The following is a 576,716-nucleotide window of genomic DNA, read 5'->3' on the forward strand; positions in this document are numbered from 1 at the left end:
TATTAAGGCTTCAGGTAATGTAGTATGCAGATGTGGATTTTGCAAATGCATAATTTAAAAAAATTCTGATCAGAAAAAATCACGGAAATTTTCATATATGTGGAATGGACAGCAATATTGACTTACAGTTTTACCCTAGGACTATATTAACTCTTTCAACCCTTTGTCATAATATATTTAAAATTGATCTCAACCATCTGGACACTTCATAGGCTATTACATTGATTTGTTGATTTATTATGATTTATTTATTTATTTTATTGATGACACTATGCTGATTTTGACAGTTCAAGAAACAGTGGCTAGTATTTTGGAAGCCTTGCAAAGACACATTTCTGAAAACTGCAATTTCAGTCAGGTTTTTTAGGGGTCCAGTGATCAGGGGCATTTGAGGTATCCCCTGCAAAGTAAAGGTCAAATTTATGTATCTTCTTGCCCTTATCACAGAAAAGGAAGCACCACACCTGAAAGACCTTTTTGGATCGTGGCTGGAACACATTTTGAACATAACAATATTGTCTAGCCCTTAAGTCCAGTGATATGAAAGGATGATAGCTTTAAATGAGTTCTAGAATAGAAAAGGGCTCTGCAGCTGGTTGAGGATGTGGGTCAAGCAGCCCTACCACTTGGATCATGTAATCTGTCCGGCTCTAAATTGTTGTAAACATCAGTAGTGGGAGAGGATGGAATGTAAGTTTATGGTAAACCCCAGTGGGAGAATCTTAGTGTATCCTACTGGGATTCTGAAGCAAGGCCATAACATCTGCAGTGGGGAATTATACTACATTTTAGAATGACCTTTTGGCATGACAGTTGGCCCTAGTACAGATGAAACACTTGACCATGGGGCACCAAGTAAGCATGTTCCTGGAACTGCCCATAATGAGCTGGCTCTCTTAGATCTACGGTGTCATAAAGTCAGCAGGCTCAGCAGCAGTCCATCACAAGTTAAAAGCACTACATTGGAGATCAAGTTTAAGCAACAACAAGGGCACAGGCAGGCTGCATGAGCAGGTGGCCTAGACCCACATGTCACTCAGGATGGTTGTACCAGTGCTCTTTACTTGGTGCATTTTCTAAGACCAGCTGAAGAAAAAGAAAAATACCCATGCTTGATTTATAGACAGGCAGTCTCAGTATTTGAGCTCAAACTGAAAATGGATGACAGAAGACTGTAGCATTACTTGATAATCAGTAGAGAGAAAACATCTTCCCAACACGTGGAGGTGAAAATGAAGAACCTGGTCATCCAGTCTGAGGAAGGAGAAATGGCCTGAGGGGACAATATATACAGATTTCTGGACATTTACTAATGGCCTTGATGGCTGGTGAGGGGCCTGGGGGGAAAAGACTGGAGGATCAGAGACAAGAAGGTCTAAGATAGAGTATGGGTGGACACATGGGAATGGGTACAGAGTGTGAAGGTTTTTGCATCTTAAGTTAATACCTAAGAAAGCATATATGAAAGAAGATATAGTGAACAATGAAGTAGTCAAAATGATTTGGTTAGATGAAGTTAGCCACCTTTGTCAATGACCTCTCCAGAAGTAGGATAATGGGCACATACATGAAATGGCCCAGTCATAATACTGGTATTTCTTGATCATGATCAAAGATTAGATTATGCTTGTGCTTATTGGTTTGCCTCGTAATTGTCCTCCATACCTTTCTATTGTGCTTAAAAATCTAAAAACTAAGAACTATGACAATTATATGAACAAATTATGAGGTTCAGAAAAAAATTGGAAATACCAGAAATTATAGAACTGGACAGGGTTCTAGCAGAAGCACAATACATTGCCCAGAAAGTGAGCTTATTTTATTGGTTACGTGTATTTAGAGTGAGATATTGACTCAGATTGAGTATTAAAATTTAGTTTTAAATATTGGCTAATTATAGTGATTTTTTGAGAAATTATGTATAAATGGGCAGCAAGCTAGAAAACAGAAAGATTTTATTTAAAGAATGCAATAGTGTTGTCAGTTTTGTTAGATCTGTGGAGAACACTGTGGATGATGTAGTCCAGCTCTTTAACTTGAGAAATCTGAGGCCTTAAGGATACCCGCCCAGTGTTGTAGCACTAATTAGTGTCAAAATTATGGTTTAGAGCCCAATTCTCCTGACTAAATATTCTGTATTTTTAAAAACTAAGTCATATAGTCTCTTGTACATAGAATAACCTTACTTGAAAATACTGTGGCTACCCACATAAATCCCTATACCTTGAAATAACTGATCTATTCATTTAAGTTATCTTAATGAGGTGGCCTTGAATAAATCTTGTGTTTTGTTCTTTCAAAACAAAGGTGAAAATGGAATTGAGATAGTAGTTGTAATTTTAAAAAGTGTGAAAAGTGATAGCAGGTTAAAAATTCCCAAATTAATCCATGAAACAAAACTGCATTTGGACCCTCTAAATCTATGAAAATAAAAAAAATTACAAAATTCTCAAATTAGTAAATTGTCTCAGCTATTTGTTCACAGATTTGAGAGTGAACATCTTTTGGTAGGTGTTAATTAACCTATTCCACCACTGGCCAATCTTTTTGATTGTTTACCTTCTGGAGAAGAGGTTACAGATTTTACCGACCTTATTTTCATCTTGTATTTCAATTCATTGTAAATTTACAATTGATTTCAATTCATTGTAAATTTACAATTTCAATATGCTTTTGGTCAGGTTAGTGACAACTCACTTTCAAGGTTATTTCCACTTCAGGGGTGTGTGTGTGTGTGTGTGTGTGTGTTGGAGGTGGCAAGTGGTTGGGAAGTTAAGAATGTGACCAACTTGGTCTTAACATTTCCCTCAGCTTGACCACACTCATGACAGTGACAGCCTTCTTCTTCTTCTTTCTTCTTTCCTCCTTCTCCTTCTTCTTCCTCCTCCTCCTCCTCCTCTTCCTTCTCTCTCCTCCTCCACCTTTCCTCCTCCTCCTCCTTTTTAAAATCAGGAATACTTTTGCAGAAAGTATAGACAGGCTTCTAGACTCAAAGCCTGCCTTAAGTCAGTTTTATAGACCAGGATGGTCTTTCTCAAGGATGATGCAGCCGTCCCTTTAAAATGCAGTCATCAAGGAAGATAGTGTCCCTATCTCCTAGTCTCTTGCTGGAGAGAGAGAACTTCAATGGGTTCCTTGCTCCCAGTTGTAAATTCCTGTCATGTCATGAAGATAATGACAAATGTATTTGGAGTGGGAGAGGAGAAGGAAGAGGATTTACTTAGGCATTGAATTTAAGTATTTAAGTCTTCATTCTTTCCTCCTTCTCTTCCCTTAGCCAATTACGTCTACTTATTCCCCTGTGAGGTAACCTATCCTTTCTTTTGTGATAATCATGCCCTGAATTTTCATAGTTATTAGAATCACACTATATTTTTTGTCCACATATATATAAAACTCATTCATATTGACATGTATAGCTCTTGTTTGTTCATTTTTGTTGTTTCATGTTATTCTGTTGCATTAATATACTGTAAAATATTTACCTATTTTATTATTGATGTTTGGGTTGTTTTGAGTTTGTGGCTATAAAGAATGACACCAATATAAATATGATTGCAAGGATGATATCAAAAATATTTAATGATGGGTAAGGCAAGGTCACATACCAATCGTAAGATGCCAAACCCATCTGTGTGGAAGCTTGGAAGTGTCTCCTGCTGCACATTTTCAAAAATTTTTATGATATCTGTATCTAGGAATGAAATTATTCAATTATAAGGCACTTACTTTGTAAAGGCATTTAACTGTACAAGGTAATTTCAAGCTATTTAAAAAAATGGTTGTACCAATTTATGCTTATATCATTTTATGCTTACATGAGAATTGTTAATACATTGCCAACGTCTGAGTTCCCTAGAATATATTTTTACCAATGTAATGTGCATATGATGTCTCATTGTAGTTTAAACTGGAATTAACCAGAAACTAATGAGGCTGGGCATCCATGCACGCTTATTAATCATTTGAATTTCTTTGTCCTCTGATTTATTTATGTATTCTTGACAGTAGTCCTTTTAAAATTGCTTTAGATAACAAATATCTTTCTGAATTTTGTGGCATTTCTTATCAATATTTTTATAATTTATGAGAAACAGAAGTCTTTATTTTTATGTAGTTGCATTTATCAGGTTTGCCTTTTGATTAGTATTTTTCTGTCTTAAGAATTTTTTATAACTCGAGTTTATAAAATTTTTTCTATATTATCCTCTAAATGTTTTATAAATTTGACTTTCACATTGAAGTTTTAAAATTAAATGCAATTTATTTTCGCTAATTGTGTGAAATAAGATCCAGTTTTATCTTTTCAAGCAGTTAATTGACCCACACTATTCATTAAAATTTCATGATTTTATTGCAGATCTATTTTGCCTCCTGTGTTATATATATTTGTGTGTTAGTCTGCTGGTCTCACTATTTTGTTCTGTTGTTCAATTTATCTATCCTGTGTCAGTACTATACTCTTTTAACTTTGGTCCTTTTTTTTTTATTCCTTAGGATTGTCTAGAGTGTAACTTGTGTACTTTTATGAGTCTTGATAACTATTAGAAAATAGTTTTCAATCTTGTTCTTCCTCTTCAAATATGCTTTGACTTTCTTGGCATTTTGTGCATCAACATAAATTTGTAATCTTCTTGTGAAATTTCACATATATTTAAAAATGTGGTTGCATTGGGCTGGGCGCAGTGGCTCACGCCTGTAATCCCAGCAATTTGGGAGGCTGAGGCAGGCGGATCACGAGGTCAAGAGTTCGAAACCAGCCTGACCAACATAGTGAAATCCCAACTCTACTAAAATACAAAAATTAGCCGGGCGTAGTGGTGTGCACCTGTAATCCCAGCTCCTTGGGAGGCTGGCGCGGGAGAATCGCTTGAACCCGGGAGGCGGAGGTTGCAGTGAGCCGAGATCGCACCACTACATTCCAGCTTGGCCGACAGTGCGAGACTCCGTCTCAAAAAAAAAAAAAAAAAAAAAAGAAAAGAAACAAAAAATGTGGTTGCATTTGTGATTTGGGAAGAGTTGAGTACCACTACAATATTCAACTTTTTCAATCAATGAACATGGTGTTCAGGTCTTGTTTAATGTATTATCTTAACAACATTCTTTGTAGAGGTCTTGAACCTCTTTGTTAATTTATTCCTAAGCATTTGATACCTTTGATGATAATAAAAATTATGTTTTAACAATTTCATTTGCATCTAGTAGAATTGACAAATTCACTTGTATATTCTAAAGAAAATTGTTGAGTGTTTGGATTTTCTAGGCATAAAGACATATAATCTACAAATAATTATAATTTTCTTTTCCTTTCTACTTCTTGTTCAATTATTTGTATTTTTTTCCTTGCCTTGATACATGACTGGGATCTTTGATACAATATTAAATAGAAATGATAAAATAGGCATACTTGTTTTGTTTCTGGTCTCAAAAGAAAAGCCATTCACCAAGTTTTATACATAGATACAATTCATTAGATTTAAAGAGTACCATTCCATTCCAAGTGTGTTATAATGTTTTTATTATGAATGAATTTTTAATTTCTTCAAATATATCACAGTACCTTATCATTCTTTTACTTTAGCATATTAATGTGGTAGATTTCATTAATTCATTTCCCAATATTAAAATACTCTTATGTAAATAGTATAATTTAACTTGATCATGATTCTTATCATTTTTATACATTGCTGGATTGGTTTTTTTCATTATCAGGTAGATATCTTGACATCCATGAAAATTTCTCATATCTGATTATGGTAACTTGGTTTTCTCTTTTGATTGGCATGGATTTTTTCATATTATTAATCTTTTCAAATAATCAAATTTTGGAAGATTGTTTTCTTATAAATAATCCATGAAACTCTTCCTTCATTTCATAAATAATAAAATAAAAAATATGATAATACAAAAAAGTAAAAACATCAAAATGAAAAAAACAATTTTTTTGGAATTGTTATACAGGAAGGAAAGATTTCAAAATTTTTGCAATTATACTTTCATCATTATCTTTTAATAGATAACTATTTTGTCTCAATCTTCAAGATCTTTAGACTGTAGTTTGAGGCATTTTCAGCTTTTAATACCTAGAAAATAAATAGTCAAAAAGCCAAACTTTTAAACCATTCATCTATTTATAACTCTTTAGATCTGGCATTATCTTAAAAAAAACTCCAATATATACTTCACCTAAGAATGCCCTTAAAAGTTTACCAGAAGTATAATACATAAAATTTGATCAATCAGTGTGATACATTCCTAAATTTAATTATTGCAGAGAGATGAATAGATAAAAAATAAAAATTTAAACCAACTAGTTTTTTACACTGTTTTAAGGTTAAAAAATTATAGGTAACTTACTGGCTGTAGCAAGAGAGTATCAAAGAATATAGTAAACATGTAAGCCCCCTCGGACATGCCCTAACTGGCCAAAAAGGGTAAATCCAAGCATTAATATGAATAATAGCTTCAAAGAATTAAAACATATCAAATATGTTTCAATCTTTGGTTTTATAATGACACTAAAAATAAAAAGAAAAAGGAATTGGTTATTTTTGGGGGGTGGTAGGGAACTATCTGTTATTTTGAAATACAGTAAACAGATAAAGGGAAATTGTCCAGCTTTCTCTGCCTTTATCCGAGATTTCTTGTACAGACTGTAACACGGGGTAACCAAATATTGACTCAAAAGAAGTTTATATTTTTCTAAATATTTCAAGAAGAAATAATGATTGATATATAATATTATCATTTTGCAACATTTAATTAATTAATAAATCTATTCTAGGGATTGAGCATCAGTGGCCACGAGCAGGACAAAGTAAGAGACCACCAGACATATGTGCCTCCCAGTCCAAGAATACAAGACTGACTTGTGACAAAGAAATTGGACATGATTTGGACCAAGCATATTGAAAAAAATACCAATGTACAAGTAACACAGAGGCAGAGAAACTTGTTAACTACCCTGTAGTATGCAATGAGCAAAACCCAGTTTGCGAGGAATCCTACAGGTGCAAAGACCAAGTTTTTTTCTTTTCTTTTTTTTTTTTTTAAAGGCGATTCACTGAAAAAGAAGGGAGGGGGAGGAGAATACGTAAATTAAAAGAAGCTTAGAAAAATATTAAAAATAGAACAGGACAACTACACTAGTGTTTTGTGGGCTCTGTGAGTGATAAATCAAGAAATTATTATCATTAAATCAGGATAGTGTTACATTTAGAAGGGTGGGAACGAGTTGTGATAGGGATGAGTTGAATGCAAGACTTATGAGATGGCTGGCAAAGTTCAATTTTTTGGCCTGGATGGTGGTTATAAGAATGTCTGACATACAATCATTTATGAAGCTATGCATTTGTTTAATTCTGTTTTCTGTAACTCTGCTATATTTGAAATACAAATTTAAAACTGGGCGAGTGAATATATTTAAGACACAATTTTCAGAGACGTCCTGAAAAGTTTTATCTTTATATTAAGGATGAATTTATCAAGTTGATAAACACAAGAAGTCAAAGGTGATATTTTCAATATTTATTAGTAAGGCTGAGGCAACAGCCTTTATACGGCACAGTTTACATAAGTTATCAAGATACATCTTGTATACAATCACAAAACCAAGACATATTTTTACATAGAGTAAAACTCAAGACGGATTTACAAGCATTTTTTTTTTAAATGCAACTCTCATGTATTTTCAGGTCAATTTATACAGTCCTTAGTCCAAGAATTTGCGTTTGTCCATTAGATTTTCCAAAGGGATTTGGGTAAAACAAACAAACAAAAAAACACATTAGCAAATCACCAACATGGCATGCAACATATAGTTAGAAACAAGACATATCTTCAAGTACTTTAGTTTTTATTTCAAAATCAGTTTTATTAAGATGTTTATGTTTTCAGACAAGAAAATTTTTTCTTAAACCTCATATGTGTTTTTAGGATATTAGCACACACATTAATCAGTAGTGGGAGCACCTGAGCACGTCACCAAACAAATATACAGACACAATCAAACAATAATCATATTCACATGCTGAATGCCAAATGAAATTAATATTTCAACTTCGTCTACTTTACCAAGTGTATACTTATGTACAAGGTAATGCATTAAGAAAATGCTCTCAATCTACCTATCAGATAAAGAATTTGATTAAATAATTTTGGCCTAACGGATACCTTTAATAATAGAACATGAAACATACAGAAAACAGCATTGTATCATATTCAATGAGAATATTTGTTTCACTCATTCATTACTGTATTACACCCAAGGCAAGTAATTATTAAATAAATAGCTCAGAATTATTCATTGAGTCTTCTTTCACTTTCATTTCAAGCTCAAAAAGAGGGAAGGAAGATCACTTCTGTCACACATAACACATATATAGCTGTAGTTGGCTGATTTTGGAATATTTGACATTGTAGCAATGAAAATAAGTTTTAAAAAATATTGTTAGTTATGATTTAAATAATAAAGTAAAAAAATACTATAAACATCTTTATGATATTTTAATGAAATGAAGCATTGATCAAATAATTTCTAATAAATTGGGCACAATATAATATATACTTTTATTTTACTTCACATCACCACCACCGCTAATATCACTACTGCTACCACCACTATCATTACAGTCATTCCTATAATAAGAATCAATATCAGCTGGTTACCAGCTATAATATTCCCACAATATGACTATTTAAATGTGTGTGATCCACAAAATTAATTCCACTGGTATGCTGAAAATATGTGTTTAATTAGTGTAATTTATTAAAATATGGGCAATATTAAAGAGTAAAGATAACTGATGCCCCTTAGTCTTGATATTTTAAACTGAAATATAAATAAAGAGTTCAGAGTCACCAAAAATCTTCTTAATCTTAAGTAAAAACAGGGAAAACACCAACTTCTTGCTACTAGGGTTATTTGTGTCTGTAATGACTATTCTATATTCCCTGTCTTTTGTAAAAAATTCACTCTGTGCTTTTGTTTCTACAGCCGAAAGTTTCTTTAGGACCAAATTTGAAACCAAGAAGCAACATCAGTCTCTGATGACTCAATGAAATTGTGGGAAAAATTGAGATGCTCTTCAAGGTAAAAGTGCTGTAATTGGAGTAATTACGTATTATATAGAGATTACAAACTCTGTCAGTATTAGAATAAAAAAAAGTTAATTCCAATAAAATGAAATAAACTAAAGAGTGAAAAACCATGTACTGTGATATGTACAAAAAAGTAAAAAACACCAAGAGCCCTATTTGCAATAAAAAAGAAACAGTTTTGTTGTAAGAAGTGTAGTCAACATCATTCAGAAGAAACGCATTCATATAAGGATCAGTGTTGCATAGAATAATTCCAGTACAACCTAGAAGTTTGGTCAGCTGCAAACTTGGCACACTGGCAGGATCTTATGCTCTCTGAAGGGGAATGCTGGTGCACAAAAAGAAGCCCTGTTGTCAACTCTGCTGATTGACCTAGCCCCATCGCTAGTTCCTTGGAACAGAGGGGCTTCTATAATGGAAAGACTCCTACGCTTTCAGGTTAAATAGCTACCAAAGAGATAATCTTTGTTTTGGTGATCCCTCCATTTATATTATTCTAAAAGAAATTGCAACTGGAATGAAGAAAGCTAACTGGTCATACAAACTCTCATGCATACCTATGGATATGAGTGGCTGCAAAAGAGGATCAGAGATGAGTCAGGGTTTTCTTTTAAGGGCAAATACCAGAGCCTTTTTATGTCAGACGGAGATCTCCTTGGACCTTTTCTTCCCCAATTATGAGTGATGATTATAGGCTTCTTCAAGTGCTAGCTTCTGCTGGAACTATCCATGGCAACCATCAGCAGATCTAATAGTTTCTAAAAATAAAATACTAGCAATATAATGTCTTTGATGATTCCACTCTCCCATGCTCATTTTAGAGCAATGTCAATGGTAAATGACATTGTATTGTCAGTGGAGGGGGATTAAAAAATGGAAGAAAAGTTATGGTTATCTTTCTCAGTTTGGGGAAGATCGAATTTGTATTCTGAAGTCATATATATATATCTCCTGGGATATATTAGAAATTCTCTTATTTTTAGTGCTTTACAGTCCTCTCAAATTTAGAGCATTTTTTCTTTAAAAATAAGAAAATTCAATATCCAACCAATATCTAGAGTTGGTTTTCTCTAATTCCACTAACACTTCACCCTTAAATAAAGCAGCAGGTTTTAAGCTCAGAATGCTCTGAGAAGCAATTTGATTTATTTCTTTTGGGTAGAATATAGGAATAGGGTAAGACCAGCATTATTCATTTAATTTAGGATAACAAAATTTGCATTTTCATGTAATTCTTCACCTTTAGTCAGGTTAAAGTTTATATTTTAAATAAAAAATAAGTTTTGTGGCTTACTGCTTTTATCCATGTCAATCCTTGCCATTGGTTTAGATGATGTTTTTCACATATAAAATTTGAGAATTAGAAAGATATGTAATAATTATTCCTCACTTCTGTGTATAAAACTATATTTGGAAATGTGCTTTCATCTTTCATGGATCATTGATTTACCATCACAACATCTCATTAGGAAGATTAAGAATATATAATTATTTTTATCCTATAGATAAGAAAACTGGGGTAAAGTGAGTGTAAGTGACATGTGCCAGGTGACACAGTCAGTGATAGAACTAAGACCAGAAGACAGGCTTTTATTCCCTGCTGAGTGTGTTTTCCACAACTTCACGTTACTTCCTTAATTAATAATGCTGATAGAGAAGAGGGTGCTTCATTTTAAGACTTGGACATTAGTTGTTTTATTCATTATTATTAAAATAGCTCAAAGTATATTTTAATCTCAGGTAAATGTTAACTTTTCACATATTTTCCCAACATTGATGAACTTGATCACTGTGATACTGTCACTAAAGTAAGAAAATAGAGCACTAGAGAGAACTCGAGTTTAGTGTCATGTTTTCATGATACAATCAGTAAATGAATTAAGTCATTAAGGAAAAAAGCATAAAATATTATGAAATGAGGATCCACTTAATTAATCAATGTCACAAGATTAATATGGTTTGTTTGCCAGAGAAAGAATTTTCTTTCTCTGTCAATGCATCGCTCAAGAGAAAGGCAATGTGCAGGATAATACATTTATTTGCAGTTTCACAAAGAGTAAGTTATCATGCTTCCTAGAACATATCAGTTTACTCTAGGTCCTTTGGTACATAGACTGAAGATGTCTTGGCTTAATGGTAAATTATGAAGATTTTGATGGTTTCAACCAAAATTCCAATATTTTATGGGGCAACATTCTTCTTTGTTAGCCAGTCATAGTTTTATTTCTAGATAAATTCAATTTTATTTCTACCTAGTATTATCTTCACTCTACATTGTTTCAAATGATACAGAAACAAATGTGCTTTTACCACATGGATTCCAAAGTCAGTGTTGTATATGCTTGTAACATTTAGACACAGAGAAAACTGGTAAAATATGGCCTGAAGGCCACAATTTCTACATCTCCTCTTCCATTTTCCCTAAGAACACAGCCACCTCACTTCCAGCCCTGGACACATACTGTAGGTAAATCTTATGTCAGAATCTGAAAGCAGCAAGTTGTCTGAATAGAAGACGATGAAGGAAGATTTTTGAAGTTTTGAAAACTGAGATTTGTTACATCAGTTCTTTCCTTTCAACCAAGGCTTCTTTGCATAAAGAATTACCTTTGTGCTGCATGAAAACCACATTAATCTTTGAGCCTCTGTCTTAAGCTATAGCTCAACTCTACTCAAAGATTATTGTCTTAAGTAATCGAAATTTGTTTCACAGTTTCTCTTCACAGCCATGGGAAATTCAAGGTCTCAGAACTCCATTCTTCTTGTTTTCAGTATGTGAACTTTTTCAGTTGAATATCTTTGTGTGATCCACAACAATAAATGTACAAGGTCTTAAGTATGTTTTTGCCTGTTGTTCCCACTCTTATGTTTGCCTCTCAAAACTTAGCTTTGTACAATAGTATTCAACTATAGTCTTGATGTGAGGCTATTTAGAGCAGTTTCTATACCCTGAGAAGACATGTTTCTTCAATGCGTTTGAGTAGGACTGACCAAAAGTTTGTGCCAGTTGACTATTCTTTTTCTGAGATCCACTTTGTCAAGCCAGATACAGGCTTCACCAATCAAGGTCTTTTTCATAAACTTCCCTCCATTGGAGAAAAGTAAAATCTAGAAAAAATAGCCAAAAATAAACATATTTAATTTATACACATATACATGTGTATAGTTTTCAACCTCTTTTAAGGACATTTAATCATCAAAGAAATAGCACAAAAGAGGGTGACGCTGAGTAGAAGTAGCAGACATACTTGCAGGAGAACTGATAACCAAGGTGTTCTCAAAAGATTTGCATGTAATATAAATTAATTCACATCAACATTTGTATTATTCTGCAAAGGAAAAGACACATTCTGAAGAATGTGAGAATACTAGGTAAGAAATGTGTAACTAGCTAATTCTAAGTTTATGCTTAAACTGATGGAAAGTTTCACAAAATAACTTTGCCAAATAATTTTTTACTAGTTTACACAAATCCAAATCAAATAAAAGATTATCTGTATTCTGAATAAATAAATATAACTTCACAGAGCATTGTTTTTATTTAGTATTAAATTTTATGGTGATTTTACTATAGTATGTACGTCCAAGCTGTTTTCTGAAGTCATATGAGACAAGGGTCTCAAACTAGAGAATTTTTTTTTTTCATTTTGAAGATGAGTTGAAGGAAAGGTAGAGAGCATTCAGTGGAGCTAAGCAGTAATCCTTATAATTTTATTCTCTTTTTCGCTTCAGAATCTCCTTTGGTTATATAATTTACCCTTATTCCTGGCAAAAACTTTTATGCTTCTGACTTCAAAATTTGTACTTCCAGATATGACTATCTCTTCTGGTTTCTGGTTCAGGGATTTCAAGTGACATTGTATATTTTCACTCAAATCTCTGCCTTCTTATCAAATTCATTTCAGACAAACTTTTGGTCTTTCTCTATTCCAAATTCCCTGACTACGTAATCTCTGTGAAATAATACATTTGTTGACACAGACTTCAGAGTGTCATTTCACATTTTTATTCCCTTCCAGTCTAATATCAGTTAATCTTCTCAATACATTTTTGCTTTGTAATATCTTTTATCTTTGTGTCTAATTCAAACTTTTAATTTCCTGTACCATGGTCTCTTCCTATATTTTTTTCTCTTTTCTCATTCCCCCATTTCTACTTTTATTCCTTGTCTCTATATCTACTAAAGACGTACTATGTGCAAAGCATTGTGCAGGCTGTAGGCAATGAAAATTAGGCCTTGCCCTAGAGAAACTGATAGCATAGAAGCAGTGACAGGTAAGTACAGATATTGTTGTTACAAGACAGACTGGGATTGATAGCCTAATAATAGAAGCAAAATGCTTGGTGAATAAGGTAAGATGAATTATACCCAGGGTCATCAGTAAGGAGATGAAAGATGTGGAGTATTGTGATAGATGGCGAGAGTTGGAAAAGGGAACTTTGAAGGGGAGAAAAAATATGAGGAAAGGATTGGAGGCTTAACATGACTTGAAAACAGTCTATTGTGACTTGGAGTATTAAGTGAGTGGAAAAGTATCCAAGGAGCTGAGACTAAGTCAATACAATTAAAACTCACTTTGGAGGACTCTGAATGATTCAAGATAATGGTGAGTAATTGAAGAGCTTTAATGTAAACTAGGGTTTTAAAATGTAACTCTGGCAGTGCTGTGATGAAATGAACTAAAGGGATTAGACATAAATGACAATAGGCCAGGTAAACAGATGAAATGATTTGAATAACAAAAATGGGGGCCCAAAAAGGTTTAGTGGCAGTAAGCATGGAAATAAGAATAATCTATGTAAAATAAACTCTGCAGACAGGGTAGAGAAGGCTTGGCAGCTGATTGGATGGGGTGAGTGGGCTGTGGAATTCTACAAGATTCCTGGGGAGATACTGCTGAAAATTAGTTAACTTCTCAAATGTCATATAGTGTATGATCAGTATATAAATATTGAATAATGGAATAAAAATAAATACAATATGAATGAGAAGTTTTAAATATCAACTACATAATACAGAGCTACCTGAAGAGAATGTCCTGCAGGACTTAGACTGAATCGAAAAGTTTCATTGAATGAAGGCTCTCGATCATGTCTGCATACTCTTGTTTTTTTCTTGATCACCTTTTTTTGGGTAGAAATATTCATCACATATATTTTCACATATAAATCTGAAAATAAGAATTCAGCCCATTAAATTCCATCAATCATATAAATTTCTATTGAAAGAATTATAACTGTATACTGAGAGTTCTTGTTACATTTTGCACAAAGCCAGCAGATTGTAAACAATTTGTTTCAGATAATATAAAATGATTAAAAGATACGTCTTTTTTTTTTTTTTTTTTTTTTTTTTTTGAGACAGGGTCTTACTCTGTCACCAGTCTGGGATGCAGTGGCCAGATAACTCACTTAACTTCAAACTCCTGGGCTCAAGTGATCTTTCTGCTTCAGTCTTCTACATAGAGGGACTACAGGCAGGAGCGACTACACCTAACTGACATATCTATTTTTCTTAACAATTTAAAATTGTCCTTCTGTTGTCTAATGAATATAACACTATAATGTATATGTTAATATATCTAGCTAAAAACTGAAAGAAAACAACTTGTTACATATGTTAATCAGTTATTTTTCTGACATATTTGGTGTACAGTTCAAATTTTAGTTAACATTTTCCAGAATATGTAAGACACATCCCTAAAAAATTCTAGATATATTGATGATTATAATAGAATTAGATACCTGGTAGATGATCAGGAGACTTAAATTTGTATGTAATATTTCTGCATTGGAGAATTTCAACTATTAGTTGTTCACCATCTGTCTTCATTTCCTTCTTCAGTGCAATCTTGATTTCTCCCATTACCTGAGTTTTAGCTGGGAGAATTTAATAAAAATGTAAAGAAGTATGTAATGCCATATATGAAATGTTTAGTTCAATAATTCATTCATACATTCATTTACTCTTTATCAAGTGCTAAGTATCTTATGACATCCTAAGTGCTAAATATCTTATGACTGTATTTTATTCATCTGTATATTTATTCACAGGTGAATAAATTAATTCACAGATGAATAAAATACACAAAATTTATCACAGATTCATTTATTCAGATATGAATAAAATACAGTCCATGCCCTTAAAGCCTGTAAAGAGTGAACAATCTTATGGGTAGACTGATAAATACACAGATGCTTACACCAAAGTATGTTAGATATAATGATAGCTTAGCAACAAGGGAGGTATGAAGAAATGCATGTAGATAAATTTTACTCAACTGTAGACTTTAAGGCAAAAGAAGTAATAGATATGACTGTATCAATTCATATAGATATGACTCTATCAAGAGATATGACTCTATATCAATTCATGCATTAATTCACTTATTCAATCTCCAACAAATATTTTATTTCCAACCCTACTCTGTGCTAAGCACTCCATTAGGAAGAGTGAATATAATGATAAGCCAAAACGTGCGTGCTTATTGGTTTCATGCTTTTTCTACCTATTGGGAAGAAAACCATTCATCAAATATTTTCATCAATAAATATATAATTATAAAAAGAGGAAAGGTTCTGAAGTATAGAAGTATGGTTTCAATGGAGGCTAAAACAAAGGAGCAGATGCTTAGGGAGGTGCTGCTTAAGCTGAAACCAGAAGGATGAGAGTTAATTAGGTGAGATGGATTAGGAAGGACATTCCAGAGAGAAGGAACAGTGTGTTCTCAAAAGGAAATATAACATGAGAAATAAATGCCTATGTGATAGTAACATATTGTAAATTGAAGCCATGTTAAGAATTTGGTTTTTCTGTTTAGATCTCTAGGAATCCATTAAAGGTCTTTAAACATGGCTGTAGATAATTTATTCTCAAACATTTTGATCTCAGGAATTCTTTACACTCAAAAAAAATTGACAGTCTTCAAAGAACCTTTGTTTATGTGGATAACTACCAATATTAGAAATATAAAATTTCTAATTTTTAATTAAAATTGAAAAGTAGATATTTAAAAATATTTATTAATCAAATCAAATGACAATAACTGCTTTAATGAAAATGTTTTAAAGAACATAATCATATTTTCCAAACCAAAAAAAATAGAGGTACTGTTTTATATTTTTTCAAATTTCATTAGTGCATGGCTTAATAGAGGACAACTGCATTCTCTTTCTTTCGCTCTCTTTCATTTCTTTCTTTCGCTCTCTTTCATTTCTTTCTTTCTTCTTCCTTCTGTAGAGATGGAGTCTTGCTATGTTGCCTAGGCTGGTCTCAAACTCATGGCCTTAAGCAATCCTCCTGCCTTGGCCTTACAAAGTGCTGGGATTACAGACATGAGCCATACTGTACCTCACCTCTTTTTTCGTTTTAGAGATAGGGTCTCACTCTGTCGCTCAGGCTGAAGTGTAGTGGCCCGATCATGGCTCACTGGAGCCTCAGACTTCTTAAGTCAACCATTGTATTTTGGTATGTGGCATAAGCACTTTAAGAATTTTTCCTATTTAGTCATATGAATATTAGAAAGAAATGCATTGAAGGATTTAGATTTTTAAACAGTTGAACTGATTCATCGAGGATACCCTTAAGTGAAACTGGCATTTTTTTCCCTGTAAGAGCATGTTGGTAAATAAATAAAGTGTCTACTAGCATAGTTTCTTGCCACTGCCTTAATAGGAAATAAGTCCCTAGCACTTTCATGCACTATTACTTTGCACTACCAATATAAATATCAACCAAGTGAAAAAGGTAAGTAATTTCAGCATATTTTGAAAATAATTTTGACTTTATGAACTTAAAAATCTCGCGGAACCATGGAGGTCTGTGAACCACATTTCGAGAACCAGTGTTATAGAGTATAGTTGAGTAATTTTTGAAAGAAAATGAAATAACAAAACACTGTGAGTAAAGTTGTAAAAATATTAGGCTGTAGTTATTTGAACATTTTGATTTAATTTTGTCACATTTTGGGGATATAATTGATAGATGTATTCTTTTCTGGATTAAGCAACTGTTTGATGAAATTAACTTAAAATTTGTAAGTCCAGATATACCCTTACATGTGGAAAAATACCTATAACATATCTCTCCTCGCTCTCTTCCTCTGTCAAAAAACTAATACTGTAGTCCAAAAATTGACAAAATTATCTTCTATAAGTTTTATAAACTAAAATACAAATCTTCCAGAGTTAAATAATAATTCATGAGCCAATGATTAGAGATAGTTCATAGTAGAGAGATGTTTACTTTCAAGAAACTCTAAGCATAAATAAAAGATTTTATATCCAGCTAACCTGTCTTTCAACTATCAAGCCTACAATTTTAAGCATGAAAGAACTCAGGGAATGCTTCACAAAGTTTGACTCTCTGAGAAATACATAAGATAAATTTCATCAAATGAAAGAGACAACTAGAGAAACTTCAGCAAAGGGACTGATGGTAATTATTCAATATAATTAATTGTAGAACTAAGATTGAGCAGTACATAGGTTGGTGGAAGAATAGTATGGAAATGTCATATTTATGACAAAGTATAAAGTATGAAACTAAAAATTAATGAATAAAGAAGGGAGAGAGAAAGAGGAAAGCAGAATGGGATTACTGATTTTTGTATAGGTAATAGGTAACAAAGGATGCCATTTAAAACTAACAAACCAGGCAGTCAATGGTCATGTAAGAGGAACAGGAGTTAGACATTATAAAAACTATAAATAAAAGGAAAACCTTTAGAACAAAGATACAAAGCTTTCTTAATTCCAAAAGAAAATTTAAAAACCCAGAGGCCAAGTGGAGAAATATCATCAATATGACATAATATACACAATGATTATAAAATAAAATGCAGAGTTGAGATTAAGCACATCTATTATATCACTAAACATGAATAAGTTTTAGCTAGTCTATTTTAAAAATTGTTTCAGATTGGCTCACAAAGCAAAGCCTAGTTCTATACTATGTACAAGAAATACAACTAAAATCTGGTTTTATTCCAAACAGTAAAAAATACAGATATTGGCAAGTATGTCAGGCATATGGAATCAATAAGAGTGCAGAGGTTGACATCTTATTATCAGATAAAACAGAATTCAGGCCAAAATGCAGCAAACAAGACAAAGAAAGACACTGTATGAAACTAGAAATCCATAAATCATGATGAAGACACAACAGTTATCAATATCCGTGTACCACTTATGTAAAGTTGAAACTACAAAGTAAGATGCAAGAATATAGAGGATTTGAGGAGGAGTAAAGATGATAATAATGCAATATTAACAGTGTAAGACAAGGCAAGTGAACTAAAAAACTAGATAAAATATTGAGACACTATAATCAATAAAGTAGATCTCACGGATATGTATCAAACACTATACCCTGATCATAATGAATATACTTTTTCTTAATCATCTATGGAACATATTCAAAAACTGATCATATATTGAGTTACAAAGAAGACATTAGTGGGTTCTATAAAATGAAGCTATTATCAAATTATGTGATAATACACTCAATGGCTTTCAACTAACCAACTTTTGGGTGAATGGAAAAATATATGAAAAAATACAGAAGTTCTGAAAAATAATGGTAATAAAACACTATATATCAGAATCTGTAAGAGTTAAAGAAATGATCACATGAAAATAAATAGCTTTAAACTCCTGTATCATTTCAAGTAATGATTAGAAAATACACATATTCTTCTATCTGCTATCAATAAAAAAATAAAAAATACAATTGGTTTAAATTCCAACTCAAAATCTAGAAAGGAACAACAAAATAAAATAAAAGTAAGTACAAGGAAGGAAATAATAAAGATGTCCACTAAAATTAATAAAGTAGGGAACAGAACAAAAGTAGATAAAATTAATAAATCAAAATTCTGGTACTTTGAAAAACCCACCAACAAAATAGAAAAATTAATAGTGAATTTAGTTAATGTCATGTGGCTTCTTAACATTACTATTTAGAAATGACATGCGTTCTCTTAACTGTAACACTACTCTCCTCTCAAAGATTTGGTATAAAATGTCTGGTGTCATGAATATACCCTAATACTAATTGGCTCACATTTTGTTTATACATTCTTGACAGATGGGAAACTACAAATCTCACCTTATATGTTTCTTTGAATTTGTGAGGGCAAATTCAGTTCTGGTCACTTAACCATTTTAAATAATCATAAACAAGTCCATTAAAAATCTATCTTTTTTTAAAAGGAGCTTCACAGGAAAATAAAGGATCTCTAAAATAAAAATGAGAAAATGAATCAGATCTTAAGATCTCCCTTTTTCAATATCTAGAGAAGTTAGGGGGGGAGAAAAAAAAGTAAAATGTAGGAAAGTGTTAACCAGTACCAACGAAGCAAGGAATAGGTTATAGTCTCCGGACAGAAAACCCAAAGAAGTGATGTCTAGGAATGAAAAGGCAGTTTCTGGTAAGGTACAAGTCAGCAGCATTCTTGAGTACAACAGATATCACAAAATCTTGTCAGGAAAAGAGAAATGAATTGACAAAACCCTGAGAATTATTACTAAATCCCCCATCTTAGGGAAGTAGATGAACAATGAGAGTAGCTAGCCCTAGGAAAAAATCAAAATAAACCTTTGAGTGTGGCAGCCTTGGCTTATCACTATGAAGATTCAAGAGTCTCAGTAGAATCAGGAAAAACAGACATGCCTCCCCATTACTGGAGCTCCAAGGTAAAGTAGGAGAAATATGTAAAGCTTAGTATATCTTTTCATAGGAATAACATGCACCTCTGCTTGGTTGAGTGAACACTGACAGAAAACATTTAATCAAATGGTAAAAGAGGTAGCAAAAAACCTAGTTAAATAAGGTGGCAAATCTATCTATCAGGCACCTCTCACTCTTTCCTTTAAAGCCATAGAAAAGTAGATAGCTACTCCTCAATCTCTCAAACCATACCTGGGAGGGAAGGAAAAAGAGGTTTCTAACATGGAAGGGAGGGAGTCAAGGAAAATTCTCTCTTGCTATTTGGAGTCAATAGCAGTTGTGAATAGAATTGATCACACTAATGATCATGATGAAATAGAACAGCAAGACAAATTTTATCTGGGAGAAATTCACTTTTATAGGTCATAGTCTTCCATTATAGGCCTAAAAGCTCAACACACTGCATATGTGAAATTTGTTGTTTTTCACCTTCTCACTTGGGGAGAAAAGTGGAATTAAAAACTTGCTAATTGAAGTTCTCAAGTCATCACATTGCTTGTTTCTTTCTTGGAATACTTAACTTCACAGGCTTCACAGTGTGATACTTGTGAAATTTTTTTTATAAGTTTCTCTCTGTTCAAAGATTGAACGAGCTTGTTCTTTGCTACTAAAGGAAGAAAGGACGTGCTTGCTGAGGTTGTCTCAAAGCAGGTGGTTGCGTTAATTGTGGGTCCATTGCTACCTCTTATATCTGACCTTTTATAGGTTTGTAATGCTTTTGTCTTTTGAAGCAAATACGTGGATGGAGGCAAAATCCTCCGTGTTTGCAGGTTGGGCAGCAGCTCCAGATCTGCTTGAGCCTTTGAACAAAACAAACAAACAAACAAATAAACAAAAAACAAACAAACAACAAAAAACCATCACACACACAGAGGACATGTGATGATGTTTTATAATTTGGTTTGGATAAAGAGTGAAATGGCATTAGAAAATGCTTTGACCAGACTTCAGGTCTCCTGGTGTCCTGAAACTTATGCTTCTTTGGTTGTATTAAAAGAATAAAAATTAATCCTACTCTAGAGAAGATATTTATCCTATAATGTGGCACAAATCTACAACTTAAGAACAGGGAGGAGAAGAGGAAGGGATGGAGGATGTAGAAGTCGTGGTTAAAAATGAGATGACAAAATAATATATGAGGTGAAAATGGAGATGCCAGATCTAAGAACACTAATAATCACATTTTAAAACTATTAGTGAAGTAGAAACATCATGGAACAAAATGAGATAAGATAGAAATTAAGATTATTGACATGGAGGAAAGAAAGAATTAAGATAATATAGAGAACATAGAGAATAAAGGTAGAGAACAAGGATTGAGGTATAGAGAAGAAAACTATGATACATACAATCGTTTCTCAGAAAAAGTAAATTCAACATAATAGAAAATAATATCTATTTAAAAATATCAAATTATTTCTCCAAAATAACAGAAGAATAAATCTGTGGACCAAAAGAGCACCCTATATGCCTGGAAATATTGATGAGTTGATACACTGATATATCCCATTTAATATTATACTTCAAGAATATAGGAATCATTCTTAAAAGGATTCAGGAGAAAAAGAAATACGTTCTCTGAAAGATATATCGATGTATAAAAGAAAGTCATTCTGAAATATATAAGACTATGGCAGAGGATACAGCAATGATTGAGTGAAAGAAAGAAGGAAAGAAAGGCAAAAAGGAGGGAGGGAGGGAAGGGAGAAAGAGACAGGGAGGGAGGAAGGACTTGAAGATGAAATCCAGACAATTAATAAAATAAGAAAGTGGAAGAGAACTAATTTACTTACAATTTAAAACAGAGAATCAACTGATAACATTTAAAATTAAAATATAGTATTAGGCTGGGGACGGTGGCTCACACCTGTAATCCCAGCAGTTTGGGAGGCACAACTGGATGGATCATTTGAGGGCAGGAGTTCGAGACCAGCCTGGCCAACATGGCAAAAACCCGTCTTTACTAAAAATACAAAAATTAGCCGGGCATGGTTGCGCGAGCCTGTAATCCCAGCTCCTCGGGAGACTGAGGCACGAGAATTGCCTGAACCTGGGAGGCAGAGGTTGTAGTGAGCCAGGATCATGCCACTGCATACCAGCTTGGGTGACAGAGTGAGACTCTGTCTCAAAAAAAAAAAAAAGTATTAAAATGTATAATTATTCAACCTCAATATTTTAAATTTTGTCTCTTAAACTTCGTGAAAATTTTTAATAAAGTAATATGGCTAAAATATTTATTGAAATTAACTCATTCATTTTTTCCTTAAAATACAATTAAATTTAAAATATAATCATTTTTTGATGAACATGAATATTTTAATTCTACTTTAACAAAATTGATTCTTGCTTTCTCTTTAGCTAAAGTGTTTCTACTAATGTAACTGTCAAATTGGCTTATTTTTATCTTCCACAGTAGTTCTTAAATCACTTTCTGGTGCTTTATTCTCAATTAATAAATACAATGGCCTTCTCACTTTTGAATTTTCTCAGATAAAAATTATATATATATTTTATCTTTGAAAAATATATATATGTGATATCTATATGCATACATTTTTATACATACCTCTATCTCTAGCTATCTGATTTGCATTTGTAGAAAACATTACGATTAACAGAATACAATCATCATTTCACCAAAAGAAATAGATTGGTATAATTTCTATTTTACACATGAGAAAAAAGTGGTTTGGGTATTTCAAGTAACTTGCCAAGTCATTAAATGGCCCTGGCTGAACTTTAATCTAGATCTTCTAATTTTAAGTCTAAGGCTCCATTCTCTCATGGCTACTTTAGATTTTCTGTGAATAAGATTGCGAAAACACTGACTTCATGGGAATATTCGCTTTAAAACATTTTTGTAACACAGTATCAGAATAAAAGAGTTTACAGAGGCTATTTTGCTTTTTTCTTTTAGTCACATACTGGACTTTAGAAAGAGGAGATGGCATAGTAAGCAACTCTTTAAATTGTTTAAACAACGGAAGATGCCTTCCAGAAGTTATTGTCTACATAGGCACATAGGTCAATTATGAAAATTGTTTAGATTAAACAATAAACACAGCAATGCTTTTTTTTGAAATATTCATCATTATGTGAAATTGCTAAAACATGAAAAGTGACTATTAATTGAGAAGATATTTCTTTTTTATTACATTATTGGTGTCTGTACCACTTAACTGGACATAGTATAAAGTGAGTTCACTGTCTCTCAGAATTCTAACAATTCTATTGCAACCTCAGCAGTTGTTGCCAGTGCAAGACCATTTTAGGCAAAAGTCTCTTTAGAGGCAAGTTTTAAGTAACTGGAAATGAATACAATGTGGAAGAGAAAAGAAGGAAAGAATGATACCTTGTAAAAGAAAAGTCTGCGTAAGAAAAAAAGCAGAGTGAACAAAATTCTCATCCCATTACACTGTATTTGCAAATTTTCACTAATAAATACCACATAGCAATGATGTAGGTCACTGGTGCTAGCTAATGAAGTCTGAATTGGTGTCTGATAAGATGCATATTTAGCCGTGAGAGTCTATCACCTCATAATTTGTTACCTAGGTCCCATCACTTATTCCAAATCTATAAAAACTCTAAGACAGATTTTAAAAACCAGGAATTCTGGCTTCTAGCCCCGTGAGATGGCAGGCAAGTCATTAAATCTTCTGCTGTAAATAATTGTGTTGGTTTACTTAGTTTTCAAACCCAGTCATTATGGAAAGTCTTATTAATGCCCTACTAGCTGTTAATAGCCAAAGTAGTGATGTATATTCCCACAAGTGTAATTTGATTTTCCTTCCTTTTATTGTTTCTATTCTACCAGTTTCAAGCCTAGGTGATGAAAGTGATGATCTTTTTCAAATGCCAAAATTACAAAGGTAAATTGTTAGTACAATCCCTGAAGTGATAATTACTCAATAAGCATTAATTCTTTTTATTTCTCCATATTCCCTTATTCTTTTTTAAAAATTAGATTTTCAATTGACAAATAATAATTCTAGATATTCATGGAGTACAATGTGATGTTTGATATGTGTTTATAATATGGAATGTTTAAATCATGCTAAGAAATAAACCCATCATCTCACTCAATTATCTGTTTTCTTCCAAAATTTTTGATGCAGTGGAAGACCATTAGAAGCACTTGACAATTTATGCCTAGAAAACATAAGGTTAATTGCTCAGTTCATTCAGAGTAAACAAAAAACCAATAAGATCTTGTATTCAAATATTCAGTAGATTTTAATAGAAATTTCTAAAAAAAAAAAGGACATTTTTCACTTTGCTGAATCTATTAGAGAAAGTCAGCTCTCTATAATTTGTCCTGTTCACTAATCTTTTTCTATAATTTCCAATGAGGTGTATTAACATTACCCTGGAGTCTTTAATAATTTTACCTAACATGCTGAAATTGTATCTCTCCTCTAAAAGATCAAAGGCCTTCTGACTCTGGTACTCAAGAATTACCTATAATTAGTGCTTTTCTTTTCTGCATACTATATCCTTGAGTAGCAAAGCAAGCCACTCGATTTTTTAAAAAAACAATTCTGATAATCTTATTTGCATTGAATTTTATCTTCTGGTATATCATTGTTTTACAAAGGCTATATTAAAGCCGCTGATATGTTTTAAATTTAATTCCCAGAAATATGTTTTCTGAACAAAGTTACTTACTTCTACAGAACATTTTACGTGTAGGACAACATAGAAGGAATGAAGAACTGTATTTTTTTAAAGGTTTATCCTAGTTACCGTGTGTTTGAAAGAGGGAAGGAGAATGTAACTATTTTATTCTACAGTAGGTTAGATTTTATTATAAAATAAAAATACCATGATTGTAAGATCTCCTAAGTTCAGCTTGGATAAATTAGCCTGCTTATACAATGAAAATTGTATGAAAATGGAGCCACTAGCTAGCTCCCTTATTCAGATCCCTTTTTTTCCTATGTATCTAACAAATGACTATAAATGTTTGAGTCCAGTATTCACTAACACGTACTATGATTAAAGAGTTATAAAGAGAATTCCTAAGATAGAATTTGTTAAGTTCTTTAGGTTCAAATATAAATTATTTATTTAGAATGCAACTCACTGGATTTGGTTTTCAAGTAAAAAAAATCTTCACCCTTCAAATTTTTCAAGAAATATAATTTTCCACTCTCTCATAGTATAAACTCATCTGCGATCAAGTGGATAGTATTATACTATTGTCAATGACAAATACCAATTGAATCACTTGAAAAATAACATGTAAACTTCTGTCATTATATCTTGTTTTTTATCAACCATTTTAAATACAGTATATATTACTACCCTCACTTTAAAAAAAGGAGACTGACTAATTGACAAAGGTCACACAACTGGATTAAATGTTTCCATCAAGATAGCCCAGGATTATTGGCAAAATTGTGGTAATCTATTATGTGATAATAATTTGGGGCCAAATTCATGTGTGTACTCCTAGGCGTGTATATGTTGTGGAGACAGGAGTGGTTATTTATGGGGAGATTAGCATTAGTGTGTGTATAAAGTGGGGAATTGGGGACCCAGGATTTGTGAGGAGTATATTCTGGAAAGATGAGTTACAATCAAGACAGGGAATAAATGCTTACCCATTTCCTTTCCAAAACATTAGCTTATGAAAGCATACTTTTTTTTTGTTTGTTTTATGTAGGGAGTTACAACGGACTCAAATGGTAATAACAATGTATTTCATTCATTGAACAACGCTTGCTCTTCAGACGTTTTATATATTCCATCTACAGCCTTAAAGAACTGTCCCTTATTTATCTTTGTCTTTGTAGCCCATAGAAAAGTCAGCTAGTCTATATTAGATGTTTAATAAACAAATTTGTATTATTTCTCTAATCTTTCCAGCAATTCTACAAGGTAGATATCATTTCCACCTCTTTTGGAAGAAAATAATTTATCAGCTGTAACTCAAAAACCCATGCTTGTTCCATGCTACTAAGCTGAGGCCATTGATGAGAGATATTTCGGATATTTTTTTTTCAAATCTGTGGTTTCACCCAAAATAAATGATTGTCAATCTATTAATTTCATTTTTATTTATATCAGAGCCTCTATTATTGAAAGCTATGGGGTGGCCTCCTAGCACATTCTCATGTTTTAGGGCTAAGTGGGGGCTGAGGGAAGAGGCATTTTTAAGTGTTTTCATTAATTTTTTTTCCCCAAGGAAGAATAATTCTGTAAGCTTTCATTAATACCTTTATTTGAAATAACCCGGATTCAAAGAGATATTTTATACAATAAGGCAGGCATTCTGGCCCAATAAGATTTAAAAGTTCTGTGAAAGTAGGACAAGCCTGCACATTCTCTCTGTATTCTGTTATATAAAGAAATCCTTTCTTTCTGAGATAAAGCCAGAAAGAACATAATTTTAAGCAGAAGAAAAGTTTTTTCTGATTGATCTCCTTCAGTGTTTTTTTGGCATTTTTGTCCTTTTGGTATGTGCTTCTTAGCATTTATTTTACTGTGTCTGAAAATAACCAGATTTCTTTAAATTTTTTTGTAAGGGAAAGCCTCTTACTATTTTATAGGAGACAACAACAACAAAAATGTTTCACTATTACAGAGGAAAAACTGAAATTGTAAATGGACATTACATTTAAAACATCTAGAGTTTTGAAATAATTTCTAAAAGCCTCAAGACCACAAAGCCCAGGAATGAGGTAGGAGAGCTGGTATGATAGACCAACATGCTAGCAAAGTTTCCTTCCAGAAAGCAGTCAAGCTTAACGAAACAAGGTAGTTTCCTGAGTTCCGAAGGCCTTGGCTACAACTCCCAAGCATTTATATTGACTTTTGATCTAAAAGCAGAGCACCCACCCAGGAGAAGTAGTGGGTCTGTATATCTTCTTTAAACTCGGAATAACATTAGCATCGTCATATAACCCATTTAGCAAATAAAACCAGAGAAAAGTATAATGTAAGAAAAACTAGGAGCTCCTGTGAGGAAAAATAATCTGTGTCTGTAAGTGAGAAGCTACCAATAGCTGTAGAACAACCTCCAGCTTCTCCCAGGAGTGGATGGTGGTGACCCTGCAGTCAGATAACCTCTGAGTGAACCTGTGAAGACCTCCTGAATGAACGTAAATAGCGGTGGCAGTCAAATGTTCCATTGGTCCATTAGGTTACTTGCATCATTTCTCCCTCTTTGTCCTTAAATTAATTTTATCACTCTTAAAATGCAATAAATGTGATCCTCCTTGCAGTTTTAACTGACTGTCTGGTTTTATGCTTTCTTCACATGCAACATACAGGAATATTTTACTGTTCCATTCTATAAAACCCTTTCTCAACCCTATTTTTCCAGCTAACACTTTACCTCCCTTCCTTAACTGACATGCTAGATAAAAGAGCAAACTCTAATTCCACCCCAATTATTTGTTCTTAATCCACTTGTGCTATTCTTTTTTTTTTTTTTTTTTATCTCTTCAGTTCCCCTCTTCATTAGTCTCTTGCCTTCTTTTGCCCCAAGAGGAAGAACGCTATGAACTTCATCACCTGGGTTTCCTTAGCTTCTGACTTTCAGGGTTTCAGTAATAATTACCAGCAAGAAATCTGAAGGTAAGAGGAGAGAGCCCAGGGTACCTATATCCTTCCGTCATCCAATCCCGTCTGTTGTGGCATTGTTTTGCAGAGGTTATGACTTCCTACAAGGCTGTAGCTCTTATCCAGGATCCCCTCCAACATGGCGATAGCTCTTGCTGGATTCCGGCAGCAGCCTCCCTCCTCATGATTCTTTAGACCAAAAGGTAGTAATGGCTTTTTGTTGCGGTTAGTTCCTGTGTGCTTGCTTCATCTTCCCTAGTTAGTTCCTTTCACCTTCTTCCCTTTGTAAGAGCTCATTTCATTAAATTCTTTTTAACTACCCTCTTGAACATGTCAGCTGATTCTTGCTAGGACCTTATGTAAGAGCCACTATTGCATATGAAGTTAGATAAGAATCCAGAATTTTTTTCTCTTTATAGGGAGGTATTCTCCCAATTGCATCTATTAGACAGTCCCATTTGACTTGTGATGCCACTTTTGGTTCTCACGTATTCCTGGATCTATCTCTGTGCTTTGTACACTGTGCCATTATTCCTTTCATTTTGCACAAGTACCAGACCATTTTTATCATTATATCTTGATACCTTGCAGGGTAACTTTATCCTTGTATAAGTCAGGATAGACTAGATTCTGCTGCAGCAAAAAAAGTTGCTTTTGTTTTCCTATAGGTATCTTGGTTATTTTATATGTTAATTCCAAAATACTTTAATAATTTTTTTAAAGATTGGTTTTAGAGCAGTTTTATGTTCACAGCAAAATTGAGAGGAAGGTACAGAGATCTCCTGTATACACCCTGTCCCCAGACATACTTAGCCTCTCCCATTATAAACACTTTCCACCAGGGTAGTTCATTTGTTACAATTGATACACCTACAATGACACATCATGATACATCAGTATCGCCCAAAGTCCAACATATAAATTAAGGTTCATTCTTGTTGTACATTCCAGGGGTTTGGAAAAATACATGACATATATCCACCATTATAGTATCATAAAGTATTTTACTGCCCCCCAAGTCTTCTGTGTTCTGCCTATTCATTCCTCCTCCCCGCTAAACCCCTGGCAGCCACTGATCTTTTTGCTGTTTCCATAGTTCTGCTTTTTCCTAATGTCGTATAGTTGAAACGAAGTAGATATAGACTTTTTAGATTTTTTTCATTTAGTATGCATTTAAGTTCCTTCCATGTCTTTCATAGCTTTATAGCCCATTCTTTTCAGTATTGAACAATATTCCATTGTCTGAACAATAAACCACAGTTTATTTATCCATTCATCTACAGAAGGACTTGTTTGCTTCCAAGATTTGGCAATTATGACTTAAGCTGCTATAAACATCCATGGGCAGGTTTTTTTGTGGTCATGAGTTTTTAATTCCTTTGGGTAAATATTAAATAGCATGATTGTGGAATCATATAGTAAGAGCATATTTAATGTTGTATAAAATCGCCAAACTGTTTTCCAAAGTGGCTGTACCATTTTGCATTCCCACTGGCAACGAATGAGCATTCCTGTTGCTCCACATCTTCTCCAGCATTTGGTGATGCCAGTGTTCTGGATTTTGGTCATCTAATGGGTGTGTAGGGGTATATCACTGTTGTTTAATTTGCATTTCCTTGATGGCATATGATATAGAACATCTTTTCATATGCTTATTTGCCATCTATACATTTTTGGTAAGGTGTCTGTTAAGGTCTTTGGCTCATTTTTTAAATTTGTTTTTGCACTCCTTAAAGTTCTTTTTATAGTTTGGATAACAGACCTTTATAAGTCTTTTGTAAATATTTTTCCCAGATTGTGGGGCTTATAGTTTTATTCTTTTGACAGTGTCTTTCTCAGATCAGAAATGTTGTAATTTTAATGAAGTCCGATTATTGAATTTTTCTTTCATAGACTGTGCCTTTGGTATTATCCCCCCAAATTGTCTAGATTTTCTCCTATGTTATTTTCTATGAGTTTTATAGATTTGCATTTTGCATTAAAGTCTATAATTCATTTTATGTTAATTTTTATAAAGCATGAGTTCTGTGTCTAGGTTAACTTTTTTGCATGTGGAGGTCCAATTGTTCCAGCACCATTTGTGAATAGATAAAATACTTTTTAGTTTTGATATTATGAATAATATCATTATTGTTGTTACTGTCATTATGTATTTATGGTTACTTACTGGTGATATGAATAAATTCTTATTAGTTTTAACACTGACTTCTTGATTTAGTCAGTTTTTCTATATAGGTGTTCACATTGTTAACAAATAATTGGTTTTATTTTTTCCCTTGCAATTTTTATGTACCTTTGCATCTAATTTCATTTTCTTTTCACATATATTAACCAAAACCAATACTACGTTAAATATTAGTAGAGGTAGTGGGCATCCTTGTTGAGCTAAGGGCATGAGCCAAAATCTATCCAATACGTAAAATAATGTTTTAATAAAATGTAAAAACTGGGCCGGGCGTGGTGGCTCATGCTTGTAATCCCAGCACTTTGGGAGGCCAACGCCGGCAGATCACTTGATGTCAGGAGTTCCAGATCATCCTGGCCAACACGATGAAACCCTGCCTCTACTAAAAATACAAAAATTGAGCCAAGGGCATGAGCAAAAATCTATCCAATATGTAAAATAATGTTTTAATAAAATGCAAAATCTGGGCTGGGGATGGTGACTCATGCCTGTAATCCCAGCACTTTGGGAGGCCAAGGCTGGCAGATCACTTGAAATCAGAAGTTCCAGATCATCTTGCCCAACATGGTGAAACCGTGTTTCTACTAAAAATACAAAAATTAGCTGGGTGTGGTGGTGTGTGCCTGTAATCCCAGCTACTCAGGAGGCTGAAGTGGGAGAATCACTTGAACCCAGGAGGTGGAGGTTGCAGTGAGCCAAGATCGTGCCACTGTACTCTAGCCTGGAAGACAGAGCGAGACTCCATCTCTCTCTTTCTCTCTCTCTCTCTCTATATATATACACACACATATACACATATATGTATATGTATAGATATACATATGTGTGTGTATATATAGATACACACACACACACATACATACACACATACATATATATAAAACCTTGCTTCTCGAGTTCTTTTAGTTGTGATGTTAGGTTGTTAATCTGAGATATTCCCAACTTTTTAATGTTGATGTTTAGTGCTATAAATTTCCCCTTAACACTGCCTTAACACTGTCCCAGAGATTCTGGTATGTTGTAACTTTGTTCTCAATAGTTTCAAAGAACTTCTTGATTTCTGCCTTAATCCCAATCACAACTGCCACAAGAAGAATAAAATACCTAGGAATACAGCTAACCAGGCAGGTGAAAGCTATCTACAATGAGAATTACAAAATACTGCTCAAAGAAATCAGAGATGACACAAACATATGGGAAAACATCCCATGCTCATGGATCGGGAGAATCAATATCATGAAAATGACCATATTGCCCAAAGTAATTTACAGATTCAATGCCATTCCTGTCAAAACACCAATGATATTCTTCAGAGAACTAGAAAAAAATATTTTAAAATTCATATGAAACCAAAAAAGAGCATCAATACCCAAGACAATCCTAAGCAAAAAGAACAAAGTAGGAGGCATTATGCTCCCCTACTTCAACCTATACTACGGGGCTATAGTAAACAAAACAGCATGGCACTGGTACAAACACATGGACCAATGGAACCCAATAGAGAGCCCAGAAATAAGGCTGTACACCTACAACTATCTGATCTTTGGCAATGCTGACAAAAATGAGCAATGGGGAAAGGGGTCTGTCTTTAATAGACCTTGCTGAGGTCAGCTAAGCCAGTTGACTAGCTATATACAGAAGATTGAAACTGGACCCCTTCCTTACACCATATGCAGAAATCAACTCAAGATGGATTAAAGACTTAAATGTAAAACCAAAAAGTATAAAAACCCTGGAAGATTTATCTAGGTAAGTAATATCTAGTTCCCTCTGGACGTAGGAATGGACAAAGATTTTATAATGAAGACGCCAAAAGCAATTGCAATAAAAGCAAAAATTGACAAATGGGATCTAAGAAAACTAAAGAGTTTCTAAAGAAACTATCAAGAGAGGAAACAGACAAACTACAGAATGGGAGAAAATTTTTGCAAACTATGCATCTGACAAATATCTAAATCTAATATCCAGCATCTCTAAGGAACTTAAACAAATTTACAAGCAAAGGCAAACAACCCCATTAAAAAGTGAGAAAAGGACATGAACAGACACATTTCAAAAAAAGACATTCATGCAGCCAACAAGCATATGAAAAAAAGCTCAATATCACTGATCATAGAGGAATGCAAATCAAAACCACAATGAGATACCATATCATACCAGTCATAATGGCTCTTATTAAAAAGTCAAAAAAATAACAGATGCTGGCAAGGTTGTGGAGAAAAGAGAACACTTGTACGCTGTTAGTGGGAGTGTAAATTAGTTCAACCACTGTGGAAAGCAGTTGAGTGATTTCTCAAAGACCTTAAAACAGAACTATCATTTGACCCAGCAATCCTATTACTGGTATATACTTAAAGGAATATAAATCATTCTATTATAAAGACACGTGTATGCATACGTTCATTGAATATTGTTTTACTTTGTGGCATCATTTGCTGAACAAAAGTTTTAATTGTTAGTCTTCTATGTTATGGTTTTGAGTTTAAAATTTCTTTATTATTTGGCCATCAGATAGATATTTATTTTCTTCTGAAAGTTTTAGAGTGTTACTTTTTATTTTGAATACTTAAACCATTCACAGTTATTTTTTGTTGCTTTTTACAATGTGAAGCACTAGTAATTTTTTTCCATGTAGGCAACCGATTTTCTCTGAGTCTTATTTATTTATCTGCCATGCCTTTCAATTTTTTTTTTATAAATAAAGTTTCCTGACCCTTGAGGATTTTTTCCTGGCCATCTGTTCAGTTTCTTTGGTCTGCTAGATTATACCTGTGCTGTACTAAAATATTTTATGTAATATTATACTTGATAACTAGAAACAGCTCTATTTTATCATTTTTCTTCAAAATTTTTTTAGTCCTTTGGTCTTTTATGTAAATTTTAGGGTCAACTCTCAAAATTCAACAGCAAACTTTATTTTTGTTATTTAATTGAACTTTCATGACATTTATATATTAACTTCTTGTTAATATATCAATCTTCATGATATTCATCTTTATGACATACTGTATTCGCGTCTTCTTTTGTGAACATCAACAACAATAGTTTTTTTACTTTCTCATACAGATATTATGAGTATTTTGTTAGATATATTTCCTGGAGTCTTAGACTTTGTGCTGCTATTGTTAAAAAGTTCTTTTTAAAACCGTGTTTTGAAGTGGTCATTGCAGGTGACATAGGAAAGATATCGCTTTTTGCCTTGATTTTTTCTCTTTGTCTGGTTTTCACATAATTTTTTACCAGCTTTATTTTGAATAATAACTGAATAATATGTATCTTTTCATCCTCCCTTTTCAACCTTTCTGTGAGATCCAACTTTAGATGCATTTTCTGTAAACAACATGTAGTTAGATATATTTAATTACTTTGATTAACTTTGTCTTTTATTTGATGATTTAAGTGAATCAACATGAGTTTGTGGTGATTTGGAATTAATCATGTGTTTTTCAAATTCCTTTTTCATTGTACTTTTTCTACTCTTTTCCTTCTACATCCTTAACGAAAGCTTTTAGCTATCGGTAACAGAAAATCTTACTTAGAATGAAGAAACAAACAAGAAATTTTTTTTCTGATGTAACAAGAAATCTAGAGGTAGACATAGGTTTACCACCTCAATATTGGTTTAGGAACTGGGTTTGTTCTTTATTTTTGCTCTCTGTTTTTTTTTCTTTCTTTTTTTTAGACAGAGTCTTGCTCTGTTGCCCAGGCTGGAGTGCAATGGCTGTAATTTTTATTATTCGTTTTCATCATTTTTGTCTCATCGTTGCAAGATGCCTGCTACATACCCAGGGATCACTTTTGCCTTCTGGACAATAGTATTGGTAAGGGATATAAGGGTTTTACATCAAGGGTTCTTGCAAAGATGAAATGAACTAATAGAGTGCTCAGCATATTTTAAGCTCTCAATAGGTGTTAGTTATCAACAGTTGTTCTACAATAGAAATTACTCCTTACCATCCAGTTATTGTAAACCTCTTTCCGACTAAAAGTTCAGCTAATATGCTGTACTACATTTGGTTGGCAGGAACACCACATTTATAACTCCAGAGGGTACCATTCACAAATTGGTTTATGTGAATAGTGCCTCTTGAAATTGGCTGTTTACATCTTACTTGTCCATATATGGGCAGTACTGGTCTCAGGCCTCTTATTACATGAGACATTCAAGATTATTACTGTTTTTGATAAATACAAAATACAATTGCCATTAAAGTTGAAATTATTAAGTAGAGAATTTAGTAATCTATCTTAAACGAACCAATAGAACGTTTGTTCTGTGGACTAATTGCTATGGTTCCCCACTTCTTTTGAAAACCTGCTATCAATTTTCAGTCTTCCGGATTGATTGAAGATTGAAGTTAACCACCACTCTCTCCCAAGATGCCTTCTTAATGGAAAATACCTATCATCTCCCCAAATGCTTGAACAGCAAAATAAGCCTCTTGTATGTTTTTTTTTTTTGTTTTTTGTTTGTTTGTTTGTTTGTTTTGTTTTGAACGGAGTCTCGCTCTGTCGCCCAGGCTGGAGTGCCGTGGCGCGATCTCCGCTCAATGCAAGCTCCGCCTGCCGGGTTCACGCCATTCTCCTGCCTCACCCTCGCGAGTGGCTTCTTTGTTCTTATTCTCAGTTTACATAGTGATACTACAAATAAGTGGTTACTAACAACATTAGAATTCTTCTAAGCCCACATATGTCTGACATTTTCCTCAAATGGTAAAGACAGTATCTGTAACAAAAATTTATTTTTTTGAGACAGTCTCAAATAAATAAAAGAAGCTTGAAATTGTAAAAATTGGGTGAATCATAATATTCAGATTGGTTGTTGTATGTTGAGAGTACACCATTTGATGCTGCAGGGATTGGGCTATAACTTTAGCTCACATAATTTAATTCTTGGGAACAGACTCAAAAGCAGTTCCTCATAGTGGATTTGTATGAGTTTTCTGAGAAAGAAGAAGAGTAAACTATTTTTAAATAATCAAAACACTAATAAATATTCAACAAATAAGAGAAATAAATAAGCAGTAATTTTGAAAAGAAATAAATTAATAAAAAATCAATAGATTTAAAAAATTTTTCATTTACCCAAATTAATTTATAAAAATTCTTCATTTCAGGTAAGGTGAAGATCATGCTCCTGACAATGTTTAATATAACTTTAATTAAATATCTTTATTATATTATGACTTACAACATAAAGAAACTGCCATTTCTTGTTTATTTCTTCTAAAAATAACCAACAACCCCCTCCAGCCCCCCAAAAAAACCCAAAACAGAGTACATGTGCAGAACGTGTAGGTTTGTTCCATAGGTATACGTGTGCCATGGTGGTTTGCTGCAACTATTTACCCGTCCTTTAAGTTGCCTCCCTTTGCCCCCACACCCCCCAACAGGCCCTGATGTGTGTTGTTCCCCTCTCTGTGTCCATGTGTTCTCAATGAGTAACTGCCATTTCTGCTAATGCATGTAATTACATTTGTGTTGTTATGATATATATTGGTTTTCATCCAGGGTTCCTGGTTTATAACTCCCACAGCCCTTATTACAGTCTTTTGTTACAATGTTGGGTGTGTGAGGCCTCAGGGGCAGGCCTCAGGAAACAGAATCTCTCTCCTGCCCTCCTTTCAGCTGCCCCAAGGCAGAACTCTAATCTTCTCCCACCTTTCTGATGTGAGTCTTAAGACCCTCCCCAGGGAAGGTCCCACCCTGTACTCTGTGGGAAGAAATGTTGACATCATGAAGCTTCCATAAAAACCCAAGAGGATTGGGTTTGAGGAGCTTCTGGAGAGCTGAACACATGGAGGTTCCTGGAGGGTGGCATGCCCAGGGTGGGCATGGAAGCTTCTCGCCCCTTCCCCCATACCTGGCCCTGCACATCTCTTCATCTGTGTCCTTGATAGTAAACCTGTAAACATAAGGTTTCCCTGAGTTCTGTGAATTGTTTCAGCAAATTAATCATACCCACAGAGGAGATCACAGGAACCCCAACTTGAAGCCAGTCGGTCAGAACTTTCTAAGGCCCAGACTTGTGACAATACTTGTGTGTATTGGGAGGCAGTCTTGAGGACCGAGCCCTCGACCTGTGGGTTCTGACACTAGCTCCAAGTAGATAGTGTTGGAATTAAATTGGAGGACACCCAGCTGGTATCTGTAATTTGGTGTGTGGGGAAAACAGCCCCCTAACCTCTGACGTTTGGTCACAGAAATCTCTGTTGCTTGTTGTGGTGTGAGAATTGTGGAAAAACATGATTTGAGGAGAGTTTTCTTGAAATAACATTCCCTTCCTTTTCCAGAAAAAAATCTTCTATACATAAATGCTCAGTTACAGCATGCAAACTACTAATAATTTATTTCATTATTTTCATTTATTTTGCTTAAATCACAGGGACTGGCTATGTCTGTTTTAGAGGACTGATTTTACAGTGCATCCAATATTGTGAATCTACTGTGGCAATATATGCTTAGCCAGAAGAAGTCGAAAGAGAAGAGAGTAGAATGTTCTATTCTGGAAATAGTTTTCATGTCACATATAAAAATGATATACTAAATGAATTATGTATAAATTCTAAATGAGCTTTGAAACTTTTTTACATTAATATAAAATCGTATAGAATATCAAAATCCATTTCAGAAATTTACTACGGTTCACTGTTATGTTTTTCATTTCAAGCAAAACTCTTCTAAAGTTTCCATAATATAAATATATTTGAAAGTGTCTTATATGTTAGTATATACAGAGATGCCTTAACACAATCTCTTATTTTATCTGTCTAGTATCTTTTCTCCTCTTTCACCACTATCTCAAGAACATCTACTCCCAAATGCATATGGTTCTCTTACGCTGGAAACCACCATACTCAATTTTCTTTGTCACGATGTTTGTTCCAGGTAAGTGCATCTGACCCACATAGGAAAAACCAGAGTGCTTCACTGAGGATGTTAGACATATTTTCTCCTTTGGGTCAAGAGTGTAAAACTAGGCCTCAAAGGAGCCAGCAACTTCATCCCTTGCCTTATAGAACAACCTGAGAAAAGGCCAACTTTCAGAGAAAAGCTGAGAAAAGATGTGAGAACTAAACAGGCTTGAGGCTGGTCTTTCCTGAGACTATAATATCTACATGTGAATTTCTTAGTATGGCCACCAGTAAACATTCTTTGGTTTTGAGTTTGTTTGTGTAGTTTTCCATCTCTTACCAGTGAAAATACTGCCTTATCTTAGAGTTAAAGAAATATCACATTTAAAAATTGCACCCTAGAGGGCCGGGTGCGGTAGCTTACGCCTGTAATCCCAGCACTTTGGGAGGCCGAGGCGGGCGGATCACGAGGTCAGGAGATTGAGACCATCCCGGCTAACATGGTGAAGCCCCGTCTCTACTAAAAATACATTAAAAAAAAAATTAGCCGGGCGTGGTGGCGGGCTCCTGTAGTGCCAGCTACTCAGGAGGCTGAGGCAGGAGAATGGCGTGATCCTGGGAGGCGGAGCTTGCAGTGAGCTGAGATCGCACCACTGAACTCCAGCCTGGGCAATAGAGCGAGACTCCGTCTCAAAACCAACCAAACAAACAAAAATTGCACCCTAGATGTAATGAAAAATTTAATGAATGTTAAAATTATTCAATATTGTTTTTAAATTAATTAAAAATAATTTAGGCATAAGAAAACATAAAGAATATATCATAAGAACTCATGCAATGGCTGGTCAGCTTAAGAAATCGAACAAATTCAGATGAAGCCAATAGGGTAATCCTTTCCCAATTGCTTCTCTCTCTCTTACCCTTGAAGTAATCATTATTAACTTGATTATTATAATTACCTTGTTATTTTAATTATATATAATTATGTATGTATAGTTATATGTATTACATGTATGTATATATAGACACATACATACATGAATCCGGAAGCAATAGGCAAATTCTTAGCCCTTCTCAATATATTAAATGATAAACCTGATACAGACATCATCATTTCTTTCCTGAATAATTGCAACAAATATTTGGAGGTCTTTCTTCTTTGACCCTTTTTCCCTTCAGAATATTCTCAGAAGAGTAATTAGGATCATCCTTTTAAAACTTGAACCAGACTGTTTCATTCCTCACCTCAAAACCCTCCAATACTGTCCCACACCATGTTGTAGGTGAGAGTTCTTGCAGTGTTCAACAAGGCTTCTATTCTCTCTCTGACCTCATCACCTACCATTCTCTCCACTGCTCACTTCACCTGGGTCATACTCTTCCTGAAGGTGCTGGGCACACTTCTGCTGGTCAGCCGGGAACGTTATTTGTAGGATTCACACAGCTCTCTCCCTCATTTTCTTCAGTGATTACCCAAATGTCATTTTCTTGTGAGGCCTTTCCGGATAATATTATTTCCAAGATGGTTTTTTTTTTTAATTGCAGATGCCCAGAATTGAATTGCCCGTATTCATCAATTCACAGCACACAACCACACAATTAACATCTGTCTCTGCCAGAACCTGTATTTGTTTGGTACTTTGTTTGGTTTATATTTTTCCCTTTTATCTTCCTAACTTTATCATCCTCATTACCCTCCCAACCAAAGGCAACCAGTCTTGAGTATTTAGTGTATTTCTTTTCAATTCAACTTCTATGTATTTGTTTACATGAATGTTTACAAAAAGGTATATCTGTGAGAATGTCTAGTTTGGCTTTCTATCTATTTATTCTGAACTAAAATAATATCATGCTGTGAATCTCATTATTTGTACTAATTTATTTCTCAAATCTATATTTTTGAAATCTATTGATTTTATTATATGTAGATCTAGATAAGTTTTTTCTGACGGTTGCATGGTATTCCATTACCTGCCTATAATATATTTTATGTATCTGTTCCTCTAGTTATGGAGAAATAAATATATTGCCTCCAGCTTTTTACAACCACAAAAAACTGGAAAACATTTCTTTACTAATGCCTTTGTAAATGTTTACTTACCAAATAATTTAAGTTTATTCGGTATTATTTTATATTTCATTTTTTCCTTTAGCATCACAAAACAATTATTCTTTATTATTCTAGGACAGTGGTCCTCAACCTTTTTGGCAGTAGAGACTGGTTTTGTGGAAGACAATTATTCCATGGATTGGGGGCTGTGGGGGATGGTTTCAGGATGAAACTGTTTCATCTCAGATCATCAGGCATTAGATTCTTATAAGGAGCACACAACCTAGATCCATCACATGCGCAGTTCACAATAGGATTCGCATTCCTAAGAGAATCTAATGCCACTGCTGATCTGACAGGACGCAGAACTCAGGAGGTGATGCTCGCTTGGCTGCCACTCACCTCCTACTGTGTGGCCTGGTTTCTAACAGGCCACAGACCAACACAGGTCTGTGGTCCTAGGGTTGGGGACCCCTGTACTAGAAGAAATAAAGCTTTCAAAGTTATAAGCTAAGAAATTATTCTATATATTTCTATAGCCCACTATCTTCCCATCTCTCAATCATTTCAGCTCATAGTTTTGCAAAAGAGATAGAACTTAAAAAGATCATTATAATTACAGGGTGATTGGCGCAATGATGGAGGCACTGACAGGAGCAAGAGAAAACTTCCTTAACAGAGCCAGCTGGAGAGCGCCCACAGATAGGTTCTTGAAAAAGTAAGCTGAGGGGTGGGTCTCAAAGGATGAAAAGGTGTTTTCCAGGATCAAGCATTTTGGGAATGGGTGATCATATTAAGCAAAGAGAACAGCAGGAGCAAACTTAACAAGAGAAACTGCAGAGCCTGTGTGGAAGACTCAACACAATTTTGATATAACCAGATGTAAGGTGGGAGAAAGGACATGTCAGGAGATAAACTGGAGAAGTAGAAAGAGGGGCTGGTTGTGGTAAAAACCTAGCTAGAGTTATATGGTTCATGAGGTCCACAGAAATATTTTATGCTAGAGAGTGACAAAGTCAGATTAGATAGCGGCTATAAAAGAGATGTGAAGATGATGATAATTCATCTTCAAAAACTTCTAAGGTAGATTAGGAGATCAGTGTGGACACTAGGCATTTCTTTTGGTGAAATGTGATGGAAACCTAAAGTTAGGCAGTAGTTAGAATGAAAAAAAGGAAAGAGATTTAAGAAATCCTGAAGAGGTAAAATCTAGAAGGATTTGGCAATTGCCTAACCGTGGAAATGAGACAGTGATTAGAAGAATAATGTAACTAAAACCAAACCTGAGATATAAAATACAGGAGGAGAAGAAATTTACAGGTTAAGAGCCATAGTATTTTCTTCTATCCTCTAGCAAAACAAACAAACAAAACTAAAATCTGATATATTTTTCTATATCAATAAATTTGCATATTTAGAGTTTTAAATCTTAAAAGTTTGTTTAAATCATTAGCAAATTATTCTTAATTAAACAATTATGTTTAAGGAACATAAAATTGTATATTTCCATAACATATCTCCATATTATCATGTTTGCCATTACAACAATTCAACCTAGATTGATTCTAGATCGTATTTTGTAAAATGAATAATTAGTGACTCATTAACTAATAAAGACACAACTTTTTGTTTTGACACTTTAAGTTCTGAGGTACATGTGCAGAGCGTGCAGGTTTGTTATAGGTATACACGTGCCATGGTGGTTTGCTGCACTCATCAACCTGTCATCTACGTTAGGTATTTCTCCTAATGCTATCCCTCCCCTAGCTCCCCACCCCCCAACAGGCCCTGGTGTGTGATGTTCTCCACCCTGTGTACATGTGTTCTCATTGTTCATCTCCCACTTATGAGTGAGAACATACGGTGTTTGGTTTTCTGTCCTTGTGTTAGTTTGCTGAGAATCATGGTTTCCAGCTTCATCCATGTCCCTGCAAAGGACATGAACTCATCCTTTTTTATGGCTGTATAGTATTCCATGGTGTATATGTGCCACGTTTTCTTTATCCAGTCTATCACTGATAGGCGTTTGGGTTGGTTCCAAGTCTTTTCTATTGTGAACACACAATAAACATACGTGTGCATGTGTCTTTATAGGAGAATGATTTATAATTCTTTGGGTATATACCCAGTAATGGGATTGCTGGGTCAAATGGTATTTCTAGTTCTAGATCCTTGAGGAATAACCACACTGTCTTCCACAATGGTTGAACTAATTTACACTCCCACCAAGACTGTAAAAGCATTCCTACTTCTCCACATCCTCTCCAGCATCTGTTGTTTCCTGACTTTTTAATGATAGCCATTCTAACTGGCATGAGATGGTATCTCATTGTGGTTTTGATTTACATTTCTCTAAAGACCAGTGATGATGAGTTTTTCTTCATGTGTTTATTGGCTGCATAAATATCTTCTTTTGAGAAGAAGACACAACTTTTAAAAGCAGGTTTTTAAATAACTCAATAATTTCATCTCATTCTATTGTTTTAACCCATGCCACAATTATTTATTTCCAGGAGCATTTTAGTAGAATATTTTATTTAAAATATATTTAAATACTTTATTAAGAAAACTATGAACAAGAAAATGATTAACTTTAGTTCTACAAAAGTTTAAAATATCACATGACATGCTAGACAAATCTCAATCTGAGACTGCTAATCCATGTTCCTAAAGTCATTGGAAAATGACATTCTGGAAATAGATCATATTCAGAGCTCTAAAACACCCATAAACCAATGAGCAATAGCTCATATTAATTTTACTCAGATAAACTCATGGCTGACTATTAAAAAAAACCCTGTAAATTGGCTGAGGAATAACACAGCAGTCTCAACATCAAACTAAATTGCAAAATTTGACCTAAATTTTGACCCAGCCAAGTCATCATTAATTAAAAGGAAATGAACTCAAACTATCAGACTATCAAAAGTAATAAACACTTGAAGAAAAAGCTGTCTTGAAAATAAATTGTTGAGAAATAGTTCCTGTTCATTTGGCCTCTTGCAGTAACTGAAGTCATTATAAACTACCTTTTCCACCAATTAAAATACAAGTCAAATAGAGCATGCCTCTGGTTAGCTAAACACAGAACCATGCAATGTGAAATGGACTCAGGCACTTCAGTACTAAAAGATGGCTTCAACCAATAAGTGTATTTATCTGATTTAATTTAATCAATCTGATTTAAATGTATAATTTATATATTTATGATTTAAATTTAATATATATTTAATATATATAATTTCTAATTATATATAATATATAATTTCTAATTATATATAATATATAATTTCTAATTATATATAATATATAATTTCTAATTATATATAATATATAATTTCTAATTATATATTATATATAATTATATGTTATATATAATTTATAATTACTTAAAGAATTGATTCAATTCGACTCTTCCATATTCTGATTAGTATGTGAGTGTGTGTGCAGAGCACTCTCAGTAAAGGCAGAAAATCTCTGGCAGACAAGTCTAGAAGAAGGAGTTGACGTTTTTAATTAAAACATTTTGGGCATATCCTGAAAATAGTAGGAGAATTAGTTTAATACTTTTTATTTTATGCATCTATGGTATTATACAAAGAGATCAGAAATTCAGAATGCTACCATAAGGTATGAAAAGCAGGCTTAATCAAAAGAAATTACAATTCTATTTTGGGAAGACTTAAATGTTGCTATATGCATTTCACAAAGTTTGCTGAGAACATTAAGGAATTTCTTGAACCAGAAGAAATGTAATTTATCAAAATACTACATCTTCTAGAGTAAGGCAGTTAACTGAGTTATTATTTTGGTTTTTAAAAAATATTTATTTCATTCATTAATGCTTTTTAATCAGATTATTAAGTTTAAATCATAAATATATCAATTATATATATTAAATTTATATACTAATATAAATTATTAATTATATATAATTTATAATTATATATAAGATATAATTTCTAATTATATATTACATAAAATTTCTAATTATATATAATATATAATTTCTAATTATATATTACATATAATTTATAATTATATATTATATATAATTTATAATCATATATTACATATAATTTATATATAATATATATAATTTATAATTATATGTAATATATAATTTATATATAATTAATAATTTATATTAGTATATAAATTTAATATATATAATTGATATATTTATGATTTAAACTTAATAATCTGATTAAAAAGCATTAATGAATGAAATAAATATTTTTTAAAAACCAAAATAATAACTCAGTTAACTGCCTTACTCTAGAAGATGTAGTATTTTGATAAATTACATTTCTTCTGGTTCAAGAAATTCCTTAATGTTCTCAGCAAACTTTGTGAAATGCATATAGCAACATTTAAGTCTTCCCAAAATAGAATTGTAATTTCTTTTGATTAAGCCTGCTTTTCATACCTTATGGTAGCATTCTGAATTTCTGATCTCTTTGTATAATACCATAGATGCATAAAATAAAAAGTATTAAACTAATTCTCCTACTATTTTCAGGATATGCCCAAAATGTTTTAATTAAAAACGTCAACTCCTTCTTCTAGACTTGTCTGCCAGAGATTTTCTGCCTTTACTGAGAGTGCTCTGCACACACACTCACATACTAATCAGAATATGGAAGAGTCGAATTGAATCAATTCTTTAAGTAACATAAAATTGTGTATTTCCATAACACGTCTCCATGTTATCATGCTTGCCATTGTAACAATTCAACCTAGACTGATACTAGATAATATTTCTGCAAAATAAATAGTGACTCATTAATTAATAAAGACAACTTTTAAAAGCAGGTTTTAAAATAACTCAATCATTCTATCTCATTCTGTTCTTTTAATCTGTATCACAATTATTTTCAGGAGGATTTTAGTGGAATATTTTATTTAAAATATATTTAAATACTTTATTAAGAAAACTATGAAAAAAATGATTAGTTATATAAAAGTTTAAAATATATCATGAAATGCTAGACAAATCTCAATCTGAGACTGTTAATCCATGTTCCTAAAGTCACAATCCTAAAGTCACAAGAAAACCACATTCTGAAAATACATAATATTCAGAGCTCTAAAACACCCATAAATCAATGAGCAACAGCTCATATTAATTTTACTCAGATTAGCTTCCTTGTAACTGTATAAAATAGTTGAATCAATTAGATTGATTCAATTAGATTCTTAAATCGAAGAAGGATCAATTAGAATAACCTAATTGAATTAGAGTCTTCCATATTTGAAACAACAGGTCAATGTCATTATCTATATAAAGCTAAGAAAGCAAAATGTGGCCGGGCACAGTGGCTCATGCCTCTAATCCCAGCATTTTGGGAGACTGAGGTGGGTGGATCACCTGAGGTCAGGAGTTTGAGACCAGCCTGGCCAACATGGTGAAACCCTGTCTCTACTAAAAATACAAAAGTTAACTGGGCGTGGTGGCAGGCACCTGTAATTCCAGCTACTCGGGAGGCTGAGGCAGGAGAATCACTTGAAGCTGGAAGGTGGAGGTTGCAGTGAGTCGAGATCGCACCACTGCGCTCCAGCCTGAGCAATAAAGTGAGATTCTGTCTCAAAAAAAGAGAGCAAAATGCAAACATTCTACCTAATTCAAACTCCAAATTACTCTTTTAACTCATCTTTAAAGTACTATATTGTCTTATAAAGCATAGTCAATTTATTTCTTCAAAATCCTGTGAAGGTTTGCTTTTCATCATGTTCGAACAGTTTCCCTGACTTTTAAAATCAGTTTTTACATTGCCCTCTGCTGTTAACATTTCTTTTCTGTTTAATCTTTCTAAATCATACTTGTGTTTAGTGATCATTTTACATGATGACCATTATCACATCATTTCATCTTTATGATGCTGGTGCCCGAAGCTGTTTTATTTGCATTTTGATTCTGAATCATTTTTAGAACAAAGAACCTCATTTGTCTTCCTAGATCACTCTCAGAGCTGTCTGTCCTGCATTTCGCACCTCTGCCCCTGCTTGCATTCCAGTCCTTATCTATTGAATTGCCTCCAAACGAGTCCCCCAACTTCAGATAAGATCCTCTCTAACCCATCCTTCAGAGCCCCAAATCTGTGTAATTTTCCTTCTTAAAATCAATCTATATCTTCCAATTGCCTATTTACAGTGTGGAGTCTAAGTTCCTCCTGACAGCTTCAGATATTTCATAATTTATCTGAACTGTGACCGCTCTCAAATCCTATCTTGCACTACTCCCTCCAGCGCAGAACTATGCTACAGTCAGGCAACTTGTCCACAAGTTCACCAATATCACGTATTTTCTCATGTTGCAAAGGCTTTGACAATGATGTTTCCCCATATTGGAATCCTTGCCAGCATTCCTTCTACTATGAATACATATTACTTTTATTTCAAGAACTATTTAAAAAAATATTCCTGCCAGGAAGGCTTCCCTTATCCTTCCTACAGCAGAGTACCTTAATATTCAATATACATTCACATCTGTCAGAACTCTATGCCAATTGTTCATGAACATGTTTGTCTGTCTTACTACACTGGTTCTTTTTGGCAGAGACACTGCATTAATAATCTTCGGTAGATCCAGCTGCGCTTGTGAAAAGAGAAGCACAGTCAATATAAATTCAGTTACTATACTTTTAAGTAAATTACGTAGTTTTTAATTGAAGTAATAATCTCTCTGAGTTCAGTTTTAGGGTGGTAAACTCCTTAAAACCTGTATAACAACATACAGGATTAACAAGACTTTTCAAGGTGTCTTAGGTATGGCAGGCATATGCAAAAATCTAATGTTTTAAGACACTCTCTCAATGTTTTTGTGTAAACATTTATTTCAGTTTCGCAACTATGTTATTAAGGTTGGTTTAGCCTTTGGTTTCTCTGAGTTTTTATTACTTGATTCAAACATATTTATCAAGTGGGCATTTTGTGCAAGTCCCTGTGCCAGACACTGGGAATAGCATAAATACGGTAATACCTTATTATAAAGGATTCCTATGAGAATTGGGTTCACCAGATTTTTTAAAGGACCTAGCCAAATGCTTGGCAAATAAATGAAAGTTGTGTTGTTGTTGTTATTGTTATTAAGGGGTATGTGTAGATTTTTTTTAAAAAGATGAATCATCAATTAGAATGAATATAAATAATCATTCAATATGACAATATCATAATAATATGTGTAAGATAAAGCCCTGCTACTGCTACTTAGCATTCCATAACACCAACAATAGTTGTCTGGGCTCCAGAGTGCAATGTAAATTAGAGAAATCACAATGGTGTGCTATTTCTTGGATAAGTGAGCATCCACTTTGGATGATAACAGCCTAAAATTGCATCTGCTTAGTGCAGGACAAAACATGACTTGAGTAGATAGCAAGTCCTTTTTCAAAGTAAAAGATTTAAACAGAATAATCCACCTCCACAGTTTTTAGTGGTACAAAGCAAATAATAGAATATATTGATGATTTTAGAGACTAGCAGTCAACATTTAATAAACAAGCTGTGTTGTGCTTTCCTCAGAGTCTATTATCTCATGTCCATAGTACTTTCTTATCTGTGAAACTGGTTCCTTAAGGGAAAGTAATACTTGGTTGACCAAGGGCTTCTTTTCTGAAATGTGCTGGTCTTTTCTTTTTCCAGTTTTACTTTTTTACTTACCTATAAAATATTTTCTTATACAGAAAATTATGTAAACTTCCAGGATTTTCTAGATATAATAAATTTTAAAAATTTTTCATTAAAGTAATAAACTAAAAGGTGGGAAAGTGAATTATCTTCAATAAATTTTGTCATTTTTAAAAATTCTGAATTTTTTCTTCCTGAATATTTATAAATTTATTTTTAAACTTTCAGTGAACTGGAAAAAGAAGTTAAAAGTTAAAAACTTTGAATTTCATAGACTTTTTTTCCCCCAGAGATTTTGTATTTTACATCATCAAAGTCAGGTTTTTTAAAAGTGAAAAAAACTTTCTCTATTCAACAATGAAGCTATTAGGAGGTCTTTAATGAGTGTGTCAGATAAAAAGAGTACTTAATTGTAATACCTACTACTGAAGAGTTTTAAGAGAATGGATATTCATAATAATTTAGGGGAATGGTAGAAAATTATTTACTTCAAATAATACCATTTTCTTCTTCTTATTATTATGCAGTTTGATTCCTATTGCTTGTTTTTCATTTCTTCATATAACAAAAGGTTGAATAATTTTATGGCTCTTTTTTTTTTTTTTTTTTGACAAGGTCTCACTCTGTCATCCAGGCTGGGGTGCAGTGGCATGATCTCGGCTCACTGTAACCTCTGCCTCCTGAGCCCAAGCGATACTCCCTCCTCAGCATCCCAAGTAGCTGGGACCACAGGCATGCGCCACCACACCCAGCTAATTTTTGTATTTTTTTTTTAGAGATGGGGTTTTGCCTTGTTGCCTAGGCTTGTCTTGAACTCTTGGACTCAAGCAATCTGCCCACTCCAGCCTCCCAAAGTGCTGGGATTACAGGGTGAGCCACCTCACCCCACCACCATTTTATATTTTTGACTTCTTTTTTAAAAAAATAACATCTCACATCTCACATATCTCAACCCGTTATTTTACCGAACTCATAGTCAAATTGCTAAGAGAAACCCACTGCCAATTATTTTTTTAAAATCTGTTTCTTGGGTTCTTTACATTCATATTTCTTAAAATAATTTTGTATTGCCTTTATAATATATGGGCTTTTTAAATTTTGGTATATGAAGATTTAGCTTTTCTCATCCTTGTCATATATTACGATCTTGGTTAAACTAACATTTGGAATTTATATTAACTTGCCTCTTTAATATTCATTTTTGAGAAAATTTGGTTCTTATATGGCAAGCTTTACTTAATTTTCTTTTTTCCCTTAAGTTATTAATTGCTTTTTTTTTACAATTCGCTCAGCTTTCTGCGTACCTATAACTGTTCTCAACACTTCCAAGAGCACCTCTTTCAATACTATTTTTCACTTGGCCAGACACACCATGAATTTTGTCAATGCTCTTCTCTCCTGCATGAGCACCCCATTCACTGCCCACGTGCAGCCTAGAACTCTCCATATATTTTTGTTTTTGAAATTCGTGTTATGGTGGAGATGTCAAAGACAAGGAAGAGTCACATTCTATGCCAGTGCTATCCCTGGCTTTGACCTTCCCACCTGGGGTTTTAAAGGGTAGTACCTATGTGTGTGGCCGATGCTCAGGTGAAGATGCAAAGCAGTATCAACTCTGGTTTTGAGTCCCAGCCAAGTTGATGGACACTCTGCCGCAGTTGCACCCATATGTTGAGAAAACAAAACTACAGGCTGGCTCTTCTGCTAGTGCTTGGTCACAGTGTATACCAGTTCACCTCCCTGGAGACAAACGCCATTCGAAATTGGATTTTCAGGGCCCTGGAAGTATTGAATGAATCTCTAAACTTCTCTAGTTTCTGTGGAGGGCCAATTTTTTTTATTGGGCTACTAGAAATGTCTGTACCCCAAAATACATGGGAATCAAATTCAGATTTTTAATAACTGCTAATGAACTCTTCATATTTGATATTTGATCTCCACATTTGATATTTGATTTCCATATCTCTATATTTGATCAGATTTTCTCAGGTGTTCTTTATGCCTGCTGCATGGCTATTGTCTTTAGATTCTCCTTATCTCATCATGGAAGTCCTCTATTCTTTGTGTCTCTGGATTCACAAAGTATTGTGTGTGGGGTCAGGGTATGCTTCTATGTGGTTAATTTGCTATTTTGGTGGAGCATATCTTCAAGGAGCTTCCTGAGATAGGTAGCATGGAAAGTAAAATGTTTGTACTTAGCCTTCTCAAAAATCATTTCCTTTTACCCTTACACTTGATGGATAGTTTGTGTTAGATTTTTAGTTCACAATCCCTTCCATTTAAAATTTCAAAGGCATTAATTATTATCCTTTTCTTTTTAAGCCTCTATTATTGCTGTTGAGATATCGTTTGAATTCTTATCTTTTCTTCTTTGTAGTTAACGTACATTAATTAATTATCTGGAGAAACCTTTAGCATCTTCTCTACGTTTTCTGTTTTCTGAATTATTATGACGTCTCATGCTGCAAGTTTCTTTATTTCTTGTCTTTCTAATGTGGAGATTTGTTTTCTTCAGTTTAAAGAAATGTGTTGTATTTTGAATAACGTTTCTTTTCATCTCTCCCTTTTCTGTGGAATTACTGCTAGTTAGAATTTGAGCCTGATAGGTTAATCACTTAATTGTTTTTTAATAATTATAAGTTTTTTTGTTGTTATTGCTAATTTCTCTTCAGTGAAAAGCCATTGTTACTGACATGCTAGTTCATAAATTTTTTTTCTGTTTTTTTTTTTTTTTTTTTGAGGCACAGTCTTGCTTTGTCATCCAGGCTAGAGTGCAGTGGCACGACCTCGGCTCACTGCACCCTCTGCCTCCTGGGCTCAAGCGATGCCCCCTATCTTAGCCTCCCTAGCAGCTGGAACCACAGGCATGCGCTACCACGCCCAGCTAATTTTTGTATTTTTTGTAGAGACGGGGTTTATGCCATGTTGCCCAGGTTGGCCTTGAACTCCTGAGCTGAAGCAATCTGTTCTCCTCGGTCTCCCAAAGTGCTAGGACTAGAGACATGAGCCACTGCACCTGGCTCTCCAGTTTATAATTTTTGACCTTGTTTGTTCTTGTTTGTCCTTTTTTGAGCAAAACATGGGAGATCCTTATTTAGTATAGTGATCATTTAGTGATCATACAAGTTACAATATTTTAATCTTATTTATCATTTGCTCATTGCTTTTATTTTTGGTTTATTTTACTATATGTGTTATTATTATTTATAGACAAAAATGTTTATTATTTCTTTGAAGCTTCTTATCTTGCTTAGGAAATTGCCCCTCATATTCCACTAAGCCTGTACAAATCTTACTTGGATTTCCTTCAAACATTTTTATTATTCCATTTTTAAATTTAATCTCCTTAATTAACCTGAAAATTATTTGGTATATGGTAATGACTAGAAGTCTAATTTTCTTTTCTTACTGAAGAAAATTATGGCAGAACTATTTGATAAACCAACTTTTTCTATGGAATGAAATATCTGTTCCATTGGAATTTATAATAATCATTTACTTTAAAACCATATATGGACTGATTAAGTTATCCATTTGCCCATTTATCTATTTGTCTATTTTGTGTAATTTAATGTTGTTTTGAATACAGAAATTTTTAATATCTGATAAAACAAGATTTTTAATTTTGGCAAGCTACATAGCACCTGTAATGTAAATGGTATAATTAGTTGATTGCCTATCATCATTAAGTATTGGATGTTTTCCTGCCCAAACCATTTAAGATAGTCTTATGAATTTAAAATGTTTTTTCATGAAATAGCTCTGTAACCTTCAATATCAAAATAAAAATGTTGGTAAGTACAATGGTAAGAGTCAGGTGATGTTAGATTAGCTATCTGTAGATTCTAACTCTTTTTAATAAGTTGACTATAAAACTCTACTTTGAATGGTTTTACTGCTCTAGTTCTCTGTTTTCTTGACTATATAAGGTGGAAATTATTATTTCAATTATTCCATATCTATATCTCCTACTGTCTTGTGACAAATGAACCAGACAATGTGAAGGCATTTAGAACAAAATAAACATTATATATTTGTGATATTTACACATCTTTTGTTAATTTTCTACATCTATACTAAGAAAATATTCTTGGCTTATATTTGTTGTGTTATTTGCTAAGTTTTAGTATTCTTATCTTGATTCAAAAGCCTCTCTCTCATAAGTAAATCAGAGCAACAACTCCCAGTGCAACATTTCAGAGACTTCTAGGTAAATAAGACATTTCAAAAAATATTGAAAACTACTATTTCAGATATTAATCTCTGAAAGTCTAAAATATTCTGGGCTTTCATCAAGCAATTGACAATTCTTTGATGTGTGCTAAGACGAAGAAATACCCAAGATCACTTCCAGAAATTTAATTCATTTAACTTTTTAGTGGTCAATCGATACCCTCCAGAGATGAATCTGGCTTAGATTTAAGACACAGATTTTTAAAAAATATTTCAATAATAGGGTATTTTGCAGTAAATGCCATTAATTTTAAATTCCCAATGAATAATCCAGGACTAGAAATAAGTGACACTGGATTTTAGATTCACGTAATTTAGGAAAATGTGATAAGGTGATAAGGTCCAGGGAAATCACACCCCAAATAGGAGGAGGCTTTCCCCTTGCACTCTTTGCTCTAGCTTCACTGAATAACTTCTCTTCTATATACCCCCAATCTTTTCTTCCATCTGTGATGCTCCTCATGGTGTTCTTCAGTCTGAACTTGGCCTCATTCATTGCCACATGTCTAGACCTTGTTCAACTTTCAAAGCAGTCACTACTTGTAACCTCTTTCACAAAACCATGCTCCCCACCATCACTTCTACAGATGCTGCCATGCTTTTCAATGCTGAAATTCCAAAGCATACAATTTTCCCTCTGGCTTATATATTTTTATTGTAATTATTCATTGCATCATGGTTATTAAAGCCCCTTCTCAGGATGATTGTTAAAATATACAATAGGTGTGGTACAGTCACCAACCAATCTGAATGGATCCTGGCTGTACACACCTGGTTCAGCAAGCATGCTTACTGGCTGCTGATGAAATAGAACCAGCCATACTAGATGGACAGTATGCTCCCTCAGGTCAGTATATGTACTGAATTGATCTCTGTAGGATCCAAAGTTTTAATATAGTGTTTTGCATATAATAGATACACTCATATATAGCACTAATCAACTTTGGAAATATAAGAAAGGTAGCCTAAGTATTGGGAAAAATAAGACAGCAAGGTCACATATTTGTGGAGTGAATTATTGGATGCTATAATAATAGCTGTTATTATACTCTAATGGAGGATCTTCCATAATGGTTTCATATTTTCTCTTTGAGAGTAGAGCCTAGCAAATTTCTAGAATGTTTGAGATTTATTTGTTCTGGAAACTGAATTTCCATTCTTACTGAAACTAAATTGGATTTTATAAAGATACTTAAGAAAATAAATGATTTATTAGGGGTATTTGTTCTTCAAAGGTATACAGCCAAGAAAATTAAACTTCATGGAAAGTTGTGATTGTAATACTTTTTAAAGATGATGAACACCTGGTTTAGGAGACTTAATGGATCAAGGCAGCTACTACATGGATGCTCACTGGCAAAAAATAACTATTAAATACATCCATCTTAACTAATGGAAGGGTCAGCTAGCTTAAAGGATGTAATTAGATGTTTTTAGTGTAAATTGGGAAAACACTCATCTGTACAATTTGAAAGTCTAATTGGTTTGATTTAAATCTTAAAGAAAAGTGGTCTTGTATAGTTCTCATTGTCAACAAGTGCACAATATTTTATCAATCCTGAATAATAATCATTTCTTTGGATGGGATCAAAATGACTTTCACATATACTTCTAATTTAATAACAGCTACAACTTAGAGGATGTTAACTGTATGCCAAATACAACACTTATTTTTGCTTTACATATGCACTTAATTAAATTGTGGAAATTCAATGATTGATTAGTGGAGATAGTCTGAAAAAGTATTACTGTTTTATACTACAACTTAGGTTGAATCCCAGAACCCTTCATAGAGCTCACATTCTGACCCATTGAACTAATCTCATGCTGGGATTAAAATTCATAAACAACTTCTGTGAATAAGGTAAAACATTATTAGAGAAAATGACTAAGTGGAAAATTATTGTTTTTAAATTAGAAGCAGAATAAATGGACTTGCTTAATAAGAATAACAAGAACATGGCTATTTAACATTAAAAATACTCAATGACATTCTCAACAGAAATTGCAACTCCATAAAACATTACTTTTTACATTCTGAACCCTATAAAGCAAAAACAAGAATAAAAATTGTATGTGAACAAACTGTCTAAAAGTGATTACTTAAAATCTATGATATACTCTGGATTAAAGTATGCTGTCCTAAAGCAAATCTTTGTAGATGAGTATTTCTTAGAGTGGACTAAGGTATTCATAAAACAAAGTGCTTAAATGAATAATATAAGTAATCGAGATGAAGTGGAACATTTCAAGGATCTATAATTTCAAGAAAACTGTGCTTATCTACAGAGTCAGTTTTTCTGATGTCCTGGTGAAGGATCGAATGGAGGAAAAATACAATAAAAGAACTATATATTTTGTCTAAAAAAAATTGAATTGACTCTTGTTTGTTTTTGTTCCCCCGCTAAATTGGCTGTTTATGTTCACTGACAACAAAGGCAAATAAAGATAATTATTTGGATCACTCAAAACAAACAAAACACTGATTAAACATATATCTCAAGTACAACACAAAGTTGATTCCATATTTCTACGTGGACAAAACAAAATCTTGCACTTTGCATTGATGTGTCCTCCTATCTGCATAGAGCAAATACATTCTTAATCATTTTCTCCTCACTCTGTTTATATATTCTTTCTAATTTAAAATTGCCTCTGAAAGTCTAATATTATTGCAGTTTTCTTCCCCATATTATTAACTTTTTAAAATATTTTGCTTATAGTGATTCATGCCCAATTCATATAGATATGTAGATTATAAATTTGATTATTGTCAAATGTTAATAGCAACTCAGTGAAAAACAACTTGTCCAAAATGTTGCTACCAAAAGGGCACTTGACTATAGATAACTCACATTATATTACATATTCTGTCTTGTTCCCATCCTCAACCCCCGCCCCTCTGCTCAATAACTAATCTAAGATCAACTGTTGATCAGGGTCAGTTCGCTAAAGGGGAAACATATTGACTAATAAGTTTAAATAAAAATAAAGTCGCCTCTGATTGGCTCCTTCTTGGAAAGCAAGCATGTTTTGTGTGGGACTGATATGAAAGAAGAAAGCAGTATTAGGATGAATAATTTCTGTTCATTGACAGCTGTTAACATTTATACTAAAACAATTTTATTTATAAACTTTAGGATTAAAGAAAGGTAAAATTAAGTAGCTAAAACTATGCATGAATTGCTTCACTATATATCTAAATTCTAGACTAATATGAAAACCAATAGCTGCTAATTGTATAGATGATCATATTTGTTATTCATTTGCTCAACAAACATTCTCTAAGCAACTCTGTGGGCAAGGCTGTCTGCTAAGTGCTGGGATACCAAGAGGAATAAGCGCTATCTCTGGTTTGAGAGTTGTTCAGCCTTATGGAGGAGACAAAAATAGAAATAGGTAATTTAAATCAAAGAACAATGATAAAATATGCAAATTCTGTCAGCTGTGTTTTAAGAGCATAGTAGGAAAAGGAGGCAAAATTGGGGAGAGGGTGAATTAAGTTCAGGGCATACATAGCTTGATGCATCCATGTAAAATATTGTGCTGGCCCTATACTTATGTGCTCTCAGATGCGTTCTTCGGTCTTTTCCTTGCTTTCTTCTCAGAGTAGCTGCCCTGTACAGTTTTCCAGACCTCTCCGTCAACTGGCTTCCAGTTGGTTTTGATCAGGCACTGGCAGAGATTGGAGAATGGGAGGAAGAGAGAACCAGGATATTTCTCCCCATCCTTGTCTGTCTCAGGATATATTTCTGGCATTGGCTGAATTTCTTTCATGTTTCTTGCTCCCAGAAAGCAGGCTTGTCCTGGTTTCGGTTCTCGCTGTCCTCTAGCTTATGGGGACAATAGCTATTTTTCTGCTGCTTCACTATCCCCCACTTAGTTTCTCAGCTTCTTTCACGAGTATATCATCAATTGCTAGTCATTTGTTTCCTCTATTTCAAATATTCAGAGCCATTCTAGTTTCCTGGTTGGACACAAATGCCTGACATACTGAGTCTAAATTCCAGGAGTTTGGGCAGCAGGTTTGGGACTAATCAACATATAAGAGAGAGTTCATGAGTGTACACAGAGATACGGTAGGTAAAAAGATTGGTAGATTGAGAGTGGAACCCTGAAGTATATAGCAAGAGATAAAGGAAACATAGCTTTTGAAGGCGTCCAAAGATTAATTTACAATTTCGAATAGAACAAGAAAAATGTGGCATTCACTTAAGCCCCTGAGAAAACCTAGGTATCACTTAGACCCAGCATTTGTCAGATGAGGTTTCTGAAGATAGAGAAATGAGGTCACATATCTAATAAAGACCAGAATTGAAACCTAAACCTGTTTCCCTATGTAGTGCTCTTGTGATAACACACCCATTATCATGGTAATAGTGTGACATTTGGTGTCATTTTCACTTGTTCTGTCCTTGTTCCATGTATGCACTTCAGTTTCCTTTTATATAAAGCCAATATATGTTATTAGTTACCTCATAGGTAATTGTAAGAATTAAATGAGACAGTGCATGAAAAGTACTTAGAATAAACTACTTAGAATAGTTAAATGTATAGAGAGAGGTTGGAATGACACATGAAGGACTATAGGGCTACTAGATTTTATTTATTTTATTTTTTGAGATGGAGTCTCCCTCTGTCGCCCAGGCTGGAGTGCAGTGGCGAGATCTGGGCTTACTGCAAACTCTGCCTCCTGGATTCAAGCAATTCTCCTGCCTCAGCCTCCTGAGTAGCTGGGATTACAGGTGCGTGCCACCATGACTGTCTAATTTTTGTATTTTTAGTAGAGATGGGGTTTCGCCATGTTGGTCTTGAACTCCTGACCTCGTGATCTGCCTGCCTCGGCCTCCCAAAGTGCTGGGATTTCAGGCGTGAGCCACCGTGCCCAGCCAGGGATACTAGATTTTATCACAGTATTATGAAAGGTAAGCTAGTCATCGTAAAGCTTATAGATACTCCTTTTATATGTTTGCTGATGTCAAGGATTTTTCACATTTGGTAATAATTTATTATTTGTTTAATAAAACGAAATTTGAACTTAAATTTGGTTTGTCTTTAGAAGTTAGTTTAGCAATTAATTTTTCTGTAAAATGATTTTTACACCATTAATTTCTTCTCAGCTTCGTATATTTAAGAATTTCCATGGACTTAAATGAGGTTCCATGATTGATTTTCTATTTGCATGATATTTTAAACAAAATATACGTTATATTTTTAAGTTCAAGATTTCCCTCCCACCCTGGGAAAGTCTTCTGAGTCTTTTTCATGTCATCCTTCTCATTCTTCTTTCTCTTTTAATTTTTCAGTACCCCAAGTTACTTTAATGTTAAACACAAATGAGAAAATTGGGGAATTGTAAAATGAATACAGTCATTCTCATTTAATAGATAATGATATCTTACTACCTATTGCTTTTGCCATTAGTTTGTAACATTTAAATTCATGTTAAAAGAAAAACAACTGAAACACTTATACTGTAGAATGCAGATTCAGCCAAAATCCAATATTGTAAATTTTTACTTACCTTCAGTGTCTCCTAGTCCTACTCCTACCCCTGGCTGTTTTACAGGCTCTTGTCCATTCTGTCCCATCTTCCCTCTGTTTAGAAATAAAATAAAATGATATATTCAGTTATGATCTCATGAATGCAAAAGAGGCTAAATTTGCATAAATAAAATGACATTGATAGTAATGGCAAAACCTGCAATTACTTTTGCACAACCGAATATTTTTGGACTTGCAATAATTATTTGAATGGCATATACATACACAGTTAATTGCTCTATATCATAATTTTAAAATGTGAACTCGTTTATTATTCCCATTCAGGCCAAACAATATACCTCAACATTCAGTAGTTTTTATTTGTAGACTATTTATCAAAAAAATAAGACCATCATGCCATTTAGAAATTTTGTTTTAGAATTTTTTATTTATTTCTAACTCAACAATGAGAAGGGGCTTTATATTTTTATATGTTGTACTGATGAGTTATTCCAGTTTTTTTTTGTAAAAAGAGCAATATTGAATTAAATAATATATAAAAATTATATTTTAATAAAATATTTCTTATTTCATGTATTTTTTTTCAACTCCTTTCTGTGTTTTCCACTGTGTTGAGCAAACTGGCTTTTGTAGTCAGGCTGCTTGGTCTGTGCTTCTGGCTTTGCTATTTCTTGCTATGGGTAATGTAAGGCAAAGTACCTGGTCAAGACTGTTTCTCCTTTTGTGATATAAAGATAATAATATTAGCTACATTTTGATTATGAAAAAAAAAATCACATGAAAAATGCATGAAAAGGTTTAACAGAGTGCCTGAGAAATAATAAGCATTCAATAAACATGGCATAATAACAGGTAGGCATGCTCATAGTAGCCTTAGAATTCAACCAAAATCTGCTAATCACTTTTAGTTTTCAGGCTTCAATTTTTTTGGAAAGTCAACTAGATGAAGAATTCAGGATACTTTGAGGACTGTAAGCTTAGAATGTTAATAATTTAACAGCTAAAGGACAGTAGACCACTTCTTATTTCTTCGGCTAGAGAAAAAGCTACACGGCACATGAAGAAGTTTGGAATTTGCCTTTATATATGCTTAGATAAGGTGTTCTAAAAAGATGGAATAAAAACTTAAGTGTTACAGAAAGATGCTTGAACAAAAGAGCATCTTGATACTGCACTTTGTAGACAACACTTCTAGCATAGTGGGATTTACTAACAATTAATTATAACTTTCATAGGAAGTATTTGGTTTGCTAGACCTGCTGAAAATGTAACCATATTTATTTCTTAATAATCCAATTATATCTTACTTGAAAACTGCTCTAAAGATCCTCTTATTCTACTTCAGAGAAGGTGCTGAAATGTTTCCGCACATAATAAAAGAACACATGTAAATTCAGAAATTATTTTATCTCAAAAGCCATTACATTGTTCCATTATAATAATTCTAGGTTAAAGGTTTAAGTACAAATTTTTATTAAGTGTGTATGTGAGGGACCAAGTTCATGCAAATTAAGCAATTTCCAACATTTCCATTTTACCATATATATGTTAAACCATGGTCTGCATGGTCAACATCTGCATATATATTTAAGCAACACACAAAATTTTAGCTTATGTAATTGCTTCATCAAGATTCAAGACAAGTAGTTAAGAAAAAAAAAAAGAACTCTGCTCTATCTGTTAGCATTAGAGGGGAAAAAAAGCTTAATAGCAGTAATCTTACTTTTATCAGTACGCTACGCTGGAAGAGTGAGCGAAAACATACCTTGTTACTGAGCCAAACTCTATTGAAAGTGCAGGTCTTTTTAGTATTGGTAATCTAGTAGATCAGAATACTAAAAAATAAATATTCTTATACTATCCCAGACTTTTAAAAAGTAGTTACTGTAAGTCTTAGTAATTGTAGTACAAGTACATTTTGATAATTTTTGGGGTTTGTCTTGAGTCTTAGACTTTATATGTTAATGGTGATACCCAGCCAGTCTTTGCTTTCAATTAAAACTGATTTTAACATAGGTACTTAGCCAATATGTGTAGTAAGTACATTTTGAAGATTATACAAAAAACTTTCATAGGATTGTGAAGCTAAATTAAGTGCAAAGGAAATGTAACTGTGAGTCGTGTGAAGGATGTGGTTTCTCTGAATTCCCAATGACTACACTTTAGCTCAGAACATTCTGGCTATACATTTTATAATTTATATTTTTAAATAATCGCTAGATATTTATTAAACACTTTTACTAGCCCAAGCTATAATTTTATTAGATACAATGGGGGATATAAAAGAACTGCCAAATACTACTTCTTACACATATCCTATAATGGTTTTCAAAAGTAAATATTCGTTGTGCTCATATGGCAAAGCAAGAGTCTCCTAGACAGTTGTGAGAAGCTTTGATTTACAAGAGAAACAGGAAAATGGGAAAAATCAAAATTAGAATGTGGTATATATATATAAAATACATAATCTACTTATACTGCAGACATTCAAATATTGACAAAATGACATATTTACTTTTTGGAATTATAACTTTATCATCAGTGTTAAATTATATATTTTGAAAGGTGCAGAAAAATTGGAAGGATAACAAATTATGTGTGGTTTAAAACCTTTCTAAATTCACATGACATTTACAGCTTAGAAAGAAATTTAAAGAATTTGTAGAAATTCTTTTCTGTCAAATTGGATCATCAGAAGTCAAAGACCAATGTGATTAGATTTCTTTTAGGAAGAATTTCCAATAAAATAGAACTGATTAAGTACAAATAACTCTATTGAATCCATAGACTAAATCTCATAAAAGAAAAGAAAGCTAAGATGGACAGGTGATACAATAAGAATTTGCTTAATTTAAATTGAAAAAAATGTAGTTCAAAACAACAAAATGAACTCGTTTTTCACTGTAAAAATCCATTTTCTCTAATGCTTTGCTTTTATAAACTGAACCATTATCAAAATATTATAATTGTTGTGGACATCAGAAGGAAAGATTTATAAGAACCTTTATTTTAAAACAAAGAGAAATAGAAAATCCACTCCCTGAAAAGTCTTCACTTAGCATTGGAGAAAATGAAAAAGACCCTTTCACAACCCAGCTCAGGGTTGGCAAGCTCTGCAAAGTGCCAGTTAGTAAATATTTTAGATGGGCTGTATTCTAACGACTTAATTCTGCCCTGCAGCACAAAAGCAGCATCAGGCAACACAGAGCTAATAGGCACTGTTGTGTTCCAATACAACTTAGTTTATATTCACTGAAATTTCAATTTCCTATAATTTTCAAGTGTCACAAAATATCACACTTCTTTTGTTTTTTCCTACACTTTCGAAAATGGAAATGCCATTTTTAGCTCACAGGTCTTAGAAAACCAGGTGGTAGACTGCTTTTGCCCTGGCGTAAACCCTGGGACCTGGGTGGCCCAGTGGTATTTTCAAAATCCAGAAGACTAGTAAATGGGCAGGAGAAGGAAAAGTCAGGAAGTTTGGATTTTGTTATTGGAACAGACATAATCTACATATTTATCTTAAATGCCACCAATATGACCAAGGCGATTCTAACACATTAAGTATGCTAAAGTTTTGCGTTTGATTTGCAAAATGACTTTTTTTTTTGGAGGCTTAACATTATGAGTGATTCTTATTCCAAGAGTACCTACTCAGGGACCTATGCACTACTCGGTATTTGTTCTAGAAAGTATGGAAACACTTCGAAACCTTCAATGTTAATTGTAGAAGGATTTATAGTTGAAAAGTCTGTATGATTATTCACTATGTCCTCTATTTCAAATATGATATATGGATTCTTTGAATATGTTTAAATATCTCCTGATTCAAGGTAAATTAATATATGTTTGTCTCAAATACCAGTAATGTTTGTATTTGGTCATTATGTGATTAAAACATTACTGTATTCCTGCTGAACTTTATTCTGGCATGGCTAAGTGATTAGCAGTTTTAACATCAAATACAGATTGTATTGATTAAGTAGTTCTGGTAGTGACTAACATTTATCCTTAGAATTAACTGAATTATCCAATCTTTCTTGAACTATCTATTTTTACATAGGCATTAACAGTTCAAGTGTCTCAGGGACAATGACTCAGAATTGGGTAATTATCTAGTTATTTCCTGTTAACTGTTGAGAATGCCTTACTCATGATGCTGAGTAAGCTTTGTAGTAACAAAAAGAGACCCACTTACATCCTCGGAATAGGAAATAGATTAGTCTCCCCTGCAGTGCTGCTGCTTCCTTCACTGTCCACGCTATACCCACTGCCAAAGCTGCTGCCCGAGGAGCCGGTGGACACAGAGCTTTCTGCAGGCCGGTGATTGGGAGGCTTTGCTGCATGGTGTGGGAAGATTCAACACCACAGTCAATAAATGAAGCTGACATTGATCTACAAATGCATCATTATACATCTTCTTAATTTACATGTGACAAGAAACAGCTACTGAAGAACTCTACATTTTTCAACCTGCCTTTTCGTTTCCTTTACTGATAATGAACGGTGGCAACAATAAATTATTTTACTGTTTTTATTGGACATCAAGGAAAAACAATCACCTTTAGGGAAAAAAAAATTTAATTTTTAGACCAAGTTAAATAGTATGTAACTATGCTACTATTATTATTTTTCTGGTTTCTTTGTACAGTATTGCAAAAATGATATGGTAAATAAAAAGAATTTTGGCTATTTCATGGAGAAAAGAATTTAGAAAGACTTGGGTAGATAGAAATGGCAAGATAAAGAAAATTGCTTAATTTTTTCCTATTACTAGACTGTAATCTGTTTTTCTCCTTAGAAACAAAAATGCAAAATAGAATTTTAAGAAGTGATTGAAAATTCTGTTTGTTTGTATGTACCTCTGCCTACTATCTCCAGCAAGTTTTTAAAATTTAAAGATATTTGTTTCTCTTCAGGCATTTCCTAGTTTATCATTGAGACTTGTCTCAAGAATTTCCTAAGTTTGATATTTGAATATAAGAATCCATATTCCCATACAGACATTACAAATTTGTGCAATAAATTATGCAGTAGGGGTATAGTACTAATATTGTTGTCAGATTTGAGAAGAAATTTTGATGCAAAAAGAAGGAAGATAAGGCAAGTGTTTCCCTTATTTTGCTGGGGAGAAGTTTCTCTAGTAAGTTTTTGAAATTGTTGATATTTGTCTTCTGCCAGAGAGAGTGAACTTTTCGGTCACACCGATCTGGTTTTGACTCCCAACCCACTCTTTAGCAACTGTACACTGCTTTTCTCATTTGAAAACAATGGAGTCGGTAATGCCTACCTCATGAAATTGTGATTATGAGGAGTGAGATATGTAGGAGCCCAGTAACTTACTCTTCTTCCTCTTGTGATATTATTTGCCACATCCCCACTCTTCTCAAGGGCTTTACTGTCAACAGCTGTTTCTTACTGTCTTTGAGCTTAAATAGTCTTTGACAATGAATTTAACTCTATTCTCTTCTCAAGGTATCCCCACTCTTCTCAAGGGCTTTACTGTCAACAGCTGTTTCTTACTGTCTTTGAGCTTAAATAGTCTTTGACAATGAATTTAACTCTATTCTCTTCTCAAGGTATCCCCACTCTTCTCAAGGGCTTTACTGTCAACAGCTGTTTCTTACTGTCTTTGAGCTTAAATAGTCTTTGACAATGAATTTAACTCTATTCTCTTCTAAATCTAGATGTGTTCAAACCTACAGTTCTACTTAGAGTCTTTTTTCTTCATAAATGCATCCCTATCCCATTAGGAGTTTATTAGCCAGTTGGATAGAGTTATACTAATGGGTGAACAGTTGATAATCATTTCATGATCCTAAGATATCTACATATTTCTTAAGGATATGTATAAAACACAATTATTCTTAATCTGGTGGGATTTTAACCAATATAATAACCACATGAAGTGAAACACATAAACATTGTGTGGGAAACCATTTGAGGACAGGAAATCCACCCTCAGGGTAGCTAGGATCAAGTCTTGCAAAGGATTTAGCTTTTCCCCCATTTCTTCACTTTTTCAATTTTGGCAGTAGCAGGTTCTCTAAAGCCACAAGGAATTTTTATATATATTCCAGTGGTAGTAGGATCCCTTCCCGAGAATAGGGAACAAGAAAGAAATTGTTAATAGTTAGTCAATTGTATATCAGATGTGTATAAGTTAGAAACGGCTATTTAGAAAAAGGTATTCCTAACTTATAGACATCTGATATACAATTGACTAATTGAACTGAATGCTGTTAAACAACCAGTCATCAAGGAATTGCTAGTAACCCACAGGACTGGATTTGTGGAAACAGAATAGTTATGTTTCTGAATATTTTCTTTATTTTATGTAGAAGAAACCCAGATGGTGTAGTTAGTGTTGAAAAAGACTTCTTAAAAGAATAATTTTAAAAATGTAAAGGTAATGTAAGATGTAAAATGATGGACATGTATAAAGTAGATTAAAATGCATAACCTACATAATGAGTCAGATTAGTCAATTGATTATAAACAAAAGAAAGCTGTCATACTTTTTGATGGGATTCTATAATCCAATTCATAATTTTTAGTATGACATTGAATGGAAGACATTAATTTCATCAATTGGAAAATCACAATTTACTATTTTCAAAGATAAACCTTAATTATTAGACACTAATATTCAATCAATTTATATTTATTAAATTAAAATAATTTTAATTCAAGAGCAAACTCACAATGAACAAAAATAGCTACATTATAAAAATGATTTATTATCTATGTTTCAAAATCATCCTTTGTTTTGTCAACTTTGGTTTTACCTGATGCAATTTTTAGTTCTATTCCTCTTCTGGAAAAGTTGAGAAATGTGTACAGAATATAAAATAGCATAATAAGAAGAAAGAAACAAAGCTAGAAATAAATTTAAGAAAAGACAGTTTTTTTTCCATCTTGCCAATCTCTTTGAATAGAATTCTCATTTTGAAAGCCTGTGCAAGTGTTGTCAATATTTTAAATGCAAACAAATAACATTTTATAAGAAATATTAAAAAAGAAAACCAAATCCAGGGGACATTTACCTATGATGGAATCAGTCTAACATCTCTGCAAAACATGATTACATCTAAGGTTCTGTCTATGGAAATTTTAGGCAGTTAGAAATTAGGTAAATAATTCAAATGAATCTAGATATTTGGAGTTATCACAACAAAACATCTGGTGCTGGATTAAATTCTGTATTCTTAACTTGGTATCTAAGTGTAGTGCAGAGATACATAGCCTTACATTTGGTTAGTTTGTGAAAAATGAATTAAAACACACAACAGATCTTTTCTTCTTGCTGGGCTGTATCTGCATATCACAAAATGTGATAAAACAAAAAATGGAGAGGTTTTGATAAGCTGGTTCTAAGAATCCGTATTTTAATATATCTTTTCCAGATACTTGAAACATGTATTTACTCATTTCTTTCTCTTGAAACAGACTTCAAGAAATAAAACATCAATTCTATTAAATTGAGCTAAATCTGCATAAAGGCAAACTTTTTTTAACAAATAAAGTGTATTTAGGACTTTATTATCTGAGGCTGGATCTTTGGTAATTTCAAGACATCTAATAATTTCCACCACATTCTTTATTTTGCCTCTTAAAAGAGTTTTTTATTGGTCTGGCCTTTCCAAATATATCTCTCATAATTCTCCTTCAAACACTTTACATGGAAGCCCTCTCAGTCCATTCACTCTGGCTCCCTTTGGTTTGGCTTTTTTCTTTCCAACTTTACTAAGCTCTCTTTTATCCCATCACTTTCTTGTATCTAAATTAAAGTTATCTGTAAAGGCCTAGCACAGAAATCACCTGCTTCATGCATTTTTCCTCATTCTCCCATTCAGAAGTGACCTCTCCTATGTCTGGACTCTTGTAGCACATACTCTGTCGTTATTGGAAGCAAAGCCTATGTTTTCTCCTTGGTAACTTCCTTAAAAGCTTGTCCCGGAACCATATTTGAACAATATTTAATGAATAAATAATAATAATAATAATAATATATTAATACTTCTTTCCTTTAACCAAACAATCAAAACATCTGAATGATTTAGTAGATAATTTCACTTTTTAAATCAAGCTTTGTGTTTTATACAAATCATAAATTTCTCAACAAGAAGTCCACTTGATGTGGAAGCTTTTTTTCCATGTTCTTTGTCAAAGAAACTTTAGGGAGTCATTTTTTTTAGCTTTTAAAATCAGAGATAACTTCACTCTGTCATACTGTATAGAAAAAGGTGATCATTCAACTATATTTTTTAACCCCAATCTCCCAAAACACTGGTTTGATTGAAGGAAATATTTAATGAGAATACACTAAACATCAGAGATTATAAGCTTATGAATTTCAAAAAGTTCATAATAGATCACAAATATTACATATATATTTAAAATGAAAGTGACAAAAGAAAATAATATGTAGAGTAACATTCTGTGGGAGCCAGCACTATTACAGACTCTAGAACTTGTCCTGATCCCATGTTTGTATGTAGGTAGTTGGAGAGCTCTGGGTTATATTTAAGTGTAATATATCTCTATTTTTTTATGTTATTGAAGGAAATAATATTTTAAACACAATAAGTATATTCTTCCATAATTTTATAATTTCAAAATCAAAAATTTAGAAATATTCAACTTCTGCTTTATTCTTCCAACTCTTTTAATTAGAGTTTCAGAAACCAAGGACCTACTATGTGTGAATGTATTACGCACCTGTGTATTACATATGAAAAAAGTTTATATAAATATTGAGAGGCTTTTCTTAGTAATAAGATACATCTTTGGGGCCATTTTTTATGAATTACATTTTTGTGTCTACTTTCTTTTTGAAATCCTAAGTGTATTACTAAGTACCAAGTAAAGGAAAGAGTGGATGCTATAAATATATTATAGAATCAGCTCACTCATAGAAAGGGTCCTGTGCCCTAAAAGAATAAATCTTAGAACGTTGAATCATTTTTGTAACTCAATTAATTGAGGGGGCATTTCAGGTAAACAAATGTTACCTTCTGTGATGCAATTCAATCTGTTTTAAATTATTCTTTGACCATTTCACTTTCTTTGGCTGTTAGATGGTTCAACATCATTGTGTTTTATTACTCCATTGTGGCTAACCTTAATTAAATCGGTAGTGTCTCTTTGACTGCACATCTGTCTTCAATTAGTTTACTCTGTTGGCTTTTCTTCCCTCTACCACACAGTACTTAAATATATAAAGCTATCACTGTACTTACCACATGATGGCAGCACTTTGCTCTGAGAGCACGGATCAAATTGTAGACTTCACTTTTACTATTTTTATATCACATCCAGTTATCTGAAATTTAAAAGGCAAGGTCTCTGCCTATCCTACTAAATTCCAAAAAATTAGTGTTTGGAATGTAAATAGGTTGCTGTCTATGATGTTCCATTATTGGTTTTATATCTTTGGTCCAGCACAGAGCTATTTCCAAATATTCTGAGGAGTAATTTATTATGTAGGTAGCTTGTACTTTCCCAAATTACTTGGTTAATACAGTAGTAAATATCTTCCTAGATACAGTCTCTAAAATTTTAAGATTAACTGAAATAAAAAGCAATCAATAATTTTGTTTATTCCAATACTTAATGATGGAACGGAAATAACTACCTAGCAGTTTTAGAAATCAAGTATTTGGGAATTTTTACCCCCTGTAGCTAGCTTTAATTTAGCTAGTATTTACTTCAGGTACCTTTCTCCTCTCTTTCTTTGTTTCTTTCTCTGTCCATCCCTCTTTCCTTTCCTTCTTCCCTCCTCCTGTCTCTGTCATCTACCTGTTGTTATTGCTGTTACTGTTTTTGTTTTTTGATATTTTTACTAAAGGGATTTTGCAGTTTTATCTCATGTTTTAATTTTCTTTTGAATGCGGAGCTGAAAATTTCACGTTTTAAGCGTCATTGTGCCAGCATTATTTGGAATGTTTTCCCTTGAATTATGTACAATCACACTTCATGTATGTTTTCTATTACAGTTCAGGGGTTCTAATTTAAGAAGAGGTATTGCATCTTAAAAGTAATTTAGAAGTTTAATTTTTTTCCAAATCTACTTCAGTATAATTATTATCTATTTGGGAAAATCTAAAGCAAACTGGACACTAGAAAAATGGGCTAGCTTCAATAGAGCTATTTGTAGTTTTCACACACCACCAAATTACAAGTTTTCACAAATACAGGTGTTGAAACTCTGATATCTCTATCAGTCATTTGTAAGTCGTTAGGCATGGAAGTTGAAGGAAGGATGTCATTGACAATTTCTTTTTTAAATGACAAATTATTAGATGACTATTAGTCATTACAGATATATTTTATATATATATGTAAACAATATATCTATTATAAAGGTATGACAAGTCATGAGAAATGGAATGTTGCAGGCTTTTTTCTTATAAAAATAAAAATATTTCCCTTAAGATATTTCATATTCACATAGTAGCTCCTTTTAGAGAAGAAGATGAAGACGAGTTGCCTCCATTTGCTGTGTTCCAGAAAGATGGTAAATCTCGTATGTTCACAGTTTTCTCTCTCCATGCACATTGGCCTTATGACTGAATTCTTAATGACATCTCAATGAACAATTTAGTTTGTTTATAATGATTCATTATCTGGCTTTATAGATAATAAGATCAATGATCACTTCAGGAAACAGAAGTAATCGTATAAAACAATGTAACAAATGAAAGTGAAGTTAGCTTAACTAATAACACGGTATAGAGGAATTTTTTCTTACATGAAAAAATACATGTTGGCTCCGTATACTCTAATCCTTGCTTTTAAAAGGAAATCATAATGTTGCCTTTTAAGTAGGTCTTCCTTTTTTTGAGGTGTTTTTAGTTCAGAAGTGATTTTGGAAGAAACCACTTAAAATATAGTTTAAGTGAGAATTAAAATTGTATAGTAAATAATGAAAGAAAGTTTGACTAAGACATTATCATATATGAAAATTAAGAAAGTAAATTCATTTTGTCTTTAATAAATTCAGGCCGTAATTCCAGCTATGTTCGAATAAATAGAATGAAAAAAGAATGTATCCAGTGCTGAGTTCCGGTTTGGTGCTAAAAAATGCAAATACAATAATGATCTTTATCTTTAAAAGATTAATAGCATGGGGGATCATATGTGAAAGAAAAAACATTCAATTTTGAGCTACATCAAATTTTCATGGGCAATTTTTAATTTTTCAATCTTCCTTTTATTCTCTTTTGAAGCAGAAGCATTTTCTTTCTTGCTGTTTGCTTGCACTACACTTGCATTAGGCTGTCAGACAGGTATTTCCAACTGACAATTGGAGAAAAAAAAACTCAAGCAGGAATAAAGACTACTGTAAAACAGGCAGGTTTGTTTGAGTAAAAAGTCATTCTAAAAATAGTCATTTTGAAAAAAGTTCTTACATAATCCTGAAACTGTGAGAACTTACATCACGACTGCTTAGATAACAAGAATGCTGTCCTTAAATGGAATCCGAACATTTTGAAAATTCATTAAATTTTGCCCAAATGAAAAAGGTTGAGCACATTTCCAGTTTGTTTTCATATTATTCCAATTTGGTCAATGGCCACGAAGTAAAGAGGAAGTTTGGACAGTTATTTGATAAATGCATGTCTGGTCTCATGAGACCTAACCTCTCTAGCTAATGTCATTAATCTTTCTCCAAACAGATTATATTAATGATCTATTAATCTATAACAATCATTTCATCAATCTTTCTCCAAATAGATCCTTAAAAAATACTTTCTGTCTACATATAGATGGTTATATTGCAGTGGATTGTACAGGTTATGATAGAACCAGAGGCAGAACAAATAAATTATAATTAATTATATTTTCCAGATATTTTTAAACATGATGATGTTTGGTTGCACATAAATGTAAATCAGTGACCAATTGCATTTTTCTTTTTCCTCTCAGTTGAAGATAGACAAAACTCACTTTTCTGACTCTTCATAATTTTTTCCAGATACGTTTAAATTGATTATTCAATAAATATTACTAGCATGAGAGATTCATGAAGACAGTAATATTTGTCTATTTTGTTTGCTGTAGTATCACCAACACCTTGAAGAGGTTCTGTAATATTATTTGCACTAAAAATAATATCAGCAAATGTATGTAAAAATGATGACCTAAAAAAAGTAATTCAGATCATATTTTTCATAAATGATAAACACGTTTGCAAATATTCTTTTGGCATTAAATATTTTGAAACTCATCAAATTATATACTTGAAATTGAGGATCAAGTATTTCGTAAGAAGCTTTCCATTTTTCCTCAAATTTGAATGAAAGTGATAATCTTCAGTTTTCCTATTGTTATGCCAATACAATTAATTTCCACTATATGGGATCAGTAATGTAGATAATGGAAGATGAAATTAATTGATAATTTATAAACAACTGTTTTTCTATAAATGTTACTTTCAAGATAAGAACAAAAAATTTTATTCTACCTTTATAACACTTCTGTCACTCTACTTCAGCTTGGAAGCAGCTTGATTAAAGCTGATAGGCAACTTATGAAATTTCAAAAGGAAAAAGTAATAATTACGGATGTGTAAATATAATTTAATCTATATCATTCCCAATAAAATAAAAAATTGCTATATAAATTGAAAAAATGTCATTTGTCAATCTTAATAATTATAAATTAACATCAAATGAGAAAGGAAAGAAGGGGTTCTGAAATGCAATAGAAGAGATATATAAGATATAGAAAATTTGGAGACAAACATGATAAACATGTTTTGGAAGAAGTCCTTGGTTATTCAGTCTTTGACTATTGTAAAAATTATGATTGTGCATAAGTCTAAGTTGGTGACTTTTATATATTTTTAAGCTTAAATATATTTAAACACTTTAATATAATTTAATTTATAATAATTTATAAATTATAATTTAATATACTTAAATGTTTAAGCTGGACAACAAGCTTAAATATTTTAGCCTTATCTTAGAACTTATTTAATAATCCAAAGAACTTTATGTTATGTAGGTTATATCTACTGATATTTATCATATTCAAAATAAATAAAACATTAAAACAAAAAATCAACAAGCACATATTCCATTAGTCATCAAAGCAATGATAACATGACACCTTATGTAGCTGCTGGAAAACTCCACTGTACACTCGAGAAAAAAATGAGAGCAAAAAAGCAAATAACATGTTAATCTTCTTAAGAATATTTTGACCTTGCAGATCCCTGAAAGGGTTTCTGGGACATCCCCCGCCCCCACCAAGAATCAGTGAGAATTACTGGTCAAGACCCACAGTCATGGAAATGAAGTACTGTGAAAAATAAGAAGAAACTGATTAGCATCAGTTTCTTTGACAGTCACCTTAACAATTACATATGTCAAGATCATTTTATCATGCTATTTATTTTTAATTTTGTTTTGTACTAAAAAAATATCGTTTTCATCTTTCTTGAAAAGATTCATTATTGATATTAGCATTCATTTTAATGGTCTCTAAGCTTCTTAAGAACTTGTTTCACTCAGAACTTCACAACTCTAGAAATATATGGCATGAATTAAAAATATATTTTATCATAAAATCTTGTCTGTTCTATTTTTGGTTAAAAACGAACAAAACAAGAAAATAACTATGTTATTGTGCACAGAAACCCGGAGTAAATAATGATAATTGGCAGGCATAAAATAATGCAGATTCTTCCATAAAGAGGTTTTGTGTTCATAAAGTATCTTTTGTACATTAATAGTAGTTGGATGGAAGCAAAATGGTGATTCAATAGTTATTGACTTTATTAAATGTCATTGGCAATGAGGATGCTTTAAAACAAAAACTACATAATAGACCTATATAGAAAGACATTTGAATTAGGTAGTTGTAAAAATATGTTTTCTATATTTCTCTATATTCCAAGTTCTTTTTATAAAAAGAATCAGATAAAAATACAGTGTGATCTATAGAACTTGAAATACATGGTTTTCAATTTGAAATGTTTTAATGAGGAAAAGTGAATTTTGCTATGTTCTTTTTAAGAACAATATGGTAGAAATTATATTTCACTATCTTTCTTATACATTTGGAAATAGAAACCTGTGATCCTGACTTTTACCAAACATTTCTTCTGAAAAATTTTTCTGCCTTGTTTGAGTTGTGGTATTAGGTTGGTGCAAAAGTGATTGCGGGTTTTGCCATTACTTTCAGTGGTAAAAACCACAACTACTTTTTGCACCAACCTAATATTATTTTGATTAATCTGTTCAAATTATAATTAAATTAACAAATTATACTTTTCAGTATCTAAAACACATTAAAATATAAAATGATGGTTAGATCTACGTCATTCCTATTCACACATCTACCAAACTCAACACCCCGATCAAAATTTTATATTTCGGATATAATTTGGTTTCATTTGAAAATTCATGTGTTTTTGGCTTTTTAGTGATTCATTATATATTTACATGTACAGCACAGTAATAAAAATGAAAAAGAATATTTTCATGGTCTTGTTCAGTATACATGAAAATTCCCTTCATCTTACCCCATACCCACGTTTCTTCCCCCAGATCATGTTGCACAATGGAGAATGGGTGAAATATTATGGTTTACATGATGTATGTAATACATGTGGATGAAAAGTGGAAAAATAACCAAGCATTTCATGGACAGTTAGATATCTGGATTTGGGGACTATTATTAAATCAACAATTAGTGTCTTTGGCATTCCTCTACCACTCCTTGGGCAGCATATCCCTGGTTCCATGATCCTCCTATCCAAGTGAGAAAGTTGCCTGCCCCATGCTCTTATTGTACCCTGACTGCCCCCCACTGTGTCTCCATTGGCATTCTCATTGCCCTCCCCCATCAGCATTTACTTGCCTGTCTTACTTCCACAGGTCCTGCTCCCTGGTGGTAATTTGATGAACTAACTTTTTGAAAATAATTGCATTACAAAAACTAGGCTTTATGGGTATTATTTTTAAAGACATGTCATAAATAATATATAAGAAACCTTGGTATGTTAAAATTTAGGCCTTTCTCTTCTTCTTAGATCATATATTAATAGTCTCATCCTCATTATTTAGGCCCATAGCTAGACCATATGACTAAGGCATAACAATTTTGAAGCCAAGTTTGGTGTTTAGATGGGCCAGTTGGTCTTACTTTTCACGTCAGATGAAATGAACATATAAATCCCCACTGTGGACCAGACCAAAGTATGCAGATGGCTCGGTGCAGATCCATGGCTACTACTGGAAAAGAACAGAAGTACCCATTGATGGTAGGTCAGTGAATTCATCTTCAGGAATGAAGATCCATAAACAAGAGATAGTGTGATATGGTCAGAGTTCTACATTTACTGTCTGATTCTGTATGTATAGCAGAGGTATTTCCAGCAATAAATTTAAATGACTATAGAAATATTTGAAAATGCATAGTCAATCATTCCAAGAAAATGTAGAATCTCTCAAAACCAAAACGTTAGAAAAGCATTTTGATTTTCACAGACAACAAAATAAATCCTTATCACCAGAGAAATAGGTATAGAACTCTGAAAGCTGAAATTGTCCAAATTGATTCTCTTAGATTTTGTTGGATGTTTGCTATGCGCATGTCATTACAGTTTGAATTTTCTTTTTATTTTAAACTGCTCAAGGTTTAAAAAATTTTTTTGCACAAACACATGGAAATGAGAAATGTAAAATTTGTTTTTATTAATCTTGTACATACAATGTTAAAGAAGACTTCACCTCCAAATGAAATTGATTTCTCTTATGCTTTTTCCTTTATTTTTCTTATGGGCCTGTCCTTTACAGAAACAGGGAAGGCTAAATTCCTTCTGACCAGAAGTGATCATCTGCTTCTGGTCAAAAGAAAATGGGATGCTGATTAGCTACTATCATTTGTACCCAGCAATTCCCTCCACTCCCAGTCCCACCCACTCCCAAACCCATCCACCCACTACCACTTGCCCAAGGCAGCAGCTCCCACAGAGTGATGGCTTAGTAAGAGTTCACCAAGGCAACACATGGATATGAAACTCTTCTTAGACAGGTGCCGCAAATGAGCTTTATTGAAAGCGGAGTTTCCAGTAGTGGTCTGTGGAAGTAGCATCAGGCTTTTCTCCTACAATTCAGCCACATCAGGGAACTCGAAATCATATTTCCTTGCATGACCTATCTAATAATTTATTGTCTCACCTAATCTCTCCAACCTGTCCCAATGGCTCTTGTTTTATTGACCAGGGTAGAGGGATATTTCTCCTCATCCTGTATTGCCTATTTCTAAATTTAAAACTCATACCTAAAATCTTAGTATCAAACAAAAATAGCTCAGGTTTTTCAAACTGTACTTAAATTTAGTATATTGGATTTCAACTAAATAAATCTTCAAGGTTTTAGGAATGCTTCAACTTGTTTTGGTCTTGATATAGTTTTCAAACAAACCAACAAATAAAAAATCTTTTGAAATGGCAAGGTTTGTGTTCAACCAAACCAACTAGCATGGGGAAAACAACAACAACAACTGAAAACATTTCCAGAGGTTTTTAACTACGGAGAGTTGTTTAGGCCTCAGGATGTTTTTGCACAATCTGTCTAATCTTTCCCGTCAGGTGTTTTAGCATACAACTAAACCCCAGAGGGAAAGAAAAAATTCCTTTTGACTCACTCCATAATTCTTGTTTCACCCATATTTTATGCTAGTTCAAGCAGAAATCTGCTGAGAAGCTTACAAAAAATCTTTGAAAAGCTCTTTAGGGACAATTTTGTCACTCTTGATAGAAATGCCTACAGATGGACCCGCAGCCTTTTCTAATGGAGCTACAAACATTTCCTAATGCCTCACTGGGCTTGCACAGTGGGAAGGCTTCCTTTTGTTGGGTTAAATCAACAACCTTTAGAAAGGAGGACCATGTAGGCAGAGAGTATAAATGGAATTCCGCCATCATTTCCAGCTACCTCTAATCGTTTGTAAGAACTTAAGAGATAAGTCATAAATAAGTAAATGACTGTTCTTATTAAAATTAGGAGAGTTTGATTTTAAAGGAGACAATGTATTCAAAAATTATAACTCAAAAAGTCACAAGACAATGTTATATTTGTCGGTTCTGAAAATTTCTAGCTGTGTGTTCTTATATCAGCCAGCCTACCCCTCTGACTCTGATTGCTCACCCATAAAACAGGGATAAGAATATTGAAATAACTACCTCATCCACTTAATGTGATAAAATGAGAAATGGATGACAAAACACTCTGTACAACATGAAGAACTATTCAAATGCAGAGTATTATTTTCAGAATGCGGATGGGATTATACGAACTCCATTGTGAGGTTTGAAATGGGACACTTTTATCTCAACACTTATGATTATTACTAATACTTCTGCAGTTAGTGAACAGGAACTTGCAGGTTCTTTTTATATGTTTGTATCTCTGCCTAGTTTTTCTCTCTGCACTTTAAACAAATTATATTGCATTTTATATAAATTTAACACTATAGTATGTTTGCTTGAAGTGCCTGGAAATATACATGGATCGATTATATTGTTACACTTATAATAGCAGAAAAATTATACTTTAGAAAACAAGGCTTTTTAATTTATCATCTATTAGAACAAAATTAAACATGAAAGCATGCTGTGTTATCTAGTTTTCCTTTCAATTATGATTTTAATGAAGAGTGACTTCTAAGTCAATCACAAGACTAAATGTTTGAGAATATCTATTAGAACACTATTCAAAAAAAGGGATTAAAAACACTTTAATATAAATTTTAAGGACTATGTCTAGGAAGAAAATCATATAAAATGTCATATAGAAACACTTAAGTCACAATAATTAAAAATAAGGTGTGAAATAAGGGAAGTGTTTGATTACTGTGAAATTTATAATTAAAATATATTTAAAGTAAGAACGTGAATAACATGAAGAAATCAACTGAATTTATTTGATGGAAGAAAAGGTGAGAGGTGGAATTTAAAAAATGAAAGTTTTAGTAAGGCTAACAAGAAAAAAGAAATTATGCTTTGATGATAATCTATAAACTGGGCTGAGTAACACATATTCAGAATTATCCTAATGTTTAAGCTGATTGTTTCCTTAATTACCTAATTTAGGAAACACCTCAGTGGTTTACCTCTGTAATGCGACATGTATCTTACATTGCCACCACATACATAATTAATAGGGAGAAGGACATATGAAATGTTTTTAATTTTATGAGAATAAAAAGAACGCAATAAGAAAGTATAAGGCCTGATTTTAATTTTGTGCCAAATACAGACTCATAAAATCAAATATTTTAGGGCTGAGAGGTACTTAAGGGGGCAAATACTACTATCCTATTTAAAAAAAAACATTATTTTAATATGTGCTTTTGAATTAAATTTGAAGATAATTGTATAATCACCCTAGCTTCATTCCTTGTCACTGGCAGTGGCACTCTTTCTTGGGGGAAAATTCTAGCAATGTTGGGGTCAGGTTACAGATGGATATAAATTTGCTTTCCTTTCTGAACAGAGCTATGAGTTCAAGGTTAGCCACTTCTCCAAAGCAAGAGCTCATGGAATTTACCTTCCTCTATCCAGGAACCTGAGAAGATTGCAAAGTAGATCAGACGTGGCAGAGAGAAATAGCAGAAGTGTTGCCTAGGGCAGCCCAATCCCATTATTTATTTACATTTTAATGCAATCTCTGATGCTTTCATTTGGTGACAATTTTCCATCAATCTTATAGTGTTTCCAAGATGGAACTTTGTCCTGCTCTCAAATGTCCAATCATTACAGCTGTCAGTAGCAATGAGGCAGTAATTAAAATCTATTGCAACGAAATCAATTGAGAAAACAAAACTGACACATTCATTTTAAGCTGCATCATATAACAATGGCTCAGAACCCAGTAGTTTATGAATGAAATAAAGATACTTTATTTATTACACAGGCACTTGGAGATTCACATGCCCAACACATCTGATACACTTAACAACTATGGAAACACGAGTGGAAAATGTCTGTTTGTAGGATCAAGAGAGAACTTTCACCATGTAAAGGTAAATGAGTGCATTAACAATTTTTCCTTTACTTTCCTCTAAGAATTTTCAAAATCCACTAAATTTTTAAAAGTTACACTTGAAATAATAGGCAACAAACACTGATCCACATTCCAACTGGTAGGCTAACTTGAACTGTGAGCAATTTAAACTTTTATCACAATGAAACATATTTATAGTCATGCTTGAACAGATTAGGTTAGTAGCATGCATTCCATTCTGCAATATGAATATTGTTAATCTATTTCCCAACAAAAGTCAAAAGATGCCCAGTGCATAGAAAAATACAAATCACTGTAGTCAATATATTACGGGACTGATCTTGGGACTTACATGGTGATGATGAAGTCCTGAAATGCCATGCCCACAAAAGCACATTAAAAAGTGGATAAACATATTTTATCAGACAATCTCTAAAAATTAAAGATGAGAGCTTTAAATTTGGGGATGTTCTTGCTGTGTGCTTTGAACAGGACCTTTCTGCTCACCTCCTTCTGGCTTGACTGGTCCATCAGACATCACCTTCCTGAGGGCTAGCTGGCTTTGGTCTTGGTTGCCATTGGCTGGTGGAGGCAGATTATCAGACTGAGTTCTTTGAATGGGGAGGACTCCTGCTATGCTGTGTCTGTGCTGCTTCCTGGCATGATCAGACTGACCGCTTTTATGTGCTGCTGTGGCAGTGTGGGTGAAATGGAAACCCAGAGTATGTATCCTCAGATGGAACCAGCTTAAATGTTATTCATGCAAACAGAAGTGCTCTTTTGCTCTATTTAAATAGGTTGTGTTTTCAAATGCCAAAATGACACCACATGCACAGCACTAAAGGGGTTTAAAACTGGCTGTTTCTTTGAAAATGATGACTAGGGAGATGGAGAGAATAATGATCTATCTCCATTGCCTGGTTAATGCCTTTTAGAAGTAACAGGGTACCTACATTTGTGAAATATTTGCACGTATTAAGTTTTTATATAATTATATCAATTGACTAAATTTTCACAAATGAAATGAAAATACAGCAGTTAAGATAGGTCAATTGTTATACTTTGATTGACTTATAGCTACCAGACATAGCATATCTTGATTTCCAGTGGTTAGAAAAAATATTTGTAAAATCTGTCATCACATACAAAGTGTGATCCAACAGAATGGACCCAATTGTGCTCCTCAGTGAGGTTGCATTGCCTCATCACATATGCTTATACATATATTAATTTAATGTAGTTTTTTGAGAATGTAAGAAATAAGATTTTCTTCACAGATTTTTCAGAAGACTACAATTGTTTGCACATGGAAAGCTACCATATTTCAGAAGCAAAATTTGTTAGTGTTTTAAAGCACTGTCTTGAAATGGCTTTTCCTCCAAGGTTCTAGAAGTTGACTGTTGGTTGCATTATCTTCTGCCTAGACTTTTTGAGTGTTTTCAGACACAAGAATCTAATTGCAAATCTGCTCTAAATACTTATATGTGTGCACTTTTTTTTTTTTTGGTATAAGTCCTGGAAAACTGGCAGCCACTTGTGCTTATAATTTCTGTATTCTAAAAGATATTTAAGCGCAAACAAAAAGGACACACAACATTGCTTTGCTTCCAAACATCACAGACACTGTATCAAATGCTATGAGCCAGGTTGGATGGATGGTGGAAACAAAGGAGAAACAGCCAGTTTTATTTCAGTCTATGTAAATTAAAAAAATCTAAATAAGAAAGAGCATATTAATGTATTTATATCGTTCTTACACAGACAAAGGGACAGAGAACAGGGTGAGCAGAGGATGTTGAAAACTGAAAGCAAACAGGAAAGGACAGCAGGAAAGAAAGGCAACAGATGAACATTAAGCTGCCATGCTGAGGAATTTATTTGCGTCTTTTACTTGGTTGAATGCGGAGTTGTTGCACGGCAGCTTCGGCAGCAGCTATGGCAGCCCCTGCATCTTCCAGGTGGGTCTGAGTGACGCTGGTTTTGCTTTGACTGCGAGATGGTCCATGAGAACGGAGATGGCCTTCTGATGATGATTTTGAGCTACCAGGACTACTATGGGATTTCTCAATGGTGGGAACCTGCATGTCTGGTCACAAAAGGGTAAAACATGAGTTAAAGTTGTTCCAGCATTCCTCCTATCAAGCTTGGTCTACACATAATTTGAAACTGCCTAAAATTTGTTAATTCTGAGTCTTATATGATTCATTTATGCAACTGGTCATCATATAGAATGATGATTAAACATCTGGGAAACAATTTGGGGGAGGAAAGGCAAAAGGATGATAGCAATGAGAAGAGAGAACTTTGAAAAAATAAATACATTCTGACTAGCTTCTAGTAATAAATATGTTAACTTTTAGTTTCACCAAGCACCTCTGCTAATTCCAGTAGAGGTCAGGTAGGAGACAGTACACAGGAGGAGTTTTAAGCAAAAACAGGATGAAGGATGTGAGTCACTAGGACATATTAAGTGTGGAGATTGTAGAATCATGCCTCAAACCATTGTAGAGAATGTATGGATCACATATTTCCTAAGGCAGTCATAGAAAGAGATCTTTATACTAATGATCTTGCAGAATGTTAAGCAAGATAAGAGTTGAGATGGCTAAGTGGAACCCATAAATGATCTATAAAACTCATTCATAAGTAATCTACAGCACTCGTAGTCAGCAGTTTATGATATCAACTCAGTGGCCTACTGGACATGGACTCACTTTCTCATCTCCTAGAACACTTGCATTTATGATTCAGAGAATCTCATGTACAAAGAACCACTTTACAATTTGCTGGACTTTCCTAGAAAAGGTGACAAGGAAGTAATACTCAAGTCCAATATAAAAATTATATTTAATACTTACAAATAGTTCAGTATATCTAGATAAGGTACCACATGTTTTATCCCACAGAGGCAGTAACTCAGTTTATGATAAGGATTAATGTTGTGTTGTAGGACAGTTGGTTTTGAACCTCTCAAAGGAAAAGCTCATTTGAATGAGAGTGCTATACATATTTGCATATTGCCAAACCCAATGTATGGCACTGTTATTTAAAAAATAATAATAGTTATTAAAAAATTAGCTTGAGTCCAACATTTAGGAAAGACAAGTAAATTTCAGCATACCAATTGTTTTGATGACAGGGGAGAATATTCTTTGTATGATAAATAAAAAGTAGCATGCAAAATTATATTTATTGGGTAAGACAATATTTATGGACAACCAGAGATTCAAACAATTAGAAGGATTATAACTTAATGATAATGATGATTATGTCTAGTCAATGAACTGGTAGGGATTTTTATATTATCTTTATGAAATACCCAAATGCATTTTCTGAAATCATGTTATCATGGATTTTGAGGTGGAATAGACCAAATAGCTCATATAGTCACACCTTCTCCATTTTACATGTTGAAAAATGGACAGTTAGAGAAGTGAAGATTACAAAGTACTACACCTAAGTATGGGTGATGACCTGAGAATAAAGCCCATTTCTCCTGATTCCATATCCATCACTCTTTGCATGACATTATATTAAGTATTTTCCAGTCGTGTCTAATCTATTAATATAGGTTAAATGTACAAACATTCACACTAAGAAGATACAGACTGAACAAATAGACACAAAACTTTTTCTACTTAAAAAAAATATTTCCTACCCTTTGATGGGTCAGGGAAGATACCATGGCTTCTGCTTTTGATAACAGATGGCTTTGGGGACTGCTGGCTGCTCTGACTGGAATGAGACTTGCCATGATCAATGCTTTCAGTCTGTTCTTTGAGAGGATACCACCTTGGAGTGTTATCGAGGTGAGATGTGCTAGATAAATCAATCAATACCTGAAAAAAGTGTAACAAATAAATGAAATTTAGGGACTAAAGTATAATTGATTCATTACTTTTTCTATGTTCTAAAATTTATTCAAGGATATAAACCAAGGAATACAGTATAACTTTTGAGGATGATGATTCTTTCTTCCTCAGTTTTCTTCACCAATGATACTGGAAACAATGTCTTTTACATACTAGATGCTTAATAAATGTTTGCTTGAACTGAACTGTATAAAATTTTTGACTATTAACTAAATTATTTGGATATGATGTTAAAAGATAGGGTCACAAGTCAATCTGTTCATAAAACAAAACTTCTTTTTGTTGTAAGAACTTATTTTAATCTTACACGGTGAAACCCCGTCTCTGCTAAAAATACAAAAAAAAAAAAATTAGCTGGGCGTGGTGGCGGGCACATGTAGTCCCAGCTGTGTGGGAGGCTGAGGCAGGAGAATGGCATGAACCCAGGAGGCAGAGCTGGCAGTGAGCTGAGATCACACCACTGCACTCCAGCCTGGGCGACAGAGCAAGATTCCGTCTCAAAAAACAAACAAATAAAAAAACAAACAAAAACTCATAACTTATTTTAATCTTAAACTGGACTAGCAACCTTGAAAAATGTTTGATTTTAGTCACAAAAGGGACAAAATGGAAAAGAATGAGTAAGTTGCAATTACAAACTTATTTATTCTATTTTAAAACATACTTTAGTTCACATTCGAAATAGGGATATGACTACCACATTTTGTCATGGTTTAATTGGCAACTTTTTTTTTCTTAGTACATTGGTGCATTTTACAGTTGCTGACATCTTAGATATGATGAGCTAAAAAGAAGTGAAAACCAGACCAATGGATATATGCTTTAGGCTCATGTAAACATAAGACCATAAATTAGAAGGACTTCAGTAAGTCACTTTTTTGAAATGAAACATAAAGTCAGGCATAATACTAATCTAGAGTACTCCTGCCTAGGATCAAGATTAGTCCAAGTGGCTAGAGCTGGATGGAGCTGGAAGGTAAGGGTCAAATGCTCCAGTTTTGGTGAAAACAGATGTGCAAAGTCTTAAGAACCAAACAAGTCCTCATTATCACCTTGATTACACAAAAGGATGTCGTATTTTGTAGGTTTTGGATTTTTTGGAGATTATTTTTAACATTAATTCATAACTTCTGCCCTAAGCAGAACACTAAACAATGTGTATGTGTGCATATATATTATATATACTATACATAATATGTATAGTATATATACATTGTATATATAACGTGTATATATACATTGTATATATAACGTGTATATATACATTGTATATATAACGTGTATATATACATTGTATATATAACGTGTATATATACATTGTATATATAACGTGTATATATACATTGTATATATAACGTGTATATATACATTGTATATATAACGTGTATATATACATTGTATATATAACGTGTATATATACATTGTATATATAACGTGTATATATACATTGTATATATAACGTGTATATATACATTGTATATATAACGTGTATATATACATTGTATATATAACGTGTATATATACATTATATATATAACGTGTATATATACATTGTATATATAACGTGTATATATACATTGTATATATAACGTGTATATATACATTGTATATATAATGTGTATATATACATTGTATATATAACGTGTATATATACATTGTATATATAACGTGTATATATACAATGTATATATACTGTAGACATAAAATTGTATACACTGTATAGTATATATTATACATTGTGTATAGACATATATACATTGTATGTATATACACATTATATATACAATATATAAAATATATGTATATACAATGTATAATATACGTATATATAACATATAATGTATAATGTGTATATATATACACAATGTGTACATATCTACATTATACATATAATATTCCTATATATAAACAATATGTGTATATATTATGTTCATATATATAAACAATGTATATATATAATAGATTAAAAATCACAAGATCTGTTCACGCTACCAATTTCATGATTAGGTTATTTGTTTATTTTTAAATTTTTACAAGTACATAGTAAGTGTATATATTTATGGGGTATATGAGATATTCTGATACAGGCATACAATTAGGTTATTTTGATTCCTTGATGTTAATGTAAAAATTGTTTTTATTGTTTTCTCCTACTTGTAGTTTTGCTTCTTAAAATGTTTTCAGTGATTTTTCTCAGAATACTTAATTATAAATAACAATGCAATCAATATGTCACATCAAATCAATTAAAGAACCTGTAAATGCATTTTTAAAAGTCCAGGCCATTTTATAATATAATAAATTTGTTACTTCAAATCTCATTTGGACTCACAGTATGATTACATATCTTCCTATTGAAAGAAAATTTCATCTTAGAAATTAATTATAAAGTACATCAAGTGATAGAGTGAAAACCATTTCTTGAATTGGTATTAATCTACTCAAATAGTAAATCAGGAAATAAATTCTATCTGCCAGAAGATTTTTTTCAGAAACGGCTATCTTATAAACTTCAGAAACATGCTTTGCATCGTGCTTTAATTGGTGGTTTACCATAGCAGCAAATAAGGGAAAGGAAGTCAGAGGCTTACCTCCCCAAGGAAGTCGTTGGATGAAAATCTATCATAATCCCAAACTGTCACCTCCAGTGTTTTCTTCTTGAGCTATATAGTTCAAATAGAAATCTAATTAAACCTATCTTTCCATCATACATTTTCATTACACACATACAGTAGACATATTTATTTTTTTCCTTAAACTCCTTCCATTTATGTGAAAATACTTAAAATTTTACCGAAAACTATGTAGTTTAAATATTAAATATTATGTAAAATTTGAATGATTTTGCACTCTAAACTAGTGTTTGATCATGTGGAACATTATTATTTTGTGAATAAAATGATAATTCTTACTTATTTATTGTATCCCCACCTCATTTTCAAAAATAAAAATCAGAATTTATAAATACTCTAAATATAAGAAATTCATAGATTGCAAAAACGTCTAGTATTATCTAGATGAAGTATTGGATTAAATGTTTCAGCAATTTCCAAAAAACTTAGTAGCACTGCCTTATTTCTGTAGGTGAGTTTATTTTAAATTCACAAACCCAGATTATAATTTATATCCAGCTTCATCTTTGTAATGAAATTAATCTACTAGAAGACAAATTAAGAATCTCATTTTGAAAGACAGTTCACTTGTAAATTGGTTTATATGGGAACTGTCTTTATAGTTTTCTCTCTGAATTCAACCTTATACATTTCAGTTATTGTCTGTTACTCAAGCAAAGATATAAAAATGCAGATTTTCAGAAATATAATAATGTAATTTTGCCTACAGTTACTTATCTGTAGTGATAATCCTTTACACTAGTCATCATTTTGCCTTCTTCTGTAGAGTTTAACACCACAATGCCAGATTCTTAGGAGGCCTCAATTTAGCAAAGAGATGAGATCCTAAAATATTGTCTAGTGGAGTAATACAGTTCTATGCACTGAATCTTATTTTTTTTGTGTATTGTGTATGAAAGTCAAAATATAGCCAGTTTGAAAATGTGTTTCTCTCTCAAATATGATAAATGTGGCTTAGTCTATTAAAAATTTTAAATTCTGAAATAACAAATGGAAAATATTTCACTAGTTTTCTTATTTTATTTGTTTATGTTTTGGCTGCTTTGTCAAAATGTGCACATTTACTTTCACCCTGTGCTTAAATGTCACTCATTTTTTTCCATTGGCTACATTTCTTACATGTATTTTACTCAACTTTTTTTGTTTGAATAGCAAAATGTATACAGATCCCAATTTTTGAATAATTGTGTTATCACTGTACTTATATTAGCCTAATTCTGTCACCTAGAAATAATCTTGACATACCTGTTCCATGGAAATACTTTTATAAATTACTGTTTGATTCCACTCAGGATTAAGACTTTTCTGGACATGTTTAGTCCTTCTCTTGTACTCAGCACTGAATTGGGAGAAAAGAAAGAGTTATCTTGATTATTCACCTTAGTTTATGACTTCACAGTTAAACTAAAGGACATGCAGACTATTCAAGATATTTTATTTCAAATCACTATATAATTATCTCATCATCCTCATGTCTTAAACCTTAGTTTAAGTTGAATGCACAGTGACAATTTAAAAATATGTTGGATGCTTGTAGTTTTCTTTGCCCTAATGATTTTTTTTTTTAAAGAAATGCTTGTAGGTGTTCTAAATATACTATAATTTCAGAAATCTTGCTCATTCCTGAATGTAGGAGATAATTATATGAACTAAATAGTAACATCAATGTTACTGCCCCATAAACAATAATTTGGTGTTTAACCTTACTATAGTTTTGTACATACAGAAAAGCAAAACTAAAACATTGTAATGAGTGTACTGAGAAAAAGACGAAGAATGGCTGTTGCTGTGGCTCACATTCCATAAACACTTGTTACTGATATCTAAAGTATATTCCAACACTCTTGGTAAAGTATATTTAATGCAGTTATAAAGCAATTTTAATTAAATATAAATTTTTGGTTTATGTCAATATGTTATTTTACAATTGATGAACCAAATAAAAATCTTTCCTCAATTATCAGAACTTGGGACATCTGCATTAATCCTTGACTTTCCATTTCCTCTGAGCACCAATTAGAAGCTTATATGCTACACATTTAAAAACAATTTATTTTCAAAGCCTATCCTAATTAAGTCTGGCAGAACATCTATAGCTGGCACCAACCTGCTTATGGGGTTGAAATTAGATTACTGTTACTTGCTATTACCAAATGGTGCCCACACAGACAAGGCCTTTCTCTAACTCTCACTGCTTTTTTCTGAATTTTCTGCCTAAGCTTAGGTCTCATGTTCTAAATAATACTTCATCTGTGGTGGGCACTAGAGTCCTGTAAACCAACCTCTCTGTCTGGGGGTCTTGACATGTGTCTGGACTTCACAAGTTGCCTTTCCCTAAAAGGGGGCTGGACCCTGACTCTTGTAATCTGTAGTTCTATTCCAAACTATAGCCAGACTAACTCTTGCTACATTCCTGGTCTCAAGTATTGCCATATCCTGGATGCCTAGAAAATTTCCCCAGCCACTAATTTACCTATACATTGTAGAGAAAGCTATTGAGGATCAAACTCCAGCTCACCACTCACTTTTAAAGATGGGCCTGCAGGCAAGTACTTTCCCTGTATCTCTGATTTTATTTTCTTACCAGTCAGATACAAGGGAAATAACCCTCAACATTGACTGCATAATGGGATCACCTGAGTTCTGGTGGTGGTAGGTGGGTCAGTCAACCCTCCACCCACTTCCCTCTTGCCCCTGCTTACTCCCCGAAGGAAAGTCTGACTTAATTAGTCTGGGATGAGGCTTGAGTATTAGGATTTTTGAAGGCTCGCAGGTGAATCTAATATGTAGCGAAGATTAAGAAGCACCGAGTTGGTGTTTCATAACACTTCACAAGTCAGCCATTGTGAGCTGAATCCAACTGAAGAAATAAAGCAGCATTCCTCACACTTCAACCTATTTGAATGTACACAATTAAGGGCAGAATTTGACAGCTGTCACTCAAGATAAATTACAAAGAATTTTAGGGAAATATACAGACAATGATTTAAAGAAAGAGGAGCTCTCATAGACTGTGGATAGGAAGTTTCTATATATACTTTTTAGATAAATTTGTCAATATCTAGTGAAGTTTAAGTTTATATACCCAAACATCCAAATATTCAATTTCTACTAATTCCATTTCTGCCATAGAGAAATTCTCCTACCCGTGAACAAGAAATTTGTTCAAGAACATTAATTGCAACATTATTTCAATAGTAAGCCAATAGAAGAACGAATAAATACATTGTGATATATTCATTTCAATGAAATAGTAAGTGGCACTGAAAATCAATTAAATAAATTTTAAAAGCCTCCATATGTCAAGATAGATACATCTTGAAAAAAGTTTTGATCAAAAACTTAATATGGTATGGTATAATGGTATAAACATAAAATCATGCGAAATAAGGTTACACATTATATATACATGTATATATGACATACATATATATTAATATCATAAGAAAACTTGTAAATTATGAATATTAAATTCAATTTAGTGAGTTTTTTAATGGATAGGGAAGTGATTTCAGAGGGCTTCAGGGTATTATCTTTTAAAACATCTAACACAAATATAGCAAAATCTTCAAATTTGACAAAATTGGATAGCAAGCACACAGGTATTTGTTAGGGTATTTTCTATAATTTTTAGTAAACTTGAAATATTTTATAATGAAAAATTCAAAAATTTTTAGTAAGATATGTTGCTTTAAATTTAGTTTTGGATTCTTTTTTTGATGGTGACTTAGAACTAATGACTTAATTTGATGGTGATAGAATTAGTGTCTACAAAAAAGTGTCTACATAGAAATAATACATATAAATTAATACATAGAAAGAGTTAATAACTTCAATTTGATAGTGACATAGAAAGAATTAGTGATGACTTTTAAGTTAATAGTAAACTTGGATTGCTACTTTAGAATCATGGCTATTCTCATAGGTGAATATACATAGGAAACAAACACATGGTAGTATGAGTTTTAAAGCCTCTGTTTTGGACTTACTTATCAAGGTGGTGAGGTTATGGAAACCATATTAAGATTTATAATACACTGAACAGTAATAAAATTATGTTTTTTAAGTTCTAAAAAATATACAATTTGTTTAACAAGATGGGAATTAATATCAAATGCAAACCCATGTACTATCACTAAAATGCTGGGTCTGCCAATACATATTAAAATAGTCTGAAGTAGTATTAAAATACCTTTGAAGGGATTTATCAGTCACTATCTTTTCTTAATCCATACATGTGAATAATTGTTATTCAAATTTTTCAAATCCACATTTAGTCTTTTTTTTCACTTATACACCTAGCAAAAATTAGTGAATGCCAACTCTGTATCAGGAATTGTAGATCTCTATCAACTAAAAAACCCTTAATTGTATTGACATATGAGTATATATTTAATTCATGCATGAAAAGCATTTTTAAAAGTAAGCATATTAAAATCATAACTAACATTTATTAAATGCCTCCTTTTTCCTCTGGTAAAGTTCTAAGTGCTTTTCATGTGTTAACTCATGTAATACTCATATTAACCCCATTATACAGGTATTACTTCTTACTCCATTTTATAGGTGAGAAAACTTGAAGCTCAGAAAAATTAAGGCGTATTGTCAAAGTTGCATAGTTATTAACTGGACCAGGATCCAAACATAGGTAATTTGATTTCTTGCTTTTAAATAAATGTTATATGAACTCAATTGATTAGGCCCATCATAAAATGTGACATCCATCTATTTTCTTAATTGCAGGCTTCACTACCTGAAGTATCTAGTTTGTCTTCTTTATAATCTAAAATTCTCCATCTCAATTTAAATACATAATTTTTATACATATAATATAAATTATGTATAATGTGTGTAGAGACGCATTATAAACATCGTGAACAAGTTAGGCCTTCTTTAGAGTTGCCTAGGGAAATTCTGAATAGTACATCCTAAGTGAGTGTTGTGGAACAATTACGCCTACTTATTATAAATACTGATGTTTGGCCAGATACATTTAGAAATAACCTAAACTGATTGGACCAAAGTTAAAATGTTCATTTTAATAGAGTATCTTAATCATAGTAATGAGTTTGATTCTCCAATTCTCTCCAGACCTAAAACATCCATTGCCTTTAGAATTAATGAAAGTAAAAACAGCTTGCTCCTAAACACCAATGAAAGCCTTTGCAGTATTTTTTGCCCTTGCATTTCCTGACATGCAGAGCTGGTCACACAAAGCCATTCTTCAATAACAGTTGTTTTATAACTACCATGCTCTGATCATATCATACACAATTTCAATGAACTGTGTTGCCACCTAACACAATTTAAAACTCTACACAAAATAGTCATATCAAAATCTGCGGAGTTGAAGGTAGGCAGGTAAACAGGGGGATTCTTAAATGTGAGCATAAAGTCAGGCTGAGAAATAAGTGGAGTTCATCCTCCCTTTCCTTTCTTGTCTAGTAAACACACTATATTCTCTTGTGGGAAGATTACATTAATGATTTAACATTAGGACAATTAGGACAATTATATCTAATAATTAAAGAAGTTTATTAATAAGGGAAAATAAAAAGGTCAGTACATAAAGATGGGACATGGTGCTTATCAAAAAATATCTAAAACTTCACCCCCTTGAAGTTTTGCCTTGTTTGTTGGTTTGATTATTTATTTTTTGAGATGGAGTCTTGCTCTGTTGCTCAGGCTGGAGTGCAGTGCAATCTTGACTCACTGCAAGCTCTGCCTCCCGGGTTCACGCCATTCTCCTGCCTCAGCCTCCTGAGTAGCTGGGACTACAGACACCCACCACCATGCCCGGCTAATTTTTTTTGTATTTTTAGTAGAGACGGGGTTTCACCATGTTAGCCCGGATGGTCTTGATCTCCTGACCCCATGAACTGCCCTCCTTGGGCTCCCAAAGTGCTGGTGGTTTATTTTTTTTGTTTGTTTTTATTGGTCATTTTGTCATGCATAGGTATATATACTTTTAAGGCTGTCTGAAAAAATTTTTGAAATTCAATTATTCTACTCAAGACCAGCAGGAAAACAGTTTCCATGTACATATTTTTTAATTTCAAAAGAAAAACTGAGAAAAGATAATGAAATTTGAAGGCTTCTTTGGTGTATCTACTTACATAAAATTATCTAAAACATTGAAAGTATTCATTTTTAATGTTTTATCTGGTTTCCTTTACTAAACTTACACACACACACACACACACACACACATACACACACGTTTTTCAAAATTACTCCTCTGAGGTTCTCTTAATTTAGAAAAAGTACAACCTGCATCCCATTTTGTAAGCTCTGTTTAACAGTGCGATGGTGTGCTTATTGTCTATCATTTTATTTTCCTCTTTGCTCTCTGATGGCAGAGACTATGGCTACATTGTCAATTGTAACCCCTGCACCTGGCACAGTGTCTGACACACAGTCTGTGCTAAGTAAATATTCAGTGATCCTTAGAACATGCTTGTATTTTGTTTTCCTTTAAAATCTACTGAAGTAAAATAAATTTTGGACACCATATTGTAAATACACGCACCACCTGTACCTGCTTTCCACAGGTCCCAGAGGAAATAGTTTGATAGGCTACCAATGCTGTTTAGAGAAAGGTCCAGCCAGGAATTGGGCTTCCAGGTATAAAGATAGCTAAAAATAATTATATTCATAACAAAATCTCAGTAATGAGAAAATATTTTCACTTTGCTCAACAGTGTGATGAGAGAAAACCAGAGCGAGGCCCTTCATATATGCTCATTTCCATTTCTTAATTATCCAACAGGAAGTATTGAGTTCACGCACGACCCAGACCTTTTCCTAGTCATTCTCTCACCTTATCTTGCCTGACATTTTGCCCCTCAAAGTTTGAGTATATTGATCAGAGGGTGGGAAGAAAAAAGTAAAGGAGACAAGGAAACCAAATCAGTGTACTTTTTAACTAGCTAACAGGACTCTTATTTTAAATTTAAGAATGAAAGATGTATTACATTTTATTATTAAAGAAAAGTTGTTTAATTTTCTATATAGTATTTTAAAATAATTTAGTATAATTCAGAAGCTCAAGCATTCTGTACCTTTCTGTTGCAGAGATAACCAACCACTGGTTACAAAAAATGTATGATACACATTGCTAGCAATAATAATAACAACTACTATTGATTGAAAGCTTATTATGTTCCAGACATTATGCTTATCACTTTTGATGTATTTATTTCATGTATTTCACAGAAGGCCTGGGAAGGGAGCTGTTATTATTCCTATTTTGCAGAAGATAAAATAGTTTTAGAGAAATCTTAGAGCTTCTAAGTGACAGGGCTAAAATTCAAACGCAAGTTCTTAAGGACCTCACTTATTGGCTTCCATAGTCTAACTTACAATGTCAGTACCTTGTCAATATAATTCCCTCTTACATTGACAATTCTCAAAGACATGGTGAAAGTGATTTCTAGATGAAAGATATAAGAAAGTAGCTTCTAGATCTTTTAAATAGTTATCTAAGACATGGTATTATTTATAATTTATAAAATATTCTCTCTTTTATAAGTTAAATACAATCTCTATCATTCTGATAATTTTCCCCAAGTTTCTATATATAAAAGATAGGGAGATTCTGAATAATGTGATTAATAATATCTGTTCTAAAAATAACACTATTTCTTTGAAACAAAACTAATTTTGCATATCAGCCTGAGATACCTGGATTGTGTTCTGTGATGAGAGAACCAGCCATAACAAGGAATCTATCACAGCGTCAGTTACATTGTTTGCCATAATTATGTGGCTGTAAGGAAACAAAAAGTTTCTGGGCAATAGCAAGGCTGTGGTAACAAATCCTATTGTTTGAAATATTTACGTATTTATGCTTTTAAAAATCAGAAACAGCCTCATTTGGGAAACAGTTCATTAGTAGTAAATATGTGAAATTTTAATGTCATAGACAAAAACAAATGCTGTACCATTAATAATCTGGGTGGGATTAAAATTCTCATCACCCTATTGCTACAGATCATACATGATTTGCCTTCCCAACTAAATGACACATTTAATTTATAATGCAATGAGAGATGTGCAAAATAATGCTTTTGGCTATGTACTAAGAAATTGCCTTAGTTGACAGTGTAATGATGCAACTTGTTATGAGCTGTATTAGAAAACGCTCCTACTATTGGGAACAAAGGAAGATTATCTTATTGCTAATATACTACAGCAAGCCAATTATGGCATCCTACATTGCATAGCAGAAATTTTGTGGGGCAGAAGTTACAAAGGCATGAAAATGTTTCAACATTAGGTTCAAGTGAGGGACCAAGTTCAAACACCTATTATCGTTTTTTGTTTGTTTGTTTGTTTGTTTTTTTGAGGCTGGAGTGCAGTGGTGCGATCTTGGCTCACTGCAAGCTCCACCTCCTAGGTTCACGCTATTTTCCTGCCTCAGCCTCCCAAGTAGCTGGGACTATAGGTGTCCGCCACCATGCCTAGCTAAGTTTTTGTGTTTTTAGTAGAGATGGGGTTTCACTGTGTTAGCCAGGATGGTCTCGATCTCCTGACCTTGTGATCTGCCCACCTCGGCCTCCCAAAGTCCTGGGATTACAGGCGTAAGCCACCGTGCCCGATGGGATATACACCTCCACTGGACATCCAGAAGACCCATTAATTACTTTTGAAAAATGGCTATAGATATTTTTAATAGAAGACTCGAGAACTTAAATCATGATTATTATGTGAGAAGCTAAATGAGTTTTAGTGAATAGATTATGAGACTTTAGTTATGTCTAATTTCATGGTAATAATATTTTTTTCATTGTTTCTATGCTTTTAATATTTTCTACTTTTCTGTATTCTATTGCACACATCTGCTAAAACTATTTAGAAATATGCTCAGAACAATTTGTTGCAGTGCTGATTCAATAGATACAAACATGTAGAAAAATATAAGTTACAGCCCATGTTGAAGTGCCAGTGAATGTACATAAAAATGCCAAAAGTATAATTCAAGACATAACAGCAGAGCTTGACACTGAAAGAGAAACAACTCTACCTTGCATTCTGGACAACCATGACTTGACTGCATTGATTCCAAGAGCGAGAGTGAAGGGGTAAAACAGGAAAGTAGAAAAGACAGGAAGAAAATAGTTAGGAACAGAAATAAGAAAGAAAACATGAAAATAATAACTAGAGGAGCTATCCCATAAATGACATGAGGCAGAAAATGCTAGAACTACAGTGAAAATAATACCTTGCAAGTGTAATACATTCCAAGGCCTTTGCTTGTCTAATAATTAGGAGTGTGATTGAAAGAAAGACCCAGGAATTGAATAGGGGTAGCTTATTAGCTGCCTTTGAGCCAAACCTCACCAAGTAGGGACGTTTTATTTGACAAATTGCATGAGGATAGCTTTAGGTGGGGCATTTGTTCTCCATTTCACCATGGTTCCCACCATTCCTTGTTGCTTACCCCAGAATGGACTGACAGATTCATGTTACCTGCCTGTCCTTCCTGGTTCTTTAAGTTTGTAACATTCTAATTGACACATATCCTGTAATAAATAAAAGATAGATACTCCCATATTGTGTAAAAGATGATATTCCAGGATATCATTAGAGAATATAGAATATAAACAACAATGCTTTATTTTCATTCTTTCATTTGCAAATGCTAATTACAGACAAATCCTTGGCAGTGATTTCCCCTTGTATCATAATATTGCCATAAATAACATTGAAGGTCTAATAAATCAAAGGCAGAATGAAGTTATCAGTTTGTTGTTGTTGTTAGACTCTAAAAGATATTGCCAAATTATAGTTACAACTACTATATATAGATATAAATGAATTAACATAAAACAAAAACTACCTTTTCCTATACTATGTGACTATTGGTAATCTCTACATAAAATTATTGGTTTTTCAAAATGTTCAATAAAGTAAAACTAGAGCAACCATACCAACAATTCCAAGTTTTTAAAATAAAATTATTGAGAAGGATGAAATTAAAAGCTGTGAACTAACTTTGATATAGCACCTGGCAATTTAAAAATTATTTTCTGAGTATTATCTAATTTGGTTCTCCTGACAAGCTAAAAATGATGATTCTGCCTACCTCGGCTCTCAGGGTTGACAAGAATACTGAATTTCAAAGAAACTGGTGATCTGCCTGTGGTGATATAAATACTAAGCAGCAGATTCAAGGGCAGTGTATAGCTCTAATTTGGATCCTGTTTAAACAAACCAACTACAGTAAAAGAATACACTTCATATAATTAAAATGCTTTTAAATTTGCCACAGATTATTTTATGTCCTAGAAAACAGTCTATTTTGGTGAATGCTCCATGTGTACTTCAAGGGAATATGTAATTTGCTATTGATGGGTAGTATATTCTGTAAATACCAATTAGATCATCAAACCAGCTAGGAAAATATTATGAGGCAACCAAACAATTATTTGAAAAATTTACAATTGTGCTTATATGAAGTATTAAGGCTATTTTTAAATGAGTTTTATTTTTCAGAAATATATACTAAAATATTTGCAGAAATAATTATAATAGCTGGGATTTACTTCCAAGTAATCTGGATTAAGGGAGTGTATGAGGAAAAGAAACATGATTGGTCACTAAGTGATAACTGTTGAGGCTGAGTGATGGGTACATGGTGTGTCAAATTATTCCTTCTACTTGTGTACCACAATGGAAAATTTCCAAGTTAAAAGGAAACTTCAAATGTCACTCCACAAATTAAAACGAAAATGAATAAAAAATAAAACCAGTTTCTCTAAATTACCAACTCAAAGTTCTTTTTATTTTACCTCCATTTGTTGATCTTATGTTTCCATCTTGCTAATTTGGCTGATATGAATTGTTCAAGAGAAGGATAATAATTTGTAGGGTTCAAATCAGTGCTTTGAAACTATCCTTGAGTACTGACTTATATACCAGAACACAGCAATTTGCATTATGTGAAAGTTAAATATCTCCAAAGAACACTTGCTTATATCAACAATTTATACATCACACAAGAGATTCAAAGAGATATTTTTTATTTATTTACCAAAGTCAATACTTCAAATATCACTTTGTGCTATTTTATAATTTTTAAATCAGTGATTTGGAAATATGCGTATAAATAAGGATACATCAAGAAGCCACTTAATCAACACTAACATAATGGAAAATACACATGTCCTATAAAAATAAACAGTAACTTGTAAGTCCTTGAATATTGATTTCTCAGATAAATTTGGGAAGGTAAGCCAATTCTTTAACTTTGATACAAATAATTCCTTAAATGATTTCATAGTGAATCTGATAGTTATCACAGGAGTGGTTTCCAGAATTGAAAGGCTGATTTGCTCTCTTGGAGGCTGGTTTCATTATGATCACTGTTCTTCTACAACCCTGTAAGGCTTAATTACAAGTTTTTAATTCCACCTTATCTACTAATTGGAAATAAATAAATATGACATGTGGAGGAAAGTAAGGAAAAGATAATAAAGTCAATTAAAATGAGGTGTGGAAATTAAAGAGTAGAAAATACTATACTATTGTTTTAAAACATGAGATGAAGTACTTCTTAATTTTACTTACCCTCTCCCTGGAAGAAGGTACACTTTCACAAAAGGGTCAGAATAACCATTGTTGTCTCGAGGAACAAGATTTCTTGCTTGGAGAATATGTATTATGAGATTTCCAAGATCATAGTTAATTTGAAGCTTTAGGAGAGAGAAAAATATTCCATACGTTTTTAAAAGCATGTTATACATTATCATTCAATATTTACTAGTTTTTTTTAAAGAAAATTCTTATAAGAAGCATCAACTTTCATTTTCATTTTATTTGAAATCAAACAGACCAGTTAATGTCTAATTTAATTGAGAGCTCCCAGGCATATTTTAATTCCTAGCAAACATGCTGTTCATTCTTTCCACAGTGAAAAGGCCTGGCCTGTTTAAAGTTTATTTAGAAGGAAAATCATAAGGTAGAATGCTGGTTATGTTTTTTAATTAAATTGCTACTCTTAGGAAAATAGTAAATGTTGTTAATGTTTATTAACAACAATTCCTAGAATTTTGAAAAGAAATTAACTAATTGGTAAATTATTATAAAGTATTATTCGCATTTTGCCAAATAATTAGCAGTGGGGTGGAACTGTTATTTAAAGATAAAGCTGTCAGCACTGAAATGTAAGAATATTTAAGAATACACAGATTATTACTTTTTTATGTTACATTATCTGATATTAAACCTATAGATACCTTTCGGTACCAGCTTACCTAATAGAGTGAGATACTACAATAATCTTTTTTTCTTTTAATTTTAGAAGCTGAAAAAAGAAGAAGCATTGCTTTATAGATGCTTATTGGCTGCTGCACAATTGTGGCTGAATACTAAAAGACATAATTCAAATAAATATTTGAGAAAACTGCATAATTCAAAATAATTGAGTTAAGCATTTTTTTCTTCTACAATTGAAAGACTCTTTTGGCATCATTTAGAATAAAGCTTAATTCTGTTTGATGTTACTTTTGTTTATTAAATAATAGAGTGGAAGGGATCCATATTTCAAAGGGCAAATCCATAAAGAAAGATACTAACTTTTAAAATAATCCATATAAAACAGACATGCTGCATTTATATTTAAAATAGGATAACTCAGATGAGTCATACTTTCCTGTAAAACTTCATAATGAAAATAAATCCTCATTTTAGTATAATTTTGATCTTATTATGTTTCCTGTCAGAAAATACATATTCAATTGCTTATCTCCATCCAGAAAAGACTAGAGTCCCTGACCATAATAAAAGCACAGTGAAAAAGAAAGCAAAGTACCATTAAAGAAGAGGAGAAAGGGGAAGTTTAGAACTCTATGCCATCATGCAGCAACTGTATGCTATAATCTGGTACTGAGATACAGAATATAAAATAACCTGTAATTAATACCACTGAAATTTCAAACAGCTTCCTGATCTTTATTTAAGGAGAAACGCTTCCCCATTCTCTCCTTTCTCTGCCAGCCTTAGAATCCACTTTTAAGTGATGAAGCACCCAAACCGTTTCTTATTGAAATGAAAACTTGCAGGCCACCCGAAGAGAGTGCTTTTCAAAATTTGCTCTGTATGGCCTTAGGGAACATCCAGAGTTACTCAGGGTCAGCTTTGAGAGAGAATGGGATGCCCCAGCAATCTTCAATCACAGCGACTCCAGTGCTGATAGATTCATGGTTTGGTTGTCTACATAAGATTTCATTTGAAATGAGCCTTTGCTAAAATAAAATAATAATAATAATAATTGAAATCACTGCCTTAAGAAAATATCCCCCAAATTAAGAAGGAATAATAGTAGGGTAAATTTCAACTACAGAATTACATCTTACTCCTTAAGGGAAAGCAAAATAAAACTAGAAAAAACAACAACAATAAAAACAAAAAACACAGTCCAAAAGAAATACTAGTCCAAGGACAGAAGTTTAAAAATAGTAGGAAAGAGAAAGAAGGCTATTAAGAATCAGAAATTCTAGCATTTTCTTTGCTGTTTGTGAAATGAAGAAAGATCAAGTCAGTGAAAAACAGGCTTTCTGGAAGTTGGAAATAGCAGAGAAACAGCCGGATCTGGAGTACAGAGGTCATCAGGGTAGTACTGTTAGTTTGTTCTTAGTAACGTGTCAACCTTCTGCACATTTCCACGCTCACACTCCACTTCTGCTTTGTAGTAGGTTCCTGGATAATCACTTAATTGATTTCTTTGCCTCAATGTCCTCCCTTTATAATATTTCTTGTAGGTCACTGCCATATGAATTTTTATTACACATTCTTTTCAAATAGTCTCTCTCTTACTCCAAAATAGAGATCATGATATATTATGTAGTGGCTAACATTCCTAGGATTGTGTTCAAGGTTTTTTTTTTAATTTAGTCTTAACCTACTTCTCGAAGCTGATTCTTCAACCATTACTCTCGGACAACAATACCTTTAATTGTACTCTTTCTTCTCCAGGAACATAATCTCCCTTTCTTTATGCCTATCTTCAAATTAATTCGAGTTTCTGTTATCCTTTGTGAAGTCTTTTGTGAAAATTTCCTCTAGAATGTATTAGAGATGCAGCTAAGACTCTCTTTCATCTGAAACATACTGTTTTCAATTAGTTACTATTTTATAGTGTTAATTCTTTCTATATGCTATTTCTTATTTAGTCTAAATTACTTCCTGGTATCACCTAAGGTGCAGGTTTTAAAGTTTTATTTTTACTATGACCCACAATCAGAAATATATAAATATCAAAACACAGAGAGAATTTAAAAAGATGATTATCTTTTTATTTTTATATATTTTTCTTTATCTATTTTTATTTTATTTTCCTGATGAAAATTAATTTTATAAGTTACAAAGCAGTTATGACTTATGCTATGAAAAATACTTCTCTACAAAAACTATTCAGCAATTTTTAAGGCAATTTTTGATTAAAAGAAGAAAAAATCCCAGTAGACTCATGAAACTCTTAAAGAGGAAACTTCAAATTTCCAGGAGAATCTGTCATGTTTAAAATACATTGGACAAATATAAAGTAACTGAGGCACAAAACATGTTGACACTGCTAAGATATCAGGCAGATTTCAAAGTATAGAAAAACATAGCTATGATTGGACTTCATAAAACATATATTTGTATTAATATACTATTCTATAAAATTGCATTTTTCCTTTACAGTTCTGTATATATTACAGAATAAGAAAAATCCTAACAGTGTGTTTACAATTTCAACAAACCAGTGGCAAAACAACCAAAAAAGGTTATATAATGGTGACTTTTTAAAAAACTTCATACCTGAATTTCTCCCGTAATTGGATGAGAGACAACCTTTGTTCCATCGGTAGGCTGTAATATTAAAGAACATATATTACATTAATAGATACATTTTTCACATAATTTATCATTTCGGCTCCCTTCTGAAATTAGTTTCTATTTGGTCAGAGCAACTGCTTGGAAAATATATTTTATCCATTTGGCTGCTTCAGAATAATGGTGTCTACTTATGGTTCTCAATACACATTTAATTTTACAGATGCATAAATCTATTTTTCATTTTGGTAAGCCGGCTTTGAAGCTGTAATTTTATACCAGCAGTATTTTCAATTACTTAAGAAAATGAACACTTTAGGTTTAAAGCACTTAATTAAAGTATCTACAGGTTTTAAAGATCTATACAGTAATGTTTAAAATACATTCAACAAATAAAAGATTGGTTTAATACAAGAACTGCCGAGGAGCACTGAAGGTAGAAAAGTCCTTCTTTCACTTCTTTGCTGAATGCTCAGCACCTCCCTGCTCCCTTCCAGAGTGAATCACCCACTCAATCACTTTCCCTATAAAAATTCCAAAGAAATTTTTATAGAACTAGTAAAACATTCCTAAAATTCATTTACAGCCACAAAAGACCCTAATAGCCAAAGCAATTTTGAGCTAAAAGAACAAAGCCAGAGGAATTATGCTACTTGATTTCAAAATCTACTACAAAGCTATAGTAATCAAAGCAGGATGGTATGGCATAAAAGCAGACAGACATAAGGAATGGAACACAATAGACAACCCCCAAATAAATACATTCATTTACAGTCAATTGACTTTCAGCAAAGATGTTAAGAACACATAATGGGCAAAGGATAGTCTCTCTAATAAATGGTACCAGGAAAACTGGACATCCACATGCAGAGGAATAAAATTAGATCCTTATCTCACACCATATACAAAAATCATCTCAAAATAGATTAAAGATTTAAATATAAGACCTGAAAATTTAAAATTATTAGAGAGAAACATAAGGGAAAAGCTCTATGACATTGGTCTGAGCAAAGATTTTTTTGGAGATGACTCCGAAAGCACAGGCAACAAAAGCAAAAATAAAAAATAGAAGTACAACAAACTAAAAGGCTTTTGCATAGCCAATCAGCTTCTGCTGATTGTTTCAATCAACAGAGTGAAGAGACAACCTATAGAATGTGAGAAAATATTTGCAAACCATACATCTGACAGGGTGTTAATATCCAAAATATACAAGAAAGTCAAACAACTCAACAGCAGGAAAACAAACAACCTGAATTAAAAATGGGCAGAGATTTGGAATAGACATTTCTCAGAAGAAGACATACAAAGGACTAAGAGGTATATAAAAAATCAACATCATTAATCATCAGAGAAATACAAATTAAAACCACAATGAGATATCAACTCACCCCAGTCAAAATGGCTGTTATCCAAAAGAAAAAAGATAGTGAGTGATGGTGAGAATGTGGAGAAAGGGAACCCTTGTACACTGTTGGTGGGAATGTAAATTGATATATCCATAATGGAAAACAGTATGGAGGTTCCTCAAAAAAATTAAAAATAGAGCTACCATATGATCCAGCAATCTCACTGCTGAGCATATATCCAAAGGAAACGAGATCAGTATGTCAGAGATACCAACACTCTCAGGTTCATTGCAGCATTATTCACAATAGCCCAGATATAGTACCAACCTAAGTGTCTATCAATTGATGATTAGGTAACGAAAATGTGTTACATATACACAACAGAATATTATTTAGCCTTAAAAAACAAGGAAGTCCTGTCATTTGTAACAAGATGGATAAACCTGAAGGACATTATGTTAAGTGGAATAATTCATGCACAGAAAGATAAATGCCACATTATCTCACTCATATGTGGAATCTAACAAAGTTGAACTTATAGAAGCATAGAGAAGAATGGTAGTTACCAGGGGCTAAGAGAAAAGGAAGGATTGGAATGATGGTCAAAGGGTACAAACTTCTCTTAGAAGGAAGTCAAAAGCTCTGTTATACAACATGGTGACTACAGTTAATAGTAAATGTATATATTCTTCAAAATTGTGAAGAGAGTAGATTTAAAAAATTTTTTTTAAGCCAAATATTTCAGAGGAATGAAGAGTAGATTTCAAGTGTTCGGACCACAAAAAAATAAGTGAGGTAATCCATGTTAATTAGCTCAATGTAGCCATTCCACAATGTATTCATTTTTTTTTTTTTTTTTTTTTGGAGACAGAGTCTCACTCTGTCCCCTCCGGCTAGAGTGCAGTGGTGTGATCTCTGCTCACTGCAACTCCGCCTCCCATATTCAAGTGATTCTCCCACCTCAGCCTCCTGAGTAGCTGGGACTACAGGCATGTGCCACCACACTTGGCTAATTTTTGTATTTTTTGGTAGAGATGGGGTTTCACTGTGTTGGTTAGGGTGGTCTCGAACTCCTGGTCTCAAGTTCTGCCTCTCCTGGCCTCCCAAAATGCTGGGATTACAGGCATGAGCCACCATGCCAGGCCACAATGTATACATATTTTAAAACATCATGCTGTACAGTATAAACATATACAAGTTTTGTTAATTAAAAATAATTTAAAATTTAAAAATCTAAGCAATATTGCATGAGATGGTTAATTGCTTAATTTAAAAAGAAGTTGTCTTCAAATATGTTCAAATTGTATTTTTATAACATAGAAACATCTACAAAACAGAATTTAGTATTAATTATGTTGGTATTTTAGTTGGCTAGTTTATGAATTATTTTTAAATGATTATCAAAATAGAGCCTCTATGAAGTAATTATTCAAAATTAGCACATAATTGCTTGTGGTAAAATGTAGTTGTGTTAAAATTTATTTTAAAATTTAGCCTAACTGCCCTTGAAATTACTTTGTTTATGAAGCTTTTCTATATTTAGTTTCAAACAAATCATTTTACGATGCAATGATTAAGGTCAACCTACTTTTGTTGTTTGCTTCTGAATAAAAGGATTCTTTTTTTGGTGATATCTGCTGTATTTTTATAGTTAAAAAACAAACTTTATTTTTTATGTCTGGTCACTTGACCTAAGCATATACAGCCTGTCCTTCCCATATATCTCACCACATAAAGACAAACCTTTATTCATTTTTAAACAAAAGGACACTTTTTTCGCATGTATTTATCAACTACAGGGATAGTTTTTCTTAAGAATCAAATCTATGAGGGAAATCATAAATTTTGTATATTTCCTCTGCTTTTTATAAGGTTAAAAAATAATTTTATGCTTTTTTAAATTCCCCGGCACTTTGAAACAATAGCATTGGAAGCATTTGTTTCGAATGAAGATTTGCATCAATAAAAAAATGCTTAATATGGAATTGAGGATAAAGTTCAAAGTAGTGATAACATGTTACTGGTTTTCCTTGTTTGTTATTGTCTTAAATTTTCTTTATCACTGTGTCCTTTTTACTTAATTATAAAATCTAATGTAATATGTACCTTTTGTTCCAAAAAGATGCAAAGCTAATATTCTATATACGTATCTCAGATTCATGCAACAACAAAGAGAACCAGAAAATATAAAGTATCAGAGACATTTTTCAAGTTCCTCATAATAACTACTAAAATATTTAAAAGATGTAGAAATACATCATCTTGATACATCTTGATCAGTTTTGTACTCAGAAGAGAAAAAATGTTTCTTGTTTTGATAGATCATCTGGAAATGAGAAATCATAAGAAAAATACTTTAGAAAATGATATTTTATTTTCTGTCTCTATGCTGAATAAAGAGCTAGAAAACAAGTGGGTCAGAGGTCACATCAACAATCCTCACCTTGCTGCTGCCGTGCTTCTTTTTGCTCACTGAGGGGGACCCTGGTTGCCCAGGGCTGGGAACGGAACTGGATCCTGCTGATGTAGGACCTGAATGAACATGAGATCCTTTTTCAACAACTGATGACAGAACCAGCGGTGACTGCTGTAGTGAAACCTTCTGGAGTTCTGCTGCCAACTGCTTAGGATCAACCCCTGGGGATTTCGCCTTATCCACTACAACAAAATGAAATAGATTTACATACTTCTCCATTTCATAGGTACTTTATACCATGGAACTATGTGAGTTCTAGGTGACAAAGGTAAAACATTACCTATAAAATAAGCTAAACTTTAAAAATGAAATTAACTCTATTGCACTTTTATGTATCAATTTCTAAGGAAGTCTACAAGGCTCTGAGAAGAGTGACATAATGCTGAATTACAGAGGAATAGTGAAGTTCCTGTTGCATCTTCAGAAAAATGTTTTTAATATTTTACATGAAGAATTATTTGAATGATGCAATATCCTATTTTATCCATTGGAACTTAATTTGTATGATTAGCTGTTTTTCCTTCCTTAAATTTTACATAGTTCTTTTTCTAAGGGGAAAATTTTCTAAGGGGAAATTTTTAATGGGTTTATTTATATTTACAAATGTATTAAAATTCATATAGCACTTGGTCTATTCTGCTTAGTACAATAACCCAGACTACTAGAATTGTGGCTGTCAGAGTAGGAAGTGCTCAACAAAAATTTATTAAACATAGGAAAAAGTGATGTTTTTAATCTTACAATGGATTTAACAAATTTGTAGATTATATTTGTTATTCAAGAAAGAGTTAAATCTATCTCATCATGTACTTATGAAATTACATATTGATTTTTGTTTACCATAAAAAGGCAATGAAAGGGTTCAGGAATAATTTTTTCAAAAACCCAGTTATTCTAAAAAGAATCAAGTACGCTCTAAAAATTATGTAAAACCAAAAAGAAATGGCTCCAAGCATTACTTTCACAGGATGAATTCATATTTAAAGAATTAAAACTGTGAACTCATGCAGCAAGGATTTTACGTGAACTTGTTTAAGGGGACTAACATGCAAATATGTATTTCCCCAGAATGCTAACACTGTAGCTACAATGCCCTAGATTTTATTTATAATTATATAAATACATAAAAAACTCTATCCATAACTTTATATTTGTCTATATCTGTGTTTATGTCTACATCTTCATCTACAATTACATCTGCCTCTGCAATTACTTCTATTTCTATCTCTTTATTTACAGTTGAAACTAGATTTCTTTTACCTACCAGCTTTTGGTGGCTCATGAAGTTCCAGATGCTGGGAATTTTCAGAATCTGATAGCATATTGAGGTCCCTAAAAATTAAAACAAAACATTAAGAAAGATATTGAGGAAATCTGAGACAAAGAGCACTTTTTTCCAACTACCCTTAATTTTTTTCATAGGTAAATGAGAAGTGGTTAATGATATAAAGCAACTCCAAAGCATGACTACCATCCTAACCCAATATATATTTGCAATGCATTTAAAAGTCAGAGCTGATAAAAATGATTATTTAAGGTGAAATCTTTATGAATTAAATGTAAGTTCATTTTTAAATACATATCCATGAAATCTAAATGGGTTCAGGCTTTCATTTAAATGAAGCATGTTTCCATAAAAGCATGAAAGGGAAGAGGCTGTTGACACAATCAGAAACTAAGTTAGCTGAATTCTTTCTATGCTTTAGGTTTTGATTCACTTTATTTTATAATTCCAGAAAATCTTGCTAACTGGCAAAGGTTCCACCTTAACAATTTTAAATTAAAAGAGTCATGGATAGCCAAAAAATGGAAACAGAAAGATGGGGAAAAACTCACAGTCTTACACATATTTCTGCTTCCCCACTTTGCTGACTAATGATACTCTGAACTTCTTCATATGTTTTAGAAGTCAAGGGAATTCCATTCCATTCCAATACTTGCATCCCTAGAAAGACAAATTTGAATATAAAATCAAACGTGTGCTATCTCTAGTCTGGGTACATATGGCACTGAAGACATTTATTTGCATTTAGAAGTCAACTCAGCACACCATTTTAGAGAACATCAGTTCCAAGTTCTCTGCAACATTAATACCAAAACCATTATGTAGTTTGATCTCATTAACTTACCTGAACACATAAAATATATTTAATACAACATGCAAAATTTTGCTTTTGAAAATCTGTGTAATATTATCAAACGCATGCATTCTGTTCACACTGCCATAAAAAACAATATTGAATGTATATTGCTCAGACCAATTTTGTATAGGAAACAAACAAACAAACAATTAGAAACCCCAATATAATTTTCCTGCGGGGAACAAGCTACTAGAAGAATGTATTTGGTACTTTATCATGAAATGGGAGCAGTAGAAAAAAGTCATTTGGATTTCTCCATTTCAGAAACTGTTGTAGCTTCTATTTTGTCCAGATGAAACAGAATGCCACTTCATGTCTTTTTCTTCACGGTATGCCAGACATGCCTGAATTGAAGAATAGCAGGAATGTTATAGGAAGGGCAGCTGCAGGGGTCTGTGACCTGTGCACTAGTACAAGGCCCTGTGCTCAGAAAGGCCTATGCTTGGTTTAATGCTCTGCTGTTGTCATCTTGACATTCTTAGTAACATTTGAACAAGGAACCCACATTTTAATTTTGCATTGGGTTTTGTAAATTATGTAGCTGGCCTGGCCTGACCTGGTCAGGGCATTTCATTTTTCCTCTCTATCTAGAAAGATAATTTCATAGAAAAAAGAAAAGTGTAACATAATTAATATTTCAATATTTTACATCTAGTTCCTTTGTTCCATTTTATATGACCTGTCAAAATCATTGAGGGGTCCACGTGTGGCATGATTCACATTGTCCTGACATGCAGCTATGTGAACTGGGTACAGTAGATGAACCCATCCAAGATAGTGCTCAAATATTTGTGAACTCCACCAGCTTTATTTGAGAAAAATGTCTATATACCACAATTATGTTGTTGAACCATTAGTTAGTTTTTTTTTTTTTTTTTAGACAGGTCCCACTCTGTCGCCCAGACTGGAGTGCAGTGGTGTAATCTCTGCTCACTGCAAGCTCCGCCTTCCAGGCTCAAGCAATTCTCCTGCCTCAGCCTCCCAAGTAGCTGGGATTACAGGTGTGTGCCACCACGCCTGGCTAATTTTTTTATTTTTAGTAGAGACAGAGTTTCACCATGTTGGCCAGGCTGGTCTCAAACTCCTAACCTCAAATGATCCACCTGCCTCAGCCTCCCAAAGTGCTGGGATTATAGGCATAAGCCACTGTGCCTGGCCTGAATCATTAGGTTTTTAATGAGCTTCACAGATGCCTATGTGAAATTACCTATTGATCATCATTGGCTCCAATGGGAAATTCTAAACATGGCATGATTGTATATTTAAAAGTTTTGATGATTATGATATATATTAGAAAGCATATTACCAGTTGCAAGTAAGTAAAGGAAAAACTTTTACACTATAGTCAAATAGTAAAAGAATTCCATAAAAAGGCTCACAATAACACAAACAAGAATGACTTTTCTATAACTTACTCCAAGGAAACTTTATCTTCAGATGGGCCTTAGGTTTATTTCAACAATCCCAAGCTGTTGTACATATAAAATGAGAAAATTATGTAAAAGACAGTGACAACAACACTAAATAAAAATATAGCACGCTGAAAGAGGAAAATAAAGCACTTTTTTAAATAAGGAGGAAGGGTACATTAATAAACAGATGATTTTGAATTCAATCAAATTAAAGTTATTATATTTCAGAAATTGCATTGTCACATTTCTGCAGGAGCACATACTATGAAAAGGAATAGTCACATATTTTCATGCTTTTTCTGTTGACTTTACCTGTTCATTCTTCACATCCCAAAATAAAAGGGCAAATTTACAAAACAATTATCCTGTAAAATTAAAAAAATGCTTCTAAAGAACTAGTATGGTTAATAAAATTTCTTAAAAAATTATACAGATAACTAGGGTCTCGCCTGGATATACACCTGACACCATAAACTACATGATCTGCTCCATACCACAATGCGCCAACGGAAATTCTTTTTGCGCCACCTCAGTTTCCCACCCTAGTTGTTTCAGTGCTGTAGTTCAAAAGAATGGGACAATTCTTTTATCATTGCTTGTTGCCTACAGTGAGACACCATAGGGAAGATGACCACTGAACACAGTCATTTAATAATATTTTCCTTTTCTATTGTCTATCTTCCTACAAATTCTATGAGCCATATTAAAATAATGAATGATATACAGGTATAACAAATCGCTCCTTATTTATCTCAAAAGAGGTTCTAGTAGTTGTGAAAATTAAATATGGCATTTTGAATATATATGAAAAATATTTGTTAATTGTAACATTATATAAACTAAAATGCATGCAAAATTTGTTGAAAATTATTATGCTCTGTGGATGTTCAATAATGTATCTTGTCATTTAATAGGTTTGAATATAAGCATTTTTAGTCTCAAAACAGCTTTTCACACTGCATTTTAGAAAGATTTTCTGGAAAATATTACCCATGTGAATTATGATATTTATTATTTCGTATTATAAGTAAACATTTATATTTTCTTTACATTTAAATTACTACAAATTTCAGGTATGAAAGTACACAGATGAGACTTAAATTCCTTGAAAGTACCTATTTAAATAGCTTATTATTATTTATTTATTTATTTATTTATTTTTTGAGACAGGGTCTTGCACTATCACCCAGGCTAGAGTGCAGTGGCACAATCTTGGCTCACTGCAACCTCTGCCAACCGGGTTCAAGTGATTCTCCTGCCTTAGGCTCCTGAGTAGCTGGGATTACAGGCACCCACCACCACACCCAGCTAGTTTTTGCATTTTTAGTAGAGACAGGGTTTCACCATGTCGGCCAGCCTGGTCTTGAACTCCTGACCTCAAGTGATCCACTGACCTCAGCCTCCCAAAGTGCTGGGATTACAGGCGTGAGCCACCATGCCTGGCCTTTAATAGCTTTTAATAGGAAATTAAGACAGTCTGGATTTTTGCTGAATATGTAGCATCGATGATAGGATTTGTTGCAAAGTCTCTTGCTTAATAGGCTACTAAACACTGAAAAAGACAATAATTAGGTAATTCAAGAACTTAGTATTAACATAAAACATTATCAAATATATGTTTTCATAACCTCTAGGATTACTTAATATTGTATGCTCCTTAAATGGGCAAAAGCTATTCCTCTCTTTATAATACAAAATTTCATATTATGTTATTTCTTGATCTATATTTAATATTTACCATCACATTAAAAACATCTTACTGACTAAAATTATTCAGTTAGTTAAAAATCTTACAGGTTACTCTACATCCAAACATATGCCACACAAAAGCTCCTGACGTCTGTTCATTTTATTCATTCCACATGTATTTTTCTAACACTTCATATGTGGTAGGCACTACACAATTCATCACCTTTGTTTATGTCTAACATTTTATGGTGTTATAAAAATTAATAAAAATGATAGTCTACTAGAAAACAACTGGAAATATCTAAGCAATTAGTAAAATAAAGATCATTCACACAGGAGGAAGTTCCAAAACTTTTGCAAGTATATGAAGAAAACCCCAGATTCATTAGTCATTAGAAAGTGCAAATTGAAGCCATAATATATTACCTAACTGTCATCATATTGGGACATATTTGAAAACCATAAAATGCTATGTGTTGATTGGAATGTGGGATTGGTGACCTTGACTTCATCAAGGAGATATTCTTGGTAGATGGTTGTTCTGGTTTATTCTCTCTCTAAAATGTGAGAATACTATGACTATAAATAGATAAAATAAAACAACCTCTTATTTACAATTTATTAACATGTAATTATTTTAATGAGAATGCACATGAGTGCAACTGTTCTGGAAGGCAATCTGGCAGAATGTAGTTAAATTAAGCATATGCATACTCTATCACCTAAAAATTCTTTGTGGGTATGTATTTGTGAGGAGGTGGAGGTATCAAGAGAAATAGGCATTGAGAGCATTGAGAGTGCTGTGAACGCTCACGATGAAAATACTTGGCAGAGGCTGGAAGAAACAGACCATACCAGGTGTTAACACCAGAAGGTGGATCCATCCTGAAGTCTTTGCCAAGTTAAAAACAAGTGAGAAACAGGATTTGACCTATAGGGCAATGTTATTTATGTTGATTTAAATAACACGTGCACAAAATAAATCATTACATATTTTATGAATAAATACCAAGCATCTCATAAATTATGATAGTTGTTCACAGAAGGGAGAGCAGAATGGGAAAATAAGATAAAGGAAAATGAATGTGTTAATAAATGAATAAAGAAATGAAAAAAATGCAGGAGCAGACCTTGAAAAAAATAAAGGCCCAAACCTAATTTAAAAATGTGTAGTATAAATTATTTGTAATTTGTTTGCTATCTTTTCCATACTAAGATTATTAATCATGACTATAGGTTAATTTTCCAAATTTGAACAATCACTCTCAGGAGTCTTCTATAAAGCGCTAGCAGCAGCAGCAAAAGATCAGCTGAACATGGCCATCTCCCCTGGCGGACTCAACAGCAAACACATCTTGCAAGTGGGCTTCAATACAATTGTCCAAATCAATTATACTAATTGCTCGTTCATTTTAATGTTAGGCAGTGTTAATGTATGAGAAAGACATAGATAGAGAAGTGGATTTTATTTTTTAAATTTATATATTTTTCATATTTTACAATTTTGATCTATTTATATATTAACATAAAAGGGGGAAAGGTAAGAAGGATGGAAGAAAGGAAAGAAGAAGGATCAAAGAAAGGAAGGAGTAAAAAGAAAGGAAGGGGGGAATCTTTGGTAAAGGAAAAAATTAGTATTTGAATAGTGTCCTGCTTATTTACAGAACAAGGAGATACACTCAGTCATAATAAGAGATTTAAACTAGGGTATATTTTCCTGAGTATATTTATTTTGAAATATACAATAAACTATTTGTGATGGTTAATATTGAGTGTCAACTTGATTGGATTGAAGGATGCAGTATTGTTCCTGGGTGTGTCTGTGAGGGTGTTGCCAAATCAGATTAACATTTTAGTCAATGAGCTGGGAGAGGCTGACCCACCCTCAGTCTGGGTGGGCACCAGCTAATCAGCTGCCAGTGTGGCTAGAATAAAGCAGACAGAAGAAGCTGGAAAGAGCCGACTTGCTGAGTCTTCCGGCCTTCATCTTTCTCTAGTGATGGATGCTTCCTGCCCTAGAACATCAGACTCCAAGTTCTTTAGCTTTTGGACTCTTGGATGTACACCAGTGGTTTGCCAGGGACTCTTGGGCCTTTGGGCACTGCTGGCTTCCTACTTTTGAGGTTTTGGGATTCGGGCTGATCCACTACTGGTTTCCTTGCTCCTCAACTTGCAGATGGCCTATCATGCGACTTTATATTGTGATCGTGAGTCAATTCTCCTTAATAAACTCCCTTTCATATATACATATATCCTATTAGTGCTATCTCTCTAGAGAACCCTGACTAATCCACTGTTGTTAAGTATATTCACTCTACTGTGCTATTGAACACTGGATCTTATTTATTCTCTCCAACTGTATTTTGGTACCCATTAACCAACCTCTTTTCATGCCTCACTTCAAATCCTTCCCAGCCTTTGGCAACCATCATTTTATTCTCCATCTGTATGAGATCAACATTTTTAGCTCCTACATATGGAGTGAGAACATGCAATATTTTATTTTCTATGACTGGCTTATTTCATCTAACATAATGACCTCCAATTCCAGCCATGTTGCTGCAAATGATGAGATCTCATTCCTTTTTATGGCTGAATAGAATTCCATGGTGTATACATGTACAATCTCTTTACCCATTTATAAAATTTTGAAGTTGAAAAGTGTTGTGTTGAAGAGCTAATCTCATAATAATATTGATATTTTAAAATTATTATTGCTATTATTTTTATTTTTTGTACTCATGGTTCAAACAAAACTTAAAATAGAGCTTCAATATACAAAATATATAAAAATGGGCCTACTTTCATCAAAGCAGGCTCAATCTTCCTTCTAGCCTCCTCATCATTCTCCAGATCCTATTCTATAGGTACCCTTAGACACACCCTGTTTCCCTGATGTACATGAGTTGTGAGTTTAAAATAACATCACAACCTGAATAAGGGCATAAGAACAATTGCTATTAACTAGGACACTGTTTCTTGAGATGTACTGGAAGGAAGGTACTCTGAATTTCCGTTTATTGAAAATGAAATCTTAATTGGTTTAAAAACTATAATTTTTTTAACCCAATAACTATAGGAATAAGGCTTTCAAATAGAGCTCTGTGTAATATTTACCATTAAAAATTAAAATTTGCCTATCTCTTAATAAACAGAATACACACTATTTTTATATAGATAAATATTTTCTTTATCAGAAATATGGTTTATGAGCCACCTTGCTGTTGGTAGCTGACTGTTGACATGTTCTTTTCACCCTAATTGAATTGTGTTCACATGTAGTTTGGTTATTTACTAGTTGTTGTGCCCTTGAGCAAGTTGGTTAATCCTCCTCCATCCTTGACTCCCTCAAGGGGATTGTACTTGCTAGATGACTGCTCTAGTTTTATTTCCATCCTATGATAGAGAATACAATATGACAGAATGGGAAACACAAAACAGCTGCTTGTTTACAACTTGTAAATATGCATTTTTTGAGCTGAAGGTTTATATAAGAAATTTAAAAAATACTTTAGGATCCTAAAACTTCCATTTTGTTCTTAATTATTTTCCTTATCTATAGCTGTTCTTGACATATACAGTAAAACTTCCCCAAGCATAGAAATCATGTCATCTAATTTTTCTTTTTTGCACTTCCCACATCTCCTCTCATGGCCCTCTCAGTGGCAGTTGTCCAGGTTCTTTGGCTTTGTCTTGGCTCCCCTGGGTGCCAATGGTGTCCCCCTTACTGAGTTTCTTTTCTCTCGGCATTGTTACATTGTTATATTTGTAACATTTGGATTGGTTAACTCTGCATGGGACATCCAATCTGCAGTCTGAATCTAAATTTGGTTTAAATCTACATGCCAAGCAGACAAATATTTATCATTAATGCCACTAACCCAAAGTTGATTTAAATGCAAAATACCAAAATTTTACTCCATCATACACTTAAAAAACATGTGATACGTCATAATCTTATCTCTTCATAATATAAAGATAATATAATTTTAAACTCATTAAAAATTTTAATGCAAATTTTATAAATGAATATTCTTTCAAATTTTAGTAGTATTAAATATACATATATAGGAGATTTGCAGTATCATCCTACTCTTTTGCTTTAAGTCACTGTATTTTTATATTGAATATAAAATGAATGAAACAGATTGTTATGCAAACTTATATGCTATGATAATATACTCTGTTTCCATTTTTGGGCAGGACTGTTGACAAGAATTCTTTAGATAAATGTTATACAGCATGGATATCTTTTTAAATCGCTCAGAGTTAGAGAAGGTAAATTCTGTATTTGAAACTCTCATTGATTTGGGATGTGATCTTGGACAATTTACTTTCCATGTACTTTCTTTCACTCTCAAATTTTGTGAAGAACAAGCAATTAAAATTAGCAAAGTGTGACTTGCATATATAAACTCCAAAATGAAATAAATTTACATATTTTTAAAACTTTTCATCACATTTTGAATAAAAGAAATTTAAGAAATACCAAAGACTACAGTTGAATGGTCTGAGCTGACTGGTATTTCTTTTCTAGGTCTGAGTACACTGAAAGTATTTAGAGTCAATGACTTCTTTACTCACATATCTAAAATAGATTTAGCTCCAATCACAAAAAAGTATAATTGTAAAATAAACAGATTCTTACTTATATCACAGTATTAATGGTTAACAATAAAAATATTGTTCAAAAGGATTTCATCGTCAAATGTGTTGTAAAAGCTCAAGTCACAACCATTTTGTAGGCTAATGTTATATAGTAAGCAAGATCCTTATAAGCACTGTAGTTTTAATCTGTTATACTATATATTTAAAAAGTGACACCTAAGAGGTGATATAACTTGTCTAATATCCCACAGAATGGTAGTACAGAAATATGAACCCCAACCATCTCCTAGGCCAATGCATGTATCAGTAAATAAAAAAACTCATTCAACTTATGCCAACTAAACCTACATGCTAGCCTACCTGAAGGCAAACTATGTTCAAATATGTGAAACTTAGCAAAAATAACATATATTATTTGTAATGCCATTTAAATTGCAACATAATATGATAATTTGGAAATTTTATTAATTGCCTACATGCTGATATTATTTGGAGGCTTGGACATGCAAAAACTGAAGACATTATTGAATGAAGAGAAAGTTGCTGTGGGATATATCACTTATGGTGAGTAAACAGTGACGGAAATGAATAAAATTTGATTGGGTCTCTTATCCCTTTTCCCCATCTCACTCCCAGAAGAGAAGACAATATCATATTTCTCCAGGGAGATTGAGGCAAAATTATGCTGAATCTTACTGGGAAGAAAAATAATGTAAGAAGGATGAAAGAATAGGAGGTGCAGAGTCAGTGCTAGGGAGGAAATGGTGGTTGGAGGTTCCAAAGGAAGTAGGGACCAGCATCCTGCTTGTTTATATTGCCTATGGAAGATGTCTGGCATATTTTTTCAATAAAAATTGCCAAGAGGTGCCTTTAGAAAGTTGAACACTAGATTCTGTGACTCTCAATGTAGGCAAAACTACTCTTGTGAAAACTTGGGCACAGTTAAGGGAGCTACTCATTATCAGGGAAGTGTGCTAGCTTTGACATTGCACTCTTAGTGGTGTGGACTGATGTACAGAGGCCCAAACTCCAGTGTTCTAGAATGTGTAATACCCTCACTGGGAAGTTCCTCAAGGCATGTGGTGCAGGAAACACCAAATGATGAATGCAATTCAATTTCCTACCAACAGATGAAAGAAAGATTGGACTTGATTACATTTGATTTACAGAAAAAGTATTATTTATTATACTCAAATGACTGTTGCAAAGATATGCTTTTTAAATATACTTAGTGTGAATAAGGGAATATAATTAGCCATGATTTGTGGACCAACGTGTTAGAAGATTATCATGATAGGATTCGATTTCTAATCACCATGACCACTAAAACAATCCAGTCCAGTATTTCCTTGAAGGATTGGTATAGATGCCAAAAGCCATTTTATGGCTACAGTTCATTGTATTTCTCATTCTATGTGTTATTTGGAACAGACTGAATCAGAAAGTGGCTGAATGAGGCAGAATAAGGGATATGAGTATATTAGTATAATTTGATTGGCCCCTAGAAAATAATGTTACATGGGAAGTTATCCAATAATAGATATGTAATGTCATCATCTCACTTGAAGTAGATTGCAGTTTATAAGTTTATAACTTCTTCCTAGTTTAATATCACAATTTATTTGTTAGAATGCTCAGAATGGATGTTTTTTACTAACGTTCTAATAAAATGATATTAACAGATTAATACTGGTCTGCTGTGGTTTGAACGCCTCCTCAAAAACTCATGTTGCAATTTAATTGCCAATGTTATGGTATTGGGGGGTGGGTAGGGCCTTTAAGAGATGATGAGGCCAAGCCCTAATGGATGGATTAATGCCATTATTTCAGGAGTGGGTTAGTTATCCCAAAAGTGAGTTCCAGATACAAAGGATGAGTTCAACCTGATTTCCTTACTCTCTCTGTGTTGTATGCTTACTTGAAAGAGCATGCCTCTTCACTATTTTATGACACAGCAAGAAGGTCCTCTCAAGATGCCACACTGTGATCTTAGACTTATCAGCCTGAAGAACTTTAAGAAATGAATTTCTTTTCTTTATAAATTACTCAGTCTCTGCTATTCTGTCATAGTAGCAGAAAACAGACTAAAATGCTATCAAATCTTATGAATACCATAATCATTTAACAATAACAAACTAAACCAATACTATATGGATTGTGTAGAAATCCACAATCAATTGAATGGACTTAGGAAGCTAGGGTAGTTGACGCACTTAGGAATGAGAAATGCTTGCCTTAACTGTTGCCTCCTCTGCTTTAAGTATTCTTACTGAATTATTAATAATTTAACTTCAGTTATGTTGATAACCTTTATGATATTCATATATTCTATACTGTTCTTTTTTAACTGTTACTTAAGTGTATCTTACTACTCAGATGATAGATTTTAACATAAAATATCACTTTATACTAGGAAAGTGTCTCCTAACAAATATAAATGCTATCTGAACTAGTGGCAAAATCATCATTACTGCCACCACCATCTCCACTGTACATAGATATAAGGACAATATAAATTTCATTTTATAACATAATTTGACAAATAAAATACCCAGAAGTTTGCATAGATTACTGAGGTATAACTTTAAAGCATGTGTAAAATGAGATAAAATGGAAATCATGTTTCTGAAAAAGAAAGTTAGAAGAAAGAAATCTCTCAATCAAAATTTAAGAGTAAAAGGAAAATTCAAATATATTCATCCTATAGTATAAGAAAATAAAATGTTTCTTTTGACAAAGGAGGAGAGAGGTTTTGTCACAACCCAAATATTAAAAGTATGCTTCACAAGAAATAATACAACATGGTCAATTGCTATGTATAAAAATGTTAATTAAAGATTAATATTTTAATTGAAGAGGAAGAAATACTTCCAAACTCATTGTATAAGGCCAGTATTACCCTGATACCAAGTCCAGACAAGGATGCTACAAAGGAAAATTACAGACCATTATCCCTGATGAACATAGATGCAAAACTTCTCAATAAAATACTAACATACTGAATTCAACAGCACATTAAAATGATCATCCACCATGATCAAGTGGGATTTATCATTGGGATGCAGCAACAAGGTTTCAACATATGTAAGTCAATACACGTGCTACACATTAAAAAAATGAAGAACAAAAAGCATATGATCATCTCAATAAATGTAGAAAAAGCATTTGACAAAATTCAACATCCTCTCATGACAAAAAACTCTCAACAAATTGTGTATACAAGGAATATACCTCAAAATGTTAAAGTCCATGTATGACAAATCTGCAACTAATATCATACTCAATGAAGAAAAGTTGAAAGTTTTTCTCTAAGACGTTGGTATCCATTCTCACTAACTCCATCAACATGTGCTGGAAGTCTTACCCAGAGCATTGGGAAAGAAAAAGAAAGAAAATACATCTATACTGGAGAAGAAAAGGTTAAAATTGTCTATTTGCAGATGACATGATGTTATATATGGAAAACAGTCAAGACTCCACCAAAATACAGTTATAATTAATAAACAAATTCAGTAAAGTTACAGGATATAAAATCAACAACAAAAATCAGCCTATACTATACTCATCTTATACTATGCACCTCTAAACACTGACAAACTATCTTAAAAAAGAAATTTTGAAATATCATATATGATAGCTACAAAAAGAAACTATTTGGGAATAAATTTAACCAAGAAGGTGAAAAATCTATGCACTGTAAATGATAATACTGATGAAAGAAACTAAAAAAGACACAAATAATAGAAAAAATACTATGTGCCTATGGATCAGAAGACTCAATATTGTTAAAATGTCCATACTAACCAAAGTGATCTGCAGATTAAATGCAATCCCTACCAAAATTTCAATGTAATTTTTCATAGAAATAGAAAAAAATCTTGAAATTCATGTGGAACCACAAGAGATATGGTGTCTATGGGGTGAGGCTTGGCTCCTCTGAAAAGGCAGGGAAGAGTGGGAAGGATTGCGTTTGGTTGTTTGAGGGCCAGCTCAGCTGCAATACAATAGAACACCAGGTAGATTTCTAAGATTTTTGACTCTGGTTCCTGACTCCCGGATGGCACTTTTGGACCCACCTGGTGCCTGGTGGACCTCACCACCCTGAAGGGAAAGACACAGGCCTGGCTGGCTTTGCCACCTGCTAATTGTAGAGTTCCAGGGCTGTGAGTGAACATAGGCAATAGACAGGAAGTGGTTATAGCAGGCCTTGGGCAAGATCCAGTGCTGTGCTGGCTTTAGGTCTTACCCAGTGTAGTCACAGTGATGTTGCCCACAGGGGTTCTTGTGTCACTCAACCCCCAGCTTTAGGTGGCTCTGAACAGAGAGAGAGAGACTTTATGTTTGGGAGAAAGTAAGAGAAGAGAACAAGAGTCTCTGGTAATCCAGAGAATTCTCCCAGATCTTGTGCTACACCACCAAGGTTGTACCTTTACAAGTCTGCCAGAACCACAGCATTACTGGGCTTGGGGTGCCCCCTAAAGCAGACATAGCTTAGACCATAACACCAAGTCATTTAAAATATCTAGAAAGCCTTCCCAAAAGGACAGTTACAAATAAGCCCAGACAGTAAAGACTATAGTAAATACCTAAGGGTCTTCAATGCCCAGACAGGAAAACATGACCTCACCTAATGAACTAAATAAGGCACCAAGAAACAATCCTGGAGAAACAAAGATATGTGACCTTTTAGACAAAGAATTCAAAATATTTGTGTTGAGGAAATGCTAAGAAACTCAAGAACACAGAGAAGGAATTCAGAATTCTATCAGATAAATTTAATAGAGTATGAAATAACTAAAAGGAATCAAGCAGAAATTCTGGAGGTGAAAAATGCAATAGATGCAACTGAATAATGCATCAGAGGTCTTTAATAGAAGAATTGATCAAGCAAAAGAAAGGATCAGTGAGCTTGAATACAGGCTATTTTAACGTACACCAAGAAGACAAAAAAAGAGAGAATTTTAAAAATAAAGCACACCTACAGGATCTAGGAAATGCCTCAAAAGGGCAAGTCTAATAGTTATTGGCCTTAAAGAGGAAGTAGAGGAAGAGATTGAGGTAGAAAGTTTATTCAAAGGGATAATGACAGAGAATGTCCGAAACCTAGAGAAATATATCAGTATCCAAGAACAAGAAGGTTATAGAGGGCCAAGCAGATTTAACCCAAAGACAACTACCTAAAGGCATTTAATAATCAAACTCCCAAAGGTCAAGGATAAAGCAGCAAGAGAAAAAAAAATAACATACAATACAGCTCCAATACATCTGGTAGCAGACTTTTCAGTGGAAACGTTACGGGCCAGGGGAGAGTGATATGACTTATTTAAAGTGCTGAAGAAAAAAATCGTTTACATTAGAATAGTATGTCTGGTAAAAATACCCTTCAAATATGAAGGAGAAATAAATACTTAACCCAGACAAAAAAAAGCTGAGGGATTTCAATACCAGAGCTGTCCTACAAGAGATGCTAAAGGGGGTACACTTCAATCACAAAGAAAAGGACAGTAATGAGCAATAAATAATCACCTGATGGTCCAAAATTCATTGGTAATAGTATGTACACAGAGAAACACATATTATTATAACGCTGTAACTGTAGTTTGTAAACTACTCTTATCCTAGGTAGAAGATTAAATGATGAACCAATCAAAAATAATAACTACAACAACTTTTCAAGACATAGCATAATAAGATATAAATAGAAACAACAAAAAGTTAAAAAGTGGGGGGATGAAATTAAGGCATAGAGTTTTTATTAGCTTTCTTTTTGCTTGTTTGTTTATGCAAATAGTGTTAAGTTATTATCAGGTTAAAATAATGGGTTATGAGATAGTATTTGCAAGCCTCAAGGTAACCTCAAACCAAAAAGCATATGACATATATGCAAAAAATAAAAAGCAAAAACTAAATTATATCACTGGAGAAAATCATCTTCACTAGAGGAAAACAGGAAGGAAAGAAAGGAGGAAGAGAAGACCAGAAAATAAACAACAAAATGGCAGGAGTAGGCTCTAACTTATCAGTAATAACATTGAATGTAAATGGACTAAACACTTTGATCAAAAGATATAGAGTGGCTGAATGGGTGAATAAACAAGACCCATTGTTCTGTTGCCTACAAGAAATACACTTAACCTGTAAAGACACACATAGACTAAAAATAAAGGGAGGGATAAAGATATTTCATGCCAATGTAAACCAAAAATGGGAACCTAGAAATTAATAACAGGAGGAATTTTGGAAACTATTCAAGTACATGGAGTTATTACACTTAGAAAAAGTAGATTTCAAGACAAAAGCTATAAGAAGAGACAAAGAAGTTCACTATATAATGATAAAGAGGTCAATTCAGCAAGAGAATATAACAATTGTAAATATATATGCACCCAACACTGGATCACCCAGATATGTAAAGGAAATATTGTTAGAGCTAAAGAGAGAGGTAGGCTCCATTACAATAATAGCTGGAGACTTCAAAACCCCATTTTCAGCAGAAAATCAGACAAAGAAACATGAGACTTAATCTACACTATAGACCAAATGGATCCAATAGATATTTATAGAACATTTCAGCCAAGAGCTGCGGAATACACATTCTTTTCCTCAGCACATGGATCATTCTCAAGGATAGACCACATGTTAGGTCACAAAACAAGTTTTAAAACATTCAAATAATGGAAATCACCAAGTATTTTCTCTTACTACAATGGAATAAATCTAGAAATAACCAGAGGAATTTTGGAAAGTATTCAAATATATAGAAATTAAACAATATGCTCCTGAATGACCAGTGGATCAATAAAGAAATTTAGAAATTGTAAAATTTCTTGAAACAAACGATAATGGAAACACATACTAAAACCCATGCAAAAGCAGTACTGAGAGGGAAGTTTATAGCTATAAGTGTCTATATCAAAAAGAGAAAAAAGTTGAAATGAAAAATCTAATGACGCATCTTAAAGAACTAGAAAAGCAAGAGCAAACCAAACCCCAAATTAGTAGAAGAAAACAAATAACAAAGAACAGAGTGGAAATAAATGAAATCAAAATGATAAAAATACAAAAGCTCAACAAAACCAAAAATTGGTTTTTTGAAACAGATATATGAAAAGGTGCTTAACATCATTGATCATCAGAGAAATGAAAATCAAAACTACAACAAAATATAATTTCACCCCAGTTAAAATGGCTTATGTCCAAAAGACAGGCAATAACAAATGCTGATGAGGATGTGGAGAAAAGAGAACCCTTGTTCACTGTTGGTGGGAATGTAAATTGCTACAGTCAATATGCAGAAGAGTTTGGAGGTTCCTCACAAAACTAAACATTGATTTATCATATGAACCCACAATCCTACTGCTGGGTATATATCCAAAAGAAAGGAAATCAGTTTATTGAGGAGATATCTGCACTCCTATATTTATTGCTACACTGTTTACAACAGCTAAGAATTGGAAGCAACCAGAGCAAGACTCTGTCTAAAAAAAAAAAAAAAAAAAAAAAAAAAGAATTAGAAGCAACCTAACTGTCCATCGACAGATGAATGAATAAAGAAAAGGTGACATATACACAATGGGGTACTACTATTCAGCCATAAAAAAGAACAAGATCCAGTCATTTGTAACAACATGGATGGAACTGGAGATCATCATGTTATGTGAAATAAGCCAGGCACAGAAGACAAACATCGCATGTTCTCGCTTATTTGTGGGATCTAAAAATCAAAACTATTGAACTCATGGATATAGAGAGTAGAAGGATGGTTACTAGAGGTTGAAAATGGTAGTAGGGAGTTGGAGGGAAGGTGGGGATAGTTAAAGGGTACAAAAAATAGAATAAATAAGACCTGCTATTCGATGGCACAATAGTGTGACTATAGTCAATAATAACTTAATTGTACATTTCAAAATAACCTAATGAGTATAAATGTATTGTTTGTAACTCAAAGGATAAATGCTTGAGGGCATGGATACCCTATTCTCCATGATGTGTTTGTTTATCTTTGCATGCCTGTATGAAAACATCTCATGTACCTCATAAATATATATACCTACTATTTATCCAAAAAATTAAAAATTAAAAAGTTATACTTTGCTTACTTTGCTTATATTGGAGTCAATTATACTACATGATTATTAAGAATGATATAATCAAAATTAAAAGGGTAAAGTTGATGTGTAATTTCTTTCATAATTAGAAATGTCAAAAGATGTAAATAACATAGAGAAGTCAGTTCAAACAACAAAAATATCAGTAACAATTTTATCATCCTGAGAGAATCTTCAAAGAAATAAAATTATGTGTCAAGTTATTTCATAAAAAGTGCAAATATTCTGTTCTTTATATCACAATGAAGAATTAGCAAATAATTCACTTTGACTTGGTAGATGTTTAATAAATAACATAAAAAATCAAATGTCATTTGATCCCTGAATTCCATTTGAAAAGTTATCAATTTCTTTAATAAATAGAATTCAATTTCAAACGTTATCAATCAATGTTAGAGTGTATACAATATCCTGCAATAATTGATTTTCCATTGAAAAATAAGAATTGACTAAGAAGAAAACAGTTTAACAGCAATTTCTGCCAACTGAATAGAATAAAACTTAACTATGTTCCCTCCAGCTTTCTAATATTCATGTAGAGAAATTCTTTCTCTAATTGTAAATAGGATTACAACTGTAAAAGTAATGGCAATATAGTTCTATATGAATTATAGAGGGTTTTCATATGTATACCATCTCATTGGTGGTTATTTCAGTTAAAAGGAGTAAAATTTAACCCATTTCACTTGTGGTAATACCTTTGGTATTAATAAGGAACACCAATACAGGACTCACACAGAAAAAGTTATTTTGCCCATTTTTTTTTCTCATTTTATCTTCACAGCAATCCAGTAAAATAGATAGGGTAAGCAAACCCCCGTTTTCACAATAAAACCCCCATAGTTTTAGAAACCACATTTGGTGGCAGTTTGAAAAGCCAGGTCTCCTCATTCCTCATCTAAGTTAAGTAATTTTGGTATTATAAAGGTTTTTTTAATTTTTAAGTTATACAGAATATCTAATTATAAACTTCTGGCTATGTTTTTTTTTTTTTTTGAGACGGAGTCTCGCTCTGTCGCCCAGGCTGGAGTGCAGTGGCGCCATCTCGGCTCACTGCAAGCTCCGCCTCCCGGGTTCACGCCATTCTCCTGCCTCAGCCTCCCGAGTAGCTGGGACTACAGGCGCCCGCTACCACGCCCGGCTAATTTTTTGTATTTTTAGTAGAGACGGGGTTTCACCGTGTTAGCCAGGATGGTCTCGATCTCCTGACCTTGTGATCCGCCCGCCTCGGCCTCCCAAAGTGCTGGGATTACAGGCGTGAGCCACCGCGCCCGGCCAACTTCTGGCTATTTTATAGCTAATATCTTAGATGTAAAGTGCATAATCAGTATAAATAAATATATTGAATTATAATAAAACATCACATCAAGTCCACAAATATTTAGTCAGTAAGTGCCAAAGAGGATACTAAATTCTGGGCCACTTATATCAATTAGTTATAATTTCTGACATGATTACTCCTACTATGGAGTAGGAACATCATGAACAAATGCTCACAGAAGGCAAATAACATCATGGATCTGGGATCAGAGTGGGGCTGGTGGGTGTATATATGGGAGGTGAGAATGGATAAAGATGAGTTTGTATAGCTGGAATGTGTTGTGGAAGGCTTACAGCTAAAATTTTATTTGGACTTAATTAATTTGCTAATATTAAGACATAAAAGGAAAGGTTTATAATAATTAGATCATTATTTTAAAAACATCTTGCCATTTGGAGAGGATGTATGCATTTCTCCTCCAACTTCAGCAGGTTAGTGTCAGTTTCTTTTGTGTTTTCTCTGTTTCTTGTACACACTTCTATTGTTATCCTCAAAACGTTATACTTTAATTTATTCACTTATGTAATTGCCTCTATTTTGACAATGGAGACACTAGTGAATGACAATTTGCCGAATGAATGAATGGATAAAATCAGAGACAGACTGGAAGCCCGGAGAATGGTTAAGATTTAACAAAAATAAGACAGGAATTCAAAATTGCAGTTGATTATTAATTCTTACATGAAATAAAATTTTCAGAAAATATTGTCATGATGAAAAAATAGGACTGCTGAGAATCAGTTCTTGGAATCAATATAGTACTTAAATTCATTTTTTCCACAGTTTATTAATGCAAACTGTCTAAGCGCTCTAAAATATTGAGAGATTTTATTCACCTTTGTTCTCATAAATAAAGTGATATTGATACAGACATAATTTTCTTAAATAAAGAAGTATTACAGAATGATTTTCCTTCATAAACATTAAAACTGTGGCTCTTGGCTGCCTTTGTCCTACTGAGATGCAAATTACAAATGATAGAAATAAAAAAAAAATTGAACTGCCACCTGTAGAACCACACAAATGCCGGGCATGGTGGCTTACACCTGGAATCCCAGCATTTTGGGAGGCCAAGGTGGGCAGATCAACTGAGATCAGGAGTTCGAGACCAGCCTGACCAACATGGTGAAACCCCGCATCTACTAAAAATACAAAAATTAGCCAGGCATGGTGGCTGGCAACTGTAATCCCAGCTACTCAGGAGGCTGAGGCAGGAGAATCACTTGAACCAGGGAGGCAGAGGGTGCAGTGAGCTGAGATCGCGCCATTGCACTCCAGCCTGGGCGACAGAGCAAGATGCCGTCTCAGAAAAAACAAACAAACAAAAAAACAAAACAAAAAACCCACAAATATACATTTATATGGTATATTTCCTACTAAAATATATGGATTTATTGTGTTAATTTAAAATAAGATGTAAGACTTAGATGCAAAATACTCTTGTTGGCTTGCTGTATTATGCAGGGATTTAAGTTTTTAAAAAATGGTGGCCGGGTGCGGTGGCTCACGCCTGTAATCCCAGCACTTTGGGAGGCCGAGGCGGGCGGATCACGAGGTCAGGAGATCGAGACCATCCTGGCTAACACGGTGAAACCCCGTCTCTACTAAAAATACAAAAAATTAGCCGGGCGTGGTGGCAGGCGCCTGTAGTCCCAGCTACTCGGGAGGCTGAGGCAGGAGAATGGCGTGAACCCGGGAGGCGGAGCTTGCAGTGAGCCGAGATCGCGCCACTGCACTCCAGCCTGGGCGACAGAGCGAGACTCCGTCTCAAAAAAAAAAAAAAAAAAATGGTGAAGGGATTTTGGCTTATAAATGTGAATACCTAATAAATGAATGAACATATTGAGATCATTTTCATTAACTAAATACACATATTGTGTTGATACATATGTATAGCTATTATACATATATATAACTATTTCTTAACACCTCCCTGTTCCCACCTTGGTCTTAACTTATATAGGTTCTTAGCAACTCTCCTCGCTTCTACTCTTTACCTCTTTAAAACTATTCTTAATACAGCAGTAAGAGTGATCCTATTTAAACGTCATTCAGCTTATGTCAGGTCAATTGCGTCTCATCTCACATAAGTACACATTAAAGTCCTTACAATGGCCTGCAAGATTAGAACCCTGCTACTTTTGGTATCCGCTCTTTCACGTGTTCACTCAGTTTCAGCCACGTTGGCTTCCTTTCTGTCTTGCTGTTCTTGGCACACACCAAGCATGCTCTTGCTCAGGATATTTGTGTCCTTGTCACTTCTCTGCCTATAATGCAAGACAACTCCCAGATCATTCTTTCCCCTCCTTGGTGGCTTTACTGAATTTTTGCCTACTTGCCAAAGCTTTCTCTTACCACCTCACCTCAAATTGCAACCACATCCTCCTACATGCCATACCCACCCTCCTTGCTATATTTTTCTCCTTAGCATTTATTACTGTCTAATATGTGATACTTAATATATTATATGGAATATATTTAACATTTATATATGATATTAATATTTGTTATAATCTGTCTTAGCTATTAGAATGTAAGACCCATGCTTTCTTCACTGAAGCCCTCACATGTCCAAGAAGAGAAATTACTTTATACAGTATGTACTAAAAAAAAACTTTGAAAAAATGAATGAATAAATAATGGCATTCAGCAAACTCAAGTGCTGTGGCTGACAGTGACTACGATTTGGGGAATGAGTAGAGTGTAAAAGGAAACAAAAGTAGCTTAAGAGAAAAATAAAGGAATCTTATTTTCCTTCACTACTCTCAATGAAATTTTATACACACACACACACACACACACACACACACACACACACACCCCTTTAATATGAATTTCTTGAGTACTGAAGTAAAAACCTGTATTCTTGTAGGCTATTGTTTCCACTTCGGCACTTATCATTGTATCTGGAATAGTACTCCATAACTATGCTGAACTATTAAAAATTAATTAAAATAAATGAGAACCTTAAAAGATCTGTATAGTTCCTGGACAGTGTCTTGCCCTCAGGAGCTTATAGTCTGCTCTTAGAAACTACCTGAAGGTTACTTGGAATTCTTTCGAGTGGGGGAAAAATCTGTAAGCTCCATTTAGTCATGGTGTTGGTTCTAATGCAAGCAGAGTCAACCAATGTATTCTGCATTTCTTTATTTCTGTATTTTCTTTCAATGAAACTAAAAGAATACATATATCAAAATTAAAAGGAAGACAAACATCATTAATTTTAAAAAAAGAGTTTTGGTCCAGGTGCAGTGGCTCAGGCCTGTAATCCCAGAACTTTGGGAGGCTGACGCAGGAGGATCGTTTGAGCACAGAAGGTCAAAGCTAGCCTGGGCAACATGGCAACACTCCTGTCTCTACAAAAAATTTAAAAGAATTAGCATATGTGGTAGTGCATGCCTTTTTACTACTTACAATATTCTAAGCATGACATTATGTTTCCTATATCTTATTCCTAAATTTGATAACAATTTTGCCAACTATTATCCCAGTTATCCAGCTAAGAACACCTGGGTACTAAAAGTTTTAAAAAATCCAGGCAATAAGTACCAGATCTGAATTTAAATTCTGATCTAACTCTAAAAGCATGGCTGTCTAATAACCACTGGAGATACTAAAGCATTGGCTGATGGAAGATCTGGTATGGATATTAAAAAGAGAGGTTAGCATCCTTGCTTCCAAAGTAACCACTCCAAGCTTACGAAAAAGTGCAGTCTATTCCATGAAATATTGGTTAGACAAATCTGGAAATCTAACTGTAGGAACAATTGTTCCTTATGAAGCAATATCACTGAACACAGAAATACCTCAAAGTATGTCAACCTTGATGAAGGCAATCAAATTAGGATTTGGGGCACTGTACCACATAAAACAGGACATTATTAGTTTCCTTCATGTCCCTATCACAAAGATTATAATGTAAGCATAATTCTCCTCTGATAAATTTCAAAATAAATGGATAAAGAAGAGAAATATGTTTCTTTGTACTGGCAATGTATCTAATCACTAGTATCCTGATGTGGTGTGATATCACTACATCTTGAAAATAATATATTAGAACCTATCAGCCCAGGGACCAATAATTTGCATTTTTCTTCACAGAAGAGAGTTTCCTAAATATATATTAGAAAATCTTCATATCAACATGAAATGTGGTCTGTGTCATGTGTACCTAATGCACCAGCTTTAAGGAATTTTGAGAAATCTCATGCTAATGACCAATCCGTACCTGGTAATCCCCCTGGAACAAGAACAAGGAAGCTCACTCATCTGTGTGCTGTGTTTCTTGATCTCCAACCTTGATCACTGCCATGCCATCTGTAACATATGCCAAAAAAGCATAAGCAGAAATAGAGACTTTCTTGCCTAGGAGCATTCTTCCTTATGTTATGCTGGAGTGCGTCCTCTGTCCTCTAATAATGCTACTGGAATTAGCTCTTCTACCAAAGACTTTTTCATGACAAGGAATTCCAGAGGCCAACTTCTAAAATCAAAACCACCACTCCAAAAACAGCTAATTTCATCCTTACTTCAATCCCTGATTCTCAACAATATATCCAACAGCATTTTCTTGCCAGAAACCCTGTCAGTTCATCTTTAAGAAGAAGAGCAAGCTAGCTGGACCAATTTCACTCACCTACTCTGAAACAACTAAAAACTAAGAATATAAAAGTATGCACGAACTATAATTCATGTCACAGAGGCATTTCCTCACAGAATACCTATGGACAAACAATGAAGTTTCTCTCATTTCATTACAAGTCTTATGGCCTTGGACATGCTTACTTGCCATGTAGCTCTGGCTAAATCTATAAGCAAACATTGGATATCATTGGTTTTAGCTTTGTGCTCTTCCATGCTGTGTTACCACTGATTCATTAAGAATGTTCTTGAAGACACATTCAGATTTTAATGTTATATTTCTATCTTAGCTCCAAAGAGTTTTACAAAAATTTTCTAAATTTATCAATTATAATAATATAGATACAAGTTATCTTCAAAAGATTTTATTAAATTAACAAAGTTGAACAACTTATCAATATAAACAATTGTTTTAGGTTCATTGGATATACGATATTTAGTCCTTGTGGATTCATTGTTCTCTTACAAAAATTGCTGAAGTTTTAACAGTATCACGATGGTAATGTATTTCACAATTATGTTATAACACAGACAACTAGGATGAAAATTAATTTGGAGAACTAGTTCAAAAAATCCAGTGATTAAATAAAGCTTAGAACCAATGATATGTATATAAAAGTTTAGATTTAGTCCATGATATTAACCAAGTAAAATTGATTTTATCTATATTTTCTACTCTACCTTTTCTGGAGATATAATATTGGCATAAATTGATAAAACCATATAATATTGTTAATAAGTTTAACAATTGCTATGGATAATTGTTTTAATGTCCTAACTCTTGTTATTGTATTAATTCAGAATACAATGACTAAGTCTCTAAGTAGAGCAAAAACCTGCGTTGTGAACTTATTGAAGACTCAACTGGACATGACTATATGTCTAATTTTTTTCCAAATTAATCAGTCTCTTCAGTGAAATTACTATGAAATCTCAACAGAGATTGTCATGAAAATTGAAAAACAGATTCCAGAATTTATATGCAAAACCAAAGGGTCAAGAATTGTTCCGAGAGCATTCTGACAAACGGCTCTAGGATGGATCCACCTACGAAATGCCAGGATTTAATTAAATCAATTAATTAATTGATTTAATTAATTTAATTACAATTAAAACAGTGTGATATTGGTGTTGGGATAGACAAATAGGCCAGTAGGATAGAAAAATAGACCAGAACAGAGAACCTGGAAAAGATCTGTGCATGCATTTTAAAACTTAATATATGACAGATGGGACTAGTAGATCAGTGTGAGTAATAATACACTATTCAAAAAATGGTGCACAGTAGTAGTAAAGAAAAATAAGAAAGCAATTCTATTTAAAACAGCTACAGTATAATGAAATACCTAAGAATAAATTTAACTAAATAAATGAAAGATCTTTACAATGGAAACTATAAAATATGAAATATCTTTTCATTCTTATGTGTCCTCTTCAATTTTTTCAATGGATAAAAAATGGAAAGGACACATAAAAAATGGAAAGATATTTCATGTTCATGGATTGAAAAAGTTAATATTGTTAAATGTCCACACTATGCAAAATGATCTGCAGATTCAATGCAATCTCTATCAAAATATCAATCAATGTCATTCTTCACAGAAATAAAAAAAAATTTCTAATAGTTGAGTGGAACCACAAAAGGCCCTGAATAGACAAAGCAATCTTAAGTGAAAAGAACAAAGCTGGAGGCATCACACTGCCTGGCTTCAAAATATACTACAATGGTATACTAACCAAAAGAGCATGGCATGGCATAAAAATAGACACATAGACTAATGGAACAGAATACAGAACCCAGAAATAAGTACATGCATTTACAGCCAACACAGTTTCAACAAAGGCACAAAGAATATACGCTGGCAAAAGGATAGTCTTTTTAAGAAATGGTGCTGACAAAACTGGATATTCATATGCAGAAGATTAAAATTAGAGCATTATCTCTTACATATCAAAATAAACTCTAAATGAACTAAAGACTTAAATTTAAGACCTGAGCTTATGAAACTACTAGAAGAAAAACATTAAAAGAATACTCCAGGACATTGGTATGGGCAAAAATGTTTTGAGTAAGACCTCAAAAGCACAAGCAACAAAAGCAAAATTTGACAAATGGGATTACGTCAACCTAAAAAGCTTCTGCATGGCAAAGGAAACAATCAACAAAGTGAAGAGACAACCTACAGAATGGGAGAAAATATTTGCAAACTATCCATCTGACAAGGGATGAATAGGTAGAATGTATAAGGAACTCAAACAACTTAATAGCAAAAAAAACCCCAAATAATTTGATTTAAAAAATGAGCAAAAGATCTGAATATACATTTCTCAAAAGAAGACATACAAATGGCCAACAGATACATTAAAATGCTCAATATCACTAGTCATCAGGGAAATCCAAATTAAAACCACAATGAGATTTCACCTCACCCCATTAAAAATGGCTCTTTTCAAAATAGAGATGCTGGCAAGGAGATGAGAATAGCAGATGCTGGCAAAGACTTGAAGAAAGAGAAATGCTCATACACTGTTTGTGGCAATGTAAATTAGTCCAACCACTATAAAAAACAGTATGGAGATTCCTCAAAAAACCAAAAATAGAACTACCATACAATACACTGATCCCACTGCTAAGTATATATCAAAAGAAAGGAAATAAGTATATAGAAGAGATACCTGCACTCCCATGTCTATTACAGCACTATTCAAAATAGCCAAGAGATGGAATCAAACTGTGTTCATTAAGAGATGAATGAGTAAAAACTGTGGTATCAATACATAATAGAATATTATTCATTCATTGAAAGAATGAAATCATATTATTTGCAGCAACATAAGTGGAACTGGAGGACATTACGTTAAGTGAAATAAGCCAGACACAGAAAGACAAATATTACATGTTCTCACTCATATGTGGGAGCTAAATAAATTGATCTCATTAATATAGTAAATAAAATAGCCGTTACCTCATGTTGGAATGGGTGGTGTGGAGGGGGGAATGATGAGGGATTGTTTAATGAGACAAACGTACAGTTAGATAGGAATAACTTCTAGAGTTTGATAGCACAAAGGGTGACTATAGTTAGCAATAATTTATTGTATATTTCAAAGTAGCAAGAAGGAAAGATTTTAAGTGTTCCCAACACAAAGAAATAATAAACATTTGAGGTGATGGATATCCCAATTATCCAGATTTCATCATTACACATTATATGCATGCATGAAAATATCACATATACTCTATAAATACGTACAACTATTATGTGCCAATAAAAAAAATGACCCAGAAGCATACAGCCCCTCAGGAGCTGAGCCACTCTAGAGATGGCTCAGGGATGCTTGTTGAAAAAACAAGACAAAAGTCCTGTTAAAGTTTCTGAAATATAAAGCTTTAAAAAATGGTGCATAGGAAACTGATTATACATATTCAGAAGGAAAAAAAAACTAAAATATGAACTTTCTACTTTGGACCACAGATACATTAAAAACAACTTAATTCTGTGAGCTTAAGAACATTTCTGAAATGTAACATTTTACAGTTTTTAGAAGAAAAAAAGAATAATATATTTAAGACTTCAGGGCATGGAGAATTTCCTAAACAGTACAACACATTTACAAAACTTAATTAAAACAAAATGACAAGTTTAATTAAAACTTCAAATTTTACAAAAAATAAAGAGACAGAAAATAAAAATATAAGCCATACACTGGGAAAAGGTATTTATATCCTCCATATTTGACAAAGGATTATATCCAGAATATATAAAGATGCCCTAAAATGGTTAAAAATACACAAACAATCCAATCAAAGAACAGGCAAAAAGATGAGTCAAATCTCAGATGAGAAAAATCCACAAGCTCACAAGATTAATAAAATATGATCATACTCAGGACTACTGAAGGAAAAGTAAATGAAAGCAACAATGGGAAACCATTGCACAACAGAGTTGATAAAAGGAAATGTAAAGAAAGAGGAACAAGTATGTATAGAGATGAGAACACTAATTTGACCCTGACAAATGTAAAAACAGTATGAAACACTTGGGAGAGAAATTTGGAAAAAAAACAAACTAGTTGAAGAAGCCACAGAACATTCTTCCACATTATTTGACAAGATTGATAGTCATTATAACACAGAAATTTAAGTTGTATTGTAGAATAAACTCCTACACATGGTCACAAGGAGACTACATGAAAAACTAATTATAGCATTGTTTAAAGCAGTAAAAATAAAGCAAACCAAAACTATAATGTCCTAAATAACCAGGGAATGCTTAAATTAAACTGCAGTGGAGACATATAGTAACAGAATTCTACCCAGTAGTGAAAATAAATGAACTAGAGTTACATGTACGTTTTGATTAATCTCCAAAACTTCAGGTGACTTAAAAGTGGCACAAAGACATGTGTGGCAAGATATTCTTTAAATAAAATTTTTCAAATAAGCAAAACGAATCTTATATAGTTGTGGATACATACATAACACTGTAAAGAAATGGAAGCAAAAGTATAACCCGAATTAAGTCTGATATTTTATCCCGGGATAGTAACAGAGGTTTGTGAGTTGAGGGGTGACTACAGGAAGCTTTTACTAATTTATAGGGGCCTATTTCTTTTTAAAATATGGAAGAAACATGGTAAAATTGTAAGACAATGAAACAGTATGATAGGTACATGGCTGTTTGCTATATTATTCTGTAAGTTTTTTTTTTTTTTTGCACATTCGAACCTTTTTAATGAAAATTACAGGTCATCGCCTGATTAAGTGTTAAATAGCATGCATCAGACCATGAGAAAGCTGAGACACTCCATCCCCCATCCACACTCCCGTCATCCTCTTCCACTCTCATTAGAATCAAAGAAGGAATCACAGATGTAAGGTGATGCACTGGGCATCTTAATAAGTGAAATAAGAAAAAAGTAGGAATAAGCTATGTGAGTCTTATACGGCAATTTTGCTGACTGGGGAAGAGGCTCAGTTTAAGGAAGGAACATCATGTCCAGTTTTAGGTATTTTAAACATCAAACCTTGTGCCTACTGTGTAATGCAGAAATTCGACTACTGAGTTGTTTCAATGAAAATTTACAAGACTGAGAGCAAAACACATTCACTATTAAGTGCAAATGAATCACAAACAGGCAGAAAACACTTCCACATAGTACTTGCTATTTTGAGTTGAGATTTTAACTTCTAATCCAAAACTCCTCTGTTTTGTGTCCTCACCCTTGCTCAACCACAGAATAAAGACAATATTTTGTATCTTCTGGACTAAAGAACTGGCAGAGAAAAATCTCCTTCTCATACTCAGTCACTGCACAGGAAGATGGTCCTGTAGTTCTAGATTGGGGGGGGTTTTCTGTCAGTAACAACCCTGTCCTCTCATCCCAGAGATCTGAATTTAAATTTAAAGCAAAGTAACACTGAGGGAAAAAATAAACCTAAAGTAAATGTATGTAAATATATGAGCAGTTAAGTTCAAGGTTGTGAGAACATGTGCCCAGAGGTAACTTTGCATTTTGTATACTATTTTAAAAAGATAATCGAAAGGTTTAGAAATATTGATGCTGTCTTAAATGCTTAAATTTACATGATTAATTACAAATAGTAGTGTATAAACCGCACATATCGTTTTATTTGCTTCACACAATCCTGCGAGGAGTGACATCTTAATAAGTATCCTACTTTTGAAAACAAAGGTTTTTTTTTTTTAAAATCACTTATTTCTTTATATATTGCTTGGATCTTTGCTACTGGCATTGTGCTGGACACAGTATAAAGGAAAAAAAACTGACAAGGTCAAGGTACACAATAGATGTGTGCACAAAGTGGTAAGGAACACACTGCAGGGGCACAACCTCGGTTCACTGCAACCTCTGCCTCCTGGGCTCAAGTGATCACCTTGACTCCCAACGCAACGAGATTACAGGAGTGAGCCACTGTGACGGGCCTGAATCTGGTCTGTATCAGAGTCAAAAAGAAGTTTCCATTTGTCATGAGATCTTGACAATTGTATTATGAATTTCCCAAATTTGGAGAGGGTTGAAACATTGATCTTAGGTGAACATATGCAGATAGTTATTTTTAAAGAATAAGCATGTAGTAAATTCAAAACTTCCTAAAATTGTAATCAGTAGGTTTTACCTAGTAAAACAGTCAAGAGAAAATACAGTTATTTATAGAGGAAGCATTTATTGTTTTAAGTCTATTAGGTAAGATGCTGGTTATATTGAACTTAAATATAAAAAGGTATATAATAATTAATCTAGGGTAAAGATTTAAAATGAAAGTTGTTAATATATATTCAAAGTCCATATATTCTAGTACACTTTTAGATGCTCAAACTAGTTCAACAAGAAATACCAATGACAAAGACCAAAATGAGAGACAACATTGTATACCATTGAATACTCCAACATTGCTGAACATCTCACAGCCCCAACACTGTTGGTCAAAAAATTGTTACAATTGTAATCCTAAATCAAATAGCAAGAAATAGCACTTCAGAAACTTAGATTTGTAAATTCCCCAGATCTTTTGTCTTCATCTTTTTTACAGAACAAAGACTAATTTATGCAACTAAAATAAAGTATAATAGGTGGCAAAAGATTATTCTCTGTCCAGTATTTGTGGTAGGAATGTTTACTAAATGTTACTGGAAAATAAATGTTAAGATTTTGGGATATTATAATCCTTCAAGTACTTGATTCTCTGAGTTCTTTCAGGAAATCATTGTAGATTGATTGACAACTAAAAAATTGGTTCAGGAAATTTTTAATAGTAAAGTTCTTGAACTGCATTTTTTTATTTTAGGAGATGGCACACATACCATTAGGAGTGTTTTAAAACCATTTTCTTGAGTATAATCTAATGATTTTGCAATAGTAATTATTGCTAATTCTCTAAAACGTAACATTCTCCTACATTATGTAACAAGGTAGACTAACTTGTTTAGAAACTAGATTTTTCAAAAAAAGATTGAATAAAAATCTTTTTTTCAATCAAATAACCAGAGCAGTCACTCAGCACCTTCAGAATAGTACTTGGCTTATGAACATCAGAAAACCTATATGATTGCTCCATATATTTTAAATAAATGCATCGAGACAACAAAAGCTAGAAGGAATTTGAAAATACTCTTGCTTTCCCAAAGCCAACATAGTCAGAGTCTATGCCACTGAGTGCTGCAAAAGTGTTAAAATGTTAGACTCTGATGTCTTAAAATCCTGTTATATGCTAGGTAGCCTGATTTGATCATTCCATAATGTACATATGCATTGAAACATCACATTGTAACTCATAAATCTATACAGGTATTATTGTCAATTAAAAATCAAAATAAAACTATAAAAATAAAAGCTATACCAAAATATTCTTAAAAGTCTGTGATAAGAGAAATGAACAAACTCAGGAAAAGCAGGAGACCTAGCTTTTCCGAACAACAGCTTTGTAGATTAGGGTAGAAAAGAGTACACTCTAAGAATTCTATTGCCAACCAAGTTGTCATTCATGTTTAAATAAACTGTAAGATGATATTGAATCTGTAAGGGCACAGTCTATATAATTCTGTATTCAGAAATACAGAAAACAAAGATATATATCAAAGAGATGATCAATTTCCAAGTCTGCCTGGAAGTTCATTAAACAGGTGGAAAAATCCAATTACATAAACACATCATCTATTTATTTACATATGTATAATTTTTCCTTAGGAAAGAATTAACTTTAAACTATGAAATGTTCAACACCCTTATTGCCTTCAACAAATACATTTAAAAAAATCAATAATCATGAATTTTTTTTAATTGGAAAAAAAACCTCCAGTGATATATAATTGGCATCATGATAATGCCTCACATCAGGCATAAAAATCAAGGTGGTATCTCAATCAATCTACTGCTTTGGAATTTTGGGATAATCCATAAGGGGTTCAGGATGAAGGATATAGTGTATAAATTAAACACAGAACTATAGACAAAAACAAGTATACACACACACACACACACACACACACACACATACACCACACACACGTACCAGTAAATGTACTGGTCTAAACCAGGTGAATACTTGTGAATACCTATTTGGACTTGTAAACTTCTAGCTAGTTAATCTTTGGATATTAAAGGAATAAACCTTTATCATTGTCACCTGGTAGTGTAGAATACAGGTATAAACTTTTTGAGGGTGAGAAAAGATATGATGTACCATATGTTAACATTATTCCCCAAAATATTTAATGTTCAGAACCAGGATTTAAATATTGACAGTCAAGACAGTATCGTGAATCTATCCTGAATAGAAATATTAACAGGTAGTTTATTAAAGAGCTATGTTGTAAGAGTAAATACAGCTGGAAATCATAAATAACAAATTATGGATTTGGACTATACAAGAACTGGACTTCAATCAGAGGATTTATACTCATAGAAAGGCCTCACTTAACACCTTGGCAAAATTTTGAGAGAATGAATAAATAACATAATTAATCAAAATAAAATCTTAAATCATATGCATACAGTTTTTAATGATTTCTCACTTAAACCAATTAAATTGAAAAAATATTAGTTCCGAAATAAAATAAGAAGGATTTAGTAGCAGTCTTAGAGCTTGTAAAATCACAAATACAATTTTAGATTTACTTTTGTTTTCTCTCTTGAGATGGTATCATATCTATTTTTAAAATTAAACTTATGAACTTAATAAAGGCCACCTAGACTACAAAGTGCAGAGAGCATCACTTCCTCATAGAATATACTGCGTTGATATTGTCTTTAGAATCATGCTGATTTGTAGTATTTGTTGATTTTCATGGTGTTAATCCAAAAAAGTATATGGTATTTTATTTATAAATTATTCAAGTATTTTTGCCAAATGATACTAGACACAGTTGTTATTGCAAATGTTATTTTAAAATAAAAATGGCATGTTCATTTTTCTTCTAGGGTATACTGTGTGAAAGTGATCCTATCACTCTCATCCTTAAAAATGGGTCTTAATTTATATATCCTTATTAGACTGTAACACCAAAAATTATCATTGGGCGTGAAAGGGTTATAGTCATAGAAAACGCATATGCGCCAAGTACTTTGCTTATAACTGTTATTTCTTTATTCATACAGTCTTTCCTTTCATTGAGCTATCTGGCAAGCTCTCCTAACTTCTCCTCTTTTATGAATGCCATTAGAATATTTTTAATAATGTGCATTTATTTATTTATGAGACAGTCTCACTCTGTTGTCCAGGCTGGAGTACAGTGGCATGATCTTGGCTTACTGCAACCTCTGCCTCCCACGTTCAAGCCATTCTCGTGCCTCAGCCTCCCGAATAGCTGGGATTACAGGCTCCCGCCACCACATCCAGGTAATTTTTGTATTTTATTTTTTAGTAGAGACAGGGTTTCTCCATGTTGGCCAGGCTAGTCTTGAGCTGCTGGCCTCAAGAGATCCGCCCACCTTGGCCTTCCAAAGTGCCTCCCAAAGTGGGATTACAGGTGTGAGCCACCAAGCCCAGCCAACAATATGCTTTTAGTTATTTATTTGGTGATGTGCTGGTAAGCTGGCATTCTGAAAGCAAATAATTAAGCAAGCAAGCAAATAAAAAGGTTTGAGTTATAGCATTTGCCGATTTCCACATTGTAAATGCTGCCACTATAGCCAATTCAAGCTATCATCATGATGTTACTGAATTTGAAGTTGGGAAGAGATTTGTACAGAATATCTTATTGATGTGGAGCAACCTGGCTCCAGCATAACATTGTGATGAATAAATACTGCTTCTAATTTGTGTTTATTCTAATAGTCTATCAAAATGTCCAGGGACATTTTCTGGTAGGTTCCAATATATTTAATTTGAGAAAATCACAGTGAGTCATTTTTAGCATGATTAAAGTTTTTAAGCAACAGCAGACAAAATTGTATTAAACTATGAAATGACAGAAAAACATTTTTTCAAATAATATTATATTTAGAGTAAAAATAAAAAGGTTGTATTTACTTTGTGACAATGTTCATTATAAAAATATCACCAAAACCTTGCAAATTATATTTATGTTAGAGAATCTGGAGAATGGAAATGACCATACTATGTGATTGACAATTGAAAATTTTCATTATGTATTTTGAGAATCTAGGTCTAATATTTTACTGAATGAAAATGATTAAGTACATATTTTATGGCCCATTATCTCCTACTCTAATGATCATTACTTTAAAACACTTTTGATGTAATGAGGCGATTAGTATCTAAAAATAGACCACACCTAGTACAGGGGTTACCAAATGTTTTCTGTAAAGGGCCAGGAGTAAATATTTTAGATGCTGCAGACCACACATTCTCTGTCATGAATGCAGTTCTGCTATTGTTTTGGTAAAGCACCCAGGCTTGATATGTAAATTAATGATCATGACTGTGTTCCAATAAAACAGTGTTTACAGAAGCAGGCAGCAGATGGATAAAGCCTGTGGGCCATCCATAGTTTGCTTACCCAACCTTAGTGTGTACTGGATCATTTGATTTTTTTTGTAGCTCTAATTTCAATATAACTTTTCTTGGTGTTTGTGAAACATTATCACAGATAACTAAAGTTTTTTTTTAATAAAATTGCCCCAGTCAGTAAAAAAGTTTTGACTAGTGTTTCTTAAACAAGATACTTCTGTAGCTAACTGCCAAAAGGACAATGCAATTGAAAATAAAATGAATATATTTGTGGACATATTTTCTTTCACATTACTATACCAAATTTTCACAACTAACCATAAGGAGAGAGGTTTACCTACACAGAGAAGGATGAGAACATTTGCATATTAAATTAAAATGTATTTAATATGAGTGCATTCATTTTATTTTACTGTAAAATTCCTTATTCTTACCTTCCATAAGCTTCCCCGTCTGTTCCGCACTTCCCCCAGGAAGAATCTTGGCAATATAGGCTCCAATTTCTCCACTATGTCCTGGGATTTCTTTACCACCCACAATTCTAATTCCTAATCCATTACCTGTATTAAACAATTAGCAAATTATTAGTACTAATTTAAGAAGGGACAATAGTTATCACAAGTTACAGAGAGCACAAAAAGTAGGTCTGGTACCCAGAAGCTAAATATAACATGAATATTGGAAATGAACACCAAAACCAAAGTATGTTATTCTGATTTCAATAATATAAAATAGGATTTTCTGAGATCTTGGTAGACTCTCCAATGATTGACCTGATATTAACAAGTAATTTTCCTAATTCAGCCATATTCAGTAATATACCCAGGACTTGCCAATTTTTGACTAGGTATTTTGTAAAAATTTTATGAGAGGATGTTCCCAGAGCATACAATTCACTTATGAGACTAAGGAACATTTTACTTATAGAAGAGCAGTAATGACTATTCAAAATTGAGAAGACACAATCCAATCATACATACAATTGTAATTTTTAAAGTGAAAACATGATCATAATTTATAAATTATTTATTTTTCAGCCTTAATTAACCAACTAATATTGCTTGGGTATTAACCTGACACTTTCTACAAGACACGATAAAATTATTCTTGACTGATGAACATCTTAGTAAACTGTTTCTTACTTTGCAGTACAGGTTCTTCTGGAATTAACCACATGAAAAGACCAGGGTGAATAATTATTATGAGAAACCTAATTGAGATAAATATAAGTGTTGATATTTTTAGTTTCTGTGTTTTTTAAAAAATAGCTAAAAATTAGCAAGTATATAGAGCATGAAACACACCTAAACATGGAAAAACTACAGTGAATGTACTGTACTGTAATCTTATGGGACATTGTTGCATATATGGTTCATCATTGACCAAAACATTATGTGGCACATGAGTACACTTTAATGCATAGTGGTTTTAAGACCATTATTTTGAAAGGCAAGAAGCAAACACATATTAATCATGACAAATAATGAAATATTTGAATAGCTCTATTCTTTTTATTTTTATTAGAGACAAGGTCTCACTATGTTGTCCAAGCTGGTCTCAAACTCCTAAGCTGAAGCAATCCTCCTGCCTCGGCCTCTCACAGTGCTGGAATTACAGGCTTGAACTCTTTTCTTTTAAAGCAGTGGCTCTCAAATGGGGGTGACTTTTCCTCCCAGGGTATATTGGTCCATGTCTAGAAACATTTTTGGTTGTCACCGTGGAACGATTCTACTGGCATTTAGTGGATAGAGGCCAGGGATGCTGCTAAGCATCCTACAATGCACAGGGTATCTTCCTAGGATTTTCTAGGCCAAAATGTCAACAGAGCCAAGGTTGAAAACCCGTGTTTTAATGAAAGCAATGCATGTTAATTATTTTAAACCTAATGTGACTATTGGGCAATCTTGAATTTTTAAGCTATAAAAATTAGAAAGATTGACATTGTTGTAAAACTAAAACAAGAAAATCCTTTTGCAGAATTCCTTCTATAGTAACAAATGGGTTACAAATATGGGAACAGATCCTAAATAACACTAATACTTTAGACACATATTTTGGGGTTTTCCTTCTATTTGAATATCTTTAAAAATAGTTTTTCTTTTCCCAGCAAGTCCATATCAGAACTTAGAATCCACAAATAGACTTAAGATTGCTATAACTTATAAAGGTATGGCTAAAAGTGTAGTTGCAGGCTGAGTGTGGTGGCTCATGCCTGTAATCCCAGCACTTTGGGAGGCCAAGGTGGGAGGATTGCTTGAGGCCAGGAGTTCAAGACCAGCCTTGCCAACATAGGAGACAGAAACAGAAAACAAACAAAAAAGTGTAGTTGTGGAAATTCAAAATCTATTCATTGGCATGAAGGACTTACAAAAATTGGTTATAGTTTCATTCTGTGAATGACAGTGTCTTAAAGGTGAAGTAGTTGGGTCCTTAGAGTCATTTGATTTCTAGTAGCTGAGCACCTTCTAAAACCCTCTGGTAAAGGATCAGTGATGAGAAACTGTAATTATAACCATCTCAATAAAGTAGCACAGGCACAATAATTATTTAATTTTGTAATGTATAATCTCACAACAGTGACTTCAAAATGCTTTTGAAATATACTTCATAAGCCTCATGTCTTTGGTAAATAGAATAATACAGTCATGACAATCCTGTGAGAAATGAGACCATATACATAGAAACAATTTCAGTCATATAGTTAATTTTCAACAATTACTGTTCCTTTTGTTGACATTGCTGCTATTGTTTTTGTTTTGAGACAAAATTTCACTCTGTTGCCCTTGCTGGAGTGCAATGGTGTGATCATAGCTCACTGCAGCCTCAAACTCATGGGCTCAGGGATCCTCCCACCTTAGCCTCCTGAGTAGCTGGGACTACTACATGCCACTATGCCCACCTAATTTTTTTTATTTTTAGTAGACACCCAGTCTGGCTATGTTGCCCAGGCTGGTTTCAACCTCCTAGGCTCAAGTGACCCTTTTGCCTCAGCCTTCCAAAAGTTCTGGGATTACAGGTATGAGCCACTGTGCCCAGCTGCTATTGTTTCTCATGTAGACAATTAAGTTGCATAAGAAGATCAAGAAATTTTTGAAGAATAGAACATTAGAAAATAAATAGACCCAGGAAAAATAACATTTGTTTGTTTATTTTATAGTAGCTGCTTCTACCCTAATTTGAATGTCATGAAAAGAAATTGAATTTATATAATTTTAAAGAATTGAATCTGGATATTTTGATTTCACATTTCTACAGTTGTACTGTAATGTTTTATATTTCAAATATAGATAAAATGAATAAAAATATTTCTATAAAAATCTAACACCACTCCTCAAATCTAGAAAGCAGAATACCAATAGAATTTTTTGTAAACTCAAGAAGCAACATTAATTTTGAACTGAAATTCTTAGAAGTAAATGACCCTTGACAAGTGATGTGTATAGTATCATTGTTTTTCAACTTTTGACAAATTTTTATCAACATAAGGTCATCTCTCTGCTTTTGTTTCATCTCAAAACATTGATGAAATACTTCTTCAGATGCCATGAAAATGGTCTTGTTCTTGTTCTTGTGTTCACAGTATGACAGCACACAGAGACATGTAAACCAATAGTTACTCCAGATAACATAAGTGCTTTACTAAAAAAAGAAAGTCATAAGTTATGGTAATTTCACAATACATAAGCATATCTGTGGTTAAGAAAGTCTCATAGAGAAGTTTAAAATTTAGAAAACCTTCAAAGGTTGGGATATTTATAGAAAAGAGAAATTCAATGATAAAAGTGGCAAAACCATTAAGAAAATGCATTACCTCTACTAACCTTAGAATTACAATTTAAGTCTCTATGTACATTATAAGTATTTGATAAATATGCTACTTTGGAGTCACTTTAAAAATAAGCTATGCACAAAACAAACATGAGCACACTAAGGAAAAATCTTTACATTTGCATTTAAATTTACAGATTACATCTAATTTTATGTGTTTATTAATCTGCTACAATGAAAGCTCTGGTATTTTAAAGTATCACAAAGAATGTTTTATTTTCAACATTAAAATATATACTAAAATATTATGAGGTTATAATTAGAACATTACATTTGGATAAAATTAAAATACTTGTTTAATTTCAATACCCTCATATCCTGTATCTAAGCATCAAGGGAAAGCAAAATTGATATTAATGAACATACTGTATCTTATGAATAGTTTAAATCAACTGTGTTGATTTTTTATAATAAAGTTATCCTAGAATAAAAATATATTGCGTAGTTCAGTCATGTCATTGGTTGGGCTAAAGAAGAAGACAGATTATGCAAATAATAATGCCTATAAAATACCAAGAATAATAGAAAAGTCCCCAAAGGATAGTTCATTAAATTTATTTTTATGTAGTTTACACATTACTTACACTCTTGAGTAAGGCTGTGAGAATTTAATTTTATATTATTTCACTGACTTATCTCTGTGTTACAAATTATACATAAAAGTGTTTAAGAAAGTAAACCAAATTATATTAAAAATTCATAGTTATTTCCCTTTTTGTCCTATCAAATGAAACAGTTTGTTCATTAATTCTCAAACATGAAGACCTAAAGAATTTTCACTATTTATCCAATTATTGGTCAGTATTTTAAAAAAAACTCCTATAAACACAATGTACATCAATCACCTTAATAACAATCCATACTTTACAGTTTTCAGCAACATCAAAACAGAAACAGCACACTCATGCCAAGTTTAATCCAACTCTAATCCTGAGTATTCCAATAATAAATTCACTTATTCCTATTAGCTTTTTCTTATCCAGCCAATTGCTCCAGGCATGAAAATTGCTGTTCAGCATCCTTTTGTTTCTAGTTTTATTTTTTATTTTTTATTTTATTTTGAGATGGACTCTCGCTCTGTTCCCCAAGCTGGAGTGCAGTGGTGCGATCTTGGCCCACTGCAACCTCCGCCTCCAGGCTCAAGCTATTCTCCTGCCTCAGCCTCCCTAGTAGCTGGGATTACAGGCTCCTGCCACCACGCCCAGCTAATTTTGTGTATTTTTGGTAGACAGGGGTTTTTGCCATGTTGGCCAGGCTGGTCTCAAATTCCTGACCTCAGGTGATGCCTGCCTTGGCCTCCCAAAGTTCTGGAATTACAGGCGTGAGCCACCGCGCCTGGGCTTTTTCTAGTTTTAAATATACATCCTTTATGTACGTGAAAAATTTGAAGAGAACAATTCATCTCACATTTCCATGAACTTGCATTCACACCTCTTTTCTAATGTAATCTAAATAATATTAATATTAAAATGTTATGTACAGTTCAAAGAATGTACAAAAGCCTGTCCATATTCACAGTATATTGCATGAGATGAGTCCAAGATGGCCTGCCATATGACTGAAATGACCATTGGCATGGGAAATAAGGAAGACAAGTAAAAAAATACACAAAAATGACACTGGTATTCTGGCTTTGTGGAACACACATTTCAAATGACAGATGATGCATGCTGTTAAAGTAATTTTACTCAAAGCACATAGGATTTTCTCCTCTTTATAGACTTGGAATAATTCCTACCAAGAAAATTTGTCAGGACTGCCACATTCACAAATGCATTCTTCATTCATGTAATGACATAAAGATTTTCTTTTTTCTTCATTTTAGCTTATATAAGACAATTGCAAAATTAGAAGCATAAAGACTAAATCTGAAGGGTTTGCCGGATACTTCTATAAAAGGCAATGAAAAGGAAATTTATTTCATTTAGCAGTACTTAGGGTCCAAAACAAAATGATTATTTGATATGAAACTGGATGTCACAAAATTGGAAAATAGGGTCACTTTATAGGTTTGGCCTTGATACTAAATTGATGGCAGGCCAGGACGTGGGGTGAGGTCATTCACTATGGTGTTAAAGAAAATTCTTTTTTTTTTGAGAAACACTTATGAAACTCTACGATGATGGAAATAAAATGGTGTAAACTTACATTAGTGTAAAGCTATGATGTGCTTGATAAAATAAATGTCAGTTTTCCTTATATAAAATGTAAGTAGGAAGAAAAATACTATTCTAATTCAAAATTAAATATAGTGTCTTTTGTTGGATTTCTTGACTTAATATGGGATTGTGGCAGAAATACTCTATCATGATTTCCAATGAGCCACTTCCTGGTATATTCCCTTCCATTTAAGTGAAGGCAGAACTTGTGACTTGCTTCTTATCAATAAGATCTGGCAAAGGTGATGGATAGCCACTACCATAATTATTTTATATTGGATTCCATCTTAAGAGGTTAGAGTGAGAGATTTACTCCTGGCCTTCAAGAAGTAAGCTGTCACATGTTAGTGGACCTCACAGAAATAAACTGAGAGAGACCTCTTGGGGTTCAGTTGTCCCTGGCTGATAGCATGAGTATGGGGAATTCAGTTCCACACCTACAAGAAACTGAATCCTACCAACAACCACATGAGTTTGGAAGAGGTCTCCCAAGCTCCAGAAAGGGATACAGCACAACTAACATAGATTATAGTTTGTAAGTTCATGATCAGGGAACCCAGTTAAGCCATGCCTGGATTATTGACCCATGAAAATGACAAGATAGTGAATATGTGTTGTTTTAACTCATTAAATTTGTTATGCAGTGATAGAAAACTAATACAAGGATGAAAATCATACTCAGAAATTTGTTGTGCACACAACATATGTAGACATTATTTTGGTAGCAAAATGTGCAAGACATTTGTGTTATAGTAGAAACAGCAATGATTGAGCAGTGATAGAGGGTAGGGATGAAGGGAAATGGGCTGGGTAAAATAATATATGCATACTGTATTCTATTCTTAGAAAATGCCTTTAAAATTACATTATCTCATTGGATTTTAAAATAAAAGAGCAAATGGGAAAAAAAAAAGCGCTGTATTTTGCATGTGAGGAAAATGAGGCTTTGAGAGGTTAAACACTCCAGGCAATGCAGCTAATATAAGGGAAAGCTAGAGTGAAGCCCATATTCTTTCTCCAAAGAAGTGACTTGGCAGTGAGTCTCCTGTCTGGTTTATGCCAGTTCACTGGGTTTAGAATCAGAAGGTATGGGTTTGAGGGTAGCACACTCCAGTCCCTCCTTTCCCCATTCAGTTTTAGAGAAGAGTGATGGGAGAAGTTGCAACCAAATAATAAAAGAGAAACTACCAAGATATGAAAAAAGGTGTTGGAAGCCAGCATTTCTCAGTCAAGACCAAGGAGAGAAAATGCTTTTGGCTTAGGCAGCCCACAAGTTATAATGCATGGTTCAATCTGTAGCCACAACTAATTAGTTAGGAAACATTATATTTGTTTTGTCAGTATAATCTCCATTTCTCTATTACTGCATACAGTTTTATGTATGTTTATATCTATCTTTTTCAAACATTATAAAGATAAGATTATTGCATCTTTTAATATTATAGCTTTTACCATTATAATCCAAATATGAATTGCATATATATCTGTTAAATGAATAAGCAATTGGCTTAATATTTCTATATCTTGGTATGCATATCTATATAGAACAAAGTGCCTTATATGCCTGATTATGTAATAATTATTATACTAACCACTATTTTGGAGGGAGTTGAAAACGGATTTAGAGAGAAAAGTTCTATATTTGCTGAGTCATTTTAGGTATATAAATGAAATCCAGATGCTAGATTATTTTTACACTACAGGCTGAACCTGTTCTCATCAAAATCAATTTGCCTTTGGTGAAGGAGGTATTCAATATAATTCAACAGCTTCTACTTTCCTATATATATCACGGCCTATTTTTTCATTGAAGAGTTATTTAGTGCAGTTATTTTTGGTTATTTTCATTACTCTATTAAAAATAATTACTACTATCTGGAAGGGACAAAAATGTATTTCATGGTGTTAATAACTGGGCTAAGAAGATTCAAACATCCCATTGAAATTATGCTTTAAGCAAAAAGTGAGCTGCTTTTATTTATTTTCATCTAATTTTCTATTATATAGGATGTATTGATCTTTTGTCAAAACATCTCAAAACACATGACTTTGAACAGATGGATTTTATTTGATTTTTGTTTTTGTGCCAATATTATTTTATGTTTAGTGTATTTGATTTTTCTCAATCTCTTCAGTACTGTCTTCAGGGATGGAAGAAAAGAGAAAGTAACACTTGCAAAGTTTCTCCTATGTGTCTGACACTATCCCGTAGCTTTTTTTGCGTTGCCTTTCTTTAACCACCTCCACAACATTTTGAGTTACGTACTATTCATACCATTTTTACGACAAAGCAGCTGAGACTGCTAAGGAGGGTTAGAAACTTGCCGTAGGATGTCCAGCATACAAAAAAGCTGAGAACTCAGCATTTTTCTCTTGACTTTCACATCCTTGTTCTTCCTACCTTTGATCATCACTCTAATTGTCAAGAAAATATTCTAGAAAATCAATATAAATCCTTACTCCTTTATTGAATCCCATTTCCCCTTGCTTATTTTTCTACTGCCAGTTCACATACATTTTACATTTGTATGCTTATGTTTCACATTAATATTACCATCTATCCTCCTATCCTTGAATATTGTGAATGTCTTCACTCTCATGGAATCAATTATTCATTCCTTTAAATTTGTTTTATTAAGAGTGGATAAGAAAATGTGCTAAGCTACCTCCAGCTGGAAGCAAAGCCTATAATGTCACTTCCTTAGCAGGAACACAATATCCAAGCAATCTGTCAGGAGAAATGATAATGTTTCTGTGGAACTCACCCTGAGAATAAAAACTTCCTTTGTTACTGAGTAAATAAATCCACATTTTCACCAGAATTTACCAGGAAGAAATTGTGACTTCAGAAGACATTCAATCTGAGCTTTACTGTATTTCCATAGCTTTATGCTCAATATATTCCTAAGCAAGGCTTAGAATGAAAAAGCGAACACTTTGGGAGGCCAAGGCGGGCTAATCACGAGGTCAAGAGTTCAAGACCAGCCTGGCCAAGATGGTGAAACCCTGTCTCTACTAAAAAACTACAAAAATTAGCCAGTCGTGGTGGCAGGCACCTGTAATCCCACCTATTCAGGAGGCTGAGGCAGGAGAATCACTTGAACCTGGGTGGCAGAGGTTGCAGTCAGCTGAGATTGCGCCACTGCACTCCAGCCTGGGTGACAGAGTAAGGCTCCGCCTCAAAACAAAACAAAAAAAAAAAAAGAAAAAAAGAAAGAAAGAAAATGAATACTATGTAATTGCACTGTCAAAATAATAAAATAGAAAAAGCCATCTTATATGAGAAAGGAGAAATTCAGTGTTAAGACCCACTTTGTAGGATCTGTTTTGTTCCATGGATATTCCAGCAGTTAGGATGGAACACACTTGTACTGAGGGTGACAGTTTTACTTTCTTTTGGTCTTCCACGAGAAGCAGAAGAGATGGCATAATCATTTTAACTCTATTTTAAGAGTTGGCTGACCTGAAAAAAATTAGTTTTCTAATAAAATGTTCATATAATTGATATTGGAGAAATGTTAAGTGACTCTTAGCCATAACTTACCCAAATCACATGGAGTAGCTCACCATGTTTTGCCTCAGTACCTCTTTATTTAATATATCACATTTGAGAACAGCAGTATACTCTCAAGGAAAGGTGATCCAACCTATTTATTCAAACTTCTGTGTATCTTATTCATTCATTATGATTAAGCTTCCTTCAGAATTCAACTTTGAAGCAAACAAAACAAATCTTTTTTAAGATTTAATAAACGAAGCTATATTTTCAATGATTTCAAGATGCCAATCTTCCCTATCAAATTAAACTTAGACTATTCATTTGTCTACTGGGCCCAACATATTCTGGCCCTAGCTTTGTATATACTCTGGTCCCTTTTATATACTCTGTGTTGCAGCAAAACAAAACAAACAAAATAAAAATAATCTATTATCCTGCATATTAAGTAGATAAGTCAATGAAAGGAAAGAAACAGAGCTAATTGTGGTCTAAAGGCTATAGTTAAGACTCCATATTAGATGCTGCGTAATTTTCTGGTAAAATCAGGAGGGTCGAATCACAAGTTCCCCCCGCCCCCTGCCCCACCCCCGCCAACTCTGCTCTGATGTATCAGGTCCCCGTGCCAAACAATCCTCTTTATCAAGGGGGTCAGGGGTTTCTGTTACCTGCCAGTCTGAGGAACTATTCAGCGGAGCCAATCAAGTCTTCCTGTAGGACCTAGGGGCGCTCCAACCTTTTGATACTAAAAACCCAGCCTTGCACAGCCTTTGGTTGTTCAGTGTTCCCCAGCACAACCCCCGTGTGGCTCTGTGTCATGTGTGGTGTCCTGTTCCCCCAAACTTTGAGCATATGTGACTAATAAGCTGCTGTTGATGTCATCTGTCCAGTGTCAGGTGCAATATGCTCAGCCCTCGCCATAACGCCAGGACAGGCAGGAATCTCTCCCTCACCACCAGGATGCTTAGAAGACAATTAAATTATAAAATATCAGACAAAATATCAACCTGATAATTAATCAAAGAAATAATACTTAGAGCAACATGATATAAAATTTGGCTTTTGAACTAAGTTACAATATCTTTTCCTGAAAATTATATGATTTAAAATTTCCATAGTGAAAAATGAATGAAAAACAATTTCTTAGTTTGGGAGTGCAAAGTAGCAGAACTTTTCTGATAAGCAATTTGAGAAGATGTTTAAGAAATGTCCAAAATATCCTTTTCCTTTTACTCACTAATTTTACTTCTGTAAATATATTGTAAGGGAATAATAAACATTAAGGCAGCATTTTTTTCATTGCAGCATTGTTTATAATAATGGAAAGGGGAAGACGACATAAATGCCAATCAATTAGAAAGTGGTTGAAGTAAATAATTAAACGTCTGTACAATGTAATAAGAACCAGTCATTATATTTATATTTTTGAAGAGCTTTTGATGTAAAAGGAAAATGTATTTATTGGGCAATTTATACCATATTAAAGATATGTATCTGAACTATATTACAATGTACTTTCAACTTTTAGTGTGTGTGCACGTGTGTAAAAACGGCAAGAAGTAAAGGAAAAAACAGAGATTGTAAAATTATGGCTTCTATTTTTAGCTTTATAATTGTTACCACTACCATATTTTACAGGAAATATTTTACATATTACAATATATTATATTATTATATATACATACATGCAAATATATACATTTGTAAGTATACATACAAGAAAAAGGTTGAGAATGATACATGCATTTATCCATTTAGCTACTATAAGCTGAGAGCGAGGTGGGCATTTGCCTTTGAGATCTCTAGCTATAAAGGAAAGCAAAGTAACAAAAATATTCATGAGAAAATGGGGAAATACGTGTTCTCTATATTCCATTGGTAAAATTATTTGAACAAAGAGAAGCATTGCAAAAATTTGTACACGTAAATATATGTACACATAGTTTGTGAAACATTTTAATTTTCAGTATATAGTTTCATGTGTTCATTGTTTCATGTACATTAGTTCCACTTCAAGTATTTTGTAAGTTCTTTAAGCAAGGACTGTACCACAGACTTTTCCCATACCTATCTCATATCTAGTATAAGGCTGATTCCATATTCAGTATTACATATCTACTTTTTTATAGTAGGAGATAGCCCTTATTTGTTGTGACTCTTCTTTCTGTTAGTCCACATTATTTAAAATAGATTTAACAGTTATAGAAGGTGGACAAATTGTGTTTATAGTATTTGTAATTATTAAGGTAGAACATGAGAATTTTGTTGTAGTTGCTTTTTTAAAACTAATCTGCTAATCACAATATTATATCTTTGAGAACTATCAATAGGATATATAGAACTATTCTTACCATGCTTCATCTAGAGTCTGAATATAAATCTCTGAATAACTTCTATTTTAGGCTTGTAGATTTTCATTATAAACACTTATAATCAAGGAAAAAAGAGGAGAATGTTTGTATTTGGAAGAAACAGTTATACTTTCAACTTATTTCAGAAGAAAATAGAAAACCTGTAAGTACAAAGAAAATAATATGTTTATTTTTATATTTTATTTCCCCTAAATATTTATGATTATCACTATTTTCTTTGGATTTTTGCATATATGATTTATTTGGTTGCCTAGTGGGACTAATAAATGTATGCAAATAAGACCATTATTACAAATGTAATACATTTAATTCAAAAAATCTTCTCCTATATTTGACAGAGGGTTTATTGCTGTGTTTATTTGTATATATGCATATATGTATCTTCCCTGCAAAATGAATACATAATCAACTCTATGTTTTCACATATTGCCAGTGTTGGAAATTCCATTGATAAATACAAGAAAATGGAAAGTCTGATTAGCTATTTTTGTCTTTTTTAAAAGCTGTTCTTAATCACTTCTGCTCAGATTTTTAAAATTTTAGGTAGAAAAACTTTACCACTGAGTAGCAATGAAGGCAAGGAGAGGTAAGAATTCTGTTGGTGTATAAGAATGCTTGTGATTTTTGCACATTGATTTTGTATCCTGAGACTTTGCTGAAGTTGCTTATCAGCTTAAGGAGATTTTGGGCTGAGATGATGGGGTTTTCTAGATATACAACCATGTCATCTGCAAACAGGGACAATTTGACTTCCTCTTTTCCTAATTGAATACCCTTTATTTCCTTCTCCTGCCTGATTGTCCTAGCCAGAAGTTCCAACACTATGTTGAATAGGAGTGGTGACAGAGGGCATCCCTGTCTTCTGCCAGTTTTCAAAGGGAATGCTTCCAGTTTTTGCCCATTCAGTATGATATTGGCTGTGGGTTTGTCATAGACAGCTCTTATTATTTTGAGATACGTCCCATCAATACCTAATTTATTGAGAGTTTTTATCATGAAGCGTTGTTGAATTTTGTCAAAGGCCTTTTGTGCATCTATTGAGATAATCATGTGGTTTTTGTCATTGGTTCTGTTTATATGCTGGATTACATTTACCTAGGAATCCAACTCACAAGGGATGTGAAGGACCTCTTCAAGAAGAACTACAAACCACTGCTCAATGAAATAAAAGAGGATACAAACAAATGGAAGAACATTCCGTGATTCCATGCTCATGGGTAGGAAGAATCAATATTGTGAAAATGGCCACACTGCCCAAGGTAATTTATAGATTCAGTGCCATCCCCATTAAGCTTCCAATGACTTTCTTCACATAATCGGAAAAAACTACTTTAAAGTTCACATGGAACCAAAAAAGAGCCCGCATAGCCAAGTCAATCCTAAGCCAAAAGAACAAAGCTGGAGGCATCACACCTCCTGACTTCAAACTATACTACAAGGCTACAGTAACCAAAACAACATGGTACTGGTACCAAAACAACATGGTACTGGTACCAAAACAGAGATATAGATCAATGGAACAGAACAGAGCCCTCAGATATAATGCCACATATCTACAACTATCTGATCTTTGACAAACCTGACAAAAACAAGAAATGGGGAAAGGATTCCCTATTTAATAAATAGCGCTGGGGAAACTGGCTAGCCATATGTAGAAAGCTGAAACTGGATCCCTTCCTTACACCTTATACAAAAATTAATTCAAGATGGATTAAAGACTTAAATGTTAGACCTAAAACCATAAAAACCCTAGAAGAAAACCTAGGCATTACCATTCAGGACATAGGCATGGGCAAGGACTTCATGTCTAAAACACCAAAAGCAATGGCAACAAAAGACAAAATTGACAAATGGGATCTAATTAAACTAAAGAGCTTCTGTAGGCAACCTACAGAATGAGAGAAAATGTTTGCAATCTATTCATCTGACAAAGGGCTAATATCCAGAATCTACAATGAACTCAAACAAATTTACAAGAAAAAAACAAACCCATCAACAAGTGGGGGAAGGATATGAACAGACACTTATCAAAAGAAGACATTTATGCAGACAAAAGACACATGAAAAATGCTCATCATCACTGGCCATCAGAGAAATGCAAATCAAAACCACAATGAGATACCATCTCACACCAGTTAGAATGGCGATCATTAAAAAGTCAGGAAACAAGGCTGGAGAGGATGTGGAGACATAGCAACACTTTTACACTGTTGGTGGGACTGTAAACTGTTCAACCATTGTGGAAGACAGTGTGGTGATTCCTCAGGGATCTAGAACTGGAAATACCATTTGACCCAGCCATCCCATTACTGGGTATATACCCAAAGGACTAGAAATCATGCTGCTATAAAGACACATGCACACGTATGTTTATTGCGGGACTATTCACAATAGCAAAGACTTGGAACCCAGCCAAATGTCCAACAATGATAGACTGAATTAAGAAAATGTGGCACATATACACCATGGAATACTATGCAGCCATCAAAAATGATGAGTTCATGTCCTTTGTAGGGACATGGATGAAGCTGGAAACCATCATTCTCAGCAAACTATCGCAAGGACAAAAAACCAAACACTGCATGTTCTCATTCACAGGTGGGAACTGAACAATGAGAACACATGGACACAGGGCAGGGAACATCACACACCGGGCCCTGCTGTGGGGTGGGGGAAGTGGGGAGGGATAGCATTAGGAGATATACCTAATGTTAATGACGAGTTAATGGGTGCAGCACACCAACATGGCACATGTATACATATGTAACAAACCTTCACGTTGTGCACATGTACCCTAAAACTTAAAGTATAATAAATAAAAATAATAAATAAAAAAAGAAAAAAAATAATTCTATAACAGGATTAGGACACAGTCCGTGAGTTTATTCATGACTAATTGTCAATTTTCTTTAGGATTCTAAGAATGTCACAATCTTCCTCAGAAACTTAATGGACTCATTTATGAAATATTGATAAAATATCTGAACTATTTTCTTCAGATTTCTGAGATCTCTCAGAATATTGTTGTTTCTTTCAGTCTGATTCAATTATTTAGAATTGTTATTATGTTGTCAGATGAGTAATTCTGGCTGATATATTAGAAAGAGGTACATTAGGCCTGCAGCTTTCTTTTTTATGCACATGAAATCAATACTGTAATGGAAGATTTAGAAACCATCATTTATAAGAATCTTATGCCAAAATAAATTTCATTCATTATCTGTGTTTTATATGTAATACTTTAAATATTTAAGTATAAAAATCTTATACAATCAAAACAATTTTGAGAATGAGTAAAAAAATTCAGAGAAATACGGTATTTTTATTACTATCTCAGGAAATACATTATAAAAAGTTGCCAAAATCATAATTAAATAGATTACAAAATAAAATAAATAAAATTTTCTCCCAAATAATGAATTATATAGCTGGATAAAATTTTAAAAAATAACCAACCATTTCAGCATTCTGGAAATTAAACAAAAGTTTACAACAAACTAAGCAGCATTTGTTCATGAGAAGCGCTGATCTTCAGGAACACTAGTGTATTAGTCTGTTTTCACGCTGCTGATAAAGACATACCCAAGACTGGGCAATTTACAAAAGAAAGAGGTTTATAATGGACTTACAGTTCCATGTGGCTGGGAAAGCCTCACAATCATGGCAGAAGGCAAAGTCACATCTCAGTGGATGGCAGAAGGCAAAGAGAGAGCTTATGCAGGGAAACTCCTCCTTATAAAACCATCAGATCTTTATTCACTATCATGAGAACAGGACGAGAAAAACTCGCCCCCATGACTCATATCCCTCCCACCAGGTACCTCCTACAACACACGGGAATTCAAGATGACATTTGGGTGGGGACACAGCCAAACCATATCAAGTGAGAATCTTGGTCGTACTTGGCTTGGGCTGCTTCCATCCCCAGCTAAGTTGTCATGATAATTCTATCAGATAGGGCAGGGTATGAAAACCAGAAGCTTTACTGCTGGAGGGGATGAAACAAGTGGCAGACTTGCAAATTATTTGGGGATTAAACTGGGAGACTGGGAATTGGGACATCCATAAATAGATTTAATAAGTTCTCAATATATCCCTGGGTAAATGAAGGCTGAGTGCATGTTTGGCAGAAACCAGAGAGAGCCCAAACTGTTCACACAAATCTAACCAAAAGAAGGTTACACAGATGTGCAGCACAGAGAGAAGTTTCAGTGGAAAGTAAAATCATAGTCATACTTGGAAACTGTCAGACTCCCAAATTGCTTGTGCTTTTAATGTCTCTCCATTTTATATACAAATTTATCAACAAAGCTTTGCAAATCTGAATGAAGTCAAAATAATTGAATCATACCAAATAGGTTTTCCAACTACAATGAAACTAAACTAAAGATCAAGAGCAGAAAGAGACTGGAAAATCCCCAAACATTAGGGAATGTAAAAACATGTTTCTAAATAAACAATAGGTAAGAGAAAAAATTACAAGGGAATTAAGAAATCTTTTGAAGTGAATAAAAATGAAAAAAAAATGCATGGGATGCAGTAAAGTAGTCCTTAAAGGAAAATATAGTTTTAAATGTCTATGTCAGAAAACAAGAAAGCTCTCCAACTAATAAACTAACTTTTCACCCTAAGAATCTAGGAGAAAAAAGCTAACTAACTACAAAATAAATGAAAGAAAAGATATAGATGATATTTAGACTAGAAATCAATAAAATAGAAAACAAAAAATAATGGAGAAAAATCAATAAAAGCAAAAGTTGGGTCTTTGAAAAGATTGGCAAAATTGACAAATCTTCAACTAGCTTTACTAAGAAAAAATTGAAGACACTATAATAAAAATTAGGAATAATAAAGGGCTTCACTGTGTGACCTAAGAGAAATGAAAAGGATAAAGTATGATGAATACATTTGTGACAATAGTTATAAAACATAGGTGAAATGAATACATTTTTAGAAAGACTCAAATTACCAAAACTGATTTAAGAAGAAAGAGAATATTTAAATAGTCTTATAACAAATAAAGGCATTGAATTAGTAACTGGATGTCTTACTGAAAAAGAAAGCTTAGGCCAGGTGATTTCATTGGTGGATTCTACCAAATATTCAAAAAATGAATAATACGAATTCTTCACAAACTCTATAGAAAAATAGAGCCAGGAACACTTCCCAACACATTCTACATGGTCAGTATTATGAGATTACTCACAGATATCACAATAAAACAAATCTACAGAATAATATCCCTCATGAATATCCACAAACAATTACTTAACAAAGCAAACTAAATCATGAAAAATTGCTGGCAAGAATGCAAAATGACACACTCACCTTGACTATGTGGCAGTTTCTTAAATAGTTAGATGGAAACTTACCATACAACCAGAAATTTTATGTCTAGTAAACTAACCAATAAAAATTACATATTATACATGTATACTAAAACGTGTATGCAAATATTATTTAAAATATGGGGAAAAATCTCACAGAAAAACAAAATGTTGACTTTTTAAACAATGGAACATATTTAGCAGTAAAAAGGAGCAAACCACTGGCACATGCTACAACTAACCTAAAAACTAGTAACCTAAAAAACTAGTAAATGAGAGAAACCAGACACCAAAACTGTATATTGAATGATCCAATTTATATGAAATGCTTGGAAAAGGCAAACTTACAGAGACAAGAAGTATATCAGTAGTTAGTTTTTGGATGAGGGATGTTGGAAGCAGAGATTGCTAGCAGCCTCAAAGGAGTCTTTTTGCAAAGATGGAAATCTCTAAAACAAGATTGTGGTGATGATTGCACAAGTCCATAAATGTATTAAAGTCATTTATTTGTACACTAACAATAGATATTTATGATATGTAAGTTATATCCAAGAAAACTGTTAAAATAATAATAATAATAATAATAATAATATAAAGAGCTATCCACATGTGGTACTACTGCCAACTAGGATCCAATGAGATCTGTTCTAATTTGTCTCTGTTTCTAAAAACTCATAAAGATGGTGACTAATGCAGAACAGAAAATGAGCCACTATTTCCTAAGAAGACAATGCTATCTTTTCAAACTTAACAACATTTTTAGTGTTCTTCACTATTATAATTGCTAAGTCTTTCTAGCCTTGCAGATGTAGCCAGTCCATTATGGAACTGTACATAGCAAATGCCTTTTTCAAAAATCAGAATTTCTTTGGCTTGTTTCAAACAGCTGTGTTTCTGAGGCCATAAGATGGAGTTTTAAATAAGAAAAAAAAGGAGACTCATTTTTTGAGCATCACATTTTGTTCTTTTTTTTCTGTTCATTTCTCTTTAAGAGAAGAGGAAATAACATTTGTTGAGCATACAGTAAGTACAAGATTTTGTGTTAGGTTCACTTACAATTATGAGATACATGGAGTTCATTTTATTTACAGATGAACAAACTTATTCTCAAAATTTACATGTGTTAGAGCTGAATTTCAACACAGAGATTTATAATTCCAAAACTTATTACCTATTCTTTCCACTCTGTTGCCTTGTGTTTTGCTGAGTACCTTCAAAACCATTGTACAGTTGTTGATAAACACATCTTTAAAGTTAACAGGTTAAAAGTTAAAGGATATATTTTTAAAAAATTATAAGCCATTTAATAGAAGATTACATGCCTGTGTTTCTCTTTGCATACATTACAAAATTATAAATCATGATGCACCTGTATAGCTGTGTGTGTATACACACACATACGTAGGTATAGGTATGAACAACAAATTTATAAATTCCTTGACTGTTGCCTCAGTTGTTCCTAAAATTTTATAGTAATAATTACTTACATTTCAGGTCCTCCTACTAAATTGTTAGAACATTAAGAATCTGGGTCTTTGTTGTGTTCACTCTATTAATCTAGCACCCAACAAAATTTAAGTCATACCATGGATGATAAATGAATGATCATCAATGAGTAAACATTTAAAAATGCATCCACTGTGAGTTACAGAAACAGTTTATTTTATGCTGTACACATTTTTTTTAATAAGGAGAAAAAAGTATATTTCCTTTTCGAAAAAAACATTTCACTGCAGATATCGTTACAGCAGTGGCTTTCAAACTTTTGGTTTGGGGAAACATATTCACTTTTATATTACTGATTATCTCAAGGAGTTTTTCTTTATATATGTTACAACTATGTATATTTTCCATGTTATAAGTTAAAATTGGGAATTAAAAATATTTATTAATGCATTTAAAATAATCTCATTCCATGTTAAAATAAATAATACTTTATTGAAAATAACTATTTGATAAGCAAAATTCATGAGAAGGGGAATGCTGTTTTAAATTTTTGTAAATCGGCTTAATTTGGACTTAATAGAAGGCAGCTGAATTTTCACAGCTACTTCGGTGTCAAATCTCTTGTGAAGTCACACATTAAATAACGTCTGAAAAACTCTATTGTATATTCATAAAAGGATCAGCATGAAAAAGGCAAATTCTGCCCTTGCATTACTATTAAAATAGTCTTGACTTTGTGGACTCCCCTGAAGAATCTTTGAGATCATGAGGGTCCCATTGACATTACTTTGAGAACCACATAGGAGAATGGTAAAAAACAAACCAAACAAAACATTACTTCGGTCTTCTATTTTGAAATTATTTTTGTTTTCCTAAATAAATTTTTTTCTTTTATTTGCCAGGTATGCTTGTTTTATATAACTTTTATAAACTATTTATAAAGTTAGAACTGTCTATTAAAATATTATAAAAGATTCATAGTAGTTTTACTATCAATAGGTTTATGTAACCAAAATTAAAATTCACTAATGGCCATTTTCCACCATAAAAGAACAGGTATACTACATTTTATTTTTCACTACTTCCTTGCTTAAATCTTTGTCTTGTCTCACAAAGGCAGCTAAATTATTAGTTTTGATAGCTTTTTCCCTATTGATGAAGCTTTTGGATACTGCTGTTTTACTGTGAACATGAAAAAGAAACAGCAATTGTACAATTTTATTATGGAAAATTTATATGTATGGAAATGTAATATAAGACTACAATAAAATCCAACATGGTTAATCTCCAAGCTCCAACAATCAACAAATTATGTTCAATTTTATTTTATCTACATCTCCAACATTCTCTATACTTAGCTAATTTTGAAGCAAATTTCAGATATAATATCATTTGATCTGTAAATATTTTAGTGTGCATTTCCAAAAGATACACTCAGTGGTAATTATAGTTAATAACAATATATTGTATTATAGAACAATGCTAAGACAGTTGTTATAATAACTCTAGCTAATTAACATAAGCACTATCTCATGTAGTTATCACTTTGTTTCATGAAACATATATACTTGTATATATACTTCAAAACATCATAATGTATATGATAAACACATACCATTTTATCAATTTAAAAAGTACATAAACTCAATTAAAACATTAACATATAAATGAAAGTATAGCTAACAATAAATCCTTAATATTACCAAATATTTAGTCAATCAAAGTAGGATTTTTATTGAGCAGAAAATGACACAGAGACTAGCCAGGAGTGTAAATATTCTTTGCCATCGTTCCTCTGGCACTGGTTTAAAACTTCCAGACACTGTCAAAGACTGTAACTTCTGGTTCTAGCCTCATATGTAGATGTATTTACAACAATTAAAAGTAGAAGTAGAATATAAAATGCAGATTGTTTTAAAAGACTTAATTTAGTATAGGATTATTTTTCCTAAGACATATGGAAAATATATTCAGCAGTAATCAATACAGGGTAACTATAACAAGGAAACCATTTTTAGTATTATTTTAGGTAGATACCACAAGAAAAAGGGTCATTCAGAGAAAAGATATAGTACTAGCAAATTTATTGTCCAAAAAAATAACATTTTCTCTTTTTGTGAAATCTATATACAGAAGAAATTAAATTTACTTTTGAAACTAGAATATTTACTGAAGAGCTGGCATTTATTTTTGTAATTCTTATGTTTTAAAACTTGTTTCTAGTTAAAGTAAAATAATAACTAAAGAGTAGGAAAGATAAATAATAAGGTTGAAGGAATAATTCTTAATATAGCGTAAAATAATACAGCTAGAAAACAGGCACATTGGCATAGATTCTGATGATTTAGGAAAAAAATGATTTGAAGATTTCCATTGTACATCATGAAAAAATAATTTTGGCATTGTTAGAAAATATTATGTGGTTTTGCTTTATGAGCTGGAGGAAACTGAAATTCTTTTTTAGCAAGTAATTACTTCCACAAGAAGAGCCCTTGGATTTTAAGATTCACCCTGGAATTTTCATCAGTACTTAAAATACAGTTTGAACAGCAATAAAACTATGAAAGTTTGAATTATCAGTTTCTGACAGAAGAAAAGTTACCTACTCTTAAAAGGAAAACAACATTAGACTCCTAATCAATTCATTCTCTATGAAAATAAAGAAGAAATTTGCTCAAAGCAAAACCTGTTCCACGTCCACATGTTCCATTGTCTAAGATCTGCAAGGACAATTAGCAATTACACTAAAGAAATACCCTGTTTGTTGTATCAGTGCTTAAAAAAGAAAACACAGTATATATACCATGTTAGATGTATTGCCTATACATATATAACACATAAATTATATATATATTTGAATATTTTCTATTGATGCACTTTGTCCATGATATTCAAAGAACATACTTGACCAAAAATATAGGTAATTTTCATTTTTTGAAATTTCATTAACTTGGAAAAATTTATATTTTATCTCATTGATTTAAATATGGACTATTTGATTGTAATATAAAAATTTCATACATCTTTCAAAAAGCTTCCAGGTCATGAAAGGCAAGGGATGATTGAGGACCTATCAGATTGGAGGAGATATAGGAGTCAAACAATTAAATGCAATGTGGGATCCTAAATTGGATCCTGGACCAGAAAAAAAATAAATGGGTTTGTGGAGAAGCTCAACATTTGTATAAGGCTTATAGATATTTTAATATTATCATATATATGTTAATTTCCAGGGTTTGATCATTTTATTGGGATTAGAAGTTAACATTAGTAACGTTGGGCAAAGAGTGGACAAAAGGAATGTCTGTATTATTTTTGGAAATCCAAAATTATTTCCAAATAAAAAGTCCACCATTAGCTTTGGCTTATAAAAGAACACAAACAAACAAAACTCCAGCATAAGTTGACAGAGTTCAAATTGAGTAGAAATAGGGGAATTTGTTCCTTAGAAGAATTCAAGACAGATTTTTAATTTCCTGTATAAGAATGTCTTATATTCCTACAACCAGTGACCGTATTTCTTAATACAGCAATAACTGCGGAGCATTGTAATACCATGTGCATTAAAACATATGATTAATGAAAAGAATGATGCAAGTATGTACCATTTAGTACCTCCTCATATTAATGATCATGTCATCAATGTCTTTTATGTTCAAATGTATATCCTACTTATTTTTTTACATTTCTCAAAACACGATTTTTGATATAAAAAGTGATGTTTTCCAAAATGTCATGAGTCATCTAAAATGAAATCCAAATGTCAGTACATATGTCAATCTGACATTAGAATAAAAACTGGCTAGCCATATGTAGAAAGCTGAAACTGGATCCCTTCCTTACACCTTATACAAAAATTAATTCAAGATGGATTAAAGATGTACATGTTAGACCTAAAACCATAATAATCCCAGCAGAAAACCTAGGCATTACCATTCAGGACATAGGCATGGGCAAGGACTTCATGTCTAAAACACCAAAAGCAATGGCAACAAAGCCAAAATTGACAAATGGGATCTAATTAAACTAAAGAGCCTCTGCACAGCAAAAGAAACTACCATCAGAGTGAACAGGCAACCTACGAAATGGGAGAAAATTTTTGCAACCTACTCATCTGACAAAGGGCTAATATCCAGAATCTACAACGAACTCAAACAAATTTACAAGCAAAAAACAAACAACCCCATCAAAAAGTGGGCAAAGGATATGAACAGACACTTCTCAAAAGAAGACATTTATGCAGCCAAAAGACAGATTAAAAAATGCTCACCATCACTGGCCATCAGAGAAATGTAAATCAAAACCACAATGAGATACCATCTCACACCAGTTAGAATGGCAATCATTAAAAAGTCAGGAAACAACAGGTGCTGGAGAGGATGTGGAGAAATAGGAACACTTTTACACTGTTGGTGGGACTGTAAACTAGTTCAACCATTGTGGAAGTCAGTGTGGCGATTCCTCAGGGATCTAGAACTAGAAATACCATTTGACCCAGCCATCCCATTACTGGGTATATACCCAAAGGACTATAAATCATGCTGCTATAAAGACACATGCACACGTATGTTTATTGCGGGACTATTCACAATAGCAAAGACTTGGAACCAACCCAAATGTCCAACAATGATAGACTGGATTAAGAAAATGTGGCACATATACACCATGGAATACTATGCAGCCATCAAAAATGATGAGTTCATGTCCTTTGTAGGGACATGGATGAAATTGGAAATCATCATTCCCAGTAAACTATCGCAAGGACAAAAAACCAAACACCGCATGTTTTCATTCATAGATGGGAATTGAACAGTGAGAACACACGGACACAGGGTGGGGAACATCACACATTGGGGCCTGTTGTGTGGTGGGGGAAGGGGGGAGGGATAGCATTAGGAGATATACCTAATGCTACATGACGAGTTAATGGGTGCAGCACACCAGCATGGCACATGTATACATATGTAACTAACCTGCACATTGTGCACATGTACCCTAAAACTTAAAGTATAATAATAAAAAAATGCAAAACAAAACAAAACAAAAAAAACAAAAAAAACATTAGATTATATGATTTGCTTTACCTGAAACTGTGTGATCCTTTGAGTCTCTTGTTATTTTTATCCTTGCGTGAGGAAAGATGTAGTGCATAGTTTTCCCGTTCATCTGTATAATCTAAGACATACATGTAGTAAGGTAAAAAACCAACATTAAAGACACTTAAAGTGTAATATACATAATTAGAATGGTTCATTTCAAAGCACATTGATTAAATCAATGGAACGTAGTAGGAGATTCTCACATCATGGCAATTTAAACATCTTACACTAACACTATATAATGATATTACTGGTTCTGAGTTCTTATGGTGTTTGCATTTATAACCAATTGCTCTTGCAAAATGATTTGTTGTATTTGAAAAATTAATAAGTGCATGCAATAGGTTCTGAAGAATGTTTGTTACTACAGTAGTACGCAGTCAATATTGATGACCTCGGATATAGAATGTATTTGGAAAATTGCCAGCTGTTGATTTTGCTCTGGACAGTCTAGGAAAAGCATTTTTAATTTTCAGCAATTAAGTTGTGCTGAGGGAGAAAAAATAGAGAAGATCCCCCTACTTTGACATCTCTGTCATCATAATTAGGATTACTTTATGTTTGTGTTTATTGATTTATTGTGGCATTGTACTTCTGCTGAGCAGATGTACTAGAAGTTTCATTGTAAACTAGATGCAGAGACTAATTCTATATAAATAAATAAAGACTTTGTTCACTTTAATACTTTTTAAAATTCAAAGCTTGCATTATTGATAGTGTTATGTCTCCTAGACATTCCTTAGGGTAGAAGAAGTAACACTTAAAGCTACTGTTGCAAATCTGTGATTTCAATTCTCATTATTGAGACTTGAATATGAGAATATTATAGACAGCATTATCTGTGTTTCCACCTGGTGAAACATCGTTTCTGAAACAAAAGTAAATTAGCGAATGCAAACTTGTGCTTTATATTTCATGGAACTTTGCTTTCAAAAGAGATTTGTGAAATAAAGAAAGACAGAAATAGTAAAATATTTACTCTTATCTATGTTAACAGGATTTTATTTGTATGGAATTTTGTATGTATTGTCATAGGAAAATTTTTGACTTAAATTACAACCAAAATAAAGTTTAATATAGGTAAAACTTTCATATTACCTATTTTAGAATATGTTTAAGAAGTGTGTTCCCAAAAGATAAAACAGAATTTAGAACTAAAGAGGTATACATTTTGTGAAGAAAGATTCCTTAGAAAACTTTTGTGAACTTAATGTGTCCTAGTATTTCCAGCTGTAAAATTGTTAGAATTCTGGATATTAAAAATAAAACAGGTATTTAAAAAACTGAAGCTAAAATTACAGCCTTTAGCTTTTATCCTCTTTAGGAAAGAATAAGCTTAAGCAGACCTTAGATTAACATAAAATACTCCCTAAACAACAGCAGAATCCTGTTAAGTCCAGGAATATTATGTGAATTCTGCAGAGTAAAACAAAAATACTGTTTACTAAATTATAAAAATATTAGGGTAAGTATAATAAGTCAATTCAGATAATTCACACTAATGCTAACTTTGTAAACCATTGAAAACCTTATTCATATTTGTAACAAGTGCTTACATTTTTCTTCTTTTTCCCTCTCTTCCCTGCTGTTCACTCTTCTCTCTCCTGTCTCTATCTCTTTTGTCTGTCTCTCAGTCAGCCTCTCACTCTTTCCTTTCTGTTACTTTTTGCCCTCCCCGTATCTTCTTCTCCCACTTTTTTTCCTTCTTCTTCCTCTCTTTTCTTTTCCTAATACGCTTAAAAATCTTTATTTTTTACTAAAAATAAAATCATATGCATTGAAAATTTTGTAACTGTTAGGTGTAACTGAACTTTGCTTTGGTACTGCAGGTAATTCAGTAAAATTGGTGGATGTTACTTTGTTTTATTTCAATCTCTTCTAATCTCAGGTATTAGTTAATAATAATTCCAAAAAGTTATTCTTTCCATTTGGTCAAAAATAAACTAAGAAAACACAATTTTGCCTTTTAGTATTCTTTCCAATTTTCAGGCTGGGGAGACGTTGATGTAATCTCACAGTGCATCTATCACACAGTTTAGAAGAGTCATCATCAGGCTTCCTAATTTTTTCACCAGTTTTATCAAATAGCCACTATTACCTTTTATTTTATCATAGAAGGAATGTTGAACATATTAATTTTCTTGAATATTGCTTTAGGACATCTCATACAATCTCCTATAGTTTCAGAGACTGTCTACCCTGTCTGCAAGCAGCTTCATAAATCCACTTAATAAATCAGAAACACAAAGCTGCTATAATTATGATCAATATGACCAAAAGTCTATCTGTCTTCCATGTATGAATTAGATGTACGAGCTAGATGAATCTCAGCTTTTTAGTAACCACAGAGGGTGAATGTTGAGAGAGTCCTGTAGCAGATGGGGTTACGGGTAGGTGTTGCTAACGCCAAATAAGAGTAGGCACAAAGCCAAGGGGCAGAACTGATGTCAAGTGGTGCTACATTCCTCTCCCCAAGGGGATGGTCTCTGTTACCATTGTCTTTTGGTGATTCCTCATTGATAGAATTATTGCCTATAGGCCTCCCAGAAAGAGGGCTGTTCTTTCCTACCTACAAATATTTCAAAGAGTTATTTTCATGAATCAAGCCTGTATATATAAACAGTTTGTTAACAAAAAGGGAATGAATTGAGCCCTTTACTTCACACACGGAAGACAGGTAGCCTTCATGTCCTTTTTGTTAACATACTGTGTATTCATACAGACATCCATTCCCTCACTTAAATACTACACATTCTAGATGCAGGAGACAGAGTGCCTTGCTGAGTTCCTAGCACCGTATGCATATACAACATGGTAGTTGGAATAGAGAGCTGCTGCTCTCAAGAAGCTCACAGCCCAAGACATAATACATGGGGCACCACTGGAGCACAAAGGAAAAACACTTACCCCAGATTTCTGGGGAAGTGGGGGTGGTAGTGTCAGGGGAGCCTTCTTGCATCATGGGGCAGTTACATGGACACCTGGGTGATGATTAGGGTTTGCCAAGGGATGAGTGGAGGAAAAGTGTCCAAGGAGCGAAAACAGAACATTCAAATTCCTAGAATCAAGAGAAAGAGTGGCTCTTTCATGGGAGCTTAATGTACCTCAATGCAGCAGTTGCGTAGGAATTGCAGATGATGTGAGCATTAAGTGCAGAAAGTGAAGGGATTTTATAATAGTCAAGAAGTGCTGACCTTTACAACCACCCTGTGAAAGGTATTAGCATTATTTATAGAGTAAGTGACTAAAGCAAAATTAAAAAATAAGAGATTAGGTTATCTGTGCAATTCACAAAGCAGTGCTGAATTTCTACTGAAGATGGCAGAGGTTAAGCATATAGATAGATCAATAGATAGATAGATAGATAGACAGATAGATAGACAGATAGATACACACACACATACACACATATAAGTATACACATATATTTGAAATGAAACAAATATGGACTTTAAGATTCGGTTTATTTTTATAATTAATATGATTGTGTGTCTAATAAAAAATTTTCAGAAATATTTTTCTATCCCTCTAATGTTTGTCTTATGTAAACTAGTTTTAAAAGCAGATAAATTAGTGTTTGCATTAGTATTATTGGTTTTATTACTTTTGCCTCCAAAGCATTTTATGAATATGATTTCTTGTTATGCATATGTTTTCAAATAAAAGCATCTGAGTTTATTAGTACCAAGAGCTCAATATTAGCTTTTTATGATTAGAGATGCAAAGAAGTTAATAACATGAGAATGCCATTTTGTAATTCTCCAAGCCAAAATATAGTTATGATGAGTTAAAGAGGGAGACAGTATTTGAAGATAAATATTAATGCAAAAAGCATGAATTTTGAATTTTATATAATTCAACTTTTGAACTTCATTATTCATGTAAATAAATGTATGTTATAGTAGAATCGATTTAGAAAAAATGATAAAGAAAAACAAATTATTGTCACAAAAGTCAGCACATTTGTTACTTATTTGGGCAAGGGAGTGGTTATGATCTGGAAGGGACATACAGGGGTTTCAGGGACAGGCAATGTTCCTTTTTTTGGCCTGTGTGGCGGTTTCATGGCTGTTCACTTTTAATCAGCTTATAACTTTGCATAGTTGCAGTTTCAATATTACATATATAGTTTTTTGTTTGTATGTTAGATGTGAAAATGTAAAATATTATACAAATGTAAAAAATTACTTTTAGCAAGAATATACACATTATTATATTCACCTAACAAGTATGTCTACTTGAGCAGACATAGCAAGAAATTTATTAAATGATTCTCAAAAATACCTTCTCTGCTTAATTTTGACATTATATTGGTCTATAATTATATATTATTTAAACCATTATTACTATGTACCCAGTAGACCAAAACCATAAATCTGTATATGTTAGTAACATTAAATTAGAAACAAGAATGTCCTTAAAGGTATGAATATTTCATTTACATATTTTTGGGCTGTACGCATTACTTTAAATATATCCTCAAAGAATATTAGTTTGATAAATTAGGTGGAAAAGACTATTCTCAGTGCCCGTGGAAATAGTAGTGCTGCTTGTTAATTACAAGCTGCCCTGTTTATTATATAGTTTATCTTACTATGATTTTGTTAAAGTATCTGTGTTTTCTTTGACTGGATCTAGGTTTGTGGGAAACACTAAACTTCAGAGAAACAAATGAGATGGGGAAGATATAACAAGTATTCCATTTTAGAGAGATTCATATAATAAACACATTTAAAGAAGTTATTTTTAACTGACAAATTTATTATCTTAGTAATTATAGATAAAAGGAGCTAAATTTAAGATTTTAAATGTGCAGAATAATTTTATTAATTTTCTTACTTTCTAGCCATATCTATTTGATGAGAGTTGAAACACAACCACAAATACAATTTCAATAGCAAGACAAGCTAATGAAAGCATAATTCAATACAGGCTGATATGTTTACATGAAGTAGAATAATGGAATTATATTGACATTTTAATGGAGGTAAATACACGCCTAAACAAAATATGTATTGAAGATATGAAAAACTAAAGATAGAAATTTATAGTAGAGAGGAATTCAAAAGATTCTAGAAAATATGATAGCATATAGAAAAACAGAACAAAATTCTAAGAAAAAATTCTGTTTAATAGGTAGAAATTTGTCTATGAAAACTTAAATTGCTTAGAAATAAATCAAAGAGTATAGACAATGTATTTTAGACAGTACTTATAAATGTCAAAGCCTTGTTTTCTTTTATACCTCAATATGACCAACACTGAATTATAGTAAGTCTATATGGATCTTCTCAGTTGTTTAAAATATGGTTGTTTTCTATTTCAATTAATCACTAAACAGGATGATTAGGAGTTAATGTAAATAAAATAAGTCAACTATTTTGGATATTTCAATAATCATAATGAGTACACAACCTGCAAATATCTGATCTGCTAAGGCAATTGATTAAAGGCCACTTGGCTTACCTGAAGACTCTCCTTCAATTCACTCAACTCTTAGTCTCGTAGTTGTATTTCAAAATTCAATTCAAACATCACCTCATTTCTCAAAAGTGAGTGAGATCATGAATTTTGGTATCATATTTAATTCTGAAATGTACCTCTAAGTTTCAATTTCTTCCTCTATAAGAATACACTGATTAGTAATATCTACTTTATGTGAGTTGTTCCATATATAAAATTCAAAAATACGTAACAAAACAACCAACATTTCCATATAATAGATCCACTAAAATATCAGCTTCCTTTCTCCTCCAGGTTAAGCGTTCTTTCTATCCCAGCTCACTCGGTTTGGCCATGCTCTCACTTGCTCTTAGCATCTGAACATGTTGTTATTGGAAAGCACTGAAAATTACCCAAATCTATTTCACCCAATTGCTTGTAAGCTCTCAGAGCTCCATGTATTCTTCTTGTATAGCTGTCCTGGATATGTTATACAAACTTAATAATGATCTGTTGGAGGAATGAATCACTTAAATTGGTAGAAGTATCACAGCTATGCTCCATTTTCAGTCAGTCATAGCTGATGAAGTGAGCTGTGTTACTCCTTTATGTTATTGGAAAAAATCATTTGTGAAATTAATAAACAAACATCTCATTCCTTTTAGGACAATTAAGACCATTCTAGGGTAGAATTGAGTCTTTTTTGATAAATCTAAAAGAAATTGCTAAATATAGCACTTACTTGCTCTTGATGTTGACTGAGTGGTCTAGAGTGGACCAATCTTTCCGGCAGTTTTCGGTCCAGACCATGTCCATTTTCCAAACGAGACTCCCTGGGTTTATCAAACCAATCTGTTTCCTCACGACGCAGATGATAGGCTTTGGACACCAAGGAAACATCATACATTGCAACGGCAAGTAATATAGATGATTGAGGGCAGCAGATGTTCTGTAGTACTAGCATGCACTAGGCTTGTTAACCATACATGCATTTCAAACACATCTCCCCTTGGGACTAGAAAAATTATTTTTGTTATTATGCCAAAAATCAAATTATGTCAAAAAATTTAAACCATAGAATAGCCTAGAAAAAATGATGCACACAGATGTTCACAATCTCAGAGCAAAACAAAATCAAATTTTAAATCAGGAGAAAAAAGAAATTTAGATAGTGATAAAATAAATAAATGAACAAGTGGTCATTCTTCAAAAGGATCATTCTATTTAACCTCAGCCCATCAGTTCCCACATCCACACATTCTCTCCCACACTCTCCCCACAACCCACTACAAATTTTTTTTAAGGTAGGCCGATGGGTGCAGCAAACCACCATGGCACATGTATACCTATGCAACAAACCTGCACATTCTGCACATGTATCCCAGAACTTAAAGTATAATACAAAAATTAAAACAAAAAGTATTCCTTGTGTATGGAAGTTTCTGTCACTTTCCCACCATTACATCAACCCAGTGCCAATAAGTTGTTGCTGGCTTTAACATTATTTTTTGAAAATATGACATTTCTATGACATTCACAATGAACAAAAACATTTGTTTCTAAGAGAATTCTTGTGTTATTGTTAGGAACATGTGTGCCATGATTACTTAGTAGCCTAATATTAAAAATAACTCTATTATAATTGTTAAATAAAAATAAAATGATTTTTTTTAAGAGAAGCACTGATTTAGAAAATAGATTGAAGACTTGGTTGCCTGCTTTTTATACTCACACTGTGACAAAATTTCACAGCATACTTTTTTGAAAATGCAACTATATTTAAGGTACACAATTATTATTTTAAATTAAATTTCATTCATTAGTATCTCATAGGTCTTTTCAAGATATTCTATAATGACTGAACATCTTATTTTCCCTAATATATAGAATTTTCCTTTTAATAAATTGTTTTAGTCTTTGTAAAAGAATCTCTAATTAACAGTCTCTGGAAATACTTTGTTGCTTCCTGCTTCCTAAACAGTAGAAGGAACAAGGCTCCTCAAGTGCTTATCCTTTAAAGATTTGTTGATGATGTTGTCAACCTCCACTTTCTTGAAACTCCAGCTTCTAGAATGCCATACAATAGCTTTATTTTTCTATCTACATTCCTGACCATCATCTCTTCCAAAACCTCCTCCCAACCTTTTCCCCTAGGCCATTTCCATCATTTCATTGCTGCCGGGGATGGCAAACCCACAGCATATGTACCACTACTCACCTCTATACCTCCTGTGGTCAACACTGCTACTTAACCATGGCATTTTCCTCTCAGAATACAAAATGAGCAACGATGTGTCATGGGTTAATCAGTCTTAGATTTGAGAAAATACATTAACACATATCTGTTTTGTGATTGCATATGTACTTGACTGATCTCACCTATTCTAAGCTGCTTAAAGGCAAAGCTCATATTGTCTTTTTTCTCCCCTTCCCTCAATACTAAAATCAATGCCCTGCACAAGGCATAGCATCCAATAAATATTGGCATGAATGAAGCATAGAATAATTAGTCATCAACTAGAAAAAGTAAACATCCTAATTATGATAAACACATTTAAAATATTAATTTGTCCTTTGAACCTCACTGATGCAGATATTTTTCACAATCTGCTCAATAATTATGGTTTTCCAGTCTTAATTTGAAACCAAGTGACTGAACTTACCAAGAAATTTAGTGTAATAGACATTTGACAAGGAAATACAAAACAAATTCATTATTTAATCATTAGTCTCTTAAAATCTATTAGATTATTCCCAGTGACACTGACACTACTTTTGTCTTACTTCTTACAGGATTTTATTATAGATTTCTCATGAAAATAGAACAATCATTTATACTGATTTTAATACATTAATATCCTTTATGATGTAGTACAAGATTTCATTTGAATATATAACTTTCTTAATTGCATTTTAAATATAATTCTTTGAAATGTGTGTTTTGTTTGGCTGTCCCTATAGAAATAAAGTAGAAGTTCAACCTGACCCAAATTCTGTCAATTTATTACCAATAATTCTGATTATGTACTTTGATTTTGTTATTTTTTATAATAACCCTATGTGTAACTGAATAAAGATGACTATCATCCTTTGCACAGGAATTTACAATCATCCAAGAGCAAGCAGATTAAATGAATCTGCTTTTGTATTGAATTTTGTTTTCATTATTTAGAACTAGTTGTACATAAATGCTAATTGTTTATAACTGTCTCATCTTTCATGGTAAAATCTCAGTGAAAAAGTAAATTTTATAGCAAAAAAAATTCTGAATTAGTTCAAATCGTTTGAAGGAGACTAACAGTATTTTTTTTTTAAACTTGACAATATTTTCTTGAATTCCTAAAAGTAAAATACAAATAAGTTATTTCTGGATCTAGTACTGTCCGCAGGCTACAGTTACATAAACAGTTTAATTCTTCTCAGTATCAAATATCGGTGAAATATATATACTTTTAAAAAGACTGTATATATTGGAGGACATGAGATGAAGCACATTTTTTTTTTTTGAGACGAAGTCTCACTCTGTCGCCAGGCGGGAGTGCAGTGGCGCGATCTCAACTCACTGCAACCTCCACCTTCCAGGTTCAAACAATTCTCCTGCCTCAGGCTCCCAAGTAGCTGGGACTACAGACGTGTGCCACGACGCCCAGCTAATTTTTGTATTTTTAGTAGAGATGGGGTTTCACCATGTTGGCTAGGATGGTCTCGATCTCTTGACATCGTGATCCACCTGCCTCAGCCTCCCAAAGTGCTGGAATTACAGGCGTGAGCCACCACGTCCGGCCTGTTTCTAGCGTGCTTCAAGCTAAAAATATTAATAAATATTAAGCAACATAAACTATATCTATATAGACTTTTCCTCAAGAAAGATATTTCAACATCAACAAATCTTTTAGAATATATCTAATGACTGTCTTATATCCTATAACTTATACAGTTTAATTGAATTTGGAAAAGCACACAACAAATAATTTGAAAGCAATTAAATTTGTTTTGTTCACAGGATACTAAATAACCTGTAGAATGTTATACTATTCAAAATTATCTTAGTACATTCAAATATAGATATAGCATATATTTGCTAAAAATCTGTTAAAAATTTCTAATACTTCATGAGTTAATAAATGTCAGGAATTATTGATTGGAAAAAAGTAGTTTCTTCTATTTTTTTAAATACTGAAGGAATTCAAGATTTCAAACGAAAAGTACACCATTACTCATTAGAAGAAAAATAGTATGCTTATGTGATACATAAACAAAGAAAATATATAACATTTTACTACATACATCATTTAGAAGTAATCACTACAATTCACACACATACCATTACATATGTAATTCATATATAATTGCTATAGTTTTTCTGCCCCAATTTATATCAACATAATCTTTATGAATAATTTCCTTATCTGCTTAATTTTAAAATATATTTTAGTTTAATTTCATTTAAATTTTAATTGCTTTACTTCTTTGGTATCATCTTTACACACTTCATAATTTTATATGCTGCATGGTATCTCATCCTCTATTTTATCAAAACAATGTTTTTCACACAGTCTTTGATGATTATGACCTATACATCATTCAAACATATAAAAGGGAAATAGAATATTCTGTTATTTTTATATGGCTCTACATATATGTAAGTGCCATGTATTGGGATATATAGAAACATCTAAATATCTGGCAGCATGTTGACAAAATATCTATGATGATAAATCAAACTCTCTTTAGATATATGCTCATCATGTACACACAATCTTAAGGCATTTCGTTATGCCATTGACCCTCTAGGGTTTTTGTTTTATTTTGTTATTTTATAGACATGACTATTGGATAAACTCTTTACGCTTCTGCAATTGCCATTTTCTACCTATAAAATGTTTATAAAATGTGGATTGTAAAAAGTAAGGAAATACTAAAGACTGTTCCCACATGATATCATAATTCTTGCAATGTACATTTATCCAAATAATCATCTAAATAAAAAACCCACAAATTGAGTATTTTATTCAATTAACTAATTGTCAATAAAAATGGTCAATCCAATAGCCTGTAGAGACGAAAACAAATCAGAAAATGACTAATCTATTGGAATTTCACAAACAAAAGCAGTTTGTCCTCCTTCAGATACAGTGATTATTTTAGTTCAATAAAAAAATCTATTAAAATCCAGATTTGAATTCCTAAAATCTTATTCATCTAGACAAAGATGTAGGAAAAAAATCCTTTTCACAAAAATGTGTATTTTCCTGTGAGTCCTCAAGAAAGATGTTATGTTTGAAAAGGGAGATGTTCATGTTAGCTTAGTTCTTTGGAGTCTCTAAAGGAAGGAAATAATAATGCTTTTATTTGATCAAAAATATTTTATTTCCAGAACTCCATCTACATCTACATTCAAATGTAAACCAAAGGAGGTGAAAAAAAAAAGGACCAAGAGTCAAGAGTCATGAATCCTCTTGGTATGGGCTAGGCTCTTCACACCTTTGTATCATTCCTCCCTCATCTTCAATATTAGACTTGGACTAGATAATTTTCAAAAATGTTTATGGTTGTATATCTTTAAACACAAAGCTACTTTAAATCAGTTTTTAGTTAAGTATTTACTTGCTCAACATGGAAAACTAGCAAGTCAATTTAGGGCAAATACATGGGATGATACGAAAAACAAAATCAAGAAACCAAAGGAAAAGGCTAAATGGGCAAATCAGGAAGGTTTGGACTCTAAATAACTAAAATCAGAAAAGAAGTTCACAAGGTTTCAATTTTAAAGAATACTTCATACATACTAATACAATTCTTTATTTTCATGTCTTATTTAGTACTAAACTTTCTAGCATATAATGCAAAATTACAAATTTGTAAATAATAGTATTCATCATGAGAGAGAAAGATAAAACAGAAATCTTTTATTTAAGGAAAATAACAAAATTCTACATTATACTAACATCAAGAACTTATCCAAAAGTTCTCAAAAATAGAAAATCTTCTGAACTAATGAACACTGATCTCATAAAGATGCCATAAATGATTTTCTATTACAAAGTCTATCAGAATAGTATTTCATGGCTCTAAACTTTAATAATTTCAGAAACTGAAACTGACCAATAACTTTTAAAATGTATTTTTAAAAATGAAAGAAACTTACAATGAAAAACTTTTCAACTATGGATTTATAGGATGACCATATTTTATTGACAGAATTATTTGATAATGGTTTTAGAAAAGCAGACACCAAAGAAATCAAGCAAACAATCAAGAAACAGAACAATAAAGGAATAAAGTAAAACTAAATAAAGAAAAGCATGCTACAGAATCTATACACATGATAAAATTTCCATTTACAAGAAATAAAATTGAAGTAAACATGCAAAAGACACACCAAGAAAAGTAGGATACATCTCTGGAGAAGGGAAATTAAACATGCAGAAAAATAAGAGTTTGAGTTTTGAGAGTAACAGGGTAGTTTGAGGCCCAATTTACCTTCACTGTCTGACATGGCATGTTGGAAGTCATCCATGATGAATGCTATGTCACGGTCATAGCCTCGAGTCCGTGATTCTTCCCTCATGTGTTGCTGAACTTCAGGCAATGAGTGGCTTGATCCAAACTGATCCCTGGTGTCTGCAGATATTGGTGGCAGGGGTCCAGCTGCAGCCCTGGCCATTCCCATTGGCTGGCCAACAGGACTGAGTGGGCTTTCTTCTTCAGAATTCTGGGCCACAATTGGTATTCTTCCTCTACTTTGACTAATTGGCAAACTGGTCGGCTTAGTTCTGGCAGAGGATGATGCATGACTAAAGGAAACATCTAGAGCTTCAGCCTCTTGAGCTTTCAGTCTTAGGGAAGAGCTAGAAGAATCCCTTTTAATTGATAAATCAAGCCCATAGACAGAGGAAGGTCTGGAGGAAGGTCTGGACCTGCTGCCACTACTGTATGGCTTATCTGCTTCATCCTGCAGAGCTGAGCGTATGGTATTTCCTAATGTGCCCAGTCCTGTGCCAAGAGAAGATCCCATAAATTTTTGTTGGTCTGTAATATTTTTTCTGAGGCCAAAAGTGATGTCATCTTGAAGGAGCCTTGCCCTGGAGGAAATGCCACCAATAGATGAAGTGCTAGAAGTCATATAGCTTGAATAATCAGGTTCAAGGTCTCTACTTTCTTGAATAGGTGAAAATTTTGACATTTTAGGGTCAATTAGTGATTTCTTATGCTTTGACTGCTTTTGATAAAGTATGGCTGCTGGCAGTTGTTTTGCTGCTTGTTTTTCAAGTGTGAGTCTACTGATGCTATACTTCTCAGATTTTGGAAAATGTCTATAGCTAGTATCAGCATGGTAATAATGAGAAAGACCAGCAAGGTGATCTAAGCTCTCTGTCCCTCTACGAAATTCCTGTTTAATCTGATGTTTCAGAAGCTTTAACTCATAAGGATCCTCCATTGGGTCTTCCTCTGCCTTCACATAACTATGCAATCTAGAGGAAGACTGTAAAGGTGCTAGGAAATCTGTCACTTCTTGAGACCGGCGTGTCTCAGTGGTTCGAAGGAGACGGTCTGTTTTTGACAGATCCTTTTCATGAAGGCTAAATGCGGTGCTTAATGCCGCTGTTCCTTTGGTGATCTCTCCAATGTCGTCGATTAGGACATAATTTCGTGGAGTATGGTGATCAATATCTGCATAGAAAGAATCTGCAGATATGCTTGATATTGGACTGCTTGCCATGCTACTTCTTTCCTCCAAACCTATTCTCAAGTCTAAACTATTGTACTTACTACCAAGATGGGAAACAGCATATGTGTTATCAGTAGAAACAGGTGCTATCATAAGGGGTTGGTTGCGAATCACTTCATAGTTTGAGGTTATCTTGGGCTCCAAATATAATGTAGTTTGCCGTGGCTTCTGTTGTATCACCATCATCTGTGAAGGTAACTGATAAGAAGGCTGTGGGGTTGGTGTAGGTTGAACTTGAGGTGTGAAGGACATTGTTGCCACAGCTTGGAATGTTGGCTGAGTCTGATAAGGTGAAACTTGCTGATGGTACAAAGTTTGTTGCTCAAAATGAGACTGTTGAGTGTATGAGGTGGGTGCTTGGGTAGGAAGAGCAGGGGAAGAGTACTGGTATTGTGTGTAAGGACTTGTCGGAGGAACTAGTTGAGATTCTGTTTGGGTTTGTGGTGGTATAAACTGGCTGAATTCAGTTTGGGGAGCAGTTCTTGGTCGCTCAATGCCATGCTGACTTTCTATTCGGGTTGGTCTTGTGCTACTCACTTCACTGTCAGACATGTAATCACGATCCTCAGCTACTCCCTGGAGGTAGGCTCGTTCTCTCTTTTCTCTCTCCTTTAATAGGGCCTCTTTCCTCCTGTTAATTCCCATTTCCAGGTATCGTAGCTTAGCATCAATCTCCTTTTCTTCTTCATCAAGCTCTGCTTGTTTCTTTCGAAGTTTTGCAGACTCCCTTTCCACAAGATCAAGCTCTCTGTCTATGTCCTGGAGAATCTTGGCTCGTGCCATTGTGTTGGTTCTGCAGATCCTTCTCCTGGAAACTGTGCCCATTGTGCTGAATGTGGATTGAGTTCCTGTGGAAATCTCCTCAGGAGGTGGATTTGGCAGAGTTCTTTTAACTTTTTTCTGGGCTCCAGAGGATGTCATGGTTTGAGAACCTTTAGTCTACAATCAAGTAAACAAAATATAGTACTTTAGTATAAAGAAAAATAAAAACCAAATCTACTTCCATGAATTATATTTAATAAAAATGATTTCATGTATGATTTTGCTATCGCAGCATGATAAAATAAAATATATGCATATAATTTCAAGTATTGATCACAAATACAATTAACTGAAAAATAATTTTTTAAATAAATTGGCTAATTATAACTCCTACATTAGCAGTTATAAAAACTTATTTTCAATCTAAATTAATATACATAAGATTATTTACTGAATCTATTTCCAGAGTGTTTTATTAACCATCTAAAATTTAAATTATATTTGTTGGAGATGTTCATTCACCAAGTTAATGCGCCTATCTTCTCATTCCTACTTTTGCCCCCTGGAGTGGCTGTCATTCCCATTTTTTAAATTACATCTTCAAATTATCTAATGTCTTTTTTTTTTTCTAAAAAAGGGATAATCTGGACTAATTTTCTATTTAATATTTCAAGATTTTCATGACTATTTGGTTTTCTTTGACTTTATTATCCTGCAGTATAGTTTCTTTTTAATGCTCTAGTAACTTCCATATGAAGCAAAAAGAACTGACCAATAAAAATCCATTGGAACCTTTTAAAAAATCAGATAAAAGTATAAAGTTGGTGAGTTTTCAGATATTTTTCATTTCATTTGGTTAATTTGTCATAAACTTGCTTTCTAAGAATTGAAGGTCTTGAGAATCATACAATTTTAGAATATCAAAAGACATGAGAGATTACTTTGAGCACTTACAGTTAAAATAAAGTGATGTACTTCAATTTACCTAAGTATTCAGTGGCACATTTACAACTAGATCTCAGGTCTTCTGCTTTCCAGTTGCATAATCTTTACAAGATGCTTCCTTTTCTTTTCTTTCTATTATAATCCAAATACATTAATTCTCCAATTTTCCCCAGTCACCAAATATTGAGAGTAGAAAATAGAAAAAATAAGTCTATAAATATTGTACCTGAAAATTGTGCCTTATTAATTAGATCACATTTTTCCAAGACTCTGTACTTTCATTGCCTTTTTATTATTTCCAAATTAATTTCCTTAATAATTTTTATTTGTTTTCTGTTATCATATTTCTGCTCCCTTCATGTAACCCTACTAGTTGTTCCCTTAATAGACATCATAATATGAAACAAAATCCTAAAGGTTTATTGAAGTTTATATGTTTCTAAGACTTAAAATATTTGGATGGAAATGAATAAATGTTATGAATCTTTGAAATAAGGTAAAGTGACTTTGGAGCAGTAGTTTGTTTTTCCTCATAGAGCAATCCCAATGTATATGGGGTATTGAAGTCCCCAAGGCAGCTGTTTGACATGTCATTTATTTCTTCCTACTCATTCTCAATTCTTTTCATTTTATAAAATACTCACAATTAATCACAGAATTGTTATAAAAATCAAGTGAGACAAATATGTAAAATACTTACTACACATTACAGGCACCCATTAAATATCAATTCCTTTAAAAATCTCTATATTTCTATAGAAAACTATGGTTTCTTGATTAACCCACATTCTAGATCTTTACATATTCTTTCACTTGTAAAAAAGTACACATGTAACATGTTGAATATCAATAGGCCATAATTAAATGGTAGTAAAATAAAAATTAAGATCCTACAATAATTTTCTTGATACTAAAAATATTAACATAGATATGTCATGTTTTTAAAAAAGTTGTTCCACAAAAACATCTTCAGTCCTCTGATTATAACGTTGTTCAACAGGAGGCTGAAAACTACATACTATTTGTTTTTTCTTAATATGTATGTGGTAGATCTGGCATATGCATAAGCATTTGAAAATTTAAAATGTTTACCTATTCTACATGATTATGATTATGAAATGGTTTGACAAAAGGGTGTTTAATTGTGTTACTCAAGACCGTGATGCCTAACAAAGATGTAATAAAAAGAGGAGAATATGAAATGAAAAATATGACCAATATTTTATTCTAATGTTTGGTCACTACCGGAAATTTTAAATATAACCACTGATAACATTTTCATAGTCCAAAGAACTTAATAATGGTTGAAAATTCAAGTCTCTAAGAAGCCCAGCTTAGAAGCTATATTTGAACTTGGAAGTCACTTCTTTTCAAAATGCACATTACAAATAGTTATATATTGTACATATGTGTAAGGTAGGCTTGCACTTCTTGTGTTTACGTGAGAAAAAAGAGAGCAAATACTGACCAATCACTATACTTGTCATATGCTCTTATGTATTGATGGGTGCCGCAAACCACCATGGCACGTGTATACCTAAGTAATAAACCTGCACATTCTGCACATGTATCCCAGAACTTAAAGTATAATTTTTAAAAAAGATAAAAAAATATAGATCATGTCAGGAAAGTTCTAGTGGGAATGAAAATGGAGGAGTACTTGACTATTGAAGAGGCTATAAGCCAAAAGCCTACAGGATCCAGAAGGTAATGGAGTGAATGAGTTGACCTGAGAATTTAAGTTCCATCTGTCAAGGCTGGCTCCAGAATATTGCTGCCATGAAGAAATAGAGACCCAGTGTGGTGAGATCTGTTTCATTCAAGAAAATCCATATTTTAAAATTTTGGTCTCTATTTTAAATGGTTTTAAAACATAGTTCAGCTCAAAGAAACCAAGCCTTTAACTGCATTGACAGATTGAAATAAATCTCTGTTCCAAACCTAAAGAAGATTGGATGCCCATTGAGAAACCATTAGAGGGTCAAACAGCATTAATGGCTAGTTGAGAGAAAGCAACAGATTTTAAACAATGAAGGAGGATGTGGGAAGAACACAAGAGCCCTAAAGAAAAACTTCAGTCCTTTATTAGCATTTTCTGCCATCTTTTGGTTAAATTGTAAATATGATCATCCATGAATTTTCCTCCACAGCATAAATTTTCTTTTAGATTTTCCCTAAAATACATAACTATTCAATTCACTTAGACAGATATTTATTAAATGTCTCCTCTCTTCAAAGCACTTTGCTAGGCACACTTATACAAAGAGGATCTGAACTATAGAACCATTAGAACCCCACAGATTTAAATTTCAGCATGTGTGTGAGGGGTGTGTACTATGTTTTAGGACTGGTTAGTATCACTTAAGAGGACAGACAGAAATACAATAAAGAATTTGAAGTAATGTCTTACCAACTTATAATTCAAAAAGAACTGACTCTGACAAAGACAATAAAAACTTCTCAACTAAGTATTTAATTCTAATTTTAAAAACCTCTCAACTAGGTATTTAATTCTAATTAAATCAATATAACATAAAATAAGAGTTCAGAACTCCAAATACAGAGATAAAAGCAATACAATATAATTTATTTTAAAAAGATCAAAATTGCATAAAGAAAGTTTATTATGATTAAAGATGATGTAGCTGGAAGCCATGACTAAAGATGGCAAGACAGTCTAGAAAAAAACTTGTTGTTTACTACGGGTTTCTGTGTTGACCAGCTCTTAAAAGTTGTTTTCAGATAGACCTGGTGCCTTTAATGTAGAAAAAAAAAATTGTACTAAATATACTGGATATATAAATTTAAAATATTTTAAAATACCTGTGAAAATAGACAAAGAGAAGGGAATAAAAAGCCCTAATAATAGAATAAAGGTGTAAGAAAGACTGGAAAAAAATCACTAACTGCAAATTGCAACATCAATGAGGTAATCAAGCTAACAAACAAATAACCTTCAGGATAAGGTTTGCTGTCCAAAGTAATTTTAAAGAACATTTTCCTTAGGAAAGTTAATTTATATAATGCAATTTATACCATTTCTATATGGCAAAGGAAATTTTGCTTGTTTTGGAGTGTCAGGAATATTAATGAAAATAATAAGTAAAGTACATAGCCACACTATCCTAAGTGAATTAAATATATGTATGTGCATTAATTCATTGTCAGAATTCTCTGAGCTCAACATGAGGATGAGAAAAGAAAGATCTGTAGTTTCTTCAAATATTGAAAAACTAAAAATACACAGGGGCTATTGTTTAAAGTCCTAGATGTTAGACCAAAATTATTCATCCAGTATTATACATAATAAATATGAAAACATTCAATTTATTGATGTATTCAAAGAGTTGTTAAGTATAATTCTAAAATGCATTGCTCTAGATGCTAAAGACATAGATACAAGAGACACTAGATGGAAGAAATCTACACTTTGCCCACAAATAACTAATAAATTATGAATATTTTTGGGAAATTGTTGTTTGAAGAAACTACCTCACCATACTGCCCAAAGCAATGTATAGATTCAGTGGTATTTCTATCAAACTACCAACAACATTTTTCACAGAATTATAAAAAGACTATTCTAAAATTCATATGGAACCAAAAAATAGCTCAAACAGCTAAAGCAATCCTAAGCAAAAACAAACAAACAAACAAACAAAAACAAAGCTAGAGGCATTATACTATCCAACTTTATACTACAAGGTTATAGTAAACAAAACAGCATGAAATGGGTACAAAAACAGACACATACAACAATGGAACAGAATATAGAACCCAGAAATAAAGTTGCACACCTACAGCCATCTGATCTTCAACAAAGTTGACAATAACTGGCAAAGGAGAAGTGACTCCTTATTCAACAAATGGTGCTAGGAAAACTGGTTAGCCACATGCCAAAGATTGAAACTGGACCCTTTCCTTATACCATATACAGAAATCAATTCAAGATGGAGTGAAAACTTAAATATAAAACCTAAAACTATAAAAACCCTAGAAGAAAACGTAGGAAATGCAATTCTGAACATAAGACTTGGCAAAGATTTCATGATGAAGACTCTGAAAGCAATTGCAGTTAAGAACAAAAGTGGACAAGTGGGACCTAACTAAAGAGCTTCTGCACAGCAAAAAAACTATCAACAGAGTGACAGAAAATCTATAAAACTGGAGAAAATATCTGCACATTATACATCTGACAAAGGTCTATTATCCAGAACCTATAAGGCACTTAACAAAAAAAAAACCCACAAACAATCTTACTAAAAAATGGTCAAAGGGCATAAGTAGACATTTCTCAAAAGACATACACATAGCTAACAAGCATATGAAAAAATGCTCAACATCAGTAATCATTAGGGGAATGCAAATCAAAACCACAATGAGATACCATCCTACACCAGTCAGAATGGCTATTATTAAAAAGTAAACAAAACAAAACAAAACAGATGTTGACTAGGTTGTGGAGAAAAAGGAACGCTTAAACACTCCTGGTGGAAGTGTAAATTAGTTCAGCCACTGTGGAAAGCAGTTTGGAGATTTCTCAAAGAACTTAAAAAAAACCCTACCATTTGACCCAGCAAAGGAATTGCTGGGTATATACTCAAAGGAATATATATCGATCTATCATAAAGACTCATGCATGTGTATATTCATCACAGCACTATTCACGACAGCAAAGACATAGAACCAAGCCAGATGTCCATCAATGGTAGACTAGATAAAGAAAATGTGGTACATATATACCATGAAATACTATGCAGCCATAAAAATGAATGAAATCATGTCCTTTGTGACAACATGAATGGAGCTGAAGGCCATTATCCTAGGTGAATTAATACAGGAACAGAAAACCAAATACCACATGTTGTCACCTATAAGTGGGATCTAAACATTGAGTACACATGGATACAAAGAAGGGAACAATAGACACTGGGGTCTGAGGGTGGAGAGTGGGAGAAGAGTGGTGATTGAAAAACTAGCTATCAGGTACTATGCTCGTTACCTGGGTGAAGAAATAATCTGTAGTCCAAACCCTGTGACATGCAATTTACCTATGTAACAAACCTGCACATGTACCCTCTGAACCTAAAATAGAAGTTGGAAAGAAAAAAAAGAACTACCTCATATTTTGCTAAATAGTTCTCAGTGTCAATATCAAAGATATACTTCTAAACCATTCTAAAACCATTGTACTGCTAGAGAGACATAGCAACATATATTTCATTTTATAAGTATAGAAAGCCATACCTACTGTCAGAAATAAATGTTCATCATAATAAAATCTTGGATTTTTAGGTTTGTTCTCTCAACTAAGCAGGAAATATCTGTATGCAGGCCGTTTATTTAGATGGTGGAGATGTGGATTCTTTTTCAAACAGCATAATTTCACAAAAAATTATCAGTAAACAAGATATTTTGATACATACTCCTTAAGAGGTTTTCCATTTAACATGACATAAGGTGAGTTAAACGAGTATATAATTATGTATATGTATTGGGAACTGGATAAGAGAGAATGATGGATTAAGATATAACAGGAAGGCTGGTTCTTAAAGAATGGATGGTATTTAAACAGGAGAATGCATTCTAAGTGCAGGGAAAATAAGAAACTTAATTTTTTGAAAAATATGAAGGATAATCTGGTTTCATTTTGGGCTAGTGATGCCGTAATTCCTGTGAGACGGAAACACATCCAGAGAATGCTCTATGCCAACAGAGAGGGGAAAAATGCAAGAGCAAATACAGAAAAAAAAAGTTCAAAAGCAAACTATATATTAAAACCTTTATTCATTTTCTTCTTTAACTGATGGAACAAGCAGCACTGGTTATTTCATACCAGTCAAATTAACTCCAATACCATGTGAAATCCCAGGGCAAACCTTCAAACTGTAAATGTGCAATCACTGACAATGATTTCTAATGCAGTATGTTAGGTAGCAATCAGTGTGGCTCTGTCAAAGAGAAAATTGTGACAGCTCAATTTAATTTTCTTTAATTACAATGTTGCACTCCATGTAGATAACATAGAAGAAATAGATATATTCTAGCAGTGCTTGAGCAGAACATTTAATGTTTTCCTATGACAGCCAGCAACATAGTTTTGGCCATAAGGATGGAAAGTAGTAATAAAATTTGTCAGGGATTCATGTACCAACCATGGCTATTTATGGTCCAGCATCAATATAGGTAATTAATAAATCTTTCTCATCCTTGACAGTAATGGCATTTTGGACCAGATGATTCTATATTGTTAGATGTTTAGTTGCATCTCTGGCTTGTACCCACTAGATACCATCAGTATACCATGTCAATCAAAAACGTCACCAATGCATTGGCAAATGTCTCCTGGAAGGAAAAACAGACCTTGCTGAAAGACACTCATGCACGTGATATACTAAATAATGTCCTCAGGCAGAAAATCCTGATCGATTGTTAATTAATATATTTATTGGTGATGAGAATCCTACTATTTGTTTATCATAGTGCCTTACTCTGAATGCGAAAAGGCTGACTTCCTAGAGTAACTAGAAATTAAATAGTGCCTTGAAAAGAGAACCGGATGGAATAAAGGGTAAACAAAAAGATACATTCTAGGTTATGGTAATGACAGGAGAAAATTAATAAGGATAGAAATGTACCTGATTATCTTGCCTTGTTATAAATTCTTAGGACCCTAAAATTAATCCCCATACCTGATTATCTTGCCTTGTTATAAATTCTTAGGACCCTAAAATTAATCCCCTTTATTGTATAGAAAAATTCTTAACTATTAAATTATCACAAACTAATATTCAAAAGGTATTCAACTAGCTATTTTAATAATACAGTTTTATTAGAACACAGGAAGAAAAAGACAAGGTGCCTACAATTACAACAATGAGCACACTCAGTGAAGAAGATTAATCCTTCTAGCTTAACCCTATAAAAATCTTGAAAAATTGTCCACAACTGCAATAATTATGGAAAAGTTTGAGTGTAAGGAACTGCCAGTCTGACTGAAAAATTATGTAAGCCTAGTATGTTGTTAAAATTGTCTGTTATTCTAAGTTTATAAGAAGGATCAATGATGTAATTAAAAAGAGATTAAAACCTTAAAAAAGAAAGTAATTATTTAGTTTGAGAAATTAAATACCAGAATCACTAAAGGAGATCAGGTGCATAGCTAAGCTTAATTTTAAAATTCAAGAAACTCCTACTATCTTAAAAATAACTTAAGAAAAAAAGGAATTAGAACAAAAAAATTTGATAGCTTAAAAAAAGTTAAAAAATAGATGGAAACATTTTTAATGAGCAACAGACATTTACATACTGTTCACTGTACTAAATACTGAGATTAAAATGATGAATAAGACATGGTCTCCTCCCTCTAACTGTACAATAAATTAAAGAGAACTTGAGAATGGAAATTGCTCTTAGGGTCATTTGTCCCATTTTATTTCAACTCTCTTCATCCAGGAACTGCACTGACTTTGAATACAAGAATAAGCCTTTTCTTTGCCTTGGTAAGAAGAGTAATACTTATACATACTATACTCCTCTCTGACTTTATTTTCTTCTGCTCTGCTCCTGGCCATTCATTCTTTTCAGGGTGTAAAAATCATCTAAAAAGAGCTACTTATGCCTCTTAAGCATTGGGAAGGGAAGTGAAATATGCAGGGTATTTTTTTTTTCTCTCCAAACAAGAGGTCTTTAAAATATATAAATATAGTGCAGTAAAGGAATTAACATATTCCTTTGATTTTAGGAATTTAGGTTGGGAGAGGATGATGAAGCTGTAAGGCAGGCATAAGGCTACAAATTAGGAAACATCCCTTTACACAGCCTTCCCTTTAAATAGACTGGAAGCAGAGTTTCACTCTATGAAATGTCAAAGAAAACAGCAATACACCTTCTGGGGTCCCTACCTGCACTCCAACACCAGTAGCTTCCTGTTTTTAGATAAAATCACAGTTAAATATAGAAATATTCAGCAGTCTATCTTACGCACAATACCATTAGTAATGTGTTACCAAAATAGACCCATTATTAAGCACCATCCCTCTATCCTCTGCTTCTACCCTCTTTGGCTCTTTGGAGATAAAACATACATGTTTAGTGCAAAAGCTCAAGAATTTTTGTTGCTTTTTTTTTTTTTTTTTTGAGACAAGCTCTTGCTCTGTTGTCCAGGCTGAAGTGCAGTGGTGCGATCATGGCTCATCACGCCTTGACCTGGACTCAAGTGATCCTCCCACCTCAGCCTCTGAGGTAGCTGGGACTCCAGGTGTGCACCACCACGCCTACCTAATTTTTATTTTTATTTTTGTAGAGACGGGGTCCCACTATGTTGCCCTGGCTGGTCTCAAACTCCTGGGCTCAAGAGATCCTCCCACCTTGGCTGCCCCAATTGTTGGGATTACAGGTGTGAGCCACCACCATACTATTGCTTCAAGGCATACAAAAATAAGAAAGATAACAGAGGAGTGACCTGTGAATAACAAAATTCTAAATGATACCATTCGTGAAAAAATACTTTCAACATGAATGTTTAAAATCCATTAGCACTGCAATAGGGCACAGTGTCTTGCATGTAGAAAACAAGACCATCAAATTCTTCAATTAGAGTATTGTGAAATAGTTTAATAATTGTTTCTATGAATTGAGGCAATATATAAGTAGCAGTATCATCACTATGGGTCTACGTTTGAGGTATTAAAAATTATAGACATCTTTATTCATAAACAGTCTTGAATCTCTACTGCCATGAAACAATTTACCATTTGTGAAAATAATTGAAAAATTTTTTAAAGGTAGTTTTTCTCTAATTTTAAGATTCCAGTGGCAAAAAATGTGAGAAACTAAATTACCGGACCCTATTAATAATAGAATAAAAACAAAATAGAACATATTTAAAAGTTGTACATGTATAAGTTATTTATCAAAGTCTAGTAATACATAAAAAAATTCTCTAATTGATACTGTGAAAACGGCACTCAGTGTTTTATCAGACATCTCTAAGCTTTTCCTTAATGCACCTCTTGTCCCAGTTTGTTTTGTTTTCTTGCTTAAAGTCATTGCTCTTGGGCTGAGCAGTCAAGCAGAAAACTAGTTTCTACCTCACTGGACAGAAGCATTAGAGATGCCAGTCTGTGTGACATTTATTGCATTATATTTTCTGGAAAGTCCCAAAGAGATTAATTTCTTTTCTTTCCTAAAATCTGTATAAAATATTTTGGAAGGCCCTTTCAAAAGTTTTTTTAAGGTGAGCATTTTTTGATATGTGAATGTGTGTACATTTTTCTCCCTCCCTCTTTCCATCCTTCCCTCCCTTCCTTTTGCTTCCTTCCTTTGTATGAAATCAGACGGCTATACTACAACAAAGGGAACAAAATATATCCTGTTCATATGGTTCCTGAATATAGTTCTGTTTAACAGACAAAATATTTAGGTTTCTTTTTTCCTGTCTGTTAACTACTTTATTCAACTATCACACATATAAAGAGTTCAAGAGGAGCATTCACACTCTAACAAGAGACTGCTTTAGAAAAAGATGAATTCTTTCGGATACTCATTTTTGTCAAATGGCAGATCCAGCACCATAAGAAAATTAGGACCAATTGTACACTGCCTTTGGGGTTTTCATCTATAACTTTTAATATTTATATAACTAGCGTAGGTTTAAAGTACTTTTCACACATACGATCCTTGGCTATTTCGCTTTCATGAGATAACCACTATTTTTTTAAATCAATTTGTTAATTATCATTCTATGTGTAAATCAGAGGTTCTTACTCTTTCCTAGAACAATCCATGTATGCATTCGTGTTTTTGAATTTTCAGTCCGGAGCCTTGTCATTTCAAAACTGGAAAATGACAATAGCTTTCTAGAGAGTGCCCTTACACTTGGCTATCTCTATGAGACCACAATCAGCATATCGATCCTTTTTCTTTTTCTCCAGGTTTCTTTACTGATGATTATACGGCATCCAAATGGTTTTGCCAGGATTTCAAGGATCCGGTGAAAGCTCACCAAAACCCATCTTGTTTATTCTTTCTTCTCATCATGGTCTTTTAAATCTCACTTTAGTAAAATTCCTCATAATCTCACTGCTTATTCATTCTTGCACTGTATCTTTATACACATCAATTAATATTTCTTTACTAGGCACTTATATTGCATTCCCTACATAAATATACATTTTCAACATATTCAGTTGTAAGCATTTTATACCTGCTTTCAAGTGCATACTATAATTTTAGCTAGGATATATAGACCAAGGTTCAAAGCAATGCCATAGTTCATTTGCTGTTAGCTTCAAAAAATGGGAGGGGTGATCTGAATTTACTGTTCAACTGTAAAAATCATTAATTAAATTTGAGTCTAATTTAACTAAAATTTATTTATTCATTTATCTATGTGTGTAAAAGCAGTCCTCATATGCATGGGCTAATTATTTCAGTTAGCATAATACTATTTCTTTGTGGGTGAGTAGAGAAAAGCCATGCTAACCAATTTAAAAACATATACAATTTATAATTTAGAATCGCATTATTGAATAATATAGACAGGTTTCTAATTGTTCTTTTAACTGATGTCCCATAATATTGTGATTAGCATAGACTAGGCATTCAAGTGTTTGCTACATGTACTTGAAGCAAATGTTTAAACAAAAGAATAATGTCCTTGCAACTAAAGCCACTACTACATTACTAAAAGGGTTAATGTAATAAATGATATGAATTATATTTTTGTCAGTGATTTAGGTCAATTTGTAGATAATCTTTATTTATATAACAGTGTCCATTCACTTCAAGTTTATAAAGTACTAGCAAAACTACACAGGTCTGTTAAGAAACTGCTTAGAGAAAGAAAAAAGTAATAAAAATAAATGAAAATATTTAAAATGATGCAATGAAAATAACTGGCACACAAAAGATATTTTTGTTTTTGTTTTTCTTGAGTCAGAGTCTTGCCCTGTTTGCCCAGGCTGGAGTGCAGTGGCATGACCTCCACCTCACAGGTTCAAGTGATTCTCCTGCGTTAGCCTCCCGAGTAGCTGGGATTACAGGCACCTGCTACCACGCTCGGCAAATTTTTTTTGTATTTTTAGTAGAGACAGGGTTTCACCATGTTGGTCTCGAACTCCTGACCTCAGGTAATCCACCCGCCTCGGCCTCCCAAAATGCTGGGATTGCAGGCATGAGCCACCGCGCCTGGCCTGAAAGAGAAATATTTTAAACATGGGTATAGAAACAAAAGCAAGATAATTCTGAACTGGAGCTATCGAGAAGCTATGGGAAGCACAGGTGGTGGAAACAAGATGTAATTGCTCATCCATACCACATACTATACAGTGGTATGGATACACATACTGTACAGTGGTATACAGAAAAGGCAGAGTTAGACACAGCTTTTGGCTTATCATTTAGAAAGGCATTGGTAATCCTGAGAACAGTGGTTTCTGCAGAACAAATATACTAGGTTGAAAAATAAATAAGAGAGAAAGTAAAACCAGAGAGGATGAACTCTTTACGGCTTGCTAACTGAGATACAAGGTAGTTGTCTGAAGGTGAGACTTCTGAGAAAGAGTAGTTTTTAGGGAAAAGAGGCATAGTAAGAAACAGTCTAAGGGTCAAGAGCAAGAAAGGGAAGTAATTGAGGACATATAAGAGAGAAGGAAAAGCTGATAAGGCCTTTATATAATGATATTATTTAATGGGGGATAATAAATTATTTCAACAGTAATAACTAAAAGATTAAGATTTAAAATACATCAAAGCTTACCATGTAGTAAGCATTATTAACAGTTGCATATAAAATATCTTATCAATCTCTAATACAACCTTATTAGAGAGGAACTATTAATTCCAGGTTTCAGATACTGAAATATAGAGGCAGTATATAACTTAGCCAAACTTGCGTCACTCCTCAGTGGCAGTGCTGGGACTTAATCTATGTTTGCCTAATGTTATTGCTCAAGTTTAAGTACAATGTGATTTATTTAAAGCTCAAATAAAAAAATCAAAATAATCTACAATGCAAATTTCTACATTAGCATATATGATTAAAAATAAACATGTGTTAAGAAAATGTGTTCTTATCTGATACATAAAATCAATGCTACATTTAAAGATTTGGGGGAAGTAAGCCATAACTATGAGAAAAAATTAAATAAACATAAATATAAAACTTATTTTTAACTTCCTTGATACACTCATATATTTCTCAAGCCATCAATCCTTGTTTTCTAAATATGTATTTCCTAAATTTCTAGGAAATATGTTCAAAAACTACTAGTATTTTATAAAATGAGCTGGAATTATTGTGTAGTCTAATATTAAACTATTTAGGATTAGCAAATTCTAATTCACTACTTCAGCTATTTAGGATTAGTGAATTCTAATTGTTTGTCCTTCTGTCCATCCATCTAATAAATATTTACTAATTCTCTATTTGGTACCATGTTCTAAGCTAGGCCATTATGACACAAAGATGAATGACTCTGGTATTGCTTCTACCTTCATGCAGCTTTCAGAGCTTAGAAAAAGTAATAGAGATGTTTTGCTAGGAACTTTAACATGATAAACTTTATAATAAAAGCTTCTATCTGGATCTTAGAGAATGCAGAGGAAGGAGTGTGAATCTCAGATTGAGCTGAAGCATATAAGGCATCTAGGAGACAACTTGTATGTAGTTCTAAGTACTAAGAAGGAAACCACAAGGGCTACAGGGGAGGGATTTCCTGGTGGCAGGACACATGGACAAATAAATGAAAACACAAGTACACGTATGTCCCAGGACCTACAATGTCTACTGCACAGTGTAGAAGCCTGTGCGGAGGGAGGGAGAAACAGCATTAGGAGGGGAAACTACAGAGTGATATAACAGACCATCTAGGGCCTTGAATGTCATGCAAATTTTAGACTTTATCAAATAAGCAAGAGGTCACTGAAGATTTGAAGTTCAGAAATGACAACATAATATGTATTTATTAGAAGACGTAGTTGGCAGAATTTTACTATTATTAATGATACAAAACTTACTAAAAATTCTGAATAATACCAAATTATCCAAGAGGTAAATGTTAGCATAACACAAAAATACTCAATTCATTTCTACAAAAGTAGAAACTAATGTTCAAAGAGGTCATAATAGAATGCATGAACTCCGATTTCTTTGGTAGATAATTTCTTACCTAAAAAATTAGAACCCTGGTCTCTGACTCCTTATGTAATTTGTTTTTCAAACACACCCAGATACCTTTTTCAAACTACAGTTACTAGGTTATGTGCTCTTTATCTCATGATACTTAAAGTCAAAAAATGTTTCATTAATCTTTTGGCTCCTTTGGGATTCCACTAATGATATGTGATGGGTCTAGAAAGGTAGGAAGGTTCCTGCAAGCCATATTGATAACTTGTAGATTCAACATAATTTCTATGGAACACCATTGAACAGGAATGAATGGGCCAATAAATTTATATATGAAAAGTTATATCTGGCTGAACTACAGAATGCATAGGATGGGAACAGAGATAAAAGAAAACAAATTAAGAGCCTTTTAGTGGTCCGGGAGAAAAAGACGGATGCACTTTTGAAAACAGAGTGGTATCAAGGAATTACAGCTAAGACATATAAAAGACTAAGGATTTCAGGATTTGTTCTCATTATTTTACTTATATTAACTTATTTTAAAATACAGTAACCATATAAGGCCCAGTACTATTATTACCTTCAATTTATAAATGAGTAAATTTAGGCAGAGCAAAATTAAGTAACTTCAAGTTTGCACTGCATGGCATGTAAGATTTGAATTGGGGAAATGAAGAGATTTGAGGAGAAGCATTTCGGTAATCATGCTATTCAGTAGAGCATTTTAGGTGATAGATTGTGTTAATTATCAAACACAGGCTAAGGTATAACAAATCACCTCAAAATTTAGTGGCTTAAAACAACAATATTTACATTTTCTGTGGGTCAGCAATCCGGGCATGGTTTAGTTGTGTCCTCTTGCTCATGGTTTCTCACAAGCCTGCAAACAAGCTGCCATTGAAGTTATCATCTGAGGTCTTGACTAAGGAAGACTACTTCTAAGCTCACTCATGTGGTTGTTGGCAGGATTTGGACACGGGAGGCCTGTTGGACTGGAGGCTTCAGTTCCTTATTAGCTTCCCTTGTTACTTTCTATGTGGACCTTTGTAGAGCAATTCAGAATATGGGGGCTTGTTTATCAAAGCATGCAAGCAAGATGGCAAGAAAAACAGTGCAAGCAAGATGGGAGCAATAGTCTTTTGTAACTTAATTTTGGAATTGACAGCCCATCATTTATTTCATATTCTACTCATTAGAACCAAGTTATTAAGTCCAGCCCTCACTTAAAGAGAGGGGACTCCACGAGGGCATAAATACAAGGATATAAGGTCGATTAGGAACCATATAGAAGCTGTCTACAATGTAACATGAATTGATTTTATGATTGATTACATGTGAAGTATGTCGCAGAGGGCAGAATCAAAGAGTACTCTTTAAAATGATATACAATGATGGCATATTCAGTGGCTAAAATTTGAGAAAGCTTATGTCTTCACTGTGATGTAGGAAGTATATTTATTCACTGTGATCAAGGCAGCAATTATCAGGGATTTGAGCAGAGTAGACAATGAGAAAGGAAACTGAGTAATTAAACCTTGTAGGAGGAGGGTTTAGCAGGTGGATGGTCTGATTGAGTACATGGCTCTTTGAACTTTTAGTTAATATTTCCACTTGTGGGTCTTCTAATTTACATCCTGGCAAGATGCAGATAAGAAAGTGGCTGCTATTTGGATTCATTCAGGGTAAATTTGTTGCCAGGGCTGTGGGATAAATTACAGTAATAGCAAAAGGTTTGTTGTGGTAAATCTGAACCTTGGATCATAAAAGCGGTGGATATAGGAAGGCTGATAAACACAGGCAAAGTAGAACTTTCAATGGAATCGAATTAGGATGGACTTGAAGGACAAATATGTGGGAGGTACATTAGTGAGCAAGTTCTGAGATAGAATGTTTACATGTTATTGCCATGTATGATTTATGAGTTAAATAATTTTCAGGTAATTTCAGAGGGCATTTGTGGGAATGGATGAACAACATGAAGGAGAAGTAATAATTATGGTAGATGAACTTTAAGAAAGTGAAGAAACAGAAAAACTGGGTGTGGGATCATCATCCTCACAGACGTTGAAGTCATTCAGGATCTGGCAGGACTTCTGATGACTTTTACTACATAAAGGTGGTGTCAAATGACAAGTATGCCTGTAGATGAAACATGCTAGATTGCACTGTTAATGCAAATATATTCTTGGAGAGAAAAAACAAACATCCTTAGGTTCTTTATGATTTCTTTTATATTTCATTTTTTAAAACAAGTTTCGGGGTAATTTGTTACACTGTAATAGAAAACTAATATGCTCATTGGCCTTTCCCATCTTATTGAACTTCTACATATATGTCTGTCTTGAATATGATTTGGTTTTGTATGTTTTTGACAGTCCCTTTATTCTGACAAGTTCTCCCTGAAGAGACAGTTAATTGGTACATTCTCCATTATTTTCCTTCACCTTACCTTTCTAGGTTATTTTCTGTTGCAAAGCCCTGATTCAAGATCCAGAAATGACTCACTTTAGAGCCAGCAGGACCCTCTCTGAATTACTGCCTCAGTTTTCTTTCCTGGCTGACAGTTCCTATCAGGTTAGATTGGACTAGTCTTTGAGTTGTTTCCAAGAAATGAGAATAATTTATTAGGATGTTAATTAAACAGCAAAGGAACACCTCCTTGTTGTAATAGTGCTTCAAGATTTTAGTTGAAAACTTAGCACTTCTGTCTTTTGAAGTATAACCTGAGGTTTTCCATTTTCTGGAAGGTCAGGTTTTTTTTTCAGTGAAAATTATTTTAAGTGTTCCTTATACTGGGTACTTTCAGAAAAAATAGGAATTTGAGAAAACAGTTTGCTGTGGGAAAAATGTCTTTTTAGGTCTTCCTATTTCCTGAACAGTCTTCAGCCTTCACAGCATCACCCTTACATGTATGGCTAAAGCAACAAATGCAGGGCTCACTGGCATTGAGTGGTCCAGTCCATTTTTAAAAAATATTCCTGATATATAAGAAATGAAGAAATGCTCCAGATAACGTTACAAAACTGTGATATATTTTCAATGCTGACATTGAACATTTATGCTTTTAAACACACACAAATAAAAACATGTAATGACTTATACTTGGAGATAACATAAGCACAGATTTTGAGGCCCTTTGTCAAAATAAGGCCAAGGCCAAAAGCTCTCCTTTGATCTTTCTGTGATTCTTCTGTCTTTACAAGTGAATTTTCCCTCATAAAGGCTGAAAATCAGATCCCTCTCAAGAATATGTAAACTTTAATGTGGTGCCTTAAGATTACTCAGAGAAATGAATCTCTAATGATAGAATGTCATACGATGAGATCAATATTTGTTGGGTTTGGTCTAGTGCCTCTCTGAAATCATTACATATGTTTACCTCACTTGCCAATTAAGGCAAGTGAGATTTTATTTTATAGAAGGTAGCTATTTCATTGAGTTGTCTTTGCATATGATGTAATATTAAAATATAACTTTTACAAACTACCATTATTAATGATTTTTATGGGCAAAATTATTTAGAATGTTCTTATGCAGAGATGACCAGTTTATGATAGACATTCAAAGCCATCGAGATGTTCTCTGTGACTCTCATAGGTCGCTAATGATTATCATTTCTTTAGTTGGGGCTGTGTTTCTTGAAATCCTGGAAAAAGGATCAAGGCAAATGATCACATTCAGCAAGGTAAGTATTCTAAATAAAACTAATTCTAGTATATTAATTAAACTGTGTATGGATCCACTCACCTAGGCTTCATTTTATACCTCAAATAATCTAAATATTTATTTGTGTAGTTTAGTAATCAAACTGCCATGATGACAACTGTAACATAAATTTGATTAAGTGGTAATATATATCTTTAGTCTAACGATGTTTATTTTAACTTATCTTAAGATGAAAACATATGATAATTGCTTTCTTAAATTTATGACTGCTTGACAAGTATGTGTTCTAATATGAAACTGCAGTGTTGAGATTTCATCTAGCTTTCCAATTCTACAGTATGGTGGCTTCAAAGCTTCAGAAAATTTCAGAGCATGTCTAGGAAAAAAATTATATGGAATGTTACCTACAAAGTCAAGATCTCTAGATTTGTATTTATCTATGTCCACCTGTCTTTGCTCTAAGAGAAATAGAAAATAGATATAGATATATTTCTAACCATAAACAACAATTATTTCAAATGATAAATTTTTATATAATAGCACTTACATAAAAGTACTACTAGTAAGCATTCATAAATGGTAGATATTATGATAAATGGCTAATTGTTATTATAGTATACATTTCTTAATAACAAAAGCCATAATTCTTTAATAGTATCACTCAAAGTTCCTTTTGATTAGAAAGTCTGTAATATTTTAACATGCATATTATATTACCAAATATGCTTATGAGAAGTCAATGAAAATTACGATTTTTTCATATAAGGGTTCAAAAATTCATAAGCTAAATGCCTTTCCTAAAATAAGGACAATCCTTGGACTTCACCATCTAATCTAATAATGACTCATTAGAAAAAATGTAGGTAAGACCACACATAGAATGACCAGGAAGCAAGCAGCCTGGTATACTAAAAAAAAAAAAAAAAAAAATTAGGATTTGCACTCAGACATACAAATTTAATCATGTCTTTGCAACTTACTTGTTCAGGATAGCCTTCAACAACTCAATGTTCTTTATTCTCAGTTTTTGACTTTGTAAATTAAAGATCAAATACCTATACTTCATTGGTTTGCTGCAAAGATAAAATGAGCTAAGTTCTTTCAAGTATCTAGTAGTTTGCTTGGATATAGGAAACATCCATAAAATACCTGTTATTATAATTACTATTATATTAAGAATCAAATGCAATTATGTATGTTGCTTTTCACTCGGCAAAAAAGCAACAAAAAACCTCTACAAAATACAGTTCACACTTTTGTTTAATATTAAAAAAAATCTATGTCTACACAAAGATAAGTTTAATAAACTTAACTACATTTTCACATGAAGCTAAAAGTGAAATGGGTAAGCTATCAATTATTACATTTATGCCAAAAGTGAAACTTCATTTCACAACGCAGAGTACTAAACACTATACGATCACAGCGTGAAACTTCATTTCAATGAAGACAGAGCAAATTATAAATTAAGATTCTATGCCACGACTGGAGTAAGATCATAGAAATGGCAGAGTTCAGAACTTCAAGAATTGATCCCTCTATTAAAGCAAAAATTAAGCTGGCAAAAACTGACAGAATCAACCTTTCTGGAACTCTGGAATCCAATCAAAAATAGAAAACAGAAGAGTGCTTAATGAAGAAAGAAGGTTCTAATGTATAGTAAGAAAGCATTGTGATGTTCTGGTTCATTCTCCTATAATCTCCTATTCTCTAGCTTGGATACAACATCTAAATGAAGATCCACTAGGAAATATAGAACTTGAACAACACTGTAAACAGTAGACCTCGTAGATACATATAGAACACTTCACCAAACAGCAGAGTGCACATTCCTCTCAGGTGCACTTGGAAGAGTCTCTAGATAGACCATATGTTAGGCCAGAAAACAAGTCTCGATAAATTTTAAAAGGTTGAAATCATACAAAGTGCTTTCTTTGACCACAATAGAATGAAGGTAGAAATCAATAAATTAAGGAATGAAGCTAGAAATCAATTAAGAAAAACTAGAAAATTCTCAAATATGCAAAAATTAACCAACAAAAAGAAAAACAATCCAATTAAAAAGTGGTCAAAAGACTTAGTCACTTCACGTAAGAAACATGAATGGCTGAGAAGCACCTAAAAAGATGTTCAACATCATCAGTCACTAGAAGAATGAAAATCACAATTACAATGAGATACCAATTCACATTCACTAGGATAGTTATAATAATATTTATTTTAAAAAGGAAAATAAGTATTGGAAAGGATGTAGGGAAATTGCAACCCTTATACATTGCTGGTGGGAATGTAAAATGGTTCAACTGCTATGGCAGAGGTTGACAGTTCTTCAAAAAGTTAAATATGGAATTACTATAACATCCAGCAGTTAGCTATTCCTAGGCATATACCCTTAAAATTGTAAACAGATACACAAATACTTGTGTATTAACATTTATAGAACCATTATTCCCAATAGCCATATATTCATTAGTAGATGAATGAATAAACAAACTGTGGCATATAGAATAAAATGGAATTCAACTATTTAAAGAAATAAAGTACTGATACTTGCTACAAAGTAGATGAACATAGAAAATGTTATTTGAAGTGAGAGAAGCCCATGACAAAAGGCCGAATACTGTATGAATCCATTTGTATTTATCTAGAATAGGTAAATCCATACAGACAAAAACACATTGGTAGTTGTCAGAGGCTAAGCGGGGAAGGGAATGGAAAGTAATGGCTGAATGGGTATAGGATTTTATTTTGGCATGATTAAAATGTTTTAGAACTAGATAGAGGTAGTGGTGATTGTACAACATTAAAATGTACTGAATTTGTCACTGAATTGTTCATTTTTAAATGATTAATTTTATGTTGTGTGAATTTCGCCTCAATTAAAATAGCAGTCCTTTAAAAGGTATCATTACTGTCCAAATTTTGAGACATAAACAAAACCTATTCACATTTTAAAATGCTTTTACTTTTGAAACCTACATGTTTTTGTGAAAATTGTGTTTTAATGTCACATTTCATGGTAATGCCTGTTAACATCCACACTACAGTTTTTTTTTTTTTTTGCATTTGGCAAACAATGTTGTGCCTCACTTTGTATAAAATAATAAACTCTACTGTAGTATTTTAAAATGTTTAATTATTTCAGTGGTAGAAAATAAAAATCCTCAAATTTCTAAACTGTATTATTTCCCTGAACTATTCAAAATCTTCAGTATAGTGTTAACTAGAATATTATAAACTGTACTTCTCATCTGAGTAATTATGATCTGATGTGCTTTTGGAAACTTTATCTAATTTTGGCAATAGTATCCCATTGCATATTTTAAATGCTCAATGCTAGGTAAATATGAAAAAGAAATCAATAGTTTTTTTCCGTTTTTATAATATTTACAATGTTATCCACCAGCAGGTTCTATTTCAGTCTCTCTGTTATTAAAGGAGAGAATAGACTCAATTGCAAGCAATTAACCAATATCACCCAAACTTTACTTTCATGTTTCATTAACAGAATTAAATATGTTGAAGGTGTGATTAAATAATGTACCAAAAAATTTCAGTTGTGTTTTGTCCTTCTTGCTATGAGACTAAAATAACAATAGGTATTCTCCCTTTTTAAACCCATGAAGGTATCTCCACATTAGATTCCAAATCTGAGAACTTTCCTAATGGGTATTTTGAGTTACAGAGCCCAACCAACAAACTTATCTTCTACTACTTGTAGATACATATCTAAGGTCTATTTGGATGACAAAGTCAATAACAGGACATTTAAGAGTCACAGCTTTGAAAACAACATAAAGCATCATGTGCCGTGCTAGACATTTAAATGCAAGAGCCATTCTCTTCAAAGGACTATGAAGACTTGGAACAAAACATCAGTAAGAAATACAGAAATGTTTAATTTGCTTTAAAGAATATATTACATTTTGACATTTCATTGTTGTAAAGTGAAATATTTATTAACTACAAGGGTATAATATTTAAAGCACATGTCTTAGAAGCAAGACACTGTATTTCTAAGTTTTTCCATGTTTGTTAGAAAGGCACATTGCTATACATGTATTTTTTAACTGGTTTGTTGCTTCATTCAACATTATATTTTCTTGGTTATTTTTCTAGTAGAAAAGAAAATGCTTAAAGGTACAGATGGCCTCCTTTTTCTCTTCCTTTTAGTCTCTCAATGTCAAGTTATCACTAAAATTTAAAACCACCCTTTTTGTAGTCCCTATTTCAAAAACTTATTGGGGCAGCTTTTGCCTATATGCTCTTAGCTAGGTTGAAAAAAGGCCTGATGACCAGTGAGCATAAGGGGAAACAATGAAGAAATTTAAAAACATTTACTTAAAGACTATTACTAAAACATGATAACTTAAGGATGAAAATAACAGGTCAGATCACTGGAAAATGAATATCAATAGCTCTTATTTTCTCATTTTATACCAATTAACTTTTATATGGTGCTGTTGGACTCAGATACTAAACGTTATGTATGGCTACCTAATGTTGTTTCCTTTTTCAAAGGGCAAAATCATTTACAGTTCTAATATGCTACAATGAGATAGCGATATATTCCTTTATCAGAAAATGTGTTAAATAGCTGAAGTGGGCAGTCTGAAGTAGAATAACAGGTTAACAATAATTTCCAAGAATTAACATGAAAACTTGTCTTAAAACGTAAATGTAAATTAAAAATAGTAAAATGTATATTCCCCTTTTTCTTTTCAGCAGTCATTCCTTTGTACTCTGGATGCCGAATGTTGCAATACTGTCTGCCCGCAATCCTTTCCATTCTTACAGCAAATCACTCGTCCATAAAGACAGACTGTAGTGATTCTAATGCTTCTGTAAAATATTTACTTATTGGCACTGTCATCAGAATAAATTTAACTTTATTTTAAATGCTGCAAAATGTAAATCTCTAATTATTTTACATTTCTGGACATGGGGTATTAGAATTATGATTGCTATATAATGTATTTTCTAAAGCATCAGATCATTAGCAATTTGAAGAATGATTAAATAATTACCTATCAAAAGCCATGGTAAATGACAATTTTAATAGTGACACAAAGCCTTCACTAAATTATGTTGAGGTAAATATATTTTATGTTTACAGTCTTGAAATCCCTAAGCTCAAAATTACAGTAATCTCTATTGTGTTTTGTTTCTTGTTCATTGATTATCCCTTAGCCTAGAACACAACCTTGGAATATGACATTAAAATAGTTCAGGGATATGTGTGTGTGGAAATATATGTATTTTTTTCCCACTGGAAATATACATATATATTTTTTCCGCTGAAAAAAATATATATATTTCTTTTTCCTACTGGAAATATAAATATAGATTTTCCACTGGAAATATATATATATAGAGAGAGAGAGAGATAGATAGATATAGATATATTTTCCACTGGAAATATATATTATATATAAAATATATATTTTTATTATATATAAATATGTAAATATAAATATATTTTTATGAAGAATATTTGTTCTCATAAACCTAAACCATGTGAAATAGCTCCCTTAAAATTGAATAACAAAGTTTTTTTGAAAATGCCTGAACATGGCCTTTATTTCATACAAACTGCAGAAATATTTAGTTCTTTAGAAGACAATACTATTCACTTTTGGTTAAAAGATGGTAAGTTAAATTAAATCAAGGACAAGAAATATTTTATTCAGTCCTCTAGAAGTTAAAGCCTATGGACTTATATTAAAATGAAAACGTTTTTACTAAATGTCATTTTAAGAGGTTAACTTTTCCTTTCAATTCTCAGTTCTACACATCCAATGTCATGAGAATGGATGTATAAATGAATGGCCGATTAGATAATTTTCCAAATGGATAATCAATGAAATCTGACCTTGTTGGTTGGTGTGCAGTTGAGTGAGCATTTATAGGCTCGACTCCTGCCACAAGTGACCTATTGAAATGACCAGTAGAGGTTTTTCTAAATACAATACCATTGTTGTTTTTATTAGAATGATTTCTATCATTTTAATACGTGTCACACTGAATAAATTTATGCACATTTATTCATGTCAAAAGGAAAAATTAATGTTGTGATGTTGACTCCTTGATAAAGTTTTTGAAACTCTTTACAATGAACATTAATTAGTACTTTCTAATGGATCAGAAATTTAGATTTGATCCAAACTACTAATTTATTCATGTAGTTAAAATGATATATTAGAGAGCTAAAACAATATTTGTATTTTTCACACATTTATATTTAATCATTTGATTGGAAAGAAAGGAAGAGGGAATGGCGAGGATAATCATCTTTAGCTTCAAATCTATTTTTAATGAACTTTTACTCCCTCAAGAGAGTTATTTATCATTCTTCACAGGCTAAGCTTTTATTTGCCATTTTATAAAATTAGAAGTACTCCTTTTTTTTTTTAGCCAAAAATATACTGAGACATTAGTTCTATAATCTGCATTAATTATTTTTTTCTTTCTTTTTTTTTTTTTTCTGAGACGGAGTCTCTCTCTGTTGCCCAGGCTGGAGTGCAGTGGTGAGATCTCGGCTCACTGCAAGCTCTGCCTCCCGGGTTCATGCCATTCTCCTGTCTCAGCCTCCCGAGTAGCTGGGACTACAGGTGCTTGCCACCACGCCCGGCTAATTTTTTGTATTTTTAGTAGAGACGGGGTTTCACCATGTTAGCCAGGATGATCTTGATCTCCTGACCTTGTGATCCGCCTGCCTCGGCCTCCCAAAGTGCTGGGATTACAGGTTTGAGCCACCGTGCCCGAATGATTTCTTATATTGCTTTCAATCATTAAGGTTTTTTTTTTTAATGCTTTAATTTGGATTCTTTGCAACTTGTTCTTTAGGTGAAATTAAAATAGAAGAAAATCCCTTTGCTGTTTAAAGCTTCAGGCTAAAGAACCTCAGCTTATTTAGCCAGTTCATCTAAGACTCACCTTACCTTCTTTATGTAATTTTAAAACATACAATTATGTTGTTACTGTCTATAGTCACCTACTATGTACCCACATTTTAAAAAAATAACTTAAAACATTTAGTAAAAGACTCACCTTACCACACCACACTTGTTCAAGTTCTCTCTTAATTAAAGCTCTACACATAATTCACAATACATAATAGTACCAGCAGAAAAAAAGCTGTTAATACTGGGGTCTTATTTAGTGCAAATAAAATTGATGTTGGGTAGGTACAGGTGTGCAAAGGACACTGATGTGGGCTTCACATGCCTCATCTTTAAAATATGAAATAAAAGAAACATAATGCTTACAGAAAACAAGTGGTTTGGATCCCAACCAAGCAACTGCATGTGAAAATATTTTATTAGTTATATGAGACTATAAAAGTATCGTTTTAATGTATATATGTATATGCATATATGCCTATCAATAAGGTATAATATTAAATATGTTAAGAAAGTGTCAAACAAGTATTAGAATTGTGATGTTACATATCTTATATCTCCAAATATACCCCAAACTTTTCCAAATTTTTATATTATAATCCTTTTAGTTGTTTATTCATTTTTTCCAGTAAGAATTAATTTAGCATAATATAGAATCCTAAATAATTAGTAATGTTTAGCAATTTAAACAGATATACAAAAGTGTGGCCGGGCACAGTGGCTCATGCCTGTAATCCCAACACTTTGGGAGGCCAAGACTGAAGGATCACTTGAGGTCAGGAGTTCAAGACTAGCCTGGCCAACATGGTGAAACCCTATCTCTACTAAAAATACAAAAATTAGCTGGGCATCACAGCGGGTGCCTGTATTCCCAGCTATTCAGAAGGCTGAGGCAAGAGAATCACTTGAACCTGGGAGGCAGAGGTTGCAATCAGCTGAGATCACATCATTGCTCGAGTCAATCATAAAGTACACAACTGTTCAAAATAGAAAGAGTAGTGAACTGTTAAGAAACTAATATGCTGAAATACATAGGAATCTAATTACTGTTAAATAGTGCTGTGGTTTTAAACTGCTTCAGTAATACTCAATGCTCTATTAAGTCAGACGTCTCCCATGTTAAACTGGCATATCATAATATTTAGTTTTACGCTTTTGGCAGAAGTCTTTCAACGAACAATAAGAATACAATTTTTTTCTTAGAATCATGTTAATTTGCATATTTTGAAATTTGGATTCTGGAAAGGGTAACACAAATGATTTGATTTTTTCTGAAAATCTTTTCCTTCTTTATAAAAAGTTTTCTTTTCAAATTAATCCTTAGATATTTATTATAGTGAATAGGAATGTTAACTACAGAATACTAAATTACTGAGATCAACTTAAAAACTTTCTGGTTTTGACTCATTGACGTTTGTATATCTGTGTACATTTGTTTTAATTGATTTTTAAAATAATATCTTTCCAATTACTAATGACCATAAATTATTTTACTGCCATTTATTTTGAAAAATACTTCAAAATACTTTGTATTTTAATTTTAAAACAGTTGGATGTTAAAATGCAATATTTTAATCAAGAAGAAATATCATGAGAAAACATTTGTAATGAAGAAGGTAAGAGCTATAGAAAGATGAGGCTTCTATTATTTACAAAGCTAATCTTTAATATATGATTATTTTTTTCTGACATACATAAATACCACCATTATAAAACAGTTTTAAAGTTAGTTTTAATAGACTGCTTTCTTATATTGCTTTTCAAAGAGAATAATGAAAAATAACCCCTAATAAATATTATTATTATTCAAATCACATTTGGCCACCAGAGCCATTATTTCTTAAATCATTATACTCTGGAAGAATTGACAGAAATACAATTTCTCAATTTAGGTTATGGAAATTACTTTCAGAAATAGACATTAAAGGATTCCAAAAATTTTAAAAATAGCTATCAAAACAGCAATCAGTGGAGCAAAGCATATTCTTGTAAAAATCAGCTCATGAATGCCATCTGCTTTGCAATAGGATCCTGGCTTAAACACTAGAACAAAAAGATTTTAATAAGAAGTTTGCCTATTACTAAAAACTTTCTAAAATTGTTGAACAAGTCTAAGGGGATGAAATAGCTTCAACAATTAATAGCCTATGTACTTTTAAGGCCACAGAGAGGTGATAACATTTTAATTGTAGCTAATTTTTTTTTTAGCACAAAAAGTAGTGTGTACTATCATTGCCAAAATGTGATATTTCTTAAATATACAAACTAATTTTTTTGATAGAAAAATCACTAAGAAAACTGTTATACTTTAAGATACATAAATCTTGAAATAAATTAGGTACCTACTAGCTCTAAACAAATTCTTGGAATTTACATTGCTATGCAATAGATAATGTCACTTTTCTCCCGGACTCTGTAGAGAGCATGCTACACTAACCTTCCTGATTGAAGTTATTGATCATCTGGGGTAGGATGTAAATCAGTCTCATTGTGCAGAAGAAAGAGAAAGGGTGTAAGGAAGGCATTTTGGAGCTCTGGTTTATGGAATTGTCATAAACACGGTACTAGAGATAATCCATAGATACACAAAAATACTAGATGGAAATAAATGGAGAAAGTGTAGTGTGGTCCATGTACGAAATGGAAGAAAAGCACAGAGGAAACAGAAGTAAAAATTGTAACACTGGGCTGGGTGCGGTGGCTCACGTCTGTAATGCCAGCACTCTGGGAGGCCGAGGCGGGTGGATCACCTGAGGTCAGGAGTCCGTGACCAGCCTGGCCAACATCTCTACTAAAAAGCACAAAAAATTAGCTGGGCGGGGTGGCAAGGACCTGTAATCCCAGCTACTCGGGAGGCTGAGGCAGGAGAATCACTTGAACCCAGGAGTTGCAGGTGAAGTGAGATCGTGTCATTACACTCCAGCCTGGGCAACGGAACAAGAATCCATAAAAAAAAAAAAAAAAAAAAGTAACATTGAATTACACAAAATGAATAGTGGGAGGATGAATATGGTTTTGTTAGCTTTTGCTTTGTTTTTATTTTTTGTTTCATGTGGGAGTGAGGGATTTATGAATCCTGCAAAATTGAAAATTATGTGATGGATAAAGAGGTCCTTTGGCTCATTAATTAATCAAGTTAAATTATTATTATAGAGCACCTATTATGAGTCAGGTATCTTTCTGGACACTGGGTATACAGCAGTAAAGATATTAAACAAAAACCCATAAATTTTGGTGAGGGAGGAAAGACAATAAATAAAATAACAACAACAAAAACAGATACAGTATCTTAGATGATGATAGGCAAAATGGAGAAAAATAAAGAAGGCCATAGAGATAGAGTACTAATTTAAGACAGGTCAGTCAAGAAGACCTCATGACTCAAAAAAATAAATTCAAAAATGGCTACCAGGTATAGGAATCGGCAATTTCCAGAGAAGCAACATTACATACTCCAAAGAATATGAAAGATACAGTTACCGGAACTTTTGAGAATTATTTCTACCAACCCATAAAGTAAAGCTCTTTAATGATAGTTGGTGACTTTTTACTGAAGAAACACAGATATTTGCCAAATGTCCATCTGAGAAAAGGAGAATCCACATTACTGGATATCTACAATTGTCAGACTTGGTGATGGGAAGGTAATAAACCTTATTCACTTAATCTTTACAAATAAACCTTTGATCATTCTGATTCTACCCATTTTTAACTCTCTCTTACATAAAATATTCCAAATGAAGAAGAGTTCTACTGATAAATTAATAAAAATCACTGTCCACATGCCACCTTTCATTAAAATGTACACTTCTTCCTGTGCTTTTGCTAAATCATGATGAAAATACAGTATTACTAAGTCATACCTAGGGAGCAAGCTTAAACCCAGAAGAAATAAATTCTGACTGTGTTTGTGTCTCTTGGGATTTTTTTTTTTTTCTGTGGAGTGAAGTGAAAGATTTAAGGAAACAGGCGGTAATGTTTTTCCATTTTTACTCAGAGCTAAACAATTAAATTTGTAAGAGTAAGTAGGCTGCAAGATAAAACTGTCTGGTTACGTAAATGTCAACAAATAAAATTTGATATCAGACTGACAGGGTCTTGAAAAATACCCAAAACAAATAAAATATCATTCCATATTTGGCTGTGAGCAAACAAAAAGTACAATATAGTGCTTGGATATATTTTATGGGTCGAATTTTGTCTCCTCCAAAAAATGATATATTGGAGTCTTAACCCTTGATATCTCAAAATGTGAACCTATTTGAACATAGGGTCTTTACAGAGGTAATCAAGTTAAAATGAGGTCATTAGAGTAGGCCTAAATCAATATGGTAGTATCCTTATAAAAGGGAAATTTGGGAACACAGGTAGACACATACAGAAGGAATACATTTCTGTTGTTGAAGCCACCCAGTTTGTGGTACTGTGTTATGAGAGCGCTAGCAAACTGATACAATGCATGGGCAATAAGAACAAAATGATCCTAGTGGTAGGAAGTCAAGCATGAAACCTGCCTCTCTGATTCATCCTGTATCTTTACAGTTTATCACCACGTCTGGAAAAGAGTAATGAATAAGGTAATGACTGAAAACAAGCAAGAATTGAATTTTAAAAATGTATAAACCTAATTGATGGAGATTTAAACTGGAATTTTAAGGACAGAAGAGGAAATGCCAAGATTTAAAAAAATCAAGCATGATACTGAATTAAGAATAAATAATTAGGAAATGTTTAATATGTCTCAGAAGAAACTAATAAAAGGATAAGAACTATGAAATATAGAGTCAGGGCACGGGTTTAGTAAAGAGCCATCATAAAATCACTAGACTACTCTGGGACTTGTCTTATCCGTAAGGGCTTGCTAATAGCTAAACACCATTCAACCTGTATTCAGTGTTTCAGATGCCTATATAAAAATAAACAAAGTGAAAGTGATACTTTAAATAAGGGACATATTAACTTAGATTATCAACAAGACTTGCTAAGATTTCATTGTCCAAGTACGGCAATGAAAAGATAAGCAGCCAGAGTCTTTTCAATATAAATCTTATCCCATTCCTTCTATGATTATAATCTTCCCTTTAATAAATTTATTCAATAAATGTTGAGCACCTACTTCATGCCAGGCACTAGTCAGGCATTTAGGACTATAGTGGCAAGAGAAGCAAAATTCCTGCTCTTGTAGAGCTTATATTCTACTGGAGAAGAAAGATAATATTCAATTAAATACACAATATAATGTATTTAATAAGTAATATATACAAATTTAGAGGCAGAAATAGAGATTTATAGTAATAAGCAGACTTCTTTAGAGAACAAATTAAGAAAAGTCTCTCTGTGGAGGTAAAATTTGAGCAGAAATCTGTATGTAGGAGTCAGCATATGTATATCTGGGGAGACAGAGGCACAGACTCGTGCCCTGGTTGGGGGCAAGATTGGCACATCCAAAGAACAGCACGGCCTGTGGTCGGAGCAGAGTGAGGAGGGGAAAAAGTTTGGAGAGTGACCAATGAGGTCATGAAACAAGCAGAGATCACATCACATATAGCCTTGTTAAGAAATTTCTAATATATTTTGAATTTGATGAGATCTTAATAGAGTTTAAACTGTGCTGCAAGTAACATAATCTGATGTACATTTTAGAAAATCACTCTAGGTGCTGTTTAGAGAACTGATGGCAGTAAAGGCAAGTGTAGAAGAAGCCTAAGGGCTGTGCACATTGTAAATAAAAGATGATGGTGGCTCTGGTCTATGATCCTCATAGCCATAGGAAGTAAATCCAAACTTTGTAAGGCAGCAGATTAGATCTCCAGTGATCTGGCCCTCACTTGCCTTTCTGATTGTATTTACAGTAAACCCTTTTCTCCCCCTCTTTGCTTTATGTCTGTTCATCAATCTGAAACTTTGTCCATTTATTCCCTCTAGTTACAATGACCTCCATTTTTCTCTCCATGGTCCAGCAGAGGTCTCAATCTTCATGACTCAGACCTCTTCTTTGCAACCTCTCCTGACACTTTCAGGAGGAGAACAGATTGATTCAGAATCTGACAGAGTATAAAACTTATCTTTTACAGTGTATTATGTGTGTCACTGTGTTGTTTCAGTGCCTACTGAGTGGTGTAAGTTTTTTAAATCTTACTGGTCTGTGAAAATTAACAACCTGTAAACTACTGAGCTAGCCTTCTTAAATTCACATCACTATGAATATCCCTAAGAAAATTATTTTTTTAGTATAGTTAATACTTAGTAATTCACACTCATAATTAAGAAATTAATTTATTTACTTTAAAATAGACTCAAAGTATGTCTAGACATTTGCCTAGAAATTATAAAATTCACATCTTAGACTCATAGTCTCTAGAGTGTTAACAACACTGCCTGTGTATAAAATGATCTACCTGTGCATGTAATAAGACAATACCTTTGAATCTGTATACAACTATTCCATATTAAAGAATGCATTTAACTTGACCAACTGGAAAAAAGAACCAATGAATTGTGCTTTGAGGCTCAAAACGCCTAGGGTTTTTCAGATTCTGGGTATTATTTGGTAATTCTATTCAACTTCCTTTATGATTAGCTTATCAATATTTCTGACACAATCAGTAATACAACCTTTACAACCCATTGTATCAATTTCCAAGTGGATACATTTCCAAATCCAAAGTGAACACTTTGTGAGGAAAAAAATATTGATAACTTGAGACTCTTTTTTAGCTGAGCTCATTTGAATTAAGGGTACAGGGATACATATTATGTAAATAGTCAATATTCCACCTGGAAAGCCTGTTCTTTCTAATGACAGAAGTCTTCACTATTACTTTGAAAATACTGCCAAAAATCATATTTCAAAGTTGTTCACATAACTCTTTAAGTGAATTTCTAGGCCAAACCTATAAAAATATATACCTACACATTATATAACTAACTTAAAAATCACTTTTCAACTATATTAATAGATTAAATTCCAGAAACAACACTATGCATAAAATAATTCTCTGTATACTGGATGAAATCTCAATACAACAGAGGTTTCCTGATTCTACAGCTATTACCTCTCTCCTTGACATGAAGACAGTTTTAGTTTTAGCTTATACTACTTTGAGAAAAAAAAAACCGTAATAACGCAATTCTACTAGAAAACTAGAAAACATAAATAAATTTATAATTTACTATTATGACCATTGATGTCTATATACCTACAAGTAGACTTACAGTCATGTATCGTGACATATTTTTCAGCCCACAGCCAGTGTTTAACACATATGGGTCAATGGAAATGTAACACCATCTCAGAAAAACCTACTTAGAAACTTCAGGGTTCAAAACCTAGAGCTCAGTAATCATGCATTAGGGGAACTTCTAATTTGAACAGAAGTCTTGTTCTAAATTGAGCTATTATATCTATCAATCACTTTCTGAATAGTTATGTATATTAGATTTTCTTAAGTAGGAAATATCTGCTTTATAGCTGATTATGCACATTTCTTATTCTCTGTTATAGAGATCTTCACAGATACATCTGTATATGTTCTTCTCCCCTTGAAGCATACCTATATATTTGAAAATAATTAATTTATATTATTCAAAGAAACATGAAAAATTATTTTTGCTTCTGTGAGCACTAGGACTAAGGTTTACCTGAGTTTAGATTAATAAAGTTGCCAGAAATAAAATAAGCATGGATGGACTATGATGATTATATTACACTTTTATCTGCCTGCCTCAGAAATGTTCTCTTTTGACCAGTAAGTGTTCCAAGCCTTTTAATGAAAACATTCTGGCTGGAGGAAGAGGATACTGACCAGATAATTTCTAAGGGCTTTCCCACTAAATATCCATGGTCTAAATTCATAGTCACCTTTTGCATTATCTGTTTAATGTTTCCTATCATGCCTGAAAATGAATATTAATTATGTTTACTGAAATCACAGCTACAGTTGATATTTGGGAGATTTCGATATAAGAATAAGACTTTCAATTTCATTGTCTTAAAATAATAAACTCATTTTGCTTCACATAATGTGTTTTCTTTCTTTGGTATTTTTAAGTGAATGTATGGTTTTCTACACACACGCACACACACACATGCAAGCGCCCACACGCACACACACACGTGTGCGCACACACACGCACACACACATATACACATATATAGTGTAAATTTCTAAGGCAATAATCTTCACCCTAATCTAGTATTAGGTTTCTAAGGTACCAGGAGCCTGATTGCCTCCTAAAAGTCTGGAAACACATGATTAATAACTCATCCATTGCCTTCCAACTGAAAAGAATCACTCTTACCGTATAGCCCTCGGTATACTGAAAAGGAGCCCTGGAACTTTCGTCTGCTGTTGGACTCAGAGGCTTGGGGTCAGACATAGAACGCTGCATCATCTTGGCTGTCTTAGGACTTGCTGGGGGAACTTTAGCCATATCTGGATGCAGTACTTTCTGTGGACTTATATCATCAGGGAGGGGTTTTTCATAAGGTACAAAGGCTGATTCTAAGGCTTTGCCTGGTGAAAGTGGTGAGATGGGTGAGTAAAGGACTTTGGGGGATTTGGGTGGGGAAGGAGCCAGCTGTACTGTGGAATCTGCCCGGAGGTGAGATGAATAACCAATCTCTAAAGGTGTTGGGCGTTTCTTGTCTTTGGGTGGAGATGTGGCACTCAGATATTGAGGACTTTGTGTGTCTGAATCTGCTTCTGTTTGACATCCTAAACTGCCCCCTTTGTAAGTCTTTTCAGGTGCTGAAATGTGTTTAATTATTTCTACCTTGGCATCCACTCGTGCCCGTATGGAGGGTGTTCTTATGGTTCCAACTGGTTCAGTTTGCACAGATATCTCTGCTACCGTTTGAACTGCTATGCTGGAGACTTTGGAAAGGGGTTTGGTCTTGTCAGCCTCTGTCATGCTGTCACCATATTTCCCTACACGAGCTTTCCTCCTTGATCTAGTAGGCATATCCCACTCATCCTGATCTTCATCATCAGTTTGGACGCTTGTATCCACACTCTTTTTAGTTCTCCTTCTCCTACTCACATAGCTCCGATCTGTGGCATCTTCGTCATCCGTTTGTACACCACTGTCCACTATCTTTTTAAAACTTCGGGGATCATCTGTCATATTTTCTCCCATGTCATCATACTGTCCTCGGACTTTAGCTCCAGAACTTCTCTTTTTGGGTTGTTTTTCCTCTTTCACAACAACATCTGTTAGAGGTATTTCTGAAACAGTGCTCAGGATACCAGGTGGGGCAATGTACTGAGTAACACCATCAGACTGAACGGTGTACCATCCTTGGCTTTGTGGTATTTCAATTGCCACAACAGCTGAAGCTGTGGTGGTTGCATCTTCAGTTGCCCAAAATTGACTGCCTTCCGGAGCAGCATACTGACCTTCCAAAATTGCCTGCTCTGTAGTGGTTTGTGGAGAAGCAGTTCCAGAAGGGTCATAGTTATACTGGTAGATCTGCCGAATCTTTTGCTCCTCCAGCTGCTGGTGAAGCTGTTGTTGCAGCTGTTGGATCTGCTCAAGCTGTAACTGTTGCTGAGCTAACGTCTCCTGCCTCATCATGAACTGGGCTTGCCGCTCTTCTTCTTGCTGATAGAGAAGGTGTTGCTTCATAGACTGCAGCTCCTCCAACTTTTTCTGAACCATGATCTTTTCTTGTTCTCGGAACCTTTGAATTTCCTGACGTTCCCACTCCAATTCCTCAGCAAAGCGCTGTTGCTTAATTTTCTCCAGTTCCAGGAGCTCACGCTCCAAGTCTAGCTGCTGCTGTTGTTTATCTTCTTCAGGGACAATTAAAAGAGCACTTTCATCTCCCACCACTTCAGGAAACACTTCGGATGCTGTGGTTAAAGTGGGAACAGAGTCTATCGTCTCAGCAGTAAGAGACTCCATAGTAATAGTTTGCAAACTGGCACTGATATCAATACCAGTTACTGCAATGTCCGTTTCAGATGCACCTGTTGTTATAAAATATGATCTAGGCATTGGCTGGCTATGGTGCATGGCAGGTAATGAAGTCACTGCATCAGCCGTATGAATACCAGACAAATCCCTCACTGTGGTGCTGAAAATGGAGCCAGGTTGTGTGGTGATAGCAAATGTAGAGGGTGTTGGAGTTGCTACTGAAGAATAGACAACACCATTAGATGACCTCAAAACACTCCCCACACAATACTGGGGTCCTGGTGGTGGTGTCATTCTTGCTGTGGAATACTGTGGGGTACTAATCCCAGCTCCTGAAATGACTTGTCGTGTTTCTGGATATGGACCTGTAGTCTTGCTTGAATAATCCATTACCTCACCTGAAATACAGGGCAGAGTTATAGTCCAGTTCCCAGAATGAATGATGCTTTTTGAGTTTGAAAACCCTCTCATCTTGATGAACATAATGAATGAGACTGCATGCAAATCCACAGGGTAACCTAATTAGATGCGGAATGAAAGCAATGTTGAACATGCAGGCGCATGCAGGTGATTTTGAGCAGAACAAATTTTTTTTAAAATGAAGGAACAAAAGCGCACATGTACTCCAAAATATGCTGCTATAACATCCAAAGAAAGAGAAAAAGTAACAAAACTGGAAAAGAAGCCACATTTTCATCCTGAAATGAGATGAGGAACACCATAATGATATTTCAAGGAAAGGTCTGCTGCCACATCGTACTGACCTGTAGTAACTCTCCCTGAAGTCAGATCTACTGCTGTGTCAGTTCCTTCAGAATAATCAAAAGCATTCTTACTTTTATAGAAAAAATGTCCAGCTTCTGCTAAATTTGTGTCAGACATGGAAGGCTTCATTCCCCCAATCCCTCTATAACCATATGGCCCTGATCGATCATACTGATAGTGGTCATCCCTATAACCAAAACGATCCTCAGGAAGAGTAGTTGCAGGCTGCTGTGCTGTGCAGCTCCTTCCAAATGGTAATTTATAAACCACATCACAGCACACAGCTCTTCTCCCTGCGGTTAAATCAACTGGTTTTTCATCATCTTCTATTATTTTGGTCATCACACTTGAAGTAGACTCATCCATTGTTACGACTGTTCTGTGAGACTTGGTTGTACTGAGATCCACTACTTCCCCATCAGTGATCCCCTGGGATACGGTGCTATCAGTCCATCCATTTGTGACACCAACAGGAGGCACAGTGACAGGTTTTGTAATAGCCAATGTCACTGCATGTGCTGGAGTACCTAGAGATAAGTTTATTGGTGCTTCTTCCCTAGCTATAGGAAAGACCTGGTCACTTGGTATCCTGTATGGGGGCTCAGCATGCTTTGATGTTGTAAGCTGGAGTGGTGTTGTCATTGCATGTTCTGCACCCACTAGGCTTTCTGTGCCTGTAGTGTAACTTGCACTAGCTGTGCATGTGACAAAGGTCACTGTCTCAGTGGCCAGAGATACAGGAGTCACTATTGATGATGTCACACTAAGATTTATAATAGAGGGTTGGACAGCACTAATTTGTTTCCCATAAACTTCATTTGCTGTGATCTGCCTTTTCACATCCATTGTAGAAGCAGAAAGATCAATACATTTATCAGTTGTTTTAACTTCTACCTTTGGTACTGTACGCAAATCAATTGCATCACCAACAAATTGCAATTTTCCATCTTCTTTATACTGAGGCTTCTCTAAATGTATGTTATCTAGAGCAAGAGGCTCTGGAGGAATTGTTATGGAAATGCTGCTGAGACCAACACTAGGAGCTGCACTTCTGGTTGCTGAAACCTCAGTCTTGGAAACTTCAGTAGTGAGAAACTGTGTAACTGATGTGGGAGCTGCTTGAAATGAAGAGGGTGCTATGACAGGGGTAGCAGAAAATGTCTGTAAAGCTCCAGAGATGTAGAAGGTCTGTTCTGAAGAAACTGGAATTTCTACAGCTGTCACAGGAGGAACTACAGAAAACACAGGTTCAACAGAAACCAGATCTTTGGAGGGTGATCCCAAGGGCCAACTGGTAATTGCTTGACTAGCAGAAGAATCTGTTGGAGTCCCTGGTTCAGATGGCAATGTAATAACTACATAAGTTTCTGTGAGGGATTTGGAAAATCTTGGTGAAGACTTGTTGGAGTGTGGGGAAAGTGGGGAGGTAGGGGAAGGCAATTTATAATCTGCTGAAGTCACTAAATTTAAGGTCATACTTGAAGTTAAAGATAGGCCTGTTGGTTTGGGGTGTATATCTGTTGGTTTTTGTGTAGTTGTTGGAAGCTGAGGAATCACTGGTTTGGGGGCGATTGGAGGTTTGCTTGGCTCAGGCCTGTGGGTAAATACAAGTCCAGATGGAATTGAAGATGGCTTAGGAGGAACAGGAGGAGGTGCAGTGGTACATATTCTTGTAACAGGTAATCCATTACTTCTCAGAACAGCTGTGGTCTCTAGAGTAGTAACAGCATCAAACAGAGGTGTAGCTGTAGTCACTGGAGCTGCAACTGTTAACTTTTTTTTAGGAAGAATAGTTGGCTTAGGTGAAGTTGGTGGAGGAAGTGGTGGGGGAGGAGGGGGTGGTGGTGGAGGAGGAGGAGGAGGGGGAGGGGGAGGAGGGGGAGGAGGTTGAGCTGATATATCCAAAGAAGAACTTCTAAAGAATGGGCGAGGTTTAGCTGGAAGAGAGGAAACAGAAGGACTGCCAGATGGTAACTGAGATGCAGGTTTTTCCTGACCAAAGGTCTCTCCAGATGTAAAGTATGTAGTTGAAAGCTGCTCTTTCATTGGAAGGGCTATTACAGAAGAAGGTGGGTGATCAAACACGGTTTCGGATAAGCTACTTTTTGTTAGTTCGGCCTCCAACTCCTTTTTATCTCTGTAAGCTTCCAAAACTTCCAGAATGATTCCATTCCCAGTTTCCTTCTTGGCTTTCTTCACTGGGTCCTTTTCAGATATAGGTAAGTCAGTAGAAATAGTGTCAGCAACTGGCCCTTCAGGTTTAGGTACTACAGATTCTATGATAGAAGATGCCATATCAGATAAGGAAATAACAATATGATCAGCACTAGCTCTACCATCTGGTGTGGCAGTCCGATCTAAAGATACACTTATTTCTTCTGGATAGTCTATAATGCTGCCTGGAAAGTAAGTTGATGAAGAAATTTCCTCAGAATCTTCAAGTTTAGTTATCATGTCCACTGGCTCTGTATAAACTGTGGTTATGCTATCCAGGGTAGTAATGGGTGAAGAGCTATCTGTGGTACAGACCGAAGAAACAGATGATGTGAGAGAAGGTGTGTCAGAGGGTGGGACAGATGTAGCACTTTCTGAAGGCTCCGAGTAGGTCAAAATCAGCGATTCATGGGCAATTATCTCTTGAATTTCTCTTGTATAATCGGTTACATATTCATCCTCAATTTCTTCTGTTGAAAAATGTTGGGTTATTTTAACATCTGGGATAGAGAGTGTTGCACTGCTGGTCGAATCTGTAAGAGACGCTCCTGAGATAACACTTGATGTCAAAGAGGCATCTGGCATTCTGTCAAAGTCCATGGTGGACTCTGTCATATCCTCACCAATGGGGGCCTGGGTTGGGCTAGATCCAGGTGTTAATTGCATCTGTTGCCTCTTCATAAGTTCTTCATAGGCAGCATCAGCATCTAGTAGTTTCCTTTCTTCTTCTGTAGAAGTTACCATAGTACCCAGGTCCACTATCTCATGGCTTTCTGGGATGATAAAAGAGCTTGAAACAATATCTTCCTGAGGCACAACAGAATGTAAGCTTTCTAACTCATAAAACTCTTTCTGGAGGTCTGTAATTTTCTGCATAGGATCTTCATAAATCTGTTCTGAAAGTCTTATCTTTTGCTCTCTTCCTTTCTGCTGCATAAATCCATTTTCTTCTTCTTGCCTTGTTAGCAGACTGCCATCTACCGATCCATTGTACGTATCTTCTACTAAAGATTCATAAATATAATCCTCTATTAGCATCCCACCATACAAAGGCTCTTTTTCAAACACTTCATCTCGTTCATTTGCAGCTGGAAAAGCTTTGTATTTGTGTGTTTTATGCATCATTTCTTCATACATCTCCTCAGCACTTTTTAACGCCTTTTGGCTACCTTCTTTCTGCATAATAGATTGCTCATCTGTTGGTGAGTATAATGAAACAGCTGTGGGCAATTTATAAACTTTTTGTACTTCTATTATTTTTTCCGGGCTTATTTCAAAACCTTCTGGGTCTGACTCTATGCTAGGTGAATATTCAGAACAAGAAGATCTATGGAGCTCCTCCATTTCTGCAGCCTGACGTAACTCTTCTGTCGGAGATGCATCTTCAATGGGAGAGAGATTACTAGGTGGTGTCTTTGGCCTTTCCCTTCTTCTCTGAGCTCGAAGTTCATCTTTGTCTTTCTTTGATTTTTTACTAGAACTCTTTCTTTGTTGCTGTTCTATTTCCCTCTGCTTTTCTTGCTCCTTTAATAATTCTTCTTCCTCTCTCAATTCTTCTTCCTCTGAAGAATCTTCAATAGTAGGCAAAAGAGGGCCATGTGGTCTGTGCCGAGCTTTGCGTTGCTGTTTGCTCTCGCCTTTTTTGTGACTCGGGCTACTGTCACTGTCCTCATCAAGTGATGATACTGATGTAGGGGATGTACCAGGAGTGAAGCTGGAAGCATGCAGACTCGAAGATCCCTCTCCCCTTGACCTATCTTCAGGTGAGTCTGTCAGGCTTTCCATTTCCAATTCTGGCTCTTCATCAAAATACAAACTTGTTTTTTTCTGTGATGACTCTGCAGAATATTTATCTGCTATTGTACTGTTGAGCTCAATTGTTTTAAATCGGCGTAGCCCTCCTCCTCCAGCAACTACAAGTTCTTCACTTTCCTGACTTTTAGTTTCTCTGTATTTAAGTTCAGGACTTTCATCAAATGCTTCATCGTCTTCATCATGCCATGAGTGACGTCTTCCTGCATCTTCATCAATGCTTGTGCTACTTTTTCGAGTCAGTCGTCTGTGTTTCCCTGCTGTTATTTTGCCTTTTCCCTTTGTTTCTTCCTTCTTCTGGCTCTCAGTACTGCTACTAATCTCTTTGAGCTGGTTTCTGATGAACTCATCATCTTCAGAACCTGAAGCATCTTCATCAGCACTCATTTCTATGATTTGTTTTCGAATGAAGTCCTCCTCTTCCCCTGATCCTTGGCTGTCTTCCTGTTTATACTCATCACTGCTTGATGAGCCAACACTAGTTCTTCGTTTTCTTTGTGGAACAGGTGAGTTTTCACTTTCACTACTCTCTTCAACTGAATCATAAGGCTCTCTTCTAGTAGTTATGTCATCAACAAACTCAGACTTCTCTTTATGGTCCTTGCTGGAAGGAATATCTTGTTGGCTATCTTTTTTAAAAGTGTCTTTCCTTTCTTCTTGACTCTCTTTGATCTCCTCTTCTGAAATAGTAATTTCCAAGGTTTCAGATAAACTCTGAGTTTTCTCTTGGTCTTTAGGCTGTTCAGGAGAAACTTCATGGGGTTGTGTTTTCTTTTCTGACTTTTCATCAGCAAGTGTACTTGCTTGAGCTTCCAAAATAGATAGGACTGTACTTTCTAACTTAGCCAAATCTGAGGGGCTGGAAGGGCTGCTTTCTTGTGAAAAAGAGTCCTTTTTGAGTCCCTTGAGAATATCCTTTTCATCAGTTGGAATAAGACTTGGAATTTCACCAAGTGAGCTTGATATTCCATCGGAAGAATATCCCGTGTCGCTCAGACCTTGGGGGCTTTTAGGCTGCTGAGAACTTGAGGTGTCTGATTTCTCATCTTCCTTTTCCTAAGCAAGGAGATAAAGATACAGGAAAACTTAACATGGTTAAACAAAAAACATGGCCTCTCCATTACTACCAAATAACTATTAGGAACTGAAAAATAATTTTGGAAAATTTTTTCAACCATATCTCAGTATTTTTTAAAAGTTTGATAAAAATATTGTTGATATGCGTTGATAAGGTTAGTTTCCATTTAAACTAAATTTCATTAAATGTCAATTCTCAATGATATTTGATCTTCTTTCATAAATACTCTACCTTTTCACATTTCAATGTCATTTTCCCTCAAAAATATGATTACTTTTCTCAATAAATTTGCTTTAGGATAAAGTTTATAAATTGTGATGAATATATTTAAAGATAAATTTTCTATTAACATAATTTATACTTTTGGATTATGAGGTCAGGTAAAGTTCAAGAAAGCATCAGACAACGGGCTTTGTGCCTGGCTGCAAGTTGTAAGGGATGTTGGAGAATTTATTAAACAAAAAAAAGCAAGTAACATGTCATAATAACATATATGCCATGTACCACAAATAATTTTTTTATCATTCTTGTCAAATGATTCAAACAAGGCACTGCTTTTAAGAGACATTTTGAAAGTTATGAAACACTATATATACTTGGTATTATTGTTATTATCATTACTCTACATCACTTGGAATGAATGTTTAGAAATTATGTACTTTGAAAAAGTTATACAATAATTGGTCTGACTCATCGGTTCAGTTAAAGAGAAATATCCAGCTGTTATTTCTATAGAGTTGTTAATCACATTTATCTTCAGCATCTCATCTCAAAGGTGTTTCACTAATGTCACTTACAAATACCTTCTGATTTTGAAATCTTGTTTTACCTTGAAAAGCAGCTTCCTTAAACAATAAATAGCTTTTGTGAGCGGGAGCATGGGCTTTCCAGAGATCTGGGACCCTTAGCAACACACCACAACCTTGAACTTGTTGCCTTTCTTGGGCTATGATGATGCCATGACAACAATTTCGACTCAAGAATCAGAGAGGCCTTAAATAAACATTAAATATAGAGACTTGTTGCATAAAGACTTTTTTGCTAATTAAAAATATATATGAGCAAAATAAAACTGATTCAGTTAGTTGTCCTGTTTAAAGGAGAGTGTCACAATAGTCTCACAGCCTACAGAAAGGAGGGGTTAGGGGAACAGCTGCCTAAGAGCATGCTATAGCTCATTCTAGCCTGTGAGGCCACCTTAATTCCACTAAGTCTGTATCTTGTACTGTCTCAATATTTTCAGTGTGTGTTGATGAGCTCTTCTGATCTAACTATGGCCCAAGTAAACAGATGTAAGGTTGCACAACAAACATACTCCTTCCTTCACCCTTCCTTCCTTCATCCTTCCTTCCTTCTTCCTTCCTTCCTCCCTTCTTCCTTCCTTCCTCCTTCCTTCCTTCCTTTCCTCCCTCCCTCTCCCCATCCTTCCCTCCCTCCTTCTTTTCTTCTCCTTTTTCTAGTTAGAGTTATCAAATATAAATAGTGTTGGCTTGATGCTCATTTTACATTCATTTTCATCTAAATATATACCTTTATTATGCATGGTCAATGATCTATCCTGAGCATATTACAGGGTAAAATGATTTTGCTGAATTTACAATGTTACTCAATTAAAAAAGACAGTGTGATATATTCTTAACAACTTTAGTGCAAAAACTAATGCCTACTCTTCAGTGTGCACCTAGAATTAACTATACTGTACCAATTTGAATGTCTTTCCAGTAAAGAATTTCTTATCTGCAGTTGTGAGACTATAGCAGGACGGTTGATGAGCACTTAACTCATTTCAGCTCCTTTCTCATATTGAAGTGGCAAGCAATGGTGAAGCTGCCTTCTAATAAATGTTTTCTGGATGGTTACAGTGGAGAGACATTTCCATTTCATTACATCCCAGAAAATTCCAGAGCATATTTTTTGGAATTCAGTATAATTTCTATGTCCTTCCTTGTTTATCTTTTTTTAACCCTAGCCCCATCCTCCCTTTACTGAGTTACAGTAAACACCATCATGATGGGGGTGGGGTACTTAAGCTCCTTGTGAATAAAAGGTCAAGAAAATGATCTTTCACAATCAAACTTTGATAATGTCATGTGTATTCTTATTTTTCTTCTTACTATTTTTTTTTAGATGGAGTCACGCTCTGTCACCCAGGCTGAAGTGCAGTGGCTCGATCTTGGCTCACTGCCACCTCCGCCTCCTGGGTTCAAGCCATTCTCCTGCCTCAGCCTCCTGAGTAGCTGGGATTACAGGCATGTGCCACCACGCCTGGCTAATTTTTGTATTTTTAGTAGAGACGGGTTTCACCATGTTGGTTAGGCTGATCTCGAACTCCTGACCTCGTGATCCGCCCACCTCGGCCTCCCAAAATCCTGGGATTACAGGCGTGAGCCACCGTGCCTGGCCATGTGTATTCTTTATTTTGTGTCTACATATATTAAAATATGTAACAATGTCATAAAACATGCATATATGAAAGAAATGTGACCATGGTTATATGTAACAATTCAGAGGACCATTTAAAAAGTTACGGTTTTATATAATGGATTCTGAAGGTTCTACTGATATTATACAAAACAGATTAGGACCAGACTTATATAATGTAACAAGGGAAATTAAGTGACATTAGACAGAAGATTAATACACATAAATATCAAAATACCAGCCCTGCAATCTCCCTTATGTGCCTTTTCCTTGTGTTCATGCTTTTCTTCTTCACTCAGCACCACGTCTTACCCACTTATTCCTCCTCTCACTCACTGCCTGGTCTCCTCCCTCCACACTCCTCACAGGATTTCATCATTGTTTACCTACGGTGGTGATGCTGCAATGATTTTTTTCCCCTAAATAACTTTTGCATATTATAAGGTGGCAAGTTGGCAAAGTGTTTACTCTCCAGGCTTTTTTTCCTTTCCCTTCCAATAACCCCCTGCCATTTATTGAGCTGCAGACTGGTCACTGAGAGGCAGTGACGATCGGAGCCCCATTTGGATCTCTTCCCATGGTGGTGTATCTTGAGGCCTTCACTAGTAGTGGAGAATGTGCCAAGACATATCTGCACTGCCAAATTTGGTTTTGCTCTTTTCACAAAAGCCTTCCATATTGAAGGCAAACAGAATATTTTTTGAATATTGTTAAAGAACTGAATTCTAGATGACATATAAAACTGTGCAAAGAAAGGATGCAGTGTTAAGTTTTTGTTTAATTTTCCATTTATTTTGACGGGCTAAAATTAAACAATGAATGCAAATCTTCAATAATTTACATAAAGTTTACATTAATGCAGATTACTGATTTGAGTGTTTGAAACACTCCAAACAAAATTAAGCCAATAAAATTCACTGGACCTGGAGTGAAAGATCAGATGCTCTCATCTAAGCACTATAATATGGGAGTCCTCCTCACTACAGAAAACATTATTATTTTTCATCATTTCTGATTAGGCAGCCACTTATTGGCTATATGTAACTTGAATACTAACCCTCATATCATTTTAACCAGAAATAAAAGTACCTGCTGAAGAATGTTCCAAGTTTGGTTTCTATGAGGAGAGTATTTTAGTGTACTATATCAAATAAAGATTTAAACAGTATTATGTTTGTGTATATAAGTAAAAAGATAAAATTCTATAGCAATATGACTTTTAAAATATTAAACTAAAAATTTAAAAATGTGTATGTAATTTTCAAATTGTTATACTTCAGGATTAATTTTAATGCTATTCAACAAACATTTTGAAAGATAGGAATGAATGAAGTGATAAAATGATGTGGCAACAAAGAAATGTAAACAATGTACTATAATAATATGAATGACACAAATGACAGCTAGATGAATGATTAAATAATACACATATATAAATAGAGTAAAATATTATACCAAGTGTTTGGTATAGCAGTGAGGGTTGCTAAGAGAGATGGATAATTATAATAATGAAAAGGCAGTATTCTAAAAGTGTCATAGGAAAAAACATCTTGTGCAGTGGGTGAGGGCACAGTCTTTGTAATCAGAGCTGGACTATAATTCTAGTACTTCTGCCTTCCAGCTATGTGATCTTGGGCACAGAAATTCAGTTTCCCCATCTTTACTAAAGCTATCATAATATTAACCTTATCAATAATTGTATAAGGAAGTACTTAACATAGCAGCCAGAATAGTAAGAGGTAAATTAAGAGTATTGTTTTGACTGTAAATAAAAACTAATTAATAAATTAATCATTGCAGAAAATTCTGCATCAGGAAAACTGACTACCACTAGGGAATAGAAGGGCAGACTCATGGAAGTCATGCTAGCAAAGTGGTCTGGAGGTTCAGGTGGGATTTTTTCTGACACAGTTGATGTGAAGGTGCAGCATCAGTGCACGTAGAAAAACTGAGAACAGGTTCAGAAAGGAGAAAGCACAAGCTTTGTTCAGGAATCACACAAAGGCATATTTGGCTGTTTTTCTTTAATTTTTCCCCATGGGGAATGTTAGCGGTTGCTTGAAAGTTGTGCTGGAGCCAGATTCCAGAAGGCTGAGAAAGCCAACTAAGCCATTTAGACAGGAGTCTCCACTGTGGCGTGCACATACCCTGGAAGCTATCTATGCAAAGTGCTTTAGTGGAATACAATGAGAAGACACTAGGATTTTAGTTGTATTTTTAAATCCAAAATACAGGATAAATTAAACTGCACTAATATTTAATCAATAGATGGACAATACTATTATCTTACTTGTCATGTCAGTTGGTCACATGGTCTGTGAGGAATCCTGGGAGAAGGCTGGAAGTTATAATGAGGCAACCAACTATAAAGAGAAGTTACAGTGAGGCAACCACTTCACTTGCTCACCTTTATGTTGAAGTTTATTGTTCAGTTATGCAGATTTATGGTTTGTAGTTACAATAGATCACCTAGTTTTAACTAAACCAGCTTTCCTATAATAGCTAAGTAGTAGAAAAAAATTCTGCAAAAAAAATCATTTGTTAAAGATCAAACTAGTAATGTAAGAAATACACACATGCACTCACAAGAAAGTTGACACTTTTCATATTGTTACAAGCTTTTCATCAGTTTTCATAACAAGGTGAGAACAGTGATCATCAAATTAAATCAGATCTGACTTGAAGTTAGTAAAAAATGCTTGACATTATCAGGAAAGCTATTTGAAATCTGTTTCTGCATCTATTATTGCTAATAACAAACCTTACCCTAAATACAGAACGTGCTTTGAATCAAAGCCAGTGGTATTATGACACTATCACAAACCTCTGTAATTTTCAGCAAATAAGTTTTCTAGTACTTTATAAGTTTTCACTAATTTCAATAATAACCATCTGGAATCTTCTTTTGAATTTTCTTTCTCAATAAGAAAAATCACATGACAGATGGGGAAATGTTTTTTATTTTTGGCCATGAAAAAATTACTAAAGTAATATGTGGAATCAATATAGTGACAAATCAAACTACATTCCTTTGTCAGCAAATGTTGTTGGAAGAAACAAAGAAATAATTGTGGAAGGTTTGGGAAAAAATTATTAGAACAAATTAAGTAGCAAAAGATCTAATAATAATATAACCCAACTATGGAGATTTCTTTACATACTCAGTTCATAATATTCCCTGTTTCTCTTAAATTAATAATAAAATAGTTTAAGAATTACTATTGTGAACCCTCAAGGAAAAATGTACCAATGAAGCCTCAATGTAGAGTGATTTGTTTAATTCAAAAAATGTGTATTTTTAAAATAAAAAATATTAAAAATTGAGAAGTAATTTCTCTGATTGGAATTATAATTTTAAAGAATAAGGTTAGGGAGATGGCAGTACATGTGAAAAACATTTATTCATTACAAGTAAGCCAGAATTAGACAGACTGCCTCAAGATATTACTGATATAGTACACTGTATACTAATAAGACCTTTATATTTTGAAGAATATTTATTTTGTACTGAGACAGAGAATATGACATTATTTTTGACCATGACACAGATATTTACTGTTTACCTCATGGAAAATTAGTTAAAAAGCTGCAGAATGTGAAGATTTGATCCTTTCTTAAAAATAGAGGATTGCAAGTGTTTTTCAGTAATACAATACTTATTAGATAGCAAGAAAATAAACACTAGTTGTCAGCAATATGCTGGGTATTATATATTTAAAGCAAAATAAACAATACCTGTTTCTTTGAGAAAATTATAATGTGGAAACAGCTCTTTGAAGATAAATATTTGGAAATTATCATATGATTATGCTATACAAAATAATGTCACTTTGAAAAGTTATCGTGTCTGCTTATTTAACAAACTTTAAAACAGAATATTTTAATCTGTTTAAAAACCTTCTAGACAAAGAAATGCAATGGGTTTTAAAATCATTTGTTGAAAAAGTATTTTAAAATCCCCACATTTTCTGATAGTTAACAAACACAAATGATTGGTATTAAGGAAGGTTAACACTTATTTGTGCAATTGCCAATTCTTTTTTTCATAATTGGTTTCCAATCCACACTTAAAAAAAAAGGTAGCAATACATAGTGAGAACAAACTGTGAGCTACTTCTTTCATTTCTAGCATATACTTTTTAATTATCTTTTTTTTCTGCTCTGAATAGCCATTAAAACTGAACATCCAAGCATCAAAATAAGCTTAACTTTGAAGCTGGATTTCAAATAACTGTATCATAAAATTGTACACCAAGATCTTAAAAAATATTAAAACATAATCGGTGCTCTCTCTAAAATATCATTATTAAACACCTTTTAAGGTGATCAAATGTACCTGTATTTACTATCTGCATTTAAATAAATATAATAACAATGGTAATTTTAGTTTATTTCACTGAGTTATTCTCTATTCTTTGTGAATGTTTTATAAGGTAAATATTAGTAAAATAGTGCATACATAAAATTTATAAATACATATACACATATTGAGGTTGTATAACGAAAGAAAAAGTATAATAAAAAGAAAGTGAAAAAGTTATAAAATAAAAGAAAAAAGTACTGCATTCAGGAAAATATTTGAAAACTTCTTGTTTGGAATATATTTAAAACACAATAGGGAATCGTTAGGAACATCTGAGTGATGGAGTTCAATTATCTGAACCCTAGAAAACATTGACCTGACAGCTATAGACTGGAGAAGGGAGAAAAGGAAGGCATTCTAACCAGTAATTAGATTGCTCAAATAATTGGCAAAAGGTCATGAAAGCAGTAAGTAAGGTAGTGCCCTGAGGAACAGGAGTTAATAGACAGAAGTGTGATACCTTCATTGTGGAGAACAAAGGACAGGTAAGAAGAGACCTGAGATCACTCAGAAGATGAGTAACTGGGAGACAGGAGACAGGTGCTTGATGGTGAAACAGAAAGTTACAAGCAGAAACTGTTTCTACAGAGAAGTGGAAAAGAGTCAGACATATTGAGTTTGCATTTACAGAGAGGCTTTGAAGTAGAACTACTGACTAGGTACTTGAAAATGGAGGTCTGACACTCAAAAGAGGGACAAGAGGTACATAAGTGGATTCAAAAATTGTTCATGTAGCTCCCATAGGAGGAACAAAGACAGAACTCAAAACAAAACAAGGAAAATCATCTGGACTTTGCAAAGATAAATCAAAGAGTTAGTCAAAGTAGATTTCATAAAGTATGATCAGAAAGACAAAAAGAGAAGGAAAGTAGAGGGCCATGAAAGCCACAGAAAGTTTCACAAAGGGACAAACAGTACCAAGCATCAAGCTCTGCAAAGGTTAGCTGGAAGAAGCAATTGGTGGTGGTGGCGGTGGCTAGATTCAATCATTAGAATGGAGACTATATATAGGCATCTTTTTGACTCTGATCAAACTCATTTAATGAAAGGAGACCAGGATTTACTTAGACAATGTGTGATGCATCAGATAGCAGAGATGGGTTGGTAAGCATGTGTTAAAACTGTAAAGAAAACACAATTGAATCACAGTGAAACAAACTATAGTTTCTAGTTGGAATTTTAACACTATTAAATTATTTAATTTCCTGGTAAGTCATTGCTGTCCTCTGTGAATTAAACATATTCAATTAAGTATAATGTAAGATCTCTTACAGCTCCAAAAAATATCAGAGTTCCACTGAAAAGGATGTAACTGCTTGTGAAAATACTGGTTAAAATGGGTTATATGAAAATTTTCCATTAAAGAAAAAGAAAAGAATATTTTTCCAAATTATGCTGATTATAAATAACCTTTCAATATTAAACACATTGAATAAAACTGCTAACAGATACATTATATTAAAAATCATGCTAAATATTAAACTGCTTTGTGAAATTTTAGAATGACTTTTGCTTTGGATTTTAGTTACGTCATTTTTTTTTCCTTTTTTCTTTTTTCTTTCTTTCTTTTTTTTTTTTTTTGCAATCACTTTATGGCTGACCACACATTAAATAAAACCTTGTTGACTCTTACGTAAACAAATGGTTAAGTAAACAGAAACTTACATAAAGACACATTACTTTATGTTAAAGGGGGATATTGATTTTTATATCCATAGTAGAGAAAATAAATAAAACTAGATAACTTCTTTATCACTCCATAGGATTTTGATAGATTATTTGATAGGCATAAGAAACAGGGAAATAAATGTGGTATTTATGCTTTATGTAAACTTCATAAAGCTGTGAAAAGACCAAAGTTCTTCATTATAGTCAAACAAGTGTTATACTTCTTTAAGAATGTCATTCATTGTTTGAGGAACTTCACTTATATAATTACCATTGAGCAACTTGTATACTTAGGTTAAAAATTAGTAATTTCACACATGAGAGTGTGAGAAGTTAGTAAAATTTAACTTACTGTTTTTTCTTTCCCAGGTTCCACCTGATCAGGTTTTGCTGTACACGGTGGCTGTGGCTGTTCTTTTATTGTTTTGGTTGTCTTATCATCTTCTTTAGGTAAACTCTGAGGTGTGCCAGATGGTAAACCTTCCATCTTGGTCTGTGGTTGTTTCCCTTCTTGCACTGTCTTTGGAGCCACTCTGCCTTCAAGCTTTTCTTCAGCAATTTGTACTTGAGATTTAAGTAAGTCATGTTTTTGTTCTTCTGGGGCTGATGTTTTTGCCTCTGGGAGTAGCTTTTTGTCTTCAGGGGTTGGCTTTTTTTCTTCTAGGAGTGGCTTTTTTTCTTCAGAACGTATCTTTTCTTCTTCAGAGATTAGTTTTTTTTCTTCAGGGAGTGGCTTTTTTTCTTGAAGAGCTGAAGCTTTGTCTTTCTCTAGTTTACTCTCTTCTTGTTTTTGATCTGTGGTTACCATAGGAGGAATTTTTTCCATTGATAGTGTTTCCTTTACTTTTTCCAGAATGACTTTTTCAGCTTCCGTTTTTACTTCTTGTTCTTGCTTTTTCACTAATTTTACTTGGGGAGGCACTGCTGTTTTCTGAGATGATGATTCTGTAGGAACAGGCATAGGAGATGCTTTGGGTCCTGATGGTGCAGGTGGCATTTTGTGTATGTCTCCAAGCTGTCCTGATATTGCTCTCTGGGTTTGGCAATTTAAACAAAGCCATTCTTGAATCTGTGGGAAAAAAATTACAATGAACAGATTAAATGTATTATAATGTATCTGTTTCTGTGATTTTACCAAAGTGAAAATTTGGCAATTCCTATCTGCTGTTTTTGTACATGGAGAAGGTGGGTCACTGTTTTCCAAATCCAATGACGCAGTAATTTTTTAAAACATTACAAAAAGGCTATTTGAACTGTAAAAATGTATAGAATTTCTAGAGACTAGCAATTCACTATCTTCATTAAATGAGAAAAAGAAAGAGAAATAATTACATTAAACGTGGACCCAGAGAAATATTCATTTTCAGGAAGAAAAAAAATCTGCATTTGTTCCAAATAAAATTATTTTAAGGCCTGGCTTCTTCAAAATTAGTATTTTCATCCAAAATTTATTCAAAGACTATTACATTTCATAATAATTATCTTTATAATAACCAATTAATCAAAAGTTCTTTTAGGATTTAGCCTATTATCTCCTATCTCTTGACTTGGGCCAAATATAGTTCTACCTTTCAGAGTAGAGCTTTATAGGTATAGACAGTTTTCAAGAATCACTTGTGCATAATCCTCTGCTTCCAGATTATGAACATAATCTCATTCTTAATACTAATCACATTACCTCATGCAGTTGAATAAGAAGCACTCCAAGTCTCAATTATTTGGTATCTTTTTCCCTGAGTGTCCTGATTTGCTGACTAAAACATTTTCTTTCTTCTTTTCTTTTTCTTTTTTTTTTTTTTTTGCCCAGGCTGGGGTGCAATGGTGCGATCTCGGCTCACTGCAACCTCCACCTCCTGGGTTCAAGCGATTCTCCTGCCTCAGCCTCCTGAGTACCTGGGATTCAGGCACGTGCCACCCATGCCCGGCTAATTTTTTATTTTTAGTAGAGATGGGGTTTCTCCATGTTGGTCAGGCTGGTCTTGAACTCCCGACCTCAGGTGATCCGCCCCCCTTGGCCTCCCAAAATGCTGGGATTAGAGACATGAGCTACTGTGCTTGGCCAAACATTTTCTTATATTGCTGCTCTTCAGTGTCTAAGCCATGGTCACCCGCACTAAATCAACTAATAGGGTCTTTAGACATACAAATTCCTAGGAACTACACCAAAAACCATTTTAGCAGAATCCTGGGAGAGGAAACAGGAGGACCTGCCTTTTTGATAAACTGGTTGAGAATTTTTGCAAAGTAAATACTAAAAACTACTCTCTGATAAGAATATAGAACAAATGATCACCTAGGAGACAAATTATGTTAGAATAATACTATTAAAGAATTCCTCCCTGATTGATGTGTGTTGCATTTTTTCTTACATTATATCTATTCTAATGTTAAAAAGTAAAGGCTGTGTATGTAGTTCTAATTGTTACCACTGAATGTGTACCCATTCTGTAAGGCACAGGGTTAGAGTGTCATACAAATAATATTGCTTTCATGCATTACATTGTGCTCTGAGAAGTTCAGTTTCAAATTGCTTTTCATGCTGGCTCACTCTTTCTAGTTGCTTATCTTAAAGTATTTAGATAAAAAAATCACTTATTGCTCTAGAATACTAAAAGATATCTAAGTTTCATTTCTTACTTCAGGTTCCAATTACTTTAGAAACTAACAATGTTGCTTAATAACTATGATTATTTTGCAATCTGTAAGCCATTATAATTCTTATTTGCTGATCTAAAAGAGTAAAGACAAAAGTCAATTCTGTAAATGTGGTAAAATGCTGCCAATAAAATATTAGGATATATATGGATTCATTTGCTTTTTGTGTATATAATCACTCAATATCAATTCTCTTGTTAATTTCATGTCTAAGGAGCTCTGAAGTGAATTGTGTGCCTTCTTTAATTAATGTTTTTATATAAAAGTCATTGGAAAGAAGATTTGATTCATTATGTCAAATGCTAAAAGTTCTAGCTCTTGTGTTGAACAGTCCCTGAAGGAAGAACTTCCATAATACCTACAGAAAATCAATCTTAATCTATAACATGGTTTTAAAAACAATTACTTGGTTGAACCACATCTTAAGAGATTTTCATTCAGAGTCTGACTTTTCTTTTCTTTTTTTTTTTTTTTGAGATGGAGTCTCACTTTGTCACCAGGCTGGAGTGCAGTGGCTTGATCTTGGTTCACTGCAATCTCTGCCGCCCGGGTTCAAGAGATTCTCCTGCCTCAGTCTCCTGAGTAGCTGGGATTACAGGTACACGCCACCACACCCAGCTATTTTTCGTATTTTCAGTAGAGACAGGGTTTCACCATGTTACCCAGGATTGGTCTAGATCTCCTGACCTTGTGATCCGCCTGTCTTGGCCTCCCAAAGTGCTGGGATTACAGGCATGAGCCACTGCGCCCAGCCCCAGAGCCTGACTTTTTAAAACACAAAAACAGATACGAATGGCTGCATTACCGTGCTGATTTGCCACATGGATTCTAAAAATGAAATACAGGTGGGTATTAAGCATCTCCATAGGCTATGTTCTAATATAAATAAGTTAGAAAATTTTAATATACCAGAAATATAGGTTTCATGCCATTGGAAATTTTTGTCATTTAAAGAAGTGAGACTATTCTATCTGAGATGTTGGGACAGGGACAAATTATTCTTTAAAAATTGCCATCTCTTGCTACTTTACAGCATATGAGGCCACAATGGTACATGGCTCTTGGCACAAGAAAAATGTGTTGAGAAAATAAAACACAGCAATAATTTCAAGGTAGTATACTCATTATTTTCCTATAATTTGAAATTTAGGTATGAGGATAAAAGGTATCATCTATGTAATCTATTTTGTCACATAAAATATTTCATTGTCCCAATTTAAAGTAATGCTTGGTAAACCTATAAAGTGGTGATAACCATTAAACTACTAAGGTTTGTAATGCAAACAGAAGGCAATAGTGTAAATCTGAGCAATAAAAGATCTTATCCTGAGAGCCTCATTGGCTATTTCAAATTAATGTTTTGCTTAAATTGCCATCCATGTTCAGTTAAACCTAGCATTTTAAATAATTGCTATTTTGCAATTATTTTTAACATAATGTTGCTATACCCAGTCTCTTGGGTGCATGACTAATTTTCATTGTGAATGAAAGAAGGCAGCCAGCCTAATTCTTTTGAACTTACATTCTGACTAATTGTCACCAAAATTAATTTGGAGCTGATATTTCTATTACGTCAAATAATGACAAAATAATTCATTCATATATCTATTCTGTATGTATCTATTTGGTTTATATCTATTGGTTGGAAAGTGCATATGCAAAGGTTATTTCATCAAGGAACAAACATTCAAGTAGAAGAAATAAAGCATGGGTGAAAATAAGTTAAATATGCAGTAAAAACAAAGAGACGGAGATATTGTGTTGCAATGCAGAAGAGAGAGATACCACTTCTAGTTAGATATCTTCCAAGAAGGTTTGGCCTTAAAATAGATATGTTAATAAATTGTGAATGTGAAATAAATCTATTTTCCCAAAAATATGTCTTGTCACTATTTGACATAATAGAAATATGAAATGAAAATATCTATTCAGATTCGATAGCAATCAGTCAAAATGTAAATACAACATCAGGCTAAGGCCTTATTTCATTCACAATGAAATTCAATGATTAAGTTAAGAGATGAGGCACAGCAAAAATCATATAACATATGCCTGCAAAAAGGCAATGATTAAAAACACTAGATTTGACCAAATCTAGGTAAAAATTTAACAATAAACATGTTGCTTAGCTGTAAGGTAATGGAAGATAAAGTTGAAGAGGCAAGTTGAGATTCTCTCTTAGGTGGCAATTATTCCCAAATAAATGACACTTATTGCCATAACTAGACATTTTGTAGAAGAAACTGTAATCCAGTGAAGGTTTCTGTAAAGGAGTAAAATCTGCTTCTTTAAGATTAGGCCGGGAGAATGTGGTTACCTACCTATGTTGGTAAAAATTAAATCTAGAGGCAGAAAGAAACTATTAGAGGAAATGGAAAGGATGGAATGAATACAACAAGATTATCTGAGGAATTTAGTTTGAAACATAAGGAATTTGATAAATTATAAGCCACAAAAGAGTATGTTTTTCAACAATCAGAAATGCTAAACTGGTGGTCTCATATGTGTCTCTTCTCTTTTCTGCAGCCCTAGAACCAAAAATAAAATGTCAACAAATTCAGCAAGCAGAGGAAGTTATAATGTCAATAAAGAGTTGAAAGAGAACAAAGCCCTACAGTAACACCAAAAATTTTACATTTCTTTAGATATATAAATTCAAATTTTGTTTATTAAGGGGGAGCATAGGAGTATCATTGGAGGAAAATACAGAATCTAGGTAAAATACAAAGAGGAAATGAGAAAAGAAAAATTGATCAGGTTTTTCACAGTGAGTAAAAAGAAGTAACAGTAAATTTCCAAGAAAGTTTATTTTGGACAATATGGGTCATCATCATTATCATATCATCATCAATTATAAACAAACTGACCAGAAAAATTTGCTTCTCCCAAAATTATGGAAATACTCTATAACCTAAACGTCTGTAGGTCACAATTTTTTTTCATTCTTTAACAAAAATAATCCAAAGATTTTTGTATCAGTGTATTCAGGAATTTAATTAAGAAATATTGTATTTATAGTTCCAAAAGATGTTATCTATACTCTTAGTTCCTAAATAGCCACACCATGACATTTTCATATTGTTTCTGGTCCAGTAGCAACCTGGAAATCAATTAAACAAAATTATTTCACTTACGTAACAACTCAATGTATCAACGCCATGTATGACTTTTACTAGCTGAAAAGATTTAGCCAGATATAGCATTAACTCTTCCTGGAACAGTTAGAATTGTGATACGCATGATTATTCATATTTTGCCTTAAGGTTAAGTATCAAATGAGTTATAGTTTTATCTTTGAAATATCTTCTTATAAATATAGTAAGACAACCAGCAGTTTTATGTGTGTGTGTGTGTGTATATATATGTGTGTGTGTGTATACATCTGTACATACACACATAAAACTGCTGGTGGTCTATTATATCAAATTTTATATATATAATAAAATTTCATTCTATATGTGTATAGATATAGATCTATCTATATGATCATATAATATATATCATGTTATATATGATATAATATATAATATATGATATGATATATGATATCGTATAGATATATATGATAAAATTTCATTTTAAGGTGCTGTTTGCAACATTTCTCCAACTCAAATTTGTTTATTACTTTTAATGGAAAAAGTAATGGAAAAAGCCACAATTACTTTTGCACCAACCATATATATATATATATATATATATATATATATATATATGTACTGAGAACATCTCTATTGTATTACTGAGTTTACTACATAAAAAATTACAAAATATAGATGCTTAAGGAGGCTTTTAAAAAAACATGCTAATCATCCTTGTGGATGCTTTAAGACTGCTTCCATTTTTTTTCCGGTGATTTTAAAATATATTTTGAGTATGCTATTATAAGTATCATCTAATGGTATAAAACAATAAAAGTTTATGTTTCATCTATGTTATCATTAAATATAAACAAACTCAGAGGCCTCCAAATTATGAGGCCAATCACCGTTTATTCAGTGCTATAACATTAATAATCAGGGTATCAAAATTCATCTCTAAGTAGGAAACATTCTGACAAGTAGAATATGTAAAATAACACCATACTGATCAGAAAATACTCAAATTTATTCAATTGTCAGCTAGTACATGTTAATAAAACACATTTATTTTAACATCAATTCACGAGAGCTTGTTCAAAACAAAACAGTGTTCAAAAAATCCATTCATCTTAAGAAGGAAAGTAGAAAATGAAGGCAATAAAAACCCAGAGAAGGGATACTACTGTGCCACTCAGCATTTTTCCATCAATAAGCAATTTGCTTTATATAACATTTCAGCTGTAACTATAGCAACAATCCCATTAAGGAGAATCTCAGAACTTCAGGGCTGCCTATTTATTTTTCTAAGGATCTTTTCCAAAGCATAATAGTAAGACTTGCAGCAGGTTGAACAGGTTGAAAGTTTGCTTTTAGACTTAAAATGGTAAGGAAATGGTGGTCACAAAACCTACGTGAACATTCATATTTGTGTTGGAGAAATCTTCCAAACACTACCTTAAAATTAAATTTCATTAAAGATCAAGTGAAGTGATTAGGAAGCTTATATCATTTCCACCCATAGAAGTATGTAGTCAAAGACTGGGTAGGTCATGCCTCAAAATTCTGTAAAGAAATCCAAGCAATCAAGGAGATTGGTACTATTACATCGAGTTCCCTGCCCACTATGAAGCTTTTGACTCAACACAAATTTTACACTGGTTTTCGTTTATCTATTTATTTGCTTATCATTTGGGGTATAATTTAAAAAGAGAAATAATTACAGTAATAAACTGCTTAGAATTCTCCTTTTTACTTATTGACAAATACACCAATTGGGGAGCAATGTTACCCGTAACTTGTCATTTTTATCAATGTTATTTACAATCTCGGCAATACGGTGTTCTATTCAACTCAGATCCACGCATTTTTACAATTCAATGTGACATTCTGATAATTTTTTTTTAGTTATAAATTCATTCCCTTTATGACATCTACAAAAGGGAGAAGGATTGAATTCACAGTTGACACATTCTTTTTCCAGACTACACAATCGATTGTTCAGACTACAAGATCAGGACATTAGAAATCTATAATCAGTCCTGAGACTGCAGTTTATAAGTATGCATAATGATGAATTTGTGATACTTCTATGCTTACTCCGTCCCTTCAAAAAATAAATGAAATGTGTGTCAGGTCCTTTTATCATTATATTCTTTTACTGAGGCTGTGCAGCTTCATTCATATTTTGTTTCTTTTAAAACCACTGACACCAGAATAATTCATGTTCAAAATACATAATTGAATGATTGAGGTTCTTCCTCATATATAGACATAAGATTATATCAAATTATATTAGAACATAAATATGTATATGAATACAGTGTTGAGAAATAAAAATAGTCAACATAAAATACTAATTTCCAGTTGAATTGCTGAATTGAAGAATATAAATACAACCTAATACAATACAGGTACTGTTAGAAACTTGTACTAGAGTTATCATTCCTAGGTAAAAGTTGATTAGTGGTCATGTCCCTACCCATCTCTTACCTGCATGCTTATTTCTGCAAGACCTCACACTTCTGTATAACAAATGAAGTCTCTTTGTTTCCCTCATTAGAAACTTGCATTCAGCAGAAGGCAGATTAAAAAAAAAAACTTGCAATGTAGGTTTCTGTATAATGTAAAATACATTAACAGATATTTCCATAAATAGCAACATGCCAACTAAAATTATGTATATTACAACCAGATATTAAAACTGTGTGTAGAATATGATTTCATACTCTCGATTGATACTCTTTTTGTGTTTTTACTAAACCAGAACCATGATTCTGGTTGCTTTCTTATCATAATTCATATACTTTTTTCTGAAACTAATGATCTCTGAATTTTCGATGTTTTCAATACTATTACATAAATAACACATAAATGAAAACTTGCTCTAATTTAAATATCTGTGAATTATTACATTAACACAATTTTAACAGATCTGAAGAAAATCATACGCTTAGTTTTCTTTTACAAGATACATATGGCTGGGTGCAGTGGCTCACATCTGTAATCCTAGCACTTTGGGAGACCGAGGTGGGTAGATCTCTTGAGGTCAGGAGTTTGAGACCAGCCTGGCCAAAATGGTGAAACCCCATTTCTACTGAAAGTACAAAATTAGCCAGGTGTGGTGATGGGCACCTGTAATCTCAGCTACTTAGGAGGTTGAGGCAGGAGAATCATTTGAACCCAAGAGCTGGAGGTGGCAGTGAGTTGAGATCACGCCACTGTGTGATTCTCAACTGAGTAGTCTACCTGATCTGAGTTTAATCAGAGTTATTAGATTAACTGATCATCTACCAGTGTGTGTATAAAGGACAACTCCAAAGGCACAGCTGATTTCTCACTGGTAACCAATGATGCGCTAAACTTATGGGTAATCATACAACTTAATGCATTGATTTTAGCTAACTTTAGCGGAAATATGACTTAGAAGAAAGGCTTATCTATGGGTTCATAGCATTTTTTGTGATTAATTTTTCTAGTGTACTAGGTTTTAGGCCGATAGCTATTTATGTATTATAAGTGTGGTATAAAAATAATCAATAGTTTTAAAAATATATCATTTATGTTGTATGTGTGTCAAGTTAATTTTAAAAATGTAATCAGTTCTCATCCCTCTGCTCTTATAGAGGTGTATTTTGGTATATCTTTTTATTTTATTTTATTTTTTTAGAGACAGAGTCTTGCTCTGTTGCCCAGGCTGGAGTGCAGTGGTGCAATCTGGGCTCATTGCAAGCTCCATCTCACGGGTTCATGCCATTCTCCTGCCTCAGCCTCCGGAGTAGCTGGGACTACAGGTGCCCGCCACCACGCCCTGCTAATTTTTACATTTTTAGTAGAGGCGGGGTTTCACCGTATTAGCCAGGATTGTCTCGATCTCCTGACCTGGTGATCCACCCACCTCAGCCTCCCAAAGTGCTGGGATTACAGGCGTGAGCCACCGTGCCCAGCAGGTATATCTTTATTATAAAATCTGTATATTGATTTTGCATGTGTGAATAATTACATCAAAGCAAAAAAACTTAGACTTAAGCCTAAGTTAGTCACTAGTCAGCACTACAAGCAATGAAAAATTGAATTTTAAAACAAAATTTATTTAAAAGATCTAAAGCACTTCATTATAGGGAAATTTTATGTTTGTTAAGATTACAAAGAAATATGCATTTGGAAGACAGATCATTTAAAACACACTGCAGCCAAATGAAATTTGTAGAACATGTTACAAGATAAAAATCAATCCCCTCACTTATAAATTTAAGTCTCATTCTGGATATAATATTTAAAGACAGAATAATTTCACAGACTAGGGAGTCTGAAATGCATAGAAGGTGGGTCACACTAGACTGTCTAGATAATGCAGAATGGATACTGGTGGTGGGAGAGATTGGTTAGGTGTTAAGCCCTCCTGTGATGTGGTAGAACACAGTGCAGTACTGTAAGCTCTTCTTGCAGGGAAGAATCAGTATATCGATTCTGCAGGGTGTAAACTTGTCTAGGTTGAACTATGTTTCCCAGAATCATTTGCCCTAAATGTTTCCCATTACAGTGTACAGTATTGTTTGGCTCTGTGTCCCCACCAAATCTCATTGTAAAATGTAATCCCCACGTGTGGAGGGAGGGACTTGGTGGGAAGTGATTGGATTATGGGGGCAGTTTCCCCTATGCTGTTCTAGTGATAGTGAGGAAGTTCTCATGAGACCTGATGGTTTAAAAGTGGCAGTTTCCCCTGCACTTTCTCTCTCCTACCACCTTGTGAAGAAGGTACTAAATTCTCCTTTGCCTTCTGCCATGACTGTAAGTTTCCTGAGGCATTCCCAGGCATGCGGAACTGTGAGTCAATTAAACTTCTTTGTTTTATAAATTACACAGCCTCAGGCAGTTCTTCATAGCAGTGTGAAACTGTCTAATACAGTTTATCACAGGAAATATTTTGTATGGGATTTGGCAGGTAGTAGAAGCAAAGCAGTAGCCATACTGGGTTTTGTATACCCAGAGAATCTGAGCAGGGTCACTGGGTGCTGTTAAAGGTTACCCATGTTGTCAATTATTGTTTGGCTTGGGATAGGAAGCAGGAATGCAGCTAATCTATTTTCCTCTAGATTCTCCTTCAGCTTGCCCATAGGCATTTAGCTTGGAGTTCAGTGAGAAGGGACAGGCATTCTGACCTGTCCTCATGGGTTCCAGCTTGTCCATCCTCTCCCCTACTTTAAATTCTTTCCTTCCTCTGCCTGCCCTTCAGACTTAAGCTCCAGCAATCTTCAGCAATCACTTAACCAGCTTTCACAACTGTGTATGAACAAATCTCTATACCAAATCTCTTATTATATATATTTTAAACTTCCTAATCATTCTGCTTTTCTGATTAAAATCTAAGTGATACAGTCAGGCTGAGTCAACTTGTTATTCAAGGGATGATAATTTTTTACACTTTTATCCATGATTGTTGGTGTGTATGCAAAGTAATTCTAACAAACTATTTTGGATATTAACTTGCATGACCAAGAAAGTGCATTTTACTGGAATTCAAGAGAAATAAGAACTGTTTCAGTCAGTGTAACATGCATAAATAGTCACTTCAAAGGTTTAGTTTTAAAAAAAAAAAATATGGTGAGCTATTTCAGTCATCAACATAATTTGTGACATGTCAGATGACTGGTATGTTAATTAGCCTGATTTGATCATTCCACAATGTTCACATCTATTGAAACATCATATTGTACCACATAAACATATACAATTATAATTGTTTATTTTTTCTTTTTGAAACATTTTTATCATTTTTGTAGAGATAGGATCTCGCTACGTTGCCTGGTCTCAAACTCCTGGGCCCAAGCCATCTTCCAGCATTTGCCTCCCAAAGTTCTGGGATTACAGGTATGAGCCACCACACTTGGACTAAAATTATTATTTGTAAATTAGATATAAAATAAAAATTTAAAAAAATTTTTAAAGGAGTGTATATTTACACTCACCCACTATCCACTGAAGAAACAGAACAGTGCCAATATTATCTAATATATTGGTTTGATACACCCAGGTTCTGTTTTCAATAACATCCTATTATATATCCTCCAAGAATAACCACTATTTTAATTTTTGTTTTGTTGGATCTTTGTTCCTTGATATGGTTTTAATACTACACACTTTTTTATATTATTTACTTTTGTATATTTTTGAACAATATATGAATAGTTCTGTGCTTTTTTTTTCCTTTTTCTATTTTTTCAGTAAACTGCCTGAGTGCAAAATTCATCTTATTTATTTATTTATTTATTTATTTTTGGAGATGGAGTTTTGCTCTTATTGCCCAGGCTGGGGTGCAATGGTGTGACCTCGGCTCACACAACCTCTGCCTCCCAGGTTCAAGCGATTCTCCTGCCTCAGCCTCCCGAGTAGTTGGGATTACAGGTGCCCACCACCACACCCAGCTAATTTTTTGTATTTTCAGTAGAGTCGGGGTTTCACTATGTTGGCCAGGCTGGTCTCAAGTTCCTGACCTCAGGTGATCTGCCTGCCTTGGCCTCCCAAAGTGTTGGGATTACAGGCGTGAGCCACTGCACCTGGCCCAAAATTCATCTATTAAACAAGTGTGGGGCACAAAGAATAACTTTAAAATGAACACCCATGAGCCATTGATCCAATTAAAGAAATGAAATATGATCATTACTTTTGAAGCTTCTTTCAAACTCATTTCTTTATATCCTCCTTTGAGTTAACGACTGTCCTAAGTATTATGTTTATCATTATGACACTAAGGGGCTTATTTTTGGCCTGTGTGTTTGGATACCTTAGTCTTTTGTTTCCCTGTGATTTTGGAGTCAGAGTTGCAGAGTATCATTTTTCATATATATCTTTTAAAATCAAAGTATTTCCTAAAATTAAAGTTTTAGTACCATTTGCAAGGTATTGCTAATAATAGATAAACATAAATATATAAGACCATAGCTAGAAATAGGTATTATGAGAAATGAGAGTTCATGACTCACCTGTCATTTTTTTTTAATATTAGAGAGACCCCCCCCCCCTCAAAAACTCTGTATGAAACTCAGGTTATGAGCCACCAATGTATACTCTCTTCACCAGGAAAGTTTTAAATTTAAAAAAAATGTTGTAAAGATCCTACAATCTGGGCAATTACAGATTGCTCAATTAATATGGAGCTAATTGTTAAAAAAAATATATGATTATTAAATATTCAAACAGGAAGATACAAATTTGTAAAAATTTGGAGAGTCCATTTTTAAAAATTCTCCTGTTCTGTTTGACATCCAATGGCTAATCAGTATTAAGAAATCTTTGTGAGACTTTGAAGTTGTTTAAATCCATTCATAAGATAATTATTACACAATTTCTATGATATTCCTATTGTTCTAAGTGTTATATATAATTTTTGCTCTTAGAAGAATCAAAGTAATTATATAGGAACTAGCAAAAATACGATGAATATATATTCATATGTATTATATGCATGAATATACAACATATACATACATATTCATGTCTACATCCTCATTTAGTCAAATAATGCAATTAAGGTAAGAATGATCAAATCAGAATCAGGAATAGAGCAACTAATTGGCTGAAGTCACCAGGGAAAACCTTAATAAAGTGAAATTTATTATGAGCTGTGGCAGACCAATTGGATTTGGAAAACAAAGAAAAATGAACCAAAGCTCCAGGAACAAGAAACACACACACACACACACAAACACACACACACACACACACACACACACACCCCACAAAATGAGTATCTTTCTTGGTCTAGGATAATAGAAACAAGTAAAAAGCTAGGTGGAGAATGAAAACAAGGTATAATTCATATGCAAAAGATAAATATCAGTTATAGAATTTAGGCTGAAGTTGGCAGGGATAGAAAAAAGTCCAATTTTAAGTCAATATTTAAGAAGGACTTAGCTCTTCAGTTAAGGCATGATTGTTGGCATCTGTTTTAAAGTTACTCATTTATAGAAGTTATTCCTTTTCCTGTAACTGTTTATAGACTTCAGAATCCTAAGTCTCATATATTGAGGTTGAACTTGGTTTGTGTTTCTTCAAAAACATATAAATAAATAAATAATCTAGAAGTACTGCCTGTCCATGGTAAAAATTTGAAAAGTTTGAAACTATGATGGAAAATTATATTGAATATTCTGATGTCGTTAAATTTGAAAACATGATTTTTATTGATGACATAATAACCAACCATATGGATGCATTTTATTTAATGATTCTTCAGTTAGAAGAATATTGTAAATACAGCTATACAAACATACATCAAAATGTAAATTCAGAGAAGCAGTAAGAGGTTTAAAGTAGTTTTTTGATGCATAAATAAAATATTTATTATTTGCTTTGCTACCTGGTTCCTAACAGTATGCCAAAAATGTGTATTATACATTCTAAACATTCAGAATCCAATCTTTCACTCAGCATATTTGCTGGCATTTTGTTTCTATCAGCAAACAGGTAGATACAGCCATATAAGGCTGAAGACTTATTGGCCATTGAAGCAATCTGAGAAAGTATAGATATTTTAAATAGATTTAACTTTCACATGTGTTGTTTGTCTCCAGTCTTAGCCAGTAAGGATGGGAAGTAGTGATTTGGAACTGAGAAAGGGAAACTGAATAATATGGAAAGTCACACTGGCAAAAATACTGTGTGTTAGGCAGCAAATACATTACCATTAGTAATTCTAAAACTACAGTATAGTTTAATGGACACATAACAACCAAAAGCGAATACTAGTTCACATAAACCCAACTTTGAATAAAGGGCCTAAGTTCAATTAATTTCTTTAAATGCTAAAGAACAAGAGATATTTACTGATGGATCCTAACAACCAGGTCCCAAGCCTCACATCCTTACAACTGTCATTCTCTAGAAAGACCGCTGAGACTAACCCTAGAACATAGTCCATTCTGTTTGCCTCAGTCACCTGAAGATACTGGAGACATCCCAATCAACCCTCATTACCTAGACTCTCCCTCTCCCCACATCTTCACACCTGCTCAGTGTTTCCTGAAAAGTGAGGATGTGGGGCCTGGAATGAGTCAGGGGAGAAGAGAAGGAGCCGAGAGAGAGAAGGAGGAAAGTCTTGACAGAAACATGTGGAATGCTTTATTTTCACACCTGTCCATATTGCTGTCAGCACCATTGCAGGAGTGGTGTCACCAGGAATACATGGTGCTCTGAAGCTCCCGGAACATATGAGATAAAATTGCTCCATGGGGGAAGTCAGCTGGAGTCTCGCTGCCTGAAACGTTCAGCTGAGTCAAATAAAGATTTTTGAGTTAGAAAGTGGCATGATTGAGCCTGTCATCTTGGAAAGAATATGATAAAGAAATGTACCCTAAAGAAAATTGACAGTGCTTTCCAAGCCTTTGATTGTGCTCAGTGGGCTTGGCTGAAAAATAGAATTTAAAATAGAATTCCCATTTTTAACACATAGCTGGTTTCCATTTAGCATGGAACTTCCTCCCTAGGCTACTTGCATTTGAAGAGGATAAGTTTACCCTGAAGGAATGACAGATGCACTGTGGAGGTTACAAGCTTGTATAGATGACTATGGCAGCAGCAGAAGAACTGAATGAGGGAACTGACATTGCCAAGAAAAAAATGTCCTGATTTATAGAGAACATGATGATTTACAAATAGAGGAGGAACAAGTTCTGGGGGGAAGGCTAGAATATGTTGAGCATCAGGACCCTGTAGATATGCTTATCTTATTGAATCCTCACAACAATCCCAGGAGTTTCTATAATTATGTTCAATACACAGATGAAGAAATTCAAACATAGAAATTAAATAGTAATATTCTGCTCAATAGCCAAAGCTAGTAAGCAGATCTCAGAGATGAGTCTATAGTTAAAGACCTATGTAATAAAACTGCATGTTCTGCACATGTACCCAAGAACTTAAAGTATAATAAAAAATAATATTTCTCCACTGAATCGTAATAAATAATTGTGTTAAAAAAGAGTATATGCAACAGATTAACTTCATTATGAACATACTTCATAACTATAGGGTACTATTCTGGGGCTGGGAGGGACATATAATGATAAATTCACCTGACTATAAAAAAAAAAAAAGATTCAGATCTTAAAGAATACAGAGGGTACTTAGGCCAGAGTTAGAGGTAGAATTACCCAGAGATTATATGCAAAAGAAGAGAACAGCAGGCAGATCTTGAAGAATAGATTCATTCAATAAGAAACCAGCAAAGCATATTAAACAGGATCATTCAAAAAGTGTAAGGAAAACCAGTAGTTTTTAGTAAATTTGAGTGAAGAAAGATCAGAATTTCAAGAAAGTGACAGGCGATATCACCAAATATAGTAATGAGACTAAATGACATATGTCAAAAAGGTTGGCAGATGTCTCTTTCTATAATGGAACTGAGTACTCTAAAAATTAATATTTCTTTCTTAATCCTTCATTTTGTTTCTGTCACCTTTGCAACAATTGTTTCGATTTTTCTCAGGTAGTCTGCATAATTGGCTATAAGAATTGTTTTACTTGTAATTTAGGTATGTGCCTAAACTTAAAAAAAGGAGTTATGATAGATATTACATTGCTTCATCTTTACGTAATAAGAATAAGCATCTAAGCACGTAAATGAAAAGAAGTCCTAGAATTAAACTCAAGCTTCATGTTACAATATTGCCTTGAACAGCATTGGATTCTGAAGTAGAAGTTTATTTGTAGGTGCCATTTTTTTTCCTAATAGAATATTAAATAATCAGACCATACAGACTAGTTATTGTAGAATGTGGCTTAATACTTATACCTACCTTTCTTCTTCTCCGGTTTTTAAAATGGAAACATTGGTTAAAAGTAAGCAAGCCATGAGAATGTCCTGTGTGCTCTGTATGTTAATGCATATGTAGAAACGACTGCAGGAATCTTTATTCCTGAAGAAGCTACTGAAATATCACACTGTATAATTCATTCAATTAATTCATTATTCCACATATTTTCACCAGACATTGCGTTATGTTAATAGAGATTAGAAGCATGGTTGCTTATCACAGCAACCCCAAGGCCTAGCAGAGAAAAAGAAAATATGAATTGTCTCACTATATTTATAATAAAAGTTAGCAGAAAATGCTCTGCAAACTCAATGAAGATCCAACTCATATAGAGTGGGGGATGAGACTCAGGGAAGGCTTTTCAGAAGCAAGTGACAACTGAGTTGATCCACGAAGAATTAGTGTTAACCAGTCAAAGCAGAGCATGCTAAACTGAAGGCAAGTTTGACGGGGTATTTACTATAACCACAGGAAAATGTGCACAGAAGCGGGGTCATGAATGAAACATCAGAGAAGGCTCAATAAGCAAGCCTTTGCTCTCCCTCATCTCCTAGAATAGTCTCTTTATTTTGTGATTCAAGATAAAAAACAGACCTTTAGATATTAAAACTTAATACTGATTTTTTAAAAAGCAAACACAAATTTTACATTTAGATTTAAATGTCAAATATAAATGTATATTGAATAATTATTAAGGTAGACTGGCTATTTAGCATTAAGACATGCATTACTTTTATGGTAAAATTAATACTGTCTAATATATGAGTAACATTTTGGTCATATTTTAATATAATTTGATATTACTGATATTCTGGTACAATCTATGAAATTCAGAATATTTACTGTCTGCATTGTCCCAGGGTTAGGATTTACAATTAACCTTTATGCTCCCATAGTGAGATGCTCGGATATAAAATGTTAATGAAATAATAGAATTTTAAATGTAATTTTATTTTATATAAAGTTTTTATCTATATTTTAATTTTCTCACCTGTGATTGGGAAAATTAAATTAACACCTACTCTAATAACACTGATGTATTATGAAAAATAATGAGGTAAAAGTTACCTAGTAAACTGTAAAGCAGTCTATAAATTTAAGATATTTTAAAATTGCTTTTATTTATATTTTTAAAACATGATCTTAAATGGGCTCATAATTACTCTTTATTCACATTGAGTACAAAAAATTGCCTTTTATAAATATATAATTTATTAATTAAAATATCATTTTATATTCACTCTATATTGTTAAGTTTTAAGGCAATCAATCCTAAAACTATTTTTTAATTTTTTTGGTTTAACCTATACTTATAATTAGCACTCTATCCAGTTTTGAAAAACTATCTTTCTACGACAATTAACCAATGTGTAGGTTTTAAAAAATATATATGTTTCCTCTGGCTTTATTTAATAAAATATACTTCATAATAAACAATATTATAGCTAATGTTTAATTTATTAATATACTTATTGCACATTCTATTTAATTTGTTAAGAATTAGAAATTTGGGAAAAGGAATGTTATAAATGTTAACATTGTATTGAATAATATACAAATGGCCTTAGCAAAAATATTACAGATCTAGCTAAAATTATATTTTATAATTAGCCAAAATGGTAAGTTTTTATATTTATTTATATTTATATATGTATATATTATATAGTTATTTAAAACATGAGTTTATAAAATGTATCATCATGTTAGCAGGTGGGAATGAAGTCTTGGACAAGGCACAAAAATGAAAGAAGAAAACGGTATTTCTAAGGACATAATCAATGCTTAATTCAAAAGAATCATTTTTTCCAAATGTATTTGAGTTATACGTTCTTTTACATTCTGTGTGAAAGTCAGGATAATCTCACTGCAGCAATTCTAAGAACAAGTGAAGATGTTATCATCCTAGACTGAATAGGGCTAACCTCAAAACACGAATATATTCTGGCAGTTAGTAGGAAAATAAATTAGAAAAACTGACACCTTGAGAAAGAGCTGAATTCAGCTTCATTTGACACTCTGTTGGGACTTAACTATATTAAAAAAATGTTGTTAGATTCAAATCCTAGCTAGGAGAAAAAAATGTTGCCTTTTAGAATAATTTTTCATCTATAATCATAATATCTAACTATGGTTATAACAAATACAGACAATTTAGTTATGTGAAGAAATTAATTTCAATACTTACACTAATCAAGTCATTTCAAAGGTGGACTCTTAATGTGAAAAATTTTCTTTCACTTTCCAAGAGTTACTTACTTTCATGGTACCCTTCTCAAATATTAAGATTCCAAGGAACATATTTGTTTTAATTATTCAATCATTACCTCTCATTAACAATTATTATCTTGAATTATTACAAAACAGATTTTAATTCTCTTATGGTATTGTCAAAACTGTCTATTCACCTTAGTTTATTTCAAATGTGGTGTGTGTGTGTGTGTGTGTGTGTGTGTGTGTGTGTGTGTTATGGAAGGCAGAAGATTCATTTTAAAAGGGGGAAAAATAAGCATTGCGGTCAAGGGCCTAAGAATAGACATCTTGAGCATAACTCCAGAGACACTGTCATTATTGTAATAAACTTGAGGAACAAAAGTGCATCATTCACCACGTGACAAGGTCCAGTACTATGAGCTTTAACTTGCCTGTTTCGTTATTTTGTTTATTTGTTTTTCACAGCTTTCTGCTAAATCCTTTGCTCACTTAGCTAACATTTAGGCCTATTTTTCTCTTAATTTGGGTGTAATATAACACAGTCATGTCTCTATCCCTGGGAAAACTTGTCTTTTATTAAGGCCTATGCCTGCTTCTTGCTACTTCTGAAGTTGAGCTAGGAACCTAGTTATTTGAATGAATATTATTTTGAATGATAACACTGATTATATTTTGATTTGAAAACTATCCTTGAGTAGGCAATGTATGTCAAATTAGAAATATTCTTAGAGTACTGCATAAAATCAAGAATGAAACTTAAAATAGTTTCTACTGATAAAATTGAAAGAATATTACAATTACCATTTCCATTTTATTTCCCAATCATTCCTAAACTGGAATGTTTTCTTATAATAACTGACTGAAACTAGTTAGCGAAACTAATGTTGGTATGAAACTAGAAATAGATCCTCAGAGAGAGCACCTAATGACCTGATACATGGCCATGTTTCTGAAAATGTCCTCAATAAAGGCTGATGGTATAGTGCCAAAGCTCAATCCATGAAAAGCAATTATAATGGCACAGAGGTAGGGCAGACAAGGTAATAGTATATAGGCTCTCTGATGTTCTGTTTTAGTCACAGAGTACATTTAAGAGGATCAAAAGAATGAATGGACTGAACATCCTTCAAGCAAACTGCCATGGTATTTATTTTGGCCAAGCTTTAGAAAAATTTGACCTGAGGCTGATTCAGGAATATTCTGTGACAGGCACCTGGAGTGCAGTTATTCCATGCAGCCAATTAATTGGAGAGCCATATGTTTTAATATTTAGCCAAAGTGGGGTTAGCACTGATATTTTTTATATTATCTTGTGGATGCTGATTAGCTCAACAAGAGTATATGCTGAATAGACAAGGCTGTGTCGTTTTCTGCTTGCTTTCTGTGATGTCTACCACAGATTCATAAAGCATTTTAAGTAAATAATGAGTCAAAATTGGCAATGCATGTGGCATTAAATTGGCATGAATCCAAAGCTGCACATATTCCTAAGGAGTAAAAATATTATAGATCAAATAGGAAAAATAAAATACAAATGTCTTTTGTTTTAAGAATGTGTAAGGGTAGAAAGTCGAGACTTTTTTATTTATTAAAAATATCTCACAGTATGTCCACAACATGTAATTAGAAATCACTCTGCATTTCAACCAGGTAATTAAAATTAGAGATAATACTGTTGTCTAGTCTCACGCATACTTTTTCGATTTTTGTAAATCTGAATAAATCTATTATTTTTAGAAACAAATATTCATTTTAGTGTTAACCTTAAAAGAGAAAATATATCCAATAAATGTTGAATCAAATTTTTTCTTATTTCTCACAGAGCTTTTTATATCATGATTACTAATACCTTATAATTTAGGGTAAATCATTTGATGAGATTAAATTTTTCTTATAGTTACTTAGAAAAGTCATGAATGAGGTTATGACTACATTCAAGAAGGATGAATGAGAAAAAACATAAGAATTCTCTAATCATTACAAAAGGATCATTGGAAACATAAAACAGATTATAGGTTGCTTTTGTTTTTAAACCTGTTTTAGTAAGTTATGATCATTATATGCATATTTTTGTAGATGGCCTCATTCATACATGATTTTTAACAGCTTTCTTCCCAAACAGATTTTTTAAATATGCACCAAAACAAATTAGAAATATGCTCTCTTTTAATGAACAAAATAGGATTTTTTTGTAAGTCCAAATACGCTTGCTCTAAAATAGAAAACCAATTTGTATTCCTTAGAGACTGAACTATATTTGAGAATTAAGGGGGTTCACTGACACACAGAAGAGGGATTCTCTTAACTCTTTTATATTTAAATTATTCATTTAAAATAACTTCATTTTGATATTTACCTGTTTTTCACTTTGTATTATTAGTATTAAGAGCAGATCTAATTCTGGCATTATACAGATGCACAAGATGCTGAATAAATCCATTCAAATGAGTTAAATATAAACATTTTACAAATAAAATTTAAGGCACATTTAATTAAAAGTTGAGTTGATGTCTAAAATGGGGATAGATTGATGAAGGAAATTCATAATTTTCAAATTCAAAATGAATAATTCTTTACAAACACAGAATTTAGGGAATGATATGGGATATTATATCAAATTATTGCAATATAATTATTGATGACCCAGGAATTTTATTACATCTAGAAATGAGTCTCATTCCATTAAATGAGCCTGTGACATTTCATAGAGGCAAATGAAAACTTGCAAGGACAGAGCAAGACTTTAATAGTAAAATAATTATTCTTACAATCTCTATTAAACATCTATTTTTCAAACCAAAACAGGTGAACTATTATAAAGGGAAGCATATGCCATTTCGTCAGATTAACCATATTTTACACCTAAATGAATCATGGTAGATGGTAGAAACATATAATGCATGTAATTTGTGTACCTGTTCAAACTATCAATTTCCACAGATGGAAATCTGAGGATACCAACATTTTGGCTGGATTTTACAAATAACATTATGACAAAGTAGTTAATACTGTGGCATAGATAAGACATAAAATAAAATCTTCATATTTATTGATTGTAGTTACTTGATTTTTAGAACAAAATCCTCTCAGTTTCTAAAATGGAGACAACAGACTTATCACACGAGTTCTGGGGGACTTAAGTAAAGTAATGCATACATAATGTTTACCAAAACAATTGTCAGTAGTATGTCAGATATAAATGGGGTAATACTGTGTGCATGCAGAAAAAAATAAACAAATAATTTAGGGTTGATCTATTTGCTTTATATTATAAAGTCTATTGTATGCCAAGAATAAGTATGTGAAGATATAATTGCACTTACTGAACAGAACTCTGGTTAATCTGGTAATACTTTGGCATCAGGCAGTAGACTCCTAACGTGCAATTTTAAATAGTACTAAGTTGTGTAGCCAAACATACAGATAAAACTTGATCTAAAAAAAAGCTTCATAATATACTAGAATTTCACAGAAAAAAATCCTAATTCAAAGAACTTTGCATAAATATGTTTTGCATTAAGTAAATTTATCAGTTTCAACCAACAATCAGTATAGGTTAATGCTTAAATATGAAATTAAAAGTAGAAAATATTAAGTATCTTATTTTCCCCATGTTCTTAGTTCTTCCCCATTCACAAATAGAATTGTTCTTAGTTAACACAGAACAAGAGTTAAAGGGGGAAAAATAAGTAAAATGAAGGTAAAATCAGTCATATCTTACATGCTAATGGTAGCTAACACTGTGAACAGTGTTTAAAAACATGGAGACAGCATATTATCAAACACCTAAGTTAAACTGATTAGATTATTATAACTAAACAAAATGAATGAGTATGGATATACTATTTATATACTTTTTTTTCTATACTATTAAATAGTTTATATAAAATTTAGGTTATTTTGGTCTCTTAATCTAGTGATCCTCCCACCTCAGCTTCTGAAGTAGATGGGACTACAGGCATGTACCATCACGACCAGCTAATTTTTCTTTCTTTTTTTAAAAAAATTTTAGTAGAGATGAGGGCTCACTGTACTGTCCAGACTGTTCTTAAACTCCTGACTCAAGCCATCCTTTCACCTCGGCCTCCCAAGGTGCTTACAGGCATGAGACCCCATGGCTGGACCCAGCTGTTATTTTAAAGATAGAAAATAATAATTGAAAACTTAGTGGAAGAAAGAAGAAAAAATAATCAGATATAAACTTATAATTTATTACATGTTATTCCAATCTATTGTTCTATAAATATTTTAATAGAGTTGAGACCATATAATACTCATTCACTCTATCAATCATCTATGCCAGGGGAATTATATGTTCATTTAGTACCTAAATAATTGTTTTTGCTGCTTCCATTTAACCTTATAACATGAGTACACTCAGTATTATTTTTAAAAATATCTTGAGCTATCATTGAATATAGTAATATTATATTAAAACATGAAAATATTTAACCATTCTTCAATTATGATACATGTAAGGTATTTCCTGTTTTCACTATCACAACTCTTAAATTATGTTTCTAGGGCCATCACAAATCTATTTGTAACACTTATTTGATTGAGTTAGGGTTTTCTTTTCAGAACATTTACTTCTCAAGGAGCAGAATTTCTTTTTTTTTATTATTTATTTATTTATTTTTATTTTTTTCTTTGAGACGGAGTTTCGCTCTTGTTGCCCAGGCTGGAGTGCAGTGGCGCGATCTCGGCTCACCGCAACCTCTGCCTCCCGGGTTCAAGCGATTCTCCTACCTCAGCCTCCTGAGTAGCTGGAATTACAGACATGCATCACCATGCCTGGCTATTTTTTTTTTGTATTTTTAGTAGATATGGGGTCAGGCTGGGTCTCGAACTCCTGATCTCAGGTGATTCGCCCTCCTCGGCCTCCCAAAGTGGTGGGATTACAGGCATGAGCCACTGCGCTTGGCCAAGGAGCAGAATTTCTAAACCACATGTAGATCTTTCTAGAGGAAAAAAATGTAAAACTTGAGATTATTGTTAACTGCTATCTGGTGAAAGGCAATAGTTGTTTTTTCTGCTTTACAGAAAAGACAAAATCATTTAGGGCAAAAGCAATCCAATGAAGTACTAAAACTAGAAAAGAAAACACTTGAATTTCTTGAGAAATTACTTCTAGTTAAGAAAGGTTCTACCATTTTAATAACTCTTTGGAGGCAGAAAAGAAAATGTTATAATCAAAATCTATTTTAAAATAGAGAACTTGAAAATTATAATAATCATATGAATTGCTTCTAATTCCTTAAAAGTATATAATTGATTCAAATTAATATATTTGAATATGTTCATTTGAATATAATTTACTCAAATAAAATATGGCATTCTCAATAAAAGAAAAAATAATTTTTAATTGAGATATTTATTTTTCACATGTAATTTTAAATAAATAAAAATTAACTGTATTTATTCTCATAATATGATCTTACATCTACTAATACCAGAAGTTATTTTAGGTAAAACATTTATAAAGTTACCAGATATATAATCTCTGTAGACAGTGAGATGCTATTTTTGAAATATCAACTGATACATTTCTCTTGTGAAATTTCCCTTCTCCTTTCCCTTTATTTCTATCAGACAGTTTATTCCGTGTTGAGTGTCATGAGGAAGAGTTATGCTATGGTCCAAAGATTTGAATCCGGTAGTCTCTCAAATTCTTCTTTCCCCAAACCTCAAACCATTAAGGAGATTATGTTTTGATTGCCTGCAGCATCACACAGGGAGTACTTCAGACTGGAAAATATTAAAACTTAAGAGTAAAGAATTTCCTCTTTAGTAGAAAAAGATTTCCTAGGATCAAGTAATGAGAGAGACTGAAGGAAGTTTGTGGGAAAATAGTGAAATTAAGGGGGAAGGGGACTTTAAGTTAGACTTCCTAGGAAAATGCCTCAATAGGTAGCCATGAAGATACCCTCCCCAGAGAGGTTGTAGGAGTTGAGGGCAAGACCCAGAGAGTCACTGAATTCACTGTGTAGGTATACAAGACCATTGAGGATCTAGCAGAGTTTTACATATCCAAGAATGACATCAAAGCAACAGAAACATTTCTGTGCCCCCTTTATGGCCTCCTAAACTAACTAAACCATAGAAACAGGAAAACGGATGGCTTACTAAAATGTGTGGACTAAGATCAAGGACAAGATGGATTTTTCAATATTTATCTTATAGACACAATTTAATTACCAGACAGGTAATTAATTACTACCCTGTACTCTCACCTTTTATATACCCACTGGATCTTGTACATAGTGGGACCTATCTTAGGAGGATTCTAAATTGGTTCAGATTAAGTTTTTACTGAGATAATGAATGGGACCCAAAATAGAACTTGAGTTTGGTTACAGACAAATAATTAAGTAGAACTTGTCATTTGCACATCCAAGACTGTTAACAGAAATCCGTAACTACTACAAATAGAAAAACTTTTGTCCTCTACCACGTCTTTAACAAAAACTTTATTTTGTATAATAATGTATGAGCTGTTTGCATAGTTGGTGTTATGATTGATTATATATGCTATCTCCCCAGAGATACTTAATGTGACTATGCTCTCTGAGAAACATCATGAAGCACTGATATAATTAATATAGCATATAAACTGGGAAAACATTATTAGAAAAACATCATGATAAAATAGGCAAATAAGATCACCCCCAATGTCATACATATCCATAACAATAAAGCAAATTATCAAACAAAGCATGAGTTCTTTTTCAAAATTGATATTCATTTATTTCTTACTTACTAATTTTAGAATGAGCTAATAGACCAGAAGTAATATTTACTCAAGTTCAGTAAAAAGTAGTCATTTGTTATTCTATTTAATTATTCAATAAACATTGATGAACAAGAATGTTATTCATAAAAATAACTATAAACAATAATGTTCTAAGAATTCTTTCTATCCAATGGGGATAAAATGTCAATTAGCTGTGGCCTTTTTGCGCAGCTAACTGTGTATCTCTGCATCTTTATGTGTCTATTTATAGTATCTATCTGTCTGTCTATCTATCTATCTGTGTTGTTACCACATCACTGAAATGATATGACTTTTATGTAGATTTTATATAGGTTTATCATACAACATTAATATCTTGTTGCGCCACTGCACTCCAGCCTAGGTGACAGAGGGAGACTCCGTCTCTAAATAAATAAATAAATAAATAAAGTCATGAAACATTGATGTTATAAGTGGTCATTTAAAATTTAATACCATGAATACTTACTGACTGGCAATTTATTCACATCTGGGGGCCACTATTCCTTTTTACTATCATGAACCCTATAAATGAAAGTCTTTGCTCATAACTACCTTAATGCTGAGATAACAATATATTTAAATAAACTTTGTATTGCAACTTTTTAAAGAGTTTTCAAAGATATTCACTAGAATGGGAAGTATATGTAAATTCTAAACACTGTGGGATCATAAAGTGATTTTAATTAAACTTTTGTAGTATATTTTGGCCATATTCGAAGGAGATACTGCTCATTTTGAAAACAGATTATCAATAAACTGTGTGGCACCATAATCATGTTGCTATGGAACAACTAGCCTCCCTTCCCAGGGGCAATACTTCATAATGCAAATATAAAATATTCTCAGTACCAACACCTGCTTAAATTAGTTTCATAGGGCAATTATGTCAGGCTTCTTATATATTCCTATAGGTACTTTAAACTATTTTATGGCATTATCCTGTAAACTTTTGAAAACTGCATATTACATGACAATCTATTAGTGGCTCAAGAGACATACCACTGTAAGTTTCAGGGACTCAGACATCTTCTTTTGCCTAAGTCAAAAAAACATATTTTAAGAAAGATTTTGCATCTTCATCTCAATACAATCATTGCAATGAACACCTTTTCAAAAACAGAATGATAATTATTACTAAAAAGAAATTTCTTGTTGTTTCCATTTGCCTGAGTGACTAACAATGGTAAACTGATTGATTACCTTGGTCCCACACCATTGGAACTATGTGTCCTAGTATCTCCGGCCTTTGTTCCACAGACTACTATAAAGAAAGATGTAGGTTCATCCTCCTTGTCTACCTCAAAGATCATAAAGACTCATCTCTGGAGGGGAAAGAAGACAAATGAGTACCCTCTCTGTGCCTGCTGCTCTCCACAGTTAATATCAAAGAAAACAGTCATTATTTAAGATGAAATGATGACCAAAAGTTGTTCAAATGGTTTATTATAGTGTGTTGTAATAATGGAACATCCTATCTATCCTGGATTTTAAAGTTGTCATACTAGACAGACAAGCCTGGGTACCTTATAAGACTTCAATAAAAATTGATGCCTCATAGTTCAACTCCTACTTATGAGTGAGAACATGCAGAGAACATCACACACCAGGGCCTGTCGGGGGGTGTGGGATAAAGGGAAGGAGAGCATTAGGACAAATATCTAATGCATGCGGGGCTTAAAACCTAGATGACGGGTTCATAGGTGCAGCAAACCACCATGGCACACATATACCTATGTAACAAACCTGCACATCCTGTACATGTATCCCAGAAGTTAAAGTAAAAGAAAAAAAAATGATGCCTTACTTTTTGTGAATTCCCACAGATTACTGACATTCATATTACTGCTACTCTTTTAAAGTACATTCACCAAGGAATTGTTTTAAAGTAATTTCAGATGTTTTCTGAAATAGCACAAGAATCATCTGGTAATCAATGCATCCATATTAAATGTGTTTGAGGGCCACTTAAATGATTAAATATATCTAAAGTTAACACATTTGGTAATCAATATGTGCTCAGTATTGTCTCTATACATACATGGCACAGTCAGAGCCACATGTTTAGAGTCACTAAACATTGTATTTGATCTTCCCTCCCAAGCTGAAACTCTAACCACATATTATTGAAAATATGTAGTTTTTCCCCCTTCCTCTAGATTGTACCTTTATAATTCTACATATTCAATGCAACTTAATATCTCACTATAAAATTTCTTATATTGGCTAAATTTTTTCATATGTCTTACTCAAAAACAAAATTTATATAGAGATATAATAAATGCAATATATTTCTATAGAATATAAAAAAGTGAAAGATCTGGCCTTGTCTACAAAGATATTTTTAATTACAGGATCTTCATTGCTATGAATCTGCAACACAAGGAACTAAGCTGACATGTTTTGTTTCATAATCGGGAGCAGATATGGAATACAGTAAGGCTTTGGCATTTTTTTTTAAAAAGCCCTGAATTTGAATTCTGGTTCTGCCACTTATTAGTAGTTTAATCTGTATATATTATTTAATCATTCTAACTTTCTCTTTCACGGTAGGAAAAATAGTGGAAATAATTAACAAGCAGCAAATGAGACTTTTTTTAGCAATAAAGTCTTTTTAAATTAAGGCATGTATTTTTTTTTTAGTCACGTAATGTGATTGCACACCTAATAGACTACAGTATAGTGTAAACATAACTTTTATATGCATTAGGAAAACAAAAAAATTCATGGACTCACTGTTTTGCAATATTTGTTTTATTGTGGTGGTGAGGAACTAAACCAGCAAAGCTGTAAGATATTCCTGTATTCAAAAGTATTTTTGAATAAATGAATGATATGTATTCATGTATCCATTCATTCACTCATCTTTTCACTCATTCAAGGACAAGGATAAAGCTGGAAGCCATCATTCTCAGCAAACTAAAATGAGACTTCTAACACTATTTAAGAATGACAATAAACTAGGCCTTGTCATAATAAGAGAAAACTATCAGGAAGAAATAAAGGAGATAAATAATTGGGAAAGGTAGTTGATGTAATATTGGGAGACAAAGGTTGAAATTAGGGCATTTAAAATATTGAAATAAATGTTGACATTTTTGAATGAAAGGAAGTTTTGTCTTACTACATGAAGCCATAATTTTAGACTTAATATAAGATATAACACAAATATAAAAAGTCTCAAAATACAGCAAACATATTTGAAAATATTAATCATTCAATAACTATATTGATTAATGTGCTAGGCAATACAACAGTGAACAAACAGATACAATTTAAGTGAGATAATGGTAAACAGATAATGACAACATCAGTAATTAATTAAAATTATGGATAATATTAGGAAAAATAAGTCCTCTGTGTTATGGAAAGGGAGGTGCAACTTAGATACTCAGGAAAGGAAAGTCTTCCAAAGGAAGTGACGTAAGAGCTAAGAACTAAGTAATGAAAAGGGTAAGGTGGCTAAACTGTGAGGCTGAGGCTCTTGGGCAAAGGGCCTTGTAAGCTACGTGAAGAATTTTAAACATACTACTAAAGCAGTTAAGAGACCATCAAACAGTTTTTGACGAATAAATGACTTGATCAGATAATTATTTTATTTTTTATATATATTTTTATTTTGGGGGTTCATAGTAGGTATATATATATATATATATATATATATTTATGGGGTATATGAGATGTGTTGATACAGGCATGCAATGCATAATAATCACATCATGGGAAATGGGATTATCCAACCCCTCACAGATAACCATTTTCAAAATATCACTTGAGGTGAAAAATGGATTGGAGTGAGAAACCAAAGTGCTATAGATCAGGTGAGAAACTGAAGGTAGTGGGGAAAAAACGATGAGAATAAGAAAGTAATTTGAGAAAGAAAGTACAAAACCGATAGAATTTAACGTTGGACTGAATGTGGATAGTGAGAAAAAAGGAAATGTAAAGATTATTCTGTAATTACTGGCTTGGATTTCTGGGTGGATTACTGTGTTATTTACTAAGATAGCAAGAATATGGAGGACAAAATATTTTGACCTCCAATATTGTAAAGGCAATGTTTAGGCTATGAAGTGATGATGCTGAGGTAATTGAATATATGGGTCTGAAGCTCAGAAAAGAGATATGATACAGAGATGCATATTTGGGAGTTACAGTGAATACATGATGTGTTAAGCCATGGAAATGGATGAACTCTTTGGGAAAAGATGTACAGTGAGGAGACATGAAGGTCTATGACTGAAGCTATATAGCCTTCAGAATCTAGGTTGAAGATAATGGTCCAGTACTGGATGCTGAGGGGTAGGCAAAGCCAGAGGTGGAACACAGGAAAGAGAGCTGCACCATAGAAACCAAGAGAAGAGAGTAAAAGAGGAATAGGCTTTTGCCAGGGTTGGTTAACAGCGCAAATAAATCGGAAACCAGGGTGTCCGCTGGATTGAAATTCATTACACTTTAGCAAGAACCAATGGTTTTGATAAATTGGTGTAAGAAAGTGCTGGATTGTGGTTTGTCATGAAGTGGCTGGAATATGAGAAAATGCAATCATAAAACACAAGTAGCTCTTCTGAGAAATCTAGCGTGAAGGGGTGGGTGGAAATATTGCAACTACTTGATGTGGACATGATATCAAAGGAAAAGCAATATATTTGTGACACTTTTCAAGGTCACAAAATCTGAAAGCAGATGGTCTTTGATTGGACCCAAGGCTGCTACTTCCTAATTGTGTGGTCTTCACTAAGTTACCCATTTTTTTCTGTGTCTCACTTTCTTCATATTAAAACTGGTAATGATAATAGTACTTATCTCATTCAGTTTTGTGAAAAAATTGTGTTGACAAATATAAAGTACTTAGATCCATGCACGGTATATAGTAAACATTACATGAGGGTTTCTTAATGTTTTGTTCGACATATAAGTATGTTTAGTATGTACAAATGTCTATTGGAAGAATCCAATAAAGGAGAATGAAAATAAAATATATGTTTATCATTATATTTAAGGGGAGAGGTACTGGATAATTCTCATCCTTTTTGCTTTAGAATAGGTTCTATTTTTTATAAGTTACATGTTATAGCTTTTATAATAAAAATACTATATATTGTTTTAGAAAATATGCATGTCATTAAAATTGTGTAAAATATGTTGAGAAATGAATGTCAAAGATAAAACAGGAATATAAATATGATCTGATTTTGCTAAAAATTATGCAAAATACTAAAATAAGATTTACCAAAATATTAATAGTAGCTAATTATAAATGGTAAGGTTATTTTTTCAATCTTATTTTCAGTACTCTTGGGTATTTTCTAAATTTTCTATAATTGGCATTAATGGTTTTTTTTATAAGAGGAAAACATTTATTTTAAAAATTAAAGATATTTTATTGGGAGCTTGAAAGTCCAAATATTAGGACTTAATTAAAGTCTAAAGGTACTTAATGAATATAGAAGTACTGAACCCATAAGTGTTAGGTTACCGTGTCAGCACTAGGCTTTCTATCCAAATCCTTGATGCTTGGCAATAATCTTGTTAGCTCTACACTGCCATCCAAACAATCTTGATAAAATGTAAATCTGTGTATGGCAAACTCCTATATTGCTCCTCCTTCCTTATGAATAAAATAGCCCATTTGTAAGCCCTGCCATACACATTCAATACACAATCTCTTTTGTGGCTTGATTTTCACATGGTTTCTTTGCCCAGAAGTCCTTCCTTTCCTTTCGTACATAGCCAAATTCAACCCATCCTTCAAACAACAGGTTTTTTAATACTTCCAAAAGATACTATAGTGACTTTCTCTTTGTGTAAGTCTCCCTTGGACTCTTAACCACTTTCAAAGAAGGACACATGTGTGGCCATGTACACACAATTTCTATATCTAAGCATCTAGCTGAAAACATTTTAATAAATAAGTTGTGTTTTATCTGGTGTTTAGTGGACCTAAAAATTCTAAAGCCTCTGTGAAAAATTTATAAGCAAGTTTTAAACATTCAACGGTACTGTTTAAAAAGAACAGTCCTCCACTTTTGCCATTTATGTCCAAGGTAGAACCTAGAATTAATTTTAAATCAAAGGATTTAAGCAGGAAATACTAGACTTGAGAATAAAAGTTGGAGTCGTAGATCAAATACGTTTGGGTCATCACTACACTTCAATGGATAATAACACCTAGGACTTCAATGAACAGACTCTTATCCCTGAAGACTAGATCAGGGAATAAGAGTACACCAGCTGATCCCTGCCATGGTACCATTAAATAGGATATCAACAGTCTCTTAAAGAGGAAAAGTGATTATAGGCTATCTCAGAAAAGCACACGATCAAATAATGTTGGAGCCATTCCAGACTAAACCTAAAGCTATTAGCTGGTAGTTCACCTGCTTATATTATTTTACTGCTAGTACAGATATAGCTGTTACCATTATAATCTTTCTGCTATGTTTACAGAAAAAAATGAAAAAAAATTACTTTTGTCTTTCTTGTTATGTTTGCCATCCGTCAAATCTTAAATAAGTTTTTCAACAAGCTATAGTAACTGATTAGTAACAACTACAAATCTGAAAAGAGATCTCCCTATAATTTTTCATGGTATAAACACATGTCCCAAAGACAAGTTTATAAAGATCACTTATAGGTCAGCCAGATGCCTCACCCTCGTATCAGTCACATACGTGAGATTTCTCCTCAGTTCTGGAAGAATGAGTTAAGAACCTGGCAGGGTACTGTCATTAGTAAAAGAAGAATCAATTTAAATTTATTCTATTCTGCTATTTAAATGCCAAATACACACAGAGTGTTGGATTCATGTATATTTTTCTATTTCTGTTACATCCAAAAGAAATTTATACTGAAAAGTTAAAGCACAATGTCATGTAAAGATACTGGCTTCTGGTTTTTCGTTCATCTCCATGTAAGGAGCGTGGAAGTCACTACTTCATTCTAACAATAACCAAAAAGCTGAACAAACTGAAAAACCAACAACTCTTCTTAGATCTATAAGAGAAGTGAAGTCACAGGTCACACAAATACTCTCAAAATTGGAGAGACAGGTAGATACAGAGAAGCACAACTTACCAGGGCAGAAACTCAGAAGCAAAACCTTCTACGGAAACCAGTACTGGGGCTGGAAAACCTGAACTTTAATTGACAAATTGCTGGAGTCTTGGTGTGGACAAGCCTGAGAGTTTAAATCCAGGAAGAACAAGTCACTAATGGGAGTTATGCTTTTATTTGTTTTATCAGCAAGAAACCTACTAGGTTTTCACAGTAAATATTTGGGGAAAAACCCTCTCATGCTTCAGGCAGGGGGAAAGGAAAAGGTGCCAGGCTGAAATATGCCAGTGTACTCTGTTTCTCTCAACAAGGTCTGTCCTGTAAAAACAACAACAACAACAACAACAACAACAACAACAACAACTATTAATCCAGTGCTTGAACTGCTGGGGTTTCACTACAGTCTAACTGACTAGGGGGAAAGGAAATAGCCAACTCCAGCCAGCTCTAGACTTCCACATGGGAAAAGAAAATACCTAACTCCAGGCCTCTCTAGATATCCTGTCCCATATAAAGGAGAGAATGTGGACTGAGAAACATGAAATTTACAGTCCAGAAGCACATGTTCACTAAAGACTTTGACCTAATCAGAGGATTAGAGAATGCTTTCTCTGCCCCACACCTTACCACCACATTACTAAAGGCCTATTTACAGCACTTTCTTTTACCCAATACATCATATCCAGCTATCAAGTAAAAATTACAAGGAATACTCAAAGACAAAACAAAAACAAAAACAACAGTTTGAAAAGACAGAGCAAGCACAAGAACCAGGCATGGCAGCATGTTGCAATGATCAGACTGGAGATTTAAAACAAGTATAATTAATATGATAATTGTTCTAATAGATGAAGTATATAACATGTAAGAACAGATGGACGGTATGAGCAGATAAATGAAAATATTAAGAAAGAATAAAAAATTAATGTTAGGGATAAAAAACACTGTAACAGAAATGAAAGATGCCTTTGATAGGCTTATTAGTATATGGGATAGTGGGCAAATTAAAGAATCTCTGAGATTAAATATCAAGAATATATCAATAGAAACTCCAAAACCAAAAAGCAGAGAATGAAGACTGAAAAAGAAAAACAACAGAATAGAATATTCCAGAATTGTGGGATACCTATTAAAGATATATGGATATATATATTATATAAAATATATATGGATATATAATAAATATTACATATTAAATATATATGGATATGTAATAAATATATCCATATATATTTAATATATATACTTTTTCCATTATATAATATATTACATATTATTCCATTATATAATATATACTATTCCATTATATAATATATATTTTATTATATATTATTCCATTATATAAAATATATAATATATATCCATTATATATTATATATTATATATAAAATATATATTATATATAATTATATATAAACTATATACTATATAATATATATTATATATAAAATATAACATATAACATATAATATTATATATAACATATAACATATAATATTATATATAAAATATAATATATATTATATCTAAAACATATTATATATATAATATATATTATATATGAAATATAATATATAATATATAAAATATAATATATATTATATATAAAATATAATATATATTATATATAAAATATAATATATATTATATATAAAATATAATATATATTATATATAAAATATAATATTATATATAAAATATAATATATAATATATATAAATATAATATATAATATTATATAGAAAATATAATATGTTGTATATAAAATATAACATATTATATTATATATAATATATATAATGGAAATACAAGAAAAAGAAGAGAGAAAGAAACAGAAGAAATGTTTAAAACAATAATGGCTGAGAATTCCTCCAAATTAATGTCAGACACCGAACCACAGATCCAGGAAACTCTGAGAACACCAAGCAGAATAAATGCCAAAAAACCAAAAAGAAACAAAAAAAAACCACACCAACAAAATCATTAACTAGGTATATCATATTCAAACCACAGAGGATCAAAGATACAGAAAAATATCCTGAAAAAAGCCAGTGTGGTGTGTCAGGGAAACACCTTACTTACAGAGGAGTGAAGATAATAATTACATCTCACATTTCCTCAGAAACCATGGAAGCAGGAAAAGAGTAGAGTAAAATATTGAAAGTGTTGAGAGAGAGAGAGAGAGAGAGAGAAAATAAACCAGAGTATAGAATTCTATACTCTGAAACTATCTCTACAAAGTAAAGGAGAAATAAATAACTTATCAAGTAAAAATTGAGGAAATTTGTTGCCAGTAGACCTGCCTTGTAAGAAATGTTAAAAGAAGTCCTTTAGACCAGATGTCCCCAAACTTTTTGGCACCAGGGACCAGTTTCATGCAAGACAATTTTTTCCACGGATGTGCGGGATGTGGGGGATGGTTTCAGGATGAAACTGTTCCACCTTAGATCATCAGGCATTAGATTTTCATAAGCAGTGTGCAACCTGGATCCCTGGCATGCACAGTTCACAGTAGTGTTCACACTCCTTTGAGAGTCTAATGCCACTTGCTCACTGGTCTGCTGCTCATGTCCTGCTGTGTGGCCAAGTTCCTAACAGGCCAGTCTGTTCCCCAGGGGTTGACGACCCCAGCTTTAGACAAAAGGAAACTAGTAAGGTATTAACTTGGATCTACATAAAGTAAGTAAGAGTATCAAAAAGGAATAAGTGAAGTAAAATAAAAAGTGTTTTTGTTCTTAATTAATTTAACTGATAAATTTGTTCAAAACAATAATAGTAATAATGTATTCAATATATAGGTTACTGTCAATTCATTTTTTTTTACCAGTCTCTAGCATAATGAGAAAGAAATTAGTGAGTTTTTCATGAAGCCAAACATTTTTAAATTAAAGTGTACTACTTTCTTTTGAGATTTTGTTCTTCCAACATTTTTGCTGCTAAAAATATCTGTATCTTTTCAAAATAATAATGTATTTAGTAGGGTTTTGATACTTGTTTGTTCTATAACATCAAATAAAATAAAAATTTGACAAACTTACTGCAGACACATTATTTCCTCTCAATTTTAATGTTTTGTGAATTTTAAAAGTCTGGAAACCACAGTCCTATGGTATGTCAGTGGAATGGCAGGTAAAAAGATTCAAGATGTATGGGTACAGAAAGAGAAACAGCCAAAACCCTACATATTCCTGCGATGGATAAGAAGTAATGCCAATTATCTGAAGGATACTGAATGTATGTTAGAGTGAAAAAATAATTTATTGCATAAACAGAAAAATCTTCATGACTAATTCACATTCCATGTTACATAACTGAATACATTAGCAGGTATGTCTAATGAAAAAAAAATCAAGGCTGTGCTGAAGAGCTTTGTTCACTCTAACACACATACAAACACACACACACACACACACACACAAAGGAAGTAAGAAAGAAAACCTTGGTGACTTAATCAGATACTTATTCCTGACTTTCAAACTTAGCGGCTGAGAACAAAACCATTTGTATTTCCCATGACCCTGTAGGTTAGCTGGGGTTTCTCATGAAGCTATACTCAGCTGGTGAGTGGACTGGGCTGGGCAGAACAAAATGGCCTCATGTGCATGTCTGCCTCATGGTGCTGATTTATAGCTGGATCCATCTTTTTACTGCACTTTCATTCTGGCATCTCATGGCAGTTTCAGGGAATCATTCCAAAGGGACAGGCTCCGATGCACACACTTACTCAGCCTCTGCTTGCGCTGTTTGTTGATGTTCAATTCACAAAAGTATGTCACAGGACTAAGTGACTACATAAAGGTTTGGGATTCTGAGAGGTGTGACTCATGGGAGCATGTTACTATAATATTCTACCACAGGGACTCTATGCCCAGGTCCTATCAGGCTTCTTTGGTATCACTATGATGAGTCTAGCTATAGATTTCTTTTTAATTCTCTTTCTTGGAATACTTAGTTCCTCCAGGTTCTGTGACTCCACTTCTCCTCCTAGTTTTCAGCTATTTTATCTTCAAATGCTGCCTTTCTCCTTTCTTTCTAGTACTCCTTTCTGGATCTCTAATTGGACATATACTAGATCTTTTTCTCATTCTATTATCTATATTCCTAACTTCTCATTTATATTTTCCATCCTTCTCTCTCTGTTAAATACTGTTTATCATACGGCTTCCTATTCATTAATTATCTCTTAGGCTATAACTATTTATGTCTTTAACCCATTAATGTTTTCAATGTAATAATTTTATCTTCCATTTCTTGAAGTTTCTTTTGCATCTAAATTTTACTGATCATTCCTTATAGTGTGTTATTGTTTGTCTTTCACATTTATTCTTTTATTCCCCACACAATGTCTATTCTGTAGTTGACAATGCAATTTTTACATACTCTAAAATCATACTTCAATTTATTTTAATTTGGCTTTAATACAAATAATTTCAATTTTTAAATGAGAATCCTAAAGAATTTACAAAATTCTTTATTATTAACCACTCCAACATCTTTTAAAATACGAAGAATTGTTAAAGCATTAAAATGCAACAATAGAAAATAGATTAAACAAATTATAGTTTGACAAGATAATGATATACTGTAGTGTCATTTAAATGGTGATACAAATTTGCCTTTATTGATATGGAAAGACTCCACAAAAAGCGAAAATAACTGATTAAGAAGCACCCATTCATTCATTCATTTACTTGTAAATATTTACTATGCAAATAATATGTATGTGCCAGGTACTGTTCAGTGTTCTGAGGTCTAATGGTAAGCAAGAGATTAAAAATAACAATATTAACATAATATATTTTCCCTATTTATATTATAAAAATATTTTGTCTTATGTACTGCAAATGTTTTTTCATTTGATATTTTAAATTTGTCATTTTAGATTTATTTTTCCTTGCCATATACCTTAATGGAAATATATCTGAAAGATCATATCTTCATATTTTAAGTGTTAAACTACAATTGGATTTCTACAGATGGTTTTCAATTTTTTTCTTACCTATATTTTATATTTTATCTCCCATTAACATATACATAGATTACCCATCACAAAATACAAATAATTTCATTATAAAATTTTAAAATATACGATAAGAAATCTCAAATATATATTATTTTATGCATATGTTTATATGTAATATTATATACTAATATTTTAACAAATAAAGTTTTTACAAAATAAACTAGAATTTTGAGAAAAGACTAAGAATAAAATATTCCCTGTGTTTATAGTCAAGATTTCTTATAAATGCATACTCAACAAATATTTAATGTTAGCTTTGATCATTTTTATGTTGGGGGTAGGTGTGCTTCTGTGTGTATTTGTGTGTGTTTATAGTAGAATCATTGCTAAATGGCTTAGATGGGATGGAAACACATAAAAATATGGAAATATGGATGACTATGTCAATGGTTAAAAGCAGAGTTTAAGAGGTTTTACCATGAAAGAATGTTGAATTTTATTAAATGCTTTTTCTACATCCGTTGAGATGATAGGATTTTATCCTTCCTCTATTAATGTGGTGTTTCACACTTATTGATTTGCATATGTTGCACCACCTTTGCATCCTAAGGATAAATCCCCTTGATTATGCTGCTTGATCCTTTTAATATGCTGTTGAATTTGGGATGCTAACATTTTGTTGAGGATTTTTGCATCTATGTTCACCAGGAATACTGGCCTGAGTTTTCTTTTCTTGTAACATCCTTGTCTGGCTTTCCTATCGGGGTAATTCTTGCCTTACAAAATGAGTTTGGAAGTGTTCCCTCCTTTTTAACTTTTTTGGAAGAGTTTGAGAAGGATTTGTATTAACTAAAAAAAAAAAGTTTGGTAGACTTCACCCATGAAGTTATCTGGTATTGGGCTTTTCTTTGTTGGGAAATTGTTTATTGCTGATTCAATCTTCTTTCCTCTTATTTGTATGCTCATAATTTCTACGAAGTCATACATGAGAAGCTCGCACCTAACCACATTCTCAATGATGAAAAGCAAAATGAAACCCCTATCAAAATTCCAGTGACATTTTCCACAGAAATAGAACAAAAATCCTAACATTTGTACGGAACCACAAAAGATCCCAAACAGCCAAGGCAATCTTGAGAATCAACAAAGGTATAGGTATCATACTTCTTGATTTCAAATTATATTGCAAAGCTGTGATAGTCAAAACAGTCTGGTACTGGCACAGAAACAGACACATAGAACAATGAAATAGAACAGAGCAGAAAAATAAGCCCAAGCATTTACAGTCAACTAATCTTCAACAAAGACTCCAAGAATATACAACAGAAAAGAATAATCTCTTCAACAGGTGGTGTTGGGGAAACTGGATATCCACATGAAAAATAATGAAATTGGATGCTTACACATGTGTCTTACACCATATACAAAAAAGCAACTCAAGATGGATTAAAGACTTAAACATAAAGTGTGAAACCATAAAAACCATAAAAATCCTGCAAGAAAACAGATAAAAGTTCCTTGACATTGGTTTTGGCAATGATTTTTTAGATATAACACTAAAAAACCTAACACTAAAAAACAAAAGCAAAGTAAACAAGTTGACTACATCAAACTAAGATGTATTTTCCATAGCAAAGGAAACAATAAAATAAAAAGAAAACCTACAGAATGAGAGAAAATATTTGAAAAACATATATCTGATAAAGTGCTAATATCCAAAAAAAATAAGGAACTCTAATACAACTCAATAGCACAAAACACATAACCTAATTTTAAAATGGGCAAAGGACATGGATAGTTTTTTTTATTATAAGTCATACAAGTAAATATTAGGTATATGGAAAGGTGCTCAACATCACTAATCATCAGGAAAACGCAAATCAAAAACACAATGATATATCACCTTACACCTGTTAAGAGTGATTATTATCAAAAAGTCATATAATAAGTGTTGGAAAGGGTAGGAAGATACATTGTAGGAGGGAATGTAAATTAGTACAGACATTAGAGAAAACACTATAAATGTTTCTCAAAAAATTTAGAAAAGAACTATCATATGATCCAGCAACGTAGCTTTTGGGTATATATTAAAAAGAAATACAGATTCAATGCCATCCCCATCAAGCTACCAATGACTTTCTTCACAGAATTGGAAAAAACTACTTCAAAGTTCATATGGAACCAAAAGAGAGCCCGCATCGCCAAGTCAATCCTAAGCCAAAAGAACAAAGCTGGAGGCATCACACTACCTGACTTCAAACTATACTACAAGGCTACAGTAACCAAAACAGCATGGTACTGGTACCAAAACAGAAATATAGATCAATGGAACAGAACAGAGCCCTCAGAAATAACGCCGCTTACCTACAACTATCTGATCTTTGACAAACCTGAGAAAAACAAGCAATGGGGAAAGGATTCCCTATTTAATAAATGGTGCTGGGAAAACTGGCTAGCCATATGTAGAAAGCTGAAACTGGATCCCTTCCTTACACCTTATACAAAAATCAATTCAAGATGGATTAAAGATTTAAACGTTAGACCTAAAACCATAAAAACCCTAGAAGAAAACCTAGGCATTACCATTCAGGACATAGGCGTGGGCAAGGACTTCATGTCCAAAACACCAAAAGCAATGGCAACAAAAGCCAAAATTGACAAATGGGATCTAATTAAACTAAAGAGCTTCTGCACAGCAAAAGAAACTACCATCAGAGTGAATAGGCAACCTACAACATGGGAGAAAATTTTCGCAACCTACTCATCTGACAAAGGGCTAATATCCAGAATCTACAGTGAACTCAAACAAATTTACAAGAAAAAAACAAACAACCCCATCAAAAAGTGGGCGAAGGACATGAACAGGCACTTCTCAAAAGAAGACATTTATGCAGCCAAAAAACACATGAAAAAATGCTCATCATCACTGGCCATCAGAGAAATGCAAATCAAAACCACTATGAGATATCATCTCACCCCAGTTAGAATGGCAATCATTAAAAAGTCAGGAAACAACAGGTGCTGGAGAGGATGTGGAGAAATAGGAACACTTTTACACTGTTGGTGGGACTGTAAACTAGTTCAACCATTGTGGAAGTCAGTGTGGCGATTCCTCAGGGATCTAGAACTAGAAATACCATTTGACCCAGCCATCCCATTACTGGGTATATACCCAAATGACTATAAATCATGCTGCTATAAAGACACATGCACACGTATGTTTATTGCGGCATTATTCACAATAGCAAAGACTTGGAACCAACCCAAATGTCCAACAATGATAGACTGGATTAAGAAAATGTGGCACATATACACCATGGAATACTATGCAGCCATAAAAAATGATGAGTTCATATCCTTTGTAGGGACATGGATGAAATTGGAAACCATCATTCTCAGTAAACTATCGCAAGAACAAAAAACCAAACACCGCATATTCTCACTCATAGGTGGGAATTGAACAATGAGATCACATGGACACAGGAAGGGGAATATCATACTCTGGGGACTGTGGTGGGGAGGGGGGAGGGGGGAGGGATAGCATTGGGAGATATACCTAATGCTAGATGACGAGTTAGTGGGTGCAGTGCACCAGCATGGCACATGTATACATATGTAACTAACCTGCACAATGTGCACATGTACCCTAAAACTTAAAGTATAAAAAAAAAAAAAAAAAGCACAAACAAGCAAGCAAGCAAGAAAAGTAACTATATGAAGTGATGAATATGTTTATCTGCTTGGCTGCAGCAGTCATTTCACAGTGTACAGGTAGGTATATGAAAACATCAGGTTGTACACCTTAAATATACACACATACGTTTTATTTGTTAATTATGCCTTAAAAAGCTGGGTTAGGGGAAGCTGAGTTAAATATTTTGCATGTTTTAGTAAAGGAATACAACTTTCAAATTACCTAGCCAAATTATCTATTTAAATAAAATAATATGGAATCAACTTTGAAATTAAGGAAAAAATATACATCAAATACCTTCATTTGTAATTTGGAGCAATGTTCTAATTACAGCTATTACAGTAAAATATAGGAGCAAAGTCAAAAGTATGAATTTTTGTTTGTTTCCTTATGAATAGGTACACTTTTAAAGCTCTATTTGCCTTGGCAAACATGACACTTGATTTTAACTGTACACAATGCATTTTATGGCTTTCAGTTAATACAATTAAGAAGGTCCCCCCTTCCAAAGGGTTTAAGACAATAACAGCACCAGCAACTTTTGATAGAAAAGAGCCACAGCTTTAAAAATAATTTACTCTATAACATTTTAAATGAGATCAACTTTAGATTGGACTTCTAAGTTTAAATGATATTCGTGAGTTAATAACATAATAGAAATGTAAAACTTTAATCCACAGAATGTGGCATTTAGAATTACATGTTTAAAAACTATAAACAAACTAAAAATAACAGAAAAAAATACTCGAATATGTTTCACAGCACATGGTAAAGTTAATAGATAGTTTTATGGTTTATTTACAAATATTTTGAACAATAATTTATTTTTATGGATTTGAGAATTACAGACATGGTAGATGGCAAAGTAGTATAGGAACAACAATTTAAAACATTTACAGTTCCTTTCTCATACTGCTGTTTCATAAGAGATGCTGCACAGCAAAACAATAATTATTCCTTCATTGAACCTTGGAAATACAGTAAAAAAAAATTAAACAAAGACAGTATTATTTTTATTCAACATGCTGAGTATACTCCTTCTTTTCATTTCAATTAAGTGCCCCTAAGAATAGTGTTGTATACTTGAATTTCATAATGGGGAAATTGCATGGATCATACTTTATAGATGGAAATTTCTACAAGTTACAAAAAAGTCTCTATAATATTTATTAAACCCATTACTTGTTACCTACCCCCTCCTTGTTTTTATTACACAAAATCATTTTAAGTCTTTGCTCAAATATTTACTCTTCAGTGATGACCACATATTTAAAATTGAAATTCTCCCTGGTTCCTTAGCCTACACAGTCTCCCTTATACTGGTATGCTTTTTACCTTTTCCTTACCATTTGCCACATTATGGCATGCTATATTTTATGTATTTATTATGTTAATTTACTTATTGTCTACCTACTACCACTAGAATATAAACGTCACAAGGACAGAGAATTTTTGTTTGCTTTGTTTATAGATGTATCCCAAGGTCCTTGACCATTGCCTGTAAATTAGTAGGGCCTCAATAAAAAAGTTATTGGAATAGTGATATGGACTTAAATTAGTAATTTGTCTTCTCCTTAGAAACTTAAAAATTCTCCAACAGAAAAACAGTCAAGGCATATGAGCAAACAATTCCCAAGGGAAAAAAGTATAGAAACACAACTTCACAGGTAATCAAAGAAATGCAAAATGATGTCTTGAGAGAACACTTGAAAAATTATAAAATAAGGTAAAGCACTGTTGGCAATGAGTTAGGGAAACAGGTGAATACATTGTTGTGTAAAGTGGTAAAATATTTATCAGCTGTTTTGTTAATATAAAGGGCATATTAAAATCATAACTAGACAAATAATGGAAAAATGGAAAGTACTATTTTATAGCTATGGAAAAATGGTAACAACTTTAATTTCCAATAATAGGGAATCACTTTGGCAACTTATTTCTATATAGAGAAATATTATGTAGCAATTTTTAAAAATTACGATGATAAGATATCCATTTCTTATTAACTAGTGGAAAAAATAGGTAAGAAAATATATGTATCATAAAATATTTATTGGGGGAGGACATTTAGGGTAGAATGTAAGAGTGTGGGTTTGTAGAGTCAGACTGCCTGGGTTTGGTTATTTTCCATCACTTATGGTTATGAAATAATGGCAAGTTAGTTCACTGAGTAGAACCTCTCTAAACCTTAGTCTAGACATCTACAGAATGAGGGCACGTTGTCTACTTCAGAGAGCTGTTATTAGGATTATGTGATAAAATCTATGTAATGTACTTAACAGTGTCTGAGACATGGACATGCTCAGTAAATGTTAGCTGCTGCTATTGTTACCTGCTTTATTTGGACATCTACATGTGTGAGGAAAAATACAGAATGATATATAATAAAAACTGTAATTATTACTTAAAGATTGGTTAGTATGTCATTTTATACTTTTATTTCTTTGCAAAGCCTACCCTATATTCCAAGTAATACCTGTTATTTGTGTAATAAATACACACACATACATACAAAAGGCATAAGAAATATGTAAAACACACGACCAAACTATGTTTATTGTAGGATTCCACTCTTCCCTGCTGTGAAAAATAAAGATTATATATTAGCAATTTGTCCTCAAAGGAATTAACTATTTTTAATGTTTTACATTTAAGAGCCTAAATATCTTCTTTTAAGGTCAAAATAGTCATTAAAATATAGAATTACCCCGTTTGTTAAAAACCGGTTAATATAAAACCAACAAGAAAGTCTGAAAGTTTTAATAAGCTATAACTTGTGGGAGTAGGAATCTAATCTTTTTTAATGCTTCCTGTACATGACACATTTATGTATTTTGTAATTTAATATAAACCTAATCCTATAAGGTGGGCATTATCCCTATTTTACAAGTAAGTTCATCAAGTTTCAAGATTACTGTTAGTAAAATGAGAAACTGAGGCCAATTCAGGTTGATTGGACTGCAAAGTTCACGGTCTTTCCACCATTCAATACCAACATCTAATGTTTCCTATCGTGGATTCCTGAAAAGGCTAAGAATACGTAGCCAAGAGAAGGAGAAGGAATGCTTTGCAGGGTTAGGTAGGAAAGACTAAAAATGTATAATAGGTTGACTCAGATAGTACAGCTAGTATTAACAAGGTCAGGAATATTTCAACAAATATACCTAAACATATCAATTATCATATTGCTATACATAGACAAAAATGACTAGTTAAAATGAATATATGATATATATCATTATGTATGTATAATGTATACATTATAAATATATATGTTTAGATAAGAAACACACTCAAAATGCCATAGAAATCTAAAGCTAAAGCGATGGAAAAAAGATATATTAAGCAAATATAAAAAAAATCAGTTTCCTGAGACATTTATATAAAGGCCAAAAAAAAGTTAATCTCTCCAGCAATTCTATACCCATAAATATCCCATACAGAAAAATTACCTATACCTTAGTTCATTTTAACTTATTTTAAGATAGCCTTTTTAGTGGGTACTAGAAAATATATTTTTAAATGTCTAAATATAGTATGTCTACTGGTTCTTTCTTGTCTCCATGCTTAGCTCCCTGACTAGCAAGCAATGGATTAACCACAGACTCAGAATATTATGTAATATCTGAACATTTTTAGAGATAAATAATTTCACTAGTACCAAATGAACTCATTGGCATAATGTTTAACATAAAGATAGAAAATAATTATTTGGACAAATCATTTTGATACTGTGAAATTAACACTAGAGAAGGATGACAGCCTGAAGTCAGTGTATTTTCTTTGTGATTTGTGAGCAAGTTATTTAGCCCATCTGTGCCAAAGATTTCCAATTTCTATTTAATTATGAATTCCACCAACTTTAAATAAATGGTTGAAGTATAATGAGAAAGAGATAATAGCTTGCTTTTCAAAGAGAAATTTTTATTCTGTGGCCTGAAAGTACATAATGAAATCCTTTTATAATTTCTGTACTAAGAGATTAGTTAAAATACATTTGATAATATACAGAGAATACAAAGCTCATATCAAATTGAATGACTTCTTGATATAAGCTATTGCCTGGAATGGAAATAATATAAATTTAAAATAAATACTTATTTCTTAGGTAAAGATTTAAATTAGATTAGAAAAATTTACATAAGAGTTTCTTTATTCTAGAAAAAGACAAATGTTATTGGGTTCCATACCCATTATCTACAGGTTGCCTATGCATGATGTTTAAAAGCATTCTCTAAATACTAGAATCACAAAGTCTTAAGGTTAGAATATAATAACTATTTACTAAAGATTCTCTAAATAGTCAATTAAGACATTATTTTTGAGAATACATTAATTTGTAACATGACAAGTGGTGAGCACCACTCTCTATTTTTCTTTGACATTTCTGGATACCACTTCTCACTACTGAGCAAGTTACCTGGCCTCTTGGTGCCTCAACAAACTCCACATTACATTGTGGATGATATCTGTACCTATAACATAGAATTGTCATGAGGATTAAAGGGGTAACTGTCACACAATGTCTGTTTCTTATAAGCATTATTTTCTTCATGACCTTAAATATCAGTGTTTCCTAGCACTCCATTCTGGAACTACTTCAAGCAGCACATCCTTCTCAATGTCAACAAATAGCTTTGGCTCGAAATTCACATTTACAACTTCTTATGATGTCCCCAGTTGAATATTTTTCAGGTATCTCAACTCATCGTACCCCAAGCTAAATTCACTCTTAATCTACTCCTCATTCTCAACAAAACCCTTCCAATCTATTCCTGTGTATCTCCAAAATCAAATGTATTGAATAGCACCGATATCCAATCCATCTAGTTGACATCCAATTCAGGAAAAACTGAAATTATCCTTCACTTAAGATCAATATTATTCTGGCCACCAAACATGATAATCCAGCCTCCTAAATATTGATTTATATTTTATTTTATATCATATACAAATAATTGTATATATGTAAGTAATTATAAAATAATTATATTTTAATATAATATATATTTCATATTCCTATTACCATCTTGCCTTGCCTCTCAAACTACTGAAATTATCTCCTAACTTTTCTCCCTCCCTCCAGTTTATCCCTATCTGAAGCATAAATCATCCACACTTCACATATCACCTTAGTGATATTTCCAAAGCACTAATATAATCATGTCACTCTCCACCTATAATACATAAATGTCCCTCCTCCATGTAAAGAATAAATCTCTAAATCTTTTTTCCAATAAATCCTTCAATAATTTACTTGCTTGACATCTGGTCTAGTCTCATCTATCACCATACTCTTGCTTTAGACCCATATGAATACTTGTCATACCCAAACATAAATTCTTTCTTTCCAACTTTAATCCTATATGCTCTTACCTCTGGCATAATTTCCACTGCCGAACTATCTGAGAATCTCAGCACACACATGATCTTGTATGAAACTATCCCTTTACAAAGTCAACTTTTGGCCTTTAATCTTTGTTAATATCTTAGTGGTACTTCTAATGCTGCTCTTATTAAACTGTACTGTGATGGTCTACTTTTCTTGCTTTTTCAGGAGATAATGAAAAACTTTTATTTACCTTGTCTTCTCAAAACTACCATGTGAAATTTATCCAATCTAAAAAGAAATATCTTTAACTTATAAAAATTAACAAAATATATATTTTAGACCCAGTGTGAACTAGCTAAATTTTATATTTTTTTCAAAAAAACTATAATTATTGTATACTTGTTTTAAACATTTTATGTGATTACTTTTTAAGTTTTTTGTCATTGTTTGATTAATCTGATACTTGTTGCATATTTGTTGAACACTGTTAGATAAATGCTATAGTGAGGACCATGCACATTCTGCTAAGACAAAAACAACAGAATTGGAGATATTTTTATTCTCTACAAATCTCATTATGTGATTTTATTCTGAGGAACTTACAAATAAATAGGATCAAGACAAATACATCACAATGAAATGTAAATGTCTAATACTATAATCTTAAAGCTGAAAAAAAAAAACAAATCCAAAGAGAATTTTAAAAATATCATCCAAATTTGGCTTCAAACCACTGACTCACTTCTCTTAAACTTGACTTCCAAAGACACAATTGTGACTAAATTTCATCTTGCTTTACATCTGGTACACACACACAAACACAGACACATACACACACACAGCCCAAAAAGCAACACTGGTTGATATGCACTTTAAAGATCACCAAATTAGCTTCTAACAGATGTAATATTGAAATCTACCTTAGGAATTCATTCAGTTATTCATTCAACAGACATTCAGCATCTTCTGAATGACAGACTCTGCTAGGCACTGAGAATCAGAGATGAGTATATAATATCTTTTTTTTTGAAATGCTAAAATGTTTTTATTTTTATTACTTTTTACAAATTTATTTATTTATTTAAATTGACAGATGAAATTATATGTATTTATTGTATCATATACACTATTTTTAAAAACTCACACTTAACAAACCACTGTTCACAAACTCAAAGAACTGACAAATGAGTAAAGCAAATCAGATACAGGAAAAACCACTACATCAGCATAATAATAAATTTTATGAGTATTTTCAGAGATATAATAGGAAGTGGTGTGAACTATTGTAAACTGCAGAATACGCATCTTTCATCTGGGGGAAGTTACTACTGAGTTCCTATCAATTGTTACTTGGAGGAAATAGGAGCCTAGAGTTGACTGATAATTGTTTTTAAAGAAAAGCCGGCCAGGTGCAGTGACTCATGCCTATAATCCCAGCACTTTGGGAGGCCGAGGTGGGCGGATCACCTGAGGTCAGGAGTTTGAGACCAGCCTGACCAACATGGAAAAACCCCATCTGTACTAAAAATACAAAATTAGCCAGGAGTGGTGGCAGGCACCTGTAATCCCAGCTACTCAGGAGGCTGAGGCAGGAGAATCACTTGAACCCAGGAGGCAGAGGTTGCAGTGAGCCGAGATCGCACAATTGCACTCCAGCCTGGGCAACAAAAGTGAAACTCTGTCTCAAGAAAAAAAAAAAAAAAAAAAAAAAAAAAAAGCCAGAAGCCCAGATTTTTATATGAAACCCCTTGGGGTTCAAATATTCATAATCAATTAACCTCTTTATAAACAAAACAGAACACCTTGGTGACTAGTACAGCACAGCTCAAGAAAACATCCCTGTTTACTGATTCTGGCCTGTAGGCTACCAGATCAAAACCTCTAGATTAAACTCTAATCTGAGATAATAAAACAGACCAGGTGTTTTAGTTTTAGATTAGTTTTGAAAGCACAACCAAAATGAGTTATATAACTTATGAGATACTGATGGAGTTCAACCAATGCAGAGAAGGAAAGTCACAACTTCCCTATGCTGCCACACTGGAAAGAAGGTGATGAGTTTCAAATTTGCTATATGAGTTCAATACTCATCCCACACTGCACGCCTCCTTGCTCTCAATATATACCTTGCTGCTCAGCTTTCTAATTCCTAAGATCATATACATATATACATATATTTTCCAGCTAGGTATATAAATAAAAGTGAATATGGCACTTATAATAAAAATAAAAATTAATCACATGTGAGATATTCTGTAATGATAAAAAAAAGTACATTTCTGAAGGGGTCTGATATAAACTGATAACAATACACCATTAATAATATAAGTTTTACATTTCAGTTTGGCAAAATATATGTAAAGTATTTCAGAATTTAACAGGAAATTCTCCTTGGTACACTGCACTGCATTATTACATGATACCTTATGAATTATATATGCCTTCTCGTATATTCAGTCTTTTAACCTCTATATATCTGAGTTTCTTCATTCAAAGTAGTGATAATGCCGTTTTCTTCAGGGTTGTTGTCAAGATAAAATTAAAAGTCTGTATAGAAATGCCTTGCATAGTGTCTACAACAAGGTGCACCTATTTACTTTTGGGTAAATAAACACTGGATGCTTCCCAGAGCTGGAGCTGAACGCTTGATGACAGAGATGCCAATCTAAATAAGGCACATCCCTGACCAGGAAGATTTCACAGTAGGGTAGCCCTGAAACTTCAGTTGGGTTCTAATCAATCCAGAGAAAAAGAGTTTCAAACTTTCTTCTGAAAGAGACAATATATGGAAATGTAACTTCTGAGATTGCTTTCTTAGAGTCTTCTAACGGATTTAAAATGGAACGTTTGTGTGAATAAACAAAATTGCAAGTCACTTAGTGTTTTTGGAAATAGCACAATAATCATTAGAGAAAAATTATAAAAACTATATCAGATATTCATATTATGTGAAGTATTCTTTGTTATTAAACAAAACTTAGCTTTTGGATTTTGTTGTTATTATTGTTCCTGTTTCCATTGTAGAATAGCAATTCTTTAAAAAATCTTGGTGTACCATTTTATACCACTAGCACCTGCAAAACAAGAGAAAACAAGCAACTGATGGTTTCATAAGGAGAGCAACCAGTATTTATTGAACATCCATTCTGGCTAGCTTTACACTTGTCACTGTGAGGAAAGACATTCATATTAAAAGATACTGTATGTATCTTCCCTTAAGATATGTACAGTCTTCATAGAAAGGCAAGAGACACACTTGAGATAGTTAACAAAACAAGTCAGTAAATGAACAAATGCCAGAATTAGTGATATAAACAACAGGTAAAGCCATGCCACAAAATGTCTTCAATTAAATATCTATCCTGTTCTACTGTCAAAATAAGCAGAAGTATTTTTCAGTTGCCAGGAATTTACAAGAATTATTAATTATGCATGTATATATGTAATGAATAAAGCACATGAGAGGATAAAAATAAACTCCCCTCACGAATGCTGAGATAAGTAAGTCTGCCTGCAGAGGTTTAACTATAAAATCAATGCATAATGGATCAAAGAATATATTTCTGTGAAACTTCCAGTCCATAGCAAAATTTCCTGAAAGTAATACACCTAAAAAAAAGAATGTGCAAGTCACAAGGGAGTAGAAAGGGATGGCTGTTCAACATTGCAAGATAGAATGAAAAAAAAAATCACAAAGTCACAAAATTAGCACTGCTCATCTAAGCACCAAGCAGGGGAGAGTCTTGGTTCCCAGACATTGACTATTCAGTTCCCTGAGGCAAGGCTGCACAATTTGAGGAGAATGTATCCGGCTACCTCTCCCTAAAGGCAGCAGACAGTCAAATTATGTAACTAACACCTTTGTCCTAATTTCCTGCTCAAAAGAGAAAATTTTGGATTGCCACAGAGCTTCCCAAGAACAAGGAAAATACTAGAAAAGGGATGGGAATATGTACTCCCTTTTTTTAGTCACATTTCTCACAATAAAAGTAATTATAGTAGGGAACACTTTTTGAGCAATTACTATGCGCCAGGTGCTAAGTGCTTTACCTGAAATAACCCTTTAAACTAACACAATAATCCTATCAGCTATGCGCAGCTACTGTCCCCATTTTTCAAATGAGGAAACTGAGGCACAGGGAGGTAACATTATTATTCAAGATGACACAGTCAGTAGACACTGAGATAAGATTCGGACCTAGGTAGCCTCACTCCAAAGTCCTTGATCATTTAAAAATATGACACTATACTGCTTTGCACAATAACGTATTACTTGATATTTATAATTTATACAAAATAATTCCGTGAGCCTGGTGGACATAAATCAGTATCTTTAAATGTCCCAACAGTTCTGGACCCTGTGAAAATCAAATTTCTGGGCTTTTAATGCTAGGTCTAGGTTTTTTTTTTTCTTTTAGTCACATTTTGTAGTGACCAGTCAGCCTCCTAGAGTGGGAGGGAATCTGACCACTACATGAGATTTCTTTTCTTTACTGTACACATATGCTCTCCCAAGTTCCATATATTTTCTTCTATTTCTATGTGATGTAGATAAAACATAATATTTTGTATCTCTGAAACAAGATAGCATTTGTTTCAAATTAACACACATTTTGATAATAAAAAATTATCAATGAGTTGTGTAAAAAAGATACTGTGTCCTGATATAAACAGATGGCATATAATCTATAACAAATTACCATTACAACTTTTTATTGTGAAAACAAGGCCAAATAAATGTAACATGAATTACCCTTAAATAAACCATTTTGAAGTAGCTAAATGATATATAGCCATTATTTTTCAGTTTCTTTAGCTGTATAATAGACTAGCATTTTACTACATTACAAATTTATTTCTTTTTTAAAGTTTGTTTTCTTCCCACAACATTACACGTTCTTAGAAAAGGTCCTAGAATGTTATCTTTTAATTCTATCCCAAAGAACATATGTTTTTTGCATAGTCAAAAGCCAAGAATAAAAATCTTGTCCTTAACACAACAGTTCTTCAAAGAATCTTTTTAGTTTTGAAATATCACAGATTCTTGTGTCTATTTCCTTAAAAAAAAATGCAAAAATTGGCAGCACTCAAGCACCAGCTCCTGAATTGTTTTCATGAACGTGCACAGCCTGGGTAGAAAATCAAACATCAGAAAGCAAGTGACATTCTTCCCACTAGCTCACTGAGTTCCTCATGTAAGAAAGGACATGGCACAGGGTTGGACACCCACTATCAGAGGCCCAACAACAGATGGACTGACTAAGAATTAGCAGTGATGCCAAAATCAGGAAATGTCAAAATAAAATTGAATAATGCACACAGGTTGAGTAAAATGGGGGAAAAAAAACAACGTGTGCAAATAGTAACCTGAAATCAGAATCAATGTTGAAGGAAGCAAGATATAAAATGTGTTTTCAATTACTGTAAGAAGAACTCAGTTCACATGTTAGGGTTATAACAAAGAATAAAGAGGGTCGCTTATATTTTGAGAGTGCTAAATGACTGTCATAGTTTTCCTCATGTTGATTTAGGAATCAACGCTAAGAAACAAATATAGAAGTTTCAGCCATTAAAGAATGTGTCTTTTGACTTTGGCTTCAAAGGAAGGTTATTGTTTAGACAATTTGTGGGGTTAGGAGAGAGATCTACTCTAGAGACTAGAGATGACGTTTCAGAAATAGGTCTACTATAGAGAGCCCTGTATGCTAGGCTCACGAATATAGAAGTCAACCTTAAGGAAGAGAGACATCACTGGAGTATTCTGAATATAAAAGTACTATGTGTAACATGGGAAAAGTAAATATTATGAAAATTATTCTGAGTTATATGGTATAGATTGAAATAGGAAGAATGGACGCTGCGTACTGGGTTTAGCTGAAAAGTATGCTAGATATTGGGAGGTTGACAAAAACTTTACATATCAACTGTCCCTTTAGGCTGTGCAAAAAACTAGCACCCCCTAGGACAGACAGCAGAGCCAATGGCAATTCAAATGCCTTACGGAGTGCCTTAAACCATGTCAAGAATGATTAGCCTTCACTTAAGAATGGCTTAAAGTGGGGAAATGGGCTCTTTTTTCTTTGTGAATAAATTATGGCTCTATTCAGACTGAAAGAGAACAAGAAAGGGGAAAATCTTTCCAAAGACTTGGAAGAAAAATAGACCTCAAAAAATGATTTACTAAAGAATCAGAAGAAATAATTTGAAGATGATTTGGCAGTTTTAATATAATGTTGAAAAAATGCTTTAGATGAATTAGCAGTAGGAAGATCTGGAAATGAAAATATATCTTCTGTGAGGTAATGGAGATGGGTAAGAAATGAATAAAACAGAAGATAAATTCATAATGCAGTCATAGAATTAAACTTTGATATTAGAAAAGAACAGCATAAACATTAAAGAATTTTTTTTTGAAAACTTTACCAGGGTGTAATTGAATAGGACAAAGAAAGAAAAATGGAAATGGACAACTAAAGCACATATGATAAAAGAACTGTAATTCATTCTTGAGAACAAAACCAGAATAACTAGAACAGGAGTAATACTCAGGACACATTTGTCAATATCTTTCCTGAATGGAAAAAGAAACAGATCAAGCAGATCACATAGGTTCACTGAACTCCAAAGAAATCAATGCAAAGAGATAAACCTAGATTTATTATTTTAAATTTATTATTTTAGCATCCTTTTCCTAATGATATATTGAAATGTATATTACATATACAGCTACAAAATCATATTACTCTTTTGCATCCTGAATAATAAAAAACTTGTTTACCCATTTTCAGAGAAAAGAGACATTTAAAAAAACTATAAACCACCCATTTGAAGTTCCTGTGTAATGACAGTGAAACACATTATACAACATATAAAGACTTCTGATATAATATTAACTACACAATTTTGATGGGAAAAATTATTTAACACATTTTAAATGGCTAAGAAAGAAGTTAAAACAAAAAACTCTGTGATTATTTATAGCCGTACCATCTTGAATTCACCTGATCTGATCTTGGCACCTAAGCAGGTTTGGGCCTGGTTAGTACTAGGATGAGAAATTACCTAGGACTGCTGGGTGCTGTAGGCTTGAAACAAACAAACAAAAAAGAATGGGAAGTTGTACTAATAAATGAATTAAATTTATTATCCATTTGAAAGAATGTTTTCCCAAAATACAAATAATTCCTTATAGAAGTATTATTTATAAAAACCTAAATTGGAACCAAATAAAGTGTTCCTCAATAAATGGTCACACATTGACATAAAATTTAGGTATCAAAATGTTTACAAAGTTATTTTAATGCCACAAAAAGCATTTAACACACAATCCTGTTAAGTGAAAAAGAGAAAATATAAACATATATAAAGAATGTTAGATACATACAGAATGTCAGAATAAATATGAGGCATAAAATAAATATGTTGTATTAAGAGTACTTTTATCTTCAGGGAATCAGTTGTGATACATTTCCTGCTTTTGTTTTGTTAAATAACTTTCTACACTTTCTAAATTTTCTACAATGAGCACTATTATAACCAAAAATATAGAGAGCTAAAATAATATCGAATTTTGATATTCTGTTGAAATAACTGTGTATTTTTATATTTAGGCTAGAATACATCTGACAAAATTATATAGTTTTATAATGCTCATAATGGTTATATTAAAATCATTATAAACTCCATTTCAATTAGAGACATACAAATCCCTTAAATATGTACATGTTAAATATTCTTAATATTTCAGGTATAATACCAACTTCCCTTTAATGTCCAGGAGGATTTTTACTGTATTCTGAGTTGGTGGTTGATTGCTTGCTTTGATTTTACACAAACACTTTTGAAACTCAATTTGGAAGCTTATAAACAAGGAGATAATGGGCATGCACTTAGTAAAGGATTCCACAGCATCAAAGAATTGAAAGCAAGTTTAAAGTATTCTGTGTTTTACACATTACCTTCTTTTGGATTTTGTTAGACTACATATTAGAGGAAACCTGCTTTTTTAAAACATTGAGTTATGAAGAAAATACCTTTTTGGAAGATAAAATAAAAGAAGTGATAATGAAAGATGCATACTGGCATACAGAAAGGTATATGAGAACTTCCTGTTTGCTCACATCCTACAAAGAAAGTATAATTTATTATATTTTCCATAATATTCCTGAAATCAAGACATTTATACATGAGTGAATGAATGAGTGAATGAATAAGTGAATGAAAATGTCAATGTAAATTTTGTGAATTGCTAAAAATGTTAAAGAATTTTTAGTTCCCTCAATATGTGTGTCTTGCTTTGCTTGTAAATAGTGTAGCTATTTTAGCTTAAGTGGACCAAATGTATTTTAAATCTTTTGCGGGGTAGAGTAAGGCAGGAAGAAGAACAGAAATAAGAACTTCTTTTGTTTTAATTTTAAACCTATCTAGGCAAAAACTATGTAAAGCTTATATTTTATAATCTAATATATTGCATTTATTTTATTGTAACCTGTGGTCTCCCAATCATAAGTTTTTTTTAACAAAATGTATTTTAAGGAAATAATATAATTAATATAAATTTATACAAAGAGTATCCTGGTGGGTATATTTTCAAAAGTCAGATTTATTACCCTAGAAATGTTCATATGATGGGCAAGAGTTCCAGGTAAGACTTGGAGGTCAACAGAGGCACTCTCAGCTAAATCAGCCATATAAAATCTTGATAAATTATATGAAGATACAAAGCTACTATTTAGGAGAACCAATGTCTCATTTTTATTATGTAAACATCATTTCTATGCATGAAGCACAAGTGGCCTTTATTACTCTTTATCTCTATGAAGCACTGTGTTGTTTTCCTATATCCCAAATCACTATTTCTACAGAATAAATTATGACTAGAGAATCCATCAGACTCTGGGGCAAAGACTGAAGCAGCGGCAAAGGAAATTTAAATACCAGAAAGATTCAATGTCTTATTTCAAAAGAGGCAGAGGAAGGAAGCACCTGAGTACGACTCTTCAAGCATTTCAAAGTCACTCTCTTAGTTAAATATGCTTAGGAGATATGTAGCTCTCAGAAGTAAGAGTCTAAATGATGAAGAAGAATATAATAGTCTTGATTTCAAGTCTTCTTTGTAGTTAGCTGAATTCAAACTTTTTATTAGACCACTGACTTAACTTAGATGGAAAGCATTATCATGGCCCTTTACACAAAAATTATTAAATAAATGGCACACATCTAAAGTAGACCTTTTATTACTTGGATCTAGTTTGACCCCTAAGTGTTTATATTATTAATTGTTCTGAGAGAAGTGTAGGAAACAAAAACTAGTTTTGTGTTGTTGATGCATGCTGTTACATTCCACCTTTCATGAGGGTGCAGAATTTGCTGACACTTGATGAAGCTTAACTAATGTATGGTGACTGCTATGGTTTGAATGTGACCTCTCCCAATTTAAGTGTGGAAACTTAATCCCTATTGTGGTAGTAGTAAGAGGGGGGGGCCTTTGAGGGAGTTATTAAATCATGCAGGATCCATCCTTATGAATGGATTAGTGCCTTAGAAAAGAGCTGGAAGGAACTAGCTTACATCACTTTTACTCTCCCACTTTCTGCCATGTGAGGGCATAGCGTTTTGTCTCTTTTGGCCTCCTGCTCTGCCACGTAAGAACATAGCAAGAAGGTCTTACCAGACAAATAATGCTTGTGCCTTGATCTTGGACTTTCAATACTCCTGACCTATAAGAATAAATTTCTGTTGTTTATAAATTACCCAGTCTGTAGTAAAGTATTTTGTTATAGCAGCATTAATAAACTGAGAAGATAACCATAATATTGAGAAGAGCTATTAGTGAAGTGGTCCCTATAAATTTCGTAAAATTAATCAGGGAAGAAGGGAAGGGTAGAAATGAGAATAAACCAAGCTTGTGGTATATTTGGCATTAATCATTAGGTCAGCTTGCTCTCTGATCTGCTTTCTCATAGTTGTTTGTCACCTATTGTCTCAGAATCATGCAGATCCTACATGATAGTTTCCTTTAACTGCTCTATAGATAACAACTTGAGCATTGTGAAATGTTAAATTTTCCTTTTGAAATATTCTTTCAGGGCCTGCACACCAATGAAACTACTGATATCAGCTGTTCTGAAGAACCCCAGAAGAGACTGAATCACCAAAGAATGCAGTTTCCACATCCTGATGATTTTATCATCCTTACTCTGACCAAACAGTGACCTCAATTTTACAGCCCCTCACACTCTATAATCATCCTAAAAACTTCAGCCCAGAACTCCTCAGGAGGATAATTTGAGGGTTTCTCCCATTTCCTTATTTGGCTGCCCTGTAATCATTAAACACTTTCTCTGCTGCAAACCCTGTTGTCTTGGTGTATTGGTCTGTTACTGTGCAGCAGGCATTATGAACCTAGCGGTCCTACAATATCAGAGTGTGAAACCACTGGCCAGAGAGTTCTGGATCTAAATTCTGATTTTCCCATTTATTGGCACTGTGATTTTGGACACATTATGTAAAGTTTATGGTCCTCAGTTTCTTATTTAGATAACAGAGATAAAAGGTTTTTTTAAATCTGTTTAGAATGAAATGAGCAAACATAATGGAAGAACCAAGTACACTGTTGTAACACAATGTAAATCAATAGACATTGTCTCTCTCCTTCCCTCTTCCTTTCTTCCTTTCTCCCATGTGCATTTCCTGATATAATTACCAGCATATAGAAATAAAAACATATTTTAGTAAATTTGGAGCAAGGCCAACATCTATTAAAACAAGGTAAAACAATATTGTGATTAAGAGTAAAGCGTCTAATTCTGGGGAAGGTTCCTTCTAAGTGTTTTGACATATTTTATTTAATCTTCCCTGAGTTCAATATGGAAGCTAAATTACAAACTTTACCACAAGATAAGAAAGAGGCAAGAAAATAAAATATTTAAAAGCATTTCTTAAAGACTGCTAAGGAATTGTAGTGTGTGTGGTATGAAGTTGTTCATATTGGCCTGCAAGCAAGCATTCTGGCAAGATAAAATTATATAAACAAATTTAAAAATATTCTTTTTGGATATGTTATGGTCTGAATGGTCTGAATGTATGTGTTACTCCAAAAATTGTATGCCAAAATCTAACCCACAAAATGTGTTGGGGTTAAGAGGTAAGGCCTTTTGTGTAGTACTGAAGTGATGAGGGAGGAGCCCTCATGAATGGGATTAGTGCCCATATGAAAGAGGCCTGAAGGAGCTTGTTGGTCTCCTCCCCCATGAAAGGACACATAGAAGGTGCTGTCTATGAGGAACGGATGCACACCTGACACCAAGTCTGCTGGTGTCTTGATCTTAGACTTCCCAGCCTTCAAACTGAAAGCAATACATTTTTGTTGTTTATAAATTACCCAGTCTAAGGTATTTTATTAGAGCAGCCTGAATGAACTAAAACAGTATATAAAATAATTATTTGTAAATTGTATTTGCAAAATTTAGTTCAAAAGTAAAGTGACTTAAGCAAAGGTAGCTGGAAAATGATGGCAATATTTTAAAGGATCAAAAAATACCAGGACCCGGTTCTTCAGGACAAGCTAGGAGTCTTCCCTTGAAGACCATAGGATTGTTTTTCGAATCACCACCTAATATTGTTGGCAAATCCTAGCCGAGATAAATATGAAAACAATATACACTAGCTAAACACTAAATGTGGGTTGAATGAATGAAACAAATAATTTACAATATTCCATATTTTCTTTCAAAATAGACATGCTCATCTTTTAGATTTATACAGTAGAAACTATTTTAGCTGCAGGTCTTTTTTTAAGCCTGCAATGAATGAGTTCTTTAAATTAGAAAAGGTTATAGCACATTTCTTTGCCTTGTGTAACAAACATACAATAGCTCCTAAGTGCCTCTGGCGTAAAAAAAACTATCTGAAAGCCTGAATATATAGGATAAAGTTTTAACTTCTTCCCTCAGAACTTTATGGACAAAAGTTGAAACATAATAAGCTAATTCTAGATCTTGCAAATTATCCTGTTTTTGTTTGATGTGAGATAAATATCATCTATAAATGCATATATCAAATCTGTACATGTATAGTCAAATCTAAGATAAATATCATCTGTAAATGCATATATCAAATCTGTACATGTATAATCAAATCTAAGAACAGTTTTTCTTCAAAAACTGTTACCACTAGCTATTTTGACCTGCAAAATTTGTCGAAAAAAGTCAATTTTAAAACATAAAGTATTAATGGCATTTAAAAAGCTAAGAGTATATGGCAAAATGATTTTATGACTTCCAAATCTACTAATTGACTGGTTTTGCAGATCATAATGTAAAAATTGTAGCTGTATATAAACAATACAAAAAGTGACTATTCTTAAAAGTCAAACATTACAGAACTACTTATAATATTATGACTTTGATAATATGACAACCCAGAAACAATTCGAAATGAACACTCAATAGAGGTGGTTAAGACATGTTTAGAATTCAATAATGTATTCTAACAGCTTGCCCAGTTTATCCACATACTCTCCCATCTGAAATCTGATGTACATTGCCAAGTATATGACGTTTTGATTGGGAATTAGAGAACCATCAAATAGGACATAACTGAATTTGAACATTGATAGTTATATAAAAAATTCAAAATAGTTGTAAGTACATGTCCCTAAATGCTTTAGCACAAAAGACTGTGCCACTCAGTATCAAGGCAAAGGATTACCTTTTCAGCAACAGTATTTTTGCTTGCCCCCCAAAAACTGAACATGTCTTGTGTGGGTGCCATGAGTATGGAAAGCTTATGATTGTTTCAGACAAAATTTAATAGTTTCACTTTAAAAATTAAGTAAACATGTCTTATGCCCACCACAGTGCAGAAGAGGAGCTAAACTAATAACTCTCTAAATTATTAATGTCATTGATAGCAGAGAAGTGATGTATGGCAAATCTTATGGTTTCTCAATAAGTCTTGAAATTCCAATAGCCATTCCTAGAAACTTTATTTTTCTGGAATGCATACCAAACAAAATTGATAGAAATGCTGCCTGTTGAGTAATTCCCAAGAGCTGACTCATCTTAACCATTCTTTCACTCAGTGATCATTTATTGCTTACTGGCTTTGGGCCAGTCACCATGCTACGTGCCAATGATACATACTCAGATAAGAAAAGGCTCAGCTCGCTCAAGGAGCCAAGATGGCCGAATAGGAACAGCTCCGTCTACAGCTCCCAGCATGAGCGACGCAGAAGACGGGTGATTTCTGCATTTCCATCTGAGGTACTGGGTTCATCTCACTAGGGAGTGCCAGACAGTGGGCTCAAGTCAGAGGGTGCGCACACCATGCGCGAGCCAAAGCAGGGTGAGGCATTGCCTCACTCAGGAAGCGCAAGGGGTCAGCGAGTTCCCTTTCCTAGTCAAAGAAAGGGGTGACGGACGGCACCTGGAAAATCGGGTCACTCCCACCCGAATACTGCGCTTTTCCGATGAGCTTAAAAAACGGTGCAGCACGAGATTATATCCCGCACCTGGCTCGGAGGGTCCTACGCCCACGGAGTCTTGCTGATTGCTAGCACGGCAGTCTGAGATCAGACTACAAGGCAGCAGCCAGGCTGGGGGAGGGGCGCCCGCCATTGCTCAGGCTTGATTAGGTAAACAAAGCAGCCGGGAAGCTCGAACTGGGTGGAGCCCACCACAGCTCAAGGAGGCCTGCCTGCCTCTGTAGGCTCCACCTCTGGGGGCAGGACACAGACAAACAAAAAGACAGCAGTAACCTCTGCAGACTTAAATGTCCCTGTCAGACAGCTTTGAAGAGAGCAGTGGTTCTCCCAGTACGCAGCTGGAGATATGAGAACGGGCAGACTGCCTCCTCAAGTGGGTCCCTGACTCCTGACCCCCGAGCAGCCTAACTGGGAGGCACCCCCAAGCAGGGGCACACTGACACCTCACACGGCAGGGTACTCCAACAGACCTGCAGCTGAGGGTCCTGTCTGTTAGAAGGAAAACTAACAAACAGAAAGGACATCTACACCAAAAACCCATCTGTACATCACCATCATCAAAGACCAAAAGTAGATAAAACCACAAAGATGGGGAAAAAACAGAACAGAAAAACTGGAAACTCTAAAAAGTAGAGCACCTCTCCTCCTCCAAAGGAACGCAGTTCCTCACCAGCAACGGAACAAAGCTGGACAGAGAACGACTTTGACGAGCTGAGAGAAGAAGGCTTCAGACAATCAAATTACTCTGAGCTACGGGAGGATACTCAAACCAAAGGCAAAGAAGTTGAAAACTTTGAAAAAAATTTAGAAGAATGTATAACTAGAATAACCAATACAGAGAAGTGCTTAAAGGAGCTGATGGAGCTGAAAACCAAGGCTCAAGAACTACGTGAAGAATGCAGAAGCCTCAGGAGCCGATGCGATCAACTGGAAGAAAGGGTATCAGCAATGGAAGATGAAATGAATGAAATGAAGCGAGAAGGGAAGTTTAGAGAAAAAAGAATAAAAAGAAATGAGCAAAGCCTCCAAGAAATATGGGACTATGTGAAAAGACCAAATCTACGTCTGATTGGCGTACCTGAAAGTGATGGGGAGAATGGAACCAAGTTGGAAAACACTCTGCAGGATATTATCCAGGAGAACTTCCCCAATGTAACAAGGCAGGCCACCGTTCAGATTCAGGAAATACAGAGAATGCCACAAAGATACTCCTCGAGAAGAGCAACTCCAAGACACATAATTGTCAGATTCACCAAAGTTGAAATGAAGGAAAATATGTTAAGGGCAGCCAGAGAGAAAGGTCGGGTTACCCTCAAAGGGAAGCCCATCAGACTAACAGCGGATCTCTCGGCAGAAACCCTACAAGCCAGAAGAGAGTGGGGGCCAATATTCAACATTCTCAAAGAAAAGAATTTTCAACCCAGAATTTCATATCCAGCCAAACTAAGCTTCATAAGTGAAGGAGAAATAAAATACTTTACAGACAAGCAAATGCTGAGAGATTTTGTCACCACCAGGCCTGCACTAAAAGAGCTCCTGAAGGAAGCACTAAACATGGAAAGGAACAACCGGTACCAGCCACTGCAAAATCATGCCAAAATGTAAAGACCATCGAGACTAGGAAGAAACTGCATCAACTAACGAGCAAAATCACCAGCTAACATCATAATGACAGGATCAAATTCACACATAACAATATTAACTTTAAATGTAAATGGACTAAATGCTCCAATTCAAAGACACAGACTGGCAAATTGGATAAAGAGTCAAGACCCATCAGTGTGCTGTATTCAGGAAACCCATCTCATGTGCAGAGACACGCATAGGCTCAAAATAAAAGGATGGAGGAAGATCTACCAAGCAAATGGAAAACAAAAAAAGGCAGAGGTTGCAATCCTAGTCTCTGATAAAACAGACTTTAAACCAACAAAGATCAAAAGAGACAAAGAAGGCCATTACATAATGGTAAAGGGATCAATTCAACAAGAAGAGCTAACTATCCTAAATATATATGCACCCAATACAGGAGGACCCATATTCATAAAGCAAGTCCTGAGTGATCTACGAAGAGACTTAGACTCCCACACATTAATAATGGGAGACTTTAACACCCCACTGTCAACATTAGACAGATCAATGAGACAGAAAGTTAACAAGGATAACCCAGGAATTGAACTCAGCTCTGCACCAAGCGGACCTAATAGACATCTACAGAACTCTCCACCCCAAATCAACAGAATATACACTTTTTTCAGCACCACACCACACCTATTCCAAAATTGACCACATACTTGGAAGTAAAGCTCTCCTCTGCAAATGTAAAAGAACACAAATTATAACAAACTGTCTCTCAGACCACAGTGCAATCAAACTAGAAGTCAGGATTAAGAATCTCACTCAAAACCGCTCAACTACATGGAAACTGAACAACCTGCTCCTGAATGACTACTGGGTACATAACGAAATGAAGGCAGAAATAAAGATGTTCTTTGAAACCAACGAGAACAAAGACACAACATACCAGAATCTCTGGGACGCATTCAAAGCAGTGTGTAGAGGGAAATTTATAGCACTAAATGCCCACAAGAGAAAGCAGGAAAGATCCAAAATTGACACCCTAACATCACAATTAAAAGAACTAGAAAAGCAAGAGCAAACACATTCAAAAGCTAGCAGAAGGCAAGAAATAACTAAAATCAGAGCAGAACTGAAGGAAATAGAGACACAAAAAACCCTTCAAAAAATTAATGAATCCAGGAGCTGGTTTTTTGAAAGGATCAACAAAATTGATAGACCGCTAGCAAGACTAATAAAGAAAAAAAGAGAGAAGAATCAAATAGACACAATAAAAAATGAAAAAGGGGATATCACCACTGATCCCACAGAAATACAAACTACCATCAGAGAATACTATAAACACCTCTACGCAAATAATCTAGAAAATCTAGAAGAAATGGATAAATTCCTCGACACATACACTCTCCCAAGACTAAACCAGGAAGAAGCTGAATCTCTGAATAGACCAATAACAGGATCTGAAATTGTGGCAATAATCAATAGCTTACCAACCAAAAAGAGTCCAGGACCAGATAGATTCACAGCCAAATTCTACCAGAGGTACAAGGAGGAACTGGTAGCATTCCTTCTGAAACTATTCCAATCAACAGAAAAAGAGGGAATCCTCCCTAACTCATTTTATGAGGCCAGCATCATTCTGATACCAAAGCCAGGCAGAGACACAACCAAAAAAGAGAATTTTAGACCAATATCCTTGATGAACATTGATGCAAAAATCCTCAATAAAATACTGGCAAACCGAATCCAGCAGCACATCAAAAAGCTTATCCACCATGATCAAGTGGGCTTCATCCCTGGGATGCAAGGCTGGTTCAATATATGCAAATCAATAAATGTAATCCAGCATATAAACAGAGCCAAAGACAAAAACCACATGATTATCTTAATAGATGCAGAAAAGGCCTTTGACAAAATTCAACAACCCTTCATGCTAAAAACTCTCAATAAATTAGGTATTGATGGGACATATTTCAAAATAATAAGAGCTATCTATGACAAACCCACAGCCAATATCATACTAAATGGGCAAAAACTGGAAGCATTCCCTTTGAAAACTGGCACAAGACAGGGATGCCCTCTCTCACCACTCCTATTCAACATAGTTTTGGAAGTTCTGGCCAGGGCAATTAGGCAGGAGAAGGAAATAAAGGGTATTCAATTAGGAAAAGAGGAAGTCAAATTGTCCCTCTTTGCAGACGACATGATTGTATATCTAGAAAACCCCATTGTCTCAGCCCAAAATCTCCTTAAGCTGATAAGCAACTTCAACAAAGTCTCAGGATACAAAATCAATGTACAAAAATCACAAGCATTCTTATACACCAACAACAGACAAACAGAGAGCCAAATCATGAGTGAACTCCCATTCACAATTGCTTCAAAGAGAATAAAATACCTAGGAATCCAACTTACAAGGGATGTGAAGGACCTCTTCAAGGAGAACTACAAACCACTGCTCAGGGAAATAAAAGAGGATACAAACAAATGGAAGAACATTCCATGCTCATGGGTAGGAAGAATCAATATCGTGAAAATGGCCATACTGCCCAAGGTAATTTACAGATTCAATGCCATCCCCATCAAGCTACCAATGACTTTCTTCACAGAATTGGAAAAAACTACTTTAAAGTTCATATGGAACCAAAAAAGAGCCCGCATCGCCAAGTCAATCCTAAGCCAAAAGAACAAAGCTGGAGGCATCACGCTACCTGACTTCAAACTATACTACAAGGCTACAGTAACCAAAACAGCATGGTACTGGTACCAAAACAGAGACATAGATCAATGGAACAGAACAGAGCCCTCAGAAATAATGCCGCATATCTACAACTATCTGATCTTTGACAAACCTGAGAAAAACAAGCAATGGGGAAAGGATTCCCTATTTAATAAATGGTGCTGGGAAAACTGGCTAGCCATATGTAGAAAGCTGAAACTGGATCCCTTCCTTACACCTCATACAAAAATCAATTCAAGATGGATTAAAGACTTAAACGTCAGACCTAAAACCATAAAAACCCTAGAAGAAAACCTAGGCAATACCATTCAGGACATAGGCATGGGCAAGGACTTCATGTCTAAAACACCAAAAGCAATGGCAACAGAAGACAAAATTGACAAATGGGATCTAATTAAACTAAAGAGCTTCTGCACAGCAAAAGAAACTACCATCAGAGTGAACAGGCAACCTACAAAATGGGAGAAAATTTTTGCAACTTACTCATCTGACAAAGGGCTAATATCCAGAATCTACAATGAACTCAAACAAATTTACAAGAAAAAAAAACCAACCCCATCAAAAAGTGGGCAAAGGACATGAACAGACACTTCTCAAAAGAAGACATTTATGCAGCCAAAAAACACATGAAAAAATGCTTATCATCACTGGCCATCAGAGAAATGCAAATCAAAACCACAATGAGATACCATCTCACACCAGTTAGAATGGCAATCATTAAAAAGTCAGGAAACAACAGGTGCTGGAGAGGATGTGGAGAAACAGGAACACTTTTACACTGTTGGTGGGACTGTAAACTAGTTCAACCATTGTGGAAGTCAGTGTGGCGATTCCTCAGGGATCTAGAACTAGAAATACCATTTGACCCAGCCATCCCATTACTGGGTATATACCCAAGTGACTATAAATCATGCTGCTATAAAGACACATGCACACGTATGTTTATTGCGGCATTATTCACAATAGCAAAGACTTGGAACCAACCCAAATGTCCAACAATGATAGACTGGATTAAGAAAATGTGGCACATATACACCATGGAATACTATGCAGCCATAAAAAATGATGAGTTCACGTCCTTTGTAGGGACATGGATGAAATTGGAAATCATCATTCTCAGTAAACTATTGCAAGAACAAAAAACCAAACACCGCATATTCTCACTCATAGGTGGGAATTGAACAATGAGATCACATGGACACAGGAAGGGGAACATCACACTCTGGGGACTGTTGTGGGGTGGGGGGAGGGGGGAGGGATAGCATTGGGAGATATACCTAAAGCTAGATGACGAGTTAGTGGGTGCAGCGCACCAGCATGGCACATGTATACATATGTAACTAATCTGCACAATGTGCACAGGTACCCTAAAACTTAAAGTATAATAATAAAAGAAAAAAAAAAGAAAAGGCTCAGCTCAGCTTTAAGAGCCTCACAATTGAAGGAGGGAGAGAGACACTTAAAACTCTAATAAAATTTGATAAGTCCAACAATTGGGATCTACACATCACACTGTGTATAGAGCAGAGAGCTACAAATAATTAATCTTGTCTCAATATTTAAAAAAAAAACTCTACAGGGGATATCCCTTCGATCTGGAACTGAAATAAATGCTAGGATTTCATCAAAATTAGAGGAAAGTAGATATATTAGACATATATAACAGCATGAGCAAAGGCATGGTCAAGTTAGAACATCTTGAATGGTCTATGAAGTGTCTTCTAAAGACAATAGTAAATGACTCTACCCTTAATCTTTTCAACTCCTATCTCTGTAGCCCTTTTGTGTCTGTTCAATTTATACTGCAGTATATCCTAAGAGAAAGGACCATGCAGCAGGGCTGGAATTACAGTGATGAAAATGAGGAACACACCCCAGAAGCAAATTTTAAGGTTGCAAGGAAAAGATGAGAAGCCATATAATATTGTTTTAAATCAAAATTAGTGCAAAAATCTATGATGAATAAAATATAAAAATACTAAATAAAGACATGCTGCAATAACCTGGCAGTGTTGCAAAATGGGAGGAGGCCTTTCAATCAGCCCAAAGGTTTCTAGCCTGCACAGCCTCTTCAAGTACCCTTCAGTCCTTACAATGGCTGGGTTTATAGAGACTGAGAATTGGGAGTAAAGACCTTTATGCAAACAATCACTTTTTTATTGTAAAACTTTTATAAATTTTTTTACTTGGTTCAAAAAATAGGATATTTTGATAAATATCAATAGTGGATGAATTATTTCTTTTTCCTCAGGCTCTGATATGGTGTCACAAGGCAGGCACTGCACTGCAAGATTCCTTGGCCACCTCTGTTTTTAACTTACTCTAGGATCTGGGAGGAGTCACTTAGCTCCCCTGAGCTGCACTGTTCATACTCATTAGTAAATTAGGGATAACAGCAACTACTCTAACAGCAGATCTATTGTGAGCAAAGTAATTTGAAAGAGTTTATAAATTTAACCTACAGCTCAAACTATATCAATTTAACAATTTCCGATCAGTTCAAACTCAGAGACATCATATGCATGTTCCAAACATCCTCTTCCAAATACCACACTATTAGAAATAGGCAACGGTACTTTTCCTGCAGTAGCTTGGTGTTCTGAGCATGGAAATGTATGTTTTACTACAAGACTGAAACGATCTGGAGTCCATAAAAAATTATATCAAATATCTTGGAATTTTTTATATTCAGAGCAAAAGCTATCATTTACAATTTTACTCCAGGTATGCCCCCTTGTTAGGTTCTATATCCTGGATGTAATATGGGTACCATTTCATCTCCTCATTGATAAAATACCATGTTACACACAAAAAAGGGAAATGGTAAAATTAAGATTCAGTGTCTGAACAAATGGAAAGACATTCAGAACAGTCTTCAGAATCAGATTCTAAGTGCACCTGTAATGATTGACTTTCTTCTCTAAGAATCACCAAGTAACTAAATAAGGAATGAAAAGCTACGTTAAGAAATGAGTCTTAATCTCTCTCTCTGTCTCTCTCTCCCTCCCCCACCCCCCCCCCCACACACAAAAACACATAATCACTGACCTTTATTTCAGACCCACTAGAAAGAATAAGTCCCTCAAAGATAATCACTAACCTTAGGTAGGCTTAATAACACAATTTAGCCTTTTTAATAATTCCCCTTACTTTACTTAAACCCTTTTCAGGACTACCCTCGATATGTCTGCATTTGCTAAACTCCTAGGCATTTTAGGATTGCATTTGATTAGCTACTTTCTTCAATTTAGATGTAGGACTGGTTTTGTAGTTGTCTCAATAGTATGAGGTTTTCACTTCAATTTTTCTTGCTATACTAAAATTGTGACTGTCATCTTAAGGCATGCAGTAGGACTAAGTTGTAACTTCTCAGCCCATGTCCCTGGTATCCGTTTGCCTATCAAACACTCAGTCCTATTCATCTTTCCATCTGGCTTCTCTTTTCACTCTACAAGTCTTATTAGCCTTTTGAGTCACCCTGAGTATCTCAACTGACAAATTCATTGTCCTTTAAGTATTGCACACTTCACTAGCACTCCTTCTTAAAACTCTATCCTGCTTCACCTTCTAACGCAACAGCACAAGGCTCCCTCTTCATCATGGATACATTTTCATTCTCCATTCCCTCACTCCCCTCACTCCCTCCCTCCCTCCCTCCTTCCCTTCCTTCCCTTCCTTCCCTTGCTTCACTTCCTTCCTTACCTTTCTATTTTAACATTGGTGTCTCTGATTGTATTCTCTTGCTATCTTTTTCTTCTCTGCCCTGAGCTCAGATATCTTCTGAATGCCAGATAGAATGTTTTTATTTGATACAATTTCCTGAAGGGCTACTAGAAATTTTTGATTACCATGCCCACAATGAAACTCTTTTCATTTATGGTGTCACCATTTTCAAAATCACCCAGTCATAAAACACTGGCATTATTTTTGACTACTCTCTTCTTTTCTTTATACCCCACATCCAAAAATCTAGAGTTGAATCATGAAGTTTTAATACCTGTAATACTCCAAATGTCTGAGATGCAGGTGGGTGACAATGAAGTACAAGGTTGATATGGTTTGGCTGTGTGTTCCCACCCAAATCGCATCTCATCTCGAATTGTAATCCCCACATGTGGAGGGAAGGGACCTGGTGAGAAGTGATTGGATCATGGAGGTGATTTCCTCCGTGCTGTTCTTGTGATAGTGAGGGAGTTCTGATGAGATCTGGTTGTTTGATAAGTGTTTGGCATTTTCGCCTACTCACCCTCTCTCTCTCCTACCACCATGTAAGAAGGTTCCTGCTTCCCCTTCACCCTTCTGTCAGATTATAAGTTTCCTGAGATCTCCCCAGCCATGAGGAACTGTGAGTCAATTAAACCTCTTTTGTTTAAAAATTACCCAATCTCAGGTTGTATCTTTATAGCAGTGTAGAAATGGACTAATAGAAGGGTTAAAGGCAATCAGACTGCTTTGATTAGGAATACCCATCTAACTTCTCACTACTTGACATTAGCAGTTTACTTTCTTATCTAAAAATGATAGTTATATTACCTAGTAGATTACTGTAAATATTAAACACAATAAGATAATATTTGGGAAGCTGAACACCTGGTATCTGTTATTTGTATGGCATGTCTCTACATGTAACCTATTCCTCAAGTAGGACTACCTAAATGGTCCTGTCTATTTACATATATACCTGCCTTTTCTTTAGCCTAGAATATCCTTCCATCCCACACCATCTAGATCCTACCTATCATTCAATATCCATCTTAGATATTCCCTCCTCCATGAAGCCTTTGCTGATAAACTAACCTTTCTATATTAGTGCAATCTTTCTTCCTTTCAGCACATATATTACTTTGTATTCTCTTTCTTCCTTTCATCACATATATTGCAATCTTTCTTCCTTTCCTCACACTATTACTTTCTTAGACATATATTAGTTTGTACTACTTGTACCACTTTGTACTACTCTTTATCTCCTGTATTTTTCAATATTTTTAAATTTGGTAGACATGTTTCTCACCACCATATTTCCCAAGACTTGACTGCTACAATGCTATTGCTCACCCAGGCTATTGTTAATTTTACCATATTCCTTCTCCCTTTATTTGAAGTCATTTAATTCATTCCAAGATAAAATGGTAACTTCCTTGGAAAACAGTATCATATTTATCTTTTTCTTGTCTTCAGTGCGTAATACTTAGCCTTATTCAAGTAATGCTCAATATATTTTTGTTAAATAACTTTAAATTGGAGAATTATAAATTGAGAATGAGTCCAATACAGTTAAGAAAAAAATGAAAAACATCTCTAACTATAATCTCTTGTTCCATTCCATGACAGAAAATCAGAAAACACATAGAAAAATAATAACTCAATTTAACTTAGACTCATGCTGTTTCTTTTATTCCTTTTGTTTTGTTTTGTGACAGGTTGGATTGCAGTAGCATGATCTCAGATCACTGCAACCTCTGCCTCCCAGGTTCAAGAAATACTCGTGCCTCAACCTCCTGAGTAGCTGGGAATACAGGCATGCACAACCACACCGAGCTACTTTTTATATTTTTAGAAAAGATGGGGTTTTGCCATGTTGGCCAAGCTGGTCTTGAACTCCTGGCCTCAAGCGATCTGCTTGCCTCGGCCCCCACAGTGCTGGGATTATAGGCAAAAGCCATCACGCCTGGTCCCATGCTGTTTTCTATAAAATACTTTTGAGGAAAAAAAGAGTCAAATGTAACTTTCCAATAATGATGCAGAATGTTTTAGAAAAGCAAATTACTACTCATCTCCTTAATCAAGGACTGCTTCTTCTAGCCAAGTCTCTCACATATTGGATGTATCAATCTAATCTTGTGCACATGCTGTATTGAAATCATTGTTCAACATTGACCATATTTGTGATTTAACTATATAAATTTTCTATTGTGCTTAATCTGGCAGTATCTACACTTTATTTTCTAGTTATTATGTGACAAGAACTTAAAGCTGAGGCAATCATACCAAACTTGTTCATTGATTCTATTTGCAATAGGGAAAAATGCACTGAATGTTCTGTCATGAGTGACTCCTAAGTAAGACCTTGACTACCTTGTACGCTTGGTGATAGTTTTACCTCAAATAAGTAAATGTTTCTTACTGCTGAGGATAACGCTCCAACTGGTCTCTGTCAGTCAATTATAATACAAAATATTTTTCAAATTTATGTGTGTATTTCTGTTTCTTCAAAATGTATAACTCTTTAGGTGATATAATATCCATTTGAGTGCTCTGGCAGCAAGTCTTTAATTCTTAAAGTCCCATTATTGTCTCCTGCAAGTCTCTAATCATCCAGCATTCACAAGCACTAGCCATGTCACATTTGCTTCTGTTCCTGCTTCATTCCTATAAATTGGTTCCAATAACCTGGCTTTTGCACTATTGTTTATGAAACACCCATCAAGAAATAATATACCAAAATTGGAGACAGGCAAAATCAATTACTGCATGTTCTTTCAGAGTAGTTCAAGGTTGTATCTTTTATTAACTTTCTATTGACTAGGCTATTTTACAACTTTGTAGGGCTAGAGGTTATCTTGCAGAAAACTGTTATAAATTCAGATTTCATATCTGATGGTTATGAAAATAATCCTTATCTCTACTAATGTAAATAAATGTCCACAAGAAATGCAATTGGTTTTAACCTAATAAAAAAAAAGATAATTCCTAACATTACAGTGTATTGCTCTGTAGTATATTAACTGGTTTTATGTCCATTAGAAACTCATTTCAGCATTCTTGACAGATTATATTAATCTCTGTACTCTAAGACCTTTTTTAAAATCCAGTCTTGATCTTACTAGTTACTTTATTAATCAATGAATTAAAAACATCTTTGACACGTTTATTTTATATTGTATGAGTCATTTTTTAACCTTTTGAAAATTATAATTCAGAAATACCAATTCTTATGCTAAAATTTTTATAATATAAAAAGTATAATGTGAATTAACATCTATTCTGTCCTTACTTTGTGACAGTCTTATTCTGAGTATTCTCTCTGATTCATTTACTTTTCACAGTAACTCTACAAGGTTAGCCCCGTTTTTATTACACTACTTTAGAGAGTGAAAAATTGAGGCACAAGCAGTCTAGCTTGCTGAAGGCTACAAGGCTCTATCTGAAGCCAAAATATTTTTATTTGAGTCTATACATTACCTTCTTAAATACTGCATATCTTTATGTTTCCAAGCCCATGCCTTCCTATAAAATATGTTAGTTTATTTGGGACTCAGGTTCTGTCCTGATCCCTTTCCTTCTAAGATTCGTTAACTGTTAAATCTTACTGCTTCCTAAGCAATGCCTAATGTCCAATCTGTGAGGTGACCCTCAAATCTTACAAAACACCTTCTTAGCACAGTGGTTCTCAAACTTGGCTGTGCATCAGAATCACCTAGAAGGCTTGATAAAATAGATTGTTGAGCTCCATTCCCCAGAGTTTCTGATTCGGTTAGTAGGTCTGGGTGGGGAAAGAGAATTTGGAATTCTAAGAATTTCCCATGTGATGCTGATGCCTCTCCTCTGGAGATCACACTTTGAAAACCACTGTCTTAGTAAATATTGCTAAAGCTCTTGCAGATTGATTGCTAGTTAATCTAGATTAGGCTATCATCTATTTCTTGATCACAATACTTATATTGCTCACCTGATTTCTCTGGATGAGTCTAACCTTTCTTTTGCCTGCTTTTCTTATCATAGAAGCAGTTGTCCTCATATATGTTATTATTAATATAACTATAGATGCAAATATCCTGAAATGTGTTGGGGGGTGGCCTCAGTATAGCAACTGATTCTCCCAAAGGCTCCAGTACATAGCCCTATTTGTCACACCTGCTATAGTCTGAATATAGGACAGTAAACATTTTGGGGGATGGGGTGAGAAGTTATTTGGAATATCAACTTTTTATTGTTATAATGTCTGCAAATTATTACCCTTGATGACCCTACTAATTACATTGCTCCTACCGCCACTACTATTGTAATTGCTTCCATCTGACCCCTACTGATTCCTAGCTCCAAGGCTGCTTCTTCATGACCAAATAGCTTCATGGACATTGTGTCCTTTTTTCAAAGTTACTTCCTGGTCTAGCATTAATGATTTATGGGATCAATGTAATAATGGTTAAACAGTGATAAGAAATGAAGAAGTTAACAGATTTGACATTCAACTTTCTGATGCTATTCCACCAGTGTTGAACAAAGGTACAAGAAAAATAACTATTCATTTTGGGAAAAACAGGAGTAGAAACACAAAAGATGAAGAAATACTGCTTATTATTTCTTGACAAAACAAACCTGCTTTAGCAGTTAAGCAAACCAGTTTGTGATCATACTATAGCAGGTTGCTAGGCTACTTTATGTCTAATGCACCAATACTGACAGAGGTCTGGCTTGCAAAAATGCTTTTAAACAGTTTTCTATAGGAGAATCAGCAGAGACTAAAGAAAAATACGATAAATAATAATAAAACAGCGTTCTGCCATATCATTTTCTTATTAGATTTTCCAATAGCCACCCAGCCTATCACCATATCATAAAACCAAAGTATAAGATGCTCTATAAGTGTTAATATATTTAGAATAATAGTTGGTTTTAAAGGCTTGTTAGATTTTTACTGGAGCTTGCAAGTTAGAGAATCTATTTGAAGAACATCAGAAAGTGTACTCTACTTTTTTCAGATGGCTAGCTAGAAGGAATTAACACTGAGCTTTGGTCAGGAATAGACTAAAAGAAAGGAAGGAGTTATTTTTCAGATAATAACCTTACTCATACCTTTCATCAACAGAATGCCAATTCTGACTTTTTTTTATAGTAAATAAAGAAGAAAAGGCATATCCTGGGGCTCTAGCTTCCTCTGGCTTCTCTCATATTACCCTAAAATATCTTCCAGAAAAACTCAAAATTGAGTGGCAATTGTGAAAATGATGTCACACTATTTAATTCCATTTTAAAATTCTCCAACTTATAATTCACAAGTTATAAATCTTTTAAAATCTACATATAATGACTGTTTTCACTGGGACCATTGAAGGATAAAGTGGATATTAACTGCTGCCATATAATGTTGGTTCTCTTTACAATTGGTTAACTTGTGAATTAAATTTTGAGTAAGTTTCCTGTGTTAGTTGTGTGTAGGTGTAAGGAGGAGCTTATATATATATATATATATATATACACACACATATATATACATATATATGCACACACACACATATACACACACTCATATATATACACACACATGTATATACACACATACATATAACACATATCCATACACACACATATGTGTTTAATATACACACATACCATAAATTCACACATTTAAAATGTACAATTTAATGGTTTTTAGTATATTCACAGACATGTGCAACCATCACCACTGTCAACTTTAGAATTATTTTTATAACTTCAAAATAAGCTCCATACGTTTAGTTATCACCCTCAGCCATTTCACATATTCCCCATCCTCCTTCATCCCTAAGCAACCACTAATCTGCTTTCTATCTCTATAAATTTGATAATGCTGGACATTTTATATGAATTGAATTATATAATATGCAGTCTTTTTTTTGTTGGTAGCTTCATTTGTGTGGCATAATGTTTTAAAGATTCACCTATGCTTTTGCTTGTGTAAGTACTTTATTCATATTTAGGGCTAACATTTCATTGTATGAACAGATCACATTTTGTTCATCCATTCATCCATTGATGAGTACTTGGGTTGTTTCCACCTTTTAGCTATCATGAATAGTGCTACTAAAAACATTCATTTGCAAGATTTGTGTGAACATGTTACTTTATGTCTCTTGGGTATCTATGTAGGAGTAAAATTGCTGGGTCATATGGTAACTCTATGTTTAGTCATTTGAAGAACTGCCAGATGGTTTTTCGAAGTGGCTGCACCAATTTATATTCACACCAGCTGTATATTAGGGATGGGTTTGATTTCTCTAGATCCTCACCAATATTTGTTCTTTTCTGAGTTTTTTATTCTAGCCATTCTAGTGAGTATGAAGTAGTATCTCACTGTGGTTTTGATTTGTATTTCCCTGATGACTAAAGATGTCAAGCATGCATTTATTGGCCATTTGTTTATTTTCTCTGGAGAAATGTCTATTTAGATCCTTTGTTCATTTTTGAGTGGGTTGTCTTATTATCTACTCTAAAGAGCATTCTAATAGTTAATATACAAATCCCTTATCAGGTCTATGATTTGTAAACATTTTTTCCCATTTTGTGGGTTGTCTGTTTTACTTTCTTGATAGTGTGATGTGAATCATTTAAGTTTTTAATTTTGATAAAGTCAAATTCATTTTTTTCTTTTGTTGCTCATACTTTTGGGGCCAGATCTATGAATCCATTGCTAAATCCTGCTTTATGCAGACTTTCCCCTATGTTTCCTTATAAAATTTTTCAAGTTTTAGCTCTTATATTTAAGTTTTAGACCCATTTTGAGTTAATTTCTGTATATAGTGTGAAGTTCCAATTTCATTATTTTGCGTATGAATATCAAACTGTCCCAGTGCAATCTGTTGAAAAGACTATTGTGTCCCTACTGAATATCCTTGGCACTCCTGTCAAATATCAGTTGACCATAGGTACATGGGTTTATATCTAGGCTTTAAAATTAAGATCTATGTCTATCCTATGTAGTACCACATTAACTTCTTTACTGCTTCTTTGTAGTAAGTTTTGAAATTAGGAAATGTGAGTCTTCCAATTTTGTTCTTTGTCAAGCTCATTTTGGATAATCTGGGCCCCTTGTAATTCCATATAAATTTTAAGATTGCCTTGTGCATTTCTACAAAATAACCAGCTTAAATTTTGATAGAGATTACACTACATCTGTGGATGAAGTTGGAGAGCACTGTCATCTTAAAATTAGAAGTCTTCCAATCTATTAACACGGGATGTTGTCTTTCAGTAATGTTTTGTAGTTTTCAGAGTATAAGTTTGTAATTACTTCTGTTAAATTTATTTTTAAGTATTTTGTGCTTTGTGATGCTATTATAAGTAGAATTGTTTTAATTTCCTTTTTGCATTGTTCATTGCAAATATAGAGAAATTAAATAGATTTCAAAAATATTGTTATTCTGCAACATTGCTGAACTTGCTTATTAATTCTAATCATTTTTATGGGATTTTTAAGGATTTTTCTATATATAAGATCATATTTTCTGAGAATATAGGTCATGTTTTCTTTTTTTTGCATAATTTTTTGTTAGAATTTGTACATTTTGGGTAACAGATTATAGTAAACCTGAGTAATGATCATTCTTCAGACACTTAGTATTTATTTGGCTACTTGTTCAGTGGCTGGTTATGTTATTTTAGTGAAATCTATTCTCCCACTCTGTCCACAACGTGAAACCTCAGATGTTGCCCATCATAGGGCACAGACTTTGTAGGCTGATAGTCACCTTGGGATAACAGGGGTTTGGGCAGGCTCTCTTTGACTTTCTCTTTCAACAGATTACACTAGCTGTTAAACTCCACTACTTGCAGCGGATTTTTCTATTGTTTTCAACAACGTCCTGGGGCATAAATTGTTTCGCAGGCTAATCTATTCGAATTTGAGCTTCTTGGCAGGGATGGTTCCCAAGGTCAATGTTTAAATTTTGTTCTGCCCTCATAAGGGGTCCTTCCAGCTGTCTCTTCTCCAGTTAATTTTTTTCCGGCAGACTAGCTGACCTGCATACAGTTCAGCCTACATCTCTAATAAATCTATCAAGCATCTCCCCATTGTCTTTCACTACAACTTCCTCTTTTTTGAGAGTGTCTTTAGGCTGAACTTCTCCATACTCTATTACAAATGATGTCAGTTTCTTTGGAGAGGAATTTAGAGCTCTCCTTTCTAAGATCTGTTTCTCCCCCGCAGGCAAAATCTCTGAGTGATGGACAAGTTCTGGGCCCAAGAACAATGGCTACCTGATTTAATGATTCCACGACATAAACATATATCAAAACATCACATTGCACTCCATAAATGTATGTAATTATTTTTTGTCAATTAAAAATAAAAAATTTTAAAAGGATAATTGTGAATAGTTTTTAGACTGAGAATACTACTTAATCAGGAAATTTAACTTCTATGAAATGTCACAGCTTTTATGACAAAACATAATTATTTTGTCTTTTAAGAATTATAATTGTGGAATTTATCATTGTTTCTTTTAGAACTACATTGAAACCACAAACATAATGCTGATGATATTCAATATACATTAAACATAAAAGTAAAAAATAAAGTGTATCCTTTAAAAACATGAAATGACTTAGGTGGTTATGAGGCAATATGAATTATATATAAAAAGAAATAAAGATTCAGTCAGACATACGAAACAATAAGTATATATTGTACAGAAAATGAGCCTGCAGTTTATGGCTTCAAACAGTTAAAGACCTGCTGTTTCACCTCCTGTCAATATTCCAGAGGCTGTTAAAGTCTATATTTTAAAATAGACTTATATTTTCATAACAGTATAGACTATTTCTTAGTTCTGTCTAAACTGTCCCATGTTAATGCATCAGCTTAACTTTCAATTATTTACTCTAACAGGGAGAAAAAGCTTGGTTAATAAAATCCAAAATTCATAACCAAATTATATATCATAGCCATTAGTGACCAACTTTTACATTTCAAACATTTAAAGAAATCTAGCAATAGCATCATTTTCATTTTTAATATCTTTTCAAGCAATTCTTAACCTATAGTGTACAGTCAGTCTAGAAGCACAGAGCATAAAAGTGGGGCAGCCAAGAACATGACATTCCAATATAGCATTTAATCAAGTGTCCATTCTAATATTCAAGAATGTTATGACAATATCAAAATCTTCATTTGGATAACAGTTTAATTCACACAATTACATTTCCTAAAGAAATGAAAATATTATAGGACTTGGTCTACATTTTCTCATTACATACAACTAAATTTAATCAGAAAGTATTTTTGAATAATATTAATATACGAGCATCCCCTAGGGCTTTCAAAGATATACGTTTGTTTAACAAGGACAGAAAAGACTAAAGGAGGCAATAAAAATTTCTGGTGGAACTCAGACTTTTAATGATTAAAGCCAAATTCATTTTGAAGCATGAACATTGTTATACTCTGTGGTGCTATAGCTGAACTTGAATTGCTATGGGAGTTGATTTAAAACATTTGTTTTGAAAATGCATCACTTTCCTCTGATTGAGGAGTATTAGACAAGGTTAATAATATTATTTTTAAAATTAATATATCATACTACTCTAGTTATTTTACATATAAAGAAGGAATACTAAGTCCTATATTTTCAAGCATCTTACAATTCTTGCACACTAATGAAAAACAAAACATGAATCGCATTTGTATCTCTGCATTGAAAAACAAAACATGAATTGCATTTGTATCTCTGCATTGATAAATATATATTGCATGTTTCTTGAAAGCTATAACCTAAAAATGACAATAAAATGAATAGCTTAATTAAATAATCTCTTGAAATAATTCTGCATGTCTTTACCCCTCAAAAAATGAAAAAGTATAAATAAATTTGGCAAGATTTATAGACTTTGGGCTCTTGACAGATGACCTAGTCAAATTCTTAATTCATCAACGAGGAAATTAGATGAGGGTAGGGAAGTCACTTGTTTAAGATAATGATAAGGGGACTGGGCACAGTGGCTCAAGCCTGTAATCCCAGCACTTTGGGAGGCAGAGGTGGGTGGATGATCTGAGGTCAGGAGTTCGACACCAGCCTGGCCAACAGGGTGACACTTCATCTCTACTAAAAATACAAAAAATTAGTTGGTTGTGGTGGTGGGTGCCTGTGATCCCAACTACTCGGGAGGCTGAGGCAGGAGAATTGCTTGAACCCGGGAGGCGGAGGTTGCAGTCAGCCGAGATGGCACCACTGCCCTCTAGGCTGGGCAAGAGTGAGACTCTGTCTCAAAACAAACAAACAAACAACAACAACAGCAAAGATGATGACAACAGGGCAGTCAAAGCAGAATAGATGACACAACCAGAAACAACTGCCTCTCAATGTTGTATTCTGCCCACTGAAGTTATTTCTTTGGGTTTCTCAAACTCAGCACTACTGAGATTTGGGGTTGAAAGATTTGTTGCAGACGGACTGTGCTGTGCATTGTCAGATGTTTAGGAGTGTCCCTGGCTTCTGTTCAATAGATCCTAGTAGCATCCCTTCCCTTTCCCCATTGTGACAATCAAAAATGCCTCCAGACATTCCCAAATATCCTCTAGGGGGTAAAATCTCCCCCAGTTGATAACCACTGCTTTAATATTAGTGAAGCTGAAATTCTGGAGAAAGCCTTAAGATAGCAATAGAGGTCGAGAAAAAACAAAAGAAAAAAAAAGTGAATTTGATTGTCTGGCCTCTATTTCCTTTGACCTTTCAGTACATATAAATTCCTTGAATACAGAGAAGGATATGACTAGTTGATTTTTGTTTCTTCATAGCCCTAACATATCGAAGAAATACACGCAATGCATAAGCTCATTTGAAATGACATTATTTCAAAATAACTTCATTTTCAGAGAGGAAAATGTATTGGATATTTGATTATGTACATCCTCTTAAATTCCAACAAGGCATAAAAATTGCCAAAAGATTACATTTGAAACTCATATGGCAACTTCTTACATAAGTGTGGAAGTGGCAAATTAACAGAGAACTCAAGTGGCGTTAGTTTTCTCTTTCATGCACCATTTGAATTGCCCTCAATTTTCATTTGCATCCCACACACCAGACTTCCTGCATTTACACAGCTCTCAAAGCTTCTGACAGCAACTTAAAGATTCAGGCTGTGGTTGGGGTGGACAGAAGTCTACCATAAGCAAAAATGGCTAGGGATGCTCACTGTATACAAAGCCATTTTTAATTAATGGTTTACTTTCCAATTATAGAAGAGAAATCATAACCTTGCTTTCTTCATAAGAAGCAAAAAAGAGAGCCTTAACTCAATCTTATTACTATTATTTTCTTTTTTTTTTTTTTGCATTCTATCTTTGAATCCTGAATCTCCATTGTATTAGTTCATTCTCAAACTGCTATAAAATACTACCTGAGACTGGGTAATTTATTTAAAAAAGAAGTTTAATTGACTCACAGTTCCGCATGGGCTAGAAAAGCCTCAGGAAACTTACAACCACGGCGGAAAGTGAAGGAGAAGCAGGGCACACCTTATGTGGTGGCAGGAGAGAGACAGCAAGGGAAACTGCCACTTTTAAAACCATTATATCTTGTGAGAATTCCCTCACTATCACAAGAACAACATGCAGGAACTGCCCCCATGATCCAATCACCTCCGTCCAGGTCCTTCCCTCCACACATGGCGATTACAATTGGAGATAAGATTTGGGTGGAGACACAGAGCCAAACCATATCATCCATAAAGTGTGCAAGTATAATAATTTGTGAGAAAAATAACACAATTATTTCAATTTGGTAACTAATAAACAAATCTGAGCAGTTAAGTAGCTAGCAGTTTCCACATAGCAGATAATCTCATAAAATATTAACTGGTTGTTTGAGTGGTTAAAATTTAACAAGAATTATTAAGTAAAATTAAATTATAAATGTGTCTTTTACCATCCAAATTTTAACAGTTCCTAAGTCAGTTTTTTTGTTTGTTTGTTTTTTGTACAAAGTACTATATGAACCTGCTATACCTAATAAAATTTGTTGAGGGTTACATAATGAAGCAAACAAAAATCATTCTCTACAATAGAGAAGAAAGGAAATATTATACTGATTGGTAATTTGGAACACTAAATTGCATACTTTGGAACACTAAATCACACACGTAACATATGTACAAAAATAAGAAGTGGTCAAATGTATATTGATTTGATATCTAAAATAATAATCTTCCCAATATTATGTGAACTATAAAATGGGGGTGTCGTGGGTTGGGAGAATGTTATTTGGCTTATTGGAAGTCAAAGTTTTAGAGGAAATATTTCTTTCATCATTTGACATGGCTGTATATGAAAGCAATAATGATAGAATAAAGTCAATCTTCCTAACCACAGGGTATAGCAAAAATATTTGTAAAACCACCATATGCTTCAATTATTCAGTATTTCTTATAAACTATGATAGTTGTAAAATCTGACTGAAAAGCAGACATTTCAACTGATTAGGCCCTGATTTTTCTCAAGCAAGGTATATCTGATGTAATTCAATTTTAATGACATCATTTAGCCACTGCTAATATGACAATCTAATAAGTCTTGGGTGGTAAATTGTTACAGTGTCTGCTTTCTTTTTAAGTCCAACCCATGTCCTTTTGTAGAGAAAAGAGCAGCACTCCAGAAAAGGAAAAGAGAAAAGGGGTTATGTAATTGTATTGGGGGTGGAGAGAAAAGAGAGATTCGTTTTTCCACGAATGCACTTTCCTTATGCAATGCTATTGCCTGAAATGTCCTTTACTCTTAAAAATCCTCCATCATAAGTTCTACTCATTCTTTATGACCCAGCTAAAATGCCTTCTGCTCCAAGACTTCCTTAATCTGCCTTCTGGAACAGATATTACTTTTTATTTTCTCCTCAGATATTTGCATATATGCATGGATCTTTCTTATGGTGATGGGCATATTCTGACTCATGATAGCTATTTGTATTTAGAACTTATCTTCCCTATTAGTAAGTTCTTTAGTTGTATCGATGACCCTATCTTTCAATCTTCAGACTGTCTAATATAGAAATATTCAATTATTGTTTAATAATTTTTCCTCTTCCGTAGCACATAGGCAAATGAATTTCCTAGAAATATAGAAAAATGAGGATGATCTAGAAGATATATTCGTTGGCTCATTCACCAAAATGATGGTTGTATAATACTGCAAAAGAGGCAGACCTCTCTCAGGAGGAATATCACCAATGGGGATTCTAAGGGCCAAGATATTAATGTTATAACACTTAGATTCTTGCCTGTATGAGTTTTCTAGGGGTGCTATAACAAAATGCCACAGACTGGGTGGCTTTAACAACTGAAATTTATTTTCTCATAGTTATGGATGTTGGAAGTCCGAGACCAATATATTGGCAGGTTTGGTTTTATCTGAGGCCTCTCTTCTTGGCTTGTAGATAGTCTACCTTCTTACAGTGTCTTCACATAGTTACTTCTCAGTCTGTGATGTTTGTACCCTAATCTCCTCTTGTTGTAAGAACACTAGTCATATTGGATTAGGGCCCATCCTAATGATTCCATTTTAACTTAATTACCTCTTTGAAGACCCTAGCTCCAGATACAGTCACATTCTGAGGCACTGAGGGTCAGAGATAACACATATAAATTTTGGGAAACACAATTCAGCCTATCACACTACCTATTTGAATTAATAAATGTCTAATTATACCATTTTCCTTAATATTTCACCATGGCAAGTCCTAAAATGAATACAGGTACACAACTTGTATTTGTTCTCTGTTGTATATATTTACCATGTTGTTTCAGATGGTATACCTATGTTAAAGAAATGCTAATTTTTAAATAAGAAATAGTATCTCTCAGGGAATGGTAAGAATTCTAGTTCCCCAGAACTTTTTCAAAAAGAATCTGAAAGTATTTCATAAACACTGTTTATCTAAGTGACTCTCTCTAAAATACCAGAATTAGGTCTTCCTGTGCTTTTGGATCTTAATACTATTTTGTTTTTCAAATTTGTATTATAAATCACAGAATATGAATACATACATATCTTGTGAATTCTTATTTTATTCCTGTTTGTTCTGACCCCAAAACATTCCTTTTCTGAAGGAATAAGACTTTGCATATATCCAAGGCCCCAAACATAAATGGTTGCATACAATTTAAGGATTTGATTCCATGTCTGAAAAATCAATTTTTTTAAAAAAGAGCTGTGGGTACTTTTGGCATTTCTCACACTCTGCCTTAATTTGTTCATAAATATGGAACATTAAAAGCAAAGCTGGGTTTTGCCCAGAAGCAAGAATTTTAAAAGTAAGAAGAAAAATCAATATGAGACAACAAACTTATTGAAGTAGCACTAAAGGATAAAAATAGCTAATTATTTTTAAATGCACCAGCTAGGTATAGTATCTTAAACTGTTCTTTCTTATCTTGAGAGCTACTAACACTCTACTATGAATATAAAGCAAAAGCCAAAAAAGGAAACAGGTCAAACTCCTAAGTACTAAATGTAGATAAGCAAGGCAAAGAATGTTTCTTATTACATAAATCAAATTTGTTTACACTTTTTGACAGATAACACCACCACTCCTTTGGAAAGAGTGACACTGGGTAATTTGCCTTTATTTGATCATATTTTTAACATCAAAGTACTTATGAGAGAATTGCTTATCATCTACCTACAAATGAATATATCTTTATATGTACAGGCATGACATTTGTTAACATCAAAAAAGATGTATGATTAATTTTTAGGGAGTATCACACATAGTTTATACCTTAAGCCAAATACAATACATTTTTATAAAATAAGATATTAAAAATGAGCTCCTTCATCTCTTACATTGTCCTGTAAATATTCATTGAAGATACTGGAGATATTTTACATTATCATAGTCAATGTGATTTGCATATTGAGTTGAAAATCCACTTCTTTTGGTTTCCACATTATTAATAATGGAAAGAAGACTGCTATAAAGAACCCACAATATGTACATATGTATCTTTACAATCTTGACATTTTTAGCACAAGCAGTAACAACTCTCACTTATTAAGGGTTTACAATTTTCCAGGTACTTTATTAAATTCATAAACATGATCACATCAATCCGCAAAAATCCTTTGAAGAAATATTTCACTCCTTATAGATATGAAAATAATGGAAATTAAAGAATTTAAATATTCTCAAAGTCACATATGAATAACTGGGAGATCCATGATATGAACCCAGGTTTGTTTGACTTCAAAGTCTATGGTTTTAACCAATAATTTATCCATCTACCTCTCACACACAACACACACACCCCCACACCCACCTCAAGGATACACCACAGAATTGTCTTAACGAAACTCAGAAATGCAAGCAACAGGTATTTTGTGTGAGGACCAGATAGAAGGTCCAAATTTTGTTTCAGAATGGAGTTTCAATGAACTTTTTTTCCACAACTCCAGCATACACTCATCTTCCTTCACTGAACTTTGCTGGGATTTATAATCTAAACAACATGTTTTAGTGCTGGGTTGCATATTGTCTTATTAAATGTTTGCTGCTTTATATTCATCTGTCTTGTTTTCCCACATTTATTTAGAATTTAAATTTCAGATTGTTATAGGATTATGGCATTGCTATATCTAGTATTTTTATAACATGTAATTATGTTATGTGTCCAGAGCTCTTAAACAAGAATACTATACCTGTTCTTTAATAAACATGTTGCTAACTTGCATGAGTCATTAATCCATAGTAAAGACAGTACTTTGAAGGCCAGATCAGTTCAGGTGCCCTAGACTAAATTATCTTGCCACGTAGAAGATGAAACCACCATGAATTAGATCATATTTCAGGATCTTCTTCAGTGACATAAAGCCAACTGAGCTGTTGGTTAATTGCGGTTTCATCCACACCCCAGGTCACCCAGAAATCAAAACATCCTTGGAGAGATCAGGCAATTACAATATTTTACTCTTTCCCCCCAACTCCACACTAATACTGCAGGTAACTGCAAATTTACTTGACATTCTTTAAAAAGAAAGCAGTATTCCCTGAAGAAGACGGCTGAGTAGCTGACTGGCAGAATGTATGTAAAGGTATGATTACAAGCTTGTGAAACATGTGAGGCTCATCCTTTCCTTTATTTATGGCAGCTTTATCATGCTCCAGACTCTATTCTCACCTACTGATGGTTTAAAGAGCACCATATTACAAAGCCCACATATTGCTTTATGTTTTTTCAAATTTCAGCTTAAAAAACTATTCTGAGCCCACTATAATACACTTACTTGACTATTTAACATGCACTTTACCTATATTTGTATGATCATGTATTTCTTATCTTATACTTTCACACAATTGGGAAAGTTAAGTAACCTACACATAGAAGTTATTAGAACAGATTGCTTAGTCATGGTTGAATGTGATCCCAAACAACAATAATGTCCTCTTTTGTATTTTGATCAAGCTGACTTAGCCACCTGCTGCTGTTTTTTCACTAAACTAATTGCTCCTACAGTCACCAAGTTCACCTCTTAGGGAACAGAAAGAAAAATAAGACACTTTCAGCCTGCTCTGTCAGTCTCTAATGTATAATACTTTGATGAAATAGGGCAGTGACTACCTGAAAGATAAGAGCGGCAATATATGAAAAATAAATCCACTGACCAGCAAGGCATGATACAAAAGCACTTTGTGGTCTGATAACATGATGCAACATGTGTTGTACCCTATTAACACTGCAGTCAAGTCCGAGTTCCTACAGTTCAGTGCACAATGGCCAATATGTTGAGAAACAAGATGTTGGGGCAAGGAAGGTGGCATTATTTCCAAAAGCCAGCAAACCAAGAGGATGGCAGACTAATATCCTAAAGAACCATCTTAAGTTAACATGAATTTCAGGCTCCTTCTATTTTAGGGGAAGATGGAAGAGTGAAGGAGCTGAGGTCAAGAGGTTACCGATGATCACAGACATCTGTGTGACAGCAAGGGTCTAGGGTCTGGGGGCTTTGTGAAGCTTCTTTTTCTTGGTCAGGTCACAATGCTCCTACAAATCTTTAACACAACATTAGCACTTCTATGTATACCCTCCTTATCTCCTTAGGGGTTAGTTTTGGGAAGGGACTATTATCTCCTTGCTTTAAACTATAAACTAAATTCCTTCCATGGTTAGCTGGGCCTACTGCAGAGATAAGCAAAAGCGGTTAAGCTAAAAGATATCACCTTGGTGGGGAGTGAGTGGTTGGAAGCAAAATGGAGTTAGTCATGCTAGGCCTCCTTTTCACTGCTACGATTTAACAAAATAAGATAAATTGAGGTTTCATCAGCTTATTATGAATAAATGGTACAAAAATTCTAGTCCCCATTCTCTCCTATCTTTCCTCAAATTTGTTATTTCTTCATATGATCTTCCGCTTCCTGACCCATATACAGTCTTCTTTCCCTAAGTACTAGCTCCAGTCCTCTGTTCTCGGTGTACCAAAGGGGATTCCAATCATTAATATTGTGTGATGGTTGAGGGCTTGAGTCTTTAGGTGAGGCAATCTGGGTCAGAAAGCCAGTTCTAGGGTACATTCTTTGACTGACTTATACTTGAACTTTTTCTCATCTGTAAAACTGAAAAAAAAAAAAAAAAAAAAACACAAGCAAACAAAAAAAAAACTAGAAGTGCTTTTTTTAAAAAAAAAAACCAAAACCAAAAAAGCAAATACTTTCTAAACCAATTAGAATATTATCTGGCATAAAACACTCAGCAATGTAAGTTATTAGTGGTGGGAGTAATACTATTAATCTATATACTATTATTTCTTGGCTTCAAACACCACACTCTACTTTTATTCCTTGACATTAACTATCATTTATACACTGTTGACTTCTAAACTGAAATTTCTTTCCTAGACATCTATAAGAAAATGATTAAAAAATACAGGCTCTCAACAAAATGTTAGCAAATCAAATCTAACAAAGTATAAAAAGAAAATTATATACAACAACCAATTGTTGGATTTATCCTAGGTATGCAAAGCTGGGTTAACATTTAAAAATTAATGTAATTCCACCTTGGGAGGCTGAGGTGGGTGGATCACCTGAGGTCAGTTTGAGACCAGCCTGGCCAACAGGGTAAAAAACCCTATCTCTACTAAAAATTAAAAAAAAAAAAAATTATCCGGGCATGGTGGTACATGTCTGCAATCCCAGCTACTCAGGAGGCTAAAACAGGAGAATCACTTGAACCTGGGAGGTGGAGGCTGCAGTGAGCTGAGATTGCACCACTGCACTCCAGCCTGGGCGACAAGAGTGAAACTCTCTCTCTCTCCAAAAAAAAAATCAATGTAATTCTTCACGTCAACAGGATAAATTAGAAAAATAATATGATTATATGAATAGATGCAGGAAAATCATTTGACAACACCAATCCATGATACAAAACTCTCAGCAAATTAGGAATAGAGGGGAACTTTCTCAACTTGATAAAGAACTTCTACAAAACATCAACAGCTAACACCATAATTGATGGTGAGAAACTAAGACACTATTCCCATAGGATTGGGAATAAGGCAACAATGTCACCTCTCATCACACCTATTCAACAGTGTACTAAAATTCTTAGCTAATGCAATAAAAAAAGAGAAAAAGATATATAGGTTGGGAAGAAAGAGACAAAACTGATTGTTCACAGATGACATGATGTTCTATACACAAAATCCCAAAGAGTCAACGAAAAATAACTCCTGGAAATAATAAGTGATTATAACAAGGTTGCAGAATACAAGGCTAACATATCAAAGTCAATGTCTCTCTATATACCAGCATGAACATTTAGAATCTGAAATAAAGAACTTAATACCATTTATATTAGTACCAGAAAAAGTAAAATACTTAGGTATAAATCTAACAATTATGTAAACAATCTATTAGAGGAAAACTATACAGCTCTAATTAAGAAATTCTTTAAAAGATCTGAATAAATATAGAGATATTTCAAATTCATGGATAGAAAGACATTATTGTTAAGTTGTCAACCTTTCTAATTTGATTTATAGATTCAATGCAATCCCAATCAAAATCCCAGAAAGTTATTTTGTGGATATCACCAAACTAATTCTAAAGTTTGTATGGAAAAGCAAATGACCCAGAATAGCCATCAGAATACTGAAGAAGAAGAAGAAGAAAGTTGAAGGGCTGTCACGACACAGCTTCAATACTTACTATAAAGCTACAGGAAAAAAGACAGTGTGGTTTTGGCAAGAAAGACGACTCATAGATCAATAGAACAAAATAGACAGCCCAGAAATAGACTCACACATAGTCAAAGGAGCAACGGCAATTCAATGGAGAAAGGATGTTTTTTTTAACAAATGGTGCTAGAACAGAGATACATCCACATGCAAAAAAATGAATCTAGACTTAGATCTTACATCTTTTAGAAAAAATAACTCAAAAACAGATCAAAGACCTAAAAGTAAAATGTAAAATGGTAAAACTCCTAGGAGATAATGTAGGAGAAAATCTAGATATTTGGTTTGGAGATGATATTTTAAATATAACACCCAAAGTAAGATTCATGAAAGAAAAAAATTCATCAATATTAGCCCATCAATTGTAACAAATGTACCACACTAATGCATTAATAGAGGAAATATGGCCAGGGAGAGAGTGAGATAGGAGATAAGTACAAAGTACTCTTTGTCCTTTCTGAACAATATTTCTGTAAATATAAAACTGCTTTAAAATAAAATCTATTAAATAAAAAACAAAACAAAACAAAAACCACAGGCTCTAGAGCTAGAATTATTTGGAACCCAATACTATTTCTACTTCCAAGCTGTTTGAGCTCAGGTGTTACTTAACTTCCATAAGACTACAGTTACACTGGTAAAAAGGAAACACGGATAGTCCTATTAATTGGATATTATTGATATTTAAAAGAGATAATGCTTATCATGTGTTGAGCATAGTGTCTCAAATTATTTTATTCCAAACTCATATTTGTAAACAACTTACTGGATGTTCTACAGGAATCAAAAATCAACAAGCCCCCAAAGTAAATTATCTTTACTCCTCTGCTTTCACACTTGGTATCTCCTGTGCCTCTACCTCGTTGGTTGTTCTATAGCTGTTAGCACATTTGTACTAACTAGAAACAAAGATAATCTTGACGACTTTCCCTCTACTTTACTTCACATATATAATTGGTCACAAAATCATTTTAATCCTATCATGTAATTAGTTTTATAATCCAACCTCTTCTCCCTTCATATTTCTGTGTTAATCATCTTAATCTAATCTACTATATAATCCTCCAAATTGAAGTCTCAGACTTCAGTGTAACCTTTGTACTTCTTATTCATCCTCTACACTGCTGTCTGAATAATTTTTTAAAAGCCAAATAATATCCTACTTATAATTCTTAAAACGGGTTTATATTTCCCTCTTGGGAAAGTTCTTCTTTCCCAGTAGGATGCATAATCTGTCTTTCTTACCTCTTTGGCATTACAGATTTACGTACAGTATTCAGTCATGTTAGCCCACTTGAAATTTACTATACATTCTCTATGCACTCATGTCATTCCTTTTTCCTGAGACACATCCCATCTCCTTTTTTCATCTAGACAATTCTTACTTATATTTGATACCCAGATTAGGCTTCACTAAATCACTTCCCTTTCCACGCTGCTCTTATAAATAATATGTCTTCGCTTCTGTACCACTCCAGCTAACCACTATACACTGAAAAAGTTTGTTTTCCTATCCTTGCAAACTAAATGTAAGCAACCTGGCATCAACAATTACACGGAATTCAAACCTATATCCCAATAACTAGCTAAGTCATTAGGACATAAAATGTGCCCATCAAATATCTGTGAATGTTGGAAGAAAAGAATGGAGGAAGGAAAGATGGAGGGAAGTATGGAGGAAAAAATGGTAGTAAGGTGTGATGGAAGAGGGAAAGAATGGAAGAAAAATTAATGCAGAGACTACTTTGGTAAGCTCACTTAAACAAAGAGAAAGTAAAACATTTAGTTAGATCGACATCGACCAGGGAATTGAGCCATGTTTTAGAGCTATCTAAGTACACATACTGGTCTGGAAATCAATTCTAAATCCATCTAGTTATTTTGAGTTTTCAATAACTCTCTTCTTTTCAATCTAGATAATTACTTCCTAGGCTGCAATAATATTGAAATATTTTATGTAACTGAAAATAGAGTCCATTTTAAGATGATAATATTTATATACCCCAGAGGAAAAAAATGTCAAACTTTTTTTTTTTAATTTTTTTTAAATTATACTTTAAGTTTTAGGTTACATGTGCACATTGTGCAGGTTAGTTACATATGTATACATGTGCCATGCTGGTGCGCTGCACCCACTAACTCGTCATCTAGCATTAGGTATATCTCCCGATGCTATCCCTCCCCCCTCCTCCCACCCCACAACAGTCCCCAGAGTGTGATGTTCCCCTTCCTGTGTCCATGTGATCTCATTGTTCAATTCCCACCTATGAGTGAGAATATGCGGTGTTTGGTTTTTTGTTCTTGCAATAGTTTACTGAGCATGATGATTTCCAATTTCATCCATGTCCCTACAAAGGACATGAACTCATCATTTTTTATGGCTGCATAGTATTCCATGGTGTATATGTGCCACATTTTCTTAATCCAATCTATCATTGTTGGACATTTGGGTTGGTTCCAAGTCTTTGCTATTGTGAATAATGCCACAATAAACATACGTGTGCATGTGTCTTTATAGCAGCATGATTTATGTCAAACTTTAACGAAACTACCAGACACATCTTCACTTCAGAGATGTTGAAATGTGGAAAAAACACATTGTAGAATCTATGAAATATAGGTATATACAAAATGAAACAAATTCTTGTAGACCATTAATCATGTACCACAAAAGAACAGAGACACTTGTAGCCATTGCTTGTACTCATAAAAAGCACCAAATAGCCAGAATAACCACCATGATCTGAACTTTGGTTCAAAAATTTTCAATAGCCACTGCCAAGAAAGCAACATGATAGTTTACATGATTCAGAAAGTATATAAAATGTTCACAAGTTCAGGTAAAACCAGTTATTCTGGAAACAAAAGACAAAAGAAAAAAATTCTAACTTTTCTATCAATTCTTAGGAGCTCTCTTATGCAAAAAGAAATGTTGCAAAACCAACACCTAGATGTGCTTCTATGCAATACACAGATACAAAATGATCCTAATTCAATATGCCTTAATATTGGAAATCCAACCAGCCCTGAAAGATAAATAGTTTCCTTTTTCTTTTCCCTTTTTAGGAACTGGCATAATAAATGCCAAATATATTTAATTTTTCACAGTATTACTTTCTCCAAGATTATAGCATTGTTTGAATATTTGCGTAATTAATAGAGGGCAAAGTCATTTTTTAGCCGTGAGAAGGAGACTCATTATTTTAAAAACAAACTAAAATTATAAAGATATTAATATTATGGTATGAATCAAAAAATCAATTCAGGCATTAAGCCAGATACACAAACACTGAGTGGCTGAACAACAATTCTCCCTTCTGGACAGGATGCATCATCAAGGTCAAAATTTACATAGTAAATCATCAGCATAAAATCAGAGGTCAATTGGCTGAAAAATGAGTACAATTTTAATACAAATAATTGGCAAGGCAAGTGTGCATTAAGGCAGAAGCATTGCCAATGAGGAGGAATTTCCTCCTTGGGAATTTAATTTTGTTGAATGAGTTGAGCAACTTCACAGGTAGATACTTTAGTTCAAATGGAATTTAAATATTCCAACCATAGCACAATGAAGTAACTATAATTTTGCTAATCCAAACATTTAACTTTTCCTCCATTCCACAATTGATTTTAAACATCAGTTATCTTGCATATTTTTATTTGCTGAAATGCCTAAATTAGAGCCATCCTAATTGTAAACTCAATTTCCTCACAACAGAAAATCTCCTGAAGGATTTGTATATTACTGCACTGTTATATTAGAACTTCATCACTATAGGAAACAGCACGTTTTTGCTAATAAAAACTTTGACTTTTTTCAACACTATTTCCTGCAATATTGCAAATAATCCCAAAACAAATTCAAACCCTAAAGGGCTATATAAACTGTGGAATAAATGGGACGCCTTCTCACCCATTGGGCAGTAAGAGAGGATGGAGAGGAAAGTGCCTAGAGAAGAATTTTAGAATGAGATTCCTAATGGTCTGTGACATTCCGTCACAATTACTTATTGATTTTATTTGAAGAGACTCACCACAGGCTTTATGGAAAGCAAAATAAAAAGTGATGACCTGTTATTATTTTGGGAACTAGGGGAGCCTTATGAAGACTCTATTTTAACCTTAAAAGTCAGCATAAAATTATTTGGTTGATCTATTGCCCCCAACATTGTATTTCCAGTGTGCATGTGGACTTTTCATGATTGTCTCTATCAGTCAGACACTGTTTGGATCTATTTTTGAAAGGCAGCCCATTGCAAAGCTGTCAAAGTCAATTATTTGCAGGGATGTAGGGTAAAAGAGGTTGTCATTAGGTATAAGTGATTTTGCAAATTTATGAATTTCCTAAAAAACAATAAAAATTATTGCTGAATATATTTTAAAAACATGTGGGAGTCAAGAATTCTAGAATATTGTGTTTTGTTCCTACTTTTGATTCTACACAGTAAGGAAAAGCTATTAGGTAAACAAAAGAAAGATAATCCAAGTCATTAAATATATCTTCCAAATGTAAATTCAGGTGAAATCTAAAAATGCTATTATTCTTTAGAAATCTAGTAACCAGAATGCTTCAAGATATCCAACTTCTCGCTTGGGTGGGTGCTGCTATGATCTGCACAGGTAGAGATGTTTTAATACATAGTTTATAGCCAGTGAATTTGGAACCAGGGTGCAACCTAATTTTTTATTTATTATTGATACATGTTAATTGTACATTTTTATGGGATACATGATCTCAGCAATTTAGCTGTGTTTTTCAAAAAAGTATATGGGCCTCTCAATCAGAATCATTTACAGTGTTTATTTAAAATATAGGTTTCTGGGCCTCACACCTCAGACTGAATCTCAGAATAACTTTGGAGTAAATACTAGATGTTAATAATTATGCTTAGATTTTTACAACTCATTTTGAGATCCTTACGCACAATAAAATTGGAGATTCACTGAATTAAAACAAATACATTGCGTACATGTTCTTAGGTTTACTCTATATTTCACAGGGAGATACTTCTGGATTGAATAACAGACAACAAACAGACTTCTAAAATGTTAGAGTTTAAACTAAGTTGTATTCAAAGCGTTTAGAAAAATGTGTTTTTATATATAATTGCCCTAGATTAAATGTTAACAGAAATAATACAAATTAGTCAATATCCATGTCGAATGAGGATAATAAACGCACTTGTCTTTACATAGTTATTCAGTCATGAGTGGTGAGAACCATCACTTTGTGATTTTACCAGAGAAAATATTCAGCTCCTACTCTCATCCATATGTATATTCTGAGGTTATTTCAAATATCCTTAAAAGATGACTTTAATCTCCAAATTACATAAATCCAAACTAATGAAGATGAAGGCTTTAGCGCCACAGAGATTAAGACTGGAAAGGAACTAGGGGGTCATTTAGTCCAGGGGCTTCATTTTGCAAAGCTGAAATCATAGACGTTGAGGTGAGCAAAAAGACAGAATTCTTGATGCTTAATCCACTGCTCTTCATGTATCACTGTCTAGACTACAGGGCCTTCTTCTATTGTTGTCTTAAACATTCCTTAAATAATAAAACTTCTCTTTTGACAGCTTTTAATTGTTTGGACTACTGCAAATAGTATGGCTAATATTTTATATTCATCTATCATGTGCTCTAAACTGTATATTCCATCAATTAAATATAGTACAGAGATGTTATGTGCAGCAATATCTACTAATATTTGTGCTGTTAAGCCATACAACTACTTTAAAAATGCTTTTTCTTTAATCATATATATATATATATATTTTTTTTTTTTTTTTTTTGAGATGGAGACTCACTCTTGTCACCGAGGCTGGAGTACAGTGGCGCAATCTCGGCTCACTGCTACCTCCGCCTCCCGGGTTCAAGAGATTCTTGTGCCTCAGTCTCCTGAGTAGCTGTATTTCTAGTAGAGACAGGGGTCTCACCATGTTGGCCAAGCTGATCTTGAACTCTTGACCTCAAATGATCCATCTGAAGGAAAATAATCATTATATATACATATATATATATATATATATTTTTTTTTTTTTTTTTTGAGGCAGAGTCTCGCTCTGTCGCCCAGGCTGGAGTGCAGTGGCGCAATCTCGGCTCACTGAAAGCTCTGCCTCCTGGGTTCACGCCATTCTCCTGCCTCAGCCTCCCAAGTAGCTGGGACTGCATGCGCCCGCCACCATGCCCGGCTAATTTTTTGTATTTTTAGTGGAGACGGGGTTTCACTATGTTAGCCAGGATGGTCTCGATCTCCTGACCTCGTGATCCACCTGCCTCGGCCTCCCAAAGTGCTGGGATTACAGGTGTGAGCCACCACGCCCGGCCTCTATCATTTTTAAATAATATTCTTCTTATGATCTTATACCTACATCACGATCGATCTATATACTTTACTTGAAACATAAAATTAGACATGGAACTTATTAAAAATTTTAATGGAAAGAAAATCAAAATCTTACATTTTGCATATTTTATGCTTTCTTATAATTCAACTCAAAGTATACTGAAAAAAATACAGATAGTGTTACTCTAAATCATTTGGATAAAATGCAATCAGCTAATTTGGTTCCTAATAACAATATATATCAGAAAACTTTATCCTTAATTTACTGCAATAGCCAAACAGGATGGGACAAAATGTATGACTGTCTTCAGGGAATAGAATATGGGCAGTTTGGAGCTTCTGAAGTTTAACCAGAGAAGTTTGCTTTGAAGAAGAGAAGCTGGGTAGAGTCTTTTAAAAGCTTTCACATGTATTTAAGGCTCAGGCCTATTTCATGTGGCTACAGAATACATAACTATAGGTAGAAGTTGTAAAAATACATATTTCAGTTCATTATTTGGAATAATATTCTCACAGAGTAGTTTGAAATCAGGACAGTTTGCCTCAGATGCTCTACTGAGGACTTAGGCATTTAATAGTGAATTGAGAATCATTTGCTGCAAGTAACCTCAAATGAAACAGCATCCTCTGCCAATGTTTCTGCAGTTAAAAGTCAAAGTGCAGTATATTTTGAACCACTTTAATGGTACATAGAGCTGACAATTTCTCAAAAAGTATTACATCCTTTTAGAAGACAAAAACCATAAAAGAATCTGAGGCACTTCTCTAACATACAGTCTGACATCAATATAACATTAAACTATAGACAACAGTAAAATTCTATAAATTGTTATGCAATATAACTACCATATATCAATACAGATCAATTAAATATATATATACCTCAATAATAATTGCTAATATTTATCAAACACTTAATCTTTCAGGTTCTGTTCTAAGAATACTGCCTAAATTAACTCATTTAATCCTCCTCACAGCTACTCTATTATTTCCCATTTTTTAGGTAAGGAATCTGAGAGATGGGGGAAGGGGATTTATATTACACGCTCAAGTTCATAACATCGGTGTGTAATTGAACCTAGGCAATCGACTCCACAGCTCACCCTCTTAACAACTATGCAATGTTACCTCCACGCAGGCAGCAAGGGACTTACCTGGATATTACACAACAGGAATAATGACAAGTCAGCATTTATAAAAGCATTATTCAACATAAGCAATGACAATATTCATTTGAGCAAAATTACTATTCCTTCCTTAATAAATGGCAGTCCTCTCCCCCCTCCTTAAAAGGAATGCAAACTATAAATGATCTCAGATTAGAAGGAACTAAAATTCCTTCTTACATTTATTCTTGTCAGAAGCACAATCACCAATAGTTTTATAAGCTACAGCATCTTTAAAATTGAGAAAATAATGTACATACATACTATATATGAGATATAGTATATACTATATACTATACCACCACATTCTCTCTTCTCTGATGTCAGTAGGAAACTTACCCAATCCTCTAAGTTAAATTTTCTTAGCACTTGTGGAACATACGGTGCACCGAGGGTCAATTCTTTCAATTTTACTCAAGCAGTCACTTCTCTTAGGTGTATAAAATCAAATATATATATATATATAATATTTATATATATATATTTGATTTTATATATACACCTTTAAAATATATATATATATAAATAAAAATTAAAAATAAGGTGAGATCAACTAATAAAGGAAAGGTTTGGCTAAAACACATTTATCACTATGGAATTCCTGGCTTTAAAAGATAAAAATATGTAGATCACAAAAATAAAAATCATGAAAACTTTCATCCTAATATAGACAAGAGTGACTATAAATTATTTTTGACAAAAAATAAGAGAAAGCCTAAAATACAGTCATGACAGAAATTTATTTAACCAATCTCCATGCATTATTGACAAAGAACTTGACAGAAGCCATAAATCTAAGTACCAAATCATGGGATCCATTCAGCTTGGTGGTTAAGAGGTGAAGAGCTATGCCATCTGAAAGAAGTACCAAGATGGAAATCTTGCAGGGAGGTCAGGTAGAAATCAGTGAAGGAGAGAGCAACCAAGGTTTCCCAATTAGATGGAAAGTAGAAAAGACAGCAGAATGGAAAGACATACAGAAAACCATGTAATAACATGAAAGGAATTAAGGAACATTTAAGTCCTTTAGAAGTGTGCTGAGTCTGAAGTAGTTTGTAGTGCAAGGTTAAGATGACTGTAGCATTTTTTGAGTGGAATACACTGAGGAGAAACAAAAACAGTCTAATGATTTCCGTGGCTTCTAGAGAGTTGCGACATTCATTTTCTGCAGTTTAAATTATGTTTCCTATGGCAAGAAAATAGCTGCATAGATAAACTTCCCTGGCAAAGTTATTTTTGATCTAGCAGAACCCAGTAATTCCAGACTGCAGAGACAGCAGGTAACAAATGTCCCCTTCAAAATCCAAACCCAAATTAGATAAGTCTGTGAGCCCTCATTGGTGAAATGGTCAGACCTGAGCTTCCTTTTAAATAACACTCCCAACACACTCTCTATTAGGTGTCCTACATGCTTCTTGGAATCAAATCAGGATATTACTCCTGCTTGGCTCTGCCTTGGTGCTGAGGCTGCTGTTTTTCAACTGCCATGTAGCTCCAAGTAATTGCCAGCTGCTCTGCCAAAAATGCCACCTGACCTTGCTGCTCATTATTGATTACTGTCTGCTGCAGCTGCCACCAGACAAGGGCTAGAGACCTGCCCCAGACTGCTGCTCATAGGGCTGTCCCTCTGCTTCCAGCTGCTGCTCAGCACTTCTCTCAGTTTGATGACCTCACCACTGTACCTTCCACTACTACATTATCTCTTCTCTGATGTCAGTGGGGAACTTACCCAACCCTCTAAATTTAACTTTCTTAGCACTATTGGAACATAAGGCACACCAAGGGTCAATTCCTTCGATTTTACTCAAGCAGTGACTTCTCTTAGGTGTATAAAAGTCACTGGTGGTTGTGGTCCATAGGGTGGGGTGGCTACAGCCTGGTTCTAGACAGTTTCAAAAAATAGTGCACTGAAGCACTGCTCTCTTTTCCTTGTTAGCCACAGTTGCTGAATCCAGCTCCACAATGATGATATTATTTTAAAAGATTTTTACTTTCTGATGGGTGATGTAATACATCCTGACAGTTTGCTTTCCATCACTGCTATCAGTCACAAACTACTCGTCCATAAAGTTTGGTAGATATACCAGAATATGTCTAAACATCAACACTGTAAGGTTTTAATTAATTTCCCAGAAGTCTTTTCTGCCCCTATATAGATTATTGGGCACAACAGATATATGGGTTGTGTATTAGTTTCTAGTGGTGTGTAAAAAATTATCATTTAGTGGCTTGAAACAACAAAAATGTTTCATCCTGTTTCTGGTGGCCAAAAGTTTAGGAATGACATAACTGAGTTCTCTGCTCTGGGTCTCGTAAGGTTGAAATCAAAGTGTTGGCTGAGCTATGTTCTCGTTTACAGCTTGGGTCCTTTTCCCCCATTCAACTTGTTGGCAGAATTCAGTTTTTCATTAGAGTCCTCTTGCTATTCCCTGCCATGTGGGTCTCTCTACAACATGGGAATTTGCTTTTTAAAGGCCAGCTTATGAACAGTTTCTTGCTCACTGCTCCTGTTCTTTGTCTTTTTTAAAGGTCTACCTGATTAGGTTTGGATAATCTTTAAAGTCCACTAACTAGGGGATTTATTATTACATCTGCCAAACATGTTTTGCCACATAACATAATAAAATCAAAAGAGTGACAACACATCTTATTCACAAGTCCAGCTTACATTCAAAGGGAAAAGATTATAAAAGGCATGTGTACAAGGGAGAGAATCTTAGGGACCACCTTAAAAATTCTATCACAAGTGGACTGGTTAACTACTTTTGCTTACCATATATGTAACTTTCAACTCCCTTTCTAGTATAGGTAAGTTTATTTCCTTGCTAAAAAAATAGGATCCTTTCTGCCTTTACAGTTAAACAGTGAATTGTATTACCCTACATGACTCCTCAACTAGACACAGTCATAAGCCATTAGCTTTAAAGCTAAGTATAGTTCTGAATCAACTCAGGATTCACTCCCTAACAATTTGGGTTGACTCTGGCTTTCAGGGGACTTTGAATACATACGAAATGACTTAGCTCAATCCTATTCCTGAGAACCTGAGGCCATTTTGGCATCAAGGTCATGTATTTCAAACCTTTTAGGATTTTTAATTTGATAGCAAAGAAAAAGAAGAAGAAGTCCCATTGCCTTATTCAGGTTATCAGAATGTATATGACATTGGGGACTAAGATCCAATTGGCATAAGGTTAATAGCAAAGAAAAATGTGCAGTAGGCTTTAAGAAGTATGTTTGGATATGTTAAATATGGATTTTATTTCATGGAGTTCATCACAGGTCCTCCTGGAAGGCTGTCTTAATGAAAACCTTATAATATACAAATAATTGTTATCTACAATTGGATCTGAACTCAAGGTTCTCATCTAACTGGGGTCATTATAGAATTATGAAGAATCAATGCTCCTGCTAAGAAGTAACATTTCTTTTCACCAATGTGCTAAATCATAGATAAAATTAAAATATCCTGAACTATAACAGTCAATGTTTCTCTAGATAAAAGGGAAATCATATCTAAGCCCATAATAAAAGGGAAGGAGCTAATCATTTGAATCTGAACAAGAATTCTTCATTGAACATGATAAAAATCACTGTTTATATGCATTTTCTTCATTTTCTTTCATAGTGATATTACTAAGTTGGGTAAAAATAATATCTAAGTAGATTACTTAAATAAAAGCAAAAACAGTTCTGCCAATACCTGGCATAAGACCCCACTTATTCTGCTCATCAACAGCAGACATTCATTGAGTGACTTCTATGTGTGAGGCATCTACCAGATTCAATACCACCCTATTTAACATCAACTGTCTTAAATTCAACTTCTACTTCTCTGTTTAAATCTGTGTATTATCATGTTTTCTGTTGTGCAAATTCAAAACTTTATATTTCCTTGGCACTTCCCATCTCCTCCATTCACCATAACTAATCCTGTTGGTAGTTTTATTGTGATACCCATCACACAATTCCTTTCATTTTTATTTTCCCAGCACTCTTCTTAAGAACTATGTACCATAATTCTATATGATTGCATTGACTTTCTAATATTCAATTGGATTTTCTGACTAAAATTACTATTTCCAAATTTTCACATATATAACTGCTATATTAATATTCCTAAATTCCTAATGGAGGCTTATATTTTCTTCATATTATATTTCAGCGTCATTTGCCAGATTCTGCTCTAACTTATGTATTTTGTTATCTAAGCCTTGTAACAATCTAGGTAAAATTTTATTTCCATTTTTGAGAGGAAGAAACTAAGTAAAATAATTACCAAGGAAGCTTTCTTGGTATAAATTCCTTGGAAGAAATTGAATAAAATAAATACTAAGTTAGATCCAGGTATCTGACGTTAAAGCTTCTTCTTATAATTACTACTGTATTGTCTTCCCATGTAAATTAAGAACCTGGAATAGTGCCCATTACCCATGAAGCTAAATCCAAGTTCTTCACATTGGAACTCAAATCTGCTCTTTTGTTAATCCCTGAAAATATAGAAGGTCCCTGTTTTATGATGTCTGACTTGTGATTTTTGACTTTACAATGGTGCCATATGCATTCAATAGAAGCCATATTTCAAATACCCATACAACCCTTCTGCTTTTTACTTTTAGTACAATATTCAATAAATTACATGTGATATTCAACTTTTTTAAAATAAGCTTTGTGTTAGAGGATTTTGCCCAATTCTAGGCTGGTGCAAGTGTTCTGAGTGTTTAGGCGAGGAAGGCTAGGCTAAACTATGATGTTTAGCAGTTTAGGTGTATTAAAGACATTTTTGACAGGATACTTTCAACTCATGACGGATTTATCAGGATGTAACCCCATTAGGGGAAGAGGCTCTGTATATAAATTACTTCTCCTATTGCCCTTTTTCTGGCATTTGAAATGCCACCATTCTGTATCTATTCAAATTTGATTTATCTTTTAGGCTGACTTCAAGTTCTGTCCCTACCTTGAGGTTGTCTCAGGCCACAGGTTATTGTGATGTTCCTCTCATTAAAAGTTCTTAAACATCTACCTCCATTTTGCACTGATAAATATCCTCTTAAACTGTGGATATTTGATTATTTTATTATACTGTGTAACATTTGACTTATTGAGAAAATATAAAGTATTTGAAGACAGTAGGCTCTAATTCAATGAAAACCTATTAAGGCCCTTCCATGGGCAAGCTCCTACAATGAGAATGGTAAGTTGAATTCACCTCTATATAAAAGTGAATAAACGTGCTTTCTGAAAAAGTTTCCTTTCTGTGAAACAATTTCTGGTGCTATGAGATAAAGACACAAATTATGGGACAAAGACACAATAACCACAGGAAAATAAACACTTACATATACCATAAGAGAGCTCATGAAAGGTTTAGTAAAGTAATTATATTTTGAGAGATGATGTACAATATCATGGGAACAAAAAGAAGAAATATGAATATGGAAACAGGTCATATACTGCAGGAAGAATGAATAGACTAGTCTGACAAAATGCAACACAGGAAACAAAAGGGTAGAAATTAATAAAACAACAGATAGGACAAAGCAGGGAACATTTTAAATGGCAGGCTATGGATTTCGGATTCTCTTTGAGGATGCAACATGGTGTGAGTATCAGCTCAAAATGAACACAGCATCTCACCACACATAGTTGCTGTCAGGATTAAAGAAAATGGTGTTCATAAAACACTAGCATAGGGCCTGGAAATAACAGATGTTCATCAAAGGGTACCTTGTTATTATTATTCCATCACAGTTCTGCTTCATAAACATAAAACTGCCAATATTCCACAGGATGGGGACAAAAGTTAGAAATGGAGGCAGACCACCTATTAATGTGTCTCTGAAAGGACAGACAGATTTTCAGGGCACTCAAACTCAATAAATATTGGCGGGTGCAATAAGAAAATCATGAGTTCATCTGTCTTTCTTAGAACATCGTGGACATTCATGCTCTCTCCGAGACATGTGAAAATAATTGGAAAAGAATAATAACTATAATTTCTAAATAATACTCCCTTTAATAGTCACATTTTTCTCCAAAGGGAACAATAACTTCTAATGGTGGGAGATGGATTCTGTTGGAAACATAGAATACTATTGCCTTGCCCTTTCCAGCATCTCAGACATTTCATTTCCTTCACTGGAATCATTTTGTGTACGTTACCTCAGGCTAACCATCTTTGCAAAGCTTGGGTTCCAAAAATAAAAAAAAGAGAGACTAAGTGGAAAGGAATAATTTTTAGCCTTTCAGTCTTCTAATTTGCAGAGGCATATACTTCATCAAGTGTTTAAAAACTTGTTGATGGCTCTCTCCTTCCATGGGGAGTAGGCTTCTTGTAGCCACAGTCAGCTCAGTATGTTCTTCCATATTTGCTCTTCTAAAATTCTTCTGCTTAATTTCTATAAGCCTTTTTCGACATAATTTCCTTGCTATAGTTATTCTCCCACTTTGTATGGCTTTTTTCCTAAATAATTTTTTCTAAATTGTACTAAATATGTAAATAGTCACTTAAGTAAAAACTCTTGAAGTTCCCAATATTCTAAGTAAACTAAACATACAATTTTGTGGGGGAGTTTTTTTTCCATTTGGTTTGAGTGTTCTCAAGAGAACACTTTCCGAAAATGCAGCTCAAAATGTAAAAAAAAAAAAAAAAAAAAAAAAGCAAGTACTCCCCAGGCTTTAAACTATCTGTTGAAGATTCCAAAAAGAGAACTAAACTTCTCTCCTGTCTCGTAAAAATTCTTTTTCAAATAAACTTTGTTTTAAAGCATAATACATTATTTTAAATAAATATGCAGATACAATGAGAAAACAGATAAATTTGGCCAGAAATAAATAACACTTGCAATTATTTCCATTATACAAAAGAAGAAAAAAAAAATAAAAAACAGGAAAGCTTTCATTTGTCTTTCCTGTGCCCCAGCTAAATGAACAAATACATGGAAGTCAGAACAGCTGTAGTTATAAGTGAATTGTGTCAAAAACAGTTAGGTCAGTAGCTGTGATGAAATCTGGTCATGAGACGTTCTTTAACAATGGGGAACAAACGTTAATTTGATTATCTTCTTGTGGTTGGTTTTACATCATGTTTTCAGTAGACTCTCATAGAAGATTATCTTTCCTTAATTGTATTCTGCCTGCTGTATTCATCCATGTTTCTGGGACAGGACTAGCAAAGGGAATGTTGCTTTAGCACTTACTTTTTCTTCTGAAGCTCTCTAATCCTTGCATGTGTTTCAATTCTTGTGAATAAACACAATGCTCTAGTTCTTACATATGCTTTTCTATGAAAAGTTATTGCTAACCCAATGACTTCCAGCTCTATAGAAGTCAATCAAGAAGTTAATTTTTGGAACTTTTTAAACCCTTTAAAAATCACTGGTCAAAACTTATCAATTCAGGTCTGACTTGCTACCTTTGTATTGATTTGAACATTTATTGTATTGATTATGTTAAATTCTCACTGTCTCAGCTTTTTATCTGCTATGTCTATCCATACCATTTTCTCCATTTTTATGTTCATTTTGTTTCTGCAACTCTGTAATAGGACTTGAAATATGTGCTCACAGAAGAAACCATTATACACATACATGTGCACCTACATGAACACACATCTATAAATACAAGTTGAAGAAAAGGGCTCAGTTCAAAAGATACTAGGACTTTGTCCATCTGTATTTTCACACTCAATTTTAATTCATTTTTATTTCCCAGAAAGTTAACTTTAGGAGACTTTTCATATTTTCCTTTTTGTATGCTGAGACCTATACCTTTAATTATGTTAGACTTCTGGTGGGTTTAGATTATTGAAATAGCCATTGAACTTAGATTATGTTGAGAAATGAATAATGTACATTTTCAGTTTTGCAACATGTTCTGTCAAGATATCTCACTAAAATCAGCTCTGAGGAATGTTCAATGGGGCAGAAGGAAAAATAAAAATAATACGGGCCTTATACATAAAATGTGAGATGGAGCGCTGTTCTTCACATATGAGAGAAACAAGTATTCTGTACCTACATTTTCTGTACTGTAAAATAACAACACAGATTAAATATCCTCAACCTGAAAATCCAAAATTTGAATTGTTCCAAAATCCCAAAATGTTTAGTGCTGACGTGACACTGCAAGTGAAAAATTTCACACATAAGTACTTAATACAAACTTTTCTTTATGCACAAAATTATTAAAAATATCATATAAAATTATCTTCATGCTATCTGTATAAGGTATATATGAAACAAATTAATTCCATATCTAGACTTGGGTCCCATCCCCAAGATATCTCATTATGTATATGCAGATATTCCAAAATTTTAAAAATCTGAAATCTGAAAGACTTCTGGTCCCAAGCATTTCAGATAAGGGATACTCAATCTGTATTAACAATCACATCATTGAGATGCTGTAAGGATTAATGAGATTACACATGAAAAGGGCTAGTACAGAGACTGGATTTCCTAGTTAGGAGCTTCCTCCTTTGTCTTCCCACTATTAATTTTATCCATATTTCAGAGACTTTCTCTGAAATATTTATTCATCCATATTAATTCAGTTGATTGCTTGAGAGACTCCTCAAAATAAGTTTCAAAGCAGGGACTTTACTTTTTTTTTCCCTTTTAGAAAGAATTTTTTCTTGTCTGTGTCTATAGGTATAACTTTTGAACTAGTATTGTAATAAAGACAAAGAGTACAGTAGCAAGAGGGTTCTTCACCACTGAATCCCCTGGCTGAAGCCACACTGAACACCCTCAGTCCAGGGGCTTACCCCACACCAGCTGAACACATACTGTCATGCCAACTGGCCTGGCTCCCACAGTTCTTCTCTGTTCAGCCACCAACTTGGTTTGGGTTCGTGATTAAAGATCCATATCTTTCCGTGTTTAACATGACTTGTTTTGTTATATTTTCATTTCTAAGTAAGATGCATCATCTTTGTACCTTTCCTTCTGCTCTAAGGCAATTCAATAGGAAGTTGGTGTATCACACTTAGATTAAAGATTGATACAACAAATCCCTCCTGTGTAAAGAAAGGTCAGAGAAACTGACATGCAAAATTTATAAGGAACGCTTCTGGGGTACAGCTTACATACTTTCTGTGCATATCTGAAACCAAGGTGTATTCCCCTTCTATGTTTTAATGAGATTACTTTTTGTTTACCTTCTAAGTTTTTGTTGTTGCTGTTGTTGTTTTAAGCGGGTAATATAATAAGCAATATTTTTAAGAGATAGGTATACATAAGAATTCTCCTTTTAACAATATTGGGTAATATATAAAAGTCAAAATTTTATATTAAAACTGAAATTTAGCTGTTCCCAGATTTTATACACACTAAACCAAAGTAAAAATTTCTTCCTATTAGGTCTTTGCAGATGAAGAAATTAGGCTGAAACATAAGAGTTCTAGGTAACAAGGTAACAACAAAAGAAAGATAAGAATGAGAGTCTGCAGCATATTGAAAGTATCATAGTTAGATCACAGTAAAAGGTAAGTAGAGAAAAGCACTTATTTTTAACAAAATGTTTATTTTTTAATAATTACAAGCTTATTTGCAAACCACATATTTTATAAGGGATTAATATCCAAAATATATACGGAACTCACACAACAAAATAACAAAAACAAAACAAACAAAAAACCCCCCAGATAATCCAATTAAAAAATCTATTCAGCAAAGGACCTGAGTAGATATTCTTCCAAAGAAGACATACGAATGACCAACAGGTATGTGAAAAGGTTCTCAGTATCACTAATCATCAGGAAAATGCAAATCAAAATTATGAATAAGATATCACTTCATACCTGTTAGAATAGCTATTATAAGAAGATAAGACATATGTTTTGGTAAGGGCATAAAGAAAACAGAGCCCTTGTATACTGTAGGAATGTAAATTAGTACAGCTATTATGGAAAACAGTATGGAGCTTCCTCAAAGAATTAAAAATAGAACTACCACATAATACAGCAATTCCACTTCTGGGTATATATCCAAAGGAAATGAAACCTGTATTTTGAAGAGATCTCTATACTCCCATGTTCATTGCAGCATTATTCACAATAGCCAAGACATGGAAACAACCAAAGTATTTACTGATGGATGACTGGATAAAGAAATTGTGACTATATACATAATACACACACATACACAGTGAAACATTATTCAGTGCAAAGAAAGACAAGTATTATATGATCTCACTTATATGTGGAATTTAAAAATTAAACTCATAGAAGCAGAGAGTAGAATGGTGGTTACCACGGGTTAGGGGGTGTGGGAAATGGGGAGATTTTGATCAAATGGCACAAAATTTCAATCGTAAGAGAAACAAGTTCTGGAGAACTAATGCATATTATGGGTGGTAATACATATGTTAATGACAGTTGTCTCTGAATATACATGGCAGATGGGTTCCCTCATCCTTCACTCCCATACAAAAAAATCCACTCTGACTCAAGTCCCACAGTTGGGCCTGCAGAACTGGCGTATAATATGCAGGTTTTGCATCCTGTGAATACTGTATCATCGATTCATTTGGTTGAAAAAAATCCACTCATAAGTGAACCCATGGGTTCAAACCTGTGTTGTTCTAGAGTCAACTGTAATTTGATTGTGGTAATAATTACATAATGTATACAAATATCAAATCATCATGTTGTATACCTTGAATATATTCAGTCTGTATTGACAAGTGCTTTAAAACTTAAAAAGTTTTAAAAAGAATTACCTTTGAAATTTCACATAAATTTTAAGTTTTAAAGTCAAGTTATACATGTACTTTTACATATACACACGTATTCTAAAACAGGAATATTAACATTTATTTTACAGGATTGTTGTGCAGAGAAAGATAATGAATGTAAAGTGCTTAGTTCAGTGCCTAGGACATAGTAAGTTTTTAATAAATATCTCAATATACAAATACACATGATCATCAATGTCACTCTTTATATTCTTGGCTCTTCACAACGTACTCTAAAGATTCTCCACCTCCCCCACCCCACCCCCCCGCCCCCCCCCCACACACACACAAAAAAAGACTGATGATATAAAACAATAATGGAAGTGAAAAGAACCCATGAGGGAGGAGGGAAAAGTACACCTTCGAGCCCTGTGGTGGTTTTAAAGATATGCTGACCAATTCTTTGATACTTCTTCCCTCAAGAGGTGAAGCTTGATTGCCTTCTTGAGTGTGGACTGAACTTAATGACTCACTTCTAAGAATTGGTTATAGCAGAAATGATGGGATGTCACTTCTGAGATTAGGTTATAAAAAGACTGTGGCTTCCATCTTGGGCTCACACTCTCTCATGCACGTGCTCTCTCACTTCAATTTCTCTCTCTGGGAAAAGCCATATTGGAAAAAACTCTACGGAGAATCCCATGTGGTGAGGAATGAAGCCTTGTGCCAACAGTAATGTCAGTGAGTCTGGAAGTAGAACCTCTAGCTCCAAGTAATGTTCAGAGACTACAGCCAAGACCAACAGCTTGACTGCAACCTCACGAGGGACCTAGAGCAAGAACAACCTTCTTCCGACATTCTTGATTCTCAATAACTGGGGAAAGTAATAATAAATGCTTGCTCTTCTACGTTTTGTGTTTTTTTTTTTTTTTTTTTTTTTTGGAGACGGAGTCTCGCTCTGTCACCCAGGCTAGAGTGCAGTGGCGTGATCTCAGCTCAGTGCAAGCTCCGCCTCCCGGGTTCACGCCATTCTCCTGCCTCAGCCTCCCGAGTAGCTGCAACTACAGGTGCTGCCACCATGCCCAGCTAATTTTTTTGTATTTTTAGTAGAGACGGGGTTTCACCGTGTTAGCCAGGATAGTCTCCATCTACTGACCTTGCGATCCGCCCGCCTCGGCCTCCCAGAGTGCTGGGATTACAGGCGTGAGCCACTGCGCCCAGCATTTTGTGGTATTTTTACACAGTAATTTGTTACACAGAAATGGACAACGAAAACACACACTAAACAGTGACAACAGAAACTGATCCAAATAAATGATGATGGAATGAGACCAGAAAACAGGATTTTGGAGTTGTTGTGGACTCAGCCATTTCAACATGGAGCGCCAGCTTTCTGTCTACTTCCTTATTAATTGCTCAAACTCAACTTCTTTAATAAAGTCTAATATTATTTATCACCATTCTACTCATCTCTTAAATGACTCCAGTGGACAAATTAAGTATCATTATTGCTGATATTTATGTTTTAATTTAATTTTCTTTTTCTATTTTTTTTGGATTTGAAAAGTTTTTATTGTGATAAAATACATGTAACATGAAATATGCCATTTTAACCAGTTTAAGTGTATAATTCAGTGGTGTTAATTACATTCACACTGTTGTGCAGCCCTCACCACTATCTGTTTTCAAATCTTTTCCATCACCCTAAACACAGACTTTGTGACCTTTAGGCAGTAACTCCCTATTCCTCTCTTCTCCCAGCCCTTTGTCACCTCTAATCTACTTTCTGCCTCTATAAATATGTGTTTTCTCGATATTTCATGAAACTACTAAAACTGTTTTAAAGTATTTCTTAAATGTGACAATAGTTATATCTTCTTATATGCGGTACTATTTTCTTTCCATATAATGGTTGTTAGATTGAGAGACCTTTTAAACATTAAAATGAATGTATTCATTGCACTTGAAATCATCTATCAGTTTGGAAAGAGATTTGGTAACTGCTTCTAAGTGGCTCACTCTTCAAGTAATAAAACAATGCCACATTTCACAACACCTATTCATTATTTTAATCTCAATATCTCTGTTCTTCTCCCTCACCCTCTCTTTCTCTGTCATTCCCTCTCCAGTCAGACAGATGGGAGCACAGTGCTTTTTAATTAGACAATAATCAAATGCTGTCACTAATAATACATCATGAATCTTTCCATTACTACTAATGAAAAGAAGCTTTCCGTGGGTGAGAGTGGGGAAGAACAAAAGTTAGAAGGATATATATTTTTTCTCCTTTTGAATGAACTTTCAAATAAATACACAAGCAATATACTGATCTTTATTTGGTCATGTTGTTGGAAGATGAATGATTAAAGAAAACACTCTTCAAAAAACCTCATCAATAATTACATATATCTGACTTTAGAGTACAATTCTGCTTAAGATCTATCTGAAATGTAGGAGGAGAGCTATAAAACATTGAATATTTTTTACATGGAAGATAATTCACTTATTCTCTGCTGAATATGTGATTCAAACAGGTTATGTTATTCAAATTTCTTATTTTAAGTTTAATTTATATTTTGTTTGTTAAAATAATAGCTTAATGCAAATTGAAGAAACATTTTCTAAAAAACAATTATTTATCATTGCTCCCTAGATTCTTATAATAGTTACATGATAATGATTTTGTTGTTGTGAGTCTGTTATTTCTAGCAACAATGCTTCATAAGAAAAATGTATGAGAAAATGTGTGAGATGTATGCATGTATGAGAATTTCAACATGAAAACCACTTAAGTATTTTATGAAGAACACATATTTTAGAATAAAAACTTGACTACTTAAAGATAACACTTTATACAACTGCCAAAACCTAATAAAATTAGAATAAAAACGTCCTTTTTTATTTAAAAAATAATATTATCCAAAATTTCTCATGTTATTTTTCTTCCTTTTGCATCTAAAATAGGATGAATTAGTCCTATGGCCCCTTCTTTTACCACACTCGTCACCAAAAGTTTTGTATTTACATTCCTATGTCTTCAATTGTAGGTAAGAAATTGGGGAAAAATGAATTGAGAAAAGAGATAATGATTCCAGTCTTGACTTTGCCATTATCTCTGAGACCTTGGCCATATTACCTCATTTTTCTGGGAGTCACCTTATTCAGCTACCAAATTAAGATTTGTACCAGTTTCGTTCAGCTACAGCATTTTATAAGTCTCAGATATGATATCCAGATCTTTTATCTCCTGAATGCCAAAGCTTCTAGTATTCCTCTGTATCTATACATGTTTCCACTTGCTGATGCCTCACAGTCAAACTTATTCAAACTAATGAATCAGCTCTTATCTATGTAGCCATTCTCTGCTTTCCCTGATCAGGACATTATAATTCTCCATTATCCAGACTTGGGAATCCATAATTGCTTGACTCCTTCCTTCCTTTTACCTTCAACATCAAATCAGTTGCAAAATGGTTTCTCTTTCTGTCTCTCTGTCTCTCTCTCTCCCTCTCCCTTCCCTCTGTCTGTTTTACTAGTCTATTACCTTCAAATTTCATCTCCACCATGCTATTTCTGATCTTTATTGCTACTCACTTGGACAATTGTTAAGGTTCCAATTTTATGTCCCTGCGGACAGCCTCCCTGCCATCTAGTGATAGCTGGAAATATTACAAGAATGCAGGAATAATGCCATTCTCACCTATAGTATATAAGATAATATACAATATTAAAAAATTAGAGATGTCAGTTTACCCAAACTTTTGAATATCTCATAAATTAGTTAAAATTACAGCCCATTAAAATTATGGTTAAACTAACAGCCATCATAATATAATGTGGAGCAAACATTTTCCTAGCTTATGAATCATTCTAAGAAAACCTTATTGAGTACATTCAATGTACCAAATACTGTGCTAGATGTTAAGAAAAGAGAGATAATATTTTCTGCCTTTAAGAGCCTACTGCCTTGTAGAGAAGATAGAAATGTAAACAAAGATAAATGGCAATATGAATAGAACAAAATCCTGCATTGGAGGAGAAACATATGTTATGCCTGATATTTAGCTTTTCGCAGCTTCAATTACCAAGAAAGAACATTTGTAATGCAAACAAAGCTGCTACCCTCTATTTATCTTGTTACTTTGTTGTAAGAATTTAGTGAAACATATTAATTCTAAATTGCTTAGGAAGTACCTAGTATTACTGTAATGCAACTACGGATGCTGTGATATTATAACTTTGAAGCTGAAATTGAGTTTTATTTTTAATTTTTAATAAAACTAAAGCTATTAAAAACTATTTTAACATAAAAATTTTTAATTTTTAGTAAATATTTTATTACAATATTTAATTTTAATAATAAAAATTTTTTATTGAAATCATGATCATGCAATCAAACTATATGTGGAGATTCCAGGTAAAAAGAACTTCAGAGCAATTAAAACAAGTCCCATTTAGATATTTGTTTCTAAAACTTCTACAATTAAATCTCAATACCATTTGGGGGGTACTAAATATAGAAAATTAATTCAGCATACTATTAAATACAAATTAAACACATATAATTCTGGAAAAGAACCTTCTCTTTCTAGTATATGTCTAGGCTAACACTTTATAATTGCAAGGAAACCATAAGGAATTTCAAGACAACTCATTATTAAAATAATTTTCTCATTATATCCTTGTAAAATTTCTAGTATCTAATGTGTGAAATACATTTACTATTTTTTATTACAAAGTTCATTCAGGCCAGGAAAGAGTGAGAGAGAGGGAGAGACAGAAACAGAGAGAGACAAAGAGACCCCTAATAGGCATCCGGATAACTACATTTGTTTCATAGGTAAAAACTGATCCTCTAGACACACAAAAGTTAGTACATCCTAGAATCATTTGTACTAAGGAATTTCGTTGACCTGTCTGAGGAACATTATGATATAAATTACCTTTGATAAAAATCTAGTGAGGCCCAATTATGTAAAAGTATATCCAGATAAAATGCCCAGATAGGCTGCATGGACACCTATGAGACGTAGAATGAGTGTCAAAGAACAGTGTCTACTGATCTGATCCACACCAGCCATTAAAATCTTTTAAAGGAACTTTTCTCATGGAGAAACTTAATGGAACAATGATTTATGAATTTCTTTTTATTTTACACGTTCAGTGGTATAGGCCAATGTGGGAAAATTAGATGAATTGTCACTAGATATTTGAAAATCATAAAATAACTAACAAAAGGTGATAACTTCAAAAACAAACAAACAATAAAATCCATCTGCTTGGAAAAAGAGAATATTCTTGATCCAAATACTGCATGAAGCACATACTTCACACTCTGGCCTTTGCCATTTGTGTATTCACAGGAAGAAAGGAGAAACAGACCACTAATGAAAGAAAAATTTCTTCAGGTTTTATAGCCTGAACAATAACCAAATATCTACTGAGTTACTTTAATAAGGTGGTAATCACAAAATATCACCTAAAGAAATGTAAGCAAAAACACAAATCTTAGTGGTCTCTAGCTGAAGGATAAAATCAATCCAATAAACAGTTGAATAAAGTACATCTGAAACTACTCCTTGATCATGTCACCATGTTAGTATTTTGAGTCCCTTAGAGACCCTTGCTGAAATCCTACTGTACTTAACAAAATGTACTGGTTTGAAAAAGAGGTTCATTTGTTACTATCAAACCTAAAAAGACATGTAAAAATTGAGAGATATCACCAAGTATAAGTGCTAAGTAGTATCGAGAAATTTATGGAATACAAGACAGAGTTTCTAAGGACTATTTTCTTTTTTATCTATGACAACTTTTAACTTGATAGATTTGGATGAGGAGTCAGTCAGGCAAGAGTATAGTTGGTCCATTTCTGAGGACCTCAGTGAGATTAGGCCTTGCTCAATTATAACAGGTGTCACTTAGATGAGTTGGTCTTTTGTTTTGCACTTTCACCCCAAAGAAACCTGAATTCTAAACTGAATTCTAAACATTTTTGATACACAAAATGACTGCAGTAAAGATAGTAAACAGCAAAAATCCATGAGTTCTAAAACATGACAAGTGTTGTTTCTGTCCAAACTAAATTAAATGACACTAAGGACTGATAGGATCAAAGTAGAATATTACTTTGAAATAGTCCCTAGACTTTTACTGCATTTTTAAACCCTACACATCAAAACAGTAAGTCACAGTGATGTTCTCTGTGTAATGACAAGTTAAAATTTTGGGAAATTACTCATATGTATATACACACATACACACACATATAAATACCTCGATTTAATATGATTATGACATTTTAAATAATTATAAATATTAGCACATAAAGCCTACTTAATTTAAGTCTTCTAAATAAACACATGTAATATGTCTAAGGGATTTTCTTTGATATATCTTTTATAGTTTACCAGGAAATAGGAGGTAGAAATGAAAGACAATAATGTGTGTAAGCAAAGAGTGTTAAAGAATTTTACACAGGAAAACTTTTTTCACTTGCAGACCATTTTAAATATAATATACCATAATTTTACTACAAATATTGAGAATGAATTAAAAATTGATGGCTAGTAATGCTTTGTATTTAATGACTAACACTGTATTATCTCAGCATTCCTCTGCAAACCATTCCTACACACCAGTTTCTTGGATTAAAAAAAAAAAAAACTCATACGTTTCGCCAAGTCTCCTATAACAGTTCATATTGAAATGTTTATAAATCATTATATTCTCATAATTTATTCTTTCTATGCAGTTTTTCAACAAAAGAATCTTTCAAAGGGTAAATGGTGGAGCGATTCACTTCTTTTTTTTTTTTTGAGATGGACTTTTGCTCTGTTGCCCAGGGCGGAGTGCAGTGGCAAGATCTCTGCAACCTCCAGCTCCCAGGTTCAAGCAATTCTCCTGCCTCAGCCTCCCAAGTAGCTGGGATTACAGGTGCCTGCCACCACGCCCAGCTAATTTTTGTATTTTTAGTAGAGACAAAGTTTCACCATGTTGGCCAGGCTGGTCTTGAACTCCTGACCTCAGGTGATCCGCTCGGCTCAGCCTCCCAAAGTGCTGGGATTACAGGCCTGAGCCACCGCACCTGGCAGAGAAATTTCACTTCTTAAAACCTCATGCAAAACATCTGTTTTCTGTTTAATGTTATTTCCCTTTTTTTTTTTTGCAGTTTTTTTTAAATTATACTTTAAGTTTTAGGGTACATGTGCACAATGTGCAGGTTAGTTACATATTTTCCTTTGGCCAAAACCAAACAAAAAAGCAAATAAACAAACAAATCTCTCTAATCTTTCTAATCCTATGTTTAGCAATGAATGGCAATTTTCTGAGGAACATGTGACCTTCCTACCTTTAAGGAGCTATCCAATAATCAGCTCTTAAACCTGTATTTATTCTAGATATAATAAGGTATACATGTGGAATAGTAAACACTGTAAATCTAACATGGTTACTCTCGACATTTTTTGAGCATTGCTCTTACATTTAGAGCATAATATCCTGCTTTAAACAATTAAAAGTATAATATAATAATTTTAAAATTAAAAATGCATTGATATATATATATATTGCATATAGCATCTGTATGTAAAACTGCTAAGAGTTTCAGAAACACCTAAAATTCTTTCTTTTTGACTAAAATATGACTATAGTCTACATATAGGAAGCCCTTTTCATAGAAGCTAACATATAGAGTATAGCAAAGAAGTGGTATTTGCTACCTCATGAAAGAGTCCTGCTACCTTTTAATAATTGTTTCCACTTCTTTGGTCTGTACTGCTCTATTGTTACCTCTTCTCTTTTCCAGCTTGTGTGACAAACAGGTCCAGAGAAGAAGGCAAAGGGCTCGTTCTTAGTCATTAACAATAGGATTCAATTGCAAAGGGGTCATCATAAACTCATGAATGCTTCATAACCTTTCTCATCTACCACTCCTTCCCTGGTCTCGTCCTGACTGCTTTCTGTTGTAGTAGTTGTTGCTGTTGTTATTAATGTCAGACTTTTTAAGTGGTTTCATCATCAAAAAAATAAGTGTGGAAGCCAGAACCAGCTTCCGCCAGACTTCATGCCAAGTTTAAAAAATGAAAACAATGAATAACTCTAACCACAAATAAAAATGCTTAAGGAATACATGCATTATTTTAGTAATAAAGGCAATCAGGTCTAGATAAGGTTCAGTCAAATGAGAAGTACAGATATTTGTTAGTGCCAGGAGGCGTTCTCCCTGTTGTGTTCTGACTTGAGTAGTTTCCAGCTCTCATGGAATTTAATCACACCTGAATTAATCATTTCCACAAATGGATTATTGTTTTCTATAAAAGTCAGCAAAGTGAATATATAAAAAGAAGACTTATTTCAAGGAAGTAACAAGCAGAAAGTCATGAGATTCATCACAATAAATGTTCAAGTTAGAACAGGTAAGTCTAAAAATGCAGGCGCTTAATGGGAAATACCCAAATCCTCTCAACAATTGATTGATGGAGAAGGGTAGGACAGAAAAAGGCGGTTAGAGGTCAATTCAAGGTCGGTAATTGCATTTTAAAGCAGTCTATGCAGAGCCATTTCCAGCACTCAGAATACAGGAAAATATTCTGCCCTGCCTTCTGTGCTCTTGAGTCCCTCAGATACCTCCTAATAATGGCTATAAAGAGAAATAAATCATTAAATTCTCAAATATAAACAGATAAATGGAAATTGTACCTATCACTGTCATCCTATAATCAACAAACATACATTATTAAAACATCAAAATGAAGGCATTTAGCAAAGAGATTTGCTAGATACCAAAAGCACTCAAGCCTCACTCTCAAGGAGTTATTTTCAAGTAGAATTTACAATAGTCTGGTAGCTCTGCACCAGCTCTTATTTATAGTCCCAAAAGAGCCTAAGTCAACCTTTGCTGCCCTATTTTTTGAACAGAAATTGTGAAGATGCACCCTAAAAAGAACTATATTTTATGACACATGGAAGTATACTTTTCCACAGTTTGTGTAAAATGACCCTATGTGACCAAATAATTATGGTTCAAACTATACTCAATATGTTGCTAGCATTATTATTATTATTATTATTATTATTATTATTGAGACGGAGTTTCACTCTGTTGTCCAGGTTGGAGTGCAGTGGCGTGATCTCAGCTCACTGCAACCTCCGCCTCCCGGGTTCAAGCAATTCTCCTGCCTCAGCCTCCCGAGTAGCTGGGACTACAGGTGCACACCGCTATGCCCGGCTAATTTTTCGTATTTTAGTAGAGACAGGGTTTCACCACGTTGCCCAGGCTTGTCGGTCATGAATTCCTGAGCTCTGGCAATCTGCCTGCCTCGGCCTCCCAAAGTGCTGGGATAACAGGCATGATCCAACCCACCCGGCCACTAGCATTAATTATTAATGTAAACCTATTTTTGCAGAACTTGGCATTTATAAAATAATACCAGCAAATCAAAGATATAAGCTTATGAATACAACTATCTTAAACATTGTTAAAACTATACATAGGCAATGCTTATAGAAAGCAAGTTACTGAAAGATTCTCATCAGAATTCTTTAAATCCAAGCAAGATAGCAGAGACAAGGTTAATATACAAATTTATAATAAATAACATTCCAAACATCATTATTTTGCACTACCATTTGACATAATTTTGCTATCAGAGCCATATATATGGAGGGATGGAATTAAAATTAGGACTACATTAAAAAATTGATTTCTGTATTTCAATGTGGTAACATCACATGAATACCAATACATGCAACAGCAATATATTCAACACAATTGTTAACCACTCAACCAGTGTTCATTTAAAACCAACATAAAAACTACAGTATGGCCTATAAAAATAAGCCAGAAATTATTTTTATTCTTATTTCTAAACCGGGTCAACTGAAATAAAAATAGAAGTAGTGATGAATAACCAGCTTTCATTTTGCCTTCCTGTTATTCAAGGGGTAGAAATAACTCTGCTGGAACCATTGAGGAGGAGGAGAAGGAAGAAGAAGAAGAAAAGCAAAACTCTTCTTTCAGCACTTCCTTCCGATTTCCAGTTTTTAAATTTTTCTAAATATGGTTTTGTTTGAATATAAAATAGCTAACTGGTTTCTGGAGGCCTCATCCTGGGAAATTAAGTCTAAAATCTATGTTCATACACATTTTTTGTTGGTGGCTGTGACTGTTTCTCAGCAGGAATATAATATCTTGTTCAGCACACACCCAGATTAAATAAAATTACATAATGAAGAGAGGATTTTTTTATTTCAGTATTTATTTTAAGTTCTGGGGTACATGTACAGAATGTGCAGGTTTGTTACGTAGGTAAACATGTGCCATTGTGGTTTGCTGCACCTATCAACCCATTACCTAAGTATTAAGCCTAGCATGCATTAGCTATTTTTCCTAATGCTCTCCCTCCTCCTAACTCACCCCCCACAGGCCCCAGTGTTGTTGTTCCCCTCCCTGTGTCCATGTGTTCTCATTTTTCAGCTCCCACTTATAAGTGAGAACATGTGGTGTTTGATTTTCTGTTACTGAGTTAGTTTGCTAAGGATAATGGTTTCCAGCTCCATCTATGTCCCTGCAAAAGACATGATCTCATTCCTTTTCATGGCTGCATAGTATTCCATGGTGTATATGTAACACATTTTCTTAATCCAGTCTATCATTGATGGGCATTTGAGTTGATTCCTTGTCTTTGCTACTGTGAATAGTGCTGCAATGAACATACACATGCATGCATCTTTGTAACAGAATGATTTCTATTCCTTTGGGTATATATCCAGTAATGGGATTGCTGGGTCAAATGGAATTTCTGGTTCTAGATATCTGAGGAATCACCACACTGTCTTCCACAATGGTTGAGCTACTTTACATTCCCACTAACATTGTAAAAGCATTCCTCTTTCTCCATAACCTCACCAGCACCTGTTGTTTTTTGAATTTTTAATAATCGCCATTCTGTCGTGAGATGGTATGTCATTGTGGTTTCAAGTTGCATTTAAGAGAGGATTTTTTTATACTTAATAAGCAAAGCAATGTTTATTTGCCCTCAAAATATGTTAATATTCAGGTGAACTCAAATCTGCCCATCATAAAAGCTCATTTTAAAGTCCATTTCCCTATGTCATTTGAATGCTCTCCCCAATGTTGTGAACTCTAGCTTCTTACTCAATTCAGAATTCTTACTTTTATACCAGTTTTACCTTTAATAAAGATAAATATTATCAAATATTAGTGAACATATTTTCCTGGATATCTTTAGAAATATATCCTAATTTAAAATACTGAATTACAATAGTTCCCCCTTATCTGTGGGGGGTACTTTCAAGACTCCCAGAGGATGCCTGAAACCATGGATAGTGCTGAATCCTATATGTACTATCTTTTTCCCCATATATACATACCTATGAAAAAGTTTAATTTATAAATTAGGCATGGTAAGAGATTAGCAACAATAACTAATAATAAAATAAAAATAATTATAATAATATACTGTAATAAAAGTTATGTAAATATGGTCTGTCTCTCAAAATATTGTATTGTATTCACCTATTTTTGAACCACGGTTGATGGGTAACTGAAATGTAGAAAGTAAAACCACCGATAAGGGGTGGACTACTGTATTATATTGATTTCTGCTTTCAGGATTTAAAGTGATAATCTGACAAAGTAGAAAAATAATTGATGTATTTCCAACATTTTGTAATTTTGTGTTCTTTTGTTTGAACTAAAACAACATACACACATACACACATACAAATAAACTTTGTACTACAAGACCAGGACCTCACAACATACCAATGTTTTCATATTACTCTAATTGCCAAATACAGATTTTATAATTAGTGGGAATAAAATTAATGTACATGTATTCCATTCAGAAATTTAATAATGTAAAGATGAACTTAATGAATGAATCATTTTAGATAGTCTACCCAAGGTTAGACTCCAAATACCTTCAGCACCATATCACCATGGTGCCAGATAATCTGAATGAAAATGGAAAATACCCAGACTATATTTAAATACTTGAAAATGAGGAAAAAATATCTGAAAAATTTAGACCTGATGATGTCTTAAATCTCACAAATTATCCAAAATTTTTGTGAAATAGATCCAACTGTATACATTAAACTATTTTAAACAAATATTGAAGTTAACTTAGATTGCTGTTTTTCCTATGGTATTGTATCTGTCATATAATCACAGGAATTTAGAGCTACAATAGGTTGAGTATATAGATATTTGAGCCAGCCATAATTTGGTTAAAATATTAATTTTTTGTTTCATTTATTGCTTCCTAACACCTAAGCTAATTATCACTAATCTATTCTTTGCATTGCATAATTGCTTCTATCAACTAGATTCAAAGCTTAAGAAAAAGAAGTTATTTTTTGATACCATATAATACCTAGAATAATATTCCTATTAAATATTTGATGATTGTAAATGAGTAAAAAATAAATATTTTAACAAAATGACTGTCAAAATTATTAATGTATATATTTTACCATTAAACAGGAACAAGAAATTGCAGTTTCTGTTTATATATGAAAAAGACCAAAGATATTAGATGAAATGATACTGATTGTTTTAAGGTAGTAATTTCCTAAGAAATTTTCCTCCATTTATCTTATACATTTCCTATACTATACACACACACACACACACGCACATGCATATGTAAAATCCTCAACAATAAAAATTTTTCTTAAGGGGAATGATTTGTTAAAATATGCAATAGAAAAAACACTACTCTCAATAATAAATCATTTTATTTTTGACTTATAATACTTATATATATTTTATAGATGTTTCATACATAGAACGTGTGTAAAAATATTTTGCTTTATATTAAAAGAAAAGCTAAATGGATAACCATAGATGAGAAGTCACAGTAATATAAAAATTTTCATGTTTTGAAATTAATTTATAGATTCAAGTCAACTATAATAAAAATCGTACATACTTGGAACTTGGAAAAGAACAATATCAGAGATAGAGAGTAGAATTATGGTTACACGAGGCTAGGAAGCACAGTGAGGAGGTGGGTATGAAGAAGGGATGATTAATGGGTAGAAAATAGAGTTAGAAATAATATCTGATGTTGGTAGTACAATAGGGTGACTACAGTTAACATCAATTTATTATATATTTCAAAATAGCTAAAAGAGTAGAATTGGAATGCTCCTAACACAAAGAAATGATTAAGACTTGAAGTGATAGATACCCTAATTACTCTGATTTGATCATTACACATTATAAGCTTGTATCAAAATACAGCATGCACCATCCCATAAATATGTATAATTATTATGTACTCATGATTAAAAATAAAAAATATCTGAAAAAGAAGGAAAAATAGGTATTAAAAATTTATAAAGAATTATGTGGAGAGGCTGGTTCTTTGAGCTATAAACTATATAAAACTACAATTAAAAAAACTCTTATGTAAAATAGTCAAACTCACCAAAAGAACAAAATATCTAGAAACGATGTCAAAAAGATTGATGCATTTTGTGTATGATAAGGAATTCTCATAAATCAGTGAGGACAAAAACTTACTTAATAATGAACACTGATACAATCAACTATTTTTTTAAAAAATTACTTTAGCACTTTATTTTATATCCCACACACAAAATAAGTCCCAGATGATTGATGTAGTCACTGTCAAAAATGTTAGAAGTAAAAATAAATGTTTATTGAGAAATATGTTTATCTTATTAGAAGTAACTGAAATAGATAATATTACAATGGCTAAGTAAATTATGTTACAACTAAATGTTAAAGTATTATATATAAACACTATAATTCTTAAATGTTTTGTTAATATGGATAATTGCATGTTTGGAAAGCAATGTACAAAATCAAATATGATCTCAACTTTATTAAACAGTATACAGAAAAAGTGAGCAATACAACAAAATTATTAATTATCTGTGGATGTAAAATTTTAGCTTTTTTTATTTTTGAGGGTTTCCTTTTACATTGAGTAAAAAATTAAATACTGTAAGTTGAGGTTTTTCATACTGCATAGTATATGCAAAATTAATCTAGACAATCTGTTTTCCCTCTCTGTTAACCTTTACTTCTGGGTCCTCCCTGATGACTCCCAAGTTGATAAGGAAACATTCAATATTTTCATGGATAAATTATAATCACCACATTTCAAGCAGATGGTAAATGAGTCTGTTTCCTATTAGTGAATAAGTTTTAAAAATTGTAAAAAGTATATCCCTAAGTCTACATGTAGAAAAAGCAGAAATTCAGGTTGCTGTCATGACTTCAGACAGTACTAGTGATGACCCTGCCCACTCAAACATATTTGCAACTATTGGAACAGATTCTTGAAATTCCTCCAGTGGCGATGTATTTTCTTGATATATCTTTTAAAGGAGTTAATACATTTAATTCTCATTTGGCATTTGTAAGAATAAGAACAGAGTGAATATAATTTTTAAAACTTTTTCTGAGAACAAGTTGTGAAGAGACTGGGTTGACAAGAGAACATCCTCTGTGTAGGAAACTCATCAGAGCAGCCCTGTTCAGAGGAAAGATGAAGATGAAGGCTGGATGAAGATGTGGGAATAATGAAGAGGATCGCTTCCAAATGTCAACTACAGATCCTGACAACACACAATTCTAGACCATCTATCAATGAAAGAAATTCATACATGAAGATGTTCTTAGTTTTGTGAGTTGATACCATAGTAACTTTTATAAGCTCTGCTTCATATATATTTATGAATTTTGGAATTGGACTTGGAGGTAGTGTGAAAGCACCCTATTTAAAAAAAAAAGAATGACTATAAACTAATATTTTGAAATGACCGTTTTAAGGCTCAAGTATATAAAAAAATCTTTGAAGCCCGGTAGCAGGAGATTGGGAGAAGTTTTCCAAATACAAATGAAATAATTCATTAAAATTCACAGCTGTCTTTACATTTAATATTAATTTTAATTGAAATCCCAGCTTAAAAGCACCATGTCTCATTCTGCCTATATAATGGTTAAGGCATGCTGATACTAAAAATTAAATAATAATTAAAGGTTAGATTCTATAGGTAGCCAGAATTAAGCTGTATTTTTTCAGAAAGAATAAATGTTATTATGTTGTTAACTATGGAAAAAATACTTCTGTAAGTATGGTAAGTTCAGTGTACCTCATAAGTTGTAGTTACATTTGTTTTTATTCTTGCTTTGCAGAATATTTTCTTCCTCTCTGTCTCTCAAACACATACTTTAAAAAACAAAGAAATTTTAAGAGATTTGTACACATCTTCTTCTTGATCAATTTTGCACGTATTCGAACGCTTTCAATTAGCACCAGGAACAAAGTCCTGACTGCTTTCAAGCCTCCACCTGTAATTCCACTTGGGTTGACAACACAGAGATTTACCTCTTTATCTATCAAATTCACACTGGCAGTTGCAAAGCATACTAAAATGGGATTTGAGAGACCAAAGTAGAAATCTCTCCTTGAATATGACTCATTATAATTTCTTTATAATATACATGTGAAACAAAATCATACCTAGAATAATTTGGCCTGAAAAGAGAAAAGAAAATCAACTTGTCTTCCCTGTGTGCTTATCGTGGTTGGCTCAAAGATCATAAAAACATACACTACCAATGATGCACAATTCATGCATTACCCAGCACAACTTTACATAAGCCAAGTTCTACATTAGTCTCTTTATAATCCTGCAACAGGTCCAGAAATGTGTGCCATTTCAGGAGAAAAGCAACTTGTGGAAAGAAACATGTTGTGTAATTTTAGTCTATTTCTGATCTAAGTAGTAGATAACATTTATCTAGTATTTACTATGCACCAACTGTTGTGCTAAAACCATTAATTGCTGTTTTCTCATGATTTAAAAACCTACTGCGAAGTTAATTTTACAGATGAGAAAATTGAGGCACACTGGAGGAGATTAAGTGACATTGGGCCACACAACTGGTAAAAACTTGACAGGTTTCACAACCAGACAGTCTGCCACCAGAGCCCACACTCTTACCACATGCCTCAGAATGAGCTAAGTGCTGCAGCATGCTCAGTCTCCCTTATTTCCATGATTTTGTGTTCACATTTCGAAGTGCCAAAAAGAGGCACTTGTGGATGAAATACTTGTTGGATGAATTTCCACTAACAGGACTGCTATCATGCCGTTGGGTCTAATGTTTGAAAAATTCAGTTTCCTTTTTAAAAATGAATAAAAGGGAGCCAATCTTCTCATTAAACTGAGAATACTTTTAAAAAACACATTAATCCAAGTTTCTTTTATATTATATGCTAATGTAAATAATAAATAGTTAATTTTGTATGCTATTTTTTTATTTGCAGGACTGTGGCCCAGATAAAATTTTCATTTGTGGTATTATAGTATTAAAATACCATTAGCAATATTTTATTATCAATACCTCTATCAGTACTAGCGGTACTAATGCTATAATTAATTGTATTAACAATATAATGAATTTTGACATAAATACATTTGCCAAATGTGACTTGATGGACAAATGATTTAGATGGTAAAACAACATGGTTTCAACTAATGATGGGATAACAGGTGTCAAGGCGCACTGAATCTGACAATTGCTACCTGAACACTGACAATTTCTTTCTTTCCTTTTTTTTTCTTTTTTTTTGAGACGGAGTCTTGCGCTGTCGCCCAGGCTGGAGTGCAATGGCGCAATGTTGGCTCACTGCAACCTCCACCTACCAGACTCAAGCGATTCTCTTGCCTCAGCCTCCCAAGTAGCTGGGATTATAGGCACATGCTACCGCGCCCAGCTAATTTTCGTATTTTTAGTAGATGCAGTTTCACTATGTTGCCCAGGCTGGTCCTGAACTCCTGACCTCAGTTGATCCACCAGACTCAGCATCCCAAAGTTCTAGGATTACAGGCGTGAGCCACTGCACCTGGCTGACAATTTCTTTAAATACTAAATAAAGGGGGTGAAAAACTTCCTTATTGATAATGACAGGTAAAACCATGCCAAGTTGGAAAAAAGAAACATTTCCTAAGATAGAGGCCTATATTAATACCTGACTGTTTTTTATTTAAATGGCAAACAACCCATTTTTCTTATGATGATTTAGGAGAACGATTATCATGAGTACAGCATTAATCTGGCCTGGATTAAATATTTAAGAGTATTTTGGATGCTGGCACAACCTTGACCATTTGACAATATGCATCAACATATATTTTCAAATCCTTTGATTGAATAATTCTGAAAAAGAAATCAACAGAGATACATAGTAGCTACATGTTCAAGATTACTCATCAAAATCTTGTTTATATTAGCAATAATTTGTGAAAGATATAAATGCCCAACAGATACACAGGCAATGTTAAATAAAAAGTATGTGCATTTATATACTCCATGGACTACTATGCAGCCATAAAAAAGGATGAGTTCATGTCCTTTGTAGGGACATGGATGAAGGTGGAAACCATCATTCTCAGCAAACTATCGCAAGGACAAAAAACCAAACACCGCATGTTCTCACTCATAGGTGGGAACTGAACAATGAAAACACTTGGACATAGGAAGGGGAACGTCACGCACTGGGGCCTGTCATAGGGTGGGGGGAGGGGGGAGGGAGGGAAAGCATTAGGAGATATACCTAATGTAAATGACGAGTTAATAGGTGCAGCATACCAACATGGCACATGTATACACATGTAACAAATCTGCACGTTGTGCACATGTACCCTAGAACTTAAAGTATAATAATAAAAAAAAAAAAGTGGAAGTTAAGCCATGAGTACACAAAGGCATACAGAGTGGTATGATGGACATTGGAGACTCAGAAGCAGGGAGGGTGGGAGGAGGGTGACAGATTAAAAACTGCATATGGGTACAACATACACTACTGGGGTAATGGGAGCACTAAAATCTCAGACTTCACCACCACTATGCAATTCATCCGTGTAACCAAAAACCACTTGTACCCCAAAAGGTATTAAAATTTTTCAAAGTGTGAAAAAAAAAGTATGTGCATTTATAAAATGAATTCTTAAACTATTTAAAATTATGTTCCTAATGAATACTTAGTAGCCTTGGGAAATTAGATATATGAAACTTATATATAAAAAGCATAATTTATATTTGTATAGCTTTTAATAATGGGTGAATTTTATCATTTTTCTTTATAGCTTTTGTAATTTTTTTCAAATATTCTATTTTAAATATAAAATTCCATTACAATAAGAAAAAGTAAATGTTATTAAACTTAAGATCTAATAAACATGTGACAAATCAAAATGAGTGATATCAGGCAAAGATTGATTCTATTAAATTATGTATTATGCTCAAAAAATATATTTGCTTAATATAGTTTTGACATAATTCATAGCTAATGTAGTTTTTAAAAATCATCTAATGTCACCACAACTTCATAAAAAGATTTTCATGGACTCTAGGACATTTTGTGTTTAACTGCATTATAAATTGCCGAATTGATTTAACATTTAATTCTGAAGGCATACTCTAAATATTATGCTAAAATATAATTGATAAAATGTAGATTATTTTATATTAAACAAAATATAATTTTACAAATCGCTCCTTTTAAATGTACACAATAAGCAATCTTGAAATTTTCCTATCATGAACTAATTACTTCTCAGGAGTCACTTCATTCTCAAATTGCCAGTTTTGAAAATTTATCTTTAGTGAAATGCCAACTTGTATTTTTTCATTAATCACAAGCTATGGAACTTGCCAAGTACATCCCAACAAAAGCAGGAGTTTAGGGAGATGAAAAGCTGAGGAAAAAGAAGAGGGTGAAGAAAGAGACTACACTAGACAAGAGATGTGAAGGCTTTGCATCCCTGGGGAACAAAGTGGAAGCACTGTGTGTATCTGGAACCCAAGGACTGGGTCTGCAAAGAAAGAAAACAAATCACTGCTCAAATTCTTCTTAAGGTCCCTGAGGGCCCAGTAAGGAACAGGGAGAAATGATCCTCTTCACTTTTAACCCTGTATCTCATCCACTTCATTGTTTCTATCGATGTTTCCAGATCAAGAAATGTACTAGACCAGGTAGCAGACCGGTACACAGAAGGGCTGGTGGGTTGACTCCACTAGTATATTGCACAAGCAACATTACTCTGCAAGCCCCTCACTGATTCATCATTTTTCTTCCACATTGAATGCGGACCTCCCTGTGGTTCCTCCCTCTCTCTTACCAGCAGTCTTTCATTGGCCAGCATGTTCAGCAGCCCCTGCCTCATGAATACCTCTCAGGTCTTTTTTCTCATTTTCACCTTCACTGACACTGTCTGAGTTGTGATGTCCTTACCACAGAGAAAGTACGGTGTTGCCTCCCTCCTGAGGCCTCTCCTTACCTCATCTCAATCTTTTCTGGGCTATTCTCCACACTGCTGACGAGATAATCTTTTGAAAAATCAAAAGTGATCATAAAAATCCCTAGTGAAAAATCCTTCAATAACACTCCAATTCCTTCAGGATAAACCCTCAAATCTGTATTATGATTTGTAAGTCCCTTCAATAGAATTATATCACATACTTGGAGACATAGTATGTGAGAGAAAATGAGTCAAGTTCAGCTTTAAGTAACTTCTCTAAAATTCTACAACCAAAATTTGGAAAGAAGGTATTCTCATTTAGTGTGTATGTATGTTTACATACATACATACATACATACATACATACACACATATATGTTTTAAATATTTTTTATGTTTTAATTAAAGGTTAGTATTATTTTTATTTTGTATTACATGTTCAGGGTAAAAAAAAATTAGAAGTGCTTCAGCCTTCTGAATGGAATGAATTCTGCTCTGCCCTTTCTGAGATGACTTGTTCTATTTCACCAGATTTATCTCTCTCTAACACCCTGGCAATTCTTCTCCAGTCTTTCTTATTCTAGAACATACGGTGCTCCCTCATGCCTATAGAACTCTGTCCTTTCTCCCCCCTGACCAAAATGCTCATTTCTCCCTTCTTCTGGAAAAATACCCATGAATTCAATAAATTCGGTGCAGCTACACCTCTCCAGAATGGCCCCCTTGGCTCAGGCATCAAACCACACACTGCTGTAGGTAATGCTCCCTACTTATTTCCTGCCATACAATCTTTGCTAACCACAATACTCAGTATTTATCAAACTTCCCACTCAACATTTAATATGTCCTTCCACTTACTTGAAAGAAGAATTTGATATGGTTCACTACAAAACCTAGTGCAGTAACCACTGGCTGGAGCAGGGGGAAAGAGGCAAGGCAGGCAGCTTCTGCAGTAGTGCCCTGAGATCACTGAGGCAAAACATGGGGTTCCAGGGTACTACATCATGTCTTGTCATCTGCTAAGTCCCCCTTGCCTTCTGAATCACCTCCCTTATGTCTGCCAAGATTACAGAGTAAGGAGATTTCACTCTAAATTAAGTACTTCTTTCAGTTCATGAGTATCCAGTAGTTTCCGTTTATATAAAATTTGCAACTAATTTTCCCAAGTTAACATAGGATGTAAGTAGAAGTCAACAATTTTATCTCTTACTAATGAAGCCGTAGGTACTGGCCAGGCACAGTGGCTCAAACCTGTAATTCCAGCACTTTGGGAGGCCGAGGTGGACGGATCACGAGGTCAAGAGATCGAGACCATCCTGGCCAACATGGTGAACCCTGTCTCTACTAAAAATACAAAAATTAGCTGGGCGTGGTGGTGCGTGCCTGTAGTCCCAGCTACTAGGGAAGTTGAGGCAGGAGAATCGCTTGAACCTGGGAGGCGGAGGTTGCCTATGTAACTACCTATGTAAACTAATGCAATTTACTGGCTGACGTGTGCTGAAGACATAAAGATTTCAAAATACAGCATATATAGCCAGAAATCCAAGAAACAGAAAGTAAACAAAAGGTGACATTTGTCTCTCCAAAAATTTAAGTCCTCTCAAATAATTGATCAATTAGGAAGTTACTAGAACGTTGCATTCCAAAAAGTTTTCAACCAACAATATACATTCTTCATTCACACAAAGCATAATATACTCCAAATCAGGAGTCCTAAATAATCGGACTCCTTAATTGTGACACTTAAACTCTGTGAGTCTCAGCTTCCTCATTATTAAATTAATTTGCCTTTCATTTAGGTCCTTTTCCAGATCTAAAATCTTATGATTCAAAACACACAAATCTGTGATGGGTACAAAGGGAAAAGAGGTTTCCAGAGGAACCAAGAGAACCTACAAATTAACTATTATTCCCATTTTTAAGACTAAAATATTCTAAAAATATATTTTTAAATTACATTTTTTTGATAAAACTTGGAACTGAAACAGTATATTTTCAGTAAAATTCCATTTTACAAGTAAATATAATTGTCTTAATCCTGTGCTAAATGCAAAATATTGTACCCTCCTATCATTGCCTCCCTTTCCTATTAGGAGTACTTCCTTTTGATTAGTAACGAAGCCACAAAAGTCTTTAGTATCTGAGGAATAAATTTATATACAGTGTACTTTTTGGTACCAATTAGAAACACAGTTTGTATATAATGTAAGTCCCTTGCCTAAATGATGTTTTAATGAGCATTGAAGTATGCTGATCCAAATTACCTATTTTAGTTTCCTAGAAATTAATCAGCTTTTTTAAAAACATAGAGCCTTCTCCCACTTCCACTCACTGAAAAAGAATTCAAGAATATGTGTGCATACATGTAGCCCTTACCATTAAGTGAGGATTTGTAGAATGAAGGAATTCAAAAAAAAGAATAAAATGTTTATCTCTTTAATGCTAATCCATGTATGAAAGCTAGAAAATAACTTGCCAACTGAATGATAGAATGGTAAACAACACTCATTTCGAAGTATATCAAAGGACTGATGACACAAAAACAGCTATGGAAAATAGAATCATATTCTCTCCAGGCAATTGAAGAAAATGTCAGTACTTTGTCACTTCTGTAAGGGCTTAGGATAAATAAAGTTTTTTCCCCAGTACTTTGCCACTTCTATAAAGACTTAGCAGAAATAAAGCCCTGATTTTGAGAATTACTCAAAATAAAAATGGTGTAATCTCACAAGTAAGAACCAAAATGATTGTGAGAACTAAAACCGCTAATCAACTGCCAATTTGTATGAGTTTTGCTAAACACTCTTGGGAAGGAATTGCTTCATAATTTCTTCTCTTCATCTTTTTCCCCACATACTGATGTCAATTTTGTACATTTGCTTATAATAAATGTTCAATTGATTTTGCATTTTGAAAAAGAAGGCCAGAGTTTGCAAGAAAAATGTGTTTAAATCATGTAAGAAATAAGGTTTTATCCATACTAGTAAGCCAATCTACTTATTACCAAGCCATTTAAAACTATTTTACCGTGAAGGTTTTAACTATTTGCCATATGAAACAAATGATTCTGGTTTAGTGAATAAAATAAATCTCAAAAAATCTGCTTATTATAAGACTTCCTACATGCTACAACCAAAAATCACTCTGGACTAACCACTTCAAGAGGTATGGAAGTTTCACTTCCAAATTTTTTTTTCACTGGTTCATTAAAAATGTACCTGTTCCACATTTGAATTTAACATGAATATTGAATTTTACATTTTGAATGAGAGAGAGAGGATAGAGAATGAATTTTTAAAATTCAACTTAGGAAACTCCAATGGGGCATGAGGAACTCACTAAGTCAGGAATAACTTAGGATGCCCTAAAGTTGGCAGCTGCCCATATAATATGATTTGTAAGTCACCCTGCAGAACCCTCCTGAATAAAATATCCTCTTCACTATCTGAAATACTGCCATTAAAGACATGATAGCTTTTCAGTCCTGAAAGATTCTCTACAAAACTTGAATCCACTGGAAAATAAAACACCTTAAGCCATTATCCCTTATTCATATATAGCCCAGAATTGACAACTACTTGAGAGTGAAGACCCATGGACCTGGGCACAAATATACAATGGGCATAAGGACAAACAGAAGCCCAGATAACAGCATCAAACACAGAATTTATCTACTTTTCTACTTAGCTGGGGGCCAGTCCAAGAAGTGTACTCCCAAATCTACCGTCAGAATCAAAACTACACCTAGGTCACCTCTCAGATCTTTTTCTAATGTTCTGGATTCTGTTACAAACCCAGTCAAGTGTGGAAGAGTAGTGATCCCTACCATTTAATACAATCAGGACAAATCCTAAATGTAATAAAAACACGGCCAGGCACGTGTTTAAATGTAATAAAAGCAGGCCAGGCACGGTGGCTCATGCCTGTAATCCCAGCACTTTGAGAGGCCGAGGCAGGGGGATCATGAGGTCAGGAGTTTGAGACCAGCCTGGCCAGCATGGTGAAACCCTGTCTCTGCTGAAAATACAAAGTTGGTCGGGTGTGGTGATGAGTGCCTGAGATCCCAGCTACTCAGGAGGCTGAGGCAGGAGAATTACTTGAGCGTGGGAGGCAGAGGTTGCAGTGAGCCAAGATTGCGCCACTACACTCCAGCCTGGGTGACAGAGCAAGACTCTGTCTCAAAAAAAAAAAAAAAGAATGAAGCAAATTTCAATGGATATCAAATAATATTATTGAAGTAATAGAAAGATAAATATTATGTCTACTGAATTGATGACTATTGCTAGGCTCAGAAATTAGAATATTCACTCCCTAGAAAACGCTGAATTTCATAAATCCATAATTTTGTGTCTTCTTTAAATCTTCAATTGCAATTGAAATGCAGAAAAATATTATTTCACATTTTGACAAAAATTCAAATTATCAGTATGAAATCAAAAAGAGCAAAATGTTTCCATATTCAAAATCAATAAATGTTGTCTTAATGTATAAATCTACTCATTTTAAATACCATTTATCTAACAAAGCAGTCATCATTCTATACTTCAAATTTTCCAAGATAAAATTATATAAAGTATTCTATAAAAATAGTAGGCAAAGCCTAGATCAATTAATACAATATTACATTTTGAATCTATTACACTTGCCTTATTTCTAAGAAACTGTGCCATTTTATCAACCACAAACATATATATGTGTGTGTGTATAGATATATAGATATATTATATATATATATATTTTTTTTTGAGATGGAGTCTTGCTCTGTTACCCAGGATGGAGTGCAGTGGCACGATCTCGGCTCACTGCAAGCTCCGCCTCCCGGGTTCATGCCATTCTCCTGCCTCAGCCTCCCGAGTAGCTGGGACTACAGGCGCCCGCTACCACACCCGGCTAATTTTTTTTATTTTTTAGTAGAGACGGGGTTTCACCGTGTTAGCCAGGATGGTCTCGATCTCCTGACCTCGTGATCCGCCAGCCTCGGCCTCCCAAAGCGTTGGGATTACAGGCGTAAGCCACCACGCCCGACCACCACAAATATTAAAAAAAAAAAAAAAAATCCTAGGTTGTTTACTGATTTTTTTTTTAATTTTGAGATAATTGTAAATTCAAATGTTATTGCGAGGAATACAACAAAGAAACCCCATGTATCTCTTACCTATTTCCTCCCAATAATATCTTGCAAAACCACAGTACAACCAGAATTTTTATACTGTTTTAGTTGAGATACAGAACATTTTCATCACCACAATGACCCTTGTGCTGTTTTATAGCCATGTGTTGCTTTTTTATAGCCATACTCACTTCCTTCTGCCCCACTCCTTCCTTAACCTTCGGCCACCCCTAACTTATTTCCTATTTCTATAATTTTGTCATTTCAAGAATGTTATATAGATGGAATTCTAAAGTATGCAACCTTTTGGGACTGATCTTTTTTTCTTTTTTTGAGACAGAGTCTCCATCTGTCACCAGGCTGGAGTGCAATAGTGCAATCTCGGCTCACTGCAACCTTCACCTCCTGAGTTCAAGCTATTCTCCTGCCTCAGCTGCCCAAGTAGCTGGGACTACAGGTGTGCGCCACCATGCCCAGCTAATTTTTATATTTTTAGTAGGGACGGGATTTCACCATGTTGGCCAGGATGGTCTCGATCTCTTGACCTTGTGATCTGCCTGCCTCGGCCTCCCAAAGTGCTTGGATTATAGGCGTGAGCCACTGTGTCTGGCCTAGGGAATGACTTTCTAACTCAGCATAGTTCTCTGGAGACTATTCAGATTGTTGTATCAATAGTTTAAGTTCTTGTTCTGAGTATTCCACAGTACGGATGTACCACAGTTTGTTTAACCATTTATCCACTTAAGGACATCTGGCTTATTTCCAGTTTGGGTCTATTACGAGAAAAAAAGCTGCTATAAATGTTTGTGGACAAGTGGTTGTATGAACAGACATCTTCATTTTTCTGGGGTAAGTGCTCAAGAGTGCAACTGCCAGGTTATATGGTACTTGCATGTTTAGTTTTTTTAAGAAACCATCAAACTGTCTTCTAGAGAGTATAATTCTTTTCCTACATTGCTGAATTCTATCTGATAATATTTCTAAATGATTTTTGTATCTGTATGGATGAGGAAAATTGGTCTGTAATTTTCTTATATTTGTACTGTCTTTGTTTTGTTTTGATATCAGGGTAATGCTAACTTCACAAATGAAATTGGGAAATGCGCCCTCATCTTTTGTTTTCTGGAAAAGACTATATAGGATTGGGGTTAATGCTTTAAATGTTTAGTAGAAATTTCCAATTAAATAATCTGGACGTGGAATTTTTTTGTGGGAGTTTTAAAATTTTAAATTCAATTCTGTAATAGTTGCAGAACTATTCAAATAATCTATTTCATATCATGTGAATTATGGGAGTTTGCGTTTTTTGAGGAATCATTTTTTTCTACCTTGCCGAATATATGCATGTATAGTTGTTTGTAGCATTTCCTTCTCTTTTAATTTCTACAGGATATGTACTGATATGCCTTGTTTCATTACTGATAGTGGTAATTTGTATCTTTTCTTGTCTTGCTACAGATTTGTTAATGTTGAACTTTTTTAAAAAGGTCCTTGTTTTATTGATTTTTCTCTACTCTTTTCTGTTATCAATTTCATTGATTCCTGCTCTTTATTATTTTTTTCCTTCTGCTTGCTTTTGATTTATTTTGCTCTATTTTTTTTTTAGGTTCTTAAGGTAGGAGCTTAGATTATTAATCTGAGATGTTTTCTCTTTTATAATGTAGGCACTTAGTGCTATAAATTTTCCTCTCAGCATTGCTTTAGATGAGCTCCACAAATTTTTATGTTTTACTTCCATTTTTATTTAATTCATATCTTAAAATTTCCCTTGGGCCTTTTTTGTTAACTCATGGATTATGTGGAAGTATGCAGTTTAATTTCCAAATGTTTGGAGATTTTCCTGTTATCTTTCTATTACTAATTGCTAGTGTATTTCCATGTGGCTAGAGAACTCATTCTATATGATTTAAGTTCTTTAAAATGTGTTGGAGTTTGTTTTATGATTTATGATGTTATTTCTTAGAATACATTCCCTTGCCGCTTGAAAACTATGTAGACTCTTGTGTTGTTGGATGAGGGTTTTATAAACGTCTATTAGATCCTGGTTATAAAACTTACAAATAATTTTTTTCTCTCCATAAACAAAGCATGTTCTTTCATTAAATCGGGGAGTTTATATCACTTTCTTCATAGATATATTTGTTTTTGAAAATAAATTTAATGTTATCTAACACACCTCAATTTCAACTTTCTAACTCTATCCTCTGAGATTTTATACATTATTAATAGTATATATGAAAGATTCTGACTCACACTTCATAAGTTTTAGAGTGTTTTCCTAACGTGTTCTTCACACTACTGCTTTTGAAACATTTGCCTAGCATTTCCATTTCTGTTGATGATTAAACTAGTACACAGAGAGATAAGCCACAAGACCTTGCAAAAGAGACTTGACCTATGATTTAAACTCCAGGTTCACATTCTTTCCACATCTGCACTTCAGAAATTTAGTTATCTGAATTAATATAGCAAAGTGTTTGGATTTAAGCCCAGACTCTGAAAATTACTAGTTAAATTACTTGTACAAGTTATTTAAGTCTTCTAACTCAGTGACTTTACCTTTGAAATTGGAATAATGATATTAAATACCTCAAAGGATTGTGTGAGAATTAAAATATTTAAACCATGTGAAGGACTTAGAGATCAGTGCCAGGCACAGGCATGTCAGCTATGATTACATATCACTTAGGATACATTTAGGCGGGATTGTCATCAAAATTCAGCATGTCGAATTTTGTCTTATAGTCTCTAATTTGTCTTATTTTCTCAATATTTTTTAAACAAATAAAGTAAACCAGCAAGGTAAATAAACCTAAATGGAAAGCTCCAATCTTTTTATTATATAAATTATATAAATATATTATATATTATATAATATAAATATATAAAAATATATTATATAATATATATAAAAATATATTATATAATATAAATATATATATTATATTATATTATATATTTATATAATATATAATATAATATATATTTATAATATATATTATATTATATAAATATATTATTATATAAATTATAAATATATTATTATATAAATTATATAAATCTTTTTTATTATATAAAAATATTTCAGCCGGGCACAGTGGCTCACGCCTGTAATCCCAGCACTTTGGGAGGCTGAGGTGGGCGGATCACGAGGTCAGGAGATCAAGACCATCCTGGCTAACACGGTGAAACCCCGTCTCCACTAAAAATACAAAAAATTAGCCAGGCGTGGTGGCGGGCGCCTGTAGTCCCAGCTATTCGGGAGGCTGAGGCAGGAGAATGGCGTGAACCCGGGAGGCGGAGCTTGCAGTGAGCCGAGATCCTGCCACTGCACTCCAGCCTGGGCGACAGAGCAAGACCCAGTCTCAAAAAATATATATATATATTATATATAAAATACATATATTTTATATATATATTTTATTTGTATTAGGTTAAAGGGCTTACTCCTCTGTTTTTTTACGTATCATGCTTTATAAACTGTGACTCAGAATACTCCTGTTAAACTTAGTCTATTAAAAACTGGTTCAGCATACAAAAAAATTTTGATCTTCAACACTTTTTCATATTGCAACCCCCTTAAATTGTTTTAGAAAATTGTGAAATAGAGCACTTGTTATTGTGTCAGAAAACAAAACATGCTTAGACCTCAATAAACCACAAAAGTCCGTGAGCATGATCATATTTTAAAAACTTGTTAGCTGAATAAGAAACGTTGAACATCTTCACTATACATACTATATAATACATGGAAAAGATTCCTCTTTAACAAATAAAATTAATCTCCAAAGTGTTTTATGATTATATTTTTCATTAATATCTGCATTTATAATGTGACACTTGGATTATATTATTTGTTAATGTAAAAATGTAAAATAAACATTGAAATGCCTCATATTTCTACATTGTTATTAAGGAAACAAATTAAGAATAAGTTAGATAGTTTATTCACTGAAGAAAGGTAAGATAAATATCTCTCAATATGCCTCATATGGATGTCAAAATCTTCACTCTAATCTTAGGGGAGTCATGACTTTGAAGTGCTTAAAGGATCATAGCTTCTTCTGTTTACTAATACTATAATTAAGATACTCAGAATAAAGATCACTAATACTAATAAAATTTTGAGAAGAAATGCTCTACTTACAGTAAACATTAGAGAGAGAGAATAGGAGGTACTCTTTGTCTTTCAGATGCACTACATACAATCATATTTATTAGTGTATTGTTAATGATCAAGTAACAAAAATAGAAATGCATTAATCGTCTGCTACACATAAAGACTTGCGATAGACACCAAGGGAATCCAAAATTCTTGCCTTGATGGAGCTTACAGTCTCGATAACATGACAACTGTAGGTTCTAACAGTGAATCTTAAACTTTATATATCTGTGGAACACTTCTGAATATTAGAATTTTGGATGGCATATATAAAGGGAATAAATGACTAAACATAACACCAGTTACATTAAATAGTCCCAAACTATTTCACCTCTGTTATTTCTTATCATATGTTCATTAAAAAAATTGCACCTCTAACTCTCTGCTCTCTACGATCATCCTTTAGCATTTTCTTACTGAGAAGAGTTACCTTCCCTGACCAACTACTCTTTTATACTCAAGGGGAAACCTCTCATGCTCAAGAAAACATGTAATCTTCCTTTGTTGCTGACTTGGTGTTATACTATGTCTCTTGACTCACAGAGACTATGAGTTAGTGTAGAAAAAAAGCTATAATGAGCTAGACTAGTTGGCAACTATTTCACACAAGAAGAGGTATTCAAATCAGGTCTGAAGAATAAATAGAATTTGGATAGGAAAGAAAGGATTTACAACAGCAAGAGGAGTGTGAACAAGGAGTGGAAAAACACAAGACGTATCTGAAGGCCAATGAAATACATCTGTAGGGTTAGGCTGGCAAATTTGATAACTTGAATAGCTTACAAAAACGCTAACCATATAAATTAAATACAAGTTTAATAGGTTAAAAGTATCAGGCAAAGGAATTTCAAATCTCTTCTGTAGACAAAGGAAAGTCATTGAACGTGTATAGGCAAAGCTTTGGTTTGGTGGCAGCTTGATGAAGGAGGTGGGAGGGAGAGTGGAGGCATGCAGAGTGGAGGCAACGAGATACTGACAGCAAGGACACCAGGCTAGAGGTGATAAGGATCAAAACAAGGATTATGAAAGGAAAAAAATGGAGACAAAAAAGATTTAAGGAAACAAATAAACAAATATGTTTTAACATACAGTAGATTTTTTTTTTTTTTTTTTTTTTTTTGAGACAGAGTTTTGCTCTTGTTGCCCAGGCTGGAGTGCAGTGGCATGATCTTGGCTCACTGCAACCTCCGCCTCCCGGATTCAAGTGATTCTTCTGCCTCAGCCTCCTGAGTAGATGGGATTACAGGCAGGGGCCACCATGCCCAGCTCATTTTTTTTGTATTTTTAGTAGAGACAGGGTTTCATCATGTTGGCCAGGCTGGTCTCGAACTCCTGACCTCAGGTGATCCACCCGCCTCGGCCTCCTGAAGTGCAGGGATTACAGGCGTGAGCCACTGCGTCTGGCCAAAATACAGTAGATTTTTTAAAGTATCTTTCTAAATGCATGATAGACTTGCAAATCTTCTAAGATTACATAAATTTTTAGATATAATCCATATCTACATCTAGAACATGATACATACTCCATAAAACACCTCTAACCATACTTTCTTCTGCTGCTGTTGTCGTTAAATCCATAAATCTTAAAGAAAATCCTGGAATTGTTAACATGCTAAAGCCATTTTGAAGAGGTTTATAAGAAAGCATACTATTTTTAAAAATCTACTCATATAACAGAAGCTAGACTATAATTTACTATACTTATCATATTAAATAATGTTTGCTTAATTACTAAAAGAATCTCTGATATTCTAGAGATACACAAACACACACAATATATTTATATCCATCTATCTAAATCTATCTATCCAAAAACTGTGTCAACAATGTTGCTCAATTAAAAAATAATATAATTGGCAAAAAAATTGTTATTTTCAGATGCTGGCGAGGTTGTGAAGAAAAAGCAACACTTATACACTGTGGTTGTGAGTGTAAATTAGTTCAGCTACTGTGGAAGTCAGTGTGGCAATTCCTCAAAGACCTAAGGACAGAAATACCATTCAATCTAGCAATGTCATTACTGGGAATATACCCCACAAAATATAAACCATTCTATTGTAAAGACACATACATGTATATATTGCAGCACTATTCACAATAGCAAGACATGGAATCAACCTAAATGCCCATCAGTGATAAACTGGATAAAGAAAATGTGGTACATATACATCATGGAATACTATGCAGACATAAAAAGAATGAGATTGTGTCCTTTGCTGGGATATGGGTGGAGCTGGAGGCCATTATCCTTAGCAAACTAACACAGAAACAGAAAACCAAATACCGCATGTTCTCACTTATAAGTGGGAGCTGAAGGATGAGAACACGTGCTCACATAGAGAGGAACAACACACAGGGGACCTTTTTGGAGGATGGAGGGTGAGAGAAGCTACAGGATCAGAAACAATAACTAATGGGTACTAGGCTTAATATCTGGCTGATGAAATAATCTGTATAATAAACCCCCACAACACCAGTTTACCTATGTAACAAACCTGTACTTGTACTCCTAAACTTAAAATAAAATTTAAAAAACTGTTATTTTATATATGAAAAATTTATATATTCTGGATATTGGAATTATTCTAAAACAACAAATCAATACACACAGCAATATACAAACACATAAATTTTACTCATTCATTTTTATAGTAGTTTGGAGTCCCCTTTTTACTAAAAGTACAAAATATTAATATTTGGATAATTTTGAACATAAAATACTTAGCCATTTTATAAACATGAACAAACATGGATTTTTGCATTTATTTATAGTTACCTTTCAAGGTCCTTTACTAAACTGATTAACAATAGATTTTTCCAGTTATTAAAATTAATTAGCATAATAGCTCCTCTTATTTCATAGTTAAATATAAGCATTATTTCTATACCACAAAAAAGGAACATAATCAATTTCAAATCACTTTTCCTTTTTATATATCCCATGAAAGACAATCATGATAGGTTATAGCTCATTAAAAACAACCAAAAAATAATTTTTACAGTAAAGATATAAATAAAACAGGAAAGCTAACATGTCAACGTTCTATTATATATTTTACTTAGAAATGGATATAAGTCCATTTTAAATATTTCTACAAAGAAAATAACACCATAGCTAAATAAATCTGCATCATTAGTGATTTACCTACTAATTCTACATAGTTGGATATTCACCAATAATGGAAAAGAATTTCAAATGCCAAAAAGAATAAAAACAGATAGAAAAATATGATCATAGAAAATAAACTAAGTATTTTTACTCCAAAAACTGACTAGAATAGGTATGGTATAGTGTAAATTACACCCACTGACAGTTGATGAGTGTTAGTTAGCTAATGTATGTGGAAGTGAAGAATAATTTGAATGGTATGTGTTTTACTTTTGGCACAAGAAACTGTGACATTTCAGTGCCGCAGTGGCTGAAATCTGTTGCTTCTAAGAATAAATCTTCCAAAATTAACTTTGCCAATCACGAGGCAATCCTATCACGCACTGCAAAAAATTCCAAATATGTTTATTTCAGAATCATCCTCTCCAGAGATATTCTGAAATCTAACATTTCTTAGTAGACATCTAAATGCTCCACTGATAAAAGCTTAAACTTGAATAAACCCACACTTTTTTTTTTTCTGAGGAGATAATGTCACTACTTCATTTTGTGACTCAGAGTCAAAAGAACAACATGATTTTAATCAAGCAAAAAAGTAGATCTAAGACAATTCAAAGAACTGTATTTTAAAACTGGGGAAAACGTTTTTGTTAGAGTTGAAAAATTGTTATATGCCTTGTAAGGTTCAAGCATTTTCAGCATGGGCAAGAATAAACATAATGATAATAAATAAATATAATAAAGAAACAAATTCATTTAGTAAATATCACTTGATGTGCCTGTGAGAAATCAAGTTATAAGTATGGTACTTGTAGATTCTAAAATTGGATCAGAATTATCAACTCCTGCAATTATTTATATATCTCATGACCTCAAACCTTCAACAGAAAAGGTCAAAATATTTGTCTATGTGATTGAAAAATCATAATTTTTGCAAAATTTTAATAATTTTCCAAACCATCCACCTAACAACCCAATGCAGATTATATGAACAATTTAACTCAGAATTAAGTGCTGCTTCTCATTTGAATGGTTATTATATTTCATGTCTTTTACATAATTTTCCCTCACCATCCCTGCCACAACACACAAATATATAGAATACTAGGTTGGTGGAAAAATACAGACTTCGGAATTTGAAAGTTCTGGGTTTGAATTCTACTTCTGCCATTTTGTGATATCAGGCAAGTCACTTAAAATCTATGACATTTGGCTATTTCAACTATAAAACTGAAATAGCAATATTCACTTTATATTATAATAATAATGTAAATTATCTCCTAAAGTAATTTTCACTGAGTAATCATACAATCAATACACATTGGATACATTTCTTATTGAGAAAATAAAACTCTTGATTTTTTATATCTAGCTAAAATATTATTTTTGCTTTCTTAAAAAAAATCCTTGTAAATTCAACTTTGATATAGTTCATTATGATTTTTCTAATTATTCAGAATGAATAATTAATTACTTCTGATTGCACATTGTATAGCTGTTTCCATAATTCATCCAAGTGATGGGTGGTATTTATTGCAGAAGAAAACATAATATCTACTTTTTCTACAAATCTGAGACATTTATTAATTTGTATACCAAAAATGGTATGTTTATTTCCCTTCCTGAGGAATTTGGAACCATTATTATAGTGATATTTTACAAAGCTGATCACTATAATATTGACTGGCTATTTTGAGAAGAACATATTGACAAGTAAATATCATAGAGAAGGCTTTAATGTAATAATTTTGGGAAAGTGTCTATACTGTGAATCTTGCCAGATCTATAACCACTTGGTTATTTTTTTGCCATTGTTAAAAAAGCAACTATTGTTTTTGAGAAGATGCACTAACTGTAATCTACTCCAATCTATTTTTAACTTAGCTCGCAATTAACTACAAAACTGGTAGAAACTCTTATTTTTAAAAACTAGACATTTTACTCCTGTTGTTACTACATTATTTTTCCATGAGCTTCGTAGGGCTAGTAATGGGGGTAAAGTGTTTACAACAGTGGCCAGAATATGAGAAGCATGATATAAAATTTTGACCAATAAGACCTTCAGGGATCATCTCCTTACTTCCCACCTCTAGCAAGCAGCCAACCTCATTCTCTTCTATTACAGGAAGAAAAGCTATATACAAAAATCACTATGTATTCCAGTATTTAGGATATATACTATTATGAGTCCGACAATTGTCTTAACCTATGCATACTTAAAATTAGAATCTCAACTAAACAAAAGTCAATTTCTAACTTTGCCAAACCATAATAAATACTTCATTTCAATATTCTGTTCTGCTTACCAAATTGTCACAGAAAAACAAGATGATCACTAAAATTTCAAAATAATTGTATATGCTCTAATATAAAGATTAAGAGTAAATCACAATATACAAAACAACAACAAATGCAGAAAATACCTTCCTCACCATCATTATTTATTATGTAGTTACAAACCAATTTATTGTACTAAGCTGTCTCATGGGTTTCCTCAAAAATAAATCTCATTTACCCCAAATAAAGATATTTGCCTGTACTTGGTAAAAATAAAATTACAATTTCAGAAATGTCAATGCATTTAAGCAATGATTGAGTCCCAAGATTCATCTAAAGGATTGTGACCCAAAGATTACTTTTTAAAGTTGAAAATTGTTGTGCATTAAGTAACACATTGAGAACCTCTTGACATTAAAGCCTTTTATTCTGTAAAACATATATTCTAAACAAGTATAGTAACAGTGCAGGAAATCTGAAAAAGGGAACAACATTTTCTTATTTTAATTTACCTGTAAATATTTTAACAGAGTGTTTTAGAAAAATAAAAGAAAGACATTAAATAAAACTTGTTTGATTGAATTTGTATATGCACCATAGAAATGTGAGTTTACATTTGGTCACACAAGTAAATTCAAAAGTCTTATTCGGTCTTAAATCATACTTGATTATGCTTTAAAGGAAAATATCTTCTTTAGGAGGAATAAGCAAAGTGATTTTTTCAGTAGATCTTTTCTCAGCCATTTAATAATATACGCAGAGAGTTCACCTTCACTTTTCTTTTACATAAATCCATGAACTAGATTCTTCACTAAGTTTTCAGTAATACACAAACTCCTTCAGAGATTTACTTAATATAGCTTTCATTTTCAGTCATAACAACATTACTGAGGCACCCAAACAAAATCATACTATGGCTAAAATAATTGTATCACCTGGCTATAGTAGCTACCTAACACTTGAAATTAATATTTTCATAAGCAATCAAAAAAAGCTGATTTTAATTATGTTAAAATATATCTATATTTTTTCTGAATTCAGAATTAAATATTTTAAAGTTTACAGTATAATAGTGGAACTTCTGTGACTTGTAGATTATTCAGCACCTCCTTAAAGTTTCATTAAATTTTACTTTTTCTATTGACTTGAGATCAAAGAAAGAAGTGACACAACTATGCCATAGATCAAAACAAAGACCTGGAAAAAGTCTTCTAAGTCTTGGGCACTGCCCTCAGCCTTCTCAGTAACATGAAAAAATTTGAGAGGTACTCAATACCTGTCAGTTGAATATGTGAATAAAGAATGAGCAAATAAATCATCAAAAGGCAGAAATTCAAGAAGATCAGAGTTTTCAGTAGCAAGATCCTAAATATTCCTACTATAGCACAAATCTTATCAGTGGAAAACATTACTTTTACACATCAATTTTCAACATGGATAGAAGTTTAAACTAAGCAAACATTGACTTGAATATAAAATATAGGACATGTTCTACAGTATTAGCTATGATACAGATGACAAATGATCCTTATGTTTAAATAATCCATGGTCTAGAATTACAAGAAAGCAATACATCACTTAACAAAAATTTTATTGTTTCTCATGGAATGTGCAAATTCCTCATCCTGACAGATATCTCTGCACATTCTCAAATCAGAATATCCTCCATTTTCATGGCATTAGCCACATAAATACACTTACACCAGAAGCAAAGTCTAATTGCTACAGTAAGTCAAGTTTATGAAAAGATTTGGGATCATATCCCTGCGTATTAGCTATTTATATATCCTCAGTCCAATTACTTACAAGTGAATCTTAATTCTTACATGTTAATCTCATCAGAATATTATAAGTGTGTAATGAGAAACTTAAACAAAACAAAACAAAAAAACAATAAAATACCAAGCATCTTTCATGGCTGTGGTTCCCAAGCAGAGTGCCAAGGAACCCTGGAAAGTTACAGTGAACTTGGAGGGACACTATGTGTATTTTGAATTTTCAAAAGAATCACAGCAACAGCCACTGGACACGGACACTGTGCAAAGTGCTATTTTGTTGTTTGAATTGAAGTACTAAATAAAATGAACTGTTAGATATTTAATTTTGACTAGGAGCACTATGAAAAAATTACTGAGAACTAAGTGTGCCATGAACCAAGAAAGATTGTAAATCTCTGGGGCTTTCTCTCTGTTTCAACAAAGCTGCCCTATATACAGTATCTTCTTATTTGTCTTTTCTCAATTTATTTCAAAGCTAAACTAGTAGGTTCCTTGCTTGTAAGTAACAAAAACCTAATTCTGACAAATGGGCAAGAAAGGTTTGTTTGTTTGTTTGGAGTACAGAATAGTTCTCAAAATTAGCAAGAAGTTAGAGAAACATTTCAAAACACAGAGAGGAAACAAGTAGACTAGGTCATAGGACCCACAGTAAAGAGATCAAGATGCAGAAGCAGCCATGCAAGAATGCTGTGCTGGCACAATGGCCACTACAACTCTCCTCACTGCTGTGGCTGAATTCCATTACCAAGGGCAAGTGTGAATCCTACACTGCCACATCTTAGCATCATTTGAGGTGCTAAGTCCCATGGGGGAGTCTCAGTAAACAAGCCTCACTTGAATGGAGTGAGGAGAAGGAGCAGCTGCCCTTCTTGTGTGTAGTGTGAGGCAAAGCTGTGTCTGCCGCTAAAGTTACCCTATGGAGCATTATCCTCAGCTGAAAAGATGTCAGGATTCTGGAAAACCAAAACAATACATCAAGTGTCCATCACAAAAGGCTTGCCCACCTTCAATGACAGCTCAAATTCCACTCTGGCAAAGTAAATACTTTGATTTGCTCATCAAACCCCTACTTTCCTTATATTTGCATGATGACTTTTTGAAATATTTCTACTATAATAATAACTACTCTCTAACTTTTATTAGCCATTTTTATGTGTTTTCCTATTTCACTGGATTATGAGTTTTGTGAGAGCAGATGTCATGCCATTCTTTTAAAAAAGATCTTGCACAGCATTTAAAATTTTAATCAAAATTTTATATGAAATAATAAAATATCCACATAGAAAAGGAAAATATAAGTATGTTTTATTTCCTATGATTATTCAGTTTAATAGGCTATAACAAATTTAACTAAGTCAACATTCCCAGAAGTATGTCTCAAGTAACACAAATCCTTGGGCATATTTATAAAAATAAGTATTAATATAAGGTATAAACACCCTTTATTGAAGATTCCTCAATATGTGCATTAGTGACATTCAAAAATTCTGAGTCATCTCTCTAGTAAGAAAAATATTTAATTTTATTTAATCAATATGATCTAATATATCAAACATATGTGCTCATTAGTAGTGTGATTTATTACTTTTACCCAGTCTTATAGAACACTCAAGACCATCTATAAGCCTTTGGATTTTTATCTGTCTCTTTCAAATTCTTTTTTTATTTTTAATTTTTATTTTAGGTTCAGGACTACATGTGCAGGTCTGTTATACAGGTAAATTGCATGTCACAGGGTGTTGGTGTACAAATTATTGCATCGCCCAGGTGATAAGCATAGTACCTGATAGGTAGTTTTTCAGTCCTTACCCTTCAAAATAAATTTATTATAGTCTATTAAACTGAATAATCATAGGAAATAAAATGTACCTCTATTTACGTTTTCTATGTAGAATATCCATCCCATTGGAGTTAAGTGTTGTAAGGAACAAAAATTAATATTGAGTCAAGACTAACACGAATTTATTTCACTTAAGCCCATCCCTCCATCATTTGTCAAATGTACAAACTACAATAACATTTGCTTTTTTAGGCCTTAGCTGAGATTTAAATATGACTTAAGTTATAAATTAATCATGACCAAAATATCTATTAAGTCAATTATTAATCCCCTGTAAAATTAATTTTGAGTTGGTATTTTGAATTATATATATTTAGATACAGATATACTCAGTTGAGTTTATTAAAAAACTTATTTCTTGGAAGATAAATACTTAACTAAAAACTAAAACCAGTTATTAATAATAATTAATACTAATAATTTATTAATAATTATATATTAGTGTGCACATATATAGAGAGACAGAATATAAGAAGAGAATATAAAAAGAAAGAACTGGCCATGTGCGGTGGCTCACGCCTGTAATCCCAGCACTTTGGGAGGCCAAGGGGGGCAGATCACGAGGTCAAGAGATCAAGACCATCCTGGCCAACATGGTGAAACCCCAAGTCTACTAAAAACACGAAAATTAGCTGGGCATGGTGGTGCGCACCTGTAGTCCCAGCTATTTGGGAGGCTGAGGCAAGAGAATCACTTGAATCCAGTAGGCGGAGGATGCAGTGAGCCAAGATCGCGCCACTGCACTCCAGCCGGGTGACAGAGTGAGACTCCGTCTAAAAAAAAAAAAAAAAGAAGAAGGAAAGGAAGAAAGAAAGAACTCCAAAGTTTCAAATTATAATAGTTTTTAAATATTCTTTGGCAATAGTTATGGCCATTGATAGGTGGCCATAGATAAAGTACTACAGTTTATATAAAGTCAAAGAAATTGTGTGTTTGTGCATACATGTGAGAGAAAAAAATCTCTAAGAATACATTGACTTGAGAAAGAAGTAAAAATCATGATTAATGAGGCAAGTAATGTGTTTTCCTTTCCTTTGTTGTTATTGGTATGAGATTTTAAGTCCATATTTACTTAGTCACTTTTCACATTACAATATTTTAACTGTTATCTCAGCAGATAGCATCTATCTACCTACTTATCTATATACCTACTTACTTATCTATCTGTAATAATTAAGACATATGCCAGAGAAATAGAGATACCTTCACAAGAAAAGTTTAACCAGAAATTGCCATTTTAAAAGTTCAATTTCCCACTGTATGTGCTGTCAAAACTTAAATAAAATTTTATATACAAATTTTATATTTTAAATATAATATTGCTCAAATGAGATAGAAAATATTTTCTAAATACTCAATGCAAGGACACAATCCTTAAACAGACTGAACTCCATCCTTAGTTTTTAATCATTAAAGTCACAAAGAGATGAATGTTCAATATTTTTCATGAGCTACTTTGATTGTATTTCTTTGTAAACTATATTCCACCTCCTCATTTTTTTACCTGGGTCAGGATTAATCAATATACATCATAATTATATAATGTAATTATATTATCAATTAATGAAAGAGATTATATTATCATTCTAATGGTAATAGTAATATGAGCTCTTTCATTAATTTTCAACTTAATCACAGTGATGTATACAAAATGCACTGGAGTTAGAAATGTCTGTGGCTACCTGAAGTAGCTCTAAAATAACTACAGGCTGGTGCAAAAGTAATTGTGGTTTTTGACATTGAAAATAATGGCAAAAGCTGAAATTGCTTTTGCATCAACCTAATACTTGGAAAGTTTGGACTCTTCTTACCTAATTTTCTGTGTTACCTGTTCACTGTCTATCCCCATTTTCTCTTTTGGCCTCCTCCTCACTTTGTTATGCCTATAAACAATAATCACAGATGGAAGTACTGGCCCCAAAACTCAAACTCAGATGCCCACATCTATATCTAAACCTTAATCCTGTACCTTGCCAGACTGACTAGAAAAAATGCCTACAATTTTATTTGACTTTCCATGTGTACTAAGCAAATCCTGTTTTCATTCTACAACCTGTCCCTCTAGTGTTCTTAATTGATTGCTTTTCTTTAATTATACTTTCATCTTAGACTGATTTCCAAAAATATCTGCTGGGTACATGATGGAGTTGGGAAGTGATATGTTCCCCACTCTTCATTGCCACTTTTCAACCACTGTTCATCCCTGACAAACTACTCTCCTCTTTGAAATCTCTACTGTCCAGTTATCCTGTCAATCTATGAATCTCTCTGACCTTGATATTAACGTAGTTGATCTTTCCAGCTGTCTGGCTTCATGGAAAATAAAACGTATCAGCTCCAATGACAGTTTTCTGAATTATGTTTTAGCTACCTACCCATATGCTACTTCTGTGACGTTAACATTATACTGTTCACATTCTAGCTGTTGACTCCTTGGCATGATGCTATTGACAGCCTCTCATTTTCATATATTTTTAAAAGACTAAAGACAAAAAGCAAAGAACAAAATGAATATAAATCCATCATTCTAATCCATTTATTTTCCCCTAAGAAAAATGTCTTTCTAGCCCTTATAAATTTGTACACTAATAGCAAAAACATTTTATTTAATATAAGTATATAATTTCTCCAAATAATACTCAGCTATTATTTTAATGGTTTCATAACATTACATCAAATTTTTGAAAGGCAGTTTTGCAGATAAATCTCAAAATTTAGAGCCAGACTGTCTGGGTTAGCATTTTGATTCTGAAATGTACATTACATTGGGAGTTTAGCCACATCTCTGTGCTCAGTTTCCTCATCTATAAAATGAGGAGAATAAAAATATATGGTTTTGGATATTTTGTGCTTGGAACCTGGCCCCCAAGCAGGTTCTCAGTACATACTAGATTATACAACTTACAATGTACCATGTTTTCTTTATATAATCATGTCTATTGCTGTAAATGTAGGCCTTTACAGTGTTTAAAATTCTTGCTACTAAAGAAAATACTGCAATAAGCATGCAGCTTTCATCTACAGAATAATTTGTATATTTAAATTCTCAAGGATGATATTAACAAGATCTGAGAACACAGATGCTCTTTACATGCCTTTTTTAATAAAAAGATTTATAACAATTTATAATACAGCTATTAATATGTCAATTTTATCACCATATAGTTGACACTTAATCACTTGTTTTCCTTAAATATGTCTCTTTTCTTGTTTTCAAAATGTCCTCTCCTAGTTTTCCCTTTTTGCCTAATCGCTCAATATGCCATGTTTTGCCTTGTTCTTCTTTCCTGACAAAATTTGTCCTTTCCTAACTCTCGGGTCATATGTTTCCTTTCTATGCCCTTTTCTTTGTTATCACAATCCAATTTCATAACTTTGACGTCATTTCTATTCTGATAACATCCAAAATAAAAGGCTGTCCCATATCTTCTGAGAATTAGACTTGAGTAATCTAACTTCCCTATGAACACCAAAATTCCATTATACATGAATATTACTCCAACTTTACTTGATTTTACAATTGCTGCTTCAATATCAGGGTAAAAAGTATAGAGTTATATTTATCTGTCCACTTCCACACATGCAGTCAGTTGCTAAACCCTGTCAAACCCATCTCCTCCACTAGAGAAAATTATATGAGCTAATTTCCTACATAGTCTGGTTCATTTAGCAAAGCAATGATAAAATTACAAAATAAGATCAAGCACCGAATTGTAAATTTATATGGACTTCTTATTACTATCCCAAATAAAGAAAATGATGCATTAATATTTCAGTGTGGAAGACCTTAAAGGAGAGATGATGTCAAAAAGAGAACTTCTGATACTGCTTTCACTCACTCTCCTCCCTTCCATGTGATTTGAGATGAATTTATTCTGATTTACATCCATATGTCAATGAATTATCACTATATACTTATGTATGCATGTCCTGTGACAAAATCAATTAAATAGACATTCTCTCCTTCACAAAATTTTATTTTATTCAATTCAATCACTCAGTTACTGTAGTAGGCAGAATTCTAAGACATATCTTTCTACCCCCAAGATTTCTGCCTTCTGGAATACACACCTTGTTTAATTCCCTCCAGGTGAGTGTGGGTGGAAACTGTAAATATTATGGGATATTACTCCACAATTAGGTTACTAATCAGTTGACTTTCCAGTAAATCAAAAAAGATACCATCCAATTAGGCTAAATCTAATCAGGTGAGCTCTTCAAAGGACCAGAGCCCTTTCTCCAGTGAGGGTTTTAGTGTGAAAAGGATCTTATGTGACAGAAATTTTCATGACTGGCTTTGAAGGTGGGGAACCACAAGAAAAGGAATGTCAGCAGCCTCCAAGAACTAAGTGGTTCCCAGCTGAGAGTCCACAAAGAAACTAGACCTCATTCCTACAACCACAGTAACTAATTCTGCCAACAACCTGAGTAACTCCAGATAGGAACTAGACCTCGAGTGCAGTCTTGTTAAGATCCTAATTAGAAAGTTGTGCCTTACCATGCTGAACTTCTGATCTATAAAACTATGAGCTATTGTTATAAAGTGCTAAATTTGTGGCAACTTGTTACATAGCAATATAAAATTAACATTGTTGCAAAAAAAAATTTACTTTGTAACTTAATGTCTGCTTTTAAGGGGGATTCTATGTTTAGATTAAGTTTAAATATTCATTTTTTAAGGTAGAGCAAATCACATCATTTTTAAACATAAAAATGATATGATTGCTTATTTTTGTGTAAGTTAAATGACATCTATCTGTCAAAAAGTGTATTTATAATTTCACTGAGAGTGACAGAGTATTTTAATTAGGAAATGTCTGGTTTTTTTGGTTGTTTTTTGTTTTTTTGTTTGTTTTGTTTTTGAGACAGAGTCTCGCTCTTATCACCCAGGCTAGAGTGCAGTGGCACGATCTTGGCACCCTGTAACCTCTGCCTCCCGGGTTCAAGCAATTCTCCTGCCTCAGCCTCCTGAGTAGCTGAGATTACAAGTGCCCGCCACCACACCTGGCTAATTTTTGTATTTTTAGTAGAGATAGGGTTTCTCCATGTTGGTCAGGCTGGTCTCAAACTCCTGACCTCATGATCCGCCCACCTCAGTCTCCCAAAGTGTTGGGATTACAGGCGTGAGCCACTGCGCCTGGCCTGATTGTATTTTTTTAAGAACAGGAATAAACTATTATAACAATCTAGCTACTGGGTATCATTTAGTAAAATAGTAATCATAATGACAAAGCTTTTTCTTAATCCAATTTTTTTAGATATACAAAAGAATGAATAACTCATGTAAATGTCAAGAAAGAAAAGAAATCTCAGACCACAGCTGACAAATGAAGCCATTTAGCCATAAATTTCAGAGAATATTTCTCATGTCAGTATATTCTTGTTGGTAATGTCAGCAGTTTTCTAAGGCTTTCCAAAGTATACTCATTTTAAGCCAATTTATGACAAAACTTCTCTCCAGAAAGCTCTTTTCAAAATCTTAGAGATATTTTCCTTCCTTTCATACATAAAGAAAGCATTCATATTAATATGCCATGAGAGGAAAAGCTCATTAAATAAGTAAAAATTAGAAGCAGTGTTGACATCACAAATGAAAGAACACAGCAATGCATGTGTTTTCATTTTAGCCAAGGACCATTACTTTTTACCAAACTATAGAAAATAATCTGAAATAATCTTTCAAGCCCGGAGTAAAGACCTCCATTTGTCCTCTAACATCAAAATTCATTTCATTAAGCAGCTTAACTCTTAGAAGTGAAAGTTCAGTCAAAAAATGATAATTTTTATCTTGACTCTTTAGTAACAAGTATATCTTGATACCACACACCTAAATCTGGCAGCAGTAGCTATCAAAGCTAGCATTTATTGAGCTTTAGCAAGAGCCATGTACTGTTCTGAAAGTTGTACATGTATTTACTTCCTAATCATTACAGCAGCCCCACACAGAAGGTCCTCTATCATCATGTCATTTTACAGATGAAGAAAGCCATAAGAGGTTAAACAATTTGTTCTAGCAAGATGGCTATGAAGCTATTGAATGATTTTGAAGCCCTAATGATCTGGCACCATAGTCACCATCTGGACAACTCTTGCTATGCTCCCTCTGCAGGGATCACCACACCTGTTTTCTTTTTTCCTTGAAGCTTAGTTTCATCCATTTATCCCCCAGCCTTAGCTGTAGATGTATTCTACCTTATAGACCTGATTTTATAATGAGAATTTATTTGGAGAAAAATTTTCAATATATGTGGTATGGTGCTGTTTCTCTTTACCATTTGAAATGGGCATAACAGGAAAAAGCAAGGTAGGAAGCTGGTTAAAATATTTACAGCTAACCAGATATGAAGTTGACCAATATTCCAGTTTACTTTATTCAGCTACTATATCTGTAATAACATATAGGATTAATTCACTCATGCTACAAAGATTTTGTCAGCATCTACTGTATGCTAAGCACCTGGAATAATGCCTGGCACTCATAGAACTTGCATTCTAGTGAGGTAGAAGGGTAATTTTGTAAAAACACAATAAATTACTGAATGAACAATTATGTTAAAAGATATTAAGTGCTACAAACAAAAGAAAAAAGGAGCAGGGTAAGAAAACGTTACATTATGGAAAGCAGGTCATAGTATTAAATAAGGTGGTCAGAGTAGACCTCATTGAAATCATATTTAGTCAAATAATTTAAAAATATAAATTTCTTAATGTTTCATATATAAAAAATCTCATTTTTTTTCTAATTCTTCTATACCTTAAAAGAAATATATAAGGGGATACATATTTGTACTTAAGACTTTTTATGAGAGCTTAAAAAATCCTGACAGCCAATACAGGACCAAATAACTAAGTCTCCATGGTAGTCTTAACTACAATTATAACTTGATTAAGAGAAAGCCTGCATTTCACTCTACCTGCCATTTACCTAAATGCTGCTTTTCCTTCGCTGAATAAACATGTATTGATTACCTACCATGTGCAGGCATTTTGATAGTCCTGAGGAGATAATTCCCTGTGCCCTGGGGATTCATATTCTGCAGAGATTGTATAAATAAACAGGGAATTGCGATGCTATATAAGAGGGCTGAATGGAGTATTAGGAAACATGATGTGGGGTCAAGAGAAAGTGATATTTGGGATAAATCTCAAAAAATGAATGAAAGATAAAGATGTGGGGGTAGTGAAGAGCATTTGGTGAACGTGCAGAGGATGAAGAATTAAAAGTATATACTTTGCTCCTGGATCTGAGTATAGTCCTACATTAGAAATGATTAAAGATTCAATAGAACATGATAAATAGGGAGACTGCACAAATCATCAGACATCTATCAGGTGATGAATTTTAAAGAAACTTTTGCAAAGTTTTTTGACCAAGAAACATGTTTTTAGTGTAGCATCTTATGTGACAACATTTTACTAAAGTAAAATGTTGGGGAAAAAACTATCCTAGATTATAAAAGTAAAAATAGTTTTTACTATTCATCCATATGTATTATCAGATTGCATTGGGCCCATTAGTTTGTGTATGTCTTTAAATGGTATACAATGCCATGAGAAAATTGGCTCTAAGTAGCTTAGTGTCCTGATAAGTGAGCAAGGTTATAAGGATGATTTGTTTTATAAAAGTCATGAAACCTATTCAATCTTTTGTTTCATATGGCTCAGCTGACACTATTCACTTCTATTTATTTCAGTCTTTCAAGTCTATTATTAAGGGTTTTGTATAGTACTTAGATAATACCTGCATAGTTACTTCTGCATAAATGTGATTTTTTTAAAGTGGAGAATGGTTATCCTTCTAATAGTTACTCATGTTATTGCAGTATGTTGATGAATTAAACAAGAATGAGACAATAAATTTAGGACATGTTAATGGATGTCAGACGTCCACAGAGTTTCATGAATGCTATGTAAATAGAAAAAAAATATTAATGGGCATCCTTGCAGACAGTTTATTCAATGAAAAGGTATATTGTTACCGTGTGTTCTAATTGGCTTCCCCTTGGAAGTATGGTTCAGGTAGAGTAATTCTATTTTTAGCAGATACAAAAGAAAATTGCTTGTGAAGTACTTTGAGATAATGAGAGTAACGGCAATATGTTGAAAAAAATCATTCCACTTTCAATGTTACAAAATAGCAAGGTAAACTAAAACTGGGTAAAATGTATAATAGTTATTCTGCCATGGCTAAAAAGTAATCTAAATAATATAAGTCTAATTTTAGGATTTAAAAGATAAATGCCACAATCTTCATTGACCTATGACTTTTGTAAGCTGTTAAAACCTTATTATAGTATTTTAAAGGCAAAAATGGAAATGCTTTAAACGAACATCTCTTCTTTCTGTAGCTTTCCAAATTGATATTTCAAAATGATGCCTTTTCATACTTAACTCCATAAACATGTTTTCTCATAATTCAAAAAAATACAACAGAGAAGCAAAATATATTTAAGTCCAACTTTAGGCATTCCACACATAGAGATTGGAGGTTATTTTTATCCTTGTGGTTAATTCCATGTATAAGCCATTTTCAAATACTACTGCTTCTTATATTTCCCCTTGCCAGTACTCCTTACTTTTCAAAGTTGACAAGGCAGATGTGATTCACAGTTCTATAGATTAATACACAACACTGTCATATCATCCCCCCAAATTAAACCTTGGGGTGTCTTCAGTCCCAAACTCTTCCCAGAGAAATTTTTGTTTTAGATCTTATAATTAATACACACAAGCACACATATATACTCTCACATGCACACACACACGCACACATATACATATATGTATATCATTTTCCCACATTAACATTAAAGAAAAACATATTATTTCAATTAAATGGATGTCTAGTATTACCATTTTTTCTCCAATAGTAAGATAGATCTACATTAAGTAGCATGAAACTACCATGTAAATTCCATCATCAGTAGTGCAGAGTGTCATATTTAGATTAGGAATATTGTTTTGCCATCTGATTAGGCAGATTTCTATAATTCAAAGAGTAATCTCAGAGTCATGTTCACAAATCTGGATGACTAGGAGAAATGCAAATCAATTTATTTAAAAATCATACTAACATTTTAATAACATGTGGGCTTACGTAACCCACACATAATGCAGCAAGAAAATGTTAGTATATATTAAATTATAGAACATGTGTTTTCTGCTAGAGATGTTCTTATTCGAATATAAGATTGAGTTATTTATTTCACAAGTTTTCCTACTGTTTCTTTTGTTCAGTAAGTTTCAGTAAAGGAAACAACTTTTCTCTTTTTAAATTTTTTTACTGAATTTTTAAAAATTAACAAGTTGTATGTATTCACCATGCACAACATGATGTTTTGAAGTATGCATAAATTGTGAAATGACTACATCTAGGTAACTAACATATGTTTGACCTCACATGGTTATCATTTTTTGTGGTGAGAACACTTTTATACATCCACTCTTTTAGCATTTTTCAAGAATATAACATATTATTAACTATATCACCATGTTATAGAATAAAAGATTTGAGCTCATTCCTTCTAACTGAAATTTTGTATCCTTAACTAACATCTCCTCAACTCCCACGCCAAACATGTCAGGCCTGGTAACCACCATCCTACTCTCCACTTCTGTGATATCAACTTTCTAAAATTACACATGAGGGAGGTAATGTGGTATTTACACGTCCATGTTTATGGTAGCATTATTCACAATATCCAATATATGGAATCAACCTGTATCTATCAATGGATGAATGAATAAAGAAAATGTGATATGTATAGACAATGGAATACTTTTCAGCTATAAAAAGAAAAGATTTTGAAATGCTGTTACTTGTGACAACATGGATAAATTCAGAGGACATTACATTAAAGACGAAATTTTTAAAAGGAGTTACTGAAAACAAACTTAGTGAAAAGGGTATTTTTATTTAGTACTGTAGCAATCACTACTAGCCCAAACCTTAGGCATATCATTCATTTTCCTGAGCCTAATTTTCTTTATCTTTAATGTAGAAGGCCTGAGAAGTAGTCCTTCTTCAGAAGAGTCTCTTGGGGTAGGATTAGAGGCAGGCCCAAGAGTAAGAGTGGTTGCCAAACGGGCAGCTTCCAGCCCTTAGTTAACTGGCTGAAATTTGCCTCAGTGGGTGCACTTTAAATTTTTACCTGTTTTCTATACTAGGTCTATATATTTAGCATTGTTTAAAGAAACAGTTCATAATATAATATTCTCCCACACATCTTGCTGTTTATGTTAACAATGCAAGGTCTTGGCCACTTTTTATCCTGGCCATTTCTCAAGCATGTGTTTGCAACAGGCAGCCTCAAGAGCTGACATACTATCTCCCTCTGGGACAAAATCGAGCTCGCTTACTGCTGCTATGAAAGAGGTGGATTCTACAAGCTGAGTGTTCTTCACCTGTGACTCAAACTCACTGTATGTACAGCATAACTCTAAGCCCATATTGCATCACCCCCATGGGAGTCAGGGACAAAGGGAAACAGATGCAAATATGCTGATGCTCAGGCTACCTGATGTGCTGAGAGTAATAAAGGTCTTTTTCTTCGACCCAGGAGTCTCATGTCTACAGTTGGATTCTCTGAAACAATAACAGGTTAACTTATTAGTGAAGTTGGTTAAAGTCAAATCCCAGGACAGATAATAACCTATTACTAGGCTATTATTGTCAAGGTTTACATGGATATTTAATGTTTAATATTAGAACTAGTCTAATAAAAATAGTAAGGTTCTGACACTGAACAACATATAACAGTACAAACTAAAGAATCTAGGAACATAAACTGTGTTTTAATAGAAATTTATTACATGATAAAGGTGGCACTACAAATCAGAGTACAAAGGATAAATTATTTGGTAAATAATTTGGTGACAAGCAGCTATGCATTTCGAATACATAAAATTAGACCTTTCAGCTCGCACTATAACAAAACAAAAGATTTATAGAGTTTTAATTTGAAAAAATAAAACTACAGATGGTTAGGGGAAAATGTGGAAGGTTATTTTTATAACATAAATGTGAAAAATACCTTATTTATCAAACAGGTAATCACAGCAAGGCAGAGCAAAATGGCCAGAAAGAACCCTCCGGCGATCATCTCCATGCAGGAACACCAAATAGAACTACTATACGTACAAGAAAGCATCTTCATAAGAGCCAAAAATCAAGTGAGCAATAATAGTACCTGATTTTAATATAATATTAAGGAAAGAGACACAGAAGAGGGTAGAAAGGACAGTCTTGAATTGCTGACAACACCCCCCACCCCACCCCATTCCCCAGCAGTGAGCATAGAGAGAGAATTTCTACCCTTGGAAGAGGGAGGGAGAGCAAAGTGATTGTAGGACCCTGCATTGGAACTCAGTGCTTCCCTGTCACAGCAGAACACAACAGAGGGCAGAATTTGGCTGGCATACAAGAAGGAAGCATTTCAAGCAGCCCCAGCCAGAGGGGAATCCTCCACTCCAGCAGTAGAAACTTGAGTTCTTACTAACCCCACTACCAGTGGACTGAAGTGCTCTAGGGTCCTGAATAAATTTGAAAGGCAGTCTAAGCCAGAGAGATTGAAGCTGGGCTCAAGTACTACAAGGACTGGTGGTGTGCTAGGCTTGGAACAGTGGAGCTAGGGTGCATTCTAGCCAATGAGATACCATCTGGGGGAAACATGGGAATGTTTATATCACCTCTTTCCCAACTCTAAGCAGTATAGCTCGGGGAGTGACTCTTTCCCCTTGCAAAGAGGAGAGGGAAATATAAAAAAAAATTTTATCTTGCAACTTGAGTACCAGCTCAGCCACAGCAAAATAAAGCACTAAGCAGAGCCCTGAAGTCCCTGATCCCAGGTCCTAACTCCTGGATGGCATTTCTGGACCCATTCTGGGAACCTGCTGCCTAGTGGCAGGATTCACTACTTGCCAAATAAGGAGCTCCTAAGACTTGAATAAACGTCAGTGGTAGCCAGCGAATAGTAGCCATAGCCCTGGGGTGAAATCTAGTGCCATGCTGGTTTCAGATGTGACCCAGTGCAATCTTAGCTGTGGTGGTTATGGGAGTGCTTGTGTCATCCCTCCCTCAACTCCATGCAGCCCAGCACAGAGAGAGAGGCTCCTTTTGTTTGGGTGAAAGTGAGGGAAGAGAACAAGAGACTCTGACTGGTATTGTAGGAAATTCTCCTGGATATTACTGAAGTCCACCAAGACAGTACCTCTCACAGTCTCCAAGAGTCACAGTATTGCTGTGCTTGGGGTGATCTCTAGTGCAGTTAAAAATGCAGTGACCAAAGACTTCAATCAAAACCCAACTCATTTCCTTTTTGAATACCTGGAAAGCATTCTCAAGAAGGAAGGGTATAAATAAGCCCAGACTGCAAAGATTAGAATAAATACTGAATTCCTCGATGCCCAGACATCAATGAACATCCACAAACATAAAAAACATCCAGGAAAAAAATGACCTCACTAAATGAACTAAATATGGCAACAGTGACTAATCCTGGAGCAACAGACATATGCAACCTTTCAGACGGAGAATTCAAAATAGCTGTTTTGAGGAAGCTTAACAAAATTCAAGATAACACAGAGAAGATACCCAGAATCCTATCAGAAAAAAAAAAAAAAAGCAAATATTGAAGTAATTTAAAAAATCAAACAGAAATTGTGTAACTGAAAAATTCAATTGACAAACTGAAAAATGCATCAGTTTCAACAGCAGAACTGACCAAGCAGAAGAAAGATTTAGTGAGCATGAGGACAGGCTATATGGAAATACAGTTACAGGAGAAAAAAATATTTCTAATAAAGCATGCCTACAAGATCTAGAAAACAGTCTCAACAGGGAAAATCTAAGAGTTATTGACTTTAAAGTGGAGATAAGAGACGATCAGAATAGAAAGTTTATTCAGGGAGGCCAGGCATGGTGGTTCATGCCTGTAATCCCAGAGCTTTGGGAGGCCAAGGTGGCAGATCTCTTGAAGTCAGGAGTTCGAGACCAGCCTGGCCAACATAGCAAATCCTAATCTCTACTAAAAATACAAAAAGTAGCCAGGTGTGATGGCACGCACCTGTAATTCCAGCTACTCAAGAGGCTGAGGCACAAGAATTGCTTGAACCTGGGAGGCAGAGGTTGAGGGAGCCAAGATCATGTCACTGCACTCCAGCTTGGGTGTTGGAGTGAGACTCTGCCTCAGAGAAAAAAAAAAAAAAAAAAAGTTTATTCAAGGAAATAATAGAGAATAGTCCAAACCTAGAGAAAGTTACCAATATTCAAGTACAAGCAGGTCATAGAGCACCAGCAGATTTAACCCAAATAAGACTACCTCAAGACATTTAAAAATCAAATTTCTAAAATTAAAAGATACACAAAAGATCCAAAAAACAGCAAGAAAAAAGAAGAAAATAACATAAACATGAGCTCCAATACATCTGGCAGCAGACTTTTTAGTGGAAACCTTAAAGGCCAGGAGAGAGTAGCATGACATATTTAAAGCACTGAGAAAACTTTTATTGTAGAATATTATATCCAGCAAAAATGACCTTCAAACATGAAGGAGAAATGAAGATTCCCAGACAAGCAAAAGCTGAGGGATTTCATCCATACCAGACCTGTCTTATAAGAAATCCTAAAAGGAGTTCATCAATCTGAAAGAAAAGAATGTTAACAAGCAATAAGAAATTGTCCGAAGGCACAACAGTTGCTAGTAACAATGATAACAAAAATATATACAGAATATTGTAACACTGTAATTGTGGTATGTAAACTACTTATAACTTGAGTAGAAAAATAAACTTAACAAAAGTAACTATAAAAACTTTTGTATCCCAGCACTTTGGGAGGCCGAGGTGGGCAGATCACGAGGTCAGGAGATTGAGACCATCCTGGCTAACAAGGTGAAACCCATCTCTACTAAAAATACAAAAACAAACAAACAAACAAACAAAAAACTTTTGTAAAGATACACAGTATAAAAAGATATAAATAGAAACAATAAGTTAAAAACTGGGGAGGGAGTGGAAGAAGTTGAGGCACAGAGTTTTTATTAGTTTTCCATTTGCTTGTTTGTTTGTTGTTGCTACTGCAACCAGAGTTGTCAAAAATTTAAAATAATCGGTAACAGAAGGTTATTTGTAAGTCTCATGGTAACCTCAAATCAAAAACCAATAACAGATAAACAAAAAATAAAAGCAAGAAATTAAAACATACCACCAGAAAAAATCACTTTTACACCTAAGAAGACAGAAAAGAAAGAAGAGAAAACCAAAAAACAATTAGAAAACAAATTTTAAAATTACAGTAGTAAATCCTTATTTATAAATTATAACACTGAATGTAAATGGACTGAACTCTCCAATCAAAGACAGAGTGGCTGAATGGATTAAAAAGCAAGACCCAAAAAAATTCTGCCTATAAGAAACTCACTTCACCTATAAAGACACACATAGACTGAAAATAAATGGATGGAAAAAGATATTTCATGCAAATGAAAACAAAAAAAAGCATGGATTGCCATACTTAGACAAATGTTATAGATTTCAAGGAGAAAAGTATGAAAAGAATCAAAGAAGGTAATAATATAATGATAAAGGATTCAATTAAGCGAGAGGCTATAGCCCTGACACCAAAACCAAAGACAGAACAACAAAATAAAACTATAGCCTAATATCTCTGATAAACATTTATGCAAAAATCCCCAACAAAATACTAGTAAACCAAATTCCAACAACACATTAAAAAAATCATCCATCATGACCAAGTGAGATTTATCCCAAGAATGCAAGGATGGTTCAACATACACTAGTCAATTAATGTGATACATCATATCAACAGAAAGAAAGACAAAACCATATGATCCTTTTAACTGACACTGAAAAAAGCATTTGATAAAATTCAAGATACCTCATGACAAAAACCATCGCAAAACTGGGGATAGAAGGAACACACCACGACACAATAAAAGCCATATAAAACAGACCCACAGCTGATGTACTGAATGAAAAAAATTAAAATCCTTTCCTCTAATATCTATAATAAGACAAGGATGCACTCTTTCCTTCTTTCTTTCTTTTCTTTTCTTTTTTTTTTAATGGTGTTTTGCTCTATTGCCCAGGCAGGAGTGCAGTGGTGCAATCTCGGTTCACTGCAACCTCTGACTCCCAGGTTCAAGTGATTCTCCAGCCTCAGCCTCCCAAGTACCTGGGATTACAGACGTCCACCACCACGCCCAGCTAATTTTTGTATTTTTAGTAGAGAGAGTGTTTCACCATGTTGGCTAGGTTGGTCTCGAACTGCTGACCTCAGGTGATCCACCCACCTGGGCCTCCCAAAGTGCTGGGATTACAGTGGTGAGCCACTGCGCCTGGCCTAGGATGCCCACTTTCACCACTGTTATTCAACGTAGTACTGGAAGTCCTAGCTATAGCAATTAGACAAAAGAAAGAAAGGAAGGGCATACACATTGGAAGAAAAGAAGTCTAATTATCCATGTCTTTAAATAATACAATCTTATATTTTGAAAAACTTAAAGATTCCACCAGAAAAACAATTAGAATTGACAATGTCAGTAAATTTGTAGAATACAAAATCAAAATACAAAAACCAGTAGCATTTCTATATGCCAACAGCGAACAACCTCACAAAATAAGAAAGTAACTTTTTTTACAATTGCTACAAATTAAATGAAATACTTAGACATAAACTTAACCAAGGAAGTGAAAGTTCTCTACAATAAAAACTATAAAACATTGATGCAAGAAATTGGAAAGGACACAAAAAAGGAAAGATAGTTCATGTTTATGGATTAGAAGAATTAATATTGTTAAAATGTACATACTACCCAAAGCAATCTACAGATACAATGCAATCTCTATCAAAATACTAGTAACTTTCTTCACAGAAATAGAAAAAAAAATTTATATAGAACCACAAAAGACCAAGAATAGCCAAAGCCATCCTGAGCAAAAGGAATAAAACTGGAAGACTCACACTACCTGACTTTAAATTATACTACAGTGCTGTAGTAACCAAAACAGCATGGCACTGGCATAAAAGTAGACCCGTGGACCAATGGAACAGAATAAAGGACTCAGAAATAAGTTCATACATCTACAGTGAACTCATTTTCAACAAAGATGCCAAGAAACTATACCTTGGGGAAAGTGTATTCTCTTCAATAAATGGTCCTGGGAAAATTGCATATCCAAATGCAGTAGAAGGAAACTAGATCCCTGTTTCTTACCATATACAAAAATGAAATAAAATTGATTAAAGAATTAAATCTAAGATCTGAAACTATGAATCTACCAGAAGAAAGCATTAGGGAAACTCTCCAGAACATTGGTCTGGGCAAAGATTTCTTGAGCAATACCTCAAAAGCACAGGCAACAAAAGCAAAAGTTGAAAAATGGGATCATATCAAGTTAAAAAACTTCTTCACAGCAAAGGAAAGAACAAAGTGAAGGGACAACCCATATAATGGGAGAAAATTTTGCAAACTATCTATCTGACAAGGGATTAATTTCCAGAATATACACAGAGCTCAAACAAATCCATAGAAAAAAATCTAAAATCTGTTAAGAAATAGGCAAAAGGGTCAGGCGCAGTGGCTCACGCCTGTGATCCCAGCACTTTTGGAGTCCGAGGCCAGTGGATCACCTGAGGTCAGGAGTTTGAGATCAGTCTGGCCAACATGGTGAAACCCTGTCTCTACTAAAAATACAAGAGAGAAACTCTGTCTCAAAAAGAAAAAAAAAAAAAAAAAAAAGGCAAAAGGTCTGAATAAGCATCTCTCCAAAGAAACATACAAATGGCCCAGGCACGGTGGCTCATGCCTGTAATCTCAGTACTTCAGTACTTTGGGAGGCGGGCGGATCACGAGGTCGGGAAATCGAGACCATCCTGGCTAACATGGTGAAACCCTGTCTCTACTAAAAATACAAAAAAAAAAAAAAATTAGCCGGGTGCAGTGGCGGGCGCCTGTAGTCCCAGCTACTCGGAAGGCTGAGGCAGTAGAATGGCGTGAACCGGGAAGGCGGAGCTTGCAGTGAGCCGAGATAGCGCCACTGCACTCTGAGCTTGCAGTGAGCCGAGATAGCACCACTGCACTCCAGCCTGGGCGAAAGAGTGAGACTCCGTCTCAAAAAAAAAGAGAAAGTAAACATACAAATGTCCAACAGGCATATGAAAACCTGCTCAACATCATTAGTTATCAGAGAAATGCAAGTCAAAACTACAATACATTCTCTCACTCCATTTAGAATGGCTTTTATCCAAAAGACAGGCAAAAATAAATGTAGGTGAGGATCTGGAGAAAGGTGAGCCCTCACACATTGTTGATGGGAATGTTAAGTTAGTACAGCCACTATGGAGAATAGTATGGAAGTTTCTTAAAAAGCTAAATGTAGAACTACTATATGATCCAGCAATACCACTGCTACGTATACATCCAAAAGAAAGGGAATATGTATATAAAAGACATATATGCTCTCCCTCTCCCTCTCCGTCGTCTCCGTCTCCCACTTTCCACGGTCTCCCCCTCTCCCTCGTCTCCCTCTCCCGCTTTCCAGGGTCTCTCTCTGTTGCTGAGGCTGGACGGTACTGCCGCGATCTCAGCTCACTGCAACCTCCCTGCCTGATTCTCCTGCCTCAGCCTGGGATTGCAGGCGCACGCCGCCACGCCTGTTTTTTGTATTTTTTGGTGGAGACGCGGTTTCGCCGTGTTGGCCGGGCTGGTCTCCAGCTCCTGACTTCAAGTGATCTGCCCGCCTTGGCCTCCCGAGGTGCCAGGATTACAGACGGAGTCTCGCTTACTCAGTGCTCAATGTTGCCCAGGCTGGAGTGCAGTGGCGTGATCTCGGCTCGCTACAACCTCCACCTCCCAGCCGCCTGCCTTGGCCTCCCAAAGTGCTGAGATTGCAGCCTCTGCCCGGCCGCCACCCCAGCTAGGAAGTGAGGAGCGTCTCTGCCAGGCCGCCCATCGTCTGGGATGTGAGGAGCCCCTCTGCCCGGCCACCCAGTCTGGGAAGTGAGGAGCGCCTCTTCCCGGCCACCACCCCGTCTAGGAAGTGAGGAGCGTCTCTGCCCGGCCACCCATCGTCTGGGATGTGAGGAGTGCCTCTGCCCGGCCGCCACCCCCGTCTGAGAAGTGGGGAGCCCCTCCGCCCGGCCGCCGCCCCCTCTGGAAGGTAGGGGGCGCCCCTGCCCAGCAGCCACCCCATCTGGGAAGTGGGGTGGGGGCTGCTCTGCCCGGCCACCACCCCATCTGGGAGGTGGACCCAACAGCTCATTGAGAACGGGCCATGATGACGATGGTGGTTTTGTCGAATAGAAAAGGGGGAGATGTGGGGAAAAGAAAGAGAGATCAGACTGTTACTGTGTCTGTGTAGAAAGAAGTAGACATAGGAGACTCCATTTTGTTCTGTACTAAGAAAAATTCTTCTGCCTTGGGATGCTGTTAATCTATAACCTTACCCCCAACCCCCTGCTCTCTGAAACATGTGCTGTGTCAACTCAGGGTTAAATGGATTAAGGGTGGTGCAAGATGTGCTTTGTTAAACAGATGCTTGAAGGCAGCATGCTCCTTAAGAGTCATCGCCACGCCCTAATCTCAAGTACCCAGGGACACAAACACTGCGGAAGGCCGCAGGGTCCTCTGCCTAGGAAAACCAGAGACCTTTGCTCACATGTTTATCTGCCGACCTTCTCTCCACTATTGTCCTATGACCCTGCCAAATCCCCCTCTCCGAGAAACACCCAAGAATGATCAATAAATACTAAAAAAATTAAAAAAAAAAAAAAGACATATATGCACTCCCATGTTTACTGCAGCACTATTCACAATAGCCAAGATTTGGAATCAACCTAAATGTCCATCAACAGATGAATGGATAAAGAAAATGTGGTACATATATAGCATGGAATATTATCCATCTATAAAAAAAGAATGAAATTCTGTCACTTGCAACAACATGGATAGAACTGGAAGACATTAAGCAAAATAAGCCAGTCACAGAAAGACAAATTTCTTATATTCTCACTCATATGTGGGAACTAAAAATTAAAACAATTGAACTCATGGCGATAGACAGTAGAATGATGGTTACCACAGGCTAGGAAGGGTAGTGGGTGCAGCAGGGCTGTGGGGATAGTTAATGAGTACAAAAATACAGATAGAATGAATCAGATTTAGTATCTGATAGCAAAACAGGGTGACTACAGTCAACTATAATTAATTATATATTTAAAAATTACTAAAAGAGTGACATTGGAATGTTCCTAACACAAATAAATGAGAAATGCTTGAGCTGACAGACAACCCAGTTATCCTGATGTGATTATTATATATTGTATGCCTATATCAAAATATCACATGTACCCCATAAATATATACACGTACTATGTACTCATAAAATTAAAAATGTAAAAGTAATCATAAAGAAAAATTAAAATACTTGATTGCATAAAAATAAAAAAATTCATATAAGAATGAATCTCATAAAGAAATTTAAAAATGAGTGACAGATAAGGGAAAATCATTTCCAGATAGATAAATTGATAAAGATTTAAATTATCTAAAACATAATATACAGACACTCCCTCCCCCAAAATCACCAACAGGTATAAAAAGGAAATTTTTAAGAGGAGAAATATAACTGATTAATAAACTCGTGATGTTGATAAAAACTTATATGACGTTTACCCTCAAAATAGGCAGGGAAAGTTAAATTTATGCAACAATGCAATATAATTTCTGGCTCATGAAATTGATAAATATTATATACTAGTTAATGTAGGAAAAAAGAGATACATTGTTGGCAGGACTATAATTATTATCAATATTTAACAAAGTAATATGGAAGTTTCCATGAAATTTTAAAACCCATTTACCTGAATACATCCATTTCAATGAATTTATACACTTAAAAATACAATGTAAATTATATGTACAAACATTTTACTACCGCTTTGTTTATAAAGTAACGAGCTAGAAACACTCCCAATTTGTTAGTTTTCAAGAGGAGAATGTCTGTAAGTACTGTGAGATATTGTACATCTATTTACCTTATAAATACGATACCTTATAAATACAATGAGGTAAGTCGGTGAGTGTTCACTTGAGAATGACTAATGTATAATGTTTAGTGAAAAAAAAATCAATGAAAATATGTGTAAGTTCACATATTTGTTTCAAAATAAATAATTTTCAAAAACATAACTATCCCAATAAAGTTTTTAAAAATGTCAAATCCTTCCACATGTCAGTCACTATGTGTATATAGCCATTATAAAAACAAGCAAAAATCATTAGAAGGTATGTTTAAATAGATATCACTTTCAGGGGTGCAGAGGGAAGAGGAACCCATTCATTTTCCTTCAGATATTTCACTACTCTGTGGATTGTAATAAGAAAGAATACTACTTTTGGAATTAAAATTATTGAAATAGAATTTTAAAAGTAAAATGAATGACCATCAAAAAATGAAAGGAAGAAAATACTGGACATGGTGATATATTCAATTTGTAATATTCTGCATTTCTCAGTCTTCTGGTAGCAATTACTTCAACAGCTGAACATTTCCCCTAAAGCCACAGAGATAGTATAAACAGACTCAAGAGTTCTGAAAAGAACAGAGGAATCATTTGGAACCAGAGAGGTCAGCAGAAAATATAGGATGTTCTGACCTAAAGTTTGATAAAGCCACAGTATGCTAGTAGGTAATGTGGATATTGCTTACTAATGATTAGCAGGACCTAAGTACTTTGATCATTAGGCCACACCAGGCATCAGCAGTGTATCTCTTGACAATGAGAGCCTTGAGATCTATCTTCTCTGTAGACCATATAAAAAATAATCACACAAATATGCTATGCTACACTGTATGCATATGCAATATCAAAGTTAAAAGATAAAAAGGCAATAGTAACAACAATATTTGAGGAACAAAAGCCTTACCCAATATTAATTGCACTTGAATGAATTCAGAAGGAGCCAAAGGAAGCCTTACATCTTTTATACATTTTAGAAATATCAATTACTATCCAAAAGAGCCAACAATCAAACCATCGAGACAGGGATAAAGCCCAAGACTGGGGATGTAAAACGAAATGGCTTGTGCAAAAGATAAGGTGGGAGCTTGTAACCAGAAAAAATGAACAAGTCATAATATAAGAACAATACTAACCCAATATTCTAAAATGTCATTTCTATATATAATCAACAAAAATTGTTTTTGCGATATTTAACTTTTTTCATACTAAGTTTTTGAAACCAAATTTGTATTTTACACTTCAAGAACATCCTAATTTGAGTTAGCACAGCGTTCATCAGCACACGTGACCAGTGACTATTATTTCAGATCATCTCCAGAAAAACAGTAGCATACATGCAAACTTCGTTAGACTATTAATTGATACAACCACTGTGGAAAACAAAGTTAGAATGTGCATAACCTATGGCCCAATAATTCAATTTCTGGGAATGTAACAAAAAAAAAGACTATACAGAAAAGATAGAAGCAAAGACTTCACCACCACGACCAATGAAACACTGAGATAGTTATCATTTTCATGGAGTAAAGTCTTTGCATGCATTGGAAAGAATATAACAGTATTTCTTGCAACTGGAACAACTATGTTTTATACACTCATACTCACTAGAAAGGCAGATAAATCATTTGAACATTGAACCATATACTTTCACCTAGGAATGGTGGCCAGTTTGTAGACTTAGCTGGAAAAAACAATTGCACAATGATTCCAACTTCTATGCTTCTCTGAACCCCTGAATCTGCTTCATTCTTCTAAATTCAACCATGTAACAGCCATCATTATTCCAAGGGCCCCAAATGTTACCTGGATGTTATGCATATATTTACAAATTTGTTGGTATTAAAATCCTAGCAATTACCAACTGATGCAACTTTAAGAGAGCACTGAACAAGTGGCATTATTATCTAGTACCTTAGGTTTTCTAAACAATATAGTAAAGAGACCACTGGCTTAACCTCTGGACTATATACCTTTGTGGCTTGATAGCTACACCTCTCAGATACTCATTCTCCTAATCTCTAAAATACAATAAAACCTATCCCACAGGGTTGTGGTGAGAAAAGTGCTTGGCACAATTGCCTCACATAGGCCAAGTCAAAATAGCTGCCCTATTATAATTTTTTTAAGCAGTAATTGGTATCAATTTACCTTTCAAACATCGCACAGTTTTTTTTTTCTGGATCATAATTAAAATCATCTATTTACGTTTAATATCTAAAATAAAAACACATGGTAATCAAAAATATAAGGCAAAGGAACAATATTACAGCACTTTTAGACTTCCAAATTAAATATTATTTTAGATATTATTCAAGTTTGGAAGGCTATAGTGAGAAAGAAATCACATACACTAGTGGTGGCAGTGTTGACTGCTATCACATTTCCAAAGAGAATTTGTTATTCCAAGGTCCTCATCCCTTGATGTAGCAACCCTAGTACAAGTTTTCCTTGGGAAATAGTTAAAAATACTAACATTTTTGTCCAGAAAATTCATTAAAAATGACAACAGCCTAAATCCTGAATATAAGAAAAATGTGTATAACAAAAACATACATCCATAGAATTAGGTAATAATTATTTAAAATGTTACTTTGGGTGTTTAATTATATGGAGAAATGTTATATGTTTACTGAGATACATAACTACTATACAGAGTAGAACATTAACTATGTAAAAATGCATAGAAAAATGGGAACTAAGAAGAAAATTACTTTTGGTTTAAATTTATTTAAACAAAAATACAGCTTTATTTTTAATTGCTCATTGAATATTTTAACTAAATATTGCTCAATAAAAAGTACATCAAATTTATCTTAAAAATTATTGACTTAAATTTATTTCCTAATTTTTTTTTTTTAATGTCCAGCTTATAAACTTTTTATACTGACTTTAAAATTGCTATCAGGTGTATTCTTTGCCATGGGTGCCAGAAATTTTTAATTAATGTAGATGTCCATTATGTTTTTGTTGCTGCTGTTGTTGTTGTTATTATTATTTGAGACGAAGTCTCCCATTATTATTATTTGAGACGAAGTCTCTCTGTGTTGTCCACGCTGGAGTGTAGTAGGGAAAACCTAGTTCACTGCAACCTCTGTCTCCCAGGTTTAAGCAATTCTCCTTCCTCAGCTTCCTGAGTAGCTAGGACTACAGGCATGAACCACCATGCCGGCTTTCTCATATTTCTAGTAGAGACAGGATTTTGCCGTGTTGGCCAGGCTGGTCTCATACTCCTTACCTCAAGTGATCTGCCCACTTCGGCCTCCCAGAGTGCTGGCATTACAGGCATGAGCCACTGTGCTGACCAGTCTCCATTATGTAATTCTTTTGAAACTAATTAATGGTAGAATTCTTTTATCCTTATTGATTTCTTCTTATTGATAATTCTTTTAGCCTTTAATTTCTTTTGTGTGTGTGTATGTAAATGCTTTTGAGTACTGAATATATATGCTTTTTAATGTATTAAGTAATGGCCATTAAAGTAAAAGGAAGATATGTGTTTGCAAACTAAAAAATGCAGGATATCTCCACTAGGCCATTTTTGAGTATTTAATGGAAAATGTGGAAGCCACCCAGGCAGACAGAGTAAAGATCTCAAAAAATCTCAGTTACATCACTGGGTCTTATCTTAAAAGACTCATTTGTTGCATAGTGACAAATATCTCCTAGCAATTCCTACATTATTTAGGCTATGCACAATCATCTTGCTAAGGAAGCAAAATTATGACTCCAGGACTTCTTGAAACATGAGGAAACATATTTACTTTTAAATATTATTTTCATAGTAAAAAAGTTAGCTTAGAAAAGGGTGCTATCAACAATAAAATAAATATCCATTATGAGTAATTCTGACTCATTTTGAATTTGATTACCAGAATGACAAAAAAATCACTAGGTAAACTGATTAGGCTGTTTTTCTCAGTATGCTTCCAAATTCTGTAAGACTAGCTTTTTAAGAAAACTCAACTGCCATTTTTAAAACTCTTTCCAATACAAGGTATTTTCTGACTTGGCAGAAATTAAAGCCTAAAAGAATTGTCTCTTGCTGTCAGAGGTTAAGGGATTATATTGCCATTTATACAAACTGGGCATCAATCAGTTAAACAGTAAGGCTTAGGTTGAGGTCTGGCTGCACCCCAGGGCCTGCAGGCAGCCGTTGGCACTCCTCAGGTACAGTGGGAGGTGTTATGTATGAGACAGGAAACAACCTTAGCCACAGGTGTGTTTGACTAATGAGGGAGAAAGAGGGAAACCATCTACAGCTTCCCAACCAATGACAAAATATGACGAGCTCTTCTCACAACCAGAGAAACAGAATAGCCAAAGGGAGAGGGGGCCAGGGTGGCACCAGCAGGAAAAATGTCCTGTCTCACAGCAACCAGTATAGGAGAAGCAGAAGCTTGTATTAGAGAGTTGGACATACTTCATAAGAAAATAAATGAAATTATTGAATCTTTTCTTGAGGGAATACCATTTATTTGGACTTCAGGCATAAAATCTGAGTATTTTCAGAATGTCCCCTCTGAGACTGGCATGGAAGTACAGTACTAACCAGCCAAGCAGAAAATATTAGGTCACAAGAAACATATTACAAGCAGAATAAGGAAAACATAGACACACAACAAAGATCTAGGAGGAGATGCTTTCCTAACTCCTGAGAGAAATGAAGAAAGATTTATTAGTAGGAACACTGACATTGTACCATGAATTACACCTGTTAATAGTATTTACAGTTTGCTGGATACATATACATCTATACATAAGGGTATACATCTTATGTATACATCTATACATAAGGGTATATATATATACAAAGGTATATATATGCATATATACACACATATGCAAACACATGCCATTCTTTTCAACTAACTCCTTTTGCCATTTTTCCAAAGTCCTATGGAGTAATGATAGAGACTACCTGAACATGTAATAACTCAGCTAACCTTTATTCATTCCCCTGATGCCAAGTGAACTTTACCTAGAAACCAGAGGTCACCAAGATCTTATACTAACCGAAAACTTCATGTACATTAGCATAGTCAAGGTAAGCCAGGAATACTAGTTGCTTTTGTTAGATCTTCTTCTCTTCTGAAACCTAATCTTCCAAATTCAAAGAAACTGCCACAGAGCAAAATAATTTGAACAATGAATGATTATCTAATACGATCACTCACATTTGAAGTATGACCTCATCTAACCTGTCTAAATACTTGAGACAATTTAGATTTTCAAACTATTCAAAGTACTGAAATTCCACACATGTCCTTTGTAATTCTCTGCTTCATTCAAGAAATCTCCTTTCCAAATTACCACTTTCAAAATATAATTTGCCAACACACAGAAAATCAAAGACTTCCCTGAAAGGTGTATTGTCTTTCTACCCAAGGAACTCTCATTAGACTTCCAAATATTGACAGAATTCTAATAATTACTATAATTCAGATGCACACATACATATGTATGTATGCATATCCATACACATATATGTAAAATTTTAAGTTATAGTGCTCAACTCACACTACACACCCATTTTTAAGTGTGTAAAAATATACTTTAAATGCAAAAACTATAGTTTTGTTTTTAGAAATGCAGTTTGCTTCATAACTTCATTGTGTTGATACTATAAGGATCCTCCTTACAAGGTACAATTTTGTTTAATATATAAAATAAATACAATTGTATTGGGGAAAAATTTTCTCTCATGAATTGACAACCAAAAACTGCTCTTCTAAAAGTGTTTTTTTTTAAGGTTTGTTTTTGGTTTTACTTTTACATTGAATCCAAAACACTGTAACTAATAATGACAGTTGTTACCACTCATGAAATCCTAAGAGAAACCAAAATTTATGCCCCTTTAAGATGACTCTTAGTTAAAATTATTCATCACAGCTAAAGAGGAAAAAAAATCTGCTTAAACTTGTAGCAACAACATTTTCATACAGTGTTAATTAGATCAAAGCAAACAAATGTCTTTTTAAAGTAAAATGAAATTTTTCTATGGTTTATTTTTTAAAAAAATATTTAACTCAAGAACACCACCAAAAACAAACAAACTCTAAAGCTTATTTTATATAAATGCTAAAATCTATTCAATTTTTTCATCATAATGAATAACAAAATCAAGGACATTGGAGTGAAATTATTCTTAAGTATTTTTGGTTTGTATGAAACCTTGGAACAATTATTCAGATTAATTCCCAGACTGTTTATTAAAACATTGTTGTTACTTATTTAAGACAGCAGTAATTGTTTAACCCTCTAGTCTCCCATGATTTAAATATTCTAATAGCCCTAACATGCTATTAATGTTAATAAATTCATTCTTTTATAACTATATTAGAAATTCGTCATCTGCTTTTTAGTCATTTACATTGCAGAAAAAGTATTCTTATCATCCCTTTAAAAAAACCCTTCATGTTAGTTACAGAAATTCATATATCTTTCTTTCTTTCCACAGCTCCTAGTAAAGTGCCATATCATACAGATGCCCAATAATATTTCAAACAGAATTATAAAAAGCCTAAATATAATATATTTGAACCACTATTTTCTAATAGGCAAAATTTTTAACTTACACAAAGTTCTTAACAGTTTTTAACTGTTCTTAACATAGTAGATTTTATGGTGTTTATGCATATTCAACCAAACAAACTTCTTTTATTAATGTATTACAGAGACTGGAAGGATTAGAGATGGGAATAAAATATTAAAACCTTTTATCTGGAGTTTACATGTGAAAATATTAAAACCTTTTATCTGGAGTTTACACATGAAAATAGTCCTCAAAAGCTATTATTTTTTTCTTTATTTCATGAATGATTGGCTCATTGTTATATTAATTTAATAATTAAGATGTTCATTTAACTTATTTCATCTTCTTACTTGTGGAACATTAACCCAGGAAAGTACAAATAACATGAACTCTTAGTAAGAAGGTAAGCTGGTAATAAGTAATTGAAACTTCTAAGATTATCAATTTATTTTCTTCACCACAAATGTATTTTTTGCTCAGATATTTGGCCACCCAAATGTTTCAAAATAAACCCACAGACTCACCTCCATATGTAATATATATATATATATATATATATATAACTTACCTCAGTCAAATGTGGTGTAGGGTTAAATCCACAGAGATTACACACTTGATTCTTGCATTCAGTGCAAGTATTGAAGTTAGGAGGATCCTTAGAACCTATGTTGAGTTCAGTTTTGCAGAGAGGACAGGTTGATTCTGGTTTGGGCGATTTCTCCAGTTTTGTGGGAAGGACAGCCTTTTGAGGCTCAGCTGTTAAAGATTTGCTATCCTTAATAGGTGGTGGCTTTTTTTCTGTTTCTGTTCTTTTTACTGTTGGAGCTTGTTCAGCTTTGGGCTCTAATTTTTCAGCTGCTGGGGCTTTTGTTTCCTTTTTCACAGGTATACTTTTTGCAGGTGCTGGTGGTGCTTGACCTGTGGATTTGGGTGGCCCTTGTGAAGTAGGTGGCTGTGAAGGGGCAGGGGCTTGTTTCATTGGGGCCCCTGGTCCACTTTGTGAATGAGGTCCAGGTTGGCCTGCAGTGGAAATTAAATTTGATGCCTGGCTGAAGATTGATGCTCCAAACCCAAAGAGTTTCCCAGTCACGGTCTCTTGAGGAGTTGTAGGCTGTGATTTGGGGGCATCAGTAATACTTCCCAGATTCAGACTGAAACGTCTTGACTGCTCCTGAGGCTTTGGGGACTGTTGAGGTGTGGGGACAGTTTGGCCAGCGGTAGGTCGTGGGCCAGGGGGTGTTGGTGACCCTTTTGGCATTGGCTTGGCATCTGGTTTAGGACTCATTTTGGTTTGTGCTTTCTTGGGTTCTTCCTTCTTTTGTACAGGGTCAACTTGTTTTTGACCTTTGCTCTCTGAACTGGGACCAGGATGTGAAATAATTTTTGAATCTGATGCAGGTCGAGGTATGGCTTTAGAATCAAATGGGGTGACTTTTTCCCCTGTTGGTGGAAAACTCTGTGAGGGTTTGGCAGAGTCTGTTTTTAGAGGAGGGGTTGTTTTCTCTTCAGCTTGTGACTGTACTTTGGAGCTTGGAATATCAGGTTTTGTTGTTGCTGATGATGAAGATACAAGGTCTGTGGTTGGCTTTACCATCTTGGGCTGCTTTGGTTTATCATCAGCAACAGGGGCCTTGTCCTGCTCAGATGGGACAGAAGGTTCTTTGGGAGGGGCTGGCTTGGACGAAGAATCTGCCTCAGGGGGCTGCTTGGCCTTGGCTGAAGGAGAGCCATGAAGGGTTGGTTGTTTCACTAGTGGTGGTGGCTTTTTAGGCTCAGGTGCCTTGGAGAGATCCTGTTTTGGTGCAGCATCCTTCTTTGGGGAAGTCTGCTGTGGCTGTGGGGATGATTTGCTCACTGCTGATGTAGTGGTAACAGGTGCAGTCTTCAGTTTGGGCTGGGGTGATGACGGAACTGGAGCCAGATCCCCGCCTAGAGCTCTTTTCATTTGACAGTTCAAACAGAGCCACTCTTTTACCTACAAATAATATAAAACAGTGGTCACCAAGACAATACTGTAAAAACACAAAAATGTTTTCAAAACATGCATACTGCCATTTGAAACTATGTCTCTCATCATTCAAAGCAGAAAATATAGAGAAAATTATTTTAATAAATTGATATTAAAATACAATTAATCACCAGGCGTGGTGGCTCATGCCTGTAATCCCAGCACATTGGGAGGCTGAGGTGAGTGGATCACGAGGTCAGGAGTTTGAGACAAGCCTGACCAACATGGTGAAACCCCATCTCTACTTAAAATACAAAAATTAGCTGGGCATGGTGGTGTACACCTGTAATCCCAGTTACTCAGGAGGCTGAGGCAAAAAAATCACTTGAATCCAGGAGACTGAGGTTGCCGTGAGCCGAGATCGTGCCATTGCACTCCAACCTGGGTGACAGAGTGAGACTCTGTCTCAAAAAAAAAAAAATTATATGTCTCCTCAGGGACTAAAGTACCCTATATTAAGGAATATATAAAGTAAAAATCAAAATATAGTTTTGTGTTTCTTCTAATGGTAATTGTTATTCTTTGCCTTTGATTTACTTAAATTTTGATTATCCCCAGAAATAGAAAACCATGTATAATTTAAGAAAAAGCAAGTTTTATGTGTTTTTTTAACAAGCTTTCACAAAACTTGTTTTTTCTTAGATTATACATGGTTTTCTGTTTCTGGGAATAAAACATGTTAGATATCATAAATCAGTTATGAGAGTTATTTTCTCTATTGATGGCTCATAATCAATTTTAAGATATACAGCCCAGAGTAGGATTGCTAAATTATGAACACATTGCTAATTTTTAAAATTAGCAAAGCATTACTCCCCCCTCCCAGGTGACATTCAAATATTTTAAAATACAAATTGTTAACAATGCTGAGTTAGAAATAGGATATTCTCTATTAACAAAGTAAATATAAATAATAGCACTCCCTCAAATGATCACAAATAGCATGATTTAACAGAGAAAACATGGTTTCCTTAGAAATTTTATGAAGATACTTGAAAAAGCAATATGAGTAAGTAACGTACATATTTGACTGGTGATATATACATGTACATGTATGCATGTGAATGAGAGAGATTTGTATATATATGAGATATACACATATATACACAATATGCAAATGCTTTTTTGCATTGCATCTATTGTGAAAAGATGTTGTGTTTGATACCATATTTTAGAAGATAATTTAAAAGTACCTATGTTTAACATTTACCTTTTTTATTATTCTGAAATAATGTTTCCTTATAATCGATTATTTTAAATATTACCAAAATAATTTAGAATATATAATTATGCCATGATCCAACGTTCTCCACCCAAGGTAACCAATGTAAATAATTTAGCACTGAAATTCTTTGTACAGAATGCTGCACAATGAAAAAATATACATAAATAGAAGGAGCACAGGCATCAGACAAATTTCCCACAGTACAAAATTGCAAAGTGTTCAGCTGGCAAACAGTACATTTTCTATTTTCAAACAATTTCTTTTTGAAAAACAAATTGAATTAATCATTCCTAAACATTTTAAAACTTCTTTGAAATTATTTAAACTCATGTACCAGTATCACAAGGCTTATTTTGCACTCTCATGGAAAGTAAACTTATGTTTGGAGAAGGTTAAATGAGATTTTCAGTTTGAACTGAAACGTTATACTTCTGTTTTAAAAACTGAATCACAAAGTAAAATTATGATATTGTTAAACATGGGTGGTTGGTACATGGATATTCATTTATTTATTTATTTATTTATTTATTTATTTATTTATTTAGAGATGGAGTCTTGCTCGGTCGCCCAGGCTGGAGTGCAGTGGTGCGATCTCGGCCCACTGCAAGCTCTGCCTCCCAGGTTCATGCCATTCCCCTGCCTCAGCCTCCCGGGTAGCTGGGACTATAGGCGCCCACCACCACGCCCGGCTGATTTTTGGTATTTTTTAGTAGAGACAGGTTTTCACCGTGTTAGCCAGGATGGTCTCCATGTCCTGACCTCGTGATCTGCCCACCTCAGCCTCCCAAAGTGCTAGGATTACACAGGTATGAACCACCACGCCCGGCCATGGATATTCATTATATTTGTTTTCAATATGGGTATTATACACATCTGTACTCACTATATTGTCTTAACCTTTCTATATGTTTGAAGCATTTCACAAAATAAATAACTCTTTATACATATAAATATTTGAAGTCCTAAAACAATCAAACAATTGCTACTTCTGCAAGTACCATGACAAAAGGCAGGCAAAAATGTAAGAAAATTTTCACTCCATTTTCCTTAATGGAAGGAAATATGTCTATAAATATGCATCTACCCACTCACTCATAGCCCCTATTATCAATGTCAACTCTGCTGTTCTACTATGTGTTTTTCTCATTAATTTTCTTCCATAGTCTCACATGATCACCTCATAATCATGCAGCCAGACAAAAGAAGAAAAATAGAATTAAAGGCATAATTCTTACATGTATAGTCACTGACTTTTTTCTATAAAATACCTATTACGTGCAAGATCTGTATCCACATTAACTAGTTTAAATTATAAATTTCCAGGATTAGTAATTTTCATTACCATTAATTGCTTTTATTCTTTTTAACAAGCGTCATAACCAAAGTAGTTTCAAAATAAAAAATACTTATTCTTTTATGCAAATATTTATTGAGCACCTTCTACAAAGTAAATACCACTGAATAAAAGAAGCAAAAATCATGCCGGGCGCTGTGGCTCAGGCCTGTAATCCCAGCACTTTGGAAGGCCAACATGGGCAGATCTCCTGAGGTCAGGAGTTCGAGACCAGCCTGGCCAACATGGTGAAACATTGTCTCTATTAGAAATACAAAAATTAGCCAGTTGTAGTGGTGCATGCCTGCAGTCCCAGCCATTTGGGAGGCTGAAGCTGGAGAATCGCTTAAACCTGGGAGGTGGAGGTTGCATTGAGCCGAGAAGCACTCCAGCCTGGGTGACAGAGCAAGACTGTCTCAAAAAGAAAACAAAAAGCAGCAGCAGCAAATATCCCTGTCCTGATGGAGGCTATATAACAACCAAACAAGTGAATGCATAAGACAATTTCAAGGTTATGGTAGATACCATAAGTGGGAGATGAACAATGAGAACACATGGACACAGGGAGGAGAACATCACACACTGGGGCCTCTCGGGGGGTGGGGAGATAGCGGGTGATAGCATCAGGAGAAATACCTAACGTCGATAACAGGTTAGTGGGTGCAGCAAACCACCATGGCACGTGTATACCTATGTAACACACCTGCACGTTCTGCACATGTATCCCAGAACTTAAAGCATAATTTAAAAAAGAGATTAAAAAATTATGATATAAAATCCCAATTCAAGTTGTTTTAAAAAGAGAAAACAATTATCTTTAGATAATAGTCAGCGGACAATATAGATGGCAGAATTAAAGCCTCGTCATATTTTCTAACAGAACTTTCTGATAAACTTGACTAAATAAAAATTTTAAATATCACTAAACACATAGAAGAAATAAATTTAAACCTTCACAAAAAATAAAGTACAATGAATGAAGACAAGATGTACTTGAAAAAAGAACTGAATAAATATTCTACATATAAAAAAAATCTGATGATATTGTGGTGATTCTTTACTTTGCTACTAGTTTCTCTTTTTTTCCTCTGAAAAATTTCTTGGGATGTATTTGGTTTCATTAGTAAAATTCTAAGTTTCTTTGCAATCTGAACATTGGAGCTTCATCCATAGCCAGTATGCCCTAACATTATCTTTGGACAACTGTAAAATTAGAACACTGCCAGACATATTTAATGTATGATGTATATCAACACTGGGACACATTTTATACTATCTTTATTCCAAAATCAAATGATTCACTGTGGTTTATAAATGTACATGGATATATCTCTACCTAAGCAGATAGTTAGGAGAGTTAGTAAAAATGAGGTGGAAAATAGGAGTCACTGTCCCTTCACAGGGAGAGAATTCTCCTTTTCTCCTAATATACCCTTTGCTTGAACAGACTCCAACCCCTCATCTTTTGTCCTTTAAATGACCACATTTATTTTAACTTTGATAAACAACACAGAAAGATATTTGATCCATCAACATTCACCCTCATTGCTAGAATACGGGTTGAAATCATTATCTACGGCTAGCACTATATAAAAGCTTTTATCCTCTTAGGATTTTTTAGAAAGCACCTCCTTTTTATTTAATTATACTGGCCAAATCTGTTGCAGGTAGAAATGATTTGTATTTCAGCACTTAACAGTCTTGTATTGAAAACAGCAGCTTTTGCAAGCCCTGATGCAACTGACAAAAAGACAAAAGAAAAAGAAAAAAGAAAAAAATCTTTCCTACACATTGACCAAATGAAAAAGTCCATAACCAGCCCCAGCATTAACGTCACAAACCATCTTTACTGTCAGTCAGGTCTTTCACAGCGCACTTAGGGTGAGCAATGAATAGTAATACTTCCACTGCTTTCTCAGTTACCCAAGTTCAAAATCTCATAATATTTTTGCCACATTCCGATTTATTCTGAAGTGGGTCTGGATTGCTTGTGAAAGGTTCTCTCACATTTCCAAAGCCACTGTCTCTCATTTGGCCATTATTATTTCTCAAACACTTCACATTTTCACCAAAAGTAACCTGTTTAATACAACCACTCCCCTTCAAACCTCAATGCCTTAATGCCTTTATCTATGAAATAAAGTAAAAATGTTTACAAGAAATTTAAAGTATATAATTCTGTTGGTGTTCTTATGCTAGTATTTATGTAATTCTGCTATTTCCAAGCCTGTATCTCCCCAGACTCAAAACAACAAACTGTAAAGATTTACTCATGGTAGTCTTTCTATTAATCTCCAGTGTATAAATGACACTTTAAGCATCAGTTATGTTCACAAACATTTTTTGAACTAGTTTGAATTAAACAAATTAATTTAAAATATTTAACTGTGCTCTGTGTTTACTGTGAATCTCCCACTGTTTAGCCAATCTGTACAGCATTCTCAAGATGCATGCCATTCTCCATAGAACCCTACTTTGTACCTTAGGCCACTGAAAATCTATTCACATTTTGATTCAAATTGAAGAGTCTCTCACAATTACAACATCTGCTAGCCATAAATATTTTTCCTGCCTGGAGATAATCACTGTCTTGTTTTACTTCCAAAATTAAACCTTTATCTCCAATACTGAATAGAGACATACCTGCCTCAGACACTTGCTGCCAGTTACACATAGTATCTATAATACACTTGGTCCCTTCATTCTGCATGATTGGCTTTTCATCTGCTACAGCCATAAATGAAAATCTTACATGATTTTAGTCCTTATCACTTCCTCCCCATGCCTGATTCACAGAAGATGGAGAAGTTAGGCAGACAATCTCTGCAGCCATGCCTGATTCACAGAAGATGGCTTCCACAAAGGTTTCCTAAAGAACTTCCCAAATGCCCTGTCAAAAGTGGCACTGCCTCTCCAACATGATACTACAATCCACATCCATTTGACAAATGGTGGGAGAAACGGAATAAACTCTACCAGGAGAGCCTACAAGGATACCAATGTGTCCTGAAACAACTCTTAGTTCCATGTGCACACATTAAAAGGGAAGAATCCAACTGTCTTAGATAGATGTCAAGCCTGAACTTTTCCTAAATTCCAGACTTTATATGACAAATAAGGAAAAATAGCCATCTTTGCTTTCCCTATCTATAGCCTTACTTACAGAAGGTGCATAAATGAAATTCAAGGTGTGAAGATACAACTGTTTAGTGAGCTACTTAAACTCAATTATCTCTATGGAAAGGAACAAAAGAAAGGCATAAAAGTATTTGTTCCTTTAGTCTTCTGATTTAATGTGCTATATAAATGGGGGTAAGAAGATGATCAGACAGGATTTCTGCTCATTCTGAGGCCACTGTGTATTCTAATGTGGATCTGCATATAATTCCAACACTGCTGTCTGCTTAATTCAATCCTTGCGGTTTTATTTTGTTAAGCCTTTGTTATGTATGAGAGGTGTCAAATATAGTAATACAAGTTCATTGGCTAAAGTCTTTGATAGATAATCATAAGCACCCTATTTAGATTTTTCAAAAAGTACTACTTGAAGGTTTAATTGTGAACTTCACATAAAGAGTATCAATTAATGGTGCCCTTTTCAAAATAAAGTATCAAAGCTATTGATTACCAAAAAATTATATTCTGATTTTTAAGAGTGTATCTTCAATAATGACTCAAAATAATCAATTTGATACATCTAAGCAATGAAGTGAATTGATAAAATTTGGGGGTTTCAAAACTAAAGAATATTCCTGCTCAGAATTATTATTAATTTATTAAGATTCAAAACAGAATGGAAGCCCTGTCCCCCTCCCCCCGACACACACACAATTCCAGAAAGCATAAAGACCAACATCCTCTCTTCTATGTAACTCTAACTGGAAAATTTAAACACATCAACGTAATATTCATAATATGATCTCTGCTCAATTACATAGCCGTAGTACTTGGAATAATGAAACATCAGAAGAACAAACACAATGTTAGGAATTTATATTTGCTCCTTTTTGTACTGTTCACATCAGCTGTTAAATAAATTTTCTTCAATTGTGCTATTTTCCTGTCTTTGTACAATAAAACCTGTTGGACTCTTACTTTTAAACTCATCACAACTAAACTTTTCTGCAAACCGTAACATCTAAATGGACTATTTACTCCATCAAAGCAGTATTCCCATTCTCTCTTACCTGAGTTGTGATTCCCAGTCAACTTTGGGCTCCTCTCATGTTTATGTAAATGCTATCCATCTTTTACAATCCACATTGAATTTCCTTTCCTCCTTTGTCATGTATTATTCCATCATCAATGAACATCTGCTGTTTTTCAACTATTACAGTACCATTATACCCCGAACCACAGCATTTAAATTCAAATATGTAGTGATTTACAGTATTTTCCAATTGTTTCCTCTTGTCTCCTCACATAAACTTTTAAAAAGTGCAAACATGGCCAGGCATGGTGGCTCACATGTGTAATCCCAGCACTTTGGGAGGCCAAAGCAGGCGGATCACCTGAGGTCAGGAGTCCAAAACCAGCCTGGCCAATATGGTGAAACCCCATCTCTACTAAAAATACAAAAATTAGCCCGGCATGCTGGCATGTGCCTGTAATCCCAGCTACTCGGGAGGCTGAGGCAGCAGTATCGCTTGAACCGGGAGATGGAGGTTGCAGTGAGTTGAGATCATGCCACTGCAATCCAGCCTGGGAGACATAGCAAGACTCCATCTCAAAAAAAAAAGAGCAAACACTTATGCTTACTTTTACCTCTATGTTGGATACCAAGTAATTTTTAGATATTATTTAACGGTAAACTATGCAAAAGGCTTTTCTCCTATTTCTCATCATATTATTTTAAAATACTTATTGAAGACCTTCTATTACTTTGAATACCAAAAATATATAATATAACGAGACTAGAGGTTTTAAAAATCAGTATTAGGAAGATGAAATTGAGATAAAGTTTGATAACAGATTATGTTTTGTGCTACTCAAGGACTACTCAAGCCACATGAGCTCCCCCACAGAGGCAGTTACTCCCCAACAGCAGTTTGGATTGAGATGACTCACTGTAGTTGACATCTTTAGCTATTCATATTCATGCATAATTTATTTTGGTTAAAAACTAGACACTAGCATTCCTCAGAACTGTGATGGCATACTCAGCAACTTAATAAAACAATTTTCTTTAAAATAATACATCCAGAAATTGAATGGACATCTCCTCTCTGAAATTGCATGGATTACAATTTCTGCTATGTAATTCAGTAGCCATAAACAAATCTTGTAAAACATAAACTAAATATGCATTCTTTTCACCATAATAATGCTAACTGAATGCTAGCAATAAAATTTCTAAATCATTACAAATAGGATCAAGTGATAAAAGCATATTTTAATATGTTTGTCAGGATTGCCCAAAAAAAAAAAAAAAAAAAAAAACCTGACACTTTCACCAAAGCACAATTTGTCAAATAATTACAGTACACGGACATGAAAGTGTATCCATACCGTATCACAATTACACAAAGAGAGGAGGATCTCAAATCAGTAAATTGAACTTACATGCATTATGCATTAACACTTCTAAACTGCCTCTCGTGGTGAATTCAAACTTTAACACCTCAGTTGATTAACACACACCTAGGTATACCACAAAATATTGCAGCCTGTGATCCAAGGGTTCCAATTAGACAGTGTTTGTGGAAGTATCTGAATAGTTTATTGCATTGTCCTCTTATTATTTCATTTAGAAATAACAAAAGATTATATTAGTGAAAAGAATCAAAGGTCTAAATATGAACTCATTCTATATGCTGAAAACAGCATATCTTTAAATCAGACGCTCACTAGGATTAAGCCAATTAGTTGCATGTTGACTTAAGAAGGAAATAAACATACTTTTAAAAATAGATGAAATCTCCGGGTGCAGAGGCTCATGCCTGTAATCTGCACACTTTGGGAGGCTAAGCGGGGCAGATCACCAGGGGTCAGGAGTTCAAGACCAGCCTGACCAACATGGTGAAACCCTGTCTCTACTAAAAATACAAAATTAGCCAAGTGAGGTGGCACATGCCTGTAATCCCAGCTACTCAGGAGGCTGAGGCAGGAGAATTGCTTAAACCTGGGAAGCAGAGGTTGCAGTGAGCTGAGATCACACCATTGCACTCCAGCCTGCACAACGAGAGTGAAACTCCGTCTCAAAAAAAAGATAAAAATATATGAAATCCTTAACTATATTAAGGCCTCTATAAAAAGAATGTTCATAAGGAACTTTTAGCCTATTTTAGCTCTCTGTGAATAGATGCTCCTTACAACTGTCAATTATTAAAATTTTACATAGATATAACAACTTAACAGTATATTTAAGAAAAATCTCATTTTAAAATTATGATTAATCCGATTAATCTGCATTACATTATTTTCAAAAATGTTTTACAAATCTTATCTACATTTTTCATTGTCATTTATTTCCTTCTGACTATTTCTTTAACCCATTTACAGGATAGATTAACTATCCTATCAATAAGTTAAAAACTTTAAATAAATTTAAAAAGATCTACACATTAAAAATTTTCCCCAAAAATACAATTACAGAACATGTTCACATAGTAAAGCCTGCTACTTGATTTCTTTAAGTTACGTTGCATAAGTAGAAATCTGTTCATAAGAGTTGTTTTAAGTATTTAACTGGTAATGCTTACTTTGCTGAACAAAGAGTAGAAGTGTCATATTTCTGTAAATGGTATTGCAAGTGATTTTTTTATTAGAGAGAGAAAGAATAGGAAAGGTACTTTACTACTTTATATTGAAGTGAGAACTGATCTCATCTATATGTACTTTTTCATATTCTCTTTTACAAACAAGATTCCATCTTAAATTGCTAAGCATTTGGCTCTCTTTTTAGACTCTGAATTCTATTTCTGACAGTGGCCCGTTAAAGTTATGACCTTCATCATCTCTAGTCTCAATTTTGAACAGAGTGGCCTGCTTAGAGTAGGAGTTCACAGCTTTCTTAGAGAACAAAGAAGTATGAATCAATGTAAGTCTCTGGTTTGGACAGAAGTATGTATGAAGGAAAAAACAAGTACTCTTAAACCTTGATTTTTTTAAACTAAGTATTCTGAAAATATCCCTGCCAAGAATGTTAATTTCTTTTTAACTTTAAGGATATGTAAATATACACACATACATACACTTGCCATAACCTAGAAATTTAGAAAATGGTATGGTGAATCAAGTAATCCAATTAAGGACAATGTGATCTCCTATAAAAAGGTGCTAAATTTTGGGTCAGCGAATCTCACTTCTTGTATGGGATCCATTGCCAAGTAATTCTGTGACTGTGCAAAAGTCATTTAAATTCTTAACCCCAGTTTTCTTATCTACCAATGGAGTCAGTAATGATGGTGCTATCCCTATCTGCCTATTAGAATGTTATAAAGATTTTAATTAGTAGTGGTAATAGTAATAACAATGAATGTTTACCTACAATTTTAATTTCAGAGCCCTTCCACTTATATTGCCAAATGTGATTTTTAGCTTACGAATACTCTCACATTACAAATAATGAAACTAAACACTTAAAAAACAATAAAGTCACCTGACCAAATCACACAACAAATAAGTAGCTGATCTAGGTAGGATTCATACCCACATTGCCCAACTTTAAAATCTCATATTTTCCAGTTTTCCAAAGCACCATCTTACGATTAATTTATCAAGAGGGATGGCAGATTTCAAAATACTTTATAATATGAACTCTGATTTTCTTAATCTCTTTACTCGTCTTTAAAATGTAGATACCACCTCATTAAAAGAGCATAAAATGACAAAATGCATATAAAGTGCTTCGTGCACAGTTTGAAATGCATGGTGTTCAAACTACAATCTCTCTTCCCTGTGACAAGAGACCAAACTCCTTTCATATTGAAGTAAGATAAAGACAAGAAACATTGTTTGTAGTGAAAATGTTGCTTCCTTATCAAAGGTAACAAGATATACTTTTCGGTGAATTCATAGTCATGTCACTAAGAGTGGACATATGTGAGAGGCAGAACCAGGACCAGAACCCATATTGTTTGACACCTTACTGATGTACTTCATACTATTATTACTTTAAGGATAAACAGTATAAACTTCTAACAGATTATTTACCTCTTTATCTTCAGTGTAATAATATATTAGAATTATTTCTAAATGGAGCTTATATTTATCTAAACTAAGATTAAGATACCAAGAGAATTTAGTTTAGTTATAAATTAAAGATGTGAAATAGGGGAAACTGTTAGATATGTGTGTTTTCTCAAGGAATATAAACAATGAGCAAGTCAACCCTTTACTATATTCAGCTTACTGATCCAATAAATACTTTTTTTTTTTTTTTTTTTAAAACAGAGTTTCACTCTTGTCACCCAGGGTGGAGTGCAGTGGCACGACCTAGGCTCACTGCAACCTCTGCCTCTCGGGTTCAAGTGATTCCCCTGCCTCACTCAGACTCCAGAGTAGCTGGGATTACAGGGTGGAGTGCAGTGGCACGACCTAGGCTCACTGCAACCTCTGCCTCTCGGGTTCAAGTGATTCCCCTGCCTCACTCAGACTCCACAGTAGCTGGGATTACAGGTACCCACCACCACACCCAGCTAATTTTTTGTATTTTTAGCAGAGACAGGGTTTCACCGTGTTGGCCAGGCTGATCTCGAACTCCTGACCTCAGATGATCCACCCGCCTCGGCCTCCCAAAATGCTGGGATTACAAGCATGAGACACCGCACCCAGACCCAATAAATGATCTTAATGGTGGGTATCTGCCTTCACAGCAGAACATCTGTTCCTACCAAGCTACTAATATATAACAACAGGCTTACTAGACATTATGAAAGCTGGCTCTCCAGAAAGATACCTGAAACATCTAGTCATTTAAAAGCTGAAGGTTAAAAAAAAAAAAAAAAAAAGGCTTTGGTTCCAATGATTAAACTTATGTATGTATATAATATTAATATTACATATAATGTATATGCCTAGGTGTATATTAACACATAAATGCAGGGAATATCCAAATCATAAGAAAACAGTGTAAACTGGATCACATCAAAGATGAGAGCTAAACAGAGTGTTTGTAAATGTAATTAAATAATACATGTTTTTAAATGATTGAATTATATTTCTTTAATTAGAAAACTACTTTAAATAAAGGTAAATTCATTTTGTTATAATTAGGATATTCTCACTTTAAACAGTATGAACAATAGCATAGAGATTATCAGAGAATTGCAAAAAACCCAATAAACTTTGTTTTCCAAAAACCTTATGCATAGAATCTAGGTACTTAATTTTTTTTCTATTGGCTTCATGCAAACATTAGGACCAGTTAAAGCATACATGGCTGTGACAAGCAAAGAATGAACAAAGAAACTGACCAAACTTGGCATCACAGACTTAAAATATTTCAAATCCTCATCGTTATTTAGAATGAAAAATCCTTGACATTTCACCAAGAAGAATACCAAGGCTGAAGATGTAAAAATGAAGAATCAAGTCCTTTAACCCTTTATATCATATACTTGTTTAAGCATTTGATGATTTAGAGTTTTTAAAGTATACCAGTGTTAATTTTAGTTATAACATGAATTTAAAAAATAAAAAAATAGTGCATAAATGTACGGCATAAAAAGTAAAAGCCTCCCTCACTACCACCAAGCCTTACTCTCTGGAATCAATCAGTATTAACTTTTGCTTTTAGTTTTTCTTGTGGTAGCCAATAGAATATCAAATAGTAGATTTTGATTTTATTTTTATGTATAAATTGAAAATCTAATGTATTTTTACCTTGTTATCCAAGGTGAATTTTTTCATAAGACAACATTATACTATTACCTGTTTTTAGGAATAGAAATAGCTCCTTATGCTGTGGATTTCATAAAATGCTCATTCCTTTACATCCACATTACAACAGGCAGGAGTGAAGAAAACATCTCAGAGTTATCCACACTCCTGGGTACATTCACACCCTTTCCTTTCTTAGTACCCTTACCCTTGACCCACAGCCTCAGTTAGGACTACAGCTGATTAGAATTTCAGTCACCATTAAAAATTCTAGATTGCCAAGTAACTCATCAATTTCAGACTGTAATCACCCAATAGAAGGGAGTGAGGGAACCCTACAACCCAACCCCATCCCTCTCTTGGAACATACTACAACCCTCCCCTACTTCAATTTTCTTCATAACACATTGTCATCTGTCTCACCATATGTTTTATTTATTTGTGACTCTTAATAGAATACATGCTCCGTAAGGGAAGGATTTTTTCAACTTTGTTCACTCTCATATTCCCAGAGTCTAGAACACACCTGAAGTATGGTAGATGTTAAGTAAGTAAATACTTTTTTTTCTTTTGTTTTTTAACTCTATGCAATCTGGGAAAATTCTAGGTCCTTATTTTTTAGACCATTAACTGAGTTCCTTTTTTTTACCCTCAACCAGCCCATTGAAATTTGTGTATGTTAACTATAGAGAAAATATCTTCTTACATATCTCTCAGGAATAGTAAGAATTTTCTTACATTCTTTGAAGAATGAACTTTTTCCTATGAGGTTGATTGTTATTTTTGTTATTGTTTCTGTCAGTTCATATATGTCATTCATGCCATGTTATTGCTAAAATGTCTAGTTAGGCTCTTAATCCACTCACAGGTAATCAACAGTTTTTTGTCTGTTTGTAGACAGTTCTGCTTCCCTATTTGTTCTCTACTTCGAATGAGAGAAAACAGGATGGCAGGGGGTCAGTATCCAAGTAAGGACAGTTTTACTCTGATGGTAATAGTTTAGGGGATTTGACTCATAGATGAGTAATGTTCTATTTGTTTTCTTTTTTGCAATACCCCATTGTGGGAGAGAAGCATCACCTCCACTTCTATTCTTCTTTTTGAAGGTCCTAGTTTTCTCATGGGGGCCCTTCCTCAGGCAGGTCACCCTTTCATTTGTGGATTAATCTCTGGCTTTAGCCTGAAGGGGTTCCTCCTGTACCTTGTCTTCCCAGTGAAGATTAAGAAAGAGACCAGTTGTCCTTTTGTTCCTACTGCAGTTCTGAAATTTATTCTTTGACTACTACCACATCCCACTACTGCTTTTTATATTTTTTGATTCCAAGTTAGGGCTTCTCTGAGGTCTCCTGACTAGCCACTTGGACAGTGGTTTTCTCAGCTCTTTTTCCTTTCCATTTTCTTTCTACCTTCAAGGAATTCTTCAACATACCAACTTATGTTTTTGGAGCTCTTTCACATTTCTTGGAATGACTATACTTTAAATCTTTTAGAAAGTGGGACTTGAAGATAGAGGAGATGAGCATTTGTGTGCTCAGTCCTCCTTTTTAAGAGGAACTGTGTGGCAGTTTTTGCTTAGAATTTAAGCTTAAAAAAAAGTCTTTGTGCTAAAAACAGCAAGCAACTAAAAAGAGAACATCCTCTTTTCTAAAAGTTCTTTCAGTTACTTCACCATCAGGAATGTCTTACAGGCTTTCTCTCTCCACAGATTCCAGCCTCCTGACATTTGGCATAGCTCCACTATTTTCTACCAGCTCTTCTGAACAACTTCTCCCCATTTCTCTTACTAGAAAAATAAGATGCAGCAGGATTATCCATGGAAAGGTCATGGCCAGTTAAGCCATTTAACCCAACTGAAGAATTTCAGTCATTATTTTTTTGTTTTGTTTATTAAGTGGAGAAAGTTTATATGAAAGTTGATATATGCAAGTCAAGGAGTTTTTTGTTTGTTTGTTTGTTTGTTTTAGCTCATTAAAGGTGGCTATGGTTTTGTTAGACAAAATATCTGGCTTCTGCCAAAAGACTTATATATGTGCCATAATGACTAAAAAAAAAATGACAAGAAAACTTCGCTTAAATCCATTTTAATCCCTAACATTTGGTTCATTTTCAACATTCTGAAAAGTGATAAGTCATTTTCACTTATTATGAAATTTAATAAGAGTTGGGAAAATTACCAAACATTAGGGACAGGCCTTTAGATCTCTGTTCCTAAATATATCTTGACTGAGGCTACATACCAAAAGAGATAAAGTAAATCAACAAAAACAATATACTTCTGCCTCCAATTAGAAAGCAAACGTTCAGGTTCTGTGTCAAAATGCATGCCCAAAGAGAAGACAAATATTAGAGAGATTTATTCAATTAATGGGCCACAAGAAGAGATACAGCTATACACCCCTCTGGTCAAGGTCGAGGCATCAAAGGTCTAGGCTTGCAGCCAGTGGATTCTTAAGGTTTGTCTGGAACAGCATACATCTTGATAGCCTCCAGAGAAGGCAGTTAATTTAAAGGTGATCCTCTTCACATAGATGTTTGGGTTGCCTAAAGTGCTCATGTGTGGCAGGGTTGGGTCGGGGAGTGATGATTCGTGAGTTTGGAACTAAGGGAGTAAACACGTCCCCTTCTCTAAAGCTTGTGGCTGAGTGTAGCTAATTATCTAGTCCTTCCTTCCTTCCTTCCTTCCTTCCCAGACCTGGTAGTCATTACAGAGCCATGATGGTCACAAGCAAATATAGTCATAATTCTGATAGATTGGTAACAAAAAATATTAGAGAAATTCTTCCTTTTTTAAGGAATGTTAAGTGTATCTATTTCACCCATACATTACGCAAGCAAAGAGTTACATGCATATAAACAACAAGCTGGAAAATAATAAATTCACATAATTGTACCAAAGGATGTCCAGCTTCTGTCCCTATCTTGCATAGAAAAACTGTTTACTCAATGTGAATACTTGAGGGCAACTTGACCCAGAGTGTTACATCCTCTTTGGAAGATGCAGATTTATTTTTTCATGGATACGTACGAAAGTTATGGTGTTTTACACCACAACTGTGACAGAAGTGGTGGTTGTCCCCAAAATTTCATCAACCTTATCTCCTGTAACAGAAGCTTACAGCCTCTCTCTAGAGCTCTAACTTCTCAATTCTGATCTCCATAAAATTTAGGAGTTAGAGAAACTGGCTATTTGGTAGGCAGTATTGGAAAAGATGCCTTTCTAGAGTTCAGAATTGGACCTTTTGATTGCATTTTTTCTTATAGGAAAAAAAATCAATGAAAGTTAAAATGAAATGATATCACTAATACTATTGATCGAATGTCTTTAGATGGCTGCCTCAGCATCTAAGAATTTATGATACTGTTATCTATGTAAAAAAGAATGTACAATAAATTTAAAGGCCAAATTTGTTTCAAATATTAAGATCATCTGTGTTGCCATATATTGCAACTTTAAAAGCACTTCATGTATCTAAAATACCTTCTCATACAAATTTTCAGTTAATCTTCCAGTGTGTCTGGCAGAGAGCATGTTATTATTTTCATATGTCAAATGGTGCCATTGCAACAGAAAGTGTAAATGGCTTGTCCAAGTTTATTCAGTCAATAAGGAAATGCCTTCCTTTACATAGCTAGTGAGCCTCTCTACCTGCCCTTATGTTCCTAGCTTCTTCCATCCTCATTTATGTGTGTTCAAATTCTTATTATCTTTCATATTCCCAGCTCACATACTTCACCTTTCATGAAGATAGCTCTAATATCCCCCACTAATTGTGATGGTTTCTTCCTTTGACCCTGTAACACTTCATCTCTCTTCCTACCACAGGTAAACTGATTTGGAATCGGAATGATTGGCTTCTGTTTGGGAATATACTATCTGGGTGATCCTCACAACTAAACTAACTATAGTAACTACTTGAATGCCAGTTTCCTCATTGGTATAATAGAGAAGAAACACAAAATTATAGGAAGTTTAATTTTAATAAAACAAAGGACTCTGTGAACTGAAAAGCCCTATACAAACTTACTTTTTTTTTTTTTTTTTTTGAGACAGAGTCTTGCTTTGCTCTGTTGCCCAGGCTGGAATGCAGTGGCGAGATCTTGGCTCACTGCAAGTTCCGCCTCCCCGGTTCAGGCCATGCTCCTGCTTCAGCCTCCCTAGTAGCTGGGACTACAAGCGCCTGCCACCATGCTTGGCTAATTTTTTGTATTTTTAGTAGAGACGGGGTTTCACTGTGTTAGCCAGGATGGTCTCAGTCTCCTGACCTCGTGATCTGCCCGCCTCAGCCTCCCAAAGTGCTGGGGTTACAGGCATGAGCCACCGCGCCCGGCCCAAAGTTACTTTTTATAGAAATAAATATATAGATGTTCTTTTTATGTGCAACTTGTATTTCCCCTATTTATGGTTGAGAGAAGACTGCATATCTAACAAATATTTGATTCTCCCATAGCATTCAATAATGCTTTGTAACTAGGCATTTGATACAAATTAGTACAATGAACCATCAAATGTGTATCATATTAATTGAGGTAACTTTCAAACAGTAGAAAGCTCATCACTACCTGCTAAATGTGTAAGGCTAAAATCTGACTTCAACCTATCTTCAATCTCATTGCCCATTTCTTTTCCAACACCCTAGCTAACCTACATTTATTCTTGACTCCCTAAAATATACTCTGTACTTTTGTAGCTCCAAGTTTGGGCCCAAATCATTACACTCTTTGATGTCCTATATCTATTGAAATAGTGCCCATCCTTATATGCCCAGCTCAAATGCCATTTTCCCCATGAAGTTTTCCTTAATCTCATCCCCTGGAAATGGGCACTTTCTACTCTGAAGTCTATATTTATTCATATCTCTCACAGCTCTTATAATCTGGTCACATATATTATATTTTCTTGTGCATGTATTATCTTGTGATTTTTAATCTATTAAGATCAACATTCACATTTTAGTTATCTTTATATCTCACCAAACATATAACAGAATATCTTCCACATAGTAGGTATTCAAATAATAACTGTCTTTCTTACATTGGGTGTAGAAATAACATATACAGCTTAATTTCCAGCTGCATATTTCTGCCTTGTAAATTGCCACAAAACCAAGACAAATCCAAACACTATAAAACGATCATCTATCATTTGAAGTCATTATTACTTCACATTCCTATAAGGAGAGTATAATATGGGGAGAAATATATTTTACCAAGGCTTAAAAAGCTACATATATATATGTATATATAAAAACATATGTATATGTATATATTGTATATATAAACATATGTATATGTATATATGTGTATATATATACATATGTATATGTATATATGTGTATATATATAAACTACTTATAATCTGATTTCTTCCATAAGTCAAATGCAGCATATTCTTATTAATTGTAGTTTTATAAGTAAATGATTATTTATTTGAAAAGTTAAATTACTCAATATTACTTTTGTTTAAAAAAGTAAAAGTTACTTTAGAAAACAACCAAAAGTTGACATATTTTAAATTTGCATCATTTTTCATAAGTATCCACATTAACATAAATTACCAATGATCATCATTATTGTTATTATCATGATAGATTTCATTTATAACAAAAGTATACAAGCTTCACGTCTCAGGGATATTTAAATCACATAATCCTTCACTGCCTGCTGTCAGTTACTTCCTGGGCTGTTTGCAGATGTAATGCACAGATAGCCCACTAACAGTTGTCCTCCAGACAGGCGAAATGATTTCTGTGCCTTCTCATTAAGTAGAGGCTATTAGATCTCTTAAAAAAAGGAATCCCTCATATTCTCTTAGAGCCTAAACCTCTTCTCTATTTATATGCTGATCACTACCTACTAAATGTGGAAAGCCAAAGTCTGACTCTAACCTATCTCCAACCTCACTGCCCATTTCTTTATATCATCTTCACTGTTTTATTTCTTAATGCCAGAGAATTTCTGAGTTTTTAAAAATGCTTTGTATCTTCTTGTCTCTTCCCCTAAAAAAAAAAAAAAAACTCTGAATCTCTACCTATTAAAATGCTACATTTTTCCAGGCCTTTTCATGCTGAACTAATATTAATAAAGTCAGTTAACTTGCTGAGAACTACTCTTCTATCCTCAATCTGAGTAAACAAACTTGTACTCATCTATATCACAATTAACCTTTTTATAATTTGATGAGTCAGGAAGTATTACCCAGCTAACCCTTGGAAACATAAGGCTACCCAGATTCAAGCCTAGGCGATATAAACTGTCATCTGAGAAGTCACCCATACATTCTGAACCTGCTCTAACAACTTCTTCATTTTGTGAAATGATTTAATACTGTTATTAAGGACTCTCAACATGCCCTCATTTGATATATCAGAATTACTAGCAGGGAAAAGGGATGTGGAGATTAAAAAACTCTATTCAGTTTTAAGTTAAAATTGTATTCAGAATTTGAAAACACTGTCCACGTTTTTTTCTAACACAAATATAAATAACATTTACGAATACCAAAATTTTGATAGGTAGGAACACCAATGTAAAAGTTAAAGCAATATCATTGTATGCTAAATAACAGTGTGGGTCTTAAATACAGAGTGAAATGAGTAGATGCCCAGCATCTTTCAATCAATTTATATTTGTCTTATATGTCAAATTTTCAGAAATTGTGGCAATGTTTGAGGCTTCTGGTCAGAGAAATGTTAAAAAAAAATTACAACTGGCAGAAAACAAAACGAACGAAGGAGGGGAGAATCCAGAGAAAGACAATGCCATCATGTCATATATGTGTTTAGTTAAGCATCATTTGTATAAGATGATGATATGGCTGAAGAGTATGGACTCAGTGAATAAATGCACTTACCTCCGTTAAATGAGGATTGGGATTAAAACCACAGAGACTACAGACAGTGGTTTGACACTCAGTGCATGTGTTAAAATTGGCCTTTTCTGGAACATGCAACAGAAGTTCAGTGGTATTGCAAAGAGGACAGATGGTTTTAGGGAGGTCTTGTGAAGGAGGCTGTTTTGCAGATGGAGACACTGTTGGTGGCTGCAGAGGTTTTCCAGATCCTGTTTGGCTTACTGGTTTTGTAGATTGCTGAGCCGAGGGCTTTGCTGGGCTAGGCTGTTGAGCTGAGGGTTTTGCTGAGCCAGGCTGTTGAGATGGGGGTTTTGCTGAGCCAGGCTGTTGAGGTGGGGGCTTTGCTGAGCCAGGCTGTTGAGGTGGGGGCTTTGCTGAGCCAGGCTGTTGAGGTGGGGGCTTTGCTGGGCCAGGCTGTTGAGGTGGGAGCTTTGCTGGGCCAGGCAGTTGTGAAGGAGGCTTTGTTGGGCCAGTCTGCTGGGCAGAAGTCTTTCCGGGTCCTGCCTGTTGAGCTGGAATCTTTCCTGGCCCAGGCTGCTGAACTGGAGTCTTTGTAGGCCCAGGTGCCTTAGCTGGAGACTGTAGCCCAGGTTGTTGAGCTAGGGGTTTTGGTGTCCCCACCTGCTGGGTTGGAGGCTTTGCTGGCCCTGGCTGTTGAGCTGGAGTCTTTCCAACTCCAGGAGGCTGAGCTAGAGCCTTTGGCCCAGGCTGCTCCGATGAAGGCTTCTCTGACCCAGTCTGCTGAGCTGGAGGCTTAGCAGGACCAAGAGGCTGAGCTGGAGGCTTTGTTGTCCCTGGTGGCTGGACTGGGGGTTTCACTGTCCCTGGTTGTTGAGCCAGTGGCTTTGTTAGCCCTGAGGGCTGAGCTGGGGGCTTTGCAGGACCAGGCTGTGATTTTTCATGTCCAGGCTGCTGTGCTGGAGGTTTTCCAGGAGTTGGTTGCTGAATAGGTGGTTTGGATGGGCTTTGCAGTGAGGGTTTAACTGATTCTCCCCTTACTATGTCTGCCTGTTTAGTCTGAGGCCTGGATGCATCTCGTTGAAGTGGCAATTTTGCATGGTCTGTCTGAGGAGTCTGGGCAGGACCCTGAATTGGCTTTCCTGTACCTGGAGGTTGCGATTTAATTTTTTCTGGTTGTTGAGAAGATATTGATTTGGGAGTGCCATCCTGCTGAAGTGGATCCCTACCAGGTCCTTGCTGCTTAGGAACCGGCTTGGGTGGCTGTTGTTGTAAAGGAGGTTTTATGATTCCTTCAGGTTTTCCTTGCTCCTTCTGAACCACTTTTTGTTTCTTGGTGGTTTCTTCCTGGGATGCCTCAGAGTCTGATATCAAATCAAAAGGGTTGAATTTATTTACAACAGAGGAAACAGCACTTAAAGGGTTAACCTCTGAGAGGAAGCCAGGCATCATACTAGACTTGTGCTCTTCCTTTAAATCAGTTCTGGACTTTGATTCTTTCAAGCTAATAGTGGAAGGACTCCTCCCAGGCAATTTCTGCTCTGACCTGAAAGTGTCTGTAGTTCTACTTTTACTGAGACCAGGTTGAGCTGGACGCCCAGGGTCCGGGGGTCTTCCTGATTGCTTTGGAGGATGACTACTATCCAACTCTTGTTTCCTAGAAGAGTAAAAAAAAAAAAAAAAAAAATCAAGTGAAAATAATGGAAATTATTTCAAATCAAAGTAATACAAAAAACCTATTGCTTATATCTTCAAAATTATGAATGTATAAATATAACTAGAACCCATTTTTGTAGCATCCTTTAAGTGATCATAAAACTTTTAATGCTTTTTTTTCTTTCTTTAAATGGGTAGAGATTTTCAACAAGCAAGTGAAGAAAAAAAAACTTGCTGAGTGATAAAAATTAAAATATATAATTAGAAAATACTTATAATAAAAGTAATTTACCTTTGCACTTAATAGAATCTGGCCTTAAAACTTAACTAAATATAGGTTTAAATTAAAACCTCAATAAATCAATACAAAGTCATATTATAAGGCATACATGTTCACAGAGTGTATTTTTTTCTTTTTATCAAAAGTTATGGTCTTTTGATATAAGAAAGTCTTCCAAATGCTAGCAGCATTGAGAATTAAAAATATTCATTTTTAAATATAGGAGTCTGCTGAGACTTTTTAAAAATTTCATTTTGAGAATTTACATGAACTAAATAGGGAATACAATGTGAAATAAGGGGAGTTTCTGATAATGGAGTTTACATGATGCTTTCCCAGGAATGCTAAAAAGTTTATAATCTATTTAATTTTACTTGGGCTTCTAGTGATCCAGGTCACTGGCCAGGAGAGACTGGGACACAGATGTGGGCACCTAAAATCATGACAGTCCCAGAGAGTGACTGGGGATTATCCCCATGCCTCCATCTAGAAAGGCACCATTCATCAAATATTATCCTTATGAAACATTACAGAAAGAGAATTTCTACATCCATTATTTAGACATTCTTGAGGAACAACCCCATCTTTATTATTGAAGATCAGTGTTATCTTTTTTAAAAAATAACTGATTATTAACCCGAAATTTTTATGGGAAGCATAATAGGTGCTTAAATCATCTTGAGATATATCTTGGTATCCATATATCTTACTCAGTGTTTGCTACACTATCTCTTAATGCCATTGATTGATTATTAGTAATCTAATTTATTATTGACATTGAGATTAAATGTAGCAAGTAGTTAATTTTCAAGATATATCTTAATTCATAGACAAATATACAAGACATTTTTAAAAACAGCCTTGGAAACATGATACATTTTAAATGACTATGGTTAAATAATTAAAATAGGAGTTTCTTATTTTTTATATATCTATTGTTTTAGCCAAAAGTCATATTAAATACAGAAACTTTTAAAATAATTCATACTTTAACTTTTAAAATAATTCATACTTTAGTGATAAAGTTGCAGCTAAAAGAATATTCTGAATTAGAATTATGGAGAAAATCATATTATAAGTATTTTATTTGATATATGAGGCTTTTTAAATTTTGAAAAATGTTTCTTTTTAATTAAAGGAAACAAGAATAAAGCAACTTAGTAGCACCTACAATATAATATCAGAATAAAGATTTATAGGTTCTAATTGGGTTTACCAAAATTTACCTGCTAATGAGACAGACTACAAATATTTTATTTCATATTCAATACTTCTTATGAATTAACTTTTTCCAAATTTCCTGACATAGAAATTTGAGTACAGGTCAGGATGTAAGAGATAGCAGAAAGAAGCAAAGAAGCATTACTTCTAGGTAGCAAGCACTTAGAAGAAAAGAAAATAATCTATAAATGGCAACGTATGCATAAAGTGATTTTCTGGTAAAAGACAAATAAGTAGATTCTGAATTTTTGAAATTTCCTCCAAGGAAAAGTTTACAAAAATATATATATTCTACCATGTCTCTCAAGGCTTTACTTAAACAGAACTAAAAGTGTTACCCTAGTTAATTCCAATAGTTCCAAGCTAGCTCTTAAAATGGACTGCTACATATTTCCATTTGGAGAAAATCATTCTGAACATTTCTTTATAGGTACACTATTCAGACCTTGACATTATTCTATAAATCTTCTATATTTACTTAATATATTGTACCATTCCCTTGAACAGCACATGCTTAGGGCTGATTACAGGTATGGCAATCCTATGAGTAATTATTAGGCATTTTATTTAAATAACTTCCCTGTACAGAGTCCTATAAATCTAACTTTAAGCAGAGTACCAAAAAAAATCTACCTTAATTATACTAAATTTTTCTCTCTTGAAAATACTACTAAACTTATTTTAATCATTGTTTTAATATTTCACTTAATCCATCATATTTGTAAAACAACAAAAAATAAACTTCATGAATGTCAAATATTTGTGATAATCAGAAACAGCAGAATTGAAAGCAAGCTGCTTGCACCAGGAATTATAATTGCATGTACTTCCTACAAATATAAGTTGTACTTTACTATAGAATCCCCATCAGAAAATAGGCATACAACCCTAAAGACTATCTTATAATTTAAACTTAGTTGCTATAACTATGTAAATAAAAGTAAAACACAGAGATCTTTGAGTGGGAAATGGAAAGAAAATCAAGAGAAAAAACTGTCAATACCAAACAAAAATGTAAAGGTGCTGCTGTCTTTTGGTGAAATTTTGTTAGGCATAACAGTTTTACTGTTAAAAAGAAAAGTGATTAAAATGCAATCTCTGCCTTGTATACTAGACTGTGAACTCCTAGAGAGAAAGGATATATTTGACTTATCTTTGCATCATTAGAACCAAGTCTGGCAACTAGTAGATGAGCATTAATATTTGATGAATTAATGAATAAGTGGATGATTAACAATGAGTGAACCAAGGAATAAATATATCATGTATTCGTTTTACTTTAATGTTTCTTGAATTGCTTTCACTTAAAATTCTTCTACAGGCCTTGAGATATAAATGGATAAATTTCATATTCTTTTTAGAACCTGGATTTGGCCTGCACCTTTAGGAAGAAGCCCAGTAGGGGAGGCTGAAAGTAGTAAAGAAAATAATCAGTTCAGTCAGAATTCTTATTAAATATTCTACTAATCAGAGAATTTTTTTCAATAAAGCCCTTCTCATATGATATATCTGTAACTGTAAATAGAAATGGTAGAGAAAGTAATGAAATTGCACTTCTCTGGGTCTACAATGAACAAAAAATCCACAAGCATTTCATTTGTAACCTGTCTTCTACTGCTAGCTTGTAACTACTTATATTTGGTACTACACCTCCCTTTTCATTTCACTATGGTCATCCTTGGATTAGAATTTTTCTTTCAAATGTTAGCAGAAAACAAAATGTTTCCCCTAAGATGAGGAAAATATATATGCAAAATGTAGGAATGTAAAAGCATCTGAGATAATAAAATCTTTCATAAATGGAACACAACAATGACACTTGACAGTGCTGAGTCACATAAAATTTTATAATATTAGAAATATAAGCAACTTTGGGACTATCTGTTAATTTTTATATATTATATAAATAAATGAATATCTATGCATTTATGCTCTAAGTCCCAGGATATAGGGACTAAGAGAAGCAAAGTGACTAATTCAAGGTCATAAAACTAGTTAGTCACAGAAATCTGGTATCCTCACTCTTGGTTTGTGGGCAGAGGAGGTGGTTTACACCCCATTTAACTGATTTTTCCACATGTAAAAGAAAACTGACACATCAAAATAACCCCAAAACAATGTACAATTCAACAATTTGTCTGTAGCCATCGGTGACAGTGTCACCCATTGCTGATACCGATATTGCCACTCTATATTTGTAGGGTTCGTGTAAATTACAACTCAAAAACATTCATCTCAACTTTTAATTGATCCTCAATGGACTCTCTAAGACAGGTGAGATAGGTATTAGTAGCCTTATTTAAAGGCAAGGAACATGAGACACATTGATTGAGAAGTATTTGTAATTTGCTATGAGTTGGTTAAAATCAATAGGATAAAAACCCATGCTCTCAATCTTTATTTTTAAAATTCTATGTTCAATTCACACCACTTAAATGCTTAAAACTTCAAATAATTTGTGTATGCCGTCCTATATTAATTAAATTTACATAACTCTATAACTTTAAAAGTCTAAGTGAAAAACCAAATGTTTCTTTGGTAATCATATATAGGGAAAATAACTTTTAAAAAGTTATGTACCTTTTATAGAAATCTTTCAGTAAAATGTAAGAGTAAGTTGCAAAGGTCAGAAAATTATTATTTATTTTTTAGTATTTGGATGAAGTTTTCACCAATACTGTTTGGGCCATACACTAACTATTGATAAGATTTCCACCATAATAAAATTATCAATAGAGAGCTTTAAAAGTATACTGATACAAATACTGCATGAAGCAACAGTTTTATAGGTGGAAATAATGTTTCTCAGCCACCTTCTAAACAGAAGAAAAGTTAGAAATCTAGAAATCAAAGATCTCAATGTAACTGGTATTAGTAACCAGCATGATAGACCTGTTGCTTGTGCCTCTTAGGAAAAAATATAAAAGATCTGGCACACAGTTCTAAAAGGCTAATAAAAGTATCATACCTTGTTATTATCCTGTGAAAGTCTACTGAATGAACACTACATTTTTTTCTTGTCAAGTTTTCATCAAGTAGAGGAAAACAGTACATATCATAAACTGGATAAGAGAACAAGAAAGACTTTTTCCAAATAGCCCCATAGATTACTAGTTTAAAAACACAGAAAAACATATTTAACATAAAGGGGCTAGTTTTCACTAGTACTAGTAGTTTCAAGATAAACAGACTTTTTACCTGGTAGATTTTAAGCATTTAAGATTTTATGTGAAAATATTGTCACTATCCATAAAACATTTTACATTTCTCCTATAATTATTTGGCAAAATTATGCTTACGTGATAGTGACCAAGTTAATTTTTTTTTATTTTATAAAGTGGAGGATAAGGATCTACACCTATATATCCAGGTCTTTCGTGCTTACAGTATCTCAAATGAAAAATTGTAGGTTTGCCTTCAGTTGTCATAAAAGAGGAATTGTTTCAGAACCACGGACAGAAAACTGTTCTCTATTAGAGGGTGCAAAGTTAAAGGGTTTGTTTACAATAAGAAAGGCAAGGCAGGCACAATGATTATACCCCTCTTAGTACTCTAATTAGAAAACAACTAATCTATTGGGATGAAGGAAAATGGAGAGTTACAGGCGGAAATGAATATATTCATATTACTGATTAGCTCTTATACTTGCCTATGCAAGTTGCCATTTATTTGCTTTGTTTTTAAAAGTATGTATTGAAAATTATTTTCTAAGGTAATAAAATTCACATGTTCTTCCCTAAACTGAAGGCCACTTTTGCATAAAACAGAGCAGTGGCTTAAAAATAGCATATGCTAATTTAGAAATATATGTACAGCACCTGCTCTGCTGTGACCAAACCATCTGTCTAATGCCACACATATTTTAGGGTTCCTCAATGAATATAAAAGGTATATTCATTCTATTCCGTCTACATAAACAGCTTCTGCTCTCCTCTGGGGGTGGGGTGGCAAGAGAGGACAAATCACCTACAAGGGGATTAAAGTTACAGAAATATTTAGACATCATTCACAGAGAAAAAGACCCCTCAATGGACAAGAGGTTTAAACAGAGACAGGTAAACACCCAGCTCTATCCATTTCCTAACACGTCCGTGTTGTATTAATGGAAGACTTCCAGATTAGTAAAACACTGGAGGGCGTCTCTCCACGCCATCCTAGAGGGGAAGGGCTCCAAAAGGCCAAAAATCACAACCTAAAATCACAGTTCCAAGAATGTAACCCTTGACTATCCCACCAGAAACTCTACAATGCATCATTTTTATTCCGCCCATCACAAGGCTTAGGATCTCTCTACGGCCACCCCACTGGGGAGAATAAAATGAACGGAGGCGACATATATGTACTGCCGTGCTGGCACATACAGGCTGGCACATATGTGCACGGGAAGCTGTACATATATGCCCGGACATATACATCATGCTGTGCATGCCTGTGCATGGAAGGCGACTCCGCAGCGGCCGGGGGGACGCTTCCCTTGGGCAGCCCCTGCGCCCTTGACATGACAGCGGCGATCTGTCTCCTCTCCTCTTCGCTCAGCTGGCTCAAATCCGCCTCCATGCCGGCCGGGATCGCGGTGTGCGAGGGGCTCCCCGCCCCGCTAGCTCCTCCTCCAGCCGCTGCGGCCGCCGCCAGCCCTTCGGGGAGCTCTTCCCCTTCCAAGCTCGCCTCGTTGCCCATGGCTCAGGGAGACTCGGGGCCGCCGCGCTCCCTCCTCGCGCCGCGTCCCAGTCGAGAAGCCCGCGGCCAGGGGAGCAGTCAGAGCCGGGGTCCGCCTCGGGGCGTGCAGGCAGCCGAGTCCCTGGACTCCAGACCAGGCACTGCCGCCCAGAACGCCAGGCAGGGGTTAGTCCCGCTCGCAGGTAACGCCCGCTGCCGGTGCCTCCTCCATGTTGGACAGCGCCAGGCAACCTTTGCTAAAGACACCTCCCGGACGCCGCCTCGGCGCCCGGAGCCGGGGAGAAGCAGATCTGAGCGGTGCCAGCCGGGCGCCGTCCGCCCCTCCCACCGCGCACCGCCTCCTCGCCCGCGCCCTCTCAGTGCGCAGGCGCCTCTCCGAACAGGTGATGCCCGCGGCCCACGCCCACCCCATCCTGCGTCGCTCCGGATCCTTCCTCGCTCTCAGCACCGATTTAAAGGAGCCCAGTGAACGCTCGGCTAAAAACAGGGAAGAAACAGGCGACGTTTCTTTCAGGCATATTTCAGGATGCCTCACTTGAGTTTTAGCTTACTAGACACCTAGATTTAAAGGGGGCGGGAGGGGCAGGAGAGGAAATGTCTGTTTTCAGCTTTGGCTCCTGGGATTTGTAGTTTCATTTATTTTCTTTAAAAGAAGGTGTTAAAACATTCTAGGAAAGGGTTCAAGTAACTGAAGATTAGCAAGAGAGACCCTGATACCTTTGAGGCACATTTCCCAAGGGAGCTAAGAATGGCCCTTTTCATTTAGAACTTTCACATAACAATTCAATTGTTAATTAGATTATTTAAAATGATATAATATTAGTAAGCAGCTAAGGTTTTGAGTGCTTATAACTAGTTCCCTAAAGGGAGGGACTACGCAATAATAAAGGATTATGGGAAGTTGTGGACTTGGGGTTCTGCAGTAATATCGAGATTGTAAAAATATTAAAATGTTTTAGTATGAAAGTTTGAAAACATGATTTTATTCCCCCGCCCCTTTTTTAACAAATGTGGACAGAAGAACCCCACAAAGTTCATTTAATGTGTGACTGGTAAGTTACAGTCACACAATTGGTTAGCAGCACGTTATCATAATAACCACTTTTTGAGACCCACTCTCGACTATCACTCCTACACTTTTCTTGCTGTTACATTTCTTTTTTTTTTTTTTTTTTTTTTTTTTTTGAGACGGAGTCTCGCTCTGTCGCCCAGGCTGGAGTGCAGTGGCGCAATCTCGGCTCACTGCAAGCTCCGCCTCCCGGGTTCACGCCATTCTCCTGCCTCAGCCTCCCGAGTAGCTGGGACTACAGGCGCCCGCTACCACGCCCGGCTAATTTTTTGTATTTTTAGTAGAGACGGGGTTTCACCGTGTTAGCCAGGATGGTCTCGATCTCCTGACCTCGTGATCCGCCCGCCTCGGCCTCCCAAAGTGCTGGGATTACAGGCGTGAGCCACCGCGCCCGGCCGCTGTTACATTTCTTAGACGGGACTGTTCAGCACTGAATCTGCAGCCTCAATGTTGTTACCTGCGTTTCCTCAGAATGTGAACTTAATGTCTCAACTGTTGAGGTTAGGTAATAGAGACTGAATAAATAAATCAAACAGAAATGAATAAGTTGCTCAGAAAGTAAGTCCAGGTTTTTGCAATAATCATTACATAGTTCGATCTTCTACCTTCCAAAGTGAATTTGTAGTTTTACAGTATAAAAGCACGAATAATTACAACTGATTTTTTTTTAAATGACAAAAATAATGCAGTGTCTTATGAGGGAACCAAATGCTAACATCTTTTGTAACAAATGCCGAAAAAAAATGACATAGTGTATATTAATACCCCTAACTGCTTTTGTGTGTGATGTAATGAGTAATAAAACTCAAGCTATTCTCATCCTTTGTATGTTTAAAAGTCCATGCATTTTCGTGTATGTATGAATGTATATGCTTGTATAACTATAGACAATATGGCTTATAATTTTTATATAGGTGCATATGAAGGTCTTTAATTAATATTCCTTCCTAATAGAAGGTGAGAGAGGATTGTGTTCATTGAGTGGAGCAAGAACCTGCAGTGGCTTAAGGTCCAATGCTTCATTTTTTGTTAAGGCTGAGTTACTTCTGAATTGCTGCTCTCAGCCATTTTTGTTAGCTCTACTTTAAAGTGGGATTTACAGTTAGAGTGGAAGAAATTCAAGTAAGGTTACAACCGATTATAAACTGGCTTCTCAATTTTGAGAGAAAAATCACGAGAGGTATTTTAGTGAAAAGTCTGATAAATTTAATTTTGAATTCTTAATATCTGAAACATCAATTTTTTCCTTTATACTTAGTCCAAAGTGTATCTGTAATTTAAATAAAAGAAAAACTCGTATTTAGAATGTGTTCCTATAGACATATAATGTATAAAATATTAAGTAATAAAATTAGTTTTGTCACGTTACAATATTTGTAAATTGAAAAATATTAATAAGTCATGAAGTTATAACTTAGATGATCAGCATTATTTATTCAACCATTTTATAAATGGAGTTTAGAATTTAGAACCCGCTTTTTGGAGAAAGGGTACATGTGTGCATGTCTTATACTTCAGGTTTTTTCTGTTGACGATGTCTGGTTTTAAATCCTAGCTCTGCATTCTTACAGCTATTTGGATTGGTAAGTCACTGACTTTTCAGATGTTGAGCTTCCTCAACTGTAAGAACAGAGAAAATAATACTACTAACGTTACTACCTCTCAGGTTTGTTGTGACAACTAAATTAGAAAAAGCTGTGAATGCACTTGTAAACTAGAAATATGTTATCAGAATGTGGTATATGGTTACCAGGCTAGCCTGGGAAATTACTGAGTCTTCCATGCTCTGAAGAAGCCAAGGAGGTGGGACACATGGAGAGAGGATCCTAGCTGCCTCGGCTTCGTCCATCTCAGCTGAGGCTTTAGTGAGACCCCCCGCTTCCCCCGCCTTAGCACAACCTACCCCAGCTGAGCTACCTACTGGCTACAATCACATCAATGAACCCAATGAGACCAGCAGAAGAACTACACAATCAACTGAAAGAATCAGAGAATTAATAATAATAATGATAATAATAAGATGCTTTTTTAAGTCAATAAGATTTTTTGGGGGGGTTAGTTAAGCTATATAACTGATATTCCAGGTTTTGCACATTGTGATTATGCATAAGCCTTCAAAGTTTCCCTTCACTCTTTTAGTGACTTTTCTCAGTTATTGTCCAGCTGCACTTGAGTTGTTTGTTCAAAATTTCCAAATACCACCCTTCTAAACTATAAAGTGGAAAAGAACACAATTATCTTGAATACTTATATGCGTGTTTCATGAAAGGCTTAAACAAGAAAGTATATGTGAAGATGACTTTTAAACGATGTAGCATTACCCAGACGTAAAGTTATATAAGAAATGGAAGATTTGGCATGCCGTGGTGGCTCACACCTGTAATCCCAGCACTTTGGGAGGCCAAGGCGGGCGGATCATGAGGTCAAGAGATCAAGACCATCCTGGCCAACATGGTGAGACCCTGTCTTTACCAAAATACAAAATTTAGCCAGGCGTGGTTGCATGCCCTTGTAGTCCCAGCTACTCGGGAGGCTGAGGCAGGAGAATCACTTAAACCCGGGAGGTGGAGGTTGCAGTGAGCCGTGATCACACCACTGCATTCCATCCAGCCTTTGAACAGAGCAAGACTCCGTCTCAAAAAAAAAAAAAAAAAAAAGAAAGGGAAGATTTATTTATAAGAATTTTCTGAGGAGCATCAATATATTTATTTGAGAATTCGTTTGGAGTCAGGTGACACTCTCAAGGTCCTACTCAAGAGGATTAGACTATAGGTTTACATCCCTGGGTAAAATGCTTGGGGTCAGAACTTCAAAATTATTTGTGGGATTTTACAAAGTTAATAAGATATACTGTACATTATATAATAGTACTTTTAATATTTATCCAGGAAAACCTGTTAATAGTCACATTTACCTCTAAAAGAGTTAAGATGAAATCAACTAGAAGATGCTCAGTTTTTCTGAGTCTGGTGATGGATTGGAGTTCATACATACATATATAGATGGAGTTTTGCTCTCATTGCCCAGGCTGCAGTGCAATGGCGCGATCTTGGCTCACCGCAACATCCACCTCCGGGGTTCAAGAGATTCTCCTGCCTCAGCCTCCAGAGTAGCTGAAATTACAGGCATGCACCACCATACCTGGCTAATTTTGTATTTTTAGTAGAGACGGGATTTCTCCATGTTGGTCAGTGTGGTCTCGAACTCCTGACCTCAGGAGATCTGTCCGCCTTGGCCTCCCAAAGTGCTGGGATTACAGATGTGAGCCAACGCACCAGGCCTGGAGTTCAGATATCTTTAAAACAGCATGGGCTTATTTAAGTGTTCTGTAGAATAAAGAAAAAACAACTTGAATTGGTAAAGTAGCATGAATTGGAGGACAAAAGTAGAGAAATCTATAAGAGAAGGAGGGGACTTGATGCCACTTATTTTTGAAAAGGGAAAGAGAAATGTTCCCACTCCTAGCTCCATTGGCAATATGGCCTACGGGACTTTGTAGGACCAACATGTCAGTGAGGCTGCAAGATGTTTTCTGTGGACTGTGCACTGTAAAACCCTGCCTTGTCTCTCTCATGCAAAGGCAGGAATGTCTATGTTGCTTAAGTGTTTGTACATTGTGATGGTTAATTTATGTGTCAATTTAACTGGGTTATGGAGTGCCAGACATTTGGCTGAACCTTGTTTTTGGGTGTGTCTGTAAGAATCATTCCAAATGAGATTAGCATTTGAATCTGTGGATTTAGCAGATTACCCTCCCCAATGTGGGTGAGCATCATCCATCCTATTGAGGGCGTGAATAGAACAACAACAACAACAAAAAAAAGCAGAGGGAGAGAGAATTTTTTCCTTTCTGCTTGACTACTTGAGCTGAACATCAGTCTTCTGCCCTTAGACTTAGCTTTACATCATTGATCACCCAACCTCCGGGTTCTCAGGCCTTCATGCTCCAACTGAATGATATCACCAGCTTTCCTGAGTCTCCAGCTTGCAGATGGCAGATCATAAGACTTCAGCTACCATAATTATGTGAGCCATTTTCTTATTTTATAACGTGTGTGTGTTTATACACATATATGTGTGCATATATATATTAGATATAATAAAAGATAGATCCATATAGATACATATCCAAATATATAGACAGATAGATGATAGATAGGTAGATAGATAGATAGATAAATAGATATAGGTATATGTCTCTCCATCCGATTGGTTCTGTTTCCCTGGAGAACTTTGACTAATAATATATGCATGGGTTCCTTGAGAAAGGATGAGGTGAGAGTTCAAGGCATGGAAAGAGTGCAGGGCTTTGTATCCATGTAAATACACGTTAAAAATATTTGCAATATAGATATCATGTACATACACAGGAACTGAGAGAAAAAAGACATCTGATGTATGTGTTTTAGTCATTATCATATGTACTAAAATGTAAGGTTTATTATGGTTTTCAGAAGGCCCCGTAATTTTCTCATGTGTTAATTACAACCTAATAATCTTTCAGGTAGGTTCTTAGCAGCAGCGTGAAAACAGACTAATACACTCATTGACCTCCAAACATACCATGCAAACCTCTTCTTTAGTTCTGCTCTTCATCAACTTGGCAGGATTATCCCCTTTCCTCTATCCATCTGTGCATTTTTCAAAGCCAGGCTTAAGGCCCATTCACCACAGTCAGACCTTTCCCTATTCTGAAGCCACTATTATTTTCAATTATCATTTGAGAATATTATTATTTATTTAATATTTATTTAAAGATCATGTTGCTTTATTTGCTTAATTGTTTTCAGTACTGATTTCTTAAAATGGTGCAAAATATTGCTGTTTCTTTTGCAATACCATCACTACCTAGTGCACATAGTGAATGCTCAAATCAGCAGACATCAAATGCATTGCTTAGTGACCAGTCTTCAGGTTAAAAGTGTAAATAATGCAAAAACTGCAATAGGTTGTTTTGTAGAGGACATCTATAAAGGGAAAATAAAGGAATTCTTTTGTTATGATTAAGGAATTATCTTTTATAATTATACAATTTTAACCTATACATATTATATTACATTTAATATATTACAAGACCCTCTGTTAAGTATTTTCTCAATTTTATATTAATTCTTCTGACAATCTTGTCATGTACTATTGTTTTGTCCATTTTAAAAATTAAAAAGTTGAGATTCAGAAAATTTATTTAAATTTCTTTAGTTCATTTAACCAGTAAATGACAAGAGAGAACTCAAACTTAGCTTAACAAGAATCTAAAACCTACTCCTTTCTCCCTTTTATTAAAATGCCTCCAATTTCTAACAGGAAAAGATAGTCCTGCTAAAGAATGTATAGACCCATGGGATGGTACTTCTTGTGGCTACTTTTAGGGCTTGATAGTGCATTAAGTATATTGGAAATGTATATACATTTTTAACAAGCTGTCTAAAACATATAATAATAATGGGAAAATGACACATAGTACTTTAACTATTTAAGAAATATTCCATGCAGCCAAAAAGAAGAATAAAAAATAAAGATATTTACTGAGATTGTGCACATGTACCCTAAAACTTAAAGTATAGTAATAATAAAAAAAAAAGATATTAATATGGTTTGGCTGTGTCCCTACTCAAATATCATCCTGAAATATAGTTCCCATAATCCTCACATGTCATGGGAGGGACCTGGTGGGAGTTAATTCAATCTTGGGGACAGTTACCGCCATGCTGTTCTTGTTATAGCGAGTGAGTGCTCGCAAGATCTGATGGTTTTATAAGGGGCTTTTCCCTGCTTTGCCCTGCATTTCTTCTTGCTGCTGCCCTGTGAAGAAGGGCATGTTTGCTTCCCCTTCCACCATGACTGTAAGTTTCCTGAAGCCTCCCCACCCCTGTGGAACTGTGAGTAAATTAAACCTCTTTCCTTTATAAATTACCCAGTCTTGGGTATTTCCTTATAGCAGCTAAGAATGGGCTAATACAGATATTGAAAAAAACGCAATAATAAAACTTCTCACTATTCTAATTTCATAATATTATTCATTAAAAATATTATTATCAATTTGCCATGTTTTATTTGCACTTAGGGTTAGATATCTTTACCTCAAGTCATAGAGCAATAATTTTATCATTCACCATTTCAGGAACCATTTGGAGAATGTTTAATTTTATGCCAACCAAGTTCTAGATTTGCCAGGTTAACTGTTGATGAGTAAGCGCCAAGGATGGAAGATATTTTATGTAATTCTGCCTGAGGCTTCCCATGTCTTTCCCCACTCAACTTACTGCTCACATAGAAAGACCAGTGTCAGCTGTTGGCAAGATGGTCCATCATCTGTCTGTAATAATAATATTTCATGTTTTCTAATGGCCTTCATTGCAGGGGTCTCAAACTTTTGAAACCTGATAGCCATGTAATACTGCAGTAACCATGGTTGGTTTTACAAATTTTTAAACTGTAGAAGTGAAGCAATGACCCATTCTCCAGCATAACTCTTGAGTCACTTACACTTGCCACTACAGAAGTTTAATTTTTCACACATTTTATCTCATCATTCATCTCATAAGGCCAAAGATATACCAATCACAGATTCAAAAGCTGAGCCCTTCAAAGAAAAAAAATAATTGTATCAATATAATAAATGACACTCCAAGATAGATCATCGTGGTCTTATTGATTTTCTTGCAATTCTTGGCAGGAAGTGGTGGCTATTTTTAATCATAGATAGTAAAAGACTCAAAGAGAAGCTGTTCTAGAGATTTTCCATAGAAGAAAGGCTCTTTCTGAAGTGATGAATATAGTTTCTTTCTAGGCATTTGTATTTTCATTCCATTCTCAAAGACAATCTGAGGAAAGATGGGCCATCTACTGTCAGAAACATGGCCGTACCTTACAGCTTACCAGTTGGCTTTAGGTGGCCAAGAAGCAGACATCCTGAGGAAAGATGGGCCATCTACTGCCAGAAACATGGCAGCACCTTACAGCTCACCAGCTGGCTTTAGGTGGCCAAGTAGCAAGACTTGGAACTCTGTCTCTTGCCTGCTTGCCCGTCTCCCTTGCCAGTTAGTGATGATCTTCTAGTTTTGTTCAGCAGGGCAGAATTCCTTCATGCAGCAACTATTTAAACCACCTACTATGTGCTGATGCTAGAGGTATAGTGGGATGCAAGAGACACCTGGTTTTTGTGCTTAGAATTTATATTCTAGTTGGGGAGACAGACTTTTAAAAAAAATAGTCCATCTTTCTGGGGAGAGTAGGGTTCTTGGACCTTCCACATAAGCATCTAAGAGTTTGTAGGAAAACAGACTGTCAAACCTGACCCCAGACCTACTGCTTCAGAATCTGCATTTTAACAATATCCCCTGGTGATTCATGTGCACCTTACAGTTTGAAATAAATAATGAAAAGAATGAACTCTAAACTAGATCAGTGAGGATGGGTAAGGAGAGGTATTGATGGAAGAGTAGATGTTATATGTTCTGATTTTAGAGGCCTTAGACTGGATAAACAGACTGTAGTTTGTAACTTAAGTACCCGGAAAGTGCTGCTTCAACATGCTTTTTCAATCCCATGGCATACACAAAGCTGATTAGGAAACAGAAACAATATTATGTAACTCTTTTTTCCCCTGTATGCTATTGGCTTAGTGAATGTGGGCATTTAGACTGGGCATATATTTGGTTATACTGGAGTTGTAACTGGAATTCCGTATTTGAGCCTGGAACTGGTCCTTATTCTGCTGAGCATATTATAAGATAGAGTCTTTTTGAGGTGTGATGAGCAAGGCTAAATATAGAAGAGAATTTAACAATGTTTTAAAAACTAGAAATTTTTATGCTACTCTGATAAATGTCAATGTCACCTTAAGCATGAAGATAGGCTATTAAAACATTTCACAACTTCTTTTTATCTTCTATTATTTTTCTGACAATACTGTACTGTAATTTGTTCCCAAAACATTGATTATCACATGCAGAGCCAATATTAAAACACAATTAAATTTAAATTTAAAGCAAATGAAAACAGGAAGGGAACAAAACTTTGAGTTTAATAAAGGGAGAAAAATTCATCTTGAGAATTGGGTTTAGGCAAAAATGTTTGGGAAGTTTTAGAAATCCTTATTAAGGTATAGGTCAGGATAATATGGTGATCACATGTCCATTTCCCCTTCAGAAGTGACTAGAGATGAGAAGCCAAGTGCCAGGGGACTTAATGTGTTCCATGGATATGTTTTGTCCTCCCCACACAGTAATTTTTTATGTGCTATATTTTTAAATTGGCAGATTGCCCATTACAAATTATAGATTTCTTATTTCTTTGGAAAAATGAAGTCTGAAGCACCAAGTACATTATTACTTGGCAACAACCAACTGCAGTTGGGTAGCAGCCTTCTCCTTTAAACCCGCACCCACCTGGCTTCTTAATTTATGTTCATAGCCTGTCTTCTGCAGTCATTATGTATTTGACTGTTCTACAATCTCCGCTTCTCGCCAAGGGAGGACACAATCTTTCTACCAATTAGAAATATCTAGCTAGGGCTTACAAATTTCATAATTGATTTTAGTCCTGTCTGCTGAACTACATTTTTAAAAGATAGAGGGCAAGATACACAATATATTATAGACTTCAGCCACATTTTCTTCTTTGCATCTCCACTAATTCCTATTATTGATTTTCCTTTGAGCACATTGGTTTGTGCGCCTGAATTATAAGTAGTGACAGGTTGAACTTCCTCCACTCCTGTATGTGTCAGAGTTGCAATTAACAATCATGTAGGTCAGATAATAGTGATGACAATATAAAGGAAAAAATACTTCCTCCTAACTTAGTCTCGGAGGTTTTCTGTAGTGAATATGTTCCTTTACCTACAAAGAATATTTGCTTTCAAAATAATTTCTAATAAATGTCATATGTCAACTCACTTTCCATGTAACTATTTCTATTTCTAGAAATCTGTTTAAGGTCAAGAACTAACATTAGTTACTCTTCTTTTATAAGCCTCTGTCGATGGCGTTCATAAATTCTACAGGTCTTACTAACTTTCAGAATAAGTTAGCAATATTTTGAAATCCATTATAGATAATCTGAAAGATTAACATGCCTTACATCTGACCATAAATTTGATACTAATATAAAATTCTATTCAACCTTTCAGGCCCACAGTACATTTTTAACTTGTTTCAGAAAAAAATCTGGCCCAGGCCAGAGTATGTGAGTCACTTGAGATACCTTCCTTTACTGACAGCTTTTAAGTTATATACCCTGCAATCTCTAGTACAAACATGCCCTTCCTAATTATTTTCCCCTTGCCCCTCACATGAACCTCCTTTTCCCTTCCAAGATATATCTCATATTACCTCTTTGTGATGTTCAGACATTCCCTAGCATTTGTATTCTCACCCCTTTCCAGTCTATTCAAATCCTACCCAAGTTTCATGGACCTTCTGAAATGCACATCCTCCATAAAATTATTCCTGCTCACTCTACCTCTCTGATTCAATCATCTGGCAAATATCATGTGCTAGATTGAAATATTATTTATCTTATCAAGTCAATATGTTTTAATACCTTTAGCAATATGCTTACAAAAATGTCCTATATTCCATGTGTTTTTTAATCCAATAAATTACTTTTCATAAGAAAAACTCATAAATATTCATCAGTGGCTAACGTAGTTCTGAGATCTAATAGCTTAAATCAAAGATCCAATATCATCAAATTTTCTCTCTCTCGAGTATCTTTCCCATCAACAGACAAGCATGTTTCTAGTCCCAGTATGTTTTTTAAAATTTTCTCTTGACCTTATTTCTCCCTCCAGCTACAGCCTATCTCTCTGTTCCTCTTTGTAGCTGAATTGATGCTCTTATTCAGATTTAAATGTCCAGTCCATATGATATTTAATACTCATATAAAAATTAACATGTCCAAAATCAATACTGATTTCCACTCCTGACCCCAAACTTGCTATTCCATTTCCACATATCATTTAATAGTAATTTCACCTCTCTCATTGTTAAAGCTAGATATTAATATATTGGGATCATTTTAACTTGTCTTTCTCTTATGCAAAATAGCTAATCCAGTGGGAAATCCTATTGTCTCCAACTTCAAAATTTATCTGGAATCCAAATATGTCTCATCTCTGACACTGCTATTTGACTATTTAATTCCACTTGAATAATTTCAATAGCTTCTCTCTGGTCTGCCAGCTTCCACTCTTGCTCGATTTTAGTGTATCTAGTCTCTACACAGTAAGTAACCAGTGTGATGCTATCAGATCATGTCAGTTCCTCTGCCTCAAACTCATCCAATGGCTTCCCATCTCAATAAAAGGAAAAACCAAAGATTTTGCAAATCCTACAAAGTTCCATGTGATCTTAAACCCACCCACTTTTACTTCTAGTGCTCTCTTCTTTGCTCACATCCTTCCAGCCACATTGACCAATGTATTCTTCTTCAAACATACCATCTATGCTTATGCCTCAGGGCCTTTGCACATGCCATTCCCTCTGCCTGGAATACTTTTCCTTCCTATAAGCATATAACCCCCTTTAGGCCTTTGCTCATCAGTAGTTAGCGTCAGCATCACCTTTTCAGTGAGGATTTATGTGAACAGTCTCTTTAAAATGTTAACCCCTACCCACCTTAGCATTCCCTATTATCCTCATTGCTTTATTTGTCTTCAAGTCCACTTATCTACATCTGATATAGTATTTGTTTTACTTATTTTGTCTTCCCAACTGGAATGTAAATTAGGGATTTATCTCTAATCCTCAGAATAGTGGCTCACATGTAATAGGTATTCAGTAAATATTTTCTGAATGTAAGAATAGTTAAATGAATGAATGAATAACAACAGATTACCTATAACAGAACTAGATTCTAGGTGACATTGAATTATAATGCATTTCCCCTGATAAATTCTGGGGGTAACTCCCATGCTATCTTTGTGTGATACAAATCATGCTTCTTTTTTTTTTTTTGGACTTAAATACCACTTATGCACTGTTCAGTTACTATAATTTTGTCTTCATTCTTCACTGTTTCTGTGAACTTTATACTCACCTGTCTGCTGGACAAGGCACAATAATGTTGCTCCAGCACTGTAAGTTCAAAATGCCCAAATCTTACTATACCTCCTCAAACCCTCTCACTCTGCTTTGCTAAGCATGTCAATAAATGGCTACACTTCTCACCCAAGCCAGATATGTGGCAATTGTCTTAGAGTTTTCATCATCTGGTCTAAGTGCATCTAAGCACTCCAAACATAAAAATTGAAGGCATATCCACTCTTTTCCTTATCTTTACAAGCAAAGGTGGAAAGATAATTTTTGTGAGAAGTATTTGTGTGGGTTTTTTTTTCTGTTTTTCTCTTTTACATTAAATAGGAGAATAAACATGTAAGTATTTTCTTGCCACAGGAACTTTTTCAGGGTAGAAAGAAGAAGCTATGTAGAAACCCAGGGGCAGAAGGTGAAAAGAAGCAAAAAAGAGAGAGATGAACAACTAAGACATGAGAACAGATAGTTGTATAAAGTACATGGTGTTTCCAGAGGCGCTATCCTATGTATAGTGGTGGTCAGACTCTCCAAAGAGCCACACACTTCATATAAGACCTGAGAGCTGGAAAGTCTCCAGACTTCAGGCTATTTGCAGACTAGAACAAAGACACATATTGAAGCCAGAAAGACCAATGACCAGTGACCTCCCTTATTGCTGCACAAGACATTGAATGGTTGCAAACACAAGGAGCACTGAACCCCAATAATGACTAAAACTGACTGTTTCACCAGCCCAGAAGAATGGGAGCTCTGTCAGCTTTAAGTTTATTTAAATAAAATAAATATCCATGGAATTTCAGCATTTGTAGGCTAAAATTTATATATTTTGCTCAATAGGCAGTCTCTCTCTCACTCATTTTCGAAAAACAAAGCCACTAGAGTGACTAGAATTTCAGAAAAAGACATTATTTCAAAACAACTATAGAATTATTTTTTAAAAAGCCTTGAAGTTCCAAGGACTGCAATTTTTCATCATACCTTTTAAACTTGGGAAAGTATGGTCTTTCCTTTCATCTCTCATTTCTCCTCTTTCAAATAACATTTGATAAATAGAACTGTCCACTAACAAAACAGAATTCTGCACACAATAGCATCAACTCATTTAAGGTCACAGTCTCTCCAATAACTTAAAATCTTAGATAAGCAATGAAGTAGACAGAATAGGAGCTGGCAGTAGTTGCAGAGATGAGGACAAGGGGAGAAAATTATAAGCCTGAGCACATGAGTCATTTTAATGCATCCATTTTGACAAAGGAGCATTTTTGATGTAGCCTAAATCAGAAAATTATAATTGCTTTTATGACCCAGAATTGTGACAAGCATATCTTCCCCACCCTTCTCAGAGCCATATCTTTTGCTGCCTCTTACTTTCATAGATAAAGTGAAAGGTAGGGATTGACTATGGAGAACATACAAGGTAGGGGTTAGGTTCTAACAGTTACATAAACTATATCTCACTAAGATTTCTGTGGTTATCGGACTTATCTCTAAGGGACCATTGGTCATTCTAAGAAAAGTATGTATTGCCCAAGAAGTCTTTTTTAAATTGAATATTTACCTTTCAAATTATCTAATTTGTCTCTCAAAATTAAACTGTTTTATTTACTCCAATGAATAAATAAAATTGCATGCTTATTAATGGTATTTGGATTTTTTTAACTGTGAAATTCTGAAGGACAGAAACATCTCCCTTTTGTAGGCTTTGTAGGCTTCCTGATTATGCACCATTAGAAACAAATATAGGACATTGGATGTGAAAGGGTTGTATAAAAGCTATTTGTGTCTTTTGAAGTGGGCTGGTCAGTTATTTTTCAGATTATTGCTTAATTTGTGTTAGTCTGGTGTCTTCCTATGTTTAGATTTACATTATGCATTTTTGGCAAGAACACTACAGAAATAATGTGCCTTTCTTAATGCTCTTTTGTTTTGAGATCCAGACTGCATAGAAGATTTCCCAAAAATATCCTTTCATTTCAGTGACTAAAAGACTTTCCTTGGTTTTATTGCTTAACTAGTCTATGCTTCATTTTCTTCCTCTATACAGTTTGGATACCAATGGTACCTTCATCACAAAGTTGTTGTGATGATTAAACAAAGTCATACTAATAAAATATGTAGTACAGCACTTGGCACTTAGTAAACTCTAAATAAATAGTAGCCATTATGAATATTCATTAATTAAAAACAAATATTTAACATGAAATAAGAACTTTCTGTGTTTACATTATTTTGCTTATTTAAGCTAGTGAACAACCCCATCAAATAGAAAAGTCATCATTAGAGTACTATCATAGTAATGCAGGCCAGATTACCAATAAATAGTAAAATTAGTGAGTGAAACATTAAGAAGAAGTAGGATATTTGCATAGTCTCAATGTATCTCCCTCGAAATATTTATTATAAACGGGAAAATAGTTCCATGAATGTGAGTTCCATGAAGGCAACTTTAAAGTAGGGCACCTCAATAGACATGACTTTAAAAAGCAAATTCAAAAGGCCTGAGTCAGCAGGCTGCCTTCTTGTTACAGAGGAATATGGAGGCCATTGTGGCTAAGGGCAGACAAAGCAAGTGGTTAACTAAATGTTCAAGGCTAACATCACATGACATATTAACATCATGTACTACTGCCTAATTTGCTGCCTAATATAATACAATGAGAAGGGTACATTATTTTTGCACTCTATCCATAAGGAGTATCCTCACTCTAACCATGGGAAATCATCATATATACCCAAATTGACAGACATTCTGCAAAATATCTGACCAATGCTTTTCCAAAGTGGCATGATCAGAAAAGACAATGAAATACTGAAGAATATTGCAGATTGAAATAGACTAAGGAAACATGGAAACTATATCCAATGTGGGATCCTGGGTGGATGTTGGACCAGTAAATGGATATTAGTGAAAAAAATCGTGAAATTTGAATAAGATCTGTAGTTTAGTAAATAGTAATATACCAATGTTCACCTCTTAATTTCAATAAACACAATGGTTATGTAATATTTTAACAGTAGAAGAAGCTCGGTAAAGAGTATACAAGGTCTTTCTCTACTACTACTACTGCAATTTTATCTGTAGGTCTAAAATTATTTCAAAATTTAAGAAGTTTAAAAAAGATCCAGTAGATGCCACTATTTTCAGATGAGGAAATGAAGTAGAATGTGTTAAGGTCACACAGCTAGTAAGAGTAGGAGATGAAATTCTAAACCAGTCAGTTGGGATACAGAGCCTGCACATTTAAACTTCATAGAACTTCTCATTAAAATAAGTATACATTATTACACAATGATAATTTAGGAGGTTGTAAAACCCACCTAGGTGTTAACTCAATTGTAAAAAAAGTTTATTTTTATAATTCATTTTTTTCTCATTATATTGGTAATGAATACTAATATAAGAAGTCTTGGCTAAAAGACTCCTTCCTGTATCAAATTACAACCTCCACATTCACTTTTAGCACCTCCACTCTTTTTCCCTCCTTTTTTTCCTCTCCCCAATTTTCTCTCTCTCTCCCCACAACCGCCTCCTCACACACACACTTAAAAAAAATCTCTTCATCTCTATGCCTTAGAATGTGAGTTCCATGAAGGCAGGTATTTTTATCTGTTTTATCCCAAGTTCCTAGAGATAGTAAGTGATCAATTTCCTGAATTAATAAATGAATTAATGAAGAGTCTCTACCCTCATGGAAATGCAAGTATTCCAGTTTTAAATGGAAGGGAAGACTGCACTAAGAGGGCATTTAGGCAAAGATTTGAAGGATGTGTGTGGGCAAGCCATGCATATAATTGGAGACAGATAATTCAGGCCAAAGAAAGCAAACTCGAAAGGCCTGAGTTGGCAGGCTGCCTTATTGATACAGAGGAACATGGAGGCCAGTGTGGTTAGGAGAGACAAAGCAAGTGGTGGAAGCCGTGAGAGATGACGTGAGAAAGACAACGAGGAGCTGCAGACACACAGAAGCTAGTAAATTGTAAAGACTTTCCCCTAGGTGAGATGGAAATCTACTGGAGAGTTTTAAGCAAGTAAGTGTTATGGTTTGAGTTAAATTTGTACAAGATCACTCTGGCTATTGTGCATAGATTCTAGTGAGCAAAAAGGGAGGTAGGAAGACCAGTTAGAATCTACTCCAGAAACTTAGGCGAAATACTGTACTGGCATGGACAAGTCTGGTAGTGGCTGAATTCTAAACGTGCTTTTCACAGGATAACATGCCTTTCCCTATCTTCAAAGCAGTTATAGTCTCATCTCCAGAAACTTTTCCCAAAGAAACATCTTATGTTATCCTGTTCAGCAATTACAACTCTCTAATAGGCCTTGTGTGTCTACCATTGTGGTAGCTGCACTGTGAACAGTATAAAATGATTACAATTGAAGGGGTTAATATTTTTTTTTTAGTATGAAATAACTTTTTCAACAAAATCCTCTATCCACTCCCCCTCCCTATACCCATAAGTGTTCTACTTTTATTATCCTTGGATGTGGCCCTATTATGATAACCCATATCCCACAAACAATGACATTTGGATTCACACATTCTTTACAGATGTGTAAACAGGAGTATGCAGTCCCATTGAGGATAAGGGGTTCGGACACAGAGCCAGAATTTATAAAAGAATGTTCAACAGTTTCTTCCAAGGTTTTCATAGAAATGGGCCTCTCAGGGATGGAAGTAGCATAAAGTATTTGGTGAAAGTTCTTCCCTAGTGGAGCTTACATTGTTTAGAATAAGAATTGTTAACCACATGTAAATACACAACTAACAGGAAACTTATAGACCTTGTCAAATGCCAGGAAGTAAACAAATGGGAAAATGAGATGGAGTGACAAGAGGAAACAACATCTGATGGAATAGCATGGCAAGGTGTCTTCAAAGAGGTGACATTTAAGCTGAGACCCAAAAGTTGAATATGTGAAGACCTGGGGAAAAAGTATTCAATGGAAAAAAATATCTAAGTCTAAAAATCATTAAATAGCAAAGAACTTAGTTAGTTTAAGGAATAGAAAAAAAAGGCAAATTTCTATAGTTGGAAAGGAAGCCATGAGGGAAAGTATCTGAGATGAAGTAGAGAGGAGTAGGTGGAAACCAGATCATGTCAGGCATTTAGGCCAGGACAAAGGATTTGGATTTTATTCCAAGAGCAATGGGAAGCCATTGGAAGCTAATGATGACAAGAGTAACATGGTCTGACTTACAATTTTTAAGTTAAGGATTTTTTAAATTGACACATTGTAATTATACATTGAGATATACATTTATATGGGGTACATGCTGATGTTCCAATACATATGTATGTTGTATAATAATCAAGTCAGGGTATTTAGCACATCCATCACATCATGCATTTATCATTTCTTTTTATGGTGAGAACATTGAAAAGCCTCTTTTCTAGCTATTTTGTAATATACAGTACCTTACCATGAACCATCATCACCCTATTTTGCAACAACACCAGAATTATTCCTTCTATCTAATTGTAACCTTGTACCCTTTGACCAATCTCTCTCTATCCTCCCCTTCCTTCTCTTTCCCAATCTCTAGTAATCATTGTTCTACTGTCTACTTCGATGATATCAACTCTCTCTTTATGATTATTAGTATTTAGTTTTTATATATGAGTGAGATTATGTCATATTTGTCTTTTTGTGTCTGGCTTATTTCATTTAAGATGATGTCCTCTAGGTCCATCCATTTTGTTGCAAATGAGAGGATTTCATTCTTTCATAGGGATGAATAGTGTTCCATTGTGTATAATTAGCACATTTTCTTTATCCGTTTATCCACTGTTGGATGCTTGAGTTGATTCCACATTTGCTTATTGTAAATAGTGCTGTAATAGACATCAGAGTGCAGATAGCTCTTTGATATACTGATTTTATTTCCTTTGGGTATATACCCAGTATTCCTGGATCATATGTTAGTTCTGTTTTTAGTTTTTTTTGAAAGACCTTCATACTGTTTTTATAGTGACCTTACTAATTTATAATCTTACCAATAGTATGTTAGTGTCCCTTTTTCTCCACATCCTTTCCCATGCTAGTTTTCTTTTGTTTTTTTGAAAATAGCCATTCTAGCTAAAATGAGGTAGTATCTCATAAATTCGATTTGCATTTCCCTAATAAATAGTGATGTTGAGAACTTTATAATGTACCTATTGGTCATTTGTATGTCTCCTTTTGAGAAATATGTATGAAGGTCTTTTGTCTATTTCAAAAATTGTGTTATTTGGTTTTTTGGCTGTTGAATTAAGTTCCTCATATATTCAAAATATTAACCCATTCTTAGATGGATCATTTGCAAATATTGGTTTGCATCCTGTAGGTTGTCATGTAAACATTTTTAGTTGTTTCCTTTGTTGTGAAGAAGCTTTTTAGTTTGGTATAATCCCATTTGTCTGTCTTTTGCTTGTATTGTTTTTGCTTTTGAGGTCTTATTTTTAAAATTCTTGCCCACCCCAGTGTGGTAAACCATTTATCTTGTTTTTCTTTTTCTAGTAGTTTTATATTTTCAGATTTTAAATTTAAGTCTCTAATATATTTTGAGTTTACCTATCTATATAGTAAGAGGTAGAAATCCAGTCTCATTCTTCTGCATGGGGATATTCAATTTTCCCAGCACCATTTATTGATGAGACTGTCTTTGCTTAATTGTGTGTTCATGACACCTTTTTTTTTTAAATTTACTATGCTGTAGTTGTGTTAATTTATTTCTGAGCTCTGTATTCTCTTCCACCGGTCTATTTTTTTATGGCAGTACCATGCTGCTTTGGTTAGTATAACTTTGTAGTATATTTTGAAGCCAGGTATTGTGAGGCCTCTAGCTTTGTTCTTTTTGATCAGGAGTACTTTGGCTATTTGGGATCTTTTGTAGTTCCATATGAATTTTATAATTGTTTTTCCTATTTCTGTGAAGAATGTCATTGGTATTTTGACAGAGAGTACATTATTAATTTTTACAGTCCATGAACACAGGATATCTTTCCATTTATGTTTATCTTCTTCAATTTCCTTTATCAATGTTTTATAGTTTTCAGCGTAGAGATATTTCACCTCCTTCAGTAAGTTTATTCCTGTCTTGTATTTTTGGTAGCTATTAAAAACAGAATTGCTTTCTAGATTTCTTTTCAAATAATGTTATCTGCAAACAGGGACAATTTGACTTCCTCCTTTTAAATTTGGATGTAATTTATATTTCCTCTTGCCTATTTGCTCTGACCAGGGCTTTACAATACTATTTGGAATAGGAGTGGTGAAAGTGAACATACTTGTTTTGTTCCAGATCATAGTGGAAAAGCTTTCAGCTTTTCCCTGTTCGGTATGATGTTAGCTGTGGGTTGTCATATATGGCCTTTACTGTGATGAGATACATAAACTTCCATACTAATCCATTGTCACATTGCTATAAGGAAATACCTGAGACTGAATAAGAAAAGAGGTTTAACTGATGCACAGTTCTTCAGGATGTACAGGAAGAATGACTGGGTAGGCCTCTGGAAACTTACAATCATGGCAGAAGGCAAAATGGAAGTAAGCACATCCTACATGGCTGAAGAAGGAGGAAGAGAGCAAAAGGGGAGGGGCTGTACACATTTTAACAACCTGGTCTCATGAGAACTCACTCGCTATCATGAGAACAGCAAAGGGAAAATCCACCCCCATGATCCAATCACTGCACACCAGGCCTCTCTCCCAACATTATGGATTACAATTCCACATGTGATTGGGCAGGGACACAAATAAAAACCATATCATTTCACCCCTAGCCCCTCCCAAATCTCATGTCCTCCTCACGTTGCAAAATACAATGATCACTTCTTAACAGTCCCTCAAGTCTTGACTCATTTCAACATTAACTCAACAGTCCAAGTCTAAAGTCTTATCTGAGACAAGGCAAGTTCTTTCTGCCAACAAGCGTGTAAACTCAAAAACAAGTTAGTTACTTCCAAGATGCAGTGGGGGTAACAGGCATTGGGTGAATACACCTGTTCCAAAAGGGAGAAATCAGCCAAAACAAAGGGGCTACAGGCCCCATGCAGGTCCAGAACCCAGCAGGGCAGTCATTATATCTTAAACCTCCAAAATAATCTCCTTTGACTCCATGTCACACATCCAGGCCACAATAATGCAAGGGGTATGCTCCCAAGGTCTTGGGTATCTCCACCGCTATGGCTCTGAAGGGCACAGGCCCCTTGGCTGCTTTTATGGGCTGGTGTTGAGTGCCTACAACTTTTCCAGGTGTGTGGTGCAAGCTGTCAGTGGATCTAGCATTCTGGGGTCTGAAGGATGGTGGCCCTCTTCTTACAACTCTAGTAGGCAGTGCCCCAGTGGGGACTCTGTATGAGGACTCCAACTCCATATTTCCTTTCTGCACTTGCCTAGTAGAGGATCTCCTTGAGGGCTATTCCCTGCAGCCAACATCTGCCTGGACAGCCAGGCATTTTCATACATGCTCTGAAATCTAGGCAAAGGCTGCCAACCGTCAACTCTTGCCCTCTGTGCACCTGCAGGGTTAACACTACATGGAAGCTGCCAAGGCCTACAGCTTGAACCCTCTGGAGCAGTGGCCTGAGATATATCTGGGTCCCTTTTAGCCATGGCTGGAGCTGGAGCAGCTGGGATTCAGGGAGCAGAATATCAAGGTTGCACAGGACAGTGGGGTCCTGGGTCTGGGCCACAAAACCAGTCTTCCCTCCTGGGCCTCCAGGCCTGTGATGGGAGGGGCTGCCATGAAGGTCTCCGAAATGCTTCGGAAATATTTTCCCTTTTATCTTAGCTTTTAACATTCAGCTCCTCTCTACTTATGCAAATTTCTGCCCCTGGCTTGAATTCTACCCCAGAAAATGGGTTTGTCTTTTCTACCACATGGTCAGGCTGCAAATTTTCCAAACTTGTATGCTCTGCTTCCCTTTTAAATGGAAGTTTCAGTTTCAGATAATCTCTTTGCTCATGCATATGAGCATACACTGTTAGAAGCAGCCAGGTCATGTCTTGAGTGCTTTGCTGCTTAGAAATTTCTTCCACCAGGTACTCTAAATCATCACTCTCAAGTTCAAAGTTCTTAATAAGTTCCTCGTCTCCAACTGAGACTTCACCAGTCTGGCCATCTCTGTCCAGATCACTGTGAGCATTTTGCTCAGAACCATTCAAAAAGTCTCTAGGAAGTTCCAAACCTTCCCATATCTTCCTGTCTTCTTCTGATCCCTCCAAACTGTTGCAACCTCTGCCTGTTACCCAGTTCCAAAACTGCCACCATGTTTTCAGATATCTTTATAGCAATGCCCCACTCCTGGTACCAATTTTCTGTATTAGTTTATTCTTACATTGCTATAAAGTACTACCTGAGACTAAGTAATTTATAAAAAAAAAAAAAGAGGTTCAATTGACTCACAGTTCTGTGGGCTGTACAGGAAGCATGGCTAGGGAGCCCTCTAGAAACTTACAATCATGGAAAAAGGTGAAGGAGAAGAAGGCATGTCTTACATGGCTGCAGAAGGAGGAAGAGAGTGAAGGGGGAGGTGCTACACCCTTTTAAACACCAGATCTCATGAGAACTCATTCACTATTATGAAAACTGCAAGGAGGAAATCCACCCCCATGATCCAGTCACCTCCTATAAGGTGCTTATAGAAGATTACCATTGGATGTGAGATTTGGGTGGGGACATGAATCCGTATTATACCTAATACTTCTATACCTAATTTGTTGAGCATTTTTTATCATGAAGGGATGCTGAATTTTGCCAAATGCATTTTCTATGTCTATTGAGATGCTCATGTAGTTTTGTCTTCCTTTTTTATTGTAATGTATCACATTTATTGATGCATATGTTGAACCATCTTTGCATTCCTAAGATTAATTCCACTTGATCATAATGTATGATCTTTTTCATGGTCTGTTGAATTCAGTTTGCTGGTAAGTTATTTTGGATTTTTTTTCATCTACGTTCATCAGGGATATTGCCTATAGTTTTTTCGTTATATCTTTGTCTGGTTATGGACTCAAAGTAACACTGGCTTCATAAAATATGTTTGGAAGTATTTTCTCCTCTTCAGTTTTCTGGAATAGTTTGAGAAGAATTGGTATTAGCTCTCCTTTAGATGTTTGGTAGAATTCAGCAGTGAAGCCATCAGATATTGAGGTTTTCTTTTTTTTTTTTCAAGTTTTTATTAGCGATTCAATTTCCATACCTGTTCTGACTTACATTTTTCAAAATTTATTCTGAAATTATGTGGAGGACAATTTTTAAAGTATCAATAATAGAAGTGTTTTATTCATCTTTTTATTGCCAGTTCCTTGTAGTATATTGACCAGAGAATTAGTTACAATGACTTCAGGTTGCAGGAGCTATTACTTTTGGGAGTTTACAGGCAAGCAAGGGGAGATGGCTGTAAAGATCCATGTAGTAATATATCAGAGTTGAAGATATCAGTATAAACTCTTGCTTACCTTAGTATAAACACAAATATTTACATACACAATTATTTATAGGTATTTACATACATGAGTTAGCTTACACACATATATTTTCTTGCTCTGTCTGAAGAGAGGACTTAGAAGCAGTATCTGGCTCACACCTGTAATCCCAGCATCTTGGGAGGCCAAGGTGGGTGGATCACCTGAGGTCAGGAGTTTGAGACCAGCCTGGCCAACATGGTGAAACCCCGTCTCTACTAAAAATACAAAAAATTAGCCAGGCATGATGGCAATCGCCTGTAATCCCAGCTACTCAGGAGGCTGAGGCAGGAGAATCACTTGAACCTGGGAGGTGGAGGTTGCAGTGAGCTGAGATCGTGGCACTGCACTCCAGCCTGGGCAACAAGAATGAAATTCTGTCTTGGGGGAGGTGGGGAAAGAAGCAATATCTTAGTAACAACAAGAACTGACAAGAACATCTAGTACCCAGTTGTTGGTTCCTCGCATCATTCTTTTATAAAAAGAACCAGGACTCCTTGGAAAATTGACTAATTCCAAGGCTGAGGCATGGAATATGGAAGAAAAGTCTTGGGCATCTTGTAGTGTCTAAAAGTAGGAAAGTCCTAAAAAAGGACTAAAAGTAAGAAAGTCCTAAGAAAGTCCACAATGATAGAGTATGTTAAAATGTCACAGGAGCCAACTGAAAGAGCTCTCAGTGGCCATAGATGGAACAATATGAAAAACAAAATGAACAAAGTAATATTTGATTATGATCCAAAGTATAAAATCAATATCCATGAATTCATACTAATATAATTGAATGAAAGAATGAATAAATAAATTGGGGAATGGGGAATGAGACAACTCTGTCATGCCGAGTGATTCCAAACAATTTATGTTGTCATTCTACCTCAAGGAGATGGAGCATAACTCTCCACTTCTTAAACATGGACTGCAAAAAGTAACTTTATTCCAAAGAGTACAGTATGAAAACTGGGTGAGAGATTCGTCAGTGGAGAAACCCAACAAACAATACCTTGGTCAGGTGTTCATAGTCAACATTAATAATAATAAGTCATGTTTATAGGGTGTAGACCTGATATGATGTGATGAAAAAGACACTTTATGTCTGTTGTCTTTTTCCCAAAAGCCTATAACCTCTGTCTAATAAAAAGGGAAATATCAGACAAATCCTAATTGGGTGACATTGTTGACAAAATACCTGACTCTAAGTTGCCAAGGTCATAAAGAAAAAAAAATGAAAATGTGAGAAACTGGCACAGCCAAGAGCCTTGAGAAGACATAGTAAATAAATGTTAATTGGTGTCCTGCATGGAATCCTGAAATAGGAAAAGGGCATTAAATAAAAGCAAAAAAAAAAAAAAAACAAAAAAAAACTGAATAAAGTATGGAGTTTAGTTAATAAAAAGATATAAACATCTATTCTTTGTCACAGTGTAGCAGTAATGTAAGATATTAATATTAGGGGAAATTGAATGTGTATATACAAGCTCTTTGTACTGTCTTGGCAAATTTTTGGTAAATCTAAAACTATTCTAAAACAAAAGATTTATTAAGAAAACATTATTAACAAAATGTACTATCTACTAGGTGGACTGGGTTTTGCCAAATAGACACAACTTTTCTTAAAGGGATTCCAATAAGATTGGGCTAGCTTTGCAGAGAGGAAAGCCTGGAGTTAAACAAAGTCACCAGCTGAGAGGCTTGGTTGGAGTAGCTGACCTATAACCTTGACCTTGAAAATCTGCTGTATAATCTATAGCTTCAGATCAGAAAGGAAATAGGAGCAATTCCGGGCGTAGCAAACTTTTGTGTGATCATGTTCAGTGTGTCTCCAGCACCTAAAGCAGTGACTGGCACATAGTAAACCCTCAGTAAATCCGTGGCAAATCCTTGAGTATGAGAAGCAGAATAGCATAATGGTTATGTATGTATACTTTGGAGTCACATAGCTGGATTTGTTCTATATCTTCCACTTAATAATTGTATCATTATTTGGCAAGTTTTCTCCTCTGGCTCAAGCAATATAATGCCTCTGTTTTGACTCAGTTTTCTTATCTGTTTGACAAAATTTTAGTGATTCATCTAATTACTATAAAATTAAGCAAGTTAGTATTTGAAAAGCAATTAATACTGTATCTGGAGCAAATAATGAAAAATTTTATTACCTTAAAATTTTAACCAATAAAAAATAAATTTGCTTATTATTTGTATCCTCTCTCCCATTTCTGTCTCCTAGTATTAAGACAGAGAAATGCTATCTATGAGAACAGATGGAAAATTTCTGATTATTTTCCAGACTACCTGATAAGACAGCCAGTATGAAGCCTTGCTGCTCCAATACCATGGGATTCCGAAATAGGAGCCCACTGAGCAGAAACATGGCCAACCCTCTAGATCGTGAGGCTCTTCAGTAGAAAGCAAAAGAGAATAAAAGGACTGCAAAGTATGGCAAAGGAAAGCTTCTCACTACCATTAGACCCTGGGGTTCATCATTTTGAGACCACAAAGCAATAGGTTTCTGAGGAAAGGAAGATGGTATGGTAGATCCGAGACACTGCTTGGGAATTCCCACCTATCCCAGTAGATTCTGCAACAAGAATTGGAGCTGTGAAATTGGAATCAGAAATAAAGAATTGTTTTCTGTGTTCTGTGTGTATCTAATGGGTTTGTTAAAAGACTGGTTAAAGCACAGGTTATAGACTGGCATCACCCTCACCCTTCCTTCCTTCTGCCTTCTCTAAAGAAGCTACAAGACTCAGATTATGGAACACATTAGAAAGTCAATTCATTGCATGAGAATGAAGCTGGAGAAGGAATAAGGATGTAAGAAGTCACTGAGTGGTCTTGTTACTTAATATAAATCAATCAATAATTCAGTGACTTTAATTTTAACAGGAAAATGTATGCTGCCTTTTATAAAGATATGTGTGAGTGAATGCATCAATATATTCTGCTTCACTGAGCTTTAGTTGTGCAAAGTTCTTGCCTTGAGTTATTTGTTTGGAAAATTGCTTAATTTTCAACTCAGTTGATAAAGCATAGCTTTAAACTAATGATTTGAAGACTTTTACACTTTACCCTGAGAATTTAGAGTCACCTTCTTTTCAAAAATATAGTTAAGACACCAAATAATAATTGTCTAGGAAAGTCTGAAAGCTGTGCTATCCAGAGAAAATAACCTTTTGAGAGATTTAGAATTTCTATTTCTTGACCCGAGAATTCCTTTAGAATTTAAACATTAAAGAAAAGCTAATGAAATGTTACAACCAACCCTGCTCCCATATATTCTGTTTTGTTTTGTTTTGTTCATATATCATAGGAAGGCATTTTATTTTATTTTTAATGTAAACTCACAACTGGTTCTACAAGTTAACAGAAGAAAAGGGGGTGGCTTATACAGGTACAGTTTCAAGGACATTATCCAAATCATGTCTTCTTTTTGCTGAGCTTAATGTCTCACAGTTCACCTTTTTGGTATCACTTTAATGAAACTGTCTTTTTTGGTGTGAATTGCTGCTGATTGAAAAATGGCTAAATCTTAACTGAGATGGAGAAGTATGTTTACACCTTAGCAGTTCTAATATACCTGCTTATTAATCCACTTAAAAGAGCCTGCAAACGAAGCTGGGCTGCATCCGGGGCTGGCATGGACTTTCATTTCAGAGATTCGGTTTTTAAGAAGATGCATGCCAAATGTGTTGTTCTTTTTTTTTTTCCCAATGATTTGTAATATACATTTTATGACTGGAAACTTTTTTGTGCAACACTCCAATAAACATTTTGATTTAAAAAAAAAAAAGAATAAAACTGAGGTCCAGATAAAAAAGGCGGCAAAATGCTAGGAGCAGAAGGAAAAGAATGTGAGAGAAACCTAGGGAATGAAAAGGGAATGCCCAGGATTTATGAAGACCATGGGGGAACCAGGGAGTAGCAGAAACAAGCTGGGGCCGTAAAGAGGAAGTCAGTGAAATGACTATGGTGATTCCCATGATACTTCATCCTCTATTCCATCACTACTTCTTTAATGCACGTGAATTGTTATGGTCTAAGGAATAAAGACTTATGAAATTGGAGCTAAGTTGATATATTCATTCATTTATGTAGTCCCTGAAAGTATGTTTTACTTTCCCTTTGTCCAGCTACTATGCAACATTTATAAAGCAGCCTAGAAAAGACCGTTAGTAAAGAAGGTGGCACAGGATTTCAGAGGTTTAATTCATTCTCTATGTTAAAAGTAATATGCCAATGGCTCAGCAGTTCATATGTTAGAATGTATTATTAAAATAAGAGACACATCAAGAGTTATGGTAAAAATGAAGACTAAAATATAATTTCACTTTTTTCTGAAGTCAAATATTAATAAATTTACTATTTTTCAAAATCAAGTTACACAACTTTTAGCTTCTATGCTGAAAACTTTTCTGAGAGACTGGTTAATTAAATTAGTGTTGCAACTAAAATTCTTTAGTTTTAGAGATTTTCAATTTAACTTTTTTGTTACTGACTAAACAAACAATCAAGAAAGCCTTCTATTATTTTAACATATATTAGTGGAAATTTTACATTAGGAATACATTGTTCTTGACTTATAAAAACATGTGACAATATACAGGAGGCTTTACTAGAATTTTTAACGGATTCTATATGAGTAACAGTACTCCCTACTGATTCTTCCTGCATATAAAGCATGAAAAATTATTAATACAACCAAAAAAGTCTTTTGCGATATCAATGGTATTTTTCTAGACCTAAAATGTTTAGTTCCTAAGTCTTTTAATATTAGATGTGTGAGATTACTGCTTTTGCTTTTTCCAAGGCTTTCTATTTAGGCTGCATATTTTAATAAACAAAGGATGTCATACTTTTAATTCTTATGGTTCCACACATTCAAAACTCTTTTACTTTACTTGGTGAAACTGTTTTTTTAAAAACAGTTGGAACAATAGTAATTCTTCTCATGGTATACATTCAATACAAGTATGTCAGACTGTGATACATTCGTCTCACTACTCTCTTTATAGTCTTCTTGGAAAAAAATGAATGCATTTTCTCACTCTTAATACTACATATAGATTGTAAAATATGCAATCCTTTAATTTAAAATAAATGTTTTTTATAAATAAAATTTACTTAGACTACAGTATTTATTTTTATATTTATTTTATATTGATTTTTGAAATTATAATACGTTATACTTCCCACTATTAAGAAAACCTGCTCAATAAATAGGTAAGTGTATATAATTGATTATAAAGTTCACACATATCATACTCAATGAATACCAAATATAGCATAATTAAACTATTAAACATAATTTTTTTAAAGCATATGGTTGCTTCTTAGATGGCTATGTCAGAAATGTCACATATTCTTTTAGTAAATAATGGGAATGTAGTTAAGTTAAACAGAAAAGTGAATAAAGATGCTATCAAATAATTATAATGTTTATTTGTAGGTCATGAGTAGAAATGAGGCTTACATTTTAAAACTACATTTTGCAAGTGATACTAGTTTTAGAAGTCTGATTCCAGGTTCTTCACAATCCCATTTTAGATTCAGTGAGCATATTCTACATTGTGTATTTTGGTAACCACTGTGAAATTTATGTCTAGTTTCCCTTGCCCAGAGTTCAAAAACATTTTTCATATTTTTAAATATTTATTTATAGTAGAAAAATCAATAATTAAAAGATGAAATTTAAAAAGCAGAAACATTAAACAGAATTTTCTACTCAGTGGGCACAAAGCAGACCCTCAGAGAAGAGAAAATAGTATTATGTGGCCATAATATCCTGTCTCCTTCTAATGAAGAAACTGAGATCCATTCTGCACTCAGATATCACTTCTCAAATGTTTGAGGATACATTTTCCTGTTGTCACAAGAAATCAAGGCACAGAATGGTATAAAGGAGGGAAAAAGGCAGCTACAGAGAGACAGTATTATTATCCAGAGCTTCAGTGCAAGGGTTCAAAACCCAGTTCTACTCCATGACCTATGCAATTTGCTGAATAGACATAATAACCAACCCACCTAGAGCACTTACAGTGGGCCAGGTGTTGTTCCATGCATTATGTTATTTTCACTTAAGCTTCTCAAAATATTATTTTACAGATTAATAAATCAAAGTTACTTTGCTTCTCTCTGTTCACTTTAATAGTTAAGATCTTATTTCAAGTCATCATCTCCAGTGCCCATACCCTAAACCACAAATCTACATCCCTTTAAGTTAGAGTTTACAACCATACAAAATGAGGGCATGAATGAGTATAACTGTATGCTCTGCTTACTGTCATAATAAATTTAATTATGGCTAAATGGATGTTGAAAACCTCTCATATAATAAGTTTTAGGTAAGTATAGACAATTGCAAAGCTGGAAGCAGAGTAGATACAATGCCTGGAATCATAAAATAGAGTTTTAGAGAATGTCTTGTTCCATTACATTTAGATTTGCAAATCAGATAAATCAAATCTAATCTTGAAAGGGAATGGACTTCTCAAAGCCACTGACTGCTAATCACATAAACTAATTTTGAAATATCAACTTTGTTTGATATTGCCTAGAATGTTGACTTTTGAGAAAGGCTTAACGAATATTTCACATGCAACAAAGGATTTAAAAAATAATTACTCAAATTGGCAAATTCAGGAATCTAAAAGTTTTTGATTGACATTGGCATGATAGAATAATAAATTCCAGCACACAATTTATTTGATTGATGGCCTGGTAGTGTCCCAGTAATGTTAAACCCATAGCTTTTCCACTCATATACAATATTGGTTGTTATATAAATGTCAGATACCACAGGCTTTGATACTAGGGGCCAGCTTGGTGAATTGAACAGGGCAGTGGCCTGGGAAACCATAGGCATATCCTCTCGACACAGTTTGCATAACTCTGAACAGATCACTAATCTTTGTTGAACCTCTGTATTAGGAGCATAAGGTATTTTATTTAAAGAAATAAGTCATGAACACTTTGATATGCCAGGAACTATTCAAGATAGCCTTGATTCATGTCCTGAATGTGTGTAGATAAACTTATAATGTAATGAACTGAGGAGCTGACACTTTATTTTGGTGAGTGTGTATTGTGGTTGGAGGTCGAGGAAGGAAGGAGCAATAATGAATCAGACGCAAATGAACTGGCTATATGTTTAAAAAGAGTGATTATATGTGACATGTTTTATTTTTAAGTCTATAGAAGATGTTTGGTCATCTAAGAGCCAGGAGCTAGTACTGAATGATCTTCAGCTAGAAAGCCGAACTGGATGACCTTAAATTAAAATATTTGCATCAGTGTTTCAGTGTTATCAGCTCAGAGAACTCTTGTGTTTCCTCAACACTTTCATACGTAATTCTTTCTCTGTATGTAATACTGCTGCTATTCATTTTTAGCTTTCTTTGCATAATATCCGTAGAGGGCAACTAAATCTAGACAGTGATTTTAAAACAAAATAAAACATTGTATTAATCACAGAGACAATATAACTTTCAGAAGTTTTATTAATGTCTGCCTTTCAGGAGCGGCTTTGAAAATTGACATGAGAATATCATAAAGTAAAATGCTTATAAGATTCAGATATACTAAATATAATTTTCTTGAACTTGATTAACATTATTACTAGTTAAGCAAACTGTATTTCATCCACTGCTTTCTACTCTTTGTCACTTTTTAGCAAGAATTTTGGAGATAATTCATAGGGAGGAAAACAAAGAAGCAAAGACCTTGTAAGGAAAATCCAAATAGAATAAAATTGCAAGTAAACAGAAAACTGTGTGCTTAAAAAAGATTTTCATGCTTTAAAAAAATACGTATATGCCTCCAAGTTTGGGTAATTAGAAAATTGTCTGTTATAAATAATTTTCTTTTAGACATTTTCTTAATTATTGCCCTATCACTTAACAGTTTTTCCCCCCGGCTACCACCACACTTGTGTTATCGTCCTATTGAATAGGGGGATCAAGTTGTTACTTGAGTTGTGGCACCATAACAGTCTTTAATAAACAGAAGCATATCCTAGGTGAACATAAACATTGTTGTAATTTATGGAAATATCAGTTTCAAGTAAAATGAGCAGCTTTGGTTGTCAACAAACAAAAACAAATCGGCTAAATTTTAAAGATATAATATTTAACATAACTAGATTACTGAACTAGTGTCTCAGGTGTGTTTGTCTACTAATAATAAAACATTCACATGCCTTGAATAATTTACTATTAAATCTTTCATCTGTTAAACCAACCATAAAATTGCTCCTTTACTTACTATCAGATGACAACATTGATTTATAGTGACATATGAGTTCAACTGAGGAGGTAAATACTCCTAGAAATATACTTTGGCCTACATGAGCAAAATAAAACTTTGAATTAAAAATACTATGAAAAATATTTTATTTTTGCAATATGTACTTTTCACTGTGTACTCTTATTTAGCTAGTAAAAATGTTTCACATGTAACTATTTCAAAGTTTTGTTGAAAAATAATTCTGTTGAAAAAGGACAGATGAGAATACATACCTACTTATATAAATTTCAGCCTTATTCTTACCTTTCCATTTTTGGTAAAATTTATAAAAAATACCCTAAGCAATGTTGGCAGATTGCTCAGATGCAAGGCTGATTTCATGAGCATGCAGCATGCACAGTCAGAGAGGGGTCTGGACTTAGAAGGACCCTGCTCTTGGTTTAATCGTCCATTGTCACCATATTGAAATTCTTAATATTTGAATAAGGGCCCCCCATTCTTATTTTGCACAGGACCTTGAAAATTATGTAGCCTGTCCTTCTCAGATGCTCACTACATCTGTGATTACAATATTGCTTGTACTGGTAAAAGAAATATAATCAATTTAGACATGTAAATAAACCGTCTATTAGGTAGCTTGGCAGCCCTTTCACTGGGACAACTGCTTACTGAAGACTGGGCTCTAAAAATTACATTGCTGCTTTGAGACTCTCACCAAAGCTGATTGGCATCATCTTTCCCAGACTTGACCATTTCAGCTCTTCATGGGCTATCCCCAGAACCATTTAATTAATTATTTTTTAGCTTAGCGGAGCCTGTACAAATTTCAGTTGAATTGAAACAAATAAGAATTAAGTTATACACACATCATAAATAGAAATTTCATTAAAATAAGTAATAGAAACAACTAAATATAATACAATATTAAGAATAATGAGATGGAACTATAAATATGTCCAGAAAATTATACAAAGTATGAGAAAGATGCATGACAATATGGGGGCAGTGTCTCCTTTATGTTGTTTTGTTTTAGAAATACATTCAAATATGAACAGATTTTGAAGAGATCAAAGTGTTAACAGAGATGGTTATAGGAGGTGGATTTACATACAGCATATGGGATATATGTAAAGCTTTGCATTCAGATTCAGATATGCAAAGCTTTACATACATCATATATATATATATGGCCTTATATATAAGGGTTGGCTATAAGATAATTTGGATTTCTACAGTATAAATAAATATATAAAATTTTGCTTTATTTAGAAAATTTCACCAAAAATGTTTCCTTTGTAGCTAGAGGAAACTTAAGATTGGTCTTTCTAATAAAACAAATGTCTGATATGCCTTCCTTTGTTGAATATATTCTTCCACATTTTCAAAAATATTTGGTCATTCCCTAAATAAACACTTTAAATTATTGTGAGTTTGAAACTGTAACTAGTAGAGTTAAAACGTGAACTATTGCAATCATCTATATTCCCCCTAGATTATGTTAGTTACTCAACTATTTCAAATTTATGAAAATGAATTCATGTTTGACATTGCGCATATACAGACTCTTTAAGCTTTAAATATAGCTTACAGCCAAAAAAAATCTGTTAAGGAATCTCATACAGTGATTAGATATAAAAATGCAGCCCTTATCCTCAAAAAATCACAGTTCAGTGAACCAGAGACATAGTGATAGGACAACATATATTTTAAAAGAGATGAGCAACCTATTGGGAAATATTATAATATGTTAAATGTCAGAGCCAACTCCCTGTTTTGTTCTCTTCCTGGCCATAAATGAGAATTTCTTCTGAGTATCATAAAAGTGATTAGCTAACTGTGAAGCAAGAAAAAGAAAGAATTCTGTTAGGATATATTTGGAGAAATTAATCTGTTAATCTCAAAATGGTCCAAATATAATGATGACCTAACAAAGAAGATCAATGAATAGTGCCATACTAGATGATCTTATAGTGTAAAATAAATTATATATACCTTAAATATAAGGTATTGGTAATTAAATATAAGGTATTGGTAAATTAAATAAGATAGTGGTAAATTTAACTGACCATATCAGTATGCCCTTTTTGTAATTATATTAATATTTTGATAATTTTGTTCATGAAACAGGCAACTGCTAAAAGTTTTGGAGTATTCTTATTGTTTTCAGGTCCTCTTTGCAATATGCTTCTCCCAAATCCCATATTATAATTGAAAATTATCATTTATCTATATTTTCCAAACTCAAGTTTATAAGATTTGTTGTTAATGGAGAGTAAATGCTTCTGATTCATGCTCCATTTAAACATACTCAGAAATAATTTGATATTGAGTTTTCTAAAATATATCATTTTAGCAGATGCCCCCCATAATCTCCTTTGTTTAGTGACTTCCCTTTATGATAACTTCATGAAATTGAAGAATCATTAACAGAAACTGTTGCTTATAAGGTCAACATCACCCAAATCTTGTCTAAACAGTTTACATGGAAAATTACATTAAAATTATGTGCTCATGTTCAAAAATATAAGAAATATCAAATGACAAGAAAATTATTTTGCTATTATAACTAATAATAATAAAGGCTGAGCCCTGACAAAGTTTTTCAGATTTGAACAATTTTGTAAAATTGAAATGAATTCCAAAAACTTCAGTTTTTACTTCTTATATCAAATCTTATATATTTGAGTAAATTGGTAATTCTATAAGGATTTTACTTAAACACACACACACACACACACACACACACACTACAAATCAGGAAAAATATAAAATGATGTAATTGTAAAAATGTTTATTTATGCAATTAAACTGATTGTTATTTCCAAATCTAAAGACTTTTTCAAATATGGTAAGCCTTGTTATGATGAATTCTTTCCCCCCCAAATTCATATATTAAAGTTACAGTACCTCAGAATGTGGCTGTATTTGGATATAGAGCTTTTAAAGGTAATTTTAAGGTAAAATGAGGTCATATGGGTGAGCTCTAATCCAATATGAATGGTGTCCTTATTAAAAAAAAAAAAAAGATAGGGACACAGACATACACAAGAAGACAGCCATATACAAGCCAAGAAGAGAGGCCCTTAGAAGAAATCAACCCTGCCAACACCTTGATCTTAGAAGTCTAGCTTCCAGAATTGTGGAAAAGCAAAGCAAATTTCTGTTGTTTAAGAGACTCACTCTCTGGTATGTTTTTATGGTGGCCCTAGCAAATGAATATAAGCCTTAACATGGACTATTGAAAAATGCAATGTTTTGACCTTATATTTTGATGCCATTTGCATTCAGAAGCATAAGTAGATTCTCAAGACAAGCTAAATAATTTAATTAAGTCTAGTGATTACTTCAGAGGGGGATTTTGGAGGCCAGCTACCAAGTTCTCCATACTAAAAATTGAATGTGAAGCCTTAAGTATTTTAAAGTTTTCAAATAAGTAGGGTGGCAAATATCCAGGATATAGTGGCTATTAAATCTAACACAAACATATTTATTGGCTTTTTAGAAAACTGATGAATGAATTAATTGTTCAAAACTTTGACCAGAAACCAAAAGGGCACAAATGTGCAGTGACCCGAACTTTGAGCTGATGGATGCTGTTGTAGAATTGAAATGAAGGATAATCATAATCGGTCAGTTAGATATTCTGTAAAATAATACATCTCACAATTGGTATTGTGAAAAATAAATGAAAACATATGGAGAAGTATATGACACAGTTCCTGAAGTGGAGTTGATACTCATTAAAAGAATAAAGTGAATAAAAACAAATCAAATGGTTTGGAACTGAAGGGAAAATGTTTGACTTTAAACAAACCTAATGATAGAGGCCACTCAGGAGGGACTCCTTTAGACTTCAAATTTCTTCCAAGTTAAATGAACAATCTGAGTGTGTATTGAAGAATTAACAGCTGAGCATATAATTTGTGTCCTGACATGATCTCACACATCAATAATATTTAGTTGGATTCATCTGCATTGTGCAGTAGTGGCATATGAGAAATAAAGAAAGACTAGAATTCAGTATCAGTCCTTGACAGGATAAAGTCGTTCTTTTAAAGATCAATGATGGCATCCAGACTGCATCTTATATAGGAAAGGAGATGGAGCTCAAGGTTATGCTAGCTTTATTCCATTTTTCTATTTCTACATGGAAAAAAATTGCTCATGTTTTCCTTCCTTTGTATTAAAATAACATCATTTGTCTCAAAGTTAATTCTGTAAATTTAGACAATGTAATAATAAGCTATGAAATTCTCAGCTTTCAAGATGAGGGAATACATTATACAATGTTGAAAACAGTGATTAGTACACATGAATGATGGTAGTTGACTTGTGATTTTCACAAATGACTTTTGGCCTATATAAGGCTTGGAGAGCCATGGGTTTGAAAACTACAAATGTTAGATACATATATTTTTAGAAAACTATACTACAGGACTACAGTAACCAAAACAGCATAGTATTGGTACAAAAACAGACACATAGACCAATGAAACAGAATAGAGAGATCTGAAAAAAGGCTGCACACCTACAACTATCTAATCTTTGACAAAGTCAACAAAAACAAGCAGTGGGAAAAGGACTCCTTATTCAATAAATGGTACTGGGATAACTGGCTAGTCATATGCAGAAGATAGAAAATGGACCCCTTCATTATACCATATACAAAAAGTAACACAAGACAGATTAAAGACGTAAATGTGAAATCCAAAACTATAAAATCCTGGGAGACAAACTAGGCAATACCATTTGGGACATAGGAATGGGCAAATATTTCATGACAAAGAGGCCAAAAGCAAGTGCAACAAAAGCAAACTTGACAAATGGGATCTAATTAAACTAAACAGCTCTGCACAGCAAAAGGAACTATCAACAGAGTAAACAGACAACTTACAGAATGAGAGAAAAATTTTGCAAAATATGTATCTGACAAAGGTCTAATATCCAGCATTTATAAGGAACTCAAATAAATTTACAAGAAAAAAAACCATTAAAAAGTGGGCAACAGACATGAACAGATACATTTCAAAAGAAGACTTATGTGTGACCAACAAGCATGTGAGAAAAAGCTTAACATTACTGATCATTAGAGAAATGCAAATCAAGAACACAATGAGACACCATCTCACACCAGTCAGAATGGCTACTATTAAAAAGCCAAAAAATAACAGGTGCTGGCAATATATCAGAGAAAACCGAATGCTTATACACTGTTGATGGGAGTTTAACCGTTATAGAAAACAGTGTCGCAATTCCTCAAAGACCTAAAAATGGAAATACAATTCAACCCAGCAATCCCATTACTGGGTATATACCCAAAGGAATATAAATTGTTCTATTGTAAAGACACATGCATGCTCTTGTTTATTGCAGCACTATTCACAATAGCAAAGACATGGGATCAATGCAAATGTCCATCAATGGGAGATTGGATAAAGAAAATGTGGGACATATACACCATGGAATACTATGCAGCCATAAAAAAAGTGAAATCATATCCTTTGCAGGAACATGGATGGAGCTGGAAGCCATTATCCTTAGAAAATTAACATGGGAACAGAAAAATTCTGCATGTTCCCACTTATAAGTAGGAGTTAAATGATGAGAACACATGGACACAAAAAGGGATACAATAGATACTGAGGCCTACAAAAGGTTGGAAGTTGGGAGGAGGGAGAGGATCAGAAAAAATAACTAATGGAAACTAGACTCAATACATGGGTGATTAAATAATATGTACAACAAACTTGTGTGACACAAGTTTACCTATATCATAAACCTGCAAATGTACCCAGAACTTAAAATAAAAGTTAAAAAAAAAGTAAACTTTGAAGCAAAAAATAAAGCCAATCAGAGCCATTAAAAAATACTGAAATCTTGAAGGCATAATTTTTTTTATTTGTGAGAATGAGTGTCAATTTCTTAGTTCCAAATTTTGGATTGTTGTGGACTTTGTGTATTAATACTGAAAGGTTCAGAAAAAATGCTACTGAAATACTTTATTATTATTTCAGTGGAAGAAGGAGGGGCAAGGCTTGAGTCATCTCAGTTCCGAACATTTGCCTGAGAGATAGGGAATACTTCTTGGTGATGACCACCTGTGGGTGGTTATAGGAACTTACGATAGATCTTTCCAAGTCTTGACATTTTTATTGCAATGAATTCATTTGTTGGATCTCCATTGGTGAGTACTCCAATAACTTCCTTTGGCTGAACTAGAAAAAGGGTAAGTAAATTCATGAAATTTAAGGCTTTTATGGGCTTTGGAAAGATAGGAAGGCTTTTTCTCCTTTTGAGAGAAAACTGAGTCTCAGAGAGTCTAGGTGGTTTAGATAAGATCACTGAATTAGTTAATGTCCGAAACAAAACTAGTCAGATGAAAAAGGTTAATGTATTTTCTAGTACGATATAGTAGGCATTTATGGTTTTACCTATCCCAACTTTTGTGAGGTTACGCTTTTCCTTAACACCTTCTTTCACATTTTTACAGTGGGAACAACTGTGTGAATGGAGCAAAACTCTACTCCTCCTGGCTACAGTTGATTGTCCAGGGCCATATAGCTGACCTAAGTCCTGGACATACTTCCTCCACCAAGAATTTGGAATTGAGACCAAAACTATCTAGTTTTAATGTTTGCTTTTAATGTTGCTGGTCTCTTGAACGAAGAAGATGAAAACCTGAGAACTCTGGACAGCTTCATTCTGCCGTGTTGGCAGGTAATCAAAAAAGCTGCAATTGTACCAAGAGAAGAAATAAGCCACATCATAGAAAGGAGCATAGGCAAGACTGGGTTATGCTGACATTCAGATTCCTGGTTCCAGTTCACACCTAAAGTCTGACTACATCCCTGCCCTCACGTTCACTTGAACATAATCCCCTGTGGATTCTTGAATTATATTTCTCTTTTCTGCCTAAACCGGTTTACTTATAGTAAAAGAGACCAAGTGAATACATACTTTATGTGCCCTTGCAATGATCAAAATGACGCATTTAGACTCTATTAAATGATAAAAAATAAAAAAAAGGACAGAAAAATCTACATGGAAATATATGAAACTGCACACATTTATGTCATACATCTTTCAACAAAACAATCAATTCAAACATTAATTTGATTAATTTCTTGTGGTTTATTTTTTATGCACCTACTACTGATTCTAGTGGTAGTATAAAATATACCACCATTTCATGGCAGAGGCCATATTAGTGTGCCAACATGGTCTCTGAATTATTGGCTATGCCTCTGTGGATATTGTACTTATGAAGACATTCATATTTTATGTATGAACATGCTTTTCTTGAAAAATTTACACCATTTGCCAACTAGATGCTAGTGATTTCCTCTATGACTCTGTCCTTTCAAATATGCATGAGTCTTTGAATCATCTGTCCAGCAATGATCATATTTCTACTATCATCTATTATGTCTAACAACTGTAATACTCCAGAGACATGCACATTTTTTTTTGTTTCAGCATTTTTGTGGAGTTTTACTTAAATCTCAGTGCTAACCTCTTTGACAGCTAAGAAATTGTATTTTATCCTTTTCCCATGGTTGAAAATCAAATCACCCCAAATTATTTAAATGGGTATTTTAACCTTCACAGACTTCTCCATTAAGGTGTATCAAGATTTTTCATTGTCCTTGGTCAAGAACTTTCATGTAATAAATTCTTTTTAATGCATTCTTCCTTTTACATAAAATTGAAGCCTCCACAACAACCTGCAGCTATTCACCAAATCAACATTCTTTTATAGTTCTTCATAAAGCCGGCCTTGTCAGTTACATAGCTCACTACAATCCTTGGTCAGACTATGTCACATGGTAACTAAGTTAGAGAATTTTAACTTAATGAAGGTAAAATGATTTCAACTTTGTGGATGAGATTCTCTGTAATTATATGAACTAAGGAAATTTCAACTATAGTTAGTCCCCATTTACTTCCCACAGGTGTGTGGTAACAAATATATACACATTAGGATTCTACTGAGGCATAGGAAGCAAAGGTCTAAAAACTGTTAATCAGTCACATTTCTCTAATAGCCTTAAACTAGCAACCAAATTGTTGGAGTTAAATGAGCACGAAGCCCAAAGTATCACTTCCATGAAATACCTCTTTTTGGCTATTATTTGGTGTCCTATTATGTTATAAAATAAATCAACACTGGACCAAAGAAGGTAAGTGTTATAAATATTCAGAAATATAGAAACAGGAAAACAATATTTCTTATTCACTGGTGCTGCCGCAACATAAAAGAGAGAAAAATAAGAGAAAATGAAGGATTGGTAAAAGAAGATGTGGGACTTTGGAGTTGCACTGCTCAGAACTCCCTTCAAGAGAGCCTGCTGTAAGGAGCTTGTCTGGCTGACAGCCTCCATTGGCTACTTCTCCATCTTCAGCAGGGTACTCAAGTCCACACTGCTGAGGCCACACTGCCACTGGGTAACTCCTGGCCATTGGCTGTGCAAAGCAGCAATAGTGGAGCTGGCTCATTTCTGCCTGTACCTGGGACTCCTCTATAGGGCAACTTTTGCTCAAAACCTCACCAAGACTTTCTCAGAACTGCATTGTAATGTGAAGTTCTTCCTATTCAACAGCCTTTTCTTTTTTGTTTGTTTGTTTGTTTGTTTCTCCTAGTGTCTAGTATCAGGCATTATGCACACATCTATCTGAAGGCTATCTACACCTTCCTTTACTCTCTCTCCTCTTTATCCTTTACAAGCCTTTCCCTCCATAAATGGGATTTGCATAACAAGTCCCAACTTAGTATCAACTTCTCAGAGGCCCCAAGCTGACCCAGAAACTAAGGGCAAAGAAACATATTTTCCTTTACGAAATATAATTTTTACACCCTATTTTGGCTTTTTGTCACTTAAAGGTGAGAAAAATCTATAATTTGAAAAATGTTTGACATCAATGGCAAAATAAATTAAAAAACAAAAAATGTTTTTGTGTCCCTTTCTTTTACCCTTCCTCCCTCCCTCTTTCTTTTCCTCCCTCCTTCCCTGTCTGTTTTCCTCCCTCCCTCCCTTTTAAAATTTTTTTTAAATACGAAAACTGAAATTTGGCAAGGCATTTTATTTAAAAATTCTGTCCTCTCTATTGTAGATCTGAAAGCTTGTAAACAATTTTTTGTGGTGTTCTTTGTAGTGCCACTCATAGTGATAATTGTGGTAGTCTTTGATAGCTATTCTTGGTGTTCATACGTGGATGCACACAGATTTAAGAAGAAAGACTGCTATTACCAATGTAATTTAATCAAACTCATTATTGGACAATGACTAGCTTGCATACGTTACTAAAGACATCTTTAGAAAGATTTCACTGATGAATTTTTTGGGATAATAGTATAAAGAAACAAAAAACTATTCAATTTAATATGTTATGTTAATATGATAATATGTTAAGAATATGCTATACACATATTCTTCATATAGGTAAGATCAAATTTGGGGTAGCATATGTCAGCTAAAGTGCTTTGTTAAAACTCTCTTTTACTTTCACATCTGTTCCTTTATCTTTTCATTAATATTTAGAGACAACATATACTATTCATTATTAGAATGCTCACAATAAACTTTAACAATATTTGAATTATGACATATAGGTAAAGAAAGTTTCATTCTCTACTATCTGACCCTTATGATTAGTTTATGGACTATAACCAGACCACCACAAAGACAAAATAAAGGGCCGGGCGCGGTGGCTCACGCCTGTAATCCCAGCACTTTGGGAGGCCGAGACGGGCGGAGGTCAGGAGATCGAGACCATCTTGGCTAACACGGTGAAACCCCGTTTCTACTAAAATTACAAAAAATTAGCCGGGCGTGTTGGCGGGCGCCTGTAGTCCCAGCTACTTGGGAGGCTGAGGCAGGAGAATGGCGTGAACCCGGGAGGCGGAGCTTGCAGTGAGCCGAGATCGCGCCACTGCACTCCAACCTGGGAGACACAGCGAGACTCCGTCTCAAAAAAAAAAAAAAAAAAAAAAAAAAAAAAAAAAAAAAAGACAAAATAAAGAATTATATGTAAGAACAAATATATGGAATAAAAAGCATAATATTTATTAGTGTAATTGTAGTTGTATTCTCACAGAAGGAAAGCATTACTTAAGGTACAGAAATAATAAAAAAGAAGAACAGTTGGTATAATTTTGAGATTGCTTTTAGTTTTGATTTTGCCTTGTTTTGCTTTAATACAAAAAGGTATTAAATGCTAATAAGCAGCATCTTATTTTGTTCACTTTAATTTTAATATCAAGATCACTGTATTCCTATCATATTTTCATTCTGGTCTCTCACTATTTTCCAACAGTGATTCAAGTGTGACTGATCCATTTGCCATTCCCTAAAATCACTTTTTCTTTCCTATCTCTATACTTTGTTTACAGCTCATCTTCACCGAGAGACCTGTAACACCTATTGAAATCCACCCACTTACCTTTCATGTCCAGAGCTACCCAAGCTGCTTCTGATCCACACAGATAAAATATATCACCCTTCACAGCTAATATTAACTCTTTTGTTCAGGAAATGTGTGCCCTCCTAAATTTAAAACTCTTTGGACATAACTGTAATTTCCTTTAATAACCACTATCTCTTTTCTAATGACTGCTTCTTATCTATCATGTCCTTCCAGTTTTTGAACTTATTTTGTTCATATTTGGTAGTACCAACTTGAGCAAATCTTTAGAGAAGGCCCAAACATAGCACAGTACCAGCAACCATAGACATCTAAAAATGTATTTATTGTTCCCTCATATTTAAATGAGAATTTGATCTGAATAATGAACTCTGAGTTCTTCTTTTACCTTTCTTTTGAGATTTTGAAAACATACTTCATTTTCTTCTTGTGTCTATTATGAAAGATAAGATGTCTGAAGTCCACCTGTTTTTGGAACTTCTTTATAAATAAGTTGTAGAAGATTTTGTTTTAGGGGTTGCAATACTTTTCCAGGGTCTGTATAAGTGCTGGTCTTTTCTTAGTTATTTTGCTCAATCCAAAGAGTTCCTTTCCGTCTGAAGAAGGATGTTTTTTTTCAAGTCAAGGAGACCTTCTTTTCTTATTTGTTTGATTTTCTGCTCTCTTATCTTTTTATCTGTTTCCACCAATATCTCTTTTTAGGAAGATATGGCAAGTTCTTTCATTTCCTAAAATTTTTAGAGCATCTTCTTGACTCATCTTTGGGTTATTCGTTTGGCCTATCATTATTTAAATCTAATATCCAGCCCTTTCATTGATTAAAAAAAACTTTTCAATCTATTTTGAACAGTTCTCAAACTTTTTGTTGTTTTCTGATTGCTTCTTTTTATAGAAGCTTGATTTTGTTTTCGGATGCAGCATCCTCTATAATCCTTCTGAGGACATCCATCAGAATTTTTTTTTCTTTTGTTCCCTAAATTATCTGTTCTCTTCCTTGTCATTTGTTCTGATTAAGCCTTCTATTTCATGCTGTTAATTTTCCTAAATTGTGCTGATCTTTGGTTTCCTAGACATACATTTAGGTGGCCAGCAAAGATTTTCTCAGCAGTTGTGTCATCTGTCTCTCACAAAAGCATCCTCCTCAGTGGGAGGGTTAATAAAGCTGAATTATTTTTTATCTCCAGAGCTTCATCTTTCTGCATCAAAAATCCTGTCAAACTTTTCCTGGGCACTTTCTAGAATGGGTGTAACTAGTCCCTATATGACCCAGTCTCTAAGTGCACATATTTTCTCTCTTTTCAAAACTGTATGCAAAAAGTTCTTAACTACTTGATTAAACTCCCACTGTGTTTTTTCTTTCCTTTTTGTTCTCGTAAGAATATAAACACAACAATTTTCCCCTTCCTAATTTTCTCTCTTTCTTTCCAAGGCCTTGCTGACCTTACTTATTTCATTGAATTCATTGCCTTTCTACATTATATTTCAACTAAGTAACCCATTTTCTTCTCCTTTTGAAGAATTGAACTTCATCTGGCACTCTAGTCAATTCTGATCACTCTACAATCTTTGTAACTTTCTCTCCTGTCTTTCTGTTGCTCACCATGCGGATGACTCAAATATCTGTCAGTGGTCAAAGATCTGGGAGGAGATCTGGGAGGTATAGTTAAATGGTGTCCTTTGTCTAAACCCATTTACCTGAAATGGGAGACTCACTGAACAGTGTACCTGCTGGGCTATTTCTTTGACTAGAGAAGAATGTATTCTCATTGATTTTCTCTTCCTCAAACCTTTTCTCCATGTCTTCATTCATCACTTCTCTTTTTCAAGGCTGTGTCTGTTACCATCCCCTTCTCTTTGAAATCTTTGGATCTCCAAATGGGAATTGCCTACCTTTTTCTGCTGCTGTATAAAGGGAGGCAGCAGAAATATGTAGGAGAGGAGAAAGCAAATCAGGGTAAGCAGGAAGGACTTTGTGACTTTAGATAAGAGAGAAAATATTTTGCAAATATTAAATGTTTGATTTCGTTTTGCCCTCAAAACATATTCTTTTGCAGCCTTCTGAATTCAAGTCCTAATCCCATAGTGTATTACGCAGGAAGAAATAGAAAGGTAAATCCTAGAAGAAAGAAGCCACTTGTCAGGATTGAGTCCTGAGGCTGAATTTCTTCACATCTTTAGCATGACAATGATTATCGATGCTAGAAACACTTATAAAGAAATAAGTTTCTAAATTACTTTAGATGCTAGCATATTGATATTTGAGATCTCTCTTACTCTAACCACAGCAGAGATCTCAGGAGATTCAGATAATTCCAATGTTAATTCAATGACCTTCTTAATCTCTCCTTTATTGCATGGTTACATAAACTCCTACTCCATGTACATTGATACCGTCTAGAGAGGAGCATGAGAGCGCCGTACCTGGGACATATTTGAGCACATCACTGAGACATCCAAGCAGAGGATGAATTACCTGAAAAGACTATTTAAATTATGATATATGCAATTACTTATTTATACATTTAATTATCTATATTTATTATTGATAAATACTATTTTATATGTATTATTTTTATTTACTGAGAATTTACTATGCGCTCAGTAAATATATTAGAAATAGAGTGACAAAACAGAATAATGAATCCCCATTCTTATGGAGCTTTTATTCTACAAAAATTATTGGATCACAATAAGTTCACCAACATTGGACCAAACATTTATTTTCTGAACACTGTGACTTTTTTGTTTTTTAGTGTAAAGTCTTTGGTAGTTCCCTGGCCCTTTTAGCACCTTTGCATCTTCTTCGTAGAGCACAGGAGCAATTTAGAGTCCTTTATATGTGAGGCAACACAAAGGATCATATTGTCAAATCCAAGTGACACACAAGTCAGATATATTACCCAGTGTCTAACTTTCCTAAACAATGTCAAAAATACAAGTAAGTAACCAGATGAAGAAGGAAAATGTCTGGATACACCAGGTCCCAGGTTCTAGGTGCTTCCTTCACAGATCAGTCATGCTCTATGACCAAGAAAAATACATGAGATCTTTAATGAAGTGCACAAGGCTGCCTTACACAACAGGGAACATCTCAGTTATTTAATATCCTCATTTATACTTATATATTTGCATAGCGCATATGATACAGTCTGGAGTCATGCTTCATGAATCTGTAGATTCTATAATTGTTTACCATAGCAACCCTAAACCAGGAATATCCTGTTAAAAGAATTCCATAGGTAAAATTCTCTTCCTGATAAATATTGGTTTATTTTCCAGGAGGTTTGTTATTAGTACTTTTACCAGAAGATTAGACCAGATTGCCTGCTTTTTTCTTCCCCAGGAATATCCTGGCCTCCCTTCCTATAGGATTAACAGGGATTATAGGACAGTTGTTTAACTCCATCTTTTCCAAAATGGAACAAGTTCTGAAGAACCAAGACGGCAGTCTTAGGTTCATCTATTTATCTGCTTTTCTCTGCCATGTTCATGTACCTACTAATAGGGCATTTTGATATGGCAGAACTGAAGGGGGAATATTTCCTAAGGGCCTGCAGCTTTCTGACACTTTCCTCCCCTGGTTAAATTTGGAAGCCTCTATGGCACCCAACCTGAGCTGTGGACCAGGTGGGAGCATGAGGGAGGATAAGAACTCTGCCTCTGATATCCTTGCTCCTTCTCACTCTCCCTTTTAATTTCCAATAATCTACCAGAACATGAATGACTGGATTTTTCTCTCTTTCTCCTCATCCTTTATTAAAAAAATTGATGTTCTAGTATGCTCTTAATATCTTAAAAGTAGAGCCAAAGGGACTTAGAATTTTTAAAAATTTCATGGCAAAGTACAGTTTTCAAAATTTCTTCAAAGGAATCAAGAAAGCTAGTCCTGTAATTGAAAGTTAACATGAGGTCCCTTTGTTTTAAGCAAAAGCATTTATTTTCCATGTATACCAGAAAATCTAGAAATCAATGACTTTTGAAGCTGGTTTAGTAGCTCAGGAATGTCAGGGCCAGAGTTTCTGATCTTTAGCCTTGTCCTCCTTTCTTTCTCCTGATTGTCTATTGAATGATGCTTCATCTCCAGACAGCACATAGGTGCTAAAAGCAGAAAGAAGGATACAAAGAGAAGTGACAGTCTCATTTTTCCACTAATTACAAAGAGAAACCCTCTCAGGACTTGCAAAAGGATGCTCTTTCAATCTCACAGAACTTAAATATATTATATGGTATTCCCTAGCACTAGAGAGGCTAGACAAATGAATATTTTTCATGGGATAAGAAATAATGTTGCTCCAAACAAAATTATATTTTGGTTAGTAAAAAAAGAAGGGAGAAATTTAAGATTTGGCTTATAATTAATTTTGTCAGTCACAGACCTATATACTTGTTTCTAGTGTATCACATGTGCACACATATGCTTACCCACTTACATAGTCTTTTATCATCATTGAGTTAACATCCTTTTCATTTAGGTAACCTAGACTTATTTAAGTATCATTATACTATTTTTATGGAAGATAGGTATGTGTCATAAATATTTTTTGCAGTTTGAATTCTCCAAGAAGCAGACTTTGAGAAAGAATTTTGCATGCAATGTTTATTAGAAATCTCTGGGATCAACATCTGTAAAGGAGAAGGGAAAGAAAGTGTTGGGGAGCTACATCCCAAACTGAGCCCACAGGAAAAATTTGGAAGAAGAATGGTCCTCCATAGTGGTCTTGAGTTCAAAAGAAATAATTAGTCCTTTGTGGCCCCATGTCCATCAGTCACTGAATGTGAGCCATGTAGCCTTGGACCTGGAGGCTGGGTTAACAATTTCAGAGGGGCTGGCTATGAAAGGGTGGCAGCGGACATGCTCGCAACAGTAAGGACAACAAGATGTTCATTGTTTCACTGAAGGAAAATCTGAATGGTGCATCACTAGTTAACAAGGTAATTATTTACCACAAATAAAATGGTACAATTGCATTATCTTGATATTTATTGCTTGACATATTTTATTATACACGCTACTTTATTCAAGTCAGAGATCCATAGCCTTAAACCTGATATTGAATTCTAGAGGGAAAATGCAATTACATGCAATAGCAATTACATGGCTAAGAGCTAAGTAGCTAATTAGAGTTGAGGTTTATCCTTTTAAAGAAACTGTGGATAGAACTTCTGCTTATACAGCACTGTGAAACATCTATTATCATCTATTCTATAGATGAAGAAACCGGTTAGGTTACTTGCCCAAATAACTTTTTTATTTATGGAAAATATTCGTCTTTAGATTTAGCATATTTATTGCAATTTGGGAGACAAATTAGACCTAGAAACACTGTTAAATAAAGTAATATATGTGAAAAAGCTTTATTAACTGCCAAGTTCTATACAGACATCTATTAATTTTATTATTCCAGAGTAGTTGAATGGTGAAATTTTAGTGACTATTTAATCTACCTTATTATTTTTATGTATGAGGAAAGCCATTCAAAACAGTCTCAGAATCTTCGAATTTTTAAAATTTATGATTATGTAGTCATTGTGTTAATAGCTAACTCTGAGGTTCAACTCTTTAGATTCTAAGCTGTGCTTTTTCTTTTATCCATATCTCATTCTAAAGAGGTTTCCTCCATATCATTGGGGAGGTGATAATTTCAAACATAAAGAGTGAAAAAATATTGCTATTTTATCATTTAAAACACAAAGGTGAAAAACAATTTTCATGATGCTTTTAAAGTACCATGAAGTAGGAGAGATGTTATGTACAGACAATTTTTTTAAGTGAAGAGTGAAACCCAGACCTGAAGAACAAAAACATGTCATATTTTTCTGGCCCACATCAGGAGAGAGTGCTATTATTCCAAAAAAGTCTCAGTTTTTAAGCAGATAAATTCTAGGAATGGAGAAGAACAATTCATTGGACTATGTTGTCCTGATGACAGTATATACAACACTTTTAGTTTGCTTTTACCAAGTACTTTAACTTTGAATTGTTTATCAATAATACATTAAACAACAAGATGCCCCATGCAGATTTGAATTTTGGTACTTGGGCCAGGTATAAAATTGTAGGTGATAAGAGAACAGCACATATAAATCATTCCATTAAGGTGATTTGAATCCATGAGTCATAAGCATTTTGTGGGATAAACTATCTTAAGAAAAGTGAATCTGAACCTGACTTCCAGATGTCATGTGACTGCATGAAATGGCTAGCAAAACTTATGTTCTATTTCATATGTTTTGTGCTTTCTCATAGAAGTTCTCAAGAAACACTAGGCAAATACCTGAATTAAAACAGTATATCCTTTATTCACAAAAATATATACATTAAAACATGTAAATTAGATACATCAGAGAGTTTTTTATGTTATAAAAATTCTCAGTACATTAACATATTTACCAAGTTTTAAAGATGTACATTTGAAACACAAATATTATATAAAGATTCATTTGATTCACCCTATAAATTATGGAGAAAGTTTTCCTTTTTTTAACAAAACTTAGAAAAAAGATTATAACTTGTGATAGTTTGTTTTATTATTCAAAGTACACTGCACTGGTAACCAAGAGAAGTAGTTTTTTTTTTCTTTTTTTTTTTTTTTTTGAGATAAAGTCTTACTCTCACCCAGGCTGGAGTGCAGTAGTGTGATCATGGTTCACTGCACTGCAGCCTCAAACTCCAGGGCTCAATTGATCCTCCCACCTCAGCTTCCCAAGTAGCTGGGGACTATAGCCGTGCACCACTATGCCCGGCAATTTTTTATTTTTTGTAGAGATGGGATCTCACTGTGTTGCTCTGGCTGGTCTCAAACTCCTGGACACAAACAATCCTCCCACCCCAGATTATATGCATGAGCCAACACACCCAGCTGACAAGTAGGGATTTTAATATGCACATTCTCCCTGAATATAAACACTAACAAGGTATATTTATTAATGAATTTGGGTAGTTAAAATCTTCCTAAATGCACACATTTAAGAATCACTCTGAGGCAGGGCATAGTGGCACATATATGTAGTCTCAGCTACTCAGAAGGCTGAGGCAAGAGGATCGCTTGAGACCAGGAGTTCAAAGCCAGCCAGGGCAACATAGCAAGAACTCATCTCTAATAAACAAACACACAAACAAAGCCCCTGAAAATAATCATTTTACTATTGAAATCTGTGAAAAATGTGAAAATTCATATATTAGGCAAGTATGTCTGATTTAAATTCTGAAGATATGACTGAGCCTATACACTCAAAATCTCAATCTTGTGCCTTCAAATAAGTGTTTATATTTTTTCTATATTAATACATACATATAGAATATGGTCATAAAATGGTATCAGTAATTGTATTTTTAAATAAGAATAACTCTAATTTATCACAATTATGACTAAGAAATAAGATTAGAATAAATTATATTCACTTTTGTGGTGAATATAATACAGAGTGGCCTTGCTAGGCTGTGACTCATTGACAATGACAGAACATTGATACATGGAAAGAATAGCTTTGCATTTTTTTGTATGTGTGACAGGGTCTCGCTTTTTCACCCAAGCTGGAGTACAGTGGCATGATTTGGCTCACTGCCACCTCCACCTCCTGGGCTCACTTGATCATCCCACCTCAGCCTCCAGAGTAGATGAGACTACAGGTGTGTGCCACGAAACCCAGATTATTTTTATTTTATTTTATTTTTGGTAGAGACAGGGTTTTGCCATGTTGCCCAGGCTGGTCTTAAACTCCTGAGCTCAAGCTATGCCCCACCTGGGCCTCCCAAAGCATTGAGATTACAGGCGTGAGCCACCATCCCTGGCCAAGAGCTTTTCTTTATGAAGTAGTTATGGTGGTTTTTATTTTTTTTTGGTGGATGCTATTACTGTATCACTTACTCCTATGTGGAATCTTAAATAATGTACTAAGTTTTTTTTTTAACTATTTTTAGAAGACTGTGCTAACCTGTATATTTTGCTTGCTGAATTCTTTTAGATGTTCTGCATACATAGAAAAGCAAAGTCGTATTTCATTACCTAGAGCATTATAAAAGCTTTATTATTTTTAATGACACCTTTATTAATTCATTTTTATATTATGATTGCAAACGAAAGGTAAGGTAGTCATTCTGCTTTAGGAAACAGCATCATTGAACTACTAGAAGAAAGTCAAAGTTCTACAATATTTAAAAATTACAGATAAAAACTGAGAAAGATAAACATTTGAGTGTTTACAGGTTGATAGAGGCCCTCTTCTGAAGTAAATGTAGACACCTTGACGAGCAGCAGTGAAAATTGCTGAACAGCTCCCATAAGTTACAACTAAAAATTAATGACAAAGAAAATGACTTTTTACTTCTTTTTAAAGTGCATAAAAATAAATTCTAGATTTAGAGAAGAAGCTAAAATTTGCTTATTTTTAAATTTAAGACAGAAAAGCAGTAAATAATGCTTAATATAGTAAACTATGGTTGACGCTGAATTGCAAATATTTTTGAAGAAGAAATAAATAGTGACACAAATAAATAGCAAGTGTAGATTACATGATTGGGAAGTCTTGTTTCCAAAATCCCATCTCCAAGAAAGAGTGAATTGCTTGTGCTTAAGTCCTTAGCGTCTCAATGTAGAAGCATCCTTTGCATTTCTTTAAAGTATTGTTTAGAAATGATTAGCCAGCAATGGCATTAATTGATTTTACTTTGAATGTATATTGAGCTCACCTGGTGAATTAAGTGAAAGAGGGAGAAAGTGAGAGAGACAGAGGGAAAAAAAATTTAGCATAGAGCTAGTAATTCAGGGATGCCTGACCTCACACTTATAAGCAATTTTATCATAAAAAATTCTTTTAAAAATTATTTCTAAGGGTACACACTAAGTGATACGTTAGGGAGGTCTCAGTGTGTACCCACAAGGAAAATGTTAAAAACAAAACCAAAAAACAAACTATTCTAAAGTTATGTGAATGAGCAATTGGGCTTGTATAAAATTTCAAATGATATTCAAAACTTGCTGTATCTGAACAATTTAGTCAGTCAGAAATAAAGACAATAGGTTCTGAAAAATTGTTATATGAGTCCAAAAGTGCCTCTAGTACCAATAAAGGTACAATGTCAAATTTATATGTGAAGACATTGAATAAAATAGTGTCATAAAATGTGAGAATAAAAATAATGTTTTGAAAAATGCTTTATATATGATATTTTTAGTATATTTATAGAAATAAATTTAAAAATGAAAGAACAGAATTTTATCTAGATCCATAAGAATACATATCACAATATCTGGGGGTTATTCTAATTAGGAAAATATGAACCTAAATTTGGCATCACCTAATAAATAACATAAATATTATTTAAAATTAAGTGAACATAATTAAGAAGAAAGTCATTTAAAATTTCTTATCAACTCTAAATTTCAGCTACATTTTTTCTCAATGTAAAACAGCACTGCAAAATATAGCCATATTTCTATGTGAAAAAAATTACATAGAAATGGTAAATTACCTTTTAATGATTAAAAAATTTAGGCAAATTACTCCATTCTTCAGTGCAAGAATTAAATTATATGATAAAATATACCTTAAAGGATTTTATTAAAAACTAGTATTTTAAAAAATAGATGAGGAAAAGTAAATTTTTATGATCATAATAGAACTTACATCTTTAAATTAAGACATATCTTTTGACATAAGTCCTTTGTTGATTCTCTTAAGTCATAACATCTTGGTGGACTTCTACAAAAGATGCTTGCAATTTAAGGATTTTTCTGAGATGCTAATTATTAAATGAGATATCACATAACTCCACTATTATTGATCTTAAAAAAATCAGAGAATTCAGAACACACAGCACAAACTGCTGAATCATGTATTATCTCTTTTAAACCGGTTCTTAGAAAATAGCCTGTCAGCATGGAGCATTTCTGGGAATGTGATCAGAGAGCACCTACCCGGCAGAAATTCTGAACATTTTTGACAGATAAATTTGAGCCTGAAGAGCTATTTTTATATTTCCCTCTCTTTAGTCAGAGTTTGGATTAATAAGCCTAAGGATATTTTATTGTATATAAGGTATCCTGATGGTCAACAAGAAGATACTAGCTTTCATTATCCCATCACATAATGTATGAGGAGAGTCAGAAAACATTGCTTTGTTTCTGCCTTCTTCAGGACAGGGCCTTCTTAAAAATGTGGATTCTTGTGCTCCATCCCAGACCAGATACTAGGAGCAAATATGTACTTTTTTAAAGCTCTTGGGTTTATTCTTATGTATTCTAAGGTATGAGTTCCATCTATTTAAAGAATAACAGAGTGACCTAATTTATATTAGTCTTTAATAGATATAATTATGCATATACCTGTAGAGGAGAGTATGAAATATGTCATTGTAGAGGAAGAAATCTATATAGATATGCTGTTTGTCCATTTATGTTGAAGTGACTTTTTTAAAAATGAAAGATGTGTTTGAGAATCCTGTGAGATAACAGTGGCTGCTTACATCCCTTCCTAATAGTCTAAAAAGTCTCATGTATACATTGTAGATTAATACAGCAAATAAAATCCCTGATGGCTCACACCTCTAGATAAATAGAAGTCTACACACCCAAATCTGCATGTTATTGAGAAAATAAATGCCAGAGATTGTCAGGAGACCAGCAGAGATGGCTCCAGAGTCCAGAACGAGTGGGGTGGGAGGTGATTGGGCAAAATAAAGGAAAGGGTCACAGGCTCTAGCAGCAATGGAGCACAGATAACATCAGTTAGGTTTTGTTCCCAGAAAGCAAAGGACTATCAGTAGAAACTACTGAAATAACTTCTAAGTCAAGGTAGATGATAATCCTGGATACTGAGTACCTGAAGGGAAGGGTCCTGGAGAGTGTGCAGGATCTAATGTGGCAGTTTCAGGAAGGCACTGGTGCTGAGAAAGAAAGTGGCATCTTGGAAGGCACCAGACACTTTTGGAAATTTATTGGTGAAAGGACAAAATGAGGTTAAAAAAAGTTCTCAAAAAATTAGAAGAGGTCAGACATAACAAAAGGCACAATTTATTATTAATATAAGGAAACTATCCTTTACTCTAATAATTGAAGAAAGGAGCAAATGGACTGAAAAACTAAAGGAGTTGCATAGTTTCTCCCAACCACTTGCCCATAGGATCACCAGATATTGCTGATTCAGAAAAATATAACCCAATTAAAATAAAATAAACAAGAACAATTTCAATGTCATTCATATAAAGTTACTATAAACATTTTGGGAGGATGGGGTGGGAGGATTGCTTGAGGCCAGGAGTATGAGACCAGCCTGGGCAACGGAGCAAGGCCCTATCTCTACAAAATATTTTAAAAATTAACCAGGTATGGTGGCGTGTACCTGTAGTCCCAGATATTCTGGAGGCTGAGGCAGGAGGATCCCTAGAGGCTAGGAGTTCAAGGCCATAGTGAGCTATGATCATATCACTACACTCCAGCCTGGGCAACTGAGCGAGACCTTGTCTCTAAACATAAATAAATAAATCAAGCTACTATAAGATATATATGTGTGTGTGTGTGTGTGTGTGTGTGTGTGTGTGTAATATATAACATTTATATTACATTTAAATTATATAATTACATAAATTATGTTATTTAATATTTATATTATTTATAAATGTTAAGAAAAACAAAGTTAGAGAAATTATGGCACCTGAGATCAAGGCTTATACACGTAACAGTACACCTGAGGAGAAACAGATCAATAGAACAGAATAGGGGGTTCAGAAAAAGATGTACATGTATGCTGTCTCCTGATTTACAACAACATTGCTATCGCAAATAAGTGGAGAAAATGGGATATATAAGCAATAAAAGGAACTAGCACAATTGGGCATCTGAATAAAAAACAAAATACAGAGTCCTACCTTAGAGCATACCAAAAGGGAAAAAAAAGAATCATATAACTTAAAGTGAAGGGTAAAAGTATTCATCATTTAAAAAGAAAAAAAATTGAGAATATCTGCCTGACAAAGATGTCTTCAGCAGGATACAGAAAATATTAACCATAAAAGAGCAGATCACCAGGCACAGTGGCTCATGCCTATAATCCCAACACTTTGGGAGGCTCAGGTGGGAGGATCATCTGAGCCTAGGAGTTCAAGACCAGCCTTGACAACATAGTGAGATCCTGTCTCTACGAAAAAACAACAACAAGAACAACAACAGAAAATAGCCAGTCATGGTGGCATGCTTCTGTAGTGCCTGCTTCTTGGGTGGCTGAGGAGAGAAAATTGCTTGAGCCCAGGTGGTCAAAGCTTCAGTGAGCCGTGATTATGCCACTATACTCCAACCTAGGTAAAGGAGTGACACCCTTTCTAAAAAAAAAAGAAAAAAAAAAAAAGAAAAGAAAAAAAGAAAAGAGAAAGAAAAAAGAAAAGAAAAAACCACTAAAACTGGATTTCATAAACATTAAGAACTTTTCTTAACCAGAAACATCAAGAGAGTCAAAATATTCCAAATATTTATATCTGACAAGGGCTTAATATAAAGAATATTTTAAAAAATAGAAATGAAAAAGAAAGCATAACAATAAAAAATGAAAAGAGGCAAAACATGTGGACAGTCACTTCAGAAAAGTTAATATTGAAATGGTCAAAAGGCACATCAAGTTCTCATTAGGAAAATGTAAATTAAAGCCACAATATTATACCACCAATCATCAAATAGAATGGCTGAAATAGAAATAAGATAAAAATATTTATGTGAATGTTCATAGAAGCACTATTATTATAAAAAATATTTTTAAAAATTAACTCTTCTTCAGGAGGAGACTGGAAAAACTGTAATTTATTAATCCAATAGATTATTATAAGGTAGTTCAAGTGATCAAACTAGGGCCAGGCGTGATGCCTCACGCCTGTAATGCCAGCACTTTGGGAGGTCGAGGTGGGCAGATCATGAGGTCAGGAGTTCGAGACCAGCCTGGCCAGCATGGTGAAACCCCGTCTTCACTAAAAATACAAAAATTAGCTGGGCATGGTAGCGCGCACCTGTAATCCCAGCTACTCAGGAGGCTGAGGCAGGAGAATCGCTTGAACCTGGGAGGTGGAGGTTGTAGTGAGCCAAGATTGTGCCCTTGCACTCTAGCCTCGGGGTCAGAGCGAGACTCCATCTCAAAAAAAAAAAAAAAAAAAAAAGTGACCAAACTAGATCTGATGTATCAACATGTACACATCACCTTTAATGGTGATGGGGGATCACCAATTGCAAAATTATATATACCACCTGAAATCACATATCTATTCTCTATTTCATGGTTATACTGATATAATAGAGTCCACAAATGCATACTGAAATTAAAAAAAAAACACTTCAGGGAATGGAGAGGAAAAAAATGTATGAGTATACGGACTTAGGCTACATCTGTATTATTCTTAAAAAATGAAAGAAAAGTTGAAAGCAAACATTTTTAAAAATGTTAATATCAGCTTAATTTTAGAGGTCAGCACATCAATACATAGTTTACATTGTTTTAGGTACTCATCTCTATGTTTAAATTTTTCACAATATTTAAATGTAAAACCAAGAAATAAGAAGACAATCATAAAAGAAACTGTCTTTTCAGAAATATTTACAATCTACCTTTTAGACAACCATGAGAAATAAGATTTTGCTGAAACTGTTGAAGTAAATAATAGTGAAAAATATAGTTGATTATGGTGAAGAGCCACACAGTCAGTAAGTACCTGAGATAAATAGATGTTGCAAGGACCTGATGTTTTAGTGAGAATAAAACACTAGTTGGAAGTGAACTGTATGTGCTGGGTAAGACAGTGAGCTATCACGAAGAGACAAACTCAAAATATTACATCAACATTCCTCATACAACAGGATGGTTGAAAATGCCAGGTTCTCAAAGCTATTTGAGAAATGTTCACAGTAAGCCAAAATCTAGTGTTATTTTGAGATTTTACTATTATAAAGTTTTTAAAAACCAAAAGGCATTTTAAGAGAAAATTAAATTCCTAATCCCAATACTCCTCCATTACATCTGCAAAGGGCACTATTCCCATTGTATTATATAGAAATAGTCTATGTGCTATGTACATGTGGCAGTTTTGGAATTCTGCTAATAGCTTATTTCATCAGGTAGTCATATTTCTTGAGATATTCTCCACTCTGGAATTAATCTTTGAAAACAGCTGACATCTTTGGTTCTCAACTTGACTGTATGTTTGGACTTGGGAGTTTGAAAACACCCAGTGCCCAAGACACATGCCTGAAAAGTTAATCAGTCTACGGTTGTGGATCCCAGGTATCAGTATCTTTTAAAGCTCACTAGATTTGTGCAATATACAGACAAGTGTAAGAGCTTGACCTAAGAATTGACTCTGTTCTTTTTAAAAAACTTTTAAGTTCAGGGATACAAATGTAGGTTTGTTACATGGGTAAACTTGCATCATGGGGATTTGTTGTACAGATTATTTCGTCACCTAGATATTAAGCCTAGTACCAATTAGTTATTTTTCCTGATCCTCTCCCTCCTCCCACCCTCTACCCTTTTAAAGGCTCCAGTGTGTGTTGTTCCCCTCTATATGTCCATGTGTTCTCATCATTTAGCTCCCACTTGTAAAGCGAGAAAGTGCTCTATTTGATTTTTCTGTTTCTGTGTTAGTTTGCTAAGGACAATGGCCTCCAGCTCCATCCATGTCGCTGCAAAGGACATGATCTCATTCATTTTTATGTCTGCATAGTATTCCATGGTGTGTATGTACCACATTGTCTTTATCCAGTCTATCATTGAGGCGCTTTTAGGTTGATTCCACATCTTTGCTATTGTGAATATTGCTGCAATGAACATGCACATGTGTGTGTCTTTATGCAGAATGATTTATATTCCTTTGGGTAATGATATGGTTTGGCTGTGTCCCCACACAACTTGAATTGTATCTTCCAGAATTCCCATGAGTTGTGGGAGGGACCCGGAGTGGGGTGGGTAGTTGAGTCAGGAGGGCCAGTCTTTCCCGTTGCTATTCTCCTGATAGTGAATAAGTCTCACGAGATCTAATGGGTTCATCAGGGGCTTCTGCTTTTGCTTCATCCTCATTTTCCCTTGCCGCTGCCATGTAAGAAATACCTTTTGCCTCCCACCATGATTTTGAGGACTCGCCAGCCATATGGAACTGTTAAGTCCAATTAAACCTCTTTTTCTTCCCAGCCTTGGATATGTCTTTATCAGCAGCATGAAAAGGGACTAATATAGTAAACTGGTATCAGTAGAGTGGGGCATTGCTGGAAAAATACCCGAAAATGTAGAAGCAACTTTGGAATTGGGTAACAGGCAGAGGTTGGAACAGTTTGGAGGGCTCAGAAGATAGGAAAATGTGGGAAAGTTTGGAGCCTCCTAGAGACTTGTTGAATGGCTTTGGCAAAAATGCTGATAGTGATATGAAAAATAAGGTTCAGGCTGAGTTGGTCTCAGATGGAGATAAGGAACTTGTTGGGAACTGGAGCAAAGGTGACTCTTGTTATGTTTTAGCAAAGGGACTGGCGGCATTTTGCCCCTGCCCTAGATATCCGTGGAGCTTTCAACTTGAGAGAGATGATTTAGGGTATCTGGCGGAAGAAATTTCTAAGCAGCAAAGCGTTCAAAAGGTGACTTGGGTGCTATTAAAAGCATTCCATTTTAAAAGGGAAACCGAGCATAAAAATGAAGAAAATGTGTAGCCTGATGATCAAATAGAAAAGAAAAGCCCATTTTCTGAGAAGAAATTCAAGGTGGCTGTAGAAATTTGCAAAACTAGCACAAGCCTAGTGTTAATCCGCAAGATCCTCGGGAAAATGTCTTCAGGCCATGTCAGAGACCTTCACAGCAGTTCCTCCCATCACAGGCCTGAAGGCCCGGGAGGAAAAAGTAGTTTTGTGGACTGGGCCCAGGGTCCCCATGCTGTGTGCAGCCTAGGGACTTGGTGCCTTGTGTCTCAGCCTCTCCAGCCATGGCTGAAAGGGGCCAAAGTAGATCTCGGGCTGTGGCTTCAGAGGGTGGAAGCCCCAAGCGTTGGCAGCTTCCATGTGGTGCTGAGCCTGTGGGTGCTCAGAAGTCAAGAATTGAGGTTTGGGAACCTCCGCCTAGATTTCAGAAGATGTATGGAAATGCCTGGATGCTCAGGCAACAGTTCGCTGCAGGGGTGGGGCCCTCGTGGAGAACCTCTGCTAGGGCAGGGCGGAAGGAAAATGTTGGGTCAGAGCCCCCACAGAGTCCCTACTGGGGCATGGCCTAGTGGAGCTGTGAGAAGAGGGCTGCCATCCTCCAGTCCCCAGAATGGCAGGTCCACTGACAGCCTGCACCATGCACCTGGAAAAGCTGCAGACATTCAGTGCCAGCCTGTGAAAGCAGCCGGGAGGGAGGCTGTACCCTGCAAACCCACAGGGGTGGAGCTGCCCAAGACCACGGGAACCCACCTCTTGCATCACCATGTCCTGGATGTGAGAACTGGAGTCAAAGGAGATAATTTTGGAGCTTTAAAATTGACTGCCCTGCTGGATTTCAAACTCTCATAGGAGTTATAACCCCTTTGTTTTGACCAGTTTCTCCCATTTGGAACAGCTATATTTACCCAATACCTGTACCCCCATTGTATCTAGGAAGTAACTAGCTTGCTTTTGATTTTACAGACTCATAGGTGGGAGGGACTTGCCTTGTCTCAGATGAGACTTTGGATTGTGGACTTTAGGGTTAATGCTGAAATGAGTTAAGACTTTGGGGGACTGTTGGAAAGGCATGATTGGTTTTGAAATGTAAGGACATGAGATTTGGAGGGGCCAGGATTGGAATGATATGGTTTGGCTGTGTCCCCACCCAAATCTCAACTTGAATTGTATCTCCAAGAATTCCCACATGTTGTAGGAGGGACGCAGGGAGAGGTAATTGAATCATGGGGGCTGGTCTTTCCTGTGCTATTCTCGTGATAGTGAATAAGTCTCATTAGATCCGATGGGTTTATCAGGGGCTTCTGTTTTTGCTTTTTCCTAATTTTCTCTTGCCACCATCATGTAAGAAGTACCTTTCACCTCCCACCATGATTCTGAGGCCTCCCCAGTCATGTGGAACTGTAAGTCCAATTAAACCTCTTTTTATTCCCAGTCTTGGGTATGTCTTTATTAGCAGCATGAAAATGGACAAATACAGGTGTATACCCAGTGACTCAGTTCTATTACTGAGTTTGCACCTACCTAACCTAACCTCATGCTTTTGGCTTTCTCATTCTGATAGTAACTGTTCCAAATAAATAATAAACAAACAATAAACGAATAGCTATGGTCCGCTATTTGGGAAGGTTATTATATTATTTTACATAATATAATTTTTGCTCATCTTCTGGACTTGCTCAAATAAATGTCTGCTCTTTTGGGAGATGCTCCACAGCCACATGAAGTTTGTTTATATGCTTTACGAGTCCTCATTTGCTCTGGAGCCATTTTTATGTATAGTGCTCCTGGCACTGTACAGTAATTATGTGCTTTTCTATTTTCTCCATTAGGTCAAAACAATTTAAGGTAAAGAAATGTTTCTTATTCATTTAGCACATAATAAATAGTAAATAAATATTTGTTAAGAATGAATAATCTAATTAAAAGATAATATTTATTACATTTTTGTAAATTCAATGTATTCTTCATTGCAGATATCATGTCTTCAGTAAAATGATGCTAAATTTATGTATTTGTTTGGCTTTTTATTTTGAAATAATGTAATTTCTCTCTAATACCTCCTAGTAGTGTATCTGGACACTTTTACTGGGATAAGCACTTACAACAACTATAGGAACACTACTGATCAAATATGACTAACTGTCTCTACTTATTCATTTTCTCTCTCTGTCAAGGTACTCACCAAAATTATGGTCAACTTTTTTTTCAATTTTTTGAAAAAAAAATCTATGCGCAGTTTCAGAGGTTGCACAGCTTTACAAAGAGTCTTACCAAAAAGCAGTTCTTTCTGCTCAGCCCTCTTTCATCCTCCCACAAACAGCCACTTTGAGCTCCTCACTATTTCTTTATTATCATTCCTATCATTCAATCAGATACTAAGACTCCTTTTTTTTATTTTTCAATTTCAAGCATTATGCATTGACTTCCTAAAAAGGAAGATGAAAATTTAGATTATTTTCATAACTTTCCCACACCCACTACACACTTGCACCCACTGCAAACATTCATCCAATGCGTACATCCTCCAAAAACAGTTATAGCATAATTTTGCCTGGATTCAGTATTGAGCATTTATAGTATTATGATAATAAATGCTTTTCTTTGCATAAATTGTTATTTCTTTCAATTATTTTCTATCTCTGTTTTTATGGTTGGGTCTAAATTTTATGTTAGTTAATTTTCTAAAACGTTTAGTGAACTTTGGCTGCTAACTCATAATTGAGACTTGGGCTTTAGAATGCTGATTGGAAGTTTTGTGTGTTTGGGCAGATTTGTCAAATATGGCTTTATTTTAGACCGAAATGACTATGTTCTTTTTTGGAATACCATCAGTATCAATATTTATAAATGTTTTCTTTTAGATGTCCTGGAGAATAATTGTCATATTTCTTGCTTAGAGGTTGTAAGCCTAATTTCCAAGATTCTAGGAGCCAATAGGTGACCAGATTTGGGAGATTAATGACCAGGGAAAGGCAAATTATAAGTACAATGTGATATCATAATATTTATCAGACAATAAATAGCATATGTTGGTGAAGATGAGAAGCAATTGAAATTTCCACACAATGCTGATTGAAGTACAAATTGGTACAACCACGTTAGAGAATGGCTTTGCAAAATCTACTAAGGCTAAACATATCCATACCTTATGATTCAGCAATCCCACTTCTTAATATATACCCAACAATTGTATACATATTCCTATAGATTTCATCTTAGATTAAATAATGAAAGAAACTTACAAACATGTTTAGCAAAAGAACCTAGAACAAGAAATATTATATACTGTATAATTCTGCTTAGATAATGTGGAAAAACAGGCAAAACTAATCTATGTTGTTAGAAATCAAGATACTGGCTAATTTCAGAGGGGAATAGGAACCGGATGACAGCACAAAGTGGTGCTTCTGGAGAGCTGATGATGCTCTAATTTTGTGTGTTTGTTTTTCAGTACTTTTTACATGGATGTATTCAGTGACAAAAAGAAGTTCTCACACTGGTAGGCGAAAACTGATTCTTTTTTATTTGTGGTAATAAGTCGTCATCAGAACCAGTTTTTAAACTTGTTCCATTGATCAAAAACTCACATCACATTTTCTTAACCCAGTCTATCGTTGTTGGACATTTAGGTTGGTTCCAAGTCTTTGCTATTGTGAACAGTGCCACAATAAACATATGTGTGCATGTGTCTTTATAGCAGCATGATTTATAATCCTTTGGGTTTATACCCAGTAATGGGATGGCTGGGTCACATGTGTTTTCTAGTTCTAGATCCCTGAGGAATCGCCGCACTGACTTCCACAATGGTTGAACTAGTTTACAGTCCCACCAACAGTGTAAAAGTGTTCCTATTTCTCCACATCCTCTCCAGCACCTGTTGTTTCCTGACTTTTTAATGATTGCCATTCTATCTGGTGTGAGATGGTATCTCATTGTGGTTTTGATTTGCATTTCCCTGATGGCCAGTGATGATGAGCATTTTTTCATGTGTTTTTTGGCTGCATAAATGTCTTCTTTTGAGAAGTGTCTGTTCATATCCTTTGACCACTTTTTGATGGGGTTGTTTGTTTCTTGTAAATTTGTTTGAGTTCGTTGTAGATTCTGGATATTAGCCCTTTGTCCGATGAGTAGGTTGCAAAAATTTTCTCTCATTCTGTAGGTTGCCTGTTCACTCTGATAGTAATTTCTTTTGCTGTGCGGAAGCTCTTTAGTTTAATTAGATCCCATTTGTCAATTTTGTCTTTTGTTGCCATTGCTTTTGGTGTTTTAGACATGAAGTCCTTGCTCATGCCTATGTCCTGAATGGTATTGCCTAGGTTTTCTTCTAGGGTTTTTATGGTTTTAGGTCTAACATTTAAGTCTTTAATCCATCTTGAATTAATTTTTGTATAAGGTGTAAGGAAGGGATCCAGTTTCAGCTTTCTACATATGGCTAGCCAGTTTTCCCAGCCCCATTTATTAAATAGGGAATCCTTTCCCCATTGCTTGTTTTTGTCAGGTTTGTCAAAGATCAGATGGTTGTAGATATGTGGCATTATTTCTGAGGGCTCTGTTCTGTTCCATTGGTCTATATCTCTCACATATACACCATGGAATACTATGCAGCCATAAAAAATGATGAGTTCATGTCCTTTGTAGGGATATGGATGAAACTGGAAACCATCATTCTCAGCAAACTATCGCAAGGACAAAAAACCAAACACTGCGTGTTCTCACTCATAGGTGGGAATTTAACAATGAGAACACATGGACACAGGAAGGGGAACATCACACACTGGGTACTGTTGTGGGGTCGGGGGTGGGGGGAGGGATAGCATTAGGAGATATACCTAATGCTCAATGACAAGTTAATGGGTGCAGCACACCAACATGGCACATGTATACATATGTAACAAACCTGCACGTTGTGCACATGTACCCTAAAACTTAAATAATAATAAAATTAAAAAAAAAAACTCACGTCAGTGAATGTGCTTTGTAAAATCAATGACAGTCCTTTACTTCTGAAAGTTAGTCTGTCAGGAATAGATTGTCTGCACTAAAGCACACCTCTGAGTGACAGCTAATCAACCAAAAATCACAACCGGCTGAATACTACAGCTGATGTTAACCTCTACAAAATGACTTAACCTCTACAAGGATATCAATACCTGACCTCCACACTTTCCCAAAAGCTTTCTATTAAGACCACCAGTCTGCTCTGCTCAGAGACACTGACTGACTAATATAATTCTCCTTCACAAAAATAAGCAATACATTCCATTCTTTTTTAAACTCTGTATTGAGTTGTGGTCTTATCCTTTAATTCCAGACTGTGAAAATTTATCTTGCTGCCTACTTATGATAGTGCCAGGTTTTTATGGATATCAATTACAATGCAATTTTTTTTTTTTTTGAGACGGAATCTCGCTCTGTCCCCAGGCTGGAGTGCAATGGCGTGATCTAGGCTCACTGCAAGCTCCTACAATGCAATGTTTTTTAAAAATTCAGGGGGATATCTAGTTTTGACCGATTTGCATGAGTGGGACCAAATTTACCCTATTGCCTTAAAAAAACAAAAAGCAGACAAAATATATAAATCAATGGGCTTCAAGACATTCGACATTAGTCAATGAAGGGCACAGAGTTCTGAGAAAATGTCAACAGTCTGATTCCTAGGTTTGCCCCAGTGTACCACCTTGAGAGAATTTCCAGGTGATGGCAAAGGCAGGAGGAACCTGAGTGGAGCCTGATGGATTCCCTGGGTTGAAGAAACAGAGCTAAGCATCTAATTTTTAAAAAGCACTCAGAAAATTCTGATGTATGTAATCTGTAAACAACAATTTGAGGTGAGAAACTGTTGTATAAACAGTAATATTGTATCTAGCCTTTTCCTAGTAACTTGTTGATTGATTACATTTTGTTCTTTTTGGCAAGTCACTTCAATTTCTCTTCCGTAAAAATGAGAATAATAATAGCAACTACCTCATGGAGTTGCTTGAATAGGTGAATTAGTAGATCTAAAAGTCATAGACTAATTCAGTGTATATGAATAGAAACCAGAGTTAGTCATGACACATTTGCTTGCTGTCTAGGCTCTTCACAACGTACTGTGAGAAGCTTCAAGATTATATGATGGACATCAGGTAATTCAGATGTCTAAGTACAATATTTCTACTTCAATGATGATATGGCTGAGTAAATTACTAAATTTCTTTGGTAAAAAATGAGATTATCTATGATTTACTTTCAAAATTCTTCATGGAAATAATATAAATAATGATGTGCTAAGTGTAAATCTTTTCTGACATGACATCTAAAATAATATCTGTTTAGTCATTTTTTCCTTGGAGTGTCACATACCCTCAATATTCTGGTCATATTTAAAAGACAAATTACTAGTCATTACTAGTCATTGTGTTTTTAAAAAGGTTGTTTTTTTTTTAAAAAAAAATGACAATGCATGTGAGTTCCTTTTCTGCTGTTTTTTGTGGGTTGTTTTTTGTTTTTTTTTTACAGTGACAAAAGGATTGAACAAAATGTTGTGAGAATAACTGAGCTATGTTATACAACCATATTGACATATGCTTCCGTCTAGAAACCTTGGAATCTTTTGAAATTTCTTCTGAAAGCTTGGCTGTACAGAATGGATTAGTTGGCAGAGAAAAGCCACATGTTGTACTTGCATCTAAGTGAATTACAAAATTACAAAGGTTTGTTAGGTACTCTAATACAATTTCAAACAGTACAAGGAAATTAATGCTTTAGACATGAAGTGTTTACTGTAAGATTTTTTGGGAACCATGGCAATGTATGTATTATTTGAAAGAGCAGAACCAAACGTGATAAATAGCCTGTAATGTTCACCTCTTCCCAGGAGATAGCCAGATGGCTGTGTAATGCTTTAATCTGGCACAACTACCACTTATCAATTGTTTAGACTTTCGATTTTGAGCTGGATATTAATCCCTTGTGTCAACATTCTCTTTTATGGTTATACTCATATATAATCTTCAACTCTACTTATGTGTAAAGTTTAAAGATCCTCTAGAAATTACTTCTGTCAATGCAAGGAATTTCTAAGAGTATAGTACAACAATTATAGGAACAATTATAAGTATGTATTATATTTTTATAGATAGTATCATATTGCCAATTAATACATTTTAAATATGGATTTTTGTTTGCTGGAGCCATTTTTAATGCTAAAGTATAACCCACTGCAATTGTGCTTTGCTGATTTAGTGAATTCAATTACTGAAAAAAATCCTCAAGACCAGATATAATCCCAGAAGTACTCATCTAAAGACATAGTAATCTATTTAAAGAAAATCCTGGTTTATTGGTTCAGTACAGATACTTGCTTCTTTAAATTCATTTGTATTTTGGAGTCTCAGAGGGAAACAGAATAAAGTCATTGACAGTAGGCATGGTTACAGAGGCAAAGTCACAGATATAGGAAGAGTGGGGAATTGTTTTATTCATATTAATTAGACACTTTCCCCTGTGAAAGTAAATATATTTATTTTAACTTTTTTTCCACTTACCTCTTTTTCTAACCATAGAGCTGGTTTCTGCCTCAGCCACTCTAATGAAATTTTTGTCTCACAGTTATGGAGGGATGGCCTCCCTATTGCAAAATTAAATATATTCTGTTTTTAATCTTTTTCAGTATTTTCTGTGCCGTATGAATTCCACTTCTCTGGAATGTGTCTCCTTTGGAATGCAAGACTTTCCACTACCTTAACAAATACTATTTTGTTAATTATTCTGATCTCATTAAAAAGTCTTTGTTGCTTTCTAGATCCTTTTTTCTATGTACATGTCTCATGCAATTCTGTCTCAGAAGTTCCTTAATTCTAACAGTGCCTAATAAAGTGAAGCCTGACGTGGCACCCCAATTCTCTTCCTCATATTTCAAATACTATACATTCAAATCCAATCCTATTTCCTACTATTAAAATAGTTTCCCTTTAATTTTCCTATGACTTTCATCACATATCTTTAAAAGTAGATACTTGAATTCATCTTTCCCATTTTCCCTAATATTTATTCAATCACAAAGTATTGGCCAGTTTTACATAAAATATGCTTTATATCCATTTTACTCTTTTTAGTTTCAATGGGATGATCTGAATCTGGATCATTTCCTAGAATCTAAAATGCTAAGCATCTTTCTAGCTAGATTCCTAATCTCAGTCTTCCTTATAACCAGTATTTATTCAGAAAATAATTCTCTATTAATATTTTTACATTTCTACACAGTCTGGGCTTTCTGAACAGATTGCTGACAACCTGGGTTAAAGGATGACTGAATTGTAAACTGCCTCGGAATTTAAAGATAATGAACTGCTCTGGAAAAATTTGAAGACATCTCCTGCTATCATGTGATTGTTCCACCCCTTCCCCCAAATTCATATGTTGAAACCTACTCCCTAATGCAATAGTATTAAGAGGTGGGGTGTTTAGGAGGTAATTAGGTCATGAACATGGAGATCTCATGAATGAGATTAGTGACCTTATAAAAGAGGACCAAAGGACCTTGCTTGTTCTTTCCACAGTGTGAGGACACAACGAGAAGGTGGCATCTGTGAAAGAGAGAGCAAGCCCACACCAGACACCAAATCTGCTGGTGCCTTGATCTTGGACTTCCAGGCTCTAGAACTATAATCAATTTCTGTTGTTGATAAATTACCCAGTCTAAAGTATTTTGTTACAGTAGCCTGAACAAACTAAGATATCTCCCAAAGCCATTTGTTTACATTGTAAAGGTAATATAACCCAGACATACTTTCCCCTGACCCCTGCCAAAGACAGTTACTTTCTTCCAGGGCAGTGCCCTCTTCCTTCCTGGAAAGGATTTACTTGTTTACATTATGGAGTAAAAGCCAATCTCTCTTTCTCTCTCTCGCTCTCTGAAGGGAAGAAAGTATGACATGTCAGCCTTATTATAGAAGCTCCAAGTCTCAGAATTTTGGGGTTTCTTCCTTGTGATGCAAACCATGCCGTATGCACAAATGTCATCAGGTCCTCATTGTGCAAAACTTGGGGAAATTGACTGAAGCCCTGCTAAGATGCTCTGTAAGTAAATGGTCTGTTTTCTGATCCATAGATTTCATGTTTCCTATTAGGACAAATTAACTAATTAAACAAACACAAAAGCAAATTTAAAATTTTGAACAATCTAACCAAATAAATATTATTTAAACAGTAATTTTATCCAATTACTTCTTTGCACCAAATATCTAGGGGATATTAATATAGTTTTTTGTTTGTTTATTTTTTACTACTGGGCTTTTAAAGTCCTTATTGTTTCCTAACATGATTTCATCCTCTGGTTAGTCTTCTCTAAACAGCTGGGCATGGTGGCTCATGCCTGCAATCCCAGCAGTTAGGGAGGCAGAGGCAGGATGATTGCTTGAGCCTGGAAGTTTGAGACCAGCCTGGGCAACACAGTGAGACCCCATTTCCACAAAAATAAAAAAAAAATAAAATAAGTTTAAATGCTGTTTCACAAATAAAGCACATTTATTACTGCTTCTTGAGAAAGTGAAATGTTTTCCTTACTAAGTGGTATTATTACAATACCACTTATTAATAGCCTTATGGTAAAAGGTAAAATTTGATCCATAATTCATATCATAGGCCAGGATAGATAGATTAGAGAATTAACTGTAAATAATGAAACCATACAAATATGAAAATATGAGTGACTTGCCCAACTATGACATAACACTCAAAAGCATAAAATTAAAAAAAAGAAAAAATCATGGCAAAGACATCATATGCAAAGTAAAAAGAAAAATGAAAATCTGTATTAAAAATGTTGATATTTATATAAACAAAGGTTTAATAACCCTAATGTACAAAGAGCTTCTGAAAATAAAAAAGGCAAATGTACAAACTTATAGCAGAAAAATCACAAAAACAAAATGCTGACAGAAAAAATATTCAAATGCCATATGAAATGATGTTGGGTTTCCATCTTTTCTGATGAAAGGTCTATCATCCTTCATAGTGTTGTTCCTCTGTATTTAGGGTCTTTTTTTCCTTGTGGTTGCTCTCAAGATTCTCTCTTTTTCTTTCCTTTTTAGCAGTTAAACTATATGTAAGTAAGAATAGTTCTTCTTACTTACTATGTTTGTAACAGTTTGCTGAACTTCTCTGATCTATAAATCAGGATTTTTTTAGGTCAAACTTGGGAAGTTTTCACCTTTTACTTTTTAAATCATTTTTTTCTTTTTCTGCACCAATCAATAGTTTTCTCTGTCAAGGACTTCAATTACCTATATGTTAGAAACTTCTGATATTGTTTCACAGATCCCTGAAGCTCCATTTTTCTTTAATATTTTCAGATTGAATAGTTTCTAGTGCTTTGAGTTTACATTTACTAATTTTTTTATTTGCAATCATCTGTTAAGCTCATTCAGTGAAAATTCCATTTCAATCATTTTATTACTTATTTCTAAAATTTTTAACTTATTTTATAGATTCCATTTCTCTTCTGAAATTTCCTACATTAAGGAATTAATAATTAATATATTTTAATTAATAATTTGAGCACATTTTTCTTTAAATATTTCAATATATTTGTAATAGCCACTTTGAAATATTTGGGTGCTGAGTTAAACATCTGTGCCATCTTGGATTTGGTTTTAACTGATTGTTATTCAGTCCCTTTATATATTTATTGATTCTTTATTGAAAACCTTGGATATTTGGATTATACAATGTAAAAACTCTGATTCAATATTAGCAGAAATTTTACTTAAAATGGATCACCTTGTACTTGCAAAGACTTGGTTTTATGACCTTGTGAAACTGAATTTGTGAAAAGGCCAAGGTCTTTCCCAAGTCCCTCTAACTTAGTGGAACTCAGCTTTCAAATTATGTCTGTCTTATTAATCTTACTAAGCCTTTTTAAAGGCTTCATTTTGGTGGGTCTAAAGTAGGCACAGGCCTTTGGTTCTTATGGTTTTGAAACAAACCCATTGAAACCTAATGAGTCCAATCATGAGCACAATTCTCTCACAGTGCATGTGCTATTCTTTACCTTCTTTCCTTCTCTGGTTTAGCACTTTCTTGTCATTGCTTGCTTCCCATTATATTCTTTATTTTCTTCCTGCTCACTTAATTTTTTAAAGATCCTTTTAATATTTTACCTGGCATTTATGTATGTTCTGTACCAGAAATTTATTCCAAACATCTAGTCTGTTCTATTTTCAGAGAAGAAATTCTTATAATACAGTCTTTCTGTTTCTGAAAAATGGTGTTTCTTGCAATTGGGAAGAACCTTATGCAGATACAGAGCTTTAACAGAATAGTGGATATTCAGAAGAGAGAATTGGAATACATAAGTGAAACTGGAATTCAGTATTCTTGAGCTAAGTAAATTAGCAGATGGAAATAAAACAAAACAGAATCATCTGTATGAAAGTAGAGAAGGAGCTGGAGTCAGGCTCAAGTATACTCTGATAAGAATATGTACCCAAAAGAACTAGAAATGGTACGAAAACAGATCAAAAAGAGAAGGAGCCAAGAACCTGTGAATCATTGTGACCAATTTGTCTGCTAATTATTTGTAATACATATCTTATATTAAACTACAAAGCCAATCTGAAGTTTCATTTATTTTACTCCCTTTTTGCAGTTTTCTGAATTATCCTTTCAGCAGTTACTTTCTTTTCAGACAGCTTATATGTATTTTCTATACATACCTATGATTTAGAAATAGCTGTAAATTTTTACTGATCTGAGGAAAGTTATTTAAACTCTTTGAACTTTGTTTTCCTTACCTATAAAATAGGAATAATAACTTTCTTAAAGGACAATTTAGGAGATTAATAAGAATTATTATCAATAAGAATAAATTAATAAGAAGCATGTAAAAATTACCACAGCCAATTATTTCTTTTGCAAATATTCTGCAAAGATAATAGATACCTCTATTATTATTTCCTTAGTAAAATTAAATTTAATTACATAGTATCTTCTTCTAAATAGCATATCCTGACTTGGAGAAAAACAGTAGACACAATGGAACATTTAAAACAATTGTAACTCCTTAGCATTCCTTCCCGTTACCTCTAGATTTGAGTTTAAAATTCTCTTTAATTTACAGTTTTAAGCTTAGATTATTTTTAGGTAACTGATTACCTACCATGGTTGAATCAAATGATTCTAGACCCAGGGAGATAGAAATCATGTAGTCCTGCACGTCTATTTTATAATGAAACTGATACAGAGAAAGAGGTTATGACTTGCTGAGTGGTTCCTACTTAGGGTGAAATACGCAAAACTAGGACCATTTCTCCTGACTCCTTTTTCAATGCGTTTTCCACTCCATAGGGCAGTTTCTACTTACTGAATCCTAGCATTCGTCCCGTGCAATGTGTTTCAATGTTAGAAGGTTCTATCTGTGATGGTAAGAGGCCCTAAAAATTACTGAGGGTTTTGAAGATTTTGGTGTAAATTGCTACCACTTCTATAAATATTCTCAGTGGGGTTTTTTTTTGAGTGGTGGAAGAACAGCCAGCAAACTATCTTTGAGACCTGTTTAAATACTAACAGGTGACAAGACAACAACAATGGCTTGTACACAAACTTTACCATTGTATTCTTTAACAGTAATAGCTTACGTTCTTAGACTATGAGGGGGAGTTAAACAGGGTTTGATCATTAAAGAAAACTCATAGGACCCAAAATGAAGTGCTTACAAATCTACAGTTTGCTGCATTATTGTTGAAGTAAGGATATGCGTGAAGTAAGAATATGCCTCTCAACAAGGGCATGGGTGCAAGCTTCAATTATTTCCCTTCTATAATGGTGTGCTGGATATATTCCTGGATCAGAAACCACTGGTGTGTGTACAGAGCATCTCAGAAACAGGGAGCCCATATGGAGTCTCACTTGGGATATCTGAAAAACTGGGATGTTTTTACTGATTATATAAAAACATTCCTGCTACATAACCCACCCCAAAACACAACCTCGCTATATAACCAACCCCCAAAAGACAACCTTGCTACAAAACCAATCCCAAAAGCACAACCTCAAAAGCACTTCACTGAGACTAGGTATAATTCACCAATCTCTCTGTTATCAATAAACAGTGCTAAGAAGCAGTATAAACCTCCCTGAAACTCTTTGGATCATGGTTGCTATCAATACTATTAATCTTATTTTCATATTTCTCATTTTAATTAAACAGATCAGGCTCATTCCTGACTTGTCGGAATTAACCTTCACAGCAACACAATCCACGTCTCTTATCTGTGCTCAAGGACTTGATATGACAAAACAATCACTCTAGTTTGACAGTAATTACTTGCCATATTGTGTAACTAGAATCCATAAACAAAATCACATACCTATTCCAAACATTTGTAATAACCATCGAGGAGTTACATGGATTTAAACAGCAAATAGAATCAGAATCATATGATAATACCAGCACAAACTTTCTCACAGTTTTCTGTTAACCTAAGTTTCTTGTTTCGTCCTTGATCTATATATACCTGCACTTTAGGGTTTGCATCTGCTGAATGACTAATAATTATAATATATTTATCATTGATAAGGTTTAAATTTTTTTCAGACCACTTCCCTTTCGATGACATACTGAAAGAGTTTTAATTCAATCTCTCAATACACTTGATCTTCAGTGTTAGTGTTCAAAGTATTACTAGGTTCCATAATATTAAATTTACATGGGATCTCTATTATTCTGTATAAGAGCATCATGGCATACTCTGAATTTACGGTTGTAATGTAAACAAAATATTATTGCAATATAATTATTTTGTTTCTTCCATAAAATTTACTCCTTCCCATATATCATATATTATTTCTGTTAGTAGGTTAAAGACCATGTGTTATGGGCTAAATTTTGTCCCCCCCAAATATGTTGAAGCCCCAGTACCAAGAATGTGACTGTGTTTGGAGATAGGGCCTTCAAAGAGGTGATTAAGCTAAAATGAGGCTGTAGAGTGAGCAGTAATCCAATCTGACTGGCGTCCTCATAAGAAGAGGAAATGTGGATACACAAAGAGATACCAGGGATGCCTATGCACCAAGGAAAGACCATGTAAGGGACACAGTAAGAAGGCAGCCGTGCTAACTAACATGCAAGCTCATTTCACTTGCTGGTTTGGGACATGTCATCTTAATGTTTGCTTTAATTGCAAGGTCCATTTTTGTCAGTGTTATATCATTCTAGTTGGTTTCCCATCTTCTGGAAGAAGATCATGAGCTATTTGACCCTCACAGATCTTCCCTAATTAAAAGCAAACTTCATCAGACAATTATTCCTATCCTTATTTCTAATTATTTAAAGCTCTTTTTTTTCCCACTGGCCAGTGCCATTTGATCCATTAAAACTGATGTTGCCATTAGGTACTAAACACTTCAGAATGTATAGGAAATAAATCTGGGAACAAAATTGTTGAATCTGCCAAGATAAGGTCACATTAGTAGTAGCCATCATTAACCACATTTTACGTTGTTGTCCACATCAAATCTCTGACATCTCATTTCCAGTTATGCAGGCTTACCAAGGTATACCTGGTTATTTTCCTTTGTCAGTGCTTCACAACTCATTTTTTCCTCCAGCTACTTTAGAGTTTCCACATACAATAAGGCAAATTGCTAGTTTCTCACATAATATTATGACAGATGGGACTTGCTACTGTCATTAAACCATAATCACAATTAATGGCCACATCATGTTCTTTTAGATTGTGAATTAACACACAGTGTTCTCCAGATTCAACTGGGAACACACATTCCCACACTTGCTTCAAAACACAGGTCCTTGATAATAGTTGTACTTTGGAAATGAGAACTGAAAGAAATAGCCACATTTGTATTGCTCCACATAGCCATAGACAGAGTAAGGCTATGGATCATTTCCAAAAACATGTTCATTAGGTTGACCATTGCTTAGCTAATTTCTTGGTTCTTTAAAAGAAGAAGAGGTTTTGACAAGGTACTTTACCCTAAGGCACTTTTCAACCTAAGTTGAGAAAGCTTATTATTCTCTTGCTCTAAGCCTTTATCTGGCTTATATGTTAGAATCCCTTGTATAAAACCCACTCATTGGCTCTCTTTCTTTCAGAAACAGTCACAACTCTCTTCTTTTGATAATTAATTTTAATCCAACTTTCACTTCTGAAGTAGGTCCTTGTGGTTTGCCCTCTGGTGTATTTCATATTACTCGCATCAAGATGTACTGTGCCAGGGCTTTCACTTTATTCTCAATAGCAGGAAGTAAGAATAGATGAGTACAAAGAAATGGAACAGTCACTTCCAACTTGGTGATATGTAGGTAAGAGATAAAACATTTCATAAATCTTTTTGGAATTCTTGCAGTTGTGTTCAACTTAATAGACATGAATTTTGTTTTGCAGTATTACCAGCTATTCGGATCTTTAGTGATAGTGTCAGCGCAAGGACTATTGGGCCTTTTTCATTGAAAAAGAAAACTAAGTTGAAGTACAAAGTATTTTTATGTCAGTTGCTGTGTCATTGTCCAGCCCTTCTTTCCTATTTCTACCACAAATATATAATAATTTACCTAATGGAGACTCATGTTTAGTTTCATCAATTTATAATAAGTGGTAAACAGAATTCTGTTTGAAGACTAGCTCTTCAATTGTTTGGCAACCTCCATATTTTTAAGAAGGGGTTATATTTGTCCATTCCAATTTTCTATTAACCCATTACTTTGAGTGGCACCAAAAATATAAGTTTATTGAACATGATATTTCTTCATGCATAAGTGCTTCATGTGGGCAATGAAATTAACATATTGATCTGATGAAATCTAAGTAGAATGGCCAGACTATTTACAATATTCTTGTTCAACTTATTGGATAGTATTATCAACATTGATCTCAGTCACTGCTCATGCCAAACCAAATTCAGAGTATATTATTAAGAAACCTTGCCAATATTCATTTACATCCTTCAAAGAAGTAGAGAAAAAGCCAATGCAATCTACTTGACACCTGTTGCTAGACTTTTCTTGGAATTACTTTCTAGGGTGAGCTGCAAATTCTGTCTTTCTGATTAGCATACAGGGAAATTTTTATTAACAGTTTGTGCATTTTCAGGGGTTAGTGATATACATTGTTTGGCTCATCTCTTCATGGCCTGATTTCCCTCATGTGTACTCATTTCATGGAACTGGGTTGCCATTTTAAGACACAGATCTAGGACATGAACATTTTGATTCAATCACCATCAGATTTTGGTATAGGATTTCTTTGGTGAACAGTAACATATCCTTTTCAATTTGACCTCAAATTTTCCATAGGGATTTACATATAACAGTGTCCTACATGAGAGTCTCTTTTATCATGCAGGTAGCTATGGACCATTTTCCAGACTAAGTTTCAATTCTTTTTTTTTTTTTTTTTTTTTTTTTTTGAGATGGAGTCTCGCTCCGTCGCCCAGCTGGAGGGCAGTGGCGCGATCTCGGCTCACTGCAAGCTCCGCCCACCTCCCGGGTTCATGCCATTCTCCTGCCTCAGCCTCCCGAGTAGCTGGGACTACAGGCGCCCGTCACCACGCCTGGCTAATTTTTTGTATTTTTAGTAGAGGCAGGTTTCACCGTGTTAGCAGGGATAGTCTCGATCTCCTGACCTCGTGATCCACCCGCCTCAGCCTTCCAAAGTCCTGGTATTACAGGCGTGAGCCACTGCGCCCAGCCAGTTGCAATTCTTTTGACAACATGCCATAACTTAGCACTATACATAATTAAATAGTGTGTGTGTCTGTTTGTGGTGGTGGGGGGTGTGTATGCAGATTTTTATCTTTGCTGGAAACAGAAATTGTAATTCAGGCCACTAGGCTAACCAACTATGAACTTTCTCGATAAGGAGTTTATTATTTGCTAAAAAGAGAGCAGTGGTAGCTTTCCGTAATGAGCTTTGTCCCCTGATTCTGGAACTGCTATCTGAACTAAGCCAACTGCCTGGCAACCTTGGTCAATTGGTCTAAAGGAAGGGCCCATTTACCAGCAGCAGTAGGTAACTCCTTAGGAAAAATCTAAATTAGGTACTGTTATTAGAGCTAAATTGGCTACTTGTTCGTAAATATAATGATATCTGTTATGGATTGAACGTTTGTGTCCCTTCCAAATATGTATGTTAAATCCCTAATCCCCAATGTCTTAGTTTGTGCCACTCTAAAAATACCTGAGATTGAGTGATTTATAAATAACATAAATTCATTTTCTCATCGTTCTGTAGGCTGAGAAGTTCAACATTAAACACAGGCAGATTCAGTGTCTGCTGAAGGCTTCTCTCTACTTCCAAGACGGTACCTTCTTGATATTCCCTCACATGGTAGAAAGGAGCAAAAAGGGATGAACACTGTGCTCTCATATGGCAGAAGAGTAGGCTACTTTCTGAAGCCCATAATTTATAATTTTATAAGGGCATTAATCTTACCCATGAGGGCAGAGCTCTCATTGTCTAATCACCTCCGAAAGTCCCCATCTCTTAATGCCATCAGCTTGGTGTTTAAGTTCCAACATATGAATTTTGGAGGGACACATACATTCAAACCATACAACCCAATGTCATGGTATTTAAAGATGGCGCCTTGGGAGGTAATTGGGATTAAATTAGGTCATAACAGTAGGGCCCTCGTGATGGGATTAGTGGCTAAGAAAAGGAAGAGATAGAGAATGCTCTCTCTCTCTCTCTCTCTCCATTATGTCAGGACACAGTGAGAAAGCAATTGTCTACAAGACAAGAAAAGGGTTCTCACCAGAACTTGACCATGCTGACACCACGATCTTGGCCTTTCGGAGTCCTTGAGTGTACAAAAATAAATTTTAGTTGTTTATGGAACTCTATAATATTTTGTTATGGCAGCCTGAGGTAGCCAGTGCAACTTTCTATGATGCATCCCAACCATTGTTTCCTGCTCCTGGGTATATCTTCATATTATGATAAAACTTCTTTAATTGCCTTGTTGGAGTGCTTTTCTGGCATCATTCACGATATGGTGGGTATTTCAGGTCTTAATGTAATATCACATACTTCAGTTATTGGGGCTGTCTCAGTGCACAATAACTACTTCTAGAATGTTCTGTTACTTCAGCCTCAACATGCCCAGTTTGAACTCTTGTTCTTTTTCTTTCCTTCTTTCAAATGGGTTGTATTTGAGCGCTGTATACAATAATTTTCCAGTCCAGAAGCCCAGAGATTGCTGTTGAGCAGTGATTATTAGCTTTTGCCAGATATTCTAAATAGCATGAATCTGTGGCTGACACTTTAAATATAATTCTAGCATTATGATCATATAGCCTTAATAGAATGGCTTGGGCTGCAGCTTCTTGTGGTTTAAGAAAGCTCTGGCTGTTGGGTGCCCAATCAAATTATACATATATGTGTTTTTCTTTTGAGGAAACTTTCTAGATGGGGGCTAGCAGAATGCTTAATAAGATATATGATTTCACCAAAAGCCAAATAGATTAACTAAGCATTGAGCCTTCTTTTTAGTCTGAGGGGTGAGGAGCAATAACAATTTATGCCAAGGCTATATGGTATGTCATATATTGCTCCAGCCTATGTAATCACCCAAAACTCCATAGGCTGTGCAGTGTCTTGAGTTTTAGTAGGATTAAAGAATGATCCCCAGTCAGCCACATGATTTATGATTTTAGTATGGTCATTGTTAGTTTGGTCCTCAGTTTCAGAAATAATTATATTATCATCAACATATTATAGTAGAACAAAGTCAATTTGCATTGTATCTAAGCCCTGCCTTACCAGATTGTCATACTTTATAGGAAAGTTCAAATGCTCTTGAGGTTGTTAGTACAATAAATGCATATTGATAACTGTTTAACATGATTGAAAATGTTGTTGGCTCTCTTTGCTGACATATTAAGAATAACCCATCTGCCAAATTCAACTACAGAATACTAGTTACCTTTACCTTGTGTTAGTGAAATAGCACCATATCAAGGACTACTAAAGCTACTGAGAACACTGTTCTTTTAATCTTCCATAGTCAAGTGTCATTCTCCATCATACACCAACCTGCTTCACTGGCTGTGCTGGTCTATTGTATAGCAAGTTTGTAGGCATTAACACACTTGAATTCCACTCTGCCTTAATTATTCTGGCAATTTATTGTTGCCTTCCACATATTCTGAGTTGCTTCAAATATATCACTCGTATTGCTTAGGAACTCTAAAGGCACTCATGTTGCATTTCCAACTAATGCTGGATAGAGGGAAAATCTACAAGTTATTTTTTTATTCTCACACTATATCTATACCTTTTCATTATTATATCCAATTATTTATTGACATAAAAGAGATGCTACCACAGTATACTTTTTAAATCGTAATTTCAACCTTTATTCAGATTTTCTTTTTTTCGCTCTTTACAGAGTAGTAGACGAAAAAGAATTTCTTCTCTATCCACAGACATTTCACCCAAGCTTTGTAAAAGGCCTCAAGTGTCCCAACAGGGACTGAGTCAAGAGACTACTTTCATGTCAATCATGTCAATCTTCTTCCTATATCACCATATTAATATTTAAACATAGTATTTTCACATCTAATGCTAGAGGTTCAGCTGAACCTTTCCTTTGAACTTCTTCTGAGCTCAAATAAATCAATCATCTAGGTACCCTGGAATCTTCACATCCTGGAAAGTTTATAGAGAGGCAGTTGGGGGCACCTTCATCTTCTATAAAATTCTATCAAGGCTTTGCTGGGTACTCCATCAATTTCTTTTTTTTTCATGCCATTTGAATGAGCCATTTCCAAACTTCTACACTTATTGCCTGAATTGTTGTCCCCATTCTTATTTTTTTTTCTGTTTATAAAGCCCTAACATTCAGGTATGTATTGGTCCATTTTCACACTACTGATAAAGACATACCCGAGATTGGGCAATTTACAAAACAAAGAGGTTTATTGGACTTACAATTCCATGTGGCTAGGGAGGCCTCACAATCATGGCAGAAGGTGAAAGGCATGTCTCACATGGCAGCAGAAAAGAGTAGAGAACTTGTGCAGGGAAACTCCTTCTTAAAACCATCAGATCTCATGAGGCTTATGGTCCTACCATAAAGACCTGTCCCATGATTCAGTTACTTCCCACTGGACCCCTCACACAACAGGTGGAAATTCAAGATGAGATTTGGGTGGGGACATAGCCAAACCATATCAAGGTTTTATGTGAGATAGCTGGGATAAAAGTTCTGAAACTACCTCTTTATATACTCCTGAGGATCCAACAACAAAGTCATACAGACTGCCCATGCTGGCAGGTTTTCTTTTAATACAGTAGCAGTTACTACATAGGTAAGTGGAATATCATCAGTGAGGTTGCTTTTGTTGTCATACAGACACTCCAATGTTGCCTGTATCCAAATCATCACCATAAAGAGAGCAGCCACTTGAGTATCCATGTGAGCTCAAACATTCTTCTCTAATCTGAGTTGTTCAATGCCATAGACAAAGCTCTTTGATCTAAAGTTTTCAAGAGTCATTTTAACAAGGGCTCATCAGAGAATTTCTTCTAATGATCTGCAGTTACTTGATTTCTTCAGTATACTACTTTTTACTTTCATGACTTTTTTCCTTTTATTATCAACTTGCCCAATTTTAACTACTATTTTAATTGTAACTGGTCTCATAGGTGTAGCCAATTTATCAAATGTTGTAGTTGCCCAAGTTTCTATGGTTGGAGCTCCTCTTGCCTGAGGTCAAAGCTCAACTGAAAGATTTTCTTTGGCTAGTCCTGAAAGCAGTACCTAATGAACTAAATTTTTAGCTAATCTGCTATCAGCTTGAAGTTCCTCTTAATCCATTTTCATAGCTCCTGATGTTCAGATTCTACCATTTTTACATTCCATGGAAAGTATTATTATCAATACTGATTCCAAACTTGTATTAGGCAACTATGCAATATCAATGGTTCATTTTAACACATTTAAAGAATCATTTTTTATTTCTGAATAATAGTTTAATCATATTATTGGTTAACAGTGAGTAAATTATCTTTTAATAAATCCCACTTTGACACCATCTTTACTAACTGGACAGTATTCAATTGCTAAATAAGACTCACAATACTCAACATGCAATACTTACAAAATTATAATTTACTACTGGAAATGTATATCATTCAGCAGCAGCATTAAAGCAAGGATATGATTGATAACCAATGGCTGCCTCACAGCAATTAATCTAGAAAGGCCAAGTTCCAATCCACAGGTGCAAGTTCCACCTGACTTCCATTTGTAAAGGTCATGCTAGATGAACTTTCTCTCTGAAGTCAGGAACCACTGGCAAATATACGGAAACCTCAGAAATCAGGGAGTGTAAATGGAGCTTCAGCCAGGGTTACACATTCCCTGCTAATCCTACTGGCATATTCTTGCTATGTGATCAGCTCCAATCACAGAGCCCTTAAAAGGTCTCACTGAGACAAGTTGCAAGTCTTTAATCCTGACAAGCTGATATGGACTGTCCCCAAACTTCTCAGACCCATGATTACAAAGCAACACTCATAATCAGTATGATTTATGCTTTGACCATAGTTCAGTGCTCAGTACATTCTTATTTCAGTAAAACATATCAGGCTAATTTCAATCCTACTAAAATTAACCCTCACAGTCCAACTCATGTTAATATCTTCTTCCAATATCTTAATCTAATAATCATAAATTATAATATATTACATTGCCCTGAAAACTTTCTTGGCATAATATAGAGATAAGCTCAATTAATAAAAATCTGTATTTAATAATAATTTAGGTATTGGTATATGTACATATATGTATGAATGTATAATTATTTTTAAATGCTCTTTTCACCATATGATGCCTATTTCAAATTGTCTGTGTGTTTATCATCTCACTTATCATGAATTAAGATATGGAGTCTTTCCCTTAGCAACTCATCATCAATAGAGCATACTCGTCCTGCTTTAAACTTGTTGGATGCTTTACTGTGGAGAGCTCTTTCTATCAATTTTCTGTTTTTCTGGATCCATGGTTACTTGGCATTTGCTATCTATCCTCATCTTTCATGTTTCCCTGAAAGATTTACTGAAAAACCTTACTACATATACAAAACACTTACGTAATTTGCTAAGAAAATATTTACTCCTTTGAATGTCCCCTATTCTAATGCCTTCTTTTCTTCACAAGCAATATAGTTACTTCTATCCTTTTATCTCTCGTCTTCCATGAATATCCAGTCCCTGACAACATTTCACTTGTTAAGTATGCCTGTTTATTGTCAGGTTACAAACATTTTAGAAACGTTTAGAACATTTTGAAAACTGAACAAATTACACAGTTTCCATCACATACACTCACTTTTAATATTTCAATAGTCCATCTCAGTTTCCTTTTTTGTGAATTTCTTTGTTATTATCTGCATTATGTACCAATCCCTGAACTAGCAACTGTGGAAACCAAGGCCAGGCAATTCCATTATGTGACTGTTCTATGTCTATCACATTCAAATTGCAGGAAGTGGTTATCCACCATTTCCAAATGTACATTTTGTTATCATAAAAAGGAAAAAGAAGAGTATGCTAGAGAGCAAAAATCATAGTTACCGTGACTCCGTACACATAGCAAGATTGTAGTAAAGAAAGATGTAGAAGTAGGAAGCTAGTCATGCTCTTAGCAGGAAGCTGCTCAGATAAGTGAGTATTGGAGATTTTGTTTGTTTGTTTTTAATCCCCTAAGTACTAGGCTGAAACAGCAATTTTCTAGGTTTGACTTAATCTTCCTCTGAATTCAATTCCAAAAGAATAATATCTTTTAAGTTTGTTACCCAATAAATAAAAAATCCTAAAATAAAAATTCAGCATTTTTTAAAAACTAAAAGAATGGTACAGGACATGCCTTGAATTATAGATGTGACTGCCTTCTCAGCCATCTTTAACTCCTTACTACATAAAGGACACAAAGTGGAAGCCTAATGGAAAAAGAGTCCAAAATGAGGATGAGAGTGTGGGGATGGTGACAGGAGAAAAATAGAGTATCTTATTTAATTATTTGAAATGCATGTTCATTATCTTTTACTAACTTTTCTCATGACTCACTGAAGGATATGAGATGAATTTAAACATGTTAAACCCATTATAATATGCTCTACAATTAATCTTATTATTTAAGAAGGTGAATATTTAACTAGAGCCATTAGACTTACGAAATAGAGAGGAAGCAAGAAAAAAATGCACAAGTTTCAAAGCAAGAATTACAGTCTACTGAAGGCTTATAGATAGGTATATATTTTATATGAGCTTTACTAATTTTTTTGTTTTTTCATTTTTTTAATTGTGGAAAAATACACATTACATAAAATTTGCCATCTTAATCTTTTTAAAGTTATAGATTAGTAGTAGTAAATACATTCATAATATTGCGCAGTCATCATCACCATCCATATCTTTTCATCTTGTATAACTGAAACTCTTACCCATTAGCAATAAATTGTCATTACCTTCTTCCTCTAGACGCTAGCAACCAGAATTCTATTTTCTGTCTCTATGATTTTGACTATACTACCTACCTCATAAATGGAATCATGCAGCATTTTTTTTTTTTGGTGTGTGACTGGCTTATTTTACCTAGCATAATGTCCTTAAGATTCATTTATGTTGTAGCATATGTCATAATTTCCTTCCTTTTTAATGCTGAATAATATTCCATTAGAGGTGTATATCACATTTTGTCTATCCATTTACACTAAAGGATACTTTGGTTGGTTCCATATTTTAGCTACTGTGAATAATGCTGCTGTGAACATGGTGTATAAATATCTTTTCAAGACCCTATTTTAAAATTCCTTTAGGTATAAATCCAGAAGTGAATTACTGGATCATATGGTAATGTTATTTTTAATGTTTTAAAGAACTTCTATACTGCTTTTTACAATGGCTCTACTATTTTACATTTTACACAAGTGTTCTAATATCTCCACTTCCTCTGGAAAACTTATTATCTTTTTTTATAGTTACCATCCTAATGGGTGTGAGGTGATGTTTTATTGTTGTTTTCGCTTGAACTTACTAATGATTAGTGATGCTGAGCATATTTCCGTGTACTTATTTGCAATTTGTATGCCTTATTTGGAGGAGAAATTTCTATTCAACTTTTTTGCCCATTTTGAAACATATTTTTTGTTGTTGAGTTTATGTTTTCTATCTATATATTCAGGATAGCAATCTCTTAGCAGATATATGATTTAGAAATGTTCTATCACATTATGTGGGTTGTCGTTTTACTCTGTTGCTATTGTCTTTCCAAAAAAGTACATTTTATTGTATATACTTAAGGTGTACAGAGTTGTCTTACACACTGTATTTTTATGAAAATCCAATTTGTCTATTTTTTCTTTGGTTTTCTATGCCTTTAGTGTTAGATGATCCAATAAACCATTGCCATATCCAATGTCATAAAGGTTCTGCCTTATGTTATCTTCTAAGAGTTATATAGTTTTATGTCTTACATTTAGATCTTCGATGCATTTTGAGGTAATTTTTTGCATATAGTATTAGGTAACGGTTCAACTTTATTCTTTCGCATGTGCATATCCAATTTTACTAGTATCGTTTGTTGAAAAGACTGACTCTCCTTTCCCACTGAATGGTCTTGACACCCTTGCAAAAATCATTTGAAAACAGATGTGAGGGTTTCTTTCTGGGCTCTCTATTGTATTCCATTGGTATATATGTCTATCTTTATGCACTTATCACACAGTTTGATTACCGTAACTTTGCAGTAAGTTTTCAAAATCAAGACATGTGCATTCTTCAGCCTGTGCTTTTTCAAGATTATTTCAGATATTCAGGGTCCATTGAGATTCCATATAAATTTTAAGATAGATTTTTCTATAGCTGCAAAAAGCATATTTAGAATTTGATATTTTTATAGGGATGCATTAAATGTATAGATTTCTTTGAGTCATATTTGCATTGTAACAATATGAAGTCTTTTAATCCATGAACATGAGATGTGTTTCCATTTATTTATAAGTTCTTTAATTTTTTTCAGTAACGTTTTGTAGTTTTCAATTTACAAATCTTTCACATCCTTGGTTAATTCCAAAGTATTTTATTCCTTTTAATACTATTATAAATAGAATTATTTTTATCATTTCTTTTTCAAATTGGTTATTGTTAATGTGTAGAAACACAATTGATTTTCCTGTGTTGATTTTGTATCCTACTACTTAGCTGAATTCATTTATTAGTTCCAATAGCTTTTTTTTTTCATAGAATCTTTAGGGTATTCTACATGTAAGAATAGAGATCATTTTTCTTTTTTCTCTTCTATATGTCTTTTATTTCTTTTTCTTGCCTAGTTGCTCTGGTTAGGACTTCCAGTACTATATTGAAAATAAGAGAGAAAAGCATGCACCGTTGCTTTGGTCCCAATACAGCAGAAAAGCTTTTAGTCTTTCACTGTCAACATTTTTTGTGTGTTGCTTATATATAGCTTTTATTATGTTAAAGTAGATTCCTTTTATTTCTATGTTACTTAATGTTTTTATTGTGAAAAAGTGTTGAATTTTGACAAATGTTTTTTCTATGTCAACTGAGATGACCATGTGGGATTTTTTCCCCTTCGTTCTCTTAATGTGGTATACTACATTCATTGATTTTTATATGTTAAATCATTCTTGCATTCCATGAATTAATCCCACTTGGTCATGGTATATAATCCTTTTAGTATGCTGCTGAATCCAATTTACTAATACTTTGTTGAGGATTTCTGCATCAAAGTTCATAAGAAACACTGGCCTGGAGTTTTCCTTTTTTGTATCTTTTACTATGTTATCAAGATAATGTTGGCCTCACAAAATGAACTTGGAAGAGTTCTTTCTTCCCCAAGTTTTTGGGAAAAGTTTGAGAAGAATTGGTATTAATTCTTCTTTAAATGTTTGATATAATTCAACAGTGAAGCCATCAGGTCTAGATCTTTGGGTATTTTTGTCACAAAATTACATTTTTATACATTGTGTACCCCAAACCATAAACTAATAATTTTTTAAATGTATTAATCTCAAATCATATAGAAAACAAAATATAGTGTTATGAACCAAGTTGCAATAATACTTTCTTTTAGACAAACAATAATTGTTTGCCCTCATCAGTTTCTGATGGGAAATCTGCTGATAATCTTACTGAATGTCCTTTGTGTGTGATGAGGCCCTTATCATTTGCTGCTTGCAACATTTTGTCTTAGGCGTTCAAAAGATTGATGATAATGAGTCTCGGAGAGGGTCTCTTTGAGTTCTTCTTATTTAGAGTTCCTTAAGCTTCTTGAAGGTTTATATTCATATCTTTCATCAAATTCAGCCAATTTTCACTCCTTTTTTTAAAATATTCTCTCTGCTTTTTGATCTCTTTCTTCTCCTTCTATGTTATTGGTTCGCTTGATAGTGTCCCAAAGGTCCTGTAGGCTCTGTTTACTTTTCTTTATTCTTTTTTTTAACTCTGTTCCTCAGACTTAATCATTTCCATTGTTCTATCTTCAAGTTTGATGATTTTTTCCTTCTGCTTGCTTAAATCTGCCTTTAAATCCCTCTTTTTTATTTTTGGAGACAGAGTCTCCCTCTGTCACCCAGGCTGGAGTGCAGTGGTGTGATCTCAGCTCACTGAAGCCTTTGCCTCCCAGGTTCAAGCGATTCTCATGCCGCATCCTCCTGAGTAGCATCACTACACCTGGCTAATTTTGTGTATTTTTAGAAGAGACAGGGTTTCACCATGTTGGCCAGGCTGGTCTCGAACTCCTGACTTCAGGGGATCCACCTGCCTCAGCATCCCAAAGTGCTGGGATTACAGGTGTGGGCCACCATGCCTGGCCTAAAAAGTCCTCTTGTACATTTTTCATTTCATCTGTTATTGTATTTTTCAGCTCCAGATTTTTTTTAGGTTTCCTCTTTATTGATATTTTATTTTGTTCACACATAATTTTTTTTTACTTTCTCCACAACTTACTTTAGTTCTTTCAGTATCTTTAAGTTATTTATATTAAAGTTGTTGTCTAATAGATCTGCCAACAGCTTTTTGTTTCAGGGATAGTTTTGAACGATTCATTTTTTCCCCTTTGAATGGGCCATACTTTCCTATTTCTTTGTATGCCTTATACGTTTTATTGTTGTTGTTGTTGAAAACTGAATGCTTGAATCTAGTAATGCAATAACTTTGGAAATAAGATTCTCCCTCTTCCCCTGGTTTTCCTGAGTTTTGTTATTTTTGTTTCTTTCTTTATTGTTGTAGGTTGTCTTTGTGGCAAAGATCAACCAGAGGTACAAACCTAAGGTCTTCTTAGTTCTTTTCTGAACCTGTGCATTTCCCTGGGCTTGAGACATCACTTTCTATATTTCTCTGTGTATGCAATTGTTTTTGAATATTCTAGTCTTTAATATCTGGCTCCCAAAAGAGGAAAACAGGAAAAATAAAGAGTAGAGAAGAAAAGTATGCCAGCAGCCATCTAAATCTGTTGGAAGTCACTTCAATCAGCAGAGGATAGGCTTTCAGAAATGGGGGTAAATGCTACAACAATGACTAACCATCTCTTTGTCTAAACTTGTGTGATTAGAAACAGCAATGAATGATAAGAGCACAGATCACTAATATTTGGAACACAGTTTTTGTTTTTGTTTTGTTTTGCTTTTCCCACTCTGGCTTCCATAACACATGCACAGATGCACACTGTGGGGCTGAGGTTGGGTGGTAAGTAACTGCTACTGTGCTAGAACTCTAATTGACTGAAATTAATCATAATTTGAAGTCTAAATTTACCTTTGAAAGTTGAAAGCCTTCAATAGACACCAGAATTCACAAAAAAAGTTACATCAGCTAGACTCTGACAGTGCAATTGCTATTTAGATGATGAGACAGATTCTTGGTGCTTTTTATTCTGCTACCTTCCCAGAATTCTCTTCTCCATTAATATTTCTATTTGATATATATCCACAATACTGATTTCAGAAGTCATACAGAATGTTATCTGACTTGCTTACAAATTAATATTTCCAAACAATTCCTGGCCAGTTATGACTCAAAGATGTTTGAATATCATAGCCTTTCAGAGAAGCTTAAATAGGTACTTAAGTATATTTGTACTACAATTGGCAGAAATCACCAACATTATTAATTCAATCATCTTTTTCATTTCCTATTAAACATTTCCCAAATCAAGCTGAAGAAACATGAGAGACTGTGGTTTGAGTCTCTTCAAATCCTTTAGTCTCTAGTGGGAACACATATTTTACAATATTTTTTTAAAAAATAAATATAATGCAAACCTATTCATTATTTAGGAATTCAAACTATAGAAGTTCATATTCACTTCAAATTGTTAACATAGGTAGGCAATCAAATATGTAAGTTTATGTGTAATTTTAAGGTACATATATACTTAACTATATGTACATATAAACATGTAAGATACATTTATTACATATGCATATAATTTAGAAGTCTATTCTTTCAGAAATCTTATATATACCTAATGAATTTAAAAGATATTTATTGCATCTTTTTTCTAATTATTTTTATATTGTATTGTTTTATATTACAAAATTTATAAAATATTTAATATTACATTTTAATGAAAGATGACATGGGTATTATCATGCTTGATATATACAGATGATCTCACTTATAATGGAGTTATGTCCTGATAAACCCATTGTAAAGCTGCAAAATCATAAGTCAAAACATTATAAGTTGGGAACCAACTGTCGTTTACTTTGGATAAGAAATTAAGTTACAATTAAATATTATACTTTGTATCTTTGCCTGATAATTGCTTGTCATTCATTCGTTAATCATAGACATCCTCTGATGTTGGTTGAGGTGATGGAAACTCAAACAAGATAGAATAAAATACAGCTAGTATTGAAAACCCAATAAATATATTTAAGCATTTTAAAGCTTTATTCTAAGTTAATCATATGAATATAAATATCAGACCATTCTAAAATATATTTATTTTAATAATTTAAAAATAACTTCAAATTTTATTGATATTGATAACCCTTCCACATCATTCAGATTCATGGTTATTATCAATAGCAAAAAATATGTATTAGAATGTACAGCTCTCTAGAAGATATATATGTTTATATGTGAACGGGGGAAATATCTATTCTCCATTGATTTGCTCTCTTTTCCTTCTGTTTTACTCATTTGCCCCTTATGTTTGGAATACCCTAATCTCCCTGTAATGAATTGAATTGTGTCCTCCCAAAATGCATACGTCAAAGTCCCAACCTCCAGTACTTCAGTGTGTAACTGTATTTAGAGAAAAGGTCTTTAAAAAGTGATTAAGTTAAAATGCAGCCACATGATGACTCAGCAAGACGGCAGCCATCTGCAAGTCAGGAGAGACCTCAGAAGAAATCACACCTGCCAACACTTTGATCTTGGACTTCTAGCCTCCAAAAATGTAAAAAAACCCGTCAATTTTGCTGTTAATGCCACGTGCATTATTTTGTTGTGGCTGCCCTAACAAGCTTACACCCATCACTTGCCCCATCTCATTATGTTCAAGTTTTGTTTGTTTGCTTGTTTGTTTTTTGAGAGAGTTTTGCTCTTGCTACCCAGGTTAGAGTGCAATGGCTCAATCTTGGCTCACTGCAACCTCCGCCTCCCCAGTTCAAGCAATTCTCCTGCCTCAGCCTCCTGAGTAACTGGGATTACAGGCACCTGCAACTATGCCTGGCTAATTTTTTGTATTTTTAGTAGAGACAGGGTTTCACCATGTTGGTCAGGCTGGTATCGAACTCGTGACCTCAGGTGATCCACCCACCTCAACCTCCTAAGGTGCTGAGATTACAGACATGAGTCACCATGCCTGGCCTGTTCAAGTTTTATCTATCTAGCAAGAGTCTATGAAATGCTACATATTCCACAATATGCTATTTATTCCTTTCCTCCCACACCCATTTTGAGTAACCACTCCATCTTCTTAATTCACGGTGTACCTTGTCACTTTTATCTCTAATGGCAAACGTAGCTCTTTGAAATCATGTCCATTTGTGAATCTAACAAAATGCTTAAAATACTTTCTTGATTCATCAATACATGCTAAATGAACAAATGGAGAGGTATGTGATGGGGGAGCACGAGTGGGTAACAGAATGAAAGGAAGAGTTCCTGAGATATGAGACAGAATGATAGAAGTTGAACGTGCAGAATGATTTCAGGATGGATAAAAGCATAGTTGTAACTCCTGGCAAAGGGCTCTCATTTTAGTAAGACAAAAATGGATATTGTTAGTAAAGGTGGTAAGGGTAAGTCTAGGAATTTGAAGGGAGAATTGAAGCAGTACACGTTCTATAATTTATAAAATTTGCAATTTGTTATCTAGAAAAATATCAGCACCTCTGTACTTAGTAATAAAAGCAGGAATATCTATATAGTCCCTTTGTAGGGTCACAGCAAGCCAGATATTCAGAGCCTAAATCCAGGCTTCAAGAAAAGCCAGGCCCATGGGCTTTGGTGCAGTTATATGTTTGGACAGCTTTGTGAGCCCTGAGTACTGAGGACTAGAGAAAGGGAAGAAGCACACAGTTCATGAAAGGGATTAGAAAGTGAAAAACAAAACAAACAAAAAAAAACACATAATTTTTTTGAGGCAAGAACTCCACTGGAGATTATATAAAAGGATATGATCTTAATTTGGCATTCCACTTTACTCTAGCAGCATCTGAGTTCGAGGACTAAATAACTTGAGAGATGTTGAAAGTAAGAAAGGACACTATTTAAACATCATTAGTATACAGTCTTACTTTTATAACTATCTTTTGCTTTTTTTCACAACATAGGGAGCTTTAGAGAAATAAAGTAAAAAGGCAAATGAGACCCTCTGAACTCAACCCACAGAAAGGATTTAAATGTAGACCCTCTATAACAGCAAAGGTCTGTGTAAGCATTGTGAAATCCAGGTGGGTCATGATCAGCTGTAAGGTGTATCAGAAGTCATGGAATATTACAAAGCATGTGCTTAAAAAATTAAAATTTTGATTTTAAAACTGCTATTCTCATTTATTTATATTTACACATGCTTCCTTTAGTGGCAAAAATAGATAGAATTAGAATACTGCTTCTCAAATCATGGTCTAAAGATCCTTGAGGTCCTCAAGCCTTCTTGAGTTTGTGAGGCTCTCTCTTTTCTAAATTCGTATCAGTATGAGGCTGGACTTCGTTTCTTATACTACAAATATACAACATATTATGACATGTGGAATGCAGGAGCAGCATTCAGTTCTCATATAATTTTTTTTGTTTTGTTTTGGAAAACATTTTTTCACCAAAACATGAAAACAAATTAATAAGTGTGTTTTAAATTATATTTTTCAATTTGTAATATGGTAAATATCAATAATATAATTTACGTAAACCAAAGTTCTTTGAGCTCCTCAATAACTGTTTTTATATTTATGGGGTACATAAGATATTTTGCTACAGCCATACAATGTGCAATAACCACATCAAAGTAAATGGGTCATCCATTACCTCAAGCATTTATCCCTTCTTTGAGTTACAAACAATCCAATTATATTCTGTTAGTTTTTTAGTGTTTTTTTTTTGGAAGGGTCTCACTTTGTTGCCTATGTTGGAATGCAATGACATGATCCTACATCACTGCAACCTCTGACTCTTGGGCTTAAGTGACTCTCCCACCTCAGCCCCACAAAGTAGCTGGAACTACAGGTGTGAGCCACCTCGTCCAGCTCATTTTTCTTTTTTGCAGAGACAGGGTCTCACTCTGTTGACCAGGCTGATCTCAAACTCTTGACCTCACGTGATCCTCTCACCTTGACCTCCCAAAGTACTGGGAGTATAGGTCTAAGCCACTATGCCCAGCCGTCTTCTTGTTATTTTAAGATGTACAATAAAATATCATTGACCGCAGTCACCCTGTTGTGCTATCAAATACTAGATCTTATTATCTAATTATATTTTTGTACCCATGAATGATTCCTCCCTCCCCCATCCCCACCCACTACCATTCCCTTTAATGCACTTTTTTAGAGCAGTTTCAGGTTCAGAGCAAAATTGAGCCAAAGATACAGCAATTCCCCATATACCCACACATACATAGCCTCTCACCTTATCAATATCACCAACCAGAGAAATATATTTGTTGTGCTTGATAAACCTATACTGACACATCATTATCCTCTAAAGTCTATAGTTTACATTAGGGTTCACTCAGTGTTGTGCATTCTATGGGTTTTGACAAATGGAAAATGAAATGTATACACCCTCATAGTATCATACAGAGAACTTTCACTACCTTAAAAATTCTCGGTATTCCACCTATTTATTCCCCTTCTCCCTAACCCCTGGCAATCCTTGATTTATTATCTCTACAGTTTTGTCTTTTCCAGAGTGTCATAGAGTTGGGGAATTGTACAGTATGTAGCCTTCTCAGACTGGCTTCTGTCACTTAGAAATATACATTTAAGTTTCCTCCATGTTTTTTCATGGCTTAATAGTTCATTTTAGTGCTGGATAATACTCCATTGTCTGGATGTGCCACAGTTTACTAATATAATCACATACAGAAGGACATCTTGGTTGCAAGTTTTGGCAATTATGAATAAAGCTTTTATAAATATCTGTGTGCAAGTTTGTTTGTAGATATAGGTTTTTGATTCACTTGAGTACACTCCTTTGCTTAAGTCTTTGTCCCCTGAGAATAGTGTTGGTGTAAAACAGACCATTAAGAATTATTTGTTAATTGAAACAAAATCTACACCAAACTAAGAAAGTACCTACAGAAGCTATCTAGAGAATATAAATTGGTGGCTGGTGAAAGAGCACTAAATTCAAAAGCTTATGTAGATACCCATGTTTTTCTCACTATCAAGATACATCTATGTGTATATATATATATATTTTTATATGTATAATATACCTATTGAACACATCCTTCTCACTTTCAAGATACATACATATACACATATGTATGGATAGATGGTTATATACATATATATCTACATACACATATGTATGTATGGATAGATGGATACATACATATATATCTAGCCATCCATACACATGTGTATGTATGTATCTTGATAGGGAGAAAGACGTGCAATATATAGAGATAGATAGTGAGAAAGACACATGAAATAGGTAAATTGACAATTTAAATACTTAGGCCAGGTGCAGTGGCTCACGCCTGTAATCCCAACACTTCGGGAGGCCGAGGTGGGCGGATCACAAGGTCAAGAGTTTGAGGCAAATATGGTGAAACCCCGTCTCTGCTAAAAATACAAAAATTAGCTGGGTGTGGTGGCACGCGCCTGTAGTCCCAGCTACTCGGGAGGCTGAGGCAGTAGAACCGCTTGAACCTGGGAGGTGAAGGTTGCAGTGAGCCAAGATCATGCCACTACACTCTGGCCTGGGTGAGACTCTGTCAAAAAAAAGTTGTTAACTCACCTGTTTCTGTTTTTACCAACTAAAAATGTCACACAGTCCTTTATAATGTACATACAGAAGACACCAAGTAACCATTGGTTATATGCAGCATTGTATTTTTCATTAAAAAATAGTGAAATGTGGGCTGGGTGCCGTGGCTTACGCTTGTAATCCCAGCACTTTGAGAGGCCAAGGCGGGAGGATCACGAGGTCAGGAGTTCGGGACCAGCCTGGCCAACATGGTGAAAACCCATCTCTACTAAAAATGCAAAAAATTAGCTGGGTGTGGTGTGCGCACCTATAATCCCAGCTACTTGGGAGGCTGAGGCAGGAGAATCACTTCAACCCAGAAGGCAGAGGTTGCGATGAGCGGAGATCGTGCCATTGCACTCCAGCCTGGGTGACAGAGCAAGGCTCCGTCTCAAAATAAATGAATAAAATAAAATAAAATAAAATATAAAAAATAGTGAGATGTATATTTGCAAATCCATTTTTTATAAATAGATTTTTTTAAATTTCATATTTGTTTTAAGTTTTTTCACCACAGTACTTATCTATTAATGTCACAAAAGAAAAATAAAGGCTAAACAACACTGCAAAAAGTCTAATACTGGAGAATGGCGTGAACCCGGGAGGCGGAGCTTGCAGTGAGCCGAGATCGCGCCACTGCACTCCAACCTGGGAGACACAGCGAGACTCCGTCTCAAAAAAAAAAAAAAAAAAAAAAAAGTCTAATACTGCTTTGGTAATATTTTATGGGGCTTTTGTTGTTTTTGCTTTTGCTGTTCTTTTGTCTTTTTTGCCCCCAGAGAATCTAGCAGTCAACTTGACCTCACTTCATGGTTAATAAATCATCTGTTGTTAAATTTCAGACATAAAAGCACAGCCTCACTACCTTTTTAAAAAGCTTATAAATGGTTTCTCAAAAGAATTAAGAAAACCTTTAATACATCAAAACAATGAGATTATAGACATGAAACTACACTCTCTGCAGCTTTTCAAAAACAGAGTCCTAATGGAAAATAGACTATGAATGTTCAAGAAATTACACTCCTCTGAGTGTGTGTGTGAAATATACTCCATGGAAAAAATTTATTGGAAGCTCTCTTATGAGAGAAATAAGATGATCGAAAAATAAATCCTCCAAGAAGTAACTACTTTTTATTATTTCTGATTAAAATTCATTCTTAAAAACAAAAGTCTTCGAAAGAAGTTTTCTCAATTATTTACCTCCTTTTATTCTGAATCTACGATTCTGTGGCAATTTATTAGGTAAATTCTGTTTAATCAGAAAACCTACAAGTGATTCTTATATGTATTTAAGTATTCTCCTCCAGATATATGTGAACCATCTTGTAGCCTTTGGCAAAGTTTACTACAGGCTTGTAATAATAATAATCAGACTCTATATGGATATATATTTCCCAAGTCGAATATCAGGGCAAAAAAACAGTGTTATTCAGAGCAACTGACCTGTGCATGCACATCAATTCTTAAAATGAAAATTAAAGAAACATTGTTATTTCCGTAAAGCTTTGCTGGAAGTAATTGATTCATATGTATAAAACATCAAATCTATTGGGAGTCCGAGGCGGGCGGATCACAAGGTCAGGAGTTCGAGACCATCCTGCCGAACACGGCTAAACCCCATCTGTACTAAAAATACAAAAAAATTAGCCGGGCGTGGTGGCGGTCGCCTGTATCCCAGCTACTCGGGAGGTTGAGGCAGGAGAATGGCATGAACCCAGGAGGCAGAGCTTGAAGTGAGCTGAGATAGCGCCACTGCACTCCAGCCTGGACGACAGAGCGAGACTCCGTCTCAAAAAAAAAAAAAAAAAAAAAAAAAATCAAATCTAAAAAGTGTTCTTCATTATGTTTTGGTTCACAATTCACTAGTAATTAAATGGAATGAAGGAATATATCAATGCAGGAAAAGTTATAGCTCTGTATGTTTTAGGTAATTCCTAAATTTATCCACAAGGCAAAACACTACTTATCTAAGTCTATGTATTGAAAGCAGTTACATTTTTTTCTTTCATTGGCAGTGGTTTTATCTGGAGAGTACATATAATGAGCAATATCATATTATATTTTATTCTATTTTCTTTCACTGTAAATATTTCGAAGACATTGTTATTATTACTGTATTATTTTATTTTTTCTCTATTCCAGGAGGTAGCCAGATTTTTTGTGTGTGTGGAGTTGAAAAAAGAAGCTTTTGAAGATAACTTTCTCATAGAAATCTTCTATCTTTCATAAAAGCTTAAACTCACTGAGAAGTTTAGACTTGGTCACCGATATTCAAAACATATCTGGAGACTCCTGGGGATCCATGAGATCATTGTAGGGGTCCACAAGGTCATAATAATTTCTTTTTAATAACTAAAATTATATAATTGTGTTGACAATAAACAGAAAGTGCTCTTGCATACTTTTGTACTCTAAAAGTTTCTTCTTTCATTTCTAATATGATAAATCTTTGATATACTCAATAGAATTTAAGAAAGTAATTTTTTTTTTTTTTTGAGACGGAGTCTGGCTCTGTCGCCCAGGCTGGAGTGCAGTGGTGCGATCTCGGCTCACTGCAAGCTCCGTCTCCCGAGTTCACACCATTCTCCTGCCTCAGCCTCCCAAGTAGCTGGGACTACAGGCGCCCGCCACTGCGCCCGGCTAATTTTTTGTACATTTAGTAGAGACGCGGTTTCACCATGTTAGCCAGGATGGTCTCGATCTCCTGACCTCGTGATCCACCCGCCTCGGCCTCCCAAAGTGCTGGGATTACAGGCATGAGCCACCGCGCCCGGCCCGAAAGTAATTTTTAAAAAGTTTTACAACTGCAGCTTTAAGTAATCTAGAAGGGGAAGGATGAAATTGGAGTGCATTTTTAGGGCTGAGCAGGGTCATGTTGAGAAAGAAGAAGTAAATTTTCCACTATTGCAAAGTAACAGAGATCAGTTTCACCCAATTTCCTGGCAATTATTTTTCCTCTGGGAGGTGGCAAGATCAAAAGAGGCTGAACACTAAGCCCTAAGTACTCCAGCTCTACTAAGATCACTTAGCAACCCCAAGTTGGTAAGGCACTGCAGCTTGGTAATGATGTAGCTGAATTGCCTGCCTTCATGGAAATAGGTGGACTTGAGTAATTAGGATACACCAGTGGCAATCATGATGTACTAAAGCATAGAAAGTTCTCTCTCTTTTACAGTTAACTTGTGTAATCACTTGTTTGTCCAATCTCTCTTTGCGGAAATCTTTCCTCTGAGTCATCTAATTTTGGCATCAAGAAGATTCCAGGTGCCTGGCCCTCATTATAGACGCAAGATACCTTTTCTTTTCATACCTTGGCATAACCAGAAGGCTGGCATGAGACTAAAATATGACAACCAGATGCTCTCTCCTGGGATTGTAAATTTTGAGCCAGTAACACCAGGATGGAAAGAAAGTTTGGAGAATATTCATCATAGTGACTCTGATGGCAGTAGCAGTGATAGCAGATGTCCTGGCTGCTGTTTCGCTCCTCTTTTCTTTCAGGACTCCTTTAATTCCTGTCCATCTAAAGCCTGCTCCCTCAACACCGCCTTTGCCAACCCAATATTCTTCCAACAAATTCCCCTATGCTTAAGTCAGTCATAACTTCCCCATTACTTATATATACACATAAACATATATACACATATATATGAACATATGTACATATACACACATATACATATGTATACACATATATGTGTATATACATGAGTATATGAGTATATATGTATGTATATATATACATATGTGTATATATGTATATATAGTACATATGTGTGTGTATGTGTATATATGTGTACATATATGTGTGTGCGTATATATATGTATATATCTCGCTAAGGAGATAAAGGCCATCTCCACTGTAATACACAAACAAACACAAACTCTCAAACCACTGAGATCGAACATCCATCAAGCTCATCGAGATGCAAACATGAAGCTAGACTAAATTTGATTTTTTAAATGATACAGAAAATATCACAATTCATTATATTTAAAAAAGTTAGAAATTCACTAATTTATTATAATTTCATATTTACTGTCAACAATTAGCCACCTACATAGTTATAATTTCTGTCTTAAATTCCATTTATTTAACAACTCTTTTCTGTAGTTAATATGAAGATTATTGAATCTAGAACTAGAGATATATAACAGGATTCCTGAAAAGGAGGATTTTTAACATGCAAAAAAGGTGTCATTTAAAATTTGGCAGACACTTTTTATTCTAAGTGAAAACAGCAAAGTATACCTAAGAAGAGATTTTCATACTCTGCAAAAAAAAAAAATTAGACTTCAGTGGTCGTTATTATATAAATGAAATACCTAGAGAAGGAACTTGTTTGTTTGTTTGTTTTTTATGTATTGACAAAGCATCCCTTTTCAATATCCTTTGTATGCTGAGTAGAATTTTAGATAGCACATAGGCAAGTGTGAAGTAGCAATGTATTGCAGTAATTGAGAGGGCAAGCTCTGGAGTCAGACTGTTAATGGATTCTGATGCTAACACACATAAACACATGCACACACACACACATGTAGTTGACCCTTGAATGACATAGGGGAGGCTATGAACCCCCCTACACAGTCAAAAACTTAAGTAATAGCTTACTGTTGCCTGAAAGCCTTTCCAAAAACATAAACAGTTGATTAACACATACTTTGTAACACATATTACAATTACTATATACTGTATTACAATAAAGTAAGCTTGAGAAAAGAAAATGTTATTAAGAAAATCACAAGGAAGAGAAAGCATATTATCTACTAAGTAGAAATGGGTCATCATAAGGGTCTTAAACCTCATTGTCTTCACATTGAGTAGGCTAAGGAGGAAGGTGAAGAGAAAGGGTTGGTCTTGCTCATGGGTAGCAGAGGCAGAAAAGGTGGAGGAGGTGGAAGGGGAGGCAGGAGAGGAGACACACTTGGTGTAAGTTTTATGGAAAGTAATCTGCATATATGCAGACCTGCACAGTTCAAACCCATGCTGTTTGAGGGTAAACTGTTTATTACTTTGGGAAATTTTCTTAATTGATCAACCCTCAGTTTCTTTATCTGTAATATAAAACTATTTGTAATATATTATCTGTGATATGGGAGCTATAGGATTATTGTGAAGATTAAAAGAAAACATACATAGCTAAATATATTTTATCATTTTTATTAGGGGTTAAAAAAGCTCTTGGGAGGAATCTATTCAAGATTTCTAAATATCCCATTTGCAGTTCAACCATTATTAGGGTCTTTTGAATTACCTGTGATGGTCTTGATGGAGGTTCATTGATAGGGAAAGGGGACTCATATCTCTAAATGTGAATTCAAAGAAAGTAAAGGGGAGTCTATCAGGTGACACAGGATAGAGAAATCATGAATTTGGTTAAAGAAAATTTCATAAGCCATTAAATTAAAAACGAGATTTTTTCTCACCTATTTTAGTAGATTTGAATTCTATTATCTGAAAGAGATCTTAGTAAATACTTATGGAAATTAAGATAATTATTCAATAAGAAAGCTGACTGAGCAAGAAATAGTTTGCATTGAATAACTGGTAAGATTTTCTTGAAGTTTTGTAAGGAATAAAAATCAACATCTCTTTGGTAAGTTTGAGCCATTCTTTTCAAAAACAATTTTTTGCCATTGTATGTACAGAATGAATTTAAATGACTCATAAAGAATGAATTTAAAAAAAACAAAAGGGAGAAAAAAGAAATGTCTTTACTGAGCTGAATAAGTAGTAAATTTTTAAAGTGAAAGCAGGACAAAATAATGGTCCCTAAAATAGAGGAAAATGTGCGGATTTGAGAATACTAGAGGTAGAGATTTTTAAATATAATAACTTCTTAAACTAAAGTAAAATCAGCATAAAAGAGAAGTGTTTTATGAAATAATAAGAAATAAACTTTAGTGAATTAAGGACTAGCATATATTAATGTTATGTTCATAATGTTTTATCTTTGCACTGCCTCAGTAATTTTCTATTTAGAAAGAAGAAACAGTCAAAATATACCACTAAGAAATGATACAATATATGACATGGTTTGGATGTATGTCCCCTCCAAATCTCATTTGAAAGGTAATTTCCAATGTTAAAAGTTAATCTCCACAGGTAAACTCTGATGTGTGTATATGTGGCGGGGGTGGGGAGGGGTTGTTAAGGGCCCAGTCTTCACTCACCTGGGCTGGGACTAGTCGAACAGTGGCAACAGAGCTCTGCTAGCACAGAGACTATTTATATATAGTTGGAATTATTTCCTTTTTCTTATGTTTCTTTCTCTATAGTGCTTTTAATAAACACATGATTCTGTGTGTGTGTGTCTCTACAAATATATATACGTACATACACACACAGTTTTGGCTGTTGTGACTGGAGTCATTTTCTATTTAGATTATGTCCATCTCACCTGCAAGAAGAGCTCTCCAGGGATTGCCTTTAGATTACATATTTATTACTGCATTAATTCCATTCTTGAAAATAAATTGAACAATACTGAAAATCTTAGGATAGGCTCTTCATTTTATAAAATTCCATTGAACTTTAGAGAAGTGTGTGTGTATATATATATATATGGATATATATATATGGAGATATATATATGGATATATATATATGGAGATATATATATGGAGATATATATATGGAGATATATATATGGAGATATATATATGGATATATATATATGGAGATATATATATGGATATATATATGGAGATATATATATGGATATATATATGGAGATATATATATGGAGATATATATATGGAGATATATATATGGAGATATATATATGGATATATATATGGAGATATATATATGGAGATATATATATGGAGATATATATATGGAGATATATATATGGAGATATATATATGGAGATATATATATGGAGATATATATATGGAGACATATATGGAGATATATATATGGAGATATATATGGAGATATATATATGGAGATATATATATGGATATATATACGGAGATATATATATGGAGATATATATGGATATATATATGGAGATATATATATGGAGATATACATATGGAGATGTATATATATGGAGATATACATATGGAGATGTATATATATGGATATATAGATATGGAGATGTATATATATGGATATACATATGGAGATATGTATATATAGATAGATATATATGGATATATATGGATATGGATATATGGATATATATATATGGAGATATATATGGATATATATGGAGATATACATGGATATATACATATGGAGATGTATATATATGGATATATACATATGGAGATGTATATATATGGATATATACGTATGGAGATGTATATATATGGATATATATATGGAGATATGTATATATAGATAGATAGATATGGATATATATATGGAGATATATATATGGATAGATATATATGGATATATATGGATATGTATATATGGATATATATATGAATCCATTAGCATTGCTATAAAGGAATACCTGGTAGTGGGTAAACACAAAAATATTTAAATGTTAAAAAATCAAAACATGTCAGAGAAACTAGAGGGGCTTTTAATATCTGTGTGGCCAGTGTTGGTATTTGACATAAGTATGAGGCCTAGCTGATCAGCTAGATCTCTTCATTCTCCTTCTAATGCTGCTGTATGGGATTTTTGCTGAATTTGGAGAAGTGTAAGTGCAATAGAGTTTGGGGGCTTGCCTAGCAAGAAGAAACAGAAACAGGTTTCTCCAATTCTTCAGTTTCTGTTGGAAATAGAGGCCTGTAATAATCACAAACACGTAGTCTTTACTGGCTTTTGAATGAGGAAGGCAAGTGAAACCGACTGTAGCCATAAGCCAGATCTGATCCAGCTTAACTATTGATTGGATTGGATCAAATCAGTCAGCCACTCATACTATCTGGCTGGAAGAAGAAAGAACATTCTGGGTGGAAATAATATTACTCCAGGGTGTACAAACCTTTTAAATATAATACTAGAAAAAAATACCGGTTTAACTCATTTCTTAATTACATATATATGGGTTTGAAAGTCTATTAATTGTTTGTAAAACTTAATAACCACAGAACACACTTTTGAGATACTGGAGCCTGTTCTCCCTACCCTGGTTTCTGATGCCTTGGCCTGCATCCTTCTGCACATTCTTCTACTACTGTAACATTAATCCCACCACCACCATTGCTCAAAGAACATGAACATCACATAAAAATCTGACATGTTTTGATTTTTAAATATTGTATCATTTTTCATGACACAGAGAGATCAATAAAAATAGGTTTATGTGAGCTCTGAAGTACACAGAAAACTCCATTATACATTATGAATCTTTAAATGATATAAACTTATATTGAGAAAATAAAATTATGTGCACCAGCATAAAACCTCTAACTGCAATAAAAAAAAATACATATACAATGAAAAAGTAGTCTCTTTGCTATCACAGTACTTCACTGCATTTCCCTAGAAAAAGCTATTGTGTTAATATTCTTGAATACTTCCAAAAATATCCAATTTCCATTTAAGTGCGTATGTGTGTGTGTGTGTATATATATATACACACACACACACGTATATATGTAGATATATAGATAATATATATATATATGCCCACATATATACACACACATATGTATATATATAGATAATAATACCTATGTATATAGATAATATATATGTATACAAAAATGGGAGAAGACTATATTTAACATTTTTAACTTTGAATTTTGTATTTTTTTTTCCACCACACCCGGCTAATTTTTTGTATTTTTTAATAGAGATGGAGTTTCACCGTGTTAGCCAGGATGGTCTCGATCTCCTGACCTCGTGATCCACCCACCTCGGCCTTCCAAAGTTCTGGGATTACAGGCGTGAGCCACTGTGCTGAATTTTGTATTTCTTAATAAACGTTGGGGATATTTTCATATTAGCACATGTAAATCTACCTTATTCTTTTAGTAGTTGCAAAGTATTCCAGTGGGTGAATACATTATACTCATTTTAGGTAGTGAAATATTGATGGTTGTTTTGATTGTTAACGATCAGTTATCATTATAATCGAAGCTGCAAAATTTATTTTGTCCTGTACAATCTTTGTATATAATGTATACATATTACTTTCCTCAACATTCTAAGCATGATTGTGTATCATTAAATATTTCATCTTTGGCAATTCACTGCTCAAAAATACGTTATAGGCAATTTAATTTGCTTTTCTTTATGAATTATAGTGAATAGTTTTTCATGTTTAAAATTAACTTTTTAAATGAACTCTGAATCCACACTCTCTACCCATTTTCTTGCTGGCTTTTTAAAAATCCATGGTTCAATATTTAAATAAGCTTTCACATTCCAACAGAGGCTTCCTGCAACATGCAACATGACTGAGGAGTTTGCAGTATACTCAGGCTCTCAGGGAAAAGGCTCAAAAAGGTTAGCAGCAGCTTAGATATTTTTCCCCAAGTCATTACTAAAATTTTTTTTAAATTTTATTTTATTATTATTATACTTTAAGTTTTAGGGTACATGTGCACAATGTGCAGGTTAGTTACATATGTATACATGTGCCATGCTCGTGTGCTGCACCCATTAACTCGTCATTTAGCATTAGGTATATTCATTACTAAAATTAATACAACAATTCAGGAAAGGTCAAATGACTTTTCTCTGGTGTCATTTATATCTATAAGGGGAAGTTCTTTGACATACTGAGGAAAAAATGTTGTTATATTTGAAATGGATTGTCAAGAATATTTTTTATAAATAAAGTTAACATTGTCATTAAATATACCATGGTATAATAGCTCTGTTGTCAAAACCAATCCTTGTGGCTTGAGATTAAGCACATGCTATTATTGCCAATTGCACACATGCATTACTTCTAAGTTTCCAAGCCAATAATCAAGATTATCTTCATCATTGTGATAATGGAAGATAATCATGATTTAATATGACTCTTCAGGGAGTCTATCAAACACTTGGAATATCACTTGTGGGATCCTGAAAATATAAATGGGCAACAACTAATAGAAAATTGTTATTACAAGATGCTCTGTTTATATGAACGTTAAGTTCATTAGATAGCATCATACATTTTCAAGAATGTAAAGCATATTGTCAGAGCCTATATTCTACGTTTTCAATATCTAGAATGATCAGAATATGAGGAACACCGATATTTCAAAGACATTATATTTTTATAGTTCCCTCTGTGTCACAATCTTATACAATATTCCATAATCCATCACTTCACCTTAGTTACTATCTTGAACATAAGGAATTATTTTTGGAGGATAACCTGTCAATTATTTAGAAAATTATCCTATGAAAATCTATGAAGGTTGCCCGACTTTTAGATTGTATCTTTCTTGATTCACTATTGTGGCCGTTTCCTCAATATAAGCCACAATAATTGTTCATAAATGCAATGAATCAAGCAAAAAATATAAGTAATTAATAAGCAAACCTTAAAAATCCCACAGCAATTTTCCTAAAGTAATGATTGGCTTATTATCTTTGTGGAGCCAGTATTTTATTCAAAAGTATCCCTATTCTTGTAAGAAATACTTATGGCTTAGTTATCAGGCACTAATTTATGTGCTAGGACACAGCAATGAACACAGTGGGGAAACATCCGTACCTCATGGAATTTTCATTCAGTGAGATGTGATGGAAAGGGAAACTTGAATAGAATGGAATATTCAGGATGGTGATTTTGCTAAGAAATAACAATTCTCTCCAATATCTTCTGGAGATTTTTATGAGGGCAATCAATCTTCAGTACAAAAATCACAGAGTAATTCAAGATTTTGAAGCATAAAAAAGATTACATTATATTACATATGCTATAGTTGGCAAAATCAGAGTTCAGCTTTTTTTCCCCAAAGTTAGCACATCTTTATGTTGCCACCATATGTAGACTGGCATTACGCTCGCTTTGGCTTAGTTTGACATTAAAATGTATCAAAAATTTTATTTTAAATGTCCCTTAATTGCCCAGTTGCCTTCTCACTCAGCACGGGGAACCACTTCCACTGGTTTCTTATGCATACTTCTAAAGATCATTACGCATACTGAAGTAAATAAATGTTGATTGTTATCTTCTTGGTTGTTTTCAGCAAAAATAATAACATATATCTCGCCTATAATGTATTTTCTTTACTTAACAAAATATTGTAGACATCATTTCACATTAGTGTACAAAGAGTTTCTTCAATTTTTATAGCTCATGTGATTTCATTTTATGGATATATCATTTAAAAAATATTTTCCTGAATATATGATATCCAACTATTGACACCATTTCAAGTAGGTAAAGGTATTGTATAATTTGTTAGTGGTATTTTTACTGTAATTTCTTAAAATATCATATTTCACATTTGTCTCCATCATATTTTAATCTGGCAAAAACAAAATATGCTTCATAAACACTACTATTAAATTTGAACATATCAATGTTATTTTAGTAAATACGTTTGGATTTGTTGCTTGCACCTCACCTTTTCAAAATAAACTAACTATTGAAACTTCTCTCTAAAATGGAAGAGTGGAATTCAACCCACCTGGGGAATAACTGAAAAAAAGCTGGGATGGCAGAAGGGAAAATATAACTGTGCTAAAAGAGGATGAATTGAATATTAGGGGCTGGATAGAGAGAGATCTCTAATATCTATGACATAAAGAAAACAAAACTGATGGTGGTGGGAGGTTGTGCTCTACCATGGAAATTATCTTTTGAAAAACATTTTATAAATTGTTGAAGTAAAAATGTTGGGAAAAGCTGAGTTCTGGGAGAAGCTGAGGCAGGGATTGCATGTCTGATATAATGTAAAAGAGTCTTGGAACATGTCCGGGGTCCAGGGTCTAAAACCCCTTGTGGCCTTTGGAACACCAAGCTCTGTGCTAAAGGGTGGAAGTCTACCCTGACACACCATAATGTAAGCCCAGGGCATAAAATCCCTCGTGGCTTGGATAGAATCCAGGGTTCTTGGCTCTGGAATGTGTCTAGACTTGCTGGCTCCTTGCTTCTTGCTCTCCCAGGATCGATTGTATCTTGAGTTAAAAGAACCTGCTCTCCATTATCTCAAGTAGCAGAACATGTTCCTAATAAGTGCTAAACTGTCACAGCTGTAGATCACGAGCCTGCCCTTTTGACCTCCACATTCTCACCACCTGTTTCTCTGTTGGATTACCAATAAATAGCGTGGGGTCCCAGAGCTCGGGGCCTTCGCAGCCTCCACGATCGCGATGGCCCCTTGGTCCCAGCTTTACTTCTCAAACTGTCTTTTTCTCAATCCTTTGACTCCGCCGGACTTCATCACCCCTATGACCTGGTGTTGGGTCTGATCACCCCAACATAAAAATGTTATGATTTTAACTTCTCTTAATGGGAAAAATACACAAGAATATGGAAGATCATGGGTGAAATAGTTATAATAAAAGAGCAGCATTCGGTGGAAATAAATATGCATTCATTGCATGGTTTTTGGGTCTTTCTCTTGCTCTTCTTTATTAGTATCCAGATTTATCTTGGGGAAATTTTATTAACACTAATTTGTCATGTACACTACACTTACCAAATGGTGTGGCAGCCATGCAGTTTGAGTAAGACCGAATTAACTCTTGACTCTGGAAGCAGAGTATTTCTTTACCAAAAATATTTGTTCCTTTTACCCAAGACTGAACAATCCTCATAGAATTTGAGACTTTGGCTAGCAATACCATAACATGACTGTTTATTCCCTTCTCAACAGTGTGGAGTACAGACAGCAAACTTAGAACTGCAACAGCCATGTTGCCACCATGAAGGGTGCCACCTGAGCATGAAGGTGTGCACCCCATGGGGATCAGAGTGAGTTGGCTCCAGAGCCCTGTTCAAACCATGCCTGCGTATCATACTTTCTCTGAAATATTTAGGAATATGACCAAAATATACTCCTTAATATTCCATCAGTTTGCTTTGTGTTTTCTATTTCTTTCAGTTTGGATGTACCCTCATGAATATAAATGAAAAAGAAGGGGAAGGGGAAGTTAGGAGAGACAGAAGAGCTGGAAGTTATCCCTGGTCTATTGCATAAATTACTTATTTAGAAATTCTCTTGAACTTCTCTGTATAATTCTTTTGAAAATGGACAAGTAAACAAGTAAACAAAATTCTGATCATATATCATATTTCTTTTTTTTTTTTTTTTTGAGGTGGAGTCTGGCTCTGTCACCCAGGATGGAGTGCAGAGGCATGATCTTGGCTCACTGCAACCTCCACCTCCCTGGTTCAAGCGATTCTCCTGCCTCAGCCTCCTATGTAGCTGAGATTAGCAGTGCACACCACCAAACTGGCTAGTTTTTGCATTTTTAGTAGAGACAGGGTTTCACCATGTTTGCCAGGCTGGTCTGAAACCCCTGACCTCAGATGATCTGCCCACCTAGTCCTCCCAAAGTGCTGGGATATAGGCGCGAGTCACTGCGTCCGGCCTGATTATATATTACATTTCTGAATTGATATCATTATTTGTATCTTTATCTTTATCTGTATGCCTACATAAAACTTCCTAGTTTTCTTTCAATGCTGGTGTCCCTATGCCTTCAATTCTTTATCTTATTTTCCTTATACATCTGTATCACAATGAAGATACCTCTATAAGCTTTCTTTAATTTATGCCCTATCAGATTATGTTACTTTTCTATTAACTTTAATGGAAACTTCTCAGCTTCAAAACATTGTTTGAAAGTATTCAGTTTTTTTTTTTTTTTTAACATGTGAACAAAAAACCAAATACCACATGTTCTCACTCATAAAAAGGAATGAGATCATGTCCTTTGCAGGGACATGGGTGAATTTGGAAGCCATCATCCTCAGCAAACAAACACAGAAACAGACAACCAAACACTACATGTTCCCACTCATGAGTGGAAGTTGAACATTGAGAACACATGGGCACAGAGAGGAGAACAACATACACCAGGGACTGTTGGGGGTCAGGGGGTGAGGGGAGGGAACTTAGAGGACGGGTCCATAGGTGCAGCAAACCACCATGGCACACGTATGCTATGGAACAAACCTGTCCATCCTGCACATGTATTCCATTTTTTTAGAAGAAATTAAAAATAAAAGAAAGTATGCAGTTTTTAAACCTAGCCTGTGATCATTAACCAGTTCAGAGATAGCATTAATTCAACTCAAAAAGAAAATTACAATGTGGTAAATTTTATGCTATATTTCTGTGTTGTATTCAGTGAGCTTCTAAGATATGAATCATCAAAATGGCCATGTAATAACACAGCTTATATACTTCTGAACAGAGAGAATATTGAATATTTGAATCAAGCACCTGCAATCATTTTCAAAGTCCTCCAGACTTGTGATGTTGTACCAAAAAGAGAAATGAATTCTGGACACATCAGAGCCACTGAGGAAAAGAGCCTCAGAACTTCAAACTGAAAGCCATTGACATAGGTTCTTGAGCATTATGGAAGAAAAGTTGCTTTCTAACTAGCTGAGCCTTCAGATACTTATAAATAAAAATCATCACTGTGCATTTCACCAAGAGATAAAGAGTCTTGTCAGCTGTACTCTACAATATTTATTACTAAGGAGTTACATTTTACATTGGTCAACAAGGGTATACAGAAAGCATTATGTTTTGGTGATAATAACCTTTTAAGATAAGGAGTAGGACAAACACATGTCACAGTTTATTTGGTACTGTTCTTGGATATACTTCTCTGTCTGTTTAATTAATTATTAATAGTTTCCCTTTCACTTTTAAATATTTCCTTGTTTGGACGGCAATTTATAGGGTCAACCTACTTAGGGGTGGCTAGTAATCACGTATATATAAGAAAGGCTAGTTAGAGGAAATATTAGTTATATATATTATATACATATATAATCGTATATATACTATATACATATATAATTATATATATACACCAAAATAATTGTCCTCTTATTACCAGAACATCTGCAAACAGATTATGAAATTGAGTTTATTGACAATTCAAAGTCTTCACCCCTTCGATGTTCCTTCCAGAAAAGTATTTCTTAATTCTTATATTTTTCTATCTTAATACATGTTAAAGTACAAATTTTCTGGGTTAAAATAAACAACCAATTCTTAATCATGCCAAGAGTACAAATAGAGCCATCTCGGTAATAAGGTTTGGAGAAAGTGGGGCAGGAGAAGAAGAGGGAGGGAGGAAAGAAAAGAAGGGAGAGAAGAGAAGCTGATTAACATCAGCATAAAATCCACTACATTTTATTTTACTAAGCAACTTTTCTATTGTGATGAATAACATAATGAACAGTCAAGAGATAACCTAAAAGTTAGAAGACATCCTTCAGATATGTTTATTCATTCAACAAATATTTATACTCATTTGTAAAGAGCCTAGAAATCTTACCTTGCTTTATTTAACTTTTCCCTATAATATTAAGCCTAATATGCAGCACGTGGAATATTCTTTTTAATCTCATGACTCAGATGCTGTTCTTAGCCTCCCCAAATGTATATCCTGAAGTCCTCAATCAAAATTTCTTCAGGCCACATGTAAAGTGAGGAGAGATGTTGTGAAAACTGTCTCCTATGGAAACCGTATTACAGCTTTGTGTCTTTATGTGTAACCAGGAACAACATTCACTTACACAAATTGAAATTTTATGAGTAACACATTGTACTATGGGTCATGAATTTTATGTGATTTATAGCTTTGGATCTTAAGCTGAAGGTTTTACAATGTTTTATTTGTTAAACATTTTTTTCTGTTAATCTATTTTTATGGAGTGTATCTTCGTAAATAGAGCTGCTATGATATTCTTCCCATTTTATTTCCCCTCATTTGCTTGCATATATAAACAAAAGGAAGATAGAGAACTATGAAATGGCAGGGCTGCTTGGATGCCTGAGTGATTGTGAAATGCTAGACTCAAGGATGTTGCTAGGAAGCTGCTGCGGCTCTCTCACTGTAAATTAGCCACTCATTACAGCCAGTCAGATAAACAACCTTGCATGGGATGACTGGGGAGTTTTCAGCTCTTTACATTATTTGCTGAAGATTGCTTTCCTACCCACATTTCCTTCGATTTGATTAAAATGCATATATTTCTCTTACCATCTTATCTTGTCATGCAGTTCCAAAGTGTGCTGCTAAGAAATCGTCACATAGAATCACAGAAAGGATGATTTTATGATGGAGGAATATTCATCCCATATTTTCTTCATTTCTTTTAGCTTTTTCTTAGAATGGGTTTTTTTCAGTCTCCATAACCAAGAAGTATTTCTTTGTATCTCTCACCCAGGAGAGTTTTCTGCAGTTTAGTCAAAATTATTCCGTTTAAGCCTTGGTGTTGCTACCAATGTGAAGTTGATGGGTCAGTAGAGCTAGTCTCTCTCTCTCAATTCTCTAATCTTAGCAATGGTGATGATGTTATTTCCTGCATACTCCACCTCAACAGCTCATTCTCAGAGTCACGAAAAATGTCACAGGAAAAGGGATTTTGAAAAACATATAGTACTGACAAAATGAAAGATACCATGATGATGTTTCTGTTTTGTTTTGTTTTAGTTAACCCTCTAAACTATGATACTGTTCAATAGGATTTTCTGCCATGATCAAAGAAACACTTGAAAATATGGCTATGAGCATGTTAAATGTGGTGGATGTAAGGAACTAAATATTTAAGTTTATTTAATTTTAACTAATTTAAATTTAAATGGGAACATATAGGTAGAGGCTACCATGTCAGACAACAGAGCTGTAAAGCATTAAATTTTTTTTAGTTACTACACACTAAGACTGTTTTTAAACACTTGAAAGTAATCAACCACTAACCTAATAATTTAGGTAAGTCTAGAAGAGATAAGAATTAATGAGACCAGATTTCTAGACTTCTCTGGGGTAGACTATCTTAAATATATGTGTGTGTGTATATATATCCTATCTTAAAAACCTCTCAGATTAAGACAGTAATTTGTTAATGACTATATTGTCAGTAACTATATTTTATAACTATATTGTTAATAAAACAACTCCATATAGTTGACTCATATCATGAGAATACATATACACACATAAATAAAGTCTATTTATATAGTATATTCTGTCAGGTTCAGTGATTTTACTGTGGAATAGTTCATTAGTGAGTCAAAAAACTTAGATACAAGGTCTTACCTAGGATGCTTTTGTACATGACCTTGGTCGATTTACTCTTCTCCCAAAACACCATCAGTGATAAAATAAAATCTTGACTCTTCAGCTTGGCCTTCACAATCTACCTTCTTCTCTGCATTTTTTCATGTTCTGTCACTCCATAACCCACAGTAGGCAACTCATCTATTTTTCAGCTTTTTCATATGTTCAATGAATAATTATCAAGAACATACTATGTACAATACATTTTGCTAGATACTAAGGATACACCAATGAACAAAATACCATGTCTGCCACTCATGGAAAATAGTAGAAAATATTGATAAAAATTGCATAATATTATGGACAATATTAGATTCGAATTATATGACATAAAAGTTGTGATTGGAAATTACAACTGGGGCACTGGTTTGGTTTGTGAGAGTCCCAGAAAGTCTTCTCTTTGAGTGTGACAGTTAGTCCTAAAGGTTAAAAGCATTTAGCCAGGATGGAACATTTAGGGAAGAAATGTGACATGACTGTCTTATGGTGCTACCTCTGCCTTTAGCCCTCCCCTTCACATGGTGAAATAGTTTGTTTGCCTCATCAAACTCCCATATTGCTACCTTTGAAAAACAGTCCAAGAACTTTCATCACTGCTAACCTATCTCTGTCATAGCATCTAAGTCTGACAAATTATAATTGCTTGTGTTTATGGCAGTCTCCTCTCCAGACTTTGAGTCTCTCTAGAGAAACATGCTTTGTATTTATATCCTCTAGCATTTATTTATTGTGGGGCCCTGAATAAATGTGAGGAATAAAAAATAAATAACAAACTCCCTTCCCTTTTAGAGTTCAAATTAAAAAAGGGAAACAGCTTTGAAATAAATTTTTGTTACTCTACTTGATCCATGCTACAAGAGAGACCTGCCAAACTGCAATAGAATAGTGAATAACAGCTTTTAGGGGTAGGAGTAGTGAGAAAAATAAGAAGCAGGTATCCAAATAAATATTTTGTATAGTCTGATAAAATCTACTCCATGATTATTTTAAAAAGAGCTACTAGAATAAAGATTGGTAAAAACAGCACAAATATAGTAAGGCAAATGTAATAAAAAGTAAAGATGAATGGAATCAGTGTCTATGGAAATAGATCTACTGTCAATATTATTGTGTCCATCAAAGACAGCCCTTAACTGTTGCTAACTAAATTTATAGCATGGGCAATCACTAATGTGAACCTGTTTCCTCTTCTATAAAATGCAGAGTGTGGATGGATGTGAGCAATGTTTTCTAAAGAATATTCCATATGGCTTCCTAGAATGTTAATACTAAAAAAAATGTTGGAAGCTCTGAATTCCGTATAATTCATTAGGTTTCTTTACATTAGGACTTCCCAGAATCTATCATAGGCCAATAAACAGTGTGGCTTACTTGAGGGGCCCATCATACACTTTTCTCAAATCTATTTGAAACATGAAACCTGTGAATCATTTATGTATACAGTTACAATTTACAATAACAGAAATAAAAGGAAAAGAATACGGTGCTATGAAATAGAATAACCCACTTTAGATTGGGTGGTCTGGGTACACCTCTCTGAGATCTGAAGTGTGAGATGAAGGATGAAAAGAAATCACAGAGAGGAAGGGACAAGCATTTCAGAAAGAGGAAGCAGTATGTGCATATCCCCTGATGATGAAAAGTAACTTGGTTCATTCATTTTAGGTGCTGAAAGGTCACAGTGGTTTGAGCATCTGAAGCTCTGGGTCAGAAAAAGCCAAGTGGCAGAGGTAGATGTAAGCATGGGGCACACTAAGACAGTGCGGCAGTGTTCATAGTTAATCAAGGCATGACTTCACTGAGAAAGTCTTGATAAGAAAGAAAAAGGTCAGCTGAATCAAACAGTGTGCTTACTGATATGATTGATTTTTCCATGTGTCATCAGTACATTATGTCATAGCAAATCTGTAACAACAGTTCATATTCTGGTACTTTAAGTAAAACTCCAGGAACCTGGACTTAATTCTGAGTGCAATGGAAAGCTACTGAGTTTAAGCAGAAAAGTGATATTCATTCTGAAAAAAAAAATCACTTTGAAGGTGTTAAAAACCAGAGATGGATGTTTCTGCCCTCACATTGCTTATGCCTGCATATATACAATGTAATGTTGCCCATTCTGTTGACAAATTTGACTGTACTTATGTCCAGTGAGAAACAAAATGGGAGTAAGGGATTCTCCTTTTCTCAGCTTTAATGTCCCTTACACATTTTTAAAAGTGGGTATACAGGGCTCAATATCACCATTTTAATACTCTATTTCATCCTTCCCTTTCATTTTTGGTCATACTATTTCTATTCTACCCCAAAGTGAAATGAATAGAAGACTTTTTTGGGCAGAATCTATTAGAGAATATCTCTTCTTTCTCTTAACTGTTCTACACTAAAATTATTCTAAAGAATGAATTTTAATTCTTCTATTCCTTGCAACACAAACTCTGAGTTTGGAAAGCTATATTTCCTTCTGTCTTATCATTCAATATACTTTCCCATACCCTGGAAGCAAAATATGAAGTGTTCAAGGACTGTGCTCCTTTCTCTTGAATGCTGTGAAGTTTCTTTACTAAGAGTAGCCCATTTAGAACTGTGTGCAGCACCACCTTGTGACAAACGAAGTAACTGCTTTTAGTGAAGAGCATGTGCACATTAGTATCTGATCTGCATAATTCAACACCAAATTTAGAGGTTTTTATAAAATCAGTGAGCAGTGAGGAGCAGATATGGTATCTTGGCATTTCATGTTATTTTTCCATCAGAATTTGAAGTAAAAAATAGAAAACAATAACATTTGAATTATTCAATGCTAAAAATGTTCTCTAAAAAGTTATATCCCACTTTTACTAAAAAAAACTATACTAATGAAAAAGTAAGCTAGAGGTTAATGATGCACTTAAATATTTAATATCTCCAGGCTAAAGTTGCCAGATACTGAATCATAATTACTTTATGCTGGTGACATCGCAAGTGATGACCTTTTCCCAAGAGCCCTGCTCCACAAGCAAGATAAGTATTTAGTCTTGTGGCCAGGTGTGGTGGTTCACACCTGTAGTCCCAGGAATTTGTGAGGCAGAGGCTGGCAGATTGAGCCCTGAAGGGCAAGGCTGCAGTGAGCTGCGATAGTGCCACCGAGTGACAGAGCGAGATCCTGTCCCCAAGTTACTCTCTTCATTTTCAATGTACAATTTATAGTCAGTACACAGTTATTCTCAACTAGACATAACACATTGCTTTATGGAATAGAGGAATTTTCTGTGTATATGACTGGGAACACAAAGTCCTGATTTATTATCATGGCCCTTGCTCTGCTTAGCACCTTTGTCTGGAAAACATCTCCAAAAAACATAGAAACTTTTGAATTCTATAGAAGGGAAATATTTTCTTTATAAAATAGTGGAAAAAATATTTTCTGCTAAATATTATTGAATGGTATGCATTATGTGAAATAGTGTTATTTGTAGATGTTGCTCTTTTAGTCATAAAGTTCTCAAATGCTGATTTAAGGATCCAGCTTGTTTGGACCTCACACAGAGAATTGAATAAAATAGGTTAGCACTCCTAACTTAGTAAATCTTTTAGTGAGTATGCTCAAGAAGGAAGAGAGGCTTCAGATTATGCAAAATGTTGACCATAGAAGCAAGGAACAATCACAGCATTTCTCCATTGTTTCCCTGTTCTGGTGAAGTAGAATAAACCCCTGATTAAATAAATTCAACTGCTGACATTCAAATACACACTTAAATGTTATTTTTTTTAAATTTCAATAGCTTTTGGGGTACAAGTGGTTTTGGTTACATGAATGAATTATATAGTGGTGAATTCTGAGATTTTAATGCACCTGTCACCCGAGTAGTGTACATTTTACCCAATATGTAGTTTCTTGTTCCACACCTCCTTCCCACCCTGTCCCTTCTGAGTCTCCAAAGTCCATTATGTCACTCTGTATGCATTTGCATACTCATAGCTTAGCTCCCGCTTATAGGTGAGTACATATGGTATTTGGTTTTCCATTCTTGAGTTACTTCACCGAGAATAATGGCCTCAGTTACATCCAAGTTGCTGCAAAAGGCATTATTTCATTCTTTTTATGGCTGAATAGTATTTCATGGTGTATATATAACACATTTTCTTTATCTACTCATTGGTCAATGGGCACTCAGGCTGGTTCCATATCTTTGCAACTGTGAATTGTGCTGCAATAAATGTACACATGTATGTGACTTTTTTATGCAATGACCTTTTTTCCTTTGGGTAGGAAAAGTACATCTACCATTCAATCCAGTAATTCCACTACTCCTCTTTATTTTTTGGCCGTACAGTCCCTCTGGGTAGTGGAATTACTGGATTGAATGGTAGATGTACTTTTAGTTCTTTAAAGAATCTTTGTACTCTTTTCCATAGAGGTTGTACTAATTTACATTCCCAACAGCAGTGTGTAAGGGTTCTGCTTTCACCACATCCCTGACAACATCTATTGTTTTTTGGCCAATGGCCATTCTTACAGGAATAAGTCGTATCTCATTGCAGTTTTAATTTGCACTTCCTTGATGATTAGTGATGTTGAGTATTTTTTATATGTTTATTGGACACTTGTATATCTGCTTTTGAGAAGTGTCTATTCATATTCTTTGCCCAGTTTTTGATGGGATTAAATGTATTTTTCTTGCTGATTTGTTTGAGTTCCTTCTAGATTCTGGATACTAGTCCTTTGTCAGATGCATATTTTTCATATATTTTCTCCCATTCTTCATGAGAAGAAACAATCATGAGAGAAAGCTCTTTAGTTTAATTAGGTCCCATTTATTTATGCTCTTGTTGTATTTGCTTTTGGGATTTCAGTCATAAATTCTTTGCCTAGGCCAATGTCCAGAAGAGGTTTTCCAACGTTATATTTTCATGGTTCTAGGTCTTACATTTAGTTCTTTAATTCATCTTGGGTTGATTTTTATATAAGGTGAGAGATGAGGATCCAGTTTCATTCTTCTACATGTGGCTAGCTAGTTCTACATGTGGCTAGCTAGCATTTAATAAATAAATACCCAATTTATTTATTTATTATTTATTAAATATTTAATAAATACCCTATTTAACATTTAATAATTTAATATTTAATATTTAATTTAATATTTAATAAATACCCTATTTATTAAATAGGATATCGTTTTCCCAATTTATGTTTTTGTATGCTCTGTTAAAGACCAGTTGATTGTAAGCATTTGGGTTTATTTCTGGGTTCTCTATTTTGTTCCATTGGTCTATGTGCCTACTTTATACTAGTACCATGCTGTTTTGGTAACCCTAGCCTTGTAGTATAATTTGAAGTCCAGTAATGTGATGCCTCCAGAATTTTTGCTTAGAATTGCTTTGGCTATTCAGGCTCTTTTTTGCCTCCATATGAATTTTGGACTTTTGTTTCTAATTCTGTGAAAAATGATATTGGTATTTTGATGGGAATTGCATTGAATGTGTAGAGCACTTTGGGCAATATGATCATTTTCACAATATTGATTCTTCCAATCCATGAGCATAGGATGTGTTCACATTTGTTTTTGTTATCTATTATTTCTTTCAGCAGTGTTTTTTAGTTTTCCATGTAGAGATCGTTCAGCTCCTTGGTTAAATATATTCCTAGGTATTTTATTTCTTTTGTAGCTGTCGTAAAAGGGATTGAGGAATTGGTTTGATTTGCAGCTTGGTCGTTGTTAGTGCCTAGTAGTGCTACTGATATATACTGATATATACATCGATTTCTTAACCCGAGACTTTACTGCAGTCATTTATCAAATCTAGGAGTCCTTTGGAGGAGTCTTTAGGGATTTTTAGGTATATGATCATATTGTTAAACAGTGATAGTTTGACTTTTTTCAATTTGAATGCCCTTTATTTATTTCTCTTGCCTGATTTCTCTGGCTAGGATTTCCAGTACTGTATTGAATCAAAATAGTGAAAGTGGGCATCCTCATCTTGTTTCAGTTCTCAGGGGAATGCTTTTGATTTTTCCCCATTCAATATAATGTCAACTGTGGGTTTGCCATATATGGCTTTTATTAACTTAAGATAAGTTCCTTCTATGCCTAGTTTGATGAGGGTTTTTAATAATAAAGTGATGCTTAATTTTATCAAATGCTTTTTCTGCATCTGAAGAAATAATCATTTTTTTTGTTTTTATTTCTGTTTATATGATGTATCACATGCATTGACTTGCATATGTTAAACCATCCCTGCATCCCTGGGATGAAACCCACTTGATCATGGTATATTATCTTTTTGATGTGCTGTTAGATTTGGTTAGTTAGCATTTTGCTGAGGATTTTTGCATCTATGTTCATCAGGGATATTGGTCTGTAGCTTTCTTTTTTTGTTATGTCCTTTCCTGGTTTTGGTATCAGGGTGGTACTTGCTTCATAGAATTATTTAAGGAGGATTCCTTCTTTCTCAATCTTCTGGAATAGTTTCAGTAGGATTGGTACCAATTCTTCTTTGAATGTCTGATAAAATTCAGCTGTGAATCCATCTGGCCCTAGGCTTATATTGTTGGCATTTTTTTTATTACCGATTCAATCTAGCTGCATGTTATTGGTCTGTTCAAGATATCTATTTCTTCTTGATTTAATCTAGGAGGGTTGCATGTTTCCAGGAATTTATCCTTTTTCTTTAGGTTTTCCAGTTTGTGTACATAGAGATGTTCATAATAGTCTTGATCTTTGTATTCCTGTGGTTTTGGTTGTAATATCTCCAGTTTCCTTTCTAATTAAACTTATTTGAAACTTCTCTCTTATTTTCTTGGTTAATCTAGCTAATGTTTAATCAATTTTGTTTATCTTTCCAAAGAAGCAGCTTTTTGTTTCATTGTCCTTTGTTTTTTTGTTTGTTTCAATTTCATTTAGTTCTGCTCTGATCATTGTTATTTATTTTATTCTGCTAGCTTTGGGTTTAGTTTGTTCTTGTTTCTCTAGTTCCTTGAAGTGTGACATTAGGTTGTCAATTTGTGATCTTTCAGACTTTTTGATGTAGGTAATCATTGAGTAACATAAACCTTCCTCTTAGCATTGCTTTTGCTGTACCCCAGAGGCTTTAAAAACCTGTGTCACTATTATCATTCATTTCAAATAATTTTTAAATTTCTATCTTGAGTTCATTGTTAATCTAAAAATTATTCAGAAACATATTGTTTCATTTTGATGTATTTGTATAGTTTTGAGGGTTCCTTTTGGAGTTGATTTCTAGTTTTATTTCACTGTGATTCGAGAAGATACTTGATGTCATTTTGATTTTTTTTTAATTTATCAGAATTTGTTTTGTGGCCCATCACATGGTCTATCTCGGAGAATTTTCCATGTGCTGGTGAGAAGAATGTATATTCTACAGTTATTCGGTAGAAAGGACCGTAAATATGTGATAGGTCCATTTGTTCTAGAATGTAGTTTAAGTCCATTGTTTCTTTGTTGACTTTATGTCTTGATGATCTGTCTAGTGCTGTTAGTGTAGTGGGAGCTGCAGTGTTAGGTGCATATAAATTTAGGATTGTCATGTCTTCTTGTTTGATTAATCATCATTACATAATGACCTTCTTTGTCTTTTTTTTTTTTTTTTACTGTTGTTACTTTACAGTCTGTCTTATCTGACATAAGAATAGCTACTCCTGCTCACTTTCGGTTTCCATTTGGGTGGAAGATCTTTTTCCACCTCTTTACCTTGAATTTACATAAATCCTTACATGTTAGGTACATCCCTTAAAGACAGCAGATATTTGGTTTGTGATTTTTTTAATCCATTCTACCAATCTGTATCTTCCAATCTATCTACATTTACATTCAACATTAATATTAAGATGTAAGGTACTATTCCATTCATCATGTTAGTTGTTATCTAGATACTTTGATTTTTTTGTTACGTTATTGTTTTATAGGCCCTGTGAGTTTCATGCTATTTTGCTGCATATTGAGTACCTGTTTCAAGATTCAGAACACTGTTTAGCGTATCTTGTAAGCTTGGTCTAGTAGTACCAAATTCTCTCAGCATTTGTTTATCTGAAAATGACTTTATTTCTCCTACATTTACGAAACTTAGTTTTGCTGGATACAAAACGCTTGGCTGACTGCTATCGTGTTTATGAAGGTTAAAGATAGGACTCTAATCCCTTCTGGCTTGTGAGGTTTCTGTTGAGTAGTCTGCTGTTACTCTGATAGGTTTTGCTTTATAGCTTACCTGATGCTTTTGTCTCACTGCTCTTAGAATTCTTTCATTCATGTTGGCTTTAGATAGCCTGATAACTATACTCCTTGTTGATGAGCTTTTTTGCAATGACTCTCGCAGGAGTTCTTTGAACTTCTTGTATTTGAATATCTAAATCTCTAGCAAGGCCAGGGAAGTTTTCCTCAATTATTACCTCAAATAAGTTTTTCAAACTTTTTGCTTTCTCTTCTCCCTCAGGAACATCAATTATTCTAAGGTTTGGCTCTTTTATATAATCAGTTTATTTTGTTTATTTATTTATTTTTCTTATTTTTGCCTGATTCAGTCAATTAAAAAGCCTTGTCTTCAAGCTCTGAAATTCCTTCTTCTATTTGTTATAGTCTATTGTTGAAACTTTCCACTGCATTTTGTAATTCTCTAAGTGTGCCTTTGATTTCCAGAAGTTGATTGGATTTTCTTTAAGATATCTATTCATAATTTTTTTCATTCATAGCCTGAGTTGTTTTTTAAATTTTATTATATATTTTTCACCTTCTCTGCTATCTCCTTGAGCAGCTTAATAATCAATCTTTTAAATTCTTTATCTGGTATTTCAAAGATTTCATCTTGGTTTGGATCCGTTGCTGGGGGGCTAGTGTGATCTTTCAGGGGCTATTGGAGAAACCTATTGTGTCATATTACTAGAATCATTGTTCTGATTCCTTCTCATTTGGGTATACTCTTTCTTCTAATTATTCTTGAATTTATTTTGTATTTGACTGTGTGGTTTTCTTAATTTTGTTTTTCCCCCTTAAGGATATAACTTTAATGTCTATAGTTTATCGTAGCCTAAATCGGCTCTTGGTGCTGTAGGGGTGAAGAAATCAGAGTTATTGGTTATAGAGAGTCTTTTTATGATTGTTTTCTCAGATGCTGGTTGTAATAGCAATGTACTCTGCGTGTGAGCAAGTTCACTGTCTCTTACAGGATTGGAATGGCAGAGGTCTGTTGAAGCTTATCTCATTTCCCCATGGTGTGCACTTTTGCATTTATTTATTTTCCCCATTATTTTATTTACTGGATTGAATAGTTCAGGCTTCAGGACAATGGGGGAGGTGTCCATGGGTAAAAACTGGATTTGGCTAAAGCAGGTGATTAAATGCAATACCCAGTGGTGGGTAGAGGTTCCAGCCTTGTCAGAGTTGGCTGGGGAAGCTTTCAGTGAAACACACTAAGGTCTTATCAGAGAGAAGGGCTGGAGTCACCTCAGCTCCCCTGCCAGACCAACAGGGAAGTGATCTACCTCCCAGACACACTTCTGACCCAATGTTCTGGCTATTCAGATCAGATGGGCACCTCTTTTAATCTGCAGGAATATTGATGTTCCAAGTAAAGAGGAACTGTGACTCTACTTCTCATGAAAACCTGAACCTGGAAGGTGCTTTTCCTGTGGGGAAGCAGTCACCCTGAAGTGTTCCAGAAAGGCTGTATATAGATAGGTGCACTCATGCCGAGATCTCATGGGAAAAGCTCCAGCTGTTTTCAGTGGTGGATGAGAAGGAAAAGAAGTCCCCTTCTCCAAGATCCTTCATGAGCACCAGGGCTGCCTGACTGTTGCCTGTACCTGTAGACTTTTCCTGGTGGGCCAGGACTTCAACTGTGCCGCTGTTGAAAGAAACGTCCTACCAGTGGAAAGATCTGGGACTCAATGCCTGTATCTAGGCTCTTTGTCCCATGGGGTGTTCCCTTGATTTAGTGCACTCCTCCTTCTCCTAGGAGTAGGAGTCCCTGAGACCCAGAATACTGTGAATGTTGTTGCTCCTCTGGGTCTAGTCACTCAGTGGGGCTGACATACTCCAGAGTCATGCTGGGGAGTGACTGCAAGGAATCCAGTGATGTTCCCTGTCCTCAACTCTCCCAGCAGCAGATACCAGTAGCAGCTCTGATGGGGTGGTAGAAGAGTGACATTGACTGTGTGAGATTTCTTGGTTATAGATAGCCTTAGTTTGTTGGCTTTCTCAAACACTGGTTGTAGTAGTAATGAACTGGTCACATGAATAGACTCAAGACCCCCCTGGTTAGCCAGAGTGGTGCAGACCATGGTGATAGATGGGGTCATGCACAAGCTTTCTCCTTTCTGGGCACAGTGTTATTCTACCTGGAGATTCTGTAATGGACTATGTCAGTTGGCCTCTGGCCAGGATGTGGTGCTTACAAAACAGCACCAGTGGCAGTAGTAGCAATAGGATTTGTGCTTGCCTTATGTTATCCAGGGTAGGTACTCTAGTTTCTCAGGTGCTGGGCAGAACCATAAAGCTCCTGAAAGTTTCTGTCCTTTATGATTTGCTACCAGGGCAGGTGGAGGGGCAAAGCCAGATGGGGGCTGGGTCAGGCAGTTCAGCACTCTGGCTGTCCATGTAGGGGCAAGCAGTGGCCCCTGTGGGAGTCAGGGGAGCAGTTCTTTGGCCACAGGGGTAAAGTTCCAGAAAAAAGTGTAGCTGTCTCTGCTACACAGAAGAGTTTGTGTAGGGAATGGGGAATAGCCAGCACAGTAAGCCTCACCTTGCTCCCATGCACTTGGCAAGGCAGATCTAACACCTGCAGTGTTCTGCTAGCAGCGGCGAGCTGAGTTCCATGTCGTCTGTGCTCAGAACCCAAAACTGTCCTAGGCCGTCATAAGACTTCCCCACAGAAATAGCAACCATGGCTTTCAGGCCACCCCCTCCGAGTCTGCCCTGCAAAGCCAGGGCACCCAGCTCTTGTGCTTGCGGCTGCAGCACACTTCCCACTCACCCCTGGTTCTGGCCAAGCCCCACTGGAGCTTATGTTGTGAAATTCAGCTGGGAGCTTCTTTCAACCTGTGACCACTGCATGAATTAGGTAACCAACTTCTGCGAGGTCACCCGTGAGGTGGACTAAGGAGTGGTTTCCCTCGGTCCATACTGGAGACTGGAAATGCAGCTACTGCTTCTGCTCCTACTTTCATATTCCTCACCATTCCCTAAGTCAGTTCCAGCACTGCATAAGGTTAAGGTCTTCCACCGTGGCCTGGATTTCCAGGTTTCCCAGTGGGGGTGTACATCCTGGAGGCAGTCTCTCTTCCTCTTACCTTCTGGGAACTTAGATTTTTTGCTGTAGCAAGCTGCTTTGTTCAAAAGATCTGTGGATTTCAGTTTGTTAAGTTCCTGCATTGCTTATTGGAAAAAAAATTTCACATGTGAATCTCTACACACTTCTTTGTCTTTCCAAGTGGGAGAGGCACTCCAATAGTGCCTCTAATCCACCATCTTGGGGGAAAAATAAAACTTAAATGTTACAATTTTAAGATATATTTTTACTGAAGAGTGTGTTAATGGTTTAAAACTCTGAAGGAGACACCAGAGGGAACTTCATGAATACTACGGGCTTTTAAAATGGAATTTAGATGTTATTATCAAGAAAGATATGTAAATTTTTGCCTATCACCCTTCTGAAGATATCAGGTGTGATTCACTACAGAATTTTATTCATTTAGTTGGAAAATATTCATGGATGGCTTGCTTGGTGCTTCATATTGTTTTAGGTGTTGAGTATACAACATGAAATATAACACAGTCTCCACATTCAAAGAGTATGCTTAGTCTCATTGAGAAAAATATGTAAATTAATGTAAATCTATCACAATCATTTCCCCAACTCCCCGGGACTCTGGTTTATTTCTTATAGACTCAGAAAAAAAAAAGTGATACATGTATTTAAAAGTTCCTTTATTTCTACTCTTATTCTATTTGTGAAATGGAATTTTCCTATACAAATAAATGTGGACTCTGCTGCACGAATTGAACAAAAGGGCTCATTTTCCTAAAGAACTGCTTACTTATGAAGTCTTGTGGTAATTCAGACATCTGGACAGCTGTGTTTAATCTGTACTTAGTTTAACTCTATTTGCATTCAAATTTTCTATAAAAATTCAAAATGTAAAGCATGCATACTCAGTTTCATCCTTAAAAATTTAATATTTTAATGAATCAGCCAATTTAGACATGCAAGCATGTGACCTGAGCTTAACTTCCTGGGTTGCTGCACGCATTATCCTAGTTCCTGGGGGAGAAGAAACATTAAGATGGCATCTATAATTTTAACCAGGTTACTAAAATGTAGTGCTCTGGCTGAGAGTTACTTCAAGGGAGAATAGAAATATCAAGCTTACAGAGGTTTGGAACAGAAAGATCTTTTTGTACTAACAATTCTACATAATGTAATTTTTAAAGAACAGCAAAGCATTGACCCAATAAATCTTTGCTAAAAAGAAACTTTGTTAAAGATTCATTAATTGAGGCAAAGGAAAATCTCTTGAAAAAGAGCAGATGTAGTTAGAATTAGCGCATTGAACTGAATGAATCATTCAACCACTCGATAAATTTCTTTAAAGTTGCTTTCTCCTGTTATAAGAGTGTCTGCTCATAGGAAGCACTTAAAAACATCCTATCTGGGGTGTTACGAAGCTGGGTCAAGCCACCCTGGGCTTCAGATGAACAATAAAGAGGTTTGGGGCAACCAGAAAATATATGGGATGGGGTGACAAAATCAGAAATTGCATATTTCTATCCAGTACCTTTGAAGGCCATAGCCTCAATTTGAATCCTTTAGTCTATTATAGACTAGGCAGAGTCTCCATAAGAAATCCAACTGTCTTATACAAACAAAGGAACAAACAAAAAGCCGAAAGGAAAACAAAACAAAATAAAAAATCCTGACATTTTATCCTTTATTATAGTGAATGTTATAAATTTTCTGAATGAATTCATAATATTGCAGGAGATTAACACAAAGATAAACTTAACATTTTCTCTAAATTTGTCATGCTCTCCTTTCACCTACAAGCCTTTCTCCAGATCTTTCCTCTGCGACACTTTCCAAAGCCCCACATCTCCTTCAGCTGGTCAATGTCTACTCTGTTTTAGACTCTAGCACAATTAATACATACTCCAGGTAACTTTCTTCACCCACCTCCAAAGCCGTCCCCTAAAGAGAAAAGAGTTTTGGCACCCCTTTTATGCACATCCTAAATATTGTATATGCACTCCATAAAAATATCTATTACAGGTTTCCCATTATACTATAAAAGGCAAATACTACATTTTTTATGCTTCAGTAGTAGTTCCTAGCACAATATTGAATAAGTAAATCCTAAAATAGCCAATCTTACCTAATCTAGGGCCCTATCTATAAAAAAAAATGTTTATTTATGTAATGATCAATTCAGTTATCTATCAACTCAATTGAGCTCTTATGCCACACTAAAATGGACATAATCGGAATACTTGTACAATAGTATAATTTCATTCATAAATGTATTCTTCTCTTCACAAATATTTACTGAGTTCTTATGTGCCAGGCACTGTATTAATTGTTGGACATACAATATAGGAAAAAACAGATATGGTCCCCTGTTCTTGAAAAAAGTGAATGGGACATTTTATTATTGTATATTCACTTGACCTGAGCTTGACTCTTGAAAAAATAGATCCTATCCAGAAGTAGAATAACCAAACATGCTAATTTTTGAATTTAATAGGCCTTCATCTAATGTTGATGGAATAAGAAAGAATGATGGCTTTGTAGATTTGATATGCCTGACCTATCAAATTTGGTTTATTTTAAAATGATTCTGAATTTACACAACTTACTAGTGAGGCAACTCACCAGTGATAAGATAATGTGTGTGTGTGTGTGTGTGTGTGTGTGTATACTTTTAACTTGACATTAGGTTAAAAGTGGAAAAGGGGATAGAGCTAGGAAATTTCAGGAAGCAAATCGGCATGTTTTTAATACTATGTGGAAAACAAAGAAAAGGGAAATACTGTGAAGTTAGAAAAGCTATCTGAAGCCACACCTACTTCTAAAAGTTTAGGAAAACTAAGAATAACATATCAGGTCTAATCCTATACATAGTTATAACAAGAAAAATAGAATTATTAATAAGAACAACATAACATTTCTACAGATAATGACAACACAGCAGAAGACATGCCCATGAACAAAACAAAAGAAACTAAAAGATATTGGGAAAATGATGTAAGTCATGAAAAAGGAGTTTAAATAAGAATTTTTTTAAAAACAGAAATGACTTGGAAACACAGAAACTTTTAAAACTTGGAAACCATTAGAAACTTTTAAAAATTAAAACCAAAACTGGAAAAACAAAAATGAACAAATAATAAATAATGCCTTCAGAACAATATGAATATTGAAATATTTTAAAGATGAAAGAGATTAAAAAATTAAAATGATGTAGTGTGTGTGTGTGTCTTTGTGTGTTTGTATATGTAGTTTATGTGTGTGTCTTTGTGTGTGTGTATATGTGTGTATATATAAAGAGCAAGTTGAAAAATTCCTATCACCTAGTGACATCGTAGTGGTCATACTCACATGTTTATGGTGATGCTGTTGTAAACAAACCTAGTGCATTGTTCTCATAGGAGATGACAGTTCCGTGCTTGTTATTGCCCCTGAAGACCTTCCAGTGCAACAAGATGTGGAAGTGGAAGATATTGATATTGATGATTCTGACCCTCTGTAGGCATAGGATAATGTGTGTGTTTGTGTCTTATTCTTCTTTAACAAAAGCAATTAAAAAGTAAAAGAAAGTAAATACACTTAAAAATAGAGAAACCTTATAGAATAAGTATATAAACAAAAAATATTTTTGTAGAGCTATAAAATGTATTTTTATTTTAATCTACATGTTGTAAAAGAATAAGAAAGTTTAAAAATTTAGAAGTTTATAAAAGAAAAAAGCTACATGAGTGCAGGTTAATTTATTATTGAAGAAGAATGTTTTATAAATTTACTATAGCCTAAGGGTACAATGTTTATAAAGTCTAGAGTAGTATACAGTAATGTTCTAGGCCTTTACGTTTACTCACCAGTCACTCACTCACCCATAGCAACAGCTAGTCCTGCAAACACTATTCATAAATACTTTCTGCAAGTGTCCCATTTTTTATTTTTTATGCCATATTTTTACTGTACCTGTTAGTCCAAACTGCACCATTTTATAAGCTTCCTCCTATTTTGCAGACCTTGGTCAAATTGAAACATTTCACAGGGGTTCAGGCAGTGAGAAACATCCTGCCTAACCACCTGACCACAAGACAGACAAATCCCAACTAAAGGCAAAGACCCAACTAAGGAAACATCTCTATCATATTCTGCTGGGGGAAAGTGCAAGGAACACCACATTCCGCTGGAACAAGGGCTAGAACTGCCTTATTATGGAACATCTTATCAATATCCTGCTGGGCAGCAGGTCATTTCCCCCCAAGCCCCTCCTGCCCAGGCCTATGACTTGCTCCAGCCTGTGAGCAGCAGTGGATTCTGGCATTAAGCTGGTCCCCCACTTTCACAGTGTCTGCAATATACCTGTGTTGCTGTTTGTACCTCCTCCTCTCTGTGTGTCTTTCTTTAACCCTAGCCTTCCCTTCAAAACCTAACAGTACCTTTTCCATGTTTAGATATGTTTAGATACACAAATACCTACTATTGTGTTCCAATTGCCTGTAGTTTTCAGCATAGTAGCATGCTCTACAGTTTTATAGCCTAGGAACAATAGGTTGTACCATTTGGCCTAAGTGTATTATGGGCTGTACCATCTAGGTTTGTATAAATACCCTTTACAATGTTCACACAATGACAAAATTGTCTAATGATACATTTCTTAGAATGTATCTTCTTTGTTAAATGACATGACTGTTTATATACACACATATGTATATATACATACACATAAATATTAGTGGAGAAAGTATATCCAACTTAGGAATGATAGAAATCTTTGAAGATAAAAACAAAAGCAAATAAACCAAACTAATATTGAAAGCTATAATTCAAGAGAATATTTCTGAATTTTAAAGAATGATTTGTAAGTGCTTAATGAAAAAACACACTACATACTTGGGAATATAACTTAAAGTGAATAAAACCAAGACATAGTCTATAAAATTACTGGATAATTTATAAAAACATAAATAAATAGAAAATTCTTTTAGGTATCAAAGGAGCTCTTTGCTTTTGCAAAAAGCTCCAGTGACTCATAAGGGAAATAAAATTAGCTTGTCATCAGACTTTTCAACAGCGATTTTTCTATGCCAGACTAAATTAGAATATATTTAAGATACTAAATATGGACAAATAAGTGTGGAAAAATAATTTTATATCTAGCAAAACTGACTTTCAATTATAATGGACACAGATAAACTTTTATCATCATGCAAGAACTCAAGGAATATTTTTCTCAAGAATCCTGAGGCATTTCCTAAGGAAAAAGCTTCAGACAATCAAAACAAGTACAGTCACCTACATAAAAACTTGTGGTACAGTTACTTATAAAGACAAGATGAACGTAAAAAAGGAAGGAGTGTAATAATGGCTATATGATCCAAAAATATAGTATAGTTCAACCATTTTAATGGTTAGAGAATATAAAAGATATTTTATTAAATTTTATAAGTTCAATTTTTTCAGTAAGCTTATCAGTGGTTGTAGTATTCATACTATCATTCTGAAATACTTGTGTGTGAAATATATTATAAAGCAAGTCATTCATTATAGGAAACTCAAGTTCCTTTCATCATGTGTTCTTGAAAACCAGAATTCCTGGTTGGAAGAATGGAGATACAGATGTAATACAAAAGAAGTGGAAGAAGTTAAGCAAAAAATGTGATAGTCTTGAATTTGATTTGGAAATATCAGTTTAAACTCATGAGGTTATTCTTAATATTATATATTACATATATATGTGTATGTGTGTGCATGTGTGTACCCCATGATTTCCATCTTGACTATTCAATCAAACACTATTCTCAATACTGTTGTGAATGGATTTGTAGATGTAATTAACATCCCTCAAATATGGAATATATCCTGGTTAGCTGGCTGAATCACAGGAGCACTTTAAGAGCAGAGAATTTTCCTCTGTGGGTTGTAAAAGAGGTTAGAGGTTCAAAGCACGAGGGAGATTTGGCATACAGTGCCTGCTTGAAGATGGAGGGGATGTGTATGCAAAGAACTAGAACAAGGTCTCTAGGATCTGAAAGTGACCACCAGTCAAAAGCCAGCGAGGAAATGAGGACGTCAGCCTGATAGCCTGAATCTGTCAACAACCTGAATAACCTTGAAAGTAAATTCTTATCTAGAACCTCCAGATAAGAATGCAATTCATCTAATACTTTCATTTCAGCCTTATAAGACCCTAAGAGAACCCAGGCATGCAATGCTGAACGTTTGCACTACAGAACTGTGAGAGAATTAGTGCACGTTCTTTTAAGTCTTGACATTTGTGATATTTGTTACGTCACAATCCAAAACAATACAGTCTTGAAATATTTTTGTTATGCTAGATAGTAAGGAAGCCATCAGAATACTAGCGTCATATTGAAAAGACTCAAGATTCTATTTGAATGACAATTTGTCCTGGCTAAAGACCGGACCACCTAAGCTTTAATAAAAATGTTTGAAATGGATAAATCCAGAAAATATGTTTAATCTCATATGGTCATCACAATATTAAATAAATGCTCACATAGGGGTGAAGAAAGGGAAACAACTGATCTTCAAAGGTAGTAAATAAAAGAGAACATTTATTATGTGTCTCTTCTCTATATTTGAACTGTAAATAAGGAGTAGATGAGGAAAAGTGTCCCTTTATAGAGGTTTTCAGTCTAATACATTATAAGAAATGATGGCATTAGATTATCACCATTTTGCTGCTTCTTAATGGATCCATGCATTGAGCATCAACACCTACTAATATCATGAAAAAAGTGACCAGAAACAATGTTCTTGATAAAAGAATATAATACCACCTACAGTCTTATCGAACAGATAGAATTTGAGTCCAGTCAAGGCTTTGGATCCAGCTTCCAATTGTCAGGAAACATAAAGGACACATCAACATGATGAACTATACTATGAGGTTTCAATCTCTAAAATCTAGTCTGTGGGAAATTCTAAGATCAATTGGCCTAAGTTCTTCAGGATGCAAATTGTAAGCAAATGAAAGGGATAAAGAGAGAAGCTGAAGGTTAAAAAGCAAAAAAGAGACATATCAAATGTTCAGTTTAGTTTTTTTAGGAAGACTAAACTATACTATCTAAGGAGACAAGCTAGACTAATAAGGCTAAAAGGCAGCAAAGAAGTGACTTCTCTGAAAAACGGGTTAGTGGTTTCTTTTACGAGGAGGGAAGCAGTTGTGATTGTGTTGGGTCACAAGGACAGGCTTGCTGTCAAAATTTTATTTTGATCTGTTTGCTAATTACAAGGATGTTTGCTTTATAATAATCTATTCAACTATGTATTTACTTATTTCATTGGTTGTGTTTTTATGTATGTGTTATTTTATAACTAAATGAATTTAAAAGACAGAGAGAATCTACCCAGCATCTCTTTCATTTTCGCCTGGGTATCTGTGTTTTCATTATCACTATGGGTATTGCTGCATTTGGGTTGTGCCACATCCCTTTGGATTACATTAATAATTAAGAAAATACTCTATATTTTCTGTGTGCATCCAGCTGTGCAATATTGTTAATAACCTCAATTTTAGATTTCTTGCTGATGTTGATATAATTATAACTCACCTATCCTTTTCCATATTAACTTACATATATTAAACATAGATATTTTTATGTCTATGGAGTTTTATTAAAGAGGATGTCATCTTATACTATCTGTTTTCCTCCAAATTTCTCTGAGTAAAACAACCAAGACAACCTAGGACTTCTCCAATCACACTGCTTTCCTCTATAATTGAGCCAGTTTTCTTAAGTCCTTTCCAAGCTAATAACCAAATCTCCAGGCCTGGCTCAAAGGCAGGCTACGAACTTCAACTTGAGGACTGGGGAGCATTCCTAGATTCTTCTGCAATCTGAGCAACTCATTTCATCTAGCCTAGTAGTGGCTTCTTTGAACAAGGTTCAGTGCAATGATTCTCAGTGCTGGCAGTTCATTAAAGCCAACTGGAGGCACTTTAAAAAAATATCCACTGATCCTCCCCCAGACCAATTAAATAATATCTGTGGGTGCTAATTTGCATTTTTCCCAAAGATCCTCAAGGGGTTTGATGTGCTGTATGATTGTGAACGACAAGACAAATGAGTTGTAAGAAACTTTTATTAACATGTCTAATTCTTCCGTGATGTGAATAATAAATGAGTGAATAAAAGGAACAAACTATTCTATAAATCATCTGTGTTAATGTTTTGCCTGTTAGTTATTGTTAAAGGATGGCATCTATTAATATCCCAATATTAAGAAAATGAGAGAGAAGCATTGTTTTGTGGTTAGGATTAAGTTTGAATTACTGCCCAGACAGAAAAGCCTCTGGAAATCTTACATATTTTATAGCAACACCATTCAATTTACATATTCTCTACTACTATGAAGGCTTAAAAAGATCTTATTTTCTATTCTGTCATTCATTTATGGTCACGGTAACATATTAGTAATGCAAAATAAGTGTCACGTGGTAAGTTTATACAGTTTTTTGTTGTTTTTATTGTTTGTTATTTCAAGCAGTTGCATTAGAGAAAAGAAAGATATGATTCGGAATGCTGACCAGGAAATTTACATCTCTCCATGGTAATTTGAAATAAATAAATTCAACAAAAGATAGATCATCTAAGATTATTTCATTTGAAAATAACATGTTTTTGATTAAAAGTGGCTTAAACAATGAAAGTTTAATATGTGACAAAACAAGAAATTCAGAATACGTTGTTGTAGACATGATTCAGTGATGTCAGTCTCATTGGCCTGGCTTCTCTTAATATAAGCACCAAAGCACCAAGCACTATAACTTACACACACAAAAACAAAACAATGCAAAGGAAGAAGGAAAGAGATTTTCTTCTTATTTATGTCTTTGTATCACAGAAGAAATATTCCAGGAAAATTTTCAATTTCCCTTTTCCATATTGGGCTTGAAGGTAGAGAAAAATGAATCTCTGCATTTTCAGCCTTATTATTTCCTTCTAGCAGCAAAGACATAATATGGTTGGAAATAGTGTTTACTAGGTGACTAGGGGAATCTAGGACAATAGTTCTTTGTCTGCGATACAGATCTCTTGTTGCCCAATGGCATAAATAGAGTGAACATTTTTCTGAAAGATATAAAAATAAAAGATGCAAAATTTCAAGTAAAGTATGCAGTGTGATGAGTCTCTCTGCCTATATTCACCAGTGTTTCTCAAGCTTCAGTGTGCACAAAATACACACGGGCATTTGTTAATCGACCCAGCCTGAAAGATAGTAGGTGGATCTCAGCATAGGGTTGAGCTCAGTTAAGGACAGGAATCAGATGGTTCACATTTTGAGAAACATTCTATACTAAATATTAATGATCCCAAAATAATTATCTTGAAGTCTTACCTATTTATCAAGCTGATGAAAATCTCCAGAACCAAGTTTATTCTAGCCCACTTGCATTTGTTAGGTAGCCCCTGAAGTGGTTTTTCCTTGCTGTTGGACCTTGCCCATAATTAATGTGTCTCATCACAGAGACTCAGCCATCCTTACTCAGCAAAATCGCTGAAGATTGGCCACAGGCCCCTGGATGCTTCTGATCTAAAGTCCATTATAAACAAAATGTCCACTGCCTCACTCTCTCACTAGTTTTAATTAATTAAAAACTCCCCAGTCATCAGGAAGTCATATGCTCAGCATGCCGCTGTGACAGGACAACTTATCAAATTACCCTCTTCCTTAGGAGAATTAATTCATCATATTGCTAAATTATTTCCTGTCTTTGTTTCAAATGCCAAGATTTTTTTTTCCTCTTCTGTCTGACTTAGGATAAGTAAAGTGTCTTAAATCTTTTTTATTTAATAGCATAATCCATGAAACACAGTCGATTATTTTTGATATTTTAAAGAAACACAATTTTCTAATAACCAAATAAAATTATATCACTGGTTTACGACATGATTTGGCAAAGATGCCATAAATAAATCCAATCCATTTCTTATCATTATGGCCCATAAACACTATTTCCATTATTTCTATTTCAATGTCAGCTGTTTTTACCTTTATGTCTGTCACCCCAAATCCTGATCATACGTTGCCTATGCTATTCATCCATTATTTAACTGGTAGTGAATGTAAATAAAAGTAAGTAATTTCAAGCCTCACAGTCACTTTTCAAAATAAGAATGATCAGAAAGAAAATTTGATTTAATTTTACAAACCCCAAAAGGGTAATATTTTATGGATTCTAATGACCTGTGGTGCCACACTGCCTTATGCTAATGGCCATCTTAATACTTACAACACTATATTACTCTTTTTGATTTTCACTCTCCTCTGATTGGAACTAATAAAAATGAAAGCAGCAAATGGCATCATTCACTTCTGTATCTCAATGCGTAGCACATTGTCTGCCACCCGAAGTCATTTTCTCAGCAAGTCATCTCCTTCCATCTATTTTTTCACAATGCAGATATATCATAGAACATAATATTACAAATGTTACTGACTCACCTGTTTTAGTTCTATTCTGACTCATACAAAGAAATAATTATTTTACAGAAATAATCCAATATTAAGAAGACACAAAGTTCAGTTTTGTCTGATTGATTTTATTTATTGCTGAATTATGCAAGTTGATTTAATGTTCAAAAACCAGTTCCCTAAGATTAGCTCAGTAATAAATCTAAAACTATCCAATTCAGGTGAGCTGCTTCTAGTTTTGAAGAGTCTTGAATTTGTCAGCATAGGATTTTCTTAAATTATATATTCATAATTAAATTTAGTATTACCCTTTGGCTGATGACCAAGAAATCGAAGTAATATTCAGCTATGAGAATGCTATCAATCTCTGTCAGTAGTTTTCAAATTGTGTTTCATAGCCCATTCACAGAATGTTTAACAGTGGGAAATATAAGGTTAAATTATCAAATATGTGAAGTACGTTTTGGTTAAGTAAAAATTAAACACTTAAAAAATAACTGCAGTTCTCCTTGAAGAGGTCCTTCACATCCCTTGTAAGTTGGATTCCTAGGTATTTTATTCTCTTTGAAGCAATTGTGAATGGGAGTTCACTCATGATTTGGCTCTCTGTTTGTCTGCTATTTGTGTATAAGAATGCTTGTGATTTTTGTACATTGATTTTGTATCCTGAGACTTTGCTGAAGTTGCTTATCAGCTTGAGGAGATTTTGGACGGAGACGATGGGGTTTTCTAGATATACAATCATGTCACTGCTTAATGAAATAAAAGAGGATACAAACAAATAGAAGAACATTCCATGTTCATGGGTAGGAAGAATCAATATCGTGAAAATGGCCATACTGCCCAAAGAAATTTATAGATTCAATGTCATCCCCATCAAGCTACAAATGACTTTCTTCACAGAATTGGAAAAAAACTACTTTAAAGTTCATATGGAACCAAAAAAGAGCCTGCATCGCCAAGTCAATCCTGAGCCAAAAGAACAAAGCTGGAGGCATCACGCTACCTGACTTCAAACTATACTACAAGGCTACAGTAACCAAAACAGCATGGTACTGGTAACAAAATAGAGATATAGACCAATGGAACAGAACAGAGCCCTCAGAAATAATGCTGCATATCTACAACTATCTGATCTTTGACAAACCTGACAAAAACAAGCAATGGGGAAAGGATTCCCTATTTAATAAATGGGGCTGGGAAAACTGGATAGCCATATGTAGAAAGCTGAATCTGGATCCCTTCCTTACACCTTATACAAAAATTAATTCAAGATGGATTAAAGACTTACATGTTAGACCTAAAACCATAAAAACCCTAGAAGAAAACCTAGGCATTACCATTCAGGACATAGGCATGGGCAAGGACTTCATGTCTAAAACACCAAAAGCAACGGCAACAAAAGCCAAAATTGACAAATGGGATCTAATTAAACTAAAGAGCTTCTGCACAGCAAAAGAAACTACCATCAGAGTGAACAGGCAACCTACAGAATGGGAGAAAATTTTTGCAACCTACTCATCTGACAAAGGGCTAATATCCAGAATCTACAATGAACTCAAACAAATTTACAAGAAAAAAACAACCCCATCAAAAAGTGGGCAAAGGATATGAACAGACATTTCTCAAAAGAAGACATTTATGCAGTCAAAAACACATGAAAAAATGCTCATCATCACTGGTCATCAGAGAAATGCAAATCAAAACCACAGTGAGATACCATCTCACACCAGTTAGAGTGGCGATCATTCAAAAGTCAGGAAACAACAGGTGCTGGAGAGGATGTGGAGAAATAGGAACACTTTTACACTGTTGGTGGGACTGTAAACTAGTTCAACCATTGTGGAAGTCAGTGTGGCGATTCCTCAGGGATCTAGAACTAGAAATACCATTTGACCCTGCCATCCCATTACTCGGTATATACCCAAAGGATTATAAATCATGCTGCTATAAAGACACATGCACACGTATGTTTATAGCGGCACTATTCACAGTATCAAAGACCTGGAACCAACCTAAATGTCCAACAGCGATAGACTGGATTAAGAAAATGTGGCACATATACACCATGGAATACTATGCAGCCATAAAAAATGATGAGTTCATGTCCTTTGTAGGGACATGGATGAAGCTGGAAACCATCATTCTCGGCAAACTATCACAAGGACAAAAAACCAAACACCGCATGTTCTCACTCATAGGTGGGAATTGAACAATGAGAACACATGGACACAGGAAGGGGAACATCACACACTGGGGACTGTTGTGGGGTGGGGGGAGGGGGGAGGGATAGCATTAGGAGATATACCTAATGCTAAATGATGAGTTAATGGGTGCAGCATACCAGCATGGCACACGTATACATATGTAACAAACCTGCACGTCATGCACATGTACCGTAAAACTTAAAGTATAAAATAATAAAATTAAAAAAATAAAAAATAAAAATAAATTAAAAAAATAACTGCAGGACTTCTTAACTAAAAACTTGTTAATGTGGATTTTAAAATGCTAATGTAGGTGTGAGTATGTGGGTGCGTAGGGGTAATATTCTAGCATGAAAAACATCTAGGTGATTTTGATCAGGAACTGTATTTTGTTCCATTTTACTTCAAAAAATCATTTTCCACTGTTCTGCTAACAATAGAAAAATGTCCTTTGCTACTAAAATGTGGACTGAGAAGAGACAGTAGCCTTAAAGCTTGGGTACAGGCAAGTTCTTCTCAGCTGTGAATGCACAGTGCATGTGGATACAGAGGATGGATAGCTGGAAACTTCCTGTTAATAATTCTGTAGTATCAGGCTTATGAGCAAGATCGGAGCTGGTTCACATCAGGAAAGATGGGATCTTTTGATCTAGACAGGACAGTAAATGAGGGAGAAATTTGGAAAATGCCAGGATTCCAATAGCATTGTTTAGGAGCAGGGAGGCTAATAAAGAGTATGATTATGCACTTAATATACGGAATTCTAATGAGATGAGGTTTTCGTGACTTAGAGGAAAACAACTGAAGCCATGCAGTGTGTGTGAGACTTCCTTCTGGGTCTTAGAGGCAACCACTGAGGATGAAAGGCATTAGAGAGCGGTTGCCGAGTTTGTCAAGTTAACTGAAATATTTGGAATCACAGATCTTTAACTTACCTCTTCTGTGTGCACATAATTTGCAATTGGGATTCCTTTATACCAGAATTTATCAAAGGTATAAAATCCTTTATACCAGAACTTATCAAATTATTTGTCAGTGAAATAATTGTTTAGATGTTTATCTCTTACCTACAACTGTAAAATTAAAAGCTCTATGAAGAGGCTAGAAAATATGCTTTAAACAGCAAATACTCCATGTGGCTTTAAGCCTACTGAAGTCTGGTAAGAGCTATTTTATATTAAAAATTTAAAAGTTCCTTAAGGTGGATTAATGCATGTACCAATTTGTAATGAAGTGTGTACGTGGGGCTGAGAGGGTTTGCATGGGGCTGAGAGAAGTGCTAAAGGAAGCAAGAACCAGATTTTCTGGGAATTGGTTAGAAAATAATCACAATGTTTCAGTTTCCCAAGTTTGGAGCATGCGGTAATGAGATAGCACAATGAAGAAAAGTTATATGACCAAGTAGTAGTGACTTTGAGATGTTGTATGTTTATAGGCACTTGGGGGCCCTGGTTCTCCACATATGCCTTTCTGTTTTCCCCCCAGATTTCTCTTGTTATGGTGATAGTTTTCAAAAGCCATTATGAAAAATAAACTAGATAGACTGAAACATATAAAACATGCATTTAAATTTGACCAATTCCTAATAGATTAAAATTGGTATTTTAAGAGTGTGGTATCTTTTTAGAGGTGCAAATATCTCATGACTCTTTATTTTGGATTTTTGTCACCACCAATCACTCTGAAACCAATATATAAGTTTAACTTAAACTCTACCCATTAGGTTAGGCAATCTGAATAATCTTACAGTTTGTTTAGTTGTTTATCTTTAGAGCGAATTATTCTTGGAACATCTTTCTTGGAACTTCAAATGCAGAGATACGTAGGAAAGTCTTTCTACTCCATTAAAATTTGCCACCAATTTTAAGTGTATCTATTAAAGAGAATGTGAGATAAATGTGATTTTTTTGGATAGGAGACCACTTTTGACATACCCCTGATTTCACAGAGCCTAGTAATATCTTTCTAACATTAAAGTTTTAATTAAGGGCTAACCAGGCCATTAAAAATAATGGATATTAATTTCTAGGTTATATTGCTCATTATATTTACTTATCAGGAGATTTTTACAACCAGAAGAAAAAAAAACCCATAGATTTTAAATACAGCCACATAAACAGCAAGTGCTTATGTATTAATATGTGTTATTTCTGCAAAATTTTACATTCAAGTAAGTATCCTTATGGGTGCTTATCCTCTTAAATGATTCATCAATAATCAAGAAGTAGAAAATGCAAGAATGAAAATATTCATCTCACTTCTCATTATTCTGTTCCTCTCCCTGAAGAAAACAACATCTGTTTTTAAATCTTTCCAGAGATACTTTTATATGTTTTTTAATTTTTTCCAGAAAATATATATATAAATTAAATACAAATGCATATATATTTTCCCCTTTATCAAATAAATGATTATATGTACTGTTCTGAATATTGTCATTCTGAAATCCAGTCTCTCTTCAGCCAACTTTAAATAATGTTTAAAAAAACTTAACCAATACAATTTAATTCCAGAGCAAGCGTATAAGATTTATAAATAAAAAGTAATGCATAAATATCATGCCATAAAATTAATTTCATTGATATTGTAAATTACTTATATGGTAATAACAACTTCTCCTAACTTACTCTGACTCACTGACAATTTTTAAGAGAAGTGCTCAAACTTATGAAAACTCCTTATGTGAGTTTAAAAGTAAAATTCTGAATAATATTATTATTCTATTTCTATTACAAAATTATCTTTTGTCTGCTTCCTGTTGATCAGCCTTATCTTGGAGCAAATAATTTCAGAATATATCAATTGGCCTGAACCATCTTACAGTTGAAAAGACAAGCCATTTTGTGTTAGTCAAACAGGCCCAACCTATTCTTAGATAGCATACAACAAATTTAAGATTTCTACCAGACTAGTAACCTAAAGCTTCTTTTCTTTGTCTTTAATACACAGTAAATTATTCAATAAGCACAAATGAATATATTTATATTCAACTTCTAAAAATAATCAGTTGAATTTTTACATTGTAGCAAGAACTATTAACCTAAAAAAGATGAGACCATTTTATGAAATAAAAATCTTGCTGCTACTCAAATATCATTGTAACTCATTGTCATATATACTTGTATCTGTTTATTTTCTCTTATCTCACAAAGGGAGTTTTGCTGCTTCCTAGCAGTAATCTTCCTATTTCCTTCATTATATCTACAGACCTACTTGAGCCTATATGAGTATTCTATTACAACCAGAAAATTATTCTCACTCTATCAAATGTGAATCTCTCCAGATGCCTCTGGGTCTCTTCCAATTAAATTTCTCTGCTCCTCTGCCATAGCCTCTATCCTGTGACATTAGACTCTCCCTGTTCACTGGCTTAGCCTACCAACATACTTCCATCTTTTAAAGAGTGCCAAAAAAAACCCCCAAAAAACAAAAACACCTTCCACCACCTCCCCAACCAAAATATTACAGACTCCACATTGACTCCATACCTCAATCCAGCAATTTCCCAATTCTTCTTATGTACTTTATAGTAAAACTTGGTACTTGGCTTCCTTCTCTGATCTCATCTACTTTCACTCTTTCCCCTGGAAGAGCATACCTGTTTTCTTTCTGTTGTAAACTTCAGCATACCTGTTTTATTTCTGTTGAGTTCACTACTACTTTCTCCCCCATAGAATCTTGCCCTCCCCAGAATGTTCTTTCTTCAGCTGTTTGCAAAGTCTCATCTTTAAGATCTTTCCACAGAGATTATCCTTCCTTAAGTACCCTATTTAAATGACTTGCAACCCCCCTCTTCCTGTTAACATATATTCATACCCTGCCAATTGCCAACTCTCAAATTTATGTGTTTTCTTATTTGTTTATATCTTCCCTTCCCCAACATCGATGTTGTTACAAATCACAGGATTTCAATCTTTTTTATGACTGAATAGTATTCCATTGTGTGTGTGTGTATATATATACATATATGTGTGATATAAGATTATGTCATCAGCAAACACAGGCAATTTAATTTCCTCCTTTCCAATTTGGGTGCCTTTTATTCCCTTCTAGAATGTAAACTCTATGAGAGTAAGTTCCCCCACTTGCACAGTACCTAGGACATACTAGTCACCCCCAATAAATATTTGATAAATGATTAGATTGCTGGTCTAGGTCCTAGGTGCTATGTACAGATATTGAGGGGAGGAAGATTTTGGCTTTTTCTGTACTCAGAAAAATATATATTTACTGTTCATATAAATTTACACGGTATCATGTACATATGCTACCTGGGAAACATGGAGATGCACTTACAATCAAATGGAGAAACTGATGTAACTATAGTTTCTATTCCAAGTGTTGTCCTGTGAACTCAATATGACTTCTATGGCTTCAGGAGTCCAGAAATGAACAGAACTGGAGTTCATTTTTTGTTTGTTTTGTTTTGTGTTTGTTTGCTTGCTCTTTATAAGTCATGGAAAATATCTAGGCAAGAATAGTCAGAAGCTAGCAGAAGTTTGTAAGAAGTATTTTAAGGCTCTGGAGACAAAAGCTTAGTTATAATTAGGGAAGAAAAACTTTGAAACCTTGAGGTCTGTAAAAAAAATCTGTAATCAGTCATGGGTAGGAAATAGCTGGCAATATCCAGTGGCTCTGCACCCAGAAGAAGTGAACATGTGAGAGCCAGAATAGACAAGGAAAAAAATGAGGTGAATATTGCAGTGATCACAGTTGACAGAATGGTTCTAAATATACATGAGAAACTCTGTAAGCAACTCATAGAAACAATGGGCTGACACTTGAGTTGAACTAATTTCCAGCAATCAAACTGGTATGGGTTAAAGTTCCCATAATTTATTCATTAAAAATTAAATATATGTATATGTATATACAGTATGACCTAATACTCTCAAAATGAAAACTCTATGACATCTGGGGTACACTGGTTAGGATCATTGCATTTCTGCTATGTTTGACACAAATCTCAATAGAAGCATTTTCTCATATTAAATTTCCCAAATATTCAGAAGATAATAACAGATAGAAAATACTTAGAATCTATATAGAGCTTCCCTAATTCGATTTTGTAGTATTTCCAATTGGATCAACAGTGAATTATCTTTATTAAATTTTAATATGCTCTAAATAAATTGTAACACAATGACTGTTTTTCTTTCTTTTCAAAAATCAACAAATACAGTATTTGGAGTAAATGTCACATTCTGCATGATAAAAATGTAGAATATGATATTTTGAAGTACATATACATTGTCAAATGGTTAATCTAGCTAATTAACAAATGTGTAACCTTACACAGTTATGGTTTTTGTGGTAAGAGAACATAATATTCACTGTCTTTACATTTTTCAAAAATACAATGTATCATCATTAACTAAAGTCATCTTGCTGTACAATAGATCTCTTGAAATATATTCCTCTTATCTAACTGCAATTATGTATCCTTTGGCCAACATCTTTCCAACTCTCCACCCCTTAACTACTCCAGCCTCTGATAACCACCATTCTACTCTCTACTTCTATGTGTTTAACATTTATATATTCCATATGAATGAGATAATGCAGTATATATTTTTGTCTTCCTGGCTTATTTCACTCAATGTAATGTCCTCCAGGTTCATTCATATTGTTACAAAGGACAGGATTTCAATCTTTTTAAATAACTGAATAGTATTTCATTGTGTGTGTGTGTATGTGTGTGTGTGTATATATATATATATATAATAAAATAAGATTATATCATCAGCAAATAAAGACAATTTAATTTCCTCCTTTCCAGTTTGGATGCCTTTTATTTCATTCTCTTTGTTGTTGCTCTAAAAAGAATTCTCAGTAATATGTTGAATAGAAGTGGTGCTAGTGGGCATCCTTGTCTAGTTTGAGATCTTAGAGGAAAACTTTCAACTCTTCTCCGTTCAGTATAATGTTAGTTGTAGATTTGTCATATATGGCCTTTATTGTGTTGAGGTATATTCTTTCTACACCTCATTTGTTGAGAATTTTTATCATAAAGAAATGTGAATTTTGTTGATTTTTTCTGCATCTATTCAAATGATCATATGATGTTTGTTCTTCATTCTGTTAATTTTATGTAGCATGCTGTTTCGATTTGCATATAGTGAACCCATCCTTGCATTCCTGGTATGAATACCACTTAATCATGGTGAAAGATCTTTTTTAATGTGTTGTTGAATTTGGCTTGCTAGTATTTTGTTAACAATTTTTGCATCTATGTTCATCAAACCTGTAGTTTTCTTTTTTTGTTGTTGTTACCAATAATAGTTTTTCTGGGAGTAAGGAAGAATCTGGCATGACAAAATAATTGAAAAAAACAGATATGTATAAATACAAATTTCATATTCCTTGAAAAATTGGAGAATTATAGTTTGAACTATATAAACCTTGTAATATTTAGCCAAAGTATGATACATAGAACAAAGTAAACATCATATACTTCAGTATAATTTTGATCAAAAATAGCTTTCTGATGGAGCACATAGAATGAAACTAATTTATACCCCAAAATTTTATATTCACAGTTCAAGAACAATACATTCCTTTGAATAAAGTAGAAAAAAAAGATGAATCAGCTTCTCTAACTGCACAACAGACAAAAACTACAAAAAAATGCTCACAGGTAGGATTTTTAATTCCACTGGTTTGTAAAGATCTACCACAGTCTAACACTAAATGTCCCTTTACTTGAAGGAGACTTAAATCATAGGCTTCTCAAAGGAAGACAATGTTGATGGTTTCAGTAAGAATTTTTTTAAAGTATTGAGAAGAAGAGTAAAATATGTATTACCAGCCATGGTGAGTTACAAAACCAGTGGGTCTCTTACATCTCCTCATTTAAATTTTTGTCTAGGAAAACATGACATCTGTTTTCAGTAGTATGATTGAGAAGATATCCTTTAAAAAAGTCTAAAATAAATGAATAAAACAAAGAGACCCAAAGGGAGTGTCAGTGGTAATGGTATGTCTTATTTCTTACACTGAGTAGTGGGGTTGGGGGGCATGTATTTTATCATTATGCTTCATTTCAAATAAATAATGTTTATTTGTGTATGTGAGTGTCTTTCCTTCATTTATTTATAATAATTATTTTATAATGGTGAAGAAAAAATCAGGAACAATATCGCATTTATATATTACAACTAGAACTATTTATATACAGCATAAGAATCTTGTACATTAAAAGTAAAAAAAAAAAATACTGCAAAGAAAAATACCAATGGAGTAATAGTGACTTTCAGTTGTAGGAATGTAGATCATTGTTTTTCCTTTAAAATTTTTCTATAGCTTCAAATATTTCATAGTGAGTCACTTTTCATAAAGCTTTTACTTATTTTATTAGAAATAAAAGGAACACTGAAAAATAATACACAAATAAAAATAGAAATGAAAACTGTGTCTACACAAAATTCTTTATGTACTTATTCATAGCCGCTCTATTTGTAATAGCAAAATAACAGGAAACAGTCTGGATGACCTTCAGTGGGTGAGTGGTTGAATAAACTGTGTTATACTCATACAGTGAAATACTACTTAGAAATGAAAATATGCAAATAACAATCTGAACACATCTCAAGGTCATTATGATGACTGAAAATGTCAATCCCAAAATGTTACATAGCATATGATTCCAGTTACACAACATTCTCAAAAACAGTGATAGTGGGAAGCTCATTAGTGGTTGTCAGAGTTCATGGATGACAACGGGGAGGAGGGCGAGTGTGACTATCAGGGGTAGCATGAGGGAGACCACTGTGGTGTTTGGCTGGTTCTGTATCTTTTGTGGTGGTGTTCAAATGAATTTACACATGTGATAGCATGATATATGGCTTTACACATATTGTGTCAATGTCATTTTCCTGAGTTTGATATTTTACTATGGTTATGTAAAATGTGAACACTGAAGAAAATTGGGGGGACGGTACACAAGACTTCTTTATACTATATTTGCAATTGCTGTAAATCTATAATTATTTCAAAATTTTAAAAGCTTAAAGCTTTTTTCTGTAGATTAAAATTTGTTATCATGAGCAATTCTTTCATAACAAATAAAGTTTTATTTCTTTTGTTCTTTAAAAAAAGAAATAGCATGTAGAAACAAGTGACAGACATTGCTTTTCTTCCTTACTTCCTCCTCTGGTTGTGACTCAACACAAATGAAACAAAAGTTAATTTAAAAAACCCATCATGTACCATCAAAATGATATATAATACCATGGTCAAAACTAAAATGTTGTTGAAACCCTAGATGAAGACAAAATAAATGAGCTTTTGGGCAGGCATAGTGCTAAACGCAAAAGTTACGTTGCTGACTAATCGTGATTTGGTTCCTGGTCTGAGAAAGCTTAAAGTATAATGAGTATACAGAAAATAAAAAGCAAAATTGAAATAAAATGAATGCTTGAAGGAAAGAGAATTGAGAATAAATAACAGTGCAATTCTAATTTAGGAAGAGTGGTCAGAGAAACCATCTCTGGAGAGATGATATTTAAGCTGAGACTTGAAGTGGTCAGCTACACTTTGATTAAGAGGCTCTCTGGGACATTAAAAATATTTCTGCCTTTGTAGAATATGACTTTGCCACAATGCAGGCGCAAATGTACATTTGACACATGTTTCTACAGAGTATTGCTCTAACCCCCACAACTAGAAGAATTTCTGGCACACAGTACACACTTGTGTGTTGAAGAAATTCCCAAGTATTAATTCAATTTGTAAGCATATCACAATCAAGTCCTTACAGACTGGGAAAGATAATAAATTTGCAAGAAAAAAAGAATTCAGATAGGACCTGCATTTCACCCTTAAAATCTAAAATTTAATAATATTTGATGTAATGATCTCATAGAAATGCTTAAATTTATGTTTTTAAATTCTTTGCCCTGTCTAAGCTTTATTATGTTTTAAATAGAATTTTATTTTTCCATCTTTTGGTCTTACACTTCAAATATTCTCCCATAAAGGAAGATATAATGCTTACTAATGGTGTGCCATTTTTTTTGAGGATTTTAGTATGCCTAATCAGAAATGTTAAAGATTTTTTTTTGATTTTTAATGCTACCAGGAGACATTGTCTAAAATGTAAAATATAGCCCAATAATATTATTAAAATTAGTTTTATAATGTGTATGCTGTGAGAAAAATTAGATGCTAGGTCTGCTAGGTTCCGCCATCACCCCCCTGACACCAGCCACCCTTTGTGACCACTTCTGAGTCACCTGGTCCTGGTACTAGAATCTAGACTGATGATAAATCACTGGGATTCAAATATGTTACTCACTTAGCTTCTTAGTGATGAGGTTCTTTCAGTTCAGCTTTAACGCTAACATTTAACAATAATGAGTCCTTGTTCTTCCTATTGCTAATGGATATTTTTCTCAGGTTTACAGTATTTCTCAGTGAAATGACAGGCCTATTGTGTAGCTCAGTTTAACATGCAGAAATACAGAACTAGATTAAAATTCAATAAACTGTAAGTAAGTTGTGCCTCTACCTAAAGTTAATAACCTGATCACTATCTGTAATAGAATTACGACACTTATTATCTCTGAGGGCTCTTCTAACGGAGGTATTAGTATGTTTTGCAGCTTCATTTCATAATGTAGTGTAGCCTGCCACCCAAATGCCACTGCTATTCCTCATCTCCCCAGTCATTAAATAGAATAAGAAATTCCAATTAAAAAAAATTAATCTGAGGAAATGGAGAGTGTTTATAAAGTGGTGGGTTAAGGCGATTTGTCTCCATTTTGAATTCTTCACTCTGTTATGGCCAAAAAAATTTCTCTATTCTTGAACTTTTATAGAACAATATTATTTTCACTAAGTAATAAAGATATTGGAGAGCTAACCCCATGGATTATTCTGAAAGCATAAGTACTTTGAGAAAATTTCTAATAAAGCTTATAAGCAAAAACAACCTAGAAACACAAGGCACAAATATTTTAAAAATAGAGTAAAAGAACTTCTAAATGCTACTCTTACTAATATATATTTAGACCCTATAGCAATGACTGTTTTAATTTTTTTAGTGTACTAAAGTTTTGCTTGCCAATAGTACATCACTGTTGTCAAGCAGAAACACAAAGGAAAGAGAAGGGGTGGATTTGACAGCATCCTCCCAAATGTGACGGACTATAAATTCTAAAATTAACTTCACAAAATATGAATTTATATACTGCTAAATAATATTACATACTCCAACAATATTTTTAAAAAATAATTCAGTATTTGGTAATTTTATAATCTCAGTTTAATATCAGCATGTATCCATGGATTACTGTTTGAGCACTGATTAAAAAAATAAATCTAGAAAAAAAAATTTTTTTAAATGAAATCATGTCCTTTGCAGCAGCATGGATGGAGTTGGAGACTATAATAAACACAGGAATGGAAAACCAAATACTGCATGTTCTGACTTACAAGTGACAGCTAAACATTAAGCATACGTGGACATAAACATGGGTACAAAAGACACCACTATTAATAGTAGAGGTGGGAGAGAGGAGGGTGTGGGTTGAACAGCTTATTGTGTATTATGCACATTACCTGAGTACAATATACCAATTTAACAAACCTGCAATTGTACTTTATCTGAAAAAAGTTGAATTATTAAGTGTTTTTTAATTTTTAAAATTGTTTTATTAAAATTTTTAATTTTGGGGTACATAGTAGGTGTATATATTTATGAGGTATATGGAATATTTTGATGCAGGCAAACCATGTGTAATAATCACATCAGGGTAAATGGGGTATCCATTGCATTAAGCATTTCTCTTTTGTGCTACAAACAATGCAATTATACTCTTTCAGTTATTTTTAAATGTATAATAAGTTATTGTTGACTATAACCACCCTGTTGAGTTATCAAATAATAAGTCCTATTCATTCTACTTTTTTTTTTGTAACCATTTACCATACCCACTCCCTGCCTCCATGCACTACTCTTCCCAGCTTCTGGTAACCATCATTCCATTCTGTATCTCTAATGAGTTTAATTGTTTCAGTTTTTAGCTCTCACAAATAAGTGAGAACATGTGAAGTTTGTCTTTGGGTGCCTGGCTTATTTCACTTAACATAATGAGCTCCAGCTCCACCCCTGTTGTTGCCTAATGACAAGATCTCATTCTTTTTCTTTTTTTTTTAAATTTATTTATTTTTATTTTTATTTTATTTATTTATTTATTTATTTTTTTATTATACTTTAAGTTTTAGGGTACATGTGCACATTGTGCAGGTTAGTTACATATGTATACATGTGCCATGCTGGTGCGCTGCACCCACTAACTCGTCATCTAGCATTAGGTATATCTCCCAATGCTATCCCTCCCCCCCCGCCTCCCCACCACAGTCCCCAGAGTATGATATTCCCCTTCCTGTGTCCATGTGATCTCATTGTTCAATTCCCACCTATGAGTGAGAACATGCGGTGTTTGGTTTTTTGTTCTTGCGATAGTTTACTGAGAATGATGGTTTCCAATTTCATCCATGTCCCTACAAAGGATATGAACTCATCATTTTTTATGGCTGCATAGTATTCCATGGTGTATATGTGCCACATTTTCTTAATCCAGTCTATCATTGTTGGACATTTGGGTTGGTTCCAAGTCTTTGCTATTGTGAATAATGCCGCAATAAACATACGTGTGCATGTGTCTTTATAGCAGCATGATTTATAGTCATTTGGGTATATACCCAGTAATGGGATGGCTGGGTCAAATGGTATTTCTAGTTCTAGATCCCTGAGGAATCGCCACACTGACTTCCACAATGGTTGAACTAGTTTACAGTCCCACCAACAGTGTAAAAGTGTTCCTATTTCTCCACATCCTCTCCAGCACCTGTTGTTTCCTGACTTTTGAATGATTGCCATTCTAACTGGTGTGAGATGATATCTCATAGTGGTTTTGATTTGCATTTCTCTGATGGCCAGTGATGATGAGCATTTTTTCATGTGTTTTTTGGCTGCATAAATGTCTTCTTTTGAGAAGTGCCTGTTCATGTCCTTCGCCCACTTTTTGATGGGGTTGTTTGTTTTTTTCTTGTAAATTTGTTTGAGTTCACTGTAGATTCTGGATATTAGCCCTTTGTCAGATGAGTAGGTTGCAAAAATTTTCTCCCATGTTGTAGGTTGCCTATTCACTCTGATGGTAGTTTCTTTTGCTGTGCAGAAGCTCTTCAGTTTAATTAGATCCCATTTGCCAATTTTGGCTTTTGTTGCCATTGCTTTTGGTGTTTTGGACATGAAGTCCTTGCCCACGCCTATGTCCTGAATGGTAATGCCCAGGTTTTCTTCTAGGGTTTTTATGGTTTTAGGTCTAACGTTTAAATCTTTAATCCATCTTGAATTGATTTTTGTATAAGGTGTAAGGAAGGGATCCAGTTTCAGCTTTCTACATATGGCTAGCCAGTTTTCCCAGCACCATTTATTAAATAGGGAATCCTTTCCCCATTGCTTGTTTTTCTCAGGTTTGTCAAAGATCAGATAGTTGTAGGTAAGCGGCGTTATTTCTGAGGGCTCTGTTCTGTTCCATTGATCTATATTTCTGTTTTGGTACCAGTACCATGCTGCTTTGGTTACTGTAGCCTTGTAGTATAGTTTGAAGTCAGGTAGTGTGATGCCTCCAGCTTTGTTCTTTTGGCTTAGGATTGACTTGGCGATGCGGGCTCTCTTTTGGTTCCATATGAACTTTAAAGTAGTTTTTTCCAATTCTGTGAAGAAAGTCATTGGAAGCTTGATGGGGATGGCATTGAATCTGTAAATTACCTTGGGCAGTATGGCCATTTTCACGATATTATTTTTATTTTTTTTAAATTTATTTTTTGAGATAGAGTCTTGCTCTGTCGCCCAGGCTGGAGTGTAGTGGTGCGATCTCCATTCACTGCAATTTCCGCCTCCTGGGTTCAAGTGATTCTCCTCCCTCAGCCTCCCGAGTTGCTGGGATTACAGGTGCCCACCACCACGCCCAGCTAATTTTTGTATTTTTAGTAGAGACGGGGCTTCACCATTTTGGCCAGGCTGGTCTCGAACTCCTGACCTCAGGTGATCTGCCCACCTCAGCCTCCCAAACTGCTGGAATTACAGGCCAAATCTCATGTTCTTTTAATGGCTGACTAGTGCTCCATTATGTACATGTATTTTAATCTCACAGTTGACATAGGCTACTAAACAGGGCAATCAGAGCGAAGTATCAATCTAAGACATTTAACAGAATATACTTTTTTTTTTTTTTGAGATGGAGTCTCGCCCTGTGGCCCAGGCTGGAGTACAGTGGCATGATCTTGGCTCACTGCAACCTCTGCCTCCCGGGTTCAAGAGATTCTCCTGCCTCAGCCTCCCAAGTAGCTGGGATTAGAGGCGCATGCCACCGTGCCCCGCTAACTGTTTGTATCTTTAGTAGAGACGGGGTTTCACCATGTTGGCCGGCCTGGTCTCGAACCCCTGACCTCGTGATCCACCTGCCTCAGCCTCACAAAGTGCTGGCATTACAGGCGTGAACCACCTCGCCTGGCCCAGAATACACTTTTTAAGACAAACTATTGGTCTATTAAAATCATATTAGTTCAAATAAAATACCATCTTTCCTGACTTTCTTGCTCCTAAGTTAATTAATGACTAGTTCTGGTCAATTACAGACTACAATGTAGTAGACCAAATACATGGAGAGATGAAATGAGCCTGTGCCCACAGTGTGCAAATCTGTTTTATCACTTTCTATATTATTTGAGCTAAAGGACAATTTAAAGCCCACTGACCACAGACTACAGGAAATATATCTTTTAACAAACAGAGTTTTGATTGACTGCTGCATGAGACAACACATATAGGAATTGAATCTTAGGGTGTTTCTTATAAGGTTCTGGCTTGTGCTGGGTAATTTTAAGGCAAGAGAAGGAAAGTGAGGTCTGAGTTAAAATTGTATTCTGTTAAGAATTGGGGAAATTTGGTATCTTAGAAATTTATGTCTATGAGGTGGGAGAATAAAAAGAAAAAGGATATCATTGGGAAGAAGGCAGCAATTACTCAGAAAAATATGGTTAGTCATTACGTACCTGGAATTAGGCCTTGGGTACGTGCTTTAAACACATTATGTTCCCTTGACCTTGTCCCTGTTCTTGTGGAGCCATTGATGATATCTCTTAGGAATATTATAATTTCAACAACTCCCATGTTACATAACAACTCCCTTAAATCAGAGCTCTTGTCCACATCACTCATGAGTCACAAGACTGTGACACAAAAATACTGGCAATTACAGGTTACATAAATGGTTCTGGAAAAGAGGAACTAAGTAAAACGTTTCTTAATATTAAAGCCAACCCTCTCAATGCATCACTTGTAACAAACTATGTGAAAGAGTGAACATATTTTTTTCTAACTCCATTGTCCTGACCTGAAAAAAATCGTTTGCTTTTCTAAGATTCAAAATTCCACTTTAGAAAATTAGAATAATAACACCACCCTTAGTCATACTTCACAAGGTTAAAATAAAGATTCAAAGACATATAAAAGATAAATATATCAATTATGTGTTGCTATTAAACTACTAATAAACACTTATAGTGTGCTAAATACTTTACGTATATTAACCCATTTAATACTCACACACGACTTTCTTTCTGATAAAAGGCCAAGTAACCTGCCATAGATAAGTGATAGACATGCTATTTTGACCAAAGATGTCTGCCTCCAGAGTCCCTGCTTGTAAAGGTTATAAATGAAGTTCAGTTTATAAAAAGCCTCAAAGGTACTTATTTCTAATGTTTAACATCTCTTTTTTATTCATTTCTAGTGATGAGTATAGTGTTGGAATATAAAGCCTGCCTTAGTTTTTCAAGTGCAGAGAAGTTTCCAACTATTTGCTTAGACTCGTCTATAACAAAACATACTTAAGTCTATGAATTAAATCACAGTTTCTTCCATATATTAAGTCATAGAACTGGAACTTTATTGAGACTCTTCAGGAACTTGGAGGTATAGTATGCAAATAGGGTGAAGTAGTGCATTTGTGTTTCTCTAATACTTTCTCTTTACAGCCTTTTCTGAGCCAATTCTATTTCATTCATTGAATAGAATTTCATAGATTTTTGTTATAATTACAATGCATTTTATTTACTTAGAGTAGAATCCCAATTAATATGACAACTTATAATAAGTGTAGTAGGCATTTAATTATTCTTTCATCCTCATTAAATAATCCAAGACAGAAATAAAGAAAATTGAGATGATAGAGTGCTATTCCATAATAAATGTTTATTGAGCACCTAATACGTGTTCTAGTTTCAGGAGAAATACCAAAGTACACTCAAACCTCAGATTCTCATGGGTAAAAACGGATTACACAAATAACAATAATAAATTAATACTACATAGAAACAAAAGATGTCAATAACTGTCGTAATCTGTTCAGGCTGCTAGAACAAAATACTTCAGACTGGGTAACTTATAAACAAAATACATTTATTTCTCACAGTTCTAGAAGCTGGGAAGTCCAAGATCAAGGCACCAGCAGCCACTCATGAGGGCTATGTATTTGTCATGCTTCTCCAGAGGGACAGAATTAATAGGCCATATGTATGTTTGAAAGGGAGTTTATTAAGAAGAATTGGCTCACACGATCACAAGGCAAAGTCCCACGATAGGTCATCCACAAGTTAAGGAGCAGGGAAGCCAGTAGTGGCTCTGTCTGAGTCCCAAAGCCTCAGTAGGGAAGCCGACAGTGAGGCCCTCAGTCTGTGGCCAAAGGCCCAAGAGCCCCCAGCAAACTGCTGGTGTAAGTCCATGAGTCCAAAGGCCAAAGAACCTGGAGTCTGATGTTCAAGGGCAGGAGGAATGGATGGAAGCATGCAGCATGGGAGAAAGTTGAAAACCAGAAGACTCGGCAAGCCAACTTATCCCACCTTCTTCCACCTGCTTTGTTCTAACCATGCCGGCAGCCGACTGAATAGTGCCCACCCACACTGAGGATGGGTCTTTCTTTCCCAGTCCACTAACTCAAATGTTAATCCCCTCTGGCAACACCCTCACAGACACACACAGAAACACTACTTTACCAGCTACGTAGGCATACTTGAATCCAATCAAGCTGACACCTAATATTAACCAGCACAGGCCGATTCCTCATAGACAGTGCCTTCTTGCTGTGGTTCTGTCCTCCACAGTAAAGGGGTGAAGCAGCTTTCTATAGCCTCTTTTATAAAGGCACTATCCATATTCTGGAGACCTCATGACCTAATTGTCTCCCAAATGTCCCACCTTGGAATACCATCATCTTGGTAATTGGGATACAACATACAAGTTTTGGGGGAACACAAACATTCAGAACATAGCAATAACTAAAATAAGACAATGAGATAGAGAGTTGCATTCAAAGAAAGGAATAACAGGTAGGCAGGAAGATTCCCAAGTGGAGGTGGCATTTGAGCTAAGACCTGATGAACAAGAAAAGAAGCTACACAAGATCAACAGAAATTGCCTTCCAGAAAACAGAAAGACCAGATTTGCAGTCCTGGATGATGGAATCGTCATGGTACATTGAACACATCAGAAGATGGCCAGCAAAGGACTGGAAGACCACTGGAGAAGTAGGCAGGGACTAGATCATATGGGATATTGCAACCAGTGCCAGGAACAGACACTGCCTAGGGTGCAAGGGCTATCTGAACTGCAGGCAGAAGCAATGGAAGGATAATTCATAATTAACTGGAAAATAATTTTCTTTTGAAAGAATGAATATAAAATATTCTTGAATAGCAAAGTAACATTTCCCAGAAATGCTGAGTGTGATAATAATGTTTTGCTTATCTTAAAGTTTGAATTCATTGTCCAATAAGTTTATATTCACAGCAGTTGCAATTGGCAGCTGAGGAACTTTCCACATTATTAAGAATTCATATGGCACTCAGAGTTTTAAAAATATACTTCTAAATATAATACACATGAAAAGTGATTCTTATTTTTACAGTACAATTTGAACTGTATTAAGTGCTAACTTATAAGATACATGAAATATTTTGTAATGTTTTTACAATAACAAAATTTATACACTAAGATGCTTAAATGTGAGTAGTAAAATCTAGGTATCATTTTCAAACTAAAATATTACATAAGAATTTTAATGGTTTTTATTTGCAATGATTTACAGGATGAAGCTAATTAAACTATTTAAGAAACATTTTGTGACTTGAAAAATGTTGATCTTTAAAGTATTGTCAGTAGAACATAGTCATGTTAAAAGGTATTACATCAGTGATTTTTTTAAAGAGCACAAATTTTGTGGGGTAAATATAAAATAATCTATGAATTATATATTTTATATGTTACCACTTATCCAAATATCACATTTGGGCCATAAACAGAACAACTAGACATGTGCAATAACACTACTCAGATTCAGTTGTTACTAATATTTTGCAATTGCATTTTTTAAAATAAGAGATTTAAACATATTTTTAGATTTTTTTTATTGTTAATGTGCATTTACCCAGGAAAATAATATAGCTTAATAAGCGACTGATTCATAACTTCAAAATATTTTATGTACGGCATATAGACCTTTATGTTCATTCTTCTTTTAGCCCCACAAATATTAAGGGTTGATTGACCTCATGAGGCAATTTATTATTTCATTGCCTAAATTAAAACACTTTTGAAAGTGAAAGTAAGCACTATTAATAATTATATCAAAATGACAGACATAAATTGGGACTATCTCAAGCAACCCTGAACACTTCTATGCAAATTGGAACAAATGGTCACCTGAGTTATAAGCCTGGTAACTGAATAGGGATGAGTATTGGCAAGACCCAATAAATTATTACAGTTTCTGTGTTTTGCCAAGTTGCTTCAAACATATACTATTTCTATAGAGATACTTTTATTAATTAATTGTAATTTTATTCTTACAAATTAGCATTATTTTCACCTTAGTACATCTGAAAATGATTCTATTTATTATGAATAATCTAAAGTTGATATGTATATTTTATCTGAAGTTTAACCTTCTTTTTGGTGTCTAGTACACACTGGTTCCAAAGAATATATTTGAGAAAAGAAGGAGGATGGAAGACAAGGAGGAATAGAATGGTGTTACTAGTGTATATGACACTGATAGATGGAGCAGATCATTTTTAACCTGCTCATGACAAATTCTCTTCAGTATCAATCATGAAATAAAATTAATAAAACATCAGTGCTGTATGTGCAAACTAAAAATAAATTAATAATGTCTAGAAACAAAGGAAGGCAATTAAAATTCTTTTATTGAAATATATATATACTGTATATAATAAAGATTATTTCCTTTATTATCTTTCTCTCCTTCCCCATAAATAGATATTTATACCTATTTTAATTATAATAAATATAATTATATAATTATAATTAAAATGAATACACAAAAAATCACAGTCAAAAAAGGAAAATAAATTATATGATTATTATGTCTTGATTACACTAATGCATTTATATAAAGTGAGAAAAACAACCCTGTATATTGGTCTATTTCCATGATATATGATAACATTACAGCTTAATAATGAATAAGAAAAACAATTTTAAAATTAAATTTCAATGTAAAAGATATTATTCAAATTCCATAAAATATTTCATTGCTGAACTAAAATTTGCACTTATCAAAGAAAAATATTAAAATTTGCATTTTGTCCTCTGTTTTACTTTTAAAATTATATACAAAAAATAACTCCAGGTGGTCATGTAGAATGATAGAATTGAAATAACTCAAGGTCTTTTCTTTATCTTTACAATAACTCTGCAGTCACTATTTACTTTGAGTCTAGTATTTAAACACAGAACTATTTAATGTCAACTAGAGGAGGAGACAGGTATTATAACAAAAGTAACCTTGAATAATAATCAACCATTATAAATTTACTCTCCAATGAGAACATATAGCTGAGTTCGCATATGTACAATAGGGAGTTCTCCAAGTTAGCTCCCATTTAAAATAAAATGTTTTAAAAGACGAGTAATAAAACTGTGCTAATTTGAAGTATACATTTATAGTATTAAAACCGAGCAGTACACACCATTGTTTAGAATTTAGATCAATAGGCCAGGCACAGTGGCTCATGCCTGTAATCCCAGCACTTTGGGAGGCTGAGGGGGGCAGACCACCTGAGGTCAGGAGTTTGAGACCAGCCTGACCAATGTGATGAAACCCTGTCTCTACTAAACACACACACACACACACACACACACACACACACACACACACACACACACACACACAAAAGTCAGCTGGGCGTGGTGGCATGTGCCTGTAATCCCAGCTACTCGGGAGGCTGAGACAGGAGAATCGCTTGAATTCGGTGTTGTGGGGAGAGGGGGTCGGGGAAGGTTGCAGTGAGCTGAGATCACGCCATTGCACACCAGCCTGGGCACAAGAGCAAAACTCCGTCTCAAAAAAAGAAAAAAAAAAAAAAAAAGAACTTAGATCCTTAGATCAATACAATAGAAGTTTCTATCAGAGTAGAAAGTAGAATAACTTTTTAAAGAATTTATCAATTTTTAGAATTGCTGGTGCATTTAAATATAAAAATCTGTCTTTTAGTTGGTTTTATTACTAATTTTATATAATCATACAAATCCTTCTTGCTTGCACCTAGGCAGGCTGCTCTTTTCATCTTCGGTAAGTCCATTGGAGGGAAGGAGGGAAAGTAATAAAATATATAACAAAAGAAAATAATTTTAATTAGTCTACTCTGATAGGTTGAAATCACAGAACAAAGTAAATGCTGTAATACAAAATCTAAGAGGAGGGCAATATTTTTCTCTATATCAAGCGGAGCAAGTATGCAAATAACTACTGAAATCTACGGAGTATTTTTTTTTTTTTTTTTTTTTTTTTGAGACAGAGTCTCGCTCTGTCGCCCAGGCTGGAGTGCAGTGGCATGATCTCGGCTCACTGCAAGCTCCGCCTCCCGGGTTCACACCATTCTCCTGCCTCAGCCTCCCAAGTAGCTGTGACTACAGGCTCCCGCCACCACGCCTGGCTAATTTTTCGTATTTTTAGTAGAGACGGAGTTTCACCGTGTTAGCCAGGAAGGTCTCAATCTCCTGACCTCGTGATCCGCCCGCCTCAGCCTTCCAACCGAGTCCCATTTTAAATGAATACATATGTACCATAAAGCTACTTTCCTAATGATATGCATCTCTATATTGATTTATTCCCCTGTGGAGAAGAATTAGCTTAACAGGAAGTTTCTATGAGTTTAACATACAGGCAAATACATATAGAACTATTCACAGACATAACAGATTTTTGAACATTATGCCCATTTTAACATTCCTACCAACAGAAATAGTAATTATGTTAATACTAGGAAGGGGTAGTAGCTGTTCTGATCCAAAGTTTCTTGTGAGATGTGTTCTTGTCAAATAAAGTAATTGTTTGCATATCAAATATAGATACAATATATAGAGTTTAACATTTTTAATATAACATTTCCTAAGCTCTTCCTTATGCCTAGATGAATTTTTCTTTTTATTCATGAAGAGAATTGATTAAATTAAATATCACTCACATACTTTCCTGTAATCTAATTTTATGCATTTTTGAGGGAGTAGGAGTTACATAAAAGTAAATAATATTGCTTTGGGATACAACAAAGCAAATAGGAATTAATGATTGCTGAAGTAGTAATAAATTAGCCAAAGCGTCTGTGATAGATCAAAAGTCATAAGCATAATAATAATAATGTGAGATGCCACAAATTGCAATAATTACTATGTTCAAATTAGAAAATTATATGTTAATCCATTAATGAGCAGCAACTTTGAAATAAGTAAGAGTCTGAAAGTATGTGGATGTTTTGTGGAAAACTATTACTAAAAATTTTAAATAATAGGCATTTCATGAACATTATTCTACAGATAGCCACTCAAATATCAGCTATTCTAAGAAAAAAAATCGATTAACAAAATATCTTGGACCTGCAGGATATAAGACACCAAATATACCAAGCTTGTAAAAACCTCCAGATGACTGGATGATAAAAAATTGATATGGACATGCGTGCATGACAACAATTATCTCTTGGTATCCAGGTGTTCCCTGCTTCTGTCTGCCAAAGAGTCTAATTTCTGTCTAAATCTGTCTTTAATCCCTACATGCTCACATCAACTAAACCCAAACTCCAAGGAAAGAGACAACGTCTTTGAAAGGTTTTAATAACTCTTAATAATTTATATAATAATCTGAATATAATTTATATAGTTATATAATAATTTATCTGGTGCTAATAATTAATTCAATTATCATGCATTAATTAGGTGATAATTAATTTATCAGGTGTCCCAGGCTGCTTTAAGACTTGCGAACTAGGAGAACGCAGCCATTTTAGGATCCTTTTACCAAACTGTCACAGGACTCGGAGGACCTGGTAGATCTGTCTTTGAGAAAGACCCTGACTTTTCTCTGGCCCACAGACCTCCTCCAGCTAAAGAAATCAACTACTAACTGCTTAAAACATCCTTCCTTCAGCTTCCAGATTTCAAGCAACCCCAACACTTTCCTTTTGAGGCAGTCTGTTGACTATCTTTTCTACCAGATCTGTGATTGTTGGGACATCCCAGTTTTCTCTCCTTAAATTCTTTTTTTTTCCTTTTGTATCATCTTCTTAAGTGATTCATCTGGTCCTATGGCTTTAAATGGAAGCAGGCCAATCCAAATTGGATCCGACAGATATATGAGTTTTTTTAATTAATTTAAATTAGTTTATATTTGAGATAAATTAAAATTCTAAATTGAAATAAAAACAGCTAAGCTGGGAATTTAAATTTAATTTAAAATCTTACAGTCAATTAGATTTAAGTTATTTAAATTTAAATTTAATTAAAATGCAGAAGCATATGAAATGAATCATATTTAGGCAAAACATTCACTTCGTATATGAAGTACTGAAATTTTGATTTCTAACAAGTTGCAATCAGGATATCCTGACTTGGTAGCAGTTTGCAGAAGGGTTTGACATGATAAGTTAAAACAGCCCAAAACAGCGTAGCAGAAGTAAAGCTGTCCAATAGGAATTATTATCCTGGGTCATATGATTAATGCTCCAAATCAGATTTGAAGTATGAAATCATGAAATTGTGAAAGAGGGCTCATAAAATAATGTAAGTTAAGATATGTTTCTTTTGAAGTGATAAACATCTGGTTACTCTTGCTAATACATGTTTTTTCACTATGTCTCCATCAGTTAGGCTGCCCCTTTGCTGGCTGCATCTTGCCTACTTCTAGAGTAAGGATCCACCAATTGCTAAATGCTCCCAGTGAAACTCCCTTAGGCCTATGCTATCTGCCTCACCACTAGAAACTTCCTGAGAGAAGAATTCCACAAGGAAGCTTCAATTAGAACCTACCACTCACCACTTTCTAAGAGCTCATCAACAAAACTCCATCTAGCCCCACATCCTTATTTAGGGCAATCAGTACCAGAAAGCCAACCAAGCCTCCCAGTCTTCCTCGCCCCAGCTCTCATCCCCACGTATCTCTGTATTGCCTCTAGCAGGCTGCCAAAGCCAGAGTTTCTCAAACCTTTTGTTAGTCCCTCTGAAATTACAGTCTGTCATAATATACAAAATCCCCAAAATGGTCAACAACTTCCAATTCAGGGATCCCTTTTGCTCTGAGAGACTCCCAACCCATGGGGTTAGAAATATTTGGAGGAATGTCTGCCACGGTGGTCAGGAGCTCTCCCAGCATGTAGTAGACAGGAGTCAGGAATGCTAAATGGCCTTGATGGTTCAATAGTCCTGTAGATTTGTGCTGCCTAAAATGCCAAGAGTCCATATGGAAGAACACTGTGGGACTTCCTAGTCAGTAAATGAATGTTTTCTCACATTCTTCTCATCTAGTTGTTGTCTTGTTTATTATCATTTGTTTGTTTTATACCCAGTAACATTAAGTCTATTCTAGTAAGGGGATTTTATTCTTGCTCTTCATTGCTACTTCCTGATAATTATTCCTCACTCCTATCTTAGAAAAACAAAACCAATCAAACAGGAGAACAACAACAAGTTATTTTGATCATACTAACACTAGATTATACCACATTTCATGTCTTTTTATCCACCACTGTATCTATAATAAAGCTGCCTGCTTTCAATACCCATGTAGAACATCCAGTCCCTTGATCTCAAAGAAAACGAAGTTATTTTCAATTCACTTCTACCTACCATTTACGTAATCTCGCTCTAGACTTTGTTACAATTTTTGTGCCACCTCCATAATCTCGACTTCAAGCTTCCCACACTCTGACTACCAAGTTCTATCCTTCTAATTTACTCCTCCTGGTACTTTCACCCAGTTTCTTAAAATTAACTTTGAGAATGAGATCTGCTTTGACGATTTCTTTTTTCTACAAGCCCTTTCACAATTGCCCTTATGAAAGAATGGCATGGCTTTATATCTTTTATGAAATAATGGTCTACTTTTTGCCCACTCTAAATCTTTCTATTGTCTATTGACCTGAAACCAAAAACCCTGGTATACCATACAAAGGGAAAATTAAACTAATGCTATAATCTAGGCATCATAAATATTTCTTTCAACTTATCTCTTTAAGTGACATAGTTCCAAAAAATTTACTTTTCACATTTAAAAATTATTGTCATCAATTCTTTCATTCTGTACTAAAAATAGATAACAATAAATTAATATAGATAATATATGTTAACAATTAGCATCTTAGAAATAAAGAAAATATAGCATTTTAATTATATATATGTTTTTGTTATGGAATACTGTTTTAGAATTATCAACAAAATATTTTAGAGACATAAATTCATATAATACTAGAGGACATTTCTGGGAAAGGGAAAGGAATATATATACAAGTTCAAATTGGAAAAAAGAATTCTGTAAAATTTCTGATGTAAAGACCTTGTCCATATATCACTGTAGGTTTTCAATTCCACTGGATATAGCTAAAAGGATGATATACACTGTAAGTATTTTTGAAGTGTATATATTTATAGTATGCTAGAAGTTACAACCTTTGCAACTATTTAAACATATGGTAAAAAATTTTGTATTTCAACTTTAAAATATATGAGGAACTAAATGATAATTTTTTAAGCATGGGTCCACAGACAAAGGATTTGAAGACCACTAATATACTCCAAATTCCCGTCGTAAGAATCTCATCTATGAATGTTCCTGACTAGTGGAAATCAGACCTGCTTGTAAGAGAGTAGAAGGATAAGGGAATTGATTAATATTTATTAAGTACTTATTATCTGCTTAATGTCCTGAACTAAATTTTATATAGAATTTCCAAACAAGTGATACAATAACTATGAGATTATTATTCTTCCTTTCAGGAAAAAAAAAAGAAGCAAGGGCACATAAACAAACTTCTCCAATATGTTAATCTGAGAAGGAGAAATGAGAATCTGGGTTGGGGAACAAGTTTGTCTAAATTCAAAGCCCAAATCAGTTCTACTAATAAATAGTGGGATTGAGCATTCTAATAAAGGATACTCCCGTGTTCCATCCTGGAGATTAATGCAAGATAAGGCAGGAGAATAAAGCAGAAGCAATCATATTTCATGTTTGCTATTGATAAAAGCTAATAGAGAGGAAATCTTATAAGTATGTGGCTGTAGTATGGATTTCAAGACTGGACCCCAAGAAGAGTGAGTCATCTCGTCTATCTGCTAGAAGATCTGAACAACCATGGCCATCCCTCTGAAAGACCAGTACCTGTTTCTGCAACATTTGGAGAGAAAAGCAGAACAGAATAAAAATTTTCTGCAGGAAATCAGATCCTTAGGAGAATGGGAGGGAAGCTATCGGTGCTAAGGTAAGTGCAACCAGCTCTTGATCCCAGTTTTACCAATCAGTTAAATAACTTCTTAATCAGATATTTATTGACCAGGCTTGACCTCCCCAGAGTAAAGCTACAGTAAGACAGTAAACTCACTGTATGCAGGTTGCTTGCTCCAAGTTTATCGCTTCTGCAAAAATATCTTCCTTCTGATCAGTCTACAGAGCCCCCAGGGTTTTTTTTAATGTGTTTTGTACAGAGTTGTTAATTGCAGATTGTTTTATTAGAATCCCATGCCTCTATTCCACTGCGCTTAGACCTTATGATCATCTAGAAGTGATTTTCCCTATGTTATCAAGAAGTGATCTATTTGTTTCTAACATTTAAATTCCTAATTTTCCTATATTTTCCACTAGCTGGAAAATTCAGCTTTTTATAAATTCATTTTATGTACATGTGACAGTGCATGTATGTATACATATATTCATATATATATACATATATATAGTGTATATACTGTATACACATAATTCTCCTTAACAAACTAATCCATTATATTAATCCCTTTATTTTTATATTTCCAACATATGCTTTATTATATATAATAGCAAGATTCTACTCATTTTCTCTTCATGTTTCTAGATTTAGAATCAAATATCTTACTAGTTATAAAACTTAAAATAGTTTTTCACAGAACACAGATATTTCTAGATAACTAAACCTATCAAACACTGACAAATTTTTATTTTCAAAAACATACAGATTGTTCTTCTTTCTTGAATAATGGAATTGATAATATTGTTAAATTGTAGCAAATACAGCAGCTTCCTGGTTTTGTTCCCAACTTTAAAGGATATCATTCTGATTGGTATTGCTTTGATGGTGCTTTTTAAGATAGTTTTGTGATTTTTTGGACAGTTTTTGGACATGTTTTGTATTTGTTAAAAGGCTTA

At 34.2% G+C, this 576,716-nt stretch overlaps 1 protein-coding gene across 4 annotated transcripts; it reads right to left on the reverse strand.

Moving 5' to 3' along the window:
• Positions 1-7,512: 7,512 nt before the first annotated feature.
• On the reverse strand, positions 7,513-419,966 carry PCLO (piccolo presynaptic cytomatrix protein). Of its 4 annotated transcripts, none has more exons than XM_055114599.3 (25): positions 419,358-419,966; positions 411,814-413,428; positions 391,144-392,550; positions 221,277-221,993; positions 207,368-212,450; positions 204,987-207,001; positions 170,033-172,220; positions 164,292-164,428; positions 158,093-158,183; positions 134,815-134,940; positions 101,862-101,970; positions 101,290-101,357; positions 99,993-100,207; positions 96,186-96,236; positions 92,952-93,076; positions 90,406-90,432; positions 82,626-82,719; positions 81,339-81,410; positions 78,534-78,714; positions 76,767-76,961; positions 60,052-60,193; positions 55,873-55,946; positions 14,845-14,979; positions 14,125-14,270; positions 7,513-12,207 (listed from the first exon to the last, which is right to left on the reverse strand). In XM_055114599.3, exons 1-25 carry the CDS (start codon positions 419,603-419,605, stop codon positions 12,067-12,069), a joined length of 15,402 nt encoding a protein of 5,133 aa, XP_054970574.2. In that variant the 5' UTR covers positions 419,606-419,966; the 3' UTR covers positions 7,513-12,066. The 4 variants fall into 4 exon arrangements, with proteins under 4 accessions (XP_054970574.2, XP_057158881.1, XP_057158880.1 ...); XM_057302898.2 differs by having other exon boundaries at positions 205,728-207,001; positions 419,358-419,965; XM_057302897.2 differs by having other exon boundaries at positions 205,461-207,001; positions 419,358-419,965.
• Between the last annotated feature and the right edge of the window lie 156,750 nt (positions 419,967-576,716).

Source organism: Pan paniscus, chromosome 6, assembly GCF_029289425.2.
Source record: "Pan paniscus chromosome 6, NHGRI_mPanPan1-v2.0_pri, whole genome shotgun sequence".
Classification (NCBI taxonomy): Eukaryota; Metazoa; Chordata; class Mammalia; order Primates; family Hominidae; genus Pan; species Pan paniscus.

What these genes read in the sequence shown, in the direction of transcription:
- PCLO (XM_055114599.3), bottom strand. Translation starts at nt 419,605, where the DNA reads ATGGGCAACGAGGCGAGCTTGGAAGGGGAAGAGCTCCCCGAAGGGCTG. An exon ending in AACCTGGGAAAGAAAAAACA is followed by an intron (nt 212,451 to 221,276) that starts GTAAGTTAAATT and finishes CTCCTTGCTTAG; the next exon opens with GAAAAGGAAGATGAGAAATC. An exon ending in AAAGGATCACACAGTTTCAG is followed by an intron (nt 134,941 to 158,092) that starts GTAAAGCAAATC and finishes TGTTTAATACAG; the next exon opens with GTAATGGATTAGGAATTAGA.